Source organism: Lepidochelys kempii, chromosome 3 (assembly GCF_965140285.1).
Source record: "Lepidochelys kempii isolate rLepKem1 chromosome 3, rLepKem1.hap1, whole genome shotgun sequence".
NCBI classification, from domain to species: Eukaryota; Metazoa; Chordata; order Testudines; family Cheloniidae; genus Lepidochelys; species Lepidochelys kempii.
This window is the reverse complement of record NC_136382.1, coordinates 119,681,245-120,252,239: the sequence shown is the minus strand read 5'-3', so window position 1 is coordinate 120,252,239 and position 570,995 is coordinate 119,681,245. Positions and strand designations below refer to the sequence as shown.

The following is a 570,995-nucleotide window of genomic DNA, read 5'->3' as shown; positions in this document are numbered from 1 at the left end:
TGGTGGTGGTGTAGGGTGGGGGGAGGTTCAGGATCTCCTGAGTCCCCACCAGAGCCCAATTCAAGTTGTTTGTAATGTCCTTCTCCTGTTTGCAACACACAAGGGGTTCTCCAAACAAACAAAAAGGTCGTTTTCTCTCTTTCTCTTGAGAGAGAGGGGGAATCAGAGGACAAGAAAAGAAAGGCAAGAGTAGTCTGTATCTTAGGTGGTCTTTGGGGGAGGGGGTTACCCCCTTGGAGCTTAGCTTATCAGCTGGTAAAGTATCTCTAACTAGGGTCTACCATCAGCTGCCTTCTTGGGGCTTCCTGCTTCAAGGCTGGTCCATGCACCTTCAGGGATAGTGAGGCCTGTGACTGTTTCCCACTTGGCTGATCCATTGCTGGGGTCAGCCATCTCTAACATACAGCAGCCTTCTTCCTGTTCACCACCCCCTTCTTGGTGGGGTATCCTTTGTTAAGCCCACCAGCCCAACCAGGTAGCGCAAGCCTCACAGGTGTGCCTGGTTAGTTCTGAACAGGCCCAGAAGAACTGGCCTGTTTCCTCTCTTCTAGGATAAGGATGTGCCCCTTCAAAGGTGGGCTGGGGCATATATTTAGGACTACATATTACCACCTAGGCACAGAAGAACTCCCACTTCTGTCAATAGAGCATATCCATAAAAATCAAGGTAAATTATGACTTTTAGCTATTATGATTTGTTTAGGGTAAAAATTCAAAGAGTAAAAATTTCGAACTATTCCCTTGGATCTTAGGTGTCTAGATATATTTGAAAACCCCATTAGGCATCTATCTGCATCTTTAGACACCTACATACCTTTAAAAATTTGGCCTTAAGTATCTACATAACTTTTGAAAAATAGGACTTAGGTGCCTTTGAAAATGTTGTTGTTAGTGTCATATTGTCACATTTAGCATCATTCACTGGGAAAATAATTTCACCTTTAGGAGCATTATTATTTCTGCCATTTATTTCCTTTTCCTATTCATCCTTCTTTTTCTATCACTCCATTGTCTCTATCACTCTCTCCATTTTTCCCTTCTGAATCTTCTTCCCTTCAGCCATCTCTGATGTCTCCCTTGTTTTCTTTAAAATATTGAGTTTTCAGGAGAAGGAAAGAAGTGACAGAAGGAATTTATCCTGCTCTTGCAAAGATAAATTCAGAGATGTTTTGTCACAAGGAGAGATTTTGTGATTTCTTCCTTATCTTTATTTTTGGAACCATTTTCTTTTAAGATTTAAGCTAGAGGTGTAATATGTACAAAGATATTATTATGTAAGTCCTTTTTATTTTTACAATAAGCAATAAACACCATAACCTTGTTTGACAGCACTATCCCTTTAAATATATAAAAATAGTATCAGATGCTGCATTCAATAGATTGATTAAGAATGAAATTCACTTTGTCAAAGGAGCACAGAACACTGTAAATATCGTCTATTCTTAATATTAGGGACAGAAGAATGAATGTGTAACAACTTTCTCTCAAGGTCTCAGAGCAGTCTTACCTAACCACAGGAAGGTTGGGAAACTGAGTTTGTGTCTACAATTTCTAAGTGTCTGGGAAGACCTGGCTGATCTAAAATGGCCTGATATTCTATAATCTATGATGTGTGCTGTATAGAACTAAGAATGAAAAGATGACCAGCAACATAGTGTAGGCAACACCTACTACAGGCCTCAACCTTGCAATGACTGCTGCATAGCCAGACCTCTGTGCTTACACAGAGCTCATTTCAGGACCAGAGACATGTTTGTTCCATGTATCAAGGCACTGTAAACTTTGATGAAAAATTAAGCTTATTTTAGTTCTGTGACTATATCAAAGCATTCTAAAACAAAGGGTTCGTGCTCGCTTGTCTATTTGCTTCATTGTATCCATTGTATACCAATTAGTGCAACCCAAGATCCAGTGCAAAAAGGTTTAAAATAAAAGCTGCAGAAGGTCAAGAGAATTTACAACAATTTTCTAGAGAATAAACATGGACCACTAAATGCAGAAGTATTTAGGATGCCTGTGGTTAGTTTTAAACTTTATTTCTGATCTAAAAATGAAGCCCCATTTACAGCATAATGGAATTATAGACTTATTTTAATGATAACAGCATGAGTGGCGCCACTGTAATGAAAAATGGAAATTAATTTCCTAAGTATGATTTACGAAGTACAGTACTTCATGTCTCTACGAATTTTCAAACGTGATGGTGCTCTAAAAATATCTGATCAAGGTAACAGTGTTCAGTTAGTCATTGATTCTTTAATGTACTAGTGCACTTTACTTTTACTGATTTTATTTTGGCTATGTTTCAAGAGTCAGAAAAAGATATTACAGGAGATGAAATATTAATCAACAATTCTAATCTGCTTCATACTTGGGATCTTAATGTTATTATTTTCTTCTCCCCTTTGCCTCCTCTCTGGAACAAACCCCCTTCCCTGCAAAAAATTTAAAAAAAATTAAAAAAGTACCATGGAGCATGTAACAATTAGGCTTCATGTAAACTTGCCATGAAATAATTATACATTTTTGAATATTGAGCTGTATAGAATACCAACTGTCAGATGTGACAAACCAAAGAAAACCTCAGTCTGAGATCAACTGCATATTTAGCTTCAGCTCAGTTCTGTGACGATGAATGAAGCTGATCCACAGAAAACTGATATTAGTCTATGAGGATATTCCGTCATTACTTCATGGTAGTCTCACGGGTGCTACCCAGAGTATATCAGCTTACACATTTATTTTTTAACCATATACTGTTAGCTACTATACTGTACAGTACAGTACTGTTAGCTACTCTTTAGCTTATTGATAGGGAGCCTAGTTACTATGGTGACAGGAAGATTAGAAATGCATAGATCAGTGGTTCGCAAACTGGGGTTTGTGAATCCCTGGGGGTTTCCAGAATGTTACAGGGGGTTCGCCAGAAAAATTTCACTGATGGCAGCCAGAGGACCCCAGGCATTGGAGGCAGAAGTGGGGACCCAGTTGCAGGGCAGACGCCCGAGCCCCAAGGAGAGCAGGCAGGGTAGTTGGGGCTGGCAGCCCGAGCCCTGCCCCCGACAGCGGGGAAGCCGGCAGCCCGAACCCCAGTGCTCCGTGCGGGGCTGGCAGCCCGAGCCCTAGGGAGAGCGGAGCCAGGCAGTTGGGGCTGGCAGCCCAAGCCCTGGCAGTCAGCGGGACCTGCAGCTCGAGCTCAGTGGAGCTCAGTTGACCAGGCAGTCAACGGGGTCCAGCAGCATGAGCCCCACGGAGTGTGGAGGAAATTTAAACTTAAATCCCTGGAAATATTCATTTTTAGGAGGGGGTTAACGAGATTTCACAATTTAGTGAAAGGGGTTCACGGGCCATTAAAGTTTGGGAACCACTGTCATAGATAGATTAGATGGGATGTTTTGGTAATTACAGGAGAACCAAATTTTTCATAGGACCAAGATATTGCAGGGGGAGATTTTCAAAGGCAGAAGGAATGCTTAGGCAACTAACTCCCACAGTCTGTCAATGGGACTTGGTTATCTATCTCCCACTTATGCCTTTGAAATCTTCCTCTCTGAGTTGTGTATAGGTGCTGAAATGAATAAATAATCTGGTCTTTTGGGGAGGCCTGAAAGCAACACCAAACATATTCAGCCTGCATACATCAGGCTGTGAAGCTATTAGTCCTCTCCCCTGCTCTTGGGAATGGTGAACTGACTAACCTGACTATCTTTAGTCTGTTTCCTGAAAAATATAACATGAACATTTCTTGATGTTTTCAGTTCTGATGTTCTAATTTTCTTGTTTACTTGATTCACTGTATTGTCCCATTAATGGGATTCTTTAAAGCAAATCCAATGTACAGAAAATAATTGCATTTTCTAAGGAGTCCAGACAATTCATAGACACAGTAATTCACTCCAGTAATTTTCACACTTTCTTCTCTTGCTCAAAGGACACTGCCAACCTCACGCAGTTGGATATTAATTGCCAACCTTATCCCCTTTCCTTGGATGTCTCAAGCTGCTAATTAGCTTTCCAAGGCATTGGCATAATGGCTTATGTCTTGTCAAAAACCCTCACAGAGACTGAGATGAGATTAAGACAGGAATAAAATTTGAGTGTTTTATATGAATCCCTGCCAGAACACTCTTTTTACGATGATGAAGTTCAAGGTTATACTCCTTGCCTTTTTCTTTTTCGGCTATCGCTGGTGGGCTTGAGCCAATCCAATACTGCAGTACTTCCACCACTGCAGAAATTGTTGAGCTGTTAACGCAATGAAAATCTGTGTATATTTTAAAGACGATTTAACATGCAAATTGACATTTCAGTATGCAACTTGCTGCTCTTATAAACAGTATAAATAGGAAATAGTATAAATAGAAAATCAGAAGCACTTTATTCGGATCGCAGTATTAATTTATGTTACACGAATCATTTAATTAGAGGTGCTTTTCTTCTATATACCCAAAGCGATAATTATCTTTCAGTATTAGCCTGAGAATCAACTATTCCTTCCAGGCCTTTTTTAAATTGTAATATTAACCATAGTAATTAAGCTGCAAGAATGACCACAAGAAGGTCCTTTAGATAAAATGTTCACTGAAGCTGTTTAGAAGATGGGTTCCTTTCCCATTATGCCAATTATTTTGATACTTTGGTATTTAAGTACATAAAACTCTGTATTAAGTATGGATACTTCCTATTGATGAATGAATTGGCCCAGTTTCTTCTATCTTTGGGCTACTTTGCAACACATTGCCAGTGGCAAGTGGCCCCCAAACCACTTTAGCCAGCTATGGGAGGACCATCCAGGTGGCATAGCAGCTCCTACATGTCACATCTCAGCAACCAACATAGCAGTGTATTAAAAGGTTGTGGTGACATCTCTTCGATAAATTATGTTTACCTGGTGCCCTAACAACCCTTTGAGGCCTTTGGTAGCTAGTGTAAGTTAGTGCACTGAGTCAGGATCAGAGGATAGCAAATACAGCTTAAAACCATATTTGTTCAGCCCCTCTCTTGAGTTGTACTGTGCACTCCTCAAACAAAGCCAAAGATCTAGGTCACAATTTACTGTGAGCAAAGTTATAGTTGTTGAGTGGCTAAAACCACATGCAACGATTTCAAAACGTGCCCCAGTATATTCAGTGCCTTCCAATGTTCCATCAACTGGTAGACTTTAGCCACAAACTGACCAAATTTACTATTGAAGAGGTTTGAGTCCCCATTACATTTGTAAAATGTACAGTTAGTTATTCTGACTCCATCTCAGTCAGTGTCTCTTGTTGACAAGGCCTCCTGTGTAGTCTGACCTTTAAGTAGTTTAAGCAAAAAGGCAAGGTGACCAGTAATCCACCATTGTCTTCAACAATCTAGCTTTTAAATATTCTTTTGGAAGGTTTTGAGCTTACACTTGGGCCACAAAGGAAGCTAGATAAACCCAAATGTCTCAGTCTTATTTATATCTTTCTGTGTTTTTTTTTTAATTCAGGTTCAGATTGTGAGTTCTTTATGGCAAGAGCCGCATTTTCATGTTTGCTTTATAGTGTCTAGCAGAATGCAGCCCATTCCCTAATGGGAACTTTTAGGGCTACCATGACACTAATGAATACAAAATATGAAGCCATTTATGGAACGGAAATAATGCAAGATTATTTTCTCGTGCTATTTTCACAATCCAGAGACTAAAAATGAAATGCAAATACTACAATCCAGACACATACCCAATTCTTCAGCATTGTGAGAAATGTCAAGGACTTGTGTCTTTAAAACTGTGGCACTTGGTGCTTGCGTCAAAAAAAAATCCTTTCAATAGTTTTAAAGCATTGTCATAGGGTACAATATATACCTTTTAAAGTCCTCCCTTTTCTGGCAGTGTAAGCAAGAAGACTCCTGTGTAATTGAATCTGGTCTCTTGCCTCCCAGATGCATACTCCTTGCTACTTTCTCTTTTTATATATGGCCTAGTTGGGTTTCAAGACCTAGTTGCACCTGCTCTACCGCCACTTAACGAAAACCTTGCAGACACGACAGGGAAAACTGAAGTTTGGTCCTTGGCTCTACTTTGCCCAGCTACTAGTCCAGGGGTCTCCTGGGACCCAAATGCATAATATACTTTGTCACACAGATGCAGCTATAGAATTCCAAGGAACCCTAACTCTACATGGCTCTGTCACTGTAAATACTATGTGTATTTTATACTTCTACAGATAGCTCCAAAAAAAATTTGCGGGGAGTGGGGGGAAAAGCAAATTTAGTGCTACACAAGTTAGATTAATAGTGCCAATGATGAAGTCATCTTTTTATCTACAGAACAAGTTCAACAAGGGAAGCAACAGCGCAATCTTCTCTGATACTGTCCTACCAATGTATCTCAACCCTGTTCTGAAATAGCTCTTTCATATCGCAGAAGTGGTTTGATACCTAGTCATTCCTTGGTATCAATACCAAGAATGCCAACAGGATTGCAAATTAATGCCATTTGTGAAGGTAGATTTTGTGATGAGTAATGTGAACAGTGATGCACTGGAAACGGGAGTGAAGTCACCAACTCATTTGACATAGACAACCAAGCCTTCATCAGATAGTTATGACTTTTACTTTCTACCAAAGTGAGCTGGATTTGAACTGGTGAATGATGCTGTATTCCTTATCAATCTCCTGAGCCATCAAATCTCCTCACTTGTAATCAATTTTAACTTGAATGACCAGCGCTTAAACATTAGAGGTCTACGTTTCACTGCGTGTCATTTTCATATACCTAAAAAATAAAAATTCTCAGAAAGAGTTAGTAGGCTAGAATAACATCAGCTATACACCTTGTTCTCACAGTGTTTTTTTCAGCATACACATCTGTAGTGAATGTAAAGAAATTCCAGCTCTTAATTAGTGTTTAATTCTATCTCTGGGTATGTCTTCACTGCACAGTTAACCCAGGCTTTTATCCAAATTTTAGCCTAAACCCTCCTACCTTCCATACAGAAAAGCCTCTGACCAGTTTTGGAGATTCTTCAAGCCTGGGGTAGTTTACCCAGGTGGGGGGCTAGGTTAGAGCCACTGCTCCCACTTCATCTTGAATTGGAACTCACCCTCTTTGCAGTGAGGATGCAGGCTAAATCACTCAAGTGCTAAAAATCCTCCAATGGCCTTCCCACAATTCTCACTGAAGGGCAGACAACTGCTCCCACAATCGATTGGGAAAGAATCCTCAAGCATTTCAGCACAAAGAACCGTGGGATATGTCACCAGACACATATGGATAAGTGCAGAAACCATGAGAACAAAGTAACACGGGTAGTAGGGAATCTGCCATGTGGGCTAGGCTAACACAGGTACCAATCACCTGTGCTAACTGCGTAGTGAAGACATACTCTAAGTATGTGTGATGTTGGTGGACAGAGTCCACACTGGACCAGGTATGAAAGGCTTAATGAACTGTCCTGGAGACAGGGGAGGAGACTGAAGCCATTTCCGTTCCATATCACTAGCCTGCAATATCTAGCATAGAGAAAATAAAAAGTGAGGAAGCTGGCTTTAAACAGCTGCTGCCACCCTTACAGAGGGGTCTTGAGTCTGAGACAAAAAGAGGTCCTAGTGTGGGGGCTGAGCAGCCCTAAGGAAAAGAATCTAAATTTCATTTATTGAAGTCTCAGATAATGTGAAGATTGGTTCTTCAAGTGGTTCTCCAAGACGTTCAGATAATCTGTTTATCTGTACCATGTAGAACTCCTTCCTCTTATCTACTAACCTTGCCTGATGTCTTCTTTCCCTTTATCATATCACAACTCTACTTATTATGGGTAGTCCTTACTTGTGCAATTAATTCTTAGTTATACAAATAATCCCACTGAAACCTAATTAGGTCTACTTGCATGAGTAAAGCCTACTTATTCAAGTGAGGGCTACAGGATCAGGTCCATAGCTCCTCCCAGCAGGGATTGTGTCTTCTATTTTTCTGGAGGGTACTGTGCACATTTAAGGCAACTGTGGTGGGGTCAGATCTCCCATCAGACCTTACTGCTGCCACAGTTTCCCCTTCTGGGAAATCAAATAATACCCATTCTTGGTGTCTGTTTATTAAAACAACAGTTCAAATGTCAATTTAAACCAACACAAGTCTTTCTCTCATGCCACAATTTCTTCATCCCCTTGCTGAATGAAGGCTTTGTTGCTTAGAATTTCATCAAGCCTCTTCTCTCTATGACTCTTGCTCCCACTCCACACAAATACTGTATAGGAAGTAGCTCCAGCCAGACCATTGCCTCTGGCTGGTGTGGAAAGTCCTGTCCCATCCATATCCTACTTACCCTCAGCATCTCCTGTAAATCTCTTTCCTTCCCCTCTCGGATACAGCAGGTTCCATCCTATGGGAAGTCCTGTCTCCAGGCTACTATTAGGTGATTCTGGTCACCTGACCTAACTGCTGATCCAAACCTAAATCTATCACCTACAGGTGGATAACCACTGACAAGGGGGCTGAGCCCAATTCCCTTAAAGGGTCGGCCCACCCTGTGACAGCCACATTTAAATAATTATTTATTCTTTTCATTTCTTGCATGAAATCAATCAAAGACACATTTTCCTTTGGGCCATGTTAAAATGCTTTTCAATTACACTGAAGTAAAATAACAAGGCAATTAGAACTATTAAACGTTTACAGAGCACTATGCCAAAATGAAATACATCCTCAGATCTTAAAGATACTATAGTAGAATCTCAGAGTTATTAACACCAGAGTTACAAACTGACCAATCAACCAAGCACCTCATTTGGAATCAAAGTACGCAATCAGACAGCAGCAGAGACAAAATAATAATAATAATAATAATAAATAACAAATATTGTACAGTACTGTGTTAAATGTAAACTACTAAAAATAAAGGAAAAGTTAAAAAAAAGCTATGACAATGTAGGGAAACTATTTCTGTGCTTGTTTCATTTAAATTAAGATGGTTAAAAGCAGCACTTTTCTTCTGCAGAGTAAAGTTTCAAAGCTGTATTAAGTCCATGTTCAGTAATAAACTTTTGAAAGAACAACCATAATGTTTTGTTCAGAGTTATGAACAACTTCCATTCCTGAGGTGTCCGTAACTCTGAGGTTCTACTGTATATCCAATGGGAAATAGGAAAGTCTTTGGGAAACATATTTCCTAGCTCATAGGAACATAAGAACGGCCATACTGGGTCAGACCAAAGGTCCATCAAGCCCAATATCCTGTCCTCTGACAGTGGCCAATGGCAGGTGCCCTGAAGGGAATGAGCAGATAGGTTATCATAAGGTAATCCATCCCCTGTCACCCAATCCCAGCTTCTGGCAGACAGAGGCTAAGGACACCATTCCTGCCCATCCTGACTAATAGCCATTGATGGACCTATCTTCCATGAGTCTGTCTAGCTCCCTTTTGAACCCCGTGTTAGTATTGGCCTTCACAACACCCTCTGGCAAGGAGTTCCAGAGGTTGACAGTGCATTGTGTGAAAAAATACTTTCTTGTGTTTGTTTTAAACCTGCTACCTATTAATTTCATTTGGTGGCCCATTGTTCTTGTATTATGAGAAGGAGTAAATAACACTTCCTTATTTACTTTCTCTATACCACTCATGATTTTATAGACCTCTATCATATCCCCCCTTAGTCGCCTCTTTACCAAGCTGAAAAGTCCCAGTCTTATTAATATCTCCTCATACGGAAGCCGTTCTATACCCCTAATAATTTTTGTTGCCCTTTTCTGAACCTTTTCCAATTCCAAGATATCTTTTTTGAGATGGGGTGACCACATCTGCATGCAGTATTCAAGGTGTGGGCATATCATGGATTTATACAGACGCAATATGATATTTTCTGTCTTATTATCTATTCCTTTCTTGCTGATTCCCAACATTCTGTTCGCTTTTTTGAATGCCACTGCACACTGAGTGGATGATTTCAGAGAGCTATCCACAATGACTCCAAGATCTCTTTCTTGAGTGGTAACAGCTAATTTAGACTCCATTAGTGTATATGTATAGTTAGGATTATGTTTTCCAATGTGAATTACTTTGCATTTATCAACATTAAATTTCATTGGCCATTTTGTTGCCCAGTCACCCAGCCTTGTGAGATCCTTTTGTAGCTCTTGGCAATCTGACTTAACTATCTTGAGTAGTTTTGTATCAGTGGCAAATTTTGCCACCTCACTGTTTACCCCTTTTTCCTGATCATTTATGAATATCTTAAATAGGACTGGGCCCAGTACAGATTCCTGGGGGACACCACTATTTATCTCTCTACATTCTGAAAACTGACCATTTATTCCTACCCTTTGTTTCCTATCTTTTAACCAGTTACCAACCCATGGGAGAACCTTCCCTTTTATCCCATGACTGCTTATTTTTCTTAAGAGCCTTTGGTGAGGGACCTTGTCAAAGGCTTTCTGAAAATCTAAATACACTATATCCACTGGATCTCCTTTGTCCGCATGCTTTTTGACCCCCTCAAAGAATTCTAGTAGATTGGTGAGGCATGATTTCCCTTTACAAAAACCATGTTGACTATTTCCCAACAGATTATGTTCATCTATGTGTCTGACAATTTTGTTCTTTACTATAGTTTCAACCAATTTGCCCAGTACTGAAGTTAGGCTTACTGGCCTATAGTTGCCAGGGTCACCTCTGGAGCCCTTTTTAAAAATTGGCATCACATTAGCTATCCTCCAGTCATTTGGTACAGAAGCTGATTTAAATGATAGGTTACAGATGACAGTTAGTAGTCCTGCAATTTCAAATTTGAGTTCCTTCAGAACTCTTGGGTGAATACCATCAGGCCCTGGAGACTTATTACTGTTTAGTTTATCAATTTGTTCCAAAACATCCTCTAATGAAACCTTAATTTGGGACAGTTCCTCAGATCTGTCACCCAAAAAGAAATGCTCAGGTTTGGGAATTTCCCTCACATCCTCAACAGTGAAGACCGATGCAAAGAATTCATTTAGTTTCTCCTCAATGGCCTTATCATCTTTGAGTGCTCCTTTAGCATCTCGATCATCCAGTGGCCCCACTGGTTGTTTAGTAGGCTTTCTGCTTCTGATGTATTAAAAAATTTTTTTGCTCTTACTTCTGGAGTCTTTGGCTAGCTGTTCTTCAAATTCTTTTTTGGTCTTTCTAATTATATTTTTATACTTTATTTGCCAGAGTTTATGCTCTTTTCTATTTTCCTCATTAGGATTTATTTCCCACTTTTTAAAGGATGCCTTTTTGCCTCTCACTGCTTCTTTTACTTTGTTGTTTAACCACGGTGGCCCTTTTTTGGTTCTCTATGTTTTTTAATTTGGTGTATACATTTAAGTTGAGCCTCTATTATGGTGTCTTTAAAAAGTTTCCACGCAGCTTGCAGGGATTTTTACTTTTGGTATTGTACCTTTTAATTTCTGTTTCACTAACCTCCTCATTTTTGTGTAGTTCCCCTTTCTGAAATTAAATGCTGCAGTGTTGGGGCGCTGTGGAATTTTCCCCGCTACAGGGATGTTAAATTTAATTATATTATGGTCACTATTACCAAGCGGTCCAGCTATATTCACCTCTTGGACCCAATCCTGTGCTCCACTTAGGACTAAATCAAGAATTGCCTCTCCTCTTGTGGGTTCCAGGACTAGCTGCTCCAAGAAGCAGTCATTTAAGAAACTTTATCTCAGCATCCCTTCCTGAGGTGATATGTACCCAGTCAATATGGGGATAGTTGAAATCCCCCATTATTATTATTGAGTGTTTTATTTTAATAGCCTCTGTAATCTCCCTGAGCATTTCAGAGTTACTAACACCATCCTGGTCAGGTGGTCTGTAATATAGGCCTTCTGCTACATTCTTATCTTTCATGCATGGAATTACTATCCATAGAGATTCTATAGTACAATTTAGTTCATTTAAGATTTTTACTTCATTTGATTCTACGCTTTCTTTCACATGTAGTGCCACTTCCGCACCAGCACGACCTGTTCTGTCCTTCCGATATACTTTGTACCCTGGTATTACTGTGTCCCATTGATTAGCCTCATTCCACCAGGTTTCTGTGATGCCTATTATATCAATATCCTCATTTAATACTAGGCACTTTAGTTCATCCATCTTATTATTTAGACTTCTAGCATTGGTATATAAGCATTTTAAAAACTTGTCATTTTTTGGCTGTCCCCTATTGCATGACGTAATTGAATGGGACTTTTTTTCATTTGACTGTTTCTCATCAGATCCTCCCTGTATTTTATCATTTTCCATCCTCTCCTCCTTATTAGGACATAGGGAAACTCCATTTATAGATCCTCCCCTAAGGGATGTCCAAACCACATGCTCCTCTGCATCTGTCGGCTTTCCCCCAGTCCTTAGTTTAAAAACTGCTCTACGACCTTTTTAATTTTAAGTGCCAGCAATCGGGTTCCATTTTGGTTTAGGTGGAGCCCATCCTTCCTGTACAGGCTCCCCACTCCCAAAAGTTTCCCGTTCGTAATAAATCTAAACCTCTCCTCCCTACACCATCGTCTCATCCATGCATTGAGACCACGCAGATCTGCCTGTCTAACTGGCCCTGTGTGTGGAACTGGAAGCATTTCAGAGAATGCTACCATGGAGGTCCTGGACTTCAATCTCTTACCTAGCAGCCTAAATTTGGCCTCCAGGACCTCTCTCTGATCCTTCCCCATGTTGTTGGTACCTACATGTACCACTCACTAAACACAAAAGTAATGCTTCAGGACTTGGTGAGGGGTTTGCAATTTTCCATCTTTATCTAAGAAAGGAACATGGGCAGGCCCAAGGAAGTACTGTATAAAGATCTAAAAGACTGATAGCAGTTGAGGAAGAAGTAAATATTTTAAATACCGTTCAGGAACAAAATGACAAAACTTTTAGAAATATATAATTTACCAAAGGCCAAAAGAAATTTTTAAATGAGAAATATTCTGAAGATACTGGGTTCTATTCTTATCAGAATAAGTGCCTTCTGCAACATGAATGAAAATGTTAATCAGCTCTTGGCAGGTGCTAGGTAACAGTGTCCTGTCATCAGCAGAGCAAGATTAAGGCAATCTGGGCCTCTAGGCACACCACAATACAGGTTCCCATGTAGCCTTCAATGACAGCAATTTATTTAAACGATTTTAACCCAAGTTAATTGATGGGACAATTTTCCCTAAGGTAGCAATGGGGCATCTAGCAACCTCAATCATATGCACTGTCAATTGTTGTGAAACCCTTGGGATTCCTCCTGTAGACCACATCCTATTGACACAACAATGCTAATTTAAGATATGAGTGAAATTATGGCCCAACTGATAATGGGTGTTTAGCCATTGACGTCAACGGTGCCAGGATTTCACCCAATATATTTAAGATAGTGCCAATATGGTGCCAATTGCTGTAATATGTAAGCACAAACAATCATGTCATATTCCAACTCCACAATGGCCTACTGAGTAGCTGGAGACAAAATTAAAGTAAATTTATTTAATCTTCTAAAGAACTAAACTATAATTGAGGGAGAATAGATTTATGTTTAAGGAAGTGGACTTGGAATCAGGAATCCAGGGCTTTACTCAAGGTTTTGCTAAACATCTCCAGTGTGACTTTGTGCAAGTTGTTTAACTTCTCTGTGCCTCAGTTACCTCATCTGTAAATAAAGAAAATACCATACACAGAATTTGTGAAGCTAATTTAATGAATATTTGAAGAGTGCCTTGACATCCTCAGATTCAATGATCTGGTTTATTGTAATTATTTCTATATTTGACAACTAACTGCAGAGTGTCAAGGTAGGTGAGAGTGTATCATTCTGTCTATGGTACAACTGGTAAATAATTATTCAATGAATGAGAGTCTTGTTCTCCAATAGATATTGAAAAAACTCAGTGACCTGAGGACCTGTTCTTGACATGTGAATTATAATCACCAGATTTTTATTTCAGGATTGTTATAAGAAAGGCATTGTTCTCACCAGTTTTTCCATTAAAACCCTGAGGGTGGTGTAGAAATCTTAATAATGGATTCTTACCCTTTTCTTCAATTCTTGCCCGACAGACCAAAAAGCTGTTTAAATGCATTTAACTATCGTGCAGAGAATAGCAATACTTGGGATTTGAGAAAGATTATACAGCAGCTTGTTCAAGTCTCCATCTGTCCACAAAGTTTTATTAGGGTGGGTGTACTGTATTTTCAAAAATATTATGAGACCAGGTGAAGACCATATGGTCCTTCGAAGACTGCTTTTATAAACCCAGCAAATGACAATCAGCCTACTGTACATCACATCAGTTTTACTCTGGCTTAATTCCTATATTCTCTCCCTTTCTAAAAATGCGTCTGACTCCCTCCAGGAAGTATTTATATAACCAACTTCTGTTGCTGAACTTGGCAGTTGGACCAATACTCAAATCACCCTTATATATATATTCAAAATCCAATGGACCCAGAACCACAAGCTAATTTTGGCTGCAATTATTGTGGTTGCACTCATAAATCAGTTATCTGTGTATGCACATAGCCAGTTAGATGAATTAGTATATATATTTACTAATTTCTGTATTTATTACTCGTGGCTCAGTGAGCTTATACATTACCTTTTTCTCCTCTGAAAAGCTAGATTCCAATGTGTCTTAGGTCATGAGTGAAATGATTTTGGAGGCCTCAAACTCGTCTTCAGTGGAGATTTGCCAACCTTATCAAGCCACTATATGATCTTACACAATTAGCAATCTCTGCTCAGAAGAGGCCAGGAATAGTAGGGGAATTGAAAGACAGGATTCAGACCCATTCACAGGGCTGTACTGAAAAGCTTGCACACTGTGCTTGGCTGTTCTCAATGCTGTCAGTCTGTTGCTGGCAGGAATACTAACATTCACCAAATTAAAAAAATTCGAAGCATTGTATTTACATAAACTTGTTCCTTTTGCATCTTGCTTGAAATTCTCTCTTTCTGCTTGTTTTCCCTTTTTCTAAGAGAAAGACCAACACATACCTTGAAAACAAAACATTTTGATTGTACCCTAGTACATATTTCAAAATTCAGTAACATCTTTACTATAAAAAAAAATCACAAATAATAGTCTGTGTTTCCATTTAGTGACTGACGCAATAAGTTCTACTGATTTATATTCAATTGTCTACATTTTTAAATGTAGCTTTTATACTGTGTGCTCACAATTTCTTTTGTGTATAATTCTGGATATCCATGTTTTTTGTGTACACACACACACACACATGCATGCAAACAGCATCCTTGTAATCAAATTTGATGGACTCAAACTGAGTACGTCCAATTTTGCAGTTTGGTCATGCAAACACTGTGGATCTACTCAAATTCCAGTTTATTGGTCCTCAGGTTGTAGTCGATTCAACTAGCAAATGTCACTAGAAAGTAATTTATTTTTATTTTTCAATTCTGTTAACACTATATCCTTACCCATTTGTGCATATAGGATTTTAAACCCTAATTTTATGAAGGTCTTGGTATCTGATATCTGAAACATTAATAAAATCAGTGTTTCAGAAAAAACAGATGTTGGGTTCTATATGAATTTTGGAAAAAGGGGACAAATTAATTTTGGATAACAAATTTTGGATAAGCAAGGTTAAGAAAACTGATATTTACAAGTATAGCATAACGGTGAGATGAGAGGAACAAATAAAGGTGAATTTGGAAATACAAGCCCCTTCTATAAGGGATGCTTCTCTTCTTTTTATGTGAGTGTAACTTTTTTATTCACTGTTGATGGTGCAATATGAAGCCCAAGTGGCTGGTTTATAGCAAAGTTACACTACTTCTTTCTACCTAAATAGACATGGTTCTGGCAGATCTTGGTTGGTATTGTTCAGGAGAACAAGCACCTTTACTTTGTAATCTCTAGAAATATAAATGTTATTCAGCAAAGAGACTAGATTTCCTGGGTTTCATGCCCTGTTTTGTGGCTCTGTCAACAATTAACAGAGCTTTATCTTTCGTGAATCCTTTAAAGATAGATTTGGGGCATTGCTCAAACTAGGATTAAACAGCACCATTACTCATTTCCTTTCTTTTTTCTTCCTAGTTCTAGAGAAAGTTTGAAAGAAGGTAATTTCTGATTTCACATCATTCAGGACAAGTACCTTGTAAAGAAAATCCAGGAGTGGTCTTTTTTCATTTGTGGACCTCTAAAAAATTTCAAATGGAGGTACAGACCCCTTTGGAAATCTTAGGCATTGTCAGTGGACAACAGGTTGAAAATCACTGCCCTACACTATTAGTGCCTTATGCTATTTAGCCTTTTTATCCATGACCTGGAAGAAAACATAAAATCATCACTGATAAAGTTTACAGATACCATAAAGATTGAAGAAGTGGAAAATAATGAAGAGGACAGTCACTGATACAGAACAATCTAGATCACTTGGTAAGCTGGACACAAAGAAACAATATTTAATTTAATACAGTGAAATGTAAAGTCATACATCTTGGAACAAAGAATATTGGCTATATTTACAGGATGAGGAGCTCTATCCCAGGAAGCAGTGATTCTGAAACAGATTTGAGGGTCATGATGGATTGGATGCTTTTCTAAAAGATATGTTCTAATTCAAACAGGAATTAATTCAGGAAAGTCTTCCGGCCTTGTTATGTAGGAGGTCAGACCAGATGATCAGAGCTGTCCCTTCTGGACTTTGACTCTATGACTCAAAGAACATAAGAAGAAGAAGTTATTATCACTCCCAGTTCAATGATCCTTCTAGCAGATGTGACATCAGTCAAGAATGAACTTTAATTGACTAAGAAAGAAAATGGAATAACATAGAGATTCTAATGGGAGATTGGTTATAGGTCTTTTATTACTAGAAGAAGGTCTCACTGAGGCAGAATTATTTTTAAATGACAGGGTTTTAAGTAAAAAGCTTTATTAAAAGGATCTGGGAAATGAGAATTTGAACCAAAGAAATAAATTTTTCTGTAAAAGAGATTAAATGTGCCCAAGACACAGCCTGGTAGAATTCATGTGGGGAAATAGCAGTAAGAATACCTGCTAATGCCTGATAGTATTTGGTGTCTTATTATCTGTGTGTGAAGAAACATCCTCTCACACTGGGTGGGAGGAGGCTGGTGGTGCCCTGGAGGAGGAGGAACTTAAAAGGGGAAACTTACTACAGGAAGAAGGCTGTCTTCCTCCACAAGACTGACCATAAGAGAGGCAGTCCAGCTGAGGGGGAGACAGCTGTGGGACCAACTGCTCCCAGAACTGCCCTGGCTGTCAGAAAAGCAATATGCCTTAGGAAGAGGGGTAGAAGATAAACCCCATGAAAGGCAATAGACTTTGAGAGACTAAGTTGATAAAGCCTAAGATCCCGGGGCTACCTGAGAGACTGGCCCTTGTTCCAGCCATCCCCCAAGTGTTGTCAACTGGGCTAGAAGAGAATGTAAATGATGGACAGTGGGACCTGGAGGAGGGGAGGTGTAAGGAGCCCTGCCTCCCTACACTGTGTCAGAGTGTTCCCAAGTTTGGAAGACCTTCAAAGGTCTGGTAAATTTTCCATATCATAATTAACTGGAGTATATATGTGTAGGGAATTATCATGGCTTTCTAGTAGCTCTAAAGCAGGGATCGGCAACCTTTGGCATGCAACCCGTCACAGAAAGCCGTTAGCGGGCTGGGACGGTTTGTTTACCTGCAGCGTTTGCAGGTTTGGTCGATCGCAGCTCCCACTACCTGGGCTTCGCCGTTCCAGGCCAATGGGGGCTGCAGGAAGCGGCGCAGGCCGAAGGATGTGCTGGCCGCTGCTTCCCGCAGCCCCCATTGGCCTGGAACAGCAAAGTGTGGGCAGTGGGAGCTGCGATCGACCAAACCTGCGGACGCTGCTGGTAAACAAACCGTCCCAGCCCACCAGCAGATTTCCCTGATGGGCTGTGTGCCAAAGGTTGCCAATCCCTGCTCTAGAGGGATAAAAATATATTGATGGCTGGGGTTCTCCTGGAAGGCTGAGGTTTCAGGGTTTTGTTTGTTTGCATTTCCTCAAAGAAAAGTTTTCCACTGTGTCAAAGAGACCAAAGTTAGCATTACTAAATTACTAGAATTGGAAAATGATATCAGTGTCTGTGAAAAATTTAATGTGGGTGCTCCAGCGACAGGAAGAAAAGCAATTTTCTATACTCCAAAGCTATCTATCCAAAGACTTTTCCCTTAGAAAAGGAGATTGACATTCTGGAATTTGGACATGGTGTCTGCTGCTAGCATCTGAGTCACAGATGTTGTCTTGAGACAATATCGTGAACAGGTGCTTCACCTTAAATCTTTATGGAGTGAAAGACGGACTCATACAAAAACATGGTACATTATTATAATTGTACCTGTTTCTAAGGCACATGTCATAAACGTACAGCTAAGGGTAGCCTAGAATTCCTCCTTACCTGTGAGGGGTTAAGAAGCTCAAATAACCTGGTTCACACCTGACCAAAGGGACCAATGGGGAAAGAAGATACTTTCAAATCGGGGAGGGGCTTTTTTTGTGCTCTGTATTGTGTGTTTTCTAGGGAAGCAGAGAAGCATCCGGTCAGAAAACTCCTTCTAAAATCATCCTAAAATGAGTCTCAATATTGCAAAAAGAGTAAGTAAATAAGGCAAGGCATGTTAGATTATATTTTGTTTTTCGTTTGTGAATTTTCCCTATGCTTAGAGGGAGGTTTATCCCTGTTCTTTGTAACTTTAAAGTTTTGCCCAGAGGGGAATCCACTGTGTTTTTAATCTGATTACCCTGTAAATTTACCTTCCATCCTGATTTTACCTTCCATCCTGATTTTACAGAGGTGCTTCTTCTATTTTTTTTCCTTTATAATAAAGTTCTGTTTTTTAAGAATCTGGTTTATCTATTTGGTTGGTATATTATTCTCAAGCCTCCCCAGGAAAGGGGGTAAAGGGGCTTGGGGGGATATTTTAGGGAACAGGAATCTAAGTGGTCCTTTTCCTGAATCTTTGTCTAACTCGGTGGTGGCAGCAGTACCCATCCAAGCACAAGGAAGGATTTGTGCCTTGAGGAAGTTTTTAACCTAAGCTGGTAAAAATAATCTTAGGGGGTCTTTCATGCGGGTCCCCACATCTGTACCCTAGAGTTCAGAGTGGGGAGGGAACCTCGACAGCACAAATCCCCATAGCACCTAGGCACTGTGACATGGTTTTAAAGGTAACCTACAAAGAATTTTCTAAAATTAAGGTGTGAACATTGTTTTTTCTTTTTCAAAACTGTTTGTTTTTCAGGGTTTTTTTTTTTTTTTAACATAAGCAATTGAGGTCCTATCAACCTTGCAAGAGTTACAGCCTTGCCTACACTAGAGAATTTTACAAAAAAAAAAATTAAATAAAAATCCCACCAGTAGCACTGGTGGGAACCTAAGTGTAGCTAAGTTTCCAATAGCTTCTGGCAGAATTTCCATTGCATTGTTTTGACTCAGTAAATCCTGAAAGTGGCCCCAGTTAAATGCGTTCTGTCATAGACATTGTAGTAAAATGTCTTCTCTGTCCATAGTAAAATGTATTTGTCATCAAATGCCCTGGTAAAAAAATATCATTGTAAAATATGTAACTAAATACTAAATTCACCGCATACTCTGTATTGGAGATATTAGGACCGATTCTCCATTGCCCTGCACTACACGTAGTCGCACACCTGTGCAAAGTGGATGCAATATGCCACCAAAACAAAATGTTTTACACTCTCTTTGTACAGGTGCAAATAACTTCACAAGGAACAAGACAGTGGAGAGTGAAGCCCTATATATAAAATGTATTCAGTAGTATTAAAGTCTGAGAATCCTAACTGCATAAAAGCAATAACATATTTCAAAATAGGTCATTTTAAAATGGTTCCCACTTTTAGCTTATTCAACAGAATCACTTAAAACTTTCCAAAACATTTTATCTGGATCACTTTAGTAACATATGTGAGTTTGGGGTGGGAACAATAGACATAAGATGACCCACCAATAAAAATAAATATCTGTAACATACAACCAAGAAAAAACAAACCCTAAACAGAAGGGAGAGAGCCAGAGAGTCCTTGATTTCCATTAGCGAAGTTGCTATTTTTATTGATTTTTACATAGAAGGTACTCAGCTACTATGGCAATGCACAGCAGTATGTGTCACATAGATGGATTCCTTCAGCAAAGTATTACACACATGCTTAGGTATATGCTTTACTTCCATTAACTTCAATGGGACTTCAGCACATTAATTTTGCTGACATTGGGTGTTAGTGACAGCAGTTTGTCCATTTACAACGACTTGTATGTTTGGGACATATGGAAGTTGAGACCTGTGGGCATGGTGGGGAAGTGAGAAATTTCTGTTCTAAACTAGTCATTCCCTGACTAATCATTATTCAATGGCTTCCCATTCCCCCAGGAAATGCAGTTTTCTCTCCTCTTCTGTATATATATATTTTTTACTGTGGTAAGTGTATTATGGCATTATTTACTTTGTTCTGCAGAGTAGAGACCTTGATGTGACTTTCCATCGGCCTGTCCTAAGTATTTTGCAAATGAAGCATTGGTGAAGAAAACAAAAAACTGAGAAGGGAGAAATAATATAGACTGAATGTTAATTAATTATGTGTTAGGAAGCTATCTTAGGACCTGATCCTACAACTTGATCAAGCAGGATGGATCTCTGACTTTAGTGGGGCTCTAGTTGGGTGTAGGAAGTCACATGCACGATATAATTTGCAAGACCAGTGTGAACTTGCTTTTCCAAAACACTCTACCAATCCTTAGCTTGGATGCTAAGGATATAGCAAAAAAGGAAAATCATAGAATCACAGGACTGGACGGGACCTTGAGAGGTCATCCAGTACAGTCCCCTGCACTCATGGCAGGACTAAGTATTACCTAGACCACTGGTCACCAACCGGTAGATCGTGATCAACTGGTCAATCCTGGGGCCTCTGCCAGCTGATAGTGATCTTTGGACACTAAAAGTCTGGCGGCGCAGCGGGGCTAAGGCAGGCTCCCTGCCTGCCCTGGCCCCACGCCACTCCCAGAAGCGTCTGGCATGTCTCTGCAGCCCCTGGTGGAGCCAGGCATGTCCATGCACTGCCGCTGCCCCTTCCCCCTGGCGCCGACTCCTTAGCTCCCATTGACTGGGAACTGTGGCCAATGGGAGCTGTGGGGGCAGCAGCAGGTCTCTGCGTGCTCCCCGTGTTCATGTCCACACCCCAACTCTGCCCCAGCTTGGAGCCCCCTTCTGTACCCAAACTCCCTCCCAGCACCGGCACCCCTCACCCCCCTCCCACACCGCAACCGCCTGCCCCAGCCCAGTGAAAGTGAGTGAGGGTGGGGGGGAGAGCGAGTGACGGAGAGATGGGGGAACGCAGTGAGTGGGGCAGGTCATCGGGGAAGGGGGGGTAGATCCTGGGTTGATCTTAAATTCAAAAAGTGATCTTGTGCGTAAAAAGGTTGAAGACCACTGATCTAGACCATCACTGACCAGTGCTTGTCTAACCTGCTCTTAAAAATTTCCAGTGATGGAGATGCCACAACCTCCCTAGGAAATTTATTCCAGTCTTAACCACCCTGACAGTTATGAAATTTTTCCTAATGTCCAACCTAAACCTTCCTTGCTGCAATTTAAGCCCATTGCTTCTTGTCCTATCTTCAGAGGTTAAGGAGAACAATTTTTCTCCCTCCTCCTTGTGACACCATTTAATATACTTGAAAACCGTTTTCATGTCCACTCTCAGTCTTCTCTTCTCCAGTCTAAACAAACACAGTTTTTTCAATTTTCCCTCACAGATCATGTTTTCTAGAACTTTAATAATTTTTGTTGCTCTTCTCTGGACTTTCTCCAATTTATCCAGATCTTTCCTAAAATGTAGCACCCAGAACTGGACATACTACTTCAGTTGAAAGCCTAATCAGCACAGAGCAGAGCAGAAGAATTACTTCTGGTTTCTTGCTTACAACAAAATGTCAGCATGAAATTGTTTACAAATGTTATTAAAAGTTTTTCAGATGTAAAAATAACTGCTAAACAGCACTCAGATTCTATAAGACAATTATAACTGAAATAGAGCAGAAATACACAATCAAAGAGAACATATGCAAGTTATCAACAGTCTAGACTCAACCTAATGGTGAATCAGTTACCTCATCAATTAGCAAAATGAGCTGACCTCTAATATCACTGTTGTCCCAATATTACATCTTGTTTGCAATGTTGCCAATTCTCCTGATTTCATCAGGAGTCTTGCAATATTTGGTGTTTTCTTAAAGTTCTGGAAGTCACCTGACTACACCAAAATAGCTTTCTTTTTTTGAGTTTCTAGATTTCATGGTTTTAAACATAAGCTTTGAAATATCAATGCTAAAGATTCAAACACCAGGAGGCAAAGAAAAAGAACTCAACATATATTATTTAAAAAGTTTCATGACTTCTTGGACTGCCTCATGATTTTTGGCACACTTAGGGTTGGCAGTTACATTTTAAAAGTCATAATGTTTATCTGCTTTCTAAAAAAAACAGCTAAAGCAGGGTATCTGCTAAAGGAAAAGGTATCTATCACATGTTGAAGAGTGACAGAAATAGTACAGATTAGGAATATAAGAGTGAGCAAGATGTTAAATGACTCCTTGAAACAGTCAGCAAAAGCTCTCTGTGCCTTAGTTTCCCCATCTGTACCATGGGGATAACAATACTGACCTGCATTGTAATGCGCTTTGAGATCTACTGATGAAAAGCACTATAAATGTTAGGTATTATTTGCCGTGTTGTAGCTGTGTTGGTCCCAGAATATTAGAGAGGCAAAGTGTCTCTCAGGTATTATTACTAATGAGCATATGTACATTGAGCTTTACGAAACATAGAATAAAACATATTTTTCCTTTATTAAAAAGTGTATCTTGCAGCAACGGAAAATACACTATAAGTATTACTATTGTAAAATTATGTGTCTTGCCAAGGACCAGGACCCCACTGAGCTAGGCCCTATACAAACACAGAGCAAAAAGACATTCCCTGTCCCAAATTGTACATATTACTGCAGAATACTTTCCTATTTTTAAGAAGCAAAGGCTGCCGCAGAAAACGGACAGTCTATAACACACATGCAGCGTTAAGCCACACGCCACACAGCGGATTAGCCCGCCGGTGTCGGCAAGACATTTACAGGCTGCCTCAGCCGCTGTCTTCAACTCGCCCCTTCAGGCTGATTGTGCATCCGATGAAGTGAGCTGTAGCCCAGGAAAGCTCATGCTCAAATAAATTGGTTAGTCTCTAAGGCGCCACAAGTCCTCCTGTTCTTTTCGCCAATACTTTCTGTCACACACCAGCCCCTAAAACTGCCCCGCCCCGCTCACTCACAGCTGGGGGGGGGCTAATCATTTTAACGCAGTTTTGACGCCTGGGGGTGGGTTGTTGCTGGGGGTGGAGGTGCATCAAGGGGGGAGGCAGGACACCCCCGCCCTGAGCTGACGCCAGAAGAGACTGGCGCGGCGGGTCTGGGCGGCTTGGGGAAGCCTTGCCGCGGCGGGGTGAGGAGTACGAGGGACTCCGAGCCGAGCGCGGCCGGCTGCGCGGGCGGGGGCTGGGCTAGCGCGTCCCTGCCCAGCTCGGTTTCCATCCGGGTTGCAGGGAGGAGCCTGGCTCGCCGACCCGAGCATGGCGCCGGCTGCTGGCGCGGGGGGCGCCGCTGCTGCTGCCGCGGAGGGGAAGCCCGGGCTGGGGTCGCCCGTGGCGGGGGCGGGCCGTCACCCTGCAGCAGCCCAGGACAAGTTCTTCTTCATCAAAGGTGCAGCGAGCCGGGGGTGGGGTAAAGGCCCCACGTGGGGGCGCTGCTGCTCTGCCTAGTCCCCACAAGGTGGGGAAGATTCTCCCCCCCATCACAGCAATGGTGTGAGAAAGCCCCTTGTCTCCAGGGCAGACAGGCTGTGTCCCAGGGTGGGCAGGGGGGCAGGCTGGGGTGCTGCTGGCCACAGCCTGGGCTGTAACAAGAAGGTCCCAAGGATGCTGCTGCTTCTCCCCTCCCCAGCTGAGCTGAGTGCCCCACTCCTTGCCCTTTGCCTCCTTGGGGGATTTATGGGTTGCAGGAGGGGCCACCGCTGCTCTAGCAGGTGCTGTGGCTTCAGCCACATCTTGGTGCTGACAGCCTCTGCCTGCCCACCCCCATCTCTGAGGAGTGGTTCCCCCTGCACCGCTGTTGCTGCAGCCCCAGCGCCTCATTCCAGCCCCAAAGGGAGCAAGGGGACCATCCCTTTGGGTGGGACCTGCTTCTTCAGGTTGCTCAGAGGGGAGCAAGAGAGTGCAAGCAGGTTTGGAAATGCCTCTGAAGCTACTGCACTTGTCACAAAGCCATCACTCTGTATCTGACCTCTCAGGCCTCCTCCTCAAAGGAAACCTGCACAACAGCTTCAAAAGATGAGCCTGGGAGCTTAAATTCACACCTTTGCTGGACACTACAAAATATGGAGTGAACAGACACGCTGGATTTATGGCTCATTACAACAACAATTTGTAACCCTCATAACCAGCCCATGACTGCGGAGTTGTTAATGGGCAACTTCACCTTGAATGATCCTTTGAAATATGTGTTAGCTATTTATGCTAAACAGTCTGTTCCAGCTTATGTTTATCAGTGAAATTTGAGTACATTTCCCAGACCTGAAGAACATTGTGTAGTTCAAAAGCTTGTCTCTCTCACCCACACAAGTTGGTTCAATAAAAGATATTACCTCACCCACCTTGTCTCTCTGGAGCAACTGAAAGTTGCACTTCCCCTTCTTCCCAAGACCAGCAGAAGCCCCTCAGCTACCACCATGGGTATAGAAATGGTGCTCTACGCCACAACAGGAACAAAGCTGGAGAACAGCTGCTGAATGTGTCCTCATATATGGGCAGATTTCCAGTTGGTAATTTGAACTGATGAACGCTGCAAGAAGCAGAGTTAAGTCTCCCCCTGGAAGAAAGGGTGCTGAAGTATATAGCCAGGGGATACATAGCTCTTGAGAGACCCATGCTGCTGTGGGGAGATACTGCTCAGAGAGCACTGTAAAGGAGAAGGACCTTACCTGGGAAAGCCTGGAGTCTGCTTGGTTTTATCTGACTTTCCTATAGATGAATGCAGTGTAGTTGTAGCTGTGTCAGTCCCAGAACATTAGAAAGACAAGGTGGCCGAGATAATATCTTTTATTGTACCAACTGCTGTTGGTGAGAGAAACAAGCTTTTGAACCACACAGACCTGACCAGAAGAAGAGTTCTGAGTGGCTCGAAATCTTCTCCCTCTCAACAACAGAAGTTGCCTTACCCATCTTTCCTATTGATGATCAGTCTCTACATGGATTTACTGGCCATGTGCCCTTTCTCTTCGCCAGGAGTGTGAAGTAGCAAATCAGCATTTTAATTTGCTGATATAAACTAATCATTGATCTTTAAAGTTCTATATTATAAAACATTCCTTGTCATTCACTAGATTGAGAAAATGAGCAGTTTGACAGCTATTCCATTCCCTTAGGCAGCTGCTGATAGATCTGCACTTCTGATTTTTTTTTAATGTTTGAACATTATTTTTTTCTAGGAAATAAATTCATTATTTTAATTTCTTAAATTTTGTTGGCAGGTGGAATTTTTCTAGGTACTGTTGCTACTGCAGGAGTGATAGCTGGTTTTGGTACAACACTTGCTATGGCTAAAAAGAAAAACCCCAACTGGTTCGATAAGGTTTGTCTCTTTTAAAGTACTATACAACCATGCGAAAGTAAAAATAAAATTTTTGCTTCATAGTGTATTATTGCAGGCTCATTTTGGCTATACTAATTGTTAATGGTATAGTAGTTTTATAACCAGGAGGCCTGATTTTGCATCAATGAAGTCAATGAGAGCAGGAGTTAATTCTAAGTTAGGTGTTAGTGTTCCTTACTGCTTTAGTGGCAGATCTGGGCTGGTTATAATAAAACCCATAAAAAGTTTATTCAGTCTGCTGTGATCATATTACTATAATCCAATGAAAAATATTAAATAAATTTATCTCAGTTCAGGGAGACTACACCTGTATTCCCTCTCTATGGTCAATTAAGGGCACAGACGCTAGGCTCTGGCTCTCCAGCCATTGTCTCTCGTGGGTGGAGACATGCATCTCTTACTTTTCTGACCGGGATATTTCCAGGCTGCACAGCTCCCTAATTAGACTATAAATGCACCAGCCAAGTCAGACTGTCTAAGCAGACCTGTTTGTTTTCTCTTCAGAGACTAATAACAATGTTACCTCAAAGCACTTTCTGTGCAAACTTATTTATTCTTAGGGTAAAAGCATTACAGAGAAAACATATTAAAAACAATAAAAGAACCTACATGCACACTAATAAGCTTACCAGAGATCAGCCTAACTCCAGCATGGGTTCTGGCAGGAGTTTAGTCCTTCAGATCCCACAAAGGATTCTTGTCTATGGTCACAAGTTTATAACAGCCTCAGCACAGAACTAGCACACTCATGAAAAGTTTAGTCCAGCCTCATAGTTCAGGGCTCTTTACCTGCTTCAGGAAACCAGATCAATCGGTAGACAATGGGTTTTCCTCCTCAGGGCATAGCTTCAAATGCCCTCCCAAGTACCTCCTAGGAAGCCCACTTTGCACATACTGTCCCTTTGAAGTTCATAACATTTCCCCAAGGTATACATTAGTCATTACCCTAGAAAAGTTACATACAGTCCTACAACAACACAAACAATTCTATTTTTAATACAATGGGTCCTTATACTTAAAAAATTTAACTTAATTCACTAAGGTTTATCTGGGATATTGCAGGAAATAGCCCTCTGTCACAAAATTATTGAAACACAAAGCTTTTAAACAATACATTTGCAATTTAAAGCCCCGATTCTGCAAACATGGGTATACTTTACTTATGTGAGTGGTCCCATTGACAAGTTTAAAGTTAAGCACACACATTTTCAAGATTACAACCTATATGATTAAATGAATATCATGTAGATAAATATTCTGTCACAGATAAACCTAGTGCATGAATGATCACTGTTATAAATAAATATGCAGAAATCTGTTTTAGTTAGATGATACAGAGAAAAACATGGACATTTAAAATTAAAATGTTACTCCATCTTTAACTTGTCCCATGCCACCTAGGTATTACAACGCATGGTACATGTACTGGTCTGTGACTCACATGTATGTAACACTTGCAATAAGATAAATAAAAAATAGTGTTAGATCATTCAAAAAGCTTCTAAAAATATTCAAGTTGAGGACATTCTGTGTGTATAATTAATATACGTAGGGAATTTTAAAATAAAGATTATGTAAATACATAATATTGACCTAGTAGAACATCTGTGCCATAAACATTTAGACCGAGAAACCTGTAAATAATTCTGCATTTTTAACTGCAAGGACAAACCTAATGATGGGACTATATGTGCAAATATATCTAATCTTGGAACAGAACACAACTATTCAAGAAGAGTTTTTCCTTAGTCAGTTTTTCATTGAATGAGCATTTGTAAAATAAACACTTAAAATTGATCAAACACTAAAACTACTATAATATCTATTGCACCCAAGAGATACCTCACCCTCTAAATCCTTTTGATCTGACATACAAAATCGTATCATTTTATTCATTGTACTTTCCATTAAGTTTATCACAGCGTTTATTTTGTACCCTCAATATGTCTTCTTTTGGAGGAGGGAATATCTGAGATCCATCCTTCATCTTGCAAAACCCTACTTTAGGCTGGGACGCATCACTCTGTGGCTGTTCCATACTGATCCCATGTCACCTCTAATACTAGACTATCTAGCAAAAAATGCAAACGCCCTCTAATTTCAGATAGGTGAACAGTAAGATGCAGCATACACATTTTTTCTGTGAGTAATGTAACAATTCTTCTAAAGACAAACTAATAGAAGATAAATGATCAAAATCTAGATAATTTAAAATAAGAAAATAAACAGCAGGGTACTTTTAGTAGCAGAAAACCAACAGGGATCAGTTTTTTTAACATCCCATCCTCTCCAACAGTGAAAAATGTTTTTACAGTTTAGCACAGTGGTGGGCAACCTGCAGCCCGTGGGCCGCACGTTGCTCGTCAGGATAATCCGCTGGAGGGCTGCGAGACAGTTGTTTACATTGACTACTCGCAGGCATGGCCAATGGGAGCAGCGGGGAGCAGCAAAGCATGGCCGTTGGGAGGTGCGGGCGGCCACGCCTGCGGATGGTCAACGTCAGCAAAATGTCTCACAGCCTGCTAGCGGATTACCCTGACGAGGGGTTGCGTGTTGCCCACGCTGCAGGTTGCCCACCACTGGTTTAGCATAATTATTATTATGTTCAGAAGAGTCTTGTGCTACTAGAATACTGGGAAAGGTGTGATGTAGGTGAGGATTAAGGTACACTGGGTGAGATTTTTTGGGAAAGCTTGCAGAGTGCCTTCCTGCCTTATACCTGGCTTTAGCAAGTGATAAAAGATTTTGATGAATATTAAACGTCACTGGATTTAAAAATAAACAAGCCAGGTTAGTTGTAGAATGTATTTATACATTATTTTATGGCCATATTGTATATTGTATTTCCTATTTATATGGATATTGTATTTATGGATTTATATGTATATTGTATTTCCTATGTATGGCCTATTTAGATTTGAAATATACACAAAATTACTTAGTCTACTTAGTGTAACAATGCCCAGATTTTTTAACCTTCAAAGCTGTCTTCAAAACTCATCTTTCTCTCTCAGCTTTTGGAGAGAGAAGGGTTTGAGGGATATAAAGTTATAGTATCAGTTATTATGTTTTGTTTTACTTAGAGTGTGTGAGTATAGTGTCAGTGGCTTTTATACGTGTAACTATTTGTAATTAATTTTATGACATTCAATTTTGTAAGATATATAGAAACTAAGCCAGTTGTCTCATTTTAAATATATTAAGAAGTAGGCACACTGTATAATAATGTAATTCCACAATTATATAAATCCTGTTTCAAATAGCTCAGTTGGTTTTATTATGACTGGCTATTACTTTTTACCATCTTGTAATGATGTTTTAAAACAACTTTTTCCTGGACGTTACATTAACACCATTTCAGATCTGTATGCTCTTCACTGGCTGACCTGCCCTACTACTCAATATGAAATTAATCTAGAGTGGCATTAAGATGACACTGAAGTGTATGTAGGTTGGACGTGGCACCAAGTGAAGTGAAGGATTTTCCTTTTTGGTTGAAACCTATATTTGCTGCTAGCCCTGCAACTGAATGAAAACAGTTTATCAGCAAACATCGGTGTCTACCAAGAACTAGAACCTTATAGAGCATAAAAAGGAAATGCTGCTTTTTGTCATGCTGATTGTGAGGATAGCTGGTGAACAGTTTCTGAGGCTAGACTTTGAAAATGGTATAACTGTCAACAAAAGAATGGCTGAGGACTAGTCACCAAACCAGAAAAGTAGCTCTGTAGTAGCATTATTAATTTCATTTAGAATTGTATATTTTAGAGCATTGAACATTATCATTTGTAATAATACAACTTTTAAATGATATTATACAAAAGTAAAAGCATAACCATGAATAACTAGCTTTAAAGTTAAATGCAGTCATCATAGATGTAAAATGCATAGTTAAAATGAATAATGTTTTTATGCTTACAAAAGTGAGAGATTAACAGCAGGGGTAAGAGCCAGGCATGATGCAGGAAAGGACTGCTGTAAATAAGTAAGTAAGTAAAATCCGTTTATTCATGTCTGACTCTTGGTGAAACCATAGCAGAATTTTCAGAAGCCTTCTCAATCCATCACTAGCTTTGAGCGCTCAGTAGTTGACCTCCCAGTGATCTGCTGGACACCATTTATCCATCTCCTCGCTGGTCATACCCTATTACGATGACCTGGCACCATTCCTTACATGATGACTAGGGCCCTACCAAATTCACAGCCATGAAAAACATGTCACAGACTATGAAATCTGGTTTCCCACTGTGAAATCAAGTCTTTTGTGTGCCCTGTACTATACAGATTTCACAGGGGAGACCAGCGTTTCTCAAATTGGGGGTTCTGACCCAAAAGGAATTGCAGGGGCGGGTCACAAGATTATTTGGGGGCGGGGGTCCTGGTAATACCAGCTTAGTTCTGCACTGACTTCAGAGCTGGGCAGCTGGAGAGCGGCAGCTGGTGGCTTGAGAGTGGCAGCTGGTGGCCGGGGGCCCAGCTCTGAAGGCAGCACCCCGGCAGCAGCAGCGTAGAAGTAAGGGTGGCAAAAACATACCATGCCACTCTTACTTCTGCGTTGCTGCCTTCAGAGCTGGGCGGCTGGAGAGCGGCAGCTGGTGGCCAGGGGCCCAGCTCTGAAGGCAGCACCCCGGCAGCAGCAGCGTAGGAGTAAGGGTGGCAAAACCATACCATGCCACTCTTATTTCTGCACTGCTGCCTTCAGAGTGGGCGGCTGGAGAGTGGCGGCTGCTGACTGCGGGCCCAGCTCTTCAGGCAGCAGCGCAGAAGTAAGGGTGGCAATAACATGCTATGTCATACTTACTTCTGCACTGCTGCTGCCGGCGGCTCTGCCTTCAGAGCTGGGCTCCGAGCTAGCAGCCGCCGCTCTCCAGCTGCTCAGTTCTGAAGGCAGCACCACCACCATCAGCAGTGCAGAAGTGAGGGTAGCAGTACTGCAACCCGCCCCCCCAACTCATTTTTGGGGCAGGACCCCTACATTTAAAACACTGAAATTTCAGATTTAAATAGCTGAAATCATGAAATTTATTATTTTTTAAATCCTATGACTGTGAAATTGACCAAAATGGACCATGAATTTGTAGGGCCCTAATGATGACTTTCTCAAGGTTATTTCCATCTCTATGCCTGACGTGACCACAGTACACAAGTTTGCACCTTTTGATTAGGAAAGTATGAGGCAAGGCCCCAGTCCTGCAGATACTTATGTAAATGCTTAACTTTACTCCTATGAATTGAAATAGGAATCAGTGTAACTACTCATGAGAGCAAAGTTAAGCATGTATGAAATACCTGGAGGACAAGCTCTGATAATGTACCTTAATTCTGACTTGCAACACCCCAAAGCAGAAACTGCCAGTTAAGAGATTTTTTTAAAATAAAATCCAGTGCCATTAAAGGACAAACTCATAATTTCTTTTTCTTGTGATTTAGGTTCCAATCCTACAAAGATTTGTGCATGCATTTAACTTAACTCACAGTGGGGTCAATCATGTCAGGTGCTGAGAAATCTGGCCCCAATCCAGCAAAGCAGTGAGCATGTGCTTAACTTTAAGCACCTTGAAGGCAATGGGGCTTCTCTGCAGACATAGAGAGCTGCTCACATGGAGACAATTGCAAGTTTGGGGCCTTTGTCCCTAATACATTTGAAAAAGGTACCTTCAACGGTAGCGTGTCTGTCCCCTGTCTTCTTCCCTCTCCCTCAATTCCCCCCCCCCCAAAAAAAAAAAAAAAGCAAAAATTTGGAACATAGATTTTGGGAATCAAGTCAGTGAATTCTGTTCCCTATTTTCCTGGCCTGTTTTTAAAAAGTGTTTTAGCAATTTATTTTTGTATTCAGAGAGGTATTTTCAAATCTTGGAGCTGTGATGAAGAGAAACGAATGTGTACTGACAATAAGTAACAAAGGTGTGAGTAAAACCCCATTCACTTAAAAGAGCAATACATAGCTATTTGTATGTTTTAATTAATGAAACATTTTTTCTATGCCATTGCATTGTGATCTCAGAAGCATTTCTCCTAGCAATTCATTCATCACTTCTCTTGAGGATTTAAATAGCTTGCCTGAACATCTTACGACAAAGATTTCTCTAAACACCACAATTTATTTGGATACTTAATACCCCCGAGGAGTCGGCTTGTGACTAAACTCTCTTGAACTACTGCCAATAAAGCCAGATCAGTTTCTTCGATTATCACTTTTTTTGGCGCAATGAAGCATTTAAATAGAATTAATTTTTGCCATCCATTTTCACAAATAGCACTTGTGTCTCCCACTTAAAGATTCAATTAAGTGGATTTTTTTGGCATGGTTTTTCATGTTCAAAAGTAGAGAAATTCTCAGATTTTATATTATATTTGAAATATTTAGATAGGAAAAATGTCAGACAAAGAAAAGTTATAGAATTTCTAAAAGTAACAGAATCATTGTTATGAACATTCATTAGCTACTGTACAGAGATCATAGGACTTTTATATAAAGGACTTAGTCTGAATAATGATCACTGTAGTTTGTGTCTTTGTGCACACATATATATATATATATACATATACACAATGCATGTATCCGTGCATGCCACTCAGATTTTAAACGATGTGCGCCCGTAATTCTAAGGTGAGAACTGAGCCAACAGTGTTTGAGTTGCCCCAAGTTTAATAGCATTTTGTTAATGGTTTCTACTCTTAAATTAGATTAGGCTATGTAAATAGACAGATTGCTATTGAATATATGCTTTGTGAACATATATTTCAGCTGGATAACCATGCTCAGAACTAAATCTTAGAAATTTAAAAAGTGAATGAAAACGGTTAATGATTGTCTCTGGGATTATTTAAATATATAGTTGTTTTATGATTCAAAGTTGAATGAAAAGTTTTTGATCCTATTCCAATGTCCAAATGTAGAGTGGTGGGCACTCTACATATGCTTAAATAGATAGAAATTAAATGCAGGAGGGCAAATAGCAGGATCTATATTAAAATTTTCAGGAAGGTTATTTAAAGATGACCTGCAAAAGGAAAATCTTGGGTTTGTGCACTTGGTTTTTCACACTTTTTTATGATGTATAATAAAGGCTTAACCAATGGGTAGGGTGCGGTCAATTTAGATATTTTTTCTGCTGATTTACATTAGAAATATCAGTAGTGTAAAATCTTGTTTTCTATGATTTTGCTGGAGTTGACATTGGAGAGCTAAAGAACTGGTGTGGGATTTTCTTACCCTAAAGTTAAGGGTAAGGATGTTGATCCTTTAACAATGAGATCTTTTCTCACAACTGTTTGGCACATGTTTGAGTTAAGCAGGTATTAATGAAAACAAACAAAAACCTAGAATTTCTAAAATTTGTGATTAAAACTCCCTCTCTCAACTGCGCAGGGTTTATTTTACAGGTAATTATGAAGACATCATCCTAGTTCATCATATCATCCATCACCATCAAGGGATTTATAAAGTATTCCAGGAAAAACAGGATAGATAAGACAGGAATTTGTAACAAACTTTTTTAGGGAAAAAAAATGAAACCACCACATACTTTCAAGTCTTCTGTATATATCATACAAGATCATAAACCTAATCTTTTTCCATGGCAGGTCATCTTTTGAAAGCAAAAATCCAAGAGCTATAAATGCTTTAAACAAGTTTGGAAATCAAGCTAATCCTGATACTTAGTTTTAACTCTAAGGTGCCACTAGTACTCCTTTTCTTTTTGCGAATACAGACTAACATGGCTGCTATTCTGATACATATTTCTCTTTGCTATTCTTTCGAATATATGAAAAAAACTGTTCTTTAAATTCTCTTGCAAATGAATCTTCTTTGTCAGGATTTCATATTTTTGATTAAATAATTTTGCAAATGAACCTATTTGTTTACACATTTACACTTCTAGTTACTATTTGTTACCTTCATACAGTAGTTTCATGCTCTTTAAAAATAAAATGGCAATTTCTGTTATACTCCCAGAATTTTACCTACCAACATAGTGTTTCCATGGAGAAGGCCTTACCTTGAGGATTCATTCCTTCTGTTTTTAATCAGTTCTTTCAGAATTCTGAGTACAAAACAAAATTACTCAAACAATTTTAAATAGTGAGTGCAGATACTGGTTTATTTTATTGTGCAGGTTTGAATCTTAATATTTCTAGAACAGTTTTCTTTAACCTAAGGGCTAATTTACATACAGAATTATGTTCTTTGTCCTCTGTCCTGCAAGCACTTATGTATGTGCTTAACAGTCCCATTGGGTTCAGAGGGAAAACTCATGTATATACATTTAAGCACATAAAAGTGTTTCTAGAATCAGGGCCTGAATGGGAGCATTTTCAGGGTAGTAAACTTTGGAACTTACCAAGGTTTATCATTTTTATGTGGTCTGACCAAGAATTTTGCCTCATATAATAGTTAGCATACTAAAGTTTTAGAGTCCAATCCTGCAGTCCTTACCTGAACCTGAGTAGTTCCAATGAAGTCAGTATAAGTTTAACTGTTCCCTAGGGGTGTTCCACCCCTGCTCTGCCCAAGGCCCCCCCACTCCATCTCCCCCCCAAGGCCCCGACCTCGCACTGCTTCTTCCCGCCCAACTCCGCCATCTCCCCCGAGGCCCCACACTCATTCTGCCTCTTCCCGCCCCTGCTCTGCCCCCTCCCTGACGCCACTGCTGGCTGCTCTACACCCTCCTTCAAGTCCCTCCATGAGCCACCAAAGAGCTGTGGCTGGTGGGTGCTGAGTACCCACTATTTTTTTCCATGGGTGCTCCAACCCCAGAGCATCCAAGAAGTTGGTGCCTATGGTTACCACGCTGCGGTGGTATTTGGTTTACTGCAGTTACATTCTGTAGGTTACACGTATCCTACAGGAATTAAGTACAGTTAATCAGGTATCACAGTGTGATAACTAGGTAAATGTTGACTGGTCATTGTAAACTGTTCTATGTACTCCTATATTAGTAATAGTACATTAATATTAGGACAACACCCAAAGGCCTCAAATCACAACTGGGAACCTGTTTGGCTCAGCATGAAATGATTTTTCCAAAGAAAGATTTCTGTGTTATTAGGTTTGTCCACCCTGATGTATCGGAATTTTGACAAATGGTTAAAATGACTCAGCATGACCAGTATAGAGGCTGAACAGGGTTCTGCATTTGCCAGTCACTTGGTTCTTTGGAGAAATGAGATCCAAGCAGTGCCAGACAACATTAGTTGTTTGGGGGGTTTTGTTTTTTTTTAAAAAGCCCATTTTCAGAACTCCTTCAGGTGATGCTCCTCTCCCCCCACGCTCACATTAGCCCCTCTCTTTCTGAGTTACCTGCTCCACATGGGGCTGAAGGTCATCAGGGCTCTGCTGTTTCTCCAGCTTTCTCTTCTGTTACCCAGGGGGCCAGTGTGGAGGTCTGCAGATCTCCTGTGCGAGAGGGTATCAAGTCCAGAGATGAATTTTAGAGCATTATTACACTCTGACTCCTGGTGATCAGGGGCTGTGAAGGTATTTCTGGGCCCTTCTGTTTTCCTGATTACTACTCAGTTACTGCATCTTCTGCCCCCAACCAGTCAGTCAGTCATTCATCCCCGCATGGCAGCTGCATTAGGGTTCTTGCGTCTGCTACCCACATGTGCTATTAACAACTGCTAGGGCTGCTGCTGAGTCTCCTTCCTGGAGGATTAAGAGCAACTCATCCTGAGGAATTTTGTGGAGGGTTTTAGCCCAGCTCTTTGGGAATTGAGGGGGACAGGAAGGGATTGAACTAACCCCCTTGCTCTACCCTCTGCTGTTACTGTCAAATGCTGTTGAGTCTTTAGTTCAATAGTAGAGTTTGCTAAAGAGACAAATGTGTAGAGCAAACATTTTTCTTGTCTTAGATATTTTAAAATCCTTTTGTTACTGAACCTTGATCTTTTTATCTTGATTCTAGGGTATTACTGCCACAGCTGCATTACCAGAGAATGGTTCATCGCTGGCCTTACGAGCCTTGGGGTGGGGTTCACTGTATGCCTGGTGTGGAGTTGGGCTGATCAGTTTTGCCATCTGGAAGGCTTTGGGAGTTCACAGTGTGAGTACACGCATCATTTCCTCACAAATTGTGATCTAGGTATGGAATGTCTTTCATGGGTCCTCCATACCACTTGAGCTCTACAGAGTGCTGAGGGAGAATGGCTGCTCAGTGGCCTCTGTGCACCGGAAAGCGGGGGCTTCATACTATCGACAAATAGGCTCTTTTGGAAGGGGCTGTTGTGGGTGATGTGGGAGAGGAACGATTCACACCATACTTATATGAACCAGTATTCTAGAGCCTTCACATAGGGCCACTATTCCAGCTGTAAGACTAGAATAGTAGCCACAATTTTTCTCTGTGTTGGGGGTGTGAATTCCAAGTTATCCCTTGCTTAGCTCCCCATACAGTCTGAGTTTTGCCTTTAGCACAATCTGTTTATTTTCAGCAGCCTTCAGCCATGAAGTGTCCAAGTTTTGCATTAGTACTTCAGCAACATAAGAGCCATCTGTTTTTATTTCAGATATCAATTTCCTCACTGGTGTGTTTCTGTAGAGAGTAAGGGGACAGTGGATGGAGGTTTCATGTGAAATAGAAGGAGGGGGAATCTTGTGATGTCATCAGTCAGGACCAAGGAGCTAGGGAAACATCCTTACACCGCAAGGAGTTCAAGTTATCTTCACACAGAGATGCTTATGCTCCAGTGCCACATAGTATTGAATATGAACAGTAAAGATCATACAAGCATTTAGTTTTGTCCCTGATAGTGACCCATGCTCCTTGCTGCAGAGGGAGGCGAAAAACCCTTAGGGTCTCTGCAAATCTGACCTGGGGGGAATCTGCCATCAGGGCTCCCTGTGACTGCAGATTTGGTGGAGCTGTCTGCTTCCCAAGCTGGAATGTTAATGAGTAGATTATGTTCTTGGCTACTTGAACAAACTACATAAATCTCCATAGCCAGCAAGAACTTCCCTCTTAGTTCCCAAAATGAAAAAAACCTAAGCATACTCCAGCCTGATATTTTCCTTCTTAAGCAACACCCCTATCTCTACACCTTCCTCTGGCCCCACTGTGAATTACCTCATAACCCTTCTCCTAGTAAGTCATGTGTCATGGTCCTACTTCCCCTGGCATTTTTCCTAGCAGAACATTTGGCCCCAAAATGTAGTGTTCTGCACACACACACACACTCACAATATTCTTAATAGGAACAAGTGAAGGGAGGCAGAGCTTTCAGTTAGGACATGAGACAAATGCAAAGCAATCTTGTTTAAACTCAAACACTTTATCAGGCTGCAGGGGGTACAATGTAGGAAAGAGGATGGGGACACCCAGTTATCTCCTTTACATGCTGAGCTCCAGAATGTCACTCAGCAGCCAAAATGGTGCTTTCCACAGTATATTGCTGATTCTTATTTCCATTCAGTCAGAGCACTTCAGGTGGTGCCAAAGGATGGCACGATTTGTCTCTAGTCAGTAATTTCTGATAATTCTGTTTTATTGAGCTTAGTTTGTATTTTCCTGGGAAGTACAGATCTACCCTGACACTGGCCCAATAGCCTACCTGCCCCCCACTGATGTATATTATTCTGTTAGCTTTTTAAAATCTTCAGATTTTAGAGAAATTGGCATATCCCACATCTGATAATGTGAATTAGCACTGATTATTGGGTGAGCCTCACCCACATGCTCAGGGTCTGACTGATCATCATATTTGGGGTCAGGAAGGAATTTCCCCCCAGGTCAGATTTACAGAGACCCTATGGGTTTTTTGCCTTCCTCTGCAGCAAGGGGCATGGGTCACTTGCAGGTTTGAACTAGAGTAAATTGTGGATTCTCTGTAACGTGAAGTCTTTAAATCAAGATTTGAGGACTTCAGAGGTTATGGGCCTACAAGAGGAGTGAGTGGTGAGGTTCTGTGGCCTGCAATATGTAGGAGATCAGACTAGATGATCATGATTGTGCCTTCTTGCATTAAAGTCTGAGTCTTTTGCACAATCAAAAATTGCTGTTTTATACTAACTATTGTCATGTGTTTGTTTCTCCTCTCCTGATCTTATCATGTACCTACTGAACTGATAATGTTTAAAGTCCCTACAGGTACAAAACCCAAAGTTTACTATAAATGAAAAGTTTTCTAATCAAACAAAGAATTTCCTCTGAATATAAGTAATATTTCTGAGGCAAGTCATCTTTTTGTATTGTTGCTGGTTTTTTTTGACCAGTCCTTTAACATAATACACAGAAGCAAGGGTTGAATATCAAAATAGCGTCATCTAGAGTTTAGACATTACTTCCCAGAGGTAGCTCCCAAGCGTCCTAAGAGCTATCTCTGGAAACTCACATTGCAACATTGCTGTCATTCCCTTCGTTTTAGTTTTGCGTGTGTGAGACATAAACATTTTGACCAGGAGTTGCTGATATATATTTTTTTCCTGTATCCAGGGAAACAAGTGCATGCTTTTTGGAAAGTTATCAATTGCTATCATGTGAGCAGAAGTACAGACCTACAAAATGGCCTGTTAAAAATATGTTGGCTTGTTTAACGTATAGATGTGGAATGATGAAGTACCAGGCAAAAATCAACTTTGATGGAAATGCTGTCTACTAACAGTTACTTTTAAGAGTGAACTTAAGTTCCTTTGCACATAAAACTGTTAAAGCTACAATAGCGATTATAGTTTGTACCCCGAGGTCAACATTTTCAAACCTGGGTGCCTAAGGTTAGATTCCTACATGCATACTCAGACACCTAAATAAAAAGGTACCTTCAGCTCCCATTGGCTTCATTAGTAACTGTGACACTCAGACGTTAGGGCTTATGGACTGCATTGATCTGGCCCTAGTAGCAATGTACCTGCCATAAAACTATTCTAATTTGTTCGTGCAAAAATATGTGAAGGGAAGTGATGAGTGTGTAATGCAACTTGTCTACCACATGCCTGGAAGTAAAGCCCTGCAGTGGGACTGGGATCCTGCAGGTCCCCCAGGACCTGCTGCCATAATAGCAGGAGTGGGATAAAAATGCAACAAACAATGCAGGAGTGGGTGAGAGTGGGTATTGCACTGCGGGATGGAATTGTCATTAAAAAAACTACCCCGTGCTGGGCTCTACCTGGAGGTGTAAAATTAGAAACAATGTAGGAAGTCACAATATTTAAGAGCTATTTAAGGGTTAACAGAGGTGGATGAAGGAAAGGAGACTCAGTGATACTCTTTTATAAGAGCAGTGAAACTTGAAACTTGGCAGAATTGGTATAATTAAGGGTAGAAATGATGCCAGCAGTTATTGTGATCTATTGTAGTGCACAGCTATGAAGGCAGAGGCATTTATTAGCCTGGGTTGTTATATTTATTTGTCAAACATCAAGGTTGCACTTCCGTGCAAAACAAAATCTTCCCTAGGAGACTTCTGAAGAGCAAGAGGACATTTGTCTAACAGTCACCATCTAAGGATAGTGCCATCTAACGATAGAACTGGAGAGAACATCTCTGATGTGTTTGCATTGTGCATTGCACCACAGCTACATCTGCTGGCAGGTGATAAAATAAGCACACTTAAAAAATGACATTTCACAAACATTTTAGTTTTACTTGCTGGGATTCTTTTTATATGTTTACACAAAAAGTGATTTCATACATGTTGACCTTTAGTATTTTGTGTTTTGTAGTGATTTATTTGATCAAATATTGTAGTAATGGTAGGATAGTACTAGTATTGACAGTGGTTCGTATTCCTTGAATAACTGCCAAAGAAACTTGATCATCACTTTCAGCATCTTTACTAGTTCAGTACTGTTTCTTCTGAACACGTTACCAGATGTATTGAATTGTGTGATGGGTACAGGTGTCTGTTATGGTCAGGTTTATGATCATTTAATGCATTGCATCACCTACAGAAAGTCAGAATTTAAAGTAATGAAAAAAATCTAGCACATTTACTTCTACATTTTATACTACAGCGGACCCTTGCTAGAGTGCATATCACTATAGCGTGGATTCACATATAGCGCGATCGCGGCGATGGATCCCAAATTTAAATATTTAAATTGGGATCCAGGGTAACACGGCCCCGGCTATAACGTGGTCCCCGTGTTAACGCAATACCGCGGATGGATCCCAAACCCCACGTTCTAGTGAGGGTCTGGTGTATAACTTTTCCAGTAATTTGTTTTCATTAATGTGTTTATGTGGTTCAGAAGCAGCTGCAAAGCATTTGTGGTGACGTTTCTTTACTGACTTAAGAACAACTAAAGCTAGGACCTATTATGGATTTTATATCCTTAAGCCTCCTGTAACAAGAATGTACACCACCACAACTTGTGCCTGCTGTAGGAGCAACCACAGAATTGTTATTGTCCATTTCTAATATTGCAACTGTATGCTGGTGCCCTAGTCACCAGCTGGGGACAGTCAGCCATGCCCATCCTAGGTTTTTGTCCCTTTCTTTAGGGCTCTAATTATGGAAGGAATAAAGGAAGGGAGGGAGGGAGGAAGGAAGGAAGGAAGGAAGGAATATCACAAACAGTCCGGTGGGAGGTCAAACAGGGATCCTCTGGCAGGTACCAGCTAGGACCCTTTCTAACCCGTGGGGCCTCCACAGGGCTTAGCTGCCTGCAGCCTTCTGCTCTGGTTTCCAGAGTATATCCTCTCTCCTGGTTCCCCCCTAGCCCCTCATGGAGCTCAACTCTCCTTTATATTATCTAGCTGAGAGTATGGGCCAGTCTTGAGGTGCTGACCTGGGCTGCCTTCCATATAATGATTCAAAAGAAGAGAAGCCCAAAGAAGACTGCAGGACTTCTCTGATCACAAACCACAGATAGGGTAACATCTTATCCAAGTTCTGGGACGCAGTAGTTCCAAATTTTCATAGCATTCCTTTTAACATGCAGTTAAACCTTTCTACCAATCCATCTGTTTGCAGGGGGTAGAAAGAGGTTCTTACCAAGTGGACCTTCAGAAGGGCCTGTGCCTCCTGCATTAGTCATGATGTGAAGGCCATGCCCCAGTCTGTCAGGATGATTCTTAGGCTCCCTACCCAGGAGAATACTTTCAGTAACTGTTGCCTGTGTGGTTGCAGAGCGCAAGGCCATGGCCTCCAGGTACTGGGTGGTGAACTCTCCAATTACTAAAATAAATCAACATTCACTTGAACTCAGTTCTAGGACTCCTACAAGGCCTATCCCAACCCACTCAAATGGGATGCCCACTAGTGGCTGAGGAATTAAGAGGCCCTTATGAGCCGGTCTGTGGCCCACTAATTGGAATTCTGGGCAGGATGCATAATAATCCTTGATATCTTGGTAAATGCCCTGCCAAAAGAACCAGGCCAGTATCCTTTCCCTGGTTTTGTCCACCCCCAGGTGGCTGGCCCAAGGTATATCATAAGCTAGTTTTAACACCTGGTTCCAGTATGGCCTGGGAACTGAGTTCTACGGGCGCCAGTCTGTTTGTCTTGGGACACCTTTATCCGGTGATCCCCCTCTAGTTCAAACAGGGAGTCCTGAACAGGGTCAACCAGTACCCCATTTGCCCTAGTTGGTCACCATATAATAGTCTGAACACTGTATCCTCCCTATGTCCCTAAATGAAGTTGTCTCCCTGGTTCAAGCCTGGCAGGTCTTCCCCTGCAGTTTGGGTCTGCCTGTTCTGGTAGGTGAACCCCAGGGGAGCCCAAATTACACTGCACTCCAGTGCCCTTCCCTGATCTCTTCCCCTTGGCCCCGAGGGCTTCTCTTCTGGCTTGACGCCATTCCTAGTGTGACTTGGGCCTTACATCAAACAACATAAGGTCAGAAAAGGGGAGGACTTCCTCTAGACTGTAGTCCCCCTGGGCACCAAGAGTGGGTTCTGATCCTGATTTAATCACTGCCTTCAAAAGACTGGCTACAGGGTCCCAGTCTCAGCCTAACACCACCGTAGGCTAGGGCAGATACTGAACCGCAGCCATACTAAAGTCAACTTCTTGGGCCCCCATGGTCAATCTAACACTGAGTGTGGAGTAAAGCAAGACATCTCCTGGAACGCAGCCACATACACCCATTCTGCACCCCGTAGAGCTCCAGAAGCTACAAACTGCTCCTGTACAAATGTCTGTCCCAAGCCAGAATCCAGCACTGTGGTTCCCTCTATTGTGATTGGCACACCATACCCCTTCAGGCCAAGGGGTTCCTCCATGAATTATAAAGCACAGGCATGGGTCTAGTCATGCTGCATCTAGGGACTGTCTTTATAACCATGGCCTTCCTGACCCCAGGTAAAGCAAGTTAGGAGACATCCCCCAACCCTTTTATTTCATCAGTACCCCTCTACTACTGGCTCTTTACCTGTCATCCCTGGTGTGCTTGTCAGGCTTGGCCCCAGGGCCAATCCCTTGGGAGAGCACAAACGTATCCCACAGTCTACTGATGCTCTGCTTGAAGGGGGTCTTGCAGCCTGTGCCCATCCTCTTATAGACTGAGGCAGTGGAATTGGGATTCTTGGGCTTTTTTGTCAGTTGTCTAATTTTGCCTCCAGAAAGTGTTCTACGAGGTGGATTGCCTCTTCTACACGTATGAGCAGGACGCCTTGGGTCTGGACAGCAGGCTCTGGCAGAACTGTTCTAAGGTACCATCTCCACTATTTCCATGAGGGAGTGATCCTCTGTATTTAACCAACAAGTGCTAAAACCGTGGCACCACTGCACTATCACCCTAAAGTGGAAGTCTGGGGAAAACAGTTTCTGTCTAAATCGCTGGTGATCCCCTTCTTCATTGAGCTGTAAGTGACCTAATATGGCAGCCTTGAACGTCCCATAATCTTTTGCTGCAGACACACCTAGAACCCAGTACTATACCTGTGCCTCTCCAGTTCGATAGGGTGCTATCTGAGTGGCCCAAGCTTTCCAGGGCCATAGTGGGTATTTACTACTCTGCAGTTAAAAACCCGTGGCTGGCCCATGCCAGCTGACTTAGGCTCATGGGGCTCAGCCTAACGGGCTGTTAATTGCAGTGTATATATTCAGGCTCAGGCTGGAGCTCGAGCTCTAGGACTCTGTAAAGTGGGAGGGTCCCGGGGTTTGGGCTGCAGCCAGAGCCCAAACATATACACGACAATTAAACACCCCCTTATCCCAGCTCTTTACCCCGACTCAGCTGGCACAGGCCAGCTGTGGGTGTCTAATTGTGGGTGTCTAATATCATGATAGGTCTTAGCCACCCACTCAAAGGTTTCTAGGAAGGCCACCAGGTCATCATCTGGTCCCATCTTAGTGAGGGCTCCTCCCTCCCACATTGGCAGCCATGGCCCTGCACCAACCTGTGGAGCCTGGGGGTCCCAATGCAGACGTTTGCGTACGAATGGCTGCTGGTCCTCCTGCTGGTTCTCCTCTCTTTGTAACTGCTGCTGTAACTGTTGCTGTGCTAGGATCAGTTGCAGCTCCTAGTGTTGCTGCTCTCCCATCCATTTCCCCAGAATTTCAGGATCCATGTTTCTCCCTGGTCAGTAGCAAGCTATGCCCATGTTCTCCACCAGTGTACACTCTAGCTATAGGTTGGTGATAGACTTGTCAGCCACACCCAGTTTAGGTGTCTGTCACTTTCTTCAGAGCTCTGTTTGTTGGCTTCACAAAGAGTGTAAAAAGTAACACAAACAACACCTTGGTTAGGAGGTTCAGACAGGGGTCATCTGGCCTCTAGTAGCTGCCAGGTAGGGCCCTTTCCAACTCCAGGGGCCTCTACAGCTACTGCAGCCTCCTGCTCTGGTTACCAGAGTGTATCGTCTCTCTTGGTTCCCCTCTCGGAGCTGAGTTCTCCCTTATATTGTCCTGCTGAGCATATGGGCCAATCATAGATTCATAGATACTAAGGTCAGAAGGGACCATTATGATCATCTAGTCTGACCTCCTGCACAACGCAGGCCACAGAATCTCACCCACCCACTCCTGCGATAAACCTCACCTATGTCTAAACCGTGGTTTAAAGACTTCAAGGAACAGAGAATCCTCCAACAAGTGCCCCATGCTACAGAGGAAGGCGAAAAACCTCCAGTGCCTCTTCCAACCTGCCCTGGAGGAAAATTCCTTCCCGACTCCAAATATGGCGATCAGCTAAACCCTGAGCATATGGGCAAGATTCACCAGCCAGATACTACAGAAAATTCTTTCCTGGGTAACTCAGATCCCACCCCATCTAACATCCCATCACAGGCCATTAGGCCTATTTACCATGAATATTTAAAGATCAATTAATTACCAAAATCATGTTATCCCGTGAGATGCTGATCGGCTGTATCACCTGATTCAGAGCACCTGTTTGCTGGGCTTCTCTATGGTGCAGGGTTGTCTGCTCCCTGTCCCCCAATCCTGCCTCTGGGCTGTTAAAGGGCCAGATCAGGGTTTGGATCAGGCGCCAGGTGCGAAAGCATTGCAACTGAAGATCATCTTTCTCAAGGTTAAATATATATTTTGCAGAATAGTGCAGAGAAAAAACTGTATTCTGCCTTAAAACAATTTAATTTCCACCTACTTCCATGCTCAAAAAACAGTCAGAACACAGCATTCCTGTAAGTTTCATCAGAAATTTTTAGATGAAGTGTTTTTTTCATTAGAAAATGCTTGTTTATCAAAACCTAAACTTTTTGTGAGAAAGGGTCAATTTAGATGAATTTCCTGTTTCAACATTTTTAAGGGGAAAAAAAACAGATTTGAACTTGTCATAATGTTGCGTTTTGACATTTTCTAAATAAAAACTTAATTTTTTGAGTTCTAAATGACTTTCTTAATTACATTTATAGTAAAAAAAAGTTCAAAATTGAAACTAAACATTTTGAAATTGAGATGAACTGTTTTGATTGACTTGAACTGAACATTTTTTTTTAGTTTGCAAAAGTTTTAGAGATTTTTTTCATCCTGATTCAGGATGGGAAATTTTTTTGAAATCTCAAATATTTTAATGGGACAGGAAAATCTCACAGCTCTCTAAATGGCAGTGTTCTCCCGCTCTGCAATTAGTTCACCCACCACACACAATTTTTATTGTTTGTAAGCCATCTTCCAAATCTATATCTGAAATTAACTCTAATATGTATTATACTTCTATGTTAGTTCAAGGTAACAAAGGCATTTGGGGAGTAAGACAGTGTAGTACCTTAAACTAGTCCTGATCCAGCAAAGCTCCTAAGCAGTGTCCGTAATTTTAAGCATACCAGTAATTTCATTAAACTCACATTGGACCTTAGTCCACTTCTTTCCATGTCTATAAACCTGCAGTGACATACCTGGATATCCTGGGTGGGGGATAACTGCTGACAAAACGTATAACTGATTTTCTTTTTTAAACTAGTTTTCTAACTAAAAATCATCTAAATTTTTAAAATTTATTTAAAAGGATTCTGGGCTCAGTTCTGTTCTTGGCTGCATTAGAGTAAATGCCATTAAAGACAATGGGAATTGTGTCCATGTAACGGAGGGTAAAATTTAGCTTGCTGTCAGGATACTTTATCATTACTATGATGACTTATTGTTCTTAGTAGACGCTTGAAACAGAAACTTAGTACTTTACAGAATGCGGCCAAATTCTACAGTTTTATTTCTTTGGCATTACCTCATATTATAACCCTTCAATTAAACTAAGTTATAGTATACTAATTAAAAAAATGGTAAAAACCTAAGCTGATTTGTTAGAACTAATATGACTTGCCAAACACATCCGACCAATCTTTTTGTTTTCCTCTCCTTTGTCTGTATAAATTATAAGCATTTGGGAGCAGAAACTTGTTTTCTTACATGTCCGTGTAGCACTGTGGTTCTCAATCTATTTACCATTGTGGATCACTTCCAATACTCCGTATATGGCCCGGAGGATGTGACATGAGCCGCAGCTGTGTGCTGATTGAGCCACAAGCACCCATGGGCCACAGGTTGAGAACCTCTGGATAGCGTCATGCACACCACATAGCTCCTAGCTCTGTTTAAAGTCTGATATAGACAGGGACCTGTTTTGAAGAGGAAATAATTTCTTCTCATTTTGAAGAGGTCTTCCAGGACCCATCGTTCCAGCCAAGCATGCTACTTACTCCATTCTTCTTGCTCCTGCTGCCCTGGAAAGCTTGCTTGACTCACGAAGTCTGACTCCCATGTGGCAGACTGCCAGGCTGTCCCATTTAAACTTCCTCTTTTCTGTACTCAACATAAATACTTAACCAGAAATCTTCATATTGTCACAATTGAGTAGAATCATTATGTTCTAGCAGAGATTATTACATCAAAAGAGAGCTCTGTCACATAAGAGTCCTTTTGTCTTAAGTCAACATATGGAGCAAAGAACATTTTTATATGTAATTGTAAGCTAATTCCAAGCACCATCACAAATCAGTTATTCTAAGTGAACATATGTGATGACGACAACTTTTCTATTAACTTTAATTCTAGTTTCCTTACAATTATAATAGCTACAATATGTCAATAGCACAAAACACTTGAAAAATGTGTAATAGTTTAGCAGTTTTGCAGCAGTTATGGTTGAGTTGTGATTACATATTTTAAACTAGAGGTAATAAGCAATATATTTTTGTTTTAATTAAGCATGCAGCTGTAGCATTTGGCAACTATCGAAACATACCTTTGAATGCCTATTTTCTACCACCAGCTGATTATGATTCTTCTTCTAAAGCCAGAAAAATGCCCCCAGCATTTGTAGAGCTGAAATGTACAATTAACAGTCAAGATAAACTGAGTCATAAAAGTCCTTTTGCTTGTGCTGCCTTCAATAAATCAGTTTTTTATCACCTCAGAAATAGAGATGTTCTCTTTCTCTTAGGAAAAAGGCAAGGATGATTTGTGAAGGATATTTGTGGTGTCTTTTTTTTCTTGTTGCTTACACATCTGTTGTATGGGAAGCAGGGAAAATTCTGGGGAAGAATCACATGGTAATTCATGACTAATGTAGTTATTAACTAGAGTTTGTCATCTTTGTGACAACTTCTAACACACTCTTCTGTTTTCATTTATCTTAACCTTTAAAAAATGTTAACAGTACAAACACTGTTAACACTGCACAGCTTGTACATACAGCTAAAATAATTAAAACACAAAAGACGTGCATGCCATTGTTTGTTCGTGAGGGCACTGCCACAGATTTGCTGTGTGGCCTTGGGTAGGTGATTTAACCTCTGTATCTCCATTTAACCATCTGTAGAACCGCAATAATATTTTCCCTCTTTAGGGGGTCAGGTGTTTGGTTTAATTCTAGAAGACCTCCTTGAAAAGTACATGTAAGTACAAAGTAAAAGTAGCACTAAATATGGATAAACTTCAAAAAGGAAATAAATACAAAGAGACAGGATCTCAAAGAAAGCATCCCTTTGGCATTCATAAGGCTACATCTACACTACAAGCTAAGGGTGTGATTCTCCTGTACACATAGTCGCGCCAGCTTGCTGAGAGGTACCACAGGTATAAATAGAAGCGTAGCCGCAGCAGCACTGGTAGTAGCAGCAGGGGCAGCCACACTGCTATTCATACTCATGCTAGTTCGCTGAGAACTAGCATGAGTATGTGTACACGAGCAGGGGAAACACACCCCAAGCTCATAGTGTAGATGTAGACTAAATTGTACTAAGATTTATAGATCTGAACCAAGCACAAGCATGTCTTAATGATAAGGGCTGAATTTTGATGATAAATAAACAATTGCTGTTATCAAAGCAGTGAATTACTTAGAATCATGAAATCGATTTCTTCTTTTTTAGTTTTGTTTTTTTTTAATCCTCACTGAGGTTAAATTGATACCATTTCTTTTCTCTGATCATGTTTCCGGATGAAGTACACAACAACATACATGACTACTATTTATTCCTTTCCTTTTTGTTGTTGCTATTTTATGTTCAGATAACGTAATTCAAATCTTCCCACTTTTTCTCTGATCTAGTTTTCTTAACATAAAGCAATTTATTTAATCTTTATCTTTATAGTAGTATTACCTTATATAATTTTAAAAAATAAGGTGGGTTATTGATATAGTTTAGCAATTCACCATCTTTCTTTTTACACTCAGGATTTTGCTACGGTGCTTAAGCTGCCTGGTTAGAATTTATGTTGAGAGGCGTTGTCAGCTTCATATATGTATTGCTAGTACTGCTCCCAAGAAGTAAAAGAATGGCCCATAAACTTCCGCCATACATCTTCCAAATAATAAAGCACAACAGGACGTTTGCTGAAGGAATGAGGTCTGAATCCTATTCTGATTGATTTTATTGGGGCTGTAATCTCTGCCATTGACAGCAGAAGCAGCTGTAGCAAAGGGAAGTAGGTTAGGAATAGAGGAAGGTGGTGATAGGATTACATATTGAAATTAAGTCTCTTTAGGAATTTTATGACTATAATGTCCTCTGAAGAGGTTTCTAGCTGTGTTACCAATGATTGAAGACAAAAGAGGTAGTACAAAATAGCAATCAGCTGTTTGTGTAGCAGCTCCACATTCAGTTGCTTCTCTTAGGATTTGGGCCTTATGTCTGATCCTGCCTGCTCAGATACATACTTGTCTTACCAAAAATTTGAATAAGATGTGTCTGAAACATGCAAAATATCATAATGCTAAAGCTTAGCTCCATGGAAGCCTATTGTCATCTTAATGGAACATGGGAAAACTATGCCTGTCTTCTGCTTGTTGGTCAAAAACCCCCAAATGCTCTGTTGTTTAACTAAAAGTGCCAAGTCTTCACGCATCTCATAGGATATGTCTACACTACCTGCTGCATCGGCGGGCAGCAATCGATCCAATGGGGGTCGATTTATCACATCTAGTCTAGAAGAGAGCACTCTCCCGTCGACTCCTGTACTCCACCACTGCGAGAGGTGCAGGCAGAGTCGACGGGGGAGCGGCAGCAGTCGACTCACCCAAGTGAAGACACAGCGGTGAGTAGATCTAAGTACGTCGACTTCAGCTATGTTATTCATGTAGCTGAAGTTGCGTAACTTAGATCAAATCTTTTACCCCCCCAGTGTAGACCAGGGCGCATATATATATATATATATCCTGGATCTATTGGGTGAAATTCACCTTTCTGTAAGAGGGTCAGCACAGGGTTTATCCAACACTGAAATGAGAAGGTGGGATTTAAGTGGTGCAGATGCCGTGTGCTGACCCAGTACATAGGAGTGAATTACACATGTAAATTATACACTCCCCAGGTATAAATTATTGTGTATAAATAGAGAAAAAAACAGTGACATGAGTCTTTTTGGGAGCTGTCTGGCTATATGTGACTTTTACACATTTTTCATTTAACTCAAAGACCCAGACTGCAGCGCTCAAGGACTACAATTGCATGACACTCATCCTCCGATTTTGGGTCCATTAACCAATATGTTTTATGTGTCTGTATATTTAGATTGTTTTGTTTGATTATGAAATTAAGAATATTATCAATAGCATAAGGAATCAAGTGTGATTCAGTAACAATGACTACTATTGGCACCATGAACCTATTTTCATATTTGGTCATTTAGCACAGCAGTTCTCAAACTTTGGGTCATGACCCCTTTTAAATGGGGTTGCCAGGGCTGACGTAGAATTGCTGGGGCCTGGGACCAAAGCCCAAGCCCAAGCCCCACCACCCGGGACCTTCAGCTCTGGATGTCGGGGTTCAGGTTACAGGCCCTCTGCATGGGGCTGAAGCCCTTGGGCTTTGACTCCTTCCCCACCACAGGGCGGCAGGGCTCAGGCTTTGGTCCTCCCTCCCGAGGTCATGTAGTAATTTTTGTTGTCAGAAGGGGGTCATGGTTCAATGAAGTTTGAGAACCCCGATTTAGCATTTGGATGTATTTTTAAGACAGCCATGATGGAAAATTAGACTCCATTTGTGAGAGAACACATTGGAGTGGAAATTGCTTATACAAAATGGAGTAAAGTTCTACGCAAAATATAGTATGTCTGTCAGTGAAGTAAAAGGTATGTCACTACTTCTCAGCCATGGCATGCAAGCCTCATACCATATTAAGCTGCAACACTCAGAGTATTTGGAGTAAAATTCCTTTTGCTTCCTGATTTAAGCACCATTGAAATCAATGGGAGTTTTACCATTGACTAAAACTGAAGTCAGATTGGTGCAGAAAGACTGACATTTTGCAGTTGCATGTATTGTTTGCTTCAAGGAAATAATATGTACCTTCCAGATTTAAGTCTCTGATCTTTTTGTTTTAGAAAAAACAAGATAGACGTTTCTAGGATTTTAAGATAAAATTTTCTTTGATTTCTCTGAACCTGAGAAAGGAATAACTTTATAAACAAATTAAAAATTCATATATCTACACTTAAAAAAAAGAAAAGAAAAAAAAGAAATTTCTCTCTTTTGGCATTGCTCAGAGTTAGATCTCTGATCTCTCTTCTGATTTAAAATAATCTCCAAAATCATCCTTTGCTATCAATATAAGGAAGTATAACTTTACATTCTCTAACTCATATCTATTAATAGAGGCCTTACTGTGACTGTAGATGTATAAATACAAACATCCAGACTAAAACTACCAATGCTACTACAAGAAGTTAAATAATATACCTACAAAGATTCATCCAGCCAGAACAAGGCTTCTAAATTTTTTTGTGGTGTATGTTATCTACCCTCTCATTCAAAATTGCATGGACTCTCTCTCATTTGCATAATATCCTGTGGCAACAATACCAATTGTTTACATGGAAAAGTAATGTTAGAAGTGTCTTTATGTATTTGCATCTGTTAGTGTGATATACCAGCTGGAAGAAGGAGACGTAGAATCATCTGACCACCCAGCTCTCTGCAGTGCACCAGTACAATTTGAGAAAGAAGCAGGATGGATTGATTTAAATCAGAGTAATTTTAAATCACTGCTTTTAATCATTTAAATCAGCAAGCAGGAAATCTTCAATTTTAAGCTTGTTCCGCATTTATATTTTTTAGTTATTTTCCTAAAGAAAGATTGAATTTCATTGGTTGGTAACTGTTAAAACATGTTGATTTGCAACTAAATATAACCTTTACACTAAATTTGGTACTTCTTTTTGCCAACCAGGAGGATACACTATATCTGTACATATTGATTTAAGGAGTTATATAACTTAACTTACATTTGTTCAGATTCTTAATTTTTTTACATTTTATGTTAGAAAATGGTGAATGATGAACTTTTTATTTACTAGAATTAATGTTTTTACTTGTGATTTGTGTCAAGCTGAATTTGGATAGCAATTCAAATTCAACAAAAATGCACAAAAACAGCACTTATAGTTTTTTAAATTAAATCTACTTTAAATGTGCTGAATACGTAAGAATTTTTTTATCAAAAAGTGCATCAAATATGTTTTGTATTTAAAACTGATTTATTAAACAAAGGAAGTTCTACTATCTGTAGTCAGTGAATTAAAGTGATGGTTTCTGGTCACCATGTCTTTCATCTCACACCTAGTTTTTATACATAGTCTGGAAGAGGAAAACAAGCTTTTCTGGTTTTTCAACTGCCAGTTGGTTTCTTGACTTTGAATGTACTATTCATTAAACTGAACTATTTGAATAAAATGAAATGAAGAAAACATTCTTTTTGCACCTGCAAAAGAGGCTGGTTTAGTGTTTCAGCAAACTCTATGCAGGTGTTTGGCAGTGACTTCCACCAGTTAAGTGGTTTGACTTTCTTTAAAACTTAGCAGCAAACATGTATGACTTGATATTTTTTGTATTTAAGTGATTTTAATAGATTATAACTTTAGGCCTTAACATATGTTGTAAATTTCATATTTAATTTTAAATAGGTTTGTGTTTAATAGATGAATCTGTATTTAATTTAAATTTTTAAAAATCCATTTTTTAAAAAATCATAGATTTTTATCTACGCTGGATAGAAGATAAAAATCTAATCTTTTCAAGCTCTTCTATTGGTAAATGTTGTTAAACATTGATTTCTCCATATACACACATTTTAATTGTTAATCTAAATTTACAGATAGGCAAAGTAAAAAAAATGAATTAGGCTTGTGAATGAACAATAAAAACAGGTATGATTTTTTGATTTGAGGATATTTACTTGGTATATTTTGACATGCGATGTTGATAGTGTTTTAATGGTTTATAACTTTTTGAATCTCAATATCTACTGTCATTTAATAATGCAAATAGAGAAAAATAAAAAAAATGCTTGAAATAAGCATCGATATTATCCATCAAAATTATTTAAAAAAAATAATTGAATTCTGCCAAGCCTAAAGATAGAGTGGCTTTGAGGAAAAGGGTATCCTTTTTAAAGCCAGCACAGCTTCATTTTCATTGGGATTCCCTTTACAAAATAAATTTTCCTCCCTCTTCATAAATTTTAATTTTTAAAAGAAATATGTGAAAATAATATAAAGTATGGTACATCTATATTAATTTATGATTATGTACACAATATGGCTGAGATTCTGGAAACACTCATGCTTAACTTTATGCACTGTGAGTTCAATTGATTTCAGTGAGACTGCTCATTGCATAAAGTTAAGCACACATGCAAGTCTTTGCAGGATCAGTGCGCACTATGGCATTATACCGTCCTAAAGGTTAGAATTCTCTGTTTCTCTGCATAAGCCTTAAATACACAATCCAGAAGACAGGTTAATAAACATTCCTATGACAATACAGAGTAGAATAGTTAAGATGAAGTGTGATATGCTGCCTAGACTGACCTTTTAGATGCTATTTTCTTACACCTGTAATTTTTGAATAATTAGGGAAGATTTATGGTAGTTTTCCAATCCAGCATGAGAGCTGAGATTTTGAAAAAGGGCATTTTTTCTATGCTCATTTTAGAGGTCATTTTGCACATTGGCATAAAATCACCGACAATGAGTGTTCCACTTTACCTAGAAAATCAGAGAATTACCTTGAGCTAGCAGGCTGTCCACTCCGCTCTTAGAATATTTGGAGGGGCTGCATGCTCCTCACTTTCTAAGAATAACTCACTATTTCTGTATGCTCACCAAGATCTGCATTTGCTAACTGGTATGACAGCAATAATTTTGAGATTTGGGGAAAGGCAGTAAGAATAACAACCCTCTGTGATTCTCTTAACAAATCCAAAGCCTCTGAATTCAGTATAGGGCCACCTTTCTCATCTGTTTGTCATATAAAATTGAGTAAGGATGATTAGAATATAAGACATATGCATACTGTATTCTGCTCCCAGTCACTATTCCATTTCAGAGTATCTAACCTCGTTTGACATGGAAGATAATGTAAGCAATTTTAACTGGCACAAGTACTAAAATAGAAAACTAATAATCCTCAGAATCCGGGTTGCCTATTATGAATGTCAAACATTAAAGAGAACATTCCTTTGAAAAACTTTCACTCTAGGATTCATAAAGACGCTCCAACCCCACCCTCTTTCCATTCATTTTAATATGAACGGACCCATAAGTGCTCTCTGTAATAGTACGATCCCCATTTTTGTGTGACATTCTGACAATAATGTACATTAAAAAGACATTATTTAATAGAAGATGCTTTTAGGTCCCTTCTTTTTCTCCTGAGGTGGGATCATTAGGTTAAGATAAAAAAAAAGTTATCCGTAGCTATTAGAGATTATTTAATGCAGTAAGGTAGATGAGACCCTTTTAGAAAGAAGCCTGACAGTCAGAGGTGGAACAGTCACTGCAATTTATTTGGTAAGAAAAAACAGCCTCAGGTTCTGCAGTATCTACGATAAAAAAATAAAGTTCCATTGAATGAAATTCACTTCAGAGAGCTGCCTCCAGGAACTAAGCATGCTGGGATGTTAAATCAGGGAATGTGGTACACGTTCTTCACATAAGGTTAGGTTTAGAACAGGGGCGGGCAAACTTTTTGGCCTGAGGGCCACATCGAGTTTCCAAAATTGTTTAGAGTGCCGGTTAGGGGAGGCTGTGCCTCCCCAAACAGTCACGAGTGGCCTGGCCCCCGCCCCCATCTGACCTCCCCTGCTTCTCACCCCCTGACGGCCCCCCCCGGGACTCCTATCCCATCCACCCCGCCCTGCTCCCTGTCCCCTGACCACCCCTGGAGCCCCCATCCCTGACTGCCCCCCGCCGCCCCATCGAACCCCTCCTCTCATTCCTGACTGCCCCCCGGGACTCCTGCCACATCCAACCACCCCTTCTCCCTGTCCCCTGACTGACCCCGGAACTCCTGCCCCTGACTTTCCCCTGCCGCCCCATCCAACTCCCCTCTCCTTCCTGACTGCCCCGCCAGGATCCCTGCCCCCATTCAATCCCCCTGTTCCCCGCCCTCTGACCGCCCTGCCCCCTATCCACACTCCCACTCCCTGACCACCACCCCAAACTCCCCTGCCCTCTATCCAACCTGCCCTGCTCCCTGCCCCCTAACCGTGCTGCCTGGAGCACCGGTGGCTGGTGGCGCTATAGCTGCGCCGCCCAGAGCACCAGGACAGGCAGCCGCGCTGCCAGGCTGGAGCCAGCCACGCCACCGCGCAGCACAGAGCGCCGGGTCAGGCTGCAGCTCTGCAGCTGCGCTGCCTGGCAAGAGCTCGCAGCCCCGACGCCCAGAGCATTGCGCCAGCAGCGCAGAGAGCTGAAGCTGCGGGGGAGGGAGAACAGCAGGGGAGGGGCTGGGGGCTAGCTTCCCAGGCCAGGACCTCAGGGGCTGAGCAGGAGGGTCCCGCAGGCTGGATGTGGCCTGTGGGGCATAGTTTGCCCACCTCTGGTTTAGAAAGACGATGTTAGAGAGGGGCCTGTGATAGTGAAACTAGCAGAGAAATGTAAAATACCGTCTACTGGTGTTCAATTTACTAACTTAATTGAAGATATCATTACAATTGAACTATGTACCCTAGTGTTGCTGACAATAATAAAGAGCCATTTCAAAACATTGCATAACTCAGTACATTGCACATTAGCGTTTATTATTAAATTCATTTTAGTTTGAGACTATTGGTATGTATTGCGGGAATGTGGAAGGTAAAGATCACTGTGTAATTTGTGTTCATAAGAAAGTCTTCGTTAGGTTAGGTTCCACCTGAAGAGCAGTGATCTTTAAATGAGAAGATGAGGGTTTAGATATAAAGTAAAAAGCGTGCTAGTCACCTCAAAAGAGCAAGTAAAGACATGGGGTCCAATTCTTGAATCTGATATCAATGGTACAAAGGGGGTGTACAGCTGGACTGATGAGCCCCTGAACATTTCCTCAGCATGGGGGAATCACTGATTAATGTAGAGCGGCCTGTATGCCATCCAGGGCCTAGCATAGCCAGAGTACAGCAACACTACAGTGATCCCCAGCCGCTCACCAGCCCTTTTGGGCTATTGGCAGTTAGATGCATGTCAGAGCAGCCCTGAGGCTGCTGTCAGTTATTTTGGGGATTGAACTGAGTCCTGTGCCAAGCATAGCTGGGCCAGACCAAAGAATCGGACTCATGGTTCGTGGAAGGTACTGGCTTGTCCCCAGCCCTGAAGGACCCACTGCCACAGACAGATTCTTTCCAGACACAATTTTAGTTTCCAGACATAGGGAGAACCTCCCCACCCCCACCACAAAACAGTTCCTCAGCCAACCCCTGGGATAAAGCTCCCAGGCACTTTTCTCCTTTGCCTCTCTCAGTCCCTCCTGCTTCAGGACCTATTGCAGGATTCTTCTGTGCTCTTTTAACTGAGCACTGGCTCCCAAGTCTCACTCTCTGGAAGCTCTTTTTCCCCAGCAGGTTCCTTCTGCCTCCCCTCCCTGGGGACACTGGCAGCCTGTCCCAGAGAATTTCCTTCTGCTCCTGTTCTCCCTTCCTTACTGACTGACACTGTAGACAGAGATAGGAATTTCAGATCTCATTTTTCCTTGTTATTGCTGTACACTTTACATGCTTCCCTTAAAAAATATCAAAACCAGGCTTCTTATTGCATCACATATATTCACATCTTAGGATCAAACAGAATTAAGTTATGTAATATAGTTGAGGGATTTTGTATCCACTTTTTAGAGTCCCTGATACATATTTATAGACTACCAGGCTTTCATTAAAGTGTCTTTCTCCCATTTAAAATGTTCTTAATCTTTCTTTCTTTCTTTAGGAGGAATATGCACTACAGTCAGAATCTGTACTCCTGCCATTCAAGTAATTTCCCTTCCTCCCCCAAGTAAAAATTCTTACTTATATTATAGCTGTGTAGGGAATCATTTGGAAGCAAAGAATCTAAGGAAGACAGCCTGGACAGTCTTGCAGAGTTAGGAACCCAGGGCGTTGTCCTTAGATATGTTTGTTTTCTGACTTGTTGAGATAAAATGTCCACAGGTGGAAAGTCTTAGATTTTAATTGCTTTCGGAGTCTCTCTCTCTCTCTCTCTCATGTCAGGCAACCAGATTTTGTTGAGTAACCCAAGGTTGCGAGGTGTATCTGTCTTGATTTGTTTCCTCTACAACAACTACTGACTAATTTAATATTTTCAACCTCCCTTATAGATGAAAGAATTTCGTCATAAAATGCAATCAATATTTCCAGCAATTCCTAAAAGTGCAGAGCACTCAGTTGAATGGGAAGACTTACTGAAATCCAAATGAAAGGAGCAGAAAGGATTCGGAATTTTATACTTCAGTGGGAGAGACTGCAGAACTTGTGGAAAAATCCCATCTAAAAAAATAAGAAAGAAAGACTGATTTGAATGCATGGAAGTGAGCAAATTAGTGACTGTTTGCTGAACATGGGGGCGGCAGTTATTATTTTAACAGCAAAAGAACTGTTATGTTTTTGCTGTTACTTTTTCATCATCATCATTAGAGTTGAATTGTGGAGAAAAGAATTTTATGGGATACCTTGGGCTGAACTTGAAAGAATAATATAACTGTATGAGAACGTGTTTCAGTAAAACAAAAATCAAACAAAAAACTGATCTTGGGTGGATATTTACAATAAAATATAGTTGCAAACTCTTACCCTCTCTTGCTTCTTGGATAAAATTCTAGGTTGTTTGGAAAATAAGGAACAGCTGTAATTTCATTGACATTTACCTGTCTTATTAGGAATAAAGGTGGCTCAGTCCATCACATCAGATCAGTTAATACAGTCTGCAGAAAAGGCATGTAATGGGTTACCTCAATTCCTGAGGTTAGAAGAGATACCTGAATAATACCTATGGAGGGAGGGCTGAACACATCCAGCATACCAAGGGTATACAAGAAAGATCTATCTGGTTTCCTCTATAAAGTGAAGGATGTTCTCTCTATAAAAAAACATTTTTTGATCCATTGTCTATTTTTTTATTGGGACTCTGTAACAACAGGTCTGATAGCTTGCACAAGAACCTGTCATGAAAATGAAGACGCTATAAAATAGTGTGACATCCAGTCTACCCTATACCACAAACACTTTTCAGCTAAGAAGCCATGTGAGCAGGTATAGTTTTCAGTATCTGTGTGGTTCCTATGGCTCTGCTACTTGGCGACTCCTAAGTAATGTGTCATTTTTCATGCTGAAATGATCTCATTGTGTGGGTGTAAGCTAAGGAAGATAAATGTCTAATTCAAATGTATTTGCCGAACTTTAGATCTAAAACAGTTGTAAAAAATATTTTAATATGTAAATTCTTCCAGTGAAACAATTCCCTCAATCAGTTATCAGATTTCTTTTATTAATTGCTCAAGATCCAATTAGTCAGCCATCAGGTTTAATAAAGTGCTGTTGAACTATAGCCTTTGTGTTTAAACCTTTTCATATCTAGTAAAGAATATTTTTTAAAAAATCATAAAGGTCAAATGAATAATAGAGTAGCATGGTTTCTCGCTGTAATATACCACAAGGATATTATCTTTGAGTAAACTGAAGTGGAATAACTGACAGCATTTAAATAGCTTACCTCGTGCATTTCAATATTAAACAACACACTCTTCAGCACACATCCAAAGATGGCCTAATTTCATTATTTCTGTTAGTTCATGTACAGTATTTACTAACTACTGTATTGCCTAATGCTAAGGCAGCTTGATGCTGAGTTGCCAAGATTTAACATGATGGATGTGCCATTTGAAAAGCCAAAGACAATCAAGTGCTAAACAAAATAACTGAATGTATCATGTCCTTAAGATGGCTAGGCTCTGGTTGAACTGCATTCTTGCTTCCACATAGCTAATAACATTCTTAGGAATAGCCCGTCCCATATGTGGTAGCACTTCTAAGGTCCAGAGTCCACCACAGATCTTAAGAAGCACCTGCACTCTGGATTGACTTCTTTGGTGTTCCTAAATTCAATAGCAGTTACTACTTTTGTTTTTCTAAGCCCATAGCAGTAATCACAGTGCTTCTAAGGCCTGGTCTGCACTACAGGGTTAGGTCAATGTAAACTGCCTTGTGTCTACTTAGCTGTGGAATTGCCTTCACTTAAATTTGGCTTCCGCAGACATTAGTGCCTCTCTATGCCGATTTAGTAACACCACTTCCCCGGGTGGCATATAGCCATGGTCAATGTAAGTAGGTTGACACAGTGTCAGTGTAGACACAGTGTTGATAACGTCAACTGTTACTGGTTTTCAAGAGCCATCCCACAATGCCCACACTTACAATACAATTGAATCAAACACTCCTAGTGAGGTCACTCACTGCCGACACGAGGCAAGTGTGTGCACACACAAGTGATTTAATTATTGCGGTGGCTGAATGCTGATGTAAGTTAGGTTGATATAATTTTGTAGTGTAGATATGGCCTAAGCCTACAGGCTCCACATATATCACTTTCAAAGCCATTTTTGAATATTTCACAGTATAAATACTAATATATGTCAGATTATATTAAAAACTGGGGGAAATCTACAGACAAATTTTTAAACTAGAATTAAATTATATATATAATGATACAGCAATTTGGTACAACAATCTTAAGATATTGACGCTAACAAAAACAACTACTGAAAATGAAGGAATACATACTTCAACTTCTTATACCATCCATAACTCCGCATTATTTATTCATGTTTTGCCAGATGCAGCTTTGCTTGCAAGAAAAAGTTTGTGTAAAAAAGACAGAGAGTGCATGATTTGTAAATCAGATTCCAATCCATGTGAAAAATGTGGATTGCTCATCTCTTTGAACTTGTGCTGTGGCTATAATCCACTGGATATACATACCACTCTTCCTGTGCCAGTTTACTGCTTTTTGATATTATATTTAGCATGGCTGCTACCTGAAACCATAATAACGGCTCAGAAGGCTTGCATACTTCTGCACAAAAAGAGAAGCAGGAAGGCAAGAATTACATCAGAGTGGCTAAACAGAAAGGCTCAAGAAGTTATTCAAACCAAAGAGAATTTGGAAGAGCTAAGTCTAGTGAAGCAAATAAAATGAAGGATAAACTACAGCAGGCAATACATAAGAAGAAAATTAGAAGGGCTAATGGATTTCAAAGAACATGTAGCTAACGGTATACAAACAAACAAAAAGTTTTTTTAAGTGTCTCAGAAGCAGGAAGCCTGTGAAAGAATTGGTGGATCAGCTAGCTCACCAGTTTCCCTCTTTTTTAAAAGTTACTTGCTTTTGACTCCTCTCTGCATCAAGAGCCTAACCAGCATGGGGAAAAAAAATCTAGGAAATAGAGGCAGGCCATTTATAATATCAACTCGTCCAATGTCAGGAGTTATAGTAAGATAAGGTAGGTAATCTGGATTAGTTGTGGAAAGATTCTGGCTGCTTCAAGGCATCTTTGCTTGAATGTACATCTGTGTTGTTTCATTCACTCTCACCTATTCTTAACCACATTCAGTAATAAATGAGACAAGCTTTCTCACCAACAGAAGTTGGTCTAATAAAGGTATTACCTCACCCAACTTGTCTCTAATATCCTGGGACTGACATGGCTACAACAACACTGCATACACCTTCAGTAATAAGACTCACACAAGCACTGTGTATTACATATGAAATCTGCCTATAAAACTATTAGTCACAATCCTGTGTTCCCAGGAAAGTGTGGTGTGGTTGCCCTCACTTTTTCCCCACTGCTCATTTTGTAAAAAAGCAGGGAATGTGGGGTTATGGGGATATAAAAAAACTAGAACAGGTAATGTCTATAGAAAAATAATTTACATATTACACATTCTTTCTGAAGAATCCTGAAGTGCTTCCCAAAATATATACAGGACCCATGACACACAACTCTCTCTGCAGTAGAGGGTGGCAAATGAATATGAAGCACAGTGCTCTTGTGTGGGAGGTGGAACTATTTGATACATGACATCTGGGCCTCCTACATACTCTGACAAAAAGTCTCATGGGCCCTTAATAGCCTGATTTTGGCACCTTCCACTGATTTAAACCAGTCATGAGTTCTGAGCACCTCTGCAACCTTAGGCCATGAAAATACACACAGAGCAGACTGGACCTTGGTTTTTAAGGTTTCATTCAGAAGCCCTCGAAGAGTTAAATGTGTGAATAAGGATGAAGAGCTAAATCAAACACTGCTGAGTTTGAACCTGTTGCTGTGGGGATTCTGGATGCTTCAAACTTGATGTGCAGGCCAGTAAGCAATCCCATCTGGGTAAAATGGTCTATAGTAGCATTTGGAATTAAGCTGACAGAAGTTTTTTGTAATTTGTCTATTTCCTTTTTACCGGGGCATATTGTTAAACATCCCCCGCCTGTTAACTAATTTAACAGCTAATGTTATCCTTTATGTGAGCACCAGCTGTGTATTGTGTTCTGAATGTTCCTGACTATGGAAGAGCAGAAATTATATGGAATTTCAGCTTTGCCTTTTTGTCATTATCTTGGGCTGAGTATGACAAACAATCACATTTATTTCCTGGAGCACACAATCATCCTATTAACCAGGAAGACATTTTTCACAGACTTAAAAAGGAACAAAGCAGATATTATCTTCCCACAAGCAATTCATTTCATGGGTGCTGAGCACTAGAAACATAAAAAGGGGTGAATGAGACAAGGTATTTCCCCTTTACATCCCAATTAAGAGGGATTTTAGTCAACAAGGCCCATTTTAGTGGTTAATCCTGAAATCCTGAACTTGAATGCACAAAAGAACTTTTGTAAAAAGCAGAAGACAACTTGGTTTGAACTATTTTTTCCATGCATACAAAAAACAAATTTTGTTTGGCCATTTATTACTACCAAATAGGGTTACGGTTAATTTAAGTTTCAAGAGAACAAGTCAGTTATTCATTAGACTGGTAAGTAGGCCATTTGGCCTCATTTCATCCTATGTGTTTTTCTGATAATCCAGGGGACAGGGAAGGACACAACAATTAATAGTTTTAGTATACAGAACAATATTCCTCCTATGGCTGTCTAGCCCTAGACCACAAGAGAATGATGAAAAGAATTAAGGACAGACAGAACCAACCCTAACTGACTGTAATAAACTATATATTCACTGCCCAAAACTCCGTTAATACAGTGTTCAGGTTGAGTACCAGTGCTGGTACCTTCCAGAATGTGAAATGTACCAATACTTAAAACCTCTCCAAAACAGGAAATAAAGCATTAAAGTAAAACAAATTTAAACCTTTAAAAAATGCACCTCTCACCCCCACCTTAACTCTGCCCTCCTGGAGTTGGCTTTGGGCATGGGTACTAAACCAAACCTGACCTATGCCAAACAAAATCTGCTATTTTCTGGGTTGTGTCCCACACAATGTTATATTGTCATGCCTCCTCATAAACCCCGACTCTCCCTGTGCTAGGTATAGCTGTATGGGACCTGGGATTAGGTGCAGTGAGTCGCCAGAGGTTGCACTGAAATCTGAGATGTGCAGCTGCAGCTAGAAGAATCAGGATGCTTTTTTCCTGGGCTGTGCTATGTGGACTGTCCAAGTATATGGACACATGGGCATCTCTTGGCTCTAAAATCTATGAATGTATGAAATTTTTTGGGCTGCTACAATGACTGCAACTGTCACTTCCAGAGGCCAGCATCCCAATACATATGTCAAGAAAACTGGGGAAGATAAGAGAGCTTTAATGCTTTGTAAAACTTGCATATTCTCAGTGCCCGTCAGAAGTCAACATCTACACTGGCATTCCCACAGTGCTTGCTCTGTCTTCTGTACTGCACTGTTGTCCTGAGGAGTTCTAGTGGTCGGGTGGCACACATCAGTCTGCCCCAAATGCTCAATAAGGGCTAACTGAAGATGATGGCCTGGAGGGACTCCCTCTGACCAGGCTGAATAGGTGTTACCATCTCCATCTGGTAGGACTTTGGTGGTTTGCCTGGAGTAGATGAAGTGGTTGAGTCTAGTCTAGTTTATATAAATTCTTACATCAGCCTCATCACAAGTTTAGTGTTTGCTAAGCCTGTCCTAAAACTCAACCTTTATTCTAGTGCAGAGACGGCCTAAGAGTCACCCCCCCAACACACACTATTCCTGTGCACTTTTCGCACTATCCTCCAAATGCTCAGGAAGGGTGCAGTCCTATGATCTCACACAGGCAGTCAGTGTGCCATTGCTCAAAGAGGAGAGAGTGAAGCTAATGGCACAGTTAATCTCAGGAACTCATTGACCAAATGATCCCAAATTTGTACCATAAACTGCAACATGGCTCCTATTGTGGCATACCAGTTTTCAAGACAATCTCCTTATGCGCATGGCATGTAGTGCAATTTGAATATATTAAAAGCAGCTTTGGGGAGGGGCATATCTGAGGCACCCCAGACCAAATTACTCCAAACTTGCACCACTAATTCTACCCTCTGACCCTGATGAGGTACAGCAATTTTCAAAACAATCTGGGTATGCCTATGAATTTTAGAGCACTTTGAAGTACCGGTTGCAAATCTTCCAGTACCTTCTTAGCTGATGCAGATAGAGGGTAACTAATGTGCACAACCCACTTTCAGAAAGCTACCAAGGGAAGGACTCAAATTCTCAGTACATAGGTATGGCTCAGCTCCAACGGCCATAGCACGTCACCTTGAGTCACCTGGTTACTATGCTGGCAGGCTGCCTGCAAACATTCTGGCTTGCTACAGAATTCCAGTTCTGCTGCACACATGCAAATGACTTTCTCTGGCACATCAGGTTGTCTCAAACCTCACTGGAAATCCTGAATAACTTTTCAAATATTGCCAGATACTAGCTCAGATCAAACCTGGGGCGGGGAGGGGGGAGTATACATCAGTTTGGGAAGAACCAGAGCCATTCTCTCAGCCCCAGGCATGAACAAAATAAGTTATACAACCCATAAAATGTTGATGTCATGATAGTTTTTTGGGGAGGCTATTTCTGAAACCCCTGGCTTAAATGACCTCAAATTTAGATCACTAACCCTACTCCAAATCCTGATGACAAATGGCAAATTTCAAAGCAATCTGAATATGCATGTGGATATTAAAGCACTTAGGGAAAAAATCAGCTGTTGAAGTCTCAATCTTAACTGAAGTGATGCTACCGTGCCGCTCTAATGTTGTAACTGTTTAGCTGGGTAATGATTATGACTTGTTTTCTATATATTCCACCTTTAAATCTCTAAGGACTCTGAAGATACCCCTCTTGTGTATGTTCAGTGCAGCATATCAAAGGAGACACACCCTGCATGCTCTAACCACGGAGACATTGGTTCTTACTGGTATAGTTCTCTTAAACTAAATTAAAGGTTATACTGACTGAAAGCATCTACTTGATTTTTTTATATCTGGAAAAACATAACAATACGCAGAGTGAGCAATCACTTCATTTTAACAATCTCTCCCAGGATTTGTTAATCATTTCCTGTGCAATAGCACATTTTTTGTGAGATTTTAAGAGCGGGACAGATTGGTAGTCAGTGAAAAACAGGAAATGGAGGAGATCCTTTGCAGTGCATTTATTACCACTGCATTATGCTTCACCCTTAATTTGAATTTGACCTTACTTGTAAAACCACAATGGAAACCTTTTTTCATTGGTTCACTGACTCTTTCCATGTAGGATAATTCTGATTTCAAGCCTGCAAGTTTTTATCCAGTGCAACTGATCTTAATCTACCTGCTTCTCTTCAATGATGCCTCCACAGATCTTTGCCACCTAGATTAAGGTAGGTTTGTGACTTTTCTCCTTCACCATATTTGTTGGCTAGGAAACTATTTGGATAAAGTAGACTGAATCAGAGGTTCCTTTCTTCAGACTATGGTCTCTACTCTGCTCAGTTACATGGCCTATTGTTTGATATTTTGTATCATTCATCTCAAGAACAATCTGTGGATGGGGTATGGAAAAACTTTGGGATCCAGTCATTTAACTCTTGCAGAAAAAACCCAGACCACATTCTTGATGAGTGTCTGTGCTTTTGCCTTTTAACCCTTGACTTCATGCTTCATTGCACTCCATATTTTGTCTCCTGTTAAGCAGGGCAGTTGCCACTCCCACACATACACTTTTACTTTGCTTTCCCCCCTTAATTTCCTTTTCCACCCAATTTAATGTAAAAATAAAGGCCACGATTTCCAGGAAGTGACAAGTGATTTTAAGTGCCTTGATTTTGAATGTCCAACGTGAGAAGCCATAACAGGGGCTAATATTCAGAGAAGAGTGGCCAGCACTTTCTGAGAAGCAGGCTCCTGCAAAGTGTTTCAGGTTGGCTACTCAAGTAACTGAGGCACCAAATTAAGCGGCTGAGAAGCTGCTCTGTATGTGCCCACTCCCAACACATCTAGGGTTAGTGAGGTTTAAAAGCAGCTATCAGCCAGGAATGACGGGGACCCAGTGGCTTGCAGATATTTTCCCTGGCAGGCAACAGAGAGCATGGAGTGCAATACAAGCCCCGCAGACCCCTCTAAAGGTGGACAAGCACCTGTTCTGGAAGACTCAGTCTGAGATCCTGATGCCCCCCCCTCTCTCTCTGATAGAGACTCCACCTTGATTCTGCAGCTCTCCATAGTCCCTGTGCAGGGTGTTCAGATATTATGGAGAGGGGAGCCTCAGTCAGACAGACAGATGGGACAGGATCCACTCACAGGGAGAAGAAAAGCCCCTTTTTAAACCCTTACTCTATATGTTCTGATCCCCCACAGCTCCTGACCTTGGGACTGACCAAGCAGCTATTCCATGTTCCCAGCTGTGCCTGTCTGACTGTACACAGGATCAGATAGCAAAGAGCTCTGGCACAGAGCTCCCCTACACAGGATTAGGGTCTTCGACATCCTCTGCAAACAGATACAGATTTACCTGAAAGACTTCTGCACATAAATCCTTAGGCACATGATTGGTCATCTCTCCCAACCCCTCTTCAGGGGAAGACAAGTGGCTTAGGGAACTTCCCACCCTGCCTTCAGTCACCCAGATCCCTTGATTAACTGAACCTCCCACTGTCTGAAGGTTTCAGGCATCTCTAAAGATTCTCAGATAATTAAGGCTCTACTGCATTTCAAAGCTAACGATTAGCTGAGTAAGCCATCACCATAATGTCTGACTGATGATGTGATCAATTAGGGATGGGAAGATGAGTTACAGTAGAGTAACTGGAAAGGCTAATGATCTCATACAGAAGAGCTTTTTCATCTGTAGCTTCTATGACTGCGTGACAAAAAAATAAAACTAGAGAAGAAAGCTTAAGGTTCCACACTGCCTTCAGTAAGAATGAATCAATATGGAATACAAATCCATTAAAATTAGAGTTACTGTAAGTGACTTAGAAAAATTCCAGGTCCCAGTGTTTAACTGATATGCACAAAAATGTCTGCCCTAGTAACTGTAGCTCTGTTTGATATGTATGAGGGCTTTAATATTTTATAACAGTGATGGTTGTGCTCAGTTAAAGGCGGCAGCTTCAAAAAAAATTAAAATCCCAGAAAACACTTTGTCTTCCAATTCAGCATTATGTAATATTTCAGATGTGATACACACTCCTTTGAAGGCTTTGCCACCTGGTAACATGAGTGTCATCTGGAAAAGATGTTTCATCTAAAAAAGTTGGTGATAGATAGATAGATAGATAGATAGATAGATAGATAGATAGATAGATAGATGATAATGAGTGTTAATGCTTCATCTGAAACAAAACCGGGGAAGACATTGGGGAACACATTTCTTAGCTATCACACAAAAAAAGATTCTCAGTGAAGCCTAAGTAGAAATGCATGGAGTATCAGATCTTAAGAGAATGTAATGCACTCCAGAAAGGACAGAGATATTGCATGCTAATATAGTCAATATTTTCCTCTGATATAAATGTAAGGATTATTCCATATCTTTTACTCTATCTCTGAATTAATTTTGGTTGGAAACCATTACTCGTTAATGATCAAATATGACTAAACTCCAGCTCACTTGTTTTCTTAGGTTATTAGATGTCTGCTGTGAGGCAGCTATGTTGCAGAATGTCATTTATATCAGCTTTGGCTAATGTGTTAATATTCTTCCATCCTGCACCACTGTATAAGGCCTGCTCAGTGCTTAAAAAAAATAAACCTAAGCTTAAAGGGGCATAATCATGTAGTTTGGATCTAATATTTTACTGAATGGTAAATGCTACCATTCTTAACTGCTGCAGTAAGCATTTGCTTGAATAAAGATGGCAGCATTTAGTCAAAAATTTCTCCAGATTGTCGATTATATCCTGAGAAGCACTGAGCACCATCAAGTCCCATTTGACCCCAGCCTTGTGTGTTGGTTTTTAATAGCTATCACTCCAGTTTTCAATAATGTTTTATATAATGGATGATCTCTAATTATAGCCCCAATTTCTCCTGGCCCAAGTTCAGAACTTGAGGGACATCCAGAGCTTATCACTTTAAGACCAAGCATATGCTAGTTAGGCATAGATTCAAGTAGAATAGAACTCATAGAATCATAGAACTGGAAGGGACCTCAAGAGGTCATCTAGTCCAGTCCCCTGCACTCAAGGCAGGACTAAGTATTATCTAGACCTGACAGGTGTTTGTCCAACTTGCTCTTAAAAATCCCCAATGATGGAGATTCCACAACCTCCCTAAGCAATTTAGTCCAGTGCTTAACCACTCTGACAGTTAGAAGTTTTTCCTAATGTCCAACCTAAACCACCCTTGCTGTAATTTAAACCCATTGCTTCTTGTCCTATCCTCAGAGGTTAAGAACAACAATTTTTCTCCCTCCTCCTTGTGACAACCTTTTATGTACTTGAAAACTGTTATGTCCCCTCTCAGTCTTCTCTTCTCCAGACTAAACAAACTCCATTTTTTCAATCTTTCCTCATAGGTCATGTTTTCTACACCTTTAATCATTTTTGTTGATGGTTGCTAAAAGAACATGCAAGAGAAAAATGGAGATAGAGTGTGATGGGTACCATTTGTATTACAATAAAGTGTGTATGCGGGGGGGAGTAGATGTTCTAACTACATGCTCCCCAGTAAATAGATTTAAAAACTGAACTAAACAGTTGAAGCCATATGTGTACGTTGCTAGTGTTAGTTAAATAGCTTTGTCAGGTAGTAGGCCAGGAGGAGATGCATTCCCTCCATGTCTGTAAGTCTTTTTTTCTCCCCTATATGTTTCTCTCTCTCATCACCAGGCCTCCTCTTCACTCTCACTAGTGATTTGGTACTGAGGATTTGGTCCTATCCATTCAGAAGTTCTCAATCTATGGCCTGTGAACCACTGATGCTCTGAGGAGCACATACTGGCGGATCATGGAGAGCTGCCTGGTCACATAGTGTTGGCTCCATTTTTCCAAATACTGAATTGTACTAAGAAATATAAAAATACATGATATATTTTCCTGATATTAGTTTTCCCTTTAAACCACTGTAACTGCTGTAGTTGTCACAGGGTACTAGCCTACTGCGGTTTGAAGGAACTGGTGGTTATTAATGGGATACAAAACCATCTCTCTATTAAAATGATGAAGAAGTTTGAGAAACCCCATATGAGCTTGTTTTCCCATTTATATAACATTGTTTAAGGAAGGCAGCAACATCCCTTGGCAAACAAACTAAATGCATTTCACTGGAAATTTATTCCTGAAAAATACAACTGTATCAGTAGTATAGCATTACATGCAACTTCCCTGGGAACCTTTGCTAAAAATACTGCCATTTGGTGCAATCTAGCCCATTCCACAGGTAAAACCCTTGTTCTTCAGAAGTATTTTTATGATCCCCAAGTCTCAGACAGGGATGATTTAGCTACATCTATATAAGGGTGAGCTCCAACTGAGGTAGAGAAGTCATCCAATACTCCCTTGAGTGTGCTGACTAAATTTTAATGAGAAACTTCCAAAAGCACCCTCCAGCACATCACTGCACCTGGTTGTGTTACTGTACATTGGCTAACTGAAGAATCCAGAGACGAATGTGTGTACTCCATCCACAATAAGTAAATAACTCTTCTCTTTAGTTCAGTGACTGAATTTTAAGAAAGGGCTCCTGAGAACCCCCTACAAGTAGAACTCCTTCCTGAAACGTTTATAAAATCCATCTTTCAGACCAAATTAAAATATTGTGAATGGCAGGTTTTAAATATCTCCCAGCACACTGATGCAACATAATCTCTTTCCTTCTCCCCTACAGGAGTCTGTTACTGAACCATGAAATAATGTCATGTGCTTACATTTCTGCAAGAAAGCGTAGTGAAGATGTACTCCTCACTCCACTGAGGTGCTGACACAGCAGCTCTTCAGAAGTACAGGATCTGTGCAGAAGACCAGCAAAGCCTAATTTATCAGAATACAAGGCTACAGAAAAAGGGGAGGGGGGAAATGGTGGTGGTGGGGATACAGTAGTTAATTGTTAGGAAGTCCTTGAAAAATAAATCTGAACAAAACACCAGAACGTGCAATGCCCTGTAATATGTTTGGAATTAACTTTTATTCCCTGTTTTATTTTAAGTTGCTGTGCAGACAGTCAGTTGTATTATTCTTATCAAAAATAGCTTCTTCATCCTCAGCAGATGTTCAGGTCTTTCAATATGTATGTTCTGTAATTCCCCATAATGCTAATAATGTGTCTAGTAACGTCAGGTGCACGAGTTTTCTTATGTTACTTCTACAGTATCTGTAGCATTCTCCTTCAATTCTGAATATAAAACATCTTCAGGTTTCAGTGCGGAGAGGGAATGGTTTTCAGATGTCCTCATAAAAGAAGACTTTGCATCTTCCCTAAAGGGCAACAATTATAATCCCTTGAGTCCACATCCATTCTAAAATATTTAAACCAAAGCCTTACCTCACTCTGCCATAACTCCAAGATCTGGTAAAAGACATGTTTTGCCCTGGTTATACTACCTTAAATTAATAAAGGATTTGGGAGTAGAATTTATGCCTGCTGCTAATTGCATTTGATACGAAATGTAGTTTTTCCACTGTTCCACATCAATTAACCAAAGACAATGCACCTGTTACAATGGGGAAACAAGCAAGTAAAAATATAAAAGAATGCCATTTTTCCACAATGCCAGCCAATGCCAGCCAGAATCTGAGTTCTACCTTGTCTTGAGCTTTGTTATGGAAGCTTCATAACACTGAGACCCCAGATCAGCTGACTTCTTAAGCACATGATTAACTGTAATGTCAATACTCTTCAAGTTTCTGCCAGAGGGTGTCACTAAAGGCCACACAAGGAGCTATCTTCTTTCCCCCACCTTCCCCAAGTCACTCTTTACACTGCATCTGGTGGGCTTCCTGCCTTGGGTGGTATGATACCTTAGGAATGCGCTCAGGATCCTTGTTCTGTTTAACTCTATCACATTTCTATGTTTAACTCTATCACATTTCTATAGTGGCAGCAGTATGTGCTCCTAATTCTGACTTTTCCTTCACTCCATGTTCTATGCCTTTACTGACAAGTTTCAGAGTAGCAGCCGTGTTAGTCTGTACCCGCAAAAAGAACAGGAGGACTTGTGGCATCTTAGAGAGTAACAAATTTATCAGAGCATAAGCTTTTGTTGCCATACAAACTGTGAGAGGCTAATTAGTTAAGATGAGCTATTATCAGCAGGAGAAAAAACTTTTGTAGTGATAATCAAGATGGCCCATTTCTTGGGTTTGAATGGAGACTGGGAGTGGCTGGGTCATTACACATATTGAATCTATTTCCCTAAGTTAAGTATCCTCACACCTTCTTGTCAACTGTCTAGATGGGCCATCTTGATTATCACTACAAAAGATTTTTTCTCCTGCTGATAATAGCTCATCTTAACTAATTAGCCTTTCACAGTTTGTATGGCAACTTCCAACTTATCTGTATTTATATATATATCTTCTTAGTATATGTTCCATTCTATGCATCCGATGAAGTGGGCTGTAGCCCACAAAAGCTTATGCTCTAATAAATTTGTTAGTCTCTAAGGTGCCACAAGTCCTCCTGTTCTTTATGCCTTTACTGACAGACATATCTGCAGCACAAGGAAATAGGAGGCCAGTCCTCAAGCTCAGCCAGAGAGAAAGCACACACACCGCAGTAGAAGGGGCTCTTGCAAAGTTACACAATCTGCTTGTCTAAATCTATTACTGCCTAGCACCTAATGTCTCTCCTAGGGAAAGGGTCCAAACTAACCTGTTCACAATCGACAGACAGGCTCTAGGGCCATTACCTGAGGCAAATTCTCCCTCTCCACTTCCACAGTCCCCATATGGACTTTTGGAGCTTCCCAGGACAACACAGGCTACACTTCATAGGGTGACGGGTAGAGATCAGTCACCACCACTTGCTGTTTGAGTCACTGTTGTGTTTCGGTCCCTCCCCTAACTTCTAGCCCCTGCCTTAATCCAATTGGGTAGGAGTGTTTGCAGCTAACTGAGCCTATATGTACACTATAAGTGGGGAGAGGGGCAATCTCAGCCATGAATATCCTAACAAAGCTCCTGTTCTCACCTTTCCCATTCTGATAAAGCAAATATGCAAATGCTAAGGCAGCTCAGAGCTGGATTAACATTCAGAAGTTTTTAAAAACCTTCTGTGGCCATATGCAGAGTGACCTTTAGGCCTTTTTGAATCTGGCAGAATGCAGATGAGGAAAGAGAGCCACATTATAAAGAAAAGGAGTACTTGTGGCACCTTAGAGACTAACCAATTTATTTGAGCATGAGCTTTCGTGAGCTACAGCTCTGAAACCTGACATTATAAAGACAGAACCATCTTTCTGTGTCTTGCTGTCACCACAAAAGGGCCCACTGGAAGAAATGAAAATCTAACCCAAGCAGTCACAGTTCATCTAGGTTTCATGGAAATAAATCATGGGGTATGTAAGCATGCCTCTTCCAGCAGCACTTCCCATAGGTGCAAAGAATTGAACAGTTTGTATGAACACAAACCTTGCTGATTTTGTGCTTTAGATGATGAGAAATTAACATCTCGCTCTGCTAGGCAGGGGGCCAATTTAAGGTCGTGAGCTTGCTATGAGAAGGGCTGGGAATACCATATAAGTAGCATGCTCACCTCATAGGGAGGGAGGGAACAATTTGCATTGTTCTCAAGCATCAGCCCCTTCTATCAGCTGGTGCTCAGAACACCATCAATAGGTTCCAGAAGGAGCTACATTAAGCCCTCTTGGACTAAAAGGAACCCTTCAAGGAAATTATGAGAAATTTCACTGCCAATTTCACTGTCAGATTCAGAATTTGTCAGAATCTGTCAGAAATTTCACTGTCAGATTCCTTTTTACATAGATTATGACTTATGACATCAGGATAGGGGTTTTCAACCTTGATATCACACAGGTGTCAAAGGATTGCGACAATTTTGCCCTATTGCTAACTAGGAGAGGGGTTCTGGGGTTGTTGAGAAGCGTGGTATTAAGGCAATAGCAGCTATAAATATTAGAACCATCTTCCCCTCATCCCCCTTCTCCAGTTAAAGGGATACTATGTAGGTTATATCCATACATTTAGGCCTAATTTTTCAACTGTCCATTAGTTTTGGATGCCCAACTGTAAAAACCTGGGGCATAGTTTTCAGGGTTGCTGAGCACCCACAAGTCCAACTGAAATTCATGTGAGTTGAAGATGCTATTAAGCATCTGTGAAAAACAGGCTGTAGGTTTCTAAGTTAGGAACCAAAAATGAGTGGAGTTTTACTTACCTTAAATTTCACTTACCTTTGATAGTAATATTAGAAACTATCTGGTTGAAATGGTTTCAACAGATTTTTTTTTTTTTTGAAAAATTGAATTTTCTGCAAAAAATTGCCGACGTTGAGATTTTGTTTTGTATTTGTGCCTTTTTATATTTATTTCAAAATTTGTATCAAAACATTAGAAAAATGGGTTTTGCTTTTTGTTTACTGACAATCCAGGCTTTGAGCCTTTAGGGTTAATAAATAATAATGTTTTCAAGTTTTTCTCCACAGCAATGAAGGCTAAAAACTTAGGGATTTTTGTAACAAAATCCTAGATTCTCACATAATGACATGACCCCAGGAGCTGGAGCTTTAAGAAAAACCCCAAATATGAGGAGATTTTACAAAACTGTGACTATTTTCTTTTGCTTTCATTGTCCTACAAATCTACCCACGACAGATTTTGCTGCACCATTCCTACCCTCAACCAAACAACAGGACTTCAGCCTGATTTTCCAATACCCAGAGATTTCCCCAGGGTTTCATAGACACTGAGGCCAGAAGGGACCACTGTCATAACCTAGTCTGAACTTATGTATAACTACACTTGGTAGAATTCAATTTTTATTTTTTTATAATTTTGACAGATAATATTGATGCTTATTTTTAAGCATTTTTTATTTTTATCAGTTTAAATTTTCACAGTTGTGCAAAATTATGGCTTTTAAGCTTTTTTTTCAATTTTATTTATTTAAAATTTTACAGTTGCAGGAAAGTATGGATGTGTATGTCAGACAACAGGGAGGTCAGACAATAAGTATTTAATGACAGTAGATGTTGAGATTAAGTTTTGAAGCTTTGTAACTTTTAAAACACAAATTGTCAACATCACATCACATGTCAAAATTTAAAAAGTTAATATTCTTAAATCAAACTCTCAAAAGTTCTTAAGCAGAATTTTTCTTACTTTTCTTATCTGTAAATTTAGATCATAATCCATGGAAATATTTTTTTCATGTGTTTGCATGTGTATGATGGAATTGACGTTTACCAACCTTTACCTATAAAAATCTAATCCTTTCAGGCCTATGTGTAACACAGGCCATTCCACTTTCCTGAAATAATTCCTCTTTGAACTAGAGCAGAGGCAACACGTAACTCTTGAGAGTGAGGGGGCACAATTTAAAGGGTCTGGGGAGGGGGCACGTGACCACCCCACATGTGGCCTTTGGGTGCAGGAACCTTCCAGTCCCACTTCCCGGGGCCAGGGCAGCCAATTCTGTCAGCTCGTGGGGGCTGGAGATACAGGAGTGGGGAGCATGTGCTCCTGGTCCACCCCAGGTCCCGGGCCAGGAACTCACAGCAACAAAGTTTCTCCCCGGAACTCTGGCACCTTCGCAGACACCTCAGCAGGGAAGGGGTATGGGCAATGCCCCAACTTGGGCTGAGCACAGGGAACCTGCTTCCAATACCTTCCCCAGTGACCCCCAACCCTGTGCCCAGACCGAGGCCACTGCGCTCTCCCCACCCTGTCAGGGTTATCTGCTGCACAGGCCTTTGCCGCCACCTTCTCAGCTGGGCTCTTGCAGGCAGCTGCCGCGCTGCACAGAGGCAGCAACCTGGAATGGCTGCTCTCATCCAGCAGGAGAACCAGCTCCGTCCTACCCCCTCCGCTCCCCACCCAGGCCCCGCTGCCAGGGAGAGGGGCTAGGCAAGCTGGAAACATGCCGTTGGGGTGCAGCATGAGAAGGACAGAGCCCCCACACGGCAGGCCAAGCAGAGCAAGCACAGGAACGGCCTGATGCGGTGTGATGAAGGGCCAGGAGCTAGAAGAGGAGCAGCACTGGGTGCATTGGCCCCCTGTGCTTTTCACGCAGCACCCAGACATTGCAGTCACGGGCTCTTTGTGGGGCTGCAGGGTCACTTTGCTCTGAGCCCTGCAAGGGCAGCTCGGTGCTCACAGAATCAGGGGAGGGGAGGCATGTGACCCTGCATTCCCTCCCATCCCCCTGCGTCGCCCCTGAACTAGAAGCTATCTTTCAGAAAAACAGCCGTTTTGATTTAAAAATATCCAGTGATGGAGAATCCACTAAAACCACTTGCTAAGTTGTTCCAATGGTTAATTACCCTCACTGTTAAAAAATAGCACCTTATTTCTAGCCTGAATTTGTCTCATTAGTTCATCAGGCTCATCCTCTAACCTTATTCCAAGTATGTCACAGCTCTCCTGCATGACAAATTGGAGGATTGGGCCAAAAGAAATCTGATGAGGTTCAATAAGGATAAGTGCAGGGTCCTGCACTTAGGATGGAAGAATCCAATGCACCGCTACAGACTAGGGACCGAATGGCTAGGCAGCAGTTCTGCGGAAAAGGACCTAGGGGTGACAGTGGACGAGAAGCTGGGTATGAGTCAGCAGTGTGCCCTTGTTGCCAAGAAGGCCAATGACATTTTGGGATGTATAAGTAGGGGCATAGCGAGCAGATCGAGGGACGTGATCGTTCCCCTCTATTCGACATTGGTGAGGCCTCATCTGGAGTACTGTGTCCAGTTTTGGGCCCCACACTACAAGAAGGATGTGGATAAATTGGAGAGGGTCCAGCGAAGGGCAACAAAAATGATTAGGGGTCTAGAACACATGACTTATGAGGAGAGGCTGAGGGAGCTGGGATTGTTTAGCCTGCAGAAGAGAAGAATGAGGGGGGATTTGATAGCTGCTTTCAACTACCTGAAAGGGGGTTCCAAAGAGGATGGCTCTAGACTGTTCTCAATGGTAGCAGATGACAGAATGAGGAGTAATGGTCTCAAGTTGCAGTGGGGGAGGTTTAGATTGGATATTAGGAGAAACTTTTTCACTAAGAGGGTGGTGAAACACTGGAATGCATTACCTAGGGAGGTGGTAGAATCTCCTTCCTTAGAGGTTTTTAAGGTCAGGCTTGACAAAGCCCTGGCTGGGATGATTTAACTGGGAATTGGTCCTGCTTCGAGCAGGGGGTTGGACTAGATGACCTTCAGGGGTCCCTTCCAACCCTGATATTCTATGATTCTATGTCCCTAATTCTTCCCATCTCCCATTCACAGATCAAAGCCCCATTCTCCCCTCCATCTTACCTCCTATTTCCCATGAAAATGTCACTGTTTTATCTGTTGATATCTATGCATTTTTGGGAGGGCGAAAACTCCAACCTTACCTTCTGGCATCTACAAATGTACCAATTCCCGCAACTTTCCTCTTAGCCCCTATAAATTCCACACACACACACACACATCCCCACTCCTTTCCTTAGAGAGGTCTGATTCCAACCCTGGTTTACCTCTCAGAGACTCAGCCTCCCTCGTGAGGGATTTTATTTTAGAAAAGTCAGTGGACCACACTGCCTGCTTTCCCCTCCAGTCTGTGATATTTTCTAGGGGAAACGTCAGGTGTCAATCCCCCAACAGGAGATCTTCTGGAGTGACTGAGTGGCCTGAACTGCCATGATGGCTCAAATGTGAAGAACCTGCAGCCTAAACCACATATTCTCAAAAACAATGAGGAGTCTGGTGGCACTTTAAAGACTAACAGATTTATTTGGGCACAAGCTTTCATGGGTAAAAAACCCTCTGGGTAAAAAACCAAAAGTGGGTTTTTTACCCACGAAAGCTTATGCCCAAATAAATCTATTAGTCTTTAAGGTGCCACCAGACTCCTCATTGTTTTTGTGGATACAAACTAACACAGCTGCTCCCTGATACTTGACACGTATGCACTGAAAGTATCAGAGACGGGAGTTTTTTCTGGTGTGATGTTCCAATGTTTGGATCGTGGATTTAGATATTTGTTTTCTTTAAAATAAAAAAATGGAATTTTTGAAAACATATTTAAAAAATTAAAAGTAAAGTAGTAGAGAAACACGAAAGGCTGGATCCTCAGCTGGCGTAAACTTCCAGTGACTTCAGTGCTGATTTGCACCAGCTGAAAATCTGGACCTAAAACTGAAAGTGAGAGTTTTCATTTATTTATTTTCCAGATACAGTACTTGTATTTCTGAGCCTAAGAAGTCTGATAATGGAAACATTTTTAGCACCATGTGTACTTTTGGATTTCAGATTGGGTCCGTTCCCCACCTCTTCTCAGAGCCAAAGATTATAAATCATGCATTTTTAAAAAACGAACAGCAATGCATTGAAAACTTTCTGCTCTGGTTTCTTGTAGCACTTTACCCACAGCAAGCTTCCTCACTCATGATCATATCATATCCTTTCATCTCACTGTAGCTGGTCTATTATTATTTATTATTTGCATCAAACAGGTAGAGAGTACTGTATTTTGAAGTTATTGTGGTATTTGGTGTGCATATGTATTTGAGGTTGCAGGGAACATGTTTGCAGTCAGCAACATAATATTACAGGATATGCATCTAGGGATAGCCCTATAGTGGGAACCAAAATTTTCCAACATTGAACATAGTGTGAAGTTTTTACTGTAATTTGTTGTGTTTGAAGCTTAGAACAAAGCTAAAGGGCCTGGAAAACATCTTTTACATCTGAGAAGCAATAGTTCAAAGTTTCCTAATTTACTGCTCTTTCTTGTACTACTCATTTTGAATACTGGTATTTATTATCCAAGACCTTTGTAAGTTGGAAAGTACTGAAACCTTTGAAAAATACAGCAGTAAAAGCATTAAAAAACAAAATACAAACATTAAAATTGCAGCAACCAGTGTAAGAGAGAACCCTGGTTTCAGTCCCTGCAAAGCAGTCCCAGACTCCTCTCAAATTCTATATTCTCAGCCTGTGGGTAAGGGTAGTCTCTGGTACAGCAGGGAGTATTAAGAATCAGGGCACTCAGACACCATTGAGTCTTACCTGACACTAACCTGAAAAAGAAAAGAAAAGGAGTACTTGTGGCACCTTAGAGACTAACAAATTTATTTGAGCATAAGCTTTCGTGAGCTACAGCTCACTTCATGCATCCGATGAAGTGAGCTGTAGCTCACGAAAGCTTATGCTCAAATAAATTTGTTAGTCTCTAAGGTGCCACAAGTACTCCTTTTCTTTTTGCGGATACAGACTAACATGGCTGCTACTCTGAAACATGAAAAACAAGTTACCCAAGGAAAGAAAGAATAACGTTTTACAGAAAATTAAGTAGTAACTTACCATTTCTCCAGCAGAGGGTGGCCTAAGTATACAAGAAACAGTCTTGCACTTCACTAATCAATGCTTTCTGCTATGAATTGTGGTAGAGATGGTGGAATCTGCTCTCTTTTCCTTTTAAATAATTGTATAGGTAGATAGAAGACCCGGAGACCTACAGTGTAAATTTTAGGCTCATTGCTGAAACACAGAAAAAAATTTAAAAAATGTTAAGGCAACATCAGGAGTACACATTTAAATTAAAAAGGTTAGAAATGCAAAAATTGAGCTTCCAGCAGCAATGTTAACTTGAACATGATCCACATCCTTCATACTTTATGGGATATACACAAACAGTACTATTTTACTTATTTTAGGGTGACCAAACAGCAAATGTTAAAAATCGGGACACGGGGTGAGGGGTAATAGGAGCCTATATAAGAAAAAGACCCAAAAATTGGGACTGTCCCTATAAAATCAGGACATCTGGTCACCTTAATTTATTGGTACTGTAACAAATATTTGGATTGTGGTAGTGTCTAGAGGCCCCAATTCTTGTCTGGGGCCCAATGTGCTCGGTGCTACACTCCACACACAGATAAACATGTATCTTGAAGCAGGGATTAAGGCCTCATCCTGAAAATACTTACACATGAGAGTAACTTTTCTAAGTGCTTGTAGGATCAGGTCTTGATTTTTAAAAAATGGAATAACAGATCATCTGTATGTGCAAGGTGGCTGAGTTAACATAACTCTTGAAGTCTTAACTTCTGCATTTCCTGACTTTATAATTTTCACTTATGGTTACATTAATTTATGTTGCCTGGAGTCTATCACTATAAGACATGTTTTCTTTCTATATGTGGGTTGTGCTATTCACTGTAAAGATAGCAGAGGATAGGACAGGTCTAATGGACACCCCCAATCACATTGGAGATGTCATGAGGCTAGCAGCCTTCAAGGTGACAACAGTTATGGGGGAACCAGGAGGTGCTTTGGGAAAGGAAAGATGTGTAAGAAGAGGTCTGGCAGGAACTTCTATAGGTTCCATAGCATCTGTGTTTTAAGATGCTTATCTGAACTCTGAACTTTTGGAGTTCTCTCATATAGGATCTGATTTTTTATTCCATTACTCCAATTTTATGGAGATGTATAACTTCACTGAAATCAATGAGTAGGGGATCAGACCCACTGTGTTTATATATATATTTTGCTATATTTACTGTGAGGTTTTATCTTATGGTTTTTGCTATGCTGCATAATTATTATAAAACACACACGAATGACAATGCAACCTATGGGGATGGAAACATAGTGGATATCTATTCTGGCAGGAAAATGTAACTGTATCATTTTGATAACTCAGATAATTATATGAGTAAACCCTCTAAAATGCATACACAAGCTTTCAACAGGTGGGGAAATAAAGACCCACAGACTGTTTTATTTGGAAAATTGTTCCCGACGGAAAAAATGTGGATGTTGGTAACTATGGGTTTAATATCCAGGAAATACTGTAGTCAGTGTTACTTACAACTGAGTTTGACCAAGACAGTTTCAAGTGTTTTCAATCTTTACAACCTCAAGAGCAGCCCAAGAACTGAATATCTTTCTCAATGGACATTGCTTGAAACACGAATCCCACCCAGTCTACCTCGGAGTGACAACATGTGACAACCTTCTAAACAAATTGGCCAGTACTTCATGGGGAGCAAATGCTCAAACTCTCTCATCGTCTGGTTTAGTTCTGTGTCACTCTACAGTGGAAAACTATGTGCCGATCTGGCTCAATTTGTCTCATGTCAAGTTGGTTGACTCAACTACACTCAACCAGGCACATTGTAACTGGGCCAGTTTGACCTACACCAGTACCAGGGTTCCCTGTGTTAAGCAACATCACTCCTCTACGCATCCCTCATGCTCCCACTTGCCTGCCCAGACTTCTCTGCAACGTTGATGTGGCATGAAGAATGGTCTGAAGCCAACATCAGAAGCCAGTCTCTTAAAATTGACTCAGCAATGAATCTGACTGAACGCACCCCGTATTCAAATCCTCCGTACCATTGTAAATTCTTTGTACAAAATATGCTTTGGGAGTGTCATTTGAAAACTAACAAGTTGCTGGTCAATAATATCATGATAAAATGTATGTTGCAACATTATATGTAAAGTTATAAATTCCCCCTGAATGATGTTGGTGACATGTTCAAACCCCCATAGCCCTATAGGACTATAGGCTGGACTAGTAAAGCAGATCTTAAACAAAGGGATGTATGTTTACCCAAATATACAATAAGTTATAAACAAGGTCTTCAGACAGTGAGAGGGGGAAACAAGAGGCAAGAAAATCCGCATGACAACAAACAGAGGTGAGGAGAAACAGCATGCAACCTCTTTCACTACTAGACCCCACATCTCCATCCTCACAGCTGGAAGGAACTTTATCTCAGGGTAATCCTTGGGAAAATGCATTTCAAAGGGTAACTGAACTATAAAAGTGAGGGGAAAAAACATCCAGGTGGTCTCTCTCCCTATCCATCTCTTTCTTTTCAACCTAAGATGACAAAGGAAACAGCCACTGGACTTTGGGAACAGATCCTGACCTGAAATTTGGTCAGCCCTGTTGCTGGAAGCATGTGGTAAGAACTACACTGTGAACCAAGTCTTAGTTTTTGAAGTTTAGAAAGCATTTTACCTTTATTTCTCTTGTAACCATTTCTGACTTTAATGCCTTATGTTTGTGCTCACTTAAAATCTCTCTTTTTATAGTTAAATAAACTTGTTTTATTCCTTAATTAAAATGAATCCAGTGTTGTGAATTGTTTGGGTAACGCCATTTAAGGTAGCAGGCTCTTGTATGCTGATCCCCGGAGAGGAGCAAAGGATCTAATATATCTGGGCTGCTCAGGAGAGAGCTGGACAATGCATAACACACATTTTTGAGGGGAAATCTGGGACTGGGAGTGTGTTGGGATCACCCTGCAGGTGGTATCCAAGGCTGCTAGAAGCCACAATGTGGCTGGTGTTTGCTGACAGGTTGCTGGGGCCAGAGCAGCTGGACCAGGGCTGTGGCTATACACATAGACACTCAGAGAGTGACCTGAATGCTATTTGGCTGTTTGTGAGGAGCTCAGGCTGAGAGCTACAGCAGCAAAGCATGGTGAGGCTCCCCAGGTTGCAGAGCAAGTGGTGACACAGCCCCTCACTGGTCTGGATTTTACCCTGATTGCATAGCATGTACCTTGTTTTGATTTGCCACACCGCTTATGGGCCCTTCTGAACAGATTTTGAACAGGTCTGGGTCAATGTGCAGCCAGCCTTTACACCTGGGGCCAATGAGATGATCCCACATGTGGCTTTGGCCAAATTCAGACTATGTCATACATCACTGATGACTGCCCTCTGACCAGATTTGGCAGTGGTCTGGCGGCATTGCATTTTGCTGATGAGGCTGCTGCAAATTGGCTTGGCAAGCACCACATCCGATAAGAATACCCTGGGTTGGTGAAGTTCTAAGGTTCCAGCCCTGTAAACATTCACACACGTTGAACTTTGTGCATGTGAGTAAAGTTCCACTGACTTCAATCTGACAACTCACATGCATAAAGCTGTGCCTGTGCATAGGGTTTGCAGAATCAGGTCCTGAGAAAAGAAAGAAAGGGGGAAAATGAAAAGTTAATTGGAAGGAAAACCAATATTGAAAAGCAGGAGTGGGGGAGGGAAGAGATGCAGACAGAAAAGAAGAGAACAGAACGAAGTGGCTGAAATGAAAAGAAAGAGAAAGAAAAAGCCCTAATGGGGGAGAAAATAAAATTTGCTGCCTACAATTTATATTGTATAAAATATAGGCATTATTCATAAACACACACACACACACACACACATATATAACACAAGAGGCACATTCATTTTCATTGCATTTCATCTGTGCAGGATAATCCACAATTTAGATTAGTCATGTTAGTTATGTATAATATTAGTAATCTTATACACATACATATAATTTTAAAACCACGTGAAATTATAAAATAAAGCATTTTTAGTTGCCCATTTGCCACTTTCATGCCCTTCTGAAAACCCCCTTCTCTCCTGCCCCCATTTCTCTCTGCACAGGATATTGCTAATTTTTTCAAAAAAATTGGCAAGATTCAGTAGGGCTTTTTACCTTCTCCCCTTCCAACACTCTCCTCCTCCCTTCCCACAGACACAAATTGCTCATCTGCTATAGCCCCTCCACCTGCCACAGTGACTCCATCCTGCCTCACTGACTTCTTTCACATAACCCCTAATTTATACTCCTTTCTTTGCACTTCTCCTCAATCTCTCACCCTCCTCCCTTCACAGTACATGTATGCTTTACTAACCCTCAAGATGAAAACCCCCCTCCAACCACCATCCCATCCTTCTTCTCCCTTTCACCTCCAGGCTTATTGAATGCACTATCTACAACCAATGCCTTAAACTTCTTTCCTCCAATTCTGTCCTTGATGCTCTCCAATCTGGTTTCCATTCTCTCCACTCCAGTGAAGTGGCTCTCATTAAAGTCTCAAATGATGTCTTCCTAGCCCAGATCCCAGAGCTTCTATTTCATCCTCATCCTCCTTGCTACACTGGCAGCTTTGGACACCATCTACCACTCTCCGCTTCCTCAAATCCTGTCCTCCATTGGCTTTTGAGGCTCCATCCACTCATAGGCTCCTCCTACATCTCTAATCATTACTTTAGCACCTTATATGCCAGAGCCACTTCTTTCCCTCTCTCTTTCATTGATCACCCCAACCCACAAGGCTCTATTCTTGGCTGCATACTCCTCTCTTTCTACACCCCATTCTTAGGGGCTCTTATTGACAGTCACAGCTTCAAATACAATTTTAACACCAATGGTTCACAAATACATTCCACTAAAGACCTGTCTCCTTCAACTCAATCCCTCCTCCTGGCCTGTCTTTCTGACATCTCCTTGTGGATGTCCAGCAGGCAACATGACCGAAATCAGGCTTTTGACCTCTCTCCCACCCTGCCATAAGCTTTCTCTTCTCTCCTATTTCTTTGTCGCTGTGGATAATACCACCTTCTCCCCCCATCATTCAGGCCTGTAATCAGGGAGCCACCTTTGACTTGACTCTCTCCACGTGACACATGCAAACCATCTCCAAGCCTTGCCACTGCTACCTACATCACACTTCAAAGATTTGGCCATTTTTGTCTGTCCAGACTGCTTTTGTTCATACTCTCATCATCTCATGCCTCAGTTACTGTAATATCCTCCTCTCTGGGCTTTATGCCACCCATACTGCACCTCTCAAGGCCATTTAAAGTGCTCATGCTAAGATTGTCTTCATGGTTCATTGCTTTGACCATTCCCTTTGTGTCACTCTGTTGGCTCCCCCTCCTCCACAACATCAAACACAAGTTCCTTGTCTTTGCCTTCAAGGTATTCACCATGTATCTACCAGATCTAGTAGCTTTTTGTGCCATTGAATCCCACCTGCATTCTTCAGATTATGTCAGCCTCAGTCACTCTGTCTGCTCCTCCTTCAAGTACCTCCACCATTTCCCTCCAGTTGCCCCATATGCATTGGGAAAACTCCCCTTCAAAAATGGTAATGCTGCCACCTTAGCTCTTAAATCCCTCCTTTAAACCTGCCTATGTTATGATACCTACAAACCACGCTCATCTGGCATAGGTTAAACAAGTGATGAGCTGACACTTCTATTGTTCTGCTACTTTTGGTTTATTTTATTACCTTGCACTCTGACCAACCCCTACCCTGAGTGTCTATTTCTTCCCTCTCTTGTATCCTGTCCGACACCCAGGCTGTAAACTCTCTGAGGCAAGGATTGTTTTCCTTTTGATCTGTTTTTCCAATGCCTAGTACAATGGGGCCCGATCACTAGGGCTCCTAGGCACTCCTGGAAACGACAACAATCGTTTCTCTGTTTGAGACACACAGAAAGTGTAGGGTTTTTTGTCTGCATACCCATATGTACACTGGTATAGAAAGGCCCAATCCTGCAAGCACTTAATCATGTGTAGTAGTTTTATTCACATGAGTAGTGCAGTTGAAGTCAATTGATACAAGTGAAATTACCCATATGCTTAAGAGTTTGCAGTATCAAACCCCCCCCCACCACCCCAGATTAATTTATTCTTGGCACTATCGCAAACAATGTTCTGCCCCTACTTACTGGTTACAGGGGAAATCTTGCATAATGACAGGTTTCAGAGTAGCAGCTGTGTTAGTCTGTATTCGCAAAAAGAAAAGGAGTACTTGTGGCACCTTAGACACTAACAAATTCATCTGATGAAGTGAGCTGTAGCTCAGGAAAGCTTACGCTCAAATAGATCTGTTAGTCTCTAAGATGCCACAAGTACTCCTTTTCTTTTTAGGGGAAATCTTGTTACATTATAATCAGTAATAGATAGAGCCCAATCCACATTTCTGAGTCATCCAAAAAGTCTTCCAACAAAAAAGGGAAGAAAAGACTCAACAGACCTAATATTTCTATGGATAAAGCAACGTAAAAATTGCCATTGGATTAGAACCAAGGTCCATCTCATCCAGTATGCTGGCTCTTACAGTAGCCAGCACCAAATGCCTGAGAGGAAGGTGCAAAAAGAAAAGAAAAGAAAAGAAAAGAAAAGAAAAGAAGGCAGAAGTAGGATAATCTGCCCCCATGAAGATCTCATTCTAATCCTTAATAGATAGAGATTGATTTAAACCTGAAACATGAGGTTTCCTAACAAGCAAAAATAACTTCTCCCCTCTTCAAAAAAAAAAAAAAAAAAAAAAAAGGGACAAACTCATTGTGTTTCCTTTGGAGAACACTTTAATCAGCACAGTGAGAGACCAGAGGTATAACAGTCTGTGCTGCTCACGTGGGCTCCGCACATGGTGAAAGTCGGGCTCAATTGATCTCTTGTTTTCACTGTCAGTTTAGTTACAGCAAAGATAGTATCAGAAAGTTTTAAAAGCAAAATAGAGGTTATATTCCATTTAATGTTGATACTCTAAATTTAAATAATAAATGAATCATCCAGCTGTATTTAATTGGCAATTAACATAATTCTGGTCCAGTGTAGCTGAAAGATAATGAAAGAGCTGACTGCAAATGAACCAAGAGTAATGGGGGAGGTCATATTAGTCCCATACCTCTGAATGAAAAACCACTTTCTCCTCTAACATTAGATACTTTGATTGGTGAAGGTCTTTACCATGCCATGAAATTCACCCATCACAGTAGGAGACATGAAAGGAGCTTCTGCTGTGTAGAGGGGGATGGTAGGTGGCTATGGAACTGCAGAAGCCAGTCCAAAGAGGGGAATTAGAGGTGCAGAGGTGTGTGGAGAAGGGAGGGACACTGGTGGTGCCAATGAGTCCACAACTATACAGAACAAGTGGTCACAAACCGCACAGAGGGCATACTGGGGTGGCAGCTCCTCTTCTGGCCCAGGGGATGAAGCAATGGCTGAAAAGATGACCCACACTCTGTCCACAGGTTGGAAGTTAGATAATCTCTCTCTAGCCCATAAATTTCTTCCCATTTAGCCAGGTTGTCTGTGGTGGGACAGGGTAAATTCCACCCATAACGTTTTTCTCTCCTTTCCACTCACCACCTCAGTTCATGAGCCTTTTAAAACTTAAAATCCATTCAGCAAATTGTCATCCTATAAAATAAATCCTATGTAATGCCAATAGTAATGCTGACAAAAATCAAAAAGACAACTGTGTCTAAGTCAAGGTCCACCTTTCCCTAGAATATAAGTAAATCTATATTTAGCCCCTTCTTGGCCTTGGGAGGGAAAAACCCATTTATTATCACTTTAGAATTCTGTATAAAATGGCAGATGAATCTGGCTCCTGGAAACAGATGTAATGTTAATGCGGTGAAGATGCACCAAAAAAGAATATGGTCTAGCGAGGCAACTAACTTTTCTCAGTATTAACCATCGTCACCCCAAGGTCCTTTTCCTCCCAGTTAAGCCAAGTTATTACAGATTTTTTTAGGGAGAGGACAGAAGCCTAGATCCAGGCATAAGACATTACAAACCAACAAACTCTTATCCCATGCATTACAAGCAGATCTGGCAAAAAAATGGAACTTCATCCTACTGTAAGGGGACTGTTGCCCCCTTACCAACATTCAGTGCGGGTGTTTTAGTTATTAGCTCCTAGTACTAAAAAGGGGGAAGAGCTGATGGGAAATCAGGACCCTGAGACTGACAACCCCCAGGAACAATGGGGAGAGGCCAATGCTCCAGGGCAAGCAGGCTAATCAGGGAGTCAGGGAGGTCCCGTCCTCCCTGTGAGCTGGATTTGCCTGGGTCAGACAGAGTGGGGCCGAGCTAAGGAGAAAGCCGGGGCACAAGCTAAGCTGGGGAGCAGAGCTGTGCCAGATCCAGAGGGACCAGAAAAGCAGCCCAGAGAGAGCAGACTTGCCCTGGGAGCAGAGCTGCAGCAACCAGAGCCAGAGGGGCCAGAAAAGAAGCGCACAAAGCAGGTCAGTGCTGGGAGCAGAGTCACAGAAGCAGCCTGCAGAGCAGACCTGTCCTGGGAGCAGAGCTGCAGCAACCAGAGCCAGAGGGGCCAAAGAAGCAGCCCAGGGAGCTGGAGGCAGAGCAGCAGCAGCAGTGCAGAGACAGAGTGGTGCAGCTGGGGCTGGAGCAGTCTGGAGCTGGGTGCGGTGAGCAGCTGGGGAGACCAAGGGGGACCCTGGGCAGCGGGCCCAGCACAGGGAGACGCCTCAGCCAAGGGGCTCTGCAGGCCAGGCTTGGATCATAACCCCGACAGGGCGGGGGCGACACTGGGAAGAAGGGTCCTACCACTTAGAGCCTGAGAACGTGTGGCCACCACCAGAGCAAGTGTCCAACCCACAGCATCCCTGCAGCACAGCCAGGGCCTGAGAAGAAGGCCTGGGACTTACAAGGAACAGACCGTGAACTGCCCTGACATTCCAGAGACACTGTTTGTGATGTTCCCTGCCACAGAGCGGGGTGATGCGTTTCCTTTAACCTTTCCCATTTTTCCTTATTCTTTTTAAAATTAATTGTGGATTAAATAATTTGTATTTGCTTTAACTTGTACGTAATGGTCAGTGGGTCAGAGAAGTGCCCAGTGCAGAGAGAGTACCCTGGTGTGGGGACACCCTAGCCCCTGTCCTAGGTGACCACAGCAGGGTTGGGGGTCGAGCCCTCCAGGAATCTTGGGCCCAGCCTTGTTGGGGTTATGAGGACTCTGCCAGACCAGAGAGAGGAAGGGGAGTCCTCAAGGGCAGGGAGGCCACTGGGTAAAGGAAGTGGGAGCGAGGACTCAGATCCTTTCGCTAGCCCACTTCACCGGGGTAGTACAGAAGCCAGGAAAGTTCCCCACAATAGCGGGACTATTCCCCCGCTTACACTACAAATAAGTGCACGTTAAAAAAACCCAACACTTTCTAAATGGAGACAAAATGTCAAAACTGAATTCTTTTGCAGGAAGTGTTTTAAGGAAAATTTTCACCCAACACTAGACAGGAGCAAAGTCTGTCTGTCTATCTGTAAATAGTTAATAGAGGAAGTGCCAGTAGATAGCACTCAAGAGTATGTAGCATAGTGCCTGCATCTTGTAGGACCAATAGAACTTCAAGCTGTTGTGCACTGCAAATGACTTTTGTGTAGTTCTTTACATCAGCTCTTACCACCATCGACTTGCTGTGATACCCAGAGGAAATATATATAATCAGGCAGGTCAACTGAGAGTATAGATATCAAATGATTTGTTACAATCCTTTCATTCCAAATTCTCAAATAAATACAACCCAGACTACAGATAAACAACTAATTTGGTGATAACAGATAGGCCACAAGTGTGGCTATAATAGATTGTGTTATCCCAGATGTGACGGAGCATGGTTTACTGACTGCAATGAGGACGGGAAGAAGGAATGGCTAAGCAACACATTGCCTTATTCTGAAAAGTACTGAGCATCCTCAACTCCTGAAGTCAATGCCAGAGGAGGGTGCTCAGCAGTGCACAGAAAGCAACCAACACCTTGCAGGACTGGGCTCTTTAAGAACATAATTTCTCCCTAACCTATGTCAGTTGGTTCCTTTATTTTCTTTGATTAATTTAACAAAAAATATCTTACACCAGAGAAAGATACTTTCCCCTTCTCTACCTTCAGCTGAATTACACTAGAAGTCACCAGTGATAAATCTCCCTAAAAGAAAAATCTTAGAAATTTTTTTACCAGGCTTTATTGGAATCATCTAATGTAATCTCTCTATCCTAGTTGAGTATCGCTATTGCACTTATCACGGTGGTATCTGAGCACTAAATAAACTCAGCTCCGCCAAACGAACTCAGTACAAAGCCGATCAGGAAAGAAGAACTAGGCGTAAATTTAGAATAGGAGTGGGGGGGGGCTTTATGGAAAAGGGATTTAAATACACCATTATGGACAAAATCACTGGACAGAGCTGTTACACTGAGCCTGACGAGGTCTTTTTGCATAGCATGTGAGCACTGCTCAGTCTTTAAAGACATACTGTATTGTGGTTTTGTGATGGGGTTTCTTTTTGCGGGAACTGTTGTAACCAGCAGAGGAGTTTTCCTTCTGCCGTAATCTCTCTAACTGAAATCACTTCTTGGGGCAGAGTTGCTCCCCAGGAACTGGGCATTGGTGTTTTAGCTGAATACCTTGCAAGACAGAATTGCCTGCATGCTGTTTGACCACCCACATTCAAAGACCGGTGTATATAGTAAACAAAAAAAGCTAGACTAATGCTATCCCAAGAGCCTGCATCACTGATTTCTCCTCCAATGGGAGGTCTGACTAGACTATCAGAATAGTCCCTTCTGGCCGTGGAATCTATAGAAGCTGACCTGCAGTGCCCTGACATCTACTGCTGCTTGGCAGTGGGGTGACACATTAAATCCTGCCCCTCCATATATAACACTATTAAATTAAGGGCCCAGTCCTGCCCCACTGAAGTCAATGTCAAAACTCCTATGGACTAGGATCAGGCCTTAAGATATTATTTTGATTATAGTTTGTTCCAGAATCCTGGCACTGGTCTGTGGGCTTTATCAGCTATAACAAAATCTAAGGTAATGCATCCTGACACTGAAATCCTATGAAATCTTACACATAAAATACCAGTTTGTTTAATCAAAAGCTTTGCCTCCTTCCCAAGGACATAACAGCCTCCAGTTTACTGCCCACAGAAGAACATATTACTAGTAAAACCGTCTCTGCGTATTATTTATTAAATGGCTGTTCAACGTAAAACTGGCCTGATCGCTGACACTGTCTAGCTTCATTTACCAGATTGCATATAGTTTAGCTACCAAACCCAAGCAAAAATTGTTCTTCGTGTTATATCCACCCTTGTGCCAGAGGCTATCACAACCGAGAAGTGGGTTGTCTGATTTGACTGTCGGAGCAGGAGCCAGGCCAGGTTGGATACCAGGGAATCAGAGTCTGCAATACTGCCACAGGGCAGAGCCAGGAGATCAGAGTCAGGCAGGAAATCCTAAACAGGAAAAATCCCAGTTGCATAGACAATTGCCTGTTCCTCTGCTTGGCTTAAATAGAAGCAAGGAACCAATCAGGATCCCCCAGTGCTCTGCCAATCAGCTCCCAGTGCTGGAGTCCTTTGTCAGAGCTGACCTTCTAGTGTTCTAGCAATTAACAACAGGTCAGTGGCTAACAGGTGGGAATTACTGGATCTTAGGAGCCCAGTAGAACAGGGTTTGTCCCTGGCTGATACCAGTACAAGGTCTATGCACCACTTAAGTCCTAATGTGGGCCCTGATGTATATGCTCTGCATGAGGCTGAGTTTCACCCTTTCTGCAGGAATAGCTGGCTATAAGTAAAGTGAGGGGCACTTGTCCTCCATGCGTATATTGGTTGCTGTGCCTTTTAAATGTAGGATTTCCTTTCCAGATAGATTTCAGAGTAGCAGCCGTGTTAGTCTGTATTCGCAAAAAGAAAAGGAGTACTTGTGGCACTTTAGAGACTAACCAATTTATTTGAGCATAAGCTTTCGTGAGCTACAGCTCACTTCATCGGATGCATTCAGTAGAAAATACAGTGGGGAGATTTATATACATACAGAACATGAAAAAATGGGTGTTTATCATGCACACTGTAAGGAGAGTGATCACTAAAGATGAGCTATTACCAGCAAGAGTTTCACCAACTATTTGGAGTACGAAAAAGAAGATAAGTACTAATAGCAACGTCTGTGCTTCTTTAGTGCCTTTTGCAGGAGGATGCCAAAGCCCTTTACAAATATTAATTAAGTTTCAAAATGTCTGTGCAAATTAGGGACTATAGTCCCCTTTTTTGCAGATGGGATGATTGATACATCGAGAGGTCAAGGCCTACATTTTCACAATCGTCTTTTAATTTTTTGTGCCTCGTTTTTGGGTGCTCAGTTGGAGACACATTAGTGACTCAAATTGGACAGCCATAAATGGAGACCCCAAAAATTAATAGACACTTAAAAATTTTTGTCCACATTCACCCAGTGTCTGCACAGTAACATACATTTCTACATTTCTCCAACCTGTCTGGTCTAGATAAATTACCAATCTCAGTACGAGCTGAGGTCATAAAATATATTCCAAGGATGTTCTCAATTTCATAACTATATAGTAGATATAAGTTCTGGATGGATCCCAGACAAAAAAAATCCCAAATAAACACAAACCCAAAATCAAGCCAAACAACTTTTAGCAGTAGAAAGAAGCAGAGCAGAATGACAAAGCCAATGAAGGAATCTACAGTGTGTCTGCCTGTATCTCATGGTAATTAATGCTTTTTGAGATATTAGATAACCTTTCCCTTGTTGTAATAGAAACAGATTTCCCACATCTCCTCTTCCAGCTCTCATGGCCTACCTTTTCTCTGTTTTGTCTGAAATTAGCCACAGTTTCCACCACTTTAATAAATGTGGAATACAATTTGGAAATTATATGTTTGCATTAGTCCTTGCAATGAACAATAGCTCAATTTTTGAGAGTCAAGGCTTCAGTAATAAGGCCTGATTTTCTTCACAATCAGATACACATGCATGCATGCATGCATGCATACAAACACACACACACACACACACCACGTATCTCTGTGAATAGGCCCCAAAACAGCTGCAACCTTCCAGAAATTAATTGGATTCTGGATTATTTGCATTTTGATATAGTTTACCAACAAAAGATGGAGATAGCAAATTTATTAATGTGCAAAAAAACCAACACACACACACAAAACCTGTCAGAGAGAAAGTGAGTAGCATTCTGGGTGAGCTACTAATCCAAATTTTAATACATGCAGTTCCTCAACTCCTCACCCTATACTACTGCAGTAGACCCTCTAAGGTGGGAATTGATATGCAACTCTAAAATGCAGGCAGCTGTTAAGGACTACTAGTGATTGCCTAAAGCCCTTACAGTACTTCATCTGGGTAGGCATTATGATTTGATAATGGCCATTTTCAGACAACACCCAAGGCAATTCTAGGATTTGCTGTCACAATAGACATACTAAAAATAAAGTCAGTGTAAACAGATTAAGAAATTGACAGAATAACAAGGCAGAAAGAATTGGAATGAATACACAAATGCCAGATGACAACTAAATGCATTGTGCTGCAGAGATGGGATAAGGGAAGTGGAGCTGGAGGATTTATCTGCTGGCTGTATGGCTTCAACCTGCTTCTTGACTGTACAGATGCTTATTGCACTGGGAAATGAAGTCTTTATTAGATTTCTTATCTATCTGGCTTCCTATTGAAAATCTTTCTTTTTCCTAAACTGAAAGCAAAAACGCTTGCTCTGCAGATGTAAAAAATGCCTTTGGTTTTTCAAACTAGTCAACTAATGACTAACTGGCATAACTGGTCATGTGGATTTTGGAGTGGGCAGTGGGAAGACAATATTGGCCTGATTTTCAGAAGGCCACATTACCCTCAACTCCCAAGGATGTCAATATGAGCTGTAGGTGCACAGAACCTCTGGCCCTTTGTTTACTTCACACAAGGATCCCCAGCAAAGCCTAAGAAGGGATACAAAGTGGGGTTTAGCAGAAGGAATGCTCTATTGATAGCATCACTTGCCCCATAACCTCAGCCATGCGGAACGCAATGCCATCCACAGCCTCAGAAACAACTCTGACATCATAATCAAAAAGGCTGACAAAGGAGGTGCTGTTGTCGTCATGAATAGGTCGGAATATGAACAAGAGGCTGCTCGGCAGCTCTCCAACACGAGTTTCTACAAGCCATTACCCTCTGATCCCACTGAGAGTTACCAAAAGCAACTACAGCATTTGCTCAAGAAACTTCCTGAAAAAGCACAAGATCAAATCCGCACAGACACACCCCTGGAACCCCGACCTGGGATATTCTATCTACTACCCAAGATCCATAAACCTGGAAATCCTGGGCGCCCCATCATCTCAGGCATTGGCACCCTGACAGCAGGATTGTCTGGCTATGTAGACTCCCTCCTCAGGCCCTACGCTACCAGCACTCCCAGCTACCTTCGAGACACCACTGACTTCCTGAGGAAACTACAATCCATCGGTGATCTTCCTGATAACACCATCCTGGCCACTATGGATGTAGAAGCCCTCTACACCAACATTCCACACAAAGATGGACTACAAGCCGTCAAGAACACTATCCCCGATAATGTCACGGCTAACCTGGTGGCTGAACTTTGTGACTTTGTCCTTACCCATAACTACTTCACATTTGGGGACAATGTATACCTTCAGATCAGCGGCACTGCTATGGGTACCCGCATGGCCCCACAGTATGCCAACATTTTTATGGCTGATTTAGAACAACGCTTCCTCAGCTCTCGTCCCCTAAAGCCCCTACTCTACTTGCGCTATATTGATGACATCTTCATCATCTGGACCCATGGAAAAGAAGCCCTTGAGGAATTCCACCATGATTTCAACAATTTCCATCCCACCACCAACCTCAGCCTGGTCCAGTCCACACAAGAGATCCACTTCCTGGACACTACAGTGCTAATAAACAATGGTCACATAAACACCACCCTATACCGGAAACCTACTGACCGCTATTCCTACCTGCATGCCTCCAGCTTTCACCCTGACCACACCACACGATCCATCGTCTACAGCCAAGCTCTGCGATACAACCGCATTTGCTCCAACCCCTCAGACAGAGACAAACACCTACAAGATCTCTGTCAAGCTTTCTTACAACTACAATACCCACCTGCAGAAGTAAAGAAACAGATTGATAGAGCCAGAAGAGTTCCCAGAAGTTACCTACTACAGGACAGGCCTAACAAAGAAAATAACAGAACGCCACTAGCCGTCACCTTCAGCCCCCAACTAAAACCCCTCCAACGCATTATTAAGGATCTACAACCTATCCTAAAGGATGACCCAACACTCTCACAAATCTTGGGAGACAGGCCAGTCCTTGCCTACAGACAGCCCCGCAACCTGAAGCAAATACTCACCAACAACCACATACCACACAACAGAACCACTAACCCAGGAACTTATCCTTGCAACAAAGCCCATTGCCAACTGTGCCCACATATCTATTCAGGGGACACCATCACAGGGCCTAATAACATCAGCCACACTATCAGAGGCTCGTTCACCTGCACATCCACCAATGTGATATATGCCATCATGTGCCAGCAATGCCCCTCTGCCATGTACATTGGTCAAACTGGACAGTCTCTACGTAAAAGAATAAATGGACACAAATCAGATGTCAAGAATTGTAACATTCATAAACCAGTCGGAGAACACTTCAATCTCTCTGGTCACGCGATCAGAGACATGAAGGTCGCTATCTTAAAACAAAAAAACTTCAAATCCAGACTCCAGCGAGAAACTGCTGAATTGGAATTCATTTGCAAATTGGATACTATTAATTTAGGCTTAAATAGAGACTTGGAGTGGCTAAGTCATTATGCAAGGTAGCCTGTTTCCTCTTGTTTTTTCCTACCCCCCCCCCCCAGATGTTCTGGTTTAACTTGGATTTTAACTTGAAGAGTGGTCAGTTTGGATGAGCTATTACCAGCAGGAGAGTGAGTTTGTGTGTGTATGGGGGTGGGGGGGATGTGAGAACCTGGATTTATGCAGGAAATAGCCCAGCTTGATTGTCATGCACATTGTGTAAAGAGTTGTCACTTTGGATGGGCTATCACCAGCAGGAGAGTGAATTTGTGTGGGGGGGTGGAGGGTGAGAAAACCTGGATTTGTGCTGGAAATCACTTTAGATAAGCTATTACCAGCAGGACAGTGGGGTGGGAATAGGTATTGTTTCATATTCTCTGTGTATATATAAAGCCTGCTGCAGTTTCCACGATATGCATCTGAGGAAGTGAGCTGTAGCTCACGAAAGCTTATGCTCTAATAAATTGGTTAGTCTCTAAGGTGCCACAAGTCCTCCTTTTCTTTTTGCGAATACAGACTAACACGGCTGCTACTCTGAAACCTGTCATTATTCAATGTTGTTCTTTTGCCAGAAAGAGATGGAATTTGATTTACTCACGTTTACTATGAACTATGAAAAACAGCAAGTTAGCACTACAGAGATGAAAAGAGTAAAAAACAACACAACCCCACCCCCCAAATCACACCAGACCCAGAAATATGAAAACGTGGCTGCATAGTTTGACATACAGAATAACTACAACCAATACATGATGTATTGCTTACCTCCTGTCATGTGCCATACCAATATATATATAAACATTTCAAATGGGCACGGGAGGGAAAAGAATAAGCATGAAGATGAAGAGGATGGACCTCACTGCTGTATTTAGAGTAAAGGTAAGAACAAATGTGGAAGAAAGTTAAATAAATAATAGCTTAGTTTAATAAGAGTTTAACTAGTCTTCATGAGCTGGAGCACAGCTTCTCTGCCATGCCACAGAATCCAGGTCGGATTGGTGGGTGTTGCTGGGCAACATTATCTGAGCAGTGCACATCCAGTGCCCTCAGTGAAACTGTTCAAGTGGCACCTCCAGGATACTTTTGAGGGGTTAGGCCTCTATTTGCAAAATGTTTAAGGACATGCTTGACTTTAAGCATATGCTTAAGGCTCTGACTTCAGTGGCATTCAAACACATGCTTGAGTGCTTTGCTGAACTAAATTTCGTATGAAAATATATGTGCACAGAGTGTGTGTCATACATGTGTGTAACTTTTCCCATCAAATTCTGTAACATAACCAATGGGGGAAAAAAACCAAACACCTCACCATTGTCGCATTCCAGGATGCAATCCAGACCAGTGACAGGTTGTGTCACTGTGTGTCTATAACCCTGAGGACCTCACAATGCTTTGCTATTGTAGCTCCCAACCTGGGTTGCTCACAAGCAGCCTAACAGCATGCAGGTCACCCCCAGAGTGTCTGTATATAGCTACAGCCCTGGTCCACCAGCTCTGATACCAGCAGGCTGGTAAACCATTATTTCTGGCAAACCACTCCAGTCACAGTTGGCTTCCACCAGCCTTGGTTACTATTTGCAGAGTGACCCCAAAACACTCCCAGTCCCCAATTTCCCCCAAAATGTGTTCTGCATTGTCCAGCCCTCTCTTTGACTGTTCAGATATTAGAGGTACGTTGCCCCTATAAAGGATCAGTATTCAAGAGTTCGCTACTTTAATCTGAGTTACCAAACAGTTCAGTTTAAACACAGCACTGGATTAGTTTAGAAGGCGACGTGGAGTCTGGTGGTGAAGGTGTCCCCATGTTCTTTCTTCTCCCTTGTGTATAATGAAATACAGATTTGCCTTGTCTCCTGCCATTTCCCCCATTGCTGTCTCAAGGACCCTGTTAACTACTTGTATGTAAATTAAGGTAAACATATATTCCCTTGTCTAGTATAGAACAAGAACTCTTGCCTAGTCAGGGCTGTGTGGGTTTGAACATGTGCTAACATCATCAGACGGGGAATTCATAACTTCACATACATTTCACCCTGATATTACTGACCCGCAAGTTATTAGTTTTCAAATTATACCTCACAAGGCATATTCAGTACAAAGATTATTACAATAGTGTGTAGGGTGTGAATACAGGAGTGCAGTTGGTCACAAACATGCCTTGCTTTTTTCTTCTTTCCCATTCCTTCACTCCATTATCCTTGTGCTGTATCTTGATGCCACCATTTCTTTATATTTTCCAGTGTCTGTTTTCCCTCAGTCTGATTGTAGTGTAAAGTTTAATAACTGTCCCCACTTTTATTCTCTCTCTCCATTCTTCTTTCTTTCCTTGTGTTGTGTTCTCTTGTTTCCTTCTTGTGCTTTTTTAGTCTCTCCTTTTGCTTCCTCTATATCTTCTCTATCACTTCCATTGCATACTTCCTCTGCTTAACATTCATTCACTTTTTCTCATCTTATCTTCCCAGTTTTCAGTCTCTCTAACTCATTCCCTCACCATTTTTACCAGCCTTTCTAGGGAACAAAAAGTAAAGGGGGACAGAGAAATGACCAAAGGAAGGAAGAATCAGATATTAGGGACTGAGGGAAAGGAATTGAGTTGCTATAAAGGGGAAAGTGTTGGAATAATCATTATGGGAGAGGTGAATAAAGGAAATCACTATGGGAAGAGAAGGGGTAGAAGGAGACAAACAGAGAAGTGATATGGCGAGTGGGGATTGAGAATGCTAATGCTTTTATTTCAAATTTGACCCTACCCTCATTTTCTGTGGGATCTGAAATTGGAATGGATCAAGGCTCCATTTAATCTAAATCACTCCTGTTAAAATTCATTTAAGGAATGTTACAGGAATACCTTGATTACAATTAGTTTGCTGTCATTTAGAAATTAGATGCAGCCCATAGCCAACATTATTTCTGGCAAACCACCTGGATACAATAAGATACATAAGGGAATGATGAAGTATCTAAGTACAACAGGAAGCTCTTATTTATTTAACTTTCATTAACCTTACCTGAAATTCTGCCAATGTACTTGGACAGCACAGAAAAGCCAAGCAAGCTATAGTCTCACAACCATGCAAGTTTCTGAAAGACTCAGGCTCCCTGCATTTGTCCTGCTTAAAGACTTTATAGTGCCCCAGTTTCTGAGCAGTCAAGAAGGGTTTGGGCTCTTGGGGTGAAATCCTTAAGCCCTTGAAGTCAACTGATGTCAAACTCCCATTGGCTTCAATGGAGCCAGGATTTCACTCCTGGAATGGGTTAGTTCTTCATTGATAGGGAATTTAGTGGAGACTGGCTCAGGATAATCTCATCTAGTCTGTTTTTATTTACACAATATACACTGTGTTCAAAATACTAATTGGGAAAAAGATGGCTTAAAAGCAGTAAAGGAGGATGAGAAGCAGGGAACTAATAGACCTGGTCACTGGGGCATAACTGCTGCAGCATGTGAGAAGAGGGCCAGAGCCACTGAGGCTGGGGGGGAAATTGAAGTGTGTATGTGAGAGGACGGGGAAAGCATAGCCCTCCGGAAGTGGGAAGAGAAGGAGGAAAGGGGCAAAGCTGCCACAGACAGGAGATGGGGCTAAAGGAAGCCCCATTAGAGAATTGGGATTAGAATCACTGTGGATTGAGGGTGAAGAGAGAGGCCCAGAGAGGGTGAAGCAAGAACCCAAACTTGGCTTAAAGAGAAGATACAGCTACCAGGGTTTGGTGGATGCAGGAATGAGTGAGGGAAAGGAGACAGAACGACCAGGAACCAGAGACAGTCTGTGAATAAAAGGGGAAGGGGACACATTACAGATTTGTGCTTGGGGGTCCCATCCAAATACAGTTCAAGTTAGAGCTGTATCATTTCCAAATCGAGGCAACATACCCACGCTAGCTCTAATCAAAGTCAACACGCTGAAAACAGAGCATAGCTGTGGTGGCAGGTGGCGCTCTGAGTATGAGACCAGAAGTAAATACTCAGAGCAGCTAGCCCCTCCTGTCACCACAGCTCCACTCTATTTTTAGCATGCTAGCTAAATCAGAGCTAGGCAGGTATGTCTCCTTGAGCTGGAAACTACAGCTTGAAGTGTGGACATAGTCACTGTTACATCCCTACATGTTACATCATAGCTGTGAAATACAACTTTAAAAACAGTATTAAACAGAGGAACAGCTGAGATGAACATTCAGCATTTACAGTGCTGATCTTTTAATTGCAAGCAGATTCTAAGCTTCCTGTCACACCGGGCCTGGTGACCATTTTGGAGCTTTTCCTCAGGCGGAAGAGGAAAGCCCAAGAGCAGCTCTGGAAGACTGAAAAGCATTTTGTCCCACCAACAAAAATTCTATTGCATCTCCCCCAATTAGAAATAAAAATGTTAAATCATTGAGCGAGTAGGCAATACAAATCTATTAAATTATTTTCTTTTCAGCATAGGGATGTACACTCAATAAATAGTCATAGGTGTTGGAGATGGAAAGGGTCTATTAGATTATCCCACCCCTATTGTTGCCTAGGCAGGATTGTTCTTTACAGTGCATTTTCTACTGTTTTGTGCATTCTAGTTTTAAAAGCCCGAGGGATTGATCTTCCTTTGGAAGACTATTCCATGCTAGATTTCATTGTCAGAAAATTTTCCTGTCTTAATTTTGCCCCATTACTCCCAGTTACATCATGACTTGGAGGTATTAGGACTTAACAATTTTCTCTTTCTTATTGGCATTTACACCCTCCAAATGTTTATAATGTATTCTACTGCTCCTTAGTTGTCACTTTACCAAGCTATATATATTTGGCTCTTCTAACCTCTCCAGCCGGGTGACCATTTTTGTTGCCCTTCCCTGAACTCCATTCACTTTGTCAACCCTTCCTAGTAACATGGTGACTCAAACACATAACAGTGTTCCAGGTGTGGTTACACCAGAGTCACATACAGAGGGACTATTAAGTCCTGGCTGCGTGATGTGATGCCTTTCCTTGTGCAGTCTAAAAGCTAAGGTAGGTTTCTTTGCAGCTGTATTGCATTATGCAGGCATATTTAATTTGCTGTTCACTCTCACCCCCGAGTAATAGAGAGGACAATGATATAATCCCATTCAATGCCCTAATTTGAGCATTGCTTTCATGGTAATAAAGATGTCATTAAGAATGTTTTTATGTCTGCATTTTGCCATCAGGGATGTACCATAGTAATTATGGTTGCAATGGAATATTCACTTAAGCTCCTATATTTTCAGAGACTTATTCCTTACAGAAATATGCACCTTTTGGACTGAAGTTTCTCTTGCTTCGTATCAGCCCCAATGCAGTTTTTCATTTCTTCAGTTTGAAGAAAATACATTCAAATCTTTTGACATAGCTGAGCAAAAGAAAATAGTGTCTGTCTCCAGTTTGGAAAGTTTTCAGATGCTCCATTGGGGTTGGGTCATTCAAAAGTTGTTTGGGTTTAAAACTTAAAATTGGGGAATGTGCTGGTGTCTGAGCAAAGGCTATGCATTTTGCTAAGTTTGAGTGTGGGAATTAGTTAACACCATGCTACTGAAAGGACATTTCACTCCTAAACAAGGCCTTAATGCTGCTATGAGCTCCACATAGAAAGAGCTCATTGCTGGATTGGGGTCTAGGAGGGTACCAGAAAGCCACACTCAGATACCATAATGATGGGCTCAGTATAAGAACCTAAATTGAATAGAATTTAAGAGAATGTTGTAGAGGTTACAAATAAATCCAGTCCTTTAAAGGATGTATAGAAAAAGTTTTATGCGATTGGAGAACATTTTGACTGCTACTACACTTAAGCCTCAATCCTGCATTCTGCATCCACACAGGTCCTAATGCAGGCTGAGGGCCCAACTGACTCTAAGTAATTAACATCAAGTATCAGGGGGTAGCCGTGTTAGTCTGTATCCACAAAAACAACAAGGAGTCTGGTGGCACCTTAAAGACTAACAGATTTATTTGGACATAAGCTTTCGTGGGTAAAACACCACTTCTCAGCTAGTCTTTAAGGTGCCATCAGACTCCTTGTTGTTTTTAAGTAATTAATGTTGGTCTTGTGATGCCTACAAAAGACTTGACAATAGTTAGGCAACTGGTGTGCTACGATCATCACTTATTATGGATATCATAACCCCGTCATTGTTACCCTATGATTTCCCCCTCCCCGCATCTCATTGTTGGACCCACCTTTTAGATAGTCTGCTCAGATTGGAAGCTCTCAGAGGCAGGGGCCATCTTTTTCTTATGAATTTGTATGGCTCCCAGCATAATGGGACTTGGCTTTCCAAGGGCTACCACAACACAAATATATAAAATAATAACACCTTTCTGAACATGAATGAAATACATTGCTTGCTGTTGTTGTTTTTCATTTATGCGTCTAGTTTTTATTTACTTTAACTCCCTTTTTAAAAAAACCTTCTGATACTATACTCATATTTTTACTATCAAGATACAGTAATACTATATTGGTTAAGAAAAATACTGGCATTTTTTTATAAAATATATTAAGAAGAAAATTAGTTAAACAATAAAGAAATTATCAGTGAAGTAGACTAATGCAACGGTTCTCAAACTGAGTCGCGACCCCCTTTGAATAGGGTCACCAGGATTGGCTTCGACTTGCTGTGGCCCAGGGCTGAAGCCCAAGGCTGAAGCCCTTGAGCTTCAGCATTGGCCCCCTTGCCCAGAGCGGTGAGGCTTGGGCTTTGGCCCCCGCACCCGGGGAAGCGGGGCTTGGGGAAGCGCAGGCTTCGGTTCCCCCTCCTAAGGTCATGAAGTAATTTTTGTTGTCAAAAGGCGGTCATGGTGCAAGGAAGTTTGAGAACCCCTGGACTAATGTAATGTGCCAAAAGTCCTATTGTTTTATGCTGTCATCCAGTCCAATTTCATAAGCTAAGCAGGATCAGCTTGGGACGGTTCTTACATGGGAAACTGCCACTGAGGAACATCTAGGTGTTGATTAATTAGTTAATGTTTATAAATCAGATGGAGGATGCTATGGAATTGCAAAGCAATATTATTTCCTGTACTAGCCTACTGTAACTGTCCACTATAGGTGAAATACATCCCTCTGCAGAGGGACTGAACAGGGCCTACGCAGCATGTAAATCCAATTTAAGCCCTGAAAACAGAATTTAAGTGGTGCATAGCCCTTGCACTTGCCCTCTGCACAGGGGCGAACGTCACACTATCTGTGGATATCTGCACTGAGCCCTTGACCCTACAGACCCTCCCTGAACCTCGTCACAATCTGCCCTACACATTGCTTTCCTACCTTAAATAAAGTATGTGCAAGGGGCCAGCCTCCTATCCCTACAATTAAAAAATTATGTATTCTTTTATTTAGTTTAAACTAGTTAAGTTTATCCCTCAAGTCAAACACAGCAGCACCAGGCAATCCAAATTTCAAAAGAATTTAGAGCAGGGGTGGCCAACCTGTGACTTTGGAGCCACACGCGGCTCTTCAGAATAGACATGTGGCTCCTTGTATAGGCACCGACTCTTGGGCTAGAACTACAGGCGCCAACTTTCCAAATGTGCCGGGTGGGTGCTCACTGCTCAACCCCTGGCTCTGCCACAGGCCCTGCCCCCACTCCACCCCTTCCCACCCCCTCCCCTGAGCCTGTTGTGTACTCATTCTTTCCCTCCCAGCCTCCCGCATGCCATAAAACAGCTGATCAAGAGGTGTGGGGAGGGAGGGGGAGACACTGATCAGTGGGTGGGAGGCACTAGGAGTGGAGGGGGAGGCTGATGTGGGGCTGCTGATGTATTACTGTGGCTCTTTGGCAATATACATTGGTAAATTCTGGCTCCTCCTCAGGGTCAGGTTAGCCACCCCTGATTTAGAAACTGTGTTTTAGCACAAATTTTACTTTAAACTGAGTTTGGCCTTTTCCATATTGGCTGACTAACTTATGTTTAAATCAAGACAGCACGAACTGGTTAGTTTTAACCCTGTTAAAGATGCTCACACACACACATACAATCATGACCCATATATTAAGTATGGTATGCATACTTTAGCGCTGAGCCTAACTTTTTCAGCAGTGACTAAGCACCTTTCAGTCATTACTAGAGCCATTAATTTAAGTATCAGCATTGTCAGGATGTACTGTTCTCCTAGTGTGCCAAAGATGTCCACACAGCCATTGATTTAAGAGATAATATCACTTGCTTCCAAGTTTATGAGGCAATAAACAGCTCCTGCATATTGATGACTGCTGAGGTGTTTGCTCAGCACATTTGCAAGGGACATTTATTACCAAGTGCTGTGCTTTAAAAGCAAATGAAATTGCAACTATTCTCACTTTCTTTTGTGGGGGGAGAAAAAAAACTGTTGTTTTTAATTTGTTCCTCCACTTCCACTCCTCCTGTGACTCATTAAAATGACAGATTTAGCCCTGCAAGCTTCCTTCTATGTGAACGGTTCAAGACTACAGTCTGGTTTTTCTTTTGTTGCTTTAGGTGAAAATGCTTTCAAAGTGGGTGAGATTGTCAGAGTACTTGAGAAGAATGGCTGAGATTGCTTTTTAGTTCTTTCTTAGCCAAACCCACCTCCAATGCCCCCTGGGATGAATTTCAAGTTAGCCCATCAGGATACTCACATGAATTGTTATCATTACACTCACATTCATTCATCTGTCCATACCATATACAAAGCATTGTTTTTAGTCTGTGGATCATGAAAATGTCAATGACTATAGAGGGGTCTTTAGAGTTCACCAGGTAGAATGTTTTTTGGAATCTGAACTCTTTTATCTGTTCAATATTGTGAAGGGAGCAAGGAGTGGGGGGAAAGGAATGAGACTGACTGCAAAGCTTTGTGCCAACTGAGCCGTTATGAGGATGCCAACTAGAGAGAGCAATCCTTGAAAAAAGCATTAAATTATCAAAAACACAAAACTGATTTATAGCTGCAGTAATCAATTCTGTGCTCTCTATTTCCATAATAGAGAGTGATTACAAAAAAGTGCATTTAAGGCTGTAATAAAAAGTTATGCAAAGATTTTCTGTAGATATTTTGTTTAGCTGCGGTTTGGAGCTAAAATAGGAAGACATTTGCATGAAGAGTTGGAATGCAAAATCTAAGTTGGAAGAAAGAGTATTTTCCAAAATCTAAGAAGATTTCATGAGAAAAAGAAGAGCCAATAGGATCTTTTATCTTTCGTGCATGATGTTAAATGTAAGCAGCAGCAGACCTATGTGTTATTTTAAAAATATGAATTTGAGCTTTTTAGTAGAACATGAAAATTCCTTCTTCATCCTTAAAGTCTGATACTGGGGAAGAAAAATAGCTTCAAATACATTTTGATGCCACTATTATTTGCATTGTGTTCTTTCTAATTTAGGCGTCATAAGCATGCCATCCATTGAGGGGTTTTCACTTTTAATGGATGGTACATCATGGATGGACCATAGTGCTCTGAGGAAATAAAACAACACATGGAGCAGACATTTTCTGTTCCTCAGATACACCCACTCAAACAGTTACCTAATCCTCACAACTCCCAGTTTAATCCCAGCACTTGGTCCTATTCCATCATGACCCTTTTTCCTTTGATTTATATTATTTACTCTAAGGGTATGTCTACACGGGGATAAAAGCCTTGTGGTACAGCCATAGCCGGCCCAGTCAGCCGACTCAGGATGGCGGGATTTGGGTTACTGTGCTAAAAATTGCCGTGTAGATGTTTGGGCTTGGGCTGGAGCCCAAGCTCCAGGATCCTCCACTCTTGCACAGTCCCAGAGCTCAGGATCAGCCTAAGCCTGAAAACCTACACAGAAATTTTTCAGACCCAGAGCCTGAAACCAACAAGCCCAAGTCAGCTGACCTGGGGTGTGACATACCAGGGTACAATGCAGACCAGTGGGCGGCTGTGTCACCCCTGCCTTGTAACCTGGGGTGCCTTGCAATGCCTTGCTGTTTTGGTCTCCAACCTGTACTGCTCATAATCAGTCATCAGCATGCAGGCTACTCCCAGATGTGTTTGTGTAGCTGCAGCCCGCCAGTCACGCCTTGGCTCTCACCAGCCCTGGTTATACTGCAGGGTGATCCCAATGCACTCCCAGTCTCAGACTTTCCCCCAGAAATGTATGTTTTGTACTGCCCAGCCCTCTCCTAGACAATCCATATATATTAAATCTGTTATTCTTTTAAGGGAATCATATACACTAGCCTGTTCTCTTAAATAGAGTTACCCAGACATTTAAATTTAAATGCACTGGATTAGATAAAACCATGAAACACATTTATAAACTACAAAGAGATAGATTTTAAGTGAGTACAAGTAATGAAGCATAAAAGTCAGAAATGGCTATAAGAAAAAAAAGATAAAATGTTTTCTAGTGCCTAACAAACTGTATTAGATTCAAGTAAAATTTCTCACCACATTCTTTCAGCAAGATTACTGATCAGACTCCTCAGGTCAGGACCCTCCTCCCCGCAGAGTCCAACAGCTGTTTCCTTTTGTCTTCTCAGGTACAGAGAATGCAATGGGGGGAGGCTCTCTTGGGGTCTTTGCCCCTCCTTTATAAAGTTCCAGTCCCCCTCTTGAAAAACATTTCCAATTGAGAACCAAGAGACAAGGAGTCTATGTGGAAGGATGTTCCCCGCTGGTTGTTGTCACCTGTTTGAGCTTCCTTTGTTTTCCCTGCTTGATGACTCTGTTTACTGCTTAAATGCAAATTAAGGCAAGCACACATTCCTTTGTTTAGGACAGACCTGTTTGCTGGCTTCTGCCCATGCAGGGATGTTGGGTTTGGAGCACATGTTAATAACATCATACAGGGGAATTTTATGACTTCACATACAATGTTGCCACACATATTTTATCAGGATATTACTGATCAGAAAGTTATGAGGTTTCAAATGATAGCTCACAAGGCATACCTAGTACAAAGATTATTACAATAGTGCATAGTGTGTGAATTCAGAGTGTATTCTGTCACACCTGGGCCAGCTGTGGGTTTTTTTATCCCAGTGTAGACATAACCTGTGGCCCCTTTACATTGCTTTGCCATTTAAAGGGGCCTTAAAGTGGGAGTAAATGATTTACTCCCACTTTAAGGCTCTTTTACACTACCAGAATGGGGTAAAAGGGTCTTAGTGTAAATGAGAATAGGGCACATTCTGTTCTTTTTAATTTACCTGGATCACAATAATCAGTACATTACAGCAATACAGGACAGTATGGGAATATTTAATCTAAATAACGATTTTTTTTTTACTGAACATTTAAATATAATTTCCAGACAAAAACTGTGTTAAGATGGAGTTAAAGTTGAAAGTACATTGCAGTAATTTAGGAAAAAATACATCACAGGGACAAAATGATGCCACACAATAACCATAAGATTACAAAGGTATTTTAGTGTTTGTCATCCCAGATTAGATCAAACTGATTTTTTAAAGACACATTATATTTTCCCCTTCTTCCTATTGTCACTACAGGGCAAAGTAAAGGTGGTTTGGCTGCCCTAACTGTGCACTTCCATTCTTTAACATGACTTTTCAATTCAGAGAAACTCAAGAAGAATTGTACCCTTTCAAAATGACTGCCATCTATAATTTTCCTTAATGGGACTGAGGTCATAGGCTTCCCTCAGTTAAACTGCCCTCTTTCAAAATGGTCACAGCCATGCTGTCCTCAGGGAAAATAGTCCCCTATGCTGTCAGAAGATAGAGAAGAACACTGTGAGGAGTAGGCAGAGGTGAAAGGAAGCCGGTACAGTCTGGTATGGCGTACTGGCAACACCCAGTATGCCGTGCTGGACCGGACCAGACCGGACCAGGTTCCCTGGTGATGATTTAAAGGGCCCAGTGCTCCTGCCACTGCGGGGAGCCCCGGGCCCTTTAAAGCGCCGCCAGAGTCCTGCAGCCACTACGGGTAGGGGCGGCAGGGCTCCAGCAGGGATTTAAAGGGCCCAGGGCTCCCCTGCCACTGCGGGGAGTCCTGGACCCTTTAAAGCGCCACCAGAGCTCTGGCAGCGGGGCTCGGGTGGGGGCTCCCCGCAGTGGCCGGAGCACCAGGCCCTTTAAATCCCTGCCTGAGCCAGTGCTCTGGCAGCCGGGCTCCAGCAGGGATTTAAAATGCCCAGAGCTCTGCAGCGGCCGGAGTCCCAGGCCCTTTAATTCACCCCTGAAACCAGAGGCTTCCAGCCGCTTCTGCAGCGGCGTGATTTAAAGGCCCCAGGGCTCCCAGCCAGAGCCCTGGGGCCTTTAAATCACCTCTTCTGGTTGAGGCCACACCCCCCTCTCAGGCCTCCGGTGTACTGGTAAATCCTTTAAGTTACTTTCACCCCTGGGAGTAGGTGAATGATGGCAGTGGCCATCTTTGATGATGGCAGCCTGTCGTGTTAGTCCCACTAAGGACAAAAGGAGGTGGTGGTTATTTTGAGAAGATAATTTTGAATTAGGGCAGCCCATGGCCTCCCTCCCAAGGAGAACAGTAGGAGATGGCAGCCATTTTGGAAGATGGCAGTCTTTGTGGAATTTTCTGAAGAATAAGTTTATGTAACAGCCCTAGTAAAGAAGAAACTTTTAATTGTGAATTTAAAAATTACCATTAATACTAAACAAATTCTTCAAATGTAGACAAGGAACAAGATTTCAGTGACTTTTAATGATATGAGAAGTTTGAAGAGTCTATGTTAGTCTGTTATGAAGATTACTAGGGGCAAAAAAAACAAAACAAAGCAAAAAACAAAAAAGCCATCACCAAGTGCTAAAATTATTTAAGAACATCTAATTAATTTTAACAAACTAATTAAAAGATTTATTTTTAAATGCTGAGGAAATTAATTACTCAAAGAGTAAGGGCTGTAACTTCAGGGATGATATGTTGTATTTTTCATGCATAACAAAGAGAATCTCTGCTCTAAATGCAAAACTGAATTCAACCTTCTGTCAGCATCAGAGGGAGGCCACTCTGCCTCGCTATGCTACCTACCTACCTAGAATCAATCTACAGGGGATTAGCACAGTAAATCAGTAAAGAGTCTATGGCCCTGGCCCCTTGGGACCGGGCAGTTGGCAGCCTTTAGCCCAGCCCCCTGGCTGGGGCAGGCAACCACCACAGTCAGGCTCAAGCCCTCTGGCTGGGGCAGGCAGCAAGCATGGACAGGTTCAGCCCTCTGGCGTGACTGTGCCAAAGCAGTCTATGGCTCAGCTCCCTGGCTGGGCAGATAGCAAACAGATGCAGGCTGTTTGACCTATGGTGGATAGGCAGCAGTGTCTGACTCTTTCCTGGCTCTCTCTGAACTGAGCTGTTGGCCCTGCCTCTTATCCTTCCTGTTCCGCTCCACTGCTTCTGGTGCAAGGGGCGGTTCCATGCTGGCTCCATCCACAAAGGTGAAGGGAGTGGTTCTTCCCTGTCAGCATCAAAGGGAGGCCACTCTGCCTTGCTACATGCTTCTGTGGCCCAAGTAGTTAGCCCATATTTGGAGTATTATAGGATTGTTTCCATTAGGAGGAGAAATGGCTAATACAAGTTAGGTACATACTTTGCAATGATCCTCTTTGTTTACTAAGTCCTGTTTCTCTGAACACAGTAGAAAAAAACACAGCAGGCAGTACCCTATCATTTTCGACGTGTGTCCCTCCAGTCAGTTCTGTAACCCAAGGAGCTCTGTCTCTCTGCTATCTCTCAGGGCTATGCTTACGACTGCCTCTCTTGCAGTTTGCTTGCTTTCACACTCTAATATATACACAGCTTGCCAAACAATCCCCTTAGCCTCTGTTTGCAAACAGGGAACCACTCAGCCCACACAGGTTAGCTTGTGATCTGGCCTGGCCATGTGGCTTGGGCAGTGGCTTCCATTGTTTCCAGCTATCTCACTACATAAAGGAGCTTACTTAGCTTAGCACACCCATCAGTGCTAACTGGGTCTGTGATTGTCTATAGATCAAAGATCTGCTTGATGGCAGCCATGAACATTTTCCACCATAACATTATTGTAACTGGGTACAATACTACGTACAATTAATTTTAAACTAGAAAAGCCCTTTTATTCCTGAAGGGATTCCTTCAAGTAAAATATACACCACAAACATATATTCTTAGAAAGTGCTGACTCCTGATATGGATGGGAGATATGTTTTAAAGGAGAAAAAATAGAGAGGAAATACAGCTGGCCCTCTGATTATGTGTGACTTTCACATTTAGTACCTTAATTAGATCTCTTCAGAAGTAGAGCTGGCAGTCATTTAATTATTAACAGAAAAGGAAAGTGGAGCTCCTTAGCACCGCTGTGGTAAGATAGGAGACTAACTTTGAATTGGGGCAATGGTGCACGACCATATGCTCTATACAAAGAGGACACTTTGTGTCAATCGTAATAGAATATGCATATGTGGGGGGCGGGGGAGGGAGAGGAAAATTGGCTCTTAATTAAGAATTACTCCATGCATGCTTTCTGTTGTGGATTTGGGTAAACCCTCCTCCCTTTGAAAACAGCTGCAGTTGTGTTTCATTTTTAATACCATTTGTTATTTCCTGCATAAGCCTGAACTGTGGCTCACCCTCCAGAAAGCAGACATAGAACTATTAAAAGTATCTTGCTATAAAGGACTCTATAAAACAGTATGTTTAAATTGCTTTCTGGTTTCAGCAAACTGTTTTATATTTGGAACTTAACATCAGGAGTACATTTTATTTTGTTGGACTTCTTATTTTAAACATAAATTATTGTGAGATGTTAATGTGTTTAGAGGGTGTCTTTCTGAATGTAGGTGGCACTTGTGTAACTGATAAGGTGTTTTAAATAGTTGTACAACCCACCAGCTTTTAATTAGTTACACAAAATGTCACCAAGCCCTGTAAATGTAATGCTATTTGTATAAAGAAAAGGAGTACTTGTGGCACCTTAGAGACTAACAAATTTAATTGAGCATCTGAAACTGGCTATTTGTATGACAATACTTCAGCAAATACTGAGCAATTAGGTGGTAGTTTTTCATCATTAAAGTATGGTATATGTATCAATTAAATAATCCTGTTGGTAGGTAATTATATCCATTTGACAGAGGGGTAAAGAAGTTAGATGACTTGTCCAAGGTCACAGAAGGTTTAGAGGCCTAGAACTCAGGAACTGATGGCTTCCTGTTCTGTGCTCAGGTCACACCTTTTCATCCAGTATCATTTAAAGCATATATATGACAGGCCCAATATTCATGCTGTGCACTGCCATGCCAGGGGAAAACACATGAAATGGAGTATCTATCTACACTGGACAGTTTTAGCAACATTTGGGGAGTTAATGCTGCTTGTTTGGTGCTCACATAATATGTCTTCTCCTTGGTAATTTGTCATCTTGCAGATTTTGAGATTGTAATATGACTGCTAAAATGTGCCCAGGTGATTTATAGACGCAGGGACTCTCCTGAAGTCTGTTATAATAAATGGATGTCATTCTGAGAGAAAGATATAGAAGAGCACTGGCTCTGCCACTGTTTATCTCAAGCCCATGAAGTTAAAAATCAACCCAGTGATTTTTTACATTATATATTCTGACTAGAATCAGATGAAAACTGATGATGTGCAAGAGAACTGAACAGCTTGACATGATTGTGGTCCGATTTTCAGTAGTAATAACCTGCTTAGTTCTGAATTACCACGTGATATATGGCAAGATGGCTGATCCATGAGCATCACAAAGTCATCAGGTGACTTAAAGATGTGTAACTTTTTCAAGGGGCTGTTTTATATTACTTCCTTGGGAGGAATAAGAAAATGCAAATTAAAATGGTATGTTGCTTAAGGATAAATCAGCTCTCCACCCCAATCAACAGAAACAGGTCTGCGTGGACTGAAGGCTCAAACATCTCTCAGAAGCAGTCCAGCTTTGCAAGCAATAGTGAAATCAATGGAAAGCCTCAGTATCAATAGTGGATTTTACCCATAATTGGGGAGCTTATAGGGACACAGTAGAGGGTCCAACCCCAAATCTGACAGTCACTGTGCTGTTGAGGAGGATGAAAATCTCAGGGAAGGAGAACATTAAGCTGGAATGAAGGGAAACAATCCCATAGTTTGGACCTTCCTTCCAGGTAATGTCACAGTGTCCTCTCACATGAGGCTATCCCTCCAGAGGAGGTAACCCCAGTTATTATGAAGAGATAGGAATCAGTAATGGGGGAGTCAATCATTAGAAATGTAAATAGCTGGGTTTATGATGACTGGGAGAACTGCATGGTGAACTGCCTGCTGGATGTGAAGGTTGCAGACCTCTTGAGATGTCCAGATAGACCTATGTGCAGTGCCAGAGAGGAGCTGGTGGTCATGGTACATATAGGTACTAATGACACAGGGAAAGGTATAAGACAGGTGCTGGAGGCTGACTTTATGCTGTGAGGAAAAAGATTAAAGTCTGGGACCTCCATAGCAACATTCTCTGAAATGCTTCCAGTTTCATGCACAGGTCCAATTATATGGGCAGAACTGCAGGATCTCAAAGCGTGGATGAGATGATGGTGTTGGGAGAAGGGACTCAGGTTTATTAGGAACTGGGGAACCTTTTGGAAAAGGAGTAGCCTATACATGAAGGATGGGCTCCACCTAAACCAAAACAGAACCAGATTGCTGGTGTGTAAAATTAAAAAGGTTGTAGAGGAGTTTTTAAATTAAGGGCTGGGAGAAAGGTGAAGAGGAGCACATAGTTTGGACAGACAGATCCCTTAGGGAGGATTTATTAAAGGGGATGCTCTATATCCTACTAAGGAGGAGATGATGGAAAGTGATAAATACAGGCAGGAACTTAAAAGAAACAGTCAAATGAAAAAGAGTCACAATCAATTACATCCCATGAAGGCAGACAACTAAATATTGACAAAATTTATCTGTGCTTGTATACAAATGCAAGAAATCTAAATACTAAGATGGGTGAACTTGAGTGTCTGGTCTTAAATGAGGATAATAATATAACAGAAACTTGGTGGAATTATGAGACTTAATGGGACATAGCAATTCCAGGGTACAAAATATAAGAAAAGAAAAAAAGAAAGCAGAGACTCAAATATAGTAAAAATCTTAAATGAATCACACAGTACAATAGAATCTCTATGGATAGAAATTCCATGCTTGACTAATAAGAATATAACAGTAGGAATATATTAGCAACAACCTAAGCAGGATGGTGACAGTGATTGTGAAATGCTCAGGAATATGAGACTATAAAAACAGAAAACACAATAATAATAGAGGATTTCAACTATTCCCATATTGAATGAGAACACGTTACCTCAGGACATGATGCAAAGATAAAATTTCTGTACACCATTAATAACTGTTACTGGGAGCAGATAGACCTGGAACCCACAAAGGGAGAAGCAAAACTTGTTTTAGTCCTAAATGGTGCATGGGATCTGGTCCAAGAGGTGAATATAGCTGAATCACTCATTAATAGCAACCATAATGTAATTAAATGTAACATCCTTGCAGTGGGGAAAACACCAAACAAACAAACCCACCACAGTAGCATGTAACTTCAAGAAGGGGAAATACACAAAAATGAGGAGGCTAGTTAAATGGGAATGAAAAGGAATGGTCACAAGAGTGAAATGCCTGACAGCTGCATTGAAACTTGAAAAAAAAGCCATAATAGAGGTTCAAATTAAATGTATACCCATGTCATGGGGTAGGTATCCCTCATCAGGGGGTGCTGCGTTGCAGGAGAGTTAGAGCAGAGCTTAGGCAGCCCAAGTGGCCAAATCTCCTGAGCCGCCACAAAAGCCTTTAAATGACTTCTTGGAACGGCTAGTCCTGGAACTCACAAGAGGAGAGGCAATTCTTGATTTAGTCCTAAATGGAGCACAGGATCTGGTCCAAGAGGTGAATATAGTTGGACTGCTTGGTAATAGTGACCATAATATAATTAAATTTAAGATCCCTGTGGCAGAGAAAATACCACAGCAGCCCAACACTGTAGCATTTAATTTCAGAAAGGGAGACTACACAAAAATGCGGAAGTTAGTCAAACAGAAATTAAAAGGTATAGTGCCAAAAGTGAAATCCCTGCAAGCTGCATGGAAACTTTACACCATAATAGAGGCTCAGCTTAAATGTATACACCAAATTAAAAAACACAGAGAACCAAAAAAGTGACACTGTGAATAAACAACAAAGTAAAAGAAGCAGTGAGAGAGAAAAAGGCATGCTTTAAAAAGTGGAAGTTAAATCCTAGTGAGGAAAATGGAAAGGAGCATAAACTCTTGCAAATGAAGTGTAAAAATATAATTAGGAAGGTTAAAAAAGAATTTGATGAAGAGCTAGCCAAAGACTCAAAAAGTAATAGCAATTTTTTTTTAAAGTACATCAGATGCAGGAAGCCTGCTAAACAAAAAGTGGTGCCCCTGGACAATCGAGGTGCTAACGGAGCACTAAAGGAAGATAAGGCCATTGCGGAGAAGCTAAATTAATTCTTTGCATCGGTCTGCAGAGGATGTGAGGGAAATTCCCACACCTGAGCCATTCTTTTTAGGTGACAGTAGAGAAGGTTGTGGAACAAATTGATAAATTAAACAGTAAGAAGTCAGTAGGACCAGATGGCGCTCACCCAAGAGCTCTGAAGGAACTCAAATATGAAATTACAGAACTACTAACTGTGATATGTAACCTATTGCTTAAATCAGCCTCTGCACCAGATGACTGGAGGATAGCTAATGTAACACCAATTTTTAAAAGCAGCTCCAGAGGTGATCCTCCCAATTATAGGCCAGTAAGCCTAACCAGACAAATGGTTGAAATTATAGTAAAAAACAGATTTATCGGACACATAGATAAACACGATATGTTGGGGAAGAGTCAACACAGCTTTTCTAAAGGGAAATCATGCTTCACCAATATACTAGAATTTTTTGTGGGGGTCAACAAACATGAGGACAAGGGTGATCCAGCTGATGTAGCATGCCTGGACTTTAAGAAAGCCTTTGAAAGTTCTTGCACCAAAGGTTTTTAAGCAAAGTAAGGAGTCCTGGGATAAGAGGGGAGGTCCTCTTATGGATCAGTAACTGGTTAAAAGATAGGAAATAAAGGGTAGGAATAAATGGTCAGTTTTCACAGTGGAGAGAGGTAAATAGCAGGGTCCCCCAAGTATCTATATTGGGCCTGGTGCTGTTCAATATATTCCTAAATGATCTGGAAAAAAGGATGAACAGTGAGGTAGCAAAGTTTGGAGATGATACAAAATTACTCAAGATAATTAAGTCCAAAGTAGACTATGAAGAGTTACAAAAGGATCTCACAAAATTAGGTGACCAGCAAGAAAATGGCAGATGAAATTCAATGTTGAAAAATGCAAAGTAATGCACATTGGCAAACCTAATCCCAACAATACATACAAAACAATGTGGGGGGGTCTAAGTCAGCTGTTACCATGCAAGAACGCGCTCTTGGAGTCATCATTATGTTTTCATACTCACTCAATGTGCAGTAAAAAAGCTAACAGAATGCTAGGAACCATTAAGAAGGGGATAGCTAATAAGACAGAAAATATCATAATGCCACTGTCAAGGTTCCTTCCCCACTCTGAACTCTAGGGTACAGATGTGGGAACCTGCATGAAAACCTCCTAAGCTTACTTTTACCAGCTTAGGTTAAAACTTCCCCAAGGTACAAACTATTTTACCCTTTGCCCTTGGACTTCCACTGCCACCACCAAACGTTTATTTGGGTTTATTTATTAGAAAAGCATTGTTTGGAAACGTCTTTCCCCCCAAAATCCTCCCAACCCTTGCATCCCACTTCCTGGGGATGGTAAAAATCCTCACCAATTTGCATAGGTGACCACAGACCCTTGGCTCTTAAGAACAATGAAAAAGCATTCAGTTTCTGAAAAGAAGGATTTTAATAGAAGTAAAAAGTAAAAAAGAATCACCTCTGTAAAATCAGGATGGTAAATACCTTACAGGGTAATTAAATTCAAAACATAAAGAATCCCTCTAGGCAAAACCTTAAGTTACAAAAAGACACACAGACAGGAATATCCATTTTATTCAGCACAGCTTAATTTCTCAGCCATTTAAAGAAATCATAATCTAACGCATATCTAGCTAGATTACTTACTAAGTTCTAAGACTCCATTCCTGTTCTGTCCCCGGCAAAAGCATCACACAGACAGACCCAGACCCTTTGTTTTTCTCCCTCCTCCCAGCTTTTGAAAGTATCTTGTCTCCTCATTGGTCATTTTGGTCAGGTGCCAGCGAGGTTATCCTAGCTTCTTAACTCTTTACAGGTGAAAGGATTTTTCCTCTGGCCAGGAGGGATTTTAAAGGTGTTTACCCTTCCCTTTATATTTATGACAGCCACTATATACAAATCCCTGGTATGCTCACACCTTGACTACTGCATGCAGTTCTGGTCACCCTCATTTCAAAAAAGATACATTAGAATTGAAAAAAAGTACAGAGAGGGGCAACAAAAATGATTGGGACATGGAACAGCTTTCATATGAGGAGAGATTAAAAAGCCTGGGAGAGTTCAGCTTGGAAAAGAAATGACTGAGGGGGGATATGATAGAGGTCTATAACATCATGAATGGTGTGGAGAAAGTGAATAAGGAAGGGTTATTTACCCCTTCACATAACAGAAGAACCACAGGTCACCCAACAAAATTAATAGGCAGCAGGTTTAATACATAAGGCAGTATTTCTTCATACAACACACAGTCAACCTGTGGAACTCATTGCCTGGGGATGCTGTGAAGGCCAAAAGTATAACTGGGTTCAAAAAAGAATTAGGTAAGTTCATGGAGGATAGGTCCATCAGTGGTTATTAGCTAAGATGGTCAGGGACACAACTCCATGGTCTGGGTGTCCCTAAGCCTCTGACTGCTGAAGCTGTGACTGAATGACAAGAATGGGTAATTCAATAAATTGCTCTGTTCTCTTCACTGTCTCTGAAGCACCTGGCATTGGCCATGGTCAGAAAACAGGAAACAGGGCTGGATGGACCATTGGTATGATCCAGTATGGCCATTATTATGCTTTTAGATTCTAAGCTATGCTGCATAGCTTACAGCAGGGGTGGGCAAACTACAGCCCACAGGCTGGATCCAGCCCATAAGCCATTTTAAGCTGGCCCATGAGCCGCACCATGTGGCTCAGCCCCACTCCAGCAGGGGCGCTGGGTTGGGGGCTGTACCATTTTAAAGCTTTTTCTGCAGTCATGAGGTCTAGGAATTTACTTTAAAAAGCTGATAACCGAACTCCAAGAACCAGGGATTTGCAAGAGTCACCAACACCGCCAATATCAAGCTGACCAGCCCCATCTCACATGTGATTTCAGTTTGCTTATTGCGCTCCGGTTTTAAGTGCAGTTAGTAGTCAAATTAACACAACAAGTTTCAGGAGCTAAGAAACTAGAGCCGCAAAAAAGCAATGTTCAGTGGGAATGTCTGATACCATTTCAAGTATTCTGGATTTTCATCTGACTTTTAACACACTTCACACTTTTCTTTTCCCACCCCCACTGTCCCTGTATGAAGAAACAGAAAGGGCCTCTTGAAGCTGGCAACTCTTTTTCCGGGGATGACTGTGACTTTGTGCCTCCACCCCCAAGAGGGATGTGGGTGCCCCTGGGGAATTTGCACACAGCGAGTTCTCCCCAACTCAAAAAGAAAGCTGCATAATTTGGATGAGTTGCTTTTATCTTCCGACTATAACAAAAAGAAATCTCATTGAGCAGAAAAAGCCCATAACAAGGAATGAGTGAAAATGTAAGGAACACTTAGCCCTAGGAGAATTCTAGCCAAGGTACATTTACAAATTGATATATTCATGCTAACCATTTCCATAAGAATTATTTTTAACCAAGTCTGCGGTGCCTCTTGTTCATTTACTCAGAACTTTATATTGTCTCATTCCTGAGGTATTTTTGTGGTGTTTCTTTGGTCATTATGGGTCAAACCTGGCCCTGATTTACAGTTTATGTAACGCTACTGAGAGGAATGGAGATGGATGAGGTGAAACGCAGGTCAACATTTGGCTCTAACCATTCAAAATGACTCATACCTTCTCTGTGAATTGGCTTTTGTTAAACAAAACACATTTGCTTTAAAATATAGGGCCCTATTGTTTCCCCAGATCTGTACACATTCCTTCCCTAGTCTGCTGAAAGTGGAAGAAGGGATGAAGTCTCCATTTTCTAGGATTTGTGCATGGGGAGGAGGAAGGGGAAGAACAACCAAAAGAAAACCCTATGGAGAATCTATGAAAAAGTTAGTACTACCCCAAACTTTTTATAATTAATTTTCTTTTAACTTTTCCAACATAAAAATGATGGGTTACTTCCCATACAGTAACTGGAATTCTTTGAGATGTGTGGTCCCTATGGGCTGGGTATTTCCTGTGGGTGTGCATGCGCTCCATGCACCTGAGCTCAGAAGACTTTTCATTAACAGTGTCCATTGGTCTACACCGGCATCCTGCATTTCCTTGTGCTCCAAACTGAGGGCATAAAGGGTGGTGTGGACCGACTGCCTCTCTAGTTCCTTCTCTACCGCAAATCACTTTAGAAAAGGATCCAAAGGATATGGATGGTATGGAGTACACACAGGAACCACACATTTGAAATACTGCAGAACAGCTATCCAAATCTTTCTGCATGTATTTATGTGGCCGATCCCAACACACTGACACATTCACGCTTGTAAATCTGATTAGCAGACAATGTTTGACTTGATTAGTCAAGTGTGAAACTCAATGCATTCAGACATTTGAAATTCAAGATTTCCTGGAGCTGTGTTAATAGATTTCAGAGCTGAGCAGTGTGAATATGAAGCAGCAGAAGCCACAAATTCCTGTACACAGCATTTTGCTTCTGGATATGCTGGGGCTACTGATGAAGGAACTGCCTCTGAGCTCCTCTGTTTGTAAAGTGCCTTGGTTTATTGCTTTACCTCACAACTTTTCTGGACCTTATTAAAATGAAAAGCAGTAAATGTGTGCAATATACCTACAGCAAATTCCAGCACCCCTATTGTCTTCTTTGCATATATCTGATAACCTCTGGAGGTCCTGAATGCTGTGGCCAACCAGCTCTTTCATTTCAGAAAGTTGGACCATATACCCCGTTTTCCAAAGCCCACCCTATGTTTCAGAGGGGTTAGCCATCTGTACCCCGCGACAGGGCCTCCTCTCTGTTCCCTCTGTAATTCAGTTTGATATTTTTAATTTTTGTTGTTCCTCTTTCTCCCCTAACATGAGTCACTTATTTTTAAATCTCACCATCAAACCTTCCTTTCCTTCTTTTTACATTCACATTCTCAGTAGAGCATATATGATATTGTCCATTAAGGATGCTCTGTGAAATCAGTTTCATAGTAATGATATACTAGATGTGCTTAGGAACACCCTTAAGTTTCTAAATGTCTCCTTGTGTACTCTTAATGTTAGCAAAGCAAGAAGCTGAGTGCTTCTATCTATTTGCAAACTGGACACCATTAAATTAGGCTTGAATAAAGACTGGGAGTGGATGGGTCATTACACAATGTAAAACTATTTCCTCATGTTTATTTTTCCCCCTACTGTTACTCACACTTTCTTGTCAACTGTTGGAAATGGGCCATCCTGATTATCACTACAAAAGGTTTTTTTTTCCTCCTGCTGATAATAGCTCACCTTACCTGATCACTCTCGTTATAGTGGGTATGACAACACCCATTTTTTCATGTTCTTTGTGTGTATATATCTATCTATCTATCTATTTAGCTTCCTACTGTATTTTCCACTGCATGCATCCGATGAAGTGGGTTTTAGCCCACGAAAGCTTATGCTCAAATAAATTTGTTAATCTCTCAGGTGCCACAAGTACTTCTCGTTCTTATCACCGTAAGGATGCCAGAAATGATGCACATGACTACAGTTGCAACATGATCGTGGTTAATTTTAGGAAAAGTCACGGAGGGGACATAATTACTATTTATATGGAACCAAAGGTGCACATGGTACTTTACAAGCCAATAAAAAGACATGATCCTTCCCCCTTGGGTTTTATAGTATAAGGCCCAGACTATATGAATGAAATTCATGCTACAGTGATGTACTTACACTAGTGCAAACCCTTAACACAGCCATGCTGCACCGACGCAGCTTAATCTAGTAAACTGCATCAGTGTAAACCCCATGTACACTAGTGGCCTGTCTCCTCAGCCCAGGAAGGACTGACACCATGCCTAGAATCTGATTCAGACTCTTTTCTCAGGGCTTCAGCTTTATTTCTTTCACATAAAACTAGTACAGCGCATCAATCACCCCTTCTTCCCTAACCTGGGATCTTCTGCAGGGACCTATCTATTCCCTACAGGTTCCCACTTTACTGGCCACTTTCCTGAAAGTCACCCTGCTCCAGGGGCTGACACAGGAGCCAGCCCGCTTCCACTGATACAGGTGTAAGGGGACTGTTGTACTAAAACTCAGTGGCAGTTTTTTGGTTGGCCATCTCCCAGTACCAAAAGAAAGGGGAAGGGCCGATGAGAAATCAGGACCCTGAGCATAGACAACTGGTGCCTCCACATACTGGGGGGAGGTGCACCAGCTAAAGGGGAGGATATGTGTTTCCTCCTTGCCCCCAGCTCACGGCCCCATACTCTTCCCACCCCTCCCCCACATCCCACATTACCTGCGGGGCAGGGGTGGGGTGGGGGCTCTGTCGTTCCGCTGCACCGGCTCCCCCCCAGCACGTTCGGCTGCTCTCCTTGGGGGCCAGGCCTGGGCGGGGAGCTCCCGGTCGCCGCTTTGTGCAGCATAGTTAGCTGCCCAGGAGACAGACTGGCTAGGGAGGGGCAGCAGCAGCAGCCTGCTCCCTGCCTGGGCTCGGCTTCTGGAGAGCGAGGCTGAGTCTGCCGGAAGCCGAGCCTGGGCGGGGGCAACCTGCCTCAGCCAGGCGCTCTCCCAGGCAGGTGCTGGTGCTTGACCCTGCATGCCCCCCCCCGCCTCCACCCCCCACGTTGCCTCTGACCTGAGGGCCAATGCTCCGGGTCAACCTGATTGACGGGACAGGCAGGCCAATGAGGGAGTCAAGAGGTCAGGGGCCTCGTCCTCTGTGGGAGCTGGAGCCGCCTGGGCCAGAGCAGGGCCTAGCTCAGGGGAGAGCAGGAGCCTGAGCTGTGCTGGGAACAGAGCAACAGCCCAGGGAGCTGCGCTGGAGGAGGAGCAGAAGTAAGGCTGAGGCAGAGGGGAGCTGGGGCCGGAGCTGGAGCCAGGTGCCGTGAGCTGCTGCGGAGAGCGAGGGGGACCCGGACCCAGTGCAGGGAGACGCTCCCAGCCAAGAGACCTTGCAGCCCAGACATGGAGGGGGATAGTAATACGGGGGGAGTGGGGACAACACTGGGAAGAAGGATCCTGTCCCCTAGAGCCTGAGGGCATGTGGCCACCACCAGAGCAAGTGTCCAACGTGCTGCATCCCTGCAGCACAGCCAGGGTCTGGGCAGGAGGCCTGGGATGGGTGAGGAACAGACTGTGAACTTCCCTTACGTTCCAGAGACGGCTGCTTGTGATGTCCTAGGGTTGCCAACCCTCCAGGATTGGCTGGGAATCTCCCGGGATTGGCATCTCCCTGAAAGGAATCCAGGAGATTTTAATAGGATATTTTAAGAAAATGACATTATGTCATGTTGGGAAAATAAAATCTCCTGGAATAGCTTCAGTCAGAGTTGACAACCCTATGATGTCCCCGTGCCACAGAGTGGGGTTACGTGCTTCCCTTTAACCTTTCCCACTTTCTCCTTATTTTTTTAATTGATTGCTGTTTAATAAATTCTATTAGGTTTGAACTATATGCAATGATCAGTGGGTTAGGGAAGCATCTGGTGTGGAGAGAGCACTCTGGAGTGGGGACACCCTGGCCCCTGTCCTAAGTGGCCATGACAAGATTAGGTATCAAGCCGCCCAGGAATCCTGGGCCCAGCCTTGTGGGGGTTACAAGGACTTTGCCACATGGGAGGAAGGAAGGTGAGTCCTCGAGGTCAGGCAGGCCTCTGGGTAAAGGGCGTGGGAGTGAGGACTCAGATCCTTTTGCTAGCCAATTCCACCAGGGTAGTGTATAAGCCAGGAAAGTTCCCCACAATAGCAGAACCATTCTTCCCTTTACACAGGGTCTTCCTTGCCAGTAACTCCCTACTCCTGGAAGCACTCTACCACTTGCTGGCTTTTATAATCACCTGATCTGTCCCAGGAGAGCCTGGGCTCAACTCCCCTTACAGGGTCAGCCACCACATGACACCCCACCTTCGTGCCTGTGCAATATGTCCACACAATGGTGTGAATTTCCTTAATGACCTACGGGTCTGATCCTGAGAGGTACAGCAATGTCTCATCATAGGTACTCAAATTCCTCAGAATCAGACCCTAAATTATGTCATAAACACAATACAAAAATAAGACCAGATCATGATAGATAGGGATAAGTAAAAGAGAGAGGAAAGAGATTCGTAAATACAAGGACAGGATACTCAACTGCTCTTGGGTGAGGATTCATCGAGAGATTGTGTTGATTTGATTTTTTTGGCATACTTCTTTTTGGCTACTCAGGTTTTTTATACTATAATATATATTTATTTTGTGTCTAGACTATTGTTGGAAGGACTCATCAGAGACGAATTTAAGGAAGGATGAGAAAGAAGAGAGAATGGTGGTTGTTCCATCCATAAGGGCCAGCATGGATGTACTTATAGGCATGAACATTAGAGCAGATGTTGTAAGTATTTTGGCCAATGCTTATAATGCTAGGGTATGTATATATGCTTATATTTGTAGTTGGGTTATAACCAACATCAAGTGGCCTTGGGATTAATAAGGAAATGCTTGTGAGGAAACTGCATCATTGTAAATCTTAATAAAATTATTAGGAAAATTATTTCTACCAGAAGCGAAGGAAGAAAAAGAAAGTCTACATGGAAGACTTGAGTAGAACAGAGAGCATGATGGTAGTATCACATGAGATGAGACCACAGATTAAGTAGAAAAATTATTGATGCCATCGTTTTAATGATGATTGAGCTTGCATTAAATAGCTTGGGTCAAAAATAGAGTCCTTGATCACCAAAACCCTGCACTCCTGAGAATACAGGGCAAAAGTAATGGGACCCAAATTAAACTGGCTTACTCCAATACACGAGTTTATCTGCCTGTCTTAACTCGCTCTCTCTGCTCACACTGTGCTGTCCCATCTCCTGTACTTAACTACACCTTCTCCCTCTTCCCAGACGAGTCAAGTCATTCTAATGTCCTGTCTACATGAAAAAAATGTTCAGTATAACCTATAGTGTAAATGTAAATCAATATAATTATATTGGTATAACCCCTCACGTGGACAGTTTTATCCCAGTATAAAAATACCTTTTTTGAATTTAGCTTATGTTGCTTGCAAAGGGGTTGAAGTCAAATCGGAAAAAGCCACTCTGGTACTGGACTATGAGTATCCATATAGGGGAAAACACCGCTGTAACTATACCTGTATAATTATATTGGTATATCTGGTAAAACTTTCTTGTTTAGACAGACCCTCATTCTCACTTTGTAAACTTTACTGGCATCTACAAGGGAACATTTAAATCCAAACCCAAATTTTCATTGAAATGAAATGCTAATTAATAAAAATTAATTTATAACTGCAAAAGCATTTTAAAAACAAAACCTAGAAGTGTGAGACTAAATGTAACCTGCGCAAACCCCTTGAATATTTGAGTTTCATTTGATACAGGTTGAGTGCAAACTAACATCAAAAGAGCATTCTCTACATCGTTGGCATGATTGCAAAGTGGTCATTATTGGGAAATTTAGTAAAGATTTAAGTGAAATTGCATTATTTTGCATAGTACTTGCTGAAAAGATGACAATTTTAGCATTTGTTTATATGCAGGGACAAATACTGCTTGCCTCAGAAGAGAAGTTCTTAGACATTTTCATAGTGTGGATCATATTTTAACCACATCAGCCACACCAGCAGGGGCTCATTCACCTGCACATCTACCAATGTGATATATGCCATCATGTGGCAGCAATTCCCCTCTGCCATGTACATTGGCCAAACCAGACAGTCTCTACGCAAAAGAATAAATGGACACAAATCAGACATCAAGAATTGTAACATTCAAAAACCAGTAGGAGAGCACTTCAATTTCCCTGGACACTCAATAAGAGACTTAAAAGTGGCCATTCTTCAACAAAAAAACCTCAAAAACAGACTTCAACGAGAAACTGCAGAACTGGAATTAATTTGCAAACTTGACACCATCAAATTAGGCCTGAATAAAGACTGGGAGTGGCTGGGTCACTGTAAAAAGTAGTTTTCCCTCTGTTGATACTCACATCTTCTTGTCAACTGTTGGGAATGGGCCACATCCACCCTGACTGAATTGGCCTCATTAGCACTACAAAAAGTAATTTTCCCTCTGTTGATATTCACCCCTTCTTCTCAACTGTTGGGAATGGGCCACATCCACCCTAATTGAATTGGCCTCGTTAGCACTGACACCCCCCCCCCCTTAGTAAGGCAACTCCCATCTTTTCATGTGCTGTATATTTATACTTGCCTACTTTTTTTCACTCCATGCATCTGATGAAGTGGGTTATAGCCCACGAAAACGTATGTCCAAATATATTTGTTAGTTTCTAAGGTGCCACAAGGACTCCTCATTGTTTTTGTTGATACAGACTAACATGGCTACCCCTCTGAAACCTGTCTTCCACAACTGACATACTTCCTGGAAGTCTCACCCCAGGACTGAAGTACCCTCTCAGTCCATGACGTGATCCTTCACTGTCATGATTCAAGTATAGTAGTGAAAAGAAAAGGAGTACTTGTGGCACCTTAGAGACTAACCAATTTATTTGAGCATAAGCTTTCGTGAGCTACAGCTCACTTCATCGGAAGCTGTAGCTCACGAAAGCTTATGCTCAGATAAATTGGTTAGTCTCTAAGGTGCCACAAGTACTCCTTTTCTTTTTGCAAATACAGACTAACTCGGCTGTTACTCTGAAGTATAGTAGTGGGACACTGTATTGAGGATTATGCTGCTGCTCTCTGCTCTGTGGATAAATACAGGGCCAAAATCTCCAGCACTGTAAATGTGGGACAAGATTTTCAAGGGCACTGTGATTTTGGGTGCCTCAAATTTTAGGTGCCAAATCTGAGACATTTCAAAGGGGAGGAGAAGCTGATTTTGAGAAAGTACTGAGTACCTACCCTCTGAAAATCAGGCTCAAGTTGTCTCGAGTTGGGCTTCCCAAAATGTAGGCATCTAAAGCCACTAGTCACTTTGAAAAATCTTGGAAAATTCTAACAGTGTTTTTTTTTATAAGCAATACATACACATGTATAGTATTATTCATCCCAGGTATATCCTGTACTTTAATGAGAACTAAAGCTCAAATTCACTTACAGTTAAGGGAAATAAGATGCCTGCTCTGTCTATAATTCACAATGAATTTTTCAGTGAATTGAGCTCTGAAGCCTGAATAACTGAGCAGTATACATTTGGAAAACTGAAGCATTAATAGGTTTAATTAAGTGCAATCCCTGCAGCCGAGTAGAAACATTTCTATTGTTATTTACCTTAGCATGCATCATCAATCTAGTGAAGGTAAATCTGAGTAATGAACAATGGCATCTAAATTTCTAAGACTGGTTTCCTTCATAAAACTTATTACTTACACATTTATGTATATAAACATGTAAAGTATTACTCAACTTTGAACTAAAAGGGTTTGAAAGCTTAGCTTTATATAAATAGAGAGCCTCTCGCATTGAAAGTCACATTGAAATTCTCCAAAAACTGTTCCTTTGACATAGGAACCCATTTAAGAGAGTGAGATTTTTTTTAGAAAAGCCAAAGAAGAAAATAATCCACATCTCTCTGCCAAACCTTACAAATTTTCTACTTCTTTGTGGTATTATTTTGTTGGATAAGTACATCATCAAATGAAAGTTTTCTTAATTTAACTTAAAAATAAGCCAGAGAAGGCTGTAAGTCTCTCTTTGTTTTGTTTTTTTTAACTTGTGAGTTGTTTTTTTTAAAAACAGACGGAAAAAAAGAACAGTAACAGAAAGTAGAGAAGATTAGGAATAAAACCCAAACAAACATGACTTTGTCCAGTTTCCAATATTAGTTCAGTGAAAAAAAATCAAAGAAAACGGATAGTAAGTCTTCTAAAACCATTGCATTTACAGATGTTCTTTGACTGTGGCTGTTACCAGGGGGCAGGGTTCCATATACTATCTAGTTGAGTGGCTGCACAAAAGGACCAGAAAGTAGAGGACTCACCTCACCTTTTTGTCAAGTTGCTGCATTACACCCCAGTTCAGGAAAGCATTTAAAAATGTGCTTAAGTCACAGTGAGTCATCAGAACTTAAGCACATACTGAAGTGCTGTCCTTCCTGAATTGGTGCCTAAATCTGCAACATGCTGCCATTGCGCCACTTCTTGAGCTTGAGCCTCTCCACCCACCATTCTGCCTTCATCTCCCTTTTCTGTTTCCTTGTGTTGTGGTTTCTTCACAAAAGAGGAACCTCAGTGTTTTTTCTGTCTGATTCTAAGCTGCTCCCTTAAAAGGACATCATGGGTGGCTAGAAGAACTTTCTAGAATGGGGATTGGCAATGAAGACAAGAGAGGTAACTGGCTCTCCTGGACCTTCTCTCAGAGGCAGGGAGAAATCCTTTGTAAGCCTTACTGTCCAGACCAAGGTTGGGAGCAGGCATGCAGAAGCCTCCAAGCTATTTAGGATTGTTAAGGAGAAGAGAGTATGTGGCTTACTGGAAGGGCAAAGGCAAGTCAGAGGTAGCTCCATATGGCATATTATTAAATATTTCCCCTATGCTGCAGATTTTTAGAATAATTTCAGTAGAACTGGAGGCTGACGGCTGATTTTGTAATCAAGTTAATGTTGCTGACTAATTTAGTCTGCTCTGCTATATATTTTAGGCCTAATGTGCCACATAAGACAAAGGATCTTGTCAGTGAGAAATGTGGTGCTGGGAGTTACCTTAAGAATTAGCTAGGTGGTGTATGAGTATGGTTACATATTGTTGTACTAATGTGACTTGTCCAATCCAGGAAGTTGATCAGAAATTCCTAGAAAAAAGGAATGTTTGGCGGTAATATACTGGTACATCTTGACTTTATCATTTTGATTCATTTTGTTTCGACATTATATTAAAATCTGAATTTCAGTGTATATGCATGATATAAAATGTTTTATTATATATAATATTTTATATTATATTATGTTTTGACATTATCAAAATGAAATGTTTTAATGGTTCCAAACTGTAAATGTTTTTGAATGTCTTTTCTTTGGGAATTTTTTTAATTTGAACTTTTTGTATGATTTGGACCATACAAACATTTCAGAATATCAGAATTTCCCACAGAAGGGAAATTCCAGTTTCAGATCAGCTCTACTTCTGATTTAGCCTCTCCAAGTTCAGAGGTCAGGTTTCTTCTCTCCGAGGCATCCCAATAGTGATTACCCCATATGCAGTCTTCTCATCCATATAAAAGGACAGCTTATTGGCACAGTACCGAAAATTAAAATATAATTGGAATCAAACAGTTACAGAATTGGAAACAAGAAAGAGAACTGGATATAAACATTTTTCACTGGGTACTTTGAAAAGCACGTCTATTTGTGTCTAAAGCTTGTTTCACAAAGTATGGAAGTATTCTCTACAGTATGGGAAAACAAGGTCTTGCATATTGTTTTTTTAAGATGCTAAATTGTATGCAGAACTGAGGCTGAACATGAGACGAGGCTGTTTACTTTAAAGTCATACATCAGGATCAAAACTACAGAGAGAGAGTTTTTTGCTTTTTAAGGATTTGGACTAAAACAGTCGGCCACACATTTCAAAACTGATCTCTGGTAATTAACCAATCAGATTTTTATGCAGCTATGGAACAGAAACAATTAGAACTGCATAATGCAGGGGCCACACAATGCAGATTATGACTCAAAAGACCTTGCTGAAATTAAGCTTTTGGGCCAAAGCTTTTCTTGCTGTTTTGGAATAGCTTTTAGACTCACACAATGTTGCCTTCCATCTGAGATTATCAAAGTATTTTACAAACATTAATTAATTAAGGCATTGAGGCGGGGAATTACTATCCCCACTTTACAAATCAAGAAACTGAGTCACAGAGAGGTAAAGTGACATGCCACAGGACACTGGTGGCAGAAATTGGAAACAAAACCCAGGAGTCCTTACTGCAAATCCTGTATTTTTATGACAAGATCATCCTTGTGACAGAACATTTCAAGACCTCCAAAAGAGAAAAGCTCTCTTCATAGTTTGCAGTGGAAAGGTATTTGCTAGGATTGACATAAAGCATTCCATCAGATACAGTACATGCACCATGATGCAGCAGTGGAAATTTTCTTAAGTAGGTTGCTGCTGGATGGCAGCAATAAAACATTTGCCAGTAAATGTTAAAAGGCAGATTCTGTCTTCCACAATGTAGACCCGTAAAGTGCTCAGCACCAGTTTTGATGGTAGAGATTCAATTATGTTACCTTGATGATTTCCATGTACTGTGTTTCCCTTGGTATAGTTGCTTTATGTTACATATCAAAGTACTTCATACAACAAACTGTTCCCCACCCTCACAACATATCTGACTTATATATCATGCAATAAAACCAAGAAAACCATTCTTTCTGTTTCCCTTCCTTTTGAGAAATGTTGGTTTAACAATTGAGTTTATAGTCTTGGGTTATAATCTGACTGCAAAACACCAGCACTTTTATAACAGGTGTTTGCTTTCCATCTTCTTTCTTATTCTACACAGAGATGACCAGCAAAATTTATTAGTACAGACATACCATAAGGTATCTCTCGCTTTTGTCTAGCATTAGTCTTCTAGGATTAAAAATCTCATGTTAGATAAATCCTCCCTGGGATTTATTTATTTTTTAATACTTGCCTTTTGTTGCACTCTGTTGCATACCAAAAATCAAACCATTTGCTCCTCAGGATTCTCCTTATGGACCAAGATAAACATAACCCCTGATGGCTTAGCCATTTGCAGAAAGGAGGAGATAGGGTGGAGGGATATCATCGTGCCAGTGGAAGGCAATTCCACCCCACCACCTGTTTAATTTAAAGATTGTTCTTTAATCATTGGATTCCACAATGGAAATGTGATATGTATATAATAAGAGTGGTTTGAATAAATTAACAAATGGAGGGCAAGATAGTGTAGCCCTATTAAAGTCAATGGAACTTCCCTGATTTCCTCCAGCTAGTTTTGGCAATACTTTAAAACTAGAATTCTATTGCTACAGTTTCTCCATCAGCAAGATTGAAAAAAACAAAAACATTATGGGCTTGAGCTTCACTCCACCCATAAAACGCCTCACTTCTTTGCACCCACAAATTTCTGAGCACAAATAATTACAAGCACGATTTAGGTCATTCATGTAGGTAGGTGCCTGGACTGGACACACAATAGACATCTAAGGCGAAGATATCTCGGCTACGATGCTCCCACAGTTATTTATGGACACAAAAAGGGAGGTCAGATTTTGAAAATATGCCCCTAATGAGATGTAAGAACATGACAACAAAACTCATCTTATCACCATGCATCAACTATGGGGAAAAAAAAAGAAATTCCTCTATTCAAACCATTGTTAGACATTGTTATACAAATTAAGAAACATAGATGGAGTTAGCAATGAAATCAGTATTAATGCCCTTTCCCCTGCCCTCTCCAGCCAGGATTCATGAGAAAAGATTAGGAATGTGAATAATTAAATAAAAAATAAACGTAGCACTCTGAAAGTGGTGCCTTCCCTTTATGTCTCACACCTACTTTCCTTCCCATCAAACACTGATGCAGTGCCAGATTTCCGCCCAGTTTTATGCCAGCATAACTATTCTTTTCACGGGAGCAATGCAGTGGTGAAATAGGCCTTGAACTCTGTTATTCCTTTTCTCTCGCCTCCTCTTCTGTCTCTTCTTTCCCCGATGCCTGTATCTTTCAGCTGCCTATTCTTTCTTTCCCTTGGATCTCCCGAGTGCTTCTTATCTCTTTCCCATAGATCATTCCCCCCCCACAACATTTTCTCCCCACTTCCCTTCCCCAGGTTTCTCTTTACTTGAAACTCCTCCCTTATGAAGTGGGAAGAGATTCTGTAAAAACCAACTCTTCTCCTGCTGTCCTCAGCCAGCGAGAGGGGGACATCAGTTCTATTCTGCCCATTGACAGCTCCAGCAATACTGGTCTAGAAGAGCATGAGAGAGCACATAGGCCTGCACTGTTAGTTCTGCTTGGCTTTCTAAGGACAAGTGGAGCAAAGTAGAGTACACAGCGCAGCTCTGTGCTCTCAGCAGCAGCAGATCCTGATTGGTGCCAGCGGGTAGTGGCAGCAATGCCAGTTTTTTGCCGTCATGCACATCCAGCTGCATGCCATGGCACATGTAACATGTAACTTAGTGTAACACATGTGACTTAGTGATCAATGGCTCCATGTCTAGTTGGCAGCCGGTATCAAGCGGAGTGTCCCAAGGGTCGGTCCTCAGGCCGGTTTTGTTCAATATCTTCATAAATGATCTGGAGGATGGTGTGGATTGCACCCTCAGCAAGTTTGTAGATGACACTAAACGGAGAGGAGAGGTAGATCGCTGGAGGGTAGGGATAGGATACAGAGGGATCTAGACAAATTAGAGGATTGGGCCAAAAGAAATCTGATGAGGTTCAACAAAGGACAAGTGCAGAGTCTTGCATGTAGGACGGAAGAACCCAATGCACCGCTACAGACTGGGGACCGAATGGCTCGGCAGCAGTTCTGCAGAAATGGTCCTAGGGATTAAAGTGGACGAGAAGCTGGATATGCGTCAACAGTGTGCCATTGTTGCCAAGAAGGCCAATGGCATTTTGGGCTGTATTAGTAGGGGCACTGCCAGCAGACTGAGGGACGTGATCGTTCCCCTCTATTTGACATTGGTGAGGCCTCATCTGGAGTACTGTGTCCAGTTTTGGGCCCCACACTACAAGAAGGATGTGGAAAAATTGGAAAACATCCAGCGGAGGGCAACAAAAATGATTAGGGGACTGGAACACATGACTTATGAGGAGAGGCTGAGGGGACTGGGGATGTTTAGTCTTCAGAAGAGAAGAATGAGGGGGGATTTGATAGCTGCTTTCAACTACCTGAAAGGGGGGTCCAAAGAGGATGGATCTAGACTGTTCTCAGTGGTAGCTGATGACAGAACAAGGAGTAATGGTCTCAAATTGCAGTGGGGGAGGTTTAGGTTGGATATTAGAAAAAACTTTTTCACTAGGAGGGTGGTGAAACACTGGAATGCGTTACCTAGGGAGGTGGTGGAATCTCCTTCCTTGGAAGTTTTTAAGGTCAGGCTTGACAAAGCCCTGGCTGGGATGATTTAGTTGGGGATTGGTCCTGCTTTGAGCAGGGAGTTGGACTAGATGACCTCCTGAGGTCCCTTCCAACCCTGATATTCTATGATTCTGTGTATAGCCTGAAGGCCCTTACAAATAACCTACAGAGTGCTAAGCGCAGTCACTCTATTACTGGTGAGGGATATGAGGTGGGAAGACATCAGCTTGACCCAGAGCTCAGATTAAGTTTGCACAGCTGGTAGTTAGCAAAAACACCCCCATTCTCTTTACCTGTAAACAGAGCACATTTCAGTAGGAATCCTTGAGAGTCAATCCTCCTGGAATTCACAATGTTATCTTTGCAGAGTCAGTTCTTTTCAAAGTTTAATAACCAGAGGCACTTTAATAACCATAGGCACAGGGTCCACTGGAATTGCAACAGTAGGGCATCTGGGGGATGGCTGTATTCAAGATTGGCAATGATAAATCAGGGGCTATCAACCTGAGGAGAAATTACCATAGTAGACGACAGCCACAACCTGTAAGATTGAATGGAATGCTAATTCCATCAGAAATGGGGACAGGGAACAGAGCTCTTGATGGTACAGAAGACAACTGAGCAGCGCATCCATAGTACCCTCTGTTAAGCAGAGAATACAGAAGCAGCTGATTCAGTGGCTCCACTCAAGAGAAAAACCTGATGAGGAAAGAGCAATAGGGGAAACAGAAACCTCACAAGGCACCCTGAAGAAAATTTGGCAATGTAACTGCTGTGTGGAACCGTCTTCTCGGGCTTTATAATTCCATTTCACTGCAAGAGCTGAGCGGAATGGTTCAGAGGTGAAGAATCATTTCTTCAGAATCTTTTGAGGACCTGCCCTTGTTTGCAATAATATAAAAAAAACACTGTAGTAACAGCAGCACACAAAATAGTGTGACTGTGATATTTTGGATGACTGCTGTAGAATACTTCTGAATCTTCCCTTTCTACTGATGGACAGCAGCAGATGGGCAGAGATGAATGCTTGGCTTCTACTGAGCAAAATTAACACCAGCTTTTGAATGAAATAGCCATGCTGCAAACAGAATGGGATAAACATTTGTGTGGGTCTAACGTAGACAGGGCCTTGACTTGGGGTAGAGGTGTGTTAAAAGCCACAATTGCATCTGATTCTTATTTAATTTACAGCATCTTTACACCCCTCTGGCAATAGAAGAATGCATTTCACTGCCAGAATGTCATACAAGGGTCTTAGTATAAATGAGAATCAGGATAATTGTTTTTTATTTGTTGCTATTTTTCCATAGGTAACTCTTTTCTGTGTTCTTTTCTTTCCCCCTGGCTCTGGGCACTCAAAGGGCAAAGAAAATACACAAATAGTGGTGGAATAAAACATGGAGTCCTTTGCTTCCAGCATCAAAATGAGGCGGAGGAAGTGGATAGGTTCCTTTTGCCTCCTTGCTTCCCAATAGGGAAACGGGACAGAGACTAAAAGGAACAATATTTGTTTCTGTTGAAAGGGATAGTCAGATCTTGGTTCCTAAAATAGTTATGGGGCACATTGGTCAATAAGACTCCAATGACTCCACATATGTGGTATCTACGTTTTTAGTCCATATAAAACTAGTTGCTTGGGTTGGCCAAAGGAATAGGTGGTTTATCAGTCGATAACAGCCCGCTATTTCTAGTTAATCATCACTGCTTTAAAAATAACACACAGCCACCTTATATTACACATTTTTCTCTTACAGTAAGATTTCAAACATTGTGACCCTTCGGTTGATGTTATTCTCAGCTTTTTGTACAGCATTTATGCTCAGACTGCTGGAAAAACAGTAAACGCTACACATGTTTGTTACCCTCTGGTATTTAATCCTGAAAAAAAAAAAATTCTTGCCACAAGCAGCTCAGATTTGTTCACAAGCCAATTAGAAAGACCCTGAAATTTGCAATTCTGATGTAATATCTTCTCCAAAGGCTTTACTTGGACACCATTGGTTGGAAACGTGCAAACTATGTATCAAATTAAAAGAGGAGAAAAACTGTTAGACCTTTCACTGGTGTTGCAACATTATCTAATGAATTAGATCTGCTATTACCTTAACTGCAAATCTACCAAACTCATGCTGTCTCTACACTAACCACCTTTCCCACTAACCACTATTTCTACCACTGACACAACGGAACTGGTAGTAGTTCTACTGTAGATAGGGATCCTGTGGCTGCCAATCCCTTTACCACAATATTGTCTAACCCTGCTCCAAGCAAATCTGATGACGCTGGTTAAAATATTTTAGCACTGGTACAGCTCCCATAATGGTAGCAATGGTGGGGAATTTGGGAAAAAAGGCTAGAGTAAAAAAGGCCCAGTACATTTTTTGTTTCCTTCTTTGACTAGCCAGTAGACACAGGAAAAAGGACAGGAAAGGACTGATTACAGATCAATTTTGGGTTTAGATAACAGCCTGCATCCATACAATGGATAGTATCACTCCCTAAAACAGTGCTAGCAACTAAGAACAGTATTGGATACTGCTTCTCCCTGCCCTGATGTTAAGTTGAATGCCTCTTCATGTCATGAAGAGTTACAAATGGGTTATAATTCAACATATATGTCTGAATGTATTGTTATGCAAGAGAAAAAGAGATCATTACAGTAGGTGATGTGGGAGTGGATAGATTACTGTATAAAAAAAACTAAAGGAAAAATTACTTTTCGTGACACTCCGGAGTCACGTTTCAAACTTGGATTATAATTGTATATACTTTACGTGTCTATGAAACTTGCTGCCATATATTAATGTGTTAGAGTGAGCTACATGAAGATAAGCAGTAGGCCTATGGGAGCAGTAATTCTCAAGAAACTCTGTACTGTGATTGGAGAAAGGAGGAGGATACTAACAGTGTAATTATGCAGCAATTCCGGGTAAACTGATTATTATTAGCTTTTTATGATCACATTAACAAAGTCAATGTTCCAAGATGAAACAGCAAAAATATTTCGGTTGAATATTCAACAATGAATAATATAAACAATATTCAGCAACAAGCTGATTACCAGGTGAGTGGTGGATGGGAGAGAGTCAATGTATCTGAAACCAGATAAATCCTGAAATTCAAATGGCCATCTCCCATCAGTTGTAAGAAAGGATATGCTGTATTAAAGCCTGATCCACTTGAATGGGAGTTCCAGGAGCTCAGCACCTCTCAGAGCGAGATGCCATGAGTGTTGTAAGCATGCAATAACATATAGAATATCAAGGAGCATGTGTGTGTTTACTGTGAATGCCCATATCACTTGGTGCATTGTGCCTTTACCCAGAAGAAAGAATTACAGGTAGTTAGTACAGATCCATTTCTTCAAGTTGGTTCGGGCTTTAACAAAAATCTTGTGTGTCACTTTTTCTAATATTCTTTTTATGATCCCTGACTGTAGCAAGTGGAGTGGATACCTGCTGAATCAGCACTATCCACCAGCTAATCACATCTTCTCCTTTTAAGATCACCTTTTATAAGTAATAACTGGTATCTATTCTCTGTAATCTCAGAAAAGAGTCTTCCAAAAGGAGAGTAAATTACTGTATCACTTGATTAATATTACAGATTAATATCTTTTTAAAAGTCATAATCATAAGGGTGTGGGGGGCAGAGAATAACTATTATTGCAGTTTCTTGTACCTGGTTTGTTTTTTGGTACACTACATTGAAACTAGAACATTATTCAAGAACACCCATCACAGTGCTTAACAAGATTTAATGTACATTTATTCTTAACATGTGGAACATATAAAGATTTTATACTGAATAAATGATATTCATTAAGCCAGAGGAAAAGGAGGAATTTACATCAAGTTTTTTTTCCTTTTTAAACTACATTATCTTGAAATACAAATGCGGATTCTCATCACTGAAAAATCTTTGAAGCTGTGTTTCTTCCTTTTTTTCTGTATATATTTTTTTTGTCTGTAGACTGGTAACCATTTTCTTAAATCAATCCATACGTAACCATTTCCACACCTTGATTTATAAAGCAAATTGTGATCGGCTGCTCTCCCGAAATAGAGCATGACTTTATACATACAGAAACTTGTACATTACCCTCGGGTTTTTTTGGAGATATGGCCCAAATGAAAGGAAAAAAAAATTCTACTGTCACTTTGGAGTTACCACATCATGGAAAAGAAACTAAAAACTTTGTACTTAAAAAAAAAGATGAGGGCATGTTTAATGTACAACTTCTATATACATCACGGCCCTTAGGCAATAAAAAAAATATTTAAAAAAATGATTAAAGGAATTGTGAAGAACTGTCATTGTGGAAGGTCAAACAACAGATGCAGACAAGACAGTTCTGGTGAGGAAGCAATTTACGTTTATCGTCGTCAGGTTTGTGTTTAAAATCTTTTAAACTTTAAAAACATTTTTTTTTGTTTTGCTCCTAGCCTAATGTAACCATTTCTCCTGTTGAGAAACCAATATCATTTTGTATTTTGACTACTGACTGACACCCTCGGTGATCCCCTACACCTACATCACTAGAATTTTCTATTGCACAGAGCTTTGGGTGATGGTGTATAGATTATTTTTATTTTTCCTTTTTTTGAAAAAATAAAACACACAGGAACTTGGTATGTTGGTTTTTTTTTTCACCTTTTCATTTCAAAGTGGTGAGATTTCTTTTCCCCCATCATATAATGGTTTGCCACAATTTTTTTAAAGTCACTAGTTCGCTTCCCAAAAAATATGTAATACAAACATGGAAAAGAACATTGAAAAGGATAATCTATGGAAAAAAAGTGTGACCTTTGAATGTACTAGACAGCAACTTTGGTTAAAAAAAAATAAAATAAAAAGATGTACTTATACACATAGACAGCAAATATTAATTTCATAACTGTTCAAATTAATAATTTCTTTAATTCCCAATTGGTAAATAGTGAATGGGGCAGAGGAGCAAAGATTCTTTTTTTTTCCTTCTTCCTACGCTGGATAAACAAGAACAGAAAACAGCCAGTTATATGTGACCCTCTAATCTCCACTCACACATGCTTGGCTTCTCACTTATGTCATAACTGCCCAATCTGAAAAAGTACATCACAGATGACAGATGCAACCATAGAGTTCAGGACAGCAGATATTGAGATATCCAGCAAACGACCCTCATGCAAAAGGAACTCTGAGCGGTTCTCGTCCACTCTAGCCATGGCTAGCAAGGCCTTGGCTGCCCTGCACATCATGTCTACGCTAGGTGGCTCCAGAGGTGGAGGCTGCATGTGCATGAGGTTATGCTGGCTCTGTTGGTACTGGGCCATAGTGACCCCATCCTCCAAGAAACTTATCAAATTTCCAATGCTTCCCTTCTGCACAGCTATTGCCCTTGCTGCTAACACGTCCCCCTGGGCAAGGTTCGATAAGAGAGCCATGGACATTTCTCGGCAGACTGGGTTTTTGCGGTCCCCAACGTACCTAACTAAAGTAGCGTAGAGTTTCTCCTGACGACTGAATGGGGGAGTGGCCAAGATAAGGTCCACATTATTGTCCTGGATACTGAGCTTACACAGGGTCTCCAGCACAAGTCTTTGAGGCGATAGGACTGAGTTGGGCCCCACGGTTGGAAAAGGATCCTGTGCCTCTGCAGATGGGCACACCATCCAGTGCAGCAAGCCATCCAAAATTGGCAAACAGATGCTTTCTGTATAAGCAGACAAGTCTAGCTGCCCAGAAATGTTGGCTAATGTGACCAATGTATTATCCCTCAAGACCTCGAGGCAGTCCCACCACCACTCATCCTTGCTGCAGGCCACCCCTTTGTCCTCCTCTTCCTCTTTCTCATATGTCTGCGGCGCTCGCTTTCTTTCCGGATGCTCATGGTGAAGGAGGATCAACTTTCCCAGGATCAGCACCAAGCCTGGATGTTTGGACATTTCGGCGTCATTGCCAGGCACAAAAGACAAGCTACGGACAATATTTGACACACAGATGCAGCGTTTAGCCAAGGAGTCTTGCCAATGAGTTATGGTGCATAGAGGAGTCTCATCCCGACTCCTTGGCTCATCTTCTAGCAGTTTAATATTCCGGTGGCTTTTGGCTTGATGGATTCCAAAGGGAAATTTACTGCTCTCTGTCTGGGAACCAGGGTTTGAGTCTTCGGGCAATGCTCCTGGTCGAGCTGACAGGACATCATCGATGGTAGCTGTTATACTTTTTTCCTGTAGTTCTTCGGGTTCACCTTTCCCCTCTAGATCCTTCTTTTTGCTTGGAGAGTTCAAGGCCGGAGGGGCCCTCCTTCGTGGAGGAATCTCCATCTTGCTCTCAAAGTGAGTCTGGATGTGTTCAGTTGTATCACCCCCACCAAGCTGCCAGTGGAGAAGCCCACTGTTGAATTCCTGAACACGCCCCAGTTTGTCAGATCTGTCAACAACAAATAGATTATTTTTCTTTACAATCTTTATTGGCAGCTTGTCAAATTTACTGGCTTGTTTTGGCCTCTCACTTGGATCAGCAATGGCACTGGGAGTGGCAAAAACAGTGCTCTTTTCTTCTCCTTCTGTTTTTTCTATTTCATCTTCCTCCTCCCACTCTTCCTCCTCCTCTTCCTCAAAGTAGTCAATACATTCATCATTTTCCTCCTCTTTTCCAGTATCCACTGCTATGGACTGGCTGTCATCCTTCTTGACTGTGTTGTGATCAAGTGCTTTGTGACCTGGATCTCCCACTTCATATTCCATAAGGATTCCAAAAATGTCAATCAGGCATTTTCTGAAATATTCTACCAAAAGCTCAAGAAATCCAGATAACTGGAGAGAGAAAAAATAAAACACAAGTCAAAAACTCAGATGAACATTTTAGACTGCACGGAATTTGTTAGTAGCAATGAGCATATTCAAATGATGCTAAACAATCTGTTCCACCTTGTATTTAGCAGTGACACACTGAGTTAGTTTCCAGACCTGAAGAAGAGCTCTGTGTAAGCTTGAAAGCTTGTCTCTCTCACCAACAGAAGTTGGTTCAATAAAAGATACTATCTCACCCACCTTGCTTCTCTAATATCCTGGGACCAACCTGGCTACAACAACACTGCATACATATTTCTATGAACATTTTCACACATCCTACAAACTACTGACTGCCAAGCCTTGAATGACAAACATTTACAAAGGGAAATTCTTCTTTCCTTCTGACCACTCCTGAATTGGTGTAAACTGTCATAGCTCCTCTGACTTCACATGAGCTAAGATGATCTACATACGTTAAGGACCTGACCTACTGTCTCTAAACCAACTTTCCAATATGTGGGATTCTGGCAATGCTGATTCTAGGAGTTGATACTCTCCCCCCCTGTATGATGTATATAGCAGAATAGTTTTCATTATGTCCATGCATATTTGAAAGCTGTTACCGGCAGGCAGTTCTCTATACTGTAAGATATCCTCAAAAGTAGTTTTCCTATGTGTTTAAACCTGGATTTATGTGTAATTATTGTACTACTGGAGGCCAACACTTGGATTCCTGATTCTGGTTCACCCTCAGTGGCTTTGTGTCAAAGATGAATTACTGTTACTACATTCAGTCCCAAACGTCTGCCTATTAATTGTTCTTATTAACTATGGAATAATAATCAGGGATCCTAGAAATCCATTTGCCACAGAAAAACATGGAATTTGCATTTTTACAGAGAATCTTTAGTTTTTACGTTTAGTGAAAAAATAAAAACATGTATTAACTACTCACTAAATTTTACTGAAATACCAGTGTCCCTTATTCAATGCACGCAACTTCCCTCTCTTGTGGTTGATTTTTGAATATGCTTAAAATTAACATACTCCAATAAACTGCTTCCGGTGTATTCAGGTTACTCAATGGTGTATAGGGGTTTGTGTTTTAATGCAGCTCAAATTTCATTTCAGCCTTCAGATGTAATTAAAGTTACAAAAAGATGCCAAAAACTTTAAAAATCACCCCTAAGGATCATCTCACTGAGTTTGGCAAGGACAAATTTCATGCTGATGATAATGTGTTGTTCTGTACTGTATGCAGCAAGGCTGTAGATTACATTCGAATTGTAGAATACATGGAAAGTGTTAAACATAAACTGAATGACAAAAAAGGAAAACAAGAGCCTCAAACAGTGGGGCCATCAACAACAGTAAAGAAACAATGCACTGTGACTGGATTATTCCAGTGTTTTTGTGCATTTAAAAAAAACCCTATTTCCCCAAAATATAGAATACAGACACAGAAGTATTTGGTATACATAAGAAATACAAATTGCAATTCTATTAAATTGATTATAATGATTAATGGTACTGGTAGGCTTCAAACTTACTTAATTGCAAATATATCAATAAAACATTGTATTCATCTGATACCTATATATATTGTGGCTTGGGAAACTAAAGTTCAGCGTTCAACTTTAATCGTGGAAAAGCATGGATTTTTATGTATTTTTATTGGAGAATGTTGTTTTTTTCTGTCATGGAAAACTAGGATCCCTGATAATAACTATTCAGTGAAAATGTCCCATCTTACATCCAATTTCTATTTTTCTACAGTAGTTTTATTTTATTGAGAGGACAAATATGTTCATATTCTATGGTTCTCTTAAGACTTCCAAACCCTTAAATATTAAAAAAAAAAACCCCACCCCAAATAAAAACCTACATTTAATAACTGCAGAAATTTCCAAACATCATATGAAGAAAAGGAGTACTTGTGGCACCTTAGAGACTAACAAATTTATTTGAACACAAGCTTTCGTGAGCTACAGCTCACTTCATTGGAAGCTTATGCTCAATTAAATCTGTTAGTCTCTAAGGTGCCACAAGTACTCCTTTTCTTTTTTGTGAATACAGACTAACACGGCTGCTACTCTGAAACCAAACATCATATGGAATCTTGATCAGCAGTTCAAATCAAGCCCAAGACAATAATACCCAAAAAATCATAACTGATGGCTGTACAGTGTTTTGTGTGAAATAAATTGGAGGTTTTAGACCCTGTTCTAATAGACTATATTAAAAATTGCCACCAAACTGGCACAGAACCGCATCAAAAAAGTGAAGGATTAAATGGGTCAAAGTAACGAAAAGTAATAGAAACTCTATTCTACATAGCATAGGTTCTTAAACCATACTCATCACCATAGTATCTGCTATCTTGATTACTAGAACAGGGCTGAGAAACACTGGAAGGTAGTGTAGGAGAAGCTTATACCATTAGATCCTGTGTTATACATGTCTTGTAGATAAATAGTGGATTTTGGTTTTAGCAGCATTATCGATCTGACACCTTTTGTGAAAACATAATTCCTCATTTTGTAAAAACGTCCAGTTTAAAAAAAACCCAGTATCCTGATATGCCTGGTGCTAACAGCCAATGTTTGTTTTAATGTACCTGACCCAACGAATACCTCAAATGAGTATGTATTCATGGACGTTGCCTTCTCCCAATGCTGAAATGCTCCTATACCTTAACTGTCCATTTTCACAAGAGATATTCCTCATTTTAAGTTTATAATCTACCCCATCCCACACTAGCCTGGGTTCCTCTTGTAGTTCATTGATGTTCAATCAGCAAAATTGAGGTTATGGAATCTTTTAATTTACGTTTTTAATTTATGCTAATGATAATTAATTTTAATGGACTCACGCAATCATTTTTCTGTGTCCCTCAATTTGAATTTTTGATCTTATCAGGTTGAGAGGTAAAGTGCCATCTCACCTACCTGCGAAAGGTTGAAAGTAGCAACAGTGCTGTCATCATACAGAAGAATATTAATAGTGTCTAGAGCCCAGGTACTTTCAGCCAAAAGGCCAGATTTAAGAGACATCATCACTCGCCAGGCCTCAGGAGTTACTGGAGAATGAGAGAAGAAAAAAATATTAGAAGCAGTGCTTTCTAGCGGAGAGTCGGTGGACTTTCAAGGGAGACTTCTGACATGCTGACTTTAGAGAATACAAACAAGGTAGTCTGCTAAACAGGGTGTGTTCAGGTTCTAAATTATGGCACTGAGCATCACTGCTTCCACCATGTGGTCCAGTTCTTCTTTTGCCTTTCTGGCAGAACAGATGTGAGCCTTGTTTCTAGTGAGTACTTGAAACTGGCAGTTTTTCTTGCCTTTCCTCATGGTGAGATGCTTTTACTAATGTTTGAATAGTTGAAAAAAATCTATAAAACAAGTTAAACAAAACAAAGAGTACAGTGATCATTTTGTTTCTGCCCTTTACTTCTGTGTTGGGGTGGCAGCTGGAAGGAATGCTGAGTGTATCTTTATCACTCAGAGATGTATTTAATTAGTATAACACACTGCAGAGATCATACAGTGAAAGTATCAAAAGCAATGAAAACAGCCAGGTGTCTCAGTGACTGCTATGCTGGTTCTAACTCAGGAACTTGGCTGAGGAGACTGATATGATGGAAGCTGCAACTAAGAGGGCTTCACATATGTCATCTACCATCAGTATGAGGAAGAGGAAAGGACAGAACAGAACAAGTCAGAAAGGACATGAACAGAAATGGGAACTAGAACGAGTGAAGTGTAGTAATGGGTTCAGTCAAAACAGGAAAATATTTGGGAATAATGTGGAGAAAAATAATAAACTTTCAATTGTACAAGAGTAAATATTATGGGAACGAGCACTAAATCATAGTTGATGCTATAAAACATAATCTCCCCCAGAAAGTTTAAAATAATTCTTTAATTTAAAAAACAGTCTCTCTTAGATTATTTGAGTGATTTTTAAGAATATTTTCCATGCTCGTCAATGAGATGCAACCCGGGTCTATCCAAATGTTAAAGAAGTCCCAACTGCGATAAATATATAGTGCATGACTCAACTCACTGAGGATCTTACACTAATATCCCTACACTGGACATACAGTTACACAGCATGCCAAGTCAGAATGGCCTCTTGAATCTTACCATTATGATTTCACACTAACATGTTTCCACCTTCCCCCCAAATATCACCTCCAAGAGCACATTCCTACATGATACCTAGGAGATACCTTTAAGTGCATTCGCCCCTCAGCCACAGAAAACCCATCTCCACCAATAACACAAAGCCTTACCATTAGAGTGGCAGGGAAATTCTTATCCTGGCTGGATATAAGACTTGCCATCAAAAAACAAAAGGTCATTTAATGAAGGTGTGTGAATGTAAGTAAACAATGCACCAACAAAAAGAAAAGGAGTACTTGTGGCACCTTAGAGACTAACAAATTTATCTGAGCATAAGCTTTCATGAGCAATAGCTCACTTCATCGGTGCTTTGGTATGCTTTCTGTGCCACAAGAACAAACTTTGCTCAGCTGATGGTTGTACTGACCATTGCGTAGGTGCTTTAGGGTAGCAGCTAACACATAGAATTTGAGAGCCTAAACTGCCTTAATTTTTTAACACAAAGAGAGACCTGTGGAGACTACAGGGCTCAACATTCCATGCTCCTTTTGTTCCCAGCTACTGATGTCCCATGTAGCATTTGCTGAGCTGTATATGACCCGTGGGATGACCACCCATTCTGTACAATTTTTTTGGTGCTATTATATTTTAACAGATAAAATCACTTTACATTTAGCTGAGTTAACCTAGATTCTTTACTTCTATTTCTGTATTTAGACCTTTGTTTGATGCTCACCAATATCTTTTGAGGTAATCTTTCGTCTTGGTTTTAAGACTGGTTGCGATGCTTCTACAGAGCCTGGAGGAAAAGTAATTTCTCGCCTAATTGGTGGTGGCTGGGGCGGAGGTCCTGTGACTTGTGACACTGGAACTGTGGGTATAACCTTCTGCATCTTCATAGAGGGTAAGAAAGGAGACTTGCTTGGAGACATACGGTTCTCTAAAGAGCGCTGGAAGGATGCTGGACTTGGAGCCCTAGAGATGTGGTTTGGCATTGAGGGTGGTGTCTGGTAGGATGACTGAGGAGGTCGAGTGATAGGCTGCATGGAGGCTGAGGATGACATGTAAGAAGGCTGACGTTGGTTGACATGAGAAGGCCACTGACTCTCATGGTTTATCCTCTGGTCAGGTACCATCATATCATCAGTGCGGTTCATCCCTGGATAGGGTGGAGCCTGTGCAGGGCCTCCAGGGCCTTGCCTGTTCTGGTAAGGGTAAGGCATATCATTTCGTGTTGGCCACATGTTCTGCTGAGGACCTTCGCTGGTGGATGATGACTGCATGGGGCCACCAATCATCTGCGGGGGTATTCCATGCTGCTGGATTTGTCCGGGGCCTTGCATCCTCTCCCTGTTATAAGGATATGGATACTGTCCCTGGATAGGCCTCCTGTCTGGTCCAGAGTAAGTGTTACTGTACTGGTTATACATTTCTTGCTGCTGATTGCCATACTGCATGTTATACATATCCCCTTCATGGCGTTTTGCTGGAGGCCCATACATGCCATCCATATGACGTTTATAGTTCTGAAAAAGAATGTTTTGGAGAAAGAAGCTCAATCATATTGACAGTCAGGAGTGATATTTAATATGTAATTTAAAAAAGTGACTGGCATCATTAGATTCCATGACACTAATATAAAGGCAACATTTCAGAATGAACACGTTACACAGGAGGTGGTAAAATAGTAGTTTTATAATTATTTTTTAAACAAAAGTTTTCTGTCTTTTCCTATCATACAAAATGTATATGAACTGGCAGAAAGCTCATTTTAAAAATCAAAAATCCTTAGGACTGCAGAGAATGCTGCTTATAGAGTCAAGCTAGCAATGCTATGGTTATGATTGAGCCAGCTTGCATATTAAGACCCGACTTTGATGTGCTTATAAAAACTTATATTTAAAAAAAATTACCACTGGATAAAATTTCTCATGTTAGCTCTCAATCCAGGGGTGAATTTTTTGCAAGTTTGGTAAAATTATATTGCTCACTTAGGACACATCTAGGCATGAAAAAGAAATTATCTTCACCAGCTAAGGTATTTTTTCAGTTTTTTTATTTTCGAACTACAAAAAAAAAGTCTTTTTAAAGTTTCAAACTTGTCACAGACTTAGTCTTCTTGGAGGACAAGTTTTGAAAGTCTTCTAACATCCCAAAGCACGATGCTTCTTCAAGTATGTATCCAGGACGCTGGAGTTTGAAACAGAGTATAAGTCAGGCAAAACAGGCTGACTGGTGGGAGAAACACACATCTCAGTTATGTCTGGTGTTCCAAAACCTCCACGCATCCCTGCCAAGAAGATGAATCCCTCTCCCTAAATTCCCTAATCACATTTCATGTGTGATTATTCCAGCAGTTAAATTCAAACATTCTATTTTGTTCTAGATAGGTGCTTATATGGTGCTCATCACCATAGTATCTGAACACCTTCCAGGAGTACATTAAGTGACATGACTAACATCTGTCATGTGTGGTTCTTTCTGTCTCTCATCCTCCCTCTGAAGGGGGAGAACTGTGAGCACAATGTAGTGTTTTGTTTTGACAGGGGCTGATATTTTGTTTTAAAATGTACATGCTGCTCTGTGTTTATGTTACAGAAGGCAGGGTGAAGAACTGCGCCTTTCACTTTGAGTGGAAGGCGGAGAGGTTTGTAATGGTCTTCAGTTCCTGAGGGAGTTTGCTTCACAGTTCAAGCCACACTGAATGTCATGAGGCAAAAAATGTGAATCAAATGTGCAGTTTTTGAATATATGATCTATATGGTAAACTCAAAGTTATGGCTCCCACAGAAACCTTAACTCAGTCACATTGCACAATGTATACTAATGTACTAAAGTTAACATCATATAAAATTCTATATGCATGCAATGTGGGTCAGTTAGAATTGCTGTGGGAACCATTAATTCTCATTTTCTCACTTTGGTGCATTGAAAATCCTAACCACTGAGTTGCATGAAAGTTTTAATTTGCCAGTGAGCTGTCAAGCTATTTCAGAAACAAAGGGTCCATGGTCGGCTTTAGGTCCTACACATCTACGTAATATACTGGGTCTGTGACATGAACTCTAATGCAAGACACAGAAAAACGGGCATCATGTAAAAAATTGTCTGAGTTGCACCACAATTTCAAATGGTTATGCATAAATCCACTTAGACCCTGATCCTGCAACACTTGTGCACATACTTAATTTAAAACATGCGAGTAATCCCACTTCAATGGGATTTCTGACATGATTAAAGTTAAACCTGGATGTGTTTGCTGGATTGGGATCTCAGACAGTCAGTTAACTCAGACGGAAGATATAGATGTAAAAGGGGTATAGTGGGACAAAAAGACAGCATGTCAATGGCACCTTTAAAGGAGGGTCCCACTATGATAATTCAGCCATTAACTCCCACCCAACCCTACGTCACACCACCAGCCTAACCTTAACTTTGTCCCCCTAATACGTGACAAAATATACAAAAAGGTCAAAATAATACATTATTAAGACATTACTGGAAATGGATACCAAGAATAGGAAATGAGATTTTATAGTTTCTTAATAATGTTAGTTTGACTATATATTTTTGCAAAGTTTAGGGAGTTCCCATCTTTCATGAGAATCTCGTTAGCTCATTTCCTGGATACCGTAGTGTGGGGTGTCACATGCTATTTTTGTTATTGATCTTTGTAATTTCTCCACTAAATCACCCCAAATTACTAAAAATGCTGCTCCTCAGCAAGACCAACAAACAAATGTGGAGTTTCTTGACCACGACATTTTGGAGATAGTATGAGAGAAAAAAGAGAAGTATAACATTTCAAAAGTGAATTTTAGATACATTTTCAAAACCCTGCAACTTTAGAGCTTCACTTCTGATCTTTACTGAACTTCCTAGAAAACCTCTGCCCCACACTGAGATGTTTTATGTGAAATTTCAGGAAGATAAATTTATTTTTGGGGAATCCTGGCATGTTTGAAAATCTGTCTTATTCTAGCAACCTAGCACCAGCCATAATTACAGAGAGAATACCAACTGCTTTATCATACATAGGGTGAAATCCTGGCCCCATTGAAGTCAATGGGATTTCTGCCAATGACTTTAATGGGGCAAGGGTTTGCACACATATTATCAATACATTTTACAAAACCTATGTCTAGAAACAGTACCCATATTTTCCAGCATATTCTGTATATTTTATATATTACAGAAAGGCTCAAATGTTTGAATGTTTAAAATATTTTTTCAATGTTAGTAATATATTGGAATATATCATCTGCTATATATTCAAAGTACATGATTCTCTCACATGCAGGTTTTATGATAGTCTTGGATTATCTGTGTGACACTCTATGCCAGCCTTAGCAACCAGGAGGCTTGGGTCTTTCTCTTCCTGCCAGACTTCCTTGGTTTCAGTTGCCTGCCTGACAGGAGTGCTTTCTGCTCTTCCAGTCAGCAGCTTTCCTATTTGTCTCTGCAAGCTGGGTGTGCAATATTATCAGCCTATGAATCGCATTGTTTTGATCTGCCTGCTTACTGTGCCTGGGGCTTTCACCTGTCACGGACTCCACACCACAGAATTGCAACTTTAAATTATACCCTTCAACCTAACTAGTACATGGCCTTGTTATCGCACATCCACTGCTAAAATGGGCCCTGATTTTGGCCCACACTATGTTGCTCACCTGTACGAAAACTACATGCATTTTAAGAATTTGTTTTAATTTCATATTATAAAGTATATTTTTGGGGGGTTGATATTTACAAAATAAATGTCATGAATATAAATGATTCCACCTCTTTTACCTGCTGCTGTGGATACATTCCAGGTTGATGTCCTCCATACGGTGGTTGTCCTGAAGGAGGTCCTTGCCCTGGATACTGCTGCCCATATGGTTCATGCCTAGAATGATGCATTCAAATCAGCACTTAGTACTGTTGGAACTTCCAAGCCACTGGAAAAATGAAATTGCTCTGATGATTCTACACCTTAAAGATGGCCACCACCACGAAACATTCGTTTTACCATACCACCTAATTTCCATACCAAGACTCTTAGCACAGTGATAGTAATTTAATTTTTAGAATGGATGGTGACACCTTTTTGGGCATGTTGCCAAAGTTGTTTGACCCCTACAAAGATGTCAATGAGAGGAAAATTAAGGACTTAACAACCCCCCGACCTGCACAAAACCAATTAAATTCCTTGGATTCCAACAGTCAGGAGCTCTCAGGTATTGCACTAATTCAGCATTAAGACTATTGGTGGAAGTCAGCCGCAAGGATGTACCCGAAGGAATTACTACACAGAGTATAAAGCAATATAGTTGTAACAGAGTGAAGCAGGATATATATTCTAGTAAATAAAATATCTGACCTACAGCGCAAAGAGGGTGTGTTCAAATTCTAAAGAGTTTTAAAAAGTGGGTCTCATCAAGAAACCCACTTTATGGAACATTAAAGACTCTACTGAATATAAAAAAATATTTTAAAAATTGGTTTAAACTGAATTTGTCATTTTCACTGGACCATAGTGGCACAAAATGAGTTTAAGTACAAAACTATGAAAAATATTTCAAGATGCTACACTTATGCGCTGGAGGTTTTAATAAAAAAATGTAGGATGACTAAGGCCCTGTGTAAATTACAATTTCACAGACTGCAAGGAAATTGTGAAATTAGTCCAATACTGTGATTTTTCCAACAGTGGGGAGGCAGAAGCAGAGATGCTCAAGGGATATTGGAAAAATCACAGGACTGGGCTAATTCGGCTGCTTGAGGTAGACCATGTGTGTGGGTGTGACCACATGGTGCCAGCCATCTGGCTCAGGCTGACGTTGCTGCATCCTGTCCAGCCAACCAATGGAGAGATTGTCAGTGGTGCTGACAATGTGCTTTGATTAGGAGCCCTGGCCCGCCCCACAGCAGCCTCTGGCAGGCCTGGGTGAGACACCATAGGAACTGAGACCAAAATCCACTACTTGGAGCATGAGCAGAAGGTAAGGGGGCTTGCTCAGCAGGGAACCAAAGGTGTTGAAGGGGGCCCTGACCTGGCAGTGGGATTGGGTTGTGTGTGTGTGTGAAGAGGGCCCTGCCGTGTGAGGGGGTTTGATGGTGATGGATTCCAGTCTGAACCCAATCCCCTGCCAGGGCTGGGCTCTCTCACACACCTGCTTGTGCTCGAAGCAGTAGATCTTGGTCCCAGTCTCAGCTCCCACTCCTGGTGGTGACTACTGTGGGGTGGGCCAAGGCGGGGCTTCTAACTGCTGTGTATTGTCATTGCCACCTCATGTCCCCACTGGCTGGCCAATCAGGAAGCAGCCACAGTGGCTGGGGCTGGAACTGAGCGTGGAGTGAAACAGGCCTCAATGTCCAGCACCATGTGGTGGAATTACCACTTCTGCCTCCCTACTGTTGGAAATATTGCAGCAGTGCCTATCCTATGAAATCCCAACACTTACCCATGATGATGATGTAATTTTTTTAAAACCTGCAATTTACATATGGCTTCAATGATGACATATTGTTCTTTTTTGAGGAATAATATAGCAGTTAATGAAATACTGTGTCATCAAGTACAGAGTTAAGGTTGCACTTACAAACTTACCTGTGGCAATTCCTGATTTTTTGAGTGCTTAACTGGGCATACTTTTAATTAATTTTTTAAAAAAATGAAACAGAAAATCACTTGAAGGGAAATACATGGAAAGCAGTAAGGATGATAAATACCTGGTGCTGATGGTGGATAGCAAATTGGATTTGAGCTTGCAGTGTGATACGGTAACACAACAAATATCAATTTCAGTTTGGGTAGTGTACACAAAACCACCCTGTCACAGACCAAAATGTTAGCAGTCCCTTTGCATACAATACGAAAGAGACCACACTTAGAATTTTGAGCGCAGTTCTGGACACCAGAATACGTTTAAGGGCAATTCAGGAAAAAGGAGCAAAAAGATGAAAGAGCTGGAGAATTTGACTTCTTAGAAAGAATTAAAAGAACTAACAAGGCCTGATTATCAAGGTGCTGAACATCCACAACTCTCACTGACTTCTGTGGGTGTGGTAGGTGTTGAATATCTCCGAAAATCAAGCCAGACAGAGAGGTTATCTAATCAATGTCAAAAGAACTACTTAACTGATAGGAATTGTCTAGGGTTGTCTGAGGTAATATAACAGAGTAATGAGATGAAACTAGGCAAAGGAAAATGGAGGCTATATATCAGGAAATGCTCCTTAAGAGTTAGTGTTACTTAGACTATAGAATGGCCACCACCTGAGCCTCAGAGTTTGTATAACCCTCAGAGTTTGAATAATTTAAAACTAGAATGGACAATTTGATAATATAACATTGTGTACATCCTGTATTGGCACCAAATTGTGTGATTTCCTTTTCTAACATCTATAATTCTATGGAAACACACAAAAAATAGCTCTCCCAACCCCAAAAAACAAACCCAATGGAAAAATCTCTATAGCAACACACAAACAAATAACACACCAAGCTACTGAATATTCTGTTTACACACAATCAGTAGCTGCTAGGATTTAGGATTATCCAGATATTATAAACAGAGAAATCAATGTTCACCTCTGCTGGCCAGGGTAACGATTAGGAGAGTACATGCTTGGGTCACTGTTTGAAGGCACCATGTTGCTCTGACCAGGTGGTCCCATACTGCCTTCAGGACCCAGCCCATGATCCGACCTAAAAATGACAAAGGAAACCTCATTCTGTAAAAAGCACTTATTCTCCAAAATCGCCAAATCAATAAAACCTAATGGAAAGGATTCTTCTGGCCTAAAACCTTCTGCTGGGACCTTTAATCTGGCTGACAACACAGCAACGTGGCTTTTGTTGAACAAAATGATGACAGTTGTGTTATTCTTCCCCTACTGCTTCAGCCTAGGATTGTGAAAACTGGCCTACTATTAACTTAGGAGGCCAATACTGTACATCTGGCTGCCAGCAGGAAATGTTAGCAATGAAGCAAAACTGTACAACTAATTGATGGTAACGATGGGAAAAAAATTTCTACAGTTCTAGCTTGCAAAACATACTGCAAAACTCAGTATACCGAAACACTCTCAAACCTTTCTGCCTGCTCCCAATGATCAGACATCAGTGATTCTATGGATTTTAAAAAAAACAACACTTTCCCAGGATAAGGAAAAGGGAAAAAAATGGTTTCACTTCACTGAAATTTGGACCTTTGGGGATCTAAATTCAGTACAGAGGATCACTATGGTCAAACACTTGAAGAGCAGTGTCCCTACAGCACAGAGATAGTACAGACCCTGAAAGCTCCAGATGAAGTTCTAGTCTCCGGCAGACCAAAGAAAACATTTTGAAGATGTATATTCTGTTTTTTATATAAAAAAATCAACATCTTCCATTTCGGTATGAACAGAGCAAGAGGACTAACACAAGTGCTACTTTAGCAAGCCACAGCACAACACAACAGCCTGCCAAAAGCAGCTGTCAAGCAGACCCACTTGCTAATCAGCTGTAGATCGAGTGACTCCTGAAGTGTGACAACTCTCTCCTTATTAATTTCTGCAAAAAGCTAGACTCTCTCATTACCCATGGCTTAACTCCCAGTGATTTAGTAAGCAGCTGCAGGAAGTGAAGGACAATGGGGCAAAGGGGAAGAGGACAGGATCATTTCCACTAACTTCGCTGAAGATTGACTCACCTCCTGTCATAGCCACTTCCATAAGAGAACTGCTGCCGCTGGCTCATGCTCATGGTGGACATTGCTCCAGATGGAGTCTGGTTATAGATATCCTGTATTCCACTATTGGGCATTTGTCCGGGGGCCATGAAGGGCTCACTGCTTCCAGGCACTGCAATAATAAGTAAAAACGGAAGAACTGCAAATTAAACATTTTATTTTTGGTGTTCAAAGATGAGCTTCCAAGGTCTGTTAAATGACATCATTTGAAAAAACGCCTGAAGCCCGAACTCTGCCACGCAGAATTACTAGGTGTCTGACAAGCTCTAGGAGAGTGATGAAAGCAAATAAATCAGCACTATCGATAAGATGGAACAGCAAGGTAGTCAGAATATCAAATAACTTCCAATGAAAAAAATCAGATTTGGAACCTCATGTTAAACCCATCAGGTAGAAAGCTTTCTTCTTCCTCAGCGTGCTAAAGGCTCAAGCTGGACTCTGTTCATAGTTGCTCTTCTTAGCCCAACAATGTTGACTCAAACTCAAATCTCTAAATATCAGAAAGCCTTATGTTCTAGCCTCATGGCTTTAATTAGCACCCTGTAGCCACAGGGCTGTTTTCTTTCCCTTTCCCAAAACGGGGCTGATGTCTGTGCATAGGATCCTGTATCCTGGAGGTATCCCCCTGACCAAGGCAGGTACAATTCTAAAGGGTCCAAGAAGAGACTTGGTCAGCACCAGCCGTGACATCATTTAGTAACAAAGGATTCAAGGAAGTAGCCCCATCTCTCTAGTTTGAGATATTTAACATAAAAAAACAGAGGTGAGGGTGAAGGTAAGAAGGCAAAGGCTCGTCTTGGAAAGGAAGAACAGGACTTCTCCAAGAACAAAGCTTTCCACTTCCTGTCACTTGCTGCCTTAGAACAGGCCAGATTCATAACTAAAGCAATGGAAAGAATAGTAGGTGAGAGAACTAGGCACCCTTATAATAAAGAAGCAAAGAAGCAGTTCTATTAATTCCAGGAGCTAGAGATTGAGTTATATGCATGATAAGAGGGTATTTGAAAATGCTACAGGAAGCCCTGGAATTGTTCCCGAAATTTTGTATGCAATCACCACCTTGCCAAACTCTTTTATAAATGCAGAAACACCATCAGCAGAATGAGCTGAGTGAGGGAACAGATTTGAATCACATGTGATCATCTTTCCGAGAAGCTTGAGATGATATGACAAAACTAATTTTTACTTGTGACCTAATCTAAATGTGAAATAAATGGGTATGCGCAGTAAACCTCTAACCTGATCTCAAGATGGCCGTGGAAATCAAAATAAGTTTAAGTTGGAAAGGATGTACTTCCCCTGAAGTTCTGCTGTACCAGGGGCCAGGGCAAAAGGCAAGGGATTTAAAGGAAACATAAGGCCTCTACCCAGCTGCTGTTCCAAATGGTCTCATCAGTATCACTTTCTCTCTCTTTTTTTAAAGTACTGACACCAGTACATCACCACTTCTCCTCCTCTCCCTGCTCTTTGTCCTTTTCCTCTCTGTTACCTCGTCCTTCAGCTGCCACTTCATACTCTTAAACCTCCATCATCTGCTCTTCTCTTTTCTGCTCTTACGAACTCTGAACTGCTTCCTACCCTCTCCCTTTCCTATACACAAACATGTAGGAGAACAGCTCAAATTATTCTTTCCTAAGATACTTTAAAATTCACAGAAAGACCCTGAGTGAAGTGCACCCAGGGACTGAGTTAGCTTTAGTGTTATTCTCATTTTTAACTTTCTAAAACACTAATCTTTGAATTACGTGGCATCTTTCACCACAAGATCTCAAAATGCCTAACAAACCTTAATTAATTATACCTTGCAACACTTCTGTGTGCTACACAGTTAAGTATACCTATTTTACAGATGCATAACCTGAGGCAAAGAGGTTAGGAGATTTGCTTAAGACTGCACAGTGAATTTGCAGTTGAACCATGATAACACCTACGAGTTCTGACTCCCAGTTTCCTACTCTAACAATCAGAAATGCTATCCCAAGTTGTAATATAGTTTACTATATTCAAAGATGCTACTAGAACATTAAAAAACCCTAGCCCCAACTAATTTAACTTGCTGATCCTTAATAGTATAGTCCAGTCACAAACTGTACAGTGTAGTATTCCTGAACAACCATTTTGGGATCCCGTTGAAGCCTGAAGCCTACACTTATATAATTTAACTTTGAGAGGCGGAAAAATGACTAGAGAAGACTGAGGTGTGGTTACACTTCCTTTATTGCCATGGAGATACGATGTTGCTGATGGCAAGGATAGGAGGATATGCAAAGAGACAGGGAGAGCATGCAAAAAGAGCCACACCAAGCACACATTGACAAATCAAAATACATTGCTTGGATGAAACTAGGGAAGAACACACTGAGACTGCCACTTAGTAGGTACCTTTTCTTATCCCACCAAAAGGGTCCTTATTCGGTTCATAGGGCATCCTTCCCATCATATCTGGCATGTTCATCCCCTGCTGGTATGGTGCATTTGGCGTCATGGAGTTTCGCTTCGGGAATGCGGAATCACTTACATCAGAAAAGGGATCGTGCACACTAACAGCACTGTTTCTAAATGGACAGACAAAATGAAGGCATTAATGTCATAGGAACACATGCGGGAAATTGTGATACCAGACCAGACTATGGTCCTTCTAGTGCAGTATCCAGTCTTTGCTAGTAGCCAGCGCCAGATGCTTCAGAGAAAGGCATAAGAAATGCCATAATAGACAATTATGGAATAACCTGCCCACACGAAAAGTTTCTTCCTACCCCTGCTTTTTCCTTAAGCATGAGGGATTTTTTTATCCAACCTAATGTAAATGTGCATATTGCCATTAGTCACATGAAAGTCCTCACCTTTTTGGAATCCAGATCAACTGTTTGCTTCAATACTCTGAGGCAATAAGTTTCACATGTTAATTATGTATTGTGTCAAAAAGGTATTTCCTTTATCAGTTTTAAATAGAATTATCTTTCAAGTTCACTCAATGTCCCCTTGTTCTCATATTATGAGGAAGAACAAACAGCAGCACTTGATTTACCGTCTCAATACCATTCAATATTATGGAGTGGCTGTAACCTTTGTGGCTTCAGCTAGCTTTATTATAAGCCCTTATAAACATGGCTTGAAAAACTGAGTTGCTCTGAGAACTGCCACATTTATTCTGAAGGCAAAGGAAAATATTTTTACAAATAGGAAAAAAATTAATCAAACTGTTTGAATGAGAGGTAATTAAAAAAGTTTTGCTACTACCCCTTCTATCTCTCCACCTAGTCAGATCTCTTTGAAGACTTGTGCACCAATTACAACTGAAGACAAGAGACTATAATTAAGCAAAGTTGTGAATGATTTTGTTGTGGATAGTCTGGATCTCAATCCTGCTCCCACTGATGCTGCTGAGAGTTTTTTGTCATAGACTTTAGTGGTAGAAGGATAAGGCACTGTGTGTGCACAAGGACATTGCCCTTGGCTGGCTGACTGCTGCTTAATAAAACCACAAGGATCCTTCTCTATAGACCAGAACGGTCCTCCTGCCGTTACTAGTTAGTTGATAACTAACAGAACTCTCCCTTTAGCTCAGGAGCAGGAGACTGTATGTTTAGAGGTGAAGGACCAGGGTTTTAGTCCTTGCTCTGCGCACGTACATAGTTTATGATGGAAAGGACCATTATAAAGATGATCATGAGCCCACTTTCAACTCCGAAAAATCTCCATGTTCTCAAATTTTAAGGTTATCATTGACAACTGAAGCATTGACGATCAACTCAGGAATTCTGTTTTTTTCTAAATGTACATTATTAGGGGAATAGAAGGCAGAGCACTGATAACCATAGTTGCTGCAACCTGTTGCAGAGCAAGATGTTATGATGCAAAATGACCATGCAAAGATGCCCTTGAAAAGAACAAACAAACAAAAACCCTAAATGCTGCTTTTCTTTATACAAGCAACACCCTGATGGCACACTGTTCTACTCTATGTAGCAAGGGTAAGAAAGGTGAAATGAAGCACTGAGTTTTCAATACCTGCCGCCCTGCATGGGCGTCATCTGTCCATGAGGTGTTGATGCTGGTGTTGGAGGCTTCAGGTCGCCTGGCACTTCTGTCATGGAATTACTACCAGTAGACTGAGGAGTCTGTGGACCTTGTAGGGAACCAGAATTAGCTGGCAGATTTAAAATAAAGACATATTAGATATATCAAGCAATGTACTAGGGAAGCAGCAATCATCAAGGAGAAGAGAGTTATTTTAAAATGAGTCTGCTACTCTGCTTACACACTATGCATTTCAGTATGTCAGCCTTCCTGAGCATCCCCTGAGATTGGTATATTCAGTGTTGTACTATCCCCCATCTTATCTAGAACTATGAATTTAGTCCACTGCCTAAAGCAACATTAATGGAAATCATCTAGGCAAAGGACCTTTAATTTAAATAATAGGTCAGAGATGCAAAGTTAATTGTCTGTAGTTTACATCAGTGTAACTGGTACCCTGTTCATAAAATGACATAACTTCATCAAATAATCAGTACCACAATACAAATACTTATACAGCAACTTTCACCCTGAAAGATTACTTTACTAACTCAAACTGATATATAAATACTACAACAGGATAATTTCATCTACCACTGAAATGCATCTTAGAGGTGAAACGTGGCAGCCAGTTAACAGTGCACAGCAATCTTATACAACCTATAAGATAGGATGAGAGGAATACTCTATGGAAAGAATACTGTATTCTTTGTTAAATATAGAGGGAACTTTAGTTAAGAATAAAGCAGTTACCAAAAATAGAGTTTGAACAGGACACTGTGGTTAATACCTCATATCTTGTGAAATAGCAAAGGAAAGTTTAACAAGTGGTTAGGACCTTGGTTTTACACATCATTCAAACATGACCACTGAGAGTCGAATATACTTCAATATACTTCAGCTCTTGAAGAAATGACATAGGTAAAGCAATCTCCGAAGTACAGTATGAAAGGACATTGAAGTTCTTTGCTTCCATCCTGCACTTTCATAGCTGGTATTCTGCAGATGTCTTCCTCTGGCCCCACTGAACCATTTATTTCAAGGAAAAGGTATGTCCATGCTTAGTGTGTGTCTGTCTAGATTAGGTAACTCTGCAAGGCCACCCATTTCATCTGCAGCTACACTTATACTGAGTTCTCAATGAGGGATGGAGAGCATTTGCACCCCGGCACGCTTTCACCTTGTTAAGTGGCTACATTCTTACTATAATTACAAGGAGAGAGAGAGAATTCTGTGAAGAGTTCTATTCCAATGAGAATGAGCAGTTATATATGGCCCACTTAACTGAATATATTATACAAAGCTGGTGATGGAATACATTCACAGTGTACCTTTTAAGTAAACCTACAGATACCCTTTTAACTTTAATACCAGGTGAACATATTCACTGCATGAGATATTAGAATATTTTCCCAACTAATTTAGTTTTAGAAATCTGGTAGATGAAACTATACAAATCCATGTATGAGCTTTGGATCTGATTTGCCATGCCCCCCATTATCAAGACCCCTACTGACTTCAGTGGGAGTACTACCTGAGGAGGGCTTGCAGGATCAAATCCTTTAATGTAATTGCTGTAAACAAAGATTCACCAGAAGGAAAAACAGAGCTCTAGAATATTTAGAAAGAAAATCTTAACTTAGCCTTAACTTGGCATTTCCTGGTTTTTTCACCTAGATGGCTACAATCTGTCATGTAAACTCTTTCTAGCGCCTGGCTTGTCTACATGTGCTCAATGACTAAATGACAAAAATGTGTACACCACTGCTAGGAGGAAAAATCCAGAAGGAGGCAGCAAGGGTTAATCTGTTCTGATTTCTGGAAAGGGACAGTGGGTCAGAGTTGGCCCCAAATCCTAGGAATCACATCATCTTGATGGATGCAGCTCACACCTTGCTTCGGTTTGCTTCATTCACATCTGTACTGAATCTTGCCAATATCTGGAAATAATTCCTGCTCCTGAAACATCAGGACCTTTGCACAGCTTGTTTCATTAGTCCTAATGGTGCCATCCTTGGTCCTCAACTTTCCCAACTGTATTTGATTTATGCCCATATAGTAATGAAGTTCTAAGAGCTTTTAAAAATCACTGAGCCCATTAATAGATGAAGAAAACCAAAACACAAATACAACACAAACTCATGTGCAATGAACATTACATTTGACTTGGAACTTTGGGTACATCTACGCTGCAAAAAACCCCCACCAACCCTTGTGGCAGCAAGTCTCAGAGCCTGGGCTGCACTATGAGGCTAAAAAGAGCAATGTAGATGTTACTGCTCAGGCTGGAGTGCAGGCTCTGGCACCCGGTGAGGGGGGAAGGTCTCAGAGCCTAGGCTCCAGCCTGTGACTGAACCTTTACATTGCTATTTTTAGCCCTGTAGCATGAGCCCCTCGAGCCTGAGTCAGTTGACCTGGGCTTTGAGACTCACTGCTGCGGGTTTTGTTTTTTTTTGCAGTGTAGACATACCCTTTGGGTGCTACGGCAATACACATTCAAATAACAATACTAATGAAAGTCACCATGTGCATACACAACAAACCCTTTGACTACATGAAAGAAGTCGAGTGATTCAGCTGTTACACCGCCCCTCCTCCCCCCCATAAATCTCAAGGTATCCACTGACACCAGGCAAATTCTACATTACTTCCCTGAAAAGTGCAAAAACCTGAAACCATTTCTGAGTTAAGTTATACAGATTGTAGAGTCAATATACTAGAACCAGGTAAGCATCCTAGCATAGCCCCATGCTATTTACTATAAAATACAATATTGCCTCACCACTATATTTCAAGCTTCTCTCATGATGGGCCATTAAGTGCCAATTAAATTTTCCCCTAACTCACCTCAGGCAAGAAGAACTTAATTCAGATCTAAAAAATAAAGCTGACAGCAGTTAAAATATATTTGCAGTATTTATGGGTTGCATAAATACACCATATTTTTATGATAAAATAATACTCTGTTTTATAGTATTTCCTTATATAAACATGTCTGACTCAAAAAATCAGAACGCAAAATGAGATACCCAGCTGAGAACTTGAAAGCCAAATTTCTACCTGCTGACTGTTTTTAAAAAATGAATGGTAACAAACAGCTGAAAAATGTGTTGTGCAATAGAAATGCCAATACCAGCACAGTGAATGCAAGCTTCCCGAAACTACTTTGTCAGTGTGCCTCAACTTTGACCTGGCAGAAGCATTTCTAGAGATGTGAGAGCATTACAATGTCTGTGCCTGTAAGGTTGTGGAGTGCCTACAAGGACATAAGTGTGTGAGATGTGGATTCTGTCCACTAGGAAATGGACAGAGAACAACAAGTAGGCCACTGAAAAGTTAATCTATGGTTTTTAAAGAGTGTTAATGTACAAAACACATTCTTCATGGCAGAAAAATCTAAGCTCCTCACTCAAAACAATGGTTATTATAGATAGGGCAGACTGAATTGCCTATTATTAAGATTGCCCGACACTTCTCTTTATTATAAGACCCTGTTTGCCAAACTTTAACCATTTGGACTGAAATTTTCCAGACCAGGTATTTGCTTCAGGATGAATTTTTTATTTGGAAAGTTTCAGTCAAAATGGTTTAGTTGTTTCTGGGAATAAAGCTCAGGGAAAACACATGGTTTTACCCATTTAAAAAAATCTGGCAAGTATTCTTACAGAAGCTTTAGTGTACTCATGCTTTGGAGCATGGACTTTAAATCTGGTGTGAGGCGGTCTTTGTGTTAGTGGTGTGTCTTTTTCCACCTTTGTGAAAGTCCTTTGTGAAAGCCTTTGAAAAAATCAGTTTGCAAATGCTCACTAGTGACTTGCTAGACCACAGCTTAACTCCCCCAAGTTGCTGACTACACTGAGCATGCTCCAGTCTAGGGCTGGGCAGGACTTTCCCTGAAATTTCTGTTCCTGATTGCTCTGGGCTGTGCTGGATTTGGGTCTGTGCTTGGAACAAACAGCAGAAAGTCCATCTCTTCTGTGCTCTCAGTGCTCTGCCTGCTGGGCCCAGGCCAATGGGGAAGTTGTCTGAACTGAATGAAGAAAGGAAAAGACATAGACCAGGAAGGATGCAGGGGTAGTAGACTGGGACAAGGAGCCTGGGAGGGGGAGGACTGGGAACGAGCAGGTCAGGGGACTGAGTCTGTCTAAGGGATTATGGGGGGAGACCGGAGCTAACTGGGACTGGGAACCATTGGGGTGGAGAAAAGTTGTGTGTGTGGGGTAGACATATGATGAGGAGGGTGTGAGAGAATAGCTAGGACTGGCTGGGCAAAGAGAATGGGAAGAGGAGCTGGATGTCGGGGGACACTGAGACTGGATGAGAAGCCTGGGGAGGGAGACTGGGACTGGCAGCTAGCAGGAATAAGGAATGTGGAAGTGACTGGACATCAGAGGAAAGGAGATGAGAGACAGACTGGATGTGGAACTGGGAGAGGCGGAACTGGGACTGCTGGGCAAGGAGACTGGAACTAATGATGGGGTGAGTGAGACTGGCATGGGGAGTTTAAAGGGTGGACTGGCTGGGCAACACCGAGACTAGGATGAGAAGCCTGAGGTGAAAATACTGAGACTGTCCGAATAAGAAGAATGGAACTGGGACAAGGAGCCAACGGTAGGGAAGAGACAGGACAGGAACAGGGGCAGAGGGAATGCGGCAGAAAGAGTCAAGGCAGAAGAGTCTGTGCCCGCTACAGCACATTCCTCTCCAGAGACTGAAATGGAGCCGAGATTCCTGAGTCTCATCATTCCTCTGCTGTTGGCAAATATCTGTGAAACCAACTGGCAAAACAACTCATCACCCTCTAGTGCTGGTTCACATAGAGGATGACAACCTACTATTGCTATCAGTTATTCCATTAGCTCAAGAGGTCTGTTATATGGATCTAAAGGTTTCAACTGCTGATGAACCACATGGGTGTCAATAGGACATCACATGATGGAACTTGCGCTCAGAAATTACAAAATGCCAGAATTAAGGTTGTCTATGCTACTTAATTGGCCCCTGTGCGTATGCATTATGATACAGTCTTTAATTACATGATCACATACAATTTTTCCACAAGACCCCTGCCTCATTTAGTGCACAGCACTGATATACTCTGGGGATGAATCAGCACTGTGTAGTGAAGGAGACTGTTGTCTGTAGGACCCTTGCCTCATTTACGGTAGAAGTTGGAAGGTATGAGGCAGGGGATTACAGGAAGAGAAAGAACTTTCTCATGCTTAAGGCAATTGAATGCTGTTCTGGGAACTGGATACTATCCTTGTCTGTATTACACAGTTCCCATGTGATACTAGGCAAGTCACTTAAACCAAACTTTTCATAGGTGGTCACTCACGGTGTTTTTCATTTACTTGATATGAGACACTGTGGTCTGATTTGCAGAAGTGCTGAGGACTCATGATTGCAACTGCAGTCAATGGGAGCTGTGCTTTGAATATATTAAGTACTATATAATGCTAAATACTCTGAAAAATCAAGGTCCTAGGTGTCTCAAATTAGGCTCCTCAGATTAGTGGATACTTTTGACCATGATCTCAATTCCTCCCTGTAAAATGGGATAACAACCCCTCAGAACACAGGGGTTTTGTGAAGACAAATTAATTAACGCTTGTGAAATACTCAGATATTATACTGATGAATAACATAGAAAAGCCTATGAGGAAATTAATAATTTTGTATTCAGAGCAGTAAACAAGGCCTTAGGCTACACAATGAACAAAATACTGAACTGGAGGAGAAAACAAAATATTGTAGAGCTGCTCACTAAGTGATCAATGTCCTTTCTGCGCACTGAATGAGGAATTGGTCCTTTGGAAAAAAAAATATGATCATGTAATTAAAAGACTGTCCCATAATGCATACGCACAAGGGGTCTGAGCTAAGGCTGCACAGGCAAGCTTAACTCTGGCATTTCCTAACTTTTGGCTGCTTGACTTTGCCATCACAATAATGTTTTCTGAACATAGCTTTTGTGTATGTTATATAAATACCGTGTACACACACAGGTTATTTATTATTTATACTGAGTACTGTCCAACATGTAGTAATACTTTTCCAGTTAGAAATCATGAAACTAAACCCTTTTGTCTGTGTGTCAAAGCTGCTACCTGCTCCTCCTTCAAATCTCTCCTTACATCCCACTTTTGTTTAGATTTTCAATGCTACGTTGTGTTCTGACACTGTTTATATCCATCCTTGAAGCTTATCTTTTTGTTTCTACTGTAACTGTTTAAGTTGACTGTAAACTTCTTAAAATAGGGACCCTGTCTTGTTACTTTGTCAAGTTCTACATAAGCACTCAGTACTATAAAACAACAACAACAGAGAATTAAAAAGAAGGAAACAGACAATTATTTGAAGTGTTTAAGCTGTGCATACAAGACCATACAGCAATGGCCAGAAAAATACTCCTCTGTGTCTAGTCAACTCGTGTAATATGTGATTTTTCAACATACAAAAAAACCTGAGCAGCACCTGCCTTATAGGTGCCACCGCAGACTTTAAAAAATTGAAAGAAAATTGTCTGAAAGCAACGTCTTAAAAGGCTCCTATATGGACCAATTTGATGCTAGCTGCTTCCTTAAAAGGCCTGCAATGCTTGGGAGTGTGATTTCAGGAAAGACCCTTTATTTACAATAGTTCAAATGTGCAGTTAATAAAAACAGAAAAAAAAATTCTTCCTCTTGCCAGAATTATTTTTCCTTCGGGGGAAAAAAAAGAAAAGAATGCAACCTCTTGAAACTCCATTACTAGGAGGCCTGACATGCTCTCTAGGATATCCCTACCTTTTGCCAGAAGCTACAAATGTATACGCTAAAGTAAACAATGGAAAGGTTACTGAAGGTTAAGTACATTCACATACTTCAGACTGAACAGCCAGACGCCATGCTGGGAAGATAATTTACACAGCACGAACCCAGTGCCCTAATTCTGACTAGGGTGGGGGTGGGGAGGGGAGAGTTAGTCAGATATGCCACAGGTCTACAGTGAACAGAGGTCAGTGAGAGGGCACCTTTATTTATAACCCAGACCCTTTTCTCATTTATCTTCCACTGGGGATTCCCCGGTTGGCTACATGACAGGTTTTGTGACATCACCTGTCAGCTAATAATAGAAATTCAGTCAGCCACCTGCCAGTAAAGATGGATGGGTTTTTGGTTACAAACTTACTAATTGAATGACTGGCTTTTTCCCCCCCTCCACCCAAGTCTTGTCTCTGCTGCCAAGGAAACACAGAGAACAGGCTGTTGGATCTCTGTGTTACAACAGGAGCACAAACTTTCACAGGTTTGCTATCATATGATCTCAGAGACACCATCAAGACCAAAGTCTTGTCTGGATTTTATTCAGGAGTTCCCCCAATCTATTGCTGAGTACTGCCCAACGTTCACCAGGTGCTATGACAGGAAGGTATGGTCCCACATATATGTTTATATATTCTGCTAAGAATTATTATTAGCAATATTTTCCAATTAGAAATGATGAAATGGAATCCTTTTCTCTGTGTGTCAAAGCTGCTACCTGCTCCCCCTTCAAGTCTCCTTACATCCCACTTTTGTTTAGATTTTCAATGCTATGTTGTTTTCTGACATACATCCATGAGCTAACCCACAACCAATTCTGAGCCAGTACAATAATGAGTAATAAACCCCAAATACACAGGCTAACAGTGGCCATAACTTCCAGATGCATGTGTACCCAATTGATCTGTTTATTGTGGCTAACAGAATTTCTTTTCTGACCAATGAAAGAATCTATAGTGTCAGAGTGGAAAACATATCGTATATGTTGGAAGCTTTTTGCAATTTGCCTCCTGGTAACCATTAGCGTTTTACCATAATGGCCAACTTGTATTTTCAATTTAGAATTTTCCACAACATTCATATATATTTTGGTTAAGAATATCAAAACACGAACGAGCTTATGGCTGTATGGAACACTCTGTATTCTTCACAAGAATCTTCAAAAAGCATTAGCATCCTGGATAGAACACTTATGAGGATCTTGCTATTCCGAAGTGCTTGTTTGTCTGCAAGAAGCAGCTCCATGACATGTTCAAGGCCATCTCTTCTCATATGATTTCTGAGCGGACTGGAGAATTTCTGACAGTAGCATACATTCAACTCATGCTTTAAAATGGACAATTAGAACAAAAACAACAGTAAGTTGGTTGAGGTGTAGCTGACTCTGGCCTCCATTGAACAAGGCCCACTGACCTACTGCTTTGCTGAACTAGTCCAACTCTTCCTTTGGAGTTGTTGGGATATACCTTGAATTGTCACAGGCAGCAAAGACAGCTAAATTCTACCTTCAGTTACCACCCATCCTCACTGAAGTCAAAGGGGTTACAAGAAATGTAAGTGATGGTAGAATTTTGATCCCCCAACCTCCTTATGTAAACCATTGGGCTATGTACCAAAGAACACTCTTCAGCCACAGGATTTCAGTCCCTTTACTTCAGGGCTTTGGTTTTATTTCTTCAAAACAAAACTGTTTGATACAAGTTCAATATACCAGTCACATGCTTTCTCCCGACCCAGGGTCTTCTGCAGGAGCCTAACTACTCCCTGAAACTCTTACATTCCTTCTTAGCCTGCTCCCTGCAGGATTCCACTCCACAGGATATCTACCAGGGAGTAGCATATGAACTCTGAACTAACTCCAGCAAGGAACTAAGGGGCTACAATGCAGAACATTGCAAAGCATAACTCCTAGGCTCTCTGCTGCCTAATCAGAGTCCTCAGCCCCAAGGTAGGTGCCCAGGCTCTGCATAAAATGCATGGGGCAAGTTAGGCACCTAAGAAAGGGAGCCTCAGAAGCCAGCACGCTGAGTGGGGAGCCACCTAAGCTACCCGGGAATGAAATGCAGAAGAAAAGGGCAGGGCTTGGGGCTCAAATTCACAAAAGTACCTTGGCACCTAACTCGCAGCGATCTAGGCCTTAGGTGCCTGACTGACAGCCCAAGGAGGTGCCTGTCTATGCTGGAGTTAGATGCCTAAGGCAGATCTGCCCTTTCTGAAGAAGAGAGAGAGAGAGACTGACTCTATAGCCCCAGGTCAGTCCTTTCTCGGGGGAAGGGGAGGAAAAAAGAGAGAGAGAGAGAGAGAGTTTGACTTTGACTTTATAGCCCAGTGGTTAAGGGCACTCATCGGGGAGGTGTGACACACAGGTTCAAGTCCAGCCTCCAAAATATATATTTAATTATTTATACACAATGAAACAGTTCCAACAGGAGAAAAGAGAGAGACCCCACTCAGAATACTCAACAGCCCAGTGGTTAGAGCACTCACATGGGAGACCTATGTTCAAATTCCTGTTCCAAATCAGGCAGACCAGCAATTTGATCCTGCGTCTTGCACATCCCAGGGAAGTGCTCCCTAACCACTGGGCTACTGGGTACTCTGAGGACAGACTGACATGCACATGCGTGAAAAACTGCTTGCCCCCGGTTGTCTTTTGTGCAAGTCCTGATCCAGTAGACATGCTCAGAGATATGCTTACTGGCTTGGGTCCTGCGAGTGAATGACTCATTTGAGAATCCTGCTGGGGCTTAGGCATGAGTGAAGGCACAAAGCAGCTTGTTAGCTGTGGGGTAGCCATAGACCTTAGGTGGCTTGGCACTTGCCCACTGGAGGCACCTAAATGTTGGAGTTCGGCGCCTAAGTACCTTTGTGGATCTAGCCCTCAGTTCCTCCCCTGACCCAGAGACTCTGGTAGGATCCTTTCTACTGTCTGAAACCTCTTCCTAGCAACCGAGCTACTTGCTGGTTTTCACGGAGACCATGTGATCGTCAAGCTATCACCTGAACCTCAGCCTCACAGAATCAGCTGTGAAACAGGTGATTTGTCACAGGAGGGGGTTACACCCAATTCCCTTTAGGGCAATTCTTCCTCATGTATTGATTTAGGCATCAATATCGCAACTGGTTCTGTGCAGTTAAAGAAGCAGGGTTCAAAAAGGCTGCTATGTCCAGCACAGGGGTGTCCTGCACAGAACCAATCTCATGATGTCTTAATGTTTAAAAGCAAGAACCTTTTAGTCTACTGCTTCCTGTTCCAGTGGGCTCCTGCTCTATTTGCAAGCCAAAGATGGATGGATTACCTAAAGTACATCTATAATCCTACTGCTTTTGTGCAGTTAAAACATTAATGTTGCCATAAACTGAAGAAAAAGAAAAAAAGAGCTGTTAAGAGAACAGGCCCTGTACTTTCTGCAGCATCTATACCTCAGCAGGATTTCATGTATTAAAGCTGATACACACTGGGAAAGCCTTTTTCCACACAGAAGTGCAGCCCATTCAGTGACACAAGTTCTTTTCCACCAAACAAAATAAACCTTGAGATCTTTGCTTGAGTCCTTCCCTCTTCTGGTCCCTATGTCCAGCTGTGTTTTTATTTTGGAAAAATAGTTTCAGTTCTGCTCCCAGACAGCTTGTTTGAACTGAATGTAATGTTGTGATAAATTCAAACTTGGACTTTGCAGTTTTCATTTACAGTTTCAAGGTGCACATGGACCTGCAGGGCAGCCCATGACATTTCTCTGCTTTTGTTCAAGGTCTGGATATTTAAATCAAGATTCTTTAACTCAAAATTCAGACAGTTTTATGATGATTGTTCCTGGACCACTAACCAAAATTACTGAATGGCAACATTGTAAGGGAGTTGGGGAGAGGAAGAGGGAAGCGAAATATTTATTTAGTTTTGCTGCTTAATTAAAAAAAAATTTCCTTTTCCTCCTCCCTAATGAGTCTAATGGTCTCAGCTCCATTTACTGGTCCTTGCTGTAGGTGATGCAGCCAAATTCAACAGCTTTCAATTTCGAATAAGAGTGCGTGTGTTGACTAATCTAAACTCCTCTAGGGAGTCAAATACTCTGACTGTTGCTCTTGTTTATAGAGTCATAGAATATCAGGGTTGGAAGGGACCTCAGGAGGTCATCTAGTCCAACCCCCTGCTCAAAGCAGGGCCAATCCCCAGTTTTTGCCCCAGATCCCTAAATGGCCCCCTCAAGGATTGAACTCACAACCCTCGGTTTAGCAGGCCAATGCTCAAACCACTGAGCTATCCAATACGTGGGCCTTTCCCCCTCCTAAACTTGTTTTTCAGAGTAACATACTTGCTTGATACAGTAAATACCTATTGCTGGGGTACATGATAACCTTAAGTATTTGTAAGGTATAAACATTTAGCGTGCTTAAAGGGGTGAACTTAGTGGTGATGGAATGTAAATTTAAACTGAATATCAGGAAAAAATTCATAATACTGAATTCTATTAGACTATGGAAGCAGTTTAAACAGAAAGCAGTTTAAATCCTATCACTGGAGACATTTACAATACTGGACAAAGCACCACAGAGATCATCAGAAGGAATAACCCTACCTGGCAACTGAATGTAACTGCATGACTTAATAGGTCTTTTCTATTTCTAATATCTATGACAGAGGGTCACAAACTAAGGGGGCAGCTGGCTGGTTTCCTGGCTCTTCTCCTTATTTCCAGCTGCTAAAAGAAATCAAGTTATATTAAATACTTTCCTAATTTCACATTTCCATGTAAGCAACTGTTGTCACTTTCACAGGGATGATACTATGTTGCTAATGGGAGGAGGTGGCCTGTGTAATAGTGAATGCTCCCCATTCACTATTTATCTGAGATTATTGTGTATTAAAAAGTACTCCACACCAGGAAAGAGTCTGAGAATTCCATTTTTCTGATTCACACTTACAAAAGTCTTTGCCCTTCTGTGATTTCATGCAGACAGAAAATAGTGCATACCAATTAAAAGTCCTCTTTTCCTCTTCTGCCTGAAGCCAAGAAGTTAAATACTCCAAAAGGCAACAATACCTACTATTTATTCTTTCACATGTAAACATGTTACTCCTTTAGATTTCTCTAGCTTGAATGTCAATCATGATTGTCATCTTATGAGTCTTGAGTTGAATGCAGGCAGAAAAAATCAAATCTCATTCTCCTAACTACTTTAAGCACGATACTGTACATGAAGATTCATTAACCAAAATCAACCATTTGGACTGCAGTGCCCTTCTACAGCTGACAATAGGATGCAGGCTGCTAGCACTCCATCTAATACACAGGATTAGCAACAATGGCAGAGGAAAGTGACATATTCTAAACTACAAAGCTTGATATTGTACTATGGGTGTTCTCTAGTCTCTCAACTCTCTCCATTTGCCAGTATTTCAAATAAACAGTAGCGGAGCAGCAGGCTGAGTTCCATTTATTGGACCAAAAGCTGCCATTCTTACTCACACTGAGTAGTTCTTTTACCTGCCAGCAGGCCCATTGAAACTCAGCTCCAGATTTCCAATAGTTGAAGTGTGGGTGGGAGAATCCAGCCCTTCCTTCATTTGTTTATTTAGTCCCAGGTATCTGATGTCATACAGAGAGCGAATGCAAGGGATGGAAAATCCCTGTAGAACACTGCTCTTATTATTCGTTTCCATTTAACAGTTTGATCGTTAGAATGCTTGTATTTTTCAGACAGAGAAAAAGAAATGCTTAAAGATGTGTGGGCATATACACATCTCTAGCCTACCCCTTAGAGTTAACTTTCATGCTGTCTTGGAGCCAGTTCAGAACACAAATAGGATTCCCAAGGAGTATTTATTTAGCTAGCTTATCTAAGGTTAGCAAGGGATGCTTCTAAAATGTTTGCTGGGACAGGAGATTTGAGATGCAGGATGTAGTCTAATGAATTATTGTATAAGAGGCTGCAGTTCTTCTACTTACCAGGAGATGGCGGCTGAATCTTAGGTTGTTTCTTAGTATCTCCAGTGCTGAAGACCTCTGGAGGGGGCTCCTCCCCTCGTTCAATCTTACACTCAAAGGCAAACAGGTACTGAATATACTGTTTTTTCAGGGAGCTGGCTGCGCTGCTTGAAGTGCCAACATTCAGGTTGGTTGCCAACTCGCGCCACTTCTTGTTTTTATTAACCTACCAAAATAAATGGCAGAAGTATTGGTTTGCAGCAAAGCAGCTTGTTTAAAGCCAAGAGGAAAAAAAGCACTTAATGTCTTGGTTTACTTTTTTTATTTGCCTCTTTTAACTAATGCTCATTACTCCCCCCATTCAGTAATGCACTGACAGCGTTTACAGTTATAAACCCATTAAGGAACCTGCTGATAGCTACATAAAAAGCTTGTTGAGAGTCTTCTGCATGGTGCATCTTTTAAATGCCTTGCACTCTTCCAAGGCTTGTGCTATTCAGTTAGCTATTTATCTCCATTCAAATGCACACTCACTGACTCTCTCTCTGACACACACACACACCCCTATTCTAATTAAAAAAGCAGCTTCTAAAAACTAATTTAAAAAGCAATAACAATGTTATTCTGCAGTTTAAGTGTTTCAGCACTGATATGAAAAACGTTTGCTCCAGAACAGCCAACAGCTGTCAGATAGTTTAGCCTGTAATTTCTGGTTCAAATCCTTTCACTTTAAGGCTTCTTGTGGGATTGATCAATGATCCCATTGCAACAGGAGATGCAGAGTCAAGTGAGGCCCCTTCTTATTAATTAAGACAGACTTCAAACACACTGGGACAGTGCAGTAATGTTCTGTATTATAGTTCTGCTGGCACAAGCATGCCATTGGTGTGAGCCTTGTTTTGCTGTGTATGCCAGAGTATTGAAAGGGACTGTTCAAAGTACGTTCTTAAATTGAGGCACACTGGATTTACCACACCAGATCAGACCATTGGTCCAGCAATCCCTCTAGTAATGACCAGTATTTTTCCTTTAAACAAAGGTGAAAATGCCCCAGTGTGCATCAGGCTAGATGTGCAGTGCTGGGTGTGATCCTATCAGGTGCTGAGCACCACTGAAGTACATGGAAGTTGAAAGTGCTCAGTGTCTCTTAAGATTATATCCCGTGGGGGGTAGGGGGAGCTTACTTCTTGAATGCTATGATCAGTTTACATCCTGAAGCATGAGATTTTATCATCCTATCTTAGCTTAAATAGCTACAAAGTTTATTACTGGTCATATCTGTTGCCAACCTTATATGCCAGCCAAGAAGATATTTATATAGTTTTTATCTTTGTGTTCAATAGCCCCTTCACAGCTGCCAGACAGGACGGTTCTCTTGGCAAAAGAGTTAATAACATGCAGACTGGCATGGTCGAGTGAAGAGCTTTATTTTCCCTGTGTATTCCAGGTACATCTGGCAGCAACCCAGGGGTCAAAGAGAAAGTGATTTTCATAAACTGGCACTTTTGAGACTTAAAACTCCAATCACACCGCCCTTTTTTGCCCATTTACTTAGCACTACGTGGTATACAATGAACACACTGCGTAATGCACGCAGAAGTACTCAATGCCTAAATGTCCAGTATATTGGCATATAAAACAAGGCTGCCAACAGCAGGTCTACCCATGGATTTGGAAGAGAGAAGCAAAGCGCTATTTGGTGTACCGTGAAATGCAATACTTCAGGAGGATAAATGCGCACCATCGCTGCACATCTACATCCTGTCACTCACTGGGCAGAGATCATGAAACGTGGAGAGCAGTGGTAGGGGGAACTATGCTTTTCAGGTGGGCACCATCCAACTATATTTAAATAAATCTCATTAGACGAACACGTGCATTTCTCTGTAGCCCTAACTAGAGAATACATGTTAACAGGCCCACAGCGAACTATCAACATTTGTAGCCTACAAACCTACAAATCAAGTTACTTTCAAAATTGTGTCTGAGTCAGACAGCATCTCCTCACCGGTGATATATGTTGGTCCATACTGGAAAGTAAGCTTGGGCCCCAAAATGTGTTTTTTAAAATTTAAAAAAGAAATTAACCTTGTTGTAAACAAACATGCAGGCCTTTTTAGGATTTCAAATTTCAACTCCCACTTGCCTCATATTTAATGGTTTAATATTAACCAATTGTGTAGAAGCATTTGAGCTTCTTTAGACACTGAGACAAATGCTATAGCTAGTCTTAAAAAGAGGCTGCAGAGTGTTATGACCAATAACAAAGTTTGCAAGCTAAGGGAAACTCCGGGGCACACATCAGCTGGTCATTGCAAAACTCAAGATCGAATCCCACCTTTGGACAGCATTTAACAAGTGGCAAGGTGCAATACATTTGATCTTTCTACCTTCCTCTGCGGCACCAGTTAGCATCACTGGACTTGAAAGACCATGATCTAATTCAATATGCTACATCATGCTACATACAGTACTACTGTTAAAATCAGCAGTAATCACTGCTGGAAGTGGGTTTCCAGAACTGGCTAGGTGGGAGGGTTACCAGGGGCTCACTTTCCATGGGCCCAATTCAATTTAACATACTTCTGTTTTCAGATTGTATGTTTTAGTGTAGAAATCTCATGTGTATTTTAGTTACATCTAACTAATAATTTAGGGCCTGATCCAGCAAAGTGTTGATCACCCTCAATTCCCCTTAATTCAGTTCGAGTTGTGAGCTCTCACCATCTCATAGGAAGCATTCAGCACACAGCAGGCCTGGGCCTTAGGTGGAGGGGGAAAAACATACTACATAAGAAAGAGACAGCAAGGCAAAAAGAAGGTTTTGAATCCCAAATCCAATAATGCTACTACTTAATATTTAGCATCTACTCTAGTGCTTTACCCTTTCAAAGTGCTCCACAAACATTAAAGGATCAACCCGGCTCTAAAGACACGAATGGGATTGAACTTAAATAAGTTAATGTTCACAGCACCTGTGTGAGTCAGGCAACTATTACTAACCCCAAGTCGCACGTGGGAAAAGGAACCTCACATTCTCTCACCTGTGACATCACAGGCCTCATATTTACTCTTGGTGGGAAAGACAAGGTTCAATGCAGCAAACTGTATCTCTGACTTCTATGTCTTTTTTATTTGCAGCCCCTTCCACAGTCTACCTTCCTGTCTTTCGGTTAGGTTTCCCCATTATTTATTATTATTGTATTTATATAGATTTAGACAGTGCCAAACATGTGGTAGGTATTTTCCAAACAGAGGAAAACACAAGTCCCTTCCCGGCTGAGTGTACAATCTAAACACACAGAGGGAAGAATGGTTTGGGACAGACATTGCTTGCACATTAAATATTCCTGCCACTTCCTAAGAGATTTGAACTGACTTTTCCTAGAGGCATTTTCCTGTCTGAGATGGATGGATTTCAGGCTCTCTCTTTTCTTCCATCTCTAGAATAGCTGTTTTCCATCACCTGTTTTGATCTTCTTCCATGTTTCTAACCCTTCTCTTTAATCCAATGGCCTTCTCTTCTGATTCTCTCTTAGCACTACTAGAGTCCCCTTGATCAGACAGCAGCCTAAGCTCCCTTGACACTCGGCAATTTAGAGCCACACTGTGCACTATGAGAGCACTTGTGCAGCCCAAAATGAACCTCAGGACTTGTTTACATAAACACTGAGTTCATGGCAAGCTGGAGTGTAAATCTACCACAAACCGAGTGCCTGTGTGGACCTTGCCTTCAACCCTGGGCCCACGCCACTTCCCGCACCTTCATTCCCGCGCCTTCATCCCATGCCACTTCCCACGCCTTCATGCACTTCTGCTCACCTGTGCTAAACCTCCGATCTCTTTGACACAGACATAAAGCCTGAACAGGTCCAGTGGCTTCTTGCCTACAGCCGGCAGACTGGCCACAGGCGTGCCCCTTTCTTCCATGAAGGTGAGGTATCGATCCACCCACATCTTGCGCTCTGGCTCACTTCCCAGCTCATAGACTTTTGTGATCTTTTCTCCAGTTGTGGTGGAGGAACTTGATTTCTAGAGCACAAAATGAAAAAAAATAGAGTTGGGGGAAGGGTGGGAAGGGAAAGGAAAAGAAAGTAAGATACTCACAACATTGAAGAAGAGAAGATGTCAAACAAACTAAAGCTGTCACACAACAGTCAGGAATGAAGGCTACTAGTTCTGGCACAAACAGTACATTCTGTCCATATACTGCAAGTTACATGATTTTAAATAAAGGGCCCAAACTCCCCATTTTCATTATTTTCTTATGTTTCTTTCATTGATCTGAGCTTTGGATCCCAGAAGGCAAGTTTCTGATGATGCCTCAAGTCATTTAAAAAATAATATCTAGTTTTTATATAGTGCTTTTCATCCGCAGATCTCAAAGAGCTTTACAATTTTAAATTAAGCTACATTAAAATCAGCCTCTTTTGAACAACTTGTAATAATACAAAGAACACCCTGAAAGAAAGAAAGCACTAAAATGCTCCATCAGAAGAGGAATTCTGAAGAAACAGCTTAGAGCAGAAGCTAGGACGACCAACCTTCTTTGGGAGCAGGGTTGGAATTGGGCAGAGGTAGGTGACTATGTCTTACCTACTCTTCCCCTCATGGCTGGCTAAAAAAAAACAAACCGCAGAAGAGGGAACCAACTGTCATTTTCTCATACCAGCCAATTTGAGTACTGGTCATGAGTAACCACTCTCTTCACTTGCAAACGTGAAAGAGAACCACAGAGTATAGCCATCACATGTATTCAGCGTGGGCAGAAAGAGCATACATAGCACACTGATGAAAATTAGGGCTATAAACAGAAGCAGAGCCCCTTCCAAGTAGCTGGGCCAGGCAATGGGAAAATCCACAAAAGTGGAGGGTGGGAGGAAAATTAGTTCTCCCTCTGTTGAGTAGTAGGAATGGAACCATTATGTGGTTACTCCTCTAATTTGACCTCATCCTCCTCCCCTTGTAAGGAAGGGAAGGGAGAGGAAACAGCTGGTGGATCTGTGTAGAAGTGCATCCACCAGCCTGCCCTGGACCCGTTCACCACACCTTTGCTACGCAAGCAGAGACCCTTGTGTGCTGGGCTCTGTGACTCACAGGGATTGCACCCCACTCATGTGTAGCTCTCTCAGTAGTGTCCCCCTTCCACACAGGATAAGTGCTCTGGGTTCTGCTGCAAGAGGGCCCTCTGCCCCTACAGAAGAGGGGAGATGATTTGCCCCCTAGTGAACTTGGTGTTATTCAGAATTAGACATGATCAGGACATTTGAACACAAAGGTATGTGGGAAGGAGATATTCACATGACATCATGGAGAAGGAAATGTATTCTGTATATATAACATATCAGAGGTGTGGCCCCGGCTGAGGTAAACATTCCACCTATCCTTGTCCACCCACTGCCCTTCCCCTTCTTAACTTTTCTCTATTTTTTTTTTTTTTTTGCCTTGTAGGGTAAAATATTTTAAAATAAGCAAAAAAAGTTTTGGACTGATCAGCTCTAAACAAAATTCCCAAATGTACTTTGGGATGAGTACAGAACGAGCTCCCTGTTGATCACAGGGTTCTGAACGGGGCTTGGCACTATGGCACGATGCAACATGTAATGTGGAGACACGCAGCTTCCAATAACTTTAGCCTGTTGATTACTGTGGTGTTCAGAAAGCCAACGGCAGCTCACATAAAGCATTGCCACCAATCACCTTGTACACTTTGGTCTGGAAAATCTGAAGAGCTCCAAATCTCACTCTGGTCTCTGCCTGAAACTTGACAATGTTGGGGAAGAGCCAGGAGGGAAGAGAATCAGAGCCAAGAGGATGTGACCCTGCAGTTCCATTGTTGTTGTTATTTCCAGTGAATGGATATTAATTTTAATTAAATAAATAGCCTCCTGAAAAGCTCCCCATTTTGCTAACTGAATTTCTAATTTCTTCAGTTGTAATCCTCCCTACTGATATGTATGTAATATTATCTTTCACATTTTGAAATTAGGAGGTGCAATATTGAATTCAGTGAACCAAATTCAGCTGTGCTGCAACTCTCCTGGAAGTCAATGGAGCCAAGGCTGAATGTGGTTTACCGGTTTTAAATGGAGGGAGGTGTGTGCACTGGCATAAGCCCCATGGATTAGGCTGTGAAAGGACAAATTTAATGATTCTGTATGTAGTTGTGATATCAGTTCTGTAACTGAAATTGCTTCATCCCACGCATTTAGGAGCATTTTGCTTTTAAACAGTATTTAAGCAGTAATCTTTTTACTTCAAAGATTATTAAAATGGAAAGGAAAATTAAAAAAAGAGGATGGACAGTAAGTGGACAAGTCATAATCCTAAATATTTTATTCTCAAATAGGAACCTAGGGATGAGCATATAACACTGAATAGCAGAGCAGAGTGGAGCTACAGTGCTACCCACTTAAGTGAAGAACAAAATGATTCTACCTTTTACCAGCATTAATTTCACAGTCTCACATTTGTGATGTCACAGACATCATTATCTATATTCTAGGCAGGAACTACAAGGTTTTATATAGCAAATTTTATCTCCACTTACATCTAATGTAGGAGGTAATAAACTAGTTTCTATTACGCTTTTATACAAGTTCACCAGTAGAAGAATTTTCAGGCTTAAAATTCAAATGAAAAGTTTTACACTGTAAAATTCTTCTTCTTTTAAACCAGTATCACTGCAAAATGGCAACTGGTTTACAGTCTTTCATACTGGGCTTATACTATCTCTATAGTATATCCCACCAAAACACATCAAATTATGTTGCTCTTCTGTAACATGACAGCAGACTCCAAAATGACAGTATAATCTGAAAACTTTTGAAAGTTTGCAGAAGGTAAGAAGTGCTTCTCACTCTGTAATTTTCTTTTAAAACAAAACATTAATCTTTGAAGAATGCACTGGGGGAAAACAACACCCTTTTCCCAAAGTAAATGTTTTTTTTTCTCTTCTGAACTTTGTGCAAAATGACAGATTTTACACAAGCTTGTTCACACACTAACACAAACTGCAGTCCTGTTTGGCCAGATTCAGCCTAGAGCAGGTAAGTTTTAAACCTTAGAAAATAGGGATTTATTACAGCATAACTACTGACTAACTTAATTAAAATGGGAGCACCAAGCAATATTGGAATAATAACAATTATCCTACATTTTTCTTTGTGAGTGCATTTATGGTCTGATTAAAATAACCAAGAGGGTTTAGGCAAGTTTGTCACACCTCGCTCTATCACAGGGATTGGCAACCTTTGGCACGCCGCCCGTCAGGGAAATCCGCTGCTGGGCCGGGCTGGTTTGTTTACCCGCAGCATCGGCAGGTTCGGCCAGTTGCAGCTCCCACTGGCCGTGGTTCACCGTTCCAGGCCAATGGGGGCTGTGGGAAGCGGTGACCAGCACATCTCTTGCCCCACGCCGCTTCCCGCAGCCTCCATTGGCCTGGAGTGGCGAACCGCGGCCAGCGGGAGCCGCGATCGGCCGAACCTGCAGACGCTAAGGTAAACAAGCCATCCCGGCCCACCAGCAGATTTCCCTGACGGGCTGCATGCCAAAGGTTGCCGATCCCTGCTCTGTCACCTTGCTTCAATTCCCCTGTAACCAATGTTCCCTCTAATTTTTGACAGTCCATGCGTGAAAAAAATTTCTTCTGTGCAAATTGTTGTGCATGCGGTGTTTTGCAGTGGGCGTGGGGTTTAGGATATGTGTGTGTGCACACACCCGCACAGCTTAGAGGGAACAGTGCCTATAACCCTAACCTCTGCTACTCTAGCCCCAGGACCTTCCTGTGGAGAGATCCTGTCATGCCAAAGTGGGTGGTGGCTTTTGAAACAAGATGAGAAGAAGCAAACTCATTTCCATATTTAATTTGTATATTATTTATATCACGCCAAAACATACACTGATGCCTCCTCATAGAACAATAATCTACCACATCTCCTATGGTAAATCTGCAAGAATCCTTCAGGCAATCCAAGGTATCTGCTTGATAGTTCATTGTCTCCTCCAACAATTCCTTTCAGATTTTAGCTGCAGGTAGTTATGTCTGTTTGCACCTGTGTATGTGTGTGTAAAACACAGCCTGAAAATCCCACTTTAAGAGTTTCTTAATATTTATATAATAATAAAGACCTATTTTGATTATATACCCACATGCACACGCACGCACACACACAGAGTACACATACAGTCAAAACTGCGCATGGCTGAAATCTCAAAAGACTGCTTGCAAAAGACTCCTTCGTGCTTTCAAGAGACAATGCACAGTCATGGAGATTTTTATTGATTGCCTGAAGGATTCCACAGATTGCAAATCTCTCACTGAAAGCACTGTTGGAAAAACGTACCATTCAACTATCTCTACTGTAATATGGGTACATAGATACATACAGTGAACAGTTTCAGAGCATTTTAAGGGGGTTCATAACCCTACTGTTTTAATTTGTGTCAATGACCCTGCTCACAGTCTCTCTCATATTGAGACACTCACATATTTTCATATTCTATTTTAATGAATTTTTAAGCCATTTTATTCTTTACATAACTGATTACAGTATAGCAATGCCACTGTAACTATCCAGGTGGAGCATCCCACAATGTATATCATTATACAGTCCCTTCTCTGCATCTTCTCCCTCCGCACTTGCATAAAGGAATCACTGAACAAAATGACCCACTCTGCTGGTGCAGGGGTTCTGCAAAGCTAACCACAGACCATGCTCCCCCTTGCCCACACTCACTCCTGGAGCCAAGAACTCTATCAGAACCTTAGCACTTGGATAATCTGATGAATAAATTAGCCAGCACAGGCTATTTTCATATATCACTGGGAAGAATGGGGAATCCCAATAATAATTTCAATCAAAGTCAGACTAGTGTTGTCAATATCAGCTGTAAACAAAGTTATCCAACAGTCTGGCCTCCACAGATAAAAAGATATCAGCTGGTTGACATTTCTTATTTTTCTATAATTCTGTAGTTCTCCAAACCAGCACCACTCTAGTCACTCGAACTATGTATTGAGAAGCTAACTGAAGTTATGGAATCATTGCTAAGAACTCTGAACAGGAGGTGTAACATTGCATTTGAAGAGAGGGGAATGTGGAATAGGAGGTTTAACCTGAAAGCAAAACCATAAAGCATTCCACATCCTTCACACATATATTCTAATTGTCTTTGTTAATTTTAAGTGGGAACAAAACATATATGCTCACGATGGTCCCTGTGGTTTATTAACAAATTATTAAAATGAGCTCAGGAATGCACATTCACTGGACAAAATATTTTCCAATCTTCCAGAAAAGAAAAAGTGAAACATTAAAAAAAAAGAAAAGAAAATTTCCCATTACCAGTTTATAGCATTGTCCATTCAGAAATTTTATTAAAATTAAGACAGGATGGGACCTGGAGGGCGTAAAGAACACCAGCTGCCTTCTGAGACTCAAAGTCAATGTCATATGGACATCAAAATTAAGGTGGTGCATTTCATCCCTATACTTCCCCTGTTCTCCCCTGCAGAGCTTATACTTGCTACATACCTCCTCAGGCCTTTTAAGGTGAAATTCACACCAGTGCAGAGGGAATGCACAAGAACTCTAAAAATCCACTTGAGCCTATTAAATGTGGTTCAGAAGGACTTGTATGGACCCTCTACACTAGCAAGAATGTCACCCTCCATGAAGAAAGCTGTCTCTGCAGATAAAATGCCATGAGCTTAACTACTTTCTCAGAGGAACAAAAAGTTAGTAACTCTGAATTGCCATGTGAAGTCTATAAACATTTTTGGGGACAACTTTAATGTCTGGTCTATCTGCTGCAACAAGATAATAGTGATTAATAACATTCCCTGTCTTGGATGTTATACTTTCAGGCTCTGGATTGGTAGACTTTTTCCCCTCTCCAAATTGCTTTCGCCTTGAGTTGCGCTCTTCAATTTATCTTGTGAAAACTAAGGCATTACTGAAGACTAGCTGCAAAGTTAACTATGCATTAAAATTGAAAAAGAGCATTATATTTCATATATAACTATAATATAGTATTTTGCTTGAGTGAAGTTATATTTTAAATAAAAGAATGACATATACTTTCCTAGTTTAAGAAATAAGCCAAAAATGGTCAAATGGATATTAGATCCCCATATATGCTTATATTTGCATACTTTTTTTTTGTATTTTTTTGCTCTATGCATCTCACCTGGAAATGATAGTTAATTTAAATGTTATGTCTCATGCTGTTCTGGATCCAGATTCTTCTGCATAACCTGTTTCTAGTGTGAGTACACATTGTTCATCTAAAAAAGGAGCTTTCTAAAAATATACATGCATTAACTTTTTCACCAACCTTTTGGTTCATTTTAACTAACTGAGTGAAACAAATCACAACCGATATTATTTCAGATTGTGCCCTGAGAATTTAAAGTTCTACAAATGAAATTTGGAAATAAAAATGTTTCAGAACTGTAAATGACAGACTTGTCTGAGGTGCCTTTTGTGGTGCAGAACGTGTAATCCATATTGTGCCTGTTCTTACTACCCATAGAGAGGAAAATATTTGTTTTTTTTAAAATAGTAATACTTAATGAACAGTGGGACAAACAATGAAGTCAGTTGTGTGAAGGAGTTTGGACCCAATAAAAGAAATGGAATGTCCTTATCAACACAATTGGCATGCTCTGTAAGCTGATGCATTATGGGAAGGATGCTTTCTTCACAACAACTGTTGTATTACCAGACAGTAAACTTACACGATGCACTCAATTTTACTTTTTTTATTACTACTGGGTCAAATTTTGCCCTCTGATAGGCATGCTCAGGTCCCACAGAAGCCAAGACAGTGGGAGTTGTACGCATGTATCTGAGAGCTGAATTTGGCCCTATTATTATAAAGAAAGAAAATCCTTTAGTGGATAAATTATGAAGAAAAAGAATTTATAAAACAAACAAGCAAGCATTAAAATATAATTAATTACAAAAAAAACCAAAAAAACCAGAGCCACTTACAGGGCTTGATGGAGTCTTTGGCCAGCCTGGGCTGCTAATGCTATCACTTTCATCTCCATGAAATGAGGAGATGCTAGCAGAGCTTGGGGACATTGGGGAAGGGACTGGCAGGTTGCCTGGGGTTGGGGGCTGAGAAATACCCTGAGAGCTGTAGCTATCCTGTGGTAGAGGAATAAAAAAAAAATAATATGACAAAGGCAGGGCAAACTTTATTAAAAACAAAAACAAAAAAAATACATCCAGTTTAACAGACTGACCAATTCTTTTTATATATAAAATATATATATATAAACAGAGAGAGACATACAGAAAACACACACATATAGAAATATATATATATATATAAAGGTATTAAAACAACATTGTTAATTAGTATAATTTGGAAAGTTTGCTGGATGCTTGGCTAAAGTCACTAAGCCACCATGCTTACTTCAAGCTCAAATGGAATGCTAAGCATGGGTTTCCCCTTATGAAAGAAAGAAAAAAAAGCTGTTCACCTTATTTTATCAAATAAGGCAGGAAAGCAAAATATTAACGTATGTTGCTGCTGCGGAGGCGGCCAAAACAGGAAGCTATAACTGAAGGCAGAGAAAAATGGCTGCAAGTATTGAAACCAGGCAAGACCCTCCTTTCCCACCCACCTGGCTTAGCCAAATCCCCACACAACTGATTGAGTGGGTTGCTTTGCCCCCGCGAGTTAAAATGCCATAAGAACTAGTAACTTTCAGATCCACACAATGGAGGAAAAAATAAGAAAGAAAAGAAAAGAAAAGAAACAGAATGCACATGAATGGAAAAGGCATGCAGGAAAGAATAAAAGAGGGTAGGCCAAAACCAGAGAATGGAGGACAACATAGCGGACTTCTGCTGGGCCAAACCAACACCACGTGCAGAGGAAGGAAATACCTTTGACTTGCTCTCGGGCTGTGGGGGTCCTTCTTCTTTGCCATCTGCTTTGAGAGGAAGGGGCAGTTTGGACTCACCAGGTGTCATCATATCTGCAAGACCCATAGGTGCTAATCAAAAACAGGAGAAAGAGTTTAGCATGATAGGTTTGGCTTTACAAGAAAATGCTTCCTGCTGTCAAAAACTGATGGTATATGAAGCACAGGTCTTCCACCTTCCTCTCTCCTCCTTTTATTATAGCACCTGGAAATCTGGAAGTCTCTTAGATTTAAGCAGACAAAAAAACAAAGGGGGGAAAAAACCAACTATCACACTGCAAAATCATTTTACAAAGTATAAATAAAATTTTAATGCTGCTGACAAGTTTGTGTCTATAACAAGATTGGGCTGGTATATAGTAAGAAGATGACAATCTTCTTTGGAAACAGTTACATCTTTCACTTTATCTAGAGCAGAACATAAGCCAAAACTGTTTGAAAAATTGATCTCTGTGTTAATGCTGGGAAAAGGGTGAAAATTCGAGTCATACTCCTGTTTGATTTGGTGGCTAGCAGATCATGTTGCTATTTCTCTCCACTATCTGCAGTTTGAACTCCATGGTTATGTGAGTTTTTTTATTTAAGGTACTAAAAGCCTTGGGGTTCCGACACATTCATCTCCCAACTACTGAATCACACATCTATAAAATCAGCTCTAAGGGAGAAATGGGCATTCAACTTTTCTCTCCTGCAGAAGCCAGGTGGGACAACAGGTGAGTACTCAGACTACATGTTCAGATAATACTTACACAGACACCTTGTTGGGGTGTTGTGAACGTTAGTTAATTTTTGTTCAGTGTTTGAAGACGCAAGTGGTAAGTATATTTTTACTAATATGCATTTCTAATGCATTTCTAATATGAATGCAAGAAAAGATTCTGAGGTAAAAATACATACAATACGTGACAGAGCAGATTCTGAGAGATGACATGTCATCAAATCAATGCAAATAGCCAAAGAACAATTGCTAGACACTGCCTGATCACTATGTGCACAGCATTCACTAAAAATTGGGACCGTCTATAAGACAACCATTTTATTTTTAGAGATTCAAGATAAGCAAAAGGGGGAAGGACAGATAAAAAGGTGCGGCAAGAAAGTGGAGGAATTAGATTTGCAAAATGTACAAATTATAAGAATTAGAAAAGCAACATTCTTTAAATAAAATAACATTAACCTGATGGTTGTTGGACCAGATTGCTTTTCTGCAAATGGCAACGCTGGCTAGTTAGCACACGCACAGCATAAAAAACTGAGGGGGGATATTGGCCGGGGACAGAAGCTTTAAAAAATACTTCACAGATTGCCCACTACAAAACGATTATTGCACATATTCATGTATTACTATGTTTTAGAAAATAATTAGTTTTAATTATAGCAGTCAGAGAGCAAGCAGGACTCTGGCGAATAAGCTGGCAAGCTTTGCAGTGCTAATTTGCTAATACCTTTAGCATCACTGCAGGTTGAGATTATGGGTCTGCCAAAAAATCTACCCAACCATGTGAGTTTACAACTGTATGCTTAATATTCTGTGTGGAACTACTGGTCTTTTTCATGGGCATGTTTTCTTGTTTTTTTTTCAAAGCATATTTGTAGCCCAATCAATCCCTTAAAGACATCACAACACAGAAATCATAATTGAGACACTTTAAAAAATTACTTGCAATACTTAGAGACTTTAAGAACTGGAACAAAAAGCCTTTTTTAAATGATGCAGCTGCAGCCAAAATCTATTGAGATCAGCTAAAAACGCTGTTATTTTTATGAATGTGTGTGAAACCTCAACAAAACAACCAAGCAATATTATGCTGAGAAGCCTGTCTGTATTAAACATCTGATTTGTATGCAGTATTGCTCGTAACTCCCTTGAAAGAACAGGGCATTTTGTGACCAATATGAGTTGAGGACCAGTAACTTGACACTTTTATTTTTTTAATCCTACATATTTTTAAAATAAGTTTGTTTCCCTAAAACAACATCATCACCACCACCAAAAAACCCCCAAACAAACTAAAGAACAGAAAACCCACATTTATGTAAGAAAGCATAAAATGTGCTCCTATAATTTGGTTCCAAACTGACATAATGTTTCAGAATTTCATGTTATAGAAGCTGAAAACAGAAAGTAAACTTTTAGTTTAATACCAAACCAAACATGTTCCCAAAAATTATTTTGGAGAGGTGGTAAAATCAGCTAAGCACTAACCACATTTCTGCAGCGGAACATCATATGACTAAATCCTTCTTTTTATAAATTATTTGATATTCTTTTCTTGTAATTCTGTTTATATCAGAGGTTACTATTATGAATCGTGTTTTTGAAGGGTTATAAATTAATAGTTTAATAAAAAGACAAATGACCCAAGTCTGCAACTTACCACTGTATTAGCCATTTTTAAAATTCACTAAAAAAATCAAATAATTATTTTGGATGGTAAATTATTTTGAACTTTTCTGATTTTGTCTGCTTTGCAGTGTACTTAAAGACAATTCCACACATGCTGGTAACAGGGATTGTCAGGAGCTGAAGACAACTATGAAAAACTTTTTATTTAATAAAGTGCTCAGAAAAGTGGTTAACAATCTTTGTTCTATGTTTATTATTGTTTCATCTACCTTGCAATGGGAACTGCAAGGGCTTTGCTATGTTCATTGTAAGACTGTCTAGTTTTCTTGTAGATTCTGGAAGTACTTCCCCATCCTCTGCTGAAATGCTGTTTCATAACTTCTTGCAAGAATACTCCCCAGTGATTTGCAACAGACATCCCTTCACTTTCTAGTGCAATGTCACACTAGGGGCATTCTTTTGACCCTTTTCCAAGCAGTGGGAGAACATCACTGTCACAAAACTCCGCTAAATTAAGACATCAACCCTTTCTATATATACACTAATAATCCTGCATGTGAAGTGCAGACCAAAAGATAAAAAGTAAAATAGAGGATAACAGGGAAATTTGTGACTCAAAAAAAGTATTGTAGTGTTCTGTGAACAGGTTTCTAGTTCTAGCCTCTCGCTTTATTATAAGAATATAAGAGCTAGAATGATTTCGTAAAGCGAGTATGAATTAGCTATTCTACACTGAATTTAATGTACTCAAAGGTATATATGACATGAGTAAAACTGCAGCAAAGTATTCTTTTTGCTAAAGGTTGACTATCAGAAGATGGTGAAATACAGTAAGAGCAGCAATACACAAACATTGCTTTTCTCTTTATTGCTAATGCAATAACAAATCACACTCTACAAACAGAATATTTTGGCCTCTCTCTCTCCCTTGCGTATAGGGTTGCCAACCCTCCCGGTTTTGCCAGGAGTCTCCCAGAATCAGGCTCTATCTCCTGGAGACTACTGAAGCCAAACCAGGAGATTTTAGGCTGCTAAAAGTCCAGCAGCACAGCAGGGCTACGGCAGGCTCCCTGCCTGACCTGGCTCTGTACCGCTTCTGGAAGCGGCCAGCAAGTCCCTGCAGCTCCTGAAGGGGTGCCGGGGGGCTCCGCGTGCAACCCCCGCCCTGAGCGCCGATTCCACAGCTCCCATTGGCCAGGAATGCCTGCAGGCAGGGGTAGCGTGTAGAGCCCCCTGCCTCCCTTCAGGGACCACAGAGACATACCGGCCACATCCGGGAGTGGTGTGGGGCCAGAGCAGGCAGGGAGCCTGCCTTAGCCCTGCTGCGCTGCCACTCTGGAGCTGCCCGAAGTAAGCGCTGCCTAGCCACCGCTCACACCCCTCACCCCCTCCTGTATCCCAACCCCCTGCTCCAGCCCTGAGCCCCCTCCTGCACACAAACTCCCTCCCAGAGCCCACACCCCCTCCTGCATTCCAACCCCCTGCCCCGGCCCTGAGTCCTCTACCAGAGCCTGCACCCCACACCCCATCCTGCACCCCAACCCCCTGGCCTAGGCTGAGCCCAGACCCCCCTCCCACACTCCGAACCCCTTGGCCCCAGCCCAGAACCCACACCCCCTCCCAGACCCCAACCCCCTGCCCGAGCCCAGTGAAAGTGAGTGAGGGTGGGGGAGAGCAAGCGATGAAGGGAGGGGGGATGGCGTGAGTGGGGCGAGGCCTTGGAGAAGGGACATGGCAGGGGTGACGCCTTGGAGAAGAGGTGGGACGGGGGCAGGGCAAGGGTGTTTGGGTTTGTGTGATTAGACAGTTGGCAACCCTAGCATGCACACACACACAAGTGAATTTAGTGCTCATGTCAGATTGACAGCATTGAAATCTCAAGTACTTTTCACATCCACAGAAGAGATACAGCATGGATAGCAGCACGGCCAATGTGCCTCAAACTCTTGCCTGAGGAGACCTCACTCTACAGGTGAAATGATAACGTAGGTCCTGATAGTGCAAAGACCTGTGCATATGAGCAGCCCCAACAAATTCAATTAAACAACTCATGTAAGTAAAGTTAAGCATAAATCTTTGCAGGATTTTGGACCCTAATCTTTGTGACCATTCAATCTCTGATAAGACTACGAACTATGACTTTGGTTTCTGTGATGTGGACATCTGTCCACTAAGAACTGGCAAGACATCAGGTCATACAAGTTACAGAATGACAGTCACTACCAATATGGGCCTAGAGGTGAACAGATCCATACACTGTTACTAATTCCACAAGTCATATAGTCCTCTGAGAACTGTAATAGCTGCAGTAGTTTCAGTGTGCATATACAGGGGCTGAGTTGAAGAGTGTATCACATAGCAGGAGATGATGACCTCAGTGAAGATTTTTAAGTGACTCTGGAGCAGGGTTAAAAATCGAAAGAAGTGTCCAAAATCCTCAAAACAATCTAGTCAGAATAGGGCAAATCATTTGATAAGCTGGTGAAAATTTGGCCACAACTTTTCTAAATCTGATCACCAATTATTACCTTACAATAGGCCCCTTTATTTTTTCCTGTGGAGGAATGGAGATTATCCCTCATCCCTATGAAAAAGTGAGACCCCCTGGGAAGCTCATTTGCAATGCTGCTTTATCAGCCAGAGGAGTTACTGATGAGAAATATGAGGCGCATTTTCATTGTAAGAGATCAGAAAAATGAAAATGTAACTAGTAGCAACACAGTGAAAAATAAATTCATTTTCTAAAAAATTTCTCATTTTTAATAACGTAATTGTTATCCGTATCATGCATCCGGCCAATTACAAAAATATGTATAATTTTTAACTTGACAGCGTCCCTTCAGTTTCTTCAGCACAAACACCATTTTCCAGGATCTCATTTTTATAATTTGGCATTTCTGAGGTAAATAATTTACAATTAATTATAAAAGAAAGAAAATGCCAGGTCTGTGTGGGACAGAAAACTTGGGTCTGTAATGAGGGCTGTCCCTTGCAATAAGAGAGAGATGAAGTTCTCCTCAATGTTTTATGCTTCTGTGGAAGTGCAAAGGAAATCAGGCCTAGTCTACACTTAAAATTTAGGTTGACATAGCTATGGCACTTGGGGTGTGAAAAATCCACATCTGTGAGCACCGTATGTCAACCTAATCCCCAACGTAGACACAGACAGGTTGATGGAAGACATCAACCTAGCTACTGACGCTCAGGGAGGAGGTATTCCTACAGAGATGGAAAAATCCATTCTGTCACAGTAAGCTGCATCTACACTATGGGACTATACTGGCATAGCTATGGCACAGTAGCTGTGTTGCTACATGCCCTGTAGGGTAGACATGGCCTCAATGTCACTTTCTGATTCTCATGTGCAAGCGCAGTGCTGAAACATTTGAGATGCAATGGCTCCATGGGACAGATTGTTCAAATAATCAATTTCCACTAGAATTTTAAAACCACATCATTAAAATATTTTGTATTGGGCTTAAGTTTTGTGCAAATTTTGTGTTATTCTTTTTTTTAAAAAAAGCAAGATATTGGGTTAATTTAACTCTAAATAGGATAATATATATATCTAAGAGAGATAAACCCGTGTGTTTCAGGATAAAAGCTGATGGGGGGAAGGGAAAAGAAAAAACTTCCTCTATGGCAGTTTGTTTCCTAATTGCCAAGGGATCCTAGCACTTTCTTCTGAAGCATCTGGTACTGTCATAGAGAGAACACTGTACTAGACAGACCACTGGTTTGATCCAGCCTGGCAATTCCTATATTCCTAAATTACTCTGTGTCAGCGGAAATTGTGAACGTGCTCTGCTTTACACACGGTGACTGCTTAAGTAACAAGATGTAGAATTGCAAAGCTATCGTCTGTGGAACTTGTGGCATCTGTTTAATTTAAAATACCAAAGAAAAAAACAGGGCTGACTGGGAATAATAAATATTAATTAATAATAAAAATCCAATCTGCAAAAACAAATATTAGGTCATACTGAGCAACAATGCAACTCTATTTTGAATAAAACCATTGTAGAAATAATCCCTAATAACATCAACACAAAATCCCGCTCTCTTGTATGGAGTAAAATCTTAAGATATGCTTGTGTTTTTTTAAAAATCCCCTCCTGCTTACTGTATTTTTTCCCTGGCATTATAGCTGAAGAAATAGCTGTCACATTCATATTCCTGCTGGCTCCATTTAAATAATTACCCGCTCACTGAAGCCTGTAACAATTTGTCACTACACAAGAGGCTTTTTTTTGGCCCTGTACGCTGCCTAAAACACATTTTAACTGCCATATTGTCTTAACTTAGCAGAACAATGGCTGAAGTGCCACTCAGCAAAGTTGGTGTCAATGGCACAGTAAATCCCATTTTCAGTCACATAACAGTCTTCATCTGTATGCTCTTTACCTCCTCAAATGCTGCACTTCAGCAAGAACAGAGCATTCTGGCAACCCCAATGTCTTCCCTTTACCCAACGCAAAGTTATCATAACTACTGCATTTAGAGCAGTTCTTATCTTGGAAATTAAACCTCTTACTTGCTTGATGTGGGTGGACTGGGGGTGGGGATATTTCAGGACATGGGAGAAATGGAGAATTCCCATTGCTCACCACCAGCATATTCTTGAATTAGGCTTCTCTTTTCTTTTCACCCTGGTCTTTACACAGTGCACATGCTCTCTTCTACTTCAATAAGCAGTACAGCACAATACACGTATGTGTGTATGCGCACATCTCGTATTTCACTTCCCATAGGGTAACCTCCCCATTAATAAGATTGGAACAAAAGAAAAACTTCACAAATGCACAAGACAAAAAAAAAAGCTGATAAATGTTTAAATTATTAAAAATCCAATATTTCAGAACGCATAACACAATAAAAAGAATATGACTAGCCCATACAAAAGACTGCTAGGATAAATGGCCTTGCACTGAACAGATTTCCACTGTATGAAATAATGAATGGCTGAATTATCTGAACAAAAAAAACCCTCTGTGAATCTTCCTTTAAACTGGTTATTCCTTAGGAATACATAAATCTTCTTAGGCAGGGAACTCTGCCATCTGTTTGTTGTTGGTTATTTTTGCAGCTCTGGGGGCCAAAGAAAAAGGAGGAAAAATTACTGCCGCTAATGGCAAACCAGAATTTATAGTGTAGTTTCAATGCTCAGAAGCAATTTTATTTCAGCAAGCCAGACAAAACACATAACTACACAACCCAAATACAATATTACCTGGGACAGCTGTGGTGGGGGAAATGCAAGGCATTAACTAATGGCCTGTTCAATAGCTTTTCCCTTTTCATCCAGAATGTAAGTGTGCTGCCTGGACAAATAAACGGCTGCCTAGCCAATGTTAAGGAAAAGCTATTTTATTTTATTTTTTAAAATCTCTCTTTCTGATTCCATTTTTTTCTTCCACTAACAGAAAACATACCATGACCCCTTGAAAAACAAGTTAGCTGGGAACACCTCTGTTTAATAGTGGTCACCCTGGACATAATGCGGTACTGTGGTGTCACTGTCCATTTTCTATCTGAAATCAAAAGAGGATTGCAAGTTGAAGAGGAAAAAAACTAGAAAGGACGAGAAGGAAGAAGGAAAGAAACAGGGACGGCAGAGTTGGGAGAAAAGTATAAAAACCTAGGCTCTTGGTAAGATACAGTTCATCTTGTACTTGACATGCTGTACTGCTTAAGCAACAACAGGTAAGTCAGGTACTGTACCAGCTGAAGAGAGGAATCCCATCAACTTGCCTGACCTTTGTAACACCTCCCTGGTAACCCCACACAAACCAAAGTTTTTTCAAGAGGAGTAACTATAAATAGCAAGTGCACAGATAGAGACTCGAAGGTTTGGGCTCAAGCATGCTGAAGTTATGCTTTAGGGCGGTAATACTCAGAGCTCAGTGGTTCCGGAGCCAAATTAGCAATCAACGTTACCCAAAAGAGCCACAGTCGTGTGAATTCATTGCTTCATTTACTATGAAATAATATGCGATATAAAAATGTGTATTATTCTCACAGCAAAATGACTGACCAAGCATTATTATTTTATCAACGACAACTGGTTAATAACATAGTAAAAAATACTGAGTGGTTAATAACTTGGATTGGTTAATAATTAAATCACACAGTGTTTTAATATCAGGTGATGCAAAGCCACATTAAAGAGCCACCTGTGGCTCGGGTGCTTCAGTCTGGGTATCACGGCTTTAGGGTCATTGAAATCCTATCCAAAACTCCCTAATGTCTTGGAGAATCAAAAGGATAAACCCTTACTCAGATGTGATCTTGCAGGAATTTAGCTGTTAACTTTTCAGATGTGGTGGGGAGCCTCTCAATATTGTAAACTTTAACATGTAACACAGAAGCATATTATCAACAGAGAATTACATTAATTTGGCTCCCTTTCATAGGTGCTACGGGGCATGGAAGCCACACACAGGGCAACAAATAACAGTACTAATAATAATCTTAAACTCCCATAGTGCAAGGCACGACCTGTAACACAATTTTAGCAGGTATTTCAAGTGTATCTTGTTTGCATTTGCAACTTTTTTCCAGTTATGACTGAATCCAATTATTTCATACAGTAAATGTCAACAAGCAAAGGAAAGAAGCACTATATAGATATACTGACTTTGCAAATACCATGTATATGGTACACATTTTCAAAAGTGACTAGTTATTGTGGGTGCCCAACTTATAGCACCCTGAAGCGGCCTGATTTTCAGAAGACAGATGCTCAGTGCTTTCTAAAAATCAGGCCCATTTTTGGTGTCTCAAGTTGGGATCTCAAAGAGTGAGGCACCCAAAATTCGTCACTTTTGAAAATGTAGGAGTCTCTCTCTCTCTCTGCACCTCCACATGTCCCCAAAGGTAGGCCAAGTTTGGACCCAACTCCAAATACGCTGCCATAACTTTTCAAAATCATCACATTCATGTACACACTATGTGAGAGGATTTGATTGTAGCAGAAATTTATCAAGTATTTCACCAAAAAATCTGAGCACCTCATCTCAGTGTAGAGTCAATAACATGCACTTAGCTGGTAAACTGTGTAAAGGACAATCCCTCTGCCATCATTTGAGGGCTTGTACCTTTAAAGAGATTCATGGAGGAAGGTCACTCCTGAAATGTTACCTACCATTACCTGTTGAACTGTTCACCATGTTAGGTGCCATGCTGTAAGGAGGAGCTTGTGGGTTCATCAGGCCAGAGCTGTTGTTCATCTGCTGCGTGTAGGGAGAACTGGATCCCATAATACCACTCTGATTCATGCCAGGAAAACTGCCTTGCCTATGTGAAGAGAAAGCACACGCACAGGCTCTCGTTACGTATCTATCTCACTGCGGGGTGTGTTATGGTTCGTCACAGCATTCATCTCTTAGCATTCATGGGTAGCCAAGGAAGAGGCAGGCAATTAGTTTTTTACCTGCATTGGGGGCTATTAGTGTTGAATTAGTTACTGTATAATTGGAGACAGAATTAGATCGAACGCAAACCTCCAAAAATGTACACACTTATTAATTTGAACTGATACAACATAACATCACAAAAGGAGTTATAGATTATTATCTGTTCCAAGGGAATAGAGTGATGGACTCAGAGGAGGGAGAAAGGAGAATTTGAAATTGGCATAAGAAAAGCAACTGGGACAAGTTCTGTTTAAACAATAAAGTTCTTTTGATCCTATATTAAAGCTCCTTTGTCTGTCACAAAAGCCAAACAAAACCAAACCCAAAGAAAACTTGGTGAGTGGGGCTCATTTTTAGGAAATTCACTTATTTGCTCTTATCAAAGGTGTCTTGTTTGCAGTAAGATTTTAAATCCCTGTGGTGGAGAGTGAACATTAGTTGTACATGAAAACGTATCTACTCATCCTGGGCTCTTTGAGAACCATTAATAGCCCAAAGTAGCTGCAATGGAAATTTCAAATCAGATCATGTGAATGTCCTATACTGCTGCTGCTTCTTTCCCCCAAAACCAAGATCCTGCACAACAGCAGATTTTTCTCTTGTCAGTCCTGGTGACTTTGTTCACAGGGTTACAGAATCAGTCCTTCAGTAGATGGCACCAAAAGAATGAAGGTAAAGAACCTAATTATGGACTTGATTACAGCATTGGGCACAAAACGTACACCAGGCTGCAATCCCGCAAACAGGCACGTATGTTCTTTACTGACAAAAGAAGTCTCAATGGAACTACTCATATGCTTAAAAGTTACCCACATGTAATATACATGTTTGTATGTCTGGGATCTTAGTTTGCTCAAGAAGGTGTCCTGAATGAAGCCTTGCAAAATGATACTCCTCCACTCAACAGGGACCCGTAATTTTTTTTGAAGAACAAGTAAAATAGCATTAATTTTTTTTTAATCATCATCAATCTGGTAAAGGCTAGATCGAAGATTTTGTGCCTGGGCTAGCAAATTTTCATGAACAAAAGAATTTGCTTAGTTGTGTAAACTATCAGTTTTGCAGTTCTTTACAGTAAGCACAATGCCCATTCCACTAAAAAAATAGCCCCTTTATTCCTTACATCTATACTGTAATTATGTACTATATATTGGTATACTTATGTCTGCACACACATATTGATATTCATCAGACATATATATAATATAAAACATATGCACAAGTATACTTGTATATGCGTATCGTATGTGTGAAAATACAAACCCCAAATCGAAGAGTTTCTCCATTAAACATCTCATAAATTTTATTTTGTGATTTTCAAAAAACGAAATAAAAGTTACAAACCCACCTTTAGTGATCCCTTCTAGTAGAGAGAACATTTAGCTACCTTGCATGTACCTAAAATGGCATTTTTTGGTGGCAGATTGCAGGTTTGGTACAAATGCTTTTTTCAGCATTATGTAATATTAAAAAAAACAAAAACAAAACAGAACAAACAAACCAATCCCAAAACATAAAAACAAACCTACAACCTCTGAATGACTTGACTAGCTTCAGTACTTTTTTTTTTTTTTTTTTTTGCAAAATAATGTTAGATTTCCAAGATCTTTGACAGGAATTGATCTCTTCCTTTGGGAGTGGGGTACAGAGCTTTAAAGCACCATTTGGCTTATTTTTTCCAAATACGTTGTGAATTTCTTTAAAGGAGTAGAGAATGTGTTGTCTAAATAAAGCATTTTTTAAAAATCAGTTTTGTCCTTTGCTGTCACTCCTGCAAAGAGGCAAAGGATTTCTTTTGATATGAAGGAGACAACTGCCATAGAATGTCATTTCTCTGCCGTGATGATGAGCATGTGATGAGTTGTGGAGGGAATTTTTAAAAAAATGCACAGTGGGGCAAATCTCCAAGGGAAAATTATGAAGGGAAATAAAGAGTAGGACAATTTGGCAACAACTTTAAAAGGGTTCAGTGTTACAATCAAGCTTTTCTTATGTAAATATTGTAACCTTTCAAAAGAAAGCACTTCTCAAAGTTTTGGCTAAAAACTGTTATATATCACAAGTATATCTGGTGGAAAAAAGCTTTTTACTCTGAATAAATGTGATCCTTATAATTAAGGGCTACAAATACTAACAAAATGGGGAAAACCTGCATGTCTCTTTCTATGGAATAATACACAAAACATGTTCTGAAAGGTTCTTTCAAGGGGTGGGATGGGAAGGAGAGACAGGAAATAAGCTTCAGAAGCCAAGTCTTTCTCATGTTTGCCATTTGCTTTTAAAGAAACAATGCAGATTTCCAACTAGCAAGCAAACAGAAAATGCTCTTGGTTCAATAATATTATAACAGTACTACAACAATACCATATCTTTTTAATAGCATCCTTCATGCCAAATTGTTGTATTAACTATGGGGCTCCAGGAAGGCGTAAGGATCCATCTGTAATGCTCTGGTTGTAGGACTGGGGGTCTTAAATTGACATACAAACTATATAATGGGATCACATCAACTACCACAGTGATCAAACATGACAATTGCTAAGCAGTGCACAATAACACTATACAACAGGAAGTACAAAACTCTTTCCAGTTGAAACTGCAGGTGGGAATTAGGTAAACATAATGAGAGGTCTATCTTTGGCCATGACATCCAAAAAACTACCAAATCTTTGAAAAAGTGCCTTGGAATCCAGAATGACCATAATGACAGTAAATGGCAAAAAGAGAGGTTACTCCCCTTGAGCAGTAACTGCAGCTCTTGGGTCCCTGAGGGTGCTCCACTTTAGGTGCACATGTGCCCTTATGACTTTGATCAGAGATTTTTGGTGGCAGTACCCATTGTGCCTGTACATGCACCCTACATATCCTCGTGCCCCATACCAAGGCTATACAGGGCTATGCAGGCAAACCACCTTCTGTTTCTTCTCTACACACTATGTTGTCTGTCATGATCTTGATGGACTTGTTTTTGAGTAGGGGAAGAAAGCGGAGGCAAGCATTTCCTGACTCTCCTTAATTCCAATTCCAACAGACTGGTGTGCAAGTGTAGTGCCCATTTACCTTGGACTGTGTGAGAACCCATATGTGCTCTGCAGCCCACGATGGAAGCGTCCAATGTTAATATGAGAATTCTGGTTGAGGAGGATTCTTGCACAAAACTTTGAATGGATTCATCCACCTGATGAGTGACTGCAGGACGTGACTGGGTACAGGTACCTGCTTGTTGACAGTGCGTTTGTTGGGTACATGAACAGTCCTAAGCTACCCCAGAGACATCAAACATACAACCTGGTGTTTTGTGTAACAAAAATGCAAGATGCCATGTGTTCCAGCAGTTTCAGACATATCCTTGCTGGAACTTGTCGGCTGAGCTGCAATCTTTGTTTGAGGTTCTTTAGCACAAGGAACCCATCGAGAGGGAGACAAGCTCTGCCCCCTATCAACTCCAGAATCAAGAGAATTTGTTGTACAGGAGGTCATGACTTATTTCTCAAGATTTACCTGCCAGCCTAGACTTCAGAATAGAGAAGATGTTTGAACTGCCTATCACACCTCCTGATATGACTGACCCTGGAGAAGCCAATCATTAAAGTAGGGAAAGACAATTATTCCTAGATGATGGCAGTAGGCATCGATGACCTCCATGATTTTGAGAACATCCTTGGGGTGGATGACAGGCTAAAGGGTAGGACCAGATACTGGTAATGATTGTCACTGAAAGTGAAAAGAACAAATCTTTTGTGGGAAGGATGAATCGCTACATGGAAGAAGGTATCTTTGAGGATGAGGGTCGCACACCAGTCCCTTGATTCCAGGGAGAGAATTATAGCTGCTAGGGAGACTACCCTGAATTTCAGATGTCGGGAATCCTTATTCAATTGTCTGAGATCTAGTATTGGCCTCCAACCCTGATTTTTCTTGAGTATCAGAAAATATCTTGAATAGAACCTTTCCCCATCCGGCTATGGAAAAGGTAAATCTTCCACAGTTGATTGCATCTTCTACAGAAACCTGGACAACTGAATCCAGGAAGCCTGCCTTATCACTACTGCCGTGGAAACAGACCTGGCTCCATTGTCTGCCACATCAAATGAAGCCTGCAGTGAAGTTTTTGCCAAAAATTGACCCTCCTTTATAATGTGCTTAACTGTTCTTGAAGTTCCTGTGGTAAATGGTCAATAAAAGCATTAAACTTTTCATAGTTCAGGTAGTCATACTGAAGTGTTGCTGACAAACAGCTCTCATGACGAAAGAAGGTCCAGATGTTTCTGGTCCTTATTATAAAAGGTGGCTTTTTGGGTATGCTACCCACCCCTTTCATTGACTGCATCCATGACCAGAGAGTTTGGTGGTGGATGAGAAAATAAAAACCTTCTTGTCTGCCCTTGCCTCTTGCTCCTCAAAAGTCTCCTCTGGCACAGAATGGGAGGAGGGATGGATGGTACTGGGAAATGGGGTCTTGTGTATTTCCTGTGGGACTGAGTTGAGGTCCCTCAAAACTGCTGGCAGTACATTGCCCATGTATCCCAATAAGGCCAATGAGGGAAACCATAAGGCATGGGGGGAAACTAATGCTGGGCATCCCAAGTGTTGGAAGGCAGAGATCTGGTGTCCTGCCCCTGTTGAATTTGCAACGGGGAATAACATCTCCTGGAACAAATTGGGGATCCTTGAACAGAAAGTTCAGAGTCTGAGTCAGTATGCTCCTCCACATATTGTATTAAAGGTGACAACCCCTCCTCATGGATCACCAAAGGTGGAGAAGAGGTAGGTCCCCTAGACACATGTGCAGTCAGTGACCCAGTCAACCTTGGTACTGAGAGGCATCCAGGGGTTACAAGGAGTGGAGACTCAGACTCATTCAGTACCATAAGGTGTTTCGAGTACCAGAATTCCTGCAGTACCAGAAGCACAAGAGAACTCAGAACTGGCACTGATAGTGCTGCAGAGGCCATTATACAAGGTGCTGATGTTGGTATCAAGGGAGTCAAGGATTCCACTGAAGCTGATCCCTTGCAGTAGCAGTCTTCAGTACTGAGCCCTTTACCACTGATGTATTGGACGCAGCGGAAATCTTAACATGCTTCATGGTACGCATTGTATTCAGAGTCTCACTAGCACATGTCTCGGAGCATGAGGCCCCTGGTGACCAGAACTTCTTTGATGAGGAACTCTCTTTTGTTTTGCTCCTCTTCTCTCCTTCCTTCTCTCCTTCCTTGGACTAGAAAGCTCTTGGCACTGGTGGTGTGCTTATCTGTACCTCAGTCAAGGAGAGTGTTGGAGACTGGGGTTTCAGTGCCATTTTCTCCTTGGAAGCTCTCCGTGCTAATGATCTCAATGATGACGGGGCACTGACAGACATTGGGGGTTCTCTGTACCTGCGCCTGAAGCTGGGTTTAAAGCCTGCTCCATCATTAATAGTCTGTACTTAATTTCCCTTTTTTTATGGGATCCTCCCTTAAAAGAAAAGCGTAAGAACATGAGAGTCTCCCAAGAAATGAATGCAGTGGAAGTGCCTGTCACCAACACGGATTGCTTATTGACAAGAGAGGCACCTTTTAAATCCTGGGGAGCCCAGCAGAAGAAAAAGTTGTTCAAGCCAATAGGAGAAAAAGAAAAAGAAAAATGTATTTTTTTTAAGATAAGGGAGACAAACATCTCAACTATAAAGTACTAAACCTACTACTACTACTAAGAACTCATTACAAATATAAAACACTAATAAAAGGGGGAAGCAGGCACATAGGAAACAGGCACATACTAGACTTCGTCTCTGGCTGAAGGGAGTTGAGAAAGAACTGAGGGCAGTTCACCCGCGCAGTCCAATATAGCCTCGGTATGGGGCACAAGGATGTGTAGGTGCATGTGTGGGCAGAAAGGGCACTGCTACCAAAAATCTGCAGTCAAAGGCACAGGGGCACATGTACACCTCAAGTGGAGCATCCACAGGGACACTATTCAGAGAAGAACTTCAGTTTTCACTGTAATCCAGTGCTATCGTAGCACATTGGTTCAGTAATGAAACAGAGAATCACCAAGCACCGGTTCTGTGGAACTTATGTGTTCTTTGGTGGTCTCCTATCAAAGTACTGACCAATACTGAACTATATGACATACAGAACACTTTAGAGACCCTGATAGCTAAAACTTTATCAGAGTAAAGACTGTTTTATCCTGAGGTAAGCTGCGGTGTCCAATACACAGCTCGCCAACTGTACTGCTCGATGATGGCCTGGAAGGACAGTTTCTGGTAGGGAGCAAAAAGTAGGAATTTTCTGCCTCTAATTCTCACTTCATAGTGGGCCTCCCTTTGAGCAAAGACTGCTGACTGTGACAAACTGCATCAGGGCTATAATATGAAGTAGAGTCCATTAAAAAGAGAGCTGAGATCACCAAACTCATTTTGATTAACCCCCGGGTCACTAAACGCTTATAAATATGTTACAGAGCAGCTGCTAAACATATTTATATCTGCTTAAGGTCACAGCATCATCTGTTGGTTGCTGGAATAAAGTAAAAAATCTTATGCTTCCTTCTGCATTGTTTCACTAAAGTATTTGATACATTGTTTAAGTAGTAGTTACTTGAAAATATATTACCAATCTCTTTCCTACATGCCCCCCAAACTCTTTATTTTTGCATTAAAATTAATTGCTGAGATTTTTAAAAAACAGTTTTTACACATGGAGTGACATCTGCTGGTAAGAACTTAACTAACCAGCTGTATACTGTATATTGCTGAAGAAATCCAATGAGCCGTACATCGCATTAAGGGTGTGATCTCCAAGGAAGGAACTGGTTAAAAGGAATGCAAGTGATTATAACTAGGAATAACAAGAAGAAATTAAGAAAAGAAAACGTTGGGCGAAATGAAAATGGAAAACATTCTAACCTTAAAGGGTATTTATCCTTCAAGGGAAGTGATGGAAATCCCATTCCTTTACACATTTACAAAAAGACTACAAAAGGCATTAGAATATACACTGTAGGGAACAATTCTGTATTTGCAGGGGGCTGAACTAGATGACGAACCAGGTCTTTTCCATCTCTAATGTCTATGATTTTATGACACCTTAGCATACTGTTTTCTTTCCACTTTGGAGGAAAGTCATTTGGACTATTATAAAGTGACACCAATAGCTCAAAAAACCACACTTATATCCACCTTTGTTTGCTTTGTTTTAACCTACTATTGCTACAAGTATTCCCCAAGGATACTGTGACTGAACGAGATTAGGAATAAATCCTATATTTTTATTTACTTTGTGGAACTGACAGCACTTCGTGTACTGTCAGTTTCACTGTTTTGCTGATAGTTGCTCTTCCTCTCTCATGCACTAAGCATGATGACATCATTCCCATTTGCTGTTCTGGAAGGGAGTTCATATTCATGCTCTTCTCCAAGCCTTCCGAGGAATGTACCGGGAACACAGAATCAGAACAGCAGAGGCGGATTAAGCTTTTGTGGGGCCCTGATCCAGAGCAAGTGGGGGCCCCTCCCCACCCCTTCCGCCTGCAGTCTCCTCTGCCCCCTGCAAGTTCCTGCCGGAGAAATGGGGTCAGGGCGTGGGGGCTTGCCCTGCTCGCCAGCAGGAGTGTTGGGTGGGCAGAGTGGGTGCCCATTTTTCCAGGGCATAAGCCCTGTTGGCCCAGTGGTAACGTTGTGTACAAGTTTGGAACACTGAAAGTGTGCCCTTTTCTCAAGACTCCTGTATGGAGCAGGTAAGCAACAGGGACTGGGAGTGCCCATGTGAACCCTCTTTCTTCACTCCCCAAGCACCTGTCATGAGGCTAGGGAGCAACTGAAACCTGGAGGTTTGGGAAAGACCTCTTCCTCTTTCCCTAAGCCCCGCATGGAGGCGAGCGCCATGGAACCCTAGCTGGGGGATAACCTAGAAGGCAGGAGCCCCTTTTTTCGGTGGCCAGTCTCTTACAGAATGTTTCTCATTCCTTGGGGCCACTTTGCAGCCCTGGGGATAGAGCTTAGCCTCTTTATGGCCTTACCTCAGTGCTGCTGCTGCAGAAGTGGCAAGCAGGCAGGAGTGTGCACAGATGGGGGGAGGAATGACCTGAGCACTTAGTGCTGTTATTGTGAGGCTCAATCACTCTCCCTTGCTGAGAAGGCCCATATAAAGATCAGCAGGGAAGCACAAAAACTCTTACAAAAGTTTTTACAAAAAACTGAGTGTAAGAAATGTTTGGACACACTATTTAAAGGGTGTGATCTCAGCTCCTAGCTGAAGTTAGTCTATTTCAAAACGTCCACATTTGCAGTGCTCTTTAACAAAGTTAGGGGTATTTCTCTTTCATTTGCAATCAATCTAAGAACTGGTTGGTACGTAACCCCTCGTCTATGTAAAAAAGGAGCAACCTCAGGGTGGCCTTGGTAGCAGAGATCTCATTTAACCATGTGTTCTGAGCAGAAATACTGATCCCTACATTAAAAAAAGAGGGGTTGCAATGCTAGATCTGGTCATTATAACAAAGCAAAACAAGGCCATCTTATTAAAGAACAGAGATTACAGAAAATACACTGACAATACCAGGAGTCCACAGCATAATAGAGGTCACTGCTAGCTGAGCAAGAATTCTGCCCCTTAAACAGAGGTGCCATTACTTAATTGGGCCTGCAATCACCAGTAGGTTAGTGGGCCATTTCAAGCTCTTATAGTGAAGCCACTTCATAGCACTGAACTACTTTATGGAATGCTGACTGGTCTATTGGTTTAGTACCTATTAAATGGTTCCATCTCATGTCAAGTGCTCTTTGCAGTCATCTTCCTCAGGTTGGGACAGATGACTAATTACAAAATGAATATCAGAAACACCAGGCACAGTATCAGGAAATTCCAGAGGTGGGTCAGGATTAGCTATTCAGAATGATAAAAGCGGGTTAAACTTCTCACAAGAACAAAAGTAAAACCTTACATCTCACAAGGAAACATGTCAGAGTTCGACCTTTTGCAGTGTGTGTGCATGTGTGTGTGTGGATTAGGTTCTCTACACATATATTTATTCCAGATCTTTAACCTACATTGGTTTTGCAGAGAATGCACTGTAGCTTCTCAGGGGGGTAATTTGTGTAAACATTTTAAAAGGAGTATTTTTTTTAATGCTGACACATTGCTAAGGTGGCTATTTGATTACAAGCTGTGAAAATGAGTATGTTAGACTGTACTCACAAATCACAGTGTACTGACCAAATTGCCTTGCGCTTATCTGTGCTAGGTCTGCTGCATGACAATATTTCCTCTCTCTTTTAAATGTCAAAGTATGATTTGGGGGGTTGTTATTTAAACACACTGACCTGCACAATAACCAGAAGTATTTTATTTAAATCTGTCTTGAGCGGGGACTAGCCATAAACACTTATAATCTGTCATACTCTGACACCAAATGGGTTATTATAATGAGAGTAATTCAGGAGTGAGATCTACAAACACATTTTCCCTGGAGGATTTACACTCACTTACTCTCTCTTTCTCTCACACACTTTTGTTATGGATTTTCCCCCTTGCCACATTATGAGCTTCCTTGGAGAAGTGAAGCTGTAATCTGCCATCAGGGGAGGTTGTGAATTGGGAGAGAGAAAGAAAGGAAAGAAAAATAAAAAAGTAATTGCTTGCTGTGCTCTGACCAGAATCTCATCAGTGAGTAATAATTTAAACCACAACAAAATTGTATGAGATCAGGATGCTGGTTACAAAAGCATTAAAATGGCATTTAAAGGTGTGTGTGTGTGTGTGTGTGTGTGTGTAAAATCAAATATAATGTAACACTAATTTAAAGCTTAATCTTTCTTTTTTTGTTAGCTGTTACTATAAAACTCCCCAAACATGTATTTGTCCCTTCCCTTGTTTAGTGGAGAAACTCTGAGTTATAATAATAATAGTAATTTTTAAAAAAACAAACAAGAAACTTTCTGGTGTGATGGGTGCTGAGACCAAGACAAGATTTTTGATAAAATTTATTTTTCAGGAGGGGGAGGGAAAACAAAAGTGTATGCTTGAGTGGGTGGGTGGGCAAGGAGGGGCCATGGCTTTGAAATGCAGATGACAGTGAAGAAACATTACGAAATACCAATGACAAAAGCATATAGGTTAGTACCAGCGAAGATGTACTGATACCTCGTCAGTGGAATCAACCCACACTAGTTTCAGAGTAGCAGCTGTGTTAGTCTGTATTCGCAAAAAAGAAAAGGAGTACTTGTGGCACCTTAGAGACTAACAAATTTATTTGAGCATAAGCTTTCATCTCTAAGGTGTCACAAGTACTCCTTTTCTTTTTGCAAACCCACACTAGGTTGCTCAATCACCATACATGAAAGGCAACATTGAAATGTAGAATAATTTGCTAGCATCATCGGGAAAAGATAGTACTCAGCATCTCCTATCCACGTTATCATTATTCAAGGTTATATTTAGCTGTGAACCTAAAGGGAAAAGAAACCCAGCATTCAGTTCTCTATTGGCCTGATTTGGAGCTATGCTGCTCGGAACTTCTGAAAATTGTAGCCACATGTGTTTATCCATTAATTTACTGGCTACTGTCACCAAATTAGCAAATTTTTGCTGCTAAATGGTTCACCTCACTGGCCACCTATTCATTTCCCATTGGGATCTAAAGCCCCGTGAATTGTAGTGGCATTACTTACATCGTATCAAACTCTGAAAAAGAAAAGAAAGATGCAAATCTAATTCATGAATATTAACAGCATCACCACATAGCATTTACTTAGCTTTTTCAACTACATACCTCTAAGCATTTGACAAAATGGGATATGTCTCTTTATCCCAGTGTTTTAGATAAGGAAAAACGAGAAGCAGAATTAAGACTCAGACTTTCAAAAGTGGTCTCAAATTTTGGTGCTCAGCTATAGACTCAGAAGTCCTGAATTTCAGGTCAGAGCACCCACAACTCCATGGGAGCAGCAGGTGCTTAACAAGTCCAAAGGGCAGGGCTGAGATTTCTAAAGCTGGAGACCCAAATTAGAGGCTACTTTTGAAAATATGGCCATAAAGAGACATACCCAAGGTAACATAACAAGACACTAACCCACAGAAACAAATCACTTATCTCCTTTGCTCCGGATCATATATGGGTGTATTTAGCTAAATTCATTGTCCTTTGACTTTATAATCCTATTGGGGTATTGCAATATGGACTTGTCTACATGGTGCAGCAATGCGTACTACAGGGATGTGATTTCTAAAGCACGCTAATGTGTTGCACTTTAATTGGTCTGCATAGATACTCCTGGTGTGTACTGAAGGTTCCCTAAACCTAATGCTGTTTAAAACAGTATTATGTTAAAGCGCACTAGGGACCATTTAGTGCGCACCAGCAAGATCTACATGAACCAATGGCTGTGCAACGTATTATTAGTGTATATTATCCTACCATGTAGACCTGCATAAAGCACCATGTGAACAATGGTCTTTTTTTTTTTTAAACATGTGCCTAAATTTAGTGGAATGGCTGCAGGATTTAGCCACTAATTTTTCTCTCACAATGATCTCCCAAAATATTTTTATTACACACCTTTCATCCATGTGCTTTGAGGCTTCTACTCTTTTATTTTCTAGTTTAAGAATAAACTAAATCATCTGTAGACAACTGCAACCTGTATTAGATAAACACAACATAATGCTCAGTGACAGAGAACATGGGACTGCTGAGAAGCTGACCAAGTCAAACGGTTTGTAATCACATTGAAGCTATGCTCTCTTAGTGACCCCTGGCTACCTTACTGACAAGGTGGATTTAAACTGCAGTTCTAAAGACAGCTGCTTGTCCTATGAAATATAATGTGTCAGCACTAGGAGGAGATACATTTCTTCGCACAAGTGGAGCGTGCGATGGGATGAAGAGGGATTCTGTAGTCCGAACAGTAATGTCCTGAGCACAGCTGGACACAAGACAACCCAGCAAGCTCAGCTGGGCCTAACAAGCCTTCTCTGCCCTGTCCCAACCTCTGGCTTGGGTTCTCAACCCTGACTTTGGCTTACTCTTCAGCTTGGTGTTCCTGATCTTGACTTCTGATTTTTTTGGCTTGGCACCTGAATCCTGGCTCTACCATTACCATTGCTCCGAACTGCCACTTCAACCACCAGGCAAGATCCTGCTCCACCCACTTTCAAGTGAACTGGTTTGTTGGAAAAACCAACTTGTCTTGTACAGTATGGGAATGCAAGGAGTCAGTCAAGCTGAACAGAATGCCAAGAGGCTAGTTTAGTCTGGTTTGACTTGAAACCAAAATTAGGAGTGACTCATATGACTTGCTCACTGTGTACCTTCTATTTTTGTGTATGTTTATAAATAGCATTATTAAAAAGGCAGAATGCCCTGTGAACTCCAATTCCAGAATGAATTACTTGAAAGCAGGTGCGAATCTGTTCTTGGTGCAGTAACAGCCATAAGGTCACCAATGTGTGGCACTAAAAATACAAACGAAGGGAAACAGACATGGAATTTTTCATACTTCCCTATGTGCAATTGTGGAAGAACTGATCCAATTTCCCCCGACATATTACTACCACAGAAAGAATCCAGGATCCTCAACTTCCTCCGCCACTTTAATCTTGCACTGTGATTCTCACACTTCCCTCCACCAAGATTTTATGATGGCTCAGTCGCATTTTTGCATCACTTTTGAGCACTGCCTAGCTCTACTGAGATTACTGTGCTGGCAACTAACTAAAATCCTGATCACTTAATACCAGCACTTCAAAGTTCAGGATTTTCAGAGTAAATGTCTTTTGTCTCCCAGCACACTGAACACAACAGAGCAGGGTGCAGCAACATGGCAAGGGAGAGCAATGCAAGACAGCAGATCCTGAAAAGGGATTTCCAGAGGGGCAGGTTTTCCATAGCGTTCTTGCCCAACAGCCTGGAGCTATTTAATTTTTACCAATAATAAAATAATATTTATAATAATATAATTATCAGCCTTGGGATTGCTGCATTCAGACATTCTCTTGCTAGTGACACGGTGCACATGTCAATACAAATCCCCAGCAGGCTCTTCCTGCATCTTTTGCTCAAAAGACACCAGAAACTGACTGAGGTCAGAGGAACAGTTTGACAGTTTCAGTGCATCTGCTATCATCATTACACAGAGACACACCTACCTACAGCTGTAGATGAGAGAAGCTGGGTAGCTCTCCCATAACATACGAAATGTAACCCCATATACTTCAGGATTCACTGCATTTATGTATTTATTATTAATATTTATCTTATATTAGTAGCTAGCGGGCCAATAAAAATGTATACTCCACCATTCTACATAGGAAGAGAGTCCATGCTGCAAAAGGTTCATAGTTTAAGAGAAAGGCATTATTTTCTTTTAACCTCCCCCGAACATCCTTGGTATGTCAACCCCGACAACAAAGTATACGACCCTTCCTTCTTTCTCTCTGCTGTACGACTCGCACATTGCCTGTGTCAGGTCAGAAGGAAACTTGATCATTCTTTCACTTTTTTCCATTCTGCCCACTAGGAACAAGGGACTCTTCACCCTGTTTTGATTTCCATGGTCTCAATCTACATCACACACATTTTCTTCCTGTTCTTCAGTGAAGGTAATGATGCAAAGCATTAGTTTCTCTGGCCAACAGACTGATCCTATCAACGAAAGCTTGTTTTCTGGCTCTTGAAATACTCATGATCACTCAAAAACGGTGTTCAAAATGACATCTCCCTTTCTCCTGAGGAGGCCAAGCTTTGTGATTGTCCTAGAAAAGCAATCAATGAAGCGCTGTATTCTTAGTATTCCATCAATAAAGATAATATCTCTCCATTAAAAGCAGAAGTTAATTTGTGTTTCCCATTAAATCCAGTTCAGAGGCAGCAGGTTCCTAAGCTAGACAGATTCCTATACTGCAAATCTGTTTCAAATCTGTTTCAACAGAACTATAATTCCAATAGAGGGAATCATCTTTTCTAAATAACTAAAGGGACTAAGCCAAAACTGGAAGTGAGACAGTAATCAAATCAAAGTATCTTTGAGATTTTTGAAAATTCAGAGCCACTATCAGAGAATCAATCACCCCTTCTCTGACCAATATACCCTTGCTCTCACAATTTAAAAATGGTTACTTTCAAAGGAGGGAAGGACTGTTTATTCCTGAGGTCTGTGGCTGATCTCTAATGGCATGAACAGCATACAGCAGTCCATTTGATGGATGAGTAACAAAAAACAGTCTCCCTAAATCATTGGTTCCATGTTCCTGTGTGGGATCTACAGCCTGCTGACACCCAGGACTCCAAAATGATGGATTTGCTATTCAGTAAAACAAAATTCCAGATAAAAATGTATTCCCCTCACTCCAGTACACAAATAATTTTGTTCAATGTGAAGTTTCTGCTGTCCTTACACATTTTTATCTGCAATTTGAGATGATTTACAATATATATCTTTATAAAAATCACAAAAGAGACGCTTCCTGCCTCTCTTTAGTTTAACAAGTATACTAGCTAAATTATACTCTACCCCTCTGAAAAATTTCTTACTTCAAGAAAAACTTGTATATGGTTCTGCTCCCAAATGCAAAACATGAGCAAAGAAAGTTCACTTGAAGGGGGAAACAAAGAAAAAAAAATGCCAGCGGGAAGTAAATGACTGTTTTTGGTGGAGGGAGGAGGGGCAAGGGTCTTTAAAGAAAAATCCATCAACCTTGGTTTAGCAGCTCAGCTAGAAAGCCCAATTACAAGTATCATTAATATCTTTCCTTTGATCCCAAAGTCACTTAGAAACTTTGTATACACAGAAATCACTTCACCAAAACACTGAAATGCAGCCAACTTTGAGGTGGAGTGCAGCAGATGTTTAACAGTTCACAGGAACACCACACAACTGTTTAGGCCAAGAAGCAAATACCATATCATCCAATTGAAACTGTAGGGGGATTTTTTTGGAAGCAGAATGCAGTCTCCCTGACTGAAATTTATTGCTTGGGTATCCAAGCAGTACTAATAGAAGGCAAGGTGGGGCTCATTTTGACTAGATTTGTTAAGGTTCCTCTAGGAAATCAAAAGCCTGGGAGTCTTTGAAGGGGCAGGGGACAAAACACTTTGAGTTTTTAGAGTTGTGGATATGCTGAAATTCAATAAGACTAGCTACTTTGCATCTTTCCTCTTACACAATAATTGTATATTCATGTTATATTGGCTTGAAAAGATTAGATTTTTATCAGTAAATGTCGGTAAACATCGATCTCACTGCTCACGCACAAATCGATGAAAAAATATTCCAACGATGATAATAGATTACTGATAATAATTACAGATGGGTAAAGTAAGGAAAATGCTGCTTGAGAACTCGGAGTTTGATGTAAAGCTATTTACTTTGTATATTTTCAGGTGATGTTGACAATTTGTGTGTTAACCATTATAAAGCTTTAACCTTTTGTACCTGCCTATGACTGACCCCCCACAATTTCCCACAACTGTGAAAATTTAAATAGATTAAAATAGGAAAAAATACTTTTGTGTAACTGAAAATTTAAATCAAGAAAAAATTAAAAAATGCTTAAAAATAAACATGGATATTATCCATTGAAACGATAAAAAAAGAAAAATTGAATTCTGCCAGAGAGAAGACTGGGCAGAAGGATGCTTTCATAATAGGATCCTATTTCAAAGGCAATAGATGAAATGCCCCCAGCGCTGGCTCCAATTACAGCTACTAGTTGCTGTCTTAGCTTAGTTTACTTTGGGGATTTCACAGCTGCCAGCCTTACATCTAAAAATGGCCTGGTTTGAATAAGCATAGAACCTTGAATGAGTACTTAACCTCCCTGAACTCCACAACACTTCCCAGTAGAGAAAAACAGCACCTCCAAGTTCAGGGGGAAGACAGGACACAATAGGAAACCCTGCACCTCACCCCAGGAATAATAAAAAGAGGTTTTATTGCAGCACTTTAAACCTTTGTGCGATGAAAGCACTGCATGTCACAAGTGAGCTTTTAAAAATCATGATTATAATTGTAAACCCAAATTCCACGATCAAAAGGGTTAAACCGGCAGACCAATGGAGTTACAATGTTCCTCTCTTTGAATATCTGATACCATTATGGCAAAACTCCCTGTATCTAGGACTTACAATGTTCAGAAGATTATATATTTTTTGTGAAGTGTATTCCTCTTCCTCCCCTTCCCATTTTTTCCCTTTTTGACATTTTAATGCATCATGTCCATTACTGTATTTCCTCACCAGTGGCTTCTAGTCCATCAGTAGTATTGTATTATCCAGGCGGTAGAGAAAATAATATGGAAAAAGTGCTTTGCTGGCACCCAACAACGCGAAATATGAATTATAAATACACCACACTGGAGAAATGCTGATGGAAGGTTTGTGTGCATCAAATATATATGCGGAGATATACACATACTGTGTACTAAATAAATACAGGAGAAGAAGTTACTCACCTTGTGCAGTAACGATGGTTCTTCAAGATGTGTCCCCCTATGGGTGCTCCACTGTAGGTATGTCTGCGTCTCTGTGCTGCTGATCGGAGAACTTTCTAAGCAGTGTCCATTCAGCCCGTATATGCTCTGCTCCTCGCCTGTCACGAGGCTAGCCAGCATGTGTGGGTGAACCCTCTTTGGTTCCTTCTCTACTGCAGAGTCATTGACAAGAACTCCAAAGTAGAGGGGAGGTGGGCGGCTTGTGGAGCACCCATTGGGGGATGCATCTCAAAGAACCATTGTTACTGCACAAGGTAAGTGGCTCCCGAGCAGCGCCCACCACTGGAGGCTGGGATATTGGCATCGAGTCTGTTACAGATGACAGTACAGTGGCATCGAAACTGATGTCTGCAGCCAAGTCTCCCAGGACAGTACAGTGTGCTGCAAAGGTATGTGCAGATGCCCATGGAGCCGCCCTGCAGATTTCTGATACAGGGATGCCCTTGGAGAAGGCGATGGAAGTGGAGACTGATCTTGTAGAGTGCTTGCATATTGAAGATGGGGATGCTACATTACGCATCTGGTAACAGAGCTGATACAGTTTGAGACCCATTTCAAGAGTCACTGAGCTGAAATCACTGTACCTTTTGACCTATCTGCAATGAAGAGGAAGTCTCAGAGATTTTCTCAAAGCTCCTGTCCCGTCTAAATACAAGTTCAAGGCTCTCCTCACATCCAGCGTATGAAGGATGGCATCCCTTCCTATCCTGATGACGTTTGGGATAAAAGATTGGAAGCTGAATAAGCTGATCTATATGGAATGCGGAAGTCACCTTGGGAGTGAATTTCAAATGTGGTCTAAGAGTGACTTTGTTGGGGAAGAACACAGTGAAGGGGGATGCGCCATCAGAGCCACTATCTCCCCTATCTTTCTTGCTGAGGTGATGGCAATCAGGAACACCATCTTCATGGAAAGGTGTGTTAAAGAACAAGTGGCCATGGCCTCACATGGCAATCTAGTCCATCCTTTTAACATTAGGTTAAGATCCCACTGAGGAGTGGGAAGTCTGGGTCGAGGAAAGAAGTTCACTATGCCCTTGAGGAGCCTCTTCACAGTCGGATGGGAGAAGATTGAGTATCCTTCTACTGACTAGTGGAAGGTTGCAACTGCTGCTAGGTGAGCCTTTAACGAGCTAATAGAGAGACCCGATTTCTTGAGAGTCAACAGGTAGTCCAGGTACTGTATTCGGGGTGACGCCTGTAAGCTGACACCAGATTTGAAATCTTTTCCCCTTTTCTAGAGTAGCCCCTTTTCTACAGTGTCATAGCACCTCCTTTACCTCCTCAGAGCAAGATGTCTCTATGCGCTGGAACCATGAAGAAGCCAGGCTCCGAGTCACAGAATCCGCAGGTTGGGATGGAGAGCGAGTCTCTTGTTCTGCAACAGCAGGTAGGGAGTGAAAGGAACAGTCATCGGTGGACATAGTGCCTGTTGTGACAGGTAAGGGTACCACGTCTGTCTGGGCCAGGTGGGAGCAATCAGTATGATGTTTGCTTTTTCTCTTTTCAGGGAATGGGGGAAAGGCGTAAAGAAGACTCTGGTCCCATGGAAGGAGGAGAGTGTCTCGCGTGGAGTATTGCCCGATCCCCACTCTGGGGCAGTAAATGGACATTTCTTATTCTAGTAAGTAGTGAACAGGTCTATTGTTGGTATCCACCATTGTAGGAAAATGTCACGGAGGACAACCAAATCTATTTTGCATTTGTGGTCATGTGGGAATTTGCGGCTTAGACTGTCCGCTATCATGTTGCATACTCCCAGTAGGTAGGTTGCTGATATGATGTCATTGTGGGAAATGCACCAGTTCCACAGCTTTAGTGCTTCCATGCAAACGGAAGGTGATCTGACTTCTCCTTGTCAGTTTATGTAATACACGCAGGCCACATTATCTATCATGACATTTGTGTGCGTGTTTGGATCAACAGGAGGAAAAGGGCACACACATTTTTGACTGCTCTGAGTTCGAGCAGGTTGATGTGAAGGTATGTCTTGGATGGAGACCATCTGCCCTGCACTGTGAGATCACTGAGATGCGTGCTTGTAGTGGGGTGGCTGCCCCACTCCAAGGTAAAAGGGATTAAGAGCAGCTGAGGGAGGCTGGTGAGGTAGTTGGCCCCAGATGTGGCTGGCTTCATCAGGCCACAGCTGGCCCTGATAAAAAGGCTGTGGGGCCAGGAGACAGAGGAGACTCACTCTAGCCCTGGAGTGGGAAGGGCTAGCTGCCTGGGAGCAAGGTATCTGAAGCAGAGCAGTGCTGGGGAAGGGCAAAGGGAGCTGGGGGGCTCCAGCCTGGTAAACTCCCAGGCTGCAGGCCTTGTTGAAGGCCTACGAAAGGTACTGGGGCTGCAGAGGGGAAGTCCAGGGATAGGCAAAGGCAGCAGGCCCTACCCCCTTGCCAATGATGAGTGGCCATTATAGACTGCAGCCTGCCCCAGGGAAAGGGGGCTAGATGATGACTGGCAGTAGACACTGAGGCAAGGCGGGCTTAGAGGGTTGGGGGTTCCCCTGGGAGGGGAGACCCAGAGTGTGGGGGTACTGCTGGGGCAGAACCCCGAGATAAATGGCACCGGGGTCCGGGAGGGACACGGGGCCTGAGGCAGGCGAGACACCGGCCAGCAGAAGGCACCGCGGCGGTGAGTCTGCGATCTGCTACTGTGCTCCATCCTATGAGGAATGCATAGGTGGTCAGGAGTAATGAAGGGGAAGGCTGAACAAATGGGATTCCCATAGAGACGTCATCTGCGTTCTTCCACCAGTACAAGGATTGTTTGATCTGGTGGGCATCGATAGTAGTTTGCTTATTTTGTCTCTGTTCGGCCTGTAAACCGAACCAAACCATACCACACTTGGAAGGATCTCATGCAGAGTCTGGCATGAGCTATAACTGATGTGTCCGCTGCCATATGCCCCAGAAGCTGGTGGCAGTGTCTGGCAGACATCTGAGGGCTGGACTGCACCGTCTCTAACAGTGTGGCGAGCCTGAGAGATCTGTGATGTGGGAGGAGCCCCTTCGCCTGGATGGAGTCGAGGTAGACTCTTATGAATTCCAGCCTCTGTTTTGGTGTTAACATCGATTTTTGTGCGTTGATTTCTAGGGCCCAGATACAGGAACAGGTTCAGTGTGATCTGAATGATTCTCTGGGCTTTTGTGAAGGAACATGCCCTGAGAAGGCAGTCATCCAGGTAAGGATAAATCATGATGCCTTGAGAGTGTAAGAGGGACGCCACTACCTGAGAGGACCTTGGAGAATATCCTGGGGACTGATGAAAGCAAAAAAGGGAGTACTCTGTACTGGTAGTGGTCTTGGCCTAGTGTGAACCTGAGGTAACATCTGTGACTTGGTAAAAACGAAATGTGGAAGTACACATCTTGGAGGTCGAGTGTTGAGAACCAATCTCTTTTCTCTAATGCTGGAATAACTGTTGACAAAGTGACCATTGTGAACTTCAGCACCTGGATAAATTTGTTGAGCGCTCTTGACGTGTAGTATGGATCTTCTTTGATATCAAAAAGTAGTGACAGCAGAAGCCTTTGTCTTTTAGATGTGTCAGCACTGGCTCTATGGCTTCTATGCTGAGGAGATGGTTTATCTCCTGATGTAGCAGGCTTTCGTGAGAAGGATCCCTGAAGAGGGATAGGGAAGGGTGTTTGTCCCTTGCACACAGTAGTGTGACCAGGGACAGCTGCTGGTGAGCCTGGTGCCTGCTGCAGTGGGCAGGGCTGGGGTCGCTACAGCCATGCTGGAGGAGCTGCCTAGGCTGGGCACTGGCTCCTGCATGTGGTGGCCCGACATGCTGCTGCTTTTGCCACTGCGGTTCCTGTCCTGGTTGCTGGTCATGGCCCTGCTGGTCTTGCTTGTTGTTGCTAGAGCCCCGCAGCTCTGCGGATATCCACTTTATATTTGTGGATACCCGCATCCATGGATATAAATTGTGTATCCACGTAGGGCTCTACAGGCATGCCCAACCAGGCCAAATAAGCTCCTCAGATAAAATGGGGGAGAAGAAAAACAGAAACCTCTGACAGCTAGCTAACTAATTCCATACTAACAACAACTTTAACTAGAAACACCTAAACTAACTAACCAACTACAAACCACGCTGAGGAACATAAGAGGCAGACACGCCAGAACTCCATCTCAGACCGAGGTGGTTAGAGAAGGAACTGAAGGTGGTTTGCCTGCCCAGCCCTATATACCATTACAGAGAAGGATGAAGCTGTACAGAGTGCAAGCGCGCCCCAAGCAGACATTGCTAACAGAAAATCTCCAATCCAGGGCTCGAGAGGTGTATGTGTACCTGAAATGAAGCACCCATAGGGACACTACTCAAAGAAGAAACATGGCTTGTAGTGATAGTCTCAAAGAGCTCAATCAATTTAGCTTAAAAAAGAAGGCTAAAAGATTAAGTTGATTGCAGTCTATAAGAACCTACATGGGGAACAAATATTTAACAGTGGGCTATTCAATCTAGCAGAGAAAGATATAACACGATCCAATGGCTGGAAGTTGAAGCTAGACAAATTCAGACTGGAAATAAGGCACAAATATTTAGCAGTGAGAGTAATTAACCACTGGAACAACCAACGGTCCTTGTGGACTCTCCAACAGTGGCAATTTTAAAATCATGATTGCATGTTTTTCGAAAAAAATCTGCTCTAGGAATTATTTTAGGGAAGTTTTACGGCCTGTGGTATACAGGAGGTGAGATGAGATGATCACAATTGTCCCTTCTGACCTTGGAATCTATGGAAGTTCTAGTCTGACAAATGATTCTAAGAATAGCATTTTGTGGTTCCATGTTTATTGTGTCTCAATGATTTCCAAATCAAAATTGCACCTTTTACAAGTAAAATTAAGCACAGGCTTGTTGTGACTGCCAGCCCTGAAAACTCAGCCTGGGACCTGAGATTTCATCTGGGCCCTTTCCTTCTTCTGCATCATCAGCAAAGAGCCTGCAGGCAATATTAAGCCATCTGTTATACCTGTGTAACTCCACTGTGTCCAATTCATGCTGCTGGTGACCCCTAGGCAGCTTTGGAGTAGAACCACATTTTAAAGCGTGTAGAGGGCATATCAACCCAATGTAAGACCACGTATTGCCCTACTGCTGTGGCACTTCTGGTCTCTGTTGGGATGATCAAAGAAACCATATCACTTTAGTTTCCTATGTAACTCTTAAAATAAACCATCTGCCTTATGTCCTGTGGACACCAGCTGGGGTGATGGAAAGGAGGAAATTAACCAGCTCTCTCTTAGTATATGTATAAACAGCAGTTTTTAAATGACCAGAGGTTATAAATAGCTCCCAAATGATCAATTCAATAAATGATTATCATTTTAAAAAATTCCTCTAAATGCAAATAATTGAACCTCTTGCTCGATCCGAATAGTCTGAACAAAAAAATCGTATCATGAATTTATAAGTTAACACATTTCCCAACAAGGCAGATTTACTCAGAATGACATAGTTGACAACAGGGATACTCTGAAAGTGCTTCTGACACTTGTCAAAACCCTGCACTAATTTTGGGTGCCAAACTTCAAACAAGTGGGGTTCAATTTGTGAGTGCTGAGTACCTACTTCTCCAGCAGAAGTCAATGGGAGTCATGGGTACTGAGCACCTGTGATAATCCGTCCGTAGGTATCTCAAGTTGGGCACCCACAAATTGAGGAACACAAATTTAGCAGACACATGAAAATTTATTTGTTGCCTTTTTACACTCTCGCATGTGCATCCAGTTGAGAAAGTCTAAAGATGTAAGTTCATTTTTATAGTGAGTTAATTGAATCCATCTATAACAACTGCACAGATCTGCACACACCTGAACATACTCCACACTAGCAGGTCTTTTAACATTGTAACTTGAGAAAGAGATGTAACTCTTCAGAGCACTCTCTTCCTCAAAGGCATTCAGCACTCCCAGCTCCCCAATCCTTTGGAGCCTGATCCAAAGCCCATTGAGGTCAATGGTAGTCTTTCCATTGATTTCACCGAGCATGTAATCATATTCTTAATGCAGAATTCCTATCATGATAGTAACCTGTTTTCTGAAGCCAACCGAGATATAAAAGGAAGATATTTCTTTGTAATCCCTCCCTATTACTTTCCTGAAGGCAGGGGGAATAACTGTATATAGTACTAGAGAGTTATTTTGTAAGTTGTTATGTAGGCCAAACAGAAACATTCTGGGCTAGGTGGATTCCTAAAACCATGACTGCTGCTAGTGAGAAAGGGCTTGGACAGATCTCTCCTTCCTTTAACTCCAGCACCTCAGTTTTCATTCAGGAAACACTAGGCTGAGTAAATGACAGGGACTGACACATCATAAGGTTTCATTTCATAGGAAAAGTAAGCATTCTGTAGGCTGCAGGACATAATCCAAGGATAATACAGGGCAGGTTGCAAGGTCAGGTCAAACGCTCATGCAAACTGTGTGACACACACCTAGAACATTCCTCAACCATCTCTTTCTCTTTTAATCTTTCTTTACCGTTTTTTTTAATTAAAAAGGTGGTGCTCTGTAGTGAGGAAGAGGACTAGGTATAACTCCCTGAGCACCTCACATCGTGATCATCCAGCTCTGGTTAGGTAACACTGATTTTCTGCCCCAGTGGAAGTGATTTTACTCTGATGCATGCCATTTAAATTCATTTTACACAGCTGCTTAATGTGGCTTGGCAAGCCACAACCAAACTAGCTTTCTATATCTAAATGGGACTCCTGAGTTCATAAAGGACAGATCCTGTGGATTAGCACTAGATAAATGTCTCTCCCCAATTGATATGTTACTACTGATTTAGGAGCTGACCTTGAAGGCTACCACAACCTACCTATACAGACTGCTGGATAACTACAACCTGCTCATTTTGTTTCCTTTTAACTCTACATACAAGAATATCTTTCACAATTATAAAGATCAAATAATCCCTGAACCCCACAAATCTACCCTACAAACTCAAGACATACATGGAAACAGGCTGCACAGTGTTCATGTATTCTGGCATATCCCAGGGTACATCTTTCCAATTCCAGCAAATGGCAGGGGAGTGAGGAGCGGAGGCAAGTTTTGCTATTTTGCAGCTTCTACCATTTCAATAAAGAGAACCGATACTGATTCTTATAGTAGCTTCTCAACCTTCTTTTCTGGAGTTTCTCAACCTCTTGTGTGTGGGGGGCTATATAAACAATATACAGCTCATGGAAACCTGAAACTGAAACTTGCTGATGACTGGGAAGAAGACACTGGCAACATGGGTCTCGAGACTTCCTATTGGTCAGTAATAAAGATAATGTCACAGAGGGAATTCCATGACACCTGAAACTAAGATGAAGCCTGGCACTGTGGAAGGTCAAAGGCTGTGCTGGAAGTAGGTTTGTACATATTTTCTGCCCTTTCCCTCACCCTCGATGCTGTGATTTGTAACAATGCTGCAGAAATGACAGCATGAAGAATTCTGATGGAAAAACATTAGGCATGTTTCAAGCTGACACTTGGACACTGCAGCATGGACACTGCAGCATGTTTAAAACTTCTCGGTAGTGAGGGACTAGCAGATATCTTTCAAACACACACTCTCTCAGTCATGACGTAATGGAACCTTTTGTAAGTCCCATTAATGAATCTTGTCATCACTTTTAAAATAAGTCTCCTGTCAAAAAGGGGCTGTTGTATTATGTGAGAGTAGCTCCCTGAAGTGGTAGTAATGCCAACAATTACAACATCACAGTCATGAAAGCAACGTTCCTAAACAAAACAACAACAACAATGGGGGAGAAATGATGCCTGGAGTGTGTGGTGGTGGGGTGGGGTGGTTTTCATTCTTTTTCAGTGATGAAGTTCTTCATTTCCCTCTCAGGCATGAAGGAAACAGAGCCATGCCAAAAGCCATGCAGGGTGTGTGTGTGTGAGTGACATGCAGATTTTCATCATATTGTCACAGTAGAGTTAGTAAAAACAAAAATAAAAGAACCAAAACCCCCTCTATGATGCAAATATTTGTAATTCTTTCACTTGATTTTTGTATTCCTTCAGTAGCCAGATGGCATGTTCATAAACATTAAAAAAAAACTGCTAAGGTCCCACAGCAAGTCCAGTTTACATTGCTACCTACCCGTACTGGTCAGGCTGGTGCATCATGGGAGCCTGAGCGCTGCCATAGTTGGGGTGCTGTGAAGAAAACATGGGGCGTCCGCCAGCCCCAGACTGGCTGGGATAAGCAGGCGACCTAATGTATGGTGGCCTAAAGCAGAACAAAAGAACAGCTTCTTTGGATTTGTTCTGTATCACAAGTATGAATCACCCTGTCAACTACATTCCTTCCATATATAAGTATGGAGGGCCTGCAGAATTAAGGCCAAAAGCAATAATGCTGTCTCCCATACACTTAACCTGGGATCAAGGAGAGAAATGTCATGCTTCCAACCCTTCGGAATAAGAAAGGGTTGATAGGTTTCACCCAATTTGTAGCTTGTAAATGTTCCTTTTGCGGTAAAGACTTGACAACTGCATAGTCCTCCCTACAGGTGTTGGATCACTCGAATTGGCAACGTGATGAAAAGGCTTTGGAATGGTGCATTTTTGACCAGGCAAAGCTAGAAACTGAAAGCAAGTCTACCAAACTGATTCGGGAGGGAGGAGTTAGGTAGGAGCAGGAATTAATTATCTTAGTTTTTAATCAAACACCAGGCACTATATTCAAAGTATAAGGCAAATCACCACCATATACTTTCCATTTATTACAATCAATTATTTTCCTTTTAATTAAAAAAAAAACAAACAAACATGATTTTTTCTTTGTCTACCCACTTGTACTATTACAAAGAAAATGGTCCTGTAGTTGCAATATTGGCTAATTTATTCCTTCTAGCCTGACCTATCAGATTATATCCTAAACCAGACAGACAGAACCAGACTTTGTAATTCTTACTCAATAGGTCCGTGAAAACAATCAAGCCAACCAGAGCCTGCTGGTCCACAGACCTCTGCAAGGGTCTAGGCTATTTTGCTGAAAGGGAATGTGATTTATTTTACTAAAAGGGAATGTGAAAACAATGCATTTATTATCGTTTTAAAAGTTTTACTAACACTTAACAGTAGGAGCCACCTGCACTCAAAAAGCACCAAACAAGAAAGCAACATGTATCTAAACGCATTATCTTCCTATTTCCTTTTGACATTGTGTCTTAGAATTACCTGCACCTCCAACTGCCAAATACCGCTGTAGAATGTATACTAGAATTTTATAAAGACCTATACATGCATCTGTGCCTTCGTTTGTGCGCTTACGTGCGCTTAATATACACATGCATAAAAACCTTCATACACATAAGAGGGGAATGAGCTTGTCGTAACCTCAGATATAACGAACCTCCTTTTTTGTGGTGAAACAGAATAAAAGTATCAGTCGCTATTTGTTTCAATTCAGTGAAACATGCACATTCCTTATATGAAGATGTTCTGAGAAAAAAACGACTTCACTATAGGCACTTAGGCAACTTAAAAATACCCGAGGGCTAATCTGTGGCTTTGCCACAAGCCATGAACAAGTAGCAGTGTGTAGCCGCGCTGTAGTCCTTCAGGAGCAGACAAGAAACCAGATTGCGACTCAGAGTCACAGTCTAGTAGTCCCCAGTTCTCCCCTTGCAGGTGGGTGGAAGTAATTTCCTACAGTTTATACTTGGTACAGCTTGCTTCTCGTTCCATGTCAGCTCACCTCTACTGGCCAGTGTGTTAGGGAGGAGACAAGGCTCCACCCCACTCCCCATCCCTGCCTGCATGCCTGCTTGGGAGTGAGAGTAATGGCCTCATAGAAATGGCTCTCCCCTAGTGCTGTTACCGACAATATGGATAGGAAGCACAGGAAAGTAAGGAGAGCCTTGTGCCCCATTACTCCCCAGCACAGGCACACAGCCAGGGACACAATCTGGCCCTAAGCTAGCTACAGGGTTCCAATTCAAATATTAAAATTCTCCATTTTAAGTTGTAAGAGCTTGTTTTTGGCTCTTGATGTCACCATAGCCCTGTGGGATTTCCTGTTCTAACAGCCTATAGTGCCAGGAATCATATTGTAAATGGCAAGTCCTCTCCTTGTAAGGCTGGTTCACACAACATATAGCTGTACTGTGCTTTCCCTTACATTTAAAGATTGTTCTTTCACATTCTTTGTTACCCCTATACGTATAGGACATATCACTAGAGCATACATAGATCAACACACACATCTACGTAACTGTTACTTTAGAAGCTTCTGAAATAATACCAAGTTTCTACTTGTTTAAAATCCTTTCACTTGGATTCATACCTGCTCTGAGCGGAGTTTGCAGCAGCCTGCATCACTGCAGCAGCTGCCTCCTGTGCCTTACGGTTCACAGTTGGCATGGGTGGGCCCATCCCAGGGCCTCCCTGCAGAGACATGCCAGGAGAATTGGGGGTCATACTGCCCATGTTTCCAGGAAATGGTCTGCTTTGCATCCCAGCTGATGGCATCCGTCCTAGGGGCATGGTACCACATGGCTGGCTTGGCCCCTGTCCATGCATCTGACTATTGGCATTTATACCCATGCCGGGTCCTGGGCCACTGTAACTTGTGTTAGTCACCCCACTGTATGTTGGCGGTCTGGAGTAGTTTCCTAAACAAAACAACAAACACAGAGAAAAACATAAAACTTTTCATCTGATGTTTCCATTTAGCAAGTTGCCTGCTGGAAAATTCTTTAGGTAGTCAAATAATGTGAGCAACACCGGACATGAGTCAGAATTTCTATTAACCCCTAGAACACTGGTATTTTCCAGACTGATAGCCATATAAATGCACAGGGTAATATGAATATAGAAACAGACTCATCTAAAGGATTAACAACTGATGTTCAAAAATGTTTTGTGCACTGAAGAGATGCCTAGGGTTAAAGAAACTCATATAAATTCTTTTCTTATATAAATTCCTTTTATTTTTGCTCATTTTATATCCTCAGAGTTTTCATCCTTCTGTAATTCCAGCATCAAAATTTTCTCATTGGAGCCCTGCTCCTAAAGGTTCTGCTCCTAACCATAGTTTGAATTTACAATACAGATGTGCCTGTGGTGACAGGTGATGCTAGGACTTTAGGAATCTTTCCTTTCCCTTTCAGAAGTCCCTTTTTACCCTAGTAGAGCTCTGTGTCCACAAAGTTTCTTTTTGCTTCCCAAACAGTGTTTCAATTTTCTGGAACTTTCTCCCCCTGTTGGTCCATATTCTAGCTGCTGCATGCATAAACACGAGTGCAGGCTCAGAACTCTCCCCCGCCTCCCCGTTTGTGTTTCTCTATGATGCAGAGTATTCCTTGTGGTCCTGTGGACTGTATTCAGTATATGAAAGGTGGGGTTTGACTCCCAGACTGTAAAACACTGAAAGATTAATAGTTGCCCACCAAAAATATATAAGTGTAAACATACTAAATATACCAAGTATCCACTGTACTGGACAGGGCAGCTCAAACACATGATTACACCAAAGCACCAACACCTCTGCTTTCATTTGGAGTCTTTCATGGCTACAAAAGGGACAGTAATACTTAGTATTTAACCCAACACTTTACATACTCAGATTACTTTACAAACATTTCCTAAAGAATCCTGAACATTACCCAAGTCAACGCGTTTTACCTTTTTCTTCAAATTTAAGTACTAACTTTTCTGGAACACAATCTTACTTAAAAACAACAACAACAACAAAATCAACCAACCAACAAACAGCATAAGAAAGGAAAAGAGAGGAAGGGAGATTTGACTGAGAAGATGTTTAAAGAAATATATAAAACCGCACATTTCCCTGGATTGCTCAAGTGCTTTGCAATTTCTTTTCCCATCACACCCAACTTAGTAGAAATACAGCTCAATTCCCCCCCATGGGATAACACAGAGTGGAATGCTCTGACTCTTCCTCAATATTCCCACGCTTATTTAAATGGTACAGCCAGTGAGGTCTTCCTCTGAAATGAAGAAATAAGACATCTCTCTTCTCACCCCTCAAGATACCAGAAAGAAAAACGGATAGAATACAAGGAGTCCTCCATCCCCTTCTGTTTATATTGAAAAGAAATATATTAATCCATCATCTGACTGTATGTGTAATTAATTCATATATTCATGCCATTTTACTGTGCATAGTTCTCTTCCCTCCTCCTTCCCCCCAACCCCAGCCACTTTTAACTGACTCATTCAGTTACAAGCTCTCTGCAGTGGAAACATATGTGACCTATGCTTTCGAAGGAAATGAAATAACATGTTACTCTTGTTTTAGAAACCCAGTATCTATGTGTGGTTGTTTTACAGAAGGATCCCCACAATGTGGTTTAGCAGAGATGAAAGTGTCCAGATTTAGCTGTACTCTAAACACCGTGCCCTGTTATTCCCTATCCTCTTCTAGTCATAGCCATTGTCAACTGACCATTTCTATTCTTGAAGAGGGCCTGTTATTGATGTCTCTTCCAGCCAAACCTCTTCAATCCAAACATATTTCCACCAAATGAGTGCTTGTTAGAGCTTTCCATAGCTCTGCTTACCTTTGAACTAGTAACACACAGCTCAGCTGTTGCTCTGGTCTTAAGACTGCTTGGTAGATAGATTTATGCAACAGGGTTGAGTGAACACATATACACACACACAGTACAACATATTTTTTATATCTATCTATCTATATTACATTCACACTGTACGTAAGGTACTTTCCAATGAGGAGCAAATTCAGCCCTTATGTAAGCAGGTATTACTCCCACAGACGTCAATGACAGTTACTGTCATTCCAGTTTATGCCAGGGTTGAATTTTGCCCTGAATTCCTAATTTTTTTCTGTCTTCAATCAACATGGGTCTATAAAATATAATTCAGCAGCACACATGGAGGAGAAGACACTGATGGCATTATTATTTTGAGACTATTTTGTATCAGAGACAGAATATTTCTAATTTTCCTTTTTTTCCCTTTGGCTTACAGACACCGAGCACCACACACAAAAACAGAGGAATCTTCTCCATAAACACATGTTGGCTCAGTTAAAATCATTCTAATCATTCATCTCCAGGGATTCAAGTCCAAGAGTATAGGGAAATGATATCCTTTCAGAAAGGAAAACATGTTTCAATGTTTTTTCCACAGGTTTTTATTTTTTTGCTAAACGTTTCCTCAATACCTCAAGTACCAGCTATTCTTCCACCTTTCCCAAACCACAAAAAAGGAAAAATAAAAGCCAAACAAAATAGAAGAGAAAAATGCAGGACTGAGAAGTGCAATCTTATTTCCATGTTTCTCTAATAGATTAGTAATTTGCTGGCAGTGGCTTTGACAGAAAACAGATGGATGCAGCATTAAACACAAAGAATGCAGCAGATGCTGGGCCAGCCCACATCAGCTGGACGTGTCAGGCAGCCAAGTCCAAGAGCCCACACTTTTCAAGTGGGTACAAGCCTGGCACAGCAGCTCTGGAATACTAGCGAGCAACCCCTCCCCTCTGCATCCAGTGGATTTTCAATTCCAGCTCACCCAAGCTAATTAGAATGGAATCCAGAAGTTTGGAGTCTCAAATGGAGGAGGAAGCAATCAAAGTTACTTGTAAAATGATAATTGGAGTTAAAAAAAGGGAAGACAGACAATAAAAACACTGAAGACACTGACAACCTGCCAAAGGCTGAAACTTCTGTCCCATTCTCACCACTCTGCTCAGGCATTGCTGTGCATGAACTACAGTATGTAACTGCACTTAGGGGTCTCATACCTTGCAATTTCTAGGCAATTACAGAGGAGGGAAGTTTCAGAACTGACTGTAAGTTTCCTTGCTTTATGGGTATAGGTCAGATTCACAGTATTAAAAATAATATCCCTACAAATGTTTTTAAAATTGTCTACACTTCCATTTAACCATCAAACTGCAGTGGTGCCTTTTTTCATTGGATAAAAATAGATTTCAGGAATTTTAAGGAAAGGCCCATATTTAAATGAATGAGTTATTAACAAGGCTATGATGTTAAATCCCATTACAAGCATTTCTGATTAGGGGACGCTATCAAGTGGCGGAGGCCTCATGTTTAGGAGCCAACCCTGCAAACACTTGTTTGTAGAACTGGAGCTTTAGTTTTTACTTTAAAAAGAAATTTTAAAACATAAGATTAATAGGTACTAATGTTATATTTTTAAAATTAAATGAAGAGTGTTTTTTGTTTGTCTCTTTGTATTTTAAGATTTTGGGTGGGATTTCAATAGCATTCAGTATTGGCCTAATACACTAAAGCGGTGGTGGGCAACCTGCAGCCCACCAGAGTAATCCACTGGTGGGCTGCGAGACACTTCACTGATGTTGACCGTCCGCAGGCACAGCCCCCCGCAGCTCCCAGTGGCTGCGGTTCACCATTTCCAGCCAATGGGACCAGCGGGAAGCAACATGGGTCACAGGGACGTTCTGGCTGCCACTTCCTGCAGCTTCCATTGGCTGGGAACAGCAAACCGCGGCCACTGGGAGCTGTGGGCTGCCATGCCTGCGGACAGTCAATGTAAACAAACTGTCTCGTGGCTGGCCAGCAGATTACCCTGAAGGGCTGCAGGTTGCCTACCACTGCACTAAAGTCAATGAGAGTTTTACTACTGACTTAAATGTGAGCAGAGTTAGGTAAACACTGTACACTTCAGAAAAATCCCATCCTTAATAGGCCCTGATGGGCTCTATTCTATGATGATTCTTCTATGGCCCTAATAGCTAAGTATCTAAGAACCTTCCAGAAGAAATTAAGGGAAGTGACTAACATCCATTACGATAACCATTATTTTTTATTTGTATTCAATAGCACATAGGAGAGCTAGTGATTGACTTGGATCCCACTGTATGAGCCATTTTACAACACAGAACAAAAAGATAGCTTCCATATAGTTTAAGTGTATTTATTTCTTTGGGGTGGGCAAGAAAAATGGTGTTGAGGATTTTTTTCATATTTTTCAAAAATGTAATATATGTACCCTTTGCTATGCCTGTATATTAGCAAAAGCAAGGTTGAAGAAGTGCGCCTTGAATTTGGAGCAGAAAGTGGTGAGGTTTGTGATGGTTTTATTTCTGTGGGAATTTGTCCCTCAGACTTGGACCGGCCCGAGAGAGCTGTGTCCTATACAAATGAGCTTCACTATTGCTGTGAAAGTGCATGACAACCAAGCGAAACTGACCATAAACAACTCAGATAATTTCTACTCTATAGTTGGAGGCTAACTTCTGCAAACCCTAACTCACAGGAGTAATTTTTATTCTATTGCAGAGTAAGGACTACTCCCTTGAGAAAGGGTTTGCAGGACAGGTCCGTGACTGACAAAGAAAACGTAAATTAAGGCACCCGATCTAGCAAAGCGCTTTAGCATATGCTTATCAAGTACACAAGACGTCTGATTGAATTAAATGGGACTACTAGTGTGATTAAAATTAAGCACGGGCTTAAGTGCTTTGCTGGACAAAGGCTAAAATGAACAAAACAGTGGAAAGTGAATATGATTCTAGTGAATTCTTTTAGTTTTAATAATTTTATAAAATATTATTTATATTTTGACAGTTGAAAGACAAGTGGAGCAACACTGTCGTATATTCTTAATTTTTAAGTATATTTGTGTGCAATGTAAAAGGTTTTGACTGTAACTTTTGAGGTTCTTATTTCCAAAGTGTTATAATGCTGTAAAGTGCACCCTTTCAATGTTAATTTATTGTTTGTTTGATCTTTGTATATGTACTTTTGGTGACTGAAAGAAATATTTAACAAAGCTATAATTTAAAAAAAAGTGATTTTTTGACTTTCTGAGCCAGAATGAGCTTTTATACAGATCTCTTTCCCAATATTCATAATGTATCAAAGGTTAGCAAGTAAGTGTTAAGAGAGGAAAGTACAAGTTATGCTTATTAAAAAATGAAGAGGTGTCTATTAAAAGATAAAACTTAAGCATTCAAACTAAAAATATATTGGATAAGGCCCAAGACACATTATGATTAGTGATTGTGAATATTTAATATAATTATAACATTCATGCCAATGTTTCATAAGTCGTCAAACAACATGGTGACAAATTTCAAGTTCTCTTCTCCCTTTGTCACCCAGACAACACAGAGTCTGCAGTGTACTAATTTTACAATTGCCGGAGGAAAAGGATCACCAGTCCCCTCTAGGCTCTGACAGAGAAACACCCTTTACATCCATCACACTATTCACGAAGCCCTTTTGAAACTACTTGTTAATGCTCATTCTCCTACTGCCCTCAAGTTCACATTTTAATAGCCATTTCTTCTGACCATGATCCATAAAATCATTACATAGGCACTTTCATCTACAAAGAGAGGCGAAAAAACTGCTGAACTCAAGAGAAAAATAAAGTAATCTCTGGCATGTTACTTAAATGCATTGATTTAGTATAAAAACCTTTCCATTCAATCAGCGTGGATTCATTCAGCTAATGTTTTACTGCACTGACACCAGCTATTTCCATGATCTGGAATCTCAACAGTACCAGTGTGGCTGGAAGTAATGACGGTACATAATAAATCCACTGGATTTTTACCACTTAAGCTAACTGCTCGCTGTTCAGATAATAGAAGCACTCCTACAACATTTTACAACTACAAAATGCTTTACAAACAAAAGGAAGGCACCAGTAAATTGGACTTAACTAATTAATCTTCACACATCCCTATGAAGTATTATTATCCCCATTTTACAGTTAAGGAAACTGAAGCAGAGAAATTAATTGACTTGCCCAAGTTGAAAGAGGGAATCAGCAGCAGAGTCAGAATTAGAATTCAGCAGTTCTTGCTCCTAGTCTTTTGTTCAGACCACTAGAACAAATGTATCATAGGGATTAATGAGAAGGGGATTTTCTGTGGAGTGAGAAGAGCCAACAAAACAAAACAAGGAGAGGGATTAATTCTGATAGAACTCAGAATACTAAACTCATCCTCCTTGTTAGAACTCACTTCCAACAGCATTCTGATGAGCCCTCTACAGAATTTCCTGGATCAAGATACAGACCTTTTTCAATAAAATAGCTGTTTTCAGTAAACAAGCAATGGGAAGAACTTGCTGAAACAGACAAGCTTTTTGATCCAATTTGAAAGGAAATACTGTCCCTGTATATTCAGTGGTTTTGCTGGAAATTCATTAAATCTCTAAACAGATGCATACTTTAAAGGTTATCCATTAAAGACGAAGCAACAGACTAGTTCAAGGTTGTGTGCATTAAATGTTCAGGGGTAGAATTTGTTTCTTCTTTTTTTTTTTAAATCCCTCAACAGTTCTATCAAACAAGCAAAATAAAAGGACCTCTCTCTCTCTCTCTCTCTATTTGAAGGGTTAGTTAAAATTCACAAACCGTATACATTAGAGCTCAATATTACATTCCCACAGTAACTACTGTATTATGATACTCATGAATGATACCCTCACAGTTACTACAAAATTTCAAACTGGCCTCGGGGCTCCATATATCAAGGGAAGTCCTGTTTTGGGACCAGTTTTGTGATGCTTGTTCACTGAGTTGGTAGAACTCAAGCACATCCTAGGGATGACAAGCCTGGCCTCCAGAAGAATGGGCCAGGCAGCATTACAGATCCAATATTCCATGCGTATTTTATGGGGACACATTTACAGGCAGATAGTGGTGTTAATCTAGAAGAAGCTACTCCCTTGGCCAGAAAACCAAACCGGTGAAGACAACAATCTACTTAGACAGAGTAAATTAATAAAATGATAAAGAATAATTAATAACAGCTTCATCTACATACACATACATTGCTGAAATGCTGTCATCTCTTGGCTAATGGGGGCTAGCTAAGTGGTGTACAATGAGATACCCAACACTGGTGAGTAGGCAAATTTTGGATGAGGACAAACATTTGGCCAGCTTTTGTTCTGACCCAGGACAAACTCTTGCTCTTACAAACATAATATGAAATCTTAAATTTCCATTCAAAGGAGACAGGAAAGTAACAAATCAAAAACAGGAAGAGATATGGACAATTAGGAAGTAATTAAGACCATTATCAATACTGTAGCTGATGACAAAAAGCAATTAAGGAAATACTGGGAAAATGTGAACGTACACAGATCAGCAGGTCTCAGTGATTTGTATCCTAGAGTGGTAAGTGAACCAGCTAACTAATTTACTAAACCACTAATAACCATTTTTGAAAAATCATGGAGCAGCCATGACAGTTGCAGATAAATTTTGTTGGAAATTGTGTGTTAATTCAAACCTGAAACTCTAAACAGAGTTGGAAGGGTGTAAACCACACAGATTTAACCCATTAAAATGTTTGCTCAAGCCAAAGTGAAGTGAAACCCTAGGTTTTGCATAGATTTAATTAGCAATAGTGTCAATTATTAGTCTAAATGGAAAATAAAAATACATGGCTATTAGTGCTTCTACCTTTCTAGGAAATAACTGGTAAAGTTTCAACTCAAGCAGACTTAACCCTACTTTAAAATTTACAAAGCATCTAACATTGTGTCTTGGCCTGTCTTGGATTATTTTATTTTTATATATATGTCTAGTTTTATCTTCAGTCACCAAGTCAGATGTGGCAACACTGGAAAACAACTCCATGTATGTCCCCAAATTATTTTTTAATGTCAAATAATCTCTTTCCTCGTCCTTGGCCTCAGTATAATAACGCAAAACAAAAAGTTTTAACTCAAGTGCCACAAGCTAGTGAATTTTACGGAGAAATTAGAGAATACAAAGACTGCTAATAACATTTTGAATATGATGTTAGCTAAAGTTGTTTTTGCAATTATTTTAAAACAAAAGGTGCACCATTGAGTCCTTTTAAAAAAAGGCATTCTTTGAATAACAGTTTTCCACAAAATTATCAGTTTTTTACCTTACAGAATAACAGCATGTATCATGGTTTGTTTGTTGTATTACCTTGTGGTCCATACTGGCTCATCTGAGGCCCATAAGTACCACTTGAATTACTCTGCTGGAAACTACCAATCCCAGGATGCATTTGGCCTCCAGGTGAAGGATGTGGTGACATGGAAGGCCCTGTTTGTTGAGGTCCATATTGGGATATTTGTGGGTTCCTTTGTATGCCTGCCATAAAACCTAAAGAGAGATAAATAGAAAAACAAAAATGTAAATACAGAACTTTCACTTTAATACTTCTGAAGACATTTATATTTTCTCTTTAAGGGATCCCCTTCCTTATGAAGAAACTTTTAAAATAATTTTCAAAGTAAAGATTCCCAGACAACAGAAAGCTGTAATTCCTCACATCAGAAAACAAACAGAACCAGAGACAATAAGTCAAAATCTCTGCTGGCATAACTCCACTGCAGTCCGCAAAGAAGTTGACTCAAAATCCAAGGTCAAGAGATGGGGCTCACAAATTTTTATTTTCCAAAGAAGGGCAGTGGAGTCCTACTTATTTTATTTTAATTAAATTGAAAGACAATTTAAAAAACGGAAAGTCTCCAGAAACAGAATTAACAGCAATTCTGTTCACTGTAATAAAAATAGCTAAATTCACCAGGGGAGGGGAGGTGGGAGGATCATTGTGTAGGAGCTTTAGCATCTGACTGTTTGCTACCAGAACACAGTGCTTTTTTGTCCAGTAATGTGGCATTTCCATCAATACTTCTATTACCTGTGCCACTTATAAGAGCTCCAAACATCACTGAAAAGAGGAGCAGGATGTAGCAGTCATAAATAAAGTATACCTAAAGGTCCCCATCCATTTTCCAGATCCTTATTCCACCAATTTAGAGGCATCTATATTGTCATCAACACATCTGAACTCCATACTTTTTTATTTTCCCTCCATAAATGAAAAGTATTAATGAATCACATTTTTGATATATAGTTCAATTTACAATCAGCGGTCTAATAAAATTAATTAAAAATCAACAGCCCTATAAAGTCATAGTAGTAACCCCACAAAATGGGAGGGAAGAGAGGGGATTCTATGAAACTTTTATTTTTCCAATAATAAAAAAGAAAAGAAAAGAAAAAAGAAAAGAAAAGAAAAGAAAAGAAAAGAAAAATCTTACAAAATGCAGCCCACCAAATGTCTGTACACAATTACTAGTTTTGCGGGTTTTTTTCTCTGAGAGTCTTCAGTTCTGCTTTTAACTCTGATGATGATTTGCTGAGGAGACAGCAAGTCATTCTCTGTTTTCTTGAGGAAAGGTAATTTCTTACCTGTCCTGTTTGCTTGTTAAGATCTGTCTTTACATTTGCCTGAAAAAAGCCCCCTCAACTCAACATTATAGAGAAAGTTTTGAGTAACAGAGTTTTTTCACTACTCTTCAAGCACAAATAGAATTACATATAGTGAGGCAAAAGCATGTTAAGCCTTGAAGTTGTATTTGAATAAAGGTTACTGTTCAAATACAAAATGTTAGGCAGCAAGAATATGAAGATATTCAAATAAAAAATGAAAGATCTTTTGTTATTTTTTCTCAAGTACTGCAGACACTTTTGACTCAATATTCAGTGGGATTAGACAGTCTAAAATGGCAATTTTACTACAGTGGAGAGATAGCATTTTCAGATTCTACAGCACAGTATAAAATGCTGGATCTGGCTTGCTGGATGTGTTGATGCTGCCATATTCAGATTCTGCAGAATGTAAGTGTTCATGAAAAAAAAAAAAAGAGTAAGTTTCTGTCCTTCATGATTGCAAACAAAACCTTCCAAAATGCAGAGTACAAACTCATGTAGTGTTGTCTTCTGGGACTGGAGAGATCAGACACAAAAGCTCTGAAAGGTGTCTGTTTCTCCTTCTCTCCATTAATCTAATTGGGGGAAGAGGGTTAACGCTAAAGCCTACTGACACCTTAAACGTCAGATTTAAAGAGATAAGAATATTATGCCATTGCTTGTATTAGTTGTGGAATGGAGGAGGGTAAAAATGAAGCCCATAGATGAGTATTGGGAAACTGGAAGTTGCTGCAGGGAAGGAAATTCAGAAGGAAGAAAGAAGGAGAGATACAAAGATAAGGAAGTGGGAGAGAAAAAGAGAAAGGAGTTTGGTGAAAAGAAGTGGCAAAAAAAGGGGCAGTGGCCCTAACTGTAGGCATATTTTCCCCACTCAGTGATACTGAGTGTGACAAAGTATTGAACATTTAATAAATTATTATTGTAGTGTGAGGAATTGGGTAGTATACCTTTAAATAGTTTGTGAGCCCAGAGTCTAGAGGAAGCAAACAGTATGCACTGTTGCGTGGCAAGACAAATCATGGTAGTCAAGGTCAAAAGAGATGCCTTGAAGACAGGGTAATACCAATTGGGAACTTCCGTACTTCCAGACTGGGAGAATTTATGTGGGTTTTGTATTCAGCTCTGTTTTGAGACAGACTCCTACACTGTAAAATAGTTTACTTTACTACGCAGACAAAACTTATTACAAAAAATCTGCGGCCAGAGGACATCACTGTAACTAATTTAAATCCTAACATAATAGTTGGCATGAAATAAATGTTAATATTTCCAACAGACACCACCTGTATCACACTCCTGGGATCCATTTCAATGAAACATTCTGTACTAGCTGCACTATAAGTCTTTTATTATAAAGATAGTAAACCCACTTCTATATCCAGTAAGCACATAAAGTACACAGCCTTCCTATTCACAATGGACCTTTTAATCTATATGACATGGTTAACTTTCCAAATGTTGCACTGGCTAAAAAGATTCCTCAGCCAGCCTATTATCACTCCTAATACCTTCTTGACCATCCTGGCTATAGTGGACAAACTAAAAGGCAATGATTTGTATTGGTAGTGATGATTTGCACAGGTGGACAGGGCCTGATGGGTATGTGCAGATACATTTCTTCCACCTCCACTGACATTGGAAGGTCTCCTGAAGAGACTGCAACAACAATGGAAGGAAGAGTCTCCATCCCAAATGACCTCTTGTTCAGCTTCTAGAGCTTTTGGTTGAACTGGACAGCTCCTGCATCTTTGTCTGACCACAAAGCAAAGGGAGTGAATCCTCATCAGCTTTTGAACTGAGGGACTGGTTCTACTGCCCCGGCTTTCAGAAGATGTGAGATTTCTCTCAGGATGGTTTGGTGTTTCTTGTTATCTTTTGAGATTGGAGAGGGGAGGAAGGTACGATGTGATGGAACCTGGAGATGCAGAGAGAACATCTGTGCTACATTATCTTTTGTTCCCAACTGTCTGAGACCAGTTAAAATCATGTCCTTAGAAATGGGATATCCTGCCCCCTAAGGCCTATTTCTGGAGAGAAATAGGTTGTGTTTCAGTACCACTGTTGATGTGAACTGGAAGGAGGGATTGGATTGGGTCCTGATCTGGATTTCCCTGAGACAGGCCATTCTCCCATGGGTCCATGGAGAAGTCCAAGCTTGTTTCCAAATATCTGCAGGAAGCCCAAATATCTTAGAAAGGAAACTGGTTCATGATCAAAAAATTAAAGTTCTCACACCAAAAAGAGAAAACTGCATCAATTTTAGGAATCTTATCAAGAGGGCAGGGAACAGCTGGCATTCATTCATTTTTCCTTGCTTGCACATTTTCCCACAAGTGTTCATTTTATAATCAGAACAAAAAAGAAATACATTTTCTTTCTAACAATTAGATTTAAGATAAAGTTTTTTTGATTTTTTTTAAAAGAAGAGAAGTAGGATTACGTTAGGGTTACATTTGAGTGGGAATGGGGTGGTCAAATAACTAGATTGCATCAGATGTGTCAGTCTGTGTGACAAGTTTGCTTCTTTTAGGAAACTGCTGTAAAACAGCAGTATGCTTAGCCTTAAAAAATCATCATGGAAATGCACTCATCAACAAACAAAATCTATTTATGGTAATGGAGGAACAAACTATATTTTACTAGCCATCAAAATAAGAAATTATTTGCCACAGGAAAATATGCAAATGAGATTTGGTAAGGGTGAGCTATTTAAAGAGTAGCTGAATAAAGTGTATGCTGTTGTATTTTTAAGATGTATAGAATGTTTTTATTTACATATTTCTTTTTAAAAAATAAACTTTTTATTAAGTACACAATTCATAAAGGCGTTAAAGTTGCCTTTGCGTTTTGCAGGAAACAAGTGAAATTGTAGCAGACTACCTATTAATAGCTATATAATTAACTTAAGATAAAATACATTTCTACATTCAAATAAAACATACATGTAAAGTTTTAAATGGCTAGGTACAAATTGATCTCTTTTTAGTAAAATGCAAAAATAAAACACACGGTCTTTGTTATTGACAATGAAAAATTGTCTTTTCCTTCAGAAAGGGCCAGAAAAAGTAAATGGCATTTTTACAGTATCCTACACATCACTGATACTTATTTGTGTCTGAAACGTTTATCAGACGTTTACCAGAGATTTAAAATTTTATTTTTTCTCTTCATATGTATGTACATATATATGTATAACATGCTACTAGATGCTTCATGAACTAATGCACTCAGACTCACTTAGGCCATGTCTAGGCTACAGGCATTACAGCAGCACAGTTATGGTACTGTAGTGCCGTAGTGTAGATGCTTCCTACAGTGAGAGAAGGGTTTTTTCCTTTGTTGTAATCCATCTCTCTGAACGGTGGTAGCTAGGTCGATGACATTTTTTTCCATTGACATAGCCATGCCTGCACTGGGGGTTACGCTGGAATATCTATGGTGCTCAGGGGTGTGAATTTTTCACTTTCTCTGAAAGATATAGCTATGCTGACCTAACTTTTAAATGTAGACCAAGCCTAATTCATATTTGTACAATGCCCACCATCACTATATATTTACTGAATATGGTTATATTCCAGGGCTATCTATCAAGCACTAATCAATTTCTGAACTGCAGTCCTAGTACGTAGTGGGCTCTACTTTAAAATCTGAGAGGGATTCTTTCAATGTTTCATATTTCTGGTTTGGACTCTGGAGAGCTTCCTTCCAGGACATGACACTCAGGGCATGTCTACACTGCAAACATAAGTCAACTTACAGCCCCTGCCCCCTCTCCTGGGCTCTTGGCTCCCTGGTCCCCACCAGGAGCACGGCAGCTGCCCATTGGAGAGCTCTGTGTGTGGAGCCTGGGCAGCTGTCTGGCTCTGAGCAGGGAGCTGGGAGCCTGGGCGGAAGACCCGCTCAGAAAGGGCAGCTGGGAGGCAGCTGGGCTGGAGCTGGACCTCCCTTCCTGCCCCAGAGTGACAGCCCAAGCCACGTAAAAGACCATAGTTAGAATCACATTTTGCACACGACTTTGTTTATTTTTCTTACTTGCCCAGGAGCAGAGGTTTTTATTCAAAGTTAAAAGTAGGGGGCAGGGTGTATGTTGAATGCGGTTCAAAGGAGCTGCTTTCTTAAGGGAGAGAGGAGGCACAAAATCCGTTTTTGTATTTGATTGAATAAACGATTAATAGAACACTAAATACAAACATTTGAGAAGTGGTACCCTCCTTTCAACTGAAGGGTAGCAACATTATAAAATCAATTAGCAACAGAATCAAAAGAACAATGGTGAAGCCTGGGTACTCAGTTAATGGCCCCTAAAAAAACGTCTTTTTCCACTTCATGAACTATCAATTCCTGGATTCTAAAAAATGCTGAAGGATCTCAAAATTCTATGGGGGAAAAAATACTCAGGGTTGATGTAAGCTCTGACTCATCATTCATTCTACAATAAATTCTAAAGCTTTTTGGGAAAAAAATATTTTATTTCTGCCATACCAGCTATGCAGAAATCAAATTTCTACATTCAGCTGTTTCATTAGCTAGCATGAACCTCAACTTCTTCTACAAGTGCATCAGGATGCTACTAAAAACATTCAAGGTTCTTTGGGCCACAATTAACACACAACATGTGTTCTCTTTGGCACCTTGACAATTTATTTTCATCTTGACATCTGCTATTATTTGCAGACTGATTGCCTTGTTTCTTTGCACCAGTTCAACAAAAGATGTTTCTTTGCATGTGTGAAATAATAGTCACACAACGCACCACCTTAGCAAAATCATCTCCAACTGCAGAGACAGCGAGAGTGATTGCTCCTCTTCACAAAGAGGCCAAGTTTCTATTTGGGGGGAGGTGAGGATATTGGATCTGTTGCATTTATTTATTTTTTTAAAATTCCTATTATTCTTTAATATCTTACAATATCTTAATTGTTTATTTTTCAGCCAGTTTCTCTTGACAATGCCAGTAGCTTTGGGGAAGATGGAAACTAATGACCTAGCTAAGGCTTTAACCCAGACCCCCTAGCATTCTACCAGCTGTGCTATTAGGTTAACTGGCTGACTCTCTCCCAGTTCTTTCTCTGATATTACAAAACCCTGTCTAGGTATGGCATGCAATAATATTTAAATTTCTTCACACCCCCAGCCCTGCTCAGCTACTGCCTAGCCTTGAAATTCATATACTCTATCACTGATAAACTGGAATCAGGGGAAGGATCAGACAGATTACCCAGATGGTAGCTTGGGAAGAAAAATCCAACTATTCCTTATACAACTCTTGCCTAATGCTCTCTGGTGTAAAGTTTAAGTGCAGCACTGTGGGTAGATTGTGGAGTCCTCAACACACTGACAGAGGCAAAGACTGCTGTTCATGTGGCCCTTAATACACTATCTCACATGCAAACAATGTATTATCGCAGCACACATGGTACATGATGCCTTTTGCCATGGAAACTGGGACAACAGTAAACTGCAGTTAGAAAAAACAGATCCACAATAATTTCACTTGTTAGCATGGTTTGCAAAAAATGAATCTGAGCATCAGTGTGAAAACTCCAAGGAGTCTGTCTGCTTTATACAAATGACATTTGTCTGTTTCCCCCATAACATGCATACTTATGAAAATAAAAGATGAAAGAGTGGAAGGAAGGGCATTTTTCAGTGTGTTAATCTGTAGCATCTGCAGGCTTTATGGTCAGAACTTCAGGTCTGAAAAATTTAGTGTCCTGGAGACTCAGGTTCAAATCTCCACTGGATTGCTCAGCGCTTCCTTCTTATGAGGTAAATATACTGAATTCCATGAAGTATGCAAGGTTTTGAGCACAAGACCATAAATATATATAGTGTGTCCTGTCTGTCTTACATGGACATAAAATGTTATGTGACATTTTTCATAAATGAAAAATTAGCCTATTGTCTTTGGCCCCAAAATGTCCCTGTCCTCACACTGTTTTACCACATGCTGTGGTCTGTTGATTTTTGCCTTCCCCATTTCTGGCAGCAGCTCCTCAGTGATAAATGTATATATTGTAGTTTGCAAAGCCATTTGGGATCCTTTAGAAGGAAAAGACCTAAATAAATATAAGCTATTGTTAAATATATTATTTAGATCTTAGATATTTTATGTACGGACTTAAAAAGAAATAAGGAAGTTCAGATTAGCCATTCAATATTTTTAGGGAGGCCTCATATAAAGGTTAATTAAGGTAATGTAAATACCAAATCTCTCTGAAATTATAATGCTGCTCAATAGGCAGACCAGAGGCAACTCAGATGTTAAAAGCCATGATCGGAAGCTGTCCCAAGGATAGCGATCAGATTCAGTAACTTTACAGTAAGCCTGGTGACAGGAACAACGACTGTCACTTTGTCAAGTTCTTTATCACTGACTGGTTGTGGCTTATTTCACTCCCAGACCCCAGAGGCACAAAATTCAGAGGCTGTCTAATGAAGTCAGTGGAAACTTTTCTGTAGAGAAGCCTCAGTGTTAGCAACTGTATAAACTCTCTTAGACTAATTCAATTCCCCTCCCCTAACCTCAAAAAAAGAATTCCCAATTTAATTTAAAAGATATAATAAAGATTCATTCTCAAGTATAACTATATTTAACATCTGCAAGAAAAGAGCAATGACCAGCTGGTAGTGTACAAAATTTATCTGGAGATTTGGTTCCAGGTCTTGATTGTACCGGTCTCATTATTTACTCTGAACCCCACTTCTGTGGTTGGGCAGTTTATGAAAGTGGCCTATTATCTCTCCTAAAACACACCCCAGGCCCTTTCAATTCTTCTTGAAAAAAGGCAATACTGTTGTATATTTAGCATCATGCCACAACTGATCAGTTCACTCCGAAGCTGAAGCTGGCTGGTGAAGGGAATATGTCTGATACCCAAATCCGATCTGAAGCCCATATCCCTCAATTGCTGAAACTGGCATTTGGATTCTTTAAGAATTAACTTGGTTTGGCATCATGCATCACTTTAAATACTGTAAAACAAATAAAGCAACAGTCTCCCTTCAACATTTGCTATGCAACAGGCGAAAGGTCATTCAGACTCTAATGACCCAAAGCAGAGGACAAAGCAGAGACTTTGCAACCCAGCTCCCCTGATTATTCATATGACTTGCATCATTCCAGAAAAAAAATGCAACGGTAAAACAACCAGACATACTGATGATGACCTTTCTTCCCTTAAAAGTTGTGTGTGAAATGAGGACTCACGAAAGTGAGAGATGAACAGTGATGCCCAGAGTCATACAGAGAGCCAAATTCTTCCCTAGTGCAAGTCGGCAAAACCCATGTTCACTTCGATGGGAGGTACACCTGAGCTGAATTTGGTCCTCAAGAGAACCAGATGCAGCACAAGCTTCCCCAATACAATTCTGCCAACTATTTGATCACTTTTATATGTGCTTGTGTCGCCACTTGGAAGAAGGGGGAGGAGGAAGAGCACTGAGACTGTTCAGTAATGCCATTCAAGTTGAGAAAAACTGTTTTTATGGGATAGCCTTATAACGAATAACTGCTTCTAAAAATCTGTAATGGCTTCAGCTGAAGTCTGCTCTGTGTCTCACATGAAACACTTCACTGGTTGTCCAGAACACAATTCACCCAGTAGTAGGTTGCTGGGCATGTAGATTTTTTCCACGTTGGCATGCTGTTCATGTATGTCAGCTTGAGCTAGCTCTGCTGCACTCACTCACTTGGAGAAAGGGGTGAAAGCAGAAGACACCCAAACATACCTGTGGCTTTGCACTCTGGTGCACAGCTTGAGCGCCTTCCCTTTTAAGAGCCTGAAACACTTCAGCCTACCTCAAGTAAACTTATTACCAAGTCTGATTTAACCTTAAGTGGTGTCATCGTTAACATGGCAAGCAGAAGAATTTTAATGACAGGAATCATTTCATTCTCTGGCTCCTCTGTGCTCTGAGTAGATCCCAAATCCCCAAATGAGAGCAAAAATGTAAGGAGGAGGGGGGAGCTTTTTAAGATCTGAAAGCAAACTACCGTATCTTTTTTGTTGCAATCAGAGTTCTTTGATCTATTCTTTCTTTCTTTCTTTTTTTAAGATGAGGAATAGATTTCAGGGAGAAGTCTCTATCATCAAATGTCAGTATTAAACCAAACTGGAATCTATGCCATCTGAACAAGGAAAAATGTTTATATTTTATTATAAGAAATTAAATAATGGTGAAGTTTGTGTAGCGACAGTGTATATATGAGGAAAGAAAATAACTTGAAAGGGGATAACAAAAACTTCATGAAATCTAATGAGTAAATTTGCAGTTTATAGTTACAGAAATTCAGCTTGCTGTTTCATTTTTTGTAGGGAAGCACAAAGAAAACATCAAAGTGCCTGATCACATCCCATCTGTTACTACCTCTTTCTGTATAACATCTCTGCTGCCAAAAAGCCATTTAAATTTACTACATTGCAGCTACTGATAAATATCACTTCTGTGAAGATCTAATACTAAATAAGGACTAGATTTGGAGATAATGCTTACACGCAGCTGTGTCAAACCGATCCAGATTTTACTCAGTGAAACACCTGGATCCTATTTGTTACCCACTTTTCTCCTTTGTGATATGAGTTTAAGAAAAATACACTATAGTACCATCCGCCACCCACCACAAGCGGGAGCAGGTAAACAATGTAAAGAAATAAAGCTAGAAGTGGGAAGGATGACAAGAAAGATATTGGGAGGAGGAAGAGAGAAGAGGATGGTTACTGTTCAACAATTTCGGAAGCTCTCACTCTGGGCAACTTCCATGCAGATCTGACAGGCACACAATGGTGCCATGAAACTGCCTCCAGCAAAGGAATACATTTTCCAGAACATCACAGCAACTGCATTGGCATCAATTCTGCTTGCAATCCATGTCCAAACAAAAAAGTTCTCAGTGGTCCTATTTCAGCATATCTTAAGGACTAATTAAATCCTCATTATGATCTTCTAATTATTCCAGTACTCTGGGATTTCACTGAGCAAGTCCCTGATGGTGCATTAGATGAAAAGGGTTAAATAACCTGTGTTGATTCTGAGACTCCAGATCTATTTCAAGACCTTTAGCATATCATCAGCATTATCATGAATATTTAACTATACACCGCTGTGAAAATTATAAGGGGAAAACAATTAAAGATTTTTTATAAATTAATTCTGACCCATATTCATTTGCCCTAATAAATAAGGCTTCTTTAAGTATCCCCATTATGACAGCATATGCTAAAGTAGGAGTATGTGGTCATTTACTGTTTCCATTAAATTCAGTGGTTCTGAGAAGTTCCCAATTTACTATTTTAATATAAATAAGACTGAAACTTGGCATGCAATTTTTGAACCCAGATAAGCATTTAAAAATATAATTTACTTAAATAGGAGAAGATGAGTTTTGTGGGCTTTTTTAGGATACAGGAAAGAACTTTTCATTTGTTCCGACGTAAAAAAAGTCAAATTTCGACCTTGTTGTAAAATATACTTTTGTATTTGTAAAACAAATGAATAAAATGATCAGGCTACTATAATAAGGGAAGGAGTATAATCTAGTGTTTAGGTCAGGGAATAATTAGGACTTTTAGATTCTATTCCCAGTTCTGCCATTAATTCATGTTGTGACCTTGAACATGTCACCAAGAAACAGATTGTTGGAGGTACTTAGATGCCTAGCTAACTTCCATTGATTTCAAAGGGCATTAGGAGCATAAATAACTTTAAAAATCTATCCCTTAGGCCATATTTTCAAGAAAGTGTCTATTAATTTTGGATATGTCAGTTTTTGTGTATCCAATCCGAGACACCTAAGGCGTGATTTTCATAGGTGCTGCACATCCACAATACCTACTGACTTCTACTGAAATACTGGATGCTCAGTACCTCTCAAAGTAAAGCACCTAAAAATTGAGGACCCCAGAATTAGTGGATACTTCTGAAAATTTTAACTTTAACCTCCAAGTACCTCAATTTACCTGTTTATAAAAGCAGGTTCAATATTACCTACTTCACCACCATATGGAGGCATTGTGAGGCTTAAGTAATTAATGGTTGTAAAATACTTTGAATTCATTGTATGGAAGCAGAGAAAATGACACCAGTGTACAATCTGGAGTAACCACTAAAATCAGTGATATGACTGAGGACTGAAATGCCCCATCAAGCTAATATATATATATATATATATATATATATATATATATATATATATAAAATTAAATAAACTTTGCTTCAAAAAGATATGAAGCAACCACTTTTGTATAATTTCTTGTGACACCATTTATATAAAACAACTTATTTTGATAAAATCCATAGAGGTTCCATTGACTGTGTATCAAATCTAAATAACCGAAAGACACAAAATATGAACGGAAGTGAGCAGCATGAACCAAATGATTCCACTGATACTGTACCAGGCCAAACCAATTATGGACCAGATAGGATATGAAAGATGTTCAAAATCATTTCCAAAAATAGATAACTTTTTACATTACTGCTAAAAAAAGTAAGAAATAAACGACATCAAAAGTAATTTGAAGGTCTTGGCAAATCGAAAACCCATAGAAATTCCTACTACTGTGCACATGAACAGAGATTACACACACACACACACGGTACATAGAAAAAAACCTGGTTCCTTGATACTGCACTTCTACAGTATGGGATGCAAAGCCTTAGGCTGGAAAACATGAACAATCCCAGCTGGGTGCTGAGTAACCACGGAAAGAAGGATAAAATACTATCAAACACTTTCAAAATAAAATAGCTAACTGTAAACATAATGGTTCAGTGTGGGGCTTTAGGATTCAGAAGTGCTGTAGCTCAAATCTGACTCTGTCAATCAAGCTGCAGTGTATCTGACTAATAATATTTTTTTCAAGTGTTGAGCGTATGGGATTTCATTCAATAAGCCATTAGAAGCCTTTTGTTCATTCAATCATTTATCTAAACAAGGAAAGAAAAGTGATGTGATGTGCTAGAAGGAACAAAAACACCTTACCCTAAATTGGAGGGTCACTCAGTGTTTTTTGCTGGAAATCATTCATATCAGTGAGCCAAGTGTTTAAATTACTGTAACAGATGCCTGTGGATCAGGTGTCTTCAGGGCAACGATTTTCTGCTCAGTTTTTAATCAGTAATTGACAAGCACCTTCCCTTTGAGCCCCACCTTTCCCCCTCCTTTCCCTCTCCAAGTCAGTGGAAATCAGTTCAAGCAAGCAAAGGAATCAACTAATGTAACAGCCTTTTTAAAAGGTGAAGTTTTCCATTTCAAAGGAGCCTCTAATCAATGATAGGGCACAAAAGGGAATGTACGCATGTTTATGTGTGTACTGCATAGCCTTTACAGAAGCTTTGGGGATCATGTTTTGCAAAATCAATATAACCTAGCTGGTTAAAAATTTCATATCTGCCGCATGAAACAAACGGACATTTTATACAAGCTGGGTCACATGGATTGTGTGTAGCATGCTAGAAGCATCAATTTATAATCAAACAGAAACAAAGCATGTTGCACATAACACAATGCAAAAGTTATTAAAATACAAATCCCAAAATTACAGCTTAAAATATGTTCTTTTAAAATATACCACTAGGTTCAGCTTCCATCTGTGAAGAGCCTTTTGTGTGTCAGCAGTAGGAAGAAACCTAGGTCAACTCAACCTTGTTTATACATTCTGGTTTCCCCACTGATGTTTTCCAGTTTGGCTTTTTAATTTTGGCAGCTGTCTTCTCCCTTGTTTCAATTTTGAACCACCCCATGCCACCCCTCCCCGGAAACTTCAACCACAGAGTATCACCTAATTCTCCTCTAGAAAGGTGATCAAGAGATTGACTCACATAACAAAGTTAGGTTTCAGAGTAACAGCCGTGTTAGTCTGTATTCGCAAAAAGAAAAGGAGTACTTGTGGCACCTTAGAGACTAACCAATTTATTAGAGCATAAGCTTTCGTGAGCTACAGCTCACTTCCTCAGATGCATATCGTGGAAACTGCTATCACCAGCAGGAGAGTGAATTTGTGTGGGGGGGTGGAGGGTGAGAAAACCTGGATTTGTGCTGGAAATGGCCCACCTGATGATCACTTTAGATAAGCTATTACCAGCAGGACAGTGGGGTGGGAGGAGGTATTGTTTCATATTCTCTGTGTATATATAAAGCCTGCTGCAGTTTCCACGATATGCATCTGAGGAAGTGAGCTGTAGCTCACGAAAGCTTATGCTCTAATAAATTGGTTAGTCTCTAAGGTGCCACAAGTACTCCTTTTCTTATAACAAAGTTAGAGCATCCCACTCACCCTTAGCATCATTAACCCATACTCTGAAGCCTAACAGTATATCATAAGATCGGCCATACTGGGTCAGACCAAAAGTCCATCTAGCCCAGTGTCCTGTCTTCTGACAGAGGCCAATGCCAGGTGCTCGAGAGGAAATGAACAGAACAGGTAATCATGCCCATTCCCAGCTTCTGGCAAACAGAATGTATTCACACTGCAAAGATACATTTTCTTGGGCAGTGCCACATGCTATGCTGAGACACAATCATCCAAGAAACGCACATATCATTTGAGATGCTTGGGCCTCTGAAGCCCCTCCCTGATGCAATCCCACTGTTTTATGACAATCCATCAGATGAAATATACTGCATTAGTACTGGCTAGTGAAACTGTTCTTTCTCCACCATATGGATCACTCTCAACAATTTTTATGGTGGAACTGAGGCCCTTTGCTAGCAATGGATTGTCTTTAAAGGTGACCTGTAAAGCAAACACGACAACTGAGTTAAGCCCAGAATTATATAGTAAATGTTCTCTGCTAATCAGCACCCCAGGAAGGAGGCACACTTCAATACAGAAAAACTTTTCAACTAACCCTTTCCTCCTCTTTCTGAAATCCAATTAGTACTTCCTGGACGAGATCCCAGAATGCATCATTCTGTCCTCACTTATACCAGGGGTTGCACTAGCTGCAAACAGACTTCTAGAAGTATTTGCAGATTTGGGATATCTTCAGTATCAAGACTATTGTAGTGGTGGCGTTTAACACAATTCTGTGGTTATCTCAGTTGGCAAGTTGGTTTTATAAAATTGTTGCTAGCACATTTCAACCGTAGTGTGGACAGCACCTCTGGTTCCATAGTTATTTTGTTATAATCACTTCATGAAACTGTGATATACTATTATCCTGGGGTGGCGGGGTTATAATACAGTTGTAATGAGAAAAAACCCCGTCCACATTGGTGAGTGAACCTGTGCTAGCCAGCAACAGCCCTGCTTGAATGGGATTGTTGCTAGCCAACTTTCCACTACATTGTGAATAGGATCCATCACTTTTTGCAGGTAAGGGGTGGACGGTTTGGGGTCTTGAACCACTCAACCCTACCAGCTTGTTTCCCCCTCCTCCTTTTCTTTCTAGAGTTAGGCTGTAGACCAGCTACGGCCTACATCCAAAGACTAGGGACACATCAGAGTTTTGCTAAAGTGAGAAAACTGTGGTGTACAAAGCAGATATATTTCTATTTTACAGAGACCAAATTCCAATTTAGATACTTATAATTAAAGTTTAATAAGTTTGTGAAGGCTAGGACTGTAACAGGGTTTAAAAGAGACCTAGATAAATTCATGGAGGTTAAGTCCATTAATGGCTATTAGCCAGGATAGGTAAGGAATGGTGTCCCTAGTCTCTGTTTATCAGAGGACGGAGGTGGATGGCAAAAGAGAGAAATTTATTTTATTTGGATTCTGAAGAACATTAAAACTTTGCAGAAGAATCCTTTGACAATTACCTCTATTTACAGTATTTTGAAAAAGGCTTGCATCCAACTGAGTTTTGGTAAATCCCCCTATTCACTTACTTTTCCCACAAGAGAATGAAGAACCCCACACAGTCTATTTAAATGAAGATTGTCATTATTCTACAGAGAGAAACAATCTTGGAGAAATTCCACCATGCTGATGAACTCCTGAGAACAAAAGGTATATCTGGCGTAAACTAAAAAATAAATAAATAAATAAGTCTAACAAACCTCGATCTTGTGGCATTGGTGACTGGCTCAAGGCAGGATGGGAGCTGGATTCTGATTGGCTACCAGGAGGCTGAGGTGGCATTTGACTACCTGCAACACACAGAGAGAAAATTTAAAAAATAGACTTTCTATTAATAGTGCAATATGCAAAACTAAAACCTGTTACATTTTTTTAGACCACTATCAAAGAAAGTACTAATTGTATACATTAAAGACACAGCTCAGCAGCTCTAGCGTTTTTCACAGCTTTTTTTTTGGTAACCCAAAGAGGAAGTATGCATAAACATATTTAGCAACAGGCATGCCGAAATGTTCAATTTTGTATTGAGCGAGTTCCCAGCCTCACTGACATGATCCAATTTACAGCTATAAATCTCCTGACACTTATTTCTGTTAGAGAATTTAACAAAATCCAAGTCTGCTGAACAATAGGGCTCACCCTGCCGAGTTTAAACTGGCCTCCAGCCAGGCAGACATGGACTGCTGCCAACAATATAACCAATGAAAAATCCAGTCAATACAGAAAAGACTAATAACAAGAGTTTAAAAAAGTATTTCAATGAATTGGTGGTCTTAATATATATGAATGTCCAAGTTTACTGCAGAAATAAAAAATGAAAGTATGCACATGCTGTGAAAGTGTGGTGTATGTGAGATCAGATAGCGATGGGGTATATTATTATTCAAAGGAAAGGCAAACATTTACTCTTATTAAACAAATAGCATGGTATCTTTCATATACACAAAGAGCAGACATGACCCAATTTTAAGTTCATGTTAAAAAACAACAACATCCTCACAACCAGTAAACTGCATCAATCACCGTTTATCGATCCTGCAAGGTTAAAGAGCACCGACAGCACTGTCAAAATGTTCACCTCTTATTCAAGGTGACCAGACTTTCAAACCCATGAGGCTTAGAGCACTAGAGCTTTCCTCCTTTGACACTATTACACAGCAAAGCAGGGACTTATTGTCATGGGTGGCGGGTATAATAGGCCAGGGGAGGTTAAACCTCCTCTGGTGCAGCCACCACCAACCCAGTGCTGCACGCCTGGGCCATGGTGGCCCCACCTGCACTCTGCCTCTTCCCCTCCCCGCTCTGCCTCTTCCCCTCCCCGCTCTGCCTCTTCCCCTCCCCTTCCCCAAGGCCCCTGTCGCCTGCTGCTGCTTGGTGAGTCCCTCCTCTCCTCCAGTCCACTCCCCCTCTCTGGAGGTCCCTGCAGCTCGCAGCATCCCTCCTCACCCCCACGCCTCTGCAAGGGAGGGTGGAGGAGAGGAGAGACATGGGGAGCAGCGGGTGGGGAGGGGGGCTCGCCGGGGAGGGGGTGGAGGAGAGGAGGCACACTGTGTGCGGTGAGGACCTTGCGGGAGAGCAGGGGAAGGAGAGGAGGGATGTGCTGTGTGGTGGTGCCAAGCGGAAAGGGGGCGGAGTGAGGAGGGGATGGGGTCTGGGCCAGAGCAGGGGTGGAGTGTGGGTGGGGCCGCAGGTCGAAGAGATGGGACAGGCAGCTAGCCTCCCCCAAGGAAGCTTCGCCCTCTGCTTATTCTACTGATGAATAACACTAGTGAGTCACTTCCCTGGGATGCATCTCAACCCTCAACATAGTGCTAAGCGTGTAGGATCAAGCACCAACTCTTGTGCTGCTGTAAAATGGTGGCAGTTTCACACCAAGCAATCAAATTGCCACAGCCTAAGGAGAAAGGAGAGCAAGTCTCTGGTGTGTCTCGGGACTTTTATTCATCACTGATTTTGAGATGTGGCTGCTCTTGACAGCCAAAGCAGCTGGAGGACCAGCTCAGATTAGGCAATAAAAATATATTTTAGGGGGTCAGACACTGCAGTGACGAGTGTGGAATAAACAGTAGCAGAGAGATTTAAACTTCTCATCAAAATCAACAGATTATTTTCAGACTGATTTCCTTTTTAAAAAAATAGCAAGAATAAAGAACATGTTAAATAGATTTGTGCATACAGAATGCCATTTTCTCTTGCTTAGCTACAACCCATTTTTACTGGTTGAGGGGAAAATCCTGGGGTTATTTCCGTAGCCATAAGGATTTGTCCCAAAGAGTATTAGTAAGGGTTGCTCTTTCTGTAGAACTATGAACTATCTAAATGTTATGGGCAAACCACAGAAGTCAAGTGAAGTACTATGTTTTCTTTCTCCTCCATCTGCACTGTGTCAGAGAAACTAGCCACTATTACAACAGCTGATTTTAAAAGATACATTAGATTTATATGCAATACAAAGAAACAAACTATAATTTTTAAAGTAAAATATAAAAGTTGCCTAGCTATTTGAATGGAAAGTATTTGCACTAAAACTCATAGTATGCAGTACTATGATGGGATATGACAACTGCCTCATTTCTTCACTTCACAACAGTATGCAAATGAAAGTCTAGAGGCAGAGTTCTTTCTCCAAAAGACCAAACATGGCACTACTATGAAATATTCAGTGCCTGGGGCCTTGGATCCACAGCCCATTTAGGATCTCTAAAGCATATGAGAACAAAATACTGACTTATTTTTTTATGTCACTCAGGAAAGGACTGTAGCAAGACAGTAAGTGCCTAGATTATAATGAACACTTCTGCATGACAGAAAGGATTCAGTGACTCAGGACTGTAAATAAACAGTAATTCCATGTTAACACAGGGCACTACTACTTATACTGTGTATGCCTGAGGCACTGCTATCAGACAGAATATTTCAAGTAAACCTAAAACATGTTTTATCAAAACCATCTATGACTTTATAAGTTACTAAAAGAGCCAGGGGTACTGCTGGTTGCATTGTACAGCCCCAAGATGAGAATTCCTTTAGGGTCAGGGATAGAAATTCCTTTGGGAGCTGTTAAAAATCAAATAGAAGATCTATGCTGTGTAGTTTATTTTGCATCCAGTTACGATGAGCTGGTAAAATCTTTCTAACTCTCTAATTTTTAACACTGATAATAACGTCAATTGTCAAGCAAGAATCGTACCCTGCATATACGCTCATGCAAGCACAGCACTGGCGAAATCAAACTTTAGAACCGAGCGTATGTAAATTAGGCACTACAGAAATCAGTTTCATCTGCATCCTCTAGAAATGTGAAGTCAGGAGTTTCTCAAATAAAATGATGGGCACCTGTAACCATTTGCATAAGTATTTATTTATTTACAAAGGGGGTACTTTGGAAATCTCCCCCTTATTTAATAAAAGCTTTCTAACAAAATCTGGCTACGTCACAAGAGAAAATTATTTCTATAAACAACAAGCAGTTCAACACTGCGAGCCTTGAAGAAAGATTAGCTCAGCTGGTGCTGCTGTAGATTATTCACATGTTGAAAATCAAAAGACTACAAAATGCTACAATCGCCATTTAACCCTTAAAAGTGACCCACGAGGGAAAAAGAGTTTCTTTCGAATATATAAAGATGACCTGCAAGGTTGTTTGTTTCTTTAAAAAGGTTTATCCTTTTTCTTTCTTTCATCATTGTTTTTATTACTATTTGTGTATTGGTGGCACCTAGGAGCCCCAGTTGTGGAGTGGGATCCCATTGTGCTAGGGGCTGTACAAACACAGAACAAAAAAGATGGCCCCTGCTGCAAAGAGTTTACAATCTAATACCCTAGGAAGTAAAGTGTAATTAATTGAGAACTGATTTGTATTAAAATCGGTTAAAACTCTGGGCTTTACTGTTTATTTCATATCCATTTAACTAAAACACTATGGAGAAAAATTTCATTGGCCTGATTGTGCAATGTCCAATGGGTAAGCAAATGCTGCACTTAATGGGGCTCTGTGCAGTCACAGCAGGTCTACCTGTGTGGACTGTGTGTTGAAGAAGCGGGCCTTTGTTATGAATTCAAGTCCCGCCAAATCTTCAATGTGAAGCTTATAAAATTCCTACTATGCATTTTTGAGATGCCAAAAAGTTTTTCAGCACAGCTAGGGAAGACCAGACATTCCAGATATTTCTAAGGTAAAAAACAATCAAAAGAAAGACGTAACTGTTATTAAAATAACCTACCAACCGAGCCACCCTTTCTGGCCTTCAGACAATATGTCAAAAAGAAGCAAGAATGGGCACAAACCTTCCCTCCCCACTCCCCTGTTAGAAGCAACAGTACTTTTAAGTCTGTATTAACTGATTTTTTTATTTAAATTTGGAAAGAAAACTGAAAAGAATGCAAACAAGTGTTTTCGTACATTACTGTAGTTATTTGAAAGAAAAAGAACATTTTTTTTCACTGACAAACTATTTTGACCCAGTGCAATACAAATGGAACTTTTAAACAGAGCTGACCTTTTCCCATGATTTTGTCTAGCGCTGTTGCTACACTGATGAGATATTCCATCTGCCAGAATTTATGCAGGATAAACACTACTGTGTATGTTGTACAGCATTTTTATTATGCAAAATCACAGCAAATAGAGTAATGTGTGTTAAAATACTTGGCAATGACATACCATTCCATTTCCGTAGATTTCGTACAGTCAGACTGTCACATGTAAATCTTGGTAGCTGGAGTGCCATTCAAATCAGCAGCACTGTGTACTTGCCATACTACTGTATATTATACTTGGTGTGGAATGCAGTGCCTATAAAAATCTTTATGAAACTACTGGTGCATACACAATAGAAGCTTTTAAAATTTAGATAACAATCTTTTCAACTTTGTTGTTAAAATACCAAAAGGGGGAGCCCACATTATGTTATAATTGCCTATCAGACTGTAGTATTTTTAAAAATTAACCTTTTATTAGAAAAAATTAGAGAGAGAGAAAGAGGAGAAAGCATTTTAAATGGTTAATAATATAATGACAGACTATGATTTTTCTGCATATAAAAATATGCTAGGTTAAACCCTTAAATATTTTGTATGAAGGTTTGAAACAGAGGCAGGCAGAAAGGGTTAAATTGCATCTTTCAGAGAGCTGGACTGAAGAGAGTTGGGACATACCACTTAAACTGAAAAAGTACTAAAGAGAAGATTGTATCAAGATGGGAGCAGTTAAAACTGCAGTTAACAAAGCAGTGTAAATTCCTTGGAGCCAACATACAGCAAGAAAGAGAAGGCCTTTGAGCCAGAACAGGGAAGAAAGCATTACAGGGAACTAGGACCCAAAACTACCCTCTGCCACACACATTCTGTGAGATTCTGAGTGCCCTGAATGCCCACTGATATAATGGGAATGCAGGAGGCACTCAATGTCTCAAAGGATTGTGCTCTTTGGAACCAATGCAGCAAAGTGTTTAAGTGCTAACTTGTTTAAAAAAAGAAAAGGAGTACTTGTGGCACCTTAGAGACTAACCAATTTATTTGAGCATGAGCCATGTACATTGGTCAAACTGGACAGTCTCTACGTAAAAGAATAAATGGACACAAATCAGATGTCAAGAATTATAACATTCATAAACCAGTCGGAGAACACTTCAATCTCTCTGGTCACGCAATCACAGACATGAAGGTCGCTATCTTAAAACAAAAAAACTTCAAATCCAGACTCCAGCGAGAAACTGCTGAATTGGAATTCATTTGCAAATTGGATACTATTAATTTAGGCTTAAATAGAGACTGGGAGTGGCTAAGTCATTATGCAAGGTAGCCTGTTTCCTCTTGTTTTTTCCTACCCCCCCCCCCAGATGTTCTGGTTTAACTTGGATTTAAACCTGGAGAATGGTCAGTTTAGATGAGCTATTACCAGCAGGAGAGTGAGTTTGTGTGTGTATGGGGGTGGGGGGGATGTGAGAAAACCTTGATCTATGCAGGAAATAGCCCGACTTGATTATGTAAAGAGTTGTCACTTTGGATGGGCTAGCACCAGCAGGAGAGTGAATTTGTGTGGGGGGGTGGAGGGTGAGAAAACCTGGATTTGTGCTGGAAATGGCCCACCTGTTGATCACTTTAGATAAGCTATTACCAGCAGGACAGTGGGGTGGGAGGAGGTATTGTTTCATGATTTCTGTGTGTATATAAAGTCTGCTGCAGTTTCCACGGTAAACATCTGATGAAGTGAGCTGTAGCTCACGAAAGCTCATGCTCAAATAAATTGGTTAGTCTCTAAGGTGCCACAAGTACTCCTTTTCTTTTTGCGAATACAGACTAACACGGCTGTTCCTCTGAAACCTAACTTGTTTAAAGTTGAGCATGTGCTTAAGTGCTTTCCTAAATAGGGCTTCTTTCCTGAACAGGGGCTTTAGTGATGTAATTTTAAATTAGCCCTCAGAGGTAGTGGAAGAGGGGCGCAAATGGACTTGACCTCAGAGAGGAAGATGTATTCTAAGGGCCTGATTGTGCAAGAAAGGAAGCCTTGACATGTGGTTTGTACTCACTCTCCCTCTGTGTCCAGATCCCACACTCACCCAAAAAGAAGGGTTATTTTCTCCCTTTACCTATTCTAGGTAACTAAGCTTCCTGCCGTATTAACAAAACTTATAAACTATTTTTCATTAATACACTTTCTGTAAAATCCATTTTTAGTTTATATGTGTCCCAGGTTCTCTTATCGTGTACATAATGTAAAAAAATGGTTATTCATAATCTTCAGTGACTGAATTGCTTAAGAGAAGTCACTTGGCACATTTGGAAGGCAAGTTGTTACAATGTGCCCAGGCTGGATTTGTTTGCTCCTCATTAGCTGGAGCAAACAGCAGAGTGCTTTAACTGCAGCCCATTGTGCCAAAGTGGTTCCCTTGTTTTACGTTTACAAGCAGCCAGAGAATTTGAATTGTCTTGCACACTCAGATGATAAAGATTTCTAGCAGTATCATAAGGATGAGCGTACAAAAGACATGGTATTGTGGTCAACAAGGGAGGAATCTATGACTAGCATATATAACAACCCTCTTTTCTATAAACAAAACCAAAACCAAATAAAAATAACTATTAAGAAAATCTGAATCTTGATTAAGAACTCTCCCCACATTTAGAGGTGAAAAAGGGGCGTACACGGGAGGAGGGGGGCAAGCAGGGGCATGGACCTCCAGTACACAGCAGGGGCACAGAACGTCTCCAGCTCTGTGGTGGCGGGGCAGAGCAAGTTGCCCTAGGGTAGGGAGGAGGCAGGGTGAGCTGCCCTGGGGCCATGTGCGGGGAGAGCAAGCTCCTCTGGCCCCGGGGCTGCGGAGGAGATAGCGAGCCCCGGGGCCCCTCCAAAAGCCTCAATTTTTTATTCCTGCACACGACCCCAGGGTGAAAAAAATCACATATTTTACCCCTTAAAATGCATTTTTATAATTGAAATATTAGCTATAGTTACAGCCGTGCTGCTGTGAAGACACTGCTATATTATCATTTTTCTACTTTCCACATCTCAGTTCTTTGCTCCTGCTGCCAGTTCTCATTCTGTCTGACTAGAATAAAGCCGGGGCCCTCACACCTCTTGACATTGTAACTGCAGGCTAACTAGAATTCTGAGGGCCAGGTTGACATCTGACTAATCTGTGCTGGTATAGCAATGCAAAGTAGCCGTAAACTCAGTTTACCCAGCTGTTTAAGCCAGGTTTATAGCTATTTTGAGTTACAAGAGCAATGCAAAGCAGACACAGGATATCAGTGGATCTGGCCCTGAATCTCCCACATTAGCCCTTTAAATACTGTATCAAAGCCACAGGTTTCTCTAATGTATATTAACTCTCACAAATCACGTAAAAACAACAACTAGTAAGAATTATTTTACTGTTCATAACAATGTCTAGTTCTTAAATTGTAAGAGTTTCAAGGCAGAACTGTGTCTTTTTTTCATGTTTTCACAGCGCCCAGAATAATGGAGCCCTGATCCTGATTGGAACCTCTGAGTGCTACCATAATATAAACACTACATTATATTACAAAAAACAAAGCAAAAACAAACAAACAAAACCAAACTGAACCACAAACCAATCAACCAAAACCACTTCTGTGTTAAAGATCGCTCCTTAGGTTGAGAAGTCAAGCACTCAAAAGCCAGGAAATATCAGAATTAAAACTGCCTGTGTAACCTTAATTCTGCCCCCCTCTCTTATGCACAAGTATTATGATACAGTCTCTAATTCATGAGCATATGCTGTTTGTCCCACAGAACCCCTTGTCTCATTCAGTGCACAGAATGGGTGGTGCTCAATGAATGAGGGAGCTATTCAACATTTCTTTTTATCCTCCACCACTCAGTGTGTTGCCCCAAATTCTAATTTACTGCACACCCTGCAAACGCTGCCCTGCCTATGGAATTATTAAATACCACACGGATTTTTCTGCAGTGCTCATCACTGTAGTGTGTGGCTGAAACTTGGGTCTGCCATATTGGAGATGCAGATTTGAAAAGGGCAAAGAATTATTAGCACTTCTTAGTAGAAACAGGGAGTCTAAGCACGCACAGACTCCTAAGCAGGCATGCCAGTGCAGGGGATGTTCCCTTAGGCAGAGCGGACGTCCCTGGGGTAAAGCGGCAGCAGAAGGATCCATTTTGTCTGTGTCCCATCTAGAAGTCCTGCTCTGGGTATAGATTGCTGAAGTGAGACACCACTGCAATGCACGATTCAGGGAATTTGAGAGTTTTTGGCAACAACCCCTAAGCAAGCTGAGCTGTGTGAAATACAGATAGCCAATGGCAACTTTCAACAGCTCACAACTCGGCCAAATCTGAATGGATTTTCATGAGGCCACCAAAAAGCATCTTTCTGCCCAAGGATTATCCTACTGCCAAATTTCAAAGTCCTGTTGCAAACCATGGGGGTACCAGAGCAATTCAAAAGAAGGTCGCAAGGTTTTTTTTATAACAGAAAATATTAAAGTTAACCTAAACCTAGGAATCATTGTCTATCCCCCATAACACCTACTTGAGATTTGTAATTGAGATACAGAGAAGTTTCATTTTAGGGGTCTATTTCCTTCCACTTTCATCTTTGCTCATTTAATGCACAATCTCCATTAAACTGGGGAGCTACCACAGCGTGCAATATTTCTGCTGGAGGCCAGTCCAGAATCATACAGCTCAGGAGAGCAACTAGTTAAGTCTTTTCTAATCCTTGCACTCAGAGATGGTGGCTGGGGGACGGAGGAGCAGGAACTGAATTGAGCAGGGAAGCTCATATTTCTCTCACCAGACCCAAATTAATAAAAACAAAACCTGATTTCTTCTTTTCTTATTCTTCCTCCTCCCCAATGTTTTGCCTCTTTCGAACGTCTTTATTTTTTGTGTTGTATGAGAAGCTTAATATTTGGCTGCCTTCTGAAGAAATGTGCACAGTGACAGATGAAAGACTGTATTCATCGTATAATTCAGAATGGGGGGGGGGAGTTGACTGCTGTGCATTTAAGATTCTAACAACCTTGCAATTTTGTACAGTCGTTTCCCCCTATCTGTTCTTTTGAAGAAATCTGCTTTTATTCTGGTAATAACTAACCACAGTTGCAGCAGCATGGATCCGATTAGCCGTTCTTAGGGTACAAAGGGAAGGGGGGAAAAGAAAGGCTGTGAACAGGGCTGCCAATTTGTCCACCTAGGTCCCCAGGAGAAAGATTAGATGAGGCGCTTGCTCCCTTTTTTCCACTCAAGCACTGCTCCACACTAGACAGGCCTTTTCAAAGCCAAGCCACTGACTTTTTTCAAAAGCTCTCATTGGAGCCTCCCCAGCAAAAACCCCCTTCACAGGTTTTTCTCTCTGTGCCCCAAAAACATCCAACGCAATTGTGCAAGTTTGGGGGTGGGGGCGGAGGGGCACAAAGGGCACAAAGAAACCAGCCTGTCCAACACACTTTATCACACCTCTACAGTGATTTTAAATTATTATTATTGTATTTGCTAAATTATATTTTCCTGAATAACCCACAAGAGAGAAAATAATGCATAATGAACAGGCACTTCACAAGTGATACAGCAAAATACATGTACATATCTGTTTAATGTATGAGTCAAATCCTTACTGCAGTTCTTCCTCTGTCCTGTTCACCTGTGATTTCAGTGAGATTTATGTGAGTCAAAGCAGAGTAAGGGCTAGCCCGGTAGGAATAGTTGATACATTACTTTACACCTTTTTTAACTATGGTAAACTATGTGTTCCAGCTAGTGAAAACAAATGTGTTTTTAATTGCTTTCTATATTTCAATTAACAAAATTTTTAATTTGCAATTCATCCAATTTGTAAGCTTTTAACAATAGTTAGGGAAGTTGTCTTGCCTCCTTATATTACATTCAAATTTTCTATTTTCTAAAATGAAACCTTAAAATACATTAAGAATTTAATTTAGGAAGTTAACGCAAGTTCTAAGGGAAGGCGTGAATTCATAGGACTTGCTTCCCAATAAAAACTGACTATATCACAATTTTAACATAACCAAAGGCATATATTGGTAGTTCACCTATAATCTTTGGAAATTCACAACATCTTCAATGTGAAAATCATGTGGGACACCAAAGATAGGATAAAAAATGTTCTTAGACTCCCCACTACATTTCCTCTTCCAGCACCCGTCTACACTTGGGAATAACTGCAAATCAACAGCTGACAACATATGTTGCTGACCCCTAAGTATAGATGAAGACTATCCAGGACATGTTCTTGTTTACACTTCGGGGACAGCACGGGTGGCCAGCGATAAGTGAAGTGGCATCATTTGCTAAATTTAAGATATTCCCACTGTTCCACAGGCTCTTCCTTCTTCCCTCATTTTTTCTCACCATCTCTCCTTTTTCAAGTTCTGGCAAGCAGGTGGAAATTGGAACAGTGCTGATCTGCAGCATTGAAGCAGTTTACGTGTGTGCTGCTGTTCTGTGCTCTACTCTAACTTTGCAACTTCCACTGCCTGTAATTAATAGATACTTTGTTAGAAAAAAGGTAAGACCAATAATTAATCCCACCCACCCCCATGAGGATGAAGCTGCACAAGTGTTTATCGTGAATAACATGAGCATCTCAACATAGTACACACTTGTGTTCAACAGGAAAAAAGAAAGCCCCCAGGAAGGGAAAAAAAGCAAATCTAGGATATTATATGAGTAAAAGCCTCCAAAGGCAAAGCAGGTTCCAAACAGCATTTTACGAATCTGACTTTCCTTGAGACAGGATCTATCATGCCATATTTAAACTTGCCCAACAATGGAAAACACAAAAGACTAGTGCTAGAGCCTAGTAATGCTTCATGTATTTTTAATCAACTTAAAACTTTCATCATTTTAGTACCCTCTGCAAGGTCACACACAGAACATTCAACCATATGCCTTTAATGTAGTTTGCAAATACGAACTTCTATGTCAGTTTCTGTTTGGAAGGGGACGTATCAACATTAGCAACCCCTGGTTATATCATTTATAAACATACAGATGTGGATTATTAAAGATTAATGCATTTTGGGATTGGTGTCGGCATTCCGTTTGTCTCATGCCGAAACCAATTCTGTTCTTCATTAGTCAACGACAACCCACATCACACTGTTGTGGAAGAGAAATCAAAGGTGCAAATCTGAATTGAGAATAAGTGATGAAACTGATTACCAAGAAACTTAACTGCTGTAATCAATCAACACATCACAATAATTTGAGCTATCTGGGGATGAGGAAATGAACATAAAATCTCACCATCAGAGTGGGTTTATTGTCTATTTAGTTTTTAAAAACCATGTCTGATATCTGAGTTCCATATCTGACTATGGAACAGAACTGTTAACGCTCCACACATATATTGCGAAGCAACAGCTCAGTCCACACACATATTGTTACAAAGAAGAAGAAGATATTTCTTATTTAAAATTCATTTCTCAAAAATACTAGCCATGACTGAAATTGGAGGGGCGAGTGCATAGTGGAAACAATTTCTTTGCTGGACAAATCCCATTTTATTATTTGGCCTAAATTTAACTCACAAGGCTTCCAGGCTTTTGTTCTGATCATAGAATCATAGAATCATAGAATATCAGGGTTGGAAGGGACCCCAGAAGGTCATCTAGTCCAACCCCCTGCTCAAAGCAGGACCAATTCCCAGTTAAATCATCCCAGCCAGGGCTTTGTCAAGCCTGACCTTAAAAACCTCTAAGGAAGGAGATTCTACCACCTCCCTAGGTAACGCATTCCAGTGTTTCACCACCCTCTTAGTGAAAAAGTTTTTCCTAATATCCAATCTAAACCTCCCCCACTGCAACTTGAGACCATTACTCCTCGTTCTGTCATCTGCTACCATTGAGAACAGTCTAGAGCCATCCTCTTTGGAACCCCCTTTCAGGTAGTTGAAAGCAGCTATCAAATCCCCCCTCATTCTTCTCTTCTGCAGGCTAAACAATCCCAGCTCCCTCAGCCTCTCCTCATAACTCATGTGTTCCAGTCCCCTAATCATTTTTGTTGCCCTTCGCTGGACTCTCTCCAATTTATCCACATCCTTCTTGAAGTGTGGGGCCCAAAACTGGACACAGTACTCCAGATGAGGCCTCACCAATGTCGAATAGAGGGGAACGATCACGTCCCTCGATCTGCTCGCTATGCCCCTACTTATACATCCCAAAATGCCATTGGCCTTCTTGGCAACAAGGGCACACTGCTGACTCATATCCAGCTTCTCGTCCACTGTCACCCCTAGGTCCTTTTCTGCAGAACCGCTGCTGAGCCATTCGGTCCCTAGTCTGTAGCTATGCATTGGGTTCTTCCGTCCTAAGTGCAGGACCCTGCACTTATCCTTATTGAACCTCATCAGATTCCTTTTGGCCCAATCTTCCAATTGGTCTAGGTCCTTCTGTATCCTATCCCTCCCCTCCAGCGTATCTACCACTCCTCCCAGTTTAGTATCATCCGCAAATTTGCTGAGAGTGCAATCCACACCATCCTCCAGATCATTTATGAAGATATTGAATAAAACCGGCCCCAGGACCGACCCCTGGGGCACTCCACTTGATACCGGCTGCCAACTAGATATGGAGCCATTGATCACTACCCGTTGAGCCCGACAATTTAGCCAGCTTTCTACCCACCTTATGGTGCATTCATCCAGCCCATACTTCCTTAACTTGCTGACAAGAATACTATGGGAGACCGTGTCAAAAGCTTTGCTAAAGTCAAGAAACAATACATCCACTGCTTTCCCTTCATCCACAGAACCAGTAATCTCATCATAAAAGGCGATTAGATTAGTCAGGCATGACCTTCCCTTGGTGAATCCATGCTGGCTGTTCCTGATCACTTTCCTCTCATGCAAGTGCTTCAGGATTGATTCTTTGAGGACCTGCTCCATGATTTTTCCAGGGACTGAGGTGAGGCTGACTGGCCTGTAGTTCCCAGGATCTTCCTTCTTCCCTTTTTTAAAGATTGGCACTACATTAGCCTTTTTCCAGTCATCCGGGACTTCCCCGGTTCGCCACGAGTTTTCAAAGATAATGGCCAGTGGCTCTGCAATCACAGCCGCCAATTCCTTCAGCACTCTCGGATGCAACTCGTCCGGCCCCATGGACTTGTGCACGTCCAGCTTTTCTAAATAGTCCCTAACCGCCTCTATCTCCACAGAGGGCTGGCCATCTCTTCCGCATTTTGTGATGCCCAGCGCAGCAGTCTGGGAGCTGACCTTGTTAGTGAAAACAGAGGCAAAAAAAGCATTGAGTACATTAGCTTTTTCCACATCCTCTGTCACTAGGTTGCCTCCCTCATTCAGTAAGGGGCCCACACATTCCTTGGCTTTCTTCTTGTTGCCAACATACCTTGCTCCAAGTAAGGACACACAATACCTTCCTGAAGTTGATACTGATGGTAATTACAGAACAACCCCAAACTGGACCATTTCAAGGAGGAGTAGTGATATCCACCCTACATGGAAAGTAGGCACCGACAAACCACTCTACTCCAGAAAACAAAATATACCTTGTAGTAGATTTATGGAAAGCTTTATCAGTGTAATATGTTCAATTGCCAACAACAACAACAACAATTAATTGACAAAGTGAGAGTGGACTGACTTTCCCTGTAAACCCATCAATCATTACTCAATAATGCAAAGCACCAGGGAGAGTAAAGGAAGCCTTTCCATTTGTGACATCCACACCTATCTTTTATTGTGGCAATACATGAAATGGAAGAAAGGAACTAAATGTAGCCACATAAGAACATAAAAATTCAATTTCCCGTAAGGTAAGCACAGGCACTATACGTGTTCCTTGGTGAAGGCATCAGTGGGTTGGAAGCAACACGTAACAATCAAGGAACACAAACAGTAAATGCTAAAATTAGAAGCAAACTGTATTTGCCCTGTGGTCGACCTCAGCATGCAGTGCATAGCCGCAAGACATGACATGAATGATTTTCATATTTTTGGTAGCTTCAGTAGGTATATTTGAACTTTGTATGTGAACCAAAATGCATGTACTAGAAACTTATTCAAAGACTTTAATTGGGTTTCCACACCCTTGTCACCAAAGATTCAGGTGGACTGACACATATGGTATGTTAAGCAACAGAGAAAACTTTAAAAAAGCAGTAAGACTGTTCTAAATAATTATTTTTTCTGGTTAGCTGGTTGTTTCTTCATTTTCAACTTAATTTAGTGATGCTGAAAAGTACCAGACTGACAGTCCTGGAAACTGAAGCTCTCTGTCCTCAACAAAGCACAACATGGGCTGTAGTAGCAGTGTAAGTTTCCCTAATGCTTCTGCCTTGCCACTGTGCCTCAGCTCTGATCTGGAGAGACCACCTCCAGAAATGAGAATAGTTCCTTGACCTCTCTGATAAGACTGCAAGCAAGGAGCCAGTTCTGATAGAGTACCTACAAATTGCCTATTCCTTCTCCCCTTCTCAAAAGAAAGTGGATTGCAGTATAGAAGTTTTAAATATTGTTAAGAATCATTGGAAAAGGGCTTTAAAACTACTGCTATGTGGAACATTCTAATATTTCATTTGTAAGGGAAATCCACAGCCTTGCAAGCATTGTAGGTTTGTAAAACTGCTGAATAGATATTTTGTGCACTGCTGGTGATTAAAAACATGGCTATGTCAATGGCATTTTGTGTTCTGTTTTTTTTCTGGTCTGCTTGCCAATAAACAGCATGCATCTTCCTTGCAACACTTGTTGCAGGAGTTTTGCCTCCGGAGAAGCCAAGAGGGAAATATTGATGGATGTGTTAAAATAATCTTTGTCTAGGCAGGAAGACCATGTCCATTTTAAAGGGAAATTACCCCCGTCTTGTCTTGCAATGGTACTACTAGGCACCTGTAAACTTATTGGAAAAAATGAAGGTTCACAAATTCAGCTCATATGGTACTCATCTCTCTAAAATAATTTTGCTGAAACAACAAATGCTTTAATACACTAGTAACTGTGGGTAGTAAAGCAAGTTATTTTTCCCTCCTAAGTAAGGACCACAGAGTTTGGCTCATTGGGGAAGGAAGTCTGAGATTTTCTGAAGTGTAGTTTAAAAGAAGACATTTCCAATCAACTTGTCTTAGTCCAGTCATGCTTGTAGAAATACTTTATTTCACAGGCCTTACTTTTTAGCCAGACATGAAAGAGACTACCATTCCTGCTCCGATTCTCACTCTGAAACCTCATTTTAGCCTATGATAGACAACCCTTAATCATTTTTTCCTTGCTCCACTAATTAATCCTTCTAATCTGCCCACATATTAACTAGTCTGTATACCAAATTAGGAGGCTGGGCTGGATTTCCAACCACAACACTTCACAGACACCCCATCACTCTTCCCTCTTTCATGCCTGCAGCCGTATCACCCTGTACTGTAATTCTGTCAGGTCTTAGAAGTTAAGTACACTTGGGCCTGATCAGTACACATATGGAAGACCTCCAGGTAAAAACTCATGAAGTGGTGTTGATTACACAGTGGGAAATACCCATTCTCTGGAACTAGTGTACTCTGTGAGTAGAAGAATGGCTACACAGCTTGGGATATAATACTCAGATACTGACCACCTGAGTCAGTAATAAGGTCATCAAAGATCTTTAAAGATCATTTAATAAGGTCATTAAAGATCTTTCGAAGTGGATTAAGCTAAACCAAAACAAGGCACTCTTATTCTGGAATAAGAGTGTCCACACTTGGTGTTATTCAGGAATACCTACTCCTGAATAACTCTATGTGTAGACAAGCTCCTAGTGTAGACAAGGCACTATAGCTTTTACCATGACTAACTAGGCAAGGTCAACACTATATTTCTCAATAAAAAACAAACACCACCTTTTTTGCAATGAAGACATAGCCTAGGAGTGTTAAACCCAATATCCCAACCAAATTCCAGTTTAGCTTGTTGCAATCCTTCTCTAAAACTGAATAAAGATAATATTGTTCTTCACTTTCTGTGCTAACGTGCTGTGTAGCAATGTTGTCTATTGATAAACAGCTGGTTTTCCTTCATATGACAAAAATGCTGAGAGATAAAATGAAAACACCCAACGTCAAAAGCCACTGTTTTCCCCTTAGCACTTTTCTACATGGAGACTCGACAAGCAACAAGCCTGAGTGTAACAGCAGTGGGCAAAAGTGGACTATAGAACAGTTAGTGTCCAGTAGCAGGGTCCACATAGCCACTTAGTGCACAGCAGGCTGCTGCACTGTAGATTTACATTGCAGCTTGCCATGCACTAAATTTCTGGGTGGACAAGCCCTTAGATATTTCTAAACACAACATCCACAATGCATGAAGAATTAGCGTCAAAAATGTCAAAGTGTGTCGAACGGAGTAAACCTCTTTGCAGAGGGTTTCAAAAATAATGTTGTTTAACTCATGAAATCTGCCCAGACACTAAAAAGTTAACAGCTTCCTGGCCTATCAGCAATCTCCCACAGTTCTCTTGCCCTTCTTAATATTTAAACACAGTTGCTGCTTACACTGCAGAGAAGAAAAAGCTGATGAAAGCCTTTGGTCAATGAAATAAAAATTTGAAACACCCCCCCCCAACCCCAAAAAAAAACAACAAAAAAAACCCCAAACCAAAACTGTTTAGCTTATTTACATTTTTGCTTTGTTAGTAAACTGAAAGGGCTGGTGCAGAAGGCAAGAAAAGTGAAATTAACATCCACTATATCTTCTGGCAACGGCAGCACATTTTGATGTTATGCTGTGTCAGCTTCCACTACTGGGTTAGGGTTGAATTAGGTACAGTGCAAAACCTAAACCCAGCGCAGAGCATCACATTTTATGTTTGTTTGTTTTTAAATCAGTAACCTAGTTCTGGAAAAGCTACAAAAGAAAGAGAACTTTATTTCTGTTAAGTAAAATAATGGTCTATATTACAGAAATAAAAATATAGAACAGCATCTTAAATTGGCCTGTTTTTAATCACTGAAGAGCAAAAAATGGGCTCTATATAATAAGTGTAGCTGAGAGAGACGTGATACAGGTTTTGGAAAACTATGCACTTTTGATTTTAAAAAAATCCAAGTTGATTTTTCTGCCCTCCATGGTTAATCTCCCTGCTATATTCTAATAGTATGGATGGAAACAAAGCCAGCAGATATGTGTGCCACTTACCATAAGAAATATCCGTCCAGCTTTTCAAAGAGTACAGAAAGGAAATGCCCACTGATTTAGGGATGTGCCAATGTCAGGGCTGCCTGTGCCGGTCCATTCTCATGAAATTCACAACGTGTGACAGAAAGCAATATGGGATGGCAAATTTTCAGAAAGGTGGAGAAACAGTTTAAACAGGCAATGGAACGGAATTAGCCATTTGGGAGGTTTAATAGTGGGCTGCTTGTTTGCCCTTTTGATGTTCCATTAGTTGTTGATTTTATTTCAACAAAGGCGGGATGGGGAAAAAGTAGCTTCTCTTCCAGCAAACTCTGGGAAAGCAACACCTTTCTTTTAATGGCCTTCCCAGCAAGACCCCCCTGCAACATTTTGGCTTTCGCCCTCATAGCTATCAGCAACACAACAGCTGCTCTTTTTACAATGACTTGCTGGAGAGAAAATGATGGAAAGAGCCAATCTATGTCACATGGAGAGGCTGTAGCAAGACACTGCAGGAGGCAACAGGAGAGAAGTGAGGTCAGAACAAACAAGGGTAGGGTGAGGAAGGAGTGAAAAATAACAACAAAAAGAAAATATTAAAGAGAGGGAGCACGCTAAAGAATATTTGCTTCAAAAACACTGAAGCCTGAGCATCACAGGTCACAGAAATACAGACAAGCTCCCTATTACTTTTTTTCCAAGGCATCATGGCTGTAATTGGGCTGAATGGAAGATATTAGACAACCGGCAATGGCACACCAGATGGCAATTCCAGGTGGGGTGAAAGAGGAAGAAGACAAGAACAGTCTTATTTATGTGGCGTGAAAAACTTAGCAGCTCTTAGCCAGAGGATTAAACACCCACTACCCCCAACCTACTGGGAAAGCAGAGAGCACTTGGATTTCTACTAGGGTCCTGTCCCTGGACTCTAGCTAGGGTATCCATCCTCCATAGCAACCTTTGGTTAGTAGGTGTCTGATAAATCAAATCCTACAACCAGCTATCCCCCTTGGCTGCTGGAAAAGCAAAGCATCTGTCTTCTCCTGACTCCTGGCCTCCACCCCATAAGAGGTTACTCACCCTGTGCACTAACTGACCTTCTTTGAGATGTGTGTCTCTATGGGTGCTTTACTGTTGGTGCGGCAGCGCCCCCTGCAGCAGTGCCTGTCAGATTGCACACACGCACCTCCCCCATCTCACGCCCGACTCAGGCCATGAGCGGGACGTATATATAACGTTGTGAGGTCCGATTGCCCCCCAGTTCCTTCTCTGCTGCAGAGCCTATGTTTCAGCTCTGAAGCAGAGGGGAGGAGGGCAGGTAGTCGAGCACCCAGGGGGGGGACACATCTCGAAGAACCACAGTTACTGCACAGGGTGAGTAACCTTTTCTTCTTCTTCAAGTGATGCCCCTATGGGTGCTCCAGTGTGGGTGACTAGGAAGCAGTGCCCCCAATTGGAAGGCTGGGACTTCAGAGCGGTATTTACTGCAGATGACAGGACAGTGTGTTGTAGTAGTGTTCTGCTATGGCGGGCTGAGTAATGGCATAGTGATGACTAAAAGTGTCTGCTGATGCTCATGTGGCTGCTTTGCAAATATCAGCAATCAGGATATTATTGAGAAAGGCGATTGAGGTGGAGAGCGAGCAGGTGGAATGTGCTCTAGTTCCGAGAAGGCTGTAGATTGTATAGTTGGTAGGACAGAAGTGTACATGGCGAGATCCACTTGGAAAGGAGTTGCTTAGAGATAGCCGCACCTCTCGATCTTTCAGCAATTGAGAAGAATAAGATTTTTGGAAAGGTTTAATTCTGTGCAGACAGAAAATGAGTGGTCATCTGACATCCAAAGTGTGCAATGTTGACTCCTGTTGGTTGCTGTGTGGCTTTAGAAAGAAGCAGGGAAGATGGATAGGTTGACTGAGATGGAAAGAGGATGGCACCTTGGGTAAAAACGTGAGATGTGGACATAGCATAACTTGTCCTAAAGAAAAGTTGTGTACAGGGGGGTATGCCATAAGAGCTCTAATTGAGGGCAGCGGGAGTGCTCTGGTGTGGCAAAGAGGTCTATGTGTGGGAATCTCCAGCAGTTGAAGATGTGCTGAAGGGCTCACGTATCTAGTTCCCACTCATGATCATGGGAAAATCTGCTGCTCAGTGAGTCCACAGTGGTGTTCTGGTGTCCAGAGAAGTATGCAGTTGAGATGGTAATGCCATGTTGTATTCAACATTTCCATAATTTCAGTGCCTCCGAGCACAGAGTGGGACCTTGCTCCGCCCTGCCTGTTGATGTAGAACATGCAGGCGATATTGTCCATCATGACTCTGATGGTGCAATGTACGATCAGTGGGAGAAAGTATCGGCAGGCATTGTGGACTGCTCGTAGCTCCAGGAGGTTGATGTGCAGGGTGGACTCAGTTAAGGACCATCTGCCCTGCACTGTATGAGTGTGAAGGTGTGCTCCTCAATCAATTAAGGAGGCGTCGGTTGTTAGAATCATGGACGGCGCTGAATGAAGGAAAGGAACTCTGACACAGAGATTGTGGGGCTATATCCACCAGAGTAGAAAGTCCTTGACTGTCAGAGGCATGGATAGGAGATTGTGTAGGCTGTTTCTGTGAGGTACACAGACTATCTGTAGCCATGCCTGAAGATGTCACATGAGTAACCGTGCATACTTTCCCACAAGTGTGGCCACTGCCCGTGGCCAAGTAGCAGGAGACATGCCTGGCTGAGATTTGGGGGCAGATTCTCACCATGGATACAAGATTGATGATAGTCACAAAATCTTTGAGCTGGGAGGAAGGCTCAGATTTGTATGGCATCTAATTTTGCCTCCATAAACACAGGTGTTGCACTGGAGTCAGTGTAGTTTTTTCCAGGTTTACACAAAGGCCAAGGCTTGAGAAAAGGTCCATTGTCATTCGGACGACGCAAAGAGCATTGGTTTCGGATGGGCCCTGAGGAGACAGTCATCCAAGTATGGAAAGATGATGATGCCCTCTTTGCGTAGGTAGGCAGTGACTACCGCAAGGACTTTGGAGAACACACAAGGGGCTGTCGACAGTCTGAAGGCTAGTACCTTATACTGATAATGGTTGGTCCCCATGATGAACCAGAAAAAACATCTGTGGGCAGGATGTATTGTGAGAAGAAAATACACATCTTGGAGGTCAAGGGCTGAAAATCAGTCCCTCTGCTCCAATGCTGGGATAATGGTGGAGTAACCAGCCTGAAGCACTGCAGTTTGATGAACTTGTTTAGGTTTTAAAGGTCCAGGATTGGTCTCCACCTGCCAGATTTCTTTTGGACCAGAAAATAATGGGAGTAAACCCTTCCCTCTGTGCTGGGATGGGACCAGTTCTATGGCTGCCAGTTGCAGAAAACAATTTATTTCTTCTTGTGGGATGGGTTGGTGAGAAGTGTTGTTGAAGAGGGAAGGTGGTGGGGCGGGATAGATAGGAAAGAGATGGAGTATCCTTCCCTGATGTTCTCTAGAACCTACTTGTCTGAGGTAATCAGCCACCATGATGGAAAAAAGGGGGCTAAGCGGTTGCTAAACTGGTGGGATGTTAGAAATGACTGATGTGACTGGAACAGGGGGAGGCTTCTCAGGACCCAAACCACACCTTCAAAATTGTTGTTTGGTTGATGGTGCATGGGAGGTAGCCCCTTGAGTCGTCACATGCCTGCGTTTGGTAGGGGGCTTCTGTCGATGATGCTGAATATTGTATTGCTGCTAGGGAGTGTATTGTGGTGGTCAGGATCGTGGGAGAAGTTGGTATTTCCCAGGACACTGCTCTCTTCATCTCTTTGGCACTGGTGTGTAAGTGCCAAGAGAGCAGTGAGTTGCTCGGGAATCCTTAAGGGAGTTTAGGGATTCATCCGTACGCTCAGTAAATAATCTGGGGCCCTCAAAGGATAGGTCTTTGACAGTAGTTTGTACCTTGGAGAGGTGGAGCCATGACACCCGTCTCATGACTACAGCAGGTGCGATGGAATGGGAAGTGGTATGCCTGGAGTCCAAAGAGGCTCGTAAAGCTATAAGGGGCCAAGAAGCGTCCTTTGGATATGAGCGCCTGGGGTCTTTTTTATCATCAGGAAGGTCATGGCAGAGTTCCTATATTTTAGAATAGTTGACTTAATTGTACTTACCTCATAACTGGATATTCAGAATAGGAGCATAGCAGATGAATAAGCCTTGCCTCCAAATAGATCCAATCACTTCTAGTCTCTGTCATGATGTGTGGGTTGAGATTGGTACTGGCATCCTTTTTCTTGCACGGCATTGAAGCCCATGGAATTTGGGGTGGGGTGAGAAAAAAGAAATTGCAAGTCCTTTGTTGGAACATAATATTTTTTGTCCACCTTCTTGCAGGTCGGGGGATGGACGCTGGGGTCTGCCAGAGAACTTTGGCGGGATCAAGAAGGCCTCATTGGCAGGGAGGCTATTTTGGAGGAGGAGGATGTGTGCAAGATGTCAAGTTGCTTATGTTGTTGATCTTTCACCCCCTCCAAAGGAGTCTGGAGGGAGTCTGCAATCCTGTGAAAATGTTTGACATTGTCAGCTGCAGTAGGGGGTTGAGGCATGATAGCTAGAGCCCTACACGGATACAAAAATGTGGATCCGCATCCAATCCGCCAGGATCAACTTACAATCCAACCCACAATCTGCTAGCCATCTTTTACCTGTATCTGCATCCACAGCAGCAAGCCAGCTCACAAGGGCTAGCAATGGAGGTGGGGGGTGAAGGGAGCGAGTGGGCGTGTGGGGTCTTGCAGGGAAGAGGCAGCGCGAGGGTGGGCACTGGGGCTAAGTGGCAGTATGGGGGTGGTATCTCGAGGAGAAGGGGCGGCATGGAGGAGGACTTGGGGAGAAGGGGCATTGCATCAGATGCTGCTCTGGGGGACTTGCGAGTGAGGGCACACGGCAGCAGCAGTGCGTGTTGCATCTCAGTGGGGTGGAATGGTGGGGCGCTGGGGCAGTAGCAGGCAGGTCGGGCCCGGGAACATGGCCAGTGCTGCCGGACGGGGCCATGGTGGGAATGCTGGTGCTGCCCGAGGGGACTGAGCTGCTGGACTGGAAGCAGCGCGGCGAGAGAGTGCTGGACAGCCCCAACTCCGACCTCTCACCCAGCCCCAACTACTGGCTGCTGCCGCCAGCCCCGAGTGCGCTGCACCCCCCAGGCTGCCTGAGCTGGACGCCATAGGCCAGGCGCCGCTGGTGAGTAGAGCCCTGTGTGGTTGTATCTGCATCTGATCCACTATCCGCAAAAATGGTCTGTGGATATCCGCAGATTTGCAGGGCTCTAATGATAGCCTCATCAGGCAAGAGGAAGAAGAGAAGTGGAGTGCTGGTAGAATTTCATCCTCGTGTCCTCCCTTCTCTTCTGCTAGAGGTAGATGCTCAGCTTCTGGTGGTCGAGAGACCAATGGAGAAGGTGAAGGTGTAGGCCTCCGGCTTTGCTCCATGGGAGGTTTCCCAAACAGTGCTCTGTACATGGTCCAAGGATCCCAGTAGGGTCAATGTTGAGGGAGTGGCACATTGAATCCATGGAGGTCCGTATTAGGGACCAAGTCCAGTTGTGGACTGTGGATAGTGAGGATGAGTAGAGGAAGTCTTTTGAGCCTGTCTTGAGTAAGAGGGTGGAATGGAGTACTCTTCCTCTTTCTCCATGTCGCTGGGGAAGGGTGTTGCCGTCCTTGGAGGGGAAAGGGAAGAATGGTGTGAGTTTGGAGAGAAGGATGGAAGTAGAGGGAGGTCATGTCTGAATAGTGGTGACTCAGGCGCATAAGAGACAAGTTGGTCCTTGGGGTATCTGTACCCTTGGGGAGGAGGGTGGGGCGTTATTGGCACCAGCACAAGTATTGGTGCTGAGGGAGAGATGTATTCTCCTGAGCAGCCAGTAGACAGAGTGGAAAACTTGCTTGGTGCCGAGGACTTGCTCAGTGCTGAAATGGACATCGGCGCTGATAGCACTATCAGTGCCATAATACCCGACATTGGTCTGATTGGGACGGTTGGCACTATTTTTCAAGGTTTTGTGTCTCGGTCTGTAGGTCTGCCCAGTTAAGGTCTTCAGCCCAGTTAAGGTCTTTGCTTAGCTGTGGTACCGGAGGTACTCAGACAGGCTCTGGAGCTACGTCTCCTCTCTGAGGATGTCGAGGCAACTGACCTCACTGGGGATGGTGTTCTGGTGGGCGATGTCTCAGAAGGTGATGAGCCAGTTTCTTCTCAACAGAATGGGAAACAGAAGATCTTTTAGAGGGGTGTGGCGAATGAGGGTTGGTAGACAACCTAGCAGAGGGGAACTGTCTGGGCCAGGGTCCGATGCTGGACACAGTAATTTCCCCATAAGGAGAAGTAGCAACCAAATGTCCTGGTCTTTTCTGGCCCTGGCAGTGAGCACACTTTTTGGGGATGTGTCCCTCTCCCAGGCAGCGAATGCACTGTGGTTGACCATCCGTTACTGGGAAGGCGATCCAGCAGGAAACACACCTCTTAAACCCTGAAGATCCGGGCATAAAGTTGAAGGGGAAAAATTCCCAGTTTGGAAGGGCAGGAAGTGGGAAAACGAAAATCTAAGGACAAACTAACAGGGAGGGTAAAAAGGCATAAGTGGGGGTTTTTTTATCGGGAGAGAATGAAAAGGGAGGAAATAACTACTAAACTGCACTGAAAGGTAACAGTTAAGGCAATACCTAACAGGGCAAAAGGAGAAGTGGACTCTGCTGCGGATTCCCTCCCAGACCAAAGGCAGTTAAGAAGGAACTGCGGGGCGGTTGGACCGTACAGTGCTATATATATGTCCCGCTCCTGGCGTGAGATGGGGGAGGTGCGCATGTGTGGTCTGACAAGCACTGCTGATGAAGAGCTCAGATCCTAGGCACAGGGGGTGCTGCCACATCTACAGAGGAGCATCCATAGAAACATCACTCAAAGAAGAACCCAATTAATATTATTAGTGGTGGGTACCTACTGCTCTGCTTCTCTCAGCCTCCAGAAAGCTGCAAAAAGAGGAAGTGATTGCCTCCGTTACTTTATACTTGGCTGCTGGCAGAGTAGGGTCTCTACTGTTCTCCTTTCCCATGAATAGCTCCAGAACTTGCCTGTGGTGCTTCTCAGTGCTTTCCCAAGCAGCAGAAGACTGAAATGGTCAATATTCCAGTCAATTTCACTGCTATTCAAGGCTTCTGAATTGCAGTCTTGTTAATTTCATTCTGTAGCTGTTGTTTGGAAAGGTGTAAACAGCAGCAAAGGTACTGCAGCTTTCTGTAGATTCAGGAAGACAGCAGCTGCTCTAGTTCATGTCTGAAAAGTTCATCATCTACCAAAAGAGTTAGAAAAACTTGGTTTTGGAGGCTGCTTAGGCCAGGAGCAGCCTATCTGGTTTTTGTGTCATTCCTAAAAATGCTACCTTGGAAAGATGGCACTTCCAGGAATGGCAAATCGTTCTACAGAACAGGATGGCTGACGTTCAAAACCATGTCCACTTCCTGGTCAAAAATTAATTAGGTAGACAAAACACTGATTTACTTAGCTAGACATAACTGTTTGGAGGTCCACCAAATATAAACAAACTGACTTCCCATATTTTAATGCTGGGTTCTTTCAAACAAATTTGGGACTTCCAGCAACGCCATTTGATTTGAGCCCTCATTGCAAAGCACATGATTCAGTGTATGACCACAGCCTACCACTGCTATACTAGATAGGTGGGGACCAGTTTAGAATGTGTCTAGAATTAATGCATATAACTGTTCTTCTGGGCAATTTAAGGTATCTTTATAAAAGTCTTAGTCTACATGAACCACCTTGTACCACACGCCAAGTGGCACTGGAAAATGAATGGTAAACATTTCACTATCATTTTAACTATTACTGGTGGGATGGAATCCTAGTGATTTCTTGTTCCTTCCAGCTGTAAGGTGGAAAATACTATCTTTACTAGTTTGCACTGATGTCACAAACTATGTATTCATAATACAGCCTATGAATTATTTTCCCTTCCTGGGTTTATGGTACTCTATAACTCCAGGGAACAAAGACAACAAAAACCAATAAGCAGAATGAAAAAGAGCCCCAGAACAATTCAAAGAAGTGTGAGACTTTTCACAGACGGACCCAAGGACTGGCCGAAGGGAAAAGCTCTGAACAGTACTGCTCTAAAGTTGAGAGTGTTTGGACCAAAGGTTTTGACTGGTCCATTATAATGACACATACCAAGCACAATTTTGGATCTAGACCAGAAGATTCAAAGAATCTGGAGGTCAGGGGTGTTTGATCTGAAGTTTTGGTTTGAACCCATCTCTGGTAAAGTGTGTATTTTAATAACAAAAGGCCACACAAATGCAAGATTTCCATAAAATGAATGAATTTCAAATGCCCAAGTCACAGAAGTAATTATTTTTAAAATTACATAAAACATCATATTTCTACTCATTTTATTTTTTAAAACAAATTTACCTGGAATACTTGCAGGAGAAATTGGACCAGATCTTGATTGGTTGCTTCCAACAGGAGAGCCTACAGGGGAAGGTGATGGACCGCCTGGGATGCCAGAGAGATGTGGGGAGGCATGAGGGGAGAAAGGCGACTGTGCAGGGTTACTCTGCTCTCCCTGGCTGCTTGTAGAACCTGACGCACTAACTGCTGAACTCAGTGTTGCTTCAGTTCCAGTGGGCAGGTCATCAATGGAGCCGGATAAATCCTGAAAGAGAAGAAGAAGAAGAAAAAAAAATAGAGTACAAGTAAGAACTAACTCCCAAGGTAGAGCACCTGAAACCTAGAAGGGTGGTGAGGAACTCTCTGCACTTCGGTGGAAAGCATTAGTATTTTTAAAAAGTTATTTCATGTAGAAGGATGATAACAAGCCCTGGCCCCTTGTCTCATTAAAGATCCAACTGCAATTTTTGCAATAGAAAGGAAGTTTGCTCTGGTCTGTTGATTAAATTCCAATTTGTATAACTACATTCTACCAATCTAAAATCCCCCTCTAGTTTTAGCTGGATATGCCATTCTTCACTTCTTTTTCTTAACTACTATATAAACTAAGTTTGCTGTAACCTGTGCAGCCTTGCAGCAGCCTATTTAGTGCCATGCAGGCGCTCAGAGAACCTACCCGGGGACCTGCCGTGGCTGGGGACCCGCTGCGGCCAGGGGAGGGGCACGCCTCCCCTGATCCCCAACCTGCCGTGGCACCCCTGCCCCAGCCCCAACTGTGCTGTGGCCCAGACCTGCCGTGGCTGGGGTGTCTGGACCTGCTGCAGCCAGGGTGGCCCGGACCCAGCCATGGCACAGCCCAGCCCCAGGCACGGCTGGGGCAGGGCAACCTGGCCCCAGGTGCCGTCGGTGCACCACTCACCCAGCCCCAGGCTGAACCTGCTGGGGGTGGGGTGCCTATCCTGCAGCCCCAGCCCTGAAGCTGCCGTGGTGGGGAGAGGAACTTTTCCCACCAGCCCAGGTGCTGCTGCGGGGAGAGAAAGCTGGGGGGAGTCTCTCTCCCCACCATAGCCCTGGCGCACCCTCCTGCACCCCAAACCCCTCATCCCCGACCCCACCCCAGAGCCCGCACTCCCAGCCGGAGCCCTCAACCCCTGCACTCAACCCTCTGCCCCAGCCCTGAGCCCCCTCTCACACTCAGAACCCCTCAGCCCCACCCCATGAATTTTGTTATGTGCACCAATATGAAGGTGACATGTCACTCATCACCTCCAAATTGGTGCACATAACAAAATTCATTCCGCACATGGGTGGGAAAAATTAGAGGGAATACTGTATACGATGTTGCTATACACTGTTAAACAACTGCTGTGTTTCATTTCAGATACGGCTGCATTGCCACTGGTGCGTAAAGTGTTCCCTATATAGTCAAATCTTGCTTATCTGAATGCTAGTTAACGAAAAATTTCTATCACCTGAAGGCTGGGTACATCCCCCAAAGTTTTAGATTCCTAGATTCCAAGGCCAGAAGGGACCCCTGGGATCATCTAGTCTGATCTCTTGTATAACACAGACTACAGAACTTCCCCAAATTTCTAGAGTGTATCGTATAGAAAAATATCCAATCTTGATTTCTAAATGTCCAGCAATGCAGACTCCACCACAACCCTTGGTAATTTGTTCCAGTGGTTAATTATCCTCACTGTTAGGAATGTATGCTTTATTTTATTTTACATCTGAATTTATCTAGCTTTAGCTTCCAGCCATCGGATCATGTTATAAAGTTCTCTACTTCACTGAAGAGCCCATTATTAAATATTTGTTCCCCATGTAGGTACTTACCGAAGTCACCTTTAATATTCTCTTTATTAAGCTAAATAGATTGAACTCCATGAGTCTATCACTATAAGTCATGTTTTCCAATCCTTTAATCATTCCTGTGGCTCTCCTCTGAACCCTCTTCAGTTTAACAACATTCTTCTTGAACTTTGGACACCAGAACTGGACCCAGTATTCTAGCAGAGGTCACACCAATTCCAAAATAACTTCTCTACTTCTACTCCAGATTTCCCTGTTTATGCATCCAAAGATCACGTTAGCCCTTTTGGCCACAGCTGGGAGCCCAGGTGCAGCTCACCGTTCACCACAACTCCCAAATCTTTTTCAGAGTCACTGCTTCCCAGGATATAAAAGTTCCCAATCCTGCAAGTATGTCCTACAGTCTTTGTTTCTAGACCTACACACTTACATTTGACCATATTTAAACACATATTGTTTGCTTGTGCCCAGCTTACTGAGCGATCCAGATTGCTCTGTATCAGTGACCTGTCTTCTTCGTTATTTACCACTCCCACAATTTTTGTGTCATCTGCCAACTTTATCAGGGATGATTTTGTGCTTTCTTTCAGATCATTGATAAAAATGTTAAATAGCGTATGACCAAGGGCCAGTCCCTGTAGGACCCCAATAGAAACACATACACTCGATGATGATTCCCAGTTTACAATTACATTTTGAGACCTATCTGTTATCCAGCTTTTAATCCATTTAATGTGTTCCACGTTAATTTTATGTCATTGTAATTTTTTAATCAAATGGTGTGCGGCATCATGTCAACTGCCTTACAGAAGTCTAAGTATATTAAATCAACACTATTGCCTTTATCAACCAAACTTGTAATCTCATAAAAAAAATCAAGTTAATTTGACAGGATCCATATTCCATAAACCCATACTGACTGGCATTAATTAGATTACCCTCCTTTAATTCTTTATTGAGTCCCATATCAGCAACTCCATTATCTTGCCTGGGATCAGTGTCAGATTGACAGACTTACAATAACCTGGTTATCCTGTTTACACTTTTTAAATATTGGCACAACATTAGCTTTCTTCCAGTCTTCTGAAACTTCCACAGTGTTCCAAGATATAGCAAGCTCCTCATCCATCTCTTTTAGAACTCTTGGATGCATCTATCTGGACCTGCTGATTTTAAAATGTCTAACTGTAGTAGCTGCTGTTTGTCATTCTCCTGAGATATTAGTGGAATACAAAGACTTATCATATGATATGACTACATAATATTCCCCTCTCAATACAGAACAGAAATATTTATTGACCACTTCTGCCTTTCCTGCATTATTATTGATAATTCTACCACTTCCAGCTAGTAATTGACCAATACCACTTGTGATAGACCCAGGCCAGTTGGGTACAGCAGAGTAGCCTTATTGGGATCCAGGAAGTGGGCGGGCAAAGCCTAAGGGGGGGATCCACAGGACCTGGGAAACCAATAATTACGGGGGACAACTAATGAACAACAGGGACAGGAGTGCGGTCAAAGGGTCAAACGAAGGGAACCGGATGGGGACACTGAGCAGAGGACCCCAGACAGCGCCTACTGCTCCTCAAAGGCGTCAAGGGAGTCAGTGGATGCCGCCCAGAGGAAGGTACAGCAGAGTAGCAGAAAGCAGATATACTGGCCACTGGATTAACAGTTTTCTGTTCCCTGACTGACCAGAGCAGGGGCTGTTCCAGGCTAATAAGAACACCCGACTCCAATTAACCTGCAAAGAGTCAGGTGAGGCCACTAAGCTAATGTGACCACCTGACTCTAATTAAGACCCCTCTGATATTCTAAAAGGGCTCACTCCAGTCAGGCAGAGGAGAGCTGGAGGAGAGGAAGTGTGGCTGAAGGGCTAGTTAATGAAGACACCCTCAAGTAATAGGTAAGGGAGAAGTAGGAGAGCTGTGGGGAAGTGGCCCAGGGAAATGTAGCAACTCTGGCAGTGAAAGATTGGCTGCCAACAGCTACTACCATTAGGGTCCCTGGGCCAGAACCCGGAGTAGAAGGCAGGCCTGGGTCCCCCTACTCCCCCCACAACCTGCCACTACAGAAACACCTCCTGGGAGGGGAAAACAAACCCCAGTCAGGACGGGAGGCTAAACTGTTTTGGTATAAGACTGTAGGAGCAACAGAGACTGTGGGAATTTTCTCACCAACCTCTTTGCTGGCTTATGATGAAAAGGGCTCAGTAGACTGTATCCCTGGCCCTAGAGAGAGAAGGGCTACGTGGAGGGTTGCAGTGAGCCTCTGAAGCTAGCATAAACCGCCTGGAAGCGCGGGACCCACAGAAACAAGGTCAGAGCTCTGCCACACACTGTTAGAATCATAGAATCATAGAATATCAGGGTTGGAAGGGACCTCAGGAGGTCATCTAGTCCAACCCCCTGCTCAAAAGCAGGACCCATCCCCAATTAAATCATCCCAGCCAAGGCTTTGTCAAGCCTGACCTTAAAAACTTCTAAGGAAGGAGATTCCACCACCTCCCTGTTAGGATTCTTTTTGTTTCTAATATTCTTAAAAAACTCCTTACTGTCCTTAACTCTACTAGCCCTAGATTTATCCTTGTGTCCTTTTGCTTCCCTTATAAATTGTCTACAGTTTCTAGCTTCTGATTTATATTCATTACTATTAACTTCCCCTTTCTTCTATATATATAACTTTTTATAGCTGTCTTTACTTCCCCCTTTTGCCCAGGTCAGTTTTTTAACCAATACAACCTTCTTCCTCAATTGTGGGTTTTTTTGGGCATCTAGTAAAGTGTCTGTAAACAATTCCCAATTATATTTAATATTTTTCTGATTAAATTCTTCCTCCTACCTAATATAGCTCATAAATGTATTCAGCTCTGTGAAATTGGTCCTTTTACAGCATCAGGTATATATATCACTGGCCTGGACTTTACTCTGTTTGCACATTATAAATTGATCAAGTCATGATCACTTGTACTTAAGATACCAATTTAACTTTTGACTGAAGCTCAAGCCCTATGGAATTACTTGGTTCTTCAGGATTGGACTTTAATAAATGTCAGACAACTAGAAATGTTGCAACAAGGTAGAGGTGTATCCCATAATTTTTCAATAGAAGTGGGAGCTCCCAAAGTCCAGTAACCTTCTGTTGGAGGAAGCCCTTGTGTAAGCATTCATACTTAACAGACGCTGAGAAAACCCAAATATTGCAAAATGTTGTAGATTTTTTACACAATGACAAATACTTTCAGGTTGTAAGGTATAAATTAGGAGGCAAGTTGATACTTCTATTAGCTAAGTAAGGTGAAAATAAAAGATTGCTATTTCACACACAAAATAGGTCAACTCCTATATGTCCTCTCATGACCTCAAAGTCTTCAACAGATTAAATAACTAGTACGACAGACCATTTACCCATTTGGTTTCAATCTTGCTCACATGGTTCTAATCTTACTCACATGAGTAGTTCCACTCAAGCCAACATGATTAGTTACATGAGTAAGGTGTGGAGAATCTTGCTCCATCTGGGGGAGAGTTGACGAAGGGACAAATTATTCATGTGCAAACATCAGCCAAATTTTTGATGAACAAAGGAAGAACATTTCAATAATATTTTTGTTGAATTTTCAATACATTGGGACAGATTGCACAGGAGTATCCTTAAATGTAACAAATTTGCCATCACCTACTGGTCCCCTTACAAAAGACTCACCCCCTAAAAAAACTCGAATTTTTTGAAAATTATAATTCACTTCCAAGTTGCATGAGTTTAAGTGCAAAATAAGCATCTTAAAACTCAACCAGTACAGAAAACACCTAAGATGGACTCCACTCTTCCTTGAGCATAACGAGGACGACTGTCTGTGCCTGACCCTCCATTTTTACTCCAAATTAGCCCCCCAACATAACACTTTGTGGACCTTCTTTCCAATCCAAATAAGATCTCAGTTTCTGTGGGCACAACTTTGCACCTGTGATATTAATGCTTTTTCCTCTGAGCCCAAAACTGTACATGTAGTTCATTGTGTATGTAAAAATGGGAATCCATATTCATCATCTGACCCTGTATGTCAACACTGCACTGATTTTTATAGTAAAGTTGCAACCCCCTGAAAATAGCAGTATAATAGTGTAATTGGCAATAAACTGGTTTTGTTCTGTCTGTTCTAAAAACTATTAATGTCTGTACAAAGTGTAAGCAAGTAATGAAGGTATTTCATACAGTATAGAATAATTATAGAGATTTTTAAACGGGAATATATTTGACAAATAGGTAAGTAATTACTGCTTTTCCATGCATAATATAGCTCACCCTTAAACAGAAGCAAATGATTACTGTCGTAATGTGTAACAAATGTAGCAGAAACTGCTGATAAAACAAATGCTGCTGAAAAACACATAATAAAAACTGAAAACAGAATCTAGCAGAATAGAAGCAGTTCCCAAAGAATACAGATCCTGTGTACCCAAGGGGTAAAAGATATACACATACACAACTCTGTGTTTAGAGGCCATTTCGCCCAGACAACAGCTCAAACTCGATAACATTTTTGGGCTGAAGATCACTTGTTTCATGAAGCCAAGAGGAATTTGAAAAAAAAAATGCATTAAGCGTTAATACTGTGCATGATAAAATGATTTGTAGTTCAGGGATCAAGACAAAACTTGAGAGTTCACCGTAATATCACAATTTATCTTTGGCTTGCTGGGGGGAGGGGGGGGGGGAAGAAGGCAGGGGACACAAGTGAAGTTCATTTTTTCCATCAGGTCGCATTACGACTTTTCATTCTCTTAATCCCCCACGGGGGAGGAATGAGTGACAAGTCCCAGGCAGTTCCTCAAGTGCATGCCTTCAAGGGATTTCCTCACAAACCTGATGCAGCTCATTCATAAAAGCAAAAGGTGGGGAGGGGCTCTCACGTGATGCCACTTTGCTTAAAGAGCTAAACTATGTCCAGAGAGAGAGCGTGCAAACAACAGACAGGCTTCAACTGCACTGCACACTACTTCAGCCTGATGCGACTGACCCGCCTCCCGTACATCATGATCCACACACTGAACAAACTGCAGGATTTCCTTACAGGGCTGGATATTGTACATGCACACCTCGCCATTCATTTAGCCACACTGTCAGGGGTTGTTATCATAGCAACAGTGTGTCTTGCCAAGCAAGAAAACAGATAAACATGTAAGCTTTCTCACAAGAGTGAATAGACTTACATTATCCACAGAGCTCTCCAGGTTACAGGCAAAGAGGAAACACAAACCAGCCATCCATACTTCATTAACTTGCCATGGAGTTGTCTGTTTTTTTTTTCTTTTAATTTGATAATTGCTTTTTTAGAGAAATATATATACATAAATATATGTACCTTGTGACCGCCTCCTGCCCCCGCCCCCATTACATGCAATGCAAGAACAGGTAAAGCCTTGTTATAAAAAAAAAAAGGTACATGAGGAAATTATATAGAGAAGGGAATGCATGCAATATCCAGACAGGTTTCAGAGTAGCAGCCGTGTTAGTCTGTATCCATAAAAAGAAAAGGAGTACTTGTGGCACCTTAGAGACTAACAAATTTATTAGAGTATAAGCTTTCGTGAGCTACAGCTCACTTCATCGGATGCATACAGACCGTAAGAGCAGAGGTCTTCTTATTGTTCTCATGTCAGCATCATTTTAATGTTTACTGTTCGTCCAAGTAACAGAACAGTAATAAAGTAATATGCAATTTCCACAATACAGGCATTTATATACACACTATGTGTGCACATACAGTTTTATATGTAAATTATATAAATACACTTACACACACACACACACATCCGCTTAACTTATCCATATGCAAAGCTATTTAGAAACCTGCTAATAAGAGTTACCAAAGTGGTTTAAGCATGCAGCCTAGTTAACAAAGAAGCTCTGTAACTAATACTTCTCTAGAGGACAATTTAGTCAGCAGGGCACCAACTCTATTCTTTTATAAGTACTATCAGATCTACGATGCCTGTAAAGAACAGAGAGACCTTACTGCATCTCATTCAAACCAAGGCACCTTCAAGCTACAGTGGTTCCATTTATCTTGTTGGAATGCTGGCAGGTTAGGTAATTGCAAGGATTCTTTTAAGGGGCTGAGGTCCCCATACCCCAAGGCATGCCTTAAATTCTACCTCTTTTTCAGAGACTTCATCTGTAAGGCTCTGATTTCCTGGAATAAAACACAACAAACCTACTCTTGCCAAAAATCTTTTGCTACACAGATTTGATTCTTGTAGCATAATCTTATTAGTGTTATCTACAGTTTACTTTAGTTTTAAAATGTGGTGCCAGGTCTAAAGAAAAATAAAGGATGAAATACAATTTGGTATATCTTCTGCTACCAAATCATACCAAAATGCTACATTATCTATGTCTGTATCTGTATTATTCAGGACATCCCAACCAGTTCTCAAAGCTAGTTTCTAAATAAAACTTGATTAGAAACCTAGGTGTCAATGTGCAGGATTTATACCTCTTAGGTAAGACTATCTTCCCTTTTCCCTTCACCTTCCACCTATATACCACCTTTATTCTGGTCCACGTGACAAGTACAAGAGTTGTAATGAACAGGATCACATTGTGTTTAGGATTATGACATGTTTTCCCGGTGGTATGATCTTATCAGACTTTGACAGGAAAAACATTCTTGATTCTGATCCACAATTGTAACACAGCGAGCAGGGAAAGGTGTAGGAAATAAACTACTCATTCGGAGCAAGGAAACTTAAGGTTACTCATCAGTGAAGAACAGGGGAAACAACAAAACACATATGTAATAATCCTTCTCACTCAAGGAATATTCTTAGAGCTGAAAAATATAAAAACCCAACAACAAAAATGAGAATGCAATAACTTGATGATGATCCTGGAAGCAAGCAACATTCTAAACACAATTAGTTTGACAGCATTAGGACATTCTCAGCTCAACAGTAAAAACACATCACATAAGGTATGCCTATGCTGCAATTAAACACCTGTCAGCTGACTCGGGCTCAGGCCCCGAGGCTGTAAAATTGCAGTGTAGATTTTTGGGCTCAGGCTGGTCTGAGACTGAAGCCACAGTTAATAAACTCAGGCCTTCTTGCAGTCTTCGAGTAGTATTAAAGATAAAAGATAAAATGCTACATAATATACCCCCCCTCAACAAATTTAAAAGTAAAATCATATCTATCTATGTATATATATATAATATGTGTGTGTGTTTATATAAAATATATGTAAATATAGATCCATATATAACATACACAAGTAGATACGCACACTTCACTATTGTTTTGGAACTAGAGGGGTTTACGAACAATATGCTCTGTAACTGAGATTAACTTTGAGCCAATGATTTGGCTGACAAACACACAAAGAAAAGCGCCACAATAGCTCTGTTTAAATTTCAAGATATTTGTAAGACCTCTTTTCATCACAAAGCAGCCTATAATAGTGTGTTTCAAGAAGTCTTCCAAAGGCCCCGCTGGTCACATTGTCTAGACAGCAAGTGAGCTAACAGCCTCAGATTTCCTGTGCAACTGGAAAAATACACAGACACAGGAATGATGGAGAACATGAGGAAAAATCTTTCATGTACTAATCCTGGCTCCCCGAGCAGGTATCTTCTATCCTAACTATATATGTTGTAATCCTTATCCAACCATGTCAAAAATGTGCATCCCTTAAAATCTTACCTGACAAGACACACAGAATACTTCCCACCTGTACCTCTCCACTCACCATAACTGGAGAAACAAAATCAGCCAACCTACTTCTTTAAAAGTGAGGCTGTTATAATCTCTTTGTACAAGTGGCTTTCAACATTATCAGGGTGGCTCCTTGCCCAAGTAACACACTCATGGCCAAAAGACAAGGAACCTTCTACAAATGTTGTTAATTCAAGGTTCATTTGAGGCAAAGCAACCACGATCACTTCCATTACAAATACTTTCTTTGAGAAAGCCCTAGGTCTCTGGTAGGAAGCCTGATTCACCAACTTTCTGTCTCAGAAAATTCTACCATGACAGGGAATCTGTTCTATGCTAAATTCGTGTGCAGGACAAACCTGAGCTTTGCTAAATTAATGTTTGGTTAAAGACACTCTTCACATATGGTTAGTCATGGTATTCCAGACAGTTTCATTTCATTCCACTTATTACACATTCATTCTCATTTTTACTGTCAAAACTGTACCTGTACACACTAAGCTATTCATGAAAGCTTCTAAACCAAAGTAGCTCGCTTTGTGCAAAATTTTAGCTTCTTGCACTAATTTTAGTGACAGTAAACAAAGTGGTGTGAAATGTGGACCATTTACTAGGGAAACCCATTTCCTTCAGTCTATAAACCTCCGGGGTTTCCTAAACCAGTGGCTCTCAACCTTTCCAGAGTACAGTACCGTATCCCTTTCAGAAGTCTGATTTGTCTTGTGTTCCACAAGTTTCACCTCACTTAAAAACTACTTGCTTACAAAATCAGACATAAAAATACAAAAGTGTGTCAGCACACTCTTACTGAAAAATTGCTTACGTCTCATTTTTACTATAGAATTATACAATAAATCAATTGGAATATAAATATTGTACTTACATTTCAGCATACAGTATATAGAGCAGTATAAACAAGTCAGTGTCAACATGAAATTTTAGTTTGTACTGACTTCGCTTAGTACTTTATATGTAGCCTGTTGTAAAACTAGGCAAATACTGAGTTGATGTATCCCCAGAAGACCTCTATGTACCCCAAGGTGTACATGTGCCCCTGGTTGAGAACCACTGTCCTAAACTACCCCAAATACTGAACTGTGCTCTCAGACATCCTGCTTTGTTCTTGTAGGGTCAAATACTATTTTTGAAAAGTTATGCTGAACAGATTCCAAAAAACGCAAAATCATTCCTCCCCCCCAAAAGTCCAGTATTAACTTCAGCAATCAGGAACATGCGTGAGCAAATTCTTAAAAAAAAAATAAATAAATAAAATAAAAAATCAATGCTATGACTTGTTTTTGTTTAGAATTGATAATCCCCTGTCTTTGACGTCAGCAGTGACTATAACCTATGCGAAGTCTAAGTACCTGCACAGGATTCAGCTTCCATTTTAACAGGAAGGATTCCCTTTACTAAGGGTAAAATCATGGTACCATTGAAGTCCATATGAGGTTTGCCATTGACTTCAATGGAGCCAGGATTTTATCCAAGGTTTCCACCTGATGGGAACATTTCCAGGCAGTAAACATAAAGGGATTCTAAACTGATCAAATGCAAAGTCCGAACAAAACTAGTATACATATTAGTTTCCAAACTATGGGTCCTGAACCTGCAACCTGACCCACATAGGTAGACCACCTGTGTGGAGCCCTAATGACACCAACAGTACTCTGCACAGCCCTACGGAAAGCCTACACAGATTGAGGCCACATTTTGGTTATTTAGGGAAACAAGATTTCACTAGCCCGGGGTTGGCAACAGGTGGCACGTGTGCCAAAGGCGGCACGAGAGCTGATTTTTAGTGGCACTCTGCTGCAGCCAGGGTCCCAGCCGCCCACCCCACTCAGCCTGCTGCGAGCCTGGATGGACAGAACCCCGGGTCAGCAGCGGGCTGAGCGGGGCCAGCGGCCGGGACACCGGCTGGCAGACGGAACCCCAGACTGGCAGCGGGCTGAGCGGCTCAGCGCGGTGCCCGTCTGGGGTTCCATCTGATGCCTGTGCTGCCGGTCTGGGGTTCCAGCCACCGGCCCCTGCCGCCGGGGTTCCGGCTGCCAGCACCGCTCAGCCCGCTGCCAGTCTGGGGTTCCATCAGGGGACCCCTGTAAATATAAAATTTATTACTGGCATGTAAAACCTTAAATTAATGAAGACTTGGCACGCCACTTCTCAAATGTTGCTGACCCCTACACTAGCCCATCCTGCCTAGAGCAGTGGCCAATTCCTGATTTTTCAAAGGAAAAGAAGCCTTCAATAATACACCTGATTATTGTGCAAAGTTTCTGTGTTTTTAAGATGTCTTTTATTTTATAAATATTTTTAATAATCCTGGTTCAGTATATTTAGGTGACCAGGAAAAAAAGTCTGCAGTAGTAAGTTCACTGTAATTCCTATTTGTAGATAAAGCTGAACCATAGCTGCTTAATCCTCTAGATTTTATGATTTAAAGGAGTCATTTATTTCCTAGGATTTAGTCCTAGCAAATTCCTCAGTGTCATAAGGACTACAGTATTTGAAATACATGTTGACAGGCTGTTCTTTTTCTACATTTTTTAAAATGGGGTAAGATGTTACTGCTGTGCAGATCTGTGAATTCTGCAAATTTAGAGATGAAAAAAAACTGACCAATTTCATAACAACCCAAATAGAATCTGATACACCAATATCTAGTCCACTAGCCACAAGTTGGGAAAAACAAGAGGCTGCGGGAATGAATGTAATGATTTTATAATTTCAACCATTTTCAGTGGTCAAGAAGGTAGTCCTATATGGTTGTGTTGGCAACAGATTGACAGGGAAGAGAGCTTTATGACAATCAAATCTACTAAAATTACATTATAGTTTCAAAAAACCACATGGAAATATGGCCAACTGTACACCTCAGTGATGGTATTTAGTACCACTCAGAATGTGATCCATAATTCTCTGATAGTTAATGGGAAGGGACCTCCTGAAGTCTCCAGGAGCATCAAGAAACCCTCCCAATGGCATGAAAAAAGTTGATATTTTACAAACATCAGCTTTATGAAATGATAAATACTAATGACCCACTGCTCTCAAAGCAAATTGATAAAGTCTAACAAGAACTGTAAACTGGTACAATTTAGGGCTTGTCTTCCAGCTGCACTTTTTGATACTGAAAGTAAACAATAAATCTTTAGAGCAGAAAAACAATACAACATCTCTCAAGGTACAAACTTTCCTGTTTATCTCCAAAATGGAATGCTTAGCACGTAGAAATTCTGAAAATAAAAATTTAAACAAAAAGCCACAAACCCTTAGGAGCCATTTGTTTCTTTAGTATTCCAGCAATGAAATATTTTCACCCAGCAAGTCCTGTAGCAACAGCAAATAAATTACCAGCATTCTTTAAAAAACAAATTGCCCTAAATCCACTGGGAAGACAGAAAAGTTGTATTTGTACAAGAGCAATCTACTAAAACTTAGTTGTTTTGACACTATTTTTCATTCAGTTCTCTCAGAGTTGTTCTCCCTCCACAAACACAGACCATTTATAATATATAAAATATCTTCCATTAAAGACAAGCTTAGCATCACATCATAGAATCATAGAATATCAGGCCTGGAAGGGACCTCAGGAGGTCATCTAGTCCAACCCCCTGCTCAAAGCAGGACCAATCCCCAACTAAATCATCCCAGCCAGGGCTTTGTCAAGCCTGACCTTAAAAATATCTAAGGAAGGAGATTCCACCACCTCCCTGGGTAACGCATTCCAGTGTTTCACCACCCTCCTAGTGAAAAAGTTTTTCCTAATATCCAACCTAAACCTAAACCTCCCCCACTGCAACTTGAGACCATTACTCCTCGTTCTGTCATCAGCTACCACTGAGAACAGTCTAGATCCATCCTCTTTGGAACCCCCTTTCAGGTAGTTGAAAGCAGCAATCAAATCCCCCCTCATTCTTCTCTTCCGCAGACTAAACAATCCCAGTTCTCTCAGCCTCTCCTCATAAGTCATGTGTTCCAGTCCCCTAATCATTTTTGTTGCCCTCCGATGGACTCTTTCCAATTTTTCCACATCCTTCTTGTAGTGTGGGGCCCAAAACTGGACACAGTACTCCAGATGAGGCCTCACCAATGTCGAATAGAGGGGAACGATCATGTCCCTCGAGCTGCTGGCAATGCCCCTACATATATATCCCAAAATGCCATTGGCCTTCTTGGCAACAAGGGCACACTGTTGACTCATATCCAGCTTCTCGTCCATTGCAACCCCTAGGTCCTTTTCTGCAGAACTGCTGCTGAGCCATTCGGTCCCTAGTCTGTAGCGGTGCATGGGGTTCTTCCGTCCTAAGTGCAGGACTCTGCACTTGTCCTTGTTGAACCTCATCAGATTTCTTTTGGCCCAATCCTCTACTTTGTCTAGGGTCCTCTGTATCCTATCCCTACCCACTAGCGTATCTACCTCTCCTCCCAGTTTAGTGTCATCTGCAAACTTGCTGAGGGTGCAATCCACACCATCCTCCAGATCATTTATGAAGATATTGAACAAAACGGGCCCCAGGACTGACCCTTGGGGCACTCCACTTGATACTGGCAGCCAACTAGACATGGAGCCATTGATCACTACCCGTTGAGCCCGACAAGCTAGCCAACTTTCTATCCACCTTATAGTCCATTCATCCAGCCCATTTTTCTTTAACTTGCTGGCAAGAATACTGTGGGAGACCGTGTCAAAAGCTTTGCTTCATTTTTTCTGGTTTCAGAGTAGCAGCCGTGTTAGTCTGTATTCGCAAAAAGAAAAGGAGGACTTGTGGCACCTTAGAGACTAACCAATTTATTTGAGCATAAGCTTTTGTGAGCTACAGCTCACTTCATCGGATGCATTCAGTGGAAAATACAGTGGGGAGATTTATATACACAGAGAACATGAAACAATGGGTGTTACCATATACACTGTAAGGAGAGCGATCACTTAAGATGAGCTAATACCAGCAGGAGAGGGGGGTGGGGGGAGAGAAAACCTTTTGTAGCAATAATCAAGGTGGGCCATTTCCAGCAGTTGACAAGAACGTCTGAGGAACGGGGGGCGGGGGGGTGGCAATAAACATGGGGAAATAGTTTTACTTTGTGTAATGACCCATCCACTCCCAGTCTCTATTCAAGCCTAAGTTAATTATATCCACTTTGCAAATTAATTCCAATTCAGCAGTCTCTCATTGGAGTCTGTTTCTGAAGTTTTTTTGTTGAAGTATTGCCACTTTTAGGTCTCTAATCGAGTGACCAGAGAGATTAAAGTGTTCTCCGACTGGTTTTTGAATGTTATAACTCTTGACGTCTGATTTGTGTCCATTGATTCTTTTACGTAGAGACTGTCCAGTTTGACCAATGTACATGGCAGAGGGGCATTGCTGGCACATGATGGCATATATCACATTGGTGGACGTGCAGGTGAAGGAGCCTCGGATACTGTGGCTGATGTGATTAGGCCCTATGATGGTGTCCCCTGAATAGATATGTGGACACAGTTGGCAACGGGCTTTGTTGCAAGGATAGGTTCCTGGGTTAGTGGTTCTGTGTTGTGTGGTTGCTGGTGAGTATTTGCTTCAGGTTGGGGGGCTGTCTGTAAGCATAGACCGGCCTGTCTCCCAAGACCTGTGAGAGTGATGGGTCGTCCTTCAGGATAGGTTGTAGATCCTTGATGATGCACTGGAGAGGTTTTAGTTGGGGGTTGAAGGTGATGGCTAGTGGCATTCTGTTATTTTCTTGGTTGGGCCTGTCCTGTAGTAGGTGACTTCTGGATCTGTCAATCTGTTTCTTCACTTTAGCAGGTGGGTATTGTAGTTGTAAGAATGCTTGAGAGAGATCTTGTAGGTGTTTGTCTCTGTCTGAGGGGTTGGAGCAAATGTGGTTGTATCGTAGAGTTGGCTGTAGACAACGGATCATGTGGTGTGATCTGGGTGAAAGCTGGAGGCATGCAGGTAGGAATAGCGGTTAGGAGGTTTCCGGTATAGGGTGGTGTTTATGTGACCATCGCTTATTAGCACCATAGTATCCAGGAAGTGGATCTCTTGTGCGGACTGGTCCAGGCTGAGGTTGATGGTGGGATGGAAATTTTTGAAATCATGGTGGAACTCCTCAAGGCCTTCTTTTCCCTGGGTCCAGATGATGAAGATGTCATCAACGTAGCGCAAGTAGAGTAGGGGCATTAGGGGATGACAGCTGAGGAAGCGTTGTTCTAAGTCAGCCATAAAAATGTTGGCATACTGTGGGGCCATGCGGGTACCCATAGCAGTGCCGCTGATTTGATTTTCTAAAACCACTGTGGACATTTAACATTCCAGAAGTTTTTCTGAGAGCTCATCAGCTGCCCCAAGACAAGAAAAGACTTTTCAGAGGGAAAGAATCATCCATATCTTCTGAGAACCCCAAAGAGAGGGGAAGGTAACTTTGCACAATGCAGGTATATGGGAGAAGGACTTATTCTCTTTGAAGTGTTTTGGTAAGAAATTCAGGATCTGGGGAGAGAGCCCTGTTTAAGAAATGAAGGAGGACTTCACAAACTTCCCAAGAACAATGATGGGTATAAGAAATTCAAGAGCAGCCTTCTTTGCAGCCAGTTGGGATAGCAGCCATCTCTCTAGTCCATGCTGGTCAATTCTTCCCCAAGGAAGAAGCAGACCAATCCACAAGGGCCACACAGTAGAGGGGCTGAGTGGGTGGGGAAATCTGAATCTTCTCAACCCCTAATGCAATTATCTTATAGGCACCATCTTGCCTCCCTCTTGCAGTAAACTTTTAGGTCAGATGCCCATGGAAGGATCAAGCAGCCACTAGCCACTCCAAGCTATTCTTTTCTGCTTTCATTTCTACCTCATGGGTACATGGAACTTGGCATCACAAAACCATGTAATAAAATAAGAACATAAGAATGGCCATATTGGGTCAGCCCAGTATCCTATCTCTGACAGGTGTCAGTGTCAGATGCTTCAAAGAAAATGAACAGAACAAGGCAATTTTGAGTGATCTGTCTCCTGTCATCCAATCCCAGCTTCTGACAGTTGGAGGTTTAGGGATACTTGGAGCAAGGGGTTGCATTCCTGACCATCTTGGCAAATAGCCATTGATGGACCTATCCCCATGAACTTATCTAAATCTTTTTTGAACCCAGTTATACTTCCTGCCTTCACAACATCCCCTGGCAACAAGTTCCACAAGTTGACTGTACATTGTGTGAAGAAGTACTTCCTTTTGTTTGTTTTAAACCTGCTGCCTATTAATTTTATCAGGTGACCCTTCATTCTTGTGTTATGTAAAGGGGTAAATAACACTCCTCTATTCACTTTCTCCACACCATTCATGATTTTATAGAGCTCTATCATATCATATGTATATCTAAGCTGAACAGTACCAGCCTTCTTAATCTCTCCTCATATGGAAGCTGTTCCAGACACCTAATCATTTTCTTTCCCCTCTCTGTACCTTTTCCATTTCTAGTATATCTTTTTAGAGATGGGGTGACCAGAACTGCACTCAGTATTCAAGGTGTGGGCGTACCACAGATTTATATAGTTGCATTATGACATTTTCTGTTTTATTAACTATCCCTTTCCTAATGGTTCTTAATGTTCTGTTCGCTTTTTTTCACTGCTGCTGCACATTGAGCAGATGTTTTCAGAGAACTATCCACAGTGACTCAAAGATCTCTTTCTTGAGTGGTAACAGCTAATTTAGAACCCATTATTTTGTATGTATAGTTGGGATAATGTTTTGCAATGTGCATTACTTTGCACTTATCAATGCTGAATTTCATTGGCCATTTTGTCACTCAGTCACCCAGTTTTGTGAGATGCCTTTGTAGCTCTTCACAGTCTGCCTATCTATTGCTATGGGATCATATTATTGATCTCTTCTTAGTATTGCTCAAGTATGCGGTGTCACTTATTCTACAATTTGATAAAATAAGTCAACCACCCAACACATTCACTGAATACCTTACAGTGATAGCAGCTCCAATGATTTGCTCAACCATACCATTGGATTGTCAGCTATGGCCACGTTAAGGAGAGAGGTCAGATTCAGGGTGAGTGCCAGTAAACATGCCATGGTTGTTTACTAGAGAGGTGAATTTGGCAAGAGTGAATGGAGTATGTTAAGAAAGAATGTGGACTAATCTTGCAATGTAAATACACAGATACAAACATCACTGATTTCAATATGAACTGAATCAGAAGGCATGATATGGGCCCACCTTTTGTTTTGGGTTTTTTAAAAGTTGTCATCTTCAACTCTTGATTTATACGGAGACATTAGATGGAAAAATATGCCGGAAAACTAACAGGAAGTGGACAGTTTTCCAGGAAACTGAATAACAAAAATGTATCAGAGAACTATATAAACACAAAGATAATTAGCAAAATGCCATTCTCTTTATACACTGAGTGCTAGAGAGGGGCAAGGGATAGATGGCGGCTGCAACACTAGTGCAGGGTTCACAATTCTTTCTTGATAGTCACAGAAGAATCAACCCTAAATCTTAAACGAATGGCTACCATCAATTAACGTTTCTGCTTTCATCTTCATGCAAGATTTCCCCCTTTTGTTTTTCTTCATTTTTGTGACTCCAGCGTGTGATCCCAATTGAGTGTGCAGTTGAAAGACTGATAATCAAAGTGCAAACAATCAAGGGCTGAGATAGTTTTAATTACACTCTGCTTCAAACACAAACACACACACACACACACATACCTACTTTCTGATGTTAAAAGGAGTTTATGGGGCACTAACAGCAAAGTCAAAGTATTATGGTTCAAAAGCTGCTCATTCAGACCCTCCCAACCTTTCATTATTAAGTAAACTGGAGAAAGAGCGAGTGTCAAATCAAACACAATAATAACAAACAGCAGAAAATAAACTTTCAGATCTCTTCTCGCAAATGGCAAATAATGCCACCTACCTTAATCAACCAGAATCCTGAAACGTCTCCATATAACAAATATTCATTTCTTCAGGACTATCTGGGTTATGATATAATGTATAAAATCATTTAGCTACAAGGACAATTTGGTACTTTGATATAACGTGCTTACAGTGAATTTGTGTAAAATTCATAAGCCTTTGACATTCCCATGCAAGTTTTAAATGGTTTCTGAAATCCTATACAAATGTCCGAGGACTCAGATTTTAAACAGCATCATGAATAGACTAACAGAAGGGATGTGTTGTGACGCTTCCTTTAATCACTTACACCTTTACAAAAAAATCAAAAAAGGCAATGGTCACAAAAAGACCACCTTTAAAACTGCATAGTGTGCTCTTCCCAACCACATTTTAGCCAAACAAAATGATGGCAGCAACGTGGCGGAAATATTCAGAGTTATAACAGAAATTATGTCTGTCCCATCACAGAGGGTGTTCACCTAACCTCTGTACGAGAGCTTCAAAGTTTGCATGTGCTCCTTGATCCCAATTAGAGAGAGGAAAGTAGAAATACAGATTCATAGTTGAAGAGCCTTAAGCCAAAAAGAAATATACAGTACACAGAAGTAAAAATACAGCATTCACAATGATCCGAATTTTAATAAACAAACAATCATGAGGAAAAACCTTTTGTTTGTCTTTGACTGCCCTAGCGAAATAGGACTCTTGAAAGTTGCAGCTGTTTCTTCTTATCACAAAGAACAGAAAGCACCCCAAACTCTTCCAGATAATGTTTCCAATGAGCTTGTGTCTCTAAACGTTATCTTGGGTTGGGGAGGGGTCTGCGGAGAGGAGGAGTACTCAACTATATTACAATGAAAGAAAAATAATTATGCCCTGAGAGAAACGGAAGGTGTTTCAGTATAGAACATTTGCAAGTGAAGAAGAAAACACTGTATTCAGCCAATTCTATTAAAGTTGTACTGCATTTTATGACCTAGCTGTGAGTATTTGGTACACAGTAGTTTTATAAAGGTGTTGCTTGAGTGTCTGTACTAGCCCCTTGATGGTCTGTAAGGTTGAAGGGATTAGATCTGTACAAATAAGGCACAATTTCTCTATTGTTGTCCATCCCTCTTTTTATGCTAGTTGCCTTGTGACTACAAAAAGCTCTGACCGTGGAACCATCAAACCTAACTTTGTCACCATCACACTTCCCTGAGTTATTCACTGGATAAGATTACAAAAAATAGCAAGAATGAAGCTGGCTTCCTCCAGGCCTCCCCCACAAATTCTGAAGGGTGCTTTTTCAAAATAAACAAGCATGTTAAGGTAACAAAGCAGACTTATGAATTAGGTAAAGGAGTAAATAAAGAACTAAATACTGGTATGTTAAAACGGTAACAATCATGCCAATCTGTTATGAGCTGAACCCTTGCCAGTTAGTGGGCCTCAGGGCTCCATGGGATTTCTCAGCACAGTGCCAAACTCTAGCAATATTGTTATGGTTAGAAAGGAATTTCTCACAAGAGCTAACAAAGGCAGAAGGTCATAAATAAACACAGCAGGATTGCCTTGTCAGTTCTCATTATTAGCGCTGTGGGCACTAGCTTTTCTATGGGCTGCTCACAGGTTCATTTAAGTGTAAGAGCTCCTCCTCAGAATTTCACATACTCATAAATAAAGAAAACGTTTCTTAACTCAAAGAAAAACACCTGTAAAAAAACCTGTATATACACATATACGTGCAAACACACACACTCCCACGCATATACATACAAGACTGATTGAAAGCTTAGGCAAAGCCCAGACCCTTAACATCGTTTTTACCCAAGCCTTCATTATCTCTCACAGGCCTCTGTCAGACTTCAGCCATAATGAACAAGAAACTGTACTTTCTTACTATAACAACAGTATTACATCTGGGCAGGAAATGAAGCTGAGCTCCCAAACTGATCCTGACGCGCACTATAATACCAGGAAAGCACAGCTGGGTGATCATTACTGCAATTATAAAATGACATTTAGTCTTAACTTTCTTTTGTTGCAGAGTTGGGGGGAAAAAAAAGAGGAAGAAGGTACCAAAAGTATTGGGGATATATCAGTAGGAGAAAAAAGGGGGAAAGCTCTTGAAACCTCAGGTACCAGCCACTGCGCGACTAAAGGAGATGGGAAAAACGTAAGGTGGACACTCCATTCCTTTTGCAGCAAAGGAGAGATTTTGGGAAGGCTGGAGACCTTCCCACACAAAAGAAACCAGTGATTTGGTAAGCTTAGTGTGATGCATTTGCATTGCTTTCAAGGTGTGTGGAGATATTTCCCAGAAAATTAGATCAAAATCAGAGACAAGCAACATAATTTTATTTAGCCCTATTCACTGTGCTGGAGTAGAGCTGTAAGGACTTAGAAAAACCTCACAAGCTCACGTCCTTAGGGAAAGTTCCTTTAAAATAACGTTTTAAAAAGAAACTAGATAGATTTGATGCCAGTCATCAGTGATTCAAGGGTTGGGATATAGCCACAGTTTATTAATATTCCCTACTACCATGGGAACTTCAGGGATGCAACAGGAAGGATGTTGCTCAATCACACCCATTCTAACAAAAGAGAAGAGGTAAAGAACGCAATCACTCACTTGTAGAATGACATACACATCCCTTCTGTGAATGTTATATAGCACTCGAGTGAATTGCTTTATTTTCTCTGGACAGACTTATTAAAAGAACATGCCAACCTTTAAAGGCCTAACCTCCATTATCACTGCTAGAATCTGGGCATCCTCTTCTAAATTTCTTGTCTTTTTAAAATACAAATTTTATTGGCTTCCAAGAAAAATTTCAGACAAAAAATACAGATGGTTGTGATGGGCCTACACACAACCAACTTTATTTTCCATCTACTATGGTCTTTCCTTGCTTTTTAGCCAGTCATCTTCCAGCCAAGGAAGTTAGGCTGGTAGTTCTGAGGTGTTAGGATGGGAATCATGTTCAGAGAATTGCTTCTCTCAATGTTGCAGCCTTTCATTGAGCACCATTCATTATTATCAGTATCAGAAGCTGGAGCAGTATTTTCTGAGTGAAAATTCTTTTAAGAGTGTTAAATCAGTCTACACATTGTCCTTTAGTAAAAGCACACCTGGACTGTGCAGAAAATGTATTCTGAATACTGGACAGCAGTTAGAGTCAAGGCAAGCCATACTTTCTATTCCAGAGACTGATACACAAGGGGCTATTTTCAAAATTGCTTGGACTCTTAGGTAGACTTCCGTTACCGAAGAAACTAGAGGTGTTACAGGAATAGAATTCTTTCTGCAAACAGCAGCAATGTTTACTTCTCAGCTCCAGGTTGTTTTTACAGGAAAGAGCTGCTGGAAGTGAATGAAGCAGGAATTAAAGATAATGATTTCGGCTGGTCCCTTTCTGTCTTTCTCAATCGCCAGAATAGGTATGGTCTAATCACAGGATACATCATAATGCCTCCTTTGGAATGTTGAAACTGAGCTGTCACTTTATTTCTAATGTCTTCTCTTTAATGTCTCTTATAATATTTTCCCAATTCTCTGATTTCTGGCATTGGCTTAAACTTGTGCACTGCATCAGTCCTGACACTCAGCTTCCTCATAGTGAGTTAACAATTACTGCACCTGGATTCCTAACTGAAATAATATAAACACACTGCTGCTATCTGCAGAATGTAACATACTCAATCTGGGCAGATATCCTATAGCTGAAACAACAAACTAATTATTTTGTTATATGCCAACAGTGTGCTCAGTGCTGTAGGCCCAAAAGAAGACTTAATCCTTGCCCAGAGGAGCTTACAATCAAACCAGACAGCATAATATGGACAGGGAGACCCAAAGCAAGGTTCTGTTTTACAGCATCGAGTTTTTAACTCTGTCCTCATTACCTCAAATTTCCTATCTTACTCATTGGTAAACATAATTACAAAAAAACCTCTCACATAAATAAAAGATGACTGTTGAAGCCACAAAACAAAGAGCCCATAATAAACAATTTTATAGAATCAAGCACTAACCTTTACATTCCCAAGAGTGAGATATAAGAGAACCAAATTGTGAAGACAGCCCGTTTTGTGAAATCATAACCCATGAAGTATACCATCTGTGATCTAGCACAGTTCTTGTTAAATGATGGGTCCCTGTGCAGTTGAATATGATAGTTTCTTATTGAATTCTGAGCTCCTGATATCTTTTTGATTTGTTTTTGATATTTAGTATATGCATTTCTGAGAACAAAAAGCAAAATAGAACCTATATTTTCCCCTTTTAATTTTAATTTTTTTGTAATATTTACCAGTCACTTTGCAATGTGCTATCTTCACTGATCAAAATGTGTCTACTTCTCTAGGAATGCTATTCAGCAGCTATTTTCAAAGCCGGGATTGGGTTTCAGCCTACTTTCTCCAGTGCATATTTGTATTTATTCCTTTGTGTACCATAGCATATTAAAAAAGCAAAGATGTCTGAATACAGATTGACACTTCGTCCTGAAAAAGACTGTTGTATATATGAAGGGACGTGAATGTTGGTGAATTTGGTACTTAGATATTAGTGATACAGATTCCAGATTTGTCAGAATAAATTAATTTTCTTTTAGCACAAACTTTTTTGCTCTCCAATGTTTGGACACGCAGTTTAATACTACACCACACAGCGCTTTGGGGGTTTTCATATCTACTACTTCCAATATTTTACATTTTCTCACTTGGATGTTTTCTGGTTGCAAAATCATTGTTTTAATGGTTACAGAACTTCTAAACCAAACATACGAAGCACATACCAGATTCTATTGCCCTGGGTGCACTGCTTTGGAGATTCAATCCAGAATTAGGAAACATTATTTTGTACAATCTGTACAATGCTATTTCATTTTTTTAGCAGTTTTCAAGAGTATAAAACAGGGTGGATTGATTTAAATCAAAACTATGTAAATCACAATTTTAATCATATGTTAAATCAGCGAGCAAAAAACCTTGATTTAAATTATAGATTTTAACTGTATTTTTTTATTATTTGTACTTTTTAGTTGTTTTCTAAAGAACAGTTGATTCTCATAGGTTGGTAATCATTAAAGCATGTTGATTTGCAACTAAATAGAGCCTTTACATTATATTTGGTGCTTCTTTTTGCTAAGAAGGAGGATACATAATATCTGTACATATCCACTTCAGCAATTATATAGCTTAATTTACCTTTATTCAGATTTGTAATTTATTTTACAGTTATTGGTAAATGATGCATTTCTTATTTGCTCAATGTTTACTTTTTTACCTGTGATTTGTGTCCAGCTCCTTTTTAGTAGTGTGATGGTTTGTGCATACCACCCACTGGGCAAGAGAGGGTTAACCCCACGATATGGAGTGCCGAAATCCTGCCCCTCAGACCATTCTGAGCACGCTCCAACTGCTGCCTCAGTATAAAAGGGAGCAGCCCAGCTCATTATAGGCTGACTGCTGGAGAGGAAGGACCTTTGAAAGAGGCTCCAGCTGAAGAGCTGCCACAGCCCTTGCCTGCGGGAGCCGGAGATCCTGAGATTAGGACTGGAGATCTGCGACCAGTGGAGACCCAGGGAATTATCTGCGCTGAGGAGCCTGGAGACCCTCATGGCCCATGGACTACAGCTTCAGAAAGAGTGGTAGAAAGTGACCCAGGGAGGGTGAGCGAGTGGTATCTCCCACCAAGTGTGAGGTCAGTATGTTTTTAGTGGGATTCCCCACTGACCTGGGGTGGACCACTCTGCCACTGTTAGAACCCTCTTGTGGCAGCCCCTTAGTTACTGGCCGCTAGGCCACACTGCCCTGTGCCTGTGGGCTTTTGTATTGACTCTGGCCACTAGGCTGCACTGCCCTGTGCCTGAGGGCCATTATACTGACTTGGGCCACTGTAATTGACTCTGTCTGCTAGACCACGCTGCCCTGAACACAAGGGCTGCGGTATTGATTCTGGCATTTAGGCTGCACTGCCATGACTCCAAGAGTTGCCATATTGACTCCAGCCTCTGGGCCATGCTGCTTTCAGCCTAGGGACACTCTGGTAGACTGTAACTGTAGTGACATCACAACCCCACCCCACCTGACGGAGGGAAACTGAAATTCAATTAAAAGTGCACAAAAACAGATTTAAAAAAATATTACTTTAAATGTGCTGGATAGAGAAGGAACAAAATTCATCAGAGTGTATCAAAACATGGTTTGCATTCAAGACTAATGGATATATTAAACAAAGAAAATATTATCTGTAGTTGATGAACTCAGCTGTTTCTAGTCACCTTGACCTTGAAGATTTTAGAACTAGCAGATCTCATCCTGCCATAACTCATTTTTATTCCTAGATTAGAAGAGAAAAACAAACTTTCCTGGTTTTTCTCTTCCCAACTGGCTTCTTAACTTTGAAAGAACCAGTCATTAAACTGAAATAGTTGAATAATCTGAAACGAAGAAAATATTCTCTCTGCACTTGCAGAAGGGGCTACTTAGAGGAGAAGGTTAGAATGGGATGTATATTTCCAGCATAAAAAGTGATTGAGATGTTTTTCCTGTTGTAATATTTGACTCATCACTTTTTGACAGGAGAGAACAACCAGAGAAAGATGAAAAAGAGAGAGTACAAACTATTCTAGGAAAACACAAACTTTGTTTGATTCCCAAACTGGCATATTATTGTCAGCATGGTTGACTATTGTTGAATTGTCAGGACATTAACTGATTTAAAAAAAAAATCATTAGTCTAAAGTGACCAACCCCAACCGGTCTAGAGTTTTTTTTAAGACTAAAGTTAAAGAACTGTATTGTGTCCATGATCTATATTGCCTTGTACCTGCCCACTTCAACCTCCCTGACACTTGACCTGCTTTCAGAAAAGCAAGAAGTCCAATTTAAGTAGAAGTTCCTATGGGGAGGTAATGGTTTGACCCTTATCACCCCACCACAACTGTTCCAATTCTCTAATGATTTCCCTGCAGGGTTCATTTACCAGTTTTGGGTCAAAGACCAACACATCTGCAAAGACAAGAAGCGACACAAGCAGTACATGATATATTTGAAAATAAGTGCATCATAAAGGATTAGAGCTGGCCTCTGAATTCAAAATAAAAGGAAGCAAAGTGCAAATCTTATAGTATCCTGTATTCATGCTAGCAAACACAGACATGTTAGAGAGGAGATATTCTTGGTCAGGCCCAGAACCAACAATCCCTCTAGGACAAACAACCCTGGTTCACTTTTAAAAAAGAGTTGTTTTCATCACTTTTAATAAATCACAACAAGTTTTCATTATTTCTGACCAATTTAGCTTACATACATCATGATTTTAAAACGGCAAGGTTAAGATGGCCTCTAGAACCATGGGGAGAGAAGGGAATGATGATCAAAATTATACTTAACTTTCACTTTTTCATTTTGTCTTAATTTACCATTACCATAAATGGTAAAAATGTCACTGAAAGGTGGTGTTTACCTCCTCTCACTGAATACCGTTAGTATATGCAACCTCTGATTTATTTTATTTTTTCTCCTGAAGTCTTAAACAACAAATTAAGTTATATGATTTTAACTTGGAGTAGAAGCATTTGAAAGGTGGAGGTGGGCAGAAAATTTTCCAAAAAGATCAAGAAATCGAATGTTACCATACTATTTGCTCCCTAAAGAAAGGAAAACAAATTATTATTCCCTCTATCATCTGTGTATGTGAGAATTATAAAGACATGAGCTCTATAACACAGTAATGTTTGACGGGATGCTGATTAGATTAAAAGTAGCATGTAGCAATCTTATACAAAGGATCAGATTACACCACTGAGTCCAGTTCTATGGATGTTTTGTATCTGCATGGCCACAGCAACCATTAGACTCATGGTAGCCAAGGAAGTCTCTGGAATAGCTTCCTATAGCCCTTCCTTGCATCATCTGTGTTCAAATATATGTAGTTCAGTTAAGGTTACAAGGTAATGCATTGAAAAAGGCAAAATATCCCCAGTTAAAAATCTCTTTTGGTCTTTGGTCTTTACTATTCTAAGTAGCACCAACATTAAAACTTGGAAGAAATACCATGGTGTCATAGTCTCCTCTACTTTTTACAACACCAATAAATAAGTTATATTTCTAAGGTGTCTGCCCTGTTCATTTTCAAAGAAACCTGTAAAACTGGTTATCTGGTAGTAAATTATCTCCAGTTTATTAATTATCTTCCTGGACCAAGATTTTCCAAAACGATTAGCGACTTCGGGTATTCAACTTGAGACACCTTAAAAGGGCTTAATTTTCAGAAAGTGCTGAGTACCTTGCATCTGAAAATTAGGCCCCTTTATGATGTTTCAAGTTAGGTACTCAAAAATCACAAGTCACTTTTGAAAATCTTGGCCATATGAGTGTGCACTCTTGTACAGATTATATAGATATAATTTTTATGTATCTATACATGTATAAAAATAGACACTCACACTAATATATATATATTGTGGTATTTGAGTGTGTGTGTGTATGGGCGGAGGGAAGAGAAGAGAGAGAGAACATAAGCCTATCACTCTGTTGCCAAAAAGAGAAAAAAAAGAAGGCAATCATTTTGATGTGACATACTTACATACTATATGTATGTGATCTCCTTAGACTGCAGCTAATCTAATAAAATTATAATTGATGATGCACAGGCAGAGAAGTAAACAAAAACATGGTTGTGATGCTTTCTACTGCATCAAGAATATGATATAATTCATTATTTGCTAAATTTGGGTGAGAAAAAGAGGAGACAAAATAACTATGAAAATAATGTTTGATGTTATGACTTAAAACTTCCTTCTGTTACAAACACCAAATTTAAAACCCCAGTATGAAGTCCCTCAAGATGGGTAGCCTTGATATTCTCACAAATTACCTCATGATGTGTTTATTGTTACCTTTTTCTATTTTGGCAAAGCTGAGAAGAGGGCAACAAGCCCTTGAATCTAATTTAATTGGTTTTGTATATGCGACCAGGCTAGGCTAGAGTGTATTCCTGCTGCCAGCTACTTGCTACGTGACAGGAAAAGTTTTGTTAATAAAAGACAAATTGATGTACTGGTGGATGACTCGAAAACCAATTAATTGAATTTAAACCATGCACCTGTTCATCAGGGTTGTATTTTGTTACTTCATCTTACTTCCCTGTCTTCTCCCCTCCTCATTGTTTACAAGCTGGAACAATTTATTACCATACCCTTCCATCACAACACTTCCACTTTCACCATTACCTGGCTTGGGGAGCCTATCACTTGAGCACTTCATTTGAAGTGCTCTTAACTGGATTTTCTAAAGAACAACGCAGTCTTATACCTCCTGCTATAAAACCAGAAAGCACTTTTATGTGATATTTTCAGTCCATCAATAGGTGATACAGATATGCTGCAACTGGCTGCCACCAAGGAGAGAAAGTCTGTCCATTTGACCTCCTGAGGGTCAATCATATCACAATTTCTGCCTTTCCTTGGGGTGGAGGAGAAATAATAATAAAAAAAACCCCTAAACCTCAAACACTCTAGCCACTGTACAGAAAATGTTTTAACACACAAGGCCATCATTTCCAGAGCAACAATACTGCATCTAAGAGCTGAATTAATCAGAGGACATGAATAAGCAAACACACATTCTCAGCCAGCTAAGAACCTAAATGGTAATAATTTCTTCAATTTCTTTTCCTACATTTAGCATTTAAATTTAATTTTCTTATAAGGCAGTACAAGGGGGCACTGGATGAATGCATGAGACAGTTAGCCTGTCCTGCTGTCCATGGGCCATGCAGCGCTAACAGAAGTCCCAACTCCTTTCAATAGGGAATTCTGCTTAAAATCAATAATGGAAATAAAATAGTGAGTGGAATTTTTTTTACTTTAACATTATGTAACCCTTTGTTGGGGACCAGCTTCACCCCTACTTTAACAGACACCATTACTCACCTTGGCATGGTCTTTATTGAGTCAAAGGGTATGTTTACACCCAGGTTTTCAGTGAACAGCACACCGTGGGCGCTACTCAAAACAAATAATAAATCTAACAAGTTTGCTCTTTTTTGGGTGGATTAAATTATTTTACATGGTCCTTTTTAGTGTAACATGGTGAATCACCTACTAGAGCAGTTCACCTGAACAAATCCTACATCTAATGAAGTTACTAGATAGCACGTATCCAGAAAGATGCTGGATGTCATTTCTCCTCATACCCATCCTGCTCCCAACCCCAACACACAGACGGTCCCCTCCTCTCTCAAAGAGAGATGGGAATAAAATAGTGAGTGGTTTTTCTTTTACTCTAACATCATGTCTGTGTCTGCATAATGATATATACTTACATCACAGACGTGTGCTTTCGGCAGCTTTTTGTATGGACTGATAGATTGTCTTTATAGATGTGAACTTATCAGGGTTTTGCTTAGTGTAGGTATCCAGACAAGCAGCTGGCAGCAAGGTTTCTTTTGCACTAATTACATTCTTTTCCAAAAGTTCACCCTGCCTGGGTGTCCAGGTAATTGCAATTAAGGCAGGAATCTGGTAATTAGAAATTCAAGTGCCCTGCCAAGAACAATACACTTCCTCTTGACGTGCTGCCCAAAGAACTAATTCACTTGGAAAGGACAGAAGTTGATGTGAAGTGGCAGAGTAGATGTTGATTAAGCAACAACTACACCAATAAATTCCCATCCCCCCTAAAATCAAATTCATTACACCTCATTTAGGCTCCTAGATAGTGTGTTTTATTACCTCTGAAACACTGGTTGATAAATAAATAAATGAATAAAAGAGCAGAAAATCACAAATGCCCAAACCCACAGTATTTTGTACTCATCAGTTTCAGAGTTAGCCTGGCTAGCAAAGAAGAGCAGGAACTTTTTTTTAAAACTGAAAATAAAACTGTTAATATTATCCTTCGCTCTCCTACTAAAATGCTAATTCTCACATCAGTGACTCAGCTTTTGCTGCCTAGCATTCCTTGAAAGATTTTTAACAAGCCTCAGTAAAGAACAAGGAATACAGACAAGTACAAAGTAAAGCCACCCACAACACAGGGTTCTAACTAAATACAGAATATACATTCTCCAGTAAATTCAGTACACTGTATTTAAACATTTTCAACTAGAAACATTGCTTGTTTTCTTCTTTTAACTTGTAATGTTCCCAGACATTTACGTCTACTTCATACCTGTTCTTAACACATCACTTCCAAAAGAACAAAATAAAAAGGCAGATCTTTCTAAATTCAGATGGTGTCACATCCACAGGCTATATACTGCTCATCCCACTCTAAGAATGTAAAAGACAATTCTTTCCCCTTTTCAGTTTGTCTACACTTGACTTTTTAATTGTGTTTTATCATGTGTTAACTAACACAACGGTAAATTCTAGAGTGGACACTACACAAATATTTCAACGTCTCAGGATAGCAACAAACACTGGTCACCAGTCTATAACAGAATTTGCAATAATGTTAATTAGAAGTTAGCAAGATTCAAAGGGGAACTGGATATTTATATAGATAACAAGAGTGTCCAGTAATAAAGTTAATGATAACAAAAATTCTCTCTCTGTGCATGGATCTTCTCTCCTTGCAGGCATGTCAGCTTTCGCGACAGCACAATCTGCGAGTGAGAAGAGGGCAGACTGGGCCAGTAAGTGCACTACACAGATTATTCCCCCCTCTCACACAAAGAAATTGGCTGAGAAATGATTCAAAGGATAATACAACCTCAGGTGGCATGACCTTCTGCGTGGAGTATCCCCATGCTGTGGAAACCCCTCTGTTAGAATGGCCTGTCAGTGTAGCTCCTTCAGTGCCACACTGACAAGGGATGAGGGAGAGCCACAGGAAGCCAGGGGGCAATGCGAATAAGAAGTTCTTTGCGTGGAAGATCTTGGGAGAATCCATGCATTGCGGGATTCAGCCTCCTCCTGCCAGTTCCACAGACTGAGTGAACAAACTCTGCTCCCTAAACCCTGATGGAACATTCCAGTGGTAACTGTGCAGGGAATCTTGCAGAGTTTTCATCTCCCACTGGCTCTTAGATGGCTTTTCTGAAGGAGGGGACAATCTGGCCCAGTGTTTGCCACCTAAATGTTGTAGCACTATGCCAGTTCATGAAAGGCAGAAAGTGAACCTGACTAGTTCATTTTCATTCAGGGTGAATGCAGAACAAAAAGTAAACTAATACCACTAATGATGCAAAGAAAATTGGATTTTTAAAACTGTCCCTTTTAACAGTCTACGGTATTATTTAAAAAGAAAGATTTTAAAAAATATTATATATACATATATGTCTAAAAACTAGATTACATATACCGTATTGTTCAAAAATCAGGTAAGGTCACAAAATGTTGATTTTCTGAAATTACTTTCATTATAGTTTGTTATTTCCATTATCTACTGCATGTGAATATAAAAAATCTAAAATAGTCAACACATAAAGAACAGGTTACTTATCAAGAGTTCAGTATGCATATTTCATACTGCTACATTTTCATTAGTACCCGCCCTTCCTATGAAAATCTGTTTTTCTATAGGACTCCATTCTGAAAACATTACACATGTGCCTACCTTTAAGCACATGAATGGCTCCCCTAGCTTTAATGGGATTATGCAAATTTAAGCATGAGCATAAAAATTTGAAGGATTTGGGCCTAAATCTCCTTTGTCTATAAAATACAAAATCTTACAAAGGGTGGGAGAACTATCTCTCTACATAAAAATTAATATTAGTTACATGTTTATACTGCATGAATCAAGAAAAATGCTCTCTGGTATTGCACTCAGTGTTTCCCAAATTGTTGTTTCTGGATGCTACCACTACTGCTTCTAAAGCAGTTATCTAGCACAACAGACTGGGACTCAGTATCAGGAGCCAGGACTACTTAAAACTCAGGAGTTTCTGGTTCTTTGTTCTGTGCTCTGACCACTAGAGCTTTTAATAAACTGACATAACTAGGACTGATCTGGGGATTACAAAGCAACACAAGCATAACACACAAAATTCAAAATGAACATCATAAACTGAGCCTGAGCCTGTTCCATAAAATGTATATAGAGCCCTGATGGGAAGCTGTGAAAAGGAAAGGATGTTTTGAAATTGTCAAGATTATTTTTTTGGTTTTATAAAATATTATAAGATCAGTGTCCCCCTGTCTTTTAGTGTTTTTTTAAGTTTATAAAATTCACCAGATCTACCATGAACTGTTTTCCAATTACCCTAGAGGGCTATGCAGATTCCTCAGATCATAACCAGACATAACTATTGAAGGAACAAGCTGAGATCATCAAAACCTTATGACTGAAACACTGAAAACAAAAATAAAATGTACAGTTATCACCGCCCACCCCAGAATTACATCAAGTTCACAGTAAGAACAGCCTACAGTAAGAAAGTACCTCTCACACACTGCAGCAAAGCCTCAGGAGCTAATAACACAAGAAATAAAACTGCTGTTTTGATTGATAGATCTGTTAAAGATTCTTACCATTTATTTCCAACACTGTCAGTCAAATATGTTACATCTTTTATCAGCGGCAAAATAAAGCTATTTTTGACTAGACCCAAAGACATTTAAATTTGGGGGAGTGGGGGGAGGAGGAAGAATTTACGCTCTAAGCCAAACAGCAAATGAGGATAAATATTTTTCCATTGACTTATCAATGTATTAAGTATAGATGGTAGTGAAGGGTTAATTGATGTGAATTAGGCATTGCATTCCTCTCTCTACTCCTCCTTCCCACTGATCCTAGGCAAGGATTTTAGAGCTTTTCTATTTTGTAACATTAGTCTTCCCACCCTGCAGTTACTGTAGGTAGGTTTTAGGGCACAGAGGGTAGTGTAAGCAAGACTTCTCAAAAAGGATGGCTTTCACAGAGTATTTTAAGATAGAAAATAATGGCATTGACAACATATCTTTTAAGCAAAAATGTGAATGTTGACAAAAGGGTGACGCACAGCATCACTATGCTGCCATATCATAATAAAAACCTTAACTGTATTTTTCTAGGTAAGATTTATTCTTTTTAATGAATACATGATCTTTCAAGTAGCAGGCTGATTTCACTGCTGCAGCACATACTCAGTTGCCTGGTGCTTCACATGCCATAATGTGAAGGACAGACATGAAGCCTTTTAGGGCAGTTGGGTTTGGAGGGGCTGGGGAGAAAATAAGCATGTAAACATTTTTATCACAACAATTGGCAGGAGGATTTAGGGGCAAATATAGTACCTGGCACCATTTTGACGCTTTTTCTGAAAATTACTAGATTTCAGGTATATTAAAACCATTCCTGCTGCCTCTACCAAATCCACATTTAAGTTCCTTTTAAAGACTCACTTCTGCTGTGCTTCCTACACTGAAAAAGTCTTTGAATAAAAAAAAAATCCTTATCTATTGTTCTCCTTTCCATAACTGTTATTAGTCCTTAGGTTTAGGAACATGAATGTGTTGGGGTCCTTTGAACTAGACCTTAAGACTGTTTTTTTCTGTCAGCTCAACATGGACATTAAAGATCCTGTGGTACAGGAATATGGCCTGGTGTCCTGAACTCAGCACTATTATGTGGTTTGCTGTGTGCCAAATGTCTGCCACCCTCAGGAGAGGTGGCTGCATTTCAGTGATGTCATACATCCGTAACTGCAAAGCTGTTTGGGTCTATCAGGATGAAGGCACTATGTGCATTAAATATATTATTACAATTAAGTTATATTAAATCAACTTTCTTTCAAAGCAGCTTAAAAAGATAGTTAACTAGGGACTTTAAGAAGTTAGCTTTATCCTGCCAATTACATAAAACAATCACATTGGAATATTACACCACTTCTTTCTTCAAAGATATACAGGCTTGAGAGCTGCATCTATTCAAGCAATGGAAAAGTGCCAAAGTGCAACTAGCAGAACTTGCATTTTGAGAATGGAGCAGTCATTTTAAAAAAAATTATATTAACCAGCACATAGCACTATAAAATTGCTCTATAAAAGTAGCAAACATCCTTATAAATTGCTCTTTTAAAACTAACAACAAAAAATAAATATTAAGTTAACAAAGAGCCACACAGCTGTAAAACAGGCTGCCAATCCTGGACTATGGTGATGAAAAACCATAAGGAAACTTCAGCACATTGCAAAAATAATGTGAAAGCAAGGTGCCAATTATATTTAGTATGTCCGGGGGAAGTGACCAGCTCTAATAGAACCTCCTTCAGTAACAGAGTCTTGCATCCGTCTAAAGTTGACATCCATTTCAACAGGCATGTTCTTCTCAAGAAATCCATTACCACTGAATAATCTGTTTGAAAGCTATTTCCTGATAAACAGTACTAAACTGGGCAAGTACAAGTCACAGTCTCCTAGCAGTTGACTAGCTGGTGATAACAATGTTAGAGGATCATTTCCCCCGTTTTATAAAAATGCAACCCCCAATACCCACCTTGCTTCTTCTACCATATCCTCCATTAAAGCTCAATACAATTTGAGATACCATTTCCCATACATCTGTATCTAACAGCCACTGGAAGCTTCCAGAAACCCCCACAACTTGAATGAGAGCCTGTGTGATACTTCTTCAACAGACTTAAGAGAGAATTGCTGTTTTGATTGCATTTTTAAATTAAAGGGAGGAACTCTTATGGGCAAAGGCTCACCCACTGACAGCACAAACAGAAAGAATGTCATAAGGGAAAAAATTACTATGTAGCCTCCATTATTTTTCCTAAGTAATTTCATTTTTAAAAGGAGATACAGTACATAATGACCTTCCCACCCAAAGGGTAAGAGCTTTGTCATTTGTGAGTTATTTGTATACTCCTGCTAATTTTATTGTTACTCTACCCCCCCAATTATTATGAATATTCATTTTATCTCACCTCTCTCTGTATGTACTAATTAACTGTATAGATACACATGCATTCAGGAAAAAACAAACAAGCACCTATATAAATCCACCTCAGACCTATACACACAAAACACAGAATTCAACAGTGGTGCACTCGTCTTTGGAAATAACATTTCAGTATATTTGAATTGCCACCGAAGAGGTTCTAAATTACCAAATACCATCTGAAATTAAAACAATTCCTTTAACGGTGATTTTTTTTGGCAGAGATGTGAACCTACTGAACATTAGTATTATTATTATTATTTACTAAATACTAAACTGCATTTTTGTCTTATACAGTTAAATTAATAGAGTAAGCTGCCTAAAAGATCTAGCCTCGTTGTGTTCGCTTCTATCTGCTGCTTCAGTTTTAAAGCACATTTTCCTTTATTTCACTTTTCCACAAGCCATAAAAAAACTCATTTCTAATTCATCCGTTCGTTCAGCTTAACCTCTCTTCTCAGCAATTAAAGCACTCTGCGCATCCCTCATCTATCACACAGCCAGCTAAATAATGCATTGCGTCCTCCGCTCATCTTTTATCATCCCAAATGACAGGTATTAGCATATCTCCCCAGTCAATTACAGTGCAGCGGAATAATCACAGCATAATTGGGCGAAAGCCACTCTAATCACCAACCCTGCAAACTCGCAGAATAAAAACTGAGTGGCAGTTCAGACAGGCCTTGCTCTTGTCCATGACTCTAGCCAACAAGCTTGGCAGGTCTCCATTTCCTTCTGCCTTTTAAAACTTATTCTTCAGGGCTAAACTTCTCAATAAACACACAACAGATTAAAAATAAAAAATATAAGTCTACACATACTGATATAGAAGTACTATTTGCTATCTAGTGTGTACACATATATGATATATATTTCTTGACCTTCAGGTGATACTGCAAGTCTCAACTTTTTAGACAAACTTTTGGGGAGAGGGTTTTTGCTTGACGGGCAATTTATACAATTTTATTTTATTTTATAGTAGTGCAGGTTGGAAATTTTTCCTCTCCCCACAATTTTCCTCCCTCCCTTCTCTCCCTGCATGAAAGGTTAATTTAATTGCTCCTGGGTTTGTTTTTCTTTTTACTTTTGCTTTCCAACAGTTCACACTGGTGCCTGTTTATTGTTTGTCTTTTCCAAACATATATTAAAAAATAATTTAAAAACCCATATATATTGGAACATTAAACAGAATACAATCAAAATTTCCACTGCTAGCCAGAAAGAAGAAAAAGTCATTTAAGAGCAAATCTCTGCCCTTTATATTCAACCTGAGTAAAGGGAATTGGCAGTGATGTCTCCCCACAGCCATTACTCCAGCCTCAGAATGCAGTGGTCTCTGCAGGACATGTGCCTCTCCCACGTCCCTCAAATGAGTGTGTGAGGAACAGTCACAGGAGCCCAGCCCTCCCCTGGCCTGATTAAAAAAAAAAACATTCTGAACACTGGGGCACAAGTAGCCCATTTTGGGCATTGCTGTGTAGTGTTCAGGGGCTCTACAGGCCCTGTGTTGGCTCCTGCTATGTCTGGGGCCTTCCCCTCGTAGTATTAGAGGAGGGTGAAATCACCTTTTAATGACCACGCTGCAGTTAAAATTTCTGCTTAATCACTGTGTCTCCATTCCTGCAACAGTATGTACTTGCACAAAACTGTTTGCAGGTATGGAGCCTATGACAGCATATCGGGGAATAGGACATGTTTTAAAAAATAACGTTTAGGCTTTTAATAAATACTTAGACGGACACACATTTGCAAATGTCAGATATGTTATAAACTGGTGGGGAAAGTCTTCTCAATTCCAAGGGCCAAATTTTCTTCTTTCTTACAGTATGTAAATATAAAGTAACTTAACTGAAGTCCATGAATTTACTCCAAACTTATGTTGCTGTCACTGACAGCAGAATTTGGTCCTAAATATTTACATTGCCTGTGTCCCCCATTTACCAGTCCATCACAAAAACAAAACAAAAGAAACCCAAATGAAAAAAATTAACTGGATCTTGTTGCCATACCCAACACCGTAAATCTTATACCTCCCCTGCTAGTTATTCAGCAGCAGATGTAACTACAAGTTCCACCCACTATGTGGTTGGAGTGAATTTTATCTAGACAGAAGAATTAGGTTTTATGCAAGTGAGGTTCAGGCAAGTTGGATACGTACTCCAGTCTGATCCCCTGCAGTGGCAATTACTCCAACGGTAGCTCCTCTGTGCCATCATGGTAGCGACCCATCACTGGTGGCACAACTCCATTGCCACCCTATACACAGCCATGCAGTTAAAGGACCCACCCAAAGGATTCAAGAGATGTGGAGGGCTTTGTGCTGGTCTTTGGCACAAGGGGGTCATTTTTTGTCTGCTTGAGACACTACAGAATTGTGGCCCTTACACATTATTTTAATAAGAACATAAAATCATCGTTTTAAAATAGCTTCTAAGTCTTCACCTTATTCCTAACTTTTCATTTTTTCTAATAAATTGTTTCCCCTGAGCCACTTGCCAAATTTATCACTGATGAAGGCAGTAGAGCTACACCAAATCAATCTGATCCATCGTGATTTGCCCCTCTTGATTTTCAGAAAGGAGCTGAAAGTGTCATGCCGGTTTTTGTTCAATAACTTCATGTCACATAATTTCTTGTCAGACATCTTTGCGTGCCAGTATCACTGAGGATATTAACAAAGCACTTTAAAATTTGCTACTAGATTGCTGCTACAAAGCCAGAAGAGGGAACACAAAAGCCCACATTTTTGTGGGTTGTAAAGATGTAAGCTTTACTTGCACTGTGTTTTCAATAAGGTCCAAATCATCCCTTTCCTCTCCAGGTGTGGTGAGACCCAATGCAGCACATCTACTGCAGTTCTACTGTACAGAGGGAAAAGAATGAAAGATAATAAGATCCCAAAAAGAGGGCCATACCCCTTGCACTCTCAGGTGACTCTTTGGAATTGGACAGGAGTTGGGATGGAGGATTCCTGTGTCATTTCCACCTCCATGGATGGGACTGTACAAGTGGCTCAGAAGGCTATTCAAGCCTTTGGGACACAGTAGCAGCCATGAATTATCAATTGTTTGCAGCATCAGGGCAAGATTCCTCCTTTTGCCACTGAGAAATGCCCCAGTGTCCAGCATGCTACTCAGGATGAGTGCGGGGGCAGAGTTTGGGAAATGCATATAGATTCTATCTCTCAAGCTCCCATCACTTCAGACTGAGTCATTCCACTTCCCTCATTTATTGTTAAAAAAAGTTCAGCTTTAGGAAAAATATGTTTTAAAAACAGGGCATTATTTTCCCCACTCGACTTAATTCATGCAAATTCATTGAAGACCCATAGCAGCCTCCAACTTTCTGGCTCTTCCAGTGCCAGACACTCTCATACTCTCAACACATTCACTGAAACTGATGTGGCTTGGGGAGAAGCCAGTCAACGGGGGAAAAAAAGCCATTAAAAAAATTGGCTTTAAATCTTGGCTTTGAACAGATAAAAAGACTTAAAAAAAAAAAAAAAGGCAACAGCTTTTTCCTCACCTCCTGTGAAGAGTAGCTTCATTCCTCCTCTCCTGTATCAATCCCAGCAAATTGCAGTAAGTCTGGTTAATTGCGTCAGAGCAGCTTGTGTTGAGGAAACCAGTGTGCTAGATGCTGCCACAGGAACCTATAAAGCCCACAAATGTTTTCTTTCTACAGTGAATTTATTGCTCACAAAAGAAGTCTGATTGATAGCTCTGGAGAATAAACTGAATTCTCCATTTATCTACACAAAAGACACAACATAGCATAGGCACTAGCACTACAAGCCTCTCCTTTGTTGCCCTGCCAATATTCTTCAACCCTGTCCTGGGGAAAGTGATCTTTAGTGGTGAGAAGATACCTCGGGTTATATAGTGTAGAAGCTCTACACTACATAGTTCTACACAGTAACTGATCACTTTGCAAAAGCCTGCTGTCTCAACATCAGGCAAAGGGGCTTTATATTTTTATATTCCAGTTGCTCTGAAAACTTAAAAATTCCGCGACATGTGATGGAACACACTAAAAAGGCAAAGCTTTCACTGGGAATGACATGTCACATGTCTCACATCTACATCTTGGAGATATAACCAGACAGAGGTCTGGACCAGCCTATAATTAACATCATTAAAAACTCATACAACAATCTAACAAAATATGGAGATGTTAGAGATCAGCTAACTCCTCCCATATTACACTATTACATCTGGGGTTAAAAAAAGGGATCCAATGTCTCCTCTCTTTTTCAATCTAATTCTAGACCCACTCCTCTAAGTGCTACAATCTGAAGGAAGTAGCTTTTCTATTAGTTTATTTGGAAATCTCGCAGCTCTGGCCTTTGTTGATGATCTGGTATTGATCAATGACTCATGAGCATGAACAGAAATACTGGAATGCTGAGAGCCTTTTGTAATCTATCAACCTCAAAATACTATCTACCCATGATTCATACACAATGAACAACTACAAACCCTGGTTAATCAGAATCTGATCCACCCTGGAAAAGCAGAAAAATATCTTGGGATCAAGATGGATCCCTGGACAAGCCTCAATAAGCCAGACATTGTAGGGAACATAACAACCTTTACAGACAGGATCCATAAGTTCCCCTTGAAACCACCACAAAACCCTCAAATTCTCCAATGGTATGTTGTACCAAGACTGATCTATCTAGTGGACTACAAGGACTGCACATAACCCATCTTATCATGGTGGATAATATTATAAAAAAATCCATCAAAGAATGGCTCTATCTACCCACTAGCACATGCAACAACATGCTATACTCCAGGGGAAAGGATGGCAGCCTTGGGCTAACAAAATAGGCTAGTCTGATACCATCCCTCCAAGCTCGCCATTTGCAAAGGATTACCAACTCCTCTGATAACACCAGAAATCTTGCAGAAATATGCAACCTAGAGAACCTACAGAAGGAAGACAAAAAAGCTCAGGTAGGTCTGAGAATAAGATCCCAGAATTTGTCTGCGACAGGTTGATCTATTAGCAAAAAAAAAAAAAATCCGAATTCCACAAGATTGAGAACAAAAGAATGTCAAGTGTGGTGCTGCCTCCTTCCATCCCAGGGTAATGGAACAAGCTTCCAAGAGTGCACTCAAACAGAGCACAACCAGCCAGGGAATTTCTAAGATGCTTATGAATAATATTGCAGGCTGCACTTCACATTATGAAACATGTTCCCATATTCTTGGACAATGCCCATCCATCCAAAATATAAGGATAAAGAGGTACAACAAACTATATGACATTTTAGCTAAAGCAGCTGCTAAAAAAAAAGGGGGTAGTATATCACAAACCTCATCTCTGCAAGAAGGATGAAGAATTACGTAAATCAGATGTTGTTTTAGCTAAAGACCAAACTGTTCTGGGAGTTACCATTATTATGTGGTTAAAGAACAAAAAGAATGGTCTACAGGAAGTTGTAAAAGGAAAGGTAAGTCACTACTCCTTACTAAAAAGACACATCAAGGACAGGGCCAAAGAAATTAAATTTGGATTTTGGATTCCCAGTAGGAACCAGAGGCAACTCGCTGGAAGAGAACTACAACCTGTTATCCAAATTGGGACTGAAGGACTACATGCAGGACATATTTGCTCAGCTGAACAGTCCTGTATTCAATGGTTATTCTTGAAGCTTTCACTAATGATGGCCCTACAGAAATATTATTCCAAAACTGACGTTTACTTGATTTCTTCATCACTTTATTATGTACTTTAAGTTTTACAATTTAGGAGTTTTGTTGCACTATTTGAATACTGTTATAATTTCTGCACTTTATACTTGAAGTACATGTTCACTTCTGTACAAATATTTTACATGTTAAATTATTGCTATTTTTATTAAAATGCTTTCTCATTGTTATTCAAGCTGTTTCTTGGCTGGCTATCTTTTCAGATCCAAGTTGTCCTACCCTTTCTTTAATCTTCTCTTTCTCTCCTTTTCAGAGAAACTCATAATGATTATGCTATAATGACCAGAGTTCACATGAATGACTATAATCGGATGGGCGTCTATAACCCCAAATGGAAACCCCCCAATGTTCGATAGCACAGATGTAATATAGTAACAACATACAGTCACTACTACCTGGGGCTGAAATGAGGCCAATGAGCTAGGGGTGCAGATTAAAATCCCTCTATTTAAATCCTGGAATCCATTATAAATCCCATGAGAATTTTAAAAAAAAATCTTTACTATTTTTTGCCCCATCATATTGATATGAAAGAGGCTGATGAGACGAAGAACTTCTGGTCTATGTGGTCTCGAAGATTTATACTTTAGTTTAATTCTACAACTAGGCTATCAGGACTAGTTCCTTGCTTCTGTGACATTTTAGTACACCCACACCAATGAAGTGGGGATAAAAATTTCTCAAAAAGTAAAAGCATTTTCCTTCCAAGTCAGAGTACAGCAGGTCTGAGATCTCAGAAGAAAATAAAACATAACACACTTCAGTTATTTCTGGTAGGAGCAGTAAGAATAATATTCATTGCCTAAAAAAGGAGTACAGTACTGCTTCCCTTTGCCACATGAGAAAAAACACTTACCTACCTTTCCATAACTGTTCTTCTTCGAGATGTGCTGCACATGTCCATTCCACTGTAGGTGGGTGTGCACCCAAGGCCCAGATGTTGGAGATTTTTTCCCTCAGCAGTACCTATTAGAGTGGCTTGAATGCCCTCCATCGCTGCATGCCATTGCATGCTGGTACAAGAGAGAGGAGCTGCCCCCAACACTCCTCAGTTCCTTTGTACCAGACAGACTCTGATAGAGAGGGGAAGGCGACATGTGTAACACATGTCGAAGAACAACAGTTACAAAAAGGTAGGTAACCGTTTTTTCTTCTTCGAGCGACTGTACATCCATTCTATTGTAGGTGACTCACAAGCAAACACCCATGGAGGTGGGTTCAGAGTTTATCTGAACAGCGATTGTAAGACAAGCCACCTGAAATTGACATTGTCTCTGGACTGATGGAAAATGACATAATGAGAAGTGGAAGTGTGGAGTGATGACCAAGTTGCTGCTTTACACATGTTTACAATTCACAGTCGTGCCAAGAAAGTTGCAGAAGCTGCTGGTGCTCTAGTAGAATATGCCAACACTCTAGCTGGCAGGATTGTATTAGCCAATTGGTAGCATAAGCAAATGCACAAAGAGATACAGAAAGAGATTCTCTGAGTGGAAACTGGTTGGCCTATAACTGTCTACAACCACTACAAACAGCTGTGTAGAGGATCTGAAATATTTAGTACACTCTAGGTAGAAAGATAAAGCCCTTCTGATGTCTGAGTGAAGCTTTTCCTCATCCTCATGCGTATTGGGTTTCCGGGGATGGAGGTGGGGATGGGGAGAAATGGGCTAACAGATTGCTTGGTTCACATGAAAATTAGAGACTACTTTTCTAAGAAGTTTTGAGTGGTTGGTTAGAATAAAATTGTTCATACTGCTTATAGGGGACAAAGTACCTCTGGGCTCGTCTTGCTGTTGGGGGGGAGGGACAAGGGTGTCTGCTACAGAGCCTTGACTGGTTCCATGGTGGATTCATTAACTGGCAAAGCCACCCTAGCGGGGGTCGGACACCTCTTCTGCCCAAATATCATGTACAGAGGCCACTCTTTGTAACAGATCTTGATGGGCTCTGAAGTCCTCTGGTGATGATGAGTGACTTTATGGCTCAATAGCTTCGTCTGGTGAGGAGGAAGAGGACGAAACACGCATGTGAGGTGGTATCTGATCCATAAGTTATGGTTGAGAGGCTGGCTGAGGGATTTCTGGATGCTTGGTACTGGTGTCAGTACTGGGCACTGGAGCATGGTACTCTCAGTGCCTGGTACCAGTGTTGGCATCAGGTACCAGGGGATGGTGCTCTTAGTGCTGATGTCTCCAGTGCACCCACCATGACTGCACTTGAGAAGACTGAGGCAAGGTCCTGGCTGGATGGGGAATGCTCCACGATGACCACAATGGCCACCAGTATGGGCCTAGGATCCATCCTTGTCCAGACCATTGAACTTTAGCAGGAGACCAGTGCTGGGGTTGCTGCATGGCCCATGGTCTCAATGACTCTGGTGTATGTGCCATGGCCTGGACAGGACAAAGAGGACTTCACCTCTGAGTCCAAGGAGGAGGAGTCAGATGCTTCTGATAGAGGAGGGGCCGATTTAGATGTGACAGGTGATAGGTAGCTCAAGCCAGGGATGGTGGTACCAAGGAAATCATCGAAGGCATTCCTCTCAGAACGACAGGCTCCTGTGGAGGTTTGAGTATCACAGGATCTCGATGCAGTGAGGTGTACTAAAATTGGCACCAACTGCAGGGTTTCTGCTGCCGATGATACTGGTACCAAGAGCTAACAAGTCTCTTGCAGCTGCATGTACCTCTGGGGTAGTTGGTATTGGTGCTGTCTGCTGGCTCCGCAAATGTCTTTCAGGGGACAGCCTCAACAGACCTGGCACAGGCACCGGAGGCGGTGGTCCACTCTTGGGAGATGATTAGCTTTCTCTCTTCCAAACACTTTGTGGAGTCTGCCTCTGTCTTGCTTCGATGCAGATGCGGAAGAGCAAGAAAAGGAACCTGAGAAAGGCCTGAGTCTTTTCTTCTATACTAGGGAACAGGACCGAGGGGACGATGACATCTCCGGTAAGCGTACCAAAGTTGATGTACTTGCTGCTCTCTCTCCATGTGATGACTCTGATGGGGGTAAGATGCTGCTTCCATTAGCAAGCACTTAAGCCTCGCCACCCTATCTTTTTTAGAGAGGCGCCTGAAACCTTTATGGATGTGACATTTGTCACTGACATAGGATTCTCCTAAATATTTCAGGCAGGTAGGATGAGGGTCACTGACCAGCATATGCTTTGCTCAGGTCTGGCAGGACTTAAACTTTGGTGAATGGGGCATTGTTCCGGTACCACTCCTGGTACCAAAAGAGAAAAAATGGTCAAAAAGAGACCAAAGACAGAGCAAAAATCTAGCCCTAAAACTAGCTACAGTATGACTAACAAACTACTAATTTACAGTTATATACAAAGAGAAGAAAGGGAACTAGGGGAATGAAGCCAGCCTGAAGTCGCTCTGACAACCATCACTGGCAGTAAGAAGGAACTGAGGGGGGAGAGGGGCAGCTCTGTTCTTTTATACCAGCACGCAATGGCACGCAGCGACAGAGGGCGCTTGAGCCATCCCAACAGGTACCGCTGAAGGAAAAAATCTCTGACACCTGTGCACAGGGCATGCACAGGCCTACGGTGTAATTGACATGTGCAATCATTCCAAGGAGAATTATACCATCATTCTAAAGCCATGGAAATAAGCAGTATCCTTTTACTCCACTTTTCCTCAATGCTAAGCTCATCTATTCTCAATCTCTGTGTGTGCATGAACATATGTATGGTTATTCTGGTTCTTAGTATATAAAAAAGAGGACATCAGATACTCTCTGGTAATCTAGCACTTGCAAAATGCAAGTGATTTAAATAATATACATTTTCTTAAACAAAGGTAGGTTAAACACGGGGTCTAACATTTTGGTTTGCAAACTCAAGCCATCTTAAGGGAATGAGACAATAGTGGTTACCAAGTAGCTAAATCCAAGAGATAATCATGAAAAAACTGTGTAAATGTAACTATTAGATACCATTTATGACAATCTCAAAACAGCATTCCAAGGCACTCCATAACTCCACAGAATTACAATGATCTTCTGAGACTAAGTGCTTTTTAATCACATATGCCTCCTTTCTAGTTCCTTGCAAACTGGATCCAATTATTAGCAATATTCACTAGCCACTAAAGATTATCTATATTTGCAGACCAAAAATGTTAATAGAAACAACTTTTTGTTTTGTTTTAAAAGGTCACTTTCTTTCAGTTATGTACCAAACACATACAATATGCACATATGCATTCACATACCCAAACTCAATGCAATCCCTTTCATGTTACTTCCTAGAGGGAAGCTTATATCTTAAATAAGATATTTTTCCAAATAAAAATACTCTTTTTAAACTTAGGCACTATGTTCTAAATACCATTTTAAAATATAAAACAAACATTCAAAAACACTCTAAGAAGGTGTTTTCCTCATGAGGTAGCCATCAATGCCTCTGGTCTAAAGGCCTTTAAAAAAGGTATTTAATAAGGTGGGAGGGGAAACTACCTTTGCTGTGATGCATTTGATACACTATGGCACTGGTCCTACGAAGACTTAAGCAAAACTTTAATTTCTTGAATAAGAGAAATCCCATTGACTACCAGGACTTCTAATGTGCTTAAAGTTAAGCACGTGCATAAGTGTTTTCAGGATCATTGTCTAAAGGAGGAAAGTGGAGCCCCATAGCACAGACAATATAAACTGAGTCACTATCTACCGTTTACACATTCCAATGAAATAGAACTGGTAGAGATACAAAATAACGTGTAAAAGGACAGCCAAGGATGTAAGAAGAATCCCGGATGAGAGACCAACTGGGTAAAACCCATCTTGGTTTTAAACTTTGCAAAGGAATTACAAAAATGGAGCACTGGGTATACTCAATACATTCATTTATATGTTTTTAACTTTGTTATATCAAATTCCAAAAAGTTTTGGCCATCCCTAGAATGCTATGGTAAGTTTGAGCTTTAAAACAAAATATTTTGCAAGTTATCAGGATGCAAAAGTCTAGTTTTTATTTAAAAAAGTCAGAAAATATTCTGTTTCTTAAAAGCTCACATAATAAATATGGCTAAATGTATTTTCTTGAATTTTTTTTAAAAATCACCATTAGGCCAAGAGCAAGCTTGAGAAATCTGAATCCAAAAGAAATATTTTTGAAAAAGTTATGATTAATTTAAAAGATATGTTTAGAATGCCCTAGCCTAATATAAATAAAGTAAAACACAATTAATGAACAAATCTGTCTCCCAACCAGCAGTGCTTTTTTATTTTATGCAAGTGCATAGACACTACAGAAATGGTTATCATAAAAGAAGAAACAGACAGATTATATTGTATTGCCTTTAACTATAGCAGTCCTTATCAAGTGACCATTAAAGTTTCAAAATAGTTCCAAACAGAACAACCTGTTACAATTTTCTAAATATTTACCTTTCGGTTTGTGTTTTCTACTTTTGGTCTCTGAAGATGCTTCCCCTCTCCCTTTCCAGAAAGCTGAAGCAAAACCCCATTTGGTTTTTTTGAATTATAGGAGAGTAAAAAAATGCCCTTATCTCATTTTAAAAAAATTCTGATCACCTTTCTCCCCCCCCACAGACACTCTACAACAAAACAGCCAGGGTCCAAAATTTGAAACATACAATGGATATATTTGAGACAAAATGGGTGAGGTAATATCTTTTTATTGGACCATCTTGGTTGGTGGAAGAGACAAGCTTTCAAGCTTCACCGAGCTCTTCTTCAGGTGTGGAAAAGGTAATCAGAGCGTTACAGCTACATAAAAGGTAAGGAAGATTGTTGTGTATAACACATGTTGCAAGAAACCACTTAAAATGCATCATAGAATCATAGAATCATAGAATATCAGGGTTGGAAGGGACCCCAGAAGGTCATCTAGTCCAACCCCCTGCTCGAAGCAGTTAAATCATCCCAGCCAGGGATGATTCCCAGTTAAATCATCCCAGCCAGGGATGATGAAGAGTTAAGCTCTTATGCTTAACAATCTGTCCCACCTTACATTCAGTTGTGACACCGGTCAAACGAAGGAAGGCACAGTCCCTGCCCTGAAAAACTTAAAACAATTAATTTATTTTAGTGTCCTGATGTACACCAAGTACCTGCCCCCAATCTCCCTGAAGTCAATTATATGGTATGGTAATGGAATATTATGTCATTAACTTCAACGGTTGCAGGATCAGGCAGATGTACTGCGGCTGCATAAACTGCTAAATAAGATCCAATTCTGCCACCCTTACTCACACTGAATATCTTATTCTCGTGAGTAGTTCCACCAACTCAAAGGGGCTGTTCCCATAGCTACTACTCAGTGTAAGACAAAGGCAGCAGAATCAGAAGGATACGTTTACACTGCTTCCCCGCTTAGGTAGACAGACGTATTCTAGTAGGGCTGGAGCCAATTCACAAAAAATAGCAGGCTGGATGTTGCAGCTCAAGCAGCAGCTTAGGGTCTCAAGCCCACCCAACCCTGGGTCTGAGCTCAGGTGGCTAGCCCAAGTCTTTGCTGGAGCCGCAATGTCTACACTGCTATTTTTAGCATGCTAGCGTCAATCCTGCTAGCATGAATCTGTCTACCCAGGCTAGGAGGCTCGCTCTCAGCTGCCGTGTAGACATTCCTTAAGTGCTCACTTGGTAATTCAAAGAACTCTGATGTGTTCCTTGCAAAGTTGATGGAATAGTTATGGAACAAACAGTTCACAGATCAAATAAGCTTTGCAGATCCCCCTCCGCTACCCCCCCCCCCCCCGTGCCTCTTTTCTTACACCTTTTCCACTTCCTTTCTTAAAACAAAGCAAATACTGTAATTAGGAATGAAATGCAAAATATGTGGTCAGAAAGCACTAAGGTCACACAGTTAAAAAAACTTAAAAGAAGTTAGGAACTGGACGAATTAAGCTTTCAACAGCCACAGAAACTTGGCTCTGTTGCATCTAGGTACAGTTTTGTATTCCTGTGTTTCATTTTTAAATTTGTTGCTACAGTTTGTGTCATATATAGGGAAATTCACCCAGGCCCAGATCTATGGCAATTAAGATCTGCATTGTCCCTTTGTAGCAGGTTGGGGGGAGAGGGTGTGGAGCAGTCACACAGGGAGGGGGCCTCTCTGAAGTCCTTCCCTAACTCCCTTTGCCCCAGATTAGAACAGTGGAGAGAGGACAGGGCATGGCTACTGCATTTGTCATCATATGTACCCAATGGCCCAAAAATCTTGATTAGATGCTGTGGAGGAGCTGAACTGCCTGATTGCTGGCTGGAGTGGCAGTGAATTCTGTCTGTTCCCCACCCAATTCCCACAGTGTTTCCCACACAAAGCCTGAGTAACAGCTTTCTACAGGAGACTGAGATGTGTGAATTCACTTGAAAGATATATAATAAAATACACAGGATGTGCAATATTGTCCAGATAAGGTTACTGTTGGAACCCACTGTTGGAATCACTGATTGTGCAATTCAAAGGTTGCATTCATTCTAGTTAGGATTTTTTCTCTTTTACAAGTAATTATCTATTATTAATTAAATATTAATAAATAACAAAAATATCTAAAAATTTGAGAGAGAGAGTTTGTAATGGATTTTAAATTCAAAGTAGAATATATTTCTAGTTTGCAAACTCGCACAATTGGGAGCCAACACAGCACTGGAGTGGCATGATGAGGAGAAAAAGGAAAAAAAAAAAAGAGAGCATATGAGAACTTTGTATACATTAAGAGTGGATTTAGAGCACAGACCTGAAAAGGACCTCTTTAGCTAAACATTATAAGGTATGCAACTAACACCCAGTTTCAAAACTGTGCCTAAGTTAAGCAGAGAAGGCAAACTAAATATTAAAATGGTATCTGCATAAATATCATTTTCACATAAGCAAGTAGGAATTGGTTAAAATTTGTCTCTGAAAATGCTGGCGACCCAATACAGTAATTAATTTTATTATTTATTTATCATCATAACCATACCAACTGCCCTATTTCTTCATCCCTCTAGTAAAAGGGGTACATTTCTACGCCACTACAGCTGCAGGAATTTTTAGGCCATGTTAAATAAAGAAATAAAACTACTGTAGTTCTAGATCTGTCATTTGCGTCAGATTGTAATCTCAAATGTAGAATTTGACATTATTTGAACAATCTGATACTGCACTGGCACATGGAAGCACACTAACAGATTTTTTGAATTACACAGTGATCTACTCTGTGAACATGAGATTAGTTATTGAGCAAGCCAAATCTGCACTAAGCAGTATGACTGAAAGAATGATGGCAAGAACTACATCTGAGCAGCATCACAAAATCAGACTAGGATTGGAGGAGGTACAAGGACTGCAGTCATACACCATACCAGAGCAGGTTCTGGCCTTATCTTCTAACAGTTTCTTTTAAACTGTGGAAGTAGCTCCCTTTCCTATTCTACAACAATCAATAATATGAGTGGGGCATGAAATACAGAATTCTCACAGTTTAGACGAATGCAGGATATGAAATAAAGCAGTAGTGTATTTCTATATATGAATCAAGAATAACAACAAGTTTATTAAACTGTGGTGCTCAGATAGCATTCTATGGCAATTAAGGTCATATAGATAGTTAGTAGAAAATAACGTATTGATTAATAATTACTATCCTCCCTTTTCCACCCCACCCAACCCCTCACTTTCCCCCTCTCCGTTGTTATATTTTATATCTTCCAAAGAACAAAAATGTACCCAGCATTATGAGGATCGATGAACATGAGAAGACGACCTTTTGTTTTGTTTTTAAAAAGGCTGTAATTTGCACACCCTCACACCTGCTGATTTCATGCTCTGCCTCTTCTCAATGCCCATTCTAAGGTCTATTTTATGTAAATTCTGTTAGAGTAAAGGGAAGGGCTGTACTGAGCTGAGCCCTGGCCTTCATTAAACATGCAGAACCTAAACTGTTGACTCAAAGTGATAGTCTACTCACAGCACAGCAGAGGAGAAAAAAAAAGGATGAAGAGACAGAAGAACAGAGAAAAGATGGGCAGAAAAGTCTTCCAATTCCTATTCAATACAGCCTGCTTGCAAGCACAATACTCTTTCAATTTACACCCAACGAGATTTCACTTGAAATTTTCAAGTTAATTAAATTTTACTGTTTCTAGTTCAGGCTTGGGGATCACTTAACAAGGTTGCTCACTGAGGACGAGCCTTGGTTCTGTTGGTTTTCCCCACCGGGTTCACTCATGACTGTTTTACTAAACAAAATGTTTAATTTTGGGTCTCTTTATTTATTTTTTTTATTTATTTTTAGGAAAAACACAATTAAAAAAGTAGTTCAAATAAAAAGCTGAATTTGAGGAAAGCAGTGGTACAGTTGGGAACAGAAGCACCAATTCAGCAAAGCATTTAAATGCACGCTTAAGTCCCACCAGAGTCAATGAGATTTAATCATGTGCCTAAAATGACACTTGTGCTTAAGCATGTTGCTGAATAGGAAGGGCTTGCTATGTTGTATCTGGAGAATCACATGCTTTTCATGTCTCAGGGCACACAAGACACATGGTCTGTTCTCTGGGCTATTTCCCAATAGAGGAAAGAGTCATAGGGAACCTAGAGATATGGGTTTCAAATGATTGAACCTATGCAAGATATTTAAAAGACTGGCTGACACCAGTTAGGCTGTACTGGAAAGAAAACTGCAGCTGGCATTATGGCTCACCAACTTCAATAGGCACCAGAGGGGGGCACTCTGAATGGGAAGGAAGGAACACGTGTGGGGATGGAGGGAGGGGAGCACTGAAACAAATATATTAAAAACCTACTGTAGATGTATGGGAAAGCAAAGTGGCTTTTTTAATTTCCACTTCAGCTACTGTGCTTGAATTTTTTTAAATTCAAAGATAGCTGTGTAACACTGCCTGTAGTAGAAACTTGAATTTAATAGGCACGAAGCAGAAGGTGTGTAGCATTTTCCTCTGATCACAAGGAACAAGCACTTAGCTGAGAGAGATCCACAATGAGTCACTGCAGGGAGGAATCAAATACATCACAGGTACATGCCAGCCTTTTTTTATTATTATTGTACCATCTGAAAAACACTTTATAACTTAAAGCCCTAGAAAAAAATCCATCTTAAATCAACCAGTCCTTTATACCTATCACACTACATCACACTGTATCACACCATAGCAGTGCATTCACACAATTCTAGTGGAGGCTGGGGAAGGCCAGCATTTCCTTTATAAACTCCTATTTTTAGTTGTTTATAAGTAAGCTTATAGATTCACTCCAAGCTGAAACTGGGGATACTCTCAATCCCAGCACTGAAGTGAATTACTTTCCATGGAATTTCAAACATTCGTAAAAATTATTTTAATATTGCACATCTGCAAAATAGCATATTTTTAACATTTGATATTTTGACGCCATTTAAAAAATCCTCTATGATTAATCTGAAGTTTAAAATACAGTGAATTTAATTAAGGGCCAGATTCTGCCATTGTTACACTGAATATCATCTTACTCCATGAGAGATACTACAAGTCTACACCTAACTGCTACACCTGCACCACTCTAGCGCTTCAGTGAAGACACTATGTACACCAATGGAAGGGGACATATTTCACCTCCCTAAGAAGCGGTATCTAGGTTTTCAAGAGAATTCTCCTGTCAACCTATCACTCTCTACACCAAGGATTAGGCTGGTTTAATGGCATCACTTGGGGTGTAGGTTTTCACACCCTGAGTAATGCAGTTATACTAAACTAATTTCCTAGTGTAGACAGCACTTTTTATTTTACCACAATGGCTTAGTGAGTGAGGACTTCAGAAACTGGCCCTATGCAATTAGCCCTTAAAATAGTATAGTTTTTCTTATATCTCCTATGAGAACCTATCTGTGTATTTTGGGTAGGAGAGAATCACCAATAGACATGTTGGCTTACATGTGCCTACTGAGCATACAGAGTCACCGTTTTTCAGAAGGATTTTTAGTGTGCATTTTTAACACAAACTATACATCTACTGAATATCTATTTTCACAATAACATGGATAGGCTCTAAACAGTAGCAGTTTCTATAAAGTGAGAGATTCTTCTTAACACATGAGGTAAATTATCTAAGTACAGAGGGGTGGGATAAGATTGGAATTTCAGCCTGACATTGAAATTTCCTCTGTGGGTTTACAGCAGACTCAGTATTTTATACTTTTTGGTTCTATCTAGTATTCCAACCACTGCAACATACCACGCAAAACTGTACACCACAGTGTACCATTCAACAGAATATGTCGGCCAATTTGAATTTTTATATATATACACACATATGTACGTACAATGCTCCATTAGCTTCCCCTTGCCCACTGTATCAAGTTTAAACTTCTAGTTTTCACCTTCAACACCCAGGCTACAGGCAGAATCTCATTGTATCATGCTCCCCTTAGTCCCCTTCACTCTGTCAGTGATGACAGCTTCATTGCCCCCTTAATTTCCTTCTCCCACTCCTGTCTTCATTCATTCTTCCATGCTGCTCCTGATCCAGGGAATGACCTCCCAATCCCATCATGCTTTCAAATCCCTCCTTAAAGACCCCTTTCTGCAAGGTGAACTATAGAAAAAATATATTTAAAAACCAAAAAAGCTTTATCTAAAGTAACTCCTTCCTTTGCGCTCTTTTGTGCTCTTTGGAGCATTGTCTTGATATCTTTGTCCTGCACAGCAACAAGCACACTATCACAACTTCACAAACAATACATACATACATTTACAATACGTAAAGTTGTTGCTTGTAAGCATACATTATGTACTACAGCAAACAAACCATTCAGCCATTATGGAACCTAGTTCTACAAGAGCAATTAGTTTTTTCCTCTCTAAACAGCAATTGGAACATTTCTTAAAACATAGCAGTGAAATATTGAATTTTTGAAATACATAAGTATTCTAGCTCTCTCTCTTTCATAGGCATGTTTTCTAAAAAAAGAAAAGGAGTACTTGTGGCACCTTAGAGACTAACACATTTATTTGAGCATAAGCTTTCGTGAGCTACAGCTCACTTCAGCGGTTGCATCCAATGAAGTGAGTCGTAGCTCACGAAAGCTTTTGCTCAAATAAATCTGTTAGTCTCTAAGGTGGCACAAGTACTCCTTTTCTTTTTGGGAATACAGACTAACACGGCTGCTAATCTGAAACCTGTCATTATGATTTTCTAAGGTATCACTGTATCAATGGACAGCCTTTACACAAGGATTAAAGATATAACTCCTCTAGACTACAGATTATATTGTTTACATCATAATGTAACCAGCATGTCTGCCATGATACTCAAGACATAACCATGAGTGAGTTCACAACGGCTTCAAATAGGATATTCAGATAGGTCAGGATACAGAAAAATGCAGCAAGTGGGATGGAAAGAGAAAGACACACTTGCAAAAACTCCACCTACCTATAAATACAGTGCTGAGTTTTGTTTGTCAAATTCCAATATTACCTAAGGCGGTTTTCACTACAGTAGCCACTGGACTTCCAGCTTTCTGCTTGAGGTAGTATAGCAGATATCGTAGTAAAACCATGCAATTAATAGTTGAACAGTCTAATATTTCTTATAATTGACAAATACTGGCTCTTGCATACTGAACTCATAATACTGGACAGTTTTAAACATCAAAACAATATGAAAATCATATCAAAACAATCTCTGATTTTGGTCACTCATTAAATAAAGAGAAAACAATCAAAATAAAGAATTTTTATTTTTTTAAATCTAGTAGAATTAACTGTTCATAAGGAAAATTTAATTTAAGAAGCTAAGGAACTGGCTTGCTAATGCAACTCATCCCAATGCAACTCTACCCCAATAAAATTCTCCATCCAAATCCCAATTCAGAAGATAAATACAAAATCCTTGTTTTACAAGAACCACCTCATAACAATTGAGCAATGCAGTAAGGAAAACTGCAGAACTGTAGAAGGTCATTTTTGCAATAGGGATGTACTATTAATATTATTAAACCATCGTTTTAGTATTGTTGTTTTTTCATCTTTGAAGTTCACCGTGCCATGCCAGCAATAATTTAGAAAAAGGTTCTCTAACGTCACACAGAGCTAAGCCACTGCACACCTGAGTCAAGTCAGAAAACGGCAAGCTGAAAATCCTAAATCATTCCTGCCCACCTAAAAAAGGTTTTCACGTTGCTTTTAGCAATCTGAATTTTTCAAGCAGTACACCCTACTTTTACTATCTTATCCTGAAGTGCGTGTAAATAGACAATGAGAAGAAGTACATGTATGTTTCTGTCACTTATAAGTATTTTGTTCTGTTAGGTTTCTTTTAAACAAAGCGAACTATGCCAGTTGAAAAAAAAATTCCTAAATCCTAAGATTAATGGGAAACTGCTTTCTGTAACAAGGTGCGGTGTTTTGCCTCAGTGAGCAGCTCTGGACACATCAATTATGCAATTGAGTACAATTTACAGAAGAAAAAAAAAAAACTGGTCTAACCTGCTCTACTCCAGACAGGGAAGAATATAATAGAATGTGGCCTACTTTGCAAACACTCCCTCCACCCAACCACACAAAACATAGACTACTTGCCTCAACACTTATTTAAAAATTCCAGGTATTTAAAAAGCAAACATTATTCTCCAATTGTAGAATGGGTTCAATATAAATATGATACTCACCAAGAGCACAAAAAAAATCACCATGAATCAAATGTAAATCAAATGGACCACACAGAATTGTAACTGACCCACAGTAAAATCGGTAAACTGCATTGCTTATATTTTAACAGCCTGTAGTTCAGCTACAAATAAGGGAGGGCACTATTAACAGAACACTAAATGTAAACAACTAGTTTGGAAACAAGAGACTATAAAATATATGAGATCCCACAGACTACAAATGTTGTACAGAGGCAAATGACAATAAAAGCAGTGAGTATGTGTATATGTTTTCTTTTGTCATAACTCTTTTATGATTGGATTGTGGTGGCCTACATGTGTCCAATTCACACTGGACAGATGTCTCCATCACAAAAAACAGTATCACACGTTGCACCTTTCCAGTGTCTCAGCAGAGAGCTGAACTTCCTTCTCACCCTTGAGATGTTCTATTCAAGTCAGGATTGAGGCACATCAGTATAGCAATGTGGGGAAGAATAAACTGCTCTCTTTCATGCTACTGTTATATGGATAAAAGATTTCAGTAGCCTGTGCTGTTCACCTGGCAATTTTTACCAGCACTAAAAATTAAATATAAACAAAACCACTTATAAAACAACCAGAAAAGAAAAAACTGTCTTGAACTGAAGACACAACAGGTATTTTATTTATGAAAACTACATGCCAAATTCTGTCCCCAAATAATCTCATATGATATACCCTTTAAAGTCAGTGGGAGTTGTACACGTGTATCGGAGAGCAGAATTTGGTACTATGTTTATGTTAAAGTAAACAGCACATTCTACAATATCAGAGGTGGAGATAGGTAGTGTATATTTGCTTGTTTATACATGGGCATATTTCTTCTATTGAGCGTGGATGTGTAACGGAGATACAGCATGGCCTAAGGAATTAAGGAAAAGGCTGGTAGTTTAGGACTGTTTAGTGCTAATACCATCTCTGTGAATGACTCCCTCCATGGCACTAGGCAAATCACTTTGAAGGGAATTTTCAAAAATGTTGAGATGGGCATGCAGTTGCTCAGCTTTGCCCAGACTGGTTTTCTGTTAAGGTTTTCAAAGCTTATTATGAGCAGAGCTGTGTTTTTAAAAATATAAACTACCATTTATCCATGAAGATTTTGTGCTAGAGCTAGGCAGTCACTGATAACTGCTGTCCAGTCTGGGCTAGGATCAAATGATCAAGCATTTCAGACCTCACACAGAGCATAAGGACTATACATAGAATCATGGGCAGCTAAGGCAACAACCACCTGCTTTGGTAGGCGGTCTCTTAGGGCAAAGAAAAGTAGGATGCCCAACTGTGCCATTCAAGAATGGCTATGCTCTGCCCGGACTTGCTGAACCCTCACTCAAAAGGACATCATGGTTCCTCTCTGAACTCCCACCTAACCATTTTTGGGACCGTCACCCAGAAGCATAATATGGTGAACACCAACAAGTTTTGATTACAAAGATCGAGGAGGGAAGAACCAACTCTCAGTGTCCTGTTTTTTCAGGCTGTATTAACACCTTTGTTGTGTTCTGTTGTTCTCATATTCTGTACAGCTTCTTGCTGTTCTGTACAGAGCCTTATTTTTTCTCCTTTTTGATCCAGCCCAGCCAGTTTCCCCATCTTCCCTATCTTCTGGTGGAGCTCTGTGCGGCTCTAAAATCATCTGGTAGGAAAGGGACAACTATTGAGTGATAGAGGACTACAAGGAGGTAGTGCACTTCCTCAGAGCTGATTTGGGTGGGGACTGAGAAGAGGGCGAATATTTTTTCTGCATCGATGTCTCTGCTCTGTCTTACCTCTTCCATACGCCACATGGTTGGAGATGCTTCTCTTAACATGCAGCATACCCTAGATTACAATCAGTGTTTTCTTGAGAGGAAAGCCTATATAACAAAATCCTGGAATTTAGCAAAAATAAAAAATAAAGCAATTGCTTTCAGTTATCCCAGTGTCCTGAGAGCGTGCTTAGGGAAACTGAGCTGGAGAGAGGGCTAAACTGAGACCACACAATATCTTTGCTCATGCGTTCTTGAGCCTGTCCTGAATAATGTGGAAAGGTTGGGAGTGATGGAGAGCAGGCCCAGCCAGAGATGCGTCAACTTTCCGCTTTGTGGTTAGTCACAGCTATCTCAGAAATACTTTGTGCATCTTTTGGGGCCTCTGAGCAGTTTTGAAAATCTCACAAGAGCCCCCTACAATCAAACCTCATCCCATTCCCCACTCTTAGGGCAAGGACCTTCAGGGAACTGTACTGATACTAAAATGTGGTGTTGAAAATGCTGTAAGTGCTCAGAGGGGCAAAAAAATCCTTTAAGCGACCACAATGGTCATTTTCAGTCATGCACACTTTTGAACATTTTGGTCTTAATCTGTCTCAGTTTCCCCATCTGTAAAATTAGGATGATAGTTCTCACTTACCTAACCCATAAGAAAATTTGAGGATTATTTGGACAGTGTTTTGAAAATATAAAGTGCTAAGTACTGTTATTATTGGAGATTTTTTCCAACTACAGTTTAGAAAACGAAAGAAAACATATATTTATGTCCACTAATTCAAGGCAGGCAACTTACCTGGGCACGAAAGTCTTAGTGATATAATTATTGCAACTATATAGAAAAATGTATGTATCTATAAACTTCATATTTGTCACATCTCAAGGACTCAGATAAAATTACTAATTTAGTATAAGTATAATCCAGATTCTATCCTCAGTCAGACCTGTGTATCTCTACTGAAATCAAGGAAGGGTAATATGACCATCGATCAATTCTAAATTAGACTGAGCCCACCAGTCCATTTCACAACCCCCAGATTCCCCAAAAAATCACTGTTTACAAACATGTAACCGGGAACACATTTCCCCATATTTTTCTACATATAAACACACACACATGCACACATCAAGTGTCAACATATCAAGACAGAGTTGATTCAGACACTGAAAAAAATCCTCTTCTAACAAGGATTAATTGGCTTTAAAGCAAATTTCACTGTGCTTTGAAAATGCAAGAGTTACTAGTAACCAGCAGATGGCAGAAGCAGAGGCTGCTTAGAGGCCTCAACAAAAGAAAGCTGTCTTATGCAAGACAGAATTATTAACAGCTACTTTTTCTTCTTCTTACATTGCTCTTTTCTGCCTGCTTTCCAGTAAATAATTACTTTTTTTGCCCATCAAATTACTACACTTTTTAAAATCTTGATGATACATTTATAATATTCTCAAATGTCATTCCTGCTCCGTCTCATATCTCTGGACTTCTCTACTGTGAATGTTGCTACACATATCTTTCTGGATCCTCCACTCATGATAGGAAAAATTCATAGCTGACCGCTGAAAATACTCTCCTCGGTATCCCATGCATCAGATCAGATAGCTGCAGTGTAAGATCCACTGTCCACCTAAATTCCCCCCAGGGAGTTGAACTCGTGGTATCTGAGACTACAAGAGGGAATGTGCATGCTGTGCTACTGCAGTAACACAGCATTTGCAGGGCGGAGGAGGAAGAAGGAAACTACATAAACTGGAGTAAAAAAGCATACTGGGGTGAAAAAGTAACGGTCCCCTCTTAGTGCAATGGTCTAACAGATTAGCTTATACACTTCACTTGGCTCTTGCAAAACTGGGTATGCTATGTCAAAAAATGAGAGCATTAAAAAAATCTGCATGCTAGCAGCATATTTAAAAAGAGTTACATATAGTATCTCTTAATCCTTGCAGTTACAAAATTATGAAGATGAGGTCATCCGTTCATGCTATGTCACTAAACCAGGGGTCAGCAACCTTTGAGACGTGGCGTGCCAAGTCTCCATTAGTTTAAGGCTTTGTGTGCCAGAAATAAATTTTACATTTACAGGGGCCCCCTGACGAAACCCCGGACTGGCAGCGGGCTAAGTGGCTCAGCCCGCTGCCAGTCTGGGGTTCTGTCCACCGGCTGCTGCCAGCCGGGGTCCCGGTCGCTGGCCCCGCTCAGACCGCTGCCAGCCCGGGGTTCTATCCATCCAGGCCGGCAGCGGGCTGAGTGGGGCTGGCGGCTCGGACCCTGGCTGGCAGCAGAGTGCCACTAAAAATCAGCTCACGTCCCGCCTTTGGCACACGTGCCGCAGGTTGCTGACCCCTGCACTAAACCATAAGATTGGTTGGTTCCATCACCAACGCCGAAAGCTCCACTGCACTGACACAACTCATCAGAAAGGTCAGCCTTGTTACAATTCTGTAACAGAACTGTCTCTCTATTCTGCTGAACTCTAGATCAAAGGCAAACATCTTCTATGTTTTTCTTCTAATGGAGAAAATGTAAAATCAGTTCCACGATGAATGTGTTCATTGGAAATAAAACAGCTCCATCTCCCAAAAGGCAACAATACATCCCCCGCCCCCGAGCTGAACAGGTGGAGCTACCTCCTACTTCACAGCCACTTGGGAGGCAGTTGTATAGCTCTACCTCTGAACATTAGGAAACATTCCACTTCCAAAAAGAAAAGGAGGACTTGTGGCACCTTAGAGACTAACCGATTTCTTTGAGCATAAGCTTTCCTGAGCTACACTGCTCACTTCATGCATCTGAAGAAGTGAGCTGTAGCTCACGAAAGCTTATGCTGAAATAAATTGGTTAGTCTCTAAGGTGCCACAAGTCCTCCTTTTCTTTTTGTGAATACAGACTAACACGGCTGCTACTCTGAAACATTCCACTTACAGAGTCTGACAGGCTCTCTTTTCTTACCTGGTTGTTCTTTTTAAATGACACCTGCAAATCACTAATCCAGTTACCATTTATTTCATATGTCAAATTATAATCCTAATTTAATTTCATACAAAACAACATAATAGGAATGATTAAGCCAATTACATCACAACACCTCTTAAAACTACTCACAATGGCAGGATTAGAGCTCAAAACCCAAAGCAGAGAGCCCCAGTTCTTGAGGGAGCTCCCCCACTGTACAAGCGTAGGTGTCTCTTTTCCTGTTGCACAAAGTTGCATGCCTCCTGACATGTGCCGGACTGTCATTAACAAATTTATTTAAATTAATGCTGCATCTCAGCATTAGCTAGAGTAGGCAGGCTGCGTGGCTGCCTCTACAAATAGTACTAATGGCACTTCGCAGGCTGAGACATGTGAAAAAGGTGATCTCACCCTTCTCCTCTAAGACACTGAGTACATAGTCTTTTACTCTATATTATTTGGGTCAGGTAGCTGTAGATATTGAAGGCTCCAGTGAGACAGAAGGAAAGAAGAGAGCAGGAACTGAGTGAAGGTAGGGTCTTCTAAAGCAGGAGTATCAAATTCATTTTAGGGAGGGGGCTGAATTCCATTTTTAACTATGGTCAGTGAGCCACGTTAGAAATTACCCACAATCCACAGCAGAACTCTCACTGATATCAATTGGAGGTTTGTACAAAGATGAAAGGTAGGATACGGCCTTTACGTAGTAAGTAAGTAACTTTTGAAACTAAGATTTTGGATGTCCTATTGAAAATTTGGTATCTAAATCCCATCCCTTAGGAGGCTTTGAAAATCTCAGCCTTAGTTGTTATTATTTGGTCACTATCTTACTGTCAAATTTAGCATCATTCAATATAGCTATCTTTTAGGACTACCGCTATTTCTGTCCTCTATTTCTATTCCTTCCCCTCCCTCCTCTGTCTGTGCTCCCCATTTCCTGTCTTTGTATCTATCTGACTTTTTTCCCTTTGCTATTCCTTTCCTGCAGCAACTTCCAATTTCATTCCTGGTGGTCCTTATTTCTACCTGCTGAAATGCATTTCCCCATCATATCTACTAAAATCCTGAGAAATGCAATATTTTCTGCTGGTATTTAAAGTGCTGTCATTAGAGTTCAACAAGATGAATGGAAGAGGGGGAGCAAACACCTCTTAGAGGTGTTGTTTTGAGCTGTCTGTAGACAGGCAGCTATCACTGTATCAGTTTACTCACTCCACATTTGAAAGCTTTTCTTGGCAACTATGAAAAACATAGGGGGTTTCTTTGTTTAATAAATGAAAGTTTAGATTCTACCAAATTTGAATGTACTGTACAGTACATAGCACGCACAGTATACGGCATGTAGACTGGGTGTGTGACACCATCATTCTAAGCCTTGAAGCCATTCTCATGAAGGCCTCTCTCGACAATAATAATTCTCTGACTCATGCACCCTGAAGGGGCCAGAGCATCTGTGGACACATCCTCTCAGCAGGCTCCTTTATTGAGGCTCCCAAGCCCTAGTTGCAACCTAAAGCTACCATAAGAGAGAAAAGTGAAGAGGATAATGACTACCCTCCTTTGGGAATAGTTTAAATAGCACCCTAACCCCCCCCCCCCCCCCCGTGAATAGGAAGCCAGGATAGTGGAGGGAGGGGTACCCTTTTGTACCTTTTTAATAGGCAGCAGGTTTAAAAGAAACAAATGGAAGTATTTCTTCATACAGTGTACACTCAACCTATTGCCAGGGGATGTTGTGAAGGCCAAAACTATAACAGGGTTCAAAAAAGAATTAGATAAGTTCATGGAGGATGGGTCCATCAAGGACTGTTAGCCAGGATGGCAAGGATGCAGCCCCTTGCTCTGAGTGTCCCTAACTTCTGTCTGCCAGAAGCTGGGAGTGGATGACAGGGGGATGATCACTCAATGACTGCCCCTTCTCTTCATTCCCCCTGAAGCACCTGGTATTGGCCACTGTTGGAAGACAGATCCTGGGCTCGATAGACCATTGGTCTGACCCTGTAAGGCTGTTCTTATATGCCAGCCATGGTCAAACTGTCCCAGAACACCTACAGAATAAATGGTCATGTGTTGCTGACCCATTGTTTTCCCACTCTCTCCTAGTACATGAACATGCGCACACACAAATGTCATGCTAAATCCTGAAATACTAAAGTTAATCAAAAGCTATCCCAATTTGATGTAAAGAAGAAACTAAACTAAACCACATACCACTCCTACAAGTTCAGAAGCTGCAGTTGAATTACGTTGAGTTATTTCCTCCATTCTACAAAACTGCTGGCACGTACAGCTGATTGTTTTTGTTTTCTACCAGCGACTCAGAGGAGAGGTTTAAAGAGCTTGTTATAAAGCTTGGGGTCTCTTTCCATCTAACCAGCAAACCTCAACTATTTTGAAAAAAAAAAGAAAGGGGTTCTCCCATTGGCATAGCTAATCCACCTCCCCGAGAGGAAGGAACTAGGTCGATGGAAGAATTCTAGTGTCGACCTAGCGCAGTCTACACAGGCTAGGTCAGCTTAACTTTGTCGCTCAGGAGTGTGGACTTTTCATACCCCCAAGTGACGTAGCTGGTTCGACCCAACTTTTTAGTGTAGACCAGGCCTCAGAACCAAAAGAAAGAAAATATTTTCCTAGACCCTTCCATTAAAATTAACCCTAGTGAAAAAACTTTTGATCCTAAAAGGGAAGAGTTCACAGAACTAGAGCAGAGCAAAAAAAGTATACTAAAGGCAAAGTGATACTAAAGGCATCAGTCCAACAGTGCTTTCAATGTGCAAATCTCCCATTTACTTTAATGGGACTTAACACACATCCAATCACAACTATATGGGAAAAAATGCTCTCTGCCCACCAAAAAAGGCTCTTTTAAAAAATGTGCTAAAGCAATTCAGTTAGATATGTAATAATAAAATATTTAAGACAAAATCTGGAAAGTTTATAACTTAATAAGTTGTTCCTTTGCCTCTCTGGAATTTGTTGATAATGTGGACCAATAGTTTTCTTTTAATTAATCATCTCTTTTTTTGGAAATTTATAGATGTCAACTATTTTTTTCAAAACCATGTGCGGATTTTACACAAAATTATCCTGAAGATTTCTAAAACATACCTAGCATCATCAAAGACCCAAATGTTTTATGGTTTGGGGATGGCGGCGGGGGAGAAATCTACCAACTAACAATGGTCTTGCTACACCAGGGAAGGCCAAACTGAGCCTGAGAAGGAGCCAGAATTTACCAATGTACTAAGAGCCAAAGAGCCACAGTAATACGTCAGCAACCCCACATCAGCTCCCACCACCGCCCCACCGCTCCCAGCGCCTCCCACCCACCAGCACCCTTGCCGATCAGCGCTTCCCCCTCCCACCCCGCACCTCCCAATCAGCTCTGGAGGCTCCATGCAGGAGGCTCTGGGAGAAAGGGGGAGGAGCGAGTGCATGGCAGGCTCAGGGGAGGGAGTGGAGAGGGGTGGAGTTGGGGCAGGGCCTGTGGCAGAGCCAGGGGTTGAGCAGTGAGCAGCCCCCGGCACACTGGAAAGTTGGCGCCTGTAGCTCCAGCCCCGGAGTTGGTTCCTATACAAGAAGCCGCATATTAACTTCTGAAGAGCCGCATGTGGCTCCAAAGCCACAAGTTGGCCACCCCTGCACTAGGCCTTCACCTGACAGAGCACAAATGTTGTAAAGAAACAGTGTTTTGTTAATTCCCCCAGTATGTGTTTTCTTGGGAAAGTTACACATTTCTAAACATTACCAGGTTATGTGTTTACTAAATGGAATACATAGCCAGAATTTAAAACAAAAGCATATTACTAGGAACTCTTTCTTTTAGTAATTTAGTTTTCTCTTTTTTATTCCAACAAATCTAAAGGAAATACAGCTATAAAAGCCTTTCAATAACAGTAAGACCAACAGACAAACTTTCAGCTACAGGTGCAATGGATGAACCCACACAAAAATACACCAGCACCCACTTCATCCGCATACACTTATACATGTGAAAGCCTGTTGGTGCCTCCAAATGTGAAGCACTTATTGTATCTGCAGTTGAAAATCCATCCCCTAGAAAGCCCGATTTAAACCTATAAGGAAATGCAGCCTAAAAATTGGTAATCCCAGCTGATACCATCATGCAAGCTCTGATTTTAAGCCTTTTCATCCAAGTCATCCTCTATCTGCGAATTAGTCAAATCCACAGAAACTGTTTTTCATAACATTAGAGTTACTTTTATTTGCTATTCAGAATCATTGTTGGGAATCTTGAATCTGAAATTGTTTCTCCTCACAAACTGTGCTTATTCTCATTGACTATGGGCACACACACAGGTTTGTTAGCATAGTGTTGCTCGTTAGCACTGGTCTGCGGGACATTTATTTTGCATTCAGACAAAAGGAAGGGGAAGCACTTAGTTTTAAGGGAAAAGAAAAGAGTTATGTAGACTGTGGAAACAGGTGTAAGAAAAAATGTTAAGCCAATTAGCCAAATGTTGGATTCACTAAACTTGAGCGTATCTGTTTTATTCTCTCTCTCTCTTTGTGTGTATAAATGAATAGCCCTTGGTATTTTATATAGATATAAATACCAAGGGCTATTCATCTCCCAAACACACACACACACACACATACATACATAAAAGATAGCCCATGGTATTCCTTCTCTAGACATGGACATTCTATTAGTAAAGCTACTTTCTGAAGGAAGGGGGAAAAAAAGCCTCTTGGGCTTATAAAATCTTATAGAAAGACCCCACTCATGTCTCTAGTAGGTGATACTAGAAGCGACAGTTGTATGGATTCAGACTTATAAAATCCAAAAGATTATGAGAAATCGTTAAAATTACTGATGTAAAAAGGAGCTTCAAACTGTGATCTCTATGAAGTTGATTTTAAGACTGAAACCAACCTGCAAGTTAGGCCATAAAACAATAGCATAGCCTTTTCCACAGTGGGTTAGGCTGTGAGAGCTATTGCTACAGTAATCTTCAGTAATACTTCTGTTTACCCAGCTAGTATGAAGGATTATGGAGATGAGTTCACAAGAGTTGACCCTCCAGGTTTATTAAATATTCAATGAATATTCTGTATGCATGCTGAGTATTAAATAAAAAATGGAAAATGCTGCTGACTACCAGATGTTAAATACTTCAAATAATACTGGAGTAGCACTATTTATTTTTTAATAATTTTATCAGCTATCACAACACAAAAACATGCAACAAAGATATAACCATAAGTCATATTATCATAAACGTTTAGATGCTTTTAAAGTGTTAAAATTTAGGATTTCTTTGTTGTTGTTGGGCTAATTTTGTTTATGGTATTCCTTATAAACTTGCAGAAGTTATTTCATCTTCTCTTGATTGTTTCACTTTCGTAGTAATATCACTGCTATTTTCTCACCTGCAGTGGTATCACAGCATGTGGGCTTTCAGCAGCAGGGGACTCTTCATTGTCATGATTTACCCTAATGTTCCTACAATCTCTTCCCCCTCCCTTATCTATTCTCTCTTCTCAGCTAGCTGGCTATAGCCTACACACAATCTGCCTTGCCTAAAATCATCTGCTACTAGCATTCAATTAAGAACTGTGATCAACACCATAAGGTACATCGACCAATAAGCGCTAGGATGCACCCCAACCAGTTTGCAGAATAGCTCTGGAGTGTTCTCTGGAACATGTATGCAGTATGCCATGGATACACTTACAATTGAACACAGCTGCTGAATAAACTGCTTTCTGCTTGGGGTGCATTGTGAATAAGGGCCATGAACAAATGAGTTAACCAACAGATTGCAAATCAGATAATGGCTACCAGTACTTAATTGTTAAGACTTGTGAGTTGCAAATTTATGGAACATGAACAAATCCAGCATTCAGTCAACTGCAATTTTAAAAGTCACTAGAACACTACCTTTTGCTTTTTCTCCTTGGCTCCCCTAAATAAAATTTCCCTGAGTAAACAAAAGGAAATAATACCACCAAACAGCCCCACGTTACATCCTCAGAGTTTCAGGACTACGGGATAGTTGTTCAACTGGTGGATCTGAATCACAGAACTCCCAAATTTCAGGTAGGAAATTACCCTCTTCTGTGACATCGGATCCACCAGTCTAAATTGATGGGACCTATATAACAAAACTGCATCAAACTACACACCTTCAGTCCAAATGCAGCATCCTCCGAGGCCAAGACTTCAACCTGAAATTATAAGGAGAAAGATCATTTCAAATTTAGCCACCTATCAGAAACCTTCCCTGAGCACAGCACCAGAATCCAGGCCAAACAAATATCCTGGAAGTGGGGGCCCTTGTGTAGTCTACCACATGGAAACCTAGATAGGGAATTGGCCATGCCAAACTAACAACCAACCACAGAAATCCTCAGAGAAGAAAGAGGGAGCTCCGCAATCATTCTTTAAGACCTACACCTGACACAAAGAAGGTTACCTGCCTAAGCCATGCCAGGAGGGCAGACCACAATTTTTCAGTGCCACACACCTTACTGTAATACAGCTGGAACCATGTTTTCCCATGGATGTTGAGTCACAGGAAGAAGTTTCCTGTGAACATTCAGAATCACCCGGTAGGGTAATTATCTGACACAGCAGACCAGAATGATCTAAACTCCTACCCCCCTTCACTCCTCCACACTAGGACTAATACTCTTGCATCATCACGAAGTGGAAAAACTGCAGCTGGAAAGTAGGCAGTATAAAGTCTCACTTATAGACCCCTGTCCTGTCTTGGGCAGAGCAGATTCTTCTGAAACTCTGGAATTGAGAGAATAAGATCTCACCCGGCAAAGACTGTTTCTGCCTGACTGCAAAGTTTGGGAGCTCAAGGGACACAGGCTTGTTAAGGGCCAAAAGTGAAATTACTTATTGGTTGCCTTGCAGCTTACAGGTCTAGGAGTTGGTAACCTATTAATCTGGACTGAGAGAGCTGAGAGAATGGAAAAACAGGCACAGCATCTGATTTTCCATTGAAAATGTCGGCTTCTTGTAAATATTTCACATTTCAGCACTTCTACACTGAGAATCTCAAAGTGCTCTTATAAATTCTAATTAATTAAGCCCACAATACCCTTCTGAGGTTGGGAAGTGTCCTCATTCCATTTTACATATAGGGAAAGGAGGCACAGAAAGGTTAAGTGATTTGCCCATGGTCAGGCACCAAGTCAGTAGCAGAGCCAGGAACAGAACTCCGGATTCCTACCCTTAGTCCCTGCCTGCTTTAAACAGTAGAAAACACTTCCTTCCTTTGATTTACATTTTATTTTAAAATGCTAATAATGCATTATAATTTATACAACTAGTATAACTAGAACTAATGTATCTAATCTACAGTTTAACTTAAAAAGGGAAAGAAGGATTTCAAGCAAATCAAGAAAAGAAATGAATGGCAAGTTTCAGCCTCGAGCAAATTTTAATGCCTGAGTTATAAACCTCTGAAAAAGACATTTTATAATGGAAAGGCTGACAAACTAACAACAATGGCAGCACTTTAACATATTTGTGTCATGATCTAACAACATATAACCTCTATTCATTCTGTACATAAAAAAGGGAGAGGGCGCTCTAATGGACCCTAGGATGGAGAAGAGAGCATGCGCGATATACTCCTCAACCATAACCTGTCCAGCTGATTAAGGAACGGCACTGACAGGCTCCCAAATGGGATCCTGAGAGGGATGTGAAACAGACGGGAACAGAGTAAGAAAAATCTACATAAATAAAATCAATCTAATAATGATAATTGTGAGCACTTAATACTCAAAGGGCTTTATAAATACTAAATAATCAATTCTGGTGAGACTGCTAAATATCCATAGTACAGTTTGCAGAAACTGATACACAGAGTTAACTGACTGATGCCCAAGGCTACACAAGGACTAAGTATTAGATGCAGGATTAGAACTAAGCATCATGCTCAGACCCTTACAATGCCTATGGCTCTTCCCCAAAATGATATTTAAAGTATAAACCCTCTCTCTCTCCCCTTTCCCTTTAAGGGAAAAATAGAATGTTCTTGATGTCACAGTTTCAAAATATACATTTACAAAACATCGATTCCAGTTTCACTTTCCCCTACAAATCATGGAACCAAAGATGGCAACAAATTGTGACACCCCAAACAATAAAAGCAAGTTTAAAATGTTATACTGTACTTTCTCTTTACAAATGGAAATATTTACTATATAAAAATCTTACAAACACAGTTCAAAACCTCAGAATGTAGCTATCACACTGGTTGGAAATTCTAATTACAAACGTTACTGGAATAGCCCTGATAATGTCACTTCTATTTTTCCAGCAAGGATCAAAGAGGCACTGTCACGCTCTTAGATCTTAGACTTTTAAACCAATTCTGTGATATAATATTTTATTTCAACTTGAAGACAGTCCAATAAAGCATCAGTCTGAATTCTTTGTTAGTATTGCATTTTTAAAACTCATGTTATACTCTATTCGGTTTATTTTTCACCTCTTTGTACAAAGATTTATTTAGGATCTATCAGAGATGAGGGACTGCAGACACTGTAGGTGTAGGATAAATTCTGTATAATATTCAAGCAACATACAGAGTCATGTGAGATTTCCCCATACTTCTGTTCTGAAAAAGCATTACAGCCCAGCATGGGAGGAACCCCCCTCTAGTGGGGATGAGAGGGTACTTCAATCACCACACACATTGTTCAGGCAAAAAATTAGTGAGTTTCTCTCTCTAAGAACCAAGCAAAGGGCACCTCTGTTTGCAGCCTTCTAATATATCACCTGGTTTTCACTGAACAAAAAGTGGATAACTGGGTTCATTATTACCTCAAGGCAACTAGGCATTAATTAATAGTTATTTGTGAGAGTTAACCATTTGTAATTCTACTTGATTGTTCTGGTTATTTACAGATTTTAACATATTACCTTTCTATTTTTAAAGAAAGGGAAAAGCTCACTGTGAATAACTGAGTACCCCATTGAAAAAAAGCAGACTTGGTTCTCAAATGCACCACTGTTGGTTTCATGTGTCTTTAATAGTATCTCCCCTGCAGGCGTTCCACTGAATCCTTGCTGAATACCCAGTCCACCTCATTTTGCCTTTGTTTTTTCACTCCTCATAGTGCAAAATAGTCTAAGGTAACTATATCATCCATATTACAAATAAATTACAAATGAAAACACATATGCACACATGTATATATGTACACACAAACGCCATTCATTGTTCAACAGTGACTCTTCCAAATGATCTGAAGAGTTTCTAAGGCCTTGTCTACACTAACGAGGGGAGATCAAGCTAAGTTACTCAGCTTCAGCTACATGAATAATGTAGCTGAATTCAATGTACTTAGATCTACTTACCACAGCGTCCACACTACGCTATGTCGACAGGAGACGCTCTCCTGTCGACTCCCCTTGTGCTTCTCATTCAGGTGGAGTACAGGAGTCGACAGGAGAGCGATCTGTGGTCGATTTAGCGGGTCTTCATTAGATCCACTAAATCGACCACTGATACATCGATCGCCGTGCGTCGATCCCCTGGTAAGTGTAGACAAGCCCTAAGTCTCTCCTTATTTGATAGTGTGTGTGCGCGTATGAATAAACTATATTCTATAGCCAGATCAGATTAGATTAGCACTATTGCTCACATAGTGTTCTAAGTCATAACTGAAAAATACTGTAGTGTTGCTTATTTGTTGTTTGTTTGTTTTTTTTTAATTAAAGAAAGACTATTCAGAAACTCCTGAGGCCAGCCAGAGAAGTCCCTGTTGAACAATATGTGGCACTCCCACAAGTGGATGAGGGAGTAGCCCAGAAAACCCTTCCACCTCAGGGAGTGAGACTTAAATATTCATAAACCAGTTGGAGAACACTTCAATCTCTCTGGTCACTCGATCTCAGACCTAAAGGTCGCAATATTAAAACAAAAAGACTTCAAAAACAGACTCCAACGAGAGACTGCTGAATTGGAATTAATTTGCAAACTGGATAAAATTAACTTAGGCTTGAATAGAGACTGGGAATGGATGTGTCATTACACAAAGTAAAACTATTTCCCCATGTTTATTTCCCCCCTCCTTCCGCTCCTCGGACGTTCCTGTTAACTGCTGGAAATGGCCCACCTTGATTATTGCTACAAAAGGTTTTCTCCCCCCTCCCACTCTCCTGCTCTTAATAGCTAAGTGATCACTCTTAAGTGATCACTCTCCTTACAGTGTGTATGATAACACCCATTTTTCATGTTCTGTGTGTATATAAATCTCCTCACTGTATTTTCCACTGAATGCATCCGATGAAGTGAGCAGTAGCTCATGAAAGCTTATGCTCAAATAAATTGGTTAGGTGGCCAACTCTAAGGTGCCACTACTACTCCTTTTCTTTTTCAAAATATTCTTTTTGAGAATACAGACTAACACGGCTGCTACTCTGAAACCTTAAATATTTTTATTTTGCTTCTAAATAAGAGATTCATACAGTACATTCCAAACTCCAGAAACAATACTGCATCACAAACAACAAAAGACTTACTGTAAACTATGCAGAAAGAGTATATAATTTTCAGCTCCTGCTCAAAGAGCCAAGAGTTGTAACATACACCAAAATCATCAGGAGTAATGCTGAATACTACCTTTCCCAAGCAGACAGGGAAACAGTTAGATGATGTAAGCATATTATTACAACTTGGCCAAATCCTGTCCTTGCTCAGTTTACCCAACTCCTCTTGGGTTCAGTGGGTTCAGTATGTATGAGAAAATATGGGCTGAAAACTGAAGGGGGACAGAGGAATGTGGCACACTGGTAAGAAAAACCAACAACAACCAGCAACACTTTACATCTGGATTGTTATCCAGAGAAAGCAGTATGAAGATTCTGTAGCAAAATATTTAAGATGTAAAGACAAAATAACCTAGTCATACAAAAAAGATGGATTGTAGTGCTCCACTTCCTCTCACAGAGACCCAATATGAGCAACAATAGTCCCTTCCTGTTTCATTAAGACTCCCAAATAATATTCTGTTATTACTAATGCTTAGCAAGAGTATTTTATCTACAATTAACTACTCAGATGAAAACTTCTAATACATATAAACTGAACATCACTCTCAGACCAAGGGGTCTCCAAACTTTATCTGCTGGAGCGGCACAAGAAGGAGGTGGAAGGCTATGTCTATTTGCATAAAATGGAGCAGACTCCTGCCACTCTGATTAAGGTGAAGCACTCCATGCTGGCTCCTAAAGTTTTTATGGGCCACACAACAGAATTCTGTGGGCCAAATTTGCCCTGCAGGCTGCACATTGGCCATTTTTTCTTTCTATTATCATCTGTTGGACAACTGTGCCAGGGAACTTAGAAGATACTAATTGTTACCACTTGTGTACTTATTAAAAAGGCTGGCTTCTGGGACTTTTCAAATCAAAATAAAAGCAAAAATTAAAGAAACATTTTAATAATCACTTATTGTGGTGCTTTTGTCTTCAGTCTTTGTTGAGAAGTTCAATCAGATTAGAAAGGGGCTGCCTTCTCCTCTGGTTCCCCTCCATGATAACAATATCAGAACAAAAAGAAAAGGAGTACTTGTGGCACCTTAGAGACTAACCAATTTATTAGAGCATAAGCTTTCGTGAGCTACAGCTCACTTCATCAGATGCATATCGTGGAAACTGCAGCAGACTTTCAGAACAGGATAAGAAATATGCACAGTCTGTCCTGCATTACTGTCAGACTGTCTTCCCCTTTTTGAGGTCCATCTCATGTTTGGTGGGACCAAGCAAACTAAATGAAGCTGAGTAATATAATTTTGTGCGAGTTCTGGCCAATTAGAAGATGCTGGGTTTGCTGCTGATGGAGGGGATATAGTCTGGATTGATTATTTAGCATGGAAGGCCATGTTAAAGCAGGCGCTGCAAAGTAGCTATTACCATGTCTAGCTTCTCTTGAAAATCTCCCCTTCTCCGTTAAACATGAATGCTGCTGTGGTCATTCATACCTTTTATTTGTAATACCCCCTTACTTGAGCTTACCTTGAAATTGACCCAGAAATGTCAACTGTTTGCTTCTTGGTACAAGGACAGTGGATTAGTGAGTAACCTCCGCTCACTACCTTTTAGTGAGCCTTCAAGGATTTACCGATGGTATATAAAGCTCTTAATAATCTAGGCCTGAGATACTGGAGTGACCATCAACTACCATATACCCCACAAAGGCAGCTAAGATCACCTGGGATTTCCCTGCTCTCCATCCCAGGGTTTTAGTCGGATTGCCTTGGTCAATGCCTCCTTGGTTCAGGGAATGCCATCTATGGAACTCCCGTAGCCCCTTAAGTATGATGTCTCTCTGTAGCTGGATAGAAAGCTTGATGTAAGGGCTTTCCATTCAGGTCAGTACAGCTTTGATTTTGGCCTCCAGTTTTTCTAAGACCTTACTTTTGCCTATTTCTTTCTTATGTCGGAGCCATTTCCCCACCCCCAGGTCACGGGGTTCAACAATAATTAAAATTAGGGTTCTAATTTGTGCAGCACGACAGATGTTTAACAATAGATGCCCCCAAAATACTAAACTAAATAATAAAATTAACTTCTTTTAAAATAATACAATAGCTTTGTGTTCTTTTTGTGTTAAAAGGAATTGGAAATATTTTCAAGAAACCATGTAAGCCATGTCTGCATCTCACACTTGCTTATTAATTCTCCTCATTCTCCTTATTAGCATGTACAGACAACACAGCAGCTCAAGGACGCAGCTTGCTGAAACAGCTCTGTACTTGGTTAGCCAGAATTACAGAAAAAAACACGATGATGTCTCATATTGTTAAATGTTATTTAGTAGAATAGACCTGCCGAGTTCATATTTAAAAACAACTTTAAAATATCACAACAACTTTGGGAATCTAAAATTTACAGGAAAAAATGCACTCAGAGCTTTAATGATGTTCATAATACATGCTCTTGGACATGATTTTGACTAAACCACTGTTTTAGTCTCCCACTGCAAACATTTTGAAAATGCTAGGAACAAGGCCAATCCCTAAGAAGCAAAAAGAGATTAGACTCTGGATATTGACTAAGTAAAAGTGGTAACCATCAACCTGGTGGGATATCATAGCTATTGCAGAATAACATATAGTGGGAACAACCCAAAGAAAGGATAGAGAGTTTTAGGTTACAAAGCAATATGACAGTTCCCCAACCCCCAGAAGGACAGACAGACAGATCTATTTAGACCATTTATCAAGGTATAGCTACCAGGAATTTTGGCTAAACGGACGTTTGGGATTGCTTTTTGTTTCTGCCTAAGGTGAATAGCTCCAGTTCATTTTACTGGAAGATGAAATACAAGAAACATTATACATAAGCATGTTATTCTATTACTGTAACACACACACTGGGGTTCAAATTTTACTTCACTGCTTCCTGACTGGCTCTGTAGGAAGTCAGTCCTGTATGCACTATATAAACATATACAGAGACTTGTGGATTCTGATTAGTTTTTCACTTTGTTTCTCTTCATTTTGGGGGACAGAACCTCTCTCTGCTGGTGTAAATCGGTGTAACTCCCCTGAAGTCTGGCCTTTGGTATTTGTTCGGTGTTGTAGAGATCAAAATGACCGGTGTACTGAGCCAGAAACTAGAATAGCAGCTATTCTATTTACCTTACAAACATCCCTTATGAGGAGAGTGGAGAGCACTATAACTACAGGATCCAAGCCTTTCATACTCAGACATTCTGACACGTGGGTACTCTTTAAGAGCTGCTGTTTGACCCTGCCACACATACCGTGGCAATTACTTGATGAAAAGTCTTTACTTACCCTAGGTAGTGCACATATATTTTTTTCTTCTCCATTTATACTCATTATTCCTCTTGCTTGGCAGACACGGTGTTCTCCTCTTAATTCAGTGTCCCTGCACCTGTGTGTCCTAACAGCTAGTCTACTGAACTCTTCACACTGGGAATCTAGGGCCGATCAACCACATTTACAACACAAATATCCCCATGCCTCAAATGCACTTTTTTACAAACTTGGCAGCCTCTCATTTATTTGCACCCAATACAAAAGGGGGGGGGCTTTAATTGCTAAATATTCTCTCCCCCCCACTTTCCCATCCTTCATTACTTTTAATTATTGTATAGGCAACTCTTAAGAATGAAAGAGGCAAGACAATCCTAGCTAAAACTGTACTTCTCAAACAACTTAATAACCTAAACTTAAACACAGTCAGACAATTTGCAGCAAAACTTAAAGATAAATGACCAAGGACAAACCTGCATAGAAACACAAGCCTTAAATTTCAGCTTTATGCCATCCTGTCAGCAACTTTTTATGCCATTTTGTTTAATTGAGCAAATATACAACCAGCATCAAAAATGCTGAGTTATTTTGTGCTGAAGATATTGTAGGCATATTAGGCAGAGGTGGCAAACACAGAAAGGATCTGTCAAAGGTAACAGATGTATCAAGGGCATGAAGCACTGTGAAGAAGGCGTTAATTACTTATGCTGAGAAAGAAAAGGTGTTTCAAAAGCAGAAACTGTTTTCAAAAGATTCAACAAATCCCTATTGTGCTGGGGAGAAAAAGCTTCCTGCTTCTCAGACAACACTTAGTTAAATCTCATTATTTTGAGTATGAGAGCTTAAAAAAAATGTTTGAAGGAAGTTGTGTGTGTGTGTGTAGGGCATTCCTTCCTTCCTTCCCACCCTCCCTCCCTCATGAGAATATCGTTTATGAAACCTGCTTCACAGACATACTTTTAATTTCAGAACCTTTATCAAAAGGTATCTCTTAATCTCTTCAAATTATAAATGCCACTCTTTATTCCTTTTTTAAATTATATCATTTTGGAATGGGTACTTTTCATCCTTATGGATGGAAGGAGATTGAAGAGAAAAAGAAAGAGGGAGCATACCTGCCTTTTGGAAATTTAGGACAAACTCTAAAGTAGTTTCCCACGTTGCTATAAAAGCTATATTTTACTGTTAGTCCACCTCTGAAGAACCTCAGTGTTTCATGAGTAAACACCAATAACCAAAACTGGAGACAGAGAGAGAAATTTCCTATCAGAAGATCTGCCTTAAATAAGGCTTAATAATGTAAGAATTCTTTCTAAGATTACATAGGGCTCTGTTCACCCACAATCTAATTCTGATTCAGGAGACAAAACTGTCTCTTCATTATAGCATGCCATCTCTACCCTTCCCTCCTATCTCTTCCTCCCCACTCCTGTGGGATCCCTTAGGTCAGAAATTTCTAAAGCATGGTTGGTGGGGAGCTGACTGGTCATATTCTGCAGATTCTCCTCATTTTCAAAGGAGAGAAACTGACCAGACAGAGGAAGAGATGAAATGACATCCTCTGCTTTTGATCATCAACAATTTTGGTTGTTTTTTTTCCCAAAAAGGTCAATGTATGCATCGCTCTAATGACAGTTAAAACTATTAAACACATGCCTTATATTACATTTTAATGCAAGCAAGAGCTGTAGCTGCAGAGGGATGTTAGATGATCCCAAGTGGGAAGTGGTCTATGCAATTATGCAGAGAGACTTCACAGTATCTCTATTACAATATGGCCCATGCACTATGAAAAAATTAAAGACCCCTGTCATCCCTCCTTTCCTATATCAATATCATACCATACACAAAAAAAGGGCTACTAATGACAATATTTGGGAAACACAGCTGGGCATTACCCAGGATTGTCAGATGACAGTACAGGGGTGGAAGGGACAGTTTCCAAGACAAAATATCAATACATATGCTGCCAAATAGTCATAAAAGATACAGTAATTTTCCGCATGGTTAGACATACATGTGCTAGCTCTGCTTCAGCTAGTGCTTAAAAATAGAAGCGTAGCCACAACGGCACAGGCGGTGGCTCAGGCCAGCTGCCGGAGTACAATCCATACTTGGAATTACACCTCTTAGCTACAGTATAGGAGAAGCTTCTGAGTGATGTTCTGTATATCAAAACTTGAAAGGGTAAATTTGTGGAGTGCATCTTTGCTAAACTAAATTATTTTCCTTTGTTAATGGTTGGGCTTTTTCTTTTTGCCAGGGTACAAAGACCTCTGACTGGATTACTGCTCTAAAAAATTAGTCAGATGTCACAGCAGGCCAGTTTTCGACCCAGCTGATACCAGGATTTAAAGGTTTTGTGGGAGGGAACAAGTACACTGCTCGCTGCCATAGATCCTCCACACTTTGCCAGATGGCAGCACCAAGACAATCATAGATATGAAGGGGAAAAAAAGTCTCTGCAGCCCAATCAAACTTAGTGCTGAGTCACTGTCACCATAACCACCATGCAAGCCAGAGCCACTGTCACCATCTCCACCACACAAGCCACAGCCACCATCATCCCCATCACACATTTAACACTGGTAGTCAATTCAAATTCTAAACAGGCCCCCATCATGTTGAAAGTCTGGATAAAAAAATAAAGGAATAAGGAATAATTTGTGCCTTCATTTCACTCAACAATTCTTAATGGGAGTAAAATTAAAACAACAATACAAAAGTGGCCTCCAAAAATGTATATTCCCTGATTTACCACACAAAACTTAAATTTGCATATGCTAATCAGATAGATACTCAAATGCCTGATTTGATTACACTAATATGGGTTTTTACACACCAAGGTGGGAGTATGCAGTTCTGCAGGCCACACTTGAAAATTCAGCTTTAACAGTACATCCTTAAAAACAGGAAAATTCAGAGGCAAATTTTGCTATCAGTTATTTCAGTGGAGATATTCCTCACTTCTACCAGTGTGACTGAGTGCAGAATCTTGCCTACAGACTTCAGTGACACACTAAAATATGAAGATATCTGGAGTCCATAAAGCAAACAATCACTATAAAAATGTTTGTGGCATTTTTAATATTTGGATACCATCTTACAAAATGCAAATGCTCTTTTATTATAAAATTGAAATTTCTTTTCACAAATAGGAAAAGAATAATATTCCTGGAGACAAGGAAAGCTTGCTGTGATTCCACTGCCTTACAATTTCTCGTTCTTCATTGTGTTTTATTACTGTCTTTTGAGTTTTGTTCCAGATATATGGGGTACTTCTAGATAAATACAGGGTACACATTAGTATTTTTCTCAAGCTATGTGAACTTTAAAGTAACTCCTTCTTCATGTATTTTTATTATTCCAGGTCAGAGTAAATCGCAAAAAACCCCAAATAATCCACTAATCATTTACTGTCTCGTGTAATTTGTTTTTTACAAGTAGCATTACTTTATGTCTCTCTAAGCTCCCGCCAAAAATCTTAACAAGGCCTCAAGCAAATAAGAACTCCAGCAAGTACACTAGATAACATACAACCCCCAAATTCACATTCAGGCATGAGAACCTACACAAACTCAAACTAACGCTGTGGTGACTATTTCAGTAGAGATTTCTTCATCAGTTTTCATCATCTAATTTCCATGTGTGTGTAAAAGCATGCACACACATAATGCACACACACTTTGCACAGATAAAACATGTGTAGATAAAAATGTATGTGAGTTAAGATTCTTTCCATAACTTTTCTTTAGGGACCAAACCCCAGAACTGGCTCTGTTTTCTAATTAGGAAGGCAGCACCAATTATATGCAGTGGGCTGAGGACACGGGAGACAGCTTACACCATGAAGCTCGTTTTACATGGAATGTAAAGGAAGACTCAGAACAGCAATCTCAAAGGTGAAAGGCTAGAGCTTTAATCTTTAAACCACCCAGCCCTGGCAGATCCTTTCAACACTTTTGTGTTTTGTGGAGTCCATTTCATTTCTGCACACGTTTTCACAAAAGGTGTTTCTTTCAAATGAAGAATGTATGGTTAAACCTAAAAGGAATCCAGTTGTTGACAGTTTTTGCTGTAGTTCATTTGTTATGTCTTGCTAAGAGTTTACAAACAGATGTCCCAATGCATCTCCACTGGATATAATTTTAGTCTAGACAGGGGAAATCCAAGCTACTGCTGCCCAAACAACATAAACACAGGAAGATTTTAAATCAGTCATTTCATTAATAGGAACACATCTAATAATATAAGGGGAGGGTGTTTTGGAAGCAAGCCTACTTCAGAGCCTAAAACAGCCTAATTGCATGGTATTGTTCTTGTGCTAGGCAGGGCTATGGAACGATAAGTCTTACAAACCAGATTTTGGTGCTGTGGTGGATTACAATAAAATGAGCCTTGTTTCTCTAATATAAGTGGCTTTCAAGATCAGTGACAACTTTGCATTAAATGGTAAACAGACTAAAACGTCTTATGCAGCATAGGTATTCATCTCTGCTTTGATACATTCAGGTCAGCGCCCACACAAATATATTTCTAGCATGACCATTATTTCCGTTTTCTTTAAAATTGCTTTATCTGGGAAACAGGGTTAAATACAAAAAGGAAAAGGAGTACTTGTGGCACCTTAGAGACTAACCGATTTATTTGAGCATAAGCTTTCGTGAGCTACAGCTCACTTCATCGGATGCATACTGTGGAAACTGCAGAAGACATTATATACACAGAGACCATGAAACAATACCTCCTCCCACCCCACTCTCCTGCTGGTAATAGCTTATCTAAAGTGATCACTCTCCTTACAATGTGTATGATAATCAAGTTGGGCCATTTCCAGCACAAATCCAGGTTTTCTCACCCTCAGCCCCCCCCCCCCGCCCCCCCAAACTCACTCTCCTGCTGGTAATAGCTTATCCAAAGTGACCACTCTCCTTACAATGTGTATGAAAATCAAGGTGGGCCATTTCCAGCACAAATCCAGGTTTTCTCACTCCCCACCCCCATACACACACAAACTCACTCTCCTGCTGGTAATAGTTCATCCAAAGTGACCACTCTCCCTACAATGTGCATGATAATCAAGGTGGGCCTTTTCCAGCACAAATCCAGGTTTTCTCACCCCCCTCACACACACAAACTCACTCTCCTGCTGGTAATAGCTCATCCAAACTGACCACTCTCCTTACAATGTGTATGATAATCAAGGTGGGCCATTTCCAGCATAAATCCAAGTTTAACCAGAACGTCTGGGGGGGGGGGGGGGTTGTTAGGAAAAAACAAGGGGAAATATGCTACCTTGCATAATGACTTAGCCACTCCCAGTCTCTATTTAAGCCAAAATTAATAGTATCCACTTTGCAAATACAGCTGCTATTAACATTCTCCCTATTCATCCCTGTGCTCCTGAGTCCTAGCCTGCTGTCTGTTCCCCAAACATATAAACGTCTATGGAAGATGGTTTTATGCCAGTCAATTCCATGCCTTTTGGGTTTTTAAACAATAGGTTTCTCTCTTCATTTTTTGGGGGGAAAGGTTGTTATTTTTGTTGTTTTTTATGTTACTTATTTTGTTTATTTGTATTCTGTGAACAATAGTTGTGCCTTCTTCAAGAAGCTCAGTATACAACAGTCATCTCAGACCAACTGTTAACCAGTGGGTGTTGGTGTAACAGTAGAATGATATGATGGGGCTTAAGGGGGAAGAGAAAAGTTTAAAAAATCCACAGATGGAGTCTAATTTTTTAGATTCGACATGTACATATAAACTGAAGATAGAAATGTGTTTCTTTTCAGCAGCACTCTATTGCATTGTCAATATGCTCTGAAAAGTTGTCAAAGCATCTTTTAACCTAACGCACATATTTCTGTTACTATGTCCAGAGGATCTGGTTTCAAGTTTCATTTCCCAGCTTAGATATACTGATATATATTTATATATATATACACACACACATATATAGATATTCACCATGCATATTATTTTCTCTCTAATGCATTTCCAAAAGGAGAGAAGGTGAGGTTGTCTCTTTAATTCAGATTTCATAGTGAGGAGTTAAGAGGCTCTGCGGACCCCAACTTATTAACCTGTGCCAATTTAACTAGTATTACTCAAGAGGTTCAGAAATCTAAAAATAGGGGCTAATCTTTGCAGATTGACAGCAGCTAATCAGTAGCTGCCCTGTCACAATATGTCCCTCCTACTCTTTACAATCTAAGTAAAAAACATTATATATATATGGATGGACGTTCTGTAATTTGTTTTGTGCTCATCTCTTCTGGAAAAGAAAACAAAAAGACATAATTTTAGCTTGCTTTCAGCTTAAAATGAAACTTCTGGGCTTCCTTAGCAGTAAGCAATGGCTTTCTGAAAATAAGAAATACTTGTACGTCTATCAAATCCTGCGATCAAAGTGATAAAATCCTTTATTTTTACTTACAATAAAAATAAACAAGCAACTCTGTGTAATTAGATGCATAAGAGATATGTGTTTGAAGTTTTACACATGTAATTTTGGTCTTTCCAGATTTTATTAGAACATAAGACAAGATTAACAATCTCATACACATTCACTGTTTCTCCCCAAGCATGTAACAAATTTGTATATGTGGACACATTTCTTGCCCTATTGCTTCTCAACTTCCAATCCTCTGTAATAAGCTGGCACAAGTCCATATTATAACAAAATACTACACGCCTGTACACTCAGATCTGTTATTAATGGAAATAAAATTACAGCTAGGTGCCATGAAAAAGTATCCCAATCCAGAGGACAGCTAAATACTAGGTGATAAGCAGTTCTAGCTGGAGTGGCAATGAACAACTGAACTGGGCTATAAAAGTGAAAAAGACAATCAACATAGTTTATAACTAAATTGTAACTAAGTACTGGACTGTATTTGGTCTTTTAAAAATACCTTATGGTATCTAGGATGCACAGTATTTAAAAAGAAGGGAGGGGGGATATCCTTCTGTGTTTAAATGGTTGTGGACAGAAGTGCAGGAAACATTAAAATAACATTAAATAACCCTATTGCTAAGAGAGGGATATAAACAGCAATGGGTAAAAAGAGAGAAAAAAATAAACTTTGCAGGCTTAGCCTGTACTCTGCTTTAAACGCAAAAAAAATTCCCTGCGTCGGTTTTCCCGCCAGTCAAGGTTGATGAGCCTGCATTTGGCTCTGACTAGCAGCTATTAAACAAATGGAACCAAAGTGCCTCAGCAGTAACTGCCATCCTGCGCTCTGCTCCCACAGCTGCTCTGGAGCCTAGAAAAGAGCCAATGGCAGGAAGTGTGCCCATCCCCCTCAGCCGATCAACCAGACCTGTTTTTGTCTGCTTCAGCAGTAGCGCTCCAACCCTCTTAGCTTCCTCCCTCAGCCCCCACCCCCCTCAGCCTTATTTTCCATCCCTTTTCAACCATCATCCACTCATTTTAATTACGCAGAACGAGTTGCAACTCATCCAGCCTGGAAGTTATATTAAAAAGGGGGTGGGGGGGGAGAGAGAGAGAGAGAGAGAGAGAGAGAGAGACGGGAACGGACAGAGAGAGATGGCAGGAGAGAAAAAAGCAGTGGAGGGTGGAGTTGTGCCTAGAGAGGGCCTGATCAACGACACTCCTTGCCTTGCACTATGTTTTCATGCAACATTTTATTTTAGGTGTCTCCTAGGCCAGCAGAAACTTTTTTCGTTGACCTATGCCCCTCTGTCTCTGTTTCCAAGCAGGGGCAGAAAATGAAACAAATTTAGTGCCTGCACCCACAATGCACTATAAAAGATCTACCCAACAAGGATCAAAAACACCCAAAGCTGCCACTCCCTGGTGCCCAGTGTCAGGTTGGCACACGGCTGGGCTGTTTGGGGCGGGCTAGTCTCCCAAAGTGAAGTTTTCATATTTGGTTGGCTGCCAGTTTGGCGGGGGTGGTGAATTCATTCTAATCCAATAAGCAACAATAATAATTAAGAAAGAAAAGGGTGTGTGTGGGGGGGGTGGGAACACGGCAGGCCTTGAAGAAAGGAGATATGGCCTGCCATTTGCATTGGCCCCATCCTCTGAGGGGAGGGTGTTTGCCCTCAACACGGAATCCTTCGCAGCATTTATATGGATTTACAAAGGCACATCTGTGCGTGTTGTAGGGCCAGCCTGACGTGTTTTCTGCTAGCAGCAGCTGCGGTTTCTGAGGAAACAAGGCTGATTTTCTAGTCAGGCTGGAAGATTTTTTTTTCCAAGAGCCTACGTGCGGGGGAGGGGAAGAAGGGAAAGAAAAAGGAGGGGAGGGAGAAAGAGCAGCAATAAAAACCTCCAGAGCTCAGAAGGGGGAGGGGAGGAGTAGAAGAAGAGCCTGCTGGGAATTTTCTTGTGCTTTCTTTCTCAACATATCTTTTCTATGTTGCAATCTTTACTTTAAGGTTGTTTTTTCTTTTTTTAAATTAACCTTTGTAGTTTGGTTGCTGCTGCTGCATTTGTGTGTGTGACTGCTGCAGTTGGGGTTCATAACTGCAAGGGGGTGTCTCACATCACATGCCAAAAAAACCTTTCAATCCTGCCAAGTTAAAAAAAAAAAAAAAGCTTAACTGTCTAGTCCACTCACTTTTTTCCTCCTTTAAATGGATTTTCACGTTTTTCCTGTAAATTTCCCCCGATGTTTCTCAATAACTTTGTGACTGGGTCAGTCACTTGAAAGGTGAATGGTTAATTTAATACATTCCTATTATTTTAATACACTAGCAGGTTTGGTACATGAAACCATTTTGCAAGGGATGAGCGCCTTTGGGGAGGTGACTGTTCCCTTTCTCTGCCTCATATTTCCAGACTCCTTTCTCAAAACCAGTCCCCGGCAACCAATAAAAATAGATAAATTCTCATGCTGATGAATGATTAACTCTGAAGCTGACATACAGGCCAGCATGGAAAGAGGAGAAGGGGGAGGAGAGAGCACGCAAGCCAGAGAGCAAGACAGAGAGACATACACAGATCCACATGCACAGGGAGTGCAAAGGGGCCCTATCAGGGAGGCTCCAGTTCAACAACAAACTAATGCAGTTTTCATTTCTGAATCATGTTTTTTTCTTTTTGAGATGGGTTATGAGAGATGGGGCTGTATTTACATTTAATTCTTTAAGTTCAGCATTTGCTACCTTTACTATTTAGAGCACTATAAAGCATAATTCAATGTTACAGGTTCTGGGGCAAATACTACTGCCCTAACAAGAACGTTCTAAGCACCATCAGAATATTTTATGTAAAAATTAGTTTAGCACTTTCAAAAAACCCTTGGGTTTTTTTTTTTTTTGCGGGGGGGGGGGGGGGGGGTTCTGGCAAGGGGGAAAGAAGGAGAGACGAAGAGGGAAGAACCAAGAAGTATGAACAGGGAAAACTCTTTGCTGATACCATTAAATTAAAACCCAACAAACACTGAAACTAAAAATTATTTATTACTTAATTTTAAGGTGTGCAACAGTGGGTGTTTGGGGGTGGATGGGAGAAGGGGTAACACATATTTGCTCTTTGTATCTGGTCTCATGCTGAAAATGTCAAAACTTTAAAACTTCAGAAGTATTTTTTAAATATCGAAACATTCTTCTGTGCCAATACTGCAAGATACATTAATTGGTCTGATGTTTATGATTCAAAAATACAGAAGACAAGCAAGACACAATTTGGAAATATAAAAGGCAATAATAAACATTTTCAACCTTGACTGCCGAAAGTTAAGCACCTAAATTCATATTTAGGCACTTTAAAAGTGACCTGATTTCTTGAGGTGTTCAGCACTCGCATACCCAATTAGCTTCAACACCTCAGAGAATCAGGCCACTTATTTAGGTGCCTAAGTATAGATTTTGATGTCTAATTTTAATCAGCTAGATTTGAAAATTTTAGCCAATACCTTTAAAATGAAGGGGGGGGGAACCATGATATCAGTTTAGGTTCCATCCAAATAACTGCATAATTATTGATTAAATATGAAAAGGGTATGAAGCGACAGAACATATTTATTGGATGAAGAAATCTACTGCCATTGCAGCTAACTGACAGAAAACAATGCATACATATTTGACGTCTGCTATTCATGCTGGTACCACTTATTGCACTGGAAGTATTTAGTGTAAAAAGAAAAATATGTGCAGATTGTCAGGTTTGACCCATCACATCTTTCTGCATGAATCAGACTGCACTGGTTTCCAGTAGAAAGACTTCATTTAAGAAAAGAATTGCCTCTGATTAAAAAAAGAAAAGGAGAGCCAGCCAGGACTCTACATATACAAACATACACATACACACAGAAAATTTCACTTAACTGTTATTTCTAGCTTTACAAGCAATGAAATGCTATTTTCTCCACCATTTAAAATTATTCACTTCTAAGACTCACACTTCATTTGGTTTTTCTAAAGGTTTATGGCCACATTGTGTCTGGCCCATGAGATGGGGAAGACCCACCCTGCCCAGGGTCCAGGAACAATCATGTGCCTTCGATTCCACAGTGTAAAGACTACTAGCTTCTATGTACTACTTCTGACACTAGAATTAGTATTGCCAACCGCAAACATTCAAAAATGGCTTAAAATTCATGAGTTTTCTTTTAAATAATTATTTTTGGTTCTTTTTATTCACCTTCTGTTTTTTGAGCCTTTAGGGTACACTCCAGTTACATTTTCAAGTGTCTCCCCCACCCCCCGATCAGGACTAAAAAGCTACTTTTTTAATGAACAGAGATAGTCTCTTTTAATCACATGACTCCAGGAGCTGGAGTTATAAAAAATTCCAGCAAGGCTTGTAGGAGGAGAGGCATGCTAAGTGTAGGGATACTGCATGTACTGCTCAGGAGATTCTTCGAAGTGCTGCAGCATACAGGGCAGCCAGCCATAACTTAGTGGCCACCAAGGTTGCCAGGTAAAATCTTAGTGAAGACAAGGCAATCTGTAGTTTTCACATAAGATAACATGTTGAGTTAAGACTATGAAGGAGCGGGTTGCCTTGACCCACTAACTTATGTGAAGACTACAACTTGGCTTTGCTTCACTAGGCTCTTAACTTGTGTTAGTTAACTTGATAAGAACACACCTGAATACAAGTTACAGCACAGAATCTCACTCATTGTATTGGCCTATGGTACAATAACACCAGGAGCTTCCACGGGAGTGGTGAGCATTCATCCCACACCCTATTCCAGGCTCTGTATGCATACCACAATTGAGCAGTCAATGGTGAAACCTAAAAAAAAGCAAGCAGCCTATTAGTAGTCAAGGGAGACAGAACAAGACCCAAGGCCCCTTTCGATGGTATGGGGAAAAATAAATGGTCACTATTTTTAAGTGTGTAGAAGAATGTCATTTGCACTTTATCACTATGTACATAATGAGTATACATTTGGATATAATGACTCTGAGCAGCAGATGTGGCTTTAACTATAATGGGAGAAAATATTATCCACACAAATTATAGCTGAAAAAGCAATAACACATGTAAAAATATAAATAGAGCTCCTGCATAAAACATATGTGTACTTGACAGACATAAGTAGAATATATAGCATGTGTCAGTTTGCATGACAACACATGTTCTTCATGTGCATGATGCTTCTTCAGCTAACCTACTGGACTACTATTGTGCACATAAAGCAAAAAGGGAAAATATAAGCTTTTCAGTGTCCCTTCCTTGAAAATCAACTTTCCAAACACCTAGAAGGGCACAAAATTTCCCTAGTCTGTAACCAGGCTCTTGCCAGCATATCTTCCAAAATCTAATGATAAAGTTTAACACATTCTTCTCACCACCCTGGAATATGCTACACTGAAGAGAACAAACTTTGAGGGTGACCGTACAGCTTTACAGGAATCTTTCACATCTCTCTATATTTTAAGGGAGTAACAATTGGAGGGAAAAAACATTGTATATTTGGCACATTAAGCCCAGTGGATCAAAGCTTATGAAAAAGAATCAGCAGAACACGTTAAAGAAGCCAGCCTGGACAAACTGCCACTTTGACAAATGTTCACTGTGATTAGATGAGCACTGCCATCCATCCTCCTCCTTTCACCACTGAGTGAAACCGTCATTAGCAGAATGTCAGTCCCAATATCATCAATGTACTAATTGCCAGGTTTCTGCAGGAGACAAATAGAGGTAACGCAGTCCCGTAGGTGGAACCCATGCTGGAAGGAAACAGTTTGACAGATATGGTGGTTCCTAATATATTGGAGAACAATTATTTAAAAAGGAAAGGAGGCTCTTTGCTTCCCCATGGAGGCAGTTTGAAACTTTTATGAACGGACGTCAGCAGCAGGGATCAAACTTGGGACCTCTGAATCCACAACCCTGAGTCTCTACCACCTGAGTGAAAAAACCTAGCTCTGTTAACTCAAGGGCTGTAGCTAACCCATAAACCCCTATGTGTTCAAGTTATCAGAGGGGAAGACAGACAACCAAACAAAGTAAGCAAGGGTTACAAAGGAAACACAACAACAGAATAGAAATGAGTTATATATAATTAATTGTATATGCAAAATATCTCAAACTCTACTCTTGCAGCCTTCAGTACTTGGACAAATTAATGAGATGGATAATGGTAGCCAGGACAGTCCACTACTTTTTTCAATAAGTGCCTTGGGATCTTTAATTTGCACTAGTACCATCACTAGCGTTGGGAAGAAAGAAGCTCTGTTTAAATGTCATTTGAAGAACTTCTTGTATGCAAGAAAAATCCCCATAACTTTTGGGAACCTCTAGATGGGGTTAGAGAAGAGATTTGATTTCCTCTGAAACTGGTTACCTAAATTGGCTGACAAGTCAGCTTTCTGTTTGTAACTCACAAAACCGTACTACCAGTTCCAGTCAAAAAATGAGAATTCAGAAACATCTGAAGGAAGCTGGGTTTGCTCCAACGGGCATGGTCCTGAAAAATGGGGATTTTCCAATACAGTACAGAAGCTGCAAACCAGAACAGAAACAGGAAAAGTCAGAAAAGTTACAGTTTAGTGGCTCAAAAAACCCTCATCTTCTACTAGTGGACCAAGCCATTTATAAATAGGGCTCTGTGAGCACCACTGCACAATAGGACCAATTTCTACAGCAAGAACCCTTACACTCCATGGCAATGTTAACATATTCTATTACAATGGAATATCTTTCATTATTACCCCACCGTCACACACACTATGGTTTATAACTGAAAATGGTCAAAGCACAAAACATTATGATTTTTGATTGAATATTTTTGGAGAATGGATTTTTCCACTATACTCTTTAGGTGGTGTGACTCTACTCCCTGAGCTTGGCCGATTATGCTAAGAACATAAGAATGGCCATACTGGGTCAGATCTATGGTCCGTCTAGCCCAGTATCCTGTCTTCCAACAGCGGTCAATGTCAGATGCTTCAAAGGGAACAAACAGAACAGGGCAATTATTAAGTGATCAATCCCCTGTCGTCCAATCCCAGCATCTGCCAGTCAGAGGCTTAGGGACACCCAGAGCATGCGGTTGAGTCCCTCACCAACTTGGGTAATAGCCACTGATGGACCTGTCCTCCATGAACTTATCTACTTCTTTTTTGAACCCAGTTATACTTTTAGCCTTCACAATATTCCCTGGTAATGAGTTCCACAAGTTGACTTTGCGTTGTGAAGAACTAGTTCCTTTTGTTTGTTTTCAGCCTGCTACCTACTAATTTCATTTGGTGACCCCTGGTTCTTGTGTTTTGTGAAGGGGTAAATAACCCTTCCTTGTTCACTTTCTCAACACCATTCATGATTTTTAGACCACTGTCATATCCCCCCTTAATCGTATCTTTTCCAAGCTGAACTGTCCAATTTTTTTAATATCTCCTCCTACTGAAGCTGTTCCATACTCTTGATCATTTTTATTGCTCTTCTCTGTTCCTATTCCATTTCTAGTATATCTTTTTTGAGATGGGGTGACCAGAACCACAGTATTCAAGATGTGAGCGTACCATGGATTTATATAGTGGCATTATGATATTTACTGTCTTATTACTGATCCCTTTCCCAATGGTTCCTAACATTCTATTTGCTTTTTTTGACTGCTGCTGCACATTAAGGGGATGTTTTCAGAGAACTATCCACTATGACTCCAAGATCTCTTTCTTGAATGGTAACAGCTAATTAAAAACCCATTATTGCGTATGTATAGTTGGGATTATGTTTTCCAATATTCAGTACAATGCATTTATCAACATTGAACTTCATCTGCCATTTTGTTGCCCACTCACCCAGTTTAATGAGATCCCTTTGTACCTATTCTCAGTCTGCTTTGGGCTTAACTATTCTGAGTAATTTAGTATCATCTGCAAATTTTGCCACCTCGCTGTTTACCCCTTATTCCAGATAATTTAGGAATACGTTGAACAGCACTGGTCCCAGTACAGAGCCTTGGGGGACACCACTGTTTACCTCTGTTCGCTATGAAAACTGACCATTTATTCCTACCCTTTGTTACCCTTTTAACCAGTTACTGATCCATGAGAGGACCTTCCCTCTTATCCCATGACTGCTTACTCTGCATCAGAGCCTTTGGTGAGGGAACTTGTCAAAGACTTTCTGAAAGTCCAAGTACATTATATCCACTGGATTGCCCTTGTCCACATTGGTTGACCTCCCCCAAAGAATTCTAGTGGATTGGTGAGGCATGATTTCCTTTACAAAAGCCACTGTGACTCTTCCCCAACAAACTCTACATACCTATTTCTGATAATCTGTTCTTTACTACAGTTTCAACCAATTTGCCTGATACTGAAGTTGCTGTTCTTCAGCTAGCTCAACTCACTAGCTACACTCCCTCCACTGCATGACTGCAACTTCCCTAATACCCTGCTACTTGGCTCCATGCACTGTTATCTAATTAACACCCCCTTGCAGGGAATATTGAAGAAAAAGTAGTAGTTGTAAGGTAAGAAGGTCCTGGAAGGGCAGGGAGATGTAAAACAAAATGTCAGGCATCTGGTTACAACAAATAGTAAATTCTGTGGAATCTTGGAAAATATCAAACTTCACAGCCACGGAATTGCAGAAACCACAAGACCCTGAGACGAATAGGACAGTTCTCAACTGTTAGACAGCTGAAGACACTGGCAGGCATCACTGCAATGTTTACACTTGGGTCAGGTTTTCAAGGTTATTGCTGTTGCCATAATGTCCAGAAACATATTTAAAAAAAAAAAAATCAAAGCTGAAGTATAATTAATAAGCAAGAAGTGAATTCTGCAGCATGTTTTGCAGATAGAAAACTGCAGAATACACTGAATCTTGTTCCCATGTCACTGTGTATTGTTCTATTCGGCTCTCATTTAAAAAAATTTAAGGATACTTTATTGAATATATAATACAAAATATCCCAAGCACATTTTGTGTAATTACGGTATTTAATTAGTGTGAAGATGTACCTGAATTAATTGTTGCTTCAGAGCACCTGTAGCTAAACAATTCAAATAGTACCAGAACCAATAGCATGAGACAAACATTTTACAGTAAGCAAAACAACTTTATCCAAATTTGAAATCCAGTACTTTAAAGGCTACAAACCATAGCACTTTGAATGTCATACTTCCTTCCTTTCAAAGGCACAAGGGTAAAAGCAAAGTCTATCGCTGTTAGCCTAGGAGGGTGCATTTGTCACAATGGAGGTTAGTCTATGCAGAGCAGCTGTACCATGCATTCAAAGGTTTCAGAGTAACAGCCGTGTTAGTCCGTATTCGCAAAAAGAAAAGGAGTACTTGTGGCACCTTAGAGACTAACCAATTTATTTGAGCATTCAAATACATTCAAATGCATTCAAAGACACTCAAGTATTTAACTAGTTTAGTCCATGACATACAAAAATCTCATCTTAAACCATCAGATTTCCAAGATTTCTAAGATATGTAAGTCTCCTCTTAAGGTAATATATCACCAAAACTTCTGAATGACTGATGACATTTTATCCCCTTTCCAAAAAAAAAAAATGGTTTCTGGCAATCTCAGAATTTTGAGAGTGAAAAATGAATGGATTTCTCAATCCTACCCTTTGAAAGAGTTTATGATATCAATGGTGAAATTGCTATTAGAAGTTAAGAAAGGTTGCTATTGCCTTCCTTGATCCCCAAACACAATCTTTTGCAAACAAATATATATTGTAAAACTTTTTTTTACTCAAGGGGAGCTATACTAGTGACATAACGTAGCAACTCGATGTAAAACAGACAGGAAAAAAGGGTTTCCCTAGCTCTCTGAGATCTGTTTCATTTTAGGATGCTTGCTAAGAATTAAGACAATGGGTTTAAACTAATCCCCTTACAAAGGTGTAAACTAACAATTGGACTGGACAGCTAGACTTCCTTGGTTAACATGAGTTCTATTCAACAAGCTCTTTGACACAGGCGCCAAATGCAGGTCAGCTCTCCTCTGAAAACTGTTAGTCCAAGTTTGGTAAACCAGGACTATCAGGCTGCTGTTTCCATGCCTAGGTGGGTGGGTATATATATGACTGGGTGGTTATATTTCTTATATTTTTTGGTGCAATGCGTTAAACAGACACTGCTGTTTAAAGCAGCTGGTTGGAGGGTAGCATGGAAGAAGGGAGGGGGAGAGGAAGAGAAAGACCTTGTTATACGAGATACTTAATTGCCCTGCTTCTAGATCCTGAATACTGTATCCTTCAGTGGAAAATTACCTCTGTTCCATAAGGTACTGTAATTTATCTGTTTTCACAAAATGAGTCTGACCAACATACGTCTTTTGATACCAGGTTTTTGTAATCCCAAATCTGAGTTCACTCTGAACGCACATTATAACGAATGTTTACATTCTTAATATAATGGCTAATAAATATGGCTTCTCTTCATTTAAATGAAATTTTCTTGTTCCTACATCTACCCCTTGGTTAATTCGATGTACAAAACCCCTCTTCTATGGAACTAAAACTGAATTGCTGGTCTATATATTTCAGCCCCTCAGTAACAACTGTGGTACTCTAAGTTACTGTATAGCAAAAAAAACTCAGACCACTGTGCCATGGGTGCAAAACCTCAAATGGCTAGAATGAGGCCCAAGAAGTTCTACAACGCAACCACTGACATCTTTATTAGTGAATTGCAACCAGTGGACAATGCTCCATCCTGACCTAAGTGGGCTGCACCTCCATGTATTAAAGATGGGGATGGCGCCAGCAATCTGCTCCATTTTATAAAAACTTGATGCACGCACTGAGGTCATGTTAAACAGCCAACACAGTTCTCAGTTTGGCAAAATTTACCTGTCCTTGTCTTAACCTTAATGTTTGTAAAAGCAATTCTTGTTGCAAAAATACATGAAGACGCATTTCTAATTAATCTATTCCTTATACCAGATATGTCCAACATATTTTAGAGTTATGAAAAGTAATTTTCAATGACTATTCAGGAAAGCAAAGTTGTTATGCTTAAAGTTATGTGGATTTTTAAAGCAAGACACAATATATGAGATATTCTTAAATCCTTTAAGACTTTCATTGCTATTATACTTTTGGTATATATTAAACTTATGAAATACAGTTTTATAAAATGTGGCAAAGCTGAATTCAACCTGTTCTCCTTAACTCTCCACCCACGCATGCGCTCCAGCCTGTAGACTGATATTTTCACAGGCAGTCCAGGCCCACAGAAGATGTCATCTTTATCTTTCAGCTTGAACACTAGGCTCCAGGAGAAAAGGAAAAACAGAAACAAGGGAAGAAAAAGAGATCTATAGTTCTGCAGATGAAACACTGATCCAATCTGCTTCAAACCATCAGCATCTCAATTTTCATTTAACACACATATTCGAGCTGGTGTACTCACACCACAAGCAGGCAGCACCTAATCAGATACTTCATTAGTATGAGGAAAGAAAGAAAAATAAAGAAAAATATCTCCTTCACATCCTAATCAATAGCATTTGGGAGAAAAAGTACTCCCATAAACAGAACTAGGCTAAAAGTTGTATGCCTACTCATTTAAGACAAAAATACAAAATACGCATTTCTGTAAATTTTTTTTCTATCTAACCAATAGGCCCTCTACTCCTGTCGAGGGAACAAGGTTAAAACTTGCAGTATATATTAAAAGGACAGAGCTAAATAGAGAGATCTGCCTTTCAGAATGTGAGAGTCAAGATACTCTGTGGAGTATGTAGCAAAGCAGAAAGTGTTATAAATTTGTGGACAGTCTACTTCGGTTCCCTTTAGCAGGAACCTGTTTGCATAGTGTAGATATTTTACACAAGAGGACCTGGCTGGCTGGGAAGAAAATTGGAGACAACAGTCACCCAGCTATTGCAAATTATTGGATAATTCTGTCTCTCTGTGGAATTTATAAATCACCATTCTGAATTTCATACATCAGTGCTCCCTTCCCCCCAAAGTCCTAATTAACAGGGTCCCCAAAATACTTTAATCTTCTATCCATCATATGTCTGAAAACCTCCCTGATCACCCACTTTTTAGCTTAAAGTAACAACAAAATCAATTATTTAGATCTAATTTCTACAAACATTGACTACAGGTGTAGTGATTGCTATCATGAGTAGTTGCATTGACTTCAATGGAACTCATCACTGGAATAAGCACTATGATCAGTAGCAAGTGTTTGCAGGATTGAGCCCTTGTGAGAAATATCTTCTTTAAAAATTCCAGATATCTCCTATGTAGACAGGTGCACTTGTGACCATATTGTGGTTTCTCTGCCTCCATTCCCTAAAATCACAGAGGAAAGTGCAACTGTCCTAATCACGATCTTTCTGTGCAAGAAATTTTGTTCCACAATAGGATAAATTTCACTGGCATTTAAAACACTCTAAGAAGAAAAACTAACGTTACCTCTGCTCCTGCACCCAACAAAAGGCCCCCAACCAAACAAATTCAATAGTTGTGCTGCATCAGCATATAGACAAGAAAATGAAAGGAGTGGAAAGGCAGGCTATAAAAATACATATAAAGAGAAAGTCAGATCATAAAAGACATTTTAGCCTTGGGGCCCTTCTTCACGCTGTAGGGGAAAAAAACAACAACAATTAACGGCTAACTCGCTTGCTCTCAGTTGTGGTGGTGTTTGTGTGCGTGCGTGCGCGTGTGGGATATTATAGATCATAATCTATAGATTCTATATAGAAATCTATAGATTTCCTGAACAGACAAAATATTAAAATTAATTTTTTAAAATACAGAGAGGGGGATGTGAGGGAAGGAATATGAATGGTTTCTTTTTTCCCCCATGGCCTATGGGAAAACTGTACTGATTATTTTTCATAGAAAAAACAAAAGAAACCGTGCTTAGTCCCCCACCACTGAGGATTAACTGTTCAGAGAAAAGATTTTTCATTTTCACACATGCACACACTTATACACACACTTGGTTTAGATAAATTTGCACAAGCTGCTTTGACTAAACTGACAGGAAGCCTGGCTGCATCTGAAATACATGGTTATTCTCACAGACAAGAGGGTGATACTGCATGCATGTTGTACAGAATTAGACAGCAGTTTAGGACTCTACATTGATCAGGGAAGACCAGCCTTGTCTTTATTCATCACTTTCAATCATCAAACAAATATTGTGACAGGGGTAATAAAATACAATGCATAGGTGTGTATGTGTGGAAGAGGAAAAAGGACATGGTTTGATTCTGCATGCCCATTTATCTTCCCTCTGTGTTCTAGCCAATGCAAATAACTTAAATTCTGGAGTGGGTACTGGACATTCTAAGGAGATCCGCTCATCTAGCCCTTATATTTCACTAAAGGCTAAAGCACAATTTATCTTCTGTTCCACCCTTCCCCAATTTCCCTTTTAATCAGAGCTGCCAAAAATCAGAACAGTTAGATTTTATTATGACATCTTTTCGGAAGTTACCTGTGAATTATGACTGAAAAATCCAACATTACTGTGAAACCAGAGCTCATGGACAGATTATTTCACTCACCATGGCTCACTTTGCTTTTAATACTTAATTTTTCATTACTAAATACAGTGAAATTTCTGCAGTGATATTTTTTTTTTAGAAATTAGTTACCAATACATTTCTGTAGAGCCATCACAAGGAGAAGGAGGATCCATGCTCAGTCCTCCAACTGTAGCCTAGCGGGGACAAGAGCGCCGCATACCACCTCCAAGAATAGCACTGAGGGGCTCCAGCAGAAACTGAGTACAGTCCACCTCTACTTGTGGAAAAGTTCCAGTGACATCAAGCGTTGGGAGAGAGAGAAAGAGAATCTTTGAGGATTCAAGTTCAGCTCTGATGACCTCTTCAGGACAGGGGGAAACTGCATTTCAAAGTAGGTTGATCTTGATCTTGTTGCTTTATATGCGATGCATGCATTGTGTTGCACATTGCAAATAAGCGTAGACCTTTGTGAGAAAGATTCAGTATGAGAAGAAATGCTGCAATATGTGCCTGTCAGAACACTCAACCCTTCAGCTATCACATCCATTCAAAACTGTTCATTGTTCTATATTTCTGAACTTCCCCATTGAACAGATGCTGTGTAAAACCGGACAGTTTCTACGTAAAAGAATAAATGGACACAAATCAGACATCAAGAATTACAACATTCAAAAACCAGTCGGAGAACACTTCAAATCTCTCTGGTCACTCGATTACAGACCTAAAAGACACAATATTATAACAAAAAAACTTCAGAAAGAGACTCCACCGAGCGACTGCCGAATTGGAATTAATTTGCAAACTGGACACCATTAAATTAGTCTTGAATAAAGACTGGGAGTGGATGTGTCATTACACAAAGTAAAACTATTTCCCCATGTTTATTTCCCCCCCCTACTGTTCCTCACATGTTCTTGTCAACTGCTGGAAATGGCCCATCTTGATTATCACTACAAAAGGTTTTTTTTCTCTCCTGCTGGTAATAGCTCACCTTAACTGATCACTCTCATTATCGTGTGTATGGTAACACCCGTTGTTTCATGTTCTCTGTGTATATAAAATCGTCCTACTGTATTTTCCACTGCATGCATCCGATGAAGTGGGCTGTAGCCCACGAAAGCTTATGCTCAAGTAAATTTGTTAGTCTCTAAGGTGCCACAAGTACAGTCCTCGACTTCAATGGGAATCCGTAGGTCAGAAAGGATTTTCAAGATTAGGCCCTATATCTTTGTACAGGTACCATTTTATTATTAATATTTTGCACTCTGATAGACACCTTCTTCCTACAATCTCAAAAGTCCTTTCAAAAGTCTTCTACAGATAGGGAAACAAAGACACAGACTTGCACAGGCCACACAGCAAGTCAACTGTTGAGTCTAGCACAGAATCCAACTCTCCTGATTACCACAGACAGTAGCTTGCTCCCATGACCTCATGAAGATGGCTAACTCAAGAATGTAATAGTGCAGAACACTTTACACAGTATAGGCTATCACAGGAAATGAAGAATACTGTGCCCAACTCAAACTCTGTGCCCTAAATTCCCTTCACGTTTACCCAACTTACCATTTAATCAGGATGCTGGGGTAATACTCTCTCTCTTTTGTTAATTTACCATGAAACTATCATGATCACAAGTAGACAGGACCTCCATTTTACATTTCATCTGAAAGATGGCACCTCCAAGAGGACAATCTATCCTAAAACCATGCTGGGACATTGATTCAGCACTGGCTCAGAGAAAAGAATGTCACCTATTGAATCGTGAATACCACCAAGAGATGTCCTTCTGTGTGTCACATCTAATCAGTATAACACAATTCTCGCATCTGCCAGGTAAGCTGAAAACATTCTGTTTCAAGAAACTAAATTTTAATTGTATTCAGAAAAGACACTGGCATTGCTAGAAAGAGAGGTTTTTACCAAGATGTGGAAAAGCATTAGTAAAATGTTATGGGACCATATGGCCTTTAATATCCTGGCCAGACTAACAACCATTTAGGGTATTGAGACATCTATGGGCAAACCCTGCCACCCTCCTTCCTTTTCTTCCAGTTAATAATTTGCAGGTGATGAATGTGGATATGGTCATATATGTTGTAGAATGTCTTTAAGGCTCATTTATTGCACTTTTTTTGTTACATTTACTATCCTAGGTTTTTTTTAGCTCAGATTTGCAATTCTAATAATACTGAGGGTGTTCTGTTAGTATTAGGGATTCATCTGTACAGCCTCCATGGCACAGGAGAACACTGAACCCAAGCGGCTTAGTGACTAGTTATGTGAGCCAGGCACATGCCTCAGGGGATGAGAAAAAATTACAAGATACAGCTTGCCAACCGTTCCCACATTCTGATTCTACTTTAAATCTGTAGATTAACAAATTTCAGTGTTCTCTGCTCATTTCCCCCTAGGATTATATAGAACTGGTACAGATCTCTTCTCCAAGTACCTTCATGAGATAGTTCTTTTGTGCAGAAACCCCTATTTGATTACATCTTCCCCTAGATACTGAAGGACTTTTCCTGGGATGGAGATGTTATCTCTATGAGCTAAATGATATTACAGCTTCTATTATTTACAGTCTTCTACTAGTTGAAATTGGGTTGCTTTTTCTGCAGGCTAGAATTACACATTTGTGCTGGAACTGCTTTTCCATAATGTTAGACTGCAATAAATTGCTTTTTTGTAAACTGCTTTAAAAAATACAAACACACACACACTTCAGAGAGAGAGAGAGACAGACAGACAGACAGAGAAAGAGAGATTGCACACACATACAAAATAGCAGTTTATTTAAAAGAATACCTTTATTATAAATATTTTTAATCCAGTATGCATTTTTTGGAAACTTTTTTTTAATTGTAAACATGAAGAAAAAAGATATCACAGAATACTCTACATACCTGCAAAATTAATATGACTGACTATACATCTTGACAGCCTAACCTGGGAATCTTTCACAGCAAAGCAACATAGAGGCTGAGGTTACAAGAGAAGATCAAATAGTAGAAATACACCACAACAGCAACCAGAAAGCGTGTTAGGTGTTTGTCCATTCAACTATAGACCTTTGGCACAATTTGTCTTCCAAAGATAGCAACAACTGATCCAGTCTAGTGAAATACCAAGTCTGGTGTGACGCAGAGGATGAGGGGGTGGGAAAAGGTGAAATACTCACAATGGAGTGAAGGATAGAACATCAACTTAACTTAACATTTCCTGTCATTCATTGGATTGTTTCACAACTTTAATTCTTTTTGTACTGAAAACAATTTTTTAAAAACATTTACATTTTAATCTAGGTAAAGTAAAGTTAAAATAAATCTGAACCAAAAGGTGTTTTAAAACATGTTCTATACGTCCAGTTTGTTTTCTTCATCCCCAAGGTTACAATTAGCTTCTTGCTAACCTCCATTGATGCAATTACCATAATTACTGAGCAGTATTATATTTAAGCTTCTGCTTTAGAACTGACCATTTATACGTAAAGGGTTGCACCTGGATCCCCTGAAGCACTACAAAAAATAAATTAAAAAAAAAATTTAGCTAAGGAAAGAAAAACACACACAAACAAATTCCTGTCTTCCTATGTTTCTGCACAAAACAACACTGTTTGGTTATACAGTTGTATTTGTGTTAATGATGCAGGATCTTGCTATTTTTAACCCCTATTGTTGCTATTTTGAATAAATACACACCAGCTAATATGAAGTGGAGATTTTACCTCACTCAAACTTCTTGGAATTACATTTTGTTCACTCCATCACTCCATTAGCTTGTATTCCATAAAGCACTGGAAAGTGTAGGATATCTTCCATTTGACCCCATCATTTTCTCCCCCAATATTTGTTCAAAGGAGATAAAAATGACCTCATTTAACATTTTTGGGGCTGCAAAGCTATTATACTTACTAAACACTCAGCAAACATATAATTTACCAGGCAGCATTTGACAGAGTTCAAGCTCTTTCTTGGCATAGTATCCCAAGCCCGTGACATTTCAATGTAAAGTAGGCTTCCTGGGAAGTAGACTAATGCTAATCAATAGATCTGACTCAGTGAAAAGCCTTGGACTGATAAAAGGAGGCATCAAACATGAAGACAGATCATTACCTCGTCCAGCAGCTGTCTGTCATTTACAGAGGTGCAAAACTGTTTCTTAAAACATCAGTTTCACTCAGTTCAAACTGAAATACTCTTTCAAAAGTGAGCTCTGTGGGTCTAGTATTGTCACTATTTTACTAAAATTGGTCAGATCCCATTTTGCAATTGCCAGAAACCATTGTTATTATCACTGTTCAAAGTACTTCCACAAAGACCGCTTTAAGTCTCCACACATAGATATTCAGCTACCCCCTTTAAAGTCAGGTACTTTAAAGGTAAAGGGATCTGCAAAAAGGTAAAGAGTTTCTTGCTGGAAGGCTGCAGTCGAAACTGATCAAGTTTTTCTCCTTTTGCTACACATAAGAGGTGGTATTCAAACCTTCAGCCTAAATTCATTCCCGGTGTAGCTATTTAATTCAATAGATTTCCAATGCCACAGATGAATTTGACTCCACTGTCAGTTTTGGGTTTTAGCCTATCAACAGAATATAAAAGATGCTAAAAGTATTTTTAAATGGAGAATGCTATATTAATATTTGGAGAAAAGAAAAATCTTTCAAGAAATCCCACCTCTTATGCATATAAAGAAGGCTATTGTAAACACCATATTCAAAGCTGGAGGGCATGGGATCAAAAAATAAAATGCATATGCAGCTTTGAAAACATTATCAATAATTCTAATAATTCCATGCTTAATTCACAGAGTTCTGAACTTCCAAGACAGTCTTTCAGTTAATCATATTTACCTTTATGATTTAAGCACCTAAGAAAGTTTACAACTAACGTGTACCATAATACAAAGGACCAAACAACACAGAATTTTTATAGTATCAAATCAATACTTAATAAAATATTATGAACAAGATATTTCATTATAATATGCAAATAATGATGAGGAAGACCATGGATGTTTAAATATGCACTTGTGTGTTAACCTGTGGTTTCAAGTGTATGCATGGACACACACACACATTTAAAAGATCTTAATGTTTGCAAAGTCAAACACTCAAAAGTTAGGAAGTGCCAGAATAAAGGTTGCCTATACAACCCTAATTCAAACCTCTTGTGGGTATGCATTATGATATAGTCTTTAATTTCATGATCACATACTATTGTTTTCACAGCATCCTGGCCTCATTCAGTGCACAGAATAGACAGTGCTCATTTATTCAATATTTTGTTTTATACTCCTTGTTTAATTGTGGCTCTACGCATTATTTACTACACACTATTCAAGTCTTGCTTTGAAGACAGAATTATTCATTTCCTCATGGATTTTTTTATGGAACTAATGACTGTAGTATCTGAATACTTTAAAACATTAATCAATTTATTTCACTACACCCCTGTTATGTAAGGGGATAATATTCAGTTTTACAGATGGGAAACTCAGACACAGAAAGATTAAGGTCAACAGTATCTCCTAATTTTGGGTGCCCAATCTGAGACACTCTGATTTTTCAGAGTACGTAATAGTATATAGCACTTTATATGTTCAAAACACAGCTCTGATCGATTTCAGTTGCAGCTGTGAGTCCTCAACATTTCTGCAAATCAGACTACAGGGTCTCACATCAGGCACCCAGAAAACAAAGAACTCAGTGAATGACCCCCTGTGAAATGTTCGGTTTAAGTGACTTGCCTAGCATCACACGGGAAGTCTGGCACAGGCAGGGACAGAATTCAGTTCCCCAAGGCAGCATTCCACTGATTTAACTGTGAGACCTCCCATTCTCATTCTGCAAATCCCTTGCCTCATTCACTACACACATTCCAGCTTCTGCAACAAATGAGGGAGAGGTACTACACACAACAAATTCCTCTGCTACACAACCCTGATTCATCCCCAAGGCAGGTCCAGCCTGTGCACTGAATGAAGCAGGAGTTCTGTGGAAAAAACAGTATGTGATCATGTAATTAAAGGCTGTTATCACAATGCACGCATATGGGGGGTGGGGCATGAATCAGGTTGCACAGGTACCTAAATTTTGGCATTTCCTAACTTGACTTATAATGTTCTTCTAACATAGCTTTTTGTGTGCATAATTTCCTAGGTTTTTTAAAAGAAGCGAACTGGAGAAAAAACTTTCCAGAATGTGGCATCATATTGACATTCACATGGGTCAACAGTAAGGTTGGAACATTTAGATCCACCCCACAAACCTCTACTACTTGAACTACTGGAGTAACTGACAGAAATAATAAACTGTTATCCTCTATGTGGACCAGCACTAGAGAGAGATAAGACTTTTGCCAGTGGGTTTCACAGATCTTTGCTGACTTCAGAGGAATGGTGAGACTAGGGAATCTTGGATTCCATTCTGGGCTGTGGAGGGGTGTGTGCTGTGGGCACAAACTCCTCTGCCTATTCCCTGCAAACTTGATGCCTTCTGCCCTGTCCCCTCCAATCTGTACTTGTGCAAGTCCTGTCTCTTTGCCACTCCTGGCTCCTCATCCCAGTCTAGGCTGACCAGATAGCAAGTGTAAAAAATCGGGATGGGGGTAGGGAGTAATAGGTGCCTATATACGAAAAAGCCCCCAAAATCAGGACTGTCCCTATAAAATCAGGACATCTGGTCACCCTATCCCAGTCCCATTCTCCTCAGCTAGCCAGTTCCGGAGTCCACTCCTCAGGCTTCTCATCCCTAGTCCTACGGTCCCTGCCCAGCAAATCTTAGTCTCACTCCTCAAGAGTCCCAATCCCAGTCAGTCCTGCTCTTCCCCTCCCAATTCCTTATCTCATCTGCCTCTCTCCCTGACTCTGGCATCCAGTTGTTCCCCCATCCTCACTGCCCATGATCGCCATCGGCTCCTACTACCAATCTCCTTCCCAGGCTCCTCATCCGATCTCCACCCACCCCCCATCCTTGTTCCAGTCTCTTTGCCCAGTCACTGCTAGTTCTCCCCCACACCCTCGCTCTTCATCAGATCTATCTTCCCTGCCACTAACCTCCTTCCCATTGGTTTTCAGTCCCAGTCTCCTTCCCCAGCCAATCCCACACTCCCCCCAGGCTCCTCATCCAATCTCAGTTCCCCACAACCTACAGGGTCCCAGTGTCCTCCCCATCAGTTTCCCTCCCTGGCTCCCAGTCCCAGTCTCCCCCTACACTAACTCCCAGTCCCAGTTTCCCTCTTCATCCCCTGCCAGCATCCAGCCCCGGTCTTTAATCCCCATCCCCACAGATCCATCTCTTTCTTATCCCTGCTACATGTCTGGCTCTTGTTCCTTCTGTATTCAAATCAGGCAGCTCCTCCTCCAAGCTGCCTGGGCCTAGCAGAGGGATCACGGACAGCAGAGTAGAAACAGTCTCCCGGTTCTCAGTTCAGGTACCCAGACCTGCAGTTGTGAGGAAATTCCTGTTTACCCTTGGACTGAAACATACCCAGTGTGGACAGAATTTTGCTGCTATAATCTGAGGCCCATCCCTGACACAAAGGCTACCTCAAACCCACCAAATTTCAAGACCATGCTCCAAAGCATGGTGGCACTAGAGCTGTTCAAAAAGCTGTTTTAACACCGGAAAAACAACATATTTTTCTCCAGCCTTGATCTCGGAAATGGCTGAACCATTTTGGCTGAAATTAAAAAAAAAAAAAAAAAAATTATAAGCCCCTGAAAACAGGGACTTCCAATAGGAAGTGTTGGGCAACCTTAATAATAGGAGGCGTTAAGAGCCCCACCTACAATAATCTCCAAAGAGAATTTAGATTCTGTGTCATGTCTTCACTCAAACGTGTTAAAAGGGCACCCATTAAAAAGTCCAAAAAGAATCAGTTTACATAGCCACCAACATTCACAGTTTTTCAACTCCTTTTTCTAATTTTGGAGTGCTGTGCGGGATGAATTTGTTCCCATACTCAGACTGTGGGGCTGGCCTCCCGGGGGATACTCCCACCTCTTCCTGGGGAGAAACAAGCCAACCCGAGCAACATGAAACAAATAAAAAGGAATAGTATTTACTTTCTGTGGGCCTTAACAAAAGCAAAACACAGGATTGAACTCTGCACTCCTTCAAAATGAAGATAAATGAAGAGGGAAAAATAGATACAGACTTCCCTTTCCATATACTTAAAATATACCAAATGTACTGGTATTTCAACCCACTTTTAACCCTCTCATAGATCTTGTTTTTTTCTTTTTAAAGAGAGGACAGTAGGGGAGGTTTATGTATTTTTTTCTGTGTCTAGAGGAGGAAAATTAAGGAAATCCCTGCCCTAGTGGACCTTACAATCCTACACAATCTTTCCTTGATCAGCCTCTAATTTGCAAATCAGTGAATGTCAGTAAGAGGAATCACGGCCATCATCATCACCATCACACACACTACTGTTTTGTTTTGACAATTTACTGTACTACTTATTCCATCCTCAAAAAGTTGCATTTCTTTTTCACATTGTTTCAGTATGGTAAACACTATTTCCTAAACTCACACTCTTCAGCTTAACCAGACAATTTTTGACAGTCTGAAGTACTTACATTGCAATGGAGCTTTGTATTTAGATAGGCCACATTACTTGTCTGTCTCAGTTTATCAACGTACCTCTAATACTTATTTCAAAAATACACTGAGAGGTATACAAGTGTGTGCGTGTGCGTGCGTGCAACTGGGAGCTGGGGGAGGGGAGTACACAGTAAACAAATATGTTAGAGAGGGCAGAAGAAGTCAGACAGCAGTACCAAGAAACCCAATATATGTTGTTGGGGGGCCGGGTTTTAGCCCTGGCTTTAGAAATCTGGCAGCAAATGCATGCAACTGCTCTGCTTTATCACACAAATGGAGACTGGAGAGGATGCAGCAGACAATATTCACTTCTCTGTACTGATGACCTTCACCCTCCTGGGTTAAGTAGTCCAAAAGGAGAACTGAACAAATACCACTAGCAAGAATATAACAAAGCTGAAAATCCCAAAATATTTTGGAATAAGACAGGTTTTACGTAAGTACTTTTTTCTGGAACATGGTGTCCATTCTCTGTCAAAGCAAGAGGAGAAAGCCATCACCTACAGCAGTTTGATGCAAAACTCAACATCAGCGTTGTAGCTGTGGTTTTTATCCCTTCATTCCCCCAGCTATCATTCCTTATTCACTCCACATGCTCCAAGAGAGAACCTCATCTCTTTGAACTTTTCTCCACTACTTTCAAAGGGGGGAGGGAAGAGAGAGGGAGGGAAAGAGAAAGGGGAAAAAAGACAGAAAGGACACATCAAGGTGAATTAGATTTCCACATCATTTATCCTACAAGAAAGTACATGCTTTAATCTACCCTGAACCAGTCACAGGCATCATTAAGGCTGCATTTTGTCTACAAAGCTAAAGGAGTAGTGAATGTAATCTTACACTGCCGTGTCAGTCTAGTTTGACCAGTTTCGCAAGTTCACTTGAGAAGGAAGTGTGATGTTTTCATTTAGAGGAACATGAACAAAGCTTGAAAACATGGCTGGAAGTGTTAAAGTAAATGGGACTGTGTATATCTGAAGGGGAAAGGAACTTATTTTTAAAAATTGTCAGTAGAATTTTAACAGTTGATGACAGATTCACTTAAAGTTAGAATCTGAACACTTCTGTTAAGATCATGGGGGGAAACGTGATGAATAAAGAGATTTCAAAAGAAAAAAATAAAAGGAGTACTTGTGGCACCTTAGAGACTAACCAATTTATTTGAGCATGAGCTTTCGTGAGCTACAGCTCACTTCCGATGAAGTGAGCTGTAGCTCACGAAAGCTCATGCTCAAATAAATTGGTTAGTCATGAGCTTTCGTGAGCTACAGCTCACTTCCGATGAAGTGAGCTGTAGCTCACGAAAGCTCATGCTCAAATAAATTGGTTAGTCTCTAAGGTGCCACAAGTACTCCTTTTCTTTTTGCGAATACAGACTAACACGGCTGTTACTCTGAAACCTGTCAAAAGAAAAAATATTTACTGAAATGTAATCCATGACCCCAGATACAGTCATTTGTAAGGAGGAGGAATTCAGACACTCTAGACAAAGAGTGCAATCAACAAGGTTGCTCTGGATGGCAAGAAGGGGCCACTTTTAAAATACTGTATATTGTTTTCTGAGCAATTCCCATCGCTATTACTGTACATGGGACTCTCCCTAAACCAGCCCGATATATTTTATGTACATAATTAACTTCATAGGATGCATACCCATTGGACAAATGTATAGAAAAATAAACTGTCCACATGAAAATTATGTTTGCTTCCTCTGGAGAGAAATCCTGTGACCATTATGGAAAATAATGAGAAGCTAGATTATGAACCAGATCTTCAGCTCCATTTTGGCCCCTTTTTGCCCTTCCAGTGGTGCAAGGAAGCCAAAAGGCTGGCTCCGACACAACCCCATGGTGGGGGTAGGGGCACATGCCTGGAAAGGATTAAGGCTGCTGAACTCCAGAAATCCTCAGCTTCCACACTGTTCCCTGAGGGCCAGTGCCAACTGATGCAGTTTAAAGTGGCACTGAGTTGTGTATAATTGACATCAGCAATCTGGGACCGGTAAAGAGCTCCTTTGCAGCTGCCTCCTCCTCTCCTGCATTCAGTGCTTACTGGGCACAGTTGAGCCTTAAGCCCTATACTACCACTGATCAATTGAAACCAATGGCAAATGGCCCATTCAGATAAAAGTATAAATGACTGATGGGGAGACCAGCAATTGTGGTAAGAGCCTCTGCTGTGCTAATGTTCCTTCTTTTCTCTCATGTAAAGGTCCACCTGTTGAAAGTCCTGGCCCAGATGCTCCACTGCAGCGCTACACCTTTGCATTGCAATGCCAACACAAAGCAGGCCTACATCTAATACAGCCAAAGGATAATCCAGTTGTAGGGGAATCCTCCAGAGGCACAGAAGCAGTATATCCACTTCTATGCCACCCACATTTCTGGCATGGAGGCATAGGGGGGAGGGATAGCTCAGTGGTTTGAACATTGGCCTGCTAAACCCAGGGTTGTGAGTTCAGCCCTTGAGGGGGCCATTTAGGGATCCGGGGCAAAAACTGGGGATTGGTCCTGCTTTGAGCAGGGGGTTAGACTAGATGACCTCCTGAGGTCCCTTCCAACCCTGATATTCTATGTTTACATGGCCAGGACTTCCTGAAGCCTACTAAACTCTGTCAGGAAAATGGCCTGGCACATAGCTGGCAAGGGGAGGAGGAGAGCAAAGGCCACCTTTGCACACTCCCACCTGAACTGTGCTGAGAGCTCATTGTATTTTGAAAAGGATCTAGCCCCTATGTTAGATGTAATTATTATAATATTTAGCCATTCATGTAGTAATTTATGTTTTTAAAATGTTGTACAAACATTAGTCAATTCTGTTATCATTTGGGGATGAACAGGGAAAGACAGAAATAAGAAAATACTTTAAGGTGACTTGACTGAATCCAAATCTTTGTCTCCACAAAAAAATATGGTTGTCACATATTTCTACAGCCAAAATAATCAAAGCTTTTAAACATTAAATTATGTTAAATGGCTATTTATTCTTCAAATGCCTTCAAAGACAAGCCACAGATCTGACTGAATCCACACACAACAGCCCTGAGTTCATAAAATGACTGGTGTTTCCAACTGGACACTAACAACTAAATGTCTTCCTGTAATACCACCTTTTTATTTTAGAGGCCACCAAACAACAAAAGTTCTGGGTAATTTGCTTGTATAGCTCACTATTTCTGCCTCTGTTCATTCAGTTATGCCCCATACTGTACTTCAGAAGAAATATAGCTAGTTAATTATGCAGCAGTATGGGTTAGAATTTTCATTCAGGAGCTTTTATAAAGAAGCCAAGGCAAGAGACCAGTTTTCCTTTTCATCCTCAGGTCAGATGTATTAGTCATTCAATGTGTTTAGGTCTCTAAGAACAGGTCACAGCCTCATCATCAAAGCAAGCAACATGCAATTAATGTTTCACTTCTTTGCACCAATGTTTTGGTTATTCGAGGCTGGTGCTTAGAATTTTTCCTATACTGTTGGGGGAGAGGTGACTGTGTGGTTAAGAAGGGACTCTACTGTTGACACAATAAAAGTGTCCCACAAAGTTGTACAAGTTTATGGTTTATTAGGCAGTGTGATAAAAATTAATTCAAACACAAGTGTAAAGATGACCCAGCCAAATGTATAATCAACATGCTACATTCATAAAAATATGACTAGAAGCCATTAAATGCACAGCCAAGTGACTCTTCTTGTCTGATACAGACTGCATCCCCACACCCTTTTTTGTGAAATCTCCCACGACTGCACTACGTTTGGTTGGTATAGACAGTGCTCATGCATTTTCTTGCCACCACATTATCCGACGCTGTTCAGAATAGGTCTACAGAATACTGTGGTAAAAATGCCCAACAACTTCCAATGATAAAAGATTAATAAATAAATAAATAAATAACCCTAGTGCAGTCAGGGCTAGAGCAGGTTTTGGAAGGGAGCCATATCAAAATCTAGATTGCTAGAATTTATGAGTTTTGAAAAGAGCAGCTGGAAACTTTAAGGAGAAGCCTGAACATGAAGAAAATCAGAGAAGGGTGGGGAAACAGAGGAAAGAAGTAACAAGGAGACAAACAGTATATTTAGAGTAATACGCAATTGTTGAACTGTATATTCTGTTCAAATCTTGCATTTTCTGGGGACATGTGCGCCAGAGTAGGGGCTCTAAATTGAATGAAATTCCTGGCATAGAAGCCCAGCAAAAAACACTGCCAGATCTGCTGATCCCCCTCCAATCTCATCTTAAAGACAGAAGGGAGTGACAAGAAGGAATGAGTGAATGGGTGCAAGCAGAGTCCTGAAGATGAAGATTTGCATGCACGTATCTGAACAGACATACTCTGTGAGCAATTAAATCACTAAAGGGAAACAGGGTACCATGTACAAAGTAGGATGCTATTTTCAGTTGGTCATAACCTCTTTATTTCTTAACTAGTGTTTTGCAACATTTGGAAAACAGGTATGCAGGTTTTCATGCTAAGTTTGAAGTTAAATATTTTAAATCATTTGATTTAAAACAGCTGACATTTGTATGATTTTCTTTCTCTCTCTCACACACACACAGTTTTTTAAATTAACCTTTTGCTAGAAATGAGGACCTTTAACAAAAGGGATACTTTTAGTGGAAAAATTATTTTTGTGACTGAAGGCAAAGCTTATAACATGCCCCAATCTGAACCACAGCATTACCATTACGGTCTTATGATAAACAAAGATAACATAATAAAAACCATTTTTTAAAAAAAAGATAAATTGAGTGTACAAGTACACATGGACCTAAGAAAGGGAATCAATTTAGTTCTCCAAATTAAAATTAGATTCATGGCAGCACAACAAAGCATTGTAGATCTAGTACACTCCTAAAAAGTCTATATGCAGTCACTGGGCCAAATTCAATTTTAACTAACTTTCAGGTTTATCCACATAGGTTCCTATACTGTACTCAAGCACCATGGCATGCAAGTGCCTTATGTAAATCTTGAATTTGATTAACTTATTCCAGATTTACACAGGTTTAGCTCAGACTAGAGTTTGGCCCACTGTCAGCAAACTATACAAATAAGAGTACAATCAACTAAGTTCAGTTAATGTGACTTTCATATCCCAGACTTTTATATGAATTATCAAACTGAGATCTCAGTCAGTTTATTCCATTTGCTACATTTTCTGTGTAAATGTTTCTCCCTACGTGATGATTTCTATGCATCAATTAAGTTAAAATAAACTTTTAAAAGAAAAAGAAGAAAGTCCATATCCCCACAGTTACTGCATATACCACATGTGTTCATAACATTGGACAAGTCAGTTAGTACATCTGTTCCTCAGTTTACTAATTCTAATTGGTAAAGTGATTTGAGATTGTGTGATAAATTGTGTTAAATAAGTGCAAAGTTCAATTGCTAGTTTATCAGGCAGTCTAGAAAATGCCAGTCTTCTTTTGAAAGTTAAAAAAAAATGTCATCCAAGGATTACTTTGTTCATCTATGAAAATACTAAAAACAAATTGGCTCTTTGCTCACTAACTCCACTGCTAAAATCCTTCTTCTTGCCCTTGGTCATCGCTTGTCTTGATTACTGAAACCTTCCTACGGTATGTTTTCCTGTCTGGTCTCTCTGACTATCATGTCTGTTTCCTCCGAGCCTATCCAAAACACTGCTACAAAAGCAATCTTCCAACTCTCTAGCTGTCCATATCACCCCATTCTTGAATCTTTTCACTGTTTTCCTCACTCCTACCACAAATAAGTCAAGCTCCAAATCCTCACGTAAAATATCTTATGTCATCTGGCCCACACCTACACCTTAGCTCTCATTTTCTTCCTGCCACTTTGTACACTCTTAGCAATTCTTCAACCTACTTATCCTTTTCCTACCCTCATCTTTGTGCCTTCTCCCCTGTCCTCATCCACTAACTGCCCTCCTCCTTCCTCCTCCTTCAAACTCACTTATTTAAAATAACCTGTTCTTCCTCCTTCTCACCAACAATAGTCCCCATCCTTCCTTTGCCTGAGCTGTTGTCCATTGTCTTTTCTTTATGTTTCATAGACTATAAACTCTTTAAGGCAGGAATAGTGTCTTAATCTGCATCTGCAAACAACCTCTATAACCATAATGCTACACAAATGCTATTAACGGCAATAATAAATTTACATCAAAAAAGCAATTGCTCAAAAACCTTGTTAAATAGTAAAGAAGTGATGATTTTCATAATACTTTTAATACTTTCTGTTTCACATAATGAAAGAAAGTATTTCATTTCCCTGTAAAATGAGCAGGGCAAACTCAGTGCCATCAAGAATAATCATCTTTGGTGTTGGTCCTATTACATCTTCAGTGCCACTTGAGATTCATAATGGCTAAGTTTGAGTGGTGCAGAATACACTATATTCAGAAGTTATTTGTAACCAGGCAAAAGTTTCCTTTTTTAAAAAATATTTCCAGGTCAGACACTAATGATTTTGATTTATCCATAGCTAGCATCACATCTGTTAAAACACTGAAATACAACTAGTTGCTTGCAATAAGAGATACTAGTTTGATGTTCTGAACAATACTTTACAATTGCTACACCCACCTCATGATCAAGTTGCCAGCCCTCATCCCATATCATTATACTTGCTTGTAGGTCTAGTGGGAATGCTATAGGGCTAAGGCAAGTCTCCAAGGCCCAACGGCCTCTGAGAAGGAACAGGCCACCTTCTGATCTGTAGATGGAATGAACGGATTAGCAAAGAGCCAAGCCAGCTGTTGTTGCAAGCTTTATCAGTACACAGGCCTAACAGATGGGAACTCATTCTAAAAGCCTCCTGCTACAGTAAGCAAGGTCCTGGTGATGGCCTTCTGTTCACTAGGCTTCTTTTTGACAGAAAAGCAGACCAAAAATACACTAAGGGATATATATACATTTAAAACTACACACACGTTTAAACTTTATCAACTCTGGAGCATGTCAGTTTAAAAATACTAGACTTTGCTGAGTTTTCAGTCATTCTCTGGGTTTATATTTAATTTATTTTCAAAAAGATGTACTGTTATTTTCTTTAAATCTGAAATAACACTCATCTCTCTATGAGACTCAGCACGAGTAATACGGGATATAAAAAGATCTACAAATCATAGAATATCAGGATTGGAAGGGACCTCAGGAGATCACCTACTGCAATTAAGGGATGGGGCTTCTGTACTTTCGGAAGTACAGATCTAGTGTGTTTGTTTACTTAAGAAGTGTGAGATTCAGGGTTGCCCCCGGGATGATTTGGTCTGTTATTTGAAACACCTTCTTGTAACAAAAGCAGATATATATTAGACAATTTTTTATTGATGAACTTTCTGATTGATCCAAATTAAAAAGAAAATTAAAACAAAACCCACAAAATGTCACAGAAATAGAAAATTACAACAATTAAAAAAAAACCACATGATTATGGTCCAGAAAATTTTCTGTCCAATGAGCCATGAAAAATACAAGAAAGCAGTTAAATTTACATCTATTTAATAGATGAAAATATCTTACCAGATTGTTATATGGGCATGATCCAAAGCCAAATGGAGTCTTGATGTCAATGGCTTCTGACCTCAAAAATACATGTAATTAAGTTCACAGTATAATTTAGAAACCTACATTTCACTTCTTTCTTCATGGGCACCAATGTGAATAAGATTCAAATGAAGCAGTACAGTCTGACAACCTGCGACGTCATAGCCTCATATTTCCTCCTCTCTTATTTCGTGATGTGGGTTTCACATAAAAGCATGTTCCAATCTAAATTTATAGTATTTTCACTTTGGAAGATACACATTCAAAGCTCAGCAAAGCTGAGCATGCAAACTACCTGCATGCAAAGTAAGTATGCGGAGTCCTATTTACAAAAAGAAAAGGAGTACTTGTGGCACCTTAGAGACTAACCAATTTATTAGAGCATAAGCTTTCGTGAGCTACAGCTCACTTCCTCAGATGCATATCGTGGAAACTGCAGCAGGCTTTATATATACACAGAGAATACATATATATATATATATATGTATATATAAAGCCTGCTGCAGTTTCCACGATATGCATCTGAGGAAGTGAGCTGTAGCTCACGAAAGCTTATGCTCTAATAAATTGGTTAGTCTCTAAGGTGCCACAAGTACTCCTTTTCTTTTTGCGAATACAGACTAACACGGCTGTTACTCTGAAACCTATTTACAAAAGTTACACTAGCACACCACCTGAAGGTCAACTTTAATTTGTTTTTAAAGATATAAATTGCTATTACAATTTGACATAACTCCTTGTAACAAATTTTGATTCTTTGCAACACAGCTGTTTATTTCTGCCAAAAAATTTTCTTTGAAATATATTTCCAAGTCCGCTAACATAACTCTTTCTACCCACTGCGTTTAAGGTTAATTAATTTGACAGTTTTTTCTTGACTTAGAACTAGAAAATGCATGTATTATAAAAAATGAAATCGAAACAACATTCCAGACAAAGAAGTTGTTTAGTAAACACAACACCTAAATCTGGATGAACTTTCATTGACTCAAGATGTTTAGAACAGTTGGGTTATTCATCCAGCTTAAGCCAAACTATTTTATTTACTCTTACACGTAGTGAAATTGATCTTACACAGTGATCGACACTGATGGAAATACTTTACCCGGACATGTTTCTTACCACACATTTCTTCTGAATTAAATTAAATAATTTTCTTTAATTTACTGAAAAAAACAGTAGTGTGCTGGTTATATTTGTTTAAGAGGTTAAACAAGTCCCTACCCTCAAAACCAAACTTTTTCAAGCATCTCAGCTATTGTTCTATGCCTTGAAAACAAGAAATGAGTCCTACGTTGCTCCATCATACTAATGAGATTTATCCCAATATCCTAATGAATAACTTGGCTGCAAACTTCTGCATAATCATGAAAGTGATTTTTGACAGTGGATTACAATTAATAACATCATCAGGATAAAATAGCATGGAATTTAGTAAAATTTTAAAGCACCTCAACCTACACACACACATAGAGATTCTTTAGGCATTGTTCATGATGTGCAAAAGCAATACTTTAATACAGGATAAACCTGTGGTACGTACACAAAAAATGTTATTTAAGAATGCTGTTTCATTGTGTTTAAAGTTTGTGAAATGTATATCTGAATCCATCCCATGCCACCACGCATTGCTTAGGGCACAAACAAGAACGTTTCAATGGTAAACAAATAATAAATTTTTAAAATATTTTAACTAAAGAAGTCCTGTGACCTAAAGATCTTTTACATAACAAAATACTTGTTGAAAAACACCCTCATAAAACCCACAACACCCTCCTCCCATCCCCCCTGGCCCTCGCATGCATACCCAAAACCTATTCACTATAAAATATTTGCAAATGTGAGGTGCTGTCACATATTGAGGAATGACAACATGGAAGCTGTCAAGGAGAGTTCACATATATTATTCAGTCAAGGAATAAGAAGTTTTCTGTGTTTTAAAAGTCTAATTTGGATGAGGAATCAATTCTTAATCGCCAACAAGGATCAGCCTTCAGAGAAGCAAGCAAGCAATCAACAGTTTAGGATTTTACATTTGTACTTTTAGGGATGCTACTGTGCCATCATCAGTTCATGTCCTGAACCCCCATACTTCAGGATCACACTTACGACCTGCAAGGCTATAACTGGAACCAGCTGGAAGCCATATCCATTTGCATGGCATCTTCTGAAGAATTCTGACTCAGAGTTTGCTGGAGTCTATCAATGTTGCCTGGCAAAGGACTTTTAAAAAAGTGTCCTTTTCAAGTGTTGGAGACTGACAGCTGGACATCCAGAGCACAGGCCTTCTAACCTTTTGTGTGTAGTGTATTAAATTAGTGAAGTCTGAGGGTAAAGACGACAACAAATTCTGGCAACAACTGAAATAGAGAAACAACACACAAGTTTTTCATTAGGACACGTGGGTCAGAGAGTGAAATAAGTAGTAGCTGCTATCCATAAACACTTCAAACATGCACAGACTTGATCAACAGAGTTGTATTACTCACAGTCTTCCAAGCACAGCACACACACCCTACTGCTGTCACCAAACAAGGCTCCTTAGTTAAGTTTGACAGTATATCTCACACTCTCAAGGCCTGTAGATATCTGATAGTCTACTTTAAGGACAATATCCAGGGTTTAAATGTATAGACAGAAGAGCGAAAGGGCATGAAATCTTCCTCCATATCAGCTGGTTCAGCATGTCAGAATATGCTAGAACAGTGACTCTCTCATGCTTGTTTCAGAGTAGCAGCCGTGTAAGTCTGTATCCACAGAAAGAAAAGGAGTACTTGTGGCACCTTAGAGACTAACAAATTTATTTGGGCATTTTAGTCTCTAAGGTGCCATAAGTACTCCTTTTCTCTCATGTTTGAATGTCTCGTGGAACAAAGATGTGCCATTTGTGTTGTATTAAGTAACAGACAAATTACAACGCTTGTGAATGCTCACGTTACTGAACATAAAAGAAGAGAAATGGCAGATATCAGAATTTCTTCCAGTATCTCTATTACGTGGCAACAGCATCAGAGCTCCCAACTCAATTCAAACTGGACAGTGACAGCACACTGACTGATGCTCCACCTCTCATCATAAGTCACTCACTACTTCTTGTCAGTACAGCTATAAACATGCATATTTGTTGTTCAGCGCAAAAGAAACTGTATAATGTTGTTATTCTCTACTATTGCTATGACCATGGTCACTAAGACAAAACCAGCAGGTGAAGAACAGCTGGGAGAAATGGCATAGGAAGCCATGAATTTATGAAAAATGAAGTACATTCAGTACTGAGGCTCTTGGTGGATTTACTCAACCAGTAGAAAAGACAAAGACTGGACAAGGGAAGGAAGATGTTATGTCATGTTTAGCTTTTCTGCTTGGCAATATAGACAATACAGAAAAAATGCAGTCTTTTGAACACTCATTCCTACCGAATTTAATACTTAGCAGTACCAGATCCAGATGCTAATTGTAACCTTAAGTACTAGGTAACCACTCGGTCAGTGGAGTTAACATGCCAAGAAAAAAAACACCTTACAGTGCAATCACTTCCAATCCTATAGACATTTTCTTAAATGATGAAAATACAATCTCAAGACTTGCCAGAGCCAGGAAAAGCAAGCAAGCAAGCAAGCTGACTTCCTCACAAAAAAATCCGATTAGCAGACTGTCTCACACTGGCATTAACACTTTTGTTGCCAGTTCTCCACTGCAGCTGCAATAGAGCTGCAATTGTATTAACATTCCATCAACATGAATGGAGTGTTGGAAAGCATGTGGTATATTCACAGTCAGCACCGCAGGAACTTTTTACTTTGCCCATTCAGTAGCACTTGAAAGGTGAATGGGAGGTACCTGGCTAAATTCCCACATACAGTTTTGGAAATTTAGGGGCAAGTGAGTAGGAGCTAAAAAGACTTTCAGCCACATCAGAAAGAATTTTAGCAGATGCATTCTGTTGACTGAAATTACACAATTTTAATACAAACAGAATTTCACTGAAAAGTCAGATTTTGGGTTTGTTTACTCCAAAAGTGTAATCAGTGGAGAGAATGGAGGAGGTTCAACAAGGAAGGTTAAAAGGAAAGTATGGAACAAATCCAAAATTACAGTGTCAATTATTTCATGAAAATATGACACATTGCATCAGAAAATTCAAATGAATCAAATCTCTCCTCAGAATTTAAACAGTAACTTGTTAGGAAAGAACAAGGCACATACATGTCTTTTTGTAGGATTAGGCTTTGCATCTATATGCAGTGCAGATGTTTAGGATTTACAATCAATATGGTTCTCTTTTTCATGCTATAAAATGTATAAACAATTATGCCCAAGATGTGTGTAAAAGTTTTAATACTAAAACAAAACAGAGATTCAGGATGTTAGATGTTTATGTCTCTGAAAAGAAAAAAAACTTTATTATATGAGGATCCAATCACTAAAGTGATATTAATATAAAATAAACAATATATTTAAAAAAACCCACAAAAATACAATTGAGATTGTTGTGGGCTAAAAGGTAAACAATCCATTGCTGCCAATGTTTAAACTGTGGGAGCAGACACACTGCAATTACAGTTTTAGGATTTTGTTTTAAAAGATTTTGTCTTAAAAGATTTTGTCTCTTCCAAATTTTTATATTATCTTTTAAACGTATATGTGTGTCTTTCCATTTTGAAACTTTAGCTTCTTTATTTAAATTTCAGAGTAGCAGCCGTGTTAGTCTGTATCCGCAAAAAGAAAAGGAGGACTTGTGGCACCTTAGAGACTAACAAATTTATTTGAGCATAAGCTTTCGTGAGCTACAGCTCACTTAAATTGTCACTAAGGAGTCAAGAATTTTGGATAATAACTAGCAGCAAAAGAGGAGTTTCTTACTACTCTTCAGAACACTTTTACATGCCCTGGATCCATCAATTCTATCTACCTCTTCTTGACTAGCAAGTCAGCAATTAATGAGAATCTCAAGTTGTCTCCCCCACTAGCCAAACAGGACACAACTCCCATCACCTCCTCTTCAATTTGAGGATTTCCAAAACTTAAAACTCTTGGTAACACCACAAGATGCAATAAGCAAGAAGTGCAAATTCAAAACTTTTCACTGACTAGAAGGACAGATTCTCACACTGACAGAACTGGGTCCCAGAAAGAAATTGTTTGATAAGAAATATTCCAGCTCCCACTGGTACAGGCTGAATGGGATCTACAAAGAAAGCCCTGGACCCAAAGACTAATAATACAGAAGCTGGGAAAAGGTAAAGGCGCCAAGCTAAGTAGATTCTATTCAAAGTATTTAGATCAACTATCAAATAAAGAGCTTGGTTAAAAAACAGTAGTAACTTCCCTGGCACATCTAACAAAAATAAAAAGAGGGAGGGGAAATGGAGAGGCCCACAAAGCTACTCACTCAAGTCCCAGCTACAGAACATGCTGCCCACAAAAAACATCCACAGAGGAAAGCACGTCACGGCTAAATAGTGCTTAGAAAATGCATGGAGGGATCAGCAACTGGCAGCTTTGCAGAATTTTTAACAAAAGCCTCTCCCTTTTTCAGTCTGTGGGAGGTGAAGATGATGCAGTTGATTGGTCTTTTATGTTAAGAGGACAAGGAAGGCACATCAGCTTGTATGCTTCTGATATAGAGAGTTTTATCCATTTAAATAACACAAATCTAGATGCTTCTTACCCTCAAAGAGAACGAATAAGGATTCTGATTTTCTAAATTCAGCTACTCTAAATAAGAAGGTCTTAAGGGCCCTACATGCATCACATTTGAGTCAAAGCTTCTCCTTTACTGCTTTAGGAGTAAGGAAACAGCTGGGAAGGACTATCTCCTGTTTTAAATGAAAAGAGGAAGCATCCTACAGTAGACTTCTGATGTTCCCTTCTTTCAAGGGACCAGCAGTATGGAAAGGACTTTATTGGAAATTCCTGGATTTTTCAGCGTTCTACATTCATAAGCAAGGCCTAGAGGCTGAGTTCCTCAATCTGCCAATGTTTAAATAACTAGGTGGCTATTTTTCTTTCCTCTTGGGCCTTAGGAGAAGAAGTCTCTTTCTGGTTCTCCCCAGAGTTCCATCATCTGAAAAATACTTTGCCTTAAAGATCACTACCTAATTTGCTTCCAAATACTCCTTTCCTAGAACATGTAGGGCCAGGCAAAACAGAGGTTCAAATTTGTCCAATGACACAGAAGAAGCAACCCATTCAGAAAAACCCCAGCTGGTTAATGTAGGCTACCACAACCATGTTATAAGATATGAGCAAAACACGATAACGAAATCCGTCTGTCAAGGTGAGGAGAGTACATCAAACAGCACTTACCTTTGAGCACACTGATGTGCAATTCTCTGATGTGTTCCAAACACCTTCTAGCATTCTTTGGCCTGAATTAGCTCCTCAGCCCAAAAGAACGGAATATGGTGTCAGCTAAATATAAACCAGACACTCTAGAAGTATGGCTTTCAAGGCATTCTCTTGCTCTTCATCAACTGAGGAAGCATTCTACATGCTCTAGTCAAAGGGACTGGCTAAAAAAATGTCTCAAAGAACTCCTTTCCTGAAGTAATAGGAATTGCAGCATGTTCCTAAGGTGATGCTGAGATCAAAGTACCAAGTCTTGGCAAGATAACATTAACCTCAGGAAGCACACCAAGAAGTAGCAGAAAAGTATTCCTGTGCCTCAGTGAACAGTTACAGTTCCTGTCCAGGGATTGAAACACTGGTACCCATGAATTATCCATTGACAGGCAATAAGACACCTCTTTTTGCATTTAACAGCAAATCCAGACGATTAGGTTCCTAATTTTCTTGACCACAACAGCAATCTGTACAAAGGTGCTGGCCCCAATCTAAACCAGGGGTTCTCAAACTTCACTGCATCACGACCCTCTTCTGAATTACTACATGACCCCAGGATGGAGGTCTGAAGCCTGAGCCCGCCCAAGCCCTGCCACCCCGGGTGAGGGGGGCCCAAGCCCAAGCCCCACCACTCTAGGCGGGGGACCAAAGCAGAAGCCAAGGGCTTCAGCCGCAAGCAGGGGGCCTGTAACCAGCCCTGGGCAGCGGGGCTTAGAAGTCCTTGGGCTTTGTCTTTGGCCCCAGGAGGTGGGGTTTGGGCGTTGGCCCCAGGAAGTCTGAGCCAGTCCTGGTGACCCCATTAAAACACGGTTGCGACCCACTTTGGGGTCCCGACCCACAGTTTGAGAACTGCTGATCTAAACCAGTAACAAACCTCCTACCTCCAGAGGTCTGCTGCCACAACGTCCCAAGTTTGTAACATCCTGAGAAAGTAACCAATCTGAAAACATGGATCCTGTACTAGAAAAGGGGCTGATCCACATGAACCACAGGTACCTTGTCGGAGGATAGCAACTGACACGTATAGATAGATATACCCCTGCATGTTGATCAATGCCAGAAAGTTACATGGAAATATTGCTGGAAGAGTCAAATGCAGGTTTCCATCTTGAACCAAGACATTTTATGAACAAGTTGAACATTTCAAGCTTGCATAAAGAAAACAATTTTTGCTATGTTTTGTAGAAAAAATTATATATAAATCTGAAAAGAGGGTGAAAGGACTGAAACTTGAAGTGTCCATAATAGAGAGACACTAGTGCCTCCTCCGCCCCCCAACTTCCATTGGTGATGAAGGATTTTAAAAAAGGGGGGGGTAATTCAGAATGACAACATTTCCCAGTTCTTTCCTTAGAGAATTATTTGGAAGTATTCTGTATTTTGTTAAAGTTTGTAATTTTAATCATATGTAATGTTCTTAGATTTTGAGAAAGGAAGGAACAGATAAATCAAACTACTTAAAATTCTTAATAAAGATGGTGCCCCAATTGGCTACCAGGAACCAAAATCAGAAGTTTTCATTGATTGACACCCAGCCTCCAAAGATGAGAAAGAGAAACTGCCCATTCATCCTGTGCTGGTGGGAACCAATCCACAGACATACAAGTAGCAGCAAAGATTCTAGGAACCCACCACAGAACAGACTCCCCCAGCATGCAGGTGGGCTTTGAGGGTCAGCTGATGAAAAAAGCAGATCCACCAATCATTCCTGCCAGACAGAAACAGGAGCTACAGGGCTTCTGCAGCCTGAAAACTTCAGTAGCCAGCTTGGATCAACTTAATCACCACTTCACAGTCTGGACTGGATGATTCTTTTACCCACACCGTCCACAAAGCACCCTTGTAGTCAGGATTCAGCCCTGAGTCTTTCAGTAGATCCATTATACCTATCACTTGACTAGACAGTATTGTTGTGTTGTGAGAACTGACCAAAATAGGTACTAGTTTCCTTTTTTTAAACTGTCCCAAAATCAGAAGCATCCAGTAAATGGGTTCAGTAGCTATAAAAAAAATTAGAATGACTAATATTGTTTGTGTTCTTAGACTGCAGGGAAACTACTTCTAATGCATTTTAGCTACTGGAATTAGGGAGCAACGTTACTGATTTTACTTAAGTCTTCAGGGTAGTTAAGGCTATATGTTAAAAGGACACCACTCAAGCAAAAAAAGTAGAGTTTTATTTCTTTAAAAAACTCTTGGAATGCCCCTTATAATCACTTGAAAATAAAAATAGTTTTCCCTACAGATACTGACCCCTCTTTTTCGCCAACCATGGCTCCTGAACCCACTCTAACCATCTGCAGAACAGAGCTGAAATTGTCATTGCTGTTTTTATTACAGCTTTAACTTATAGAAAATCTTCAATCAAAATCATCTCTTTGTGCCATAGTCTAGAATGTCAGCAGAGCTTTAGGAATGAGTTTTTCTTATGCTGTGAAGTCAGCTGGAGTTCACATACTTTTTGTATGATCTACAAAAATTGTGAACTCTGCTGCTCAAATTTTTCAGATATCAAATGAGCGAATTTTTTAAAAAAGTAACATGTAGACTCGGTAGATTTGCTCATCATTATTGTAATCATTTTAAGATAGACTAAATTCTCGGGGGTTGGACCATGTCTTTGTAACCTGTAAGGCTCCTATAGCAAACCTCTGAACATTACAAAATAAACACACAAAAATAATAAAGTCTCATTCTGAGTTCTTGGCTACTGTATCTGGCATTTACTGAGGCTAACTCAGAATCTTCTGACATGAATTAATAAGGAGAGAAACATACCAAACTTTACTTAGGCAAGGGAAATGGGCTACTAAAATTACATTTGATACCAGTTCAACTGCCAAATCCCCTCTAAAAAAAAAAAGAAGTAAAACCATACCAAAGATTTTAATTCTCCTCAGCATATTCTTATTACTTTACAGAAACACCGTAAGAAGGAATAGCTATTGTTTTTATTTTGTTTCCAATCCCCTTATGCTCCTAACCATTACAGAGATCAAATTTAAATACACCAAGTAGCTGGTTTGAATGTCTGGAGCCCTAGTGAAACAGACTATAAGCATGCTGCAGCTTTATCCAACCCTGCTGCCTGGCTGCCATCCACCCATCATTTGGATGGGTAATTTCTCCCCTTGGGACCATATGCAGTGCTTAAAGCTGAGTCAGTTTGCTGTTTGGCATTATTCTGTAAAAGCAAAAAGACTTTGCTGGAATCTGACCTAGGAAGGGTAAAGATTTCTGCCTGGTTGGCTCAGCAGTTGGCTGGACATATTAAAAGAGCAAAAAAGAAAAAGAAATGTAAATGTTACTGTGATCCACCTGTTTCAGAATGTTTCTCATCCTGAAAAAAGGTAACTATTGGCTTTAAGCATTTAAGAATTAAACATTACTTTTGTGATCACTTACTATTCAATTGTGCAAAAGAAATGCAACAGCCAAAATTAAAATAATTAAACTAAAAATAAAGTATAATACAATGTAAACTTGTATTGCACCCAGACAATGTTGATGTCTGACTCTTCCTCTCTGTCCTATCTGTCCACTTTTTTTCTTTTTCAAATCATTCACACAAACCCCCCCGGACGACATCAGACACTAAAGTCTTCTGGAAATGGTTACTGGTTGCACTAACAAAGCATTCCTTTGTATTTCACAATGTTTATTAATATTCTCCAAACTTATTCTTATTTTATCATGGCTACCTACTTTGGCGGTTCACTGAACTGTGAGAAAACGATGATTTACGTATAGAGGAAATGGAATCGGTGCTTCTGTAATTGTCTCTCTTTCTGTGCACAGTACAATGAAAACAAGTCAAAGAATAATATATGTATAGAATGAATGTTCCTTTTCTGACAAATACCGCTTGTGCTACAGCTGGATTTTTCCCACAGTAAGTGGCTTTTCTAACACTGTCTGAAACCAACAGGTGAACAGAAATTTAAGACAGGGCCCAATCGTTCAACCCTTACTTATGCTGGTAGTTCCACTGATATTTATGGAACTACCAGTGTTAGCAAGGATTACAGAATCAGTCCTTAGGTATGATCAGTACAATCAGCAATAAAATGGTTAAGGCCCCACAGAAACAATAGGCAGGAACTGCTTGACAAGAAGAACATGGTAAGATGCTCTTTAGGGTACAAAGGGAACAAATCCTTTCTAGGCCCTAATTTCAGAAAAGCTGTACTATGTGCGAGAAAAAAGGGAAAGGGGAGAGTAATAACTGTAGCGTACTTCTTAATGCAGATTTCTGCTACATTTCCTTAGTATGGACAACTGGTGCGCAGAAGGGGTCCAGCCAAAATGGAACATGTATGTAGTATAACTCAATGGCGTTGACCATGGGTATTAAAATATTCATATCTTCTTTCAATATCACTTGCATACAAACAGCCTTTCCTCCTGCTCTGAAACATCAACATTAACCTCTGTTCTCCCAGGTGATGCCAACTGGCTACAGAATTAGTACAATCTTTCCAGACAAAACAACGATGGATGGAAGCACCTGTCGGACATTTTATTCTGTCCCTACAGTATTCAAAGGACTATGAAACTACAGCCTACCAGCAGGAAAAGGACTGAGCATCGTTAGGATTTTTGGTATAGTTTTTAAGGGCTATTTTAGAAATACTAAAGCACAGTATAATCACTTCACTCTCTAGTTTTATATAGAATGTTGCCATTTCCACTCCCCTCTAGCCTTCCATGTACATTAATCATATGGACTATTTACTAGAAAAAACTATATGATAGCCTTAACTTCATGTGTTTTAAAATAAGACATTCTGTAAAAAGGAAGAGTGCATAATGCCTCCCTTATGAGGCACTAAGGAGTATGAATAATAATCTGAGGACTCATATGGCTTTGTTATTACAGGGCTTTATACGATAAAGCTCCCAGAAGATTAAAAAAAACTACTGTAGTCAGTCTGAAAGTGTTTTTGTTAAGAAGCATTATTCATTTTTTGTTTTTTAAATGTGTACAGTAATTGTGTTCATAGTGGAGTTTAAAACATGGAACTGTATTATACGCTTCATCCCAGCTCCAATGCTTCCCCCCTCAGCTACCTACCAAAGAAAGAAAGAAAAACCCAAGGCATCATCAGTTCCTGAATGAACAATAAAATTTTACAAGATGGGTGTCCTCTGGGAAATCATGTCTAAATTAACCCTGCAAAACATGGCAGAAAAATGTACCATGAGGAAATTCTGTTCAAAAATCAAACTGGAGCTTAGCTCTGGTCATGCCACAGCTAATCAGTCTAGGCAAGTGGTATTTAAAAAAAAAGAACAGTCTCCTGCCCCTGTCTTGATGTTTTCCCCATATAGAACTAAGTGTCTACAGTGTGTTAAAAATACACAATTCACAAAAGTTCAACAAGGAAGTTTTAGGGATATTGACTAATAGTAAGGCTGTACACATTTACAGCCTCTTACATCAGAGGATCTCAAAACACCTTGCAAACATGGGATCTGATTCTCCACTGCTTTGCAACAAGTGTAGTCATTTATAGCTGTGCAAAGTTAATGCAGAGTGGGTGTAAAACATTTACCAAGTCGGAATGATAGCATTTTACATCAAACTATGTACAGGCATAAGTGCCTGTGCAAGGGAGTAGAGAATCAGGCCTGTAATTTATTTCAACCTCAGAACAACCTTCCAAGACAGGGAAATGATATCATCTCCATTTAATGCCCTGTTATCTTAGATACAACAGTGATGGGTGCATAAGAAGTATAAATGGACTGATCACGCAGATGGAAAGACTGACAGGAAAGGTCAAATGACTTTCCCAAAATCACCCAGAAAGCCAAGGGCAAAGCTGTGAATAGCTCCCAGATTGACTTGAACACTAGACAATACTCTCCCCCTGCAATAGCCTGCTTCTAGAAGTTGTTTTTTATCTGGGGATGTTCGCTCATTAGAGGTCATATACGACAATTTCCGTTTTTATTCAATTTGAAGTGACTTTGCAAGGGAAGAAAAGCCCAGAATCTTAGAATTAGATCCACTTGTTCATTTTAATTATACCACATTGCTCTTTTCGAAGGAGTACTGCGTGCCTTTATAAGTTGATGTGCTCCCCTTTGAAATTAACAATTTAGACCTGATAATTACAGAGTTGAAACTGTGTGGTATATTGTTTGGGGGTGAGGGTGGGTTTAATAATGTTTAATTTTACATAGTATTTTACCTCAAAATCTGGAAAGCTATCACCAATCATGTAAATTCCCATTTTACACCTACACTGATTAATAAATTTTTAATGCATTTAGGTGGACCCTTTGGACCATTGTTGTTTGTGCATTTCAAGAATTTCCTCAATGTTGGCTGTTTGAAATGACTCTCTGCAAATACCTTCTTTTAAATGATGATTTCCATAAGAGAAAACGGTACATTTTTAGGGAACAATCCTGAAAATACATCAAATTACATTACATGAAATTCCATGCTTTATTCCTATGTTTTCTTCTTTAAAAGAATGTTTTTTCAGGAATTTAAGTACTAAAGATTTTGTGGATCTTTTTCTTTTTAAGGGTTCCTCAGAGAAGGCTCTGCTATCAAATGTCAGGATGTCACTGATGTATGATGCACTACTGCAGGAACGGCACCGTTGGATCACATGACTGAAACGACCCAGAAAGGCAAAGTTGGAGCTTTCTGCTTTCTAAAGTAACAATCAATAGGTGTGAAGCACACATACTAATCACTTCTCTTAAATGTTTTGTTGTTTTAAATGATATTACATGCCATAAATCCCCAAAGTTATCTTTATCAAATTGATACCGCAGAAAGATTGCCTAGGGAGAAACTGGCAGACGTCACAAGTTTCAGCGTCAACCACCATCTTGGAAAAGCCCACTAGAAGAAAAAGTCTGACCTATTCATATTTTGGGGTTCCCTCCCCACCTTTACATAATAAAACAGACAAGGACAGACAGGAATATTGGCCATTTCTTTGACATGCCCTCAAGAGTATTATTTATACTAAGCATTTACAGTACTGTCTTTCATCTAAGGCTCTCAAGGCTCCTCACAAACTGTGAGGGAAATACTTTTTTGACAAACAGAGAAACTGAGGCATGGAGAGGTTTAATCTTTGTCATTAGCTAAATCACACAGGAAGTCAGCAACAAAGCTGGGACAAACTAAGCTGCAATATCTTTCCACTTATAGACATATTCATTTGTAACATACATACACACAATTTTATATATAAAATAAATACTGCAAGAGAAAACAATGCAATGCTGAGGTTTTAATACAGTTTTCAATCCATTTGTTTCTCAGCAAGGAAAGCTGCCAACTTTCGGATAACACTCTGAATGAACGCACCACAGCACTATTTCTGGCAAAAACAAAACCTGAAGCACAAGGTATTTTCAGGCTATTCAAAGTTTTAAAGCACTTGGTACATAAATTTTCCTCCTGGAATTCTGCTTGAAGCCAGCGTTGTATAACAACGGGTGAAAGTGTCAGAGAAAGGAGGAGGGAACCTGGTTCCTATATATAGGATCAAAGAACATAAAACACAGGAGACAATAAAAAGAAAGCAAGCAAGAAAAAGTAGTATTAAAAAAAGGCATGATGAATGGCGTATACATCCTTGTGATAATTCCTTCCCTGCTTTATTGCTCAGTAATGATCACACAATACTACACTTCATTGATCACTGCTTGAAATCTAAGCTTCATTTCCTTCACATACGTTAAACACCTTTGACTAGAATTCACTTCATGTAACTTTTCAGCACTTTCTTTTTAGTATAAAAAGAAACTGCATATAAATACTGAATGAAGAAAAATCATTCAACATTATTGTTCTTTAACATCTACAGAGTCAGGAAATTTCTTTGAGGTTCAAAAGCTTCAGTGGCAAAGCAGGGCACCACATCAAGGCTTTCCATATATTAAGTGCACGCCTTGGGTTAGTGATTTAAATCAGCTTTGCCCATGAGCTGCAAAGGCTTAATACAGGTTTCCTCATAGCAAAAACAATCTCTAATCTCTGGACAGAAGAGACTGGACCTACACTCAAATTACTTAACACTTCTTGACTTTACAGATATTTTCAGCTCCCAAATTAAAAAGTATGAAGTTTCCTTTTCCTTGATAAAACACTTACTAGAATGACATCATTTATGGACAGTCCTTTTTTGCTTATCCTTCCCCCTTCTCTTTTGGTGGGCTGCTAATGGACTTTGCAGTATTCCCCCTGAATAACCACATGTCCTTCCCAATGTGGAACAAATGACCCCAAACACAGGAAAGCATCCAACGAATCAACCAACCACAGATAACTAATATTAGTCTGTCAGCTGACTTATAATCATTTATTCCAAAAGATAATGATGATCCTGTGTTGGGGGAAGATGTGTTCATTAAGAATGCCCATATCCATTTGTTTACATTACGTTTTTAAAATGCCAGCTTACCCAACAGAATTAGTGGAGTACAACTATCTATAATTAATTATGGATTAATATGGATATTTATATACACATACATATATATATTATATGCATGTGCACGCGCACACACACGCGTGCACACGGATAGATAGACGCTACACTTAACTATGAGATTAAGAGCCAAATCTTGAAGTCCTTTTCCAGTTTTTATAACCAACAAATTTTCACTGACTAATGGAGCTATGCCTGAGTGATGACTGTGTAAAAACAAATTAAGGACTTTAAGATATGGCCCACCAGGAAGGATGGATAGATAAATGGGTGGAAGGAATCAAAAACGCAGAAGGAGAGATGTGATTAGGACACTGGAGTGGGACTCAGGAGATCAAGACTGAGTTTCAGCTCTGCAAGAGACCACCTGCATTATCATGGGCTAAGGTTGCCACCTGTCCAGGTTTTATCAGGACAATCCGGTTTTTGGCTTCTGTGTCGGGGTGCCATTTAGGGAAAGCCCAGTCGGGGGGTAGGGGGAGAGGTGGAGACGATCCATCAAGAGATGGGGGCGGGGCCTTGGGGGGAAGAAGCGGAGCATGGGTGGGGCTCGCAGGTCTGGTTACCAGTAATTAGAAAGGTGGCAACTCTACCATGGGCAAATCATTTAATCTCCATGACACACTTACCCTGCAGCGATAGTAATAATAATAATACTTTATTCTCACAATATCCCTGTGAGGTGGACATTCATTAAAGTTTGAGAAATGCTCAGCTACCTCCTTGATGGGTCATATAAGCATACAGGTGCACTAGAAATGGTTGCTTGTTTATAATATCTGGTATCAGCAACAAAAACTCTATCTACTATAAACAACACTCTAAATCCTCAGAACAGCAAGTCTGACTACTTTTGTAGACTGTTTGCTATAGCAAAGAAACTGAAACTCTTCTAAACTGACTTCTTAGTGCAAAAATATCCCATAACGATACACTGTGCAGTTACAGCATATGGCCACTCACTGGAAAATATGAGGCTGAAACAGCCAGTAATTTATAAATCTATATCAGATACCTGTGTGCTTCAATGTAAGTGTGCTTGTGTCTGAGTCATCTGAAGAACATTTATTTCATGTGCAGCACATGTGTAAATATTTACATACTTGCATAAATCAAATATAATTGAAAAGCTAAAAAATTAACCAAAGCCAACAAAATAACTAGAGGGCAACATGCATAAGCAAACACTAAAGACCACAACTTACTAGACATCCTTACACTTCATTGTTATCAAAAATTAGAGGCAAACAATAAAAGAGGCCTATTAAAATATTCTTCAGTTGTTCTGCAGATCACTTAAAAACAAAAAAGAAGTAACTGTTTCTAAGCATGTATATTTCAATATAACAAGATTTAACACTATGTATTTATTATGCTGGTCGAATAGCTCTACTGCATTACAGTATCTAACTCTGAAGCTTCTATATAAGCCTGAAATTAAACAACAGGAAATAAGTGACTATGGCACCTGATTAAAAAAGTCAATCAAGCTAAATGCCAAAAGAATAGCACGGATCAGAAGAAAGTGACTCATGTTTACTGGAAAGCAAGCCAAAAGCAACTGTACCATTGGGAGTTTATAGTCCCTGAACTGATGTAAACAAATGATGTTGTTATCCCATCTTGGCACACGGGACATCACCTGCACATGCCATAGGTGGAAGGAAAAAGGTAGCAAAAAGTGTGGGAAAGACAGACATTCTCAGAGGTATACTGAAGTTAAGTGGCTTGTTTATGATTTAAAGAGGGAGTAGAGAACTTGCTTCAATTTTGAACATTATTGTTCCATATAGACCAGAATGCCTGGGGATTCCCCATGGGTCTTGAGACAATGTCAATAAAGAGTAGCCTCAGGGAAATTAAATATAATATTCAGACCATTAATTCAGCATGCACACACAGCTTTTATATAATATATACATATTTCAAACATCCTTACTTCAAAACTGGTTTATCCCTTACTGAAAGGAAAAAATGAGTTTTAAATTTCTCCACCTCTGAGATTCACTCTGGCTTCAAAGAAAACACAAAAGCTGTATGTCTACATTGCTGTGTGCATACAGAGACACAAATGCACCCACACAAGGGTGGGGAGGAGGGGTGAGGGGACTTTACTAGCAGGACAGGAAAGGTAAGCAGCCTGTCTATTCACAATAACACTTGTTAATTTTTAAAAAGCGTGTCCTACCCCACATATTTCAAATGTATGCATAATTTTAATATTGAATTATAGGCTGTACAGTTGGGCTCCAAAGCAACTTCTGGGGGCAAGGACAAAAGGGAAAATAAAGGTGGCTTTATGTCCCCTTTGAGCTTCTCTGATTCTCGAGCCAGTCGGTGTGCAACATGGACCCAGGGCGCAAGTTAAAGCTTCAGAGGAGATCCAACTTTTGCTCATCTGTTAACAGCCCATAAGGGCTGTTCTGGCAATCAACAAGGGCTCTATCAATGCCACCTTCACCAGGGCTGCAAGGAGTGTGGTGGGGCAATTAACCCTCCTCTTTGACAACAAGGAATTTACCCTAAGCCAGGAGAATTCCTCAGCAGATGCATACAGGGACTTTACAGCCCTTTTGTACCACTCCCCCAGCACAAAGGGGCTGTATCACAATGAATAATTGAGCCCATTGTCTTTTTAGGGTATTTTCACCATCCAGGACCAGAAACAGTATGAGAAAACCCCAGCTTCTGCACCCATGTGGAGTCCCATTGTCTTCAAGAGAGCTGCAATGGGATTCCACAGGGGTACAGAGTTCCTCACTTGTAATTGCCAAGACAGGTCTGGGATCTTAAAAGGGAACTTGTGTCAAAAGTCAATTTTTATAGATATGAAGCTTTTGGAGCATGTGCGGATTCTTAAACAGGAGCCAGAGGCTATGGTAATTGAATTATGTATTTGCTAGGTGGAAAAATTAATTTTAACAAATCATTTCCTTATTTTGCTTCTAACTCCTTAGATTATTAACACTGACATGATTTTGCCTCATGAAATGAGTTACACGTTCCCATGCACACAAGTGTTTGTGCTTGTGGATTGCTCTATAGGATTTGGGCTTCTGGGGGTTGAAATAACAAAGTCCTTGACAGCAGATCTCAAAGCAGGATCAGGGCCTAAGAAAAAAGCAAACAACTAGTGGAACCCATACCTACCCCTAAGAAAAAGGTGATTATGGAGGGATACAACAAAGACAGATGTGCAGGGAGAGACATTTTGTCCCAACATCAAGAAGCATTACCCTAGAAGGGGGAAAAGTCACTAAGCAGCCCTGTTTTCATAATTTTCTTTTTTAAATTATGCTTAAAATATTTTCAATATCAATTGCACAAGTTGAGTTCAGTTCCCGTAAAATTAAATTTTAATGTTTAAAAATTTTGTGACACGTTACTAAAACTTCTGGGATTTTACAATGCCCCACCCACAGTATTAGCCACACACCAGGAAATATTAGGAATAGTTTCTTGCCTTTCCATGGATGAAAACAGGGAAGGGAGGTTAAGAGAATTGAAATGAATTTAAAGCTGCTGAAAACTAATGTCTACCACACGAGGAATAAAATAAGCATGCAGTTTTATATTCAATAAAAAAATAATTGTTATGAAATATTCATTTGAAAAGTAATTAAGCCCTGCAATTGAAAAGCTAACCTTTCACAACACAAAATAATCATGCAGCTTGGAGATTAACGCATTCTGTGTCCTCTGGTGTTCATTCCAATTTATGTAACATCTCATCCACGCTGATACTTGGATTGCTTATATTTTTTCTTTTTCTTAAAGCTTAAATGAAAAATAACCAAGATCGGTTCTTCTCAGAACCATCCCACAAACTGAAGGACCAGATTCTACCACCGTTATTGTCATTGAGTAGTACACCTTTCTCCATTAATAGTCCAGAGTATTAGGGAAAGTAATGGAGGCAAAATTGAGCCCCAAGTAATTAAAGCATTATTTAAAATGGGCTTATTTGAACAAAAGAATGCCCAGTTGTTGCTGATTTTACAGTGTAAGTGTCAGCTTGACTTTAGTTACTCAAAACAATTTACTTGACAGCACAACACAAACGATGACATCTATCTTTAAAGGTTGAAGATAAGCGACTTTCTCATGCAGAACTGATATTCTATCCCCCAAACTATGAGTGATTAACCCATCAAGCGAAGAGATATTTTGCCATTCCATTCATCCTAGCTAATCAATATCTCCAAGAATACCTTTACTTACACTTACATACAAAAATACACATTTCAAATTGTATAAATATAAATATGTATTATATATATATATATATATATATATATCTTTAAATCCCACAGTCTTTGAAATAGTCTGTTCTAAATTTTCCTTATGCTGAATCTCATAATTAGCCTCTCTGTAGTCTAGGCACATACAGAGATCAGGGATTATTCATTAGAGGAAGGAATTAGCAGGATTTTAGGCTTCAATGGCCTGAACAGACTATTAGCTTGCATTTGGCTATTAGGCGGGTAAGCAGAGCGGTCTCTAAAGCGTCACCAACAGATAACAATAAATTCTCAAAATGAGACTTAACACCTGCTTTTCTAATCTTGAAGGGAGGAGACAAAAAGCTGATTCAGCGGATGTACAGCATCCATTTGAGTCATACACACTCCTGATGTCATACAGGGCCTTGATAACTCATAGCGCTAGAAGTCATAGGTCACAAGATGAGTTAATAAGCCATGCAGCTGAGACCATGGCAATACAAGGCTTGGGTATCAAACAATATTTCACACATCCACAAGACAGCATGCAGAATCTCTGTGACTGTTTCCCTCTGATAGAGGAGTTTTTGAAAATGAAACAAAAGAGTGGTATGGAGGGTTGGCTTATTCAAGGGCTATCAGCGAGTCTCCTTTCATAATTTGCAGGGTCTGTATTTAGAAGATGAGATTGAAAACTAATAATAAAGACACAAAGCACATGCATATCCTGTAAATGGATATTTATTATGAGTGCCACCAGTTCTTGCCAACACCCCCTCCACCTCATACCCAACCAGGGCTGTCTTTTTAGCCAGATCATTCAGTACTTCAAGCACAAGAAAAATGTCAGTGGAAACAGGAAAACAGTCCAAAGAAGGTCACTTTTTGTTTTGTTTTATTAAAGCTGCTTTATAGAGCTGCACTTGAAGATGAAGGAGTAGGTAATGGCTTGCGCCTAGAAACCAGTGCAAGAACGACTTTGTTCTTACACCTATCATTTACATGCTGGAAAAACAAGGTAGTTTGGTGTAGCTTAACCTCTCAGATGATGACACTCCTTTGCATTTCCAAGGCACACAGAAATAAAATAGCCATGTTAAATAAAGTTTTTAAGAACTGCAGAACTGACAGATAAGCAGCATGATCACAATCAATACTATGTCTCACATTCTAGTACATTTCTCCTTCACCTGGATGAGCAGAGTATTTTAGGCAGTTTACAAAGCACAGGTGAAAACACTGGTCCTGACTCACCATCACACCATTCCTCCAGCTTTACACAGGCATAATTCCCTTAATTTCAAAGCAGTTATGTAGAGGTAGAACAAAATTGATGCAGTCATGAATCAGACCTACGAGAATGATTAACTCTAAAGTAAAATGCAACTTCAAAACGAACTCTTCCATACCCCAAAATGCATACTAGTAAAAATAATAAGCTGCAGCATTAAACAGTTCTAATAATACTAAGCAGAGAAACAGGACTTCATTATGTCAATGGAGCTATGTCAGTTTACCCCAGCTGAGGATCTGACCCGATATATTTAAGAAAATATATAAATGCCAGAGTGTGTGTGTCAGTTCTGACAAAAGAATCAGGTCATTATTAATAATACTGTGGACCTTATGATTTGAGGTAACCTTAAAATACTTTATTGAGTAACTCAAAAATAAGTAGGTAAAACTATCCAAAGGGTAGTTTTAAGGTAACCTGAAGAAATCAGGACTAATTTAAGGAATAGATTAATCTTGTACGGCCAAATGGCTGGAGTTGGAAGGAAAAAATGATAACAAAATTGTTTTGGGATATTGATCTAATTTAATGTCTTTGTACTATCTAAAACAAACAATAAAAATAACATACACACAGAGTTTATATAGATACATTTTATAACCAAAAATAAATATAATTCAAGGAAAGATGATGAAACAGAGACATCTGAATTAATTTGAGCAACTTTTCTGTAAAACACAGCAGTTCAGTAAGGAGCAATTCAGATGTAGGGAAATAGGAAGAGTTGGAAATTTTTGTTTTTTATTCACTTAAAATAGTAAGATAGCGAAATCTCTTCTATTCCAACTTAATTTTTACCCTTGATTTTTTTAGCTAGAGATGGTTTTCTGATATATTGTTGTTCTGAGTCAATTAAAATTATATTCACAAAAAGAGACCTAAGATTCATTTCTCCCTTTCTTTCCCACGTTTTCACATTTAATCGTGAATGAAGTTAGCATTCATCAAAGTGAGGGACTTGTAGCACACAGTAGCACCGTGCAAATTTCCCCCATGTATAACAGCTCACGAATGCACTTCAATCATGACAAGCAACTCCTCTATCAATTCTAGTTCTCGACTTCACTTCAGAAATGATTATTAATTTTGCAACACTTTTGTGATGTGAACAAAAGGAATGGGCAAGAAAGTCACTTTCACTGAAGACCTGATACAGAATTTGAACTTGGTTCTACAAAAAGTGAAAGATTCTCACTGTGTAACACAGTCTCTGAATGCTCCTTTTTCTGATCCAAAGTCGAATGATGTCAATGGGAGTCTTTCAACTGACTTCTGCGGGCTTTGGATCAGACCCTTTAGTAAGAAAAGTAAATGTGAATTAGTCTGGTGCAACAAAGCAAAATCTTTCATTGGAAACCAACAACCAAACAGGAGAGTGGATAATTCAACCCCTCATTGTAAGACCCAGGCCAAGATTTTCAAAAATGGGTGCTGCTTAAAGCAAGGCTCCTAAATCCTCATTTGGTCCTCTAAATAAATGGCCTGAGTATGTAACAGTTCCCACTGACTTTAAAGGGGTTGTACTGCAGCATGAGCTCCCAGGAAGTATTCAGTCTGAGTCAGGGCAGTGTTGCTTCTGGCATCTCCAAAGCAGTATGTTGCTCAACAGTGTTCACTTAACACTCTTCATCCATATGCAATATTGATCCATAGCTTTCATATTTAATACAATAAAAATGAGACACCACCGCCCAATGAATTAAAAACTGAAAATGAACTATACAGCTTTCTATCAGAGGCCCGGCCCCATCTCCAGAAGTTACTCAACTCTAGCAATCTAAACTGTATTTACTTCACCCACTTCTCCATCTCCAATGTCCAATGACAATTCATTACACCCACATGCCATACCCTACTCTCCAATCACAAGTAACTCCTCTCATTCCCCTTCAGGCTTCTGAACAGTTCTGTAATTTTCTTATGGTTTCTTAATAGTCACAACAGGAACTTTGATGTTCCCATTGTTTCCCTTCTAACTTTTAAAAATATTTTTTCATTCACAGTTTGAAATTAGAGTCCATTTCTAATACTTAAAATCTTTTGAGCATTCCTTATGTAAATATCTGAGTGACACAGAAGTTCAAATAGGAAGAAAAGATAAGAAAAGGTTACTCATCATGTGCAGTAACTGTGGTTCTTCAAGATGTGTGTCCCTATGAGTTCTCCACTTCAGGTGTGCATGCGCTTCTCAAGCCCTTGATCAGAGATTTTCCAGTAGCAGTGTCCATTCGGCCAGCACATTATATATATTGTATATATTATATATATATTATATATATTCTCTATATAACCTCATGCCGTGCTCTAAGGGCATATAGATCTGCTTGGGCGAACCGGTCTAAGTTCCTTCTCTACCCCATTGTACAAGAAGAACAGTCCAAAGCAGAAGGGAAGGAGGTCAGACAGTGGAGCATGCCCCAACGGGGGACACACATCTTGAAGAACCACAGTTACTGTGCAAAGTGAATAACCTTTTCTTCTTCTTTAAGTAATGTCCCCCTAGGTACTCCATTTCAGGTGACGAATCAGCAGTATCCTCACAGGGAGGAAGGGGCTTTGGAATCAAGTCCAAGACTGAAGACAGAACAGCAGACCCAAGCAACACACCAGATCTGACGGTGTGAACCAAGGCACAGTGTTTAGAAAAGGTATGCACTGAAGTCCATGTAGCAGCTCTGCACATCTCAAACACTGGAATGTTTTGGGAGTAATGCTCTGAAAGTTGCTTGTGATCTGGTAGAGTATGCTATACTCCTTTGGGGAGGCCAAGCATCAGCTGCATCATAGCAATCATAATACACCCAGAGATCCATTTTGACTGTCTCTATGAAGAGATCGTGGAAGCCTTTGATCTTTCTGTGATGGAGTCAAGGAATCTAGGCGATTTCTGAAATTGCGTGGTGCTACTCAGATAAAAGGCCAATGCCTGCTGTACATTTAACACATGAAGGGACGTTTCCTGATGAGATTTATGTGTATAAGAAAAAATACCGGTAGATGAATAGATGGATTAAGATGGAAATCCAATAGCAATTTAGGTAAGAACTTTGGGTGCAATCAAAGGAGACCCTGTCCTTGAAAAATATCATAAATGGGGGGGGGGGTTGCCATCACGGCTCCAATTTCTCCATCATGCGGGCTGACTTCATAGAAAGACTGTCTTCACAGGTAAGTGAAGCAAGGAGCAGGGTGCCACAGGTTCAAATGGAGGTCCCATAAGGTATTTAAGTACCAGGTTATGATCCCTGTAGAATCCTTCATCCAGGAGTAACAATTCCCCAGACTCTCAATAAATCCCGATGACACAGGGTGAGCAAAATAGAATACCCCTCTAGTGGGGAATGAAATGTTGATACTGTGGCAATATGAACCTTAATAGAGCTAATTGGTAAACCTGTATTTTTTTTATGTCCATCAGATAATCCACGATGGCTGAGAGCAGAGAAAATTCAGACACACGGCGGTGATGGTGACACCAGTGGTTGAATTTTTTCCATTTCTTAAGGTAAGTAATTTGCGTTACTCCCTTCTTCTGTTTAGTAATACTTGTACTCCTGTTGAGCAAGTGGATTCTAATCCTGTGAACCATCTAGGACTCATGCTCAGAGATAAAGGAACCCTAAATTAGGGTGAAGCACATGATCCATGTCTCTTAAGAGAAGAGATGGGGGATAGTCAGAAGCTTAAGCATCAGCTGGACGCAGAGATGAAGCACGTAAAGATACCTAACTTACCTTGGCCATGTTGGTAGTATGAGGATAAGTCTGATTTGTCCTGCCTGATCTTGTTCATCATGCTCAGCATCAGTGGGTGTTGGAGGGAATGCGTATAACAGGCCCTTTTTCCAAGGAAGGAGAAAAGCAACTCTCAAAAAGAGGTGATTTAGGTCTCCTCTTGAGCAGTATAAGGGGCAATTCCTGTTGCGAGATGTGGAGAATAGGTCCACCTGTATAAGTCCCTATCTCTGGAATATCTCTGGAAGGATTTGGGAGTCCAACTCCCATTCGTAGTCCTGGTAGAAGTGCCTGCTAATCATTTGGCTGTGACATGCTGGACTCCAGAAAGGTAATCAGCTGAGATCTGAATCTGATGGGCTGTACACCAATTCCATAACTTTATAGCTTCAGCATACAGGGAGGGGGATCTTGCTCCTCCCTGTTTGTTGATATAGAACATGCAAGCCACATGATTGTGACTGATTTGCCTCGATGGGGGGCAGGAACTGAAGGCAGGCATTCCTTACTGCCCAGAGTTCCAACTAGTCGATAGAGAGACACGTTTCCTAAGCTGACCATCTGTCCTGAGTTATGAGTCTGCTGAGGTGTGCTCCCCATTGCAACAGCAATGTGTTCCTTGTCACAGTTATTGTTGGAGCTGCGTAGACAAAAGGTACCCCCACACAGACACTACATTGATCTTTCCACCAATCCAGGGAGTTCTTCACCTGGAGGGGAACCATAACTTGTTAGTCCAAATTGCCTCTGGTTGAGGAATAGGTCCTCCTGAACCAACCCTGAAAGCATCAGAGGCACAATCTTGCATGCTTGGTCACAAAGGTGCAAGCTGCCATATGATTCAGAAGATGTAAAAAGTTCCTTACTGTAGTAATGGGGTTTCCTTGAATTGTCCTGATCAGATTCAACTAAGTTATGAATATGTCTGTGAGAAGGAAGGCCCTGTCTGCCAACAAATCCAAATATGCCCCTATTAATTGTATTTTCTGTACAGGGACTAACGGATTTCATTATTTTTAGCTGGAGACCCTACTCCTGGAAGAGACAGAGAGAGCAGTCTGAGTGGAAGTTAGTACTGCTTCTATAGATCGGTCCTTGAGTAGCCAGTTGTCGAGATATGGGAAGACTAAAATTGCTTTGTGTTGAAGGTAAGCAGCCACTACCACTAAAACCTTCGAGAACACCATTGGGGCTGAACGGAAGTACTCGGTATTTGTCCTGGCCCATGGCAAAGCATAGGTATCTCCTGTGTGTGGGCTGTATCGCTATATGGAAATAGATGTCTTGTAGGCTGAGGGCCGAAACCAATCTCCTACCTCTAGAGTAAGGATTACAGCTACCAGAGTAAACATCCAGAACTTTTGAGATTTGTTCAGTTGTGTTACATCTAAGATTGGTCTCCACCCTCCATCCTTCTTTGGCATGTGAAAATACTTTACAAAAAACCCTTTCTCCATGTGAGGTGATGGGACTCATTGCTCCTAAACAAAGGAGAGAGTGTATTTTTGGACTCAATATAGTCTCGTGAGAGGAGTCCCTGAAAAGGGATTGGGAAGTGGGGTGGGGATGCTATAGCCCCATGTTATAACCTTCATGACCCACCTGTCTGTTGTAATACAACACCAGGCTTTTGGAAATGGGAAAGGCAGTCTCCTGAAGTGGGGAGATGGGCAAAAGGTTGCAGTTTGCAAGCTAGAGATGAGGGAGGAGTCATGCTCGTGACCAACCCCCCAAAAAATCGCTGTTTCACTGATGACTGGGTACTAGCCGAAAAAGGATGGGAAGCTCTTTTCCTCTGGAATCTCTGTCTTTTTCTAGTGGGTTTGGTGGTTCTGTGAAAATCGGAGAACTGAGCCAGGTGCAATCTCTGGGTAGTGAGAGACCTGCTAAATCTCCTCTTATTTGTTGGGGTGTATATACTAAGAGACTTCAACATGGCCCTGGAGTCCTTCAGCATATGCAGGGACTTGTCCATATTTCCTGAGAAGTGCTTCTGACCATCAAATGGCAGGTCCTCAATCGTGTTCTGAACCCCTCTTGGGAATCCCAACTGGAGCTAAGATGTCCTGCACTTGACAACTGTTGTGAGAGAGGGATCTAACAAAAGTGGCCACGGCATCCAAAGATAGTTGGGAGAAGTTCTGGCTAATGAATTACTTTCCTTAATGATGGTCTGGAAGTGTTCTCTATGCTCCTGTGGAAGACGTTCAATAAAGGATGCAAACTTGTTGTAATATGAATAGTCACACTTGGCTATGATTGCCTGACAGTCTGAGATTGTGGATGAGTAGACCTTCCGTCCAAAAAGTCTAATCTTTTCTGGTCCTTGTCATAAGGATTAGACCCAGAGTAATGCTGTCTACCCCACTTGTTTATGGCTTCCATCAGCAGAGAATTATGTGGAGGGTCAGAAAAAAAAATTCTGAGTCCCTGCAGGGGTTACAATCTTTTTTTATCCGCTCATTTAGAAGTTGGATCCAGGAGCACTTTACTAATGGGTAGTGCAATCCGGATGAGTTTTGCCAACTGAAAAATGTCCAGGAGCTTGTGATGTTAGTCTTTATTCCCCTCAAGAGATATCTATACGGTGTCCACCATCCTCTTCGCAAGGTTCTGGAATTGATGAAAATCGTAGGCCATTGATGGTGGTGGAGGCATGACTGCCTTCTCCGAGATAACGATGAAATAGAAGTTTGAAGGGCAGCCTCTTTGTTCCTCAGAGGTGTCTTAGGGTTGGGGGTTTGGTGGAAAAGACTGTGTAACCCTAGTTTCCTGGTGCAGTAGAGCTGTGGGTCTAGCAAATTGCTGCTGATATTCCACCCTCTGGGAAGGTCCATATGGGAGAGGGGGTTGTACAGGACTGATCCCACTATTCCTGATGTGGGAGAGGTCTTTGTCAAACTGTGTATTCCTGTAATAATGCAGATGGGAGCCCTGCACTGATAAGGAGGATGAATGTCTCCTTCATCCTTCTCAATGTCCCCTAATGGCGGGGGGAGGGGGGAGGATGGCGGCAGTAAAAAGGTGTGGAGAATCCTACTGGGAAGTATTGGTAATTTGGAGACCAGGGTCTCGATACGAAGAGTTGTTTAGTACCCATAAAGCAGTGGGGAGTCCAGCTCGTCTAACACTGTCAAGTCCCTGTGGTATCAAGTGGGTCAGTACCAATGCAGCTGTTGACTTGGGCAGTACCTTTGGAGCATGTAGGTATTGGGCCCAAAGGTGTGTGCTTCAATTCTGTTGGTACCGATGGAGCAGAGTGGGAGAGCACTATCAGTAAATCTGTAATAGATAGTGCCAATCTGAAGGCAGACAGTGCAAAGGTCATGCCAGCACTGTGTTTCTCCCAAGTGCTCCTGGTACCAGAGGAAGAGTCTTTCCCCTCCATAGTATCAAGTCAGAGGTTGATGCCTTTGACACTACAGACCTAACAGGAGATTAGGACTTCTTGGGAGTTGGTTCCTTGTGGTGCTAGACCAAGCTCCTCTTCTTTGGACCTTTCCTTGAGTCCTCTAAGATCTTCTCCTTCTTAGGGGAGACCTTAGCCAAATTCAAAGGAGCACTGGATCTATCTGTAGACAGAGGTACAGGGGGATCTTCTGACATGACTCGCAAGCAGATCAAAGGGAGCACTCTAGCATCATCAGCTTCAGTTTGGTTTCTCGATTCTTCCAAGTTCTAGCTTTTAGAGCCAGGCAAAAGTTACACTTTTGGGAGATATGGGACTCTCCCAAGCAACAGATACATGTACAGTGGTTGTCGCTGATCAAGATAGCCTCCTGACAAGAGAGGCAGCATTTGAAACCTAGTGAGCAGGCATGCCCAGCCAGGCCGAGTAAGCTCCTTGGAAAAAAACAGGGGAAACAAAAGAGGGAGAAGAAAAACTCAGACCTCTCACAGCTATCTAACTAATTCTATACTAACAACAACAAACACTAACTAGAAACACTAAACTAACTAAACAACAAAACACTCTGTGGTATGCTTGTACACAAGAGTTCCATCTCAGGACAACACGGTAGGGAAGAAACTGAGGGTGGTTTCCCCATGCAGCCTTACTTACTCTCGAAGTGAGATATGAGGTTGTACAGAGCACATACACAGACCAAACACACAGTGCTAACAGAAAATCTCCAATCAAGGGCTCAAGAGGCAAATTGTACCTGAGTGGGGCACCCACATGGATATTCCTTGAAGAAGCACACTGACACCAATGCAAGTATTCCCCCCTCGTTTTTCACAACCCCTGTTTTTGATTAATCTTTTAATTAATTTTCTCAAGACCAGAATTTCAAAATCCCAAATAAGTCCTTTTCAACACAACAGTATGAACAAAGTGCAGCCCTCAAACAACTCTTTTTAGTTTTAAGCTTCAGATGAGAAAATATAAAAAGTTCTTCATGGAGTCTGGATTTATAAATTCATATTCCATTGGTATCAACTACACAATCACTCCCTAAGTCAAAACTGAGTTTTGTGAAGCTTGCCTGAAATGATATCCATATTGTAACACAGTAGAACACTCAAATCCAGTGTCAGTTAGGTAAGTTAACTGAATAATAAAGTAACCTAGAAGTTACTTTTAATTATTAGCTTAATTAAAAATTACTATGCACTAGACCCTGTTGAAAGCTTTTTACCTTGTGACAGATACTTTTTTATATACCTAAAAGCAACCCAAACTTGAAATGAAGAAAAGTTGGTAGTGTAATTTCCTGCACCTTATCAAATAAAAGTTACATCATTTTACTACAACACTGCCATGGCAATTAACACTAAAAAGAAAAACAGATGTAAGACTAAACTTATTTGTTAAAATAAGCACCAAATAACCCAGTAATAATGGATCACTATAATCAGGAATTTTAGAAACCACATATGTCTTGGGAGTAATTTCAGTTTTGCTTTGTTGTTCAAAAACCACAGCAAATTTATATATATACATTTAGCTTGTGAAAAATTAGCAGTTTATTTTAGGAGCAATCATTCCATAAACAAAGCACAAGAGAACACAGCGGCATTCAGGAATGGACATCTGTCACCCAAACAAATACCACATCACACATTCACAGCCCAATTCTCCAAGTGGAAAAGAGGAATCAAAACAACAAGTAAAACCAAAAGTGCACTATGTGTATTTTTAAACTTTTAGTTACCAATAATATCCAGATACCATGACAGATGTACAACATTACACACTGAGGAACTGCCAAGAAACACAATGACAAAGGACAATCAAAAATGTCACCTGATATTGGAAAAACCAAGCCCTGTATAGTTGCATTGCTTTATCGTACAATGGGGGAGGGAATGAAGAGAGGAGAGGAGGGAAGGAAGTCACATTCAATGTCATCTTGACAGTGAACTCTTATTCAAAAACTCTTATTTTTCCTTCTTGAATAGGAGAGAACCAAGTGCTCTTCATAATCACATAAATGACCTAGCTCTCTTTAAGTGCTCTCTCTTAGATCAACAAAGAGCTATCACAAGCAGAAAGTATTACTCACAACTGTCCTTTCATCTCCCTGTAAGTCCTTACTATAGCTCAACCCCACCAGAAACAAAACCTTTAAAGGCGAAAACCCTCAAGAAATACATTAATCAAATTATTTTTCTGCTTGTAGCAATCCTCTCACAATTGTGTACAGTTAAATTAAACAACAAAAACAATAAAAGAAAAAGAAAAAGCGAGAGAGAAAGCAGGAGTGAGGTGAAAGTTAACTTTTATTTTGCTTCAGGAAAGAAATCAATAACTTTAAATTGGCACTTTACAAGGACAGGAGGAAACAGTTATCCATCCTTTCTATAGACTGCTTATGAATGCTGCACTTTCAAAAGACCCTCATAAACTACTGATTGAACTACTAAGGTTTTTACTGAGAATCTCCTTACTGTGAGAAACTGCACCAACATGTACCATTAAATCTTTAAGCCCACTCTCCTAACCACCAGCAGACACTCAAATGAGTCTGCTGCAGCCAACAATGGATAAGTCAGTGATCCTTAAAGTGAAGAGGGGGAGGGGGAAGGAGGACAAGGGAGGGAGAGAAGAAGCCAAATCACATTCATGTTAAATCAAAACAGAGAGAATGACGTAAGAAATACTTTATAAGAATGACAAAAGGAATATTTTTAAACTGCCAGGATATTGCAGCACTTCATACAAAAGTATCACAGACATGTTTTACTATTGTCTTACTGGAAATAAATTTACTATATAAAATCTTTTAAAAATCTAGAGTATAGTTGAGAATTCTGTTTTAATTCAAAGAGAGCAGAACAGGTAGCACAGGTACTGACTCACTGAGCTGGCACCCCAGCTAGCAGCCAGGAGGGGTGGAAACAGAGCGATATTGAAGTGGATAATTAAATTCAAAAATGCCTCATCCAATTTCAAGTGGTCTTCTGCTTTGCTACTGTAACAAGTTCCAAAGTACTCCCCCTCCTCCTACTGTACCTGTGACACACAATGGGACCACCTCAAAGTTGCAAGAGTTTGAGTTTCTCCCCAGCTACCTGAGCTGGTTTGTTGTTTGTAAGGAAAACTAATCTAGTATTCTACCAAGCAGTCAATTTGAAATACTGAATGTAAGAATTTCAATTTCTAATCATTCTTCTAAATAAATGGTGAGGAAGCAACTCTTATCTCCCGGAGATGCACTGAGTGGAAATTCAGATCCTCTCAAAGAAGATGGGTAAACCCTAGTAGCAAGACAATATTTACTTGGAGACACTCATCTTCGGGGGCTGCAATGTACTTTCTGCAATGACAAAAGGCAAAGGGCTACACAGGGCTAGAGCAAGGACCAGGGCAGCTCAGAACTTCTTCAGAAAGTAAATCCATAAATTCACCTTCTGCCACTAACATAAAGCAAAGAGATCAAGTTTATATTGTGAATAAAACAGACCAAAAGGCAATAATTCATTCTTCTATTTCTACCAGTGGAGAGTATAATAAGCCACAAAAGAAAACAAACATGAGAAAATCATAAGAGAATGCTTGGATTTGACCTTTACTTTTTTTAAAAAAGAATCTGTAAAATTGTTATTGTCTTGGTGACTGCAGAGTAGTTTCGATGAATACATAATTACACATCTATTAACCCCTTGTGATCAGGTGAACCTAAGCTATACCTAGATTACATTTATGTTTTCTCCCCATAAAGACACAGGAGGAATTTGTGCACCAGACTACCAAAGTGCTAGTGAGAGATACAGTAATCACCAATACAGATTGCCAAAGAATTAAAACATAAAATTAAACTCGTAACCACATTTTGCCAGGTATTTTTCTCACTTCTTCCAACTTACTCCAATTTGCCTGTAAATCTTCAGACTCAATTGATCTTAAGGGTTATCAACTCACTCCACAGTAGAGCCACAAAAACACAATGTATAGTTCAAGTGCACTACCAGTGCAATCACTAAAAATCATGGAAATCACCACTAAAGGCAACATTTAAATCCTCATTAACCTCAGTTCACATAATTTATACCATATAAGCATTTTAATACTCAAAATGCATTCACCCATACAAAACACTCCCCTTCACTTCCAACATATAAATATCCACACTGGATGTGGGCATTGGGCCTCTTTGTATGCTGGAAGAAAAAGGAAGTATGAGAATTTAAGTTTTCATCCTACACATTAATATGTTTAAAGTAATAAGAAACTGTGACTTTTTAAATAGTATGTGATATAAGGATATACCTGAATTTGTATTTTCCAAGCATAAGTTATTCAATTTTTTTTTCTATTAATGCTTTTTCAAGTACGTGAAATCTGTTGTGGGTGGTGGATTTTTGGGTGTTTGTTTTCTTTAGTAAGTACACCTGCGGGCCTTATTTCCTACTGGTAATGAAGATTATTTTGGAAATAATTGAAAGTGTAGACTTAAGTATTTTAATGGCCCACACAACCTGTGCTAATGGTCAAGTCTGGACCCATGTACTGTAAGAGCTGTCAACTAAAAGCAGAATGAAAACAATGGGGCACTGCAGATCTTGAACTGAAATATTTAAACAAGAAGTTTCACACAGAACATAAGTTTAGATGGTCTAATGGAAGTCAATCTTCCAGACAGTCAGAGCACTGGCTGGAAGTTAATGAGCTTGAATATAGATCCCAAAAAAATTCAGTTAAGTATGTATATAAATTTAGATATCAGTATTATATAACTTGACTCTTCAAAAGCCATTTTTTCTAGTTTTACTTTTACACACAAACGCACACACATTTTATTTCAAATGAAACATCCATATGTGCTAGAGAAAGTGGTTGAGGCCTAGCAGTTTCAATGCAGATGATAATGAAAACGTTGAAGGTAGTAACTAACAGGGATTTTTAGATGTCTTGATCACTAGAAATAGTGCATACTGTTCAAAATATAATGTGTTGTTTATAGCTGGTGAGACTGCATGACTCAAAAAGAACACTAAAATCTATGAGCACATGAAGGAACAGGATGATGATTGTCAGGAAGGAACAGAGGAATTGGGTTGCGGGGGAGGGTTAATCCAAAACTGACTGAAATCAATGGAAAGATTCTCAATTGATTCTAAAAGGCTTTGGACCAGGCCCTAAAGGAGGAAAGAGAAAGGATAGTAAAAAGTTGAGAAAAAGCTCTCAGTAGAAGTTATGGAGAAAAGTACAAAGAATATTCAGACAGGAAGCAGATGAATGGGCCTGACCATGAAGTATCTAAACAAGATGATGTTAGCAAAGAAAATATGGAGAATGGCTTGGAAAGTAATTTGGAAAGCTTACTGGGCACCATAGGCTGTTGAAGGAGGAAACTAGATACTACTTTAAATAACTTTATTAACTGTGTAAATATTTTTAATGATAATATGTCTGTTTTAATTACAGAGGTCTGTACAAGGTTGTTCATATGTCCATGTGTTTTTAATAAAGTAGGACTTCCTCATGTTTTATGGTGTTATATTTTATTGTTAGTTGTGAATTCTTCCTAAAACCTAAATAAATCAACTTAAAAGAGACTTCTGCAGATAAAGATATTATCTGAAGTACTGTGTTTCCAATATTCATAGATTCCTCACATTCTTTATTTTCTTAGATTGCTATTTTTAAATTTTCCTGCATATATATGTCTGGTGCCTGCTAATGCAAATGTGCCCCCTTTTGCATAATTTTCTGTTTTTATAAAGGCAGGCTATGTCTGCCTTTATAAAACTATACATTAGGCCCTGTCTGTATTAAGGATTAGCCTTTAGTTTCAGCAATCAGGAGCCAGCAACCAGCATAACTCCAGTGGGACAAACCTCTAGTACAGATTTTAAAAAGCCATGATTTGCACAAGTGGCATTCACTCCAGTTTCAAGCAAAGGTAAGGTTCACTAGTTCACATTCTTTCATTCCTTACAGTAGGGATGTAAACTAGTTTGTGGCTGTAATAGTTGCTAGGTTTAATTGGGGCTAATCCCCAATACAGACAAGGCCTTAATGCTGACTAAGTGTGGCTTATGGATGGACACACCATCTGGATGTTCTTCCTCGTACTGTATTCTTTTCTACTGGCTTTCTAGTCCTTTTTCATTCTAGGTAAGCAGTATCATCCACACACAAAAAAACAAACATGTTTTGCTGGCCTCCACAGCAAAAATAAATAAATAAAAGCTAAACGATTAAGCTAAATAACATTGTGTATATTTAGTTTTGTTTCCACTTCCTTCCTCCTGTCCACCAACACATGCACTCTCCACCTGAACTGGCATTGTTATAGGCTGAAGCTGCGGGTGAAATCTGAAGTTGTTCAGCCACGTCCCTAGCTGGTGTAAACTGTCAGAGCTGAGCTGAAGATCTGGCCCAAGGACTTCAGAGATTAGAGAACCTGAAAACAGTGTGACCTGTGAGAAAATTTCAGAAAGGAATGATTTTACGTTGCTTAGAATTCTGCAAATACAGCTCTAAGGAGTGCAGAGAGTACCTAGGAAATTAATTTATCCTCGTTATTGAAACAGTTCTTGTTTGAGAATGATTTGTATGAATTTTCATGTTTAATTAAGGGACTTATACCCTGTTTTAAATGGGAAAACTCAACTCACCTAAACTATGGACCCACTAGAGCACCTCCATAATATATTCATGTTGGCAGATCCAGGACTTGGCTTTTAAAAAAAGCCAGATATTACAAACATTCAGTTCAAATATCAGGCACACGCATGTGCAAAATTAATTTACAGGCAGGTGAAAGCACTAAACGTTCTAGGAGACAGGATATGTTAATAAAAAACGGTGAAATGGATTTTGGTCTCATACAAGTAGTCTCATTTGGTCTCATTCTTTCCCATGCAATGAATACAGATATTTAGTTTAGATTTTTTTAACGCAGTTATTAAAAACCAGCAACTTAAAAGAGCCCTGTGCAGATAAAGATATTGCATGTTTATACATTCATGCCTGATGTTTCTTTCTAAGTCCTGAGATGTAGGTAATGGACCAATTTTAATTAATAACTTGGCAAATGCTATTTATGTCCCAGATGCATCAAACACAGGTTGCAATTTCTATCTGAAGCACACTTCTCTCTCTAACTGTATTAATAAGCAAATAGTAGTTGAATATAAAACTTCTCAAGCTGATTTTTGACTCCACAACAGAGGATTTCTTCAGAATTTGAAGATTACCTTCATTTCTAGCCAAGCAGTTGCTTTGCCATAATTTATTAACATACGGTTTCAGCTCTGTAGTCCTTTTAGAGAGATACAGTATGTGGTAACCACAATATACAGCAAAGTATCTATTCCAAAGACACAATTTAACATGAGTAATTTTAATCTTTTGTCAAAAACTAAACAGAATTTTGCTAGTGTAATCTGTAATTTTTTTTTTCAAATGTGGCTAAAATAACAAGAGCCCAGCTCACACTCCAAAACGAAGAAATCAGAGGTGAGATTAAATTTCTGGACCTCCTATAATAATTAATGAGCCCAGTTGTGCAGTACGTACAGTAGGTTCTCAAAAATGAGCCACTGTTTGGACCTCCCTGCAAAATCTTGAACGTAATGTAGTAGATGGAATTTCAATCCTCTCTCTGAATTCAATGTCATGTATTGGCTTCTTTTTTTAAAATGACCTTTTAAAACTTGCACATACAGAGTGACGATTTTAAAAACACATATTATTGGTGAGTTCACCACTCTGGTGACAGCAAAACACATTGCTGTATAAGTAATGCAAGTCTGGGCCACGAATATACAGAGTCCCAGGCCTATAAGAAATGCTACTGAAGTAATACATTTGGCGAGATGGAAAAGTGGTCTTGCACTGTTCTCAAACTACTTCCTCTGCCAGTTAGAAAATTGTGTTGATTATTCCTTAATCCTCTATTGTGGAGAGAAGGATGGTCAGTTCTTTAGTCTCCCTGAGGCAGGACATACATTTTCTTTGAAGTATTTCCAGCTGGTGCTATGAGTTGCATGTATATAAAAATCGCCCACACCCACAGAAATTCTTTTTGGGGTGGCGGACTGGATGGCTTAAGGGTAAGATCATGAACTTTACACCCCGAACAATAGTTTGAGTCAGCCTAGGTTGCCTATGTGAAATAAACGTAGTGATCTCAGTCCATTTCCCAGAAAACAAGTGTCCATCACATAAAAGCCATCACTACAACTGAAACCCTTGTTGGCAACATCAGTAAAAAGGCCAAGAATTGAGAGACTTGAAAATTAGCAGCCCTCTCATCCCTAGAGATGGGGTCCTTCCAGGTCAGGTTTTAGAGACATGGGGGGTAGCATGGAGAGGCTTGCATCCCTGTTGCCTGTCCTGAATCTATTCTGCTGATAAATTTATGCCTTCTGCTTCCCTAGATTAATCAAGCACCTTTCAACAAGTACAACAAATGTACAGCTAAAATGAAGGAAAAAGGGTAAAACAAAATCAGATTTGCTTTTCAGCCTCAAAATTCGCAAACAGAAAAACTGTGGGTGCATGTGTGTGTGTGTACACATGCCTGCAGGGATACAAGAATCTCTACACCTGAAGTACTCGTTTGCACTGAATACATGCTACCTGGTAGAGATTATGGGCAGGTCTACACTTACAAAGCTGCAGCAGTACAGCGCTTCAGTGATGACGTTATTGTGCCGATGGAAGAGATTCTCCCATCATTGTAGTTAATCCACCTCTGCGAGAGGTGGTACCTTTGTTGACAGGAGAATCCTTTTAGTTGACCCTGTGCTGTCTACACCAGGGACTAGGTCAGTATAACTATGTCGCTCAAGGTGTGGATTTTTCACACTCCCGAGCAATGTAGTTATACTGATATAAGTATATAGTGTAGACCTGGCCTGTGAGATTGCCTACACAGTGCTTTCTCTCTTACCAACTGTTGTATAAATTCTATTGCACACCTGCGTGTTGCACGCTGACTGCCTGTAGGGACCCTGCTGGTGCACATTACAAGTTCCCTAATGTGCGTTAATGTAGTCCCGTTTCAAACAGTAGAACATTAACATGCACCAGGGTACTTATAGTGAATACCAGCAGGGCCCATACTGGCTTGTCAGTGAGCAACCTGTTGGTGTGCATTAGAATTTACACCATTAGGTGCACACCAATGCACCATGCAGACAAGCCCTAGAAATGATCTCTCAACATCCTCTAGAGAGAAATAAAAGTGAAACAAAGTGTTCAGATGATACTTAGTTAGCTTTATATTTGTTGAGGGGAAGAAGAAAATGCAAATGAGGGAAGCCTCACCTCCAAAAATCCCCACCCCTTTTACCACCCAGCTGGGGCAAGGGAGACTGGCAACAAACTTTGCATCTCATTCCCATATCCACAAACGTTTTGAGGGGAAGGAGTCCAGGGGAGAAACTTGACAAAGGTATCAAACTAGTGGACAAAATTCTGCTTTGACTTGAACCCCAGGCAGCCCCACTGAAATCAAGGAGCTTGCACTTGATGTCAGAAAGCACAGTACTTGGCTCAGTATCGCTTGTATTCAGTGAAGAAAAACAGATTCATCTGCATAATTATTTACCAATGCTTCAAAAATTAAGCCTCTTTCTTTAAAATGTGAGCATCCTAAACTGTTCAAAGCTTCTTTCTAAGTTGCTGAAGGAAAAATCAAGCAGAGAAAGGGTTAAGTCCTGAAAATAAGAGAGCAAGGGAGCAAATCTGACTGCATGTTGGAAAAAGCCTATAAAATGTTACAAGCAAAACAGGAAAGCTTGTGTTAATAATGCATAAACCAAAGGGGGGGGGGGAAGCTACCCATTTAATGGAATAATGCTTTTATCATTGCAGTTAAAATGAAATAAACCATGACTACTAATCTAGTCAGACCATGTAAAAATGTAATTTTTAAACATTTACTAAAAGGGGATAGTTCAGTAACCACTCTAAAAATCAAGGCCTTGTGTACAGCAGCGTTCAAACGCTAAATACCAATCTCCTCTCTGTGGAGGCCATTACCCACCCTGTCACCATAGCAACGCTAACAGTGTGCCTGACTTCAAAGACAAAGATGTAATTTCAGACTTCCAGCAGCCAGAGGGAGTGGTAAGAATATTCTACCCAGGCTGTGTCAGCTGATGATAAATTATAAAAATATCCAGGAAGGTTAGGAGGTGGACTGAACCACAGTATTCACAATCCTGGGGGAGATTTTTGCATTAACGAAACACGCTCAAAGAGACAGCAAAGTCAAGAAGTAAACAGGAAAGAATCTCAAAGGAGTCAGATTAAACAAAAATTATATAGCACAGAGTCCTGCCTTCCTTTTATTTCATTTGCAGGCAAAAGTAAAAATAGCTGGTACCATCCTTCTTTTCGTTCAAAACCGAGTGACTGCTGGATCTGTATGAATCTGCTAAGGGACTTGCTAAAACACCTCTGTAACTGCTACTTCTATATTTGTGTAACTCCAGCATTTGTCAAAAACTGTTTCAAATACCAAGCAGCCCTCTAAGAAGCAAAATCTATTTACTCATTTAACCGAACAGCACTATAGCCTCTTGGAGTTTTTAAAATCAAACACATATTTTACTCTTATAATTTCAGTGTAATTAGAAGAAGGAAGGGTCTATTTAAATGAAGAGAACTTTAGGACCAATTCATAGAAGAAGAAAGCACTGGAAGGGAAGGGAAAGAAATGGTCTTTAGCTCACTTTTAAAAGTTGCCAATCTTTAGACTGTGGCAATAAATAACGATAATATAAAGCCACGCAGATTAGTTTAGGCTACATGACTGTCTCATCAATATGTTCCTATGAAATAAAATAAAATAACTACTTAAAAGACTGTGCATGGGGCTGGTCCTGCAGCCTAGCGATAGTACAGCTGTTACCAGGAAGACACACAACCGAGTCAGAGTCAAACACTGGACCTAATTCCCCAGGTCAGCAGGAGGCATGTGTTCTTTCCATAGAGAGGAGGGGGAATGCTTCATGTCCCACTCAGTCTGACACCCTTACAGCTGGCCAGGCAGGCAGCAGCAATTAGCTCCTGTGGAATAATGTGGGGGAGAGTTGGGTCAGCCTGATGTGGGGCCATTTAGAAAGGGAAATAGGTCAGTGGGAATGAAGAGATTCCAGAGGATGACCTATCACAGCCCAACACCTTGATGCCTGACTTGTTTCTGTCTTGAAGTCTTATTTGTTGATAATTTTTTTTAAATCTAGGTGACATTAGGTTGCATAACTTGTCCATTATTTCGTTAAGGGAGAGAAATATTGACCATGAATATGGAGTTATCTTCTGTTCTCTTCAGAAATGGATGTTTATGTTCTTCGCTTCCACTTGGACAGCTACCAGAGGGGATCACAAGTAACCTTGGGCTCCAGTATATTCATCTGTAAAGAACATTCTCATCTCAGTACAGCACTGCAGTGTCCAAACTGGCTAAAAGCCCAACTCGTTTGTAAAACCTAAACCCATGTCCTTCAAGACAAGAAGCAAATGTGATAGCTGGCACCCTTACACAAATATGTGTTACGGTAAAATCCACTTCCACCTTCCTACCTATTATATTTTACAGTGTCAAGAGGCATTTATATGTACCCTCCATGGAAGCAAAAATCCACACCAGATAGTGTGGTTAAACCAAAAGCTCCAAGTCTCAGGGCAAGTCTATACTGCAGCGCTGCATTGACACAGCAAGCTGCGTCACTGTAGAGTCTGGTGAAGATGCACTATGCCAATGGGAGAGCGCGCTCCCATGAGCATAATTACTCCACCTCGGAGAGAAGCAGATATAGAGCGGGGGGTGGGGGGGGGCAACGTAAGTTATATCGACTTCGGCTGTAGTGTAGACCTGCCCTCAGATACAACATAAGACAGAAGACAAAGGGGAGCCTAACTCTCCACTGCCTTGCACCTTATGTAGCATCATTTATACCTGGATAAACTGAGGCATGTAAAACCATTCTGACAGGGTTTTACACTCACTGTTTACAGGCATATGGACTTGATCCTGCAGGGTGCTGAGCACTTTGGTCCTGATCCAGGAAAGCACTTGCACCCTGGTTTAACTTTAAGCCCAGACAGGACTACTCATGCTTTTAAAGTCAAGCAGGTGTGTAAATGTTTTGCTGGATCAGGGCTACAGCATTCAGCCCCTTGCAACGTAGATCCCTTAAGAGCAGTTTAGACTACCCAAGGTGTGGGAAAAGGAGAATTGGGCTCAGAGCACCTCCAAGCATTTATAAAGGGTGGAGAGTATTCCATGTTCCAGAATATTTCATTTAAAAACAGAGGCTAAGTGTAAAGAGAACTAACCACAGCTTTCATTTGTGAAGTAGTACAGTTTTTTTAGCTGGGGGCAGGAGAACATGTCAACCCATAGCTCCTTCTCCATCCCCACAACCCTCTACCCACTCAAACCAACATTTTCAGTGTTCCACCAGCAGTTCAAAGTGTTAAAGGGTAGTTCTCACTCTGACGCCTACTCCGCACTGTCTTGTGGACTCAGAGCTTACAAGCCCATGCCTGAGCATCCACACTGCACTTTAAATCTGGTTTACAATTGCTGGACCCAGATATAGACCCATCCTAATGTGTCCATACTGCAAGCTAAATATAAGTCAACAGTATAACACTGTTGCAAAAAAAAAGCGAACATCATTCTGGGACGTTTTAGCAAGAGTGTTGTAAGCAAAATCCACGAAGTAATTCTTCCACTCTACTCCGTGCTGATTAGGCCTCAGCTGGAGTATTGTGTCCAGTTCTGGGCAACACATTTCAGGAAAGAGGTGGACAAATTGGAGAAAGTCCAGAGAAGAGCAACAAAAATGATTAAAGGTCTAGAAAACATGACCTATGAGGGAATATTGAAAAAACCGGGTTTGTTTAGCCTGGAAAAGAGAAGACTGAGAGGGGACAAGATAACAGTTTTCAAGTACATAAAAGGTTGTTACAAGGAGGAGGGAGAAGAATTGTTCTTAACCACTGAGGACAGGACAAGAGGCAATGGGCTTAATTGCAGCAAGGGCAATTTAGGTGGGACATTAGGAAAAACTTCCTAACTGTCAGGGTGGTTAAGCACTGGAATAAATTGCCTAGGGAGGTTGTGGAATTTCCATCATTGGAGATTTTTTAAGAGCAGGTTAGACAAACACCTGTCAGTGATGGTGTAGATAATATTTAGTCCTGCCATGAGTGCAGGGGACTGGATTAGATGACCTCTTGAGGTTCCTTCCAGTCCTATGATTACATGCAGACATTCTGGATGACTGGAAAAAGGCTAATGTAGTGCCAATCTTTAAAAAAGGGAAGGAGGAGGATCTGGGGAACTACAGGCCAGTAAGCCTCACCTCAGTCCCTGGAAAAATCATAGAGCAGGTCCTCAAGGAATCAATTCTGAAGCACTTAGAGGAGAGGAAAATGATCAGAAACAGTCAGCATGGATTCACCAAGGGCAAGTCATGCCTGACTAATCTAATTGCCTTCAATGATGAGATAACTGGCTGTCTGGATGAGGAGAAATCAGTGGACGTGTTATTCCTTGACTTTAGCAAAGCTTTTGATACGGTCTCCCACAGTATTCTTGCCAGCAAGTTAAAGAAGTATGGGCTGGATGAAGGGACTATAAGGTGGCTAGAAAGCTGGCTAGATCATCAGGCTCAACGGGTAGTGATCAATGGCTCCATGTCTAGTTGGCAGCTGATATCAAGCAGAGTGCCCAAGGGTCCGTCCTGGGGCCGGTTTTGTTCAATATCTTCATTAACGATCTGGAGGATGGCGTGGACTGCACCCTCAGCAACTTTGCAGATGACACTAAACTGGGAGGAGTGGTAGATACGCTGGAGGATAGGGATAGGATACAGAGGGACCTAGACAAATTAGAGGATTGGGCCAAAAGAAATCTGATGAGGTTCAACAAAGACAAATGCAGAGTCCTGCACTTAGAACGGAAGAATCCCACGCTCCGCTACAGACTAGGGACCGAATGGCTCAGCAGCAGGTCTGCAGAAAAGGACCAAGGGGTTACAGTGGACAAGAAGCTGGATATGAGTCAACAGTGTGCCCTTGTTGCCAAGAAGGCTAACAGCATTTTGGGCTGTATAAGTAGGGGCATTGCCAGCAGATCGAGGGACGTGATCGTTCCCCTCTATTCAACATTGGTGAGGCCTCATCTGGAGTACTGGGTCCAGTTTTGGGCCCACACTACAAGAAGGATGTGGAAAAACTGGAAAGCGTCCAACAGAGGGCAACAAAAATGATTAGGGGACTGGAACACATGACTTATGAGGAGAGGCTGAGGAAACTGGGATTGTTTAGTCTGCAGAAGAGACGAATGAGGGGGGATTTGATAGCTGCTTTCAACTACCTGAAAGGGGGTTCCAAAGGGGATGAATCTAGACTGTTCTCAGTGGTAGCAGATGACAGAACAAGGAGTAATGGTCTCAAGTTGCAGTGGGGGAGGTTTAGGTGGGATATTACGAAAAAACTTTTTCACTAGGAGGGTGGTGAAGCAGTGGAATGCGTTACCTAGGGAGGTGGTAGAATCTCCTTCCTTAGAAGTTTTTAAGGTCAGGCTTGACAAAGCCCTGACTGGGATGATTTAGTCGGGGATCGGTCCTGCTTTGAGCAGGGGGTTGGACTAGATGACCTCTTGAGGTCCCTTCCAACCCTGATGTTCTATGATTCTATGATTCTGACCTAGGTCTGTGGCTTGAGCTGCATCCACATTGCAGAATGACAGGGGTTGGACCTGAGTCACAGTTCCAGCCCCTAGCAGTATCCTACGACCTGGGTTCTGTGTGCTTGCTGACCCAAGTCAGACTGATTTATGTGTGTGGAAGGGGTATTTGGGCTCAAACCTGAGTCAGAGACCATGCTTAGTATGTAGCATAGACATAGCTTGAGTGGCTAGTTAACTATAGTCCTTCTGATTCCAGGTGAGCAAAATTATTATACAATAAAGGAAAGTTTGTTTTCTTTTAAGTCAAATTTTTAAAACTCTTACCTTATTTTTCCAGTCTAATCTATATTCCTGGGAAAACAAGAGCAAAAACAGCAACTGGAACTCAACAGCAAAGAATCTCCACTCTTCTGCCAGTTAATGTGTGTGTGTGTGGGTCTGTGTGTGTTCGTGTTCGCACCTGCGCGTGCACAGACAGCAGCTTGCAGTGAAAACTCTTCAGTTGCTGGCAGTGCAGTGCAAACGCTTTTTGCAAAACAAACAGTTGAAAAGTCTTGGAGCCAAAAATCTCCAGTAGTTTGTAATACTTTAATCTGGGAAAAAAGGCTAACAAGTCACGTAAAAAGAATTAACACTTATTTAAATAAATAAAAATCGTGTGTGTATGTTCCTCCCTACTCTGTGTCATTATCTTTAAAATTATGAGCAAAAATTCTACCGTCAGCTACCAAAAAATGAAGGGGGGAAAAAAAAAACAATACTGCACACTGGCTAGTATAAGAGTTTGAGGGTTATGTTTCACTACTGTGAAATCTCAGCTGTGAAACAGTCTTCATTAAAAAAACACCCAAGATTGTTTTTATAGCCTTTTAATCAATAAATCATCCACACAATGCTCCACAGTTCCCCTGAAAGCTAAATTCAACATCTCTACCTTTTTTCTAATTTTTCATGCATTTTCCTAACTGAACATTACTCAATATGCATATGCAGGAAGAAAAAGGAGTGAAGTATTTGAGTGAAGTATTCATTCAGTAACTGTTCTTATTATTAAAATATTGTGAAATCCTGCAAATAAAATATATAGAGAGATTATTGGAGGTTCTTCATAATACACAGAAATAAAGAAATGAATGGGGGGAAAATTAGCTTACTTCCAAGGACATCAATAAAAATCTAAATTAAAGGGGCCAAATTCTGCAATAACTAATGCCTCATGCAAAATTAATTCATGTTAGTAGAGAATGTGTATTTAAAACCATATACAGGATACTGCAAAATTATAAAGTTAGTCAGTTTAGTCTGATAAAGTCAGATCTTGTTCAGATTCTGACTTTCTCCAGAGCTTTTTGTTAATGAGTGTACTGGGCTTTATGCAACTTACATTTTGTTAAAAGTAAAAATAATAACGTTTTACACCTCTTTTTTATGCCAAACTATTTTAATAATTTGTTATAGTATACCAGTATATGTGTGGGAATGCAGCTTATGTTTTTATGACATGAAACACTAGCTTTATTGTCTTTATTGGGTCCGTTAATTGTGTGTACAACAAACTTACTCATCGCTTACAGCCACATGTGTATTAGTACATACAAATATACATATCCATACTCCCACTCCCACGAGCGTGTTATATGTTACATCTCTTCAATATTAATTTATTTATCAAAATATTAATTTCTTTAATAATCAGCAGCAAGGATACTTTAAAAGCTGTTTTTCCTCACATAATTGCCACCTTCAGAAATAGTTAAGATCCGGCACATCACGTAGTGCAGTTTATAAATTCATGTCACTTAATCAATCATGATGTGAAAGAGAGAACCCAGAACAGCACATTTTCCTATGCTAATACAATTATTCAAATGTGCCTCAAAATTCACTTCTTGCTATTGATTTAGAACAATAGTTCTCAACCTGTGGGGCAAGATGCCTCAGAGGGTCATCTGCAGTTATCTGTGGGGAGGGGAAGGAGATCAGACGCCTGTTTTCAATTCCCTATCCCTAGCTTTTTGCTGAAATGGCAAGCTTTCACAACCCAACTTCAGATGCTATTGTGTACCCCCATACAGCACTGTGCCAATTCCAGCAGTACCTCCCCATTGCTGAAATTATAAAAAACTCTTGTTGTACCTAAGAAAAGCTATTGCAAGTGGCCAAAATGCAGGGTGTCCTAGAATGACAGAGGTAGAGAACCCCTAATATAGAATATGAATCTTTGCAGTCACTGAAATGAGGTAATTTACTCGGCAACACAGAGAATATTGTATGTACACTTTTCATACTTTTCTACCCTATATTTTGCTATAAAATACACAATCCATTTTGGATTTCCTTACTAACAGGGGAGACTAAAGGGAAGGTTGCTGATAGTGAATCCAACATATGTGACTTCAAAAAAGTGAGAAATGGTTTCTGAGAATGCAGTAGTACAACGGTATTAGATTTCAAAAAGGCAAATTTGAAGGAAGTTAAGACCCAATTGAAAAACCACCATCGTCAACAGAACTCACAACAGTTCAAGCACAATGAGACTCTGATTCATGATCAGGGTTTCTATGCATGACCATAATATAAAATAAACAGACAATGAACAATAACCATGTGTTTATATTTATCATTTGTATTATGGAGGCCTCGATTAACATTGGTGCACCAGTATGCTAAAATGCTCCACAAGCACAGAAGATGACTGAGGCCCTACCAGATCTGGAGCTGACAATCTTAGGCCCTGATCCTGCAAGCATTTACACACATAGTGCCATTGAGTTCAATGAGACTGCTCAGATGTGTAAGTGTTTGAGGATTGAGACCTAAGAAATTTTTTAAAGAAAATCATAATCAGGGTACCGGAAGACAACAGAGCGCTGGTTATCATGCTGACCAATCCCATTTCCTTGTACTCCACCTGTCTGTCTGTATCTATCTGTTGTCTCTTATCGTATACTCAGATTGTAAGCTCTCTGGAACAGGGACTGTCTTTTTCTGCTTTGAGCAGGGGGTTGGACTAGATGACCTCCTGAGGTCCCTTCCAACCCTAACCTTCTATGATTCTATGATTCTGGATCTGTACAGTGCCTAACACAATGGGGTCCTGGTCCATAACTCAGGTTCTTAGGCAGTATGATGGATACAAATAAATAAACAAACAAGCAAACAAATAAAGAATAGGTGGTGGAGGAGGAAGAAAAGGGAATCTACTATCTGACTACTGATGTTGCTGGTCAGAATGAGTTACTGGATTTAATCAGTGTTCTGAGGCTTAGTCCATCCTTTAGAATGGTTGGTACTCTTCAGTAAGGGAACCATTCCACAGAACACGCTCTTACAAAAATACTTGTGGTAGAAATAAAAGAAAGAAAAACTATTAACAGTGTCTCAGGTATTTCCCGCAATACTATTCCAATGAGTAATATCCTTTTGTCTTATTGTTCTATACAGTGATCTAAATGTGCACACAGGAATCAACAAATGTAGGCCATAGTAAAAAAATCTACTATTTACTCAAAACTTACATGTAATCAAAGAGACGGGGAAAACATGTACAATCACACAAATTGTGGACAGGACTGTCAAAAATCAAAGTCCAAAGTTAAGTTCCTAAGCCCACACTTAGGACACCTAAGTATCTTGATATTGAAAGGCACTGAGCACATGCATGCAACTCCCACTGACTTCCAGGGGAATTAGTGGGTGCTCAGCACCTCTGAACTTACAGAACTTAATTTTAGACTTCCATTTTTGAAAATGTGATCCTAAATAAATAAAGGCCATTATGGCATTAAGCCCCGCCCCCCCCCTTTGCTGGTAACAGCTCATCTTAAGTGATCACTCTCCTTACAGTGTGCACGATAAACACCCATTTTTTCATGTTCTGTGTTTATATAAATCTCCTCACTGTATTTTCCACTGAATGCATCGGATGAAGTGAGCTGTAGCTCACGAAAGCTTATGCTCAAATAAATTGGTTAGTCTCTAAGGTGCCACAAGTACTCCTTTTTTTTATTAAGCTTTAAGTGTTTTCATGGTCTCTGCGTATATAATGTCTTCTGCAGTTTCCACAGTATGCATCTGATGAAGTGAGCTGTAGCTCACAAAAGCTCATGCTCAAATAAATTGGTAAGTCTCTAAGGTGCCACAAGTACTCCTTTTCTTTTTACGATTTTATTTAGTTATAGATATATGTGCGCACACGTGTGCGTATAAACATGTTCTATCTTTATGATGTGAAATGGCAGAGGAAGAAGAAAATAAAAGGCAACAAAGTTCAATTGGGGATTAAAATAACCTTTTTTTTTTAAGTAGCACCTTCAGACTTTTTAACCTGATGTAGAGTAGCAGGGAAAAGCATTTGAGAAAGCTCAGTCACTTCTTTGTAGCTTAAAGCTTTTTTCCCCTTATTCCAGGCTTAAACAGAGTTCAGTGGGGCATCAAAATGCCTCAGTTTTAAATTACAGTCTGTACTTTAAAATAGAATGCATGCACGACATGTTCCTGAAGCTAGAGGGTGGGAGTGTTATTCACTGAAAATTGAAGGCTTGTTGAGTCAATAATCTTCTTTCACAGAGTAACAATTTTCAGCTAAAATTTCTTGACCCAAACAAAGGAAAACAAGATCATTCAGTTATTTTATAACACTGCAGGAGAAAGCAAAAGGAAAGTGGGAGAAAGACACCACTCTCATCCCTCACTGTGTAAAAACAATGGAAAATTTAATTCACAAGTATTCCTATTTCCCCCCTCTTTCTTGAATTTAACATATTCCCAAATAGTTATTTTCAGCTCAAGAGATGAATAAAAGTAAATAACCAGAGGCTACAATTGCTAGCATGCACTATCCATGTATTTATCAGCCACAGGCTACATTTACTTTCTATTATCAAGAACCAGTTTACTGACCTTTCTTCAAATCAGCAATAGCATTCTGAGTTTTCTTAACGGCACTTGAATTTTTATTAGGTTTTCTTTTTTTTCTTTTGGTTTGTTTACTTGCAAAGTATCCATCTGGACTACCAAATTATAGAGTCTCTACCACCACTTTTCCCTTACTGCTTCTGATTTCCCCTTTCCCTACACCCCTGTAGCCTGTCTACCCTAATAATAATTATTTGTATTATGGTAGCACCCAGAAGCTTTGATCCCACTGGACAAAGCCCTGCATAAATATAATCAAAAAGCTTACCATGTACGAAATGAGAGGAGATCATTATTATCAAGTCTCAATTACATATCTGAAATAGCACTGGAAATGATTTGTCTGGTCTACGCAAGACTTCAGTCATTTCCAATGCTTTTTCAGGAGGAACCTTTTGATGAAAAATTTTTTCTGTGGAGGCTCTACTTCCTGCTGTAGACAAGACACTTAGCTGCCATTACTGCGCTAGATATTTCTTCCCATCAGATAAGCATCTACTTGAAACATTGCTCTATGGTCCAAACCCATCTAACTTTACATTTAAGCTGCACCATTCACTATATTACCTAAGCAGAGAACCTTGAAAATCTAATTTTCACAATAATAGGAGCAGTTCAAAAATACATAGTATGCAAAGAATAACTGCTCAGCATTTTAAATGCCCCTTTGTGTAATACACAAAATATCAGAAATATTAAGTGGTAAACAAAACCACAGAGGAATAATTGTTGTGTTGCTGTCCATACTGTCAAATGTAATACAACAAGGTCCCATTTTACTATGGAGCTGGGACCTCTGTAAAAGTTTGTGCACCCAAACTTAAACATGACTCACATAAGGTACAGACAGCATTCTAATTTCATGGTTCATTGCTATTTTTATTTGTTCATAAGATTGTTGAGCATCCATAAAAAAGACCCAATAAAGATATTAGATTTTAGGATCAACCTGAGAAAACAGAAGCTAAAGGCAGAGAAGATCTAGTACAGCATTTATTCCATTGCACAGCAAATGATGGATATCATCTTTCCCCACTCACCCCAAAGGAAATATCTGATATTAAACTGATTCTAGATCTGATCTTAGCTAAAAGACTAAAAGGAAATGTGTTAGGAGGCTGCTTGCTATACAGTACAGGTTAGTGGCCCACTGAGCTTTGGAATGATCTAGGAGGGAAGCCATCCAGTCTCCTCTAGGGGCCTAGTACAGAGCAGGGGACTTGTAGATAGTGTAGGAGAAACTTGTGTTCTAAGGCAAGGTGATCTTGGTAGAGTCACTTGACCTTGTACTCCAACCAAGCTGGAAACTGGACAAAAATAGGACCTTAGTGAAAAATAAGATACTGCATCTGAGAACTTTCCTGTGGAAATCAATTAAAAACTAATAACAAATAATAAATGAAACTTCCCATTTCACCCCCTCATCCTAGCTATCTCATCAGCGGTGAAAGTTTATGAAATGACAACCACCACACGCAGAGAGTCTAGAGCTAATCTAAGCTCTTTTACTGCCTGCAACAACCATTTTGCTGATGTATCATTAGGGAGCCTCATCTGCAAAGCGAACAGAAAGGTAAAGGATTTTTACCTTTCCAGCGATCACAGAACTGTGTATCTTTTGCCACTACTCCTTAACTTTAAAGAAATTTCCTCCGTAGTAGCTGTTCTCCAGACATTTTCATCCAAGCTTCTCCCCCCTCCCCGCCTAATAAGGAACAGTTTCCATTTATTACTTCCTTTCCTTCACAGAGAACCAAATACCCAGGTTTTCTCAAAAGCCTGGCATTTCCTTCCAACTGTGACCAAAACAAAAGTGCTGTAAGTACTATTCTACGCAACATTTCACTTGGACTCTTAGTGACTCCACATGGTCAAAACCCTCTAGGGCAAACCCTCCAGATAGCTGAACATTTAAGAGAAGGAAGGGGAACTTTGTATAGCACCTGATGGGCCATTAAGAGTAGCCAATAAAACTATATTTTGTTTGTAGACATTTGTCACCAATCCACATTACAAATTTGTCTGCTTTGAACTTTATGGGGGACATTCATACCAGGACTTTTATCTACAATGTGTGAAGGAAATGGAACAACTATTGACCTGTTTAGCTATGCTTACTATGACACTAACCTGTTGGGAAACTTCCAAAAGGATGACACAAATCAGCTTTCAGAGCTACAGAAGGTGGTTAACTCCTCTTGAAATCCATCAAAGCGGTAGCCTTTTACCAGTGCCAGGGAAAACCATCCAACATTTATTATTTGGTTTCTTTGTTCTTTTAGCTATGTGTAGAAGTTTTCTACGTAACTTAGAGCGAGCAGTTATGATGTCATCTAACACCCTTAAAAAGTAAACTATAATAGGTAAACTGTATAGGACTATCATGAACGAAAACATAACCAAATTTTTTTATTAAAAACACAACCTTGGCATCATTTGAGACTAAAATAGCCCATGGAAACTTATTGACTACTCTCAACAATAGCATTACAAAACAGATTTTAAAAACAGCACTCAAAGAATATATTGAATGCCCCCCAAATGACTCCCAAACACCCAGTTTTAAACTAGAGGAATTTGGGGAATATTACAGCAGAGACATTGGTCAAGGGTTTTGGTAGCTAGACAAAAACTGGATACAAAACGTTACTGTCCAAGTAAGTGCTGGAGGGAGCTGGTGCGGGTGGAATAATATGTTCAGTCAATTCTTACCCGCAGAAAGAACCACGTTACAGTATTTACCACTCCAGCATCCTTTGGACACTGACTGTTCCTATTCCAAGTAATATATGCGCTAGTGTCATTTTAATCCCAACACAATCTCAGAAGGACAAGTATTTTTTGATAATACAAGAATGATTTTCTTTCTGAGATTAAGAAGGTGGAGGATAGTTCATTCACAAGATAGGAAATAATGTGTATACATATGTAGGGTTGCTTTTGTTTTTAAATGGAATGAAAAGAGAAAAGATCTTCCACTCCATGCTAGTCTCAGGAAACCCCCTCCTTCCACCTTTTAAAATAGTAGGATTTTTGAGTGGATGAAGCAGATTTGGGATTTTTATCAAAGTTTTTTAGTTGTGAATTCAATGAATAAAGGTATTTAAGACTAAGTCACAAATTTAAAGCTAGGGGGCCAAAAATTTTATAATTCAATTATAACACCATCAACTCACGGTTAGAATAATAATGAACTACTGAATATACCAAACACTTAGTGACGCATAATACCCAATACTCTTCTCATACTTTGATGATGGGCCTCCCCCACCGCGGGCACCTTATAAAAGTAGGACAGATGCTGAAATTTGAAATAGTTTGCATATCGCATGTAACAAAACTGTAACCAAATTATTAGACCATTATGTGGTTGGTAATTCTTTACACTGTGTGTGGTAGGGAGACATAATCAACTACAGAGAGGGGGAAAGGGCCTGCCCACATCAAAGTTTTTAAATCTGTTTAACTGTTGCCAGAACAGCCTATGTCCACACTATTTGCTATGTACAACTGACTGTCAACAACCATTTCTGAGTTAGTCTCAAAAACGGTTTACTGGAAAAATGCTGAAACAAAAACCAGTTCAAAAATAAGTGGACAACACTGTTTAAACCAATTTTCATAGCTCCTCCACAAAGCACACATATATCTAAGTGTATAAAACCAGGTGGAAGGAATTTATGACATACATACTTCTGGTCACTGTCCTATGTTTTAAAAATGGAACTTTAAAAGATCTAAAAATACGCTGATTACACAGTCTTTTCTTTAACACAGGCTTCAAAACGTCTGTAGACAGGACAGATCAGATAGGTGATTTGAACAACAGAAAAACCTACAAGGTGGAGAGAGACTCAGCTTGATCAGCCTACCAAGTGGAATTGTCACAACATAAAACAATTTTATGATAATTTTCTAGTTCTGAATATTTGATTGATTTGCTGCAAATTCTTCTTATGCTTTTAGAAATGGATGGTAGCATCATATGTCATTGGAAAAATGCAGTAAGTTCTTGGATTTCACATGTAACTCCAGTGTCTAGATAAGTTAAGCACACTTAATTTACCTGCTCTTCGAATGGGTCCCTCCACTAATTTAAAACGATTACACGCCCACTGAACTGTAGGAGATCTCTTGGAAATATCCTACAGTTCAATGCAACTGTATTCACAGCCACAAATCACTTGGTTTAACCAATTTGCTCTTTTAACCTAAAAATATTTAAACTGGTTTAAGTTTGTGCGGATACATGAAGCTGATTTACTTCTTATAAAACCACCAGAGGTAAACGGCAACACAGCGAAAACATATTTTGCATCTTACATCTGGCATTTATCAGGGCACTGAAGACCTCCATGTGCAGATAGCTCTGATGTCTCTGCTAAGTGTATCAATTTATCGGTGTTAGTTTGTTTTTTTCAATTATGCATAAAGCTAATACAACTAGGCAAGGTTAATTTAACATGATCATCTATCACAAAAACTCAAGTGATAATAACCAGACCAATATAAAGTATTACTATAATTCTGATTAATACCATCCTTTAGACTGTTCCAATAGACTAAAACAGAATTAACTTGTGAAAAGATGTGTCCAGTAGTTTTGATATTTGCAAGTGTCTCATAGTTTGCTGACAACTAATGAACTGTGTTCGGGGTTTGAAGGGAATAACTCATGGCAGCGTTGCTTCCTTACTGATGCCTACAAGGTCTTTAAAATAAAATAAAAACGTATTTCAGGGGAGAAAACCCTCAAAGGAAGAGTCAGGAGTTAAAAAGACCCTGAATAATTCTCTTGCGTATGAGTGCAAAACCAAAAAAGCTAACAAGGAGCTATACTCTTTCCTCTCCACACACAGAGACAAATCTGGGTACAAATTTGTGAATCAGTTAAAGTCCTGAACCAGTTCAAGCTATGAACACAAACACACACACAATATCTGAACCTTATACTGACAGAATAAACTATATTTAATATGGCAAACTATTGGCCACTAAACAAATTAATACCAAATGAATTATCTGACTAAGAGACTTCCTTTAAGGGATACGGGATTACCCTAAATAATATATTGATCATTCACTGTAATCAGTTTTCATTATGCTTTTAAAACCAATGTGGTACTGAAATTGTTATATATTTGTCATCCCAAAATCTCATCCACATATCATAGACACAATAAGATCTTTATAAAGTATTTTTCATTTTGAAATAATGTACTACTATTCTACAACTGGCACATTAATTTCTTACTGGTAAGCTTGATGGTCTTTCTTGTTGTATTAGGTTTAAGTCTTCATGGTTAGGCTTTCCTGAGGCTATAGGGGGTTGGGATCTGTTTCCATAGCCTTCCTGAGACATGTCCTGCAAAAACAAAATTATAAAAAAAATATGGTTATTCATATGCCACAGCAGTCACAGCTAAACCCATGTGAAGAAAAGGTGAAGAGATAACAGCTGACTTCTGATCTGTTTTTTGTTGATCAAAATTTTGTATTAGACAAACCTTATTTTTCAGTGGAATCATCAGTCCTACTGGGTGCCATTATGACTTTAATGTTTTATAAAGGAATAAGAATGACAAGAGTTTAAACAGAGTTGTGTGTCCATTTATGTTCCTCTGGTACAGGTTAAAAAAATCAATTAAATACTTTTTTTTGAGAGATTAGAGGGATTAAGAAGCCAAAATATTCTCCAGATGATCAAATACTGATAGCAAATCTTTGATGAAATACTGAACCAGTTGGAAGATCTTACAATGTTGGATCTGAGAATGCTATATAATCAGACTCCACCACCACCCTGACACAGCTTTCAAACATAAACTCTGAGCCCATAAAACCCTCTCTGCAATTGTGTGAAATATATATGGCCTAACTTTCCAGAAAAGAACTAGAGTTGATCAGTGGTACATCTATGTCTATATCAGCAACTTATGTGAAAGTCAAGAGCCTTCCTAAGGCCATGGCACAAGCCTAAGCAGTGTTACATAATGGCATAAGATCACTTACACCACGTAGAAAAGATATTCTCTAGATGCAGAGATAGTCTTAGCCACTATACTTCAGGTTACCAACTTCTACACATAAAGTCGAGGAGGAGGACAGAATGTGAAATGCTTATTTTAGCATGTATAACTGGCAGGGAATGTTGAAGAACCAGTTTCTGAGTGTGCAGGAAAAAAAGTATCATACTTTAAAGGTTTTTCTGTTTTGTTTCATTTCATTTTTGGTTTTTTATTTCTCCCCAATTTGTACAACACATTGCTGGCTTAAGTTGTTTTTGTTTCCCTATCTTACAAGTTTGATAAGCACGTAAAAGAACAATTATTTTTAAAGACTACATTTTTTGGCTTGAAAGTGTACCTCAAGCTTCTCTCCACCCCCACCCATACTCAAAAAAATTACACTGCTGCTACTTATAAAGGACTATTCCTATAGCTAAGATTCCCTGGTCCAACAGCAGTTATTGACAATATAGTGACACCACAAAAATTAGCTTGCAGAGCAGTAGTTTTCTGCCCCTGCTCTAATGAAAGTCTGACACAGGGAAATATGTGAACAACCATACTGTTTTCACCCAGCCATCTCTGTCATTTTGAGCGAAACTGCAAAAATATTAACTGGAAGAAGAAATAAGAGCAAGAGAAAATTTAACAAGGTTTAAAAACAAAAGCTAACAAAACTGACAGTAGTATGTAAACCAACAATAAACTGGTCTATCCATCATAAGCATGTTTCAAGTAAAATCAAGGAACACGTAAAAGGCCAGCACTTCAATCTGGTTACCAGCAGAGGGTAACAATTAGGTTTACGGGTGACAAAGGCTGATGGCTGAATCATTATTATCTACTGTGACACACCCCCCTCCTGCTTTTTCCCCTCCCAGATTTCCACTTGTCACACAGTTCTCCTGCTGTGTAGACCAGCAGGTTCCTGTGGATTAACAGCGAGGTTTAAAATCAACAAATGGCACAAGTCCTCCATTCAGTAGCCTTCACCCTGTTACAAAGGAGCAAAAAGGTGGAGGACAGCTTCACAATAGGCAAACAAATGAGCAAACCTCTGCTTTCCTTTTTGTTTAAGCACACACAGTCACACACTATTTGTGGTCACTGAACACGCGTCCGTAATAAACCCGGTTTAGAAAACAGTAGCAACAGTGGATTTGAACTGTGCATTCAGCATTCTATTTCCTTTTCATTCTCCCTTTACAGCCAACAAACAAGAACCACTTAAAAAAAAAAAAATCACTGAGAAAGATAAATGGGATATTCAATTTGGCAGACATCATCTCAGAAATAAAGTTATTCTTCATTCCAAACCGACACTGTTGCATTAGGACAATTTTCCTGGGAAATGAAAGATGTTTTATGGTTTGAAAAATCAAATAAGAGTTATTAACCCCTTATGAAGTACCAAGCATGGCTGTGCCCACATGTTTGCTGGGTCTTATTTAAAAACGCATTTCCTACTAAAATTTCCTGGGGGGAGGAAACGTGTTTTCATGAGAAGCACAGAAGGACGAATTGAATCAGTTCTTGGTTATTCATTTGGAGACTGTCTGAACTGACAGCCCTGTAGCCTTAAATGCACTATTTAGCCACAGATTTTCTTAACAGGCAGAAGGAGAACAAGCTTCCCTATAATAGACCACCAGTGCTCTTCCATTCTGATCTTGGAGAGACCAAGTCTAAGGGTGGGAGGAAAGACCAGCAAGTAAGACACAGAAGTGGATACTGTAGTCAACCGTGCCAACTAAGATGTGGACATCTGTGCATTCTGAACAGGGCTGAGACCATTTCATGTAAAGTCGTTACGCAGAAACTTCTTGTGTCACTGGCAATTTGGGAGCAGCGACCTAGAGGTGAAAGACTATTGTTTGCAGTGTTGTTGTAGCTATGTTGTTCCCCGGATATCAGAGAGACAAGGTGGGTGAGGTAATATCTTTGAACAGAGCTCTTTGAAGAGCAGCTCCGTGTAAGCTCATCCAAGAGAAGGTATTACCTCATCCACCTTGTCTCTGTATGTTATTATCAGCTTTCTATGAATTTCAGACAAAGTGCTCTCTTTACTTTTTTTTAAAAAGTATTTGTTTTAAGGTTATGACAGTGGAAACCTGGAGAAATAATTTAATACACAAATTTAACAAGGTGTTGGCTTTATAAACAAAGGAAGGAGCTCAATATCATTCTTTCCCGGAACAACAGGAGGGATGAGATCACTTTTCCCTCTTACAGCAAAATATTTTAATGCACAGAACAGTAAGAATGATTCTAAGAGGTTTCTGCAAATAAAGACATGATAAGGAAAGGTATATTCAAATAGGATAGCGTGTCATGTCACTACAGGTGCATATGGAATTGTAGTTTTCATTTTCATTTCTGAGAGTGAGGAATCTTTAAGATTCCTGATAATTTTTTCCATCTTTTCACTCACAAAATTGCAACTACTGACAACTTCAGTTTTCTAAACAAAGCTTAGGGTTTTTATTAATCACAGCAAAATATAATGGTCTAGCAAGTGTGCGTGCTAGAGAGAGAAGGGCTTACTTTAAAATAGCAGGCTAAAAGTTTCCATTCACTCAAACCTTTCTAATTCTGGAAGAAATCCAGTGGCTGCTACAGCAAGAACTATCAGCAAAATCCTAAAGTAACTCTGAAAGTTGAGGTTCTCCATAAGACTTTAGGAAAGGCAGCAGACCAAGCCATCAAATTGTCAGGTGTATGCACCAAACATGGATGAAATTTTGATTTTTTAAAAATACACAGCTTTGTTTGTGTTGGAACTTTTATTTTATTCGTGAAACGCACGTTATACGAGTCACATCAAAAGAGCATGTATACAGTAAAAAGTAGATAAATTATCAAGATGACAGATAACCGAGTGAGCCTATACATATATGTGAAAAATCACACATCTGGAGATGTAAGCCCAGAAAGTAGTTAATACATACAGCTATTACATTTAAATAGCAGTGGTACCAAATTACACTTTACTAACACAATCAGGTACGGTTGTGTACCGAGGAAGCCATCTCCCTCAACATATGTCAGTACACTAATTAAAATCTCATTCAAAGAAATTGTTTACCACACCCAGTAAAAGTTGATTAATGTATATGGCCCCAAAACCAGACACTCTCAGAGATGCATGTGCATGTGATAGATTCTCTCTCTCTCTCTCGGTATTCTGTAAATTTATACCATTTAGTAAGATAGATCATGTAGCTCATTCATGTTGTCATGACTTGTCCGAAAGATCTTTGGTCCACAACTATACAGCATGAGATCTCGCTTAGCGTATGTCTGTAGAGCAAATGTTGTGTACAGGGCTAGCCCACCTGAGATAGCATAGATAACAAGAGCAGTGAAGACAATACCGCACAGGCTTCAGCGCAGGCTAGTATGCTGTACCCAGGAAACCTGCGCTGAGGCCTTCCCTGCACTGCACTGCCACGGTTATCCACACTAGCTGAATTTAAACTAGATTAGGTAGGCTAGCCCATGCACAGCTTTTGCTGTGTAGACACACTATGGAGTCAGCTGCATGGGAACCATTATGGAGTAAATGGATTTTTTAAAAATGACAACATGACACTGTGTAACTGGACCTCGCTCAAAGAGATCTGTTCACACCTACATGGGACGCTTTTCTTGTTTTCTGTATCTGAGTTAATGTAGTACTGGCTTGCTCAAAACTTTTAGTTGTAATTCACGCCTCCCTACCTAGTTCTGTAGAAGGAGAGAGAGGTTAATGATAAAACAGCTTAAATTATTTGTATTTAAAATAATGAAAGCACAGTGGAGTCATTAATCTGTAGGGAAAACCCTATTAAAAGAAAAAGGTGGGTAAGAAAGAAAAAGAAACACCACCTAGATTTCCTTTCCTTTCTATTGCAGTAAATTGTAGAGGGATAACTTAAAGCCATACTGATTCCTATGAAGATAAGCAGGACAGTGGCTGAATAAGAGGCCACGGAAGTGGCCACTTAAAAGAAATACTATAGAAGGCGTCCGTTTTAAAACCTCATTACAAGCAATTTCAGTTTATATCCAATATATATTCACTGGCTGATCCTTAAAAGACTTCATATATAGCTTGAAGCCTTCAATTCAACAGTAATGTGCCAATAATAAAATGAAAGCAAAGGAAAAAATCTGTTCCCAGGTCACCTCCAGAATGGAGGTCAGGACCCAGTGTAACAGTAAGAGGAAGAGTATACAGCTCTACTATACAGAATTGTTTCACTCAGCTCTGAAGGGACTCCATGCCACAGAATCAGAGCAGGTGATATGTTAGCAGCTGCAGAGAAATATTCATTGTGATCGCTGCTTTAGATATTCATTCATAACATTTTGTACAACAAAGCATACAATGTTACAAGTACATATATGCAAACAGATCCCCCATCTCTCAATTTTCCAACTCGAGAACGACAGAGTCACCTGCCAGCCCAAGCTTTCACCAGAGGACTGCCAACTTGTTACTGCAACACCATCAGAACAGCAGAGTGGGCAAGGCAGTACTCAAAGAAAAATGCCATGCTAACACCTTTACACTTCCAGCAAAAGGGAGTTAAAAGTAATATACCGCGTGAGAATATGGAAGACAAACTAAATTCCAAACGTAGTTTATCTTTCCATTATACCACTCTGATAGTATTTTACTCTTACAAGCAGATTCTGGATCTCATGCACCAAGCCAGACTGATGGGTTGCAACTCTAACCAATGAGTGCAAGGAAGCAGTATCAGTGGTATAACACCAAAGAAATTTGGAACGGAAAAGATCCTCTCATTTATTCCTCTGTCTGCTTTTTCCAGATGAAACTTCCACAGTATTCAGATAGAAAGGACAACAAACCAGAAACACACCACAGAACCTATTAACTAAACAGCCTCTTTTTAAAAGGGTGGGGAATAGGAAGAGAGAAAGAGAAAGGCAGAAAACTATGCTGCTGCTGCAAGAATGCATTTCAAAACAGGGCAAAGTGGATTTTCCAAATTGGTGTAGCAGAGGCAAAACTAACTTTAAATTACTTTCCATGATCTGGCATTCACCAGTCTGGAGCAATCTCTAAAAACACTCAGAGAACAGAGATGGTTTAAAAGGGAACAGTCATTGATCACAGTAAAGCCCAATGCTGTAACCTCAGAACCAGAGGTATTCCACCTAAAGTGCTTGAGAGAGTGCCAAAATTACCAAACTGAAGCCTTCCAAAATTCTCACACAAGGACCCAGTCACTTTAAGGGCTCAGCCCCACCCAAGTTGATGCTGTGAGGCCAGGGTTCAGGCCTGAAGATCACTCCTAGTCTTCATAAAATCCAACCAGTAGCTCACTTGCTGCAGGAAGTAGGTAGGCTTCTGCAGGGGTCCCTGGGTCAGGGGAAAGAACCTGGATCAGACATGATTCAGATGAATGGCCTGTACAGTCTAATCCTGCAGGGAGCAAGCTAGAAAGGAGCAGAGATGCTTGCCTAGAATACTAAGCAGATGGCCTGTGGTGGACAATCCTGTGGATAGGATCCTGCAAAAGACCCTAGGTCAAGGGGAAAAGAACAAGACTGATATACTGAATTTGTGTTAATTTGAAGCAATAAACTGAAGAGCTCAAGAAAAAGGGACTGGAATCCTATGTCTTGAGAATCCTATGTTCTCTGGTGCACAGACCAATAAGCTGCCTACTTATGGGTCACAGGGAAGAGGGGAGTGTAAGCCAGTGGGCTTTCACCATAGAGGAAAATGCCTGATTGAGTTTGGGTAGATTGGCCCAGCATCTATCCATCATCTAGAGTGTAAATAAAATCTATAGTCTGCCATGTATTACATACTGGCTACTAAAGCAGTAACTCCACTTCACCCCTCAAACATGTGTGCACCTAAAGATCTGGGTGGACACTTCTCATGGTTAAAGTCAGTGGACCTCTTTATAGCAAAAAAAAAAAAAGAATGTAAAAATGGAGACAAGAGCAGCAGCTATCATGCCAGTCAGCACTGAACTTCCTGCTTCAGCTGCACCTCAATATCCTGATGACTGAATGCTACCAGAAATTCTTTAACGTTTACATATTGACATGCTCAAACCCAGTACCATCAAACCCCCATAAGGCATTCAGGAAGTTACGAGAAGAGTCAGGCAATCCTACTTTATTTGGAAAATGCCTCTGTAGTAGCAGATTTATACAGAGGGTGGGACATTAAAATCCTCCCATCTCCCACCTCTATTTGTTTGAACAGAGCAGCATCTTGCCAAATAGCAGGTGATTTTAATCAGCTAGCTATTTTTCCAGGACATGGACGTTTCTCATAGAAAAATCTAGTCCATTTGTTCTACACAGATAGGGCCTCCAGGATCAGTTCTAAGCTAGCACTGCAGAAGCAGTTTCAAGACAAAATTTGCTCTCTTAAGCTCTTATTTTGTTGCTCTATTTCTTTTAGCCCAATTGTATTCCATGGATCAAAAAGGGTAGCAATAACTGATCTGATCAGAAACAAGACATGTTCTGCTGGCCTTTTTTCTGTCGCACCTTTCTAATGTGTGATAAAAGCAGAGAGAAGAAGTGTGCAAGTTTGGTACTCACATTGAAACATATGGGGAAGGGAAAGGGCCTCATTACACGGGCTGAATACACACCCGCCAACACTTAATTTGTAGACAAAAGAAGGATAGCTCAAAGGAGAGTGGTCTCTTCACTAAATCCACAGAGAAGGATTTGGAGTATGAATGAAGAGGTGACAAAGTACTTCAAGGGGAGAGCCTGGAAGCAGAAGCATAATTTGGAAAAAAATGGTCAGAATGCACATCTCACTCCAAGGGGGCCATCCTGCATTTTTTAAAGGCTTCCCAGACGTTTCCCAAAGCCCTACAAGATTAGCAGCCTGACCACACTTTCAGTTTCTCCACCCACTATTTCTGTTTCCTGACCGTTTTTAACACAAGTATCATACCAATACAAATGATAACCTGCCATTTTTACACATCCTACATCTCTACTCTTGTTTGTAACAAATCGTAATATTACATTATTCCCTTTGCATCCTCTCCCAACTCCACCCTTCAGAAAATTTTTGCAGGAAACCTTTCCTTCTCTCTGACACATCTGAGAGTAAAAGCTAGGCTGCACTATTTTCAACAGTTCCAGCTTCAAAAAAAACAAACCAAAATATCTGAATGTGACAGGATTAAAAACCTGCTGCTTCTTTAAGATTTCTTGCTGCCCAAGCAGTGAGTTTGTGCATCTCAGTGCTCCAGACAGCAGAATCCTCCGCCCGTCTGCCAGCCACCTGCAGAAGAGTATCTCTGAAGCACAGGGCTTACTCACGTATATGAGGTCATAGCAGTGCCCCAAGCTTACAGTCAAGCTGAAACCCTGAAGATAGCTTACTGAATCAAGAAAAAACTGCACCAAGAGCAGCTGCTTCTCTAGGCTAATCAAACTAGGTACCAAAGGATGGTAATTCCTCACTTGAGACTGGGAAATATTTTGTCTGCATTTTCTCAGTGGCACCTTCCTTAGTGAACTATATAGCAGAAGGAAGCTTCACTGTTGTCTAAAGCCACACTGTTGTCTAAAGCAGTGCTATTCAAAGTGGTGGTCCACGGACCAGTGCCAGTCCGCGAGCCATCGGCTGCCGGTCTGCGCGCACATTGGAAAAAAAAATGCCAATCCCCCATGTCAGATAGCTTGAGAAGCACTGGTCTAAAGAACTTCATAAAGGCTCATGAAAAGCTACAGTTGTATTTTGGGAGGGGACCCTCCCCCCAAAACAAACTCTCTGAGAATAAAGCAATTGTGAGGATTTTTGTTTCTTTACACACACAAAACAGAATGTTACACACAACATTCAAGGCATAGGACAGGGGAAAGCTCCCCAATTCCATTCTTTATTACTCCACAGCACATCTTCTAAGGAAGTGGAATATGGTATATCCGCTACACAGTGACAGGATAATCACTGAATAAGGCAGTGAGGTTTTCTTCAGGATTCATACTAGTCTGCAAATATATATTAGCTTTGGTCAAGAAGGCTGTTTACTGCTCAATGTTATTTGATATAATTTAAATGGGGTGTGGGAGGGGTCTAGCATCTCAGTTTTTTGGGGGCCACTGAAGAAGGTGGTGCATTACCATCATCATCTCTTGCGGTACAACCAATCAAGTCACACAGTTACTGCTGCATACAGCCACCAACCAAGCAAGGAGAAGTTTTAGTTCAGGACAGTGAAATAGAGAGCAATTAACTTAAAGAAAAAAAAGTTATCCAGCTGCAGAAGCATTTTTAATACACTGTATAAATAACACCTTGAGCCAGAAAAAGCGCATTGGTTCTTTGAAGCTAAGGGTCTATTACAGGAGTGGGTAGGTGAGATTCTGTGGCCTAAGATGTGTAGGAGGTCAGACTAGATAACCATGATGGTCCCTTTTGGCCTTAAAAGTCCATGAGTCTAAGACAGAGGTAGTCAACAGGCAAACCATGGACCAAATCCAGACTGCCACATGCTTTTGAATGGACCGTGAAATCTTTTTATTTACTTATTATTGTTATTATTTTTGTATTATTTTCTCTGGAGTTGACTTTGACTATATACCAAGAGATTTGGACCTTGACTCAAAATAATTGATTACTCCTGGTCTAAGAGTTCTTCATCACCACCACCCCTCCTTTATATTTTCAAAGTAAAGCATTTTAGATCATTGGGGGAAAGAGAGATGTGGTGTGGTGTTTGAGGACTAAACTACGGACATCTTTACTGATTGTCACCAGGCCGTGTTTCACCCCAGCTCCAAAGCATATGCTGCCACACCCAGTCTTTTCACAGAGGTTAGCATACCAAACGGAAAAGTCTTAACTCAATCCTCGGCCCTAAGCTTCACAGCCATCACCTGCAGGGTTTTTTGGCACTCTAGCTCCTAACAGCTTCCCAGCCTCAGTCAGCTCTGTTCCCTTCCTGGAGCAGCAGTCACAGGGCTGCCTCCCTGAGCCTCTAGCCTCTTGCTCTAGGGACCCACCACAGGAGCTACCTCCACCACATTGTGCCTTTCCCTCCCCAGGGATCAGTCTGTCTCAGTTCTTTCTCCTCCAACTGCCCACTAGCAGCCCCTTATACGCCCCAGTGTAGCCCAGCCTTCTTTAATTAGCTGGATAGGGCTCACCTGCTCTGGTTCCGGGGAGCTGGGGCTAGTCTATCAGCAGGGACCAGCTACTCTGTGACACTGATCTTCACTGAAGATAATCTACGTCACAGCCTTTTCATTAAAAAAGGGAAAAAGAACTGTTAGATAATAAGGCAGCAGAAAACCTCCCCATCTGATAAGATGGGAAAGTATGTAAATTTGGTCTTGCAAGCCCTCTCTGCAGTTGAAAATTACTTAATTTTACAGAAATTTGCAAACAGAAATGGTGTGTTTGGTTTTTGTTTGTTTTGTTTTGAAGGGGGGTTGAGGGAAGAGGATTGGGCAGTCAGGGAGAGACGGAGGAGGAGGAGGAGGAGGAGGGAAAATGAAGACAGACTACATATCATCATTTTCCCAGAGCTTGGGCTGCAGGAAACAGCAAGTCGGTCACCCCACATTCTCTACACAAAAAATACACATGAAAACATTTGGTTAGTCATCTCACACTAATTTTTGTAAGCACATTTGCTTTTGTTATTGGCCTTAATTTGCTGTTCCATTTCAATAGTTGTTGTTTAGTTCTAATTGCAACTGCTGACAAAAGAAAAGAGGATTTTGGAAGTGTGCTCACAAATATGTTAAACTCTACTGCAGCAGAATAAGTGGGCATACTGGAAGGCAGAGATGAATGTATATGTGGTGTACGCAGGCTTATGTACAGGTAGAACATTGTGTATTAGCAACCAAGAACCGGATTCAAAATACAGAAAATAAACCCACAAAGAAATATTTTCACTGAATATCTTTAATTAGAAAGGAAATAAAGACAAGAAAAAAATGTAGTAGTAAATCTTGTGCCAGGAACGGTTAGCAAACAAACCCCGAACTGGAACCTTTGCCTTTAAGGAAAATGAGACAAAGTTAATTTAAAGATCTTCACAGAATATTGTGGAGTTGCAACTGGCCATAAAGTATAATTTACAAGACCACTAAAATTTGAAATATATAATACATATGGTACTCAAAAAACAAAAGAAAGAAGCAGACACATTGATACTCTTAAAGATTTTACTTCTTTACTATTTATTCCATGATTTGATTTTATTAGCATTTAAAATTATAAAAAAAAATCTGTGATTTGTGTTAAACACACTTGTTTTAGGATGAAAATATAGAGAACTATAGCTGTGCTCCACAATCAGATAAGTGAATCAGAACAGTGGAATAAATTACTATTATATAGGCAAGCAACCTTTCAACGCTCACTACTCTGTTTATCCTACCCTTCAAATTCTATCAATAATTAACTTAAAGTTGCTTCTTGGATATTAATGGCACTCTTAAACCAAAAAACCCACCATTGATGTCTATTGCCAGAGGAAAAAGGAGGGAAGTGGAAGGAGGAAGGGAAGGGAGAAGCAGGTTTGATTGGTAATCTCCTTTAAAAACAAAATGATTTTTATCAGCCTACATTCCAATAGTTTTATCATCAAGTTAATTAATAGATTCCTGTGCTAATATCTAAATGCTAAGCAATTAACAGCACTGAACTATAAATGGCACTGTCTTTGCTCTTGAAGCAAAATCTTATAAAGCAAATGCAATTCTATCACTTCAGTGATTTAACACAGCCTTTACAAGGTTAATATTCACAAGCAGTTGCAGAATAAGGAGCTGTTTTAATTAACCTTCTGTGATTTAAATACTGGGAATCAGAGTTTAGAAACGTATAATACAATACCATAATAACAACAACAATGCTCTGTGGATCAAGTCCAAACCACCAACATGATTTGAGAACTTTACTTACCTTTGAGAAATACATTTGCACACTTTCTTAAAATTTAAAACGATTATATTTTCACTGGATTTTTCCAACTTGTAACAAGGTTTTCTTCTAAGTGTACCATACTAAATTCTTGATACATTTTCCATACTTTTTTAAAGGCAAGTGATCAATTGTAGTGGCCCTTGTTCTCTGCTTCAGCACACAACAGGTAGAGAGATTTTAGTTAAGTGAGTTAGGATCATTCATTGCCTGCTTAATCTACAAATGACAGTCTATCAATATCTATCTACATAAGCATAAAGGAAAAAAGCACCAGTTAGATTTTTTGGATATTTCCTCCCCCATGTCTTCTGTTTGTTTCTGAGCCAACAAAATTTCTACTCCAAGGAGGTTCACACCATCAATGCTTCCTAATATTATTTACTATTTATATGCCAGTAGTGCCCAGAGACCGTAATCAAAATTGGGGTCCCATTTTACTAGCCAAGCACATAGACATGCTCTAGAGACCATCCAAAGGCTGTCATTCAATTATAATAATACCACCTCATTCTTATAATAGCACTTTTCATCAGCAGATCTCAAAGCACTTTACAAAGGAGGGCAGTATCATTAAACCCATTTTCCATGGCACAGGAAATAAAGAATAAAAGTTACAATAAAAAAATCACTGGGATACCGGTTTTGTGGTGAACAATCGCTGCTAGACAGCTTCTCATTGTGCTCTGATCAGTCTTATCGGATTCTATCCACCAAGATCTAATCAAACCCACCTCTAGTAATAGATGTCTGGAGAAGCGTATCAGCTACTTTCTCAGAACAGCACAAGCCTTTTAAATTCCTCCTTTCAAATCCCAAGAAGTAATGCCTTGTTTTACTAAGTAAGAATTAATAATTGAATATAGGGTAGAACATAGTGAAAGAAAGCACAGACTGAGAAAGCAATTCTTAGCCACAGATGGGACCCTTGATTGGAGATAACCTGGTAGAAGCAAATGTAAGTTATTCATTACACTGACACTTTTCATGAACAATACTTTTTTTAAAATTGGGATGATGTGGAGATAAATGGATAAACATACATGAAGGTTTGGCAATTTATAAAGTATCTAGTGCTGCCACTTCCCAATTTGTGTGGAAAGACAAAAAATATTTTGCCTCTTGCAATAATAATAATACTTTGCATTCATGTAATCGCTATATAGATATTAACTAATAGAGGAAAAACCTACAGCTCAATTTTAGTTCCATGCTGGTACAAACAGTTTCAGGAAGAACATCTTGGAGTAAAAGTCCTATTTGTTTAATCAATCAATGTGGCCCTGAACCTTTATCGTTTAGGGCCAAGAAAGGTTTCTCTGATCACAAAAGCAGCAGATTGGTTTTGGATACCATGCCTTCAGTGAAGTTAAACCTTGCCGCATACCTCCGTTTATGTGTCTGCTGTTCCATAATATTACCACAATCTTGTCTTTGAGGTCAGGTTTGAATTTGCAGAGGGTTCTCCTCACTACTTTCATTTCTTCCTGCAGCTATCCCTTCAGGTTACTTGATTCTGGAAGATAGCCTGCTGAGTCTAACAAGCTAGCACTTGGGATGGTGTTACAACAGAGATATAAATCAATGTAGTAAAAATGGGGTTTAATGCAGATATTGAGACACAACTGCAATCCTACAGGGTATATTGTAAGTGCTATTTAAACAGAATGACCCCTGAATGGACAGTGATCAGCCTTTTCCATTAATGGGGGTAGACCTAGCACAATCGGAGTCATGGTTTCACTGAATTCTAGCGCTGCGTAGGAAACCTTAGTTAGTGGAATAAATAGACATATTAATACTTATTTGGTGTTACAGCAGTCCTCCATGCTTCTGAAACAGACTTTACAAAAGCAGAAATGTGACTGACTGACAAAGGCTCCAGCTGGATAACCATCTAACTGCATGGGTTTAAACTCAATAGCAAAATGTGTCTTTGAAATCATTATGTCCTTCCAAGGACATAAAGAGAAAAAAGCTTAACTTTCCAACCCTATTTCTGTGTAACCGAGATCAGAGCCATGGTGAAGGCAACTGTATACAAGTCGATGGATGAAATCCTGGGCCCCACTGAATTCAGAGATTTTTGCTATTAACTTCAGTGGAGCCAGGATTTCACCCAAGGTTTTAATACTTTCCCCTTATTGTTGCTGATCCAATGCAGAAACATTAGACTACCAGCAATAATGTCAACGTATTAAGACACTTCTATAAAAAGTTCTCCTGGCCATATTCTTATTGCTCCAATCTCCATTTCTACAGAAGCAAGGCTGGGAACGCTGGCAGATCTCAGTGACAATTTCACCTTGTCACTCAGTTTTGGAAGGCTGTCTGCTTGTTAAGCACCAGAAGTTCTCAGTTGCAAAAGCCACCCAAGAAAAGTATGGAAGAAGTGAAAATTTTTTAACATTTTGCATTTGGGAATGAATATCTTAAAGGAATTATTTTGTCTTACTTTGTACATCCTTACACTGAAATTAAATAAACAAACAAACAAATAAATAAATAACATGGAGAATTTTTTTTTACAAAATCTATTTAAGTCTAACCTCAACACTTCACGACAGCAGTCATACACTTTAGGCATTGTGGTTATTCTAAATACCTGCACTTAACATGTAAGCAAAGCCATGAAGGTTTTGTGGTTAACACCACACCAAATATCAAACACAACCATACATACTGTAGTAGATGATTTTACACGCACACACGCAGAGTGAAAAGGGCAATAGGTTAAACTGCTTTTATTATGATTTCAAACCATATTAATACACGTAAAGCCCCCAATACTTTGAAACAAACTCGACCAAAATTCTGCATAACTCCAGTGAAAAAGACTGGAAACTTCTGCGCTAACTTCTGGTAAATTAAAAAATTGAGGATTTTATTTAAAAAAAACATGATGTGGAGATATAAAGGTATTATCTGGAATTATTTGGGATGATCTGCATAACTCGGTTGTGACTTTCACACCTGTGAGTAATGCAACTCATGGCAACAAAACCTTTCTACCACACCATCATATGTTATGAATGTGTATGTATACATACAAATGTATCTACACCCTGGCACAAACAGCTTGATTATGTTAATAGAGTTAAATATGCCACATACCATATAATTTAAAGGACAAATATCAAATTAAAAATCATATTTAAAAACAAATTTCCTAACTCATAGTACCAAAAGCACTTTACATTATTAATACAATTTGTGATTATTTATATTGTTGTTTTATTATAATCACACAACTTGGGCATTAGAACAGAATACGCAAGATCACATTCTGGGCCAAGTTTTCAAAAATATGTTCTAAAGTGAGCAGTCTTTTCTGTGCCCCACTTGCACTGATTCCATACAGCATATAGGTGCACGGCTCAGACCTGCAAGGGTAAACTGGAGAAACGAATACCCTTTTACAATATATTTGCATAAACCTGAAAATTTGACCCTTTGGTTCTCGTGCATGAATACAATGCTGCAAATTTGGGGTTGAAAAACATCATAAAAGAATATTTAAAATGTGTAGAGAAAAACAGAATTTTGTTTAGATTTAAAAATTTGTGTGAAAAAATTCTTTCATTACATTTTATAATTTCTTCCCTTTTTAAAATAAACACAGCCTAATGTTGAGTCTGATTGTCACTTTAAGGATTTTGAATCACAATAGACACAAGAGAAAAATGAAAGATACACATTCACCTTTTAACTTATGTTATCTAGAGTGCCTCACAAGAACAGTGTACACAAATGCCACACCTCAAATACCTGCCACTTTTTCTTTTCAATATTAAGACTGCAGTGTAAGAAAAGGGATCGGTTTACTACTACTCTATTTAGAAATTCACACACACAAAATCCTCAAAATATTTAAAATTAAAATGGCATCACATATGCCAACAAGTGTACATTAAAACTGTTGTTTTAATTGAAATAAGGGTGAATCTATCACTGACTCATGGCTTCATTTCACTCTGTCAAACAAATGACATTTTCCATCAATTCATAAGAATATTTCTCTAAACCTCAGCAAAGACATGATCTTTTCAACAGACACAGGTGCTACATAAACAAGAATATATATGTCTGTTTTAAAAGTTAGTTGTAAACTGTAATAATCTGAACTACACATCTCACTACCTTAACAAAATAATGTTTAATTACTAGAGTTTAAACTCTCATTTATATGACATTCTTGAGCAAAATATCACTTTTACTCATTGCAAAATGATTTAATGTCCCAAAAAAACAGCTGCAGCAATTATTCACTTATATGCCACTTCAAGACGAAAAACACTGCCAAGAGCAACAGTTGTATTGGTGTAGTGTATTCCGCTCCCCAGCCTTTCTTCCCCCTCCTCCCCCGTTTTTTTTTTTTTTTTTTTACACACTAAAGGTAAAAACAGAAATCCCATATGCCAAATGGCAATGAATGTAAATGTAAATTAATCTGTTAGCTATAATAAACTTGGTTAAAACAAAACACTTCCTTTCACAGTTTTTACACAGTAGGCATCTGAAATTAACAGGTAATGATGGATGCTGTCTTACATTATCGCCATACAGCAAACCATACAGATATTACTATCAAACCACCTCGCATACCACCACCAACAAAAAATCACTTAACCAAAGATTTAACCAACTTGTTCTTCCACTGTTAAGCAAATTCCCTACCGCCCTCCTCATACAGACAGGAAGAGTGCAAAGTCACCAGTCTGTGAGATGTATCTCCAATTATTTTGCCCATTTACTTTTATTGGTGATGTTGTATATTGTATATGAGTGAATCAATGCCTTAGCAAAGACGCAATGCTTTCACACCTCAACAATACGTGAGAAGTGAAGAAGAGAACCAACTCCAAAACACAATATGAAGTGTTAAACCTGGCTCAATTGTATTCTGACTAGAAGAACAAAACCAAAATATTTATCACTAATTTCTTATCAGTTTTCATCTCTTCCCCTTCCTGCAATAAAAATACTATTACATCATATTGTAAGATTCCACCTAGAAGAAGCAGGAGGAAAAAACTGTCCATCATCTAGCCAGAATAAACACTAGCTTCTCCCACCTTTGTCAGTTTGAGAATCTCCAGAACAAATACCTTTACATAACTGAAAGGGGGAGGAAGAGAGGGAAGCAGAACAGGGAAAATAAGACTATAACAAACCAAATTATCGGCAACTATTTTGCCCCTTGTCTTAAGTCTCTCTTCTTCCCCTTCCTACACTGTTACATCACAAACACATTTGCAAATGGTGCAACTATAAACATAGTTTTATTTACTCTTAACGCAACTGCAAAACATGCTTCTATCCACATCTAATAAATACTCTGCTGTTGCAAACAGGTGCAGTTTCTAGTGTGAGACCAAAGAGTGCCGGGGTATCATCCACTAAAGCTGCATCCTTCTCTATCCAAGTCACAGCATCTGATGCAATTGACTGGGACATATTCTGGCAAGGCCTTACTTACATTTAGGTGTGTTTTAACACACTTCGTGTCTTTCTGAGGTTTGAAAACAACCAGTTCCTTAACTGATAATAGTTTTAAGTATAGATAAAAACCAATGAGATTTTTTCTACTCTTCTTTCTTTGTAACCTTCTATGATAGATTCTTTGATATAGCTCCTCCTTGCCAATAGTTGGAGATAGTAAAAGTATTTCTTTATGACATATCTTTGCATTTAAGGAACTTGTTGGTTCCCAAAACAGTAAAAGTCATATTCACCATTATTTAATTGCAACCTTATAAACTTGGTGACTTCAGTATGAACTTGAAACTTTACACTGAAAGGGAATCTTGACTGGCCCAGAAGATCTTGAAGACCCATTCTCTCTTTGACTTCCTATGCCATTTTAGACAACTAGTGGGAAGATAACAGCATCTAATGATAGCCTGCTAAATGCTCCTCCCAAACACTAGCTCATTTTTCTGGGCAGGTATCCTGCAGTGTATAGAAAATGTGCGTAGCAAGCTCCAGTACTGTCTTATGTATCTTCAATAGTGTCACATCTGCCTTCCATCCCCATAATGAGGTTACTAATGCAGCTCAAGCATGCCAACTCTCAGGAGCAGTTTCAGCAGTTTCAGATTACAAGCTTTTTTCATGCCTGCCAATCGCTAGGACCCCATCAGAAAAATTGAACCAGTTTAAACATATGATTACTGACACAGCTAAATCAGTGCTGGGGCCAAAGGAAAGGGTACACCAGGATTGGTTTGATGAGAACAACAAGGACACCTCCAAACTCCTAAGTGACAAGCAGAAAGCATTTGTTGAATGGCAGAATGAACTCACTTCCATCTCAAAGAAAGATAGGTTTAAGTACCTACAGAGCAAGGCCCAATCTGAACTAAGGAGAATGCAGGATGAGTGGTGGGAGAGGAAAGCTGCAGAAGTCCAGCATTACGCAGATACGAACAATGCAAAGATGTTCTTTGACTCTCTCAAAACATTCTATGGACCATCTAAATCTGGCACATCTTTCCAATTGACTTCATTCTCTGCAGATAGAAAGCCAAAGTCTGACAGACATTGAGAGAGTGAAGTCTTCTCTTCTCCTTGGAAGCATGAGGTTTTGGAAAGAATACCAGACAGTGAATAGGTTAATTCATGTGAAACTCAGAAATTACTTTAGGGATAAATTTCAGGTGGAGGTGAAGGAAAAACATTCTCCTTATGAAATTTGATATGTGGTGGATCTGCTATAAGTGCTCCCAGTTCACTCACCATTTTAGCTGATGTGATGGCTACTAGGAAGGCGATCCTCATGGAGAGGGAGGACAGGGAGGAGGTGGCTAGTGTTTCAGAGGGAGGGCTGGTAAGTACTGAAAGAGCAAGATTAAGATCTCATTGCAGTGTTGGTTTTGCCATCAGTGAAAAAGTTCTGATGAAGCCCTTCAGGATTCTGATTGTTGCTGGACAAGTAAAAACAGCACAGTCTTTGACTGGCGGATGGAAGGTGCTGATTGTTGCAAGATGGACCTGCACCAAGCTAATGGAGGGCCCGACATCTTGAGAGTGAATAAGTAGTCTAGAATAACAGGAATTTTTGCAGATGCTGGGGATAATTGGCTCTGTTGCAGCCAGGTGAAGAAATGTCCCCATTTGGCCAGATAACATTTTCTCATGGAGTCCCTTCTGCTCTGACTGACTATAGACAGAACTGCTTCTGACCATTAATGGTTCTGGTCTGACACCCATCCAAATACCAGGCCGTGAGATGAGGGGGGCCTGGGTTGAGACATCTGGTCTTGCCATTCTCTTGAGTGAACAGAGGTGGAAAGGGTCAGAAGCTGATGGGAAGCTGGGTTGACATATGCAGAAGGTCTGAAAACCAAAATGGTCTACGCCAGCTGGATATGATGATAAAGACCTGAGCTTTGATGTGGCAAATCTTTCGTAGAACTTGTAACATCAGTGGGATGGAAGGAGGGACAACCCTGATTTGGTCTGTCCAAAATAGGAGAAGGGCATTGCTTACCCACAGCTATACAGGAGCAGTATAGGGACAATGTCTTGTTTGTCTGGGTGGCGAACAAGTTCCAGGAAAGCATTCTTCCCAGGGTGAAGATCTCATTCAGGAAGGAATTGTGTATCTCCCATTTGTGGTCTGTACAGAAGTGCCTGCTGAGATTGTCTGACAGAGAGTTCTGCACACTCAGTAGGTAAGTTGCTGAGAACCACTTCTACACAAAAAGAAAAAAATTTTGCTTCACCCTGTTTATGTAGAAAATGGTCATCATGTTATCTGACATTATCTGGGTACAGCAGGACCCTATGAGTGGAAGGAATGCATAGCAGGCTAGACAGACTGCTCTCAGTTCTAGTAGGCTGATATGCATCCTGGCCTCTAGAGGTCCACATGCCCTGTATCAGTGGTTCTCAAACTTTTTTCATGGACCACTTGAAAATTGCTGAGGGTCTCGGGGAACCACTTAATGATCTTTCCAAATGTTGTTTGTGCCATTAGCTAACTACTGTAAAGCACTTTGGGTAAAAATGCTATATAAAAAAACCTTAATAATAATAATTATTATTTTTTTGTTCTACAAATAAAAGCACACAACTCATATTTTAATATCTGTAGTCTTACCTTTCTAATGTGATGGATGTGCCCTCTCTCCCCCACTGCGGCAGCCTCCGAACTGGGGCTGGGAAGGAGGGGGGTCTTTAATTGGCAGCCGCAGCCCTGGAGCTGGGGAAAGTCGCCTCTTTCTCTGGCTGCCGCAGCCCTGAAGGTCCCAAATTCCCCCCACCCCCTCTTCTCACCCCACTGTCCCCTCCCACTTACCCCCTATTCTCCCCAGTGCCACCATCTCACCCTACATGTACATCTTCTCAGGGGCCAGGCACCTAATTAGTGAAGCCACGCCTGTGTGGCTACACTAATTAGGTGGGGGGCTCTTCATTCTCTCATGTGCTGCCACCCAGACGCGTACCTTAGAGGGAACCATCTGCGGACGACCTGAATGGAGCTCGCAGACCACTGGTGGTCCACAAACTACAGTTTTAGAACCTCTGCCCTGTATGGTGCGATTGTCTATGTGGGCTCCCCATTCTATGAGGGATGTGTCAGTGACAATGGTCATGTCAGGAGTGGGTGTAAGGAAAGGGATTCCCACACAGATTTGTTCCATGTATGTCTGCCAAACAAGAAAAGCTGTGACCTTGGTGGGAATTGCTACCCTGATATTTATAGTGTCTCCATATAATGCGTAAGCAGACTGGTGCCAGGCCTGTATGCAATGGAGGTGGAACCTAGCAAATGGTGTTACATAAGTACATGAGACCATGTGGCCTCACAGGGAAAGGCACACCTTGACTGTGGTCCAAGGTCTAAGGATAACTTGTCTTAACAAGTTGTTTGTGGCCTGGAATCTTTCCATAGGGAGTAAGCCCCTGCTCTGATTGGGTCTAGGATTGCTTCTATAAAGTCTATGGACTTTGTGGGCATCGAAGTGGACTTTTATTTGATGACACAGTTTCCCAAGGAAGACAGCAGACAGAGGAGGAATAGAGGTGCCAAATGAACCTCCTTGCTGGATCTGCCCATCAGGCGTCAGCTATCCAGATATGGAAAGACGATGTAGCTGTTTCATCTTGTCTGGGCTGCCACCACTGAAAAGACCCTGGGTGCCACTGTAGCAAGTCTGAACAGAAACACTCTAAACTGGTAGTGTACTTGTCTTACCAGGAATCTGAGGAACCTTCTGTGGGATGGGCGAATATCCACATGAAAGTAAGCATCTTTCATGCCAAGAGCCTCAAACCAGGAGCCCTCCCCTCCAGAGAGGGGATTATTGATGCCAATGAGACCATGCAGAATTTTGATTTTCAAAAATAGACTTTCTGTTGGTGTAGACTGAGAACTGGTCTCCATCCTCCACTTTTCCTGGGAACTAAAGAATATGTGGACTGGAATCCTTTCCCTTGATGTTAAGGTGGCACATGCTCTATAGTTCCTGGCTAAAGAAGAGAGTCTACCTCCGAATGGAGGGACCTCCTTGTGATAGTGGTCCCTGAAAACACACCGGGTAGGGGGTTTGTGATGGTGAGTCGATCATGTAGCTAGACTAAATGATCTCTAGCACCCACCTGTCCATTGTTATTGTCCTCCAGTTATGAGTGAAGAGGGCAAGGCAGCCACCAAAGTTTGGGGGCAGGGTAGGATGGAATCAACAGAAGAACATGATTCTCAAATGTCCCAATGAAAGAACCCCCTAGATGATGGGTGGGGTTGAGCAGTGGCTATATATGTGGAGGAAGCTGTGTACCAGAATCTCTGTACCCCCTGGCGTTTGCACAATAGTTCGTAAAGGCACTGGTCACAGAATGGTTAGGGGGGTGGTCTTGGCCTGTACACTTATTTCTGGTGTTTCCTCTTTGCAGATAAAGTATAAATGTCCAGGGAATGGAGAATTATTCTGGAGTCTTGGAGCAAGTGAAGGGACTCCTCAGTTTTTTTCACCAAGTTAGCCTCATCAAACGGTAGGTCCTCCGTGGTATTTTGTACCTCCCGGAGGAACCACAAGAAGTAGAGCCACTCACGCCTCATGACGCTATCCCCCTTGAAGCAATGTCAGCAATAGCCACTGCAGCCTGAAGAGATGTTTTAGCTACGTTTTCATCACAGAGGGCTTGGAATTGGGCTCTGTCCTCTGAGGCAACTTGTCTTTAAAGTCCAAGGATTTGGAGTACTTGGTGAAATCACACTTTGCTAACAGGGCCTGGTAGTTAGCGATTTGAAACTAAAGGCTGGTGAAAGAAAACAGATCAAGGTGTTTAGCACCCTTATCAGTGGGTATTGCCTTGGGATGCTGCAACTTCTACCTCTCAGTGGCTGCTTGCATCACCAAGAAGTTGGGTGCTGGGTGTGTAAACAGGAACTCTGCTCCCTGGCTGGTACAAGATAATGGCTGTCAGCCTTTTTTGGGATGGGAATACAGCAAACAGGAGTATACCAAACTTCCGTCACTGGTTTCATAATGGCCTTGTCACAGGAAGGGACAGCTGGCTAGGACCAGAAGGCTGGAGAACATCCAGGAGACTATGCTGAACATCCTGCACCTCCTTGAGCTGGATCTGGAGGTCAGTTGCCCCCCTCTGCAGAAGCTCTTAATATTCCCGTAGTCATCGCAAGGATGGCAAAGATGGGAGCAACTGCCTTATCTGGCAAGGAGGAGGACACATCTGTTGCAACTGTCTGTCCTGATGGATCCAGATCAATTTCTTCTCTCTTATAGGTCGACAGAGGGACTTAGACATGGGTAGGTGGGATTCATGCACAGATTCTGGGTTCCTAGAAATGGGATCCATGAATCCCAACAATGCCAGTATGAAGGGCTGATCACTAGAGGGGGACCCCATCGCACTGGGTACCATCATTCCCCTGGATAGTCACATCTGAGGGGAGGACTCAAACCAGACCTTCAGGAGCCTCTGTCCAAGCTAGCCTCCCTATGTGAAGGTGATGTTCCATTTGGAACCTCTGACATGGCAGACAAGAAGGTGAGTTCCAGTTCAACCAGCAGAGCCATTGTAATGGTGGACGAATGCTCCAGTGGATTGAATAGGGGAGTATTCCGATCTCCTCAAGGTGGTTTCTTCCTCCAAAGTTGTGATGTCTCTGATTAAGGTTGTAGACAAAAAGTGAGGAAATTGCAGAAAAGGTAGGGTAAAGATATCCTCCAGGGAGGTGTAGGTTTTGGGGTATCCCAGAGTGCAGTGTGTTCCAATGGTCAGGATCACCAGATCTGGTGCATCCCTACTTATGGTGGACGCTGGTTCCCTATGGAAGCAGGCCAGTGCCAGAACACAGTCTAACCTGGCATTCTTTGATAGTGATGGTGGGAGGCTATCCTTGAGCTTATGGAATCATAGGATGGAAAGGGACGTCGAGAGGTCATCTAGTCCAGTCCCCCTATGTTGAAACAAAGTCAGTACTGATGGATCCTTACTCCTTCATGCCATACTCTCACATCCAGCAGGTTTGAGGTGACCTAAGGCCTCAGGACCTGTGATGAGGACTCACTTGTCTTGGATGGAATCGGGGAAAGATCTTTTCATTTAGGAGCAGATTTACCTTGGGTTTCTGAGTGTCTCCTTTACTCTCATAAGAAGACCTTGGTAACAATTCTTTGGGCTTAGCATCTCTGGCCTCAGAGCTGGAGCTCATGCTTGGAGGGAAACTGCGCATGGACTGAGACCACTGTTCAGGGCGGGGGAGGGGGGGGTCTGTCTCCTTGGCTCAGGACTGAGATCTCATGGCCTTCTCCATGAGATGCTTCTTCAGTGAGAGCTCTCATCCCTCACATGTTTGGAGAGGGAAGGCGTGACAAATGCTGCACTTAGCGGAGATGTGAGCTTCCCCAAAGCAGTAAAGGCAATACTGGTGGTCATCACTAAAAAAGAACGGGGGGGCGGGGGGCGGGCAGGAGATGCACTTCTTAAACACTGGAACTGTAGGCATAGTCTTTGTCTGTGGGGAAAAACTCCCCAAGGCGGGGAGAACCAACTACAGTAACTAGACTAAACACAAACACTAACCCTAACACTACAAAGAATACTAAAAGAAACTATTTACAATATATGTTTACAATAGGTTTTGAAGAATAAAGATGGATGTAGCTTCAGACATAGTGGATTCTAACTCAGGCGATGAGGTGGCAAGAAGGAACTGAAGAGGCATCAGACTGCACTTCCCCTTATACTGGCAGTTTAGAGCAGGAGGAGAGCAACCATGCAGGTGCAGATCAAAAGATACTACTTGATAGAACTCTCTGATCTCAGGAGCATGGTACACACGCATACCCACATGTAGAATACATGTAGGGCCTAGCACTAAAAGAGGAAATACATTTTTTTAAAATCACACTTTCAAAAGAATTAGGAGTTACTGAACTGTTTCATCAGGAAAAATTAAAGTATACCTTCCAAGTTTTTGCTAGTATCTTTGTATGTAATGTTACCCACCACTCTGTAATAACCCCAGCAGAGGTCTTCAGTGGAGACAGAACCCTTGAACTTCAGTACCAAAATCACAGGCCTCAATCACTTTATCTAAAGGCATCACTCCCTTAGGGGGTTCAAGTCATATGTTCTTAACCTCTCTGTAGAGTAGGCACCACATGGAAATATGACACACTTAAGTGTGTTACATAGAAACCCCATTGGAAGAACTCATCCCAAGCAGCTGAGTTACACAGGAGTTTGAATCCCTGTAGCGGCCAAATATTCAGCCAGAGGCACAATCCCAGTTTGGGTGCCTTTTCTCTCTCTCCACTTACTCCCTTCCCCCAAACTACTTTTGTGTAATCTCCTTACTTTGTTGAGGTATACAAAAACAACTGCACAAAATTTCACTGAACTGGACACAGTGGCAGTGATCATCAATGGGCCATCGGGATAACCAGATTACTTGTTATTAGATACATACACTTTGTGTTACATTCAACAAGTATATGATTTTTAAACAGATTAAAAATGTTCAAGTTACATGCTCAAGTGACAACAATTCAACATATGATCAGGCGTCCGGACAGCCACAAACTGATTCAGTTTGTCAGGTGGCTGATTGGAGATATGTCAACATGCAAAGCTGTGTGCCCTTATTGGCAGTGCTCTTATTAACGTCAAACCACAGATCACCACGTGCTGTATTACTATGCCTCTGCCTGTTAACTGACTTAGTCAAAGTTTTTACATCAACAGAATCAAAATTTCCTATCAGAGGTTGAGAAATCATTCATTTAATGTCAATGAAAATGGAGAAAAAGAGGAAAATGAAATGTAAAGACAGAACTACAATTTCATATTTGAAATCATAGTTACATGTTTAAATGATGGAAGGGTGGAGCTGCTTAAAACTGTATGACTGGTATGCCTAAGAATTGTATTTAATAAATGATGCAGTGTTTTAATTTAAATGAATTTATTTCCAATGAAATTTGTTTTAATAATCTGTTTATCTAATTTTAATAAAGGAGTAAAAATATTTTACCCTTACTTTAAAATCTGAGTATGGAGGACAACAACACTCGAGCTACACATGGCTTCTCTTGTTAGTTTGTTTCATAGTGTATTTTTATCACAAGCAAATATTTCTCCCCTGCCCCGGTATTATCCTGCTATGCTAAGTAACTGTGCCTGCGGGATCGTCCACCAGTGAACTGCAGAGAGTGATGATACTGCACAGTTCTTCCAGAGGCACCTAGTCTTTAGCAGCTCAATTTAGTTAGATCCCTCAGGATACTGAATATATTTTGGTTTCATTTTCCTCTCGTCTTCCTTCCTCTCCCAGGCAGGCAGTCCCTCTGTGGTTAACATTGCTGGGACTATATTTGGAACTTAAGTCCACAAGTACAGCGACAGGAACTAAGGGCACCCAAGGTCTCTTCAATCCAGGATGCCTTACACAGGCATTCCTCAAGTTCTAGCATATTAAGCCAGCCATTATTGCTCCTGATCACATTTTAAAACAAGACTGTCTTTAACAAAAAAAAAAAAAAAAATAGAGCCAATAAATGCTGCCGTATTTGTAGCAGCTTCAATGAAAATAAATGTTTCATACGGGTGCCATGGCTGGGTATAAACACAAAACAGTAACTGGCATGGAAATCGGGTTATTTAGCACAGCTAAATGGATGTGCGGAATGAGGAAAGTGAAGTGCTGTTTTAAATGTATTTTCTTCCCCACCAGCTCCCCTGAAGAAGCAGCTCCACCTATTCTTTTTTTAAAACCAACAGTGATCACATCAGCTGGAGGAGGCACCACCAGAATGCCTTGCAAAGAATTTTAGAACAAGACACATGGAAGTCTGTGACCCACACTTACATGAAATCAATGAAGTATGTTACCACTTTTTTAAAAGGAGGGGATAGTTGAAGGGGACTGTAAGACTGGCTTTATTCTAAATTCACACAGATTGCAAGCAAAGCTTGAAATAGATACACCTGTATATACCAACACTTTCCAAGAGCACTGCGGCCTTGTTTTAAGTTTACAGTTTACAGAAGGGTGGGGTTTGGGGTTTTTTTTTTGTTTTTTGCTTTTGGAATAGTGCCCATTTGGAAAATCTTCCATCTTCTACATGTTGCATTTTTTTAATTAGAGCAATGTTGTAGCTGTGAGCAGCGGGTGACTATGCTTACCTGCTGAGTCTGGTACCTCTGGTGGGCCTGCGACAGATACTGTGCCTGGGGTGGCAGATGCTGAGGTTGCGGTTGCTGGTTGTAATATGGCTGTTGGCCCTGTTGGCAGTAGCCACTTACCCCTTGCTGACCATACTGAGGCGGCATCTGTTAGAAGAGCCAAGCAGAGCAGATATATGAGTCAGGAGGTGGAATCATATGAAACCAAGCAAGGTTACAGTCGCACACTAACCTCAAGAAGTGGAGTCCTCACCCACAAACCTGGCTCAATATTACCAATCTTTTTACCAAGCAGTTAATAGAAGTGCTCAGATCTATTTGCAAAGTATCACTTTTAGTACCCAAGATACTTTCTTCTCAGCAAGAATGTACAAGGAAATCAGCTACCGCAATTTATGAATGTATATCCTAGTGACAGTCACAATTTCGTAATGTCTAGTCTCAATATAAATAAATAAAAACAGCAAAAATTTTAAATAGAAGACATTTATTCTGAGTAGGCACAAGGCTAACCTACTGCAGGAATTGTTCTGATCAGCTGATCAAGAAGTAAAATTATGAAAAAAACACCACAATTCTAAGGTGTGCTTCCAAAGAGGAATGCCATTTTGTACAAACAAACAATATAATAAATAAACATACACCAGCAACTTACCAAAGGTGCTAGAACAAACAAAACAGTGCACATAACAGATCACACCTATGAAGACTTTATGTTATAAACTAAATCAAGTCACTTAACCCTCCCCAAAGGATTGGTCCTTGAGGTATCATCTCAGTGCTACCACCACTGAACTTGTAAGGCTTGTGTCAGTAGGCTTTGACATTTAAGTATTCTTGCAAGCATTGAGGCTGTAACACTTGCAGTGAACCGGTAGAGTTTCAGCAAGCTCCCACTACTGTCCATACATTGTTTCTTTGGTGCATAGGGTGAATCTGCTTACTGAGTTTATTAGTACACAGCTGTTCTGCATCGGGATCAGTAGTTGTTACACACATGCAGCAATATTAGATAGGCAATGAAAACAACTATGAACTTTTGCCAGAAGTTGCTCTGTCCATACTACCCCAAAATTACATTTTGCTAACCCTACAGCACTGTATTCGTGTAACCATTCCTTTTGTGCTTGTGCTCCTGTTCCTTGCCTCTTCCATTAGTTTGCACTCTACTCTGCTTCACCATCTCTCCATAATCGCCCTTTTTTGTATCCACCTACACTCTCACATACCTTCCCACCTTCTCAGAATGTATACCTATCACCTCAATTAAAACAAGAATACAGCCATCAAGGGTTAGGTCTTCGCAGCAGTTAAACACCAGCGGCTGGCCTGTCCTAGCTGACTCAGACTTCCGGCGCTAAAGCTATGGGGCTGTTTAATCGCAGTGTAGACATTCAGGCTCCAGCTGTGGGATCCTAATTACCTCATAGGGTCCTAAAGCCCAGGTTCCAGCCTGACACTAAACGTCTAGTCCGTAATTAAACAGCCCCTTAGCCTGAGCCCGAGTCGGCTGGCACAGGCCGGCCATGGGTTTTAAACTGAAGTGTAGACATACCCAAGATGCACACACAATGAACCTAAGCAACCCCAGGATCTTATTTATGTCATACTCATCCTTCACTTCTCCTCATTCTTCTCGCACATTATCTTATGTCCATATTTAGACTGTGCAACCTTTGAATCAGGGACCACTATCAGTTCTGTTCTGTAAAACACCTACCACAATTTCGTGTTGCTATTTAAATCAATAATAAACAACGACAATACGGAAATTAATCCCCCTGTCTAACAGACCGGGATAACAAGGTACTGCTCGTGGACAAATGCTTATTAAACAGCATATAAAAAATGTAATTAAAATCTTCCCAGAACAAAACAAAGCTGAAGCCAATTACTTACTCTGCTTGCAGTGAATGACCTGAGCATCAGCTTTCTTTCTAATGAAGCCCCCATCTTTCGCCCTTAGACCCACATTCTTTGTAGTCTTCACAACTCAAGAGATCAAAATTCAGAACGCTTTTCTCCTCCTACGTTAGCACATGAATTCTTGGGAAGGTACAGGAAGAACAGATCAGCGCTTTAATCTGTTTCTAGGGGAGCACAGACACTGTAATAATTATACTATGACCCCTTTTATCTGACTTGCACAGTGCAAATAGCATTATTTTTTGGAGGAGTGTGACTGACCATCAGTGATTAAACTGCTTTGGCTGCTAAGAAAGAAAGGATGAGAATAAAAGAGAAACCAAATTGACAGCTAGAATGAAGGGGTGGGAAAAATCCAATTAAACCAATAACTCAGCCCATAATCTTTCATCCTTGCTTGAACAAGGGGTCTTGTGACAGACATTCTTTGTCCAGGCAATATCTTGATAGTAAGGGAAGTTTCAAGTGATTCTTTGCATGCACAATCCATAGCTGAAATCAAAGTATTAGGTAAAGGGCCATTAGACAGCTGTATGGCCATTCTTTATAAAATAAAATGTAACAGAATTAGTATATTAGCATAAGTATTCTAATAATATTGGCCAAGAGCTATTATTGGATTTCTCAAGCACCCCTCTTCTAGGGTAGAAGGGTCTTGTCGGTGCCCCCATCAAAAAGACCTGTGAACACAGACTGTGGGTTCTACCTGAACATCTCATCCTGTCTAGATACCCGTGTCCATGCTGAGGGTGTGGGAAGTGTCCTAGTAAGACTGGGCATTGTTCCTCTCTTGGATCTTACACAGAGGCCCTATTTTGGTGCCCTATGGAGAGGAAGCCCTAGGAGAATCCCACTGGCTGGTAGTCTTATCTCCAGAAGAAAGTCCAGATCTTTACAGATAGGTTTCAAAATGGTGGGACGGTTTGGTACTCCCCAACTCGGGCATTTTCTGCCTTGTCTGGTAAGAGTTTTTGCTTAATAATTTAAGACAATTCGCTGCTATCAGAGATCTCTGAAGCAACAGAAAATCTGAATGCCGAAGGCAGGGGCTGTAATCAGCAAGAAAGGGGTGCCACTGACTGACTCAGCGGCTGACTGAGGAACAATGAAAGCAACCCACCAAAAATATTCTGTTTTCCTAACTCCTAGGGTACCAGAATTATACATTTATGTCATTTAGCATAATATACTGAAGGGCATTCCCAGAAAAAATTGTGTTTACATGCAATTGTGTTTCACACTGCAAGCTAAGAAAGAACATTTCCTCTGTTAATAAAATGGTGTAGCAAATTTTCTCTCTTTTTATTTTACAGCGATCACTAATAGTGATAGTTATAATTAAGATTATCAAATACTTTCCATTATAAACCTCTGATTTCATATACTGGTAGCTTTCTGAAACATTAACATTGGAAATTTCCGTGTAAAAGAATTAATGTCTCACAAAAGGAATTTTTTTTCCCAAAAAGTTTAAGCAACAGTCCTCTTGCCACTTCTGAGTATGCATAAAAATATACTTTGCCCGTTGCAAAAATAAATAAATAAATAAAAATTTAAAAAATAATTCTAACCATGTTGGTTTTATCTAGCTACAGCATGAATAAATAATATTTGAAAACTGAGACTCAATATAACCACAGGCTTTTCAGAAAGGACTAGTGCCTTCACTTGGTTTACAAATAAATAAAAAAATTTAAAAGATCATTAGCAACCGGGAGACAAATACTTTTAGGAACATGCTCAGTGGGAATCTAGTAAGATTCTAACACAGCTTAGTGAAGTTCAGCCTCTTTTGTGACATCACTGCATCCAACCCATGCCTGCTGGTACAGGTACTTGCTTCATAAAGGCTACAGATACTTCTCACTGACGAGCACACACTAAAATCCTAAAAATAATTCTAAATAAAAATTCTGTCTTGACCTCAATGGCATATGAAACAAATCCCATACCCCGTGATCATAAGGTGTATTTACATTTTTAAATGTATACTGCAATACTGTGCAAGTTCTAATCTTTCATTTCAAATTTTACCTTTGTTATTATGAAGATACCTTAGTCATAAGATTAATCTATGTGCTCCTGTATTTCTAGCCCGGCCAAATATGGTATTGTCTCCAGATGAACAGTAGCACCAAATGTAGCACCAAATGTGGAAATTTAAAAAAGACGTGCCAGAGGAAGGTATGCTGCACCAGACATATACATGTCATAAAGCACTCCCTCCCTGGAATAGTGTAATGCCGCCTACTCTTGTCTAAATTGAAACATCCTGAGCTAACTCATTCTTAGTACAGACAATTTTCCTCTTTTAAAAGAAACAAACTAGAAAAATTAGATGCAAAAAAAATATATATATAAGAACCCACCATTAAGGCTGAAGTTTAAAAATCCCCAGTCAGGAAATACAAACATCAAGGTTCAAACTGCCACATTAACTGAGCCATGTTGCACATATATAGTACCTTCTATTCCAGATTTATGTTGTAAAATGTATTTCATAAAATATAGGATGTGAAATATGACTGAGTTAATGTGGGTGCTGGAACCTTAGCATTTATGTTTTCTGATTTCTTAGTTGTGCAAACTGCATATTGCATTAACTTAGTTTTTTTGCATGAACCTATATTACGGAATAATACTTCTGTTTTATGTATTGATATATTTTTGATGTACTGAGATTTTGAATACATTTGCTATTCTTCATGATGACAGCCAAATAAATAAAGACTATTACCACAAAATAGTCAATCTTGTCTACAGAAAGGTAATCTCTCTCCTTCCAAAACGAACACTTTTGATTCCCTTGTCATGAATTGATGAAATTTACATCTGCTATAAATGCTAAATAAATCTATGTCACTACTAAAAATAAGAGGTTACTTACCTTACAGTAACTTGAGTTCTTCTAGATGTTTTGACCGTATGGCTGATCCACACAAGATGCGCACAGGCCCTTGGGGTCTTAACTGGAGAATGCAAAGCAGTGTCTGCAGGACAGCACCTGCGCAGTGCAGCACCTCATGATTCCAAACAATGGCATATCAGGAGGTGTGGACCCGCCGCCACTCAGTTCCTTCTCCACCGCAAAACAGAGCCTCCACAGCCAACGGGAAGGAGGGCAGGAGATGGAGCACCCATAGGGACAAAACATCTTGAAGAACTCAAGTTACTGTAAGGTAAGTAACCTCTCCTTCTTCATCCAGTATATGTCCCTATGGGTGCTCCACTGTAGGAGATTCCCAAGCAGTAAACTCAACAAGGAGGCGAGTGCTGAAGAGGCAAGTCCAAGATGCTTCAGAGGACTCCATCACCAGAGGTGGTGTCATCCCTGGAAGCAGGCATGATGGCACAATGTTGGGCCAAAGTGTGAATGGAAGACCAAGTTGCAGTCCTACAGATATCTGCTACCAGAACATTTTTCAGTAGAGCTATAGATGTGGAGTGAGCTGTCACTGTGACGGGGCTGCATCCCAGCAATTCATAACCTAAAACCCACTTTGACAGTCTTTGAGCAGATCAGGGTTGTCCCTTCACCCTCTCTGCAAATGATACAAATAATCCAGGAGAGGACCTGAAGGTCTTAGTCCTGTCAAGATAGTAGGCAATATCCCTTCTGACACCTAGCATATGCAGGCTCGTTTCCTCTTTGGAGGCGTGAGACTTTCGGTAGAACACCAGTAGATGTATTTCTTGATTAATATGGTATTCTGAAGAGACCCTAGGGAGGAAATGAGAATGGGGGCACAATGTAACCTTGTCTTTATACAAGGTAGTAAATGGTGGGTCTGCCATGAGGGCACCGAGCTCTCCCATTCATTTAGCCAAAGTGATGGATATAATGAATGAAGGGAGAGGTGACCATTGGTTCAAAGAGGCATTTCCTCAGGGAATTAAGAATCAAATTAAGTTTCCACTGGGGTGGGGGTGAGGTTTCCATACAGGGTTAAAAAAGGTTGTGTAAGCCTTTAAAGAATCTGGCCGTAGTACGGTGGGCAAAAACTGGGAAGCCCTCGATGGCCAGGTGGAAGGCTTTGACAGCAGTCAAATGTACTCTGACTGAGCTCATTGACAGACCTTGAGTCTTTAAATCCAAGAGGCAATCTAAGATTTTGGAAAGTGGAACTTCTGATGCTTGAGAAGAGTGAAGAGAACACCAGAAATGGAAGCATTTCCACTTTTGAAGGTAAGTTTTGCGGGTACTATGTTTCCTGCTAGCTAGGAGAACAGACTGGAACTTATCTGAATCGGTTAGCTACATGCTTGAGATCCATCTAGGAACCATGCTCTGAGGTTCAAGGAGGAGTGGTTGGGATGAATCAGGATCCCAGAGTTCGTGACAGGAGATCCTTCCTGAGAGGAAGGCGGAGAAGTATTGCCACACAGAGCTGAAGGTTTCAGAGTAGCAGCCGTGTTAATCTGTGTTCGCAAAAAGAAAAGGAGTACTTGTGGCACCTTAGAAACTAACCAATTTATTTGAGCATAAGCTTTCGTGAACTACAGCTCACTTCATCGGATGCATTCCAATGAATTCCAATGCATCCGTTGGAATGCATCCGATGAAGTGAGCTGTAGCTCACAAAAGCTTATGCTCAAATAAATTTGTTAGTCTCTAAGGTGCCACAAGTACTCCTTTTCTTTTTAGAGAGCTGAAGGAGATTTGAGCACCGTAGCCAGGATGGCTATGAAAATAACCTTAGCTCTTTCCTATTGCAGTCTGAGTGATATCTTGAGAAAAAGAGGTAGAGGTAGGTAAGCACACAGCAATGTACAGTGCCATGGTGTTATCAGGGCATCTCCCAGTGAGTTACAGTCATATTCTTTGGAGCAGAAAAGGCAACATTTTGTGTTGATTGGGGTGGCACTTCGAAGTCCTAGCCTCTGGAGGTGCTGCTGGAGCTCCAGCAGCCACTGGAGAGGCCTGGGATGTTGAGGCCGATGTACAGGGGGAGAAGTAGACCCTGTTGGGGCTTGTGAGTGTTCCATTAGAAGCAGATTCCATCTAGCCTCTCTGTCTTTTGTAGACCTGCTTTTAACCCCATGCAGACCTTACACTTTTACAGGATGTGGGTGTCTCCAAGGCAGCGAAGGCAGCTTGTATGTCCTTCACTAGGGGAAAGGCCTAGCAGGGCTTAAATCCTGAGGACTTTGGTATAACCCAGAGTGCTAAAGGACCAAAACTTGGAGTCCTAAAATCAAAAGGGGGTATAGCCCCACCTTCCAAACAATACTGGAACTAAAAGAAAAAGAGAAATAAAATAACTAAACTAACTAAGGGAAAAAACTCAGAATAAAATGTCTGTGTAAAAAAGGTGGGAAGCTGAGAACAGCAGCCACACAATTGCTCCATCTTGAGCTGCAGGTGGCTGAGAAGGAACTGAGTGGCAGCGGGTTCACGCCTCCTTATATGCCCTCTTTTGGAAGCATAAAGTGCTGTTCTGTGCTGGTGTGGGCCCGTGGACACTGCTTTGCAGTCTCCGGTCAAGAGCACATGGGCACGCATGCATCCTATGGTGGAGCACCCACAGGGACATATACTTGAAGAAGAACTATTATTTTTAAACAGGAAAAAAACCTCTGCATATTTATAAAATTTGTTTAAAGGGAGGGAGAAACAGGTGAGTCTAAAAACAACAGGGAGAAAACCCTTTTCACTTAAGAGCATAATATAGTTGCTTTGTATATTGCACTGCAGTTCATACTAAAACTACAAAGAAAGAAATTTTGGTCCTTTCTGTAAGTTACCAACTACTGAAAATCAGATCAAACACAGCTGGGCATTTCCATAATTTTTTTATACCCATACCCATCTGACTGATACAATACCTCACAGTACAGCAATATGGTCCAAGACCCACATAAAACCTTCAGAAGAGCTATTATGATCAGCCACATTTAAAAACCCACTTTTTTGTGTATTAAAACAGATGTACATGATAACTCTACCTAAAATATCAGTTCTCCTACATATTTCTGTCTTGATTTTTTAAAATTTTTTGTTAACAACTGAATGGAAAGATGAAAGAGAGTCAAGCAAACTGCCTTTTTTAAGTAGAGGGCATTTATTCTCTAGAACTATTATGTCCATATCCAGTAAAATTTTATCAGCCATTATTTAAAAAAAATAAGAGGTCTATGTTTATTTTCATTTTCATCTGGTGACAGCAGTAAGGGCTTCAACACAGGGTATTTCCTAGGCATTAATGACTGGTTGTGATTAATGGCTGAAGGCACAGCCTTTGGCCATCAACTCCTCCCAGCTGGTCATTAATATCCAGAAAATGATCTGTACACCTTGATCATTATTGCTTAAATAAAAATACTACCATAAAAAAAACTATATGCAAAACTTATTTTTTGTCCTCTTCATACACTGAGAAAGAAGGACTGTTCTTGATCGTGCACTTGAAAGAACAGCTCTGCATTACTGTGGGTCGCTTCAAGTTCTCTGATGCATGTAGACTGTGGTTTCACCTCCTCCACACCCCCGTAGGCCATTGTAGCGGGGTGGTCACCTGCTCCTGCCCTGAAGGGCTTGAAATCAGCACTGGGAGAGGGCTGTGGTTGGGAGCAAGCAGTTCCCAAGGTGATTGGGGGAAGCAGGCTCAGCTGTGGCCACACCCTAATCAGGGCTCAGCTGGCCCTTATAAGAGGGCAGTGGGCCAGGAGCAGACAGTCTCCTCTCGCTGTGGAGAAAGATAGGCCTGGCTGCTGGGGAGCATACCAGAGTACCTGAGGTGCATCAGGGCTGGGGGACGGCTAAGGGAGCGGGGGAGCTCTGGCCTGGAAACCTCCCAGGCTGCAGGCCTAGTGTAAGGCCAGATAGGTACTGGGGTTGCAGGGGGCAGCCCAAAGGTAGGCAGAGGCAGCAGGTCCAAACCCCCCTTGCCTGTGATGATTGGCTTATACACTGCAGTTCGCCCTAGTGTGCGGTGGCTCAGTGGTGACTGGCATTAGCCAAAGACTGAGGCAAGGTGGGGATAGTGGGTGGGGGTTCCCTGGAGAGGGGAGACCCAGAGACTGGGGGGGTACTGCCAGGGAACAGCACCCTGTAAAAGGGGCACCGGGGTCCGGGAGGGACACAGGGGTCAGCGGCAAGCGGTACACCGGCCTGCAGAGGGTGTTCCAGAGGCTGGAACGCTATTTCCCTGGAAGCCCAGCAGGAGGCACCACAGGGGTGAGTCCTGCACCGTGACAGCCATATACTTCCCTGGGAAATATGGTGAATACAGAGGAGAAAGAAGGGTAGGATTCCAGTCCAAACACTCAGTTCAAACTCATGCTCAATATATAGATACACAGCTAACAGTAAAGGGAACAAATTACGTTTGGTGTTTTCCAAACAGTTCTATTGGTTTTGCCCCAGCAAGCTCAAATATAGTAACACTTTCTAGCTAACACCCATAATTCTGACATCAGTGCCTTAGTCTGAGTCAGCACAATGAGACTTGCTGACAGCAAGGTAGGTTGCCTCAGGTTCTAGTCTTCCGCTTTTCTAAGAGATATCACACTCTTAATCACTGAGAGCCTCCCACATGTCCAACAAAAGAAAAAGCTATAAAATCACTGTGCTTTCATTATGGATTTCAATCACCAACTAGTGCCAACAGTACAGGAGGTAAATACACAAAAGAAAGAGGTATTACTTTCTTGAGTACCATATCAATGTTTAGTGATCTCTATGACAAATCTGGTAATTTCTAGAGTCCAAATTCTGCTCGCTTTTGAAATCACGGCAAGATCAAAAACATATTTTTTCATGCTACAACAGATTAAAAATACCCCACAGCAAGGAATTCTGAGGCAAACAGAATGCTTGGCTGAACCAACTGGATAAGGAAATTTGATTATATCAACACTACCACCAGCCTGGCATAACGTTATGCTGGAAGATAATAAAAAACCTACTGATAAAGTGCAGTTCCCAATAATATAGCCAAACACTTTGGGGTACTTTATCTTTTGATTTGCTTTAAAAAAATGAAAACAACCACAGACACACACACACATACCCTGTCCTTCAGGGTTAGGCCACACATCATCAGCAATAACAAAAACAGAAAAATGTACGTTTCCTATACCGACCCCACTCTGTACTGGGGGCAGGTGGAAGGACTATAGCTTCTTAAATAAGAGAACTTAGATACAGATCTGAAACACTACGATCTTGCAATAATGATACCGCCATGGCATGGGCTGCCACCCTAGTAGGGTTGTTTTTTTTTTATTTACAGCAAAATAACGCATGAACCCACCTTCTTTGTAGTTACAAAATTTTGCCCTTTGATTTATCCAAACTCTATTCTTTAATTAAAACTTAACACTTACATATTCCAAACAAACAGCTATTTAAGTCAGATTTAATAGATGACCTACAATAGAAAATCAATCAGTCCTTGTATAATTACAATCACTTTTGGTGTTTTATTACAATCATCATCTCATTCTAGGAATATATTATTCCTTGTACTAGTTATCCCGAATAAATCTTGTATACCAACTAATGAATTTAAGTATCTGTAAATAAAGATAATCCGACTGCCAAGACATAAGGGATCATAAGAAAGAGAACAGAGGAACACACACAAGACACATTACAATCAAAACATTACTCATTAAAAACTCACCGTTCCCGAATTGTTTTTAAATGTTAGGCTTTTTCAATCACCAAGTCCATTTACCTAAAGCCAAATTAACAGGACTTTCCCCCACTTTTACACTAACTGCAAGTCAGTTATTACGCTCTAACACTATGTATGTTCAGAGTATCTACTATTCTCTTGATGCAATGCGCATTTACTAATCCCTTGTGCACTCACGTGCATTCCTTCCTCCTCCACACTTCTTGACCAGAAATGTTTTTTCCTTTCATTTCGGGTCATTCCATGAATACCATTTTTGCTAAAGCATTCACTAAACACACTCTTGCACTCATAATAAAAGGCTTCCCCTTCTCATTTATGGCCAATGCTGAACTCAAGTTTTAACTGTACACAAAATTAACACAGAGAAGTATATAATTGTAGTTTTATGCTCAAGTGCTCCAATTATGCACTTTAAAACACTTTACAAGGATCCATCAGGGGCATTCAATACCTCAGATCCATAAAGTCTACACAGTGCCTTTTGGCAAGACAGCTGTGTAAAGGGGAAATATTACAGTTAAAAGCAAAGAAACAGATCATTTTATTTTGCAATTTTACTTACAGATATGCATATGTATAGGGCCCTACCAATTTCACCGCTGTGAAAAACATTTCCTGGACCGTGAAATAAGCCCTTTCCTGTAAATCTGATCTCCCTGAAATCAGCCAGGCTGGGGAGAGACAGGACTTGTGCCTGCATGGCTGTTATCAGAGAGAGATCAGACTCACCTCCACAGTGCAGAAGCTGAGCTTCTGGGCTTCTGCCCCCCATGCCTCTTGCCGGGGTGCCCGGGCTACAGCTAGGCTAGGGGCTACAGCCCCCTGTGGCTCCTGCCCAGGCTTGGGGCACCCAGGCTGGCAGCTGCTACTGCTACCTACAGCACCTGCCAGGGCTCCGGGGTGCTGCCCCACACCTAGCAGCTCCAGCCAGGGCCGGTGGCTTTCACCCCCTGCAGCTCCTACCCGAGCTCCACGAGATAACTGGCTCTGTGGATGAGGGGAAAGCAGTGGATGTGTTGTTCCTTGACTTTAGCAAAGCTTTTGACACGGTCTCCCACAGTATTCTTGCCAGCAAGTTAAAGAAGTATGGGATGGATGAACGGACTATAAGGTGGATAGAAAGTTGACTAGATTGTCGGGCTCAACGGGTAGTGATCAATGACTCCATGTCTAGTTGGCAGCCAGTATCAAGTGGAGTGCCCCAAGGGTCGGTCCTGGGGCCCGTTTTGTTCAATATCTTCATAAATCATGATCTGGAGGATGGTATGGATTGCACCCTCAGCAAGTTTGCAGATGACACTAAACTGGGAGGAGAGGCAGATACGCTGGAGGATAGGGATAGGATACAGAGGGACCTAGACAAATTAGAGGATAGGACCAAAAGAAATCTGATGAGGTTCAACAAGGACAAGTGCAGAGTCCTGCACTTAGGACGGAAGAACCCCATGCACCGCAACAGACTAGGGACCGAATGGCTCAGCAGCAGTTCTGCAGAAAAGGACCTAGGGGTTACAGTGGACGAGAAGCTGGATATGAGTCAACAGTATGTCTTTGTTGCCAAGAAGGCCAATGGCATTTTGGGATGTATATGTAGGGGCATTGCCAGCAGAGCGAGGGACGTGATCGTTCCCCTCTATTCTACATTGGTGAGGCCTCATCTGGAGTATTGTGTCCAGTTTTGGGCCCCACACTACAAGAAGGATGTGGAAAAAATGGAAAACGTCCAGCAGAGGGCAACAAAAATTATTAGGGGTCTGGAACACATGACTTATGAGGAGAGGCTGAGGGAACTGGGATTGTTTAGTCTCCAGAAGAGACTAGAGAAGAATGAGGGGGGATTTGATAGCTGCTTTCAACTACCTGAAAGGGAGATCCAAAGAGGATGGATCTAGCCTGTTCTCAGTGGGAGCTGATGACAGAACAAGGAGCAATGGTCTCAAGTTGCAGTAGGGGAGGTTTAGGTTGGATATTAGGAAAAACTTTTTCACTAGGAGGGTGGTGAAACACTGGAATGCGTTACCTAGGGAGGTGGTGGAATCTCCTTCCTTAGATATTTTTAAGGTCAGGCTTGACAGAGCCCTGGCTGGGATGATTTAGTTGGGGATTGGTCCTGCTTTGAGCAGGGGGTTGGACTATATGACCTTCTGAGGTCCCTTCCAACCCTGATATTCTATGATTCCATGAACTCCTGCCCCGCTTTTCGAAGTAAACAAGATGGTGATCAATTAGGTACATAGGTGACAAAAATGTATACTCTTGAAAACTTCAATATTTTGTGAGAAAAATAAGTCAATAAAAGCCACAAATAACGAATTATTCAAAGCCATTACTAGTTAGGTCATTCTGGCCTGCTGAACTAACTTTTCTCTATAGAAAACAACATAAAATAAGAAAAGACATGTGATACAGTGTAGGATTTCCATACTACATCGCAGTCTCTGTTTCAAAAAGCAGTCTGGGTATCTAGGTTATTTTATGGTGCCCATCACCATCATATTTCAGTACCTCCTGAGAATTAAAAAGGAACAATAACAATTGCTCCCCTTCCTTCTCAGCAAAGAGTAGTAACAAATAACGATGTATTTTGAGGGGAGTTGTATTTGGGTGTGAGCAGAATTACTGTAGGAAATCCAAGTCACATATATTAGTTTTTATTTCGTTCTGAACACTATCAGTAAGTGGTGAACTCTATGTACACACACCCTCTGTAGTATGGCTTAACAATTCTCTCACTGAACACCAATTCCGTTTTCATTGGCTAGGGCATTGTTTGGGACTGAGCTTGGTTTTTGCATTTAATTCAGATCTGTTCCTTTGTTTACCCAAATTACTTCCAGACCAGGGGCACAAGGTAAACTTGATTTTACAATCCTCTAAAAAAAATCAATATATTTAAAATATTAAAAACAGCAAGTCAGTATTTCTTATTGATTTATTCACACTTCAGAGCAGAAGGTTCATGTTAAGTCTTTAAGAGGTAAGCTCTGTTTTATATTTTAAAGCAGCAGTGTTCAGTACTTAATCGGCCCAATAATAATGTTACCTTATGCTATAGAATAGGGAGAGAAAAGCTCAGAAAAAACAGACGTCTGCTTTGGAGGAAGCCACTTGCCCATCTGCCCTTCTGGCCAGAGGTTTAATAGATTTCTATTTTTATAAAGGACATAAAGGGAGGGAGGGGGTGGCTCCCTCACTTTCCTATAGAAACCCAGCTGCCAAACTGGATTTGCCAAAGGGGAATTTTAGGGAATTTTAAAGAGATAACCTCTGTTGAGACTGCAATGTCAGCTTTGTAACCTCATGACTGGAACATGTGCAGTGAATGCTGGATTGAAAAAACTATGCTATGGGAGTTAGAAGAAAGAAAAAGGAGAAAACACGAACAGCACAAACTGGAATCATTACTATGTGATGTTAAGGAGACTGTAGCTCAAAAAACAGCCCAAGTTCACTCTGAAAAAATAGATCTGTAGAGAAAGTTCCCTTTGATTTGGATATTTATTGATAATCACTTCCACTCTCACAAAGCTGATATGGTGTTTTATGTGGATATTATAGTTTCATTTAAACACGATTAACTGCACTGTATGTTAAACTCAAAGGACCAAACTGATCCCTGGTGCAACTCTATTAAGGACTAAAAGATTCAGAAAATCCGAAAATACGGCAATTTTGAACACGTTTTTCTTTCAGGTAATCCATGATGCTTCGGGCTGTGTATTTCTTCAGCTTCCAACTCTATTCAACCCTTTCTGCAAGTTCACAATTATCAGGAATCTTACAATGTCTAATTTTATTGAAAAAGGATTAAATTAAATATTAATAGCATGTACTTTGTATATCATGCATTTTACCTCCCAGGGCCATGGCACCAAGTGGAGAAACTTTTATGGTTCAAGCTAAGATTTAACATTCCAACAACAATAAGAAAAAGCTTAACAGCCCCACCCAAATATTACAAAGGGAAAGGTTTCAGAGTAGCAGCCGTGCTAGTCTGTATTCGCAAAAAGAAAAGGAGGACTTGTGGCACCTTAGAGACTAACCAATTTATTTGAGCATAAGCTTTCGTGAGCTACAGCTCACTTCATCGGTGCGAGCTGTAGCTCACGAAAGCTTATGCTCAAATAAATTGGTTAGTCTCTAAGGTGCCACAAGTCCTCCTTTTCTTTTTGCGAAGGGAAAGTCTCTCTTGGAAAAAAGAAATGAAAACAGAGATTTTTAAATTTAGCAGGGGCATGAAGAAGTTGTATAGTGTCCACAGAAATTCGCTCTGTTATTTTATAGGAAGGAAAATCATTCCAGTATAAGATCCATTTGCAAAACACTTTAACCAACACCCAGCTGTTCCCTTCCTTAACCTCAACATAACCTTGTCTAGTGATAGGCATGCAAAAATGTATCCTTTTTGCTTCATTCAAAATAGAAAATAAATCAATGGCAGAAACCATCATCATCACATAGCAGCTAGAGAGGAAGCAATAATAAATATATTTTTGCACTAAAAGTGGGAATACTTTATGATAAAATATCACAAAAGAAATATTTCAAAGTAGCTGGAACACAAAAAGGTAAAATAAATTAATAGTTGTGTGGCTAAAGGTGACCTACAACTCTCTATAATCCAATTCCATCAACAGTCCCAATAAGTGCTGAATGCCCTCAAATTGCCAGTTTAAGAGGAGAAGCCACCTTTAAATTTCTGAATAAGTGCTCCTCTTAATGTGGCAATTTGGGAGCATTTAACAAATATACTTAGTGTTGAGGGAATTTTTGAGGAAGACATCATGAGAGCCACTAGAATGATTTAAGGATTACAAAACATGCCTTACAGTGATAGACTCAAAGAGTTCAATCTATTTAGTTTAACAAAGAGAAGGCGGTGACTTGATTACAGTCTAAGTACCTACATAGGGAACAACTATTTAATAAGGGGCTCTTCATTCTAGCAGAGAAAGGTATAACACAATCCAGTGGCTGGAAGCTGAAGCTAGACAAATTCAGACTGGAAATCATGTGCAAATTTGTAACAGTGAGAGTAATTAACCACTGGAACAATTCACCAAGGATTGTGGTGGACTTTCCATCATGGACTATTTTTTTCTAAAAGATCTGCTCTAGGAATCATTTTGGGGGAGTTCTATGGCCTGTGCTTCATAGGAGCTCAGACCAGATGATCACAATGGTCCCCTCTGGCTTTAGAATCTATGAATCAGCAGGTCACCCTTAAAAGTTAGTTATTTTTGATGCATTCAACATGCAAATTTTATTGCAATAATCCCACAACCAAGAAAAAGCTGATGGCTTTCTCAGTGTCCTTTCTTTAAAGCAAGGGGAGAAAGTATTCAGATTATTATTTTATTTGCTTCATACCTGAGCTGGGCTAGGTTGGGCACAATCCTGTATGATATCTGCATTGGCAAAATTAAAAAGGTGACAGGTATGTTAGAAACCTGTATGTCACTGGGCCAAATCCTGCGAATTGCACGCCTGTCAACAGTCTCACTGAGGTCGGGGAACGGTCACCTGAAGTAATGCAACCGGGGTTGACTTAGCACATCTACAGGCCACTCCAAAAGTAAAGGAGCACTGTAAATAAAATAATTAACACCCAGTATAACCACTCTTTGTTATCAAAAGAGAAAAACAACATGAGCAACCATGTAAAATGTTGTTCCACTCTGTTGCTTTTAACTGATCTGAAAATAATTTTGTTTCATCTTAAAGTTAAAAAGAAAACACCGTTACATTACCATTATGGAGAGGCTCCTTGGCTGTCAAGGATTTTCAAGATTTTCACGATATTAAAAAAAAATTTTCTATGATACACTGTAAATCTTTAACTCTCTCATTTGGGAGGTAGATATTTATGCCTTAAAAAATATTACATCTGTTTGATTGTGCTTCCCTAAAGATCCTCTTCAGGATCTGTTCCTTCTAGCTAGTGAAAATTCTATTAAGTGCAATAAAACAAAGGCATAACGAGAAATGGGGGGTGAGGAAGCAAATGTATTAGGTAAACTAGAAAGACAAAGATACACATGTAATGCACACTTCAGAACCCTATGAAGCATGTTATGACTAGACGCATGAAATATGTGATTCAGAAGTATTCACTAGTCTCTAGTTTTTATATCTTATTTAAACTAAGTTATAGAATATAAATAAAGCAACAACTAAAAGCAAACTACAAATAACATAACTTAAAACCCCATGAAGATGTATATATTAGTCTCTAAATGACCACACTAGCTTGTGGGAACCTTTGTCCTCCTTTCACCCTACCTAACCCTTTGGTTTTTTTATATCTACTTCTTATGCCATGTGTTATTTAGGCTCCAGTCCACCGAACACTATCATGCATTCTTAACTTTACGCATGTGAGTAGTCCCACTGATCCCAATGGGACTAATTAATTGAGTATAGCTAAGCAAATGTGTAAACATTTGCAGGACTACGCCCTTAGATAGTAATGTCTTTGAGGCAAGGACCATGCATTTCTCTATGTTCCATGAAGTATCACACACTTTAGATGATGAACAACACATAAATAATCATCCAAGTTTCAAAATTAAGAGCGTGCTCACCATTTGTACTGATGGACTATCAGATATCAATACCATAGAGCTCAAATAGGATGGCAGTAAGTAGAGCCCAAGCTGCGAGACAAAGTCAAACTAAAGGATCTCTTCTCTGGCTGTGAGGACTTTAAATCAGGACTGGCACTGCACAAGCTACACAACCAGAGCTATTAAAAGGCATCTAGATAAGAATAAATGAACAACAGAACCAGGACACCGCATTTTCCTGATAGCCATTCTGAGGCGACAAATACAAATGAGACCCCCATTTTCTTTCTTTGAGAAGATTCATGTCAGAAGACACGAAGATACAGACTGTGCCACTTAATTTACTATAAAAAATATGCAAGCAGAACTCTGATTCCGAGAAAAATAAGTAAAAGTAGGACGATAAAATTATTACAAAGTATTGAAGTTTTAACTGAACTAACAAGCCCTTCTTACTTTTGCCTTATTTTCTTGTGCAAGTACACTCAAACTAAAAGAAGAAAAAATTGGAGAAGAAAGAGTTTAACTGTACAGAAGTTCTGTTGAACCCACCATTTAAAAATCAGGCAAGTCAGTAACTCTTCAACAGCTTTTCCTCGCTATACTAGCACATATAAAGCAGAAGGCTACCAAAACTATTTCTATGTTGAAGCAATAACTTTATCCTTCCCATGTGGAAACCGTAGCAAATTCTATTATAATACAAATGTACAGTAAAACCTTGTTAATTTTCACTGAAGACTGGGAGTCCTGTTGTGAGTTACTGAAGAGTGCATTTTAGCAACAGAGCAAACAAGATTTAAAGAAAAAATATCAAGGCTATTTCATCATAAAATATACTTTGTTAAGTTCTTTTCAAAATATTAGTTTAGTTTACAGTAACACTTCAAAAGTAGAGTACTACAAACACAGTAAAATTTTATAAAAGTAATGGATCATTAGTAGTAATGGATCATGTCACTAAAGTCAAATTGCTAATAAATCTTTGCTGAAAGGTGGGATCGAGACCTTACTTTTTTTATTTGGTTGTTTTTGAGAAATATTTTGTTTGCAGATTAACTGCATGCATATTAGGAAGTTTCTTCTTATCCAAAAATAGCTCTACTCCTCTATTTTATGTCAAATATAAACATGTACTATGCTTTTAATTGTACAAATGCAGGATATGACATGTAACCAAAAATGTAAGATATGAAACAAACATGGCCTTGCCATCAAGCTAACTTCATGTAAAACTGCTACATAAAAAAACTGTATTAACCAGAATTTGTATGTAAACAACATTTCTCATCACATTCACAGTTATAATAGTGACTGAACATAGAAGTAACAAAATGCTATGCATCACAAAAATACTCTCCCTTGTTCTTAGTTTTTATTAACAATACATTGTTATTTTTGTAAGCATCAAAACACTCGGGCAGTTGACTTCAACATTTCATCTTCAGGAAGAAAACACCTATAAATTAAAAAAAGGGAGGGTGCGGGGGGGAGGGGTGAACAAGAAAGAGCCACAGAGAAGAAAGTGAGTCTTCAGACTCTTGACAAGGCTTATATCCCAGAAAACCCCTCGCATGTGAGCCAAGGCGTAGCAATATACTGTTTAGGCACATCTAGGAAAAATGCTTGTAAATTCCACTGGTCCAATGAACAGACACAGTTTTCATAATTTTATCATTCTACTCCATGGCTGACTGATTGTCAGGCCAATGCCAAAGCACAGGTCCCCATCTGAATGACATATGGATTAAACCAACCAGAGAGATGTTAGAACATTAAATAGCACAGACAGACAGGACAAGAATACAAAAAGCCAAATTAGCACTCACACAACCATATACTCTGGTGCGGACCTCAATTTTTTCTCACTACATTTTCAAGTTCTCTGTAACATTATGAATACTGCCTCTTATAGATAAACAACCTCTCACTTCATAAAACTGAAAGACACTCTGAAAAATGAAACCATGAAGGGAAAAAAGGAAAAAAATAACTATAAGGATAAGAAAATATGTTTCTTATACTGAAAACTGTACATTTAGAAGCTGGGGACTTCTATATAATTTCCTCTGTTACACTGAAAAAGCAAGGTGGAAAATACATTTTGCCTGAATGGAAAGCCATTCCTAAGACAGAAGTGTTTAACATGTTATATAAACATGTTATGCAGTGAAATGTAAAACACAGGGGGATTTTCATTGCATTTGTTAGCCAAAATGTAGTAGTCTTATAATCACCACCAAAGCTGCAGTAAAACACCTCGGTAATATTAACAAAAAAGTGGCATTAAGCCATGCCTGTCGAAGGGAAAAGAAAAATCTATTGAACAACTCTGAGATTTAAAAAAGACAGATTTATTTTAACCAGCAATTCCCTAGTGGAAAATGTGCTGCTGTTTTAACTCCAGACTGTTTTGGCTTCTTGTCTTAAGAGAGAAACCCCACCACTACCACACATACAAAATAGGCTTACCAAGACTGCATACGGGGATCCTTTGGCTGGCTGGCAGGAAGAAAAGGGGTTGCTACACATATAAGGGCTCCCTCTGCAGTTGATGGCAGAGGGTGAAGGAAGGGTAGGTTTACCTGGATGGGGCAAGGAGAAACAGGAAGTGGCTGAACCAGGTGGAAGAGGGCTGTCTTTTCAGATTACCCTGGGTTAATCTCAAATCTCTCCCTGGGATTTGGCTGGCACATGTGTATGATGATCATTTTAAATGATGACTGAAGCCTTAATTATCCTTTTCTGGATACTGAGGCATGAAGTGGACTGTGATCCACAACACAGCCCAAGATTTTGTTTAAAATCTCCCCTAGAAATCCTCATTTGTTTAAAAAAATAATAATAATCAAGCCATGTACACTGCCTAACAACGTATAAAATATGAGCTGTCCCCTCAACTTGTGAAGCAATGAAATAATGAATGAACCAAACTAAGCCACCAGCTTGAAAGAACGGTTTGGCTATTGGGGAGCATACGGTGCTCAATTAGCACTTTTAAGGCTTCAATCAAAACACAAAAATACACCCTCCGTTCACCATAATTTAGTGGAATGAATACTGAACTCACACAAAAGACGGCTTGTACCAAAGTAAAGACCAGAAAAAACTAACAGCATTGTACACAACTGCTTAACATACTTTTTTCATATGCTAGCAGATTTTCACTTGAGAACACTCCAACAGGTAACCTGCCACGTGCTTTCTTACTGTAGTGTATCCTGCATAAACAAACGTAATAAAAGAAAACATGTTTAGAGCATCAAGATTATGCATTTAACAGCTTTGACTGTATTCCTACTAGATTTTTTTTTGTCACCACATATTTGAGTTGCAACCTGCTAAAGGACTTTAACAATAGCGTATGCACCCAAGGAACGTTTCTTTAATTGACTTTAAGAGATTTATTCTTCTCAATCTCTCCTTCTGTGCTCCATTTTTCCCCACTATAGATGTCTCGCTAGACATGGTTTCTTTAGTGCCATTCTATAATATCAGGTTTCTTTTTTCCTTCTCCTGTATTTTCCTTCCCCCTTTGCTTTACCCTTTCACTATTGTGTTTTCTTTATCATCATACAAATAATAACTGCTAGAATGAAAAGTGGCTTTGAGAGTAATGAAAGAAACTATAAAGTAGAGGAGAGGCTACCATAGCATTTAGCAGACAACTGGTCAAACTGGAGGTCCTCTGATTCCCTAACATGAAGGACCTTTGAGAATTGCTTTACTGATATCATCTAAAAATATATAGTAATTATTAACTTTAAGGTTGAAAGTGAAAATGAATAAAATATCCCATTTTTAGTTTATTTTTTCCATAGCTAAAGCTTTATTTATCTTTGATCTATTGTGCATCATATTGGTTTAAAATAGAATTATATATATATATATAAACTTGTCCTACATTGTTCATATTTTATTTCTTTTTAACATTTCCATAAACTCCAAGGCACAGATCCTCATCTGGCATAAACTGTCACAGGAGTTATGTCCGAAGCTTTCTCAACAAATATTTTATTGGTTTCTGTCTAGTAACTTTGCATTCTAGCACTATTTTGAACTGACCACCTCTATCTTCCTCCCACCTTTCTCTCTCTGGTTAATTACTGGGGACACATTTTCTGGGTTAGCAACACTGAAATATTAAAGAAAGTAACTCTGGCTTTAAAAAAAAAAAGAAAACAGAAAAAACAACCTATTTTTTGTTGCACAAAAGCACTTACCAAAAAAAAAAAAAAACACCAAAACCCAAGAGACACACACACTACCCACAATCTAGGAGGATGGGATTAATTTTTAAAATGAACAATGTGGTGAGTTTAAGAAAAGGGTTTTAATTAAAAAAAAAAAACTCCCCAAAACTGAAAATTAGGCAGCTAACTTCTGACTAATAACAGCATAAAATTATTTCAGTTTAATTAATACAAATGAAATTAATCTAAATGCAAGATGATGTCAGATGATTGGAAAAAATGGGTGGGGTGAGAAGCAGAATTGGCAGTGATGGTCTCAAAATACTAAGAGATTCATTCTCATGACCTGTGGGCTAATCCATCCCTGTGCTCTGTCTTCGAGGATTATACTCTCATATTAAAAGATCCATCAAAGATTGCCTACCTCAGTCAAGGAAAAAGAAAGCAGCCAAACTAATGGGCAGAAACCCCCAGAGCCAGAGGAAGAGTAAGGCCTGATCTACCCTACAGAGTTAGGTCAAGAGAAGGCAGCTTACATGGGCCTAATTTTGTCACTGTCCACACTACAGCCATGCTCCCACCGATGTTAAGTGCCCTACTACACCAACATAATAACTCCACCTCCACAAAAGGTGTAGGGCTTATGGCGACACAGTGTCTGTGTAGGGTGAGACAGTGTCTTATGTCCGCTGTCATTCTTGCTGGAGCAGTGATATTGACAAGAAAACCCCACAGCTTAGGCTGTCACCCCAGCTAGAGCCCAGATGCCCCCTGGGCTCCCTACTCCCAGCTGGGCTGCTATCCGGTCTCCCCACTCCCTGCCAGGCTGACATCCAAGCCCCCAGCTTCCCGCTTCCAGCTCTGAGTGAGGCTGCCACCCAGACTCCCAGCTCCTTCCTCTGACCTGGGATGCTGCCCAGGCTCCCCACTCCCTGCAGGGAGCCCTGCTGCCCAAGGAGTCCCAGCTCCCCGCTCCCAGTCAGGCTACTTTAGCCCATGCTCCTTGCTCCAAGAGGTCCCAGCTCCCAGCTGCAATCTAGGCTGCCGCTCACCCTCCCAGCTCCCCATTCCACTGGGCTGCCTCCTGGGCTCCCTGAAGGGAGCCCTGCTGACCCCCTGGATCCCAGCACCCCACTGGGCTGCTGCCCATGCTCCCCACTCTGGGAAGCTGCCAGGCTCTGAGCTGGGAGCCGAAAGCCAAGTGGGCCAGCTCTGGGGAGTGGAGACTGGGGTTAGGGCCAGATCTGTGCACAGAGCTGAGAGCTCGGGCTCTCAGCCCCCCCATAGTGCCCCTCAAGTCAGTGGAAGCGCTCCTGGTGAGGATGCACACCACCAACAGAAGAAGAGTAGTGCCAACATGAACCACCGCAGTCATTACTGCAGTGGTTGTAAGTCAACCTAACAGAGGTCAACTTAAGTTAGTAGTGTAGACATCCCATAAGTCTCCTCTGAAACAGCTGCCATTATCCCCAGTATCTTCCATGTTACAGAAAGATGGCAAACTGAGGCAGAGCTCACAAATCAAAACTCAAGAAACTTTTCAAAAAGGTGTAGTAAATCTGCAGGAAAATTCTCATAATGACTGTGATCATGACTATGAATTTGGCAGGGACCAGAAAAAAGAATAAAACAGACTTTTATGGCTGAAAATGTCAGCATTCAGAAAATTAGAATAGGATAGCTCTTAGAAGATAAAAAAATCATATTAGATAGATGTAGATTTCAATGCTTGTTTTTGAGGTAAGAGGAATTCTGAAGGTTTGGATTGGGTCTTTTATGCAATAGCAGAACAGGGCAGAGAATAGAAATTCCATTTCACAGAGGATTTTGAAATTTGTTTTAGTTTTGATTTGGAATGGAATTTTAAAATTTCAAAATTCTCAACAAAAGGAAATTCTGCAAAAAAAATTCATTTCTACTTGACTGAAATGTTTCTTTTGGAAAAATTACATTTTTAATACAGAATACAAAATAAAAATAATTACTATGGGACAAAAGTCCTTTTCCTTTGAAAGGAAAAATATATATGGTTTGTTCTGAAAATGTCAAAACAGGACATTTCAGCATCATCAGAACCTTTAACCATACATCACACACATTACTGAACAAGTGAGCTGTACAAGTGCTCTGAAGTAATAGGGACTTAAAACTGATGGATCTTTGGAACACATAGACAAGTATTTTGAGGTAAGTTAGTAAATATTATTTAGCTGTTTGTTTCATTGGGTCTTTGTAGGTAGATACAACTGGATTAGGTACAAATTGAACAGAGTCTTTTAATAAGGAAGACTGCGTTATCCCCCACCTTCAGAATTCTAAAACGTGCTATGGCACTTCTCCAAGACACTGGTTTCTTTCCTTAAGAACATAAACAGTTAAAGAGGGAGGAGGTGGGTTAAATTACTTTTCACATAAAATGGATGAAAACTGCGATGTGGCTACACTACTTGATAAAACAGTCTTTTTGTTTGAAATTATTCAGGAAACTAAAGTGGAAGTTTGAAAGATATTGGTGAAAACACTTTCAAGTCAGCCCAACACTTAACATGTGAGCTACGATGCTTCAGGGTTTTTCCAAGAAGAAAGAAAAGGAGTACTTGTGGCACAAGTACTCCTTTTCTTTTTGCGAATACAGACTAACACGGCTGTTACTCTGAAACCTTTCCAAGAAGAGATTCTAACTGAGTCTTGAACTCTGAATGAAACAAAAGCTTAAAAGCAACTGCTCATCCCCCAAGGCAGCAAGTCCCTTCAAGAAAATAATCTGAATTCCCCTTGACCAAAGAGGTATTACAGTAAATAAATATGGCTAATCTAACATATATATGGGGGAGGGATAGCTCAGTGGTTTGATCATTGGCCTGCTAAACACAGGGTTGTGAGTGCAATCCTTGAGGGGGCCATTTAGGGATCTGGGGCAAAAATTGGGGATTGGTCCTGCTTTGAGCAAGGAGTTGGACTAGATGACCTCCTGAGGTCCCTTTCAACCCTGATAGTCTATGATCTATGAACACTCACCAATGGATGCTTTAAAAGATTTGATGAAACTGGGCGATTTTTTTTTAAGTTTTGAGAGCAATGCCCACTCATTCACATCCCCTCCTGCCCTCCGCCCCAATTTGTGCAATGGACTGAAATGCTGAGAGTTCTGTAATGCTGTTGTGAACAGTAATCAGAATGAAACATCTCCTTTGCCCATGATCTGATGGAACAAAGGAATACCAAGTCAGAATTGCCCTTCATCTCCCCTACTTTTTCCACTGGTAACTGAACTGTACATAATGGAATGACAGAGATACAGTGCTTGAACATAGGAAACTTAATGAACAAATTATCACTTGGAAAGCAATGCCCTGCTTATTGTGAAAATATATTTTCATATGTATACAGAAAGGTAATGCTACTGTTCCTTGATTAGTGATACAACTGAAAAAAAAATACTTATATTTCTGGTTTCAAAATTAATGAGTTGAACACGAAAGCCCTCTAGGAAGATAATTGAATCTCAGGCATTAATCCAGAAGGAGGAAGGTTTCAGGTATAAGGATGTAAGAATTACACTGAAAATACAGGACATGTAGAGAGTTAATGATAGTTTGATAGACCTGACTGAAGATCACTTGGCTAGATGGCAGTCGCTGCCTATTACTGTAAAGTTGGGATGGGATTATTTAAACAAATGTTCGACCTAAATTCCTATTTCAATAGCTACTAATTGTCATTATGATGAACTACTGGATACACCCTCAGATTTAACAATTTTTTCAAAGACCTCATTCTGCCTTGTACTACACATTGTTTGTTACATTGCTTTATGGTACAACGGAAACCTTAAATACTATGAAACTTGATATAAGACCCTAAGAGTGAAGTCATTCTGGAGTAGACTTTGTGAATTCATATCCACAGTATAAATTCCTTATCCTTGTACGTGTAGAGCTAGAGTGAAAATATACAAAAAGTTTCCTGGATGAATATATTGTATAAGTTTGTAGAGAAATTAGAAATTGAGTCTTCTCATATGTTACTCAATCTCTAGACTGACTTATATTCCCTATCACTCTGATGGCGCCTGAATACACCTGGGATCAAAGAAATAGGTGGAGGGAGGCCTTGTTTTGTGGAGGTAAACTTCTGGAAGATTGATATCTGAAATTCTTTTAAAAAGACATAACTCTACAATTTTCCACAGGTGAGACACTAGGTTTAATATCAACGGGAAAGCACATATCTGTCCTTACTTCAACTAACCTGAAGGAAATATCTCTGGGGAAATAAAGGTAAAATATATTTTTCACACACACCACAAAGATCTATCTATATTCCTGTTCTGTGGATAAAAGTTTCAGTCTTTCTGCACACAAGTGCCTACATCTGTATTAAAAGTGCTTATTTCAGTCAACCTGATCCTACTTCTTAATTTAATTTGTTTAATATTGGGATATAAAAGCAGGATACTATCTTATATATTGAAAGGAAATAGTTATTGAAAATATTTCTGGTTGAAGTCAATAATATTTTGATTATACAACCAAGTCCCAGTCATGGTCCCCAATTTCAAATATGCATTGTGACTTCCCAGTACTAACAGAAAGCTACACAGTATACAATTAACAATTCAAATTTGTTTGGTAGTATCCACTAATTTAATTATACTGCAACATCTTATAGACTTACAATTTTAAAATACAATAAAAACACAAGCAGAGGAGCTAGCATCAGTCTTTTAACATATCAGGAGATATCTGCTGTCTTGTGCTATAGAAACTGTCATTTTATACTGCTTAATTGAGATGTTCAATGACAACATGTTGTTATGGTACAATCATAACAACAGAACTGCAAGACTGCATGTTTCCCCTCCTCCAAAGAAGCTACAAAGAGCGAAAACAAATTAAAAAAAAAAGCTGTACCATTTAATTGAAATAAAAAATTAGCTACTACTATTAATGCATCTACACTACTTTTGGACATTACATTTTAAAAACATTTGCTTTCTCCATCTGTCTTTTCTGAAAAGACGACTTGCTTTGTCAATGAGTCATGTTTTGGACACCATTTCACGTGATGCCATTAAAAAAAAATAAATGAGGAGCAAGAGGAGGCTTTGTGAAGTAACTTTCTGCCACAAGATAGATATGGAATATTAAAACAAATGAATGTCAAATGTATTTTCTATTTCCAGTGGCTAAACTCTACAGACAAATATTTAAGGAGGACTGGAGGGGGAAATGAAATCATTTCCCAGACATTCTTAAGGCCTCCAAGTACTGTGTAGTCCTGCACTTAACATGTTACATGTCAGAATGACGGAGAGAAAGAAAGACATGCACCTGATTAAATGATCTCACAACTGGTAATTTCTATTTCATTCAAATACTGTCAGAGGCTTTGTTACTGGGGGATTTTCTAACATCCCCCCACAACTGCTTCTCCACCACTGCTGGAAACAGTGGGAGTCATAGTTCGGGCCAGCTGCTGGACTGTTTACCTTCATGTCATCTTGTCCAGTTATCTATGTTAGGGTTCCCATTTAGAAAACCCTCAGCATAAATGCAGACAAGGAGTTTGACTGGTAGTGCATAACGTCTCCATATGGAAGCTCGAAATTCACACACAGCCTCAGGATCCTTCTCAAATAAGCACAGACACAGCACATTTAGTTTATGAATCGGAAAGATTTGCTAGCATCACAAATAGGCGTGCCTACAAAACCAAAGGTTTTCTGCTAAGACTGCTAACAAGGGTGCCAATTATGACCATAATATCTTATGCTGTGATTTCATTAGTTCTCACAAACCAAACACAATTTACTAAGGAAAATCCAGTATGTTGCAAGCTGTGTTGCCAATTATGCAATATGTGACACTTGTTCTATTTTAACACTCTACCACAGTGCTAGGTGACAATGTAGTGATGAAAATACAGTCTTTTGTTTCAGGTGTAAAAGACTGATTAAATGACTACTTTCAGTCAAAGTTTCCTTTGTGTTTTTCACAAGAGTAAGAATGTTACCCCAATATAATAATAATATCTAGGTCTCCCTGGACAAATTCTAATACATATACCACACATATATTTGTAGTAATAATTAGCCTTCCATTTAAAAATCTTTAAGTAATTTATAAGTATTAATTAAACTATACAATATACCCAAGAAGCAGGTAGATGATATTATCCCCATATTACAGATCTGCAAAGTGAGGAACAAACAGGTTAAATCCATTGTCCAAATCAGCAGCCAAGCTGAGACTAGAGCCAGTGTCCTACTCTAATTACTTTACAACTGAGCATCCTTATTGCCTACTTTGATTCCACTTCGTTTGCTAAGGTATTTGCCTTCACTTCCTATCTTGAAAAAACTCTGTGTACTCTTGCTGCTGCAGTGTAATTGCTGCTGCATTCTACCTCACAGATGGATAGGTGGTGAATTTAAGTAATCCCTGAATGTATATATTGCAGTTTGCAATTCTTTAAAGTACTTTTAGGCTTGTGAAAGGTGCTATGAAAATAATTAATTAAATTTAAAATAGCTATAGTATTTGCCCTAGCCAGCAAGTCTTAGAATAAAATTTCTCTGTAGGTACTCACAAAAAGAAAAGGAGGACTTGTGGCACCTTAGCGACTAACAAATTTATTTGCGCATAAGCTACAGCTCACTTCATCGGTTGCATCTGTAGCTCATGAAAGCTTATGCTCAAATAAATTTGTTAGTCTCTAAGGTGCCACAAGTACTCCTTTTCTTTTTGCGAATACAGACTAACACGGCTGTTACTCTGAAATCTGTAGATACTGAATTCACTCTGGTATATATTCTTAGCGCTAATTTCTTTTTTCTCTTAATATATGTAACATAAAAGCAGAAGAAAAAATATTGAATTTTTAAGCTACTCTATAAGCAGTAAAAGTTCTATGCAACGAGCTAGTGTAAATTCTTAGTGAAGTATCCAAGGAAGTACAGTGGTTACCTTGTTATTGCTAATTGGATTATGGTGCTTAACCTGATACACTAAAACTTTACCTCATTGGCTCAACCGAAAACAGTGTACAAAAGAACAATGGCTCCATAACAAAGGCTTGTTAAAGCCATTGGCACAGCAAAGCTAGAAATTATTTGAAAGGTAGGAGAGAGACTACAAAAATTGTTCTTATAAACTTTGTCATTAGGACACTCACAATACCCTGACATATCAAAGTAAAGAAAGGAAAGGAAAGCAGATATCTCACCTGCCCCAATCAACCCTCTGTATGTTTAAATGATTAGATAAACCCACATAACTTTAAATATTTATTGCCTAAAGCTTTTAGATTTCAGAAACTTCACATGAAATATACAGATAGCTTGTTGGAGGAACTGGATTGTCGTAAGGAAAAAACCCCAAACCCCCAAACTATATAAAAAAAACCCCTTGGCTACTTAATATACTGCCATTACTAAGGATCAAGGGTAAAAACCAAAACGGATGAATTGAAGGCATATTCAGTGCTCAAAGCAGACTTCTGAAAGACAAGATAACAAGTTGTCTGAGAGCAACCCCTCTATCTCCCTCAGAGGTTTGTAAGATTATTAATCTTCAGAGCACAAAGAATTGAAAAACTACTATTCCCAGTGTACCCTGCAGCCCATTCAATTACTACTAGTACACAAAGCTTTGCTAGGAGGTGGAAGATTAGTTTTAAAAAAACAAAACTAACCTTCCTATGTGGTTCCCAGTTTACAGTGGCTAGACATATAATTTTTCCACTCTCTGCTTCTCTTGAAGAAAGACAGAAAATTCATGACTTGCTAGAGGTTGAACACTAATCTGAGAACAATCTCAAGGCAATACTGCAAGTATACAATAACCTTTGGGACAGAATCTGGCAATATCTTAAGCATAATTTTACCAGTGTGGTGTTGAAACAGTAACTCCAGATTGGACAAAGAATGTAGGTAGCTGGGTCTCTACCACAGAGAAAATTATATTAAGTGACAAACAGCAGAAATTAAAACTGAGTTCAAATGAAATGGCAGCTTTGATAGGGTCTGCAGAACTTCCATGAGAGAACAAAGCTTTCTGACTCTGGGTCTAAAGGACCTTATCCATGCAGGAGAAAGTGAATGATTCCTATTTCTTAGCTCAATAAGGTTCCTACAATCTTTAATACTCTGCAGTTGTGAAGCTGACGATTTCAAGAGCTGGGGGTTAAAGACCCTACAAAAACTTCTCAAAACAACACGACTTGAAACAACTTGCTGCAGCATGGAGCACTTTCCACATCTTCCTTTCTTAATCTATTACAATTTGTAGCTCGACAAAGACAACTTTGACAGCCTTTATTTCTCTTGGTAACTAAGAAAATGCAGCAACAGTCTCTGCTAAAATAAAACGCCTCACTCCATGAATTTATGCTCCAGTAATGAATCAGCCACCATGCAGAAGAAACTAATTGTGTTTATTACCTCATCTACTTCAGGGAGAGGTAACAGAGAACACCCAAAAATAGAGAACACCACAATTCTCTACCTGGATGGAAAAGGCTGAAGAAGCTGTCAGAAGCTTCTTATCTCATTTTCAGAAACAGGAACCGAGGAATGGCAGTCACAGGCTATTACCTGAAGAGGGAGGCACACGCTTCCTTCTCACATACCGACCAATTAGATGGAATTTTGAGCTACCAAAATCCCGACGTGTAACACAACAGAGGAGAGAGTGCTACAGAATGAGGCTCTATTACATTTAGACACAGTTGGGGAAAGAACTGTTCCAAGCAGGAGATAGAAACAGACCTGAAATTTGGTGCCCAGAGATCTATTATTTGTTACTTCCATTTTGTTTGTCTCCCCCTGTTGACAGGAAAGGGTAAAATCTACAACACCAGGCCTGGTACATATAATAATGAAGCCTTAACTAGCAGAAGGAGCCAATTTACAGCCCAGTACTAAAGGAAGACTGTCAGTTTGACTTACTACCTTTTTATCAGCATAAATCCCACTTTCTAATGGCCTTCTTGTTCCTGCTTATAAGAAATTATTGCGCAGCTTATGCTAACTGCTTCGGTCACGTTTCATTTCCAAACACCATCTTTTGTCAGTTTTTCCCAATCAAACCCAGAATAGATCATCAATGTGAATAAAGATGATTTGTCCAACATTTTTAATAAGCTCATTTTGAAGGTAATTTTCATCTGCCCCACTCCTTGAATCAACCCCTCTCCACACACACACACACACAAACCCAAAAAGAAATACCACTCCAATGAATCCTAAATGCCACAAGATATATATTTATACTTGAGATGCAAAGCTCATTTGGCTGAAGTGCTACACTTGCCTGACAAAGAGGGAATAACACAGAGATGGACAGTCAAAATAAACTGTAGAGTTTTATTTTTATAATACACATAGCTGCACTGTAACTGTGGAATACACATGCACTGTTTCTCTTTTCTTGTTCATCCCGCTGGATTTTACATTCTGACCTAAAACAGCAGCCTTCTTATCAGGGAGTAGAGCTCGGACCCCTTAGTTTCCACGGCTCATCAGACTCATATCAAACCTTCATCAGCACTGGATAAAAGTCCTCAGAAGGCAGCAAGTGATGGAGATCACTTTTTTAAAAGGACAAGAACCAGAGCCTGCACTGAACTACAAGCAAATATGTAACTAGATTTGAAAGGTGTGAAAGTTGCAATAAAAATATTTGCTATGACAGCTCTTCACATCAGTAGTATCATGCCCTACCCATATTGCAGGGTAGCAGATGGTACTTTTCAAACACATTTAGACCAGGTTTTGAAGGACACTTACAAATAAAAACCATCAACAAATAACAGCACATGTGAATTAAACAGATATCATTTTAGCTTTGCTAAATTTTGGAAGGATGTTAGGATGGTTAAGATGCTTTGGCAGGAACCTCTTTAACATTCATTGATATCAATAAACAACTCCAAGGAACTTGCAGCCTAGACTCTTATAGTGGTCAGCAAAAATGTAAAGTGACTCCTGTCCCTTCAGATGAAGTGGCTTTTAGGAGTTATTCTACTGAAGATTTTCCCTCTATCTTCCCCTTTCCCCCCAAAAAATGATTGAACATTTATCTCGTTTCAAGCACTTAAGGACATAGCACTAAGTTTATTTACATACTATGATTACCCAGAGATTTAATGTGACATCATGCTTACCCTGAAACTCCAAATAGTTATTTAAAAGTTTGGGTTTTTTTTAAATCCTCTTGCTCTTTCAAAGTGTTGCCTGACTCTAAATGACTCTAGGCAGTTTTCCATTTGTCCAAGCAGATGAGTCATTTGTCTGTGGCCATGAAATAGGTGGATTTGTAGGGTCTTAGTCTATTTCTGATTGTCATGACAAAGTATATATTTGGGTTTGGAAGGATTAAATTTTTATTGGTAAATGTCAGTAAACGTCATTTCCAACACACACACACACACACTTCCACCAGTAATAACGGAAATTTACAGACAGGCAAAGAAAGAAAAATGTTTCATGAGAACTTAGAGTTTCATATAAGCATATTTACTCTGTATATCTTGACATGTGATGTTGAGAATTTGTGTTTTAATGGTTATAAAACTAACTTTTTAAATCTCAACATTTACTATACTTAAATAATTATTGTCTAACTCCCCCCACAGTCAGACCGCCCCATAATTTCCTGAAACTGTGAACATTTAAATCAATAAAAATAATAACAAAAAAGGTTAAAACATAATTTTGTGCTACTGTGAAAATCTGAACTGATAAAAATATACCTTATAAATAAAATAAATATTATCCATCAAAATTATAACAAATAATAAAAATCAAATTTTGCCAAGCACTGTACAATACATTGTATGTCAAGATTGTTTTCCTGCCTGGTCATCCTTTCACAGATGCTGCCTATTTTGAAATAGATTATCTGGCAAATACCACTGAAAACCATATAAAACACTAGAAACTATGCTTAAGACACTGTTTTGTCAAAAGGAGAAAGTGAAGGCAAAATTTAGCACTTAAAATGGTTTGCCTACTGCTAAAATAAATACAAAACTTTAAACTGCCCTGACACATGAAACACTATGAGTAAAATATAAACATAGCATACCACTTTTACACTCCGAGGAACTAGCTATGTCCCTTTTCCAATGCTTTTTTAAAGCATATAAACCATTCTATAAATACAAAAATCTGGAAAATATGTAACTTGACCCTCTTTTCTAGGTACTCGCATCCAAACTATACCTAAATCCTGATGCTTCATTCCTGCATAACAACACCTCTAAGATCCAGCCTTTCCTCTCTCCACACAGCAAAGTCTCTCATCCAGACCCCATCATCTCACATCTTGACAACTGCAACATCCTCCATTCTGGCCTTGACAAATCTATTTTACCCCCCTTACTGTATATTCATTCAAAATGCTGTGGCAAAGATCATTTTCTTGGCTCGTTACTTTGATCCTGTCATCCCTCTCAGTGTATCTTTCAATTGGCTTCCTCCTCTCCAACACATGCACTTTTAAGGCCCTTCATGGCTTATCCCCCTATCATCTCATAGGTGGTATCAAGATGTCCACGTCTGTTCTTCACATGATATCAAACCAACACTCCTGACGGCCCATGTAAACATTTTTCCAACAAGCACCTTCGTACTTTCTGCCATGCTTCCCCTTACTCATTGGAGAAGTTCCTCATAAATATCTGCAAGACTACCTCAACTGGTTTCCTTCAAATCCCTCTTTAAAACTCTGCTCTGCTGTGATGCCTCCAAACAACTCAACGCTGCTTAGGCAGCTGGTTTGCTGGGACTATTGTTTTTCATGATAACCGGTAACATTTCATTGTTTTCTTGTGCTCCGCTGCCTCCCTCTTTGTTGTAGACTGTTGTCTACAGTCTTATATTTCGTTTATAGGCTCTTCAGCGCAGGGCCATCTCTGTTTATACAATGCCTAGAACAACAGACCCTGGCCTCTAGGTTCCACTATCAGGGGGTAGCTGTGTTAGTCTGTATCCACAAAAACAACAAGGAGTCTGGCGGCACCTTAAAGACTAATAGACTTATTTGGGCATAAGCTTTCATGGGTAAAAAAACATTTCTTCAGATGCATGGAGTGAAAATTACAGATGCAGGCATTATATGAAGAGAAGGCAGTTACCTCACAAGTGGAGAACCAGTGCTGACAGGGCTAATTCGATCAGGGTGGATGTAGTCCACTCCCAATAATGGATGAGGAGGTGTCAATTCCAGGAGAGGCAAAGCTGCTTTTGTAATGAGCCAGCCACTCCCAGTCCCTATTCAAGCCCAAATTAATGGTGTTAAATCTGCAAATGAATTGTAGTTCGTTTCTCTTTGAAGTCTGTTTCTGAAGTTTTTTTGTTCTAGTATAGCTACTTTTAAATCTGTTATAGAATGTCCAGGAAGACTGAAGTGGTCTCCTACTGGCTTTTGTATGTTACCATTCCTGATGTCCGATTTGTGTCCATTTATTCTTTTACATAGAGACTGTCTGGTCTGGCCAATGTACATGGCAGAGGGTCATTGCTGGCACATGATGGCATATATAACATTAGTAGATGTGCAGGTTAATGAGCCTCTGCTGGTGTGACTGATGTGGTTGGGTCCTCTGATGGTGTCGCTAGAGTAGATATGGGGACAGAGTAAGCAACAAGGTTTGCTACAGGGATTGGTTCCTGGATTAGCATTTCTGTGGTGTGGTGTGTAGTTGCTGGTGAGTATTTGCTTCAGGTTGGGGGGCTGTCTGTAAGCAAGTACTGGCTTGCCTCCCAAGGTCTGTGAGAGTGAGGGATTGTTTTCCAGGATAGGTTGTAGATCACTGATAATGTGCTGGAGAGGTTTTAGCTGGGGGCTGTACGTGATGGCCCGTGGTGTTTTGTTATTTTTCTCGCTGGGCCTGTCCTGTAGTAGGTGATTTCTGGGTTCCCGTCTCGCTCTGTAAATCTGTTTCCTCACTTCCCCAGGTGGGTATTGTAGTTTTAAGAATGCTTGACAAAGATCTTTTGGTTGTTTGTCTCTGTCTGAGGGACTGGAGCAAATTCAGTTGTATCTTAGGGCTTGGCTGTAGACAATGGATCGTGTTATGTGTCCTGGATGGAAGCTGGAGGCATGTAGGTAAGTATATGTAGGTAAGTTCCACTATAATACAAATAAATACATTCTAGAAATACTGTAGAGTCATTAAAGAAAAGAAAAAATATCCAACACTGCCCATTAATGTACATGTAATGTAGTAAAACCAAGTAATTAAACTATATAAATAAATCGATGATCATTGTGCTGCAAAGAGGTAACCCCTCATTCTTCCATAAAGAAATGCCGTGGCAAGCGTCCTCTGTCAAGCTATTTGAGATGGTAAGACTTTCTTGGCAGGATTGTATGGAAAGTCAAACGAGGCTCTGTGATAAGCAACTATTAATTATTCCATCATACAGTTCATGAGTATTTGTGCTTGATGTGCAGGTGCACCTTTGTTAGGGGGTACCGTGTTGGACTTCTTTTAAAAAGAAACATATGGAGGAAAGAATGAGACTCTGCTTCTATATCATTTTCTAAAAAGTCTTCTTCCCAATGGACGAACGACCCTTTGGGATACTGTATTCAGTTATTTGCAAGCAATCATGCAGTTATAATAAATTAACAACATTTAGCACTTCTATGGCACCTTTCTTCCAAGAATCTCAAAGTGATTTACAAAGTTAATTAAGCCCTCAATAGCACAAAGGGTCAGGGAAGTATTATTATCCCCATTTTATAGATGAAGCTGATTCACAGAGTGGCTAAATGATTTGCCTACGGTCACACAGCAAGTTAGCAGCAAAGCTAGGTTCTAGTACCCAGGCGTTCTGACTATCTGCCATATGTTCCTCACTCCAACCCCTTTGTGGTACCATATTTTCTTCCTGTTTTGGAATGTATAGTAATTTCTAAAGATTAGGATGATCATAAATAGCTTCCTTAAATTTTAGTAGGGTTTGCAGGCATTTTAAAGAAAGCAGAACATAAATTGCAATAAATAGTTTTTTGAACAGGTGTTGTGAATTTTAAATACAATTGATTCCCCATCCCCTCTCCAAAAACCAAAAAGGTTTTAAATGAAAAATTACATCTCACATAGAAGACAGGATTTTAACTGTCTATTCCATTGTCTGGAGAAAGTAGAGGATAATATCTGAAATAATAATTGGAGTATATTGTAACATGGCTCCCAGACATTAAAAAAATATAAAGTAAGTCATTAGCTATTAACAGAGCCAGAGAAAATTGTTATAATTAAATCCTAGTTTAACCTACGGTATAGTTTTATGAGTTAATTGTAACATGTTTCCTTGTGGTCAGTTTTGGAAAGTAAACTGTTAATCAAAAAAAACCTGTTAAAGGAAACTACTGTCAGTGGACAGAAAAAATACAGAGAGAGCAAGAGAGGCACATATCCTTGCGTGGAAATTCTATGAGATTAGCTTTCCTTTACCACAACTTCATGGAGCCTGCTCTTTGGTATCTCTTACATCAGCTGGCTCTAGGAAGTAAAATGGGCTAAATTCCACAGGTTAGCCAATCTTCAAACTATCATACTCACCAGAAGGAATCTTCCCACATACGAACAGCAAAACTTGAAGAAATTATTATATAAATCCTGAAGTCCTCACTCAGGTAAAACTCCCACTGACTTCAGCAGGTCTTTTGTCAGAGTGAGGACCCCCAAGTACTGGTCCTACGTTTTTAATTAGTGATTTTAAAAAAAATCTCCAGTGTCTTCTGTACCAAATTACTTCAGAAGAGGAAAGGACGTGCGCTGAGTCACATAGTCAAGAGGGCCCAACTGTTGAACAGCTTCTCAGCTAAAGGTGCCTAATCTTCAGAGATGCAGCTGTCACTGAGAGGGATAGGTGTTCACGGCTTCTAAAGATCAGGATTTTTGTGTATAGTTTTGAGAGGAAGAGGGCACAAAGAACAAGCTGCAACTTTACAGTTGTCTGAGATAAGCTTCTTGTTAGGAAGCTACTACTGCCCTGGTGGTATGAGACTGAATGACACAACAGGACACCACTATTTTTGTATGTCATCTCAATTCTCATGACGAAAACTTTAGGTGATGGAACAGTTACTCCATTTACAGACTTTTGATCCCTTCTACATACATATTAACTACCTGTCTGGAATCTAAGGAATGGAAATCTTTTCCTTAGTGCTCTTCACAAAACGACAAAATGAAAAGAAATAAATTACTTTACCTTTATGAAACTTCATGATCAGTTTCTGAAGGCACAAGATTCCTTTCTAATCTTATGGGCTGAGCATCTTGCTACAATACCAGATTCTTTGTAAAAAGCAAAAAAAATGAGTACCCTGATTGCAGGGGTTCAAAAGGACTGAATTACCATTTGCAGAACCAAAAGTTTTAGAGAATAAAAATTCAGTTAGACCTTACTAAACTGGTTGCTAGATAAAACTGTACAACATCTGGAGGAGCTTTCAGTTGGAACCACTGGAACTGAGATGGTGTAAATGACAACTGCTGAATTTTTAAACAGCAGACTTCCAACATTTATGTCAGTTTCTTTCAGAAAGGACTGCACAGTCACCCAATGACAACTTCTCAGTTGTGACATTCAACACCAATTGGTATAGACTTGCCTATATTTTGCATTCAGCTCTAGAGTCACAGTACTTTCAGGATCTGTGAAGACTTTAGTGTAGTGCAGAGATTCATAGATTATAAAACTGGAAGGGACTACTGTGATCATCTACTCTGAAGTCTTGCATCTAGTCTGAATTGGCCTGCTTCTGCTTCCAGACATTGGATCGTTTTTTATACTTTTGTCTATTGGAATGAAGATCCCCTCTATCATCACATTTCTGTTCCCTAATTTTTGTATATAAACTGTGACCAATTTACTCCAAGGATCACATTAGTAAAATATATCCAAGGATCACATTAGTAAATCTGGCCACAGAGTCACAATGGGAGCTCGTGTCATCCATCATGACTCTCAAGTCTTTCTCATCACTGCTTCCCAGAACAGAGTCCTCCGTTCTTTAAGTATGGCCTGCATTCTTTAATCCTAGATGTATGACTTTACAACTGGCCATATTAAAACACACATTGTTTGCTTGTACCGTCATATCAAGCAATCTTGATTGCTCTGTATCCAGACCTGTCCTCTCCATTATTTACCATTCCCCCAATTCTTGCATCCTCTATTTGTGTCTTCTCTAGCCAGAATAGAAATTCAAAGACTGTAGCTCCAAGAAGGCACTCAATCCTATAAAACAGACTCAGTCCAATATTTCCACTTATCCCCACTGTCTTATTAACTTCCCTGTGTGGACATTCAATGGTTTTATACACTACTGAAAAGTCACCATCTCAATACACAGCAGGGTGTGGTAGGAAATCAATTACTCTGACACTAGTGATACAGTAGGGGTTTAAAGATGTAGAGAGAGCATCAGGAGTAAAGTCCACATATGAGGCCATTAAATCAGGGTCAACAGGCAATCATTTACTGACACCAGCTACCTTCAGGAGAAGGTTCATCAGTCCCTTTTGTAAGATTTATAATTTGTCCCTAGATAATCCTTCTTATCCTAAATAGTAAAAATGCACCACAATAAAAAGATTCAGGTTCTGGCTCCGAGCCAGGTTATATTAGTTAAATGTGGGTTCAGATTTTCCACTACATATTCTGTCACTGTATTTCCGATTACACTGTCATTGAGGTAGAGAGGAGATGTGTACCCTTTTGAGACCATTCAGCTTTAAACCAACAGGACCTTTCACTGAAGAACCTAGGGAGTGGAGATTATGCCAAAAAGAAGGTACTGGCATTGGTAACATCTTCTACAACCTATGAATAAAACACTCCTGACATAACAAGAAATCTCCTGCAAATCTACTTATAAAGTGCTGGCCACAGAGGTCAAAATGATGAGAGTGGCACGACCTTGGGCAAATTTTACTGCAAGTCAGAGACCTAATGGGAGAGTTAATGACCAGCAATGACATTCCTTAACAATAACAATGAGAAGGGTCTTCTTCCTTCTTTAAAATCACCACAGCAAACACTACACCCACTGAGGCGGTGGGTCGGGAGGGAGAGGAAGGGAGAGAAAATGCCCTACACAGCATCATCCAGAACAACCTTTCAGAATTCGACTTGCCCATTCCTACTTTTCATGGATAAGCAAAATACGATTACTATTGTCATCACCATTGCAATAAGGATGAGTCAATAGATTTTTGTGCCTAGGATGGTAAACGTTCATGACAATTTTGCAAGGCTGATTTAAAGCATCTTCATCTTTTTCGATCAATCACTAGAGTTGGAGAATCAGTGAAGGAGTGAAAAAAATCTTATAATAGTTTCATAAAACTATAAAACTCACTGTTCAAATATCAGCTATGATACAGTTGCTCCAACTGTATGGAACTAATTATTTAATTTTAAGAAAAGGTTTCCCCATAAAGAAAAGTGTTCATTCTCATGTGAATCTTCTAGATGTTGAACCATTTTCACTTATCTAAAAAAAAATAGTAATTTTACACATTGCACACTGTGTGCATTACTGGATAAGACGTAGTGCTGAACACACAGGGAGAACAAAAATTATAATCCAAAATCAAAGGCAATGCAGTCATAAAAATGTGCAGATTTATATAGGATTCACTGTAAAAATATCTCCAGGCTAATCATAAATTGTTCTAGCATCCTCAAGATTTCCCACTGCTACCTTCCCCTTTTATTCAAAGAAAAAAGCAATGACTCAAAATGGAAGCTCAGTAATTATTTACAGCTCAGTATGTAAACTGTAAAATGACTGGCAAAGTTCTTAGCACATCAACTTAGATATATGTAAGCAAGACATTCTTTCCCTGTGGTAGGCGGCCCCATGTCAAGTAACTATGCGCTAGAACTTGTCCTGTGCTACCTGTTCAAAGGGAACTGCGCAAGAATATTTCAAGCTCTGACAGATACCACTTCGTGCAAAAACATCCACAGGAGTATTACAAAAAAAGACAGCAGCGATGTTTCAGCAAACCCTGTGTCAAGAAAGGTGCTCTCCTACATTTTTATTGACACACAAGAAGTGAATGATCATTCCTTATATAATCTGTGTCAGCAGTGCAGATATTGCTTTTCTAGAGGTCCACAGTCCTTTCCACACATCCCCAAAACCCTTTCATTTAAGATTTTACCTCCCTCCACTGGGGATGGGACTGATCATGGCAAATAGTCTGGTATAACTCTGCAATCTTCACAGACAGGAAAAAGTACCCAGTAAAAAATTGCAAGCTGTATTTTACAGCACTCTACTACTAAATGACTAAAGGATTAGTGGGGCCCAAAATGTTTTGTCTTTTCCATCAGCAGCTGTTTATAAATTTTTAAGGACTTTTTATAACCAATTTTAAAAGGATCTAGAACTCACATACCTCTGCCTATTCTTGTAAATGGGATACACTGGACCATGTCTGCTTTAAAAAAAATACCTTTCAACTAAAAAAAGTGTTTTCTTCACTAAGGAGAGCACCAAATGTAACCTACATTTTCACATTCTTTATAACAATAGCTACTACTAAACTTCAGAATAATGTTTTACTTTATTTTCTGAATTTAAGAGCATTCTTCTGGTTTTACAGAAAATGTATAGTAGTTACAGAAGCCCTGTAGGCAAATGGAAAATGATCCAAGTAGGAACAGTTATAATACTTTACACTTATTTTTAACAGGCTCTCAAGGCATTTCACAAAGGTGGGCAAATATTATCTCTCACTTTACACCTGTAGAAAAACTAAATCAGAATACAGAAAGCAAAAAATATTCAATTACAAAAGACAAGATTCAACAAGCTATCAGAGAGGTACAACGGAGATTAACAAGATGGGGGGGAAAGCAGAATCCACTGTTAAAGGCATACAGGAGCATTTCTTATATAACAGTGTTATGTTATAAAACTCCAAAAATAAAGAACAAATGTCTGAAGTGATGGCATTTATCAAGTGTACTTTTTACCACTTGGTCCAAGATTACACCTTTATTCAGATCATAGAACCTCCAAATCTCCATTGTAGGGAGGATATATGCAATGTTCCCTCTAATTTTTTCCATCCATGTGCGGAATGATTTTTGTTATATGCACCAGTATCGAGGTAATGTGCAGATGTGTGCCACCAGTAGAAACAAAAAACCTAGATATATATTTTTAAAAGTTACCATCGAGATAATTATTCCACCCAGGACAGGTTAGGCATTTTAGAGCTCAATACTAAATTTAAGCATAAGAGAGAAATAAAATTATGAAATGCATAGACCAGTCCAGAAACTAAAATAAACATAAATAAAATTGAATGAATACAATTACAGAGAATGTATGTGCATTGCAGGAAGTACCAAGAAGTAACAACAACAACATAGGCATGTGTTGGGAGGTGAGTGTGAGACAGACACAGAGACTGTGTGTGTGTGAGACAGACTGTATATGTGACAGAGACTGTGTGTGTGTGTGTGTGTGACACAGTGTGTGTGTGTGACAGAGACAGATAGTGTGTGTGTGTGTGACAGAGACAGAGATGTTGTGTGTGTGACAGTGTGTATGTGTGTAAGATAAGTGTGTTTGTGTGTGTGTGAGAGAGAGACTGTGTGTGTGTGGGTATATGTGTGTGAGAGAGACAGACACTGTGCATATAACACAGATGGGGGTGTGTGTGTGTGTGTGTGTGTGTGAGTGAGTGAGCGTGGGGGTAACAGAGAGAGTGTGTGTGTGAGGCAGAAAGAGTGAGTGTGACAGACAGAGACTGTGTGTGAATGTGTGTGAGACAGAGACAGCGTGTTGTGAGAGAGAGACAGACTCTGTGTGTGTGTGTGAGACACAGAGACAGCATGTGTGTGTGTGTGACTGAGTGAGAGAGACACACACAGAGACTGTGTATGTGTGTGAGTGAGAGATTGAGAGACACATAAAGAGTGTATATGTGTAAGAAAATGAGAGAGACACAGAGACTATGTGCGTGCATGTGAGAGATTGAGCGAGACACACGGGGTGTGTGTGTGTGTATGTGTGCGCGTGTGTGTGTGAGAGAGAAAGTGTGTGTATGCTGGCTGTTGGGGAAGTCAATGAGAGACCGTGCACTGTCTCTTGAAGGCACTCACACCAGAAGGCTCAGATCACAGCAGCTGCCAGCAGCTTTCCTACTTCTCAGCCCTGTCTCCCCTCCTCTGCTCTGCAGAGATGGGGAACACGGGCAGGGGACAGGCTGCGGAGAAGGAGACCCTGACATCAGCGCCCCTCTTTCCCCACGCCAAAACCCCACGAAGCAGCTGGCCAGGGGCTCAAAGACAGAGGGCAAGAACAACGCGGTTGTAGAGCTGTGGAGGGAGGAGAACCTGAATACACGCCACCATGCATGGCACTTGATTCACTCCTGGGCAGCCGCACAACCACGCAGCTTAGAGGGAACACAGGATATATGGGATTTCTGATGGCATCATCTTCAGGGCTTGAGAATTCCACTCACCTGCTCTGCAGCAGCAAGAAAGATTTTTTTCTTTGTGAGTGTGAGGCCTAACCCATCAATTTCTGCAGAATTTAATCTTTCATTGTAAAATATAAATTTCTAGCTAAGACAACCTTCTAAATATACACTGAGCATAAACCCATTAAGTACTGTCTTCCTGAATGTGCAGAGGGCTATGTCCAGTACCTCTGCCTCAGTTTTAACTCATGGTTATGCCAAGCAGTACTGAAGTGAAAACTGACTGGACACACACTGGTCAGCTTCCACCGGTGCTTTTAGAATGCTGTGGGCCACTGCTGAATTGTCAAAAATCATGTTAATTTTATTGTGCTGCTGATTGGGAAAGTCAGGAGCAGCAGCACAATACATTATTCAAGGAGAAAAAAAGGACCCTTAAACAGAGGCTTGCAGAGGAACTGCCCCCCCTTGCCCACAGAATCAATGTGTTTCTAGCAATGAACCACACATATTTACTTTTTCTGTTTGCACAACATTAAATAGTTCAGAGAAACAGACCGTCCTGTAAAAGAATTAAGTAACTCTGCCAATCTGGCCTACAAAGCATAAAGAACATTCAAAATAAATACGTTGCTTTTATAATTAAAACCTCATCTTTCCCAAGTGGCTGCCTAAACCTTGCTCATTTAGATCAGAATCTTGTATCAAAGCACAAGTTTATACAGAGTTTTCCCAATACCGAGGGAACTCTACCTCTGTTCTATGGAATATAGTAAAAAAGAGCGTGATGTGCCCCTTTGACATAAATATCAAATATCAAAGCAAGGGGTCACTTATTTTTCCCCAAAGAGACACCTTTTAAAGTAAAAATTTGAATTTATTTTCTAACGTGGACTTGCTAAAGGGAAAATATGTAACAACCTGGTTAACAATGCCTATATATCTTATCCTTAAAGCATCAGTCCAAATAGCACAATGTTGCGAAATAAAAACAGCCAGAAAGGAGAAAAAGGGGTAGCACACATACAAATATGAGAAAGACCTGGATTCCTCTCCCCACCACGCTTTATTATTTATTTTTAAGGTATCTGAGGATTCATATATTCAATGCTTATAACCAATAATGCAGGAATTTAATACTCTTGCTTTATTTTAAAGAAAAACAATCTACGCACCACAGGTGCAAGTGCAGCTCCAGTGAAAGAAGTGGTCACACTCCAGCCTGTAAAGTAACAAAGGCGTGTGAAAAGTGGATGGGCTTTAAGCAGCACTCCTACTTTCCCTTCATTCCATCTGCACCTACTTTTAATTTCGTCTTCAAAAAAGAAAATGAAAAACCAAAAAATCAAGAGAATTAAACCTTCTGATTCAATATTTGCATTGGGATCTTCCCCTGCCCCTGAGATTGGAGGAAAATACCAACGTTTAGTGAAAGCTATAAGCAGCAAAGTGAGATATATGAAGAGCTGATAAAAGCTATGGAAACTCTGGTGTCAGAATAGAAGTGATCCAAATAGAAGAAATAAGGAACTTAAATAAAAACAAAACAACATATACACCCCCAATTTTACATTCACGGGTAAAGCTATGTCCAATAAAACATTTACATGAGAGGATGAGCAGGCTTGATCCTACTTCTTGAACTTACACACTGTTCAACATCAACTACACAAAAGAGGGTCGACAAAGTTTTTTTACTTTTTTGTAGTACTGATCATTCCACCACAAGCTATTTTTCAAATCAAAAAGGTCTAATTATTTTTAAAAGAATTGTATTTAATTGATTCTAGTTTAATAGGTTTTTTTTTTAAAAAAAGGAGAGAGAAGGTGTGGGGCGAATGGGAGTCTAACTAGACCGTGAGCTGTTGAGAACTCAGAGACAATCATTTAAAAAAGGCACCTCAGCACCAAAAGAGCCACAACTTCTAAATTTTACTATATAGGTTTATTACCATTTTTTAGGGGCCCAGAGCAGCCTGCCCATGTCTGGATGATCCCATTCCACTCATGTATCCTAGAGTACAATGCAATAGCAACATTATTGCCTTTATAAGTCTACTTCATTCAGTATTTAACTTTTTGGTGCTTTTGAAGATTTTATCCAAGTGACATAGGTGTCGAAGCCCCGTTTTCAAAAGAGACTTAGACACTCAGAAGCCTTAGTCCTTAGTCCCTTTCAATGAGACTTAGGCTTCTACATTCAAAAATATGGTTTTGGCTCCTACATCACTTAAAATGCTTTTGAAAAATTTTACCCAATAGTTTAAAATGTTAAGTATTCTTATTTTATCGGTTAAAAATCAGAAAACTTCAGAAAAGAATTTAGAATCACTTGTTTTTTTAAACAACATTTCTGATTACCTTTTTAAAAAGGACAGCATTTAATTAGCACAATAATGCACTAGACGCTCCATCTGACCCACTCTACTGTTGCCAGGCTGGAATTCTGCCTACTGGATCTCAAGGGGCTGATTCTGATCATGCTTACAATAATGTCAATCAAGGGTAACTCAACTGAACTCCAATATCATGAGATCAGAATCAGGCCCAGTGAGTGAAATCCTGAAATCCTGACTTCACTGAACTCAATGGCAAAACTCCCATTGACTTCAATGAATCAGGATTTCACCCCTTATCTACAGTTCAACTATTAGCCATGGGAAACATACGCCCTCCTCATTTTAAAACTCAAATATCAGTGACTCCCTTGCGCCCACTGCACTAGTTCAGATTTATGGACAATTGATAGTACGTGTTGATAAGCTTATATCAGCTATATATAACATTTTCAAAATGTCCAGTGGGTATATTGTAGCAAGTGCAGTCGAAATGCTACTACATATATATGTTGGTTGTAGTTAGTTAAAACATTATGAGCACAAAACTCTCCTTTGATAAATATAATCGAGAAAGAGCGGTTAGCTAAAGTTATAATACAAACAGTAGCGGTTAATTATCCTTAACCTAAACCTCCTCGTTAGACATTAATTGACAGTTATTAAACATAATTCCACAGCAGAGTTTTCTTAAAATGAGACACTTATTTCCCTATGGATTTAAATACCTTAATTCATGTCTCAAGCTGCCATGCAAAACAAGCTGTCCAAAAATAAATGCTTCCCCTGCTTCACTCAGCAGAGAGAAAACTGCCCTGTCCCCTACTGCTGATAATCAAAATTCAAGTTTACTAGCTACATAGCACTTTGACTGACAGCTAGTTCTTTTCATATACAAAAATCTCAACAACAACAAAATCCTTCATATAAGGGAGAGTTGTGCTTTGCCATCTCCCAAAACAGCAACCTTTCCAAATTCCCAGTAAACAATAAACACTTCTGTAGGTTTTCCTCCCTCTTCCTTTCCATGAGCAGCACCAGTTCCAATTTGGTCTAGCTGCACAACAAATGTTATTATATTCATCAAGGTGTTCAGATTAAAGCACAATAACTTAGCAGTATGGAGAGAAAAACTTAATTAGAAAAATATATTTATTAAATGTGTACATATCAATTGCCACACTCTCAAAGATCAATGTTAAATGAGCATTTAATGAAGATCTGTGAAGAAGTGGTGAGACTGAAATTCTGGCACCAGTGTCCCTTCCAAGATAGCACTCTGCCATCCGCTTGAAGGAACAGCACTGTTTCCTTGAGGCAGCTGACGCTTTCTGCTTAACCTACAATTTTTTCTACCAGTTCTAAAGAAATAATAGAAGCATTTCAGTGATTTCTATTTTCCATAATAATACAATTCTGCTACTTAAGGGATTTCCTTCAGTAAACATTGTCAGATGACCAGTGTTAAGATGAAGAGCTAAGCTACCATAAAGACCCAAACTTATGTCAAATCTGATTCTGCGATTATCTGTAATCTATGCTCCCCTCCCTCTATGGAGTGAATTACACTGAATGGAAGGGATAATTCTAAAGGAGACAATACAACATAAAGCCTTATCCCACCATGAACTAAAGTGGCTGCCTTTTTTCAATTTAGTCAATGAGGCTTAGCACCAGAGAGAAAGAAAGAAAAACACTGAACACTTTCCAACAGTCTGCACAACACACACACTTTTTAGTGTTTCTATAAACCTAAAATATAAAATCCCATTTCTTTACAAGACAAAGGACAACCGCAACTTTGATTTTGCAATGATTAATGGTTGAATATCAAAAGATCGACTCTTAAAGATGACCTAAAAAGGAAAACAAATGGGGTCAGGCCCTTTTTTCCCCTCTTTAAGATGCATAAAGAGAGGTCTACAAGATTCCCCCATCAAAGAAGTTTTTTTCCTCCCCTCTGCCTTATTATTTTGTCTACCGTGTTCTTTTCCTGGAAGTTTATAGAGGACTGGCAGAATGACTAAGATACCATTCAAATAACACCTTGAGTGAAGAAATTACTTCTATTCAAATTGTTCACAACTCTTTGAATTAAATAGACATTAAAAAACATACTAAAGCAGGGGAGGAAAAAGTCGCCTTCTTAAAGATTCAACCACCCTTCTTTGAATTAATATTCCAAGTATGTAGAAAATAAAAAATAACCAGAACTTCCCACCCCCTATAGAGTCACACTGATATTTTTCCCCTAAAAAATAACAGAGCAAACATTCTACTTTCTCCCTCCTTCCCTCTACCATCCACACCAATATACCTACTAAAAACAATTTCAGAACATAAACTGCAATCTAACCACAATTCTGTCACAGGATGAAGACAATATGTACACTAGTGAAGGAAATATATATACAGCTGGACTAGTTTTCCTTGTATATATGCATTAGCTTCCAATTACTAGGTTGAAGCAAATCATTATCGTGAACCCCACCTTCTTCTCGGCATACTTCAATCTTCTGGAATTAAAAGATTTCACAAAGTAACACACACACACCAGTCACCCAGCAGCTAGTACGCTAGTGTTTGCTAGCTATAAAAAATCTACCTGCCAAGTCAACAGCCAATTGATTTCCTTGGTTTAAACTGGACATTTTCTATCTGGGATGTCACCCAAGGTGAGCACTGTGAATATTGATGCTGCTATAGTTCTGGCTGACTTGCAGTTTCCATTATAATAAAGCCTTACCGTACATTCCCAGAGGTTTTATAACTTTCCTGGCCTTTAAAATTTACTCCAAGTTGAAACCTGTCAACCAGAAGCAAATTTCCCCTGCTCCACCCAAACAAAGTGTATAAACCAAAATAAGTAAGTTGGTCTCAGAAGGTTTAAAGTTCTGCCTTTTTAATTATTGGGGATCAGACACCTTGTATAAGCTGAGTTTACTGTACACACCATGTGCTCCTTGTATCCCTCCATTCCGCTCTCCCCTCAGAAGCTCCCTGTGTACCATTCTCCCATCCCACTGTATTTCAAAGACTCTCCGCAACTCCCCCAATCACTCACATGCCAGTGGCTCGGAGTACTCCCCATTCAGCTCTCCTCCCATACCATCCCCCCCTCTCCCTCCTCCATAACAGAGACTGTGTGAACCCCCATTCCCACTTCCCCCCATGCCATTCATTCCACACACACACTGACATGCCAAAGGCTCTGGGTGCTCCCCCTCTTTCCTCATACCAGTTTCCCCCATTCTCCATCCCATGGCAGAAACTCTGTGTTTGCCCCCAATCCCCTCTTTCCAATCATGGCCCCCATTCCAGGTTCCCCAATCACCCCCCAACAGGAGTTGTGCCCGAGTCTCCCTTCTCCCAATTCCAGGGGTTCCGCGTGCACTCCTATTTCCCCCATACCAGGGTCCCCCATTCTCTTCCCCATGATCAGGGCTCTGTGTGCCCTCCCATTACTCCCTCCACCCATTCCAAAGACCCTCTCCCTTCCCCCATAGTAGGGGTTCTGTGTGCTCTCCATTCCCTCCCCTGCCCCATGGCAAGGGTTCTATGTGAACTCATTTCCTTCTTCCTGTTTCCACATTCTCCCCATGCCAGGGGCTCTGTCTGTCCCCCTCCCCAAGGCTGTGTGTGCCCCATTCCCCCCACCATTATTCTACTTTCTGTCTGAGACCTATGTCATTCAGGGTGTCAACATGTTAAACTCTATTGGCAAGATGGGCAGAGAGGAGCAAGGGTATTGTTATGCTAGCGGGTGTTAATGGATGCCCTCAACCAGTTGTCTGATCCACAGACAACCACAGCGCTGCTGGAGACTGTGGCTGTGCTAAAGACCTGGCAGGAGCTTCCTGAGTTCTCCATCTTTCCCCAAAATCAATAGGATTCTTCCTGGAGGCAATATTCAAAAGTTATCACATTACAGACAGACAGACAGACAAATGCCATTGAGTTGAGTGTAAGACCTTTGAAAACTCAGCCAATAAAGACACTTAGAAGGTGCATTTTTGCACTCAACACTCAATATTTTTAAAATGAAATATGAGAAAATTATCAGTTCACAATCCAGTTTGATGGCATTTGGATATTTTGACATTTAAGGTACCAGTCTTACAAATGACTCAGCGTGAGCAGGTTCAAAGTGGGAGCAGAGATCATCCCTACCTAGAGTCTGCAGGATCAAAAGTCAAAATTAGAAAAAGGCAGCTATATTAAGCTTTAACTGGCTATTAAGAATGGCTACTGTACATACATATGCAACTATTTTCCATAAAGATTTTACTATGCATCTCACAACACAATCTTATTTTACATAATAAAATGTTGTTCCAGTCCATTAGAATATTTAATACATCCTAAACATCAATTATCCAGTGATTGACTGATTAAATAGGCCCATCGCAGCACTGAAAGGACCATCCTATTATTTCAAACATTTATCTATATATTCAGGCTTTCAGACTTGGTTGAAAAACGTATAACTTTTCATAAACTATTGTATGGTTGGTTTGTTTTTTTGGAAGAGTTTACTTCCTTTTTTTAAGCTGAGGAATGGAAAATATTACAGGCAGAGTGGGGGGGGGGCAGGAGGGTTAATAAAACACAACCTTAATTTTAATAGAAATGTTGATGTATTTTTAATTTCAATTAAAACTTTATTTAAACATTTTCCTATAGAGCTTGGAAGCCAAGCACAACAGTATTTTGCAAATACATGAGAACAAGAAAGTGCAACTGACCAGTATAGTTTCATTATCAAAATGCTAAAGGGAGGAAAAGAACTGAGGAAGAGTAAGTCAGATGTTAAAAACAATTTCCTTTTCAATTATCTGATATTGTTATTAGTAACAGTGCAGAGAAAATATTTTCTATCAACATATTTGACATGGGACTTCATATTTGGAAAAATGTGGGTACTCACTATCTTTGATCTTCAGACCAATTAATTTTATTTCAATACTGTCTCTTTAAAATTCTAGGAAATACATAAAAGACAAAAAATTAAAAGCTCTTATTATGTCTTTAAATATACAACATAACCTCTCTCTGAAGTTCTGCCTAAGCAGGGATGTCACTACATTATAAGCTTAACATTACATCTGTCCCACACAGAAAAATTGTCCCTAATTTTGTCACTTACATAAGAAATGCAGTACCATGAAACTGAAGTTATGGAAAATGTTATTTAAAACTAAAGAAATTACACCCATATCATTTTAATAATCAAGTGCAATGAGTTTAAATAAATAAAGATCTATTAAGACTCCAGAACATTAACAGAATAAATTGGTGGAATTAAAAACTCACAAATGAATACATTTTAAATTCAAGTATTTGAAAAATCTACTGATGTGTCAGGACCTGAATTCTGATTTTTAATAAAAGAGTCGATCACATTAGAATAAATTAATCATAAGCAAGCAAAAGCTGGGTTCTTGATACAGATCTAGTGGTATGTTATGACACTTTCTCTCAGCAGAAACCCAAAACTGTGAACTCAAAAAAAGGAGTTTCAAATACTGTTCTAAAATGCATTTACATTGCAATTTTAAATCTACTTAAGTGTTCTGTTAATGCATAGGCATCTACAATGGTTTCTAGGCTATACTCAGATTGTGCAAACAGTTTACCAACATGCAGTTTTACTCAACACAACTAGTCCTCCTGAACCGGGACTTAAACCAACCATATTCCTCTTAAGCAGGGCAGTGTAGTATTAGGCCCCAGGAGAGAGATTTTGAAACTGTAGATAGCAGTCCACAGACTCTGTAGCCATGGTTTCCAGTAGGAATATTTTTAATCCAAAAATATCATTGTAATCATTTTTAGATTTTTTAAAACATTTTCTTCAAATATCTGCAAAGTCTTGGAATGCATATAAGCAGAATTTCAAGTGTTACAGTCTTTGGGGTTGTGTGTGCCCATCTGACACATACACATCATTTGTGCATTTATACAGAAGATAATTCAACTCCTTTGAAGTTACAAGGTAAGTAATTCTGATATCCACATGAGAAGAGAAAATGATTTATCTTGTAATTCTGCGTCTCTCAAGTTATAATCTTGCAGGATTCTCACACCTGAATCTTGGCTCCATAACCAGGCAGAACTTCCCTATACGCTAAAGGGTTTTTTGGTTGGTTGGTTGTTTCTAAGGGAAGTAGTAGTGGGTGAGAGCATGGGTCATTCCACAACTAAAGCTGCATCTCACTATACAGAGGCTAACAACCACCTTTGCCATCTGCAGTACTTTCTTCACCAACAGGTCCAACATAGTATCCAAGAGAATGGTAACCCTATTGGATTGGAGTTCCTGGCCCAGCTTTCTCAGTCATAAGCCCTTCTGGTTTCTACCAAACCAACTCAATCTACCAATACAGCCAGCCGTTTAAAAGAGTTACAGTAAAATCAGGTTTCAGAGGAACAGCCGTGTTAGTCTGTATTCGCAAAAAGAAAAGGAGTACTTGTGGCACCTTAGAGACTAACCAATTTATTTGAGCATGAGCTTTCGTGAGCTACAGCTCACTTCATCAGATGAAGTGAGCTGTAGCTCACGAAAGCTCATGCTCAAATAAATTGGTTAGTCTCTAAGGTGCCACAAGTACTCCTTTTCTTTTTACAGTAAAATCAGTTCCTCAAACAGAGTTGCTGTCATGGCACTCTTTTGCAGAAGAGATATACTTGGCATCAGAAGAGCCCCGAGCTCTTGTGACCAACTAGGAATCATTGTCTCCCTGCTCCCACACAGTTAATTGATCATGGCATGCTGACAGGGGAGCCTGGAGCATCAACCAGGGCTCAAAAGGCACTGACTGACTGTATAGAGACAGTCAGTGCACGCAGAATCAGGGATACCAGCATCAAAACCAATATTTATGGCCAATGCTTCAGAAGCTTGGGGTGTAGACATCTACCTTGATGTTCCCATGTGTTCAGATTGTGCTCACAGTTCCAACAATTCTAGATACATGTAAATTTGCTATGATTTTCCTCCCCTCAAAAAGCTCTTCTTTTCCTGCAAGGGTGGGTGAAAAAGTCCACTAAAAACCCCACAAAGGCTTTTATTAAATGAAACAGAAAACACTATGTGATTCACTTTAAATGAATTATTCCTCAAGCATAAAACAGGCACACATTGTCCAAAATGAGAAGTTTGCAATTCTGTAAACAAAACACAATTGACTCCACAGTTGACTAATTAGTAATGCTTTCCAATTTTATATTTGCACTGAGATACAGGTATACTTTTACCAACCTCTCTGATTTTTCAGCACCTACCTTATTACAACAATTTGACCAAACCAATCCAAGTGTACTAAACATCTGCTCGATTTATGTGGAACTGACTGGACAAGTCTTTCAAAAATTGACAAAATTCTCAGTCAAAATGACCTGCCTTCTGTGATTTTAATTCCACAATTTCCTATTATTTTGATGTAACAATTTGTGACAACGTCCTTCACAAACAAATATGGGTTAAAAATCTAAATCTTCAATGTCAAGTGAGCAAGGAAATCAGGTTAACAATTCTTCAGCCTTACTTTTGCCTTTCCTTCTTGTTCTAGGCTCAACCTACACTACAACCTTTGTATATAGGATCACTAAAATTGGCAAGAAATGCAAAGGTCCTCTGCGTTGTATTTCATATTTTGTCCTTTGTGTGGTTCCAGTTCTTTTTTGTTAATTAATTCAAACTAGATTTTCACCAAGACCAGGAGAGTGATGTCATCATCCTGTACGTAATCTCTCAAGTTCTTCCAAAACCTCCTTCAATGCTTTGTTAAGTTTAGTGTCTCTCTTCATGAAGCCCTTTGTAGCAGTTTCATAGAATGCACCCCCAACACGGTTAGAGACAGTGTTATCCTGAGATTTCTACCAACCTTTGCTGGAAAGCTAGGTACACCATTCCCATGTTTATCTCAATCAGCCACGAGGCAGATGGTAGTTGTGAAAGAATATTTTAACTTCTGCTGCATTACGTTTCTTCACAAGTTTTATGTAATGTGCTGAACACCTACATGTCAGAAATTTAGGCTGCCTGCACCAGATAAGTTCTCTCATCTTTTTTCACTATATCTTCATTGTCTGAACAAATAGTAGAGACCTCCCTGTCATACTTGTCTCTGTATCTGTGAATGGCATCATCGTCAAAATGCACACAACATTCTGCAGTTTCTTTACAGAGACAGAATCAATGGCATTCAGCAGGAACACATTTTCTTTGTATGCATGTTTATAGCCAATTATAGGATCATTTCTCATGTTTGACCAGGCATCTTCATTAATGTTGATTCTTTTATTCTTTCTTTAATTTTTTCTCTATTTCTTCATTTGAAGCATCTATTAATAGACCTCTAAGTTAAAATCTGCCAGTGCAGACAGCTCTAACCCCAAGCCCTGGCACACAGTGGCTGAAGTCAACTCAGTCTTATCTTTCAACAGCTTCTCCTTCAAGACCCTAAAATCTTCAGAGCTTTGAGGACTTTTGCTTGTCTTCTGCTATGGAGCTAAGATTCAGGAGTAAAATTCCTGCACAGATGGAACATTTAGGGAAAAAGCACTTACCATGCACCTTTAACCATCTCACTTGAACTCCGCCCACTAATTCCCCCGGGATTTAGTCTAATATTCCAAAACCTTTGGACAGCATCAAACCACCACTTTAAAACAAAACAAAACAAAAAAATAAAAACAATCTCCCAGAGACATGTTTCTTTCCCTTTCCTGCCTCCAAAGCATAGCATACCCACACTCCAATTAGACCAGCACAACTCATAGGTTTTAAGTCCAGATACCTCACAAGTCATCAGATTTTCACACGTGTATGGTATTTCTGAGTACCTCAAATTGTTGGTTGTTCAATCTGAGACATTATAAAGCGCCCCAATTTTCATAAAGTGCTGAGCACACACCCCCAGAAAACGTTATTTTATATTATATATAAACATACAATCACTAGGCAATCAATTTCAAAAAGCATGACTGGGCCCTCTTGGTTGATATTCATGTTACAAAAGTAAAAATCCAGGCAGAAATGAAAATGTGGCATCCCGAGCCAAAGACAACTTACCACTCAGCTGGTAAGTTGGCAATTCAATTTACAAACCTGGATTCCTGCATTTTAATCCTTTGTAGAAAGGTGATAATATATGAGCAATATGAAAAGAACTGGATTCAGATCATTAGAGGTTCACGAGCCAAACACATGAAGCTCTGGAGGCCGTCCAAAACAAAATCATGCCTAGGTGGTGATGTCCGTTCAATAAAAATTCAATGTCATAATTATCCTCTCACTTTTTCCCTGAAGAGTATTAGTAATCATAACTGTAATGTTGCTCAGCCAGTTACATTAATGCTGTGAGAAGACAGATAGGGCCAGCAGCCAATCACTGTGCCAGGTCATTGCCTGTTGACAGATAATGTACAATTATCGAGCAATTAGTAAATGAAGTGAAAAATTCAAACACCCATCTCTAAACAACCTAGAATAATTCCTTTAAAAATAAAAAATATGGTTTTAATAACTTTGCTTTGGCTGTAGCTAAACAAAAAACTGAAGGCTCCTTTTTTCCACATCCCTTCCTAATGACAACTGGTTACCATTTATTAAACTGGCAAAATGCCTGGGCTGTATTAAGCTGGCAACAAAGTAAGGTGTTGGCCTCCTTTAAACCAAATCGCCTCTTACAAACAAGTAAACATCCATTAAAAAAAATCTAATGAGGAAAAAGAAAAAGTCAGATGGTGAAATGCTGCAACTTAACTCACTAACATATCTGAAGTAGCTGAGAACTCCCAAGAATAGTATAGTTGAAGTTACAAGCTAATTAGACACTTCTTGTGTATTCTATGGCAATGGGTGGGTATTGGGATTAGATTGAAATAAATATATTTACCTGCAGATCATTATTTTCAGTCCTTTTCTATATTTAACACAAAATAAAGTTAAAAAAAAATCTGCAACTAGTTACCCCATGTAGAGACAAAACACTGTTTTCCATTCACTATCAAAAAGCCTTGTGCTTGCAACTGAGTATAGAATTCTCAGTCTGCAGTAACAACTCTAATCGGAAATCTAGCAGAAATTTGCCAACATGCTTTTTTGGATAACTTTAATCTGTTTTCCCCTTCAGAAAACAACTACTGCATCTTCACTAATTTATGGTGAGAACATGAGTAATTAATCCTCTTTAAAAGGGTGGGAAAGGGGCAGAAGAGGTCACCATCAACAGTGAAATGCAACTAGACTAGGGGAGAGATTGTTACATTTATATATCCTCTGATACAAAAAAGAAGGAAAAAAACCAACCTTTGACTTTAAAAAGAGAGACGAAGAGAGAAAAGAAATAAACCACAGAAAGCTTCGATAAAAATCAACTCTGATACAAAGACATGACAAGCTCTCACACACTGAACAATATTGGTCTCGCTCCAGTAAACTGGTACTGTGTTAGTGTAAGCTTGGAGTTTTTCTTCTTGTGGATGAGAAAACCTATTAGGGGAGGGGAGAAAGGGAGAGAAATGGGTACCTATAGTGCTTAAAAAAAAAAAAAAAAAAATCCCAAAATCCAAAGAGATGTACAGAGCTAGGTGATGTCAACCAAAATTTTTTTTGGCGTTCAACATGTTCTTCTAAAAGATATGTCTGTAGCATATTAAATAGTTTAGACGTAGTGTGAAATTTAAGGAAACAAATTTATGTCATTATTTATTCATTTTTAAAATAGCCCCTTACCTTCATTCTGAAAGCAAAACACTTTGATTTGAGCCTTTTCTTGTGGCCTGCACATTAAGCAGAATGGCAGAAGAGAAGAGAAGAGAAGAGAAGAGAAGAGAAGAGAAGAGAAGAGAAGAGAAGAGAAGAGAAGAGAAGAGAAGAGAAACCAAAGCAATACAGAAAAATCCTCCACCAACCTGTTGCTGTGGATACTGTATTCCTCCCAGGGCTCCCGAGGTCCGTCCCTGCATTCCCATTGGATATCGTTGAGCTCCTGGAGGGCCATATGACTGCCCCGGGTATGGACTGCTTTGCTGTGTCTGGGAATGAGGGTTATTGCCCATTCCATACAACTGAGGTCTCTTCATTACCATTGGATCCATTGGGCTGCCCTGTTATTAAACACAAGCAAAGATCTGATTTAAACATACTGTAAGAAGAAATTAGAAACACCCCTTAGTGTAGCACAGATTATATCTGCATTTATTCAGCACAGTGAACCTTTATTTTGAACACATCCAACAACGATTCGACATACAAAAATGCAGTGAAGTGTAGGGCTCTACAAGCAGCATGTTCTAATTTTCCCATTCATTAGAAAAGAGTTTTGAAATATGGAAATGGGACTTAAAATCAGAGATATGACAAAAAGATTTTGCACTCGTAAGCAAAAAAAGAAAAAATGGCATTTACATTTTCTATTACCTCTGCAGGAGATTTAAAAAAAAAATCAATAAGCACACTAACATATATAATGATTAGCAATACTGTCTTTAAAGTATTCTTCCAGCTACACCAATTTCATTTAGGTGTAAAAGACTCAGTCTTGGGCAAAAATTTTAGCCTGGAAAAGGTGGCTCGTTTTCAAATTCATAAAAGAGATGGTGGAAGAAAAAGGAAGTTTTGAAGGAGCATTAAGCGTATGATATGTTAGATTTCAGAGCCTTTGCATTGCAAGAATGTGCATTAATAAGCTTCCAAATCATAATGTGAGTCGTAAGCCACATTTCACATGAAAGTCAATTTGCTTCCTAGCCAGACCTCAGAAAATCCAGCACTGGAATGGTTTGGGTTTTTTTGGTTGGGTTTGCTTGTTTTTTTGGCAGGATGTACCATGCATCTGAAGAGTTTCATCACTGGTGTCAACCAGTGTGTGACACCTTAGTGTAACCTTTTTAACTAGTGAGGACCAACTGAATCAGATCAAGAGTATAAACTGTCAAGTACAGCTCTACCATGCTCCTACAGTGCTGAGCTACAGCATCTATCCTCTACCTCTTAATTAATGTGCATTAATTCAAGGTACAGAAAAGTTACACTTAAAGAAAAAAAGCCTAACACAATATTAGCTTAATTAATGGCAGGGTTTTCATAGAATCATACAAAGTAGAAAAGGAAAAGACTTATTAGTTTATCCAGTTCATTTCCTCCTGAGTGCAGGACTTCTCTACAGTATAATTTCTAAAATTTTGGCCAATCTAGTTTTAAATGTCTCATGGGGTGGGGCTCCTTTTTGGAGATTATTCCACAGCCTAACAGGCTATGATACCAATATGTTTTTCCTGATACTCAATTTAAATTTTCTCTTTCTTAATTTCATCCCACTACTGCTACTTACACTAATTTTTATTTCTTTATGTTTACATCTGGCAAAAATCGGCAGGGTATATCTCCTCCAAATTAGTCATTGCTTAGCCAACCGTATATATTTAGTTATTTTCATCTCTTTCCTCACAAATAAAATCACTCAAACCCATAATTTTTATCACTGGCCTTCTGCAACATCCCACCTATTTGGCAGTATTTTTCTGATAATGAGGTATCCAGAACTGAATGCAGTATTCCATATGTGATCATACCACAGCTGTGTGAAGGGGAACTGTTACTTCTTTGTGACATGCCACCTCTATGCAGTTATTTCAAAAGTGCATTAGCCTTTCTTGCTACCATATTAAATTGAACGTTCATCTCTAATTTGTGATTCACTCTTGCTCCTAGATCCGTTTCACAGGGTTTCTCTTTTTCTTTAGATATCTGACATTTCAAATTATTTTTGCCAGATTATTAGCTTGCATTTGTTTTCAAATTGAGTGTCATTGGGTAATTTTCTGTGCATATTTCATATGTCTCTAGGCCACTATGTATTATTACTATATTCTCACTATAGCGTTTGCAACGCTTTCCAATTTAGAATTATCTGTGAATTAATTAAATTGACGTTTCCTCCCCCTTCCAAAGCATTAAACAAAATGTTATATAAATCAGATTTAACAACACTCCCTGAGCTTCTTTCACTAGACTCTTCCCTTACTCAAAACAATGCCTGTTACCCTTCGTTTTAGGTTATTTCTTCCAAGTTTCAATCCACTTGACAATGTTCACATCCAAGCCAATTTCAAGTGTAACATTTCTGCTACATGGTATCAAACATGGGGCTAAATGTATAGGCTTCATAATTAGCAATTCCTACAGTTACAGTTACCTGACACTTTCCATTATAAGACCCTATTTTCAGTTAATAGAATCATAGGGTTTGAAGGGAGCACAAGGGTCATCTAGTTTAGCCCACTGCCAAGATGCAGGATTTGTGGTGTCTAAACTATCCAAGATGGATGGCGATCCAGCCTGCTTTTGAAGGAGCTTCCATAACCTCCCTAGGCATTCCATTCCATTATCTGCTTATAACTTTCAACTAAGTTGCTTATAACTTTGCCAAACCTTAACCATTTGGACTGAAACTTTCCGGAGAGGGTCTACCTGAGGCTGATTTTTTTTTTTTTTAATTTGGCAAAAACAGTTCACCCATTTCTCAGAGTGAGGTTGGGGAAAAATACATTGGTTATGTTAATGTTAAAAATTCTTATAACTTTTTCACTGAGAAGCTTTAGTACCTCCATGCTTTGGCGCAGGAACTTGAAATTTGCCCAGAAAGTTATCCTAATGCCTTTTGCTCTTTCCATGAAAAATCGCCCAAATTTGGACACAGGACTGGAAGCCAGGGAGGGGGGAAACAGACAAAGAACCAGGGGGAAGGTAGTGTGTGTATGGAAGTGGAGAAGAACTGGACAAATGGAGCCATAGCACTGACTGAATAATGAGCCTGAGACAAGAAGCTGGGAGGGAGGTGACGGGGAGGAGACAGAAGAGACAAGTCTCTTCACCATTCCTCTGCTGTCAGCAAATATCTGTGAAACCCACTGGCAAAGTATGTGTCTGATCCCCCTCTTCTGGCTTTTCCACAAAAGGATTACAACTTATTACTACTATCAGTTACTTTGTAAGCTCAAGAGGCAGAGAAGCGTGCAGTGGCACTAGAAGTTTCAACACCCTTGATGAACTTTGCAGGTGTCAATATGATTCCACAAGATGAAATTTCTGTTTTTTTTCAATTGGATTTTTAAAAACCTAGGAAGTAACACACACACAAAAAGCTAAAAGAAAGATAAACTTGCAAAGTCAAATACTCAAAAGTTAAGAAATGCCAGAATTAAGGTTGTCTGTGCAACCTTATTTTGGCCCCCTTGTACATATGCATTCCGATACAGTCTTTAAATTACATAACGTACTATTTTTTCCCAGAGGACCCCGTCTCATTCACGGCACAGGATAGACCTGCTGTAGGGAGGAATCAAGTTTGTGTAGTGAATGAGGCTCTTGTACGTAGGACCTCTGCCTCCCTCATTTGCTGCAAAAGCCAGAAGGTTTGCAGTAAATAACGCAGGAGATTATAGGAAAAGAAAGGATGGTCTCATGGTTAAGGCAGCTGAATGCTACCCTGGAAAACCGGATCCTATCCCTGCCTCTGCCACAGAGTTCGTATGTGATGTCACTTAAATCGAACTCTTCCCAGGTGATCACTAATTGTGCGTTCCTTATTTTCTGGGTGCCTGATGTGAAATCCGGGGTCTGGTTTGCAAAAGTACTGAGCACTCAATGCTGCAACTGAAATCAGTGAGAGCTGTGCTTTGAACACATAAAGTGCTATACAAAGGTACGTGCTCAGAAAAAAATCAGGTCATAAGCATCTTAAATTGAACCCCCAAAATTAGTGGACACTTTTGACCTTAATCTCTCTATGTCTCAATTCCCCATTTAATAATAGGAATAACACTACCCCCTCATTGCACAGATGTGTTGTGAAAAATTAATTAATGTTTGTGAAGCACTTAGATACTATAGTGATATGTGCCATAGAAAAGCCCATGAGAAAATTAGTAATTAATAATAAAAATCTTGTTTCTGGCATTTTCTAACTTCTGAATGCTTCACTTTGCAATCATAACACTCTTTTAATGTATTTTTGGATGTATATAAAGGCTGTGTCCCCCTTCTTCCATTACTATAAAATAGCAAGTTTGTCGAGCAAGATTTGTTCATTTATAAACCTATATTCAAAGTTCCTTTATCCTTTTGGAGTTCAGGTATTTTTTTCCTCTTAACATTTGTTCCATTAGTTTGCTAAAGACAGAAGTTATAGCAACAGAATGACAATTACATGTATCACTCATTTTCTGAAGATCAGAAAAAACTCTTCTTTTAGCCAGATTTCCCATACCTGTTCGCCAACACTTTTCATTGTCAGCAATACCATAAACTTATCTAATTCTTTCAAATACTCAGAAACATACACTCTCAGAAACAGCTGACGTGTACATTTACACACTTTCCAAGTACTCACTTACCTTCTATCAAAAACTATTTTACAAAGCTTTAATTACTTCTTAATTGGCCAAACTTATTTTCTTTATTTTATTATAAAAATAATAATTATAAATAAAAATGATATATTTTAGTATTCATTAATTTCATCTCACCTCCTTTATTAATGGACCTAATTCTCTCCAAGACTATTTCCCCCCTCGATACTTGGAATAAAAACCATTTTACTGCTTTGGCTAATATTTGCTTATTCTGCTTGTCTAGTGCCCACATTTTTTTTCTTGCAAGCCTTCATGGACTGTATTTTTCTTAAGTTTCCCCATCCTCTTTTCAATTTCTAGTGTAGGTTTCTTTTAAACCTCAGACATTTATTCAGCTCCTCACAACACCATATTGTACAATTCTTGTTCTTTGCATTCTTCTTTAGTGGTAATGTAGCCTATAGCATCTTTATTATAATGTCCTTCTTATGTCAAAAGAAAAGGAGTACTTGTCGCACCTAGGAGACTAACAAATTTATTTGAGCATAAGCTTTCGTGAGCTACAGAGTTCACAAAAGCTTATGCTCAAATAAATTTGTTAGTCTCTAAGGTGCCACAAGTACTCCTTTTTGCGAATACAGACTAACATGGCTGCTACTCTGAAACCTTCTTATGTCAGTGTCAGATCACGTTTGTACACATGACTTCCAGACTCCAACTGCAACAAGAGCGCATATAATAATAATCCCGACTACTACTCACCCTTGAGCGCTTTAAAAAACACCCAGGGTGAAATCCTAGCCCCACTGAAATCAACAGGAACTTTGTTGTTGACTTTAATGGAGCCAGAATATCACACACACCCATTTTTAGATTAACAGTCCAGGTACTAAAATAGAAAGAACGTGGAAACTGCCCACTGACTGAAAGGGTTAACTGAGAGCTACTCTTCTGTGCCTGCTATTTCTCCAGGATGCTCAAATGCTAAACAAAGCATCAAAAATGTACAAATTCAGCACGTTTTCATGAGCAAAAGTGGCGCAATTTTACACTGCAACCTCTTATAAACTCTCAATTTCACCAGTATCACCACAGTCTTCCCAGTCATAAGGAAACTATACAAACAAAAGCAGACCCTTGCCCCACTCCCCAAAATGTGAAAAGATTAAATGTTACATTGACCTTCCCTTCCCCAATGTACCCAGAGTACTATTAGAGGTCCTTCCTCCACAAGGTGGATTTGATTTAAATCAAACTGATTTAAATCATGATTTAAATCACTAGTCAGGAAGACTCAATTTAATCATGGATTTCTACATAAAAGTGCATTCTTGTTGGTTGTTACAACCTTAATACATATTCTTCAGAACTCAGACAGATGAGACCCAAACTGGGTCTCTTTTACTGCCTGCTGCCATTATAGGTTTTCCCTTCTAGTGAGAGAATGGTATGGTAGATCTCAAATCCATGAAGGCTACACTCAGAAAGACCTCAAGACTTCTGGAATATGCTGCTCAAACAGTTTCACGTTTGTTTCTACTGCCTGACCCTCCCTTCTTACATTTATCTCCAGACTTTTTCTCCTTGTCCAGATCTATTCCGCCCCCAACAATCTTCTACCATTGAACTTTTTGAAACTTTGTACTTCTAGAGAGAGGTAAGTGACTGACTGTGTGTACACAAATTTGCAGAGGGACAATAGGGTTGAGATCTGTTACTTCTCACCTCTATACATTATTTATTTATTTATTTATGTATTTAAAAACACTTTTGCTATTAACAAGCATGTTATCTCTGGAGACACAAATTCACAGTTTGAGAACTACAAAACTAAGCATCTCTGGTGGTATTTTCTAGACTTAGCACTGAGTCCCACTGGGTAGACAGAAAGATTATTTAGGTTAATCTATACAGAAGCCCCTGGAACCTCATAAAATTGGGTCCTTAATCCATGAACTACTGAAACTCATTTACAAAACTTCTCTTAAACATTACATGACTATATTGTCTCATACTATAGAATTAGAATTTATAATCCCTATTCCATGATGAGATATCTTTGAGCTATAATGTGTCTTAATTTGATAGGTTTTTTCCTCAAAAAGCATTTTATCAAAAAAATCCAATCTAAATAAAAAAATCAGATTTTTTTAATTTTTTTTTTAAATCATTGCTTTTTATCCACCCTGTTCTTCCATCACAATTCCTGTGGCGTGTACTAAGTTAAGTTTTCAACTGGTGGTCAGTCTTGAACTACATGCTTGAACAACATTTCCTGGCAGCCAATGTCCTGCCTTTAGCCTCAAAACTTTCTCTCAAATACACGCAGAAAGAAGTTTAAGGCTATAGATGGCACCTGCCTGAAAATATAGTCTCAACTATCAAAGCAGACCACTAGCCCATATGATGTCACAAGATATCTCACAGAGGTGTTCTAAGACAGGTGAAGAGAAAGCGCCTCCAAACGGGAATGGTAGAATTCAGCAGGGATGGAATGAGGACCCTGTACACAGATGAAAGTTCCTTTATTTTTACCCTAGTTTTCTTCACGAATGAGCAACAAAGCTTAGTGGGCTCCAACTCTGCATAGCTCTTACATCAGGCAGACAAAGTGGTTCACTAGAAGAAACATGTTCACCTAAGATAAAACTGCTCTTCAGAGTGAAAAAGTGCAGCTTTTTACAAACTGGTAAAAAAAACGTTCGTTTTGATGATTATGCCAGCGATGCAAATTTTAAGTGACTATGGCATTAGGTTCGTGCTGCCTCATTTGTAACTATAACAAATCAACATGGGCCCAGTGCAGTATATTCTGGAATACGTTTGCCCTCAATTTCTCACAAGTGACCATACACACTAAGTTCACCACCGATCTGCTGCCACAACCTCTGCCTCTGTATTAAAAAGAACCTGCTTCTCCATTTGTAACAAAGCCTGAAGCTGTGAAACCTTACAGTGAAGATAGTTGACAATCAGCTCCCAACATTCCAAGATAAGCAGGCATGAAGTTCCCAGCTCCAGCTCATGCTATGAGTTTTGAATGAGGTATTTATCACAAGAGGTAATTACAACTATTCATTACAATAAAATGACACAGGAGGCAACTGGGGAAAAGGTAACCCATCCCTAGATTATGGCTTAATCTCTGTTGAATACTATGAAGACTTTCTAGACAACGTATCTAAAGTGACAAAAAAGTGAGGACGATATCAAAATATAAAAGGTGTGCGTGTTTTAAATATCCATTTAAAAAACTATGTTGAAATTTGGAATTATATAGTTAAGCACTGAAAAGTCAAGATATTACAGAAAGTTTTCATGTACATCCTTAAAATCTTACTTTGCATTATTAGACTATTTAAGAAGCAGGAAATCATCTGCTTTTTTATATATCATAATATCTTATTTAATCCCTTACTAAAATTTTTTTTAAAGTACAAAAATCTCAGCTGCATAAGGAAACTTAGAGAGATGTCACTCAAAAGACAAAGGGACAAATTCACCATGGGTATCAGTGAAGGCAAATGAGTGATATAACCAAAAGTATCTATTTTACCTGTCTTGCAACCTCTGCTTACTGCACGGTCCCAGCTGCAGAGGGCCACCCACAAATATTCTTCCTTGTTCAAAACAAAAAGAAAAACAGAAAAGGAAAAAATTGACACCCATCCCAACACCCCCCCCTCCCCCAACTCAACAAAAAACACTCTCCTACCTCAAAAAAACAACCACCACCAATATATCATAGATTCAGAATACAGGACATTTGCTTATTTTTGGCTACATGCATTTTCCCCAACATTCTGCTAAAACCATTTAATATTACTTAAAAACTGGAGGATTACGGGTTCAACCATTTCCTAGCTATTATTTTGGAGGCGGATAAAGTTATAATGCCTATTGAGAGAATAAATCACAACAAAAACAATGAAGAAAAGAAATCTGTTTTTAATGAACCACATATGAGTTGCATCTTCATGTTGTCACTGGAAGTGCAAGCAAAGGTTAAAACAACATTAAAAAGCAATTATATACATTTATCACACCCAATGGCCAAAACAATCCTACGGGCTGAGACAAGTTCATGTGACAACACAACTTAGTACTAATACCCTTTGAGTTTTTTGGTTTTTTTGCTACCAAAAACTATTAACAATACTGAGTGAACTCCTGGCCCCTTTGAAGACAATGGGAGCTTTACCATTGGCTTTAATGAGGCCAAGATTTCAAACCCAGAAACCTACCTCTTCCTGTCAGCATGTTTTCCTCATCACCCACCTAATCATCTCCATTTTCATTCAGGAGGACCCAAAATTACCTTCCCCCACTTATAACTGTATATTTATTTCCTCCACTAACACTGCTTTTCTTTGCTCCAAAGCATCTACTTGTGGGGCCCATAAATCTGCTCTGACAGCTGCCAATGTGCTCTTCAATGATACAAAAGTATCTTCTGGTGAAGCAGAAACTAAGATGATTCTGAGCCTCAACAGTGTCCAATGCTGTGGTTCAGCCAGGAAAAGAAAACCAATTTACATAAACCCACAACTGCAAAAATTAAAAATTCCAAAAGGTACAGGTGTGGAAAATTTACATTTACACAATTACACTATCTTCCTACCTTGAAAAATTAAAATTAAAGAAGTCAGTAAATCTGGCCACTACCTTACACACATGTAACCAGGTGAAGAAAAACCACAAGTGAGAAAAGCAGGTAGCCCAAATAAAAATGCATCTATAATTCAGCAGAGACAATGAACTTTCCGACCTTCCCACTCATCTTCTAAAGACCTACTATCTGGGCTCAAGGCACCGAGACCTCCTTGAGTGGAAGCCGACTTAAACCCATTTATTTTTTCTGTGTTTGTACAGCACCTAGCACAATGGGCAGGCTCCTAGGCTCTAGGGGAATACAAACAGTAGTGTTCAGTTCATGGCCAATGGCTCCCTAGACCGGAGCTTGTGACCTCATCTTCCTCTCTGCTCCCAGCATATCCACATAAATGGGTTCATAGAAAGGATACTATAGCTGGGGAAGTGTCCTGATTTGGCTTACACTCCTCTTTTTCCTAGCTAGTCTGGCGCTTGGGATGAGGCGCTCATCCTCTGCAGCAAGTAAATGCCTTCTCCACCCTACAAGCCTGCTCTCTGCTTGGTGTCTGGAACTGAGGGCTGGTCTATACTACGGGAGGGAGGGGAAGATCGATCTAAGTTACGCAACTTCAGGTAAGTGAATAACGTAGCTGAAGTTGACGTACTTAGATCTACTTACTGTGGTGTCTTCACTGTGGTGTGTCGACAGGAGACACTCTCCTGTCGATTCCCCTTACGCTTCTCGTTGAGGTGGAGTAATGGAGTCGATGCCAGAGCAACTGGCGGTCAGTTTATCGAGTCTATACTAGACATGATAAATTGACCCCAGCTGGATTGATCACTGCCCGTCAATCCGGCCAGTAGTGTAGACAAGCCGAGAAGAAGAAGAATTCTTTCACCTACTTCTTCGTGAGGCTACACTAACATAGGTAATGGGAAGGAGGAACATTTACTAAGAATGGTAGCTGCCAGGCAGGAATCAGACAGCAGCCTAGTATAGGCTGAAAGGAGCTCATTCCCTCTAAAGAGAAGACCCTGCAAGGAAGAAGTTGAGTATGAGGAAGCATGTATAAAATCTTGGTGATTATCTAACGAGACGCACAGAAAAAAAAACTATCACATTTTAAGGAGAAACTTGCTATAATTAAATGATATCCAAACAGATCTGGGGATATTTTCCCAACTGTTTGATCTTGTTGGGGAAAACTTAATGGTTAATGTATTTTCATTGGGGGGGGGGAAGGGAGGGAAAGCAGGCAGAGTTAAGGAAATGACAACATCAACACTGGGGAGAACAGCATACCCACAAAAAATTATGGTACTACGATAGTAACTAGGTCATAAGCCTAAAGTTCATAGTTATCTGCAGATTTTTCTATTCTGAGTGTTATATATAGTTCTTTATTAACACACACAAAAAAGTATGCTGGCCATATATCCTCAGCATTTATGGCAAATTATTAATCAAGTCCCACCTGAAACAATTTGTTAAATTGATTTTAATCACTGGGCCTCTCATGTGAAGCTTTGTATAATCAGCATTTCATTTACAAAATTAATTGCCTGATTGATTCTCAAGAGGCAGTAGCTGTCATTACACTGCTGTCATAACTTTTGAGTAGGGGTGTCACAACATGGAATTCTGACAGTATGAAAGGCACTTCTATTTAAAAGTTGGAGGTGGGGGGTGAAAATAAATACAGTGATTTCACAGAGTTGCTCTTTGGTCTGAAAGAAAGTAAAAAACATTACTTGCCAGTTTTAGACTGACTCCCTGACTTCCTTCCACTGAATTAATGGACTAATCTACTCTTTGGCACTCCTTATTCAGGAGCAATGTCCAATGTAAATCAATTATATAATGGTTTGTGACTGGGTATCATGGAGTTGTTGGTGGATATAGGTGTTAATCAGGGGATAAATAAGTACTAAGGTTGTTTGTGGAGTATAAGTTTCCTAACTTTCAAACGTATAGGGATTTTTGCAAATATATTTTTCCTGACAAGGTTGTTTTAAATTAAACAAAGAATGCATATACAATTTACAACCCTGCCATCACAAAATCTCTTGTCCAAAAATTCTTGCTTTTTCAGGAAGTTTTCTAAAATGTCATGGATATATATTCCACTATTTCACTCAAGAAAATTAAAACTATATTAAAAAAAATTTAACAAAGCTTCTAAATTCCTTGATTCACAACTGCTAGGCTCCTGGATTAACAAACATTTCTGGAGAGGCAGTGTGGTCCAGTGGCTGAGACACTGAATCAGGAGACCTGAATTCTATTGTTGGATCAGTCCACCAACCTACCGTGTGAGCATGCCATGTCACCTTTCTGTTTCTCAGTTTCCATTCCCACCATGCTTCTCTATAGTCTGTCCCCATTGGCAGGGAATGGGGTTTAGAGATTTTGGGAAAGAAGATATCAGATACTAGGACCAGGTCACCGAGCTAGGAGTTCAGAAAGGATATATAGTGGAGGGAGGATCTCTGGTTTGGGGTCCCCCCATATTTAAAGGAAAAATCATTGTTATATACTACAATAATGAGTTTAGGATTCTAAAAGCTACCTTCACAAAGAAAAAATTATGGAAAGCTTTTTTTTTAAAAGGTAAAAATGTAAGTTTTCAGTAAACCCTTTGGAGAATTTTACAGTCTTCTAGAAGCTGACCTATTTCTGAGGGCATGGCTACACTTGCAGATATAGAGTGCTTTGAGTTAAACCAGCCATCGGAGAGTACAGCAGGGAAAGTGCGGCAGTCTGTCCACACTGACAGCTTCAAGCACACTGGTGTGGCCACATTTGCGGCACTTGCAGCAGCATTGTGAGCGGTGCATTATGGGCAGCTATCCCAGCATGCAAGTGACTGCAACGTGCTTTTCAAATGGTGGTGAGATGGGAGGGCGTGGAGTATGACAGGGAGTGTGTTGTGTGTATGTGGAGGGAGAGAGAGTGGGTTTTTGGGGGGGGCTGAGAGCATGTCAGCATGCTGTCTTGTAAGTTCAGACAGCAGCAGACCCCCCACCCCCTCACCTCTCTCCCTCTCACACACAAAGCATTCCACACTAATGGTTGCTTTGTCTCGAAGCAGATAAGCATCCGGCTGTCAGAAACAGAGCTTTGAAACGGCATATCTGCATTCCTACAGTGAGTTCAAAACAATGACAAGAGCGGCCACTTGACTTAAGGGGATTATGGGACGTTTCCGGAGGCTGATCAGAGGGCAGTAATGCAACACCTCGTCCACACTGGCGCCGCGGCGCTCCAGCAGGGGCGCAGCAAACGTTATCCCACTCCCTGAGGTGGAGTACCAGCAGCACTGTAGCCACGGAGTCAGAGCGCTCTACTTGCCTTGCCAGTGTGGACAGGTAGTGAGCTAGTGCGCCCGGGGCTCCTTTATTGCACTATAATTCGCAAGTGTAGCCAAGCCCTGAAGCAACTCCAGAAATAAGCTCAGCTTCTCAGAGTCCTATGCACTAGATCTCACCAAGTGCTCTTGAATTAGACAAATTTGAATGTTCTAGGCCAGGCTGTTTATGAGATTAGTGTGACAAAATATCATGGAGTGAATTATAGCCAGTACCAGGATATATACTAAAACTCACCAGAATGAAGTTCCAGGATTAAGTCTAAACCTGAATGCACCAAAATCCAGTGGAATGTAATGGCGTGAATAGTACCACCCAAATTCTAATTCTGACCAGTGACAGTCCATCTCTCATTGCAGCCCTCCACCCTTGTCTACCTTTTCTCTCGGTAGGTAGGCTTGCTCTCTCCCAAACTTTCCTACTGTGGCAGTCAGCACACGGTACTTCAACATGCACAGGATGCTAAGACCTATTTTCCTTCCTTGACCTACTCCCCATCGTTGTGAGCCTCAACTTTTTCAGGTGTCCCAGTGCATGATCAAAGAAGCAGTAAGAAGAACCTCAGTAGTAGGCAGGTTGATGGTGTAAAGTTAGAGGGACCCAGAACTTCAGATTGCAGAAGAACCAGTAAATAACTTCCTTTTTCCCCCGCAGTAAGAGGGAAAGCTGTTCAAAAACGCATGGCCCCAATGACAGAAGTGGTGGGCAGAATTTTCAATTCTGATTAGGTTTTACTTGTAAATATCATTTTACAACTCTGATTAGGCTGTTAGTTTCTGAACAACCCTTCTGCCACCCAGCCACAGTAAGACCATGGAGAGAACTGGAGATCCATTTAACACCCACAGTGAGAGAAGTGGTAGCACAGTGAGGTTTTATGGGGGAGTATAAAGTAGAGACCCATTCAACAACCTCCTGCCTCACAGCAGGTGGTGAGTTCTGGTAATATTTTCCCATTTTCAACCCTAATTTCATATTTTTTTCCATAATCGCCTATTATCTAAGAATGGCTTTGATTAAAAAAAAATCTTTAGCCAGAGATAATATGCAAAATTCCTAAAAAATATTTTTAGGCTGATGGGGAAAATTTGGGGGCTTAAGTAGTTTGATGGTCTAATTTTAAAATAGTAATTGCTTCCTTTCCTTGGTTCGTATGGGGTCCAGGTCAAAAGTGATAGCAGCTTTCACCAATTGTTGGCTGTTCCATGCACTTTAATAATACATTGGTGGTGTCAGTATAGTTCCTATAGTGAACAAATGATCATATCACTAAAACCTGTTGACCCAATTAACAACCATATTAGCAGTCTCAGCTGAGAGGCCATGGACCGAATGGGCATGGATAATGAATCGAAAGATAGGCCCACCTGAGCAATGTTTAAGCACAAGATATTGTTGACTGGGCTGTCCATGCTTTCCCTACCCTACAGATATGCTAACTCACTCTGTCAATGCTGGCACCTGTCATGACTATCAAACTAACTTTCTAAGACAAAGAACAAAAACATCAAAAGCAGATAAGTATCACACCAATTTCACTGTGGTTTAAAGTGTTATAGACAGGAAGTGGATTTCTTCAACAGCCAAAACCAATCACCAGAATGAACAGGATTAGGTACAAGAGGAGGAGATTTTTCAATATTAATTTCTCACATTTTAAAATGAAGTAATAAATCTGAACAAATTGAAACACTGAGGAAAATCAAGTCTTTAAACTGTTTTAGAGAACACTGTGTGAGGAAACCTTTAATTTACACTCACACTTACAGAAAGCTACATCCACACCAGCTCTTTTGTATAATGTAACTGATTTCCAAGTATCATTTTACAATTCTGATTAGGTTTTACTAAAATCTTGTTTATTAAATTGTTTTCTTTAGGCATGTATAGCTGCTAATTTGTTTCCAACTAACTCACGTATCATCTGAAAAGATTACATTGCAACAGTGAAACAACACACTTGGGATCACACTTCATCTGGATTTTAGAATTAAAAGGACTAATACTATACAGTTGTAAATTTTCCTTTAAAAAGAAAGAGGGGTTATGTTTAACAGTATAGTTGTAAAGCAAAACAATTATGGTATCTTGTGTATATAACATACATACTCAAAGACACACATGGCAATACTTAAACACCTAAAACACTTGGGGATTTTTTCATAGCTGTTCAAATCACAGTTTCTGCTGTACGCAACAAACAAACAAAAAGGAAGAAAGAAAAAAAATGCAGAAATGGCTTACAGTTCATTGTACCAACAGTTGTGGTATGCAATGAAATCCATGAAAAACAATGGAAGCAAAAGTGCAAGGTTACTTCGTCTCATTCAAAGAGATATGTGTACTGTATAATATTCACAGAGATGCCACATTACAAAAAGAGATCTTTTTCAAAAGCCTATTTTCAGAGATTTTTCAAAGGTTTTACCCATGACTCCCACTGACTTTGGCTAGTGACAAAACTTAAAACTCCATGTGTACAGCTCTGACAGTTACTCACAAGCCCCTTTGTTTAACAAATGCATGACTTCTGTGCAACTTCATTCTAAACGTTCTCAATATACTATAATTGTTTTTAGTATCAAACCCTCTAAGAAGTCATTCAGGACCAACATGCAAGATATTTATTTGAAGTATGCAAGAACAGAAAATATAATCTTTATTTCACTTTGCATCTTCCACCTACTGTAATCAGTTTTAACTAAATAAATATGGAATGCCATTTTACAGGGTCTTTATTCAGAATATATACCCTTCTTTCTTGCTTTATTACTGTTGGGGAAAAAATATTTGACCTTCATGCCTACCTCTGCTTATTTATCAACCCACAAAAGGGCCCAAGCATGGGCCTGAGTTTTGAATCTGAATTTTTGCCCCTTTAATGGAAAAAATGGAACTTAAGAGGAAGATGACAGTTGGGAAGGAGATGGAACACTGGGACAGGCTGGTTCCGTGGCAGTTGAACAGGAGGAGGAGAAGGAGGAAGAGGAGTGCAGGAAAGGTACCATCACAGCATCCATCACAGCTAGAAGGCCAGGAGGAGGAGGAGAGAGGCGGGGCAGAAGAGACGGTGGGAAACCAGGCCACACGTACGAGCAGGATCATGTCCGACACAGTGGACATGACAGAGGTGAAGAGGTAACCAGCACTGTGAGGGGAGACAGACCGATGGGCAGAAGGACAGTCACCTGACGGGGTAAGTGCCCAGCTCCACATTACTGTCCCTGACTGCACTAACGGTGGGAGTAAGGGGGGGGCTGTACAATGGTCTCCTCTACACCATTTCCCCCACTTATTTGACTCCACACCACCAACCTGAGCAGGAGCCCCAAAGATATCCTGCCCCTAACTGCACCTGGCTTGACCAGGTGAGAACCAGTCAGTCCAATTCACATCAGCTTGTGCTCAAGTCAGGGGTGGATGCCTTCCTTGTTCCTCCTAAAACCAGACTCCTACGTATGGTGCTGGGCAGTAATTAGTTTGGCCGAGATGTAAACAGGTTTGGGTCAAAGCTACAAGTAATCAACACACCTGGAAACTACTTCATCAGGGAAGTCTTCTTTCTACATCTGCATAGTTATGTCTAGAAAACTATAGCTGCGACAGCCACTGCAGGAAATTCAGGAGATAGTGAGGAACAGAAGGGGAGACAAGATGCACAATAAGACAAAACTTATTACACCGCCACATATTATTCCACCTACTGTCTGAGGGAGTGGGTTTCTTAAAGCATCTCTCCACCACAGAAAACCTGTAATACCGATCAAGCATCTAGGAACAAGCATTTTGATCCCATTCTACCATGTACTGTTCTTAGGCTTCCTGCACTAAATACTGAAGTCCTTTTGTGATAATATGATAATATGATACCAAAATTCTGAGACACTTTTTATAACCAAGAAATTCTTTCAAAACAGCAAAATTACTATGGGTTTTTCTAAACAGTGAAATTTACTGGCATAATTGTACCAGTTTAACTCTCAGTATGGAAACTCTTATTTTGGTATAAAAGTGACATTTTCTAGTTTAGCTTCGGTTGCTTTGGAAGCAGAATAAATTAACCTGGAAAAAGGCACTCATTCTGGAATAAGAGGGTCTCCGTGAGGAGTTATAGCAGTATAACTATAGCAGTATAATTATATCAGTATAGTTATGCTGGTAAATTTCCCCATGTAGACAAGCCCTAGGCCTGGTTCACATAAAATTTCTAGCAAAACAAACGGACACCAAATTCTATTAAAGATACATAATCACATAAAACACTTCGCTTAGTTTTGTTTGATACACTTTATTTTTGAACAATGAATTACTGAAATTAATCTTACTGTTTTCAAATATTTTTTTCCTCCAAAGCCATCCCATACAGTATTAAATTATTCCTCTGGTTGCAACATCATAAACTAACACTTTGAGACTGGCTGTGATATCTCCCACACAGATTTAGTTCCTCATAGCATAAAGCAAGTGGTGAGAAACAAGGTATAATGAAGGAGAAAGGTGCCGTTTACACATTTATTTGTTAGGCTAACACCTTCTGAAGTACACTGCCAGCTAGTTTAAACAGTCAATGCTGCAATAATTTAGTCTCAATCCTTTTGACAATTTGATTCACACCTCATTTGCTACCAAAGTTAAAATATTTCAGTCAACCTTGAGACACCAATCCTTTTTATTCCCCACAGAGAAGATGTATACAGTATATTTTTAAGAATTGTACCACTAGTTTGAGTTGAAGCTATAAACAGAGGTTCTTCAGAATTCTGCCTTCTCCATCAATGATGGTTAGCTGGCAGCCAAAAAATATAAATTAACACCAAATAAAATTTGTCACCATTTAATACAGATGGTCTAACAAGGAAGTAAACAGTAATTCTAGCTACATTAAATAAATTTACAAACATGGAAAGGCATAGACCTACTACCTTAACCATATCTGCGAAATATGTATAGTGAAATTATTAAAAATAATGATACTTTAATTTTAGGATTTCTATTTGCAAACAATATAATTAAGTCTTACAATACAGTTGAAAGACAATTAAGCATTATTATATCCTTTTTGCAGATGGATAAATGCACACCCCAAAGAGAATTTTTTTTACTTTTAATTATATATTATGTGGTTTTGTGAAGAATTTTATGTTTAGGAAATACATTGTGTACATAAATTTGGTTATTTGGATTATTTCTCTAATGCCCCTGAAAGTGGTTTGTTAGGGCCAATAAGAGTGGGCCAACAAACAGTGCATGAAAAGTGAATGATGAATTACATAGCAAGTGATATGAAACGCATTTTTCTGTCACCATTTGCAAGTTTAAATCTTGCATTTGCATGTGCAAATTTTATGTACACAAATTCAGAAGTAAATACATCAGAAACCTCAGCCCAGGGTTTTCAAAGCTACAGGTATGTATCTTGTGGTGTTCTGTATTTTAAAATACGAAAGTACGGTTATCACTGTTAAAAGGAAATTTTAAAAATTTAAAACAGGAGGAAAAAATTGTAGAAGGTATGTTTGAGTGGATATTACAAAAAGGAGGGGAGAATTTTTTTTCCAGTTTCCTTGCAAGCTTGAAGAGTTATCTTTCAGCTATTTAAAAATAACCATAAATTTCAATTTTTTAATAAGATATTGTTGGAAGGAAGGTTGGCCTTGTGAACGGTGACTGAGATTTGGGTTCTCTTGCCAACTCTATCACATACTGCGTGAGCCTTGGATAAGTCATTTGGAGCCTGATTTTCAAAGGCACGGAGACCTGCAAGTCCAGTGAAGCAAATGGGAGTTCTGGATGCTCAGGATCTTGCCTTCTCATCTGTTAAATGGGGATAACAACCCCCTTCCACACAGCAGTGTTGAGAGGTTAGACCCATTAATGTTTGTAAAGTGCTTTTAGAGTCTTGGATGCAAGGAGCTATAGCAGTGCAAAGTATTATTATTGAGTACCCAGATATTGCGGCAAAAGGCCACATAGAAATGAAAAATTAACATTTATCTAAACTAAACAAAAACCCATAAACACTGAAGAAGAGCTCTGTGTAGCACGGAAGCTTGTCTCTTTCAGCAACAGAAGTTGGTCCAATGAAAGGTATTACTTCATCCATCTTGTCCCACAAAAGCAGTCTTTCCTCTGACGGATTCTAGCTTGATACCACACAAAGTGCACATATTTCAAATTAGTTTAATAGTATTTTGCTACTGTTCACAAATAAATATTTTACACTGGTTAGGGATGGAGGACATTCATTTGATTCAGGTCCTTCCTTGCTGACCTCCTGTCACTAAAAGGTTTACTACCATGAGCTCAATCTCTGAACCTTGGGAGCCCAAAAAAACTGCCTGCTCTGTAAAAGAGACAGCTAGATCTTCTGCTGAATGTCTGAATAGTGAGCTAAAAAAAACTCAAATACGTTCAAGATTCCTTACGTATTCTCAAGCACTGAATCTGAAAGTGACAGCCAACACATGCTACAGGCTGCTAGGTAGGGAATGACAGTTTGAGAAATAGAAAGGATTTAAAAAGAGGTGAGGGATAGAGACAGTGTGGCAGGCATCAGAGAGGATGTGTATCCTAATTTCTGGAAAGAGAATTTTAGCTTTGTTTTCCCACCTTTGGCACCTTGTTTGGGGGCAACTTTGCTAGTCTATAGCAATGTCACCTTGGCCTACAGATTTCAAGAAAGATTAAATGCCAAAATATAGAAACACAAAAGGCTAGATTTCATTAAGCCATGTATTGCAACATCACAGACTGCCCCACTTTGAGGTCCCGCCTTCTACTCTTCCTCCTTTTCAGGAGGACTCCAATGAAGTGATGAAAATGATAAATACTAAATATGATGAAGAGTCCAGAATTGTATTATTTACAACTAACAAAAAAGATAAGCGAGGTATGACTAGAGACCTCAGACCAAAAGGTGTACCCAAACAATGTCTGTCCACTGAGCATTTTGAGATCAACAGGGACTCCATAATATTTGGAAAGTCAACCCCATTACAAAAATAAAGCTTACTGGAAATAAAACTCAAAGAAACTGGCTCTCAGCCATAACTGAGGAAGAAAAAAAAATTAATGCTAGCACAAAATAAGAGGAGGAAGGGGGAAAAGATACAGTATCCCTCTGAAAACAGAAATTAACATGGGCAATATTTTGATCACACTGTCTGATTTTAAGAGCAAGGCCAGATCCTGCATGTCGTCCACTCAGCAGGAGAGAGATCCTAAAGATGACCAAAAAACCCCTCATTTTTCCCTGACACCAATCTCATGTCTACATCTATTTCTTCTTGCTTTTTGTTTCACTCTCCTCTTGTTGCCTTTTTTCCCTTTCTTCTTCTTCTCTCTCTATTCCATTGTTTGTCTTCTCAAAGTCTTAATCCCACTCATACTTTCACAGATAATTACTTCTGTAAAGTTTCTCTTCTCCATCATCCACAGATAACTATTTGTATTATACCACCTGTTCCATATCACGTCCTGAAGAACATTCAATTAATGCTCTGATCCCCACTCTGTCATAGCCAGTACAGGGCACAGAAGTAGCCCTAGAAGCCCAGACGTACCAACAGACCCATATGGGCTGAGGCCATTTACGTTTTTAAAAACCTGCCACAATGAAACGTCAAAGACTATGACTCCTGCTGTCTGAGGATTTTTCTGACATGTAATTAAGACCTCCCACCACTAGAAATGGTTATATTGGGTTATACAAGAGGCTAGGTGGTAAATGCTCTGCTTCAAAAAAATAATTCTGTGCCTCAGCCACTTTTGTGCTCCTGCTGATTGCCCTGTAGTACAGAAGAGCATAGCCAAAGGCAGGTCAGAGGCAGGAAGGGGTTCAGGGAACATTCACAAGCCATATTCTTCTTGGACATACAGCCTCATTAGACCATCCTTGCCTAATTCTGCAATAGCAGGGCTGAGTAGGGGTGGCCACCTAACCTAACACTGCAAAGATATGAAGGCTGGGATCATGAATTTGGAGTATGAGAAGGGACTCACCGTTCCCATTAATTTCAAGGGGGAGGGGAGAAGAAAGAAATGGGGTCAGAAATGCAGAGACATACAATTAGAAAAGACAAAGGGGGATGAAAAATAACTCTCAGAAGGGAGAAAAACAGCATGACCTTGGGAAGGAAAGGAAAGAGACAGATAAAGACAATCAGCAAATTAAATCTCTCACTCCCTGGAAAGGGAAATGTAACAGGGGAGAAGGCTTGAGCCAACCCAACCCACAGCAAGGCCGGCAGATAGCAGTGTTCCTGGAAACTGCCAAAGAGGTAAATGGATACAAAACCTTTTCTTGAACACACCAAATGATTTCTTCCCCCTATAAGTAAAGAGCTCTAGGTAAGAAGAATCTTCAGAGATATGGAGATGGATCAGTCACAGGGAACAAGAGAGTAGCTCATTAGTTTGGATATGACTCCAAACTTCTGAGCTCTTCAGGAGAGGGACTGTCTTCTTGTTACATGATTAGGCAAGACCTAAAACAATGGGGGTCTTTGTCCATGGCTGCAGTTCCTAGGTATTACTGCACTACAAAAAAGAATACTTATCTAAACATAAAATTGTTTGGGACCCTGAATTAAGATGTTTACCAAACAAATATTCTGATATTCACCAGAATTCACAAAAAAACACTCTAAGGGAGAGAGGCCCTAGTGACCCCCAGATCTTGGTTTATTTGGAGAATTGTCTCTGGACATTAATTTTAAATCCTAAATCCATCTATGCCAGTACTCTAGGAACTGAATGAAACCACTCCTACAACACGGACAGGCTCAGCAACAGACTGCTCTCTGCCATGACCAACCACTTCTCTTCAGAGGAAATACTACATTAAATTGGGAGATTTTCTTCTGAATTATTTGAAGTGTTTTCTTTTTCACTATGATTGGACCTCAATTACTGTAGTTGCTATTTATATTATTTATTATCTGCATTACTATAGCACCTACAAGTCCTAGTCTTGGACCAGGACCCCTCCAGAACTTTTACTTTGAAATCTGGTTATGGGCTTTATTAGCCAGGCAAAATAGGAATATACTATTAAAAACACCACAAAGTAAATTTTTGTATAAAAATATTTCACTATATTTACATTTTGCGGTAAAATATATTTGAGCTATATGTGTACAATCAGCCAAAATCCTAGAGATCTCTATTGTGCAGTACCAGCTCTGGCTGATTAACAGAAATTTAATTTACACCATGCATGAGGCTGAGATCACAAATTATACAACACACATTAATTTCATGTTTTAAAGCAGACAGAGAAAATGATTCTTAAGATAAAGTGATTGCATACATATCTCTTCATTGGTAATAGACTATCCTATTTTTTACATGTGGAAATTAATGCTTTTATAATTTAAAAATTAAAAGATCCTTTAAAAAAAATCTTTAAAATACTCAAAGTTGCATGATTTTCTAACACTTAAAATCAGATTCTGCATAGAATGTTAAAGGGGGGGAACATGCTTCAAATTATTAGTAGTAAAAGGTTATAAAAGAAAATCTTGTTAGGGGATGCAGCTAAGCAATATACGGTCAAGAATTATCACTCAAAATAAACAAAATATTCCCCAAACTTATCTCGCTGTAGCTCACAAAAGCTGATGCTCAAATAAATTTGTTAGTCTCTACGGTGCCACAAGTCCTCCTTTTCTTTTTGCGGATACAGACTAACACGGCTGCTCCTCCGAAACCACTCTTTACACTTGTTTTTCATAGCATCTAAATCAGCAGTTTATCTGTACCACTGAATTATTCCATTCTCTACAAGGTAAGAAAGCTGCTTGTCTGTATATACTGCCTCTGTGTGTTATCTATATGCATTCCATTTGAATCCAATTTCCTTGCATTACCTCTGCCCAGGTCAGGGATGAATGGCTGTCAAATTCCCTGAGGAATAAAAAGAAAAACCCTTTCTTCCTGAGGCAGCAAGTTTCAATTCACAGAGCACATGGCTAATCTACATATGTGAAGGTCATGGCACTTCAGTCAAAGAGGTTAAGAATGGAACAGTTCACGTAAGGGGCTGTCTTAAACATCTTGGCGTGGTGCCCAACAAGTGAAATTGTTGAAAAGCAATAGATAGCTTCTGGCAGCAGTGAGGAGGAAAATATTTTGATCATGTGATGCCATACAAACTAACTACTTTGCTTCACGTGTGAAACTTTTATGCACAGTACAAAATACCAAATTTGGAATCAACTCCAGATTCCAGCCTACTTTCTTTGGCTACATTACCTACTTGTGAAAAAATATGAATTGTATTTAGCATTATTTTAGGATACAAATTCCTGAAGCCAGGTAAAAAAAACCATTTTAACGTTACATATAACAAACCTTTACAGCCAAATGACTATTAACTATTAAATATATTACCAGCGGATTTCATCTCCACCAAACATAGGAAAGCAAGAAACTATTTATGCCACAGAAAGCTACTGCATCTTTTCATTTATTAGAAGAACTATAAAATTAAATTAAATCTGGCAAGCAAAATTAATTTTTCATTGCTAATACTCTACTAAAGTTTGCTCTACTCCAGTGCCAAATTTATTTATTTTTCACAAGTTATGCAAAGTAATTTTGTATTTGAGACTGCCATAGAGGCAGAATTATTTATCTCCACCAAACACATTGAAAATAAAAAAATTTAAAAACACTGTAAAAGGATCTATACTACCTATTTTTTACTCAGAGCTTTGCTTAAGTAAGGAGTAGTGAGTAGGATCAGAAAAGCAGGAGAATTATTTTCTGCAAACAACCTTGATTGAAGGTAAACTAAAGCCTCAGTACTTAGTATTTTATATAAACAAAGAAGACCCAAATGTTCACAATACAAATTGTTACACATGAAATACACAGCTCCATCCATATTTCCATTTGAATCAAGAAGTTTCAAATAAAACCAGAAAATTCCTTAAACGCTGTCAAAACAAACCTCTTTATCTCTATTTTTTACCTTAAAAAAAATGCAATTTAGGTACTACAACTCAAGTCTTTTTTTTGAAAGAAAATTTCAGACCTGATGTTTCAGTACCTCACTTACAAATAAATTAATCTGACAATCTAATCAACTAATACAATCAATTTATGTCGAACAACTGGTCCCAGATCCTTTCCAAGAAAGGAAAGAGAGTCCAGTCCCCAACCCATCTTCTTTCTCTTGTTGCAAAATATGACAACTGGCTGGTTGGATTAAGCTAATATACAACTGAATAATATTTTACATTTAAATAGCACCTTTTATTCAAGGAACTCAAAGCACTTCACAAAAGCAACTACATATTATCTTTTTATATCTGGCGCAACTGAGGCACACTGATGTTAAACCAATTCTCCTAAGACAGTCAGTGGAGAGTTGCAACAGAATTCAGGATTCCTGACTCCATCTCTATTTAATACCATCTTTCTAAAGCTACAGAACTTATTCAAAATGGCCAAATTCACTATTCGTGTAAATCAGCACTATTCCACTAACGTCAATGGGGATTGCACTGATTTATGCCAACAATGAATTGGCTATGTCCACATCGGGACTGGAACTGTAGTAACATAGCCCCATGTTTTAAAATGGTGGTCGCTTGCAGGGTTTTTCTAACCCGATTTTCCTTATCTCCTTACACCAAGAACCATATCAGAACTGTGTTTAAAGGGCCTTTCTGCACAGCCCAGTCTATAATTGTTGTAACAATCCAATCCCTTCTGTCTCATAATATAATTCAGTCTTGTTTAAGATGGGACCAAATAGTGTTTTAGTTTAGTTGTGTAATCAAAATGGGCTACTGCCCTGGACTTTACAGGGCAATTAGATTGATTCAACAACAAGTATATAATTGTTCTAATACTTATGTTCACAAGCAAAAGTATATAATAATACAATCTCCCAATACGATAGATATGCTTTTGCATAGGAAGGTCCTTAAATGCAATTCTAACACAGTTCTCAGAAAAAAAAAAATCCTGTACACAATGATTAAGGGAAATGGACTATTACTCTACTAGGCAGAGACAGGGAAGCAGAAAAAAAGGGCAGCAATTAATTTCTGTGCTCAAAACCCTGCTTACCAAGTCCAGAAGCAAAAGTTTATCTGACCAGTAATGCCCAAATTAGAGAGAACGGAAAGTGGTAAATGGGTTGCATCCTTCTATAGGCATTCAATCTTCATTAACTAACAGCTGCTGCCAAAACCACTATGCTTTAAGTGCAAGATGCTACATGAAGGGTACACCAAATGCTGATAACTCTGCACTGAATACAGGTCCTCTCGAATATTTGGGGAACCAAGAACTAAATTCATATCACAGATTAGATTTTCTGTACAGAAACTTAGTAGTAGCTTCACTGCTGCTATTATCTCTGGGTTTGCTATTGGATAAAATAGCTGGCATTTCCAGAGCACAAAGATGCCAAACAAAGATTTAACAAGAATTTTAATGAAGATGTAAAGGTAAAACTCTTGTACACTGTCTCCTAGACAATGACTCGGTGCAAGATGGCTTCACACTTTTCTAAACATCTGCAGATGACCAAGGATCTTTAAACAGAAGATATGAAGTTTGTTGGACGGAAAGGTGCCTAAGGTGCTGTGTTCCTAAGATAAGTGAAGCTCCCATGTGAAGGAGGCTGCTTAAAGAAGATACAATAACTGTGATTGGGATATACAAAAAGCTGGCACCTCTAAAGCTAGAGTTGAAGGTAGACGGGGCGGGGGGGGGAAAAGGAAAACTCATAGAATCATCTGCATCTCATCCTAAAAAAATGAGATGGCTGTGGATGTAGTTAGGTGCTTCAAGATTTTCTTGTATATCCTCATTAAATAAAACCCTCCCTTTGAAAATACATATATTGTCTGGGACATAAAGCTGTGTGTGTCAGGCTTTTCATCAAACTCCAAGTTAGAGCACATGTAGCATCAATTAAAAGTGTGATTTTACTCTAAAAAGTAACTTGCAAGATGGCATTATGGGGAACCATGTACACTATCTCTCACTGATTTCTGTATCAAGTTTGTTCAGCTTACAATTTATTTACCATAAACTCACCGTGAACTATGAAAGATATTCAGGATTCTTTCAGCTTTTTACATCATCAGAATGGAAGTTCTATAGTCCAAACTAAGCCCTCAGGATACACCTGTTCAACCCAAATTTCCTCAGATTTTGCCCTCAGGTTTTGCTAAGGTTTTGCACAGACATCAGTAAGGGCATAATCATAAAACAGTGCAAGACAGATAACTGATGTACACGCATTATTTAGAATTCAAGATGACTATACAGACATGAAGTCATTTTCTTTTCCTATTGCCTGAATAATGTCTATGAAGACACACCACACTGAAGCTTGATACCCACTTTATTTTAGATCAGTTTTCAAAATAAATTTGAAAACCACCAAGGTACATTGGCAATTTAAGTTTTAATTCATTTACAGCCTCACCCAATCCTACCAAAAAAATTATTTAGTACTATGTAAATTACCCCTCTCCCCAAATCTTAATATTGTAAAAACCACAATGCTGAAATATATTCTGGCAAGTTAGCTTACCACATCTAAATACTACTGGGAGCTGAAATCCCCAAGCCTTGAGCATGCATGCACAGTGAGTGTAGTAACACTGCTTTACATATCCACAGAGAATCTTTAAAGCCTCCTGATAAATGGCACATTTTAAAAAGATATTGAAATGCAAGACTGTACCCATGTCCTAACACGCTGAGGACAGTTATGTGGACTAAAGTATAAATAAAATACCGTGACTTAAAATATTACTGGTGAGAATTTCAGGATACCCATACTTGATTTTATATGCTCTGCAGGTACAATAGCAAAAGAAAGAAAAATAGAACTTTCAATTATCATTCAAACTTATTTTAGTCATCAGAACTAATCTAGTTTTAACTTACTTTTTTAAAAACGTATTTCAAATGAGAATGTCAGGTAACCTATGTTTGACCATCAACAATCAGTCCAGTTGGCAATCTCAAAAAAATTAATTATATATGCATCCAGGAATAAAAATACATCAACAGTATAAACATATTAGCTTTCCTTCCCACAGACTTGGATCAAAATGCCAGAAACACATTAATTGACTATTCAGTTGTACAAGTCTAATGTGAAGGAGGAGGTAATATAGTATAAAGGTATGGACCACTTTTATTTATCATACCTCATACACAGAGTCTTGTTCTTCAATTTGCAAGCGTAATGACCACTACAGAAACCAATAAGCGAACACCAAACTACTAAGTGTCAAATATATAATCACAGTACAAAAAGATGCTACTAATTCACACTACTGCTCTCTGCTATTTCTAGGTAGAGAATGTATAACAGCAAACTGTTTGCGAATAAACAGACAGGCAGAAAGGAAGTCTATTCTCCCATTAATGTACTGAGAATCTATGCACCATACTCACAGTTGTCTAGCAGCCCCCAGACAAAGGAGCCAATCCTGCAGTTCTTACTCAGACAACACTCCCCTTTAAAGGCAATGCAACTGGCATAAGAAGAGCTGCAGACTCAGGCCCATTCTGAGTTTATGGGAAAAATAATTCCCATAGAAAGAGAAACTATTAATTTTCAAAAAAACAAATCAGCTGTTCCACTGAATTGATTTTTTCCTAACAACTGGTAAATATTAAGTGCAACCCAGATAATACTGAAAAGGCCAAGTTCTCTCTCTCTCCAAACACACACACATTTTTATATAGACACACAGAGAGAAAGCGAGTGCAGAACTTGTGTGTGTGTGTCTCTCCTCTCTCTCACACACACATACACCCCGGAATGAAACTCAAAATATAGAATAAATAGGGTCATATAACTACAAATTTGAGTTATACTGTCAATAAACTGGTCAATAATTAAACAAATGGCTTATAAGATTTCATCACTCCCCCTTAACTGTGATACCATAGAACTTATTATTCATAACCAATTAATTTTGCATTAACAGTATCCAGTAGCTTTTAATATTTGTGCTTCTTCCCTTCTTCTGCAATGAGAGGCCTGCTCTTCAAGCTGCATATCTCATCTCTGTTTCAGGCAAGTAGATTAAATGAAGCAGAAGCAAAATTTCCTTAAATGATTTAATAGGTTAGACAGGCGGACATTTCAGCTCATAGTGGGAATCTATTGCCCTGGACACCAAGAAAAGTACCTTCCTATAGGCAATAATGTCCTCATCATGCCGCTTCAGGTATTGTAGCCCATTGTTCACAGAGCAATAGTTTATGTATGTTTAGAGTCAAATCATCATTAGCATAGTGACACTCACACATATTAGTAGTGTACACATATATGCAGCAGAGTATTTAAAAAAAAATCAAAGAAACACTACATTCAAATGCTACAAGAAAGGTTCTATTTCTCACTTATTAAAAAAAATGTACAATTTCTAAACCCACTGAAATAAGGTACCAAAAGAATGAAAGATATATACAAAGAAATATCTGTACCAGCAACTAAAATAATTATTTTCTACTCAGTATAATCTATTTTCCTTTAAAAAAAAAAATCAAACCAGCAAATTTTCTTTAATATCAGGCCAGATGATACAAACAGTAAAACTGTAATTAAAAAGGAACAAAAATATTACTGATGAATGACTTCTCTTTATTACAAACATTATAGGAAATATCAAAGGACAGTACCTTGGTACACTATGTCTTATATGTAAATCATATAACACCAAAATGAAACAAACCCTGTGTAACTGTGGAACAAGACATAGACCCATAAATATAAAAAAGTATTAACAAGGGTCATACTGAAGACATAATTAATTTAGTCTCAAATACAATAAAAGAAAAAATCTTGTACAATTCCTGCCATAAAAAAAAAAAAATACCACACTCAGAAGTAACATGTGCCAACATCTGTCGTAATACATTGTCTCCTAGCTTTTAAAGCTGTAAATTTTAAACTACCTATGTTTAAAAGCAAGCTCACAATGCAAATCATGTTTAATTAACTGTGAAAGGTTATGCATATGAAGCTTCATTATTTTATGGTTCCTTATGACCCTTTTACCAGTCCAAATTAAAAAAGGGAAAAAAATAACATTCATGAAATTCTTATTTCCCCATCTGAAATAGCAAGGAAAAAAACAAAATAGGAAGTAAAACACTGCAGTAATGGTCTGTAGACAAAAGACAAACATTTTCATTCTGTCCAAGGTTCACATTATTAAGGTCAGTCCATCATTCACTACAAAAACCAATATCTGCTCTAGGACATGCTCATTTTAAAATTTCTTTTACAGTAAAATATAACAACAGATTAGTGTCGCTAAAAGCATACACCTGTACTAATTTCTATTAGTCCTAATTCTTAAAACCTATTAAAAGACTTAACAGTTATTAAAAACAAAATCTTGTGGAGGGAGAAGGAACCCCACAAAACTTGAAAGCATTATCACTCATTTTTAAACAGTTTATTTTCCTATGGAGAATTCAAGCATAAGCTCATTATGTATTTGTATACAAAAATAATTAAATATTTTTCCTGATATATCTTTCCCCCCCAACAATTCAAATGTAAAACAGATTTTTTTAAAGTATCTGGATTCATAACAGTGATATAAAAATCACTGATAGTTTGAATGGCTTCTTCTCCCTTTTTATAATATGCTCTATATGTTCATATATAGGGTGCCACAAATAAATAAAAAACCCAACCTACAAACACAGGGCTATGACCACTGTAAATGTTAGACACCAAAATAAACTGAGAACATAGGATGATCTTTAAATTAAGATTAAATCACAAAAATATCTAGTTTCCTTTCGTAACTAGCACATTTTTACATTAAAATATGTTTAGTAAGAGGTATAAAGATTCAAATAAATACCACTTGAAATTACTGAATCCTCATCCAAGCCATGCTATTATATTTTTGTCTGCAAGTCTGATTTGCTATAAAAATGAAGGCATATTAAATCTAAAATCAACACCCAGAAAAACCATCACCTAACAACCGAATTAAAAAAATAAATAAGATGCCACTGGTTTTTCACTATACTGTTCACAAGCATAATTTTTGTTGAGGCACATGAACCCTCCACTGTATAAATATGGTTGCTCATTGTTTCAGCTTCTTCTAACAATGTTTAACTTTTGCATCTGCGAGCGATACTGCTCAGTTATTATTTGTGGCAAGAATTTTTGTGACTGTACTGCTCAGCACTTCTATTTACATCAGCAGTGCTAAATGCCCAATGGTGAGAGAGGAGCCAATCAGATGGCAGATTAGATGTCAACTCAGAGGCAGCTGTCTGGAGACTATTACAGCCAGTTTACCTCCACAATTCAAATTCCAAACCTTGCAAAGGAGATCAAGTCACTGTTTAGGCTCAGACCGCTAGCAAGAAATGTGGAGTTCAGACCATTTCCTAACCAACCCCTATAACTTTGATGATGGCAAACAAGCTATCTGCATAAACATAATCCAACCATGATCTGATATCGATTTGTAATTTATTGGATTTAATTTATCAGGGACGTGTAGATTAGTCAAAACAAGCAGAGCTCTCAATATCTGGATCTGTTTATTTAAATAAAGGACTCTTCCAGTCTCTTCATCAAAGTATGAATTATTTCAAAATGGGAATAATAATATGTGTGTATCATATTCACTTTAAACACAACCCTTATTTACATCTCATTCTCGTCTGGATGTCTGGGGCAAATATGCAAGAATGAGATATCTAAGGCACCTCCATGCCTATTAAATGAATGTTCATGATTATGGCCCTCACACTTCAAATAGCAAAAGCAACCTGACTGCATTTTTGCTGGATTTCACCACAATATCTTCATCGGCAATAAAACTACTTTGCTAAAAAGGTATTAAAGTTATCTGCTCTGCCTATAAACATTCTAACAGAGGGGCAGTCAACGTTATTTTCCAGAATCTGACAGTGTAGCTAAAAAAGCAGCTATCCTCACCCCAAACTGCTTTTCCTCGGGGCCTTGTATCTCCAAATCTCTATTTCAAACTGGAGGAAAACTTTATGCTGTTCAATTGTGTAACCGAATAGTGTAATTTTGTACAGTGAAACCGTCTGTCGGAAACCTCCAATCTAATCAGTCGGACACTGCGCCTTACCAAACCCTGTTATGGAGGCAGCAAGTAGTTCAGATGGCCCAGGGGGAAAAAGTAAATTGGAGAGAAACTAGGCTCCAGACACACAGTTAAACTATATAAGGGGAGGGGGGTTTCTGGTGGTTACCTGGGTTCTGCTGATGGTCTGACCAGTGCTTCCAGGGCTCATAGCTGGATGAGCTCTTTGTTGTGCTGCTGCCCAGGCTGGGTTTGCAGATCCATACTGGGAGCCCATGTCTTTGCCCATGCCCATGCCCATGCCCGCTGCTGCCTGCTGGCTTCCTGGGGCTGCCGCCGCTGCCTGGGGTTGTGGCTGCTGCTGTGGTGGGGCACTGGGGTTGCTGTAATCAGGGTAGCTGCTGCCATAGCTCCTCATCATGGGGCTGGGGGAAGTGAGCAGCTGGTTCAAGGTAGGGGTGGCCCCGGACGGGTGCTGGTTCTGCCCGGAAAATCTCTGAAAGCCTCCAGCCCCAGAAGTCGCAGCAGCCTTGCCAAGGCTGGCCCCTCCACCTGGGCCCATCATCATGCTGCTGCCCTGCTGCCGGGGGGAGCTCAGCACCCCGTAGCCAGAGGACGAGCCCCCATAGCCGCCTCCTCCAGCTCCTGCTGCAGCCGCGGCTGCTACCACCGCCGCCGCCGCTCCTGCTCCGCCCGCTGCGGCGCCGCCGGCCCGGCCGTAGCCAGGGTAGTGGTTGTACTGGCTGTTGGGGTAACCCTCGTGGGAGTTCTGCAGGGGGTCCATGCTGTTGGGGGCCGCCGTGGGGTGCATCAGCCCCATCCCGGGGCTTTGTTGTCCGCCATGTTGATCAAAGCAAGGCCCGGCTCGGCTCGCTGTAGCGCTGCTGGCAGGAGCAGGGTTGCCGTAATAGCTGTTAAACTCCGAGACACCCACCGCGGAGGGGCCGCCGCCGCCTCCCCCTCCCCCGCTCCCGCCGCCGAGGCTACTATTGCCGCTGCCGCTCCCAGCGCTTTGGGGCTGCTGCTGCTGCTGCCCGCCCAAAGGTCCCAAGCTGGGGTGATCGTAGCGGCCGCCGATCTGCTCTCCCATTTTGCTGGGCAGCTCTTCCTCCTCGCCCCCTTTATTCAGCATTTGCTGCGGCGGCGGCGGGGGCTCGGCCTGATTTCCCAAAACACTGTCTTTTCCTCCATGTTGCTGCTGCTCCATGTCTGCACTGGGCTGAGCAGCGCCGCCACCGCCGTTGTTGTTGTTGCCGCCGCCGCCGCCGAGGCTGTTGTTATTCTGCATCGGATGGTGCTGAGGCGGCGGCTGCTGCTGCTGGAATTGATTTAGTTGCTGCTGTAGTGCATGGTGGTGGTGGTGCTGGTGGTGGGCATGGTGGTGGTGGGCATGGTGATGAGGGTGGTGGGCATGGTGGTGGTGGGGAGGTGCAGCAGGGTGATCGCCTCCAACGTTTTTCAGTTTGTGGTTGGGGAGCAGCCCCGTCTCCATGGCCGAGCCCGGGTTGGAGGAGGAGGAAGAAGAAGAAGAAGACGGTAACCCCGATGAGCTTCCACCTTCTTTCAGAGCCGACTCCGAAGAGGAGCTGCAGCTACTGCTGGTGTTAGCGTTGTTGTTGTTATTACCGGTGGCAGCAGCAGAAGTTGCATTATTGGCCATGTTCAGTTCATTATGGTGGTGCAGGAGATGGTGATCTACATTATTCAGGCTGCTGCTGTTGGTCCCATCTCCGACCCCCAGCATGGAGCCCGGTCCAGGTCCCCCAGCGGCTGCGGCGGCTGCTGCTCCCCCCGAGCTGAGATCCTGGCTCAAGTTGCCCGGCAAACTCGGGGTTTTGCCCTTGTTGTTCTTCGCACCCGCTGGAGCCGCTGCTACTTGCGCGGCCATGATCATTGCAACATTGCCAGTCCGAAAGAAAAAATCCAACACCCACCCTCAAAAATAAAATAAAATAAAATAAAAGCGAAACGGGGGGGAGGGGCACAGAAAGGGAGAGGGGCAAAAAGAGAAACGGGGGGGATAAACTTATTTGAATAAACAGCAACCCCTCCTGATCATTCTACACACAAAAAAATTATAAAAATTCCCCTCCCCAAGTCCGTGATTGAGATTAGAAATGGTAAGAATGCCTTACGGTCTGTGCCTGTTCCTGTTGTGTGATTTCATGTTGAAAGTTTTTTGTTCAGGTTTAAATGAAACTTTTTTTTCTTTTCCTCTCTAACCCGGATATGGGTAAAATACACGTCTGACTGAGCCTATCTGGCCCAGCATGGCATGAGAGAGAGAGCGAGCTCTAACAACTATTATCCACTTCTCTCTGATTACTCCTGTACACTTGGAAAACCCGGACTGGATTTTCCCCTCCTCCTCCTGCTCAGCTTTAGCGGTGGCACACTGAGGGAGTCAGAGAGAGACGCACATTACAACCTTCAACAGCCCCGAACCAGGGCAGCTGCTTCTGCTAATGCAAAAGGATGCACTCTCCCCTTTCGTATTTTTTGCCCCTCAAGAATCGTAGTGGTTAGAGATGGAGACAACCCTTCAGTCACTCCCTTGCAAATCTAGTCTTCCATAGACAATGGAATATTAAGCTGATGTGACAAATGATCTTAACCAAAAAGGCTAACTAAGCATCACGGGATCAAATTCAGCCCTGGTGTAATTCAACTGAAGTAAAAGGTGTTACATCAGGGATGAATTTGGCTTTTTGCATATGTATTTTTGGAGTGAGGGCTGTAGACACCCATAGAAAGAAAAGAAAAAATTGGTAATAGATTTTATTGGACTAAAAGATAAATTGGTCAAACTTTCAAAATCTAAACTCTCTTCCTGAAGTCAGTATGCAACAGTCAAAACCTTTCTAATTTTATGACACTAAAATGTTCTGCCTCCAAATTGTTTTATGGAAAAATAAAAATACTTTTAAAAAAGATGTAAGTGGAATATTTTGAAAAATTTAACATAAAATTCTGCAGTAATGGCATTTTTGCAATAGTCTGTAGTGTCCAGCTGTCTCAAAATTCTAATGATCATTTGTGCTAATGATGCTTTTAATGTAAGCATTACATATGGAGCTGTTTGGAACATGTTCTATGTATTTATATGCAGATCAAGAGGGCTCCCAAGGAAAATGAAATATTTTCAGTCCTATAATTGTGTCCCCAAACAACATTATTTTCTAGTATATCCAAAACACTCGTGAAAATGTAGTAATATAAAATACAATATATGATAAAAGCAACTTTTACTCCTAATGACTTACGTTTATATAGCGGATTTCAGCAGCTAGTGGTAGTTGATTTTTTTTAAATAATTGTCTTAATACAACTGAGAACTTGGTCAGTGCAAATGTAACCGTCAAACATAACATTCAGCTCATAAAAGCAGTTGGAAGATAAAATATTCTTTCATGGACACAAGCAAGATATTAATGATATTTAGGCAATTTAACAGGAATCTAAAATAGATGGAAATTAATATTTTATTAAAATCTGTTAAATAGCAGCATTTTCAGATTTTCAGCTCACTAAATAGAAGACTTGTTAATAATGACAGAACATAAAACATAGCATATCATGAATGATGTAATAATGAGTAGGAAGATTTTTTTTTTGTATTTCCATTGTGAAAACATTAAAGAACAGACTCTTCATGACAGAATGTTGATAAATGTATGAACAATGTGAGCCCACTATCCACTGATTTTTTCTGCATAGCTAAGTAAGAAAACATTAGGATTTTCCAGTATGAATCGAGTTTGTAAAAGTCTCAAAATTCTTCAGCTACATGTTGATATTACTTCTATTTCAATTCTTTCTCACTCTTCCTTTTTTTCTTTTTCTATTTTTGGACTGTGCAAGTGCAAAAATGCTATATAGTTAATAGAAACCAATAGAGTAGAAAAAAATCAGTGAGTAATTCTAGTGGGGGGAATCAGGTGCGTACCCAAGGGTCATTACAGTCTGTAACAACAACAAATTGCAGTTCTATGCAAACTGCTAGAAAGAGGGTATATCATCTTTGTAGAAGAGAGAGTAACAGAACTATAAGATGAATTCATGCCAAATCATTCATCAGCTTTTGCCAAGAGAATACTACATCTTTGTTAGTGAGCCTTTTTGACATTTTCTCCTAGATTTTCTTCTTTTCTATATTCAAACACATACTAATTATACACATTAAACCACATAGGATTATTTTTTTAAGGCTTTCATATGCAAATATAAATATAGATGTCTACTTGTGCATATTTATTTATATGTGTATTCTAAAATAAAATATAAAATCAATTACACATTTATGCTTTTAGGCATTTATATTCAAGCAGATATATATATATATACACACACACACAAATCTGATAAGATGTATTGACGGTAGCTCACTTGAGGATTTCAATACTTTCTGACTTACTTAACTAGTTCTGAACAGAAAAATAAGCCATGAAGTTTAATGCAGATGTACTTTTAAAATATTTTCCTGGGGAAAATGATGAACTCAAAAAATGAAAAGTTTATACTACTCAGTCTTTTTCATTACATTTGTTTTAGCAACTCAGCTACAAGATTGGAATTAAGGCTGTAAAATAGAGGTCCTCAACACAATGAAATCAGTCTGCTATAAAAGGCAACACATGCCAGTTTTTCCTCCCCAATGGCAGATGCCACACCCAAAAGCAGACAGAAGGCACTGCAGTCTGTGCAAGTGAAGCACAACACAAAGCAACTATGGTTCAGTTTTGTTTCTTAGATCACAAATAATGTTGAAATACCTCGTACCATCTTTGCTCAGATGATGAGTGGCAGTCTATGTTAAATTCAAATTACCCTTTCCAAAAGCTCTCTCTGTTGTACAAATTATAAATATATGTGCATATAACGTAAAGAGCTGTAATTGTCATGTATAGTGTCTGTTACAAAATTATGAAATCTAATGTTTAATACTACAAAGGCATGATTTCAACTTCATATTTCAATTGAATTATTTTGTATAAATCTATATTAATTTAACACTGTTTCTCTTTCATAAACTATTGCTCTATAACATGATGGATGTTGATTTTTCTGATAAATTTAATACTCCTGTATTTGGGATCCATTTCCAGGATTAACAATCTAATTTTCTAAATTTACTGTTTATTACACTAACTATAACATCTATACAGATTCCCAAAACATCTCTGTATAGCTGGTCCAGTATGAAAGCCATACACATTTCACAGCACTGAGGCAGCCACCTTTTTGTTTGGTCAGAACAGTGGCTTTTTAATGTTATAAATGGTAACAGTAAACAGATATATAGCATATAAACCAATATTTTGACAGTGATGAGGTCTTATTACCGTTAGAGAAGGTAGGGAAAAAAACCATTCTGTTTTGGGGTTCTATTTTTTTTTTTTTTTTTTTAGTAAGGGTTAAGACTCTATGGCCCAACTGGAGGTTCAAGACTTTTTTGTATCTGATCCAGCTAACCACTGTACTCTGCAAAATTATTTTACATAAAGTCCCTGTTTGGATTTAACAATTTGGTTTTCTAGTTAATTCCACTACACGTCTAGGTAACACAGCTCACAAATTCACTGTATTTTTCTGTATTCTAGTTATTTTAGATTTGCAGTGATTTAAGGGGGGGAAACCATAAACAACCAAGGTTTAAAAATTCAGACTTATTAAATTATCACTTACTTCTTTCATTAGTTAAAGACCCTACCCAAATCACACTGAAATAAATGCAAGCCTTTCCACTGATTTCAGTAAGACATAGATCAGACCCTAAAAGAAAAAATTATGAGTTAAAACACACACACACAAGTACACAACTAGCACAGTGCTTTGAATTTAGCTTTATGTGACGCTCAAGGTGGGGTTCTGTTGAAAATCACAGAGCAAATGCAATGAGAGATCACTAATTTGTATTACCTATATTTATTTTATATATTAGTAATTAATAGAATGCATGAACAACTAAAATTGAGTAACAGCCAATATGCAATAACCTGTTCTTGTAAAGTATAATAATTTCATCCTATCTAATCTTAATACGTTTTAAAGTATACAGTGTTTACCAAAAGCTTGTAGCCTCATGTGTGAGAGTGACACATTCTGCCATTTGATTAAAATCCACTCTTCAGATGCCACTAATACTGGGCAGTTTAATCAATTTATTCTGGCTGTCTGTAACCAAAAGGACTTCAAAACATTACTGTCTTCATTTCAAGAAAATCATTCATTATTTCATTAGGGAAATTTTACATGAACAATTGTTTTCCTACAAGATTTAGAGCCCAGTTCAGTAAAACATTTAAACATGTGTTTAATTCTACACCTGTGAATAATCCCATTGAAATCACCAAGATTATTCACTTGTTTAAAGTTAAGAGCCTGGTTAAATGCTTTGCTGAACTGAGGCCTTTATAATGAACAGTTTTTGAGGCTCTGTACTTTGGTGGAACAGCATGAGCAATTAAAAAAAAACCAATCTTACACTTTGCAATAATAGTGGGTATAGCTGGCTGCCAACTTCACTCATTCTGAAATCTATGAACACTTGAGAGAACACCCCAAGAATTCTGTTTCCTGTGCCATTGTTTGGGAACAGCATTGTATTTCTTGGGAGTGTAAGAGAAGGCCATACATCCTGTCTTCAAAAGAACGGTAAGTCATGGTCATGTTAATTTAATCAGTGTTTTGTTTTTTTTTAAAGTGGAAAGTAGTTTCAGGTACTATATCAGCCCCCAAATCCTCTTGTCATTTGTTGTTTCCTATTTTCCTGTACTTAAAATTTCCTTTCTCCCCTTGTTGCTATGTGAGATCCAAACAAACAAAAAGGGGGAAAGACTGCAATTTCCTTCATGCAGCTTTAGGGGTCCACTCACATGGAGTCAATAGTAGGATCAGGGCCTGGCTGATATACAGGGGAAAACGGTGAAACTGACTATACACAGAGCACTGTCAAATTCACAGAGAAACTAAAAAAAAAATATTAAAAATTGTTTTCACTAATTCCTTTAAATTACAGAAAACTTGCGTGTTACTTGTAATAACATAAGTAAAACCATTTCAGAAGTTTCGTTTTTAAATTGGTGTTGACTTAAAATGTTCATCAGTAATAAAATTAAGGCCTCATCTAAACAGGGAAATTGAGCAGCATACCTGTTGAGAAAAAAACTGTTCCAGAATAACAGTGGATTTTATTCAAGAATACTCTCCATATGGGGGAGTTATTCCAGAATGGCTACATTTTCCAGAAAAACTATTTTGGTCCATTTCCTCCCCCATGTAGACAGAACATCATAGGGATATTGGTGGGGGTGGGGGTGGGAGAGGAGATTTAATTAAAATGGGACTAATTTGCAGAGTAAGGTATTACTCAGTGTGATGAAGGGTGGCAGAGTTAGGCCGCCACCTCCCCTCCCAAAAATAGTGCTAATGCCATGGATTATCTTCACAAAAAATATTCTTATGTTGATTGTTTTCTTATTTTCCCTATATGTGATTATAGATTTTAGTTGTTGTTGTTGAAGATTTTATTACCATTTGCAGCTATCCTGTCTATTCCAGGGTTTTTGATACTGTAACTGTTGGTGCATTCACACTTGAATTTTCTTTATTTTTTCCTGGAGTTTACAATATGAATGTAAGGATTCACTCCAGGCTGAAAGTTGGCAGGCAAGATTTCACCCCAGTATTTTTAGTTTTTAACATTTTAAAAAAATCTTTTAAACAAGTCTATACTTTGAATGATGGTAACAAATTGGGTATAAACATTATACCACATGTTACATCAGAAAGGGAGCAAAAGGTGGGTGTATCTTGTCAGGATCATACTTTGTGTTAATGTTTTTAAGATTTAAAGAACTTTATACTTAGGTTAGAGAGTAAGGTTCAGATTCAGAAAAGCATCCCTTTTTAGGAATGGAACTTAAGCATGTCCTTACTCCCTGAGGTAAGAGAGTGAATTGATAGAGATGTACAGCATTCCCATCTCATCAGCCACACCAAGGTAAAGAGGGTAATTAACCAAAATGGGAAGAAGTTAAAGCCAGGTAAGATTCAAGCATATAAACATGTGAATTCCAAAAGATATCTAAATGCAAACTTAAGATTGTGAATTTAAAGACAAAAATAAGGAAATAAAAAGTTAAAGTTCATATAGCAACATTTACTTACCCAATTTGAACATGGGTTCATAGATTACAAAACCCAAAGGGACCATTTTGATCATTTTGTCTGACCTCCTGTATAACACAGGCAATAAAACTTCCCCAAATTAATTCTTAGAGCCTATCTTTTAGAAAAAAATCCAATTTTGAATTAAAAATTGTCAGTGTGTGTGATAACTAAACTACGTTCACCCAAGAAAAAGAAAAGCAAATCTTAGAATCTGTAACTGTAGAGCAAACAGAACACAACTGTTCACCCCTGCAGGTTTAAGGCCTGATCCTAAGCTCACTAGAGACAATTGAAAGACTCTGATTGACTTCAATGGTCATTGGATCAGGCCCTTAGTAAGAGAATAAACATTTTCCCCTTCTATCATAAACTTGTTGGATCACCAGAGATTTCCAGGTCAAAGACATAGTTTTCATTCTTAATTAAACTGGTACAGGAATCTGTCATCAGATTTAATATTTCAAAATAACATAAGCAACCCTACTCTACATGATGGTTATGACCTGCTGTTTCATGGAGGATATTATTGTGACCTTCACACCTTCACTACGAAATTTCTTCTGGGTGTAGCATATGCACATCTAAAGCCATGAATCTCTGGATTTAAATCTAAAATAAAGAAAAAAAACTTTCACAAATTAGAGATTTTTTTGCTCTCGCTATCTTTAGAAGTATTCACACTCTTGAATATCTGTGGGAGTCACAATTATGGTGCTGCCTCAGATACCCTGTTCTATTTATGGTAGGTACTTATATGGCCCACATTAGTGTAGTATCTGAGCACCACAGTCTTTATGTATTTATTCTCACAACCCTTCTGTAAGAAGTTGTCTTATACCCCATTGTACACATAGGGAACTGAGGTACAGACAGACATGCCCAAGCTAACACAGGAAGTCTGTGATGGAGCAAGGAACTGAACCCAAATCCCAGTCTAGCACCCTAACCACTGGACAATCCTTCCCTACTCTTGTAGACTAGCTGGGTTCTCTAAATGGCTAGGTTGTGGCAGCTCTTCTGCAAGTATGTGAGATGGGAAATCTAGATTGATTTTTTCTCTCCCTTGTGCACTTATGTAGGAGGCAGTCAAAATGCTGGTGTGTGCATTCTCTAAGTATATGAGAAGAGGGGGCAGAGCTTAATGTGTCTGAAGACAATCCACACACCTGATGGAGAAAGCATAGTCATGGCTCTGTCCCCTGTGCTACCAGTAGATGGAAGCTGGCACTAGAGAACAATGTGCTCCTAAAGGGTGCTGTAGTTATCAGTTAATACTGTACTCTCCAAGGAGGCATTCTGTCCGTCTCTGTCCTCTGCAAACAGAATGCTTCAACCAACTGCTGTTCATCCCCTCTGTCACATCATGATTGCCTCTCAAAGCCATAATCAAATCTTTCTTGGAGGGTCAATACATTTCTCCATAAAAGCATCCTTCATTATACTGGTCCCTTGCTTCAACACTTCTAAGAGCTTTTTAAATAGTGGAAGTGAATAATTTTATAACATGAACATTTAAAACCTCAAAGTTTACTAATTTAGCACCTGAAAGTCTTTACTTATGTGAGTAATCTTTACTCCTATGAGTTATCCCGTTAAATTAATTGAGAGAACTTGAATGGGAATAAGGTTTCCCAGGATCAGGCCCTTAGAATGGTTATTTTTTTCTTATTTAAACTTAAAATGAATTTGATTATAAAAATTTAAAATACCAGGTTACTAATCCAGAATATCACCTAGTTATTTAAGAAAAAAAAAACAATGTACTGAGCTGAACTAATAAATCTATCTGCTACAAAGTCATCAAAGAATTGGAAACTGACAAGAAGCTTTTTTTGTTTTTAGCTTTGTTGCTGATTCCAAACAACCATTCCTAATATGGCTTTTAGGAAAATTGTGGGTTAACAGAAAACAAATTCTCAGATTGTCTCAATTGTTTTTTTATCATGATCTACTAAGACAGCCCTGGCTTTGATTTCTCCTTTTCAGTGGATCTATTCAATATTAAATATTTACATATTTTCTGACCTAGTCAGATTCTTGATCCAGCTATAACTGTCTTCTACCACTCTGAAAGTGTTGGGCAACCATGAAGCACACTTTACTTGCCCCTTGAAGAAACTCCCAACAGTTCCATATCACCATTTTCTGGCCACTGGCTTAGTGGGCATAGGGATCTCACACAATACAACTGGGTGACTAGGCCACAAAATGGCACATGAAATTCACTGTTGATAAATACAAAGTAATGAACAAAGTAATAATCCCAACTAAACATACAAAATGATGGGGTCTAAATTGGCCGTTACCATTCATGAAAGAGATCTTGGAGTCATCGAGGATAGTTCTCTGAAAACATACTCAATGTGCAACAGGATTCAAAAAGCTAACAATGTTAGGAAGCAGTAGGAAGGGGTAGATAAGAAGACAAATATCATAATGCCACTATAAATATCCACGGTATGCCCACAGCTTGAATACTCCATGCAGTTCTGGTTGCCCCCTTCCCCCCTCCCCCCAAAAAAGGTATATTGGAATTGGAAAAGATACAGAGAAGGGCAACAAAAATGGTTAAGGATATGGAACAGCTTACATAAGAGGAGAGATTAAAAAGACTGGGACTTTTCAGCTTGGAAAAGAGACGATTAAGAGGGGATATGCTATAGGTCTATAAAATCATGACTGGTGTGTAGAATAAATAACACTTCCTTGTTCACTTTCTTTCATAACGCAAGAACCAGAGGTCACCCAATGAATAATAGGCAGCAGGTTTAAAACAAACTAAAGGAAGTATTTCTTTACACAACACACAGTCAACTTGTAGAACTTGTTGCCAGAGGATGTTGTGAAGGCCAAAACTATAACAGAAATCAAAAAAGAATTAGATAACTTTGTGGAGGATAGGTCCACCAATGGCTATTAGCCAAAATGGTCAGGAATGCAACTCCATGCTCTGGGTGTCCATATCCTCTGACTGCCAGAATCTGGGAGTGGACAACAGAAGATGGAACAATCAATAATTGCCCTCTTCTGTTCATTCCCTCTGAAGTACCTGGCACTGGCCACTGTTGGAAGACAGAATACTGGGCTAGATGGACCCCCGGTCTGACCCAGTATGTACATTTTATTCTTTGTGGTCTCAAGGATCTGGCCCCTTATGATTGGGATTTTCAAAACCGCTCACTGGTGACCTAATTCTGCTCCAATTAAAATGAAAGGCAATCTCCCACTGACTTCAATGGTTAGCAGAATTAGGCCAATATTGAGCACTTCTGAAAATACCACCTTAATGTATCAGAGGGATAGCCGTGTTAGTCTGTATATCCACAAAAACAACGAGGAGTCCGGTTGCACCTTAAAGACTAACAGATTTATTTGGGCATACTCTTTCGTCGGTAAAAATCCCACTTCTTCAGATGCATGGAGTGAAAATTACAGATGCAGGCATAAATATACTGACACATGAAGAGAAGGGAGTTACCTTACAAGTGGAGGACCAGTATCGACCAGGCCAATTCAATCAGGGTTGCATAAGGGAAATTTCCCTGACTTACTTGCACAGCTCTAGAGAGAAGTATATTTGAAAGGTACCACAGATTAGTTAGGTTGATCCAATCCAAATGAATTAACTAGACAAATTTTATATCTATTTTGAATCTTATCATTATTGTTCCCATTCAGGAGCTTATCCTTGTTAATAGATTTATTATGAACTTTATTTGGGCAGAAATGGGAAGCCAGCTATAATTAAAATTGCTACATAAACCTCTCAAGTAAGGTGATCGCTCTTACAGTATGATAGACTTGTGTATCTGTTAACTAAGGAGAATAGGTGTTCCAGATAGACTTTGAATATAGATGGATGATGGGTTGGTTGGTGTGGAAAACCTTCAACAGCTTCTTTGGACCAGACTGAATCTAATATCCAACCCACAGCTGTGACACTTACTCTGTAGAAAGGTATGTGTCAAGTTAACAGTAATCTGTTTCTTTTCACATGTATTTGGTCCAATGTGCATTTTACTGTGGCTCTCTTGAAGGACTGGAATCACAGAATGGAGATCAGTTGATTTGGAATATTTATCTCAACTATTCATTAAAAACAAATACATGTTTGTCTCAGAAGTACAACAGAAATGGAACATGCTAGACTTCCCTTTGTTTCTTTACTTCCAGTTCAGGAGTTCCATTACTTAATCCAATGTTAAGTCAACTTGCATTAGAGAACCCTATTTATTTGAGCAAATTTTATTCCTTAGCAATGAATTGCAGAACATTGTGTGGTGATTGTATGAAGCCATTGCATTCTCTTTATTGCCCACTAAAGAAACATTTATGATTAAATGGGAAAGAGAACTATCTCATTCTCTTGAGCTGGAGGTATTGGACTCAATAATGTCCTTCGTATGTGTATGTTCTATTTCAACTAACCTGCTAGAATTGCAATATAAAATTATAAATCAATGGCATCAAACAACTGTGAAACTGAATAAGATTGCAAGCCATTTCTCAGACAGATTTTGGAGACTGCTCTCAGCAAAGAACACTTTTACATGTACTCCAGTCCCTGTCCTAAATTATCCCAATAAAAATCACTTGTTAAACATCATATTGAGAAGTACTGGCTTCCTGATGTTAAGTACTCTGGACTATTGTACATAGGGACACTTGGACATTGAGGTACAAACATACAGACAACTGAATGTTAATACAGTCTTGTTACTGTGTGTTCACACAGTTATTTGCAGAAGCTGGAAAATTCTTTTTTCATCCTGGAATGGGTCTGGCAAGCCTGGAACCTTATAAATCTGTTTAAATCTGCTCAGCTGTACTGTGGAAATGTGTGTATTATATTTGCATATATGATGTGTTCTTTTGCTGATTACATCTGTAAAAGGAAGAGTATTTAAACTGAACCACTCAGCAGTGCTTTAAGGACTGGAATAGAAAGGGTTTTCTGTTTTGTTTTTCCCCTCACAATAGTTTTTGTTTTCTTTGTGTCTTCTTTTTTAAGGCTACTTCTTTCACCCCTCTTGTCAACTTTAGTAAAATGGATTTAATGTGAAGTATAAGTCATTGTGCTGCTGTATTTTGCAATAAGTTTATCAAGATTGAAATATATTAAATGTCCCAAAATTTCATTAACACAGAGTTAAGGTTGACCATTGGTGCCTTGTGCCCTTCCAGAATGTGGAGAGTGGCTAAACTTTAATTTCTGAAAACCAGGAAATACAAAGGTAAGATATAAACTACTCCCACAGCACAACCTTAACTGTTCCTCCTTCCTCTCTCAAAGCTGGTAAAAACAATGGGAATGGTTTACTAAGAGTGATGCAACAGTCAACAAACTAGCAAGGGAAGTGGTGGATTTTCCATCTCTTCATGTCTTCTAATCAAGACTGGATGTTCTTACTGGAAGATGCTTTAGTCAACCAAAAGTTATTGAGCTCAATACAGGAGTAAATGGATGAAATCTTTTGGCCTGTGCTCTACAGGCCAGACTAAATGATCTAATTGAACCTTCTGACCTTCAGCTCTAAGAATCTACAATAAGTAGCTATGAGGAAGGACTAATAGAAAGTTCCCTGTTCGTGTGTGTGTTCCACAGATTTGTATACCAGCAGTTATCTGCATGCATTCCAACTGCATTCACTGTGTTAGGTGTAGATGTATGGAAAGGTGGAGGAATAAGGTGAAGCAGCTTGGCAGAGCTGTGACTGTATGATATGAAGAGAGGTGTATGAGTACCTTTTTGCAAGCTGTGTCAGTAAAAATGCACAAGGGATCTCAAAACACCCTGGCCCCCACCTGGGCTCAGCAGATACAGGAAGCATGCCCCTTTCCCCAGGGTTTACTCCTGTCTCCACCACAGACATTCATGGTGTGGGGGTGTCTATGTCAATCACTGCCTCCCCACTGTGTCAGGGGACTCTGAATGGGTCTTCCTATGTCCCTGCAATGGGTATCGGGGTTGTGCTGTGGTGAGAGGGAGGGGAGTGGTGCAGATCCTGGCTGTCTGCCCTGGGGTTACTGTAGTAGGGCTGGGTTAGGTGCTCTGAGTTGGTGCAAGGAGTGCATTGCTCATCCATCATAAATTAGGGCCCATCCAAATTTCCATTCCTCGCTATGCCACTGCTTCAAATAGGAGGGAAAAATGTGGGCCTGACCCCTAATAGAATCATAGACTTTAAGGTCAGAAGGGACCATTATGACCACTAGTCATAGACCTCAATGTAGGCCACAGAATCTCACCCACCCACTCCTATAACAAACCCCTGACCTATGTCTGAGCTATTGAAGTCCTAAAATTGTGGTTTAAAGACTTCAAGGTTCAGAGAATCCTCCAGCAAGTGACCCGTGCCCCACGCTGAAGAGGAAGGCGGAAAACCCCCATGGCCTCTGCCAATCTGCCCTGGAGGAAAATTCCTTCCAGATCCCAAATATGGCAATCAACTAAACCCTGAGCATGTGGGCAAGACTCACCAGCCAGACACCCAGGAAAGAATTCTCTGTAGTAACTCAGATCCCACCCCATCTAACATCCCATCACAGGCCATTGGGCGTATCTACAGCTAATAGTTGAAGATCAATTAATTACCAAAATTAGGCTATCCCATCATATCATCCCTTCCATAAACTTATCAAGCTTAGTCTTGAAGCCAGATTGTCTTTTGCCCCCAGTGCTTCCCTTGGAAGGCTGTTCCAGAACTTCACTTCTCTGATGGTTAGAAACCTTTGTCTAATTTCAAGTCTAAACTTCCTGATGGCCAGTTTATATCCATTTGTTCTTGTGTCCACATTGGTACTGAGCTTAAATAATTCTTCTCCCGCCGTGGTATTTATCCTCTGATATATTTATAGAGAGCAATCATATCTCCTCTCAGCCTTCTTTTGGTTAGGCTAAACAAGCCAAGCTCTTTGAGTCTCCTTTCATAAGACAGGTTTTCCATTCCTCGGATCATCCTAGTAGCCCTTCTTTGTACCTGTTCCAGTTTGAATTCATCTTTCTTAAACATGGCAGACCAGAACTGCACACAATATTCCAGATGAGGTCTCACCAGTGCCTTATATAACGGTACTAACACCTCCTTATCTCTACTGGAAATGTCTCGCCTGATGCATCCCAAGACCGCATTAGCTTTTTTCACGGCCATATCACATTGGCGGCTCGTAGTCATCCTGTGATCAACCAATACTCTGAGGTCCTTCTCCTCCTTTGTTACTTCCAAGTGATGCGTCCCCAGTTTATAAAAAAATTCTTGTTATTAATCCCTAAATGCATGACCTTGCACTTTTCATAATTAAATTTCATCCTATTACTATTACTCCAATTTACAAGGTCATCCAGATCTTTCTGTATGATATCCCTGTCTTTCTCTGTATTGGCAGTACCTCCCAGCATGGTGTCATCCGCAGACTTTATTAGCACATTCCCGCTTTTTGTTCCAACATCAATAATAAAAAGATTGCCAGGGGCTAAGATTTGCGATGTGATGGAGAGACTGCCGAGACTCATCAAGCCCTTGGATCGCTACCCCTTCCTCCTTCTCCACATGGGCACCAATGATACTGCCAAGAATGACCTTGAGCGGAACACTGTGGACTACGTGGCTCTGGGAAGAAGGATAAAGGAGTTTGAGGCGCAAGTGGTGTTCTCATCCATCCTCCCCGTGGAAGGAAAAGGCCGGGGCAGGGACCGTCGAATCGTGGAAGTCAACAAATGGCTACGCAGGTGGTGTCGGAGAGAAGGCTTTGAATTCTTTGACCATGGGATGATGTTCCATGAAGGAGGAGTGCGGGGCAGAGACGGGCTCCATCTTACGAAGAGAGGGAAGAGCATCTTTGCGAGCAGGCTGGCTAACCTAGTGAGGAGGGCTTTAAACTAGGTTCACCGGGGGAAGGAGACCAAAGCCCTGAGGTAAGTGGGAAAGCAGGATACCGGGAGAAAGCACAGGCAGGAACGTCTGTGAGGGGAGGGCTCCTGCCTCATACTGAGAATGAGGGGCGATCAGCAGGTTATCTCAAGTGCTTATATACGAATGCACAAAGCCTTGGAAACAAGCAGGGAGAACTGGAGGTCCTGGTGATGTCAAGGAATTATGACGTGATTGGAATAACAGAGACTTGGTGGGATAACTCACATGACTGGAGTACTGTTATGGATGGTTATAAACTGTTCAGGAAGGACAGGAAGCGCAGAAAAGGTGGGGGAGTAGCACTGTATGTAAGGGAGCAGTATGACTGCTCAGAGCTCCGGTACGAAACTGCAGAAAAACCTGAGTGTCTCTGGATTAAGTTTAGAAGTGTGAACAACAAGAGTGACGTAGTGGTGGGAGTCTGCTATAGACCACCGGACCAGGGGGATGAGGTGGATGAGGCTTTCTTCTGGCAACTGGCAGAAGCTACTAGATCGCACGCCCTGGTTCTCATGGGTGACTTTAATTTTCCTGATATCTGCTGGGAGAGCAATACAACAGTGCATAGACAATCCAGGAAGTTTTTGGAAAGCGTAGGGGACAATTTCCTGGTGCAAGTGCTAGATGAGCCAACTGGGGGGGGAGCTCTTCTTGACCTGCTGCTCACAAACAGGGAAGAATTAGTGGGGGAAGCAAAAGTGGACGGGAATCTGGGAGGCAGTGACCATGAGTTGGTTGAGTTCAGGATCCTGACACAGGGAAGAAAGGTAAGCAGCAGGATACGGACCCTGGACTTCAGGAAAGCAGACTTCGACTCCCTCAGGGAACGGATGGGTAGGATCCCCTGGGGGACTAACATGAAGGGGAAAGGAGTCCAGGAGAGCTGGCTGTATTTCAAGGAATCCCTGTTGAGGTTACAGGGACAAACCATCCCGATGAGTCGAAAGAATAGTAAATATGGCAGGCGACCAGCTTGGCTTAACAGTGAAATCCTAGTGGATCTTAAACATAAAAAAGAAGCTTACAAGAAGTGGAAGGTTGGACATATGACCAGGGAAGAGTATAAAAATATTGCTCGGGCATGTAGGAATGAAATCAGGAGGGCCAAATCGCACCTGGAGCTGCAGCTAGCAAGAGATGTCAAGAGTAACAAGAAGGGTTTCTTCAGGTATGTTGGCAACAAGAAGAAAGCCAAGGAAAGTGTGGGCCCCTTACTGAATGAGGGAGGCAATCTAGTGACAGAGGATGTGGAAAAAGCTAATGTGCTCGATGCTTTTTTTACCTCTGTCTTCACTAACAAGGACAGCTCCCAGACTGCTGCGCTGGGCATCACAACATGGGGAGTAGATGGCCAGCCCTCTGTGGAGAAAGAGGTGGTTAGGGACTATTTAGAAAAGCTGGACGTGCACAAGTCCATGGGGCCGGACGAGTTGCATCCGAGAGTGCTAAAGGAATTGGCGGCTGTGATTGCAGAGCCATTGGCCATTATCTTTGAAAACTCGTGGCGAACGGGGGAAGTCCCAGATGACTGGAAAAAGGCTAATGTAGTGCCAATCTTTAAAAAAGGGAAGAAGGAGGATCCTGGAAACTACAGGCCAGTCAGCCATACCTCAGTCCCCGGAAAAATCATGGAGCAGGTCCTCAAAAAATCAATCCTGAAGCACTTGCATGAGAGGAAAGTGATCAGGAACAGCCAGCATGGATTCACCAAGGAAAGGTCATGCCTGACTAATCTAATCACCTTCTATGATGAAATTACTGGTTCTGTGGATGAAGGGAAAGCAGTGGATGTATTGTTTCTTGACTTTAGCAAAGCTTTTGACACGGTCTCCCACAGTATTCTTGTCAGCAAGTTAAGGAAGTATGGGCTGGATGAATGCACTATAAGGTGGGTAGAAAGTTGGCTAGCTTGTCGGGCTCAACGGGTAGTGATCAATGACTCCATGTCTAGTTGGCAGCTGGTGTCAAGTGGAATGCCCCAGGGGTCGGTCCTGGGGCCGGTTTTGTTCAATATCTTCATAAATGATCTGGAGGATGGTGTGGATTGCACACTCAGCAAATTTGCGGATGATACTAAACTGGGAGGAGTGGTAGATACGCTGGAGGGCAGGGATAAGATACAGAGGGACCTAGACAAATTGGAGGATTGGGCCAAAAGAAATCTGATGAGGTTCAATAAGGATAAGTGCAGGGTCCTGCACTTAGGACGGAAGAACCCAATGCACAGCTACAGACTAGGGACCGAATGGCTAGGCAGCAGTTCTGCGGAAAAGGACCTAGGGGTGACAGTGGACGAGAAGCTGGATATGAGTCAGCAGTGTGCCCTTGTTGCCAAGAAGGCCAATGGCATTTTGGGATGTATAAGTAGGGGCATAGCGAGCAGATCGAGGGACGTGATTGTTCTCCTCTATTTGACATTGGTGAGGCCTCATCTGGAGTACTGTGTCCAGTTTTGGGCCCCACACTACAAGAAGGATGTGGATAAATTGGAGAGAGTCCAGCGAAGGGCAACAAAAATGATTAGGGGTCTGGAACACATGACTTATGAGGAGAGGCTGAGGGAACTGGGATTGTTTAGTCTGCAGAAGAGAAGAATGAGGGGGGATTTGATAGCTGCTTTCAACTACCTGAGAGGTGGTTCCAGAGAGGATGGTTCTAGACTATTCTCAGTGGTAGAAGAGGACAGGACAAGGAGTAATGGTCTCAAGTTGCAGTGGGGGAGGTTTAGGTTGGATATTAGGAAAAACTTTTTCACTAGGAGGGTGGTGAAACACTGGAATGCGTTACCCAGGGAGGTGGTGGAATCTCCTTCCTTAGAAGTTTTTAAGGTCAGGCTTGACAAAGCCCTGGCTGGGATGATTTAATTGAGGATTGGTCCTGCTTTGAGCAGGGGGTTGGATTAGATGACCTCCTGAGGTCCCTTCCAACCCTGATATTCTATGATTCTATGATTAAATAAGATTGGTCGCAAAACAGATCCCTGAGGAACTCCACTAGTAACCTCCTTCCAGCCTGACAGTTCACCTTTCTGTGTGACCCGTTGTAGTCTCCCCTTTAACCAGTTCCTTATCCACCTTTCAATTTTCATATTGATCCCCATCTTTTCCAATTTAGCTAATAATTCCCCATGTGGAACTGTATCAAATGCCTCACTGAAATCGAGGTAAATTAGATCCACTGCATTTCCTTTGTCTAAAAAATCTGTTACCTTCTCAAAGAAGGAGATCAGGTTGGTTTGATACGATCTACCTTTTGTAAAACCATGTTGTATTTTGTCCCAGTTACCATTGACCTCAATGTCCTTGACTACTTTCTCCTTCAAAATTTTTTCCAAGACCTTGCATACTACAGATCTCAAACTAACAGGCCTGTAGTTACCCGGATGACTTTTTTTCCTTTCTTAAAAATAGGAACTATGTTAGCAATTCTCCAGGCATACGGTACAACCCCTGAATTTACAGATTCATTAAAAATTTTTGCTAATGGGCTTGCAATTTCATGTGCCAGTTCCTTTAATATTCTTGGATGAAGATTATCTGGGCCTCCCGATCTAGTCCCATTAAGCTGTTCAAGTTTGGCTTCTACCTCCCCATCCTGCCTGCTACCCCTCATGTTTCCCCTCCCACTCTCCTAAACTCCATCCCCTTCCCTGGACCAAGCCCCCCATCCCTATCCCCTTAATCTCCTTCCTTACCACCCATCCCCATTTATACTCCTCTCCTAATACCTCCTTCTCTCACCACTGCCCTAAATCCCTCTCTCCCTACTCCTCTGATTCCTCTGCCGCAGCCACTCCTCCCCTCCCTGAACCCTACCAATCCCCATATCCCATGTATTATTCCTACCCTACCTGATATTCCTCAATACTCCAACAGCCCCATATTTCCTAGCTCTGCGCTGAAAAAGTTATAAGAATCCAAAAATGTTATGAGCAGTTCATGTTAGGAGGGCTGGGTATCAGTAATCCTTTGGCCAAATGATTGCTTTTCTTTGATCATGCTCAGATCCATTGTGCAGGAAACATTATTACATCTTAACTGCTTAATTGAGTACTTCTTCTTTCCTCTATTTAATTAATGCTGATTTCCTTGACAATACTTATTAAGTAAAACCAGAGTTTGCATGTGGGGTTTAGAGAACTTTAAAATATCGCTCTTAAACCAGAAATTTTGGTCTCAAGGCAAAACTGCAAAAGGGAGATTCTGGAGAATGAAGCCAGAAAGAAACAAATGTGCACAAGACTCTGAAAACTGCCCAGGGTAGGGCTCAAAAGCCCTATGCATGGCTGCAGCTGATGTTCAATGACTACAGCAGGTCACTTTGAGCCACCAGTTACTGTGACAACGGAGTGCCTGAAAATATGTTTATTTTAACAAGTCCCTAGTCTTGCTGCATATGTATATTTCACTTTTTAGGTGCATCAATTTGGCATGTGCCAACCTGAACTTAGAAACTTTATTCCTAGTAACTTTTTCAGTATTGTTTCCCACATGGCAGTGGGTGCTGCCACTAGCAGAGATAAATCCTAAGCAACTGAGATAAGCCTGGGGAGGTTCAGAGCCTAATGTGAGACCCAGGTACATGCAAAAAAAGTTGGAAGAATGAAATAATTTTGTAAAATGCTGGGTTTGTAAGGGCGGGGGGTATATCTCAGGACCCCCTGTGCTCAAGTGACCCCAAAACTGGACCACTGACACTACCCAGCACCCCCAGGAGGCACAGGAAATATCAAGACAATCCAAGTCAGAATACGGTCTCTAAAGTATTTAGAACAATCCATCTTTAACCAGAAAATAATGCTTTACCTTAACTACAGCAGTTCTGATGCTGTTATAACTATAAATGTTTTACAAGAATACAAACACACAATTTTAAAAATATAACAATGGCTGAGGCAATTAATTTTAATATAGCTGATAGTTCTGTAGTAAATTGTTTCAACAAAAATGTCATAAGGAATTTAGCACATAGACTTTGAGGGCATGCACAGCACAGAATCCAAACTGACATCATATGCTTAACATAGGCAAAAGTATTTATATGTAATCTGGAGTTCAGTGGGTAAATAAACATGCACTTTTAAATTAGTTCAATATAGTATAATACAAAAGTACGGAATATGGTGCTTCTCATAAACAAAGAACATTTTATGAAACCAATAAATTAACTGTAACAGTTGCGTCAATCACAATTGTAAAAGTTTATGGTGCAGTTGGCTTTTGTACATTTATATTCTGTCAAGTGCCATCTAGTGGCTGAATAATCTAATTGCTCTAATAGCACCTTGTGTTCAGATGAGGTAATTACTGAAGAGCATGCTGGGAGTAACAGCCATGTCATGAAGCTTAGGATGTGAGAAACAGGAAAGAGAAGTTCTGTGTGTACAGCCTGTCTCAGTTTGTTTCTGTCTGTGATTTATTCACACTTTACACAATCATCATCCTACTCTAGTTCAAAGAAATATAATAATCCATTGATACTAAATTAGTGAGATTTTTCTTCATACTCTTAGTACATTGGGCCTGATCATTAGATGTTGCAGATCAGTTTGTTCCATTGAAGTCAATGAAGTCATGCTGATTTACACCAGCTGAGGATGTGGTCCCATTATTTTTCCATGTTTTTAAATACCTTTTCCTCGTACCAAAAATTGTTTATCATTCTGCTTTCAATACGTATTTTTCTAAAAAGATATGAAAGAACTACTTTCTTGAGTTTGCATTAAACTCCTGATTGCACTTCTTGGAAAAAACATTTAATACGTTCAAGCTTTTTCTTCATTGTTTAGAAGAAACAAAAGAAGAACCACCTGAAAGAAGCCTTACATTTTAAAATTCCACCTTCACAAGTGCCTTTCTTTAAGAGCTGGAGGAAAAAACATCTTCCACATATTGATTTGTCTTATATATACACATGTTAAAAAAACCAGAATTATAACCCATTCTGTAGTTCATACAACATTGGGAATTACCATATTGCTGATAAGTGGTATATAGTGAATGCATCTTTGATATGATATGCAGTGTCTGAAACAAAAAGAACGCCCATATTTTCCTCTGTATCAGAAGCTTCTGTTTGAAGGCAACTGTAATTGGAGGAGAGACAGGCAAAAGCACCATTTAAAACTAGCATCCTAGTTCACCTTCTATCAATTCATGTGGAAAAATACCAATACATAGCTGAAGACTTGAGTTCTTCCTACTGCAAATAAACACTGAGACAACCAAGAAGGGATCTTTTAATAAGCTTGGTGGAACAGGAAAGAAAATGGCTTTTTCTCTAATATATTAACTGAGGAAGTACAGTTTTTCCCCATCATTTGCTCTGCTCAGTATCTATCTATGTACAGATAACAGCAGAGAATTCCAATTAAGTAGTAGATTCTTAATGGATCTAACTATTGGTTTCTTTGTGATCGTCTCAGACAATTCTCCTGTTGTTTGGATCCTCTAAATATTTAACTCCAATCCTTCAGCATTTAATGGGCATAAGACTCCTACCACTAGAAGGAAAACCTCTGTCAGCTGGAAACAAACTAACAAAAAAAGAATCTGATTTGTGCCACTGCATCCCATATCTCGAGAAGGATCCAAACCCACTTATTGTCTGAGGCAGCTGATACAACAATGACACGGGTACCAGAAAAACAACAAATAGTCATCTACATATTGAGATAGCTCATGAGCTCTTTCCTTTTCTCTGTACCCTGAATGCCTTCATGTTTTCTGACAGCTATTATAATAGCTAATGGCTGGATTGAACAAAAAGGGAAAAACAAGGTGGCGGGGGTGTGGGGTGGGGTGCATTAACATTAGTAGCTACTGTTGGAGCAAGGAAACTATCCAATCCAGAGACTGTGCCATCCTGAAAATAATGGAGTGCTACATAGAAGATTTCCCCTTCTTTCCAATCTTTTCTCTCTCTCCCAGTCTCAAAGTAATCTCTATTGTCATTTTGCTGTATGTTGTGCACATTAGTCTCCTATTATTTTATTCCTTGTAAGAATGGGACTTGATGTTTCTCTAGCTCCAGAACATATTTGAGTTGTGAGGAATGTCTGGTTGCTAGAATTCTACTTCATCTGCATGTATTCCTAGGGCCAAACTTTTCCTTTGTTGTTTACTGTATGAGAAGGATGTTCACTTCAGCTGTCTGTGTTAGCCCTGGATTTTAGTATGTTTCCCCACATACAAAAAACCCAAAATCTGTTGTGTTCACTCCAGATTACTTTTATTTTAAGGTACAAATAAAGACTCTATGTAGCCTTCTGCATTGGAACTGAAACACAAAGTGGCAACCATCTCACAGCTGCCCCATAGCAAGCAGGAATGCTCCCTTACATTTAAAGATACAGGATGCAGAAAATAGAATAAACATCAGTCACAGCTCACAACTAAATGCATGTATTTATTGTTTTCTGCAAAATCAGTTTGGGCCAGGCTCTCGTTGAGTGATCCATCCTGTCATCTAATCCCAGTTTCTGGCAGTCAGAGGCTAAGGTCACCCATAGCATAGGGTTGTATCCTTGACCATTTAGGCTAATAGCCATTGATGGACCTATCACTTTCATGAATGATATTAATCAATTTCATGTTTCAGTGACTACTTCACAATTCACCTTGACTGTTTTCCCTTTGTATCCTGGTCTGTGTCTGGCCACCAAACATAATTTACAGCCACATTTAAAATTTTTACTATACTTTGGTGATGTTTGTATAATTTAACCAACTTCCTCACCTGTAAGCCATTGGGTATCACTACACATATACTCTAGAGAAAACAAGCATTCTGAACTGAGAACTCCCTCCTGGGTACTACCACAATGAAAAATAGAAACAATAAAGTCCTTTCTTTGCTGTAGGAATTGGCCATCCACAAAGAGTGCACTGCACTACTTTGTCCCAAATAAGGTCTTTCTTAGCTTTCAATGCTCTCCATTTGGTTGTCATGGGAAGGTCTGCTGGTAAAGGACTGATTTTACTTGTGGTGTGTCTCTATTTTCAGAGGCACTCAGGATAACATATCAGTACCAGCATGTTCCTCTGAAGGCTTGAACCTTATATTGCACTGTCACACAGTTCAAATCAAAGGCTATTTCTGTATTGTGGCTGCTGCCAGAAGTGGAATGCCTGTCTTTGGGCCTAGTGCCTGATTTTCTGCAGCTTTGTATCTTCTGTAGTCACATAAACCAGTGCAGAATGAGTATAGAATGGTTATAAAATGTTACCATCACTGTAAGTAGAGAATCTGATCTGGTAGTATTTGATATCCACTTTGCATAGCTGCAATGACTACACAAGGTTCAAGTCTAGGTAACTTTTATTTCAGCTGAACGAACATAAGAACATAAGAATGGCCGTACTCAGGTCAGACCAAGGATCCATCTACCCCAGGATCCTGTCTTCTGACAGTGACCAATAGCAGATGTTTCAGAGGGAATGAACAAAACAGGCTCTCGTTGAGTGATCCATCCTGTCATCTAATCCCAGTTTCTGGCAGTCAGAGGCTAAGGTCACCCATAGCATAGGGTTGTATCCTTGACCATTTAGGCTAATAGCCATTGATGGACCTATCTTCCAGGAACTTACGTAATTCTATTTTGAAACCTGTTTTAGTTATGGCCTTCACAGCATTCCCTGACAAGAAGTTACACAGGCTGACTGTACGTTCTGTGAAGTACTTCCTTTAGTTTGTTTTAAACCTGCTGCCTATTAATTTCATTGGGTGACCTCTGGTTCTTGTAATATGTGAAGGAGTAAATAACACTTCCTTATTCACTTTCTCCACATGAGTCACAATTTTATAGCCCTATATCATATCCTTTAATTGTCTCTTTTCCAAGCTGAAAAGTCCCAGTTTTTTAATTTCTCCTCATATGGAAGCTGTTCCATACACTTCATCATTTTTGTTCCCCTTCTCTATCCCTTTTCTGATTCTAATATATCTTTTTTGAAATGGGTGACCAGAACTGCACGGTATTCAAGGTGTGGGCATACCATGGATTTATATAGTGGCATTATGTCTTATTATCTATCCCTTTCCTAATGGTTCCTAACATTGTTTGTTTTTTTGACTGCAGCTGCACATTGAGTGGATGTTCTCAGAGAATTATCCACAATGACTCCAAGATCTCTTCCTTTAATGGTAACAGCCAATTTAGACCCTATCATCTTGGATGTATAGCTGGGATTATGCTTTCTAACGTGCATTACTTTGCATTTATTAACATTGAATTTCATCTGCCATTTTGTTGCTCTGTCACCCAGTTGTGTGAGATCCCTTTGTAACTCCTCACAGTCTGCTTTGGACTTAATTATCTTGAGTAATTTTGTATTGTCTGCAAATTTTGCCACCTCACTGTTTACCTCTTTTTCATTTATGAATATGTTGAACAGCACTGGTCCCAGTACAGACACCGAGGGGACACTGCTATTCACCTCTCTCTATTCTGAAAACTGACCATTTATTCCTACCTTTGTTTACTGTCTTTTAACCAGTTACTGATCCATGAGAGGATCTTCCCTCTTATACCAAGGCTGCTTACTTTGCTTAAGAGCCTTTGGTAAGGGGTCTTGTCAAAGACTTTTTGAAAGTCCAAGTACACTATATCCACTGGATCACCCTTGTCCACTTGTTTGTTGATCCCCTGATAGAATTATAATAGATTGGTGAGGCATGATTTCCCTTTACAGAAGCCATGTTGACTGTTCCCCAACAAATCACGTTAATCTCTGTGTCTGATAATTCTGTCGTTTACTATAGTTTCTACCAATTTGTCTGGTACTGAAGTTCGGTTTACTGGCCTGTAATTGCCACCATTCTCTCTGGAGCCTTTTTTAAAAATTGGTGTCACATTAGCTGTCCTCCAGCCATCTGGTACAGAAGCTGATTTAAATGATAGGTTGCAGACTACAGTTAGTAGTTCTGCAATTTCACATTTGAGTTCCTTCAGAACTCTTGGGTGAATACCATCTGGTCTTGGTGACTTACTACTGTTTAACTTATTAATTTGTTCCAAAACTTCCTCTATTGACACCTCAGTCTGAGACAGTTCCTCAGATTTGTCACCTAAAAAGAATGGCTCAGGTGTGGGAACCTCCCTGACATCTTCCTCAGTGAAAACTGATGCAAATAATTAATTTACAGTAGAACCTCAGAGTTACAAACTGGCCAGTCAACCACATACCTCATTTGGAACAAGAAGTACTCAATCAGGAAGCAGCAAGGACCAAAAAAAAAAAAAAACCCAAACCCATACCTAGTACAGTACTGTGTTAAATGTAAACTACTAAATCTTTACTGGTGTGCAGAAAGTAAATAAGGAAGTGTTATTTACTCCTTCTCAGAACACATGAAATGAAATTAATAGGCAGCAGATTTAAAACAAACAAAAGGAAGTATTTTTCACACAACACACAGTCAACCTGTGGAACTCCTTGCTAGAGGACGTTGTGAAGGCCAAGACTATAACAGGGTTAAAAAAAGAACTAGATAAGTTCATGGAGTATAGGTTCATTAATGGTTATTAGCCAGAATGGACAGGGATGGTGTCCCTAGCCTCTGTTTGTCAGAAGCTGGGAATGGGCAACGGGATAGATCACTTGATGACTACCTGCTCTGTTCATTCCCTCTGGGGCACCTGGCATTGGCCACTGTTGGAAGACAGGATACTGGGCTAGATGGACCTTTGGTCTGACCCAGTATGGCCATTCTTATGTTCTTATGTACTAAAAAAATAAAGGGAAAACAGCATTTCTTCTGCATAATAAAGTTTTAAAGCTGTATTAAGTCAATGTTCAGTTGTAAACTTTTGAAAGAACAACTAAAATGTTTTTGTCAGAATTACGAACATTTCAGAGTTATGAACAACCTCCATTCCTGATGTTTTTGTAACTCTGAGGTTCTACTGTAGTATCTCGCAATGACCTTATCTTCCTTGCGTGCTCCTTTAGCACCTCAATCATTCCGTGGCCGCACTCATTGGCAGGCTTCCTGCTTCTGATGTACTTTAAAAAAATTGCTGTTAGTTTTTGAGTCTCTGGCTATTGCTCTTCAAATTTTGTTTTGGCCTGTCTAACTATATTTTTACACTTGACTAGCCATAGTTTATGCTCCAATTTTCCTCAGAAGGATTTAACTTCCAATTTTTATAGGATGCTTTTTTCCCTCCATTTCTTTTATTTTGTTGTTTAGCCATGGTGATACTTTTTTGGTCCTCTTGCTACATTTTTTAATGTGGGGTATACATTTAATTTGAACCTCTATTATGGTGTTATTAAAAAGTTTCCATGCAGCTTGCAGGCACTTCACTTTTTTGACTGTACCTTTTAATTTCTATTAGCTTCTTCATTTTTGTATAGTCCCTCTTTCTGAAGTTAAATGAGATCCTGACATGAGATCAAATGCCTAAAGTTGCTCATTGAATTAATAATCCAAACACTAAGTGTATTATATTTTAAGCCTGTGGTCAAATACAAGATAATATGTGTCATCAAGTAACTAACAGTGCTGTGTGTATGTGGGAAAGAGGCAGGTGGGAGGGGGTTCATCACTGTAGATCCGTTTACTGGAACATCATGTCTTGAGTGACACACATTCCAACTTCTTATTTAAAACATTCGTACCTATTGATTTAGCCCTTTTTGGGTCTTGAGCAATCACATTTAATGAATCCTTAACCACCAGAGGTAGGTTCTTGTTGAACAGCTTCTCTCACAAATACAATTATCAGAATTCACAGTATTTTAAACTAGAGAACTTCTGGTGGTATATGACAAATATGTTATGAGAAAATGTCCCTCTCAGTATTGCAACAGCATAGCCTCATGATCAGAGTACAAGAGTAGGTGTCCTGAGTTCTGGATTCCATTCCTGGATCTGCCACCAAGGATAAACTTAAGTGAGTGACTTAACCTCTTTGTGCTCAGTTCCACATCTATACATTCAGATAATAATATTGTCAAGTGCTATATTGAGGATTAATTAATTATTGGAAAACATCCCTAGAAGAAAGAAACTATGTAAGTGTAAATGTTACACTATATAAGTGCATATTATTGTTCTCCCTGAGCGGAACCAATAATATATTCCTTATTTTTGTTAATATGCCAAGTGACACGAAGAATATTTCTGTGGTTTCCCCTACCTCTTCCTTCTACTTCTGTCCCCAAGTGGAATGGACACAGCTACATTGTCATTCTTTTTACCAGACACTGTTTTAATTAGGCTTAATTTCCCCATTCTTTGGGTTTCCTCTTGCTAATCAGAATCATATAATTGAGTTGTCTGCTTGCTGATATTTTTTTTTCCTGCAGGATGTTGCCTCCAGTTACAGCTTAAAGCTAACACTTAAATAGAGTGTTTAAAGCATTTCTAGAAATTACGCCTAATCTAAATATCTATTATGTATAAAAAGCCACATCAACCCTTTGAACTTTATCTCCTATTTGCTTCCCTTCATTTTAGGAACAGCTGTGCATACTATCTATCTTCAGGTCCCATACTAATGGCCATCAACATAGTATCTGAGTGGTGCATTGCAACCCTATGATCATACAAGATCCTTCCCACCTGCCTCTCCTACTAATTTCCCAACTAACTCTCCAGCTTCCTACCATCCCATCTTAAGCTCCTCCTTCACGCATCCATTCTGTACTCTATAAATCTATCTTCCCCATAGCTGTCACTCCAGCTCACGCCCTTCAGTGCAACTCCTCCTGCTCACCAAAATGTTCTAACTTTCCCTTTCAATTCAATCCCACTGCCATTATCCTGCTAGTTTTCCTCATTACTTTTTCTTGGGGGGAAGGGGGGCAGGGGAGCAAATGGGCTCATGATGCGGCATCCGAGTTGAGAAAATAAACACTGGCAAATGAAGAAATACTCCTCAGATTGCTAGTCAACCTCCATTTTGAATTTTCTGGCTTCTGGTGTCTTGATTTCTCCAACTTACATTGTTGCAATAACAATTTTTTAAAATTAGAATTTCACTGACTTTTTGCTAAGGAAAGAAAAGACGAAAGTTATAAGCAACTGTAAATACGAGTTTAGAACTGAACCTTTTTCTCAATCTTAGCATTGGCTAAATAGTGTCCATGAAACAATCATGTCCTTTGGCAATAGATGATACTCCAGATGAGGCTTGGGATGTTCCTTGCTGCTTGATGATTTCAGCTTGTCAATCACTTTAAAATACCCCACCTTTTTACAACAGTATGGTAGTTGTGAAGTGCTACACTGAGAAGGGACATTAGTGGACCACTTCCTTCACCTTTCCCTGCTTCTCTGCTCAGCCACAGGAAAGGGAAGAGGGGAGGAGAAAAAAGGGGAAAGTTTGCTGGAGTCTTCCTGCAAAGCAATGGAAAAGGAGTGCTGCTAATGGAATCCTCATAGTTGCAGGGTGCAACAATACCTTTCCTCTTGCCCCCCTGTAGCAGTAGATGAGCACATCTCCATGAAGGCCAAATATATTTTCTTCTGGTGTCTCCCAAAGTGGGGTGAAGGGACATCCCTGCCACAGTCCTCCTGCTGCTTCAGGGCTGAAGATGTAGCTTTACCAAAGCTTCCTAAAGCTGGGATTAGGAGGGAGGGCTAAGATATCTAAGGCCTGATTCTCCTCTCACAAAGGTTTTACAGTGGTGTATCTTCCTTGATGTCTGTAGAGTTACTCTTCATGTACAGAGGTGGCTGAGCAGAATCAAGCCCAGGTGGACTGCAGACTCTGTCGTTGTCACAGGATGCAGAATAGACACCATAGGTGCTCTCCTGAAATAATGAGGCCAAAGAAAGAGACGTAAGTGTGAAAAGAAGATCTGGAATGGAAAATTGAAGACTGAAAAGATAGGCCCTCATTATAAACAAAACTTTAGTAATAGTTACGCTGTATTCCTCAATGAATTCAGTTTGCTGATTGCATAGTGCAAGACAGAAAAAATCCCCATCTTCCCCACTGGGCATAAGTCAGAGGTTCTCAAACTGTGGTCCGCGGACCACTCCATTCAGGTGGTCCGCAGATAGTTCCCTCTAAGGTACATGCCTGGGCGGCCGCACATGAGAGAATTAAGGGCCACCCACTTAATTAGTGGAGCTGCGCAGTCGTAGCTCCACTAATTAGGTGCCTGGACTCTGGAAAAGACGCACATGTAAGGTGAGGGGGTGGCCTTGGGGAGAATAGGGGGTTGATGGGAGGGGGCAGTGGGTTGAGAAGAGGGGGTGGGGAGAATTTGGGATGTGCAGGGCTGTGGTGGCCAGAGAAAGAGGCGACTTTCCCCACTCCAGGACTGTGGCTGCCGGGGAGAGAGGGCCCTCCTTCCCAGCCTCAGGTCTGTGGTTGCTGTGGCGGGGGAGAGACCCCCCGTCCTTCCCAGCCCCAGCTCGGGGGCTGCCACGGCAGGGGAGAGAGGGTACTTCCATCACATTAGAAAGGTAAGACTACTTTACTTAAAAGAGGAGTTGTGTGTTTTTATTTGTAGAACAAAAAAAGTTTATTATTATTAAGGTTTTTTAATATAGCGCTTTTATCCAAAGCACTTTACAATAGTTAGCTAACAGCACAAACAACATTTGGAAAGATCATTAAGTGGTCCGCCAAGACCCTCAGCAATTTTCAAGCTCTCCAACGCATCATCAAGGATCTACAACCTATCCTGAAGGACGACCCATCACTCTCACAGATCTTGGGAGACAGGCCAGTCTTTGCTTACAGACAGCCCCCCAACCTGAAGCAAATACTCACCAGCAACCACATACCATGCAACAGAACCACTAACCCAGGAACCTATCCTTGCAACAAAGCCCGTTGCCAACTGTGTCCACATATCTATTCAGGAGACACCATCATAGGGCCTAATCACATCAGCCACACTATCAGAGGCTCGTTCACTTGCACATCTACCAATGTGATATATGCCATCATGTGCCAGCAATGTTCCTCTGCCATGTACATTGGTCAAACTGGACAGTCTCTACATAAAAGAATAAATGGACACAAATCAGATGTCAAGAATTATAACATTCATAAACCAGTCGGAGAACACTTCAATCTCTCTGGTCACTCGATTACAGACCTAAAAGTCGCAATATTACAACAAAAAGACTTCAAAAACAGACTCCAATGAGAGACTGCTGAATTGGAATTAATTTGCAAACCGGATACAATTAACTTAGGCTTGAATAGAGACTGGGAGTGGATGTGTCATTACACAAAGTAAAACTATTCCCCCACGCCCGTTCCTCAGACGTTCTTGTCAACTGCTGGAAATGGCCCACCTTGATTATCACTACAAAAGGTTTTCTCCCCCACCGGCTCTCCTGCTGGTATTAGCTCATCTTAAGTGATCACTCTCCTTACAGTGTGTATGATAACACCCATTGATTTATGTTCTCTGTGTATATAAATCTCCCCACTGTATTTTCCACTGAATGCATCCGATGAAGTGAGCTGTAGCTCACGAAAGCTTATGCTCAAATAAATTTGTTAGTCTCTAAGAAGCCACAATAGAGACTAACACGGCTGCTACTCTGAAACCTTAAACTCCTAGGCATATTTAAGTTTATCCACATACATAATATTACTGTAAAGTTTTTGCAAGGTTATTGAACCTCTAACAAAAGGCCCTATGAATAATGGCAGAGCCTATATTGATAATTCTTTTTGCAAAATATTAAAACCTACTCACTATTAACTAATTTGCTTTAATGTTGCCAAATATTGCTCAGGATGAGCAACCTTCTCTCCAACAGTAATTTCACTGGTTGTCATTAAATCCCACGGGGTGTCAAATGAATTTCTATCAATAACACTACAGTAAATCACACTCAATAGGAATAAAATATCCCTAGTAAAGATAATTCCCACTTTCTATCATAAAAAAACAGCTGGCAATTAGAAACAAATCCTACTATGGCAATATTGCAAATACTAACAGGGCAGTGAGAAAGCAGGTAATATAATCATCATCATCATCACCACCATTTCCTTTTTCCAACACCAAGACTGGGTAGAGCCGAATTATGAGCAGATTCCATTCATGCCTGGTTTGAGCTGCCATTTGAGTCTGTGGGAGGATTGCCTGGATCGTTTTATATACCATGTTATACCATTGTTACCTTGAATGTCCAAAGCCTCTCTCACCAGGCACTCTTCCACAGAGAACAGTTTTAGGCAATTGGTATAAAATCAATCTAGCAACATGGCAAAATTATTGTAATTGGCACTTTTTAACCACTGCAGTCATGCACTACACTTTCAGTCGTCTACAGATGTTGTAATTTTAGTCTATCTAGCCTTCTCATGTCTAGGATATGGTGCAGGCACCTCGTTTCAAATGTTTGCAGCTTTTGCTTCAGACACTTTTCCAGTACCCACGTGTCACAACTGCAAAGTAACATGGGTCCAATGAGTGTTGTATGTAATCTGGTTTTAGCTGTTATAGACACTGATTTAAGGTTCCAAACATTTTTATTTAGGAATGCACATGTTCTGTTGGCAGTAGCTATCCGCTTCTGGATGTCATCTTCACAATGCTTGTCATGGGCTATAATGGAACCCAGGCAGCAGAAGCTATTTGCCCAACATACACAATTAATGCCTAGTTGAGCCTGATTTTTGATGTTACCATTAGTTTGCTCTTTTGTTCATTCCTTTTTAATCCACATTCTGTGGCTGTTGTGGCCAGGTTAGTTACTGCTTCTCAGTTTTATTCTTCCATAGGCATTATCATTACAATATCATCTGCAAAGTCTGGGTGATTGACAATGTGCCCCAATATCATGCAGCCTCCATCAATGTTTGACAAGTACAGAGCAAATAGTATTGGGCTGAGTATGCATCCCCATTTCACTCCAGTTTTCACTTCAAACCACGCAGTCTGCTCACCACTGTCTTGTACGGCATGCAAAACTGTGCTATACAGACTCTACAATATTTGCTTCAGCATGGTATTAAAACTGTGTACCATTTGAGTACTTTCCACAGAGTCTCTCTGTTAACAGAGTCAAATTGTTTCTTAAACTCAATGAATGTGCAAAACAGGGGTTTGTTGAACTCTATGTCTCTCTCCAAGATTTGACAAAAAGCAAATATCTGATGTATGGTGGAACATCCAGGTCTAAAGCCAGCTCGTGACTTAGAAAGAATTTTCTGTGTCTTCTTTTCATTCAGCTGAGAATCACTGTACAGTAGAGGTTCTCAAACTGTGGTCCGAGCCCTATTCAGGTGGTCAGTGGATAGTTCCCTCTAAGGTGTGCGCCTGAGTGGCCGCACAAGAGAGAATGAAGGGTCACCCACCTAATTAGTGGAGCCGCAGAGGCGTGGCACTAATTAGGTACCTGGACCCTGAAGAAGATGAACACGTAAGGTGAGGTGGTGGCGTTGCAGGAAATAGGGGGTTTCGGTGGGAGGGGGCAGTGGGTTGAGAAGAGGGGGTGGGGAGAATTTGGGACATGCAGGGTTGCGGTGGCCAGAGAAAGAGGCGACTTTCTCCAGCTCCAGGGCTGCGGCTGCCGGGGAGAGATGGCCCTCTTTCCCAGCCTCAGCTCTGTGGCTGCTGTGGCAGGGGAGAGACTCCCCTCCTTCTCAGCCCCAGCTCGGGGGCTGCTGCGGCGAGGGAGAGAGGGCACACCCATCGCATTAGAAAGGTATGACTACTGATATTAAAATATGAGTTGTGTGTTTTTATTTGTAGAACAAAAATGTTTATTATTAAGGTTTTTTTTATATACTGCTTTGATCCAAAGCGCTTTACAATAGTTAGCTAATGGTACAAACAACATTTGGAAAGATTATTAAGTGGTCCGCTAAGACCCGCAGCAATTTTCAAGTGGTCCGCGAAAAAAAAAGTTTGAGAACCACTGCTCTACAGAATATGTTGCTGGGAATGTTTATAAGACTTATTCCTTTATAGTTTTTCCAATCTGCTGGGTCACTTTTCTTAAGGAGTGGTACAATGATGGAGGGTTGCAAGTCTTCAGGGGTTTAACCGCATTTGGGCAAAGGCTGAAATAGTTTGCAAAGGAGCATGACCATGCCTCTTCTGCCATGTTTTAACATTTCAGGCAGTATACCATCTGGACCAGGTGACTTGTTGTTACTGAGGGACCTGATGGCAGCTTCAGTTTCTGTTTCCAATATGTGGTCTTCTTTGTTGTCGCCTTCACAATTGATGGCCTCAGGTACACTTGGGTCAGCTTGACTAGTCACATTCAATAGCTGATGAAACTATTCTTTACATCTTTTTCTGTTTATCAACTATATAGTTCCCCAGAGGATCATGTAGCTGACTTGCTACGGGAGTTAACTTCTTTGATAGTAATCTAACTTTCTGAACAAGTCCTCTTACATTACTTTTTTGAAAGTATTTTTAACCTTTTCCAACTTCTCCCTCAAGCCTGTCTATTCTGTTTAGTTCCTTGTTGAGCCGCCCATATTTGTTTTTACGCTCAGGGCAATCTTCAGCTTTCAGATGTTCTTGATATGCTTCCTTTTTTCTTCCAGATAGGTTTGCAATATCTGATGTTACCCAGTCTTTCCTTTTTTTCCTTCATCCCTAAAACCACCTCACTCATAGCATCAATGAGGTCTTTCACCTCTGCCCAGAATTGTACTATTGTGTCCTCTTCATCTAAGAGCTGGGCAAAGTAGACTTCAGTAGTATTCTGAAAGGTCACCATAGTGTCTGTATTTTTCAAAGCTTCAACCAGAGATGAAAGTAAGCTGGTACGCCCCGGTATGGCGTACCGGTAAGAGCCAGTGCGCTGTACCGCTTTCCAGTGTGTCTGGCTTTCCCAGACAGCAATTTAAAGCCCTGGGGTAGCGGCGGCGAGGCTGCGGCGGGGATTTAAAGGGCCCTGGAGCTCCAACTGCTGCTACCGCCCCGGCCCTTTAAATCTCCACCTGAGCCCTGCTGCCTGAGCCCTGGGGTACCGGTGGCAGGGCTCTGGGGGGGATTTAAAGGGCCCCAGAGCTCCAGCTGCTGCTACTGCCCTGGGGTCCTTTAAATCCCCACCTGAGCCCTGCTGCTGAAGCTCTAGGGTAGCAGTGGTGGGGCTCCGGAGGGGATTTAAAGGGCCGGGGCAGTAGTGGCTGCTAGACTCCCAAGTCCTTTAAATCTCTGCCTGAGCCCTGGGGTAGCGGCAGCGGGGCTCTGGCAGGGATTTAAAGGGCTCGGGGCTCCAGCAGCTGCTACCACAGCGGAGCCCCAGGCCCCTTAAAGCTCTGCTAGAGCCCAGAGCCCTGGTGTAGCAGTGGCAGCCGGGAGCCCCCAGGGCTCCTCAGTGATTTAAAGGGCCCAGGGCTCTGCTGCGGTAGCGGCAGCTGGAGCCCTGGGCCCTTTAAATCGCCCCCGAGCCACGGGGTTCCCAGCTACCTCTGCAACTGGTAGCTTGGGGGTAAATTAAAGGGCCCCGGGCTCCCAGCCGCCACTACTGCAGCTGGAGCCCGGGGATTTAAGGCCCTGCCTCTTCAGGTTAAGGCCACACCCCCTGATCAGGACTCCAGCGTACCGGTAAGTCCTCTAACTTACTTTCCCCCCTGGCTTCAACACAATAGATTCTCTTGTCTTTTTGTGTGTGTGCATATTTTGAAGTAGTAAATCTGATCCCGACTGTAGTGATCACTGCCCAATAGTCTGAATCTGCATTTAGGCTTCTGTAGACCCTGCAGGCTAGTACACTTGTTGTCCAGCATTGCCTTACTAAGATGAAGTCAATCATGTTTTTTGCAGTACCATTGTTAGAAATCCATGTTTCTTTATGAACTTGCCTGTGCTGAAATGCTATGTTTGTTATAAACAAACTGTTGATTGCTTCTGTTCTGCACTATTACCTCACTTATTTTTTGATCCTGTTGTTTCTTGTCCCATGATGTTCTCCCAGTCGGTGTTATCACTCCCAGCCTTGGCATAAAAGTCCCCTATTATAACACTTGA

The 570,995-nt window shown here is 40.3% G+C and overlaps 2 protein-coding genes and 1 long non-coding RNA gene across 23 annotated transcripts; 1 reads left to right on the top strand and 2 right to left on the bottom strand.

Moving 5' to 3' along the window:
* The first annotated feature begins 23,580 nt into the window (after positions 1-23,580).
* On the top strand, positions 23,581-68,838 carry TMEM242 (transmembrane protein 242). 4 transcript variants are annotated; one of them, XM_073337751.1, is made up of 5 exons: positions 23,581-23,744; positions 25,570-25,670; positions 35,600-35,737; positions 63,546-63,651; positions 68,099-68,838. In XM_073337751.1, exons 1-4 carry the CDS (start codon positions 23,615-23,617, stop codon positions 63,648-63,650), a joined length of 474 nt encoding a protein of 157 aa, XP_073193852.1. In that variant the 5' UTR covers positions 23,581-23,614; the 3' UTR covers position 63,651; positions 68,099-68,838. The 4 variants fall into 4 exon arrangements, with proteins under 4 accessions (XP_073193852.1, XP_073193856.1, XP_073193854.1 ...); XM_073337755.1 differs by lacking the exons at positions 63,546-63,651; positions 68,099-68,838 and adding exons at positions 46,879-46,927; positions 56,099-56,180; XM_073337753.1 differs by lacking the exons at positions 63,546-63,651; positions 68,099-68,838 and adding an exon at positions 56,099-56,567.
* A 62,872-nt stretch (positions 68,839-131,710) lies between these two features.
* On the bottom strand, positions 131,711-537,330 carry ARID1B (AT-rich interaction domain 1B). Of its 18 annotated transcripts, none has more exons than XM_073337738.2 (23): positions 535,155-537,323; positions 504,498-504,692; positions 449,434-449,580; positions 423,080-423,190; positions 327,086-327,127; positions 262,598-262,841; positions 236,727-236,816; positions 221,426-221,605; positions 212,814-213,141; positions 210,624-210,752; positions 185,771-185,916; positions 176,236-176,345; positions 175,330-175,488; positions 168,155-168,364; positions 164,354-164,558; positions 151,591-151,729; positions 149,962-150,134; positions 147,541-147,691; positions 146,436-146,552; positions 143,651-143,747; positions 139,596-140,385; positions 137,684-137,814; positions 131,711-134,756 (listed from the first exon to the last, which is right to left on the bottom strand). In XM_073337738.2, the coding sequence occupies exons 1-23, from the start codon at positions 536,877-536,879 to the stop codon at positions 133,026-133,028; spliced, it is 7,350 nt and encodes a 2,449-aa protein (XP_073193839.1). In that variant the 5' UTR covers positions 536,880-537,323; the 3' UTR covers positions 131,711-133,025. The 18 variants fall into 18 exon arrangements, with proteins under 18 accessions (XP_073193839.1, XP_073193844.1, XP_073193849.1 ...); XM_073337737.2 differs by having other exon boundaries at positions 131,712-134,756; positions 185,765-185,916; positions 535,155-537,322; XM_073337743.2 differs by lacking the exon at positions 449,434-449,580 and having other exon boundaries at positions 185,765-185,916.
* LOC140909141 (uncharacterized) lies at positions 368,954-371,085 on the bottom strand. The gene is made up of 2 exons (XR_012158099.1): positions 370,711-371,085; positions 368,954-369,901 (listed from the first exon to the last, which is right to left on the bottom strand). It is a non-coding gene; the product is annotated as an uncharacterized LOC140909141 (long non-coding RNA).
* Positions 537,331-570,995: the final 33,665 nt, after the last annotated feature.

Coding starts and splice junctions, on each gene's coding strand:
- TMEM242 (XM_073337751.1), top strand. CDS start 23,615: ATGGCGCCGGCTGCTGGCGCGGGGGGCGCCGCTGCTGCTGCCGCGGAG. Junction 23,745..25,569: donor CAAGTTCTTCTTCATCAAAG/GTGCAGCGAGCC, acceptor TTTTGTTGGCAG/GTGGAATTTTTCTAGGTACT. Junction 25,671..35,599: donor ACCCCAACTGGTTCGATAAG/GTTTGTCTCTTT, acceptor TCTTGATTCTAG/GGTATTACTGCCACAGCTGC.
- ARID1B (XM_073337737.2), bottom strand. CDS start 536,879: ATGATCATGGCCGCGCAAGTAGCAGCGGCTCCAGCGGGTGCGAAGAAC. Junction 221,606..236,726: donor ACCAATGCCACAAGATCGAG/GTTTGTTAGACT, acceptor ATCTCTCTTTAG/GTTTTATGGCAGGCATACAA. Junction 168,365..175,329: donor CAAAGACTCCATCAAGCCCT/GTAAGTGGCTCT, acceptor TTTGTGCTCTAG/AAATCAAGTTCCTCCACCAC.